Source organism: Rhinatrema bivittatum, chromosome 4 (assembly GCF_901001135.1).
Source record: "Rhinatrema bivittatum chromosome 4, aRhiBiv1.1, whole genome shotgun sequence".
Classification (NCBI taxonomy): Eukaryota; Metazoa; Chordata; class Amphibia; order Gymnophiona; family Rhinatrematidae; genus Rhinatrema; species Rhinatrema bivittatum.
In genome coordinates, this window is record NC_042618.1 from 407560864 (window position 1) to 408009821 (window position 448958).

General features: G+C 43.5%; 1 protein-coding gene across 6 annotated transcripts; it reads right to left on the reverse strand.

The window, feature by feature from the left end:
- Positions 1-20813: 20813 nt before the first annotated feature.
- On the reverse strand, positions 20814-416590 carry PDZRN3 (PDZ domain containing ring finger 3). 6 transcript variants are annotated; one of them, XM_029601101.1, is made up of 10 exons: positions 415686-416590; positions 405302-405388; positions 381780-381887; positions 62131-62384; positions 55474-55561; positions 37844-37942; positions 27784-27846; positions 26784-26885; positions 24554-24670; positions 20814-23249 (listed from the first exon to the last, which is right to left on the reverse strand). In XM_029601101.1, exons 1-10 carry the CDS (start codon positions 416397-416399, stop codon positions 21699-21701), a joined length of 3183 nt encoding a protein of 1060 aa, XP_029456961.1. In that variant the 5' UTR covers positions 416400-416590; the 3' UTR covers positions 20814-21698. The 6 variants fall into 6 exon arrangements, with proteins under 6 accessions (XP_029456961.1, XP_029456962.1, XP_029456967.1 ...); XM_029601102.1 differs by lacking the exon at positions 405302-405388; XM_029601107.1 differs by lacking the exons at positions 381780-381887; positions 405302-405388; positions 415686-416590 and adding an exon at positions 283101-283118.
- Between the last annotated feature and the right edge of the window lie 32368 nt (positions 416591-448958).

A 448958-nucleotide genomic window follows, 5' to 3' on the forward strand; every position in this document is an offset into this window, starting at 1 on the left:
TAGATTTCAGCAGCCAATGAAATGATCCGTGCACACCCCCTGAGCCAAAACCAATAGTGTAGGGGACTCGTCTGTTGCTATGGGAAAGTAGCCAATCATGTAATGACACATCATCTGCCTTTGTATGAATGTACAATAAAAGGAAGAGCCTCGTGAGGGCTCAGCCCTTTTTGCCTTCTCTTCCTGCCTGCGATGAAAGCTGCCTCAAGTGTGTTCCTTGCCTCCATACTCTACATCTGGTGACCCCGACCATGATGATAAACTCCATGCTTATTTCGGCTGGTCATAGCTTAAAGGTACGTACCGTTCAACAGATTTGCAATCGTAATAATTTAAAAAAAGTACTTCTTAGTATTTTTAAAGTATTTCTCAGCAAGTTTGTTCCCCACACTCGTGAGCATGGGCAATGATTTGACTGTACAGCAGAGGCTACATGCCAGGGAGCTGCAGCAAATCATCAATAATCATTATTTCATCACCAGAAGAAAAATAGCGCAAGTCAGCCTGGGGGACTTAGAAAAATTAATAAGTGAAATAGCTTGCCGTTGCCCTTGGTATTCTGGAACTCTAAATACTCTAAATACCCAGGAATGGATTTCAATCGGCAATTGTCTTCATATGGCTCCCAGAGCTCCCATAAAGCAAAGATTAATCTGGCAAAAATGTACAGAGGCCATCGAACACATGGAAAAAAAAAGTTCCAAGACAGCAGTTTCAAACCATGTGCTTTTAGAAGCAGGCAGACTCAATCAGAATACCCTTCCCCCATCTTATGCTCAGTCTCCCTCAGAGACAGCAAATTCTTTGTATCAGCTCTCCATATCCACACCCAAGCCCATTCACACCTTCCCCATTTCTTTAGAAAAGCAGTCCTTGAGAACAATTGAGCCACTACCTGGCCTGGGTGGGGCGATTAGCATTGAACTTCAGCAGAAAGAAAGCCTTACAGAAAAAGAATTGTTGGAAGGACTTCAAGCCTTCCCCATCACAGAAAAGAACCATGAACAAAGGGGGACAGAAAATGAAATAGAACATCTGGGGGGACACACTCACATGGCTCCTGTGGCTTCCTCTGCGTCCACCTCAGAGAAAAGGCCCCAGGAAATAGAAAACACTGAGGTCAGAAAAACTAGCCTTCCTCCATCTTGCCTGCAACCCCCTTCCCCCACCAACCACTCCCTGTACCCCCATTTGCCATTGCCTGAGACAGTCATTAATTCTGCATCACCAATTTGTCCAGGTAAATTACCATCTCAAACCACTGCTCCCGGTAACAATTTATGTGCCGCGGTCAGCATGGGATTTCACCTAGAACATGGAAATCTCACAAAAGAGGAATTATTGAAAGGGATTCAAGCCTTTCCCATTACAGAAAGAAACAAAGAACTAGGTGTGGCAGCAATAGAGTTGAGTGCCATGAGCAGTGGCTATGCCCCCAGGTCTTCAAAGAAATCAGCGTATAAGACCTTGGGCCAGGCAGCTGCACTCCTGCGTTACAAGCAAAGAAAATATCAATATGAAAAAAAGGATTTAATTAGACTCCTGCGTTACAAGCAAAGAAAAAATCACTATGAAAAAAATGATTTAATTATACACTTCAATGACCTATTGCAGACCAGATTAGGCGGCAAAGTAACTGTGCAGACAGTACAAATTTGGAAAAAATGGTTTCTATTAGTCTTTGAATTCAGTTACAAAAAATCTGCATACTTTGAGAGTATTTTCCCCCACAAAGTGTATGCACAGCCTTATGTTAAAACTGTACTGAAATTTGAATAATATTCTGTGTAAATTACATGTGAAAGTTTCCCTTTTGCAAAGTTTATTTGGCTCACATTTAAAATGACTCCATTTCTCTGAGCTTTAAGTTTATAGTTTGAATTGCCAGTGCACAGAACTTCTACTTTTATTGTAATTTGCCCTACAGGAGAAAAATAGTATCTGTCTGCAAGGAATCAGCAAATCCTTGCCAAGCCATTGTCTGTGGTCGATGTTATCAATTGTTAAACAATGCTATCTTTAAGTTCCTATTGACTGAAGGATTAATTCCTTGGGTGCAGTTCTTTTCTTTTGAGAAACACTGCTCCTCCCCCCCTTTACTGTAACTCTTGCTTGCCACTCATGGGGGAGGGAGGGAGAACCTTTGAAAAGAAAAAAAACTGGACTTAGTACTGCAGTTTCTCTCTCTAGTTTATATATAACTCAGACAGATTAATAGTAGTTACAGTCACTTTAGCGTGCAGCAGACAGAGCAGAGCAATCAGCGTGTTTAATTTCCTATTCTAATAATTATATGAAGAAATTCTATTCTGATACTCCACATTGAATTTAAGCTCAGAGTATTATTGATTGCAACCTGGAACAATAGTTGCAATCTATAAAGTAATGATGGTGTCTCCACTAGGAGGCGCTATGCTATTCTACCAGTTATATTATATTATTGTTTTAATAATTCTGTTGTATACTAGTTTTTATTTTTCAGATCTGCGGTCCTCATGTATTAAGGACACTTCAGTTTTATTTTCTTTTTCACAAAATTTATACAGAATTCTGAACCTTAAAATTTTTACTGATAGAGGTTGCTACATATAAAGCAATCCCTCCCAAGCCTTTTCTTGCAAATCCAAATTGATTTTATTAAATTGAATGATAGAATTGATTCTCCAAGGTTAAGAAAGTAAGAATTTCACTTTAATCCTTACCTTAGTAATTTTTTGCTGTATGCCAGTTTTTAATATTTTCCAGATTTACAGCCTTCCTGCCTTGAGGAGATGTGAAGGTGAACACTTTGCAGTTTATTTTAACATTTTTCTAACACCTTTTGACTTTTGATCCTTGATCTAATTTTGTTTTTGATAACTTTTTGATAAGATTTTTAGCTCAAATTATGTGTTATCTGTTGTCTGTCTTGATGCCAAGAAGACTATGAATGAATATATGCATAATGAATATGAATATGTGTCAGTTTTGTGTAAATGCATAATGAATATGAATATGTGTCAGTTTTGTGTAAATGAATATTTGCAAGATGAATGAATATATGTCAGTCTTGTGTAACATATGTTTAATGTAATGTCTAATAATATACTTGTCATTTGATTCAGCTTACAGCAAATGACTTTTCCTTTAAATGATTAATTTACATTTATTGCTATTTTACTGAATGAAAATTGATCACTGCATAAAAACTTTCTTGATAATGGGGCTACCCTCTGTCCTGAAAACTGATAATGGCTCTATTTACTGCAGCCATTCCTTTGCATGAATTTTGTCAATAATTGAACATTAAATACTTATTTGGCATCCCCTACAACACCACAGGGCAAGCCATTGTGGAGAGAGCCAATCATACCCTTAAGAGCTCTGGACCAAACAAAAAGAAAAAGGAGGGATTGCCCCTGGATTTTCCCCTAAGAAGGACTGGCTGAACAAAGTATTGTTTAAATCATCTAAACATATCAGGTTTACATAAGACCACAGCCATGAGTAATCATTATGGGACTAGGGTTAGTCACCCACAGCCATCAGTTTTGTATAGAATATTTAATGTCTGGTACGGTCCCGTTCCCTTAAAATGGGGAACGAGGATATGTTTCTCTGCTTGCTTCCACAGGTATCAAGCCGTGGAGAGATGGAAAGGTGTCCAGGTCCACAGGACCCGATCCCCAACTTCTCCCTGAGCCTCCACAGCCCTCAGAAGGACAGAGACCGGACTCCTTGCAAAAAGCTGCGCCACATGACCTGGGGACAGTTCAAGGCCCTATCCAACCAATCTGCACAACTCTTAGAACAGCAAGGCCTTGAGAAAACTCCAGAGAACTTATTAGCCGCTTTTTCTTGCCTGAATGCCAACTCATTAACAATTGTGTTCTGCATCCTCCTCTTTTGCCTTATTTCTCCAGCTATGGCGATTTCAGAACAAGGACTCTGACAGAACAACATGTACATCCTCTGCACAGAACTTTTCACACCTGTTGAATCGAACAGACTGTTGGATCTGCACACACATGCCAACCCAAGCCTGCGGAGAACTACTGATGCATGCTGTACCATTTAACCTTACAGTATGGACTAATTATCCTTTACAGAGAGGTGTTTTCATTAACTCTCCAGTTAATAATACCATACTACACATTGGTAGCTGTATTCAAGAGACTGCCGCTCTTTGTTGGGACTATGATACAGGGGATGGAAAGGGAATTCAGGTGGGAAATATCCATATTGTAACTGAAACATTTGTATTAATCACTGAACACTTACATAATTATACCACATATATGTATGCAATTGGCAGATTTCAGGATGTGCAGTGGGAGACCCAAGCAGGTACAGAAAGTATAGAGGGGATGAAGGATTTACCCTTTGTAGTTATATAGCCCAAATGATAACCAATGACATGTCCACTAATCTGTTAGGAAACATATGGATGTTATGTGGGCGTAGAGCATATATGTACATTTCCCCAAGATGGAGAGACAGATGCACTTTAGGCTACATCCTCCCCTCATACCATGCAGTCAAAAATTTACCCAAAGCAAGGCTCCGTAACAAAGGGGAGGCGATAAATAATCCCATAGAAAAGTATACAGAAACTCAGATAGCTAGAAGCCTGTTTCCCCCAATGGGGACAGATATGAATTACAGAGACTTACACATCCTAGCTAACTGGACGACTGCCATATTTAATCAGACAGTCCATGCATTAAAACTACTCACAACAAAAGTCTCTCAGATTAGAGAAGTAGCATTCAGAACAGCTATACCTTAGAAACCATTTTAGCCTTAAAGGGTGGTGTTTGTGCATTAATTGGATCTCATTGCTGTGTGTACATATCAGTTTATAAAGCAAACCTCACACATACCATAGAGCAGATAGAAACCATGGTTGCTGATGCACCATTTTCAGGCAGAATACCTACTTCTCCATGGGACTGGCTATGGTCCTGGCTCCCTGCTATTTCTGGTCTCAAAGGGGTGATTTCTATTATAATTACTGTAATTATCTTAATTATTTGCCTGTGATGCTGTATTCAGTGCATACCCAAACCTCATATCCATATTGAAACCTTGCTCTCAGCCCGGATACAAAGATGTCTTGTAAGATGCCTAATAGGGAATCATGAGCCATGCAGCGTTGGCACACCACCTGCACCAGCTCTGGGTGATATGGAGATTCAGGAGCTCATCGGCAGCTGGCACACCACGTCTAATAAGCTTTCTTCTCTCCATAATCCCCCTTCCCCTATTTCCAGCCCATACCAAGACATAACAGATTTCAGTAAGGGTCTAAAGCTTTACTGAGCTGCCTAAACAAAAACAGAAAGGGTGAGATGTGGGAAATATGCGCTTGCCAGCAAGCCATTTCATCAGGGTTAAACACTAACTTCCCTTCTCCCTGACACTTGCCTGAATAAAAGCATCACTTGTGCTTAAGTCTCTGCCTAGGAAAGGATACCTGACTTCATGTATTTCTCTGGCTTGTGCTTAGCCCTGAATTCCTGGGGGAGGGGCTGGGTGTTCCCTAGTCAGAGGCAGGACAAAGTCAGGAGGTATAGATTTCAGCAGCCAATGAAATGATCCGTGCACACCCCCTGAGCCAAAACCAATAGTGTAGGGACTCGTCTGTTGCTATGGGAAAGTAGCCAATCATGTAATGACACATCATCTGCCTTTGTATGAATGTACAATAAAAGGAAGAGCCTCGTGAGGGCTCAGCCCTTTTTGCCTTCTCTTCCTGCCTGCGATGAAAGCTGCCTCAAGTGTGTTCCTTGCCTCCATACTCTACAATCTAACCTCTGCCAGACAGGAGATAGTAGATGACAGCAGATAGACCAGTTGACATATCCAGTCTGCTCAGTTATTCCAGTCTATACTGCTGATACATATCAGCTGCCAGCATCTCTTGGAGGATATTGCTTCTTATCCAAGTCAGTTTTTGTTGGTTTTTTTATTTGCTTCTCTGTCATCCTGGGTAGAGCAGCACATAAATTTCTATATTTTAATTCAACACTCATATCTTACTGCCAATTTTGTAAATAGCCGCCAAAATAGATAGTGGTAGTACAGCTACTAGGGCTTCCAAGAACATAAGAAGTTGCCATACTGGGTCAGACAGAGACCATCAAGCACAGCATCCTGTTTCCAACAGTGGCCAATCCAAATCACAATTACCTGGCAATTACCCCATCATTAAATGGATCTCATGCTCCTAAAGCTGGTAATAAGCAGTGATTAATTCCCTAAGTCAATTTGATTAATAGCAGTTTCTGGGCTTCTCCTCCAGGAACTTATCCAAACCTATATTTTTTTAAATCCAGCAGCTCTAACTGCCTTAATCATATCCTCAGGCAATGAATTCCAGAGCTTAATTGTCCATTGAGTGAAAAAGAAATACACTACATCTATCGGCTCACCTTTATCGATATGTTATTAACCGCCATGTAGCAGATTTGGGAGGCAAGACTTACCTTGGGTAAATCCATGCTGGCTGTGCCCCATTAAACCGTCTATCTATATGTTCTGTGATTTTGTTCTTTAGAAGTTTCACGATTTTTCTCAGCACTGAAGTTAGGCTCTCTGGTCTATAATTTATTGGATCACCTCAGAACCGTTTTTAAATATTGGGGTTACATTAGCCATCCTCCAGTCTTCAGGTACAATGATTTTAATGATTGGCTACAAATTACTAGTAATAGGTTTGAAATTTCATTTTTTAGTTTTTCCAGAACCCTGGGGTGCATATCATCTGGTCCAGGTGATTTGCTACTCTTAAGTTTGTCAATCTGGCCTACTACATCTTCCAGGTTCACTGTGGATGAGGGTAAACTGCATGGAATGAGCTATGGTAACCATATCATAAGTGGTATGGCTGCATTCTGCTTCCAAGAAGCCAGGGTTAATCTGGACAGAGCCATCGTGTTCATAACTTGAGAGATATGGCTGCATCAGGTTTCCAAGATGGCTAGATAAATTGCATGCAGTGGCCATGGCTACAACCTAACCTTAGCAGCAGCAGTATGACTGCATCACACCTTCAAGAAGGATGGTGTTATCTGCATGAGAAGGCTATGGCTACAATTCTAGCAGCAGCAGTATAATTGGGTTGTCTGCATGGAATGGCCAGGCCATAGTTATAACCCTAACATTCCCATGATGAATGAAATCAAGACAGCAAAATCCCATCTGGATAATCAATCGGTAAAGCGAGATGGCAAAACATTTTTCAGCTATGTCAGAGAAAGGAGAAAAGCCAGAGGTGGTATTGTAAGATTGAAAAGAGTTATGGAACAAGGGGTGGAGAAAGATGAAGAAATAGCAAAAATACTAAAGAAATATGTACCTCAATGTTCACTAAAGAAGACCGCAGAGGACGATTACCGGCTGGCAGGAGTAACCATAGGAGTGGGGTAGATACCTCCCTATTTACAGAGTGTTAGGATTTCACCTGTTTCACAGGCTTACCCTGCCCTAAGTCTGCCTACTGTGACACCTCCTCACTAGCAGAGGTCTCCAGTGAGCTCCATTCTGAGTTATCCAAGTCATCCCCTCAAAGATCTCGACTCACCCTGTCTTGCAGCCTCTTCTCCACCAGGGGTCCTCAGAGAGCTTACCCTCCAGCCTTGCCCAGCTCCTCCTCACTGCTTGCACCACACCCAAACTCCAGACCTGTGTAACCCAGCTCTGCCATTCTATCCTTGCCTTCTTATGGAGTGACCTGGCCACTCTTACTCTTGTCTTGTGGCCTTCAGCCTTCTTGCTCCTTCCTTGAGGTCTATCTAGACCTACACCTCTTGCCTTGTGGCCTCAAAGCTTTCTTGCTCCTTGCCTTGTGGCCTATCTAGGCCTACCTCTTGTCTTGTGGCCTCCAGGCCTTCATGTTTCTAGTACCTTACTTTGTGGACTAATCTAGCCCTACTCCTTGCCTTGGGGCCTCCGGGCCTGCTCCATCCTTTTATCCAGCCATGCGGTCTATCTAGGCCTCTCTTTGTACCTAGAGACCTTCAGGTCTAAAGCATAGTGGTCTACAGGCCTCCTGCTCTGCTGCCTTTGGGCTTCCATGTTTTATGTTGTCTTGCTTTGTCCTTGTCTGGTTATGTCCTGGTTTGCTCTATCTAGTCTGGTCTTTGTTAGGTCTTGTTGTGCCCTGCCCAGTCATTCCTGGCACCCACTCCCTATTTTGTCTTTGTCTTGTCTTTACGCAGCCCCAGTCCTTGTCCTGTGACCCACCCAATCCTATATTAAGCTTTGCCTCGATCAGTCTGTACCAACCCTTGCCAAAGCACAGCCTGCACTCTGTGACCAAGCTTCTAAGTTTGTGTACCTGTCTAAGCCCTGCTCCAGACTATCCAGCCTGTCTAAAACCTCACCTGGCCCAGCCTACTCAAGACTGACCTGGCCCAGCCTGTCCACAGCCTTGCCTGGTCCATTTTGTCCTAAGCCTTGCCTAGTCCAGCCTATTCAAGACTCACCTTGTACAGCTTTGTCCAAGCCTTGCCTAAATCAGACTCACAATGATGTACTGCCGCTGTAGCCAAACTCTACTGGCCCTCAAAACTCAAGAGTTCAACCTGCGGGGGAGGAAGCTGGCTAGGCAGAAGACCAGCCCATGTTTTACCCTGCCCTCACGTACCGCTCCTCAGGTGGTGTACCCCAAGCCCAGCCCAGCACCTCATGATACATAGAAGAGTATGGGAGTGGAACCAGCAAAACTGAAAGTGGACAAGACAGGGGCCGGGTGAGTGGCATCCCAGAATACTAAGAAAACTCAGAGATGTCCCTGCAGGTCCACTGAAGGACCTGTTCAATAGATCCTTGGAGATGGGAGTGGTCCTGCAAGATTGGAAGAAGGGCAGTTGTGATTCTATTTCACAAAAGTGATGGCAGGGAGGAGGCTGGAAACTAAAGGCCAGTTAGCCTTATTGTCAGTGGTGGGAAAATTAATGGAGGCTCTGCTGAAGGAAAGGATAGTCAACTATCTACAATCTGGTGGGTTGCTGGATCCAAGGCAACTTAGTTTTACCAAAGGAAGTTCCTGTAAAACGAATCTGATTGATTCTTTTGATTCGGTTATTAGAGAATTAGATCATGGATGAGCACTTGATGTGATTTACCTGGATTTCAGGAAAGCTTTTGATATGGTTCTACATAGGAAGCTCATGAACAAAATTAAAAGGCTGGGAGTAGGTCCCAAGGTGATGGAATGGATTACAAATTGGTTGATGGACAGATGAGTACTCTGAGGAGAAAAGAGTGGAGCGCCTCAAGGATCAGTTCTGCGGCTAGTACTTATCAATATTTTTGTGAGCAATATTGTGGAAGGGTTAGCAGGAAAAGTTTGCCTTTTTGCAGATGACACTAAGATCTGAATCAAAGTAGACACACCTAAAGGAGTAGAGAGAATGAGAAGCGATCTAAGACAACTCGAGGAGTAGTTGAAGGTTTGGCAGCTGGGATTCAATGCAAGAAGTGCAGAGTCATGCATTTATGGTGCAGAAATCCAAAGGAGTTGTGTATGATGGGGAGCAAAAGACTGATGTGCACAGACAGGGAAAGATACCTCGGGGTGACAGTGTCTGATGATCTGAAGGTAGCAAAGCAATGTGACGAGGCAGTGGCTAAGGCCACAGGAATGCTGGGCTGCACAGAAAGGCATAATCAGCAGGAAAAAGGAAGTGATAATGTCCTTGTACAAGTCTTTGGTGAGGCCTCGCCTGGTGTACTGTGTTCAGTTCTGGAGATTGTACCTCAAAAAGGATAGAGACAGGATGGAAGTCGTCCAGAGAAAGGAGACCAAAATGCTACAGAGTCTGCATCAAAAGTCATATGAGACTGAAGGACCTGAATATCTATAATCTGGAGGAGAGGAGATACAGGGGAGATACGACACAGACTTGTAAATACCTAAAAGGGGTTAATAGATTCCAATGGAAAGAAAGCTGTAGAACTAGGGGGCAGACCCGGGAACATCAGGAAATATTTCTTCACGGAAAGGATGGTGGATGCATGGAGTGCCCTCCTGTAAGAGATAGTGAAGACAAGAACAGTAATGATATTCAAAAGGGGATAGGCAAAAGGAGGAAAATAAAGAAAAGGGGTAAGCTATGTTAACTGGGGTAACCTGCACAGAGCGGCAGTTACTAATCTTAAAAAAACAAAACATAAAAAAAAAACCCTAAACTTAAAACAAAACTTGCTGGGCAGACTGGATGACAACTTGGGTGTTTTTCTGCGAACATTTACTATTATTATGTTTATTATAACCAAACAAGTAGCAGAAAATCAATTGAAAAAAATGATTCATTTTCCCTTGTGATTTTCTTCTGTTTTGGTTATAATAAACACTGAAATTCTTGGGGAAAATATAATGAAAATTGAAAGCAAAGATCCCTATTTATCCTAAATGGAAATATTTCTGTCCAATGTCACAGAATTTTATTTATAGAAGAATTCCTGTTTTATCTTTGTTTTCTGGCTTTTTTAGTATTCTGAATAAATCTTTAAAACAAGGTTCATTTTACAGACAGCCCAAAAGTGAAAAAAAAATGAAAAAAGTGTTTAAATTGCTTATAACTTACTTTTTGTGTTGCTTTGAGGCACTTGAGTAATTTTGCTAACAAGTATCCTGTAACCTATTTCCAAAGGCCACAAGCAGATAATTATATTAAGTTAATTTACATACTTTCAGTTTATAATCGTAATTACTTCTTCAACCACAAATCCCCAGGCACTATCCAGCCCTGCCTCATCCTATTTGTGGTCCCTAATGTGCGTGATTTCGTGTTTTAAATTAAGAAAAAAAATTAAGTGCCGTTGAGCTTGGTTGTGAGCTGTCACATGGTCAATTCTGTGATGCTTTTAACATTCTTTTTTTTTTGGAATAACAGTGCTAGAATCCAGTTTTCAGGAATGTAAAGATCAAAGCCTCTTCTGATGAGCCATGGTACCTTTGATTAAAAAATTAAAATTAGTTAAAAGAACCTCTTCACCTCCCCCCCCCCCAAAGTAGTTAGATAGAGCTGACATCTTTATAAGGGAAACAAATGTTTAAAGGGTCTATGTTTCAGGATTAATAACGTCTCTTTCTCAGATAGGGAGAACCTTAAGAATCCCCAAAAATTGTAGCTCTAAATATTTGACAGCCATACAAAGGTCTTATCTCTACATAATAGTTTTACCTTTTTTTTTTCTCTGAAGGCTGATGCAATATTTAATATATATACACATACTAAATGTACATACTGCTACACATCTTCACAATAGAGCTAACCCACAGGGACCAGAACGTCGTTTTGGGTAACTATCTCAGTTTGCCTCATAAAATTATTTTATTTCAGGACAACAAAATGACAGTGACAGAAAGAACAGACAGTACATATATCTATTGATAGTATACGATAATGACTAAGTATTGCATGCTACTCATCACAGAGGCATCATGTCCCTTAACATGAGAACAGAATGATGTATTTAATAAAGTTATGGTGGCTTCCAAAATGGAAGGCTTGTTCAGGAAGGAGTTGGTTGATCTAGGCATAGTACAAAGATGGTGCACTTTGACCCTGAGAGAGGACAAGCAATCGACTCCAGATTAAATGCCCCCCCTCCCCACCTTTGGAAGGGACACTTCAATTTTAAAGCCACAGTACCAAAAGTACCGATGTGATCACGTATTACCCCAGTACACGTATATCTGTGGTTCTAAGGACACTCGCAGATCCTTTAACCATGGTCAAGAGCATAGGGGAAAACCAGACACAAAACCAAATTTAACAATCAGCTCTGTTATGCTTTCAGTGGGTAATAATGCACGGGGTTTCTATGTGTGATCTTTTATCCGCAGTAGGAGGAGGTGTTCCTGGGGGCAGGGGAGGGTTTTCATTTTTGCTCATATTTTTTAATTTTCAAAAGTGTGCGTGCATAATTTTCTCTTGGTAAAAACAACCAGCACAGGTTATCAGGTGTAAATGCATGTGGACAGTTTTTCTGGGATAATTTTCCAAGACACAGTACGCATGTACTTTCCTTGGGAAAATTAGTGTAAAGTCCACAGGTAAGAAATTTGCAGACTTCGCACGAAATGCGGGCAATTTTAAAATTACCCCCATAACTGTATGTTACTCTGAAAGGTCCAGAAAACAGGAGCATTTGCACGCTTAACAAAACCATAATCATGAACACATGGCAAATGCAGAAAAAATTAATTCTAGGCAGCTGCTGGCTGTTAGGCTACATAGCTCTAAAATTATTACACTAATATATATGATTTAAGATCAGCTTACGGCCCTCACAAACTCAGGAATGATCTAAGTGTCACATGAACAGAAAGCACAGAGGAATTGTGATGAGCTGGAATGAGAGAGCGCAAAATTCACATCCTGATTAATCGCTTAGCAGTAGCTGAGTCCTGAGTTCACCACAATCCCACAACATTATTGCTGTTCAAACTTCATTCGTCTGTGGCTTGCTCAGGCTGTGGCGCAAGAGATCTGGGTTTGGATCTCATGTCCATGGGGGGGCTGGTTGGGCTCACGACCAGATTTAGGCATAGCAATACAGGCAACTACCTATGCCTCCAAATTTTGAAGGTGCCAAATAGGAGCCTGTACTTCTTGTTTTAAGTGAATGCACCAATGTCTTTTTCAAACTGGGGCCTGTGGCACTCTGGCTCCCCCCACTCTGTTCCGGGAGGGGGCGGCAGAGAACACGTCCCTCCCCACCCACTCTTTGGGTGTCATAATCTTACATCTGACCCTGGTTGGGGGCTGGGAGGTGGTGTGCTCAGGCCCAAGGAGAGATGGCAGGCAGTCAGAGCTGTGGAAATCCTCCCCCACGCCTGTTGGCCAACAAGTAGTGTTAGGGGGCATCATTAAGGAGGTGCCTTTCTAGCTTTTGAGCAGGCGAGGGAGCCCCCGAGTCACCTGGTCACTGGGGGTGGTGGGAGAGACTGCCAAAGGCAATGATGGGGAAATGACCACATTTTTTAAAAAAAAAAAAAGGTCTTGTTTCTCTATAAGTAAAAAAAATTCTTTAGAAACGTAAATGTAATGGAAAGTCATTTTTGGTCTTAGCTGAGGTAATATTTACAAGTGCTGCATGGCTGGCGATCGGTGAAGTTAGGGAGAAGATGCCATGCCAATGAAAATGTTATTTTGAGATACTTGATTTCTGGGCAGGAGTTCAAACCCAGGGCATTGTTTTACATCAGCACATTACTAAACCAGCGTGAATATAAACCTTTGATAGCATTTGGATATTTTGATTACATGGATTGGAAAACGTAAAGGGAGACAACAGCTGTCACATTGTCGGAGAACCTAAGCAAAATCCAGTTCCTGTCCATCTGCGCGTTTGCTAATTTGGATTCTTGTCAGATATTCTGTTTGCTATGTTCGGCCTTCTCTATTGCACTTTCACTGGGATCCAGGAAACCTGAACTTCCTACAGAGGCTCTGTTAGAAGAGTAGTCCCTATAATAAAATCTTTACCTGCAGTACAGTGGAATCCTTTTATATGCAGTGCATATTATGCACCCTTCTGAAGCTTGACAGGCAAGGGGGGAGGGGAGAGTGCATACATTCAGAGTAAGCTAAACGCAGAAACCATTTGCATACTTTAAATTTGATTGCACATCAGGATCTTGTGACTCATTGCTTTCAGCTTTCCCTTGCAGCAGGGTGCTTTTTGTAGTTTGAGTGTGGGCTTATTTGCAGCAAATTGAGAACAATTATAATTTTAATTGATGCTACCGGAAGATAATAGCAGGCAATTAAGCTGCTGAATAAAGCAGGGCATTCCGGAAGCTACGCACCAGAGTTTACTGGATTGTGTGCGCCGACATTAAATGTTCATTCAACAACAACAAAGCAAATCTGTTGAGTAATATTATTAGGAGTATTATTAGTATTAGTAACAGGGCGATGTGTGTACTTAGTGGAATTGTACGTGGGCCCAATGTGTGTTATTAGTGCTGAGAATAACAACCACAGAGCTGTCCTAGAGAGGTTTTAACACCAAAGTTCCCTCTTCAAAACTCTCCGCTTAGGTGGAAAAAAATCCTGGCTGTCCTTATCGTTTCGTAAGTATATGGGGCGTTAATATGGTCAGCTGGCCTTGCTTTGTTCTTTTACTCCTCGGGCATTTTGGTGCCCCATATGACAAGGGTTTATTTTCCCCCTGGAGTGCCATGGGAACTCTTTCAGGCCAATGCAATATCAGGCGCTCTGGTCAGCGAGCCGCTAAGCACGCGGCTGGATGCACATTTTGGACGCGCTACGCTTACGCCCGATACAATACTGGGATCAGTGCGTCCAAATCTTGTGTCCAAGCCAGCACATAGCTAATAGCGCTCATCTCATGTAAATTGCCTGTAGATGAGGCTATGAGTTATTACCCCATCATGCCAAAAATTGCTGCGCGGCCAAGGCGCCCATTTTAACACGGCCCTGGAGCTGGTGTTAAGGCATGCTGCGCTCAAGGGCTCAATGAAAAAAACCCCCAAAAATACTGCTTTCTGTGATTCCTCCTATTAATATCGTTGTGATACTAATTAGGAGAAACCACAGAAAGCAGAATCACGCTGCATTCAAGGGCTGAAAAAAAAAAATCCTGCTTTCTGTGGTTCCTCATTATGGCGAACTATAGAAAGCAGCATCCCCAAGGTCTGGCCTCAGTTGCAACCCCTGCCAGCAGTAAGTGAAGGAGTAAACAAAATCAATATTAAGTGACTGGCACTTAATATATTCACTCCTTCGTTTACTGCTGATTGGTCCATTCACTGTCACATGTCAGTGAAAGGACCAATCTCCTTTCAGAAACCATCTTCTACAGTTGCGGAACCAGTCTCACGGTAGGAGCTGCAAAATCTAGTGAGACTGGCCCCGTGGCAGCAGATGACATCACTGAAACGCTGCTGCTGGCTCGCGTGGGGGATCCGTGTGTTCCTACATTGGATTGGGCAGGGATTAGGGTTACTCTTGCCCATTCCGATGCCAAATCTGAGCAGGCAAGCCTCCCTTAGGCTCTTCTATGTTGTGGGTGGCTTGGAGCATTTTCTCTACTAAGGCTGCCAGCGAGTTGGATTCTGCCAGGCAGCCCCGTGGCATCTGCTCCATTTTGACAAGGTTGAAGAGGCTGGGAATGGGAAAGAGGAGGGGAGTGACTGGGTAAGAAGGCAGGAGAAAGAAGAAATTGGGGAGAGCATAGCAAAGGGTGAGAAGAGGGGAGCAAAGAGCAGGGGAGGGAGAGGACGAGAAGAGCCTCTAGAGCAGAGCTTTCCAAACTGTGTGTCGGGACACGTTAGTGTGTCGCCTGCAGTGTGCAGGTGTGTCGCGCAAGCCCGGTCAACTCTGATGCGAGTTTGGGCTTTTTTTTTTCTAGAGATTCACTTTTTTTTTTCAGTTTATGGGTTGCTTATTATTGGGTGATTTTTGCTGTCAATCGCGTTTTTTGGGGGGGCTTGGTGGGTGGAACGAGCCCAGCCATCCTTGCATTGGCTGCTGCTGCCGATGAGGCCTGGCCATGAGGAGTACTGACTGCAAGCAGCAGTGTCTGGTGATCATGGAAGGGAGTGAAGCACTTAACTGGCAACAATCAAAAAGACGAGGTACATGAGTGTGGGGGCCAGACATGTGCTGGGGAGAGAGAGATGAGTGAGTGGGGGGCAAACGTGCTGGGGGGACAGACATGTGCTTGAGGGGGAGAGATATGAGTGTGTGGGGGCCAGACATGTGCTGGGGGGAGGAGAGAGATGAGTGTGTGGGGGACAGACAATTTGTTTTATTATTGTTTCTCATAAATTATAACAATAACATGAATCTTGGAATATATATTTTTAATATAAATTTAAGGTTTTCATGAGATAGGTTGTGTCGTGAAACATTTTATTTATGTATATATTTAAGGAAACATACATAAATTGTCGAAATATGTTTCGTTCGTTTAACCTTTAACCTCTGGTTTACTAGTAGACTGAATTACCGTGTCGTGAAATTATGTTTGTCTAAAAAGTGTGTCACCAACATGAAAAGTTTGGAATGCTCTGCTCTAGAGGAAGAGAGGGGACAAAAGCTAAGGTAATGAGGAAAGAGGGTGAGATAGTGACTCACTAAGGGGTGAGAAAAAGGAGAAGAATCTCTAGAGAGACAGGGATGGGGAAGAATTGAGGTGGGGGGGGGGGGGGAGAATATCTAGAGGGAGGGAGGGAAGAAGGGGGAAAAGTGTGAGAAAGAGCCAAGACAGTGAGGGAAAGGGGGGAAAGAGGTGAGGCAGTGAGACTGTAGGCTGCCCAGTGGCCCCCATCCCACCAGCAGCCAATGGAGTGGATCCTAACCGGATGGAAGCCAAAGTGAAGAGGTGGGCCCAGAGCCGCAGGGGGAGCAAGTGGAAAAAAGGTGAGGCCCATGCGTGTAAGAAATGGAGCACATATTTGTGTGGTGTGCGAGACAGAAGGCGCGTGAGGAAGAGGTAGATTGTGTGTGTGTGGGAGAGAGAATGTGCATCAGTGTGCATGAGCATATGTGTGAGAGGGAGCATGTATGTGTGTGTGCGCATCTGAGAAAGGAAACATGAGTGTGTGAGTATGAATATGTATGAGAAAGTGTGTGTGAATATATGAGAGAGGAGAAAGTGTGTGCCCTCCCATCCCCACTAATCCACAGCAATCTCAGGAGGACAGGAAATTAAAGTTTAAAAAAAAAAAATCTTTATTAGTTTTAATTATTTGCTGTTATTTGACGTGTCTGCTGTTTTGAAATATTTTAACGTTTGGGAAATTAAAATTTGAATTTATATGAGTTTTTAATTATTGGATTTTTATTCTGGTCTTGAAATATTTATTTTTGTTGATATGGTTTCTACATTGTTACATTGTGTTCAGCCTGGCTTGTCGCAGTTTCCAGTTCAATTCTTTTCTGCACATTTTTATTTATACTTTTATGAACTCTTTTTTTTTTTAATTCTGTATTTGGTGATGGTCTGCCTGTGTTCTGCACGTGTGACCGAGATGAGGTATTCTGCTAGCGCAGTGTTTTCCCCAACCTTTTTCAGTCCAAGGCACACTTACATAAACAAAAAAAAAATTCATGGCATTACCAGACTTTACCAGACAGTCCCCACTCCTTGACCTTCCCCCTCCGCACAACACACGCCTCATTGGCCCCAGCACATTATTATTAATTAAACAAAAAATGTACTCTATTTTTTTTACTTTATATGTATTGTTTGCTTAAACTGTGGCCCTCAGTTCCATTGCCCCATTCCATTCCTCCATGGATGGAAAAAGGGAAGAGTATGATGGAACGGAAGAGCAAGGGGAAGGCCATGATGGGACGATGGAACTAAGGTCGACAGAAGAGCTCTGTAGATTAGGTTTGGTGGAGGGAGTGGCAGAGAGAGAGAGAGATAGGAAGGATTTCATGTCATACAAGTACATTGCAGAGACTGAAAACAGTTTTCTTTCTTGCCCCTTTTCTATTTAGTAACATTCCCTTACTTTTGCGCAGGTTGTGAGCTCTATTGTGTGCTGCTCTGCTCTTGGCCTCCCTCAATTGCCACCAGCAGCAGGGCCGGTGCAAGGGTCTGTGTAGCACCCTAAGCAGATCAGCGTAACAGTGCCTCCCCCCCCAAAACCCACCCTGAGTTGAAAGTGCCCCTCTTACAGTGGCAGATTATATATACAGTCATATTCTCCCTCTTAAAGTGAGCTCTCTCTTTCTCTCTGACTGATCCCTCCTGCTGGCAGCGCTCGCACGCAATGGCCGTGAATCTGCTTCCTGCCGCACATACACGCAAAGGGTTCTTTTCTGCCTCACTCCCATCTTTGATGTTTATAAAAGACATTGTAGGATGGGGTCCACACCTGGGGACTCGCTGCGGCACACTGGTTGGGAAATGCTGTGCTAGCGTGCAGTTTGATCTATAGCAGCTTGGCTTGTTCTGTTTTCCTAATAGGAGGTGTATTGGTATTTTAGGACCTGGTGTAGTATTTGCAGTATTACTTTTTAAAAGGTAAGATTGTTATTGTTTGAGTGCTGGCAGTTATTGCTGGTTTGGTATAGGTGGTTTACTATATTGTAATTGTTCAGTCATGGCTTTCTGAGGGTCAAGCCCGCATCCAACATGTGTTACAAAAGGCCTAATACCATATGGGTATTTTTGCAGGGTTTTCTGGTTGGTGCCACAGCAGTGCGAATAAACATAACATACAGGTTGCTGTAAGTGATATTTTACCTTAAAAATCTGTGCTCTGAATGTTCTTTTTAATGTAAAATCCGTTATTATAAATGCATAATTTTTAAGTGTGTGTGTGGGTGACTGAAGGGCTGGGGTGGGGCTTTAAGGTTCTCCTAGGGCATATAATACCCCTGCACTGACCATGGGTTCCATAAGAGAAACATCAGATTTTAAAGTTTAGATTACTGGAGGGAGATGAATGAACTGGGGGACACGGTGTGGGGGTGGTGGACAGCACAGTAATTGTTCAAACAGGGCAGCAAAAGAGCTAAGCACCGGCCCAGACGGCAGTATTCCACAACCCAGGAAGAGCTGCCATCCTCAGGCCTCAGCTCGGGAGAAGTTCCTGCTGCTGCCGGGTCCCTCCCCATGGAGAGAGATCACAGCTGGTGCCTGCCCAGGGGAAAAGAAGTGACCTAGGGGAGGGAATCCTCTACTTACTGAATGTAGAGCACGTGATGGGGGATACACTCAAAATAAAGCACTGAACCATGGAGTGGCTTGATTATTCACCATTAATATATGGATTAACATGGCCACTTTATATTTAAACAGACATCACCAATATTAAAAACCATTGGAGCCTTGGGATCAGGAAATCTCTCTAAAATAATGATACCTAACGTCTTCAAGTTTAATGCTAATCATTAATCAACTGTGAGATAACCATTCTCTAACAGAAGACAAACAAATGGAGCGTAAATTCTAGGTAGCATGCCAGAAAGAACGTTTAGGAATGAAAAATTGATCATCATCATCAGCATACAACTTGTAGCAGACTCCTAGACCTGATAACAATGTACACAATGGTGCCATATAAATATTGAACAATATGGCCGAAAGGGCGGAACCTTGCAGCATCCCACTATGCAGGTTATGGAAATCTGAATGAATGCTGTTCCGGTGAAGTCTGAAACCATTTATAAATGGTCTCCAAGATTCCTATTATCTGAGATTAATGGCTATTAATCAATTAAACTTAGGGAATAGCCACTGCTATTAATTGCATCAGTAGCTTGGGATCTTCTTAGTGTTTGGGTAATTGCCAGTTTCTTGTGGCCTGGTTTGGCCTCTGTTGGAAACAGGATGCTGGGCTTGATGGATCCTTGGTCTGACCCAGCATGGCAATTTCTTATGTTCTATTTGGGTCAGCTGATATAACAAAACTCCATGGTTGAAAGTGTCAAATGCTGCAGTTACCACCAATAAAATCATTACAGGATCAAAACCCCTCCTTATTGTGTCAATACTAGTCAAGAAGAGTTTCTTAACTCAACAATCTGGATATAACCGAATTGATATTGTTCTAAAACTTGATTCTCCTTCTAAAAACTCATTCAATTGAGATAAAACTGCATTCTCTATCACATTAGCTACGAAAGAAAGCATTGAGATTGAACGATAATTACTGATATCTGCTGGATCATGAGAGGCTTTGCTGATGCCTTTTTTGAGACTACTCGGCTAATGACCCTCAGACAATGACAAATCCACGCCTGTTCTTATGTATGTATATCTATAATATATAGAGAGACAGGAAGTAACCAAATGCATGAATTTAAGGGAGGGGGGGGGGGGGAATAGCTCATATATAATATGTATTTTTTGCTTCAAGGATAAGGTGTTGAAATTAGGATGGGATTCTAGCATCACTATTCTTATGTTTTTCTCTGCCCAGTTCATTTTTTCCACTTTGTATATTCAAGTTTGGTTGGTTTACACTTTTTTGGTGTGTGTATATATATATATATGCACCTTTTTTTTTTTTTTTTACCAAACAAGATTAAAAGCAAAAGAGACTGCATGACTTGATCTTTTGAGCCCATGCAGGTCCCCATCTTTGATTGTCTCAAGAAAAAGGAGTCATAGCTTTCTAAAAGATCTACCAGCACACAGAGTGCAACACACTTGGAGGCCAATGTACAAAACTGCAAATCCCTTCCCAAGCACAACGACACATGGAAAAACGGCACAGAGCACATGTAATCGCATTTGCAAATTTGAACGCACATTTGCTGTTTTTCCACGTGCAATTGTACGCTTGCAAAGTTATTTTGCAAAAATTATTCAGAGAGGTATAGTTAAACCAGGAAAACTACCCGTACACATTTACATCTGCTAATTTGTCCGGATAGTTCTAAGAAAAATTGTACATGCTTCTGAAAATTCAAAGATAGTTGTGTAAAGAGGAACCTCCCCTCCCCCCACACTACAGCTGAAAGTGCGTACACAGAGGCCCTGCGTTATACTTCTACCCGCATATAGGGCAGGTGACTTTCTAAAGCCAATTTCTCTGGCTATAGCATGGCTTTACCTGCAGAGATGACTTGAAAAATGCCTTCAATCTGTTAATTAGTTGAATTGTTGCCGTAATGATATAGAGCTCACCATATCAATAAAGAATATTTATTTTAGCAAAGGGCAATATAGAGAGGGCACTCGTCCCTAGTGAACATGGTCTAAGAACCAGCTGAAAACTTCTTCAGATCGTGCTGACCCACACAGCATGATAACCATCCTCACTAAAATCCTGAAAATTCACGTTCACAAATATGAGTCGTGTTTGGAAATAATGTCAAACCTCATTAGGTACAAAACAATAATTTATTTTTCCTCTTAATTGCCCTTACTGTTTGTACCTATTTGTGACTCAGGGGAGGAGAAGGGGGGCAGGGAATTGCTTATGTTAAATTCAATACAAATAAAACTACCACGCAGTTCCTACAGTTTTTTAAAGGACACTTTTTTTTGTTTTTCAGTCTTTTAAACATATTTTCTGTACATGCAAATTCTTTTAAGCAATCTGGATAATGTTCGCACACAAGCCTTCATTTCCCTTAAAAGCGGCAGAGCAGAGTACTCTGCTGTGGATACGTTTTTATAGAAATAGTAAAAAAAAAAAAAAAGAAAAAAGTTTAAATGTTGATCTTTGTAAAGTCTGCTGATTTGATACAACTTTGATGTTACAGTGAAACGAAATCTCTCGCAAGTCACTTACCGACTGGAGCTGGTACCACAGTAAATATAAATGGTATATAAAAGTATACACAGCCTAAGGAAATTGCAAAATGCAGCTTGATAAAAAATAATTTTCATATTGACAAATGGTTTTGTAGTTTAGGTAAAATGGCCTATGCGCATTTACTTGTGTAACTATGATTACAAATCCTCCTGGTATTTAAAAGCTTTATGTAAAAGATAACAGGTAAATAAAAAAGTACAATCATAATTCCAAAAAGCTCTGCTTAATAATATTGCCTTGAAATATTAGGATGGGTGATGCTTCACCGCCAATTAAAATACAGAGTTCTGACACCCAAAGTTGAATATTTAAGCATTTTAGACTATGAACACAAAAGATCGTATTTATCTTATATATGTACAAAAAAACTTGCCACATTTAACGAGGCAGAAATTTCTACCCCACTGGTAGTCTTTTTTTTTTATTTACAAAAATTCAGGCATTGCCATTATACAGTAGTCACTGATAAGAGGGAATTGTATACCCTCGTCCCATCGGGGGATCTCGTGCCGTGGGTTAACAGTTCTTGGATTGTCATCCAGTTATCGAAAATCTTTCTGTTCCTCTTCTTCATCATCTTTTTGTGGCTGAGATCTATGATGTTCATCTCCTTCTTGTCTTCGGCGCCTTGTTGCTCTTTCAAGCAGTCCAGCCTGCTCTGGATCATAAACTCGCGTCGCCTCCGCTGTTCTGTGGCCCGGCGCACATGCTGTTTCCGCTCCTCCTTGCTCCAGTAGCGACCCATCTTCAGCTCGCTCACGGCGTCGTCATCTGTGGTCATCCCACTACGCTCTTCCTTGATCCTCAGGGCACGCTCTCTCAGCAGCCGGTCCCTTACCGGCCTCTTGGTGATGTAACGGGTGCCATCGCTCCTCACCTTCACCTTCCACTCCATTCGAGGTTCCAGCTGGTTCGAAGCACTCAAGTCTTTGCACATGCTGACCAGACTCATTTGGCTCTGGGCATACTCCACGGCGGATTTCTGCTGGATCAGCTGCATGTAGCTCTGATAATGCTGGGCATGGGCAGGGATATGGGCGTGCTTGTATGGCGAGTGATGGTATGGGGTCATAAAAGATCCAGCCACTTTGTGGGAATTTTTGCTTGCTTCTGTTTCCTTTTCCTTGCAATCCATTGGCTTGCTGAGGCCAGATTCATTAGCAGAAGGATATCTGGCAGGGCTAGATTCCCGATTCTCAGGATTAGGCAGCAAATCTTTCTGGGAGGCTCCATACACCAGTGGAGAGCTTGCTGCTCCCTCATTACTCGCACAGTTGGTAGCTTCTGCCATTCTGCGCAGCGAGTTATCTGGAGACATTTCCAGAGTAAGAGGTGTGCTTCGGCAGCTTTCCCCAGTATTGTAGGCACTTGAGCTGTCCTTGTCCGATTTCTCCGGCAGTTCCGTAATATCTGAGAGCTCATGCCGGCGTACATCAATACTCGTGTTGTAGTTACGGAATCCACTGTTATGTAGCATCCAGGACTCCCTGTATTGGTCTTTAAGTTGTTGCATTTTGTGAGCTCTAACAATGTTTAAGCATTCCAGCTCAATGCTTCGTAGTTCTTCGTTCAACATTTCTAACTCTCTGTCAACGCTTTCCTGGTCACTTTTGTTGGTTTCCATTGTACTATTCTGGTAATACAAACTGCCCTGATTGGCACTTTTCACTTGGCACTTGAGCTCCAGGAGTTCACGGAATCTCTCACATTCATCCACTGGAATGCCAAGAAAATCTGCATCCATGCAGTCCGCTGAGATAAATGACTCATTGCTGAACTGCATATCTCCACTCCCTAGTGTGTCCTGACTGTACGTCAGCTTCTTCTGGCTTCCAAGAGTATTGGAGGAAGTGGTGTGATCATCAGGTAAGTTTTCCTGCTCTGAGCTTTCATCATTTCGTGTGCTGTCATCTGTACGTCCAACACCACTGTCTTTCTCATGTTGGTTAGACAGAATTGTTGCTGTGTCTGTGGTACCTCCATCTTCTTCGAGTTTTTTCTTAAATAAAAAAAGAAATAAAGAAAAGTGTTCTATTTTGCAAGCGAAGTTGTAACAAAATGGGAATCATATGAGGAACAAGGCAAAGGTCAGCTATTTTACTCTTAAAAATTAGTTAATTTGCTATTTGATCATGAAGAATACTCCATATTTGACTCTGAATGACTCTGAATTCTTTTAGTTTATCTGAACAATAATATCTAGCAAAGAGATGAAGACATGCATGGGACTTCTAGCATTATGATATAACACTGTACATTTATAACTGGCTTTCTGTTGTCACCCCTCTTCTCTGACATTGTGTTTCCCACAAACAGATTTTCCACTGACAAATTGTAGGGAGCTGTCCAAATGCTCCTAGCAGTAAAACCTGATACATATTTTCAATACCAAGATGTTTAAAGGCCTGCTAAAAACGTTCTTATTCAGACAAGCATTTCTGCAAGAGACAGTCTGGGATAGGATTAATCTACGGGCTATTCTACTCCAGAACATGGTTTAATTATGAAGCACGTTTGGAATTAGATGGTGGTGGTAGGGTTGACAGTGGTTTATATCTGTCATTGATGGTTTTTTGTGCTGTATATTTGTATATTTTTATGTATGTTTTTATTGCATGTCGTTTGAGGTCTTGACATTAATGATTTATAAATAATGAAATAAATAATAATATTCAGGATTTTCCCTACAAAAAATGTAAACCACATCCAAATTCCACTTTCATCATCTCAACTAGTTAACTAAAAATCTGTTACTACTGCATATCCCATATTGATCCCCAATCACATTCACTTCCTTCTACTTGCACACTGTGCCCATAAGTCATGACTTTACCTAACTTAATGATGGTAGAGAATTGTACAGAATAGCTGTGAAAAGCTGGGATTTTATGTTCTCTTTATAATAGGGTATATTATTACCTATTTTATCCCAATTTTTCCCTCTTTAAATCCCCAGAAGCTGGAACCAGGAATCCCCGCCGGCTAGAGGGCTGTCTCCTCTAAGACAATCTCTCAGCATTACTCTTTAACTCGCCCCATGGCAGCAGCTGCCTTCCTTCCCTCCTGGGATAGACAGACTGCAGACTCAAACCCCAGTCTGCTGCCCTGCAGTACACTACATCCCTGGCCGGTGTGGAGGCAGGAAAAATCTTTACATATTTCAAACAGTAATAATCCTGATTACTTTGTTCTACCTTTGCAAAGTCAGAGTTCCATTAAAACTGTGGATTAGTTTAATCAGATAAATGCGTGTCCAAAAGAACATAAGTGCGTTGACAATGCAGTGTCACCAAACCCTCTTACCTGCTGAAGCATGCTGGCAGTAAATTGCATTGCCTGATGGTGCTGCTCCTCTAGCATGTCCATGTGCAGATCATCCAGAAAATCATTTCTGTCATCGTCCATCCATCCCTCATCCAGCTGAGCAAAAGAGAACCAAATAAATGACATCAAAGTCTTGTCAAAGGAACAAAGATTGACATTAATATACAATTCAAATGGATTGTTCTCCTTCAGTGCAAGTTATAGGAGCAGCATAGGAGCTCTGCCCAGAACACTGTGGGTCATTGGTCGATGTCTACAAGAATGAATACTGTTGGGGAGGTGGGGAAGTCTGGCACATATTTCCTCTATAGCAAAAGAAGAACATAATATAAACACATGCATTTTAGATCTTTTATCAATGTATTCACTGGATGCCAAAATCAAGGGTGGGAATGCAAAACATGAAAAAACAATCAAATCAAATCTTTGTGCACATCCACCAAGGAGGTGAGGTTTTTACTAAACAGTCCTTCTCTTTTTAATCATTTATTAGAATTTCTTTTACAGAAGGTTTCGTGCAGTGCTTTTCAGAACTCAAAATATATGTCATGAATGGATGAAAAAGCCCTAGACCCCTTTCCCAGGGATAATTCTCAAAAGGTTGCCAGACCTACCAGTGATGCTTCCTAGTAAAATCCAAACCCCACAGTAATTCTGTGGGCTGGATCCATGCTTACAAACAAGGACCTTCTGCCAGGCCATCTTATCCTCATCAGGGCAGCAATCAGAGAATGGCTTGTAAATGGGTAAATTAGAGAGTTTTTTAGGCTGCAAAGCTCCAGGCAAATCCAAAAGCAGTCAAACTGCTAAACTCAAGAATCTGGCAAAAGCCTCCCAGTGCTCTTTTGCGAACATTTAGCTTCCAGTGGGATTATTTCCCTACCAGAATTAGCAGGAAATTAAATCCTTGAGCAAAAGGTGAGCTACTTCAAAACCGTGCCAGCAAACCGACACATGGGCTCTTAATACTTTTATTGTTCTTCTTTTCCCCTAACCCCGACTGGAAAAACGTTTTCTGTGGGTTTGATTACTTAAGCCCACCTGAACAGGTAGATGCTCTTTCTATACAACATGGTTTTTTTTTTTATGTATCCTGTCTTACACTCGGTTACTTTTCTTCAGGCACTGATACAGCCAAGCACTGATTCAATCAGCTTTGACTGAGATGACGCAGTGAGGTCTGGGGAAAGGGGGCAGAAAAGTCATCTCTTAGTATTGTGGTTCATTCTGCCAAACTTGAACAATGTGCTTGGGTGAAATCAGCCACAGGCAGGTGATGGTTAAAAAGGACGGTAGTGAAAAGGTGCCTTCCGGTCATGTGAGATGAGCAAGAACTGCCTACCCTCCCATATGGGTGGGATGGGTGTGTGTTGGGGAGGAGGGTGCAACAGTTGCTGTGGGAAGATTTGTTATTTGGGCTAGCATGTGTAAGGTTTTAAAATAAAGGGGCTCCTGAATCCTTGGGATACCATGTTGGTAAGGGCACAGGGCAGTGTTCCAGATAACAACCAGGCTGGAAGCAGATGGGTGAAGAAGAGTTGGGGGATGGTGTGGGGATATGGGAGTACTGAAGGATTGAGAGAGGGGATCTAGGAGGTTCGATGGAATTGGGTGAGAAGAGGGGTCAAGGCAGACGTGTATGTGATGCCTAAATGAAAGCTTCCCAAACCTGACCTGGGGACCCCACAGTGAGTCAAGTTTTCAGGTTGCCCACCATGACTATGAATGAGATAAATGTATATACATTAGAGACTGAGTATATGCAAATTTATCTCATATATATTCATTGTGGATATCCTGAAAACCAACTGGTTGGGGAGTCCTTAGCATTCAAAACCTGTCATATGATCTAGGTCAGGACTTCCTGGGGACCCCACAGCCAGTCAGGTTTTTAGGATATCCCCAATGAATATGCATGGAATAAATTAGCATATAGTGGGTTTCCAATGCATGTAAATTTATTTTATGAGTATACATTGTGGATATCCTGAAAACCTAACTGGCTATGGGGTTGCCAGGACAGGTTTGGGAAGTCCTGGTCTAGGTTTTGAAAATTTTGAAGGTGGAACTCAATGTGTGAGTCTGTGATAGATTCGAAAGTTGTCACATTAAGATTTCCTGAGACAATGAGAGAATCAGCTTTTTCTTTCCAGTCAACATAAAGAGAGGATTCCCGTCCTCAGTTTCTTAACTCTGGAGGGCAAGGTACCTGGATTTCTGGCCTGGCAACGAGTAAAGAGATATTCTTGCTGTCTTCCCTCGTAAGAAGGGCCACAGCCTCTTCCCGGTTTTGTACTTCTATGCCATTGATCTGAAAGACAAACAGCAAATTAGGAAAAGAATTACATTTCAATTTAAACCCATGCATCTCTGGGCCAGCCCAGTGGCTCAGTGTCAGTGATATGCTGTGGGACCTGCCTTCAGTTCCTGGCTCAGCCTAGGTTTGGGGGATGCTGCAGAGCTAATGTTAACAGGCTCAGGGGGGCAGGGAGTCAGAGCACCACCTGGTGGTTGGATTTAGGTCCCATGACAGCAGGGCTACGGAAGGAGTCCTGGTGCACAGCCCCGGCCAAGGACCCTCACCGCAATGACTATAAGTTTGGGGGTGGGTGGGGAGGGGATATAAAATAAGGAAAAAAAATGCCTGCGTAGTGGAAAATGAAGGCCCCTGGCACCAGATCCCAAGTCTGGTTTCAACTGAGCTGGAAGCCCAAAAAAATCAGGAGGAAACTTATGGATCAAAAAGCAAAAATATTAAATAAAATATTAGTGTAGCTGCATTTAAAAAAAGGTTTTGATAAGCTCCTATGGGAAATGTCCATTACCCATTATTAAGGTAGAGTTGCAGATATCCAGTTCTTATCCCTGGGATAAGCAGCTTGGAATCTATCTAACCCTTGGGATCCTGCCAGATACTTGTGCCCTGATTTGGCCACTGTTAGAAACAGGATATTTTGATTGATGGACCTTTGGTATGACCCAGTATGGCAAGTGTTATGCTCTTATTTACATGCACTTCTACTGCAGGTTTTCAGTTCCCTGTAGATGCCAAAAACTAAGAAACTTGATGGATTGTTGTTAATTATTGCCAGCTCCTGTTTTTATTTTTCTAAAATCCTGTGTTTACATGAAAATTCTTACTGCGGTATCCTGGAAGAGCTTTAACTGCTGGGTGCACACGTTAACCGATCACATTTTGAGGAACATACCTGGATAATACGGTCTCCCTCCCGTATGCGGCCATCCTTAGCAGCAATGCTGTTGGGGTCAATCTAGTCAACAAAGGATATTAAATCTTGTTAATATTAAAGATGTGCGGAATAAAAAATGTATTTTGGTTCATTCATTTCAATGGGACCCATATTCGTTTCATTAGTTTCAATATAAAAAAAAAAGTGTTTATTTGTTTCATTAGTTTTCCATTAAAAGCTATGCAAGAAGGATTGCAGTCTATTCTGGGCTCCAGAATAGTGATCTGTTTATCAATTCTAATGAAACTTATGAGAAGAAATCATCAGAAGTGGAAAAGAACTGCAAGATATTTATATTGTGACAAAATGGCATCAAATGTGGCATAAATATTAGTCTAAGGCCCTGCAAAGAGGTACCAGGCTTACAGGTTTGGCAGGAGTTCTCTAAAACAACATGAGTAGAGCAAAGAAGCTACAAGAGGAGGAAGGACATCCCAAGGTACAAAAAGTGGATGCCAGCGCAGCACTAGTGTGTCATGAACACTCAATGGCACCATGAGAGGCAAAGTGACACTGAAAGTGGCACCAACACCTTAAGGTACCACGAAGGGAAAACGAACCAGAAAACATGGCAGGAAAAAACCCAAGGTATAGATGAAGGGACCAAGAATCATAAAGAGTGGTATTGAGATTTCAAAATCATAGGAGAAGTGCACAGCAGCATCCCAAATTGGCAAGAAGACCTTCAGATATGCCAGGAAGGTACAGTGGCAGAAAGAAGTCAAGAACCCCAAGGCATAAAATCTCTGCATGGAGGGAAGGCAGAGTGGCGCAAGGATCTGAAGGTGTAGGATGAGGGCCATATCATCAAGGTAGAGTGGCATGGGACATGCCAGTCATTCCATTCAAGTATACAGACAACCGGAGAGGGGGATGCCTCTCCCTATCAAAGCATAGCTGCACCTAGCTGATCCACCAGTCCAGTAGCATATGTTTGTGGCATGGAGTAAGCCAAGCCACACACGTCATAAGTACCCAAGTGCGCAGGACAGTGCAACTGCGAGTGGGCCATGAAATCAGTTACAATTCATGGAGTGGTGCAGCAAGTATGCAGAAGAAAAGATAGCCATGGCAAGAACAAGAGATGATAAGAAGGATAGTACCATAGACGAAGATAAGAATGGTATTAAAAGCCAGAGTTTTAGTTAGTTTGCAAAACAACGTATGGCTAGGGAAAGATGAAAAGTGGGCAAGTATTGAAGGAGAAGAGGATTTGGCAAGAACCTTGACCACAGCTGGAACAGTTTGGGAAGCACTCTAAGGTCCCAAGATCAGCTTGGAATGGCAGCGACAGCGGTGGTGCTGGTATATAATTAGAAATTGCAATGGTAGGAGCAGAGCAGAGCAGTGCAGCGAGAAGGGTTGCCATAACACCCTCAAAGGAGTTTGCCCCAGTGCTTGCACATGCACAGAAGAGGGGAGCGAACAAGCACCATAACTTGGCAAGAATGGTTTGGAGCGCCGGCAGCAGAAGTGGTGTTTGTGAATAATTTATAAAAAGTGGAGTTGTAGCAGCAGAGCAACACCCCCAAAGCTGTGGTGTTGTCAGAGCCAGGTCCATGTAGCACTTGTACAATACCCATGCAAGCAGAGACTGTAACATTCTTAGGGACAGCAAAATCTATTTGCAAATAGTAAAAAATGGATCCTGAGCTTATCTAAGACTGCTTTGGTATGGTGGCTAGAGCATGGCATGCCGCAGCTGTCTCAGACCACAGTGGTTATGGTTGGAGCATGGCATGCCACTGCTGTCTCAGACCACAGTGGTTATGGTTGGAGCATGGCATGCTGCTGCTGTCTCAGACCACAGTGGTTATGGTTGGAGCATGGCATGCCGCTGCTGTCTCAGACCACAGTGGTTATATATGGAGCATGGCATGCCGCTGCTGTCTCAGACCACAGTGGTTATGGTTGGAGCATGGCATGCCGCAGCTGTAAATGTCAGACTACGGTGGTTATTGTTGGGTCATAGTATGCAGCAGCTGTAAGTCTTGGGCCACAATGGTTATGGTTGGAGCATGGCATGTCGCAGCTGTAAGTCTCAGGCCACAGTGGTTACAACTGGAGTAAGACAGGGTGATAAATGATAAGTTAGTTCAGTAGTGGTACTTGGAGAAAAGGAGGCAGTGGATCTCAGTTGAGTCATGCCCCAGTGGAGTTTGGCAAATACCACTACCGAGACATGATTTCATTTTTCCGCTGCCTGTTAATCTGTAACAACTATTTGGAGTGAAGCAGGCAGGGGAGATCAGGGGAATCATGCCTCGGTCGTGGCTTTTCAGGAAAAGGAGGCAGAGGAACTGAGTGAAATCATGCCTCAGTGGTTGTATTTGAGGAAAAGGAGGCAGAGGAAATGAGTGGAGTCATGCCTCAGTGGTTGTATTTGAGGAAAAGGAGGCAGAGGAAATGAGTGGAGTCATGCCTTGGTGGTGGCATTTGGGGAAAAGCAGTTTTCTTAATGGGACATGTCAGGAGACAGGAAAGCGTGACAGGGCCAAGCTTTGTTATGGGGACATGTCAGGAAACAGCAAAGTGTGACAGGCCCCAATATTGTTGATGGGGACAAGTCAGGAGGCAGCAGGATGTGAAAGGTCCCGGTACTGTTGATGGTGACAAGTCAGGAAACAGCAGAATTTTACAGGCTCCAGTTTTATTGATGTGACAAGTCAGGAGGCAGCAGAATGTGACAGGCCCTATTTTTGTTGATGTGACAGGAGGCAGCAGAATGTGACAGGCCCAAGTTTTGTTGATGGGGGCATGTCAGGAGACAGCAATGTATGACAGGACCCAGTTTTGTTCATGGGGGCAAGTCAGGAGGCAACAAGGTGTGATAGGCCCCGGTATTGTTGATGGGGACAAGTTAGGAGGCATGCCATGCTATGTGACAGGCCATAGTTTTGTTCATGGGGACAAATCAGGAGGCAGCAAGGTGTGACAGGCCTCAGTATTGTTGATGGGGACAAGTCAGGAAGCAGCAGGATCTGCAGGCACCAGTTTTGGTGATTAGGACATGTCAGGAGGCAGCAGCATGTGAAAGGCCCCAATTTTGTTCATGGGGATAAATCAGGAGGCAGCAGGGTGTGACAGGCCCCAGTATTTTTGATGGGGACAAATTACAAGGCATCAGGATGTGACAGGCCCCAGTTTTGTTCATGGGGGCAAGTCAGGAGGCAACAAGGTGTGACAGGCCTCAGTATTGTTGATGGGGACAAGTCAGGAAGCAGCAGGATCTGCAGGCACCAGTTTTGGTGATTAGGACATGTCAGGAGGCAGCAGCATGTGAAAGGCCCCAATTTTGTTCATGGGGATAAATCAGGAGGCAGCAGGGTGTGACAGGCCCCAGTATTTTTGATGGGGACAAATTACAAGGCATCAGGATGTGACAGGCCCCAGTTTTGTTCATGGGGACAAGTCAGGAGGAGGCAGCATGGTGTGACAGGCCCCAGTATTGTTGATGTAGACAAGTTAGGAGGCAGCAGGATGTGCAGGCCCCAGTTTTGTTGAATAGGATATGTCACCATTTCCTCCATTGTGGGCTGGGGATTACTGCTGCTGGCCTGCCAGGAGCTGAAGACTTGGAAGCAGTTTGAGGAACACTCGTCTTCTTTTCAAATAACATCCTCTGGCTTGCAGAAGGGGCCCCCTGCCTACTACTACTACCATCCTCAGGTGTATATTGAAGAGGATGATGTATATTGAGGAGGCCATTGCAGAAAGACTAAATGAATTCTTTGCCTCTGTGTTTACTAATGAGGATGTTGGGGAGATACCAGTTCCGGAGATGGTTTTCAGGGGTGATGAGTCAGACGGACTGAACAAAATCACTGTGAACCTGGAAGATGTAGTAGGCCAGATTGACAAACTAAAGAGTAGCAAATCACCTGGACCGGATGGGTATGCATCCTAGGGTTCTGAAGGAACTAAAAAATGAAATTTCTGATCTATTAGTTAAAATTTGTAACCTATCATTAAAATCATCCATTGTACCTGAAGACTGGAGGGTGGCCAATGTAACCCCAATATTTAAAAAAGTCTCCAGGGGTGATCTGGGTAACTATAGACCAGTGAGCCTGACTTCAGTGCTGGGAAAAATAGTGGAAACTATTCTCAAGATCAAAATCGTAGAGCATATAGAAAGACATGGTTTAATGGAACACACCCAAGGCAAGTCTTGCCTCATAAATCTGCTTCACTTTTTTGAAGGGGTTAATAAACATGTGGATAAAGGTGAAACGGTAGATGTAATGTATTTGGATTTTCAGAAGGCGTTTGACAAAGTCCCTCATGAGAGGCTTCTACGAAAACTAAAAAGTCATGGGATAGGAGGCGATGTCCTTTCGTGGATTACAAGCTGGTTAAAAGACAGGAAACAGAGAGTAGGATTAAATGGTCAATTTTCTCAGTGGAAAAGGGTAAACAGTGGCGTGCCTCAGGGATTTGTACTTGGACTGGTGCTTTTCAATATATATATAAATGATCTGGAAAGGAATACGACGAGTGAGGTTATCAAATTTGCGGACGATACAAAATTATTCAGAGTAGTTAAATCACAAGCGGATTGTGAAACATTACAGGAGGACCTTGCAAGACTTGAAGATTGGGCATCCAAATGGCAGATGAAATTTAATGTGGACAAGTGCAAGGTGTTGCATATAGGGAAAAATAACCATTGCTGTAGTTACACGATGTTAGGTTCCATATTAGGAGCTACCACCCAGGAAAAAGATCTAGGCATCATAGTGGATAATACTTTAAAATCGTCGGCTCAGTGTGCTGCAGCAGTCAAAAAAGCAAATAGAATGTTAGGAATTATTAAGAAGGGAATGGTTAATAGAACGGAAAATGTCATAATGCCTCTATATCGCTCAATGGTGAGACCACACCTTGAATACTGTGTACAATTCTGGTTGCCGCATCTCAAAAAAGATATAGTTGTGATGGAGAAGGTACAGAGAAGGGCAACCAAAATGATAAAGGGGATGGAACAGCTTCCCTATGAGGAAAGGCTGAAGAGTCTTGGAGGCTTGGAGAAGAGTCGGCTGAGGGGGGATATGATAGAGGTTTTTAAGATCATGAGAGGTCTTGAACGAGTAGATGTGACTCGGTTATTTTCACTTTCGAATAATAGAAGGACTAGGGGGCATTCCATGAAGTTAGCAAGTAGCACATTTAAGACTAATCGGAGAAAAAAAGACTAATCGCACAATAAAGCTCTGGAATTTGTTGCCAGAGGATGTGGTTAGTGCAGTTAGTGTAGCTGGGTTCAAAAAAGGTTTGGATAAGTTCTTGGAGGAGAAGTCCATTAATGGCTATTAATCAATTTTACTTAGGGAATAGCCACTGCTATTAATTGCATCAGTAGCATGGGATCTTCTTAGTGTTTGGGTAATTGCCAGGTTCTTGTGGCCTGGTTTTGGCCTCTGTTGGAAACAGGATGCTGGGCTTGATGGACCCTTGGTCTGACCCAGCATGGCAATTTCTTATGTTCTTATGCTTTTTTAGGTGATGCTCCATCCCAGAATTACTTAAATGGGCCAGTTGCCTCCCTCGGCTGATGTCCTTCATGCAATAGTTACAACGTGCAAAGCATGGGTCCTCCCTCATTTGAAAATGGCTCCAGATCACAGATTTCTTTCCTGATCCCTTGCCTCTTTGTCTGCATCCTTGGGGGTGGATGATGCTGCCACTGAAGTGATGGCGGAGACAGATGGAGCCTGAGAAAGGGGGGGGGGGGGGGCCTGCCCTCCCTCACCATCATCAGCTCCTGCCTCTCTCTCTTCCATCATGAAGTGGAGGCTGACACTATTGACTAATCCTCCTAATACAGAGTCTTCAGCTAACACCTCTCCCACCTCTGGTTCAGGAAACCCTTTAAAGGGAGATTCTTTTCACACTGATTCAGAGGACGAGGATGACAAAACTGCTTTTACGGCCTCTCCTGCACTAATGGATTACACTGTGGGTACTTTAGGTTTCACCACCTCCACTTTCAGGCACTGGTACCCTGCACCCTGCGGCTGCTAGTGCCACAGCCTACCCTTTCCTTCTCCGACGAAGCAACAGGGTCTGGCAGAGACACAGATGGGGCTTGCATATCCTCCCCAAATTTAATTTTCTTGTGGCTTCACATGCCTTCCTCTCCTGCTGACATTTTGGATTTGAAAAATTCCCTCTATTTTGTTTGGGGGGAGCTCACTGTTGTCTTGCAAACAAATCCTCGTCCAACAACTGTGGGCTTGCCACGGCCTCTGGTCCCTTTATTTATTTTAAAAAATGTATTAACCACCTATCAACATTTATAGATGGTTTTCAATTAAAACATTCACAGCTGCAGCACATATAAATATACGATTAAAAGAATACAATACACAACAATCATAATGCCTGGTATTTAGTCTAACCATTATGCAGTAAACCCATCTCTTGCTTCTTAAAAAAAAAACAATCACAGCTCATCATAGTCATATTAGCTCTTCACATACATACATATATCAAATGCCTGCTAAAAGAAGAAAGTTTTTACCATTTTTCTGAACTTCTACAGCCCGGTTTCAGGCTGATGGGATTTTATCAGCTGCAGTGCCTGCTTATTGGAATTTAAATACTGGACAAAAGATGTTTTTATCTTTTTTGAGGTCAATATTCAAAGCTGGCTGTTTAAGTTACTTACCTGGATATAATTTATCTAAGTTACGATATATTCAGCAGCACGGCTAGGCCGCTGGATATACTCATACTTTGCCGGATAGCTCTACCTGGCTAAGCTTAGACCTGGTCTATGGGGTGCCTAAACTTAGAAGTACACTTATAAGCCTAACTCTGAATATCGGTAGTTAGGCATATAAGTTATACATCTAACTCGCTCTGCTCCTGATCCTCTCACTGCACACTTACTTATTTTGTGTGTACGTTATAGACACATAAGGGACATATATGGCTAAGTGGCAGCTGCTGAACATGGGTACATATTCAGCGGACGCTGCTTAGCCGGCTCAATAGCTCTGAACGAGCTTTGAATATTGACGTCATTTTCAATGATGTGGATGTGTGTGCGACACTGACTAAAGTGATCACTCTGTGTGTAAAGTTGAACAACAAACAGAGAGAATACTCTACAGTACTATTTTTGTATTTTGCTCTGCTGACTAGTGCACGGCACAGTACACCCACACACAGAAAAAGTAAAGAATGGTATAATGTTCTAATATGATTATGTGCATGAGTAGTACATAGCACAGCCATACACTAAATGCAGTAACACAATTAATCCAAAAAGTGTCTGGATGTACCTATGGTGGTGACTGGCATCATAGATACATCTTTGTGGATACACTGACTGGTACACACAGACCCAGACAGAGAGTTAAAACAGCCTCTCTATCTTGGGTACTGTGGCACAGGTAGCTACTAGCATTGGCACTACACTGGTTCACAGCAGCAGGTTTAAAATTAAATTAAATCACTGCAGCCAGCAGCCTGCCTTTCCTCAGGAGGGAGAAAGTCCTGGAAAACACAAACCTTCTTCTTGGTCAGTGGCAGAGACAGTGAGATGTTAAATATAAATTTAAAACCTGTGCAAATGAATACAGCAGGACAGTAGCCAAAAGGATTAGAAAGGATGGAATGTTTCTAATCTTGAACAAAAGCGCAATGTTGATTCACAACACTCAGTGTAATACAGAGTTCAATTCAACAGCTAAGAGCATAAGCAGGTGTCTCCAATGGAAGACAGCTTCAAATGCAAGCTGAAACAGTCTGCACATACTATAAGAAGAATAGACAGACCAGTGATTCACTGAATTAGAAATATGCTTCATTCTGATATGTTCCCTTACTTTGTCAGTCTGGTTTCCTTGACAACAGATCCCGGTTATTCTCTGACCTCACACATAAATCATAGGCATTAGGGTTGGTTGCTATTGAGACTCCCACATGACCAGCCTGAGCCTGAGGCAAGCAGGCTCTATTTTTTACAATGCAGCCAATGCTTTTCTATAGGAAAACGAAAACGAATGAAACTAATGATATATGTTTCATTCATGGGTTGTGCTCATTTGTTTTCGGGTTTCAACGAATCAAACGAATGGGGCATATTTGTTTTGGATTGGCCATTTATTTTAAATGAATGCACATTCTTAGCTAAACAAAGACAGTCATTACTAATCTGCGTTAGGGGGGGATGGATGATGTGCTTATAGCGATGGAACCAGATCCTCCACTATAGGACATCCCAGAAATGGCACACGGAGGATCCCTAGTTGTGAAGATGTGAAGGGAAAGCAAGATGTCAACTGGGATCTGTGGCATTGCACCAAGAATAAAGATAGGCAGGCAAGATGAGCCTTACAGTCCATCTCTGCCACCATATTCTGTTTCTATGTATGCAGTTTGTTTAATTAATAATATTTGAAACAAGTTCTCTGAACGTGCTAATAGCATAAATTTAATTATCTGCAATTAACAGCTGAAGAATGGGGGGTGGGGGTGGGAAAGGACTATGTTCGGAGCACAGCAGCTGGTAAAGGAGCTTGCGGTTTACTTCTGATTTTTTTTTTAAGTAAAGACAGATTGCTGAAGTTGCTACCGTTTCAGCAGCTCATGGCAGCAAATATTGTTTAAGTACTTCCCATAACCGGACCTCCTGCCGGGCTGCCAAACTGCCTGATGCTGCTCTCGCAGTTATTGAGATCACTGCAATATTTTTGTCTTCATAAGGAAGAGGACTTCAGGATTTAAAAAGGGGGGGTAGTACCGTAATCTTCACATGATTATGCCTCACACTTTCATATTTTCCTCTCTCTCACCCTTCTCCAGTAACTGGCACTAGCTTAGGCACTTATGATGGGAAACTATACCAAAGTCATAATGACTACATTGTCTCTATATGGGCTGGCTTAAGACTAAGGTGACCAAATGTCATAAGGAACAGGCTGAGGCAGTGCTGATTTGACTCCCATTGCATCAATGGCTTTGAAACTCCAGTTTCCTTTTCGATTTTTTTTTTTTAAGGAAGAATTCCAAGTCTACAGATGCAAAGGGAGAAAATCCCAGCACTGTCCTTTATGCCATGCAGCCATCTGATCATCTTACTAAAGACCAACGAGACCTGCAGGAGAAAATAGTAAAAAATAATATGGGATTGGGTTGAAAGCAACGTGGGCTCATTATGATCCCAAGCAAATGTGGAGTCTTCCCGAATCTTTGGTGGCAGTTGTTAGAGACTGCGTTTAATGTGCAGGTAGCAGGAAGGGGAATGCCTCTTTCTACCTGCCTCCCAATTGGGCTTCTCACATGTACTCTGAATAGATATGGGGATGCTTGGCTCAATGGTTTTTTGTTTTTTTTTAATAGACAAGAGGGTAAAGGAAAAATGCACAGGCACATATCCAGAGATGGTTGCCCCTTGCACTATCCGAGCACAAGCAGTATGTCCAAACGCTGTTGAGAAGCTGAGTAAACAAGCTGTAAACTTGCTAAGGGGCATCCTTTAAAATAGCATTTTCGCATGAACAAGAAACACTTTCAAGTTTCTTGACTCCCAAACACAATCATTATTTACAAAGTCCCTTTGCCATACCCAAAAAGGGGAGAGAAAAATGAAGACACAACAGTTTTGTAGTTTTACACAGAATAAAAGCTGCACTAGGGGTTTGTGCACCTGCAAGTAGTGCCTGTACGTCTAGATTCCGGAAGCAGTGAGGATGGCAAACTTTAAACTGCGTTAAAATATCTGAAATTCAGGTTTGCAACCATACAGATGCAAGCTCTTTTCTTCTCGTATCACTGTATGTAGGGCGGTTTGTGATAGCATGACAGTTGCAAGAGACTCCAGATCTCTTAACTGAATGTTCATGTATTTTATCACACTACAACATACTATATTGTATAGTATCCCTTCCCTTGTAATTAATTAATTGAGTATTACCACCATCTGTTAGGGCAGGTTTGAAATGATTTGGGCTGGTATAGTATAGGCATTACACTGTTCAATACAGAGGACTCCCATGCCCCCAATTACCTCACTTATATAAATTCCTGTATCATCTTCATCGTCCGTCCTGTAACACACAGTGAGACCGAGCTTGTCCTGGCTGTTCATTCTGTACAGGTCGACTTCCTAGACAGGGAGAAAGGCCACATCAAAATGAGTTATTAGGGAGGTTTAGAAGACCAATTTTTCAAATGCAGTGAAAATATTTTATTTAAGCGATGTATGCTGGGCCTGTTTTCATTTTCCTTCATAGCATAGGCTAACTTGCTAAGCTAAAAGTGATTATGCATCAGAGGATCAATAGTGGGGAGGGCATTTTGACCCTAGAGTCAATATAAAGTCATTTTGAAGAGAGTCCCACGCTATTGATCTGGAATAAGAAAAATTACCCACGCTTCATCCAGCAAATGCGAACACACTCCAAAATGTATTATTTCAATAACTGCCTGAACCATCAGACACTCTCCTACCAGCACCAGCACAATAGAGAAAACACAGCACAGAACTATCTTTTCAACATATATTTAGGTACAGGGCTTCTTCAGAGCACTATAACTTCCAAAGACGGAGCAGAATGCAAGGGGCAATTGGTCTCTTTTTCACCACCATTACTATCCTTGCTCCGAATACTAATTTAAGCTTAGCAGTGTCTTTTAACTGCACAATAAACAGGAGGATGCAAATTTGAGATGTCCTCTTGCATCCTGTACAGCAAATAGCCCGTAGCAGCTTCCACGCAGTCCTGGAGAACAGAGACAACATTCAGTGCTGTTTGTAGGCAGTGGCACCATTAACAAGCTGCCAGGAGGGACCGCCCAGAGTTCATTACTATTATTATTTTTAATTGGGTCCAGACATTGGTGAAAGGAATCACTGAAGGCAGGATCACTAGAAAATACATTTATTTATAGCATACAGATCACATACATAATTTTTTTTTTTTGGGGGAGGGGGGAATAATCAGAGCAAAACAACCCGTGCAGTTTTGCATTGATTATTGGTACGAACCCCACAGGTAGAAAGTCCCCGTGGGGTCTGCAACAATGTGGGCAGTTTATTGCCCCCTGTGCTACTGTTGAAGTTATCCAATGACTTGCAGATCTGACCATGGGCATTTATTTTGCTTGCACTTGCCGTATGTTAGAAGGAAAAGCAGCTGTTACATGATGCTACAAAAAAGGTCAAGCAACATTTCAGCTGGTACTAAAACAGTATTAATTAATGGTATCTGTGATATATGGTATGTATAAGATGTGATATATGGTGTGTACAATATGTGAAATATGGTATGTATAATTAATTTATTTTTTTTGCCCCGCTAGTTTCCTTCTGCTCCTTTGGGCTTCCAGCTCAGTCAGGATCAACCTCTACTGGACTCCCTTACCATGAGCCTTCACCCACCGCTACTCAGGGTTTTGCTCTTATTTTATATCTGCCCCGCACCCTCAGGTCAGCCATCGCAGTGACGCTCTTCAGTCAGGGGCTGCAAACCACGGCTCCCTCCAGAGCTTGGCTAACATGAGCCCAAACTCTGGCCACTAGGTGAGAGTCACTGAGCCAGAACTGAGATTTCCTCAGCCTTCAGGGTCTGCAAGGGCCGTCTTCTCATCATCCCCAGCCCTAGCTGACCCTAGGAGCAGAAGCCAGATCATGAATCAAACTCAGGTCCCTCGTATGGTGCTACAATGCATTTACCACTGGGCTGACCAAGTATCTATATATATATATATTTTTTTTTAAATCAGATGAATACTTCAGTACTTGGAGAAGAATTTTGCTAGATACCCCATGATTATTTCTCGCGTTTGGCTGGCTTCACGTAGAACTTCCTGAATTTAATAAGGCAGACTGACACTGGGCTCAGCGTACAAGGACTGCACAGTATTTTCTCAGGATTTATGTAAAGAAGGAAAGGAAAATTTACAGCATTACAAGATCACGCAAAAAACAGGCTACAAAGAAAATGTAAATAAATGTTAAATTAACTCTATTCTGTTTTCTGTATTTGTACGAGTGTAATGCAGTAATCACTCACTCACTAGGATATTTATTTAAAATGTACATTTATTACTCGCTGACAGTACCAAGCCCACAGCGATTTACCATCATAATAAAACCAGAATAAAACATACAAACAAAACACCCACCTTTACTTTGTAACGCTCACCTCTACATTTGTTTCATATATTTGTAGTTAATGACATGCAGTCATAACTAAAATGTAAAACTCACAATTTGCGGTGGTAGTAGGGGTGGGAGAGATGTCCCTTTCACCCTCATCCCATGACCCATCGCTCCAGAGCCTTCTTTCCATTGGGAGAGGCTCGCCTCCTGTGCATCGATACCTCTGTGCACTGCACCCAGCAGTACTGGGTCAGATCTGCCACTTTTATAGACCCAGTTCCCCAACAAGTCAGCATCGCTAATAGCCAGGTTGCTCTGCCATGAGGGGGATCCCCCATTAAGCTGTAGCGTCTGCCTTCCAACCTGCTTCATCCCGATCGCTGGCACCACCAGCACTTCCAGAACTCACGGGCTCTCTGTGTGGACCCTGTGCCACCATGAGATTAGCACAGCCAGCCGACGATTTTTCAGATTGCTTGCGGTGTTGGAATTCAGCGTGTCAGCTGTGCACCAAGTGCATGTGTGCCCGAGCTTGCCAACCCTGTGCTAGGGGATCTCCCGATTTCTGTGACCATGATAAAAATTCTTTCTGCAGTTGGGCCGCGCGTTGAATTTGTACCTGACCAATTTCTAATATTTCATAGCAATTTTCCAAAGGGTCATGGCTGTAACTCATGCTTTTCAATGTCACAACCACTTTCTTTTGACAAGGGTAAAAGATAACCCCCGTTACCTCCTAACCATCCCTGCATCAGGCCTCGTCTGAAACCACGTCTCTAGGTACAATCATTTGGCCTCTCTTTCAGCAGAACTGTTTCTATATTTTCTATGCTATTTCGCTTGCATCACTGTGTTTGAAAGACTTGTAAAACATGGGCACTTTCGCTCCTTTGTGGGACACATCGCAGACCATGTAAAACCTGCGAGAACCTGGCATGACACATCAAGAGACAATGAACCACTAGGGAACCTGCAAATAAAATATTCCGAGGAAACCGTATCCAGGACAGAAAAAAAACTCCAAACCTCTTGCTTTTTAATTACAGTACCTGCTCGGTGGCTGCAAACAGGTGCTCAGTGTGTGTATCTTTGGGAGCAATTATTTGGTACGTTCTTCCCCTGGGTGCTTTTCCTTCTAGCTTTTGCTAGCAGCAGCCTGTCTGGGATTTGGCAACTCTCCCAGCACAGTAATATTGTATATTTCAGATACATCTGTCTATCACGTGCTTGGGCTTCCACCTGCAGCAGACACCAAATATTTTATAACTGTGATAGGCCTTTCTCATTTCTTAAAAAAAAAAAAAAAAAGCTATTATGAGTATTTATGTACATCCATTTATTAAGGGTAACGCGCACATAAAAATCCCAAATACACTGATTATTAATGATATTTTTATTGACGGGATGGAATGATGGTTGGGATTTTCTCACTTTCGGGCCGATTCAGTAAAGTCCGCGGGAGAGCGGGCGCGGCGCGCGCACAGGCCACTCTCCTGTGCGTGCGATTCAGTATTTAAATTAGGCCCGGCGGTAGAAACGGGCAAAAGGAGGCGCTAGGGACACTGGCGCGTCCCTAGCGCCTCCTTTTGGCCCAGAGTGGTGGCTGTCAGCGGGTTTGACAGCCGACGCTCAATTTTGCCGGCGTCGGTTCTCGAGCCCGCTGACAGCCATGGGCTTGGAAACTGGGCGCTGGCAAAATTGAGTGTCCAGTTTTCGACCCGACAGTCGCCGGCTGACTTCAAATTTTTTCTTTTTTTTTTTTTTTTTTAACTTTTTTTTACCCTTTGGGACCTCCGACTTAATAAAGTGCTTTTCTGTGCACTTTCCCGGTGCCCGAAGAAATTAGCGCCTACCTTTGGTTAGGCGCTAATTTCTGAAGGTAAAATGTGCGGCTTGGCTGCACATTTTACTTACTGAATCGCACGGGAATACCTAACAGGGCCATCAACATGCATTTGCATGTTGAGGGCGCTATTAGGATTGGCGGGTTGGACATGCGTTTTCCGCCCCTTACTGAATACGGGGTAAGGGAAAACGCGCATCCAATGGCGGGTTAACAGTGCGCTCCGGAGCGCACTGTACTGTATCGACCCGTTTGTGCCTAAGGTAGGTCCATGGACTGAGAGAATCATTAATAAAAGCTCCTGTAAACCAGGCCGGCCCAGTGGCTCTGCAGCAAATGCTATGTGAGGGGGCGCAGGTCTTCCACTCCCTGGTTCGGGGGGAGACCCAGTGGCCAGATCCAGGGCCCATGATTACAGGGCTCCCATTCGAGGGCACAATGACTGGACTCAAGTAAGTTGGGAGGATACATAAAAGCTCCTGGGCGGTTGTGCCAGATCCCAGCCCTGCTTCCAGTGGAGCGAGAAGAATTAAAGGAGGAAGAGGAAACTGCAAAGTCCAAAAAAATAAACCTCTTGTAAATTAAATGGTTTAAAAAAAAAAAAAAAAAAGAGTCTGGTATATTTGAATCCCCTCCACCTTTAATCTGCGCTCTTCTACAAGCTGGGAAAAATACAGCTGTTCTGCTCACCTGGGTACTCAGCATCTAGCACACAGCAGCTTCTGACCCAAACAAGATGGTTTTTGGATGTGGCAATGAACCACTGTTAGCTGCAGCCATTAGGAAAACAGGTGCAGGCTAGCAGGCCCAAAAAAAAAAATAAAAAAAAAATATATATAAAGATATATATATCTTCATAATGTCACTATCAACATCACTGAAAGCAAGTGACAATATTCATGAAAATAGCATTACACACACTGGTCAACATCACCAGGTCATACTAAGCGCCCAACCTTGTGTGATTTTGCTGTACATCAGGAAAACTATTGAGTCCATCACAAAGAACCCCGAGGAATTTTGTAATAGGCAGGGAGGAATGAACACACACTGTGATAGTATGCCTACAGTCTCCTATAATAACAGATTCAGCAGCAGCGGGAATGAGAACTGAATATGCCCTAAAGGACCTCCCGACTCAAATATATTGTTTAGCTGTTGACGGGTGTCCTCAAATTACCACACGTCTGCCGGCTTGCAGAACTAAGCTCTTAATTAAAAACGTACAGATGCCTATTTACTTTGGAAAGGAATGGACAGGGCCCAAGACATTTAAACAGCACTGCTGGATTTGCCTGAAGATCTCTACAAAAGCTACCGAGATGTTTCAAAGGGAAAGACCATGGCTTATAGTGTGTGGGGGGGGGGGGGGGGCAAACTTGGTCCTTGAGGGCCACAACCCAATCAGGTTTTGGGGGTTTCCATAATGAACATGCATGCCATCTGTCTGCATACAATGGATGCTTTGCATAGAAACAGATCTAATGCATATTCATTGTAGAAACCTTAAAACCCAACTGGGCCCTGGCCCTTGAGGATAGAGTTTAGGGGCCCCTTGGTTTACAGTAACAGATGACATGATGGCAGAAAACAATCAAATTGGCGCATCCAGTCTGCCCAGTTGTGATTCTTCCAACACCAGCAGCTCACCCTACTGCTGCCCTCCTTATCTGTTCCAAGCATGCCTAGCATCGGCTGAAGTACTGACCTCCTGCACCGCCCCTGGCAGGCTATTTCAGGCCTTGTCATCCTTCTCTCTGACCCTTACAAGATTAACACGAAATCCAACACCCAGGTCCCCCTTCCATGTCTTGCTACCAAGTTTTATAATAATTCACACAGCTACCTGAACTAGCAAAGCCGCTGCTCAAATAGCAATGGCCACTCCTTGCAGTTTACTTCACTGTAGCAAATGCTAGATCTTATGCCAAAACGTCCTGCTTCCAAAAAGTACTGAAAACAAGAGTCTTTGGTCAGGCATAAGACCGCACATTATCACACAGAAAAGGCACCTGGAATCTCTGGCAGCTTATGTACGGATTTTGTGGCAAGAATTAAAAAATTCTCTGAAAATTGTTTAGGCTGTCATATTGTGATAGATTTGCATAAATTTGCATGAGATTTTACATCACTTGATATATGTACAGACATTTTTTGAAACATTTTATTTTGGCCTGGCAGTTTTCTCCGGATCATATAGGCTTCCAGCTCACTAAAATTCAGTCTTTACCAGTCTGTGATGCCATGAGGGTATAAGAACTGGGGAATTCTGCGCAACTGTGCTAAGTACTTTAAAGATCTGGGGCACGGGCCCATAGGTCCTTTCCTCCTCTCCCCCAGGGTTGCCAATGTTTTACAGGCCAGGGCTGGACACTTGAGGACTGAGGAAAGGAGAGATACCCTCTCCTCCCCTCATTTGCATAAATGTGCCACCACTGCTCCTGAACCTGTCCTCTCTCTCTCCTGTTCCTCTGTTCTTTCTATTCTAGCATCCCCAGGGCAGTGGTAAAGGACAATCTACCAATGGATCAACAGAACCATCAGAGCTACCCATGATGAGTGATTCACTCATGAATCTATTTGAAACACCATAGGAATGATGGAGCATAATCTGCTTAGATGCATGTATTCTATTAATTGTGTATGCACATGTGTATTATGGGTGCAATGATCATTTTCCCCAGTGTTAGGGGAATTTTATGAGTGTGTGTCATTCACGCCTTTCATTGATCTTTTCCCAAAGTGCACTCATAGCTGGCTAAGGGACCCAGATACAGACAGCACAGCACACAGTCACTTACATTCAGCCTTTGGGTTACATAGAGCGATTTAAAAATTGCACTGTCTTTAATTCGATGCTGACAACAAATTGGCAATAAATCCTCTGAAAAAAAGTGAATTACATTTACAATATGGTTAAAACTTAAGAACATAAGAACATGTCATATTGGGTCAGACCAAGGGTCCATCAAGCCCAGCATCCTGTTTCCAACAGTGGCCAATCCAGGCCATAAGAACCTGGCAAGTACCCAAAAACGAAGTCTATTCCACGCTACTGTTGCTAGTAATAGCAGTGGCTATTTTCTAAGTCAACTTAATTAATAGCAGGTAATGGACTTCTCCTCCAAGAACTTATCCAATCCTTTTGTAAACACAGCTATACTAACTGCACTAACCACATCCTCTGGCAACAGATTCCAGAGTTTAATTGTGCGTTGAGTAAAAAAGAACTTTCTCCGATTGGTTTTAAATGTGCTCCATGCTAACTTCATGGAGTGCCCCCTAGTCTTTCTATTATCCGAAAGAGTAAATGACCGAGTCACATCTACCCGTTCTAGACCTCTCATGATTTTAAACATTTCTATCATATCCCCCCTCAGCCATCTCTTCTCCAAGCTGAAAAGTCCTAACCTCTTTAGTCTTTCCTCATAGGGGAGCTGTTCCATTCCCTTTATCATTTTGGTCGCCCTTCTCTGTACCTTCTCCATTGCAACTATATCTTTTTTGAGATGCAGCAACCAGAATTGTACACGGTATTCAAGGTGCGGTCTCACCATGGAGCGATACAGAGGCATTATGACATTTTCTGTTTTATTCACTATTCCCTTTCTAATAATTCCCAACATTCTGTTTGCTTTTTTGACTGCTGCAGCACACTGAATCCATGATTTCAATGTGTTTATCCACTATGACGCCTAGATCTCCTTCTTGGGTGGTAGCTCCTAATATGGAACCTAACATTGTGTAACTATAGCATGGGTTATTTTTCCCTATATGCATCACCTTGCACTTTTCCACATTAAATTTCATCTGCCATTTGGCGGCCCAATTTTCCAGTCTCAGAAGGTCTTCCTACAATTTATCACAATCTGCTTGTGATTTAACTACTCTGAACAATTTTGTAACAGCTGCAAATTTGTCTCACACACACATGCAAACACTTATGCCGTCTCACAAAAACATACACACTTATGCTCTCTGTCTCTCTCTCTCTCTCACACACATACACTCATGCTTTCACACATATGCACAAATGTTCTCGGTCTCTCTTTGCCCAGAGCGTGCAGGCAGGAGCAGTCTTCTTTTTTTATCCCCGTGGGCCAGCCAACACAGCAGCTGTCTCCTCCTCCTCTTCGGACCGTGAGGGAATGGATGATGCAGCAGTCACCTCCTCCTCCTTGGGCCCGGCTGACACAGCAGTCACCTTCTCCTCCTCGAGCCGCACAATCCTGGCCGATGCAGCAGCTGTATTCCTCTTCGGGCTGCGCAGGCTCAGATGATGCGGCAGTCACCGCCTCATCTTCAGGCTGTGCAGGCCCAGCCGACACAGCTGGGCTGTGGCCTCCTCCTTAGCAGGAGCTTAAGGCTGAGACTCGGCGCACTGAGGTTTGGACTTGGGATATGGGCCCCGTGCACCCAGTGCTAACGACGCCCCTGGTGGTGTCCTTCAGGCTGGTTCAGTTGGTGAAAAGCAAATTGGGCAGGTGGCCACTTTTCTGCTTACTGCCTCCACACTAAACCTAAAACAGTCCCCACTATTCTGGGGATTCTTTGGCCTTCCCTCTCACACAGCCGACTCACAGGCATTGACACAGGGCTTGACTTGGGCTGCTGCAGACACTGGCAGCTGGTTCCTTTTTCCATGTGGGAAAAAGCTGGTCAGGAAGCTGGCCTTCCTCAGAAGGTTTTTTTTTTAATATAAAAATGTTGTAGAGCCTCTCCTCTTTTGTGGTGGTGACATCGGAGCTGGCAGGGTAGCACCCCCAACATTAATAGCAGAAGACTGAGGGGGTGGAGGAAGGGCTAAGCTTGAGAGATTGGGGGCAGAGGTTAACTGAGTGGGAGGGCTAAATCTAGGGGTAAATAAAGATAGCAGGGGTGGGAATTAAGGGGGTTTTGAACCTGGGATATGGAAGGAAGTGGGATAAAGAGACTGGGGATGAAGGTTGGGCCTGGAGTAGAAGAGAGAAACAGCTGGGATGGGTGGAGGAAGGGGGTAGAGAGAGGGCTGGGGGGGTGAGTATTAAGCCTGGGTTTGGGGGGGGGGGGAGAGCACGAGCGGGGTAGATTTGAAAGTGGGATGAGGGAGAAAGATCTGGAGGCTTAGCCTGGTGGGTAAGAGAGAGAGAGAGTTGGGATGGGGGTCGAGCCTAGGCTGGGGAGAAAGAACTGGGGAAGAAAGAAAAAGCTGGAGGAGAGAGCTGGAGGGATGACAGCCTGTCCTGGTCCCATAGGGTGGATGTCCGGTTGGGAATCTCCAGAGATCTTGGGCCTTACTTCTTGGGCTTTGTGCTTGTGACTTCTCTTGCAGGAAAAGTCTTTAGAACGCGGTAACCCAGGCTATCCTAGCGCTGGATCCCCATGGGGAAGGGTGAGTCAAAAAAAAAACTTCCCCACAAAACAATATAGCAATACTTGCTCAATGCAAAAATCACTCAGTGACTGCTGTTTATTGTCACTGGTCTTGCATCATCCAGGGAGTGGATTAGGGTTCACAGGTCTTCAGCTCTTGTCCTTCTCCAAAGGGTGCAAGGTTTAAGCAGCCGTCCCTTCTGAAAATAGGATACATCTTCAGCCATCAAAATCTCACGCAGAAGGTACTGTCACTGGTCTTGCCCACCTAGGGATTAGAGTGGAGCTCACAGGTCCCAGGAGGGAATCCGGCACAAAACTCTTATCTCACTGCCTCTAATCGGAGAGAGACCCTCCGGCAAGGCGTGCATGGTGAGAGAGCTCTTCAAAATTAAAGTACATGATGAGGCTGGGAGGCTGTGCATCCTCACAGCTCTGGTGCTAATTGAACTGACCACACCTAATAGTGAACTCACTGCACTAAATAGACTGAAGCAACCAATCCCAGCTCTCCAGGTTGGGAGTGGATGAAAAGGGACAGGGATGTTGACTGTCCAAGCAGGGACCATAGAGCCATCTAGTGGCTGACCCAAGGGGGCACCACATATATTTATTTTGAAATAATGAATGCAGAATTTATAAATACTGTGCAAAGAATTTTAATTTTTTGTGCAGAATTTTCCCAGGAGTAGACCATAAGTAGTGCCATGCTGGATCAGCCCAGCATCCTATCTCAAATAGGCCAATCAGTCACTTGGCGGTACCTGGCAGATCTTAATGGGGAGATCCCTTCCCTGTTGCTCGCTGCCTGAGGGTGATCGCTGTGTCCGCCTGGTTAATAATCGCCTGGTTAATAATCGACCTGTACTTCCAAAAATTTGTCAGAAGTTTTTTTTTTTTAAACCAGCTCTACAATTTACTTTGACCACATCCTCCAGCAACAATTTGCACAATTTAATTGCACACTGATTATGAAAAAAATGCATTTTAAAATTGGTTTTAAATCTGCTGCTAGGTAGTTCCATGGGGTGTCCCCTAGTTCTAGTACTATTTGTAAGGGTAAACAGCCGTTCTCTATTAAGCTATTCCACACCACTCACTCAAGCTTTTATAAATGTCTATCATATCCCTTCTCAGTTAAGAACATAAGAACATGCCATACTAGGTCAGACCAAGGATCCATCAAACCCAGCAACCTGTTTCCAACAGAGGCCAATCCAGGCCATAAGAACCTGGCAAGTACCCAAACACTAAGTCTATTCCATGTTACCGTTACTAGTAATAGCGGTGGCTATTTTCTAAGTCACCTTGATTAATAGCAGGTAATGGACTTCTCCTCCAAAAACGTATCCAATCCTTTTTTAAACCCACCTACACTAACTGCACTAACCACATCCTCTGGCAACAAATTCTGCTCCAAGCTGAGGAGCCCTAAATGTTTAGCCTTCTTTCATAAGAGAGATCTTCAATTCCCTTTCTCATTTCTGTTGCCCTTCTCTGTATTTTTCTAGTTCTGCTGCCTTTTGCGAGATTGGGTGACCAGAACAGCACAAAATTCTCTAGATCAGTACAGATGCATTTACCATATTTTTCATGATACTCTCCATTCTTTTTGGTTTGCCCTAACACTGCATTTGTTTGTTTGTTTGTTTTGCTGCCACCCCCTTAGCCGAACATTTCAAATTACTGCCCACAAGGGTTCCAAGGCTTTTTTCCAGGATGGTGACGCTCCATATGGAACTCAGCATTATGTACATATAACTGTGTGCATTAGGTTAAAGTCTGCACATCCCTTTTGCCCGCAGACTTTACCCTGGATTTTCAAAGCGAACTTAGGTGCCTATGTTCTTCTTTAGCCCGGTACACACACAGAATAAGGAAGGCGAACGCTGTGCAGGTAGACTCACCTGCGGACTTCTTAAAATCGAAAAGTAGGCATGTAAGCTCCAACTGCACCCCCTGCCCAGAATGCCTCCCTCCAGTCTGTGTAAAGGTGCGGGCATAACCTGGTTACATTATACTTGTATGCGTACAGAGCCCCGGGCTACCTTCTGACAGCCCTTTATGCTTATAAATGGCTTTGAAAATCCAACCCCTAGAGGCCAATAATCAAAGCATTTTACAATGGGAAAAGTGTGAGTGTAGACATTTAAAAGCACTTTTTAATCGTCACACCCCCCCCCACAGTGTGCATAAAAGCATGTGCATGGTGCAAACTTTTACCCTCACAGCCCCTTGGGGCGTTTAAAAATTGCCCTCCCCTTTAAGATTATTTTTCCCTATGTGCATCACTTTGCATTTGACCACCTTAAATTTCATCTGCCATTTAGATGACCCTTTTTTTCCAGCCTGGCAGGGTCTTCCTGCAACTCCTCACAGTATGCTCGTGTTTTAGCTACGAATAATTTTGTGACCTCTTCAAAGGTTTGATCACCTCACTCACTGCTCCCTTTAAATGAGCCGGCAGCGTTCACAACTGCCTGGAGCTTTCCTTGGCCCATGGACCACAAACGATGGCTCTCTCATGAACCTACTGCAGGTGAACCCAGAGTCTGGCCAGTGAGCATCACCATGGTGCAACGGCTGAGACTTCCTCTTCCCGGGCACTGTGAACGTTGCTTCCTCAGCAGCTCCAGCCCTGGAACAGGAGCCAAGCTTGGAAGTCAAATCCAGTTTTCCCAAAACGTCAATCTTTATTGGAAAGATTTTTGCTTGGACACTCTTCTTTAAGAAATAAAATAAGTTTTCCTTCCTTTGTTGCATGTGCCTAAAGGGTTAATTTTCAAAAGGTTTAAGCTGGATAATTTTGGAGTTAGCAAGTTAAACCTCTGTTTCTAATTATTCCCTCCCCATTCCGACTGGCTAAATTTATCCGCTCAAATTCCCAAGGTAAGCAATAAAAGGGAGGCTGCAGTGGGGTCCTTGGAGCAAACTCAGCCGGTTAGCACCTATCTTCAGCACTAACTGGCTAAGTTTAGCTGGGCTGCTCCCCTAAATCTAACTGGCTAAAATTAACTGGTTGTCTAAACCTCTCACTGGTCTTTGAAAACTGAACCCTAAAATTTGTTTTCAGTATTTCTTTTTCTTTCTCTATTTTCAGTGGTTTCTCCTCTTTTTTGCTTTCATTCAGTTTTCATTCTCTCCCTTACTCCACTCTATCTCATATCTTCCAAGTCTCTTGAATGGAGTGTCTGATAGTTTCGGAACTCAAAAATCAATTTGTTTGAGTTTTGTTAGAATTGGCAGAGCTGCAGCAAAACCCCTCACTCAACTTTTCACTTTTTTGTTTTTTTTATCCCAGTCTGCTCACTTTGTCTTCTCTTCCTCCCTCCCTCCTCCCCCTCCCCAAAGCTGTCCTCCCTTCTTACCGCACCCTTCCCATTTTAGCCTTGTTTCTTGCCTCTAATCTAGCCTGTCTTTCCTTCTCACTCATGCTAACTTGCCTTCCCAGCCTCTTGGTCTTGTTCCCAAGCAAACCCACCTCTCTCACCTCAATGCAGCTTCCTATTCCTGACCTTGCTTGCATCTCCACACCCTCCCAGGCTCTCCACTCCAGAACTTAATCTGCGGCTTAGTTTCTCATCCTCTCCTCGCTCCTTGAATGTGTGGCCTTATTACTCCTCTTTCCTCCCCATTTCCTGTTCCCCCAGTCCAGCCGCTCTCATCTACCCTCCCTGCTTCTTTAATGCTCTGCAGTTGGTGTCTTTTTGTAGCTTTGCCACGCAACAGCAGCAGTGTTTCCCTCTGAACTCTTGAAAGTGTTCCTAATGTATCCACATCAGCCTTCCTTTACCTGGGAAAGGTGCATTATCCTGAGTAACCCAAGAGCTTGTAACTGCTATTCTAGGCTAGCATCAAATGAGTAAAATACATCTGAAGTGCACTTCAGTTTCTAAGTGAACTGGGCAAAACTGAAAGATTTCTCCTAGGAAAGCACAGATTGTTCTCAAGCCCACGTAGAAATGGAACATTTTAACTTATGAGGCTTTAATGTGCTAAAAAAAAAAAAAAGCTACAATAATTCTACATATCTACCTGTAGATCTTCTCATAGACAAACTGTGGATTTTCATCTTTTGTTTCCATTTGTTTATCTATTATCAGTTGATAACTAGTTTTAACGGCAGTCAGTGATTGAGATTCAAAGCACACAGAGGGTTATTGAAGCCCAGAAGGCAGATTTGATATTTTTTTTCTTGCTGTTTTCGACATTCCCATTACAGTAAATGAAACAAGTGCCTTTGCAGTCTGTTAGAGCCCATTTATCAGTGGACAAACAAAAAAAAAACAAACCAGCTAGCCCAGTCAAGCCTTTGTTATCACTTTGACCCATCCATTGATCTTCAGTCTGCGGGATCTGCACAGGATTCTTTAAAGCCCACTGGCAGGTCACTGAGAGTTTTCTAATGTTCAGCTGCCTGTGTCACTGAGCTGCTCACCCTGTAGTACATCAAAGTCAAAATTATTAATGTGTAGGTTTAGGCTACACAGTGATTGACTAGTAAACGGCATGGCCTTTAACTATTTCAACCGGCTGACCTGCCAGTGCTGCTAATACAGTACTGCTTGTGCAACATTAGATTAAAAAAAAAATACATTTCTGAAGAAAATTCCCAAATACATTTTACATGGCTTAAAAAAAACCCAAAACAAAAGCATTGGCCATGGACTTATTATGTCATATGCGTTTAATCTGGAGGCATTGAGGATGGCACTGTAAATAATGACCTAGCAGCTCACCATCTGCTAATGAAAATATTGCACGGACAGTTTGTTTTTTTGTCTGCCTTCCAATTTAAGGTTGTGTGTGTGGAGAAAAATGACAAATCGGGCCTGGTTCAACTAAGTCAGTTTGCAAACTGTTTTAATTTAGATGAAAGAGACAGCAGAATCGATTGTGCGTGCTTGGCTGTGAGATTGGTTACCACATCAACCTATTTGATTACTCGCACGCTCGAGTAGCCAAAGAGAGATCAATCCAATCTTACTGTAATGATCTCTGGCACTTGCACACAAACCAGTGATATCTAATAGAATAAAAGAAACTCCCGGCCAACAAAAATCTGTTTCCATTAATTGAGTGGCTAACCATAGCTGAGCAATACTTGTTTTATTAGACAGTCAGTAATTCTGTAAATGGGTGTTCGTTTTGGGTGCTGTGTTCCTGGATGCTCCCTTCTCTCATACTCAAGCCTAATGGCTAATATTTTGACAAAAGTTCAGCTACTACTACTGCTACTAATTGTGTCTATAGCACTATTAGATGTAAGCAGCACTGTACCAATGCACATTTAAGAGAGAGTTCCTGCTCTGTTGCGCTCATAATAGTCAAGACAAAAACAGACAGGACAAGAGAGACCTTGGGAGCTTCATTTATTTAAAAAAAATGGTTAAAATCAAGAGTGCTGTGATCCAGAGAAGCAGGGGTTAAGGTTTAAAAGCCGCCTCAGAAAGGTGGCTAATACTTATTGTGTCAAGTACGCTTCATAGTAACTCTCCAAGCCAAAGACCCAGTGACTGCCAGTCATCACTTATCATGGTGCTTCCCACACTTTCTGTTCAGATACCTCTTTCAAGCTCTGACAAAATCCCAGAACTGGCCACAGAATAAAGTAGCTTCAAATGCCAAATCAAAGTGAGGTGCCTTCAGGGATGTGCATTTCTTTCAATTTTCTTTTTATTCTTATTGTTATCAGCATTAAGCACCACCGAACAGTCAGTGTATATGCAACAAAACATCATCATTTACAGCATTTAGTGCAATTTCAGGCACAGAATAATCATAAGAGATAAACCAATCTCTGGACATAAATGCATCTTATATGAAAAGCTATTTCAATATATTTGCATCCATGTTGTAAAAAAGGTGCCCACAGAATCTCAAAAGACTGTAGCTTGTTCTTAATCAATTCAGAGACATTTCTGTACTTTTTTATATCAATCTATAATCCTTGGAGCATCTATACAATTCCACCTAGCAGGTACACTATCAAGCACTGAGCATTTCTAACCATTTGTACACTGCTGTTCTGCTTTGTTCTGCGTTGAAAACTTGGTTTTGTGTCTCATCTACAAACCCTCCAGGACCCAACAGTAGGTCCTAAGCCACGGGCTGCGAACCCCTGTCCTACCCTGTGCTCAGCATTCACAGCGACTGATGGTATCTGCTGGAGAATTCCAGGCCCTCACTCGCGCAGACCTCACCCTCTTAGTGGCAGGGACACAGGATAGAAGGTGGGATAAGGGTTGTGCCTGAAACATCTGCTATGTTCCAATACGAAAGTTTAATGTGCATTGGGGGATGGGGGAAAGCATGCAAAAAAAGTGTGAAAAACCCAAGGCAGAGGGAAAGAGAAGAGGGTAAAAATGGAGAAAACAAAGAACGAAATAGTTAATTTGTGAACTGTGCTTATAGTGTGTTCGTGTGTTTGCTGTTGTTTTGGGAAATATTTGAGCAATCCACTTATGTAATTTGTATCTTCCGTTTTCTCAATAGAAGTAAATGTTAACCTTGTCCCCATACCAGCAAGGCCACCTGGTGGTTTATAGCTTCACCTGCTAGAATTTCACACAGCTGTATCTGTGTTGGCTTGACCACTACAGGCAGAGCTAGAAAGGTAAAAGTCCGTTTTATAAATTCTTTTTAGCTTTCCAAAGGCCTAATTTCCTACGCTTTTTTTTTTCTCATTGACACAGAATGGGAGAAAAGTTGGCATTTTAAATGCCACCAACATGCTCTAGGTCTGTATATCGGCACTAGTGTTAGCATATAATGATCTTTGGTTGTCTGTGTTGAGATGCTGCACTGAAATGTTATCTGTGACTGCCTCCCCCCCCAAAAAAGCTTCTGTTCAGTAATCACAACATACAGTGATTCCTCAATATTAAGCCCTATTTATAACAAACTGGAATCTTGCCCCTAAAGTAAATATTGCAAAGTGTCATAGATGTTACATTCTGCCATAACAAAGCCTTCAGTGTGCTAAATGTGTTGGCTCCCAGTCTTTGTTAATTAAGTAGTCACTGAATTTATGTTGTTAAATATGTTTATGATGTGGTTTTTTTCCTCACAGTAAATCCTGTGAGTAGCAGAACGCTGTGTGTCTGACCATGTCCTTCTGTGTGTTTTTTTCCATCTATGCATGCAAAGAGTCGGGTCCGCATAACTTTCAAAGCATGTGCAGGTGATCAGGGCCACAGATGGAGAACCACAGGAGACACCCAGGGCTAGAAAAGCAGTAAACCCTAAGTATTTCTCTGCTTTAGTTAAAAGTTTGTTAGTTAAAAGTCCTTCTGGGCTAACTCTGAATCTGGCAGGTGATCCCTGCCAGATTCAGAGAGGCATTAGGAGCCTGTGACCTGAGCAGTGGGGTTGGCAGATTCCTTAGTATACACCAGCCAAAGGCAGGCAGGAGATGAGGGCAGCCAGATCAGCGGGACTAGTGGGATTCCCCAAGCCCTCCCAGCCAAAGTCAGTAAAGTCTGCACAGATATGTATCAGAGATCAAATGTGCTTTTAATGTATACACATTATATATATATATATATATATATATATATATATATCTACAGCCCCATTAGCCCCAGCAGGTGGAGAAATGGGGCTAACAGGATTCCCCAGACCTCACCAGGCCTGGCCTAATGGGGTTCCTCAGACCCTACCATGAGAAGCGGGGCTGGCAGAGTTCCCCAGGCCCTGTCAGCGGAAGACCACCCCTGCCACATAAAGAACAGCTTCAGATCTGGTTCAGGAAGTTTGCAGAACTGAGGCTCATATTTTATCACTTTCAACACCGGCCGTTTTTGAGGGCTTTACGAAAAGGGTAGATATCTTAGCAATTAGTCACTTGTAAGGTGTGAGATACTGAAGCTAAATATATCTAAAGAACAAATATTGTTTGGGGAAAAAAATAGCAAAGATTTGCTTTGTTGTTCTTCTCTTCCTAGCAGTTCTATCTCAAGCCCAGAAGGACTCTCTGACCTGCTCTCTCATTACAGCCTCCCCACTTGTAACATCTAATAGATACAACGTCCCTTGATGATACTTAGCAGGATACTGCTTTCTTTATTTTATTTTTGGAGTTTCTACAGATGCTTCATAATTACCATTTGAAGAAGGTAATTAACAAAGGAAACAGCCTACATATTCACTACAAAAAGGAACTTTGTCATCTCAGAGGCTAAACTATAATGGGCTCATTCTTGAAAAGAAATACTTAGGGTTTACATTTTGCATGGAATACTAAAATAGAAATTTAAAGTTGGGGGGTGGAAGCAATTTAACATTTTCAACGGCAGAGTTTTTATTTTCCTAAAATAATTCAGGAATAATTACTTACTTCTAGTTCCAGCTCATCTCTGTCCATGTCTTGATGAATGCTTCCCATGAAATCGCTTGGGTCATAAAATCCATGTGCTGACGAATGCCTAGAGTATTAAAAAAGGCAAAAAAAAAAATAAAAAATTCACAAACTTTTAACTCCCCCATTTTTTTATTTTTTATTTTTCAGGTATCTTATTAGCATCCATATCCATTCACTTGGACTCCATTATCTTGGAGCAATTCCACCTCCAGCCTGTACTGATAATGATCGTTATAATATGGCACCGGTGTTGACTAGCAGGGAGAGGTGCACTGATGATAGAATATTGGCGCAATGGGTCATATTAGCAACTACTGCTTCTGCTCCAGCCATGGTCTTTGCCTCCTCTTGTGGTGCTCCTTAAGCTGCATCTGTCTAAGTCAAAATATAAGGACCCCAAGGTATATCAAGGAAGCACGAAAGGCACAGGATATAACCACTGCTAAGAACAAACGAGAGTCGGCATTGCAAATTGCATTTACTGTGCCATTCAAAACTACCATCAAATACATTAAAAGCCTTTTAAATTGTTATTGCAAGAAGTTTCTGGCAGATCTAATGGAGCCTACTTTTCAGGACATGCGTCTGCACACTTGTATGGATAATTAAAAAAAAAAAAAAAAAAAAAAAAATCTATCCCTGGCTAGATCCCCTGAAAATTCAGTGTCTATACAACTTCAAATTCAAAAGTTACACAAATAGAAACCTGCACACAGACACAGCGATTTCATAAGTCTTTCCCCCCCCCCCTTGGAAAATCAGCCAATAAGAGAAATGGTATACAATAGAAATGTCATATTCTGGAGAAGGCATCTCAAAGAGTTCGTATCCGCATGTCACCCTGTCCGATCCGGCTCACCTATCACTTAACATGAGACGCCTGCTCCAAAGCATTATGTTAGTCCAAAAAAAAAATCATCATGCAAATGTGAGGTTTTAAACAGATACTGCCAAGCCTTTGTGAACCATCAGCCTTCAACTCAAACCTATAATGCTCAGATTCAGTCTAAAACCAGCAGACAAGTTCAAAATTATTACTTGAATGCAAAGAGAAACCTCTTCCCCATGGAAACCGAACTTCAGTAGAAGTCAATGTGCATTATTTTCTACACACTACATAAAAACAAAATTGGCATCAGCACAGTAATTGGAAGTGCACATCCTTAGCAATCAGCACAAGAAAGTGCATGGTACAGCTGTCATGTGTCTGCACCCCTGTAATGTGAATATCGCATTGACAATGAAATGTATTATGCCTGTTAGTCATTTGGCACCATGACGGGCAAACATTTAAAATATTGCATTAATTGGCAAAAGGGTAGTATATGAAAAGTCAGAGAACCATTTGTTTCTTTTATCTTTATTCTAACGGCATGCAGTACATTGTCCTTGTGTGTGCTGTCTGATGCCACAAGAGAGAGGAGGATGTAAGGCTGGGCGTTGTTGTTTAACAAAACTGAGCTGCGTTTCCGGGGCCGGTGCTAAATAGGCTGGGATTCAGAGCAGAAATTTAAAGAGTAAGTCCCTTTCCCTGGGGTCCTAGCTCTTTCCTTCATGGTTCTTCTGCTTTTCTCTCCCCCCATCCCCCCATCCCCTCCTCATCTCCAGTCTTTGAGTTCTTTCCCTCCTAATCCCTCAATTTCCAGTCTTTGGGCTTCTTTAAGTTCCCTCCCCTCTATCATCCGCTATCCTTCCTTCCTCCTCCAAATCACTTCCCCCATGACCCATTCCTGACCCGTCTTCCTCCTATTCCTTTCACCATGGCTCTTTCCCAGCTCTTCTCTCTCCTATCCTCCCCCAACATAGCTTTCTCAACTCCTCTCCCTCCTACCATCCGTCCTTCATGGGTTCTCACCCTCTTATGCTTCTCCACATGGCCCCTTCCAGGCTCCCTCCCCCTTCTAGCCTCTCATGACCCCTTCCAGGGTCCTTTCCTGTAACATCTCCAGCCCATCCCTTATTTCCCATCATTTAGCTAGTCCTGGGCCAGCAACCATGGTCAACTTTAGGCTGTGGCAATAGAAAGGAAAATCAGCATGAGGCCTGTAAACCTGCATGTGTTCACCAACCATATACCAGCCCCACCTCCCAAATGGTATCACAAAAGCTATGCAGGCAGAGGGGGCAGGGCTGCTGCAGGTCCTTAGTTTAATTCAGTGCTTCCCAACCTGGAGTCTGCCAGACCATAACAGGGAGTCTAAGGGAAGTGAACTATGAGAGGAGAGGAGAAAGCCTGGCCCGCGCTGCAAAAGAGATCTGACAAGCTGCCGCAGACCTCATCCCATGCTGGCCATGACAGAAGAGGCCCAACAGGCTGCAGCACATCTCATCCTGCCAGCAACCACAAAAAAAGAGAGGCCCGACAGGCTGCCAGCACACCCCATCCTGCCGGTGACCAAGCAAGCAAAGTCCCGACGGTCTGCAGCACTTCCTATCAGCCGGTAACCACGAAAAGTGAAGCCGCTGGTGCATCCCATTCCACTAGCGACCACAAAAGAAAGAAAGAAAGAAAGAAGAGACTGACAAGGTGCAGCAAATCCCATCAGCCAGCGATCACAAAAAAAGAGGCCCAACATGCCACCAGTGTATCCCCATCCTGTCGGTGGCCAAGAAAGAAACAGCTCAACATGCTGTCGGTGCACCTAATCCTTCCGGCAGTCTGAATGAGGAAGAGACTGTGCAATCCTTCCTTCCCCCACAGACTTCAGGAAAAGAAAGCAAGAGCATGTTTGTATGAGAACATGTCTATATAAGAGAGAGAGAGAGCATATGCATATATGAGAGCATACATGTGTATATGTGAAAGCATGTGTGCATTAGAGAGAGACCGTGTGTGTGTGTGTGTGACAGCACGCATGTATAAGAGAGAGAGGGCACATGTGTGTATGAGAAAGAAGAGTCCCAACACGCCACTGACCCAGAAAAAAAAAAGAGGCCCTACAGGATCCCACAGTCTCCCTACAGGCTGCTGGTGCACCCCATCCTGCCAGCAGCCTGAGGGAGACTGCACAACCCCCTATCCTCCCTGCAGACTCCAGGAAAAGAGAGCGATGGCATGTGAGAGCAAGTGTGTATGTGAGGGGGAGTGTGCATGTGTGTAGACAGGGGCGGATTGGCCTATCGGGGGATTGGGCATCCCCCGGTGGGCCGGTTGCTCTAGTCACGTGGTCTGCTGAGCTCGGCTGTGACAGAGCCGTGCTCGGCAGACCACGTGGTATCTCCGGGGCCGGTCGGGGCGGTGAATCCCTGGGCCGGTCGTCAGCATGAACCTGCCCCTGGTATCAGAGCGAAGAAACTTATGTATGTGAGAGAAAGGGAGCATGTGTGTGCGAAAGCACGTGTGTATGAGAGAGGGAGCACGTGTCTATTAAGATTATTTTAGGGCGCTAGTTAATTAGCAGATTGGAAAACACTGTATGCGAAGTTGGGGTTAACAGCAGATCAAAGCAATCACCAATACACCAATAAACTGATAAATGTGGATCAATATATATACAGTGCTCAGCTAGCATAAAGTTTAATATATTTTTAAACATGATCCTGCTGTATACTTTTTTTTTATCCTCCTTTTCTAAGTTTGCTCAGTAACAGGCACTGAAATAAGAAGGATGTGGGGGTCCGTGAAAATTTTGAAGGTTGAAAAGGGGTCCACACTCCCAAAAAGGTTGGGAACCTCTGGTTTAGTTTATGTTTAGCCTTGATTTACCATACTTTCAACTTTACTTCTTTAGCATGTCCTGATGTGACATTTACCCTGTCAATACTGGGGTAATTGAAGTCACCCCTTATTACTGAGCTTCTAATTTTGTTAGCTTCCCTAATTTCTGTTAGTATTTCATTATCTGTCTTTTCATTATGGCCAAGTGGACGGTAGAACACCCCCTCTATTATTCTATTCCACTTCTCACTTGGGATTTCTATCTATAAAGATTCTAAAGTACATTTTGTTTCCTATAGAACTTTTATTCTGTTTGACTCTATGCTCTCTTTAATATATAGCGCCACCCTTCCACCAATTTGAGTCATCCTGTCATTGTAATATAACTTATATCCTCATATCAGTGTCCCATTAGTTATCTTCCTTCCACAGGTCTCTGAGATGGCAATTTTATCTACCTCTTCATTCATTCTAACTCTCCCATCTTATTTTTTAGATTTCTAGCATTTGTATACAGACATTTAAAAGTATATTTTTAGTTTGTATTAAACCCTACTTACCAAATGTCAGGGGTAATTTACTCTTTACTTAAAGGCACATGGGCTACTTTAGCATTTATTGCAACCTATCGAGATACCCTAACTTCCCTGTTTTGTTACTGTCCTTTAAAGATACATCATTCCAAACCATGTGCTCCCGAGCGACTGTCTGCTCCCCCCCATAACTTCCATATCAAAGCGGTTTACAATTAAAACATATGCCGGCTTATGCATCTCATACTGATTTCTCTTCTACTGCCACAGCCTGAAGATCGCCAGTGGCAGAGTGGCCCAAGACTGGGCTGTGCTTCTTTCACTTCCAGGCAGGCCAAAGACGTCAACACTTCAGAACAAAAGGTGGTATCAAAAATAAAAAAAAAGTTTCTGTGACAAAACATGTATGATGGTTCTAAAAAAGGTATGAAAGAAGGCATTAAGGATACAGCTGTTTGGCAGATCAGGTGCTGTACCCCAAGGTATTTAATTTGATGCAACGGCCAGTTCATTCTGTTTAAACTGAAGGTTCCTGGCTGGTCCATTGGCTTGACCTTCCTGCCCTTGTTGGGTGGAAATGCACTTGTTCTCCCATGGGGCAACAATCTGGATGCGATCCCTGATGCTCATCAACTGCAGTTCTTGCTAAGATTAAAGTGAATTTTTGTTCACTCTCTGGGGAGCTGTTCTTTGCAACTAATAAGTCCTTCCTGCAGAAATATTTCCCTGGCTCCTGGAAAAGGTTAATAGGCTACATAATTATGTTTATGACAATGAAGTAGCTTAGGAACGCTGAACACAAACGAAGCATATGAATTGGCTAACTGTAATTACCAACTCATATGAAAAATATCCAGCTTATGAATAAGTTCTAAAGTTGCCCGACTGCTATGCTACCCATTCATAATAGTATTAATTAAGACCCTCCAAGACTGTGTTTATAAGAATTACTGTGCTCTCCATGTGGCTGACGTCTGTGAGCAGCTGACTTCTTGCATTCTGCAAGGTGGAACCATGACCCATAAATGCAAAGGCTGTGGTGCCTTAGTGAAAACAATATTGCTTCTTAGAGGGGAGGGGGACTAGTGACTTACAGAGGAGAACGGCTGTTGGCTCTTTATATACAGCTTTACTTTATATGTTTATTTAACATATGAAATGTTGGAAAGATTTAGGGAAAATGAAACCACTTCTGTCTGTCTGTGGCCAAAATAACTCTCCAAAGGGATGGAAAATCACTCAGTTTGGTAGGCAGGCAGAGATTGGGAATATCTTGGACGAATTTGAAAATCAGAAACACTGGGTCTGTATTTTCAGAAAGCAAATTTCTCCCAGTCACTCCTCCCCCCCCCCCCCCCCCCCCCAAAAAAAAATTCCCATTGCTTCACTGTGGGAAGCAGTTAAAGGCTGCGGCATATTGGTGACTGCTTTATTTCAAAAGTCACCCCCCACCCAGCAGGCTGGCCCAGAGCAAGAAAGGCAGGCAGAAACGTGGAAAAAATAAACTGAAGCAACTGACAAGGGATGGCACATCCCTCTCACAAAATATACATACAGACATGACAATCAGCACACCCCTCTCAGAACACAAACATACACACATCCCCATAATCTCCCTTCCACATCCACACACAAACCCACACCCACTATACACAGCCCTGCCCACGCTTCCCCAAAATCCATATGCACAGCTCAAGCCCCACAAACAATACAATCAGCACCCCTCTGTCACATACTGAGTCAGACGCACACAGACACACACACACACACCAAGGATTTATCATTGTTCATGTGCACATTTGTGTATGTTTATGTATGGAGCCCATGTTTGTTTGCCTGCTTTCCAAAGTTTATATTTACGCCAGATTGTTTTGTAGTAACTGGACAAATTGTGATACTGTTTCAGTTTTGTCCTGGAGCCAGCCCTGCTGGGGGTAGGGGTGGAATGGAGCACTTGCCAAAATGTCACAGCCTCTAACTGCCTCCCCAGAGGCATCACAGTCTTACCTTAGGCCACACAAAGACACAGATGCTTTCCAAGCTGCAGTTTTCCTCTCCCTTCCCTTATCCTATGGGTGCAACAAGTTGAACACGTTGCAACAAATGAAAAAAAACCCAAACTGATGCATAGCATGTACTCAGTGCATAAGCTAAGAAACCCATCCACATTAGAAAGCAGTCCCAAAGCCATGCCTGCCTATGCTTTTTGAAAAGGCAATGGGATGCTTATCTTATTAAAATATGCAAAACAAGAAGGAGATAAAGTAATACCATTAGTGCCAAAGAATAATGCATTATTCTTCCTAAAATAAACCTGAAATATGGAAAACTACTATTAGAATGATATTCTAAGTTGACTGGGATCAATATTTTCATCAGCGTCTGGGAAACACAGACTGTGCTTATTAGATGACATTGCAGATACCTGTTAATGTTACTTACTCTTCAGGCGAGAGGTATGGATCTAGAACTGCGACCGTTGGGGTAGGAGATCTCATCTTAGTGAGAGCCATGATGTGTTCAAAGGTGATGTCTGTCTGGGTGCTCACGTCCATCAGCTGCGAATCGGGTGAAGGAGTGAGCATTTTGCTGCGCGGGGTTCTCCTCAGGACCTGCACCACGATCGGCTCTTTGGCTGTTTTAAATGCTTCGACTGCCTGGTCGTGAGTTGCTCGAGATAAATCTTTTCCATTTACCTGCAGGAAATAATTTTAAAAAGGCAGAATGAGGACACTTCGGTATGTGCATTTGTTAGAGATGTGTTTTCTGCCTAATTGTTTCTCATTTAAAGACATTTCAGCTCCAGTGGGACTAGAAAGAGATCCCAGTGAGGTACTATTACACAATATGTTTATTTTTTTTTTATCACAAACTCACAACTGCTATCTTCTGAACTTCACAGGACAGGAGAGGAAGCACTTACATAGCAACTAATATCATCACTGAAGCAATTCTATATGTAAATTCTAGAGAGAGAGAGATATCCCTTGCTTTTATTTAAAATGTAATTACATTTATTACAATCCCTGGCCCGGACTGTGAAAGCAGGACCTGATTAGGTTCATCACGTTTCCTACATTTCGAGTTCTGGCATTATTTCACCTTTGAGATGGGTTGCAAAATATCACTATGGGAAGGCAACAGCACAGCTGATGACATCACAGGGTTACTTTACTGCATGGGTTTTCACCACATATTATACCATTAACAGCTATGTGACAAGTTTTGTTTTTTTTTGGAAGGGGAGGGAAGGGTGAGTGGGTTTAGTAGTGCAGTTTTATTACTAATTTGTTTTTATGATAGTTAAAAAAGTATTTAAAATTTTGTAAGAGCAGTAACTAGCTGTGGAATTCTCCTTTAATATTATATTACAGAACCCAATCTGCATGTAAACTGATATGGGTATGTGAAAATGCACATATGGTATAGGTGCTGGATTACCAAATAGGCACATGTCTAGGAGCTTCCCAAAATTAGTAGGACCCTGCTGCCCCCATAGGTTGACTGTTGTATAGTTTATGTAAGAGTCAACCTATGGGGTGGAGGCTCCGAAGTCTTTGTGCATAGGGGCCTTGGAGGGTCTTAATTTGCCAGCGACAGTATATTAGGATGACGGGATGGCCCAAGTAATATTGGTACAATTTTTCTAAGCCTTTTATTTTTAACTCCCACCTGAAAACTTTCTTGTATTTATAGTCTTGTTACAGTAGATGAAGCAGGACCATAGATCCTAGAGTGCTTTTGTTGTGTCGGAGGTAGACCCTTGGGCCAAGGTGGGGTTGACACAACCCATAGGTAAGGACCTACGGGTCCCCACCATCGGCAGGTGGAGTGGGCTGATAGGCAGAGGCCACTGGAGCTTCACCTATACCAGCCCTCGTTCCCTGCGGATTGAGCCTTTGGGTGCTGGGGCCGGCAGGACTTAGGTGGGCCTCAAGATAGAATAGCAAGAAAAGTTGGTTCAGTTCAGAGACAGCAGGCGAGGGATGGTGTAGTCCTACTCTGAACTGCGTATGGTTCTGAAAACTTGGCCACCAATGAAACCAAGGCAGACTGAGGGCGCTCGAGCAAAGGTAGGCCGAAGCCTAATAAGTCCACGTCCAGGGAGTAGGCAGAAGAGGCGTCCAATGGTAGGCTTGAGTCAGGGCTGGCGGCAATCCAGGGGTTGTGGCAAGCAATGCTGAGGTCTGATCACGGAGACAATCAATATCGTAGTCAATCAAAGCTGAGGTCTGATCACGGAAAAGTCAATAGTGTAGTCGGACAAAGTGAAGGTCAGGGTCTGGAGATAAGCAATACGTGGTCAGACAAAGCAGAGGTCTGGGTCTGGAGATAGGCTGTAGCATGGTCAGATGAAGCAACGTCAAAGTCCGTGTAATCAATCCGAAGCATGGGCAGGGCAGGATCGAGGAAACAGGAACAACGAGGATCAGGAACGTAGAGTAGAGACAAATCTCTAGTAGCAATGAGTACTCGACCAGCAAGGATACCTGTTGCAAAGGCAACGCTATGGAGCGGGGCCTGAGCTTAAATACTATGAAGAGGTTGATGTCATCATCCGGGGTCGCAGCCAGGATCCCGCCGCAGTCCCTACATAAGGATCAGCGATGCGTGCACGCACGCCTAGGGAGGGACGCGGGTAGTGGCGTCTCTCCGCTGGCCACGCAGAGAGGCCCAACGAGCAGTAGCATCATGACTGGAATGCTGGGGACTGTGGCAGAGCCGGAGGCACCGGAGGAGACCCGAAGTTGGAGCTGGCAGTCCGCTGCCGCTAGCGAGGGGGAACCAGAGGCTGGAATCCTTGTGGAAGGGTGAGAGGGCCGTGCTGCGGGTCTGCCGGAGACGGCACACGTAACAGCTTTGAAGTAAGATGTAGACAAAAGAGGATCTGCTGCAAATGCCTATGTTCATGGAAGTATCTGGTCACAGCCTGGTGTAGTCAAGAAAAGTTACATGCACGAGAAGAGATACTGTATATAGGACAGAGAGGAATATTGATAATACAGCAATTATAAGTTGCCATTCTTGAATGCATCCGACTCTTATCCAGGATAGCAGATGTAAGGCTAAGTATCAGTGATAGCAGTGCCTCATGCACAGCTGCTATCAATTAAAATAATCACAGACAACAATGGCTTCTTTATATATCATCGAAAAATAGAAATGTATACTATGATGGCAGATAAAGACTGTAAGGCCCATCTAATTTAGCCAGTTTTATTCCTGGTGCAATGCTATAGGTACCAGTTCTCTGGCTTCCCTTTTACTTCTTTACAACTAGGTACCTTCTGTGCTTATCCCAAGCCTTTCCATTACTGGTTTTGCTTTTACCATCTCCTCTGAAAGGCCATTCCATGCATCTACCACCCTTTCCACAAAGAATTATTTTCTGATGTAACTCCTGGGGCCACTCCCTCAGAGCCTCAAATCATGCCCTCTTGTTCTAGAGCTTCTTGTGCATTATTTATACCTTTGACATATTTGAATATCTCTATTATATTCTGTGCAGGAAATCTTGCCTCCAAAGCTTGATCTTCCAGGTTCCTCAGATCACTACTGTGTTTGGGAATGTGCTGCATAGCAGAGCAGAAAAGGTTGTGGCATGAGATTTGATCTAACCTTTCACAGACCAACTGTGCTAGAAACTAATAAGTTCATTACCATAGAGCACTCTGATAAGAGATCAGAAACCATTATGAAACTAGGGATATGCTGTCATTTAAAAACCAACAGGGAAATAACAGTGATATCCGTTTCCTTTTGTGCTTTCGGAACACAAAAAAACCCCAACAGCTCAATTTTGTTTTGTTTTCCATTATTTAGCACATACAACTATTTAGTGTGTGAAATTGCAGACCTATTAGTAATTTGTAAACTATCATTAAAATCATCCACTGTAGCTGAAGATTGGAGGGTGGCCAACATAACTCCAATTTTTAGAAAGGGTTCCGGGGTGAATCAGGAAACTACAGAGGGCCTGACATCAGTGCCAGGCCAAATAGTGGAAACTATTATAAAGAACACAATTACTGAACATAGTTTAATGGGACAAAGCCAACATGGATTTAGCCAAGAGAAGTCTTGCCTCACCAATCTGTTACATTTTTTGAAGTCATGAATAAACATGTGGATAAAGGTGAGCCAGTTGATACAGTGTATCTGGATTTTCAGAAAGCATTTGACAAAGAACCCCATGAGAGACTCTTGAGGAAATGAAACAGTCATGGGCTAGAAGGCAATGTTCTATTGTGGATTGGGAACTGGTTAAAAGGTAGAAAACAGAGAGTAAGACTAAATGGCCATATTTCTTAAAATGAGTGCCTCAGGGATCTGTACTGGGACCACTGCTTTTTAACATATTTATAAATGACTTGAACATGGGATCAATGAATGAGGCGATAAAATTGGCAGATGACAAAATTATTCAAAGCTGTTAAATCACAAGAGGATTGTGAGAAATTTCAAGAGGAACTTGTGTGACTGGGAGACTGGGCATCCAAATGGTAAATGATATTTAATGTGTACAAGTGGAAAGTGATCATGTAGGGAAGAGCAACCCAAATTACAGCTACACAATGCTAGGTTCCACATTGTGAGTCACACCCAGGAAAAGGATCTAGGTGTCATCTTTTTCAGTTTGCGGCAGCGGCCAAGAAAGCAAATAGGAATTATTAGGCAAGGAATGGAGAATAAAACAGAGAATGCTTCTGTGTCACTCCAAGGTGCGACCGCACCCTGACTACTGTGTGCAATTCTGGTCACTCTAAAAAGATACAGCAGAATTAGAAAAGCCGTTAGTGTAGCTGGGGTTAATAAAGGTTTGGATAAGTTCCTAGAGAAAAACTCCATAATCTACTATTAAGGTGGACTTAGGGAAATCCACTCTTTATCCCTGGGAGAAGCAGGATGGAATCTATGGACCCTTTGGGATCCTGCCAGGTACTTGTGACCTGGATTGGCCGCTGTTGGAAACAAGATACTGGGCTTGATGGACATTTGGTCTGATCCAGTTTGGCAAACTTAATGTTCTTATGAAATACTTTTCTATGTGCACTCCTAGTTGTGTCTGTCCCTCAAGTTTTTTTTGTAATTAATATTTTATTCAACACATATTTATCTAGGATAATCAACAAAGCATCTTAACATCCAGAAACAGTGTTTCCATTTTATAAATTAGAAAAGCAAATACAGCAAATGCTTATGACATATTCACACCTTTACTAACCCATTTCTCCCCACTCACATCTCTGCTTCTTAATGAAACCTAACACAAGAAGGTACATTTTACTACTTCAGATGTATAATCACTCCATGAAGAAGAGAAAGTCCAGGCAAAAAACAAAAATATAAAAGATCTTCAACTGAATATCTCAATATATTAAAAAAAAAAAAAGAAAAGAGGACGATTTATTCTTGTCCAACCAAAGTTGAAGGAGGACTCCAAATCTCCAAATATTTAGAGTTAAAAGTATCTCTCTTAGGGCAGTCAGCTTTTCCAAATGGTGTATTCGCTTAAACTTAGCCAACAATCGGGCCGATACAGTAATACGCGCGGGAGAGCCAGCGAGCGCCCACTCTCCCAATGTACACCAAGGCCATGCAAATGAGGGCCCACAGTAAAAAGGAGGCGCTAGGACACTAGCACGTCCCTAGCGTCTCCTTACTGACAGCCGATGCTTAATTTTACCAGCATCAATTGTCGAACCTGCTGACAGCCACGGGTTCGGAAAAAGGACACCAGCAAAATTGAGCGTCTGTCTTCCAACCCGTGGGCCGCAGGCAGATTTTTTTTTTTTTTTAAGAATTTTTCGTTTTTTTTTTAATTTTTGGGGCCTCCGACTTAATATCGCTATGATATTAAGTCGGAGGGTGTACACTTTTCCGGTGCTGGCCAAAATTAATGCCAGCCTTTGGCAGGCGTTAATTTCTGAAAGTAAAATGTGCGGCTTGGCTGCACATTTTACTTTCTGTATCGCGCGGGACTAACTAATAGGCTCATTAACATGCATTTGCATTTTGCAGGTGCTATTAGTTTCGCGGGGGTTGGCCGTGCATTTTCCATGCGCTATTACCCCATACTGTATAAGGGGTAAAAATGGTGCGTCGAAAACGCGCGTCCAAACGGGAGCTAACAGTGCGCTTGGCCCGAATGTAAGTAAAGAAGGCGACCCTCTTTTTTTCCACCAGGAGGCAACTACACATCTTACAGCCATCACCAATAAAGTCACTAACTTGCTTTTTGTAGAAGAAATATCACAAACACACACATTTAACAAAAATAACCGTGGATCAACAGGCAGAGTGCTTCCTCCAACATGGCATTCAAAAATTTGCAGAAATTTGCCCAAAACATTTGTATCACTGGGCCCGTCCACCAGATGTGAAAAATGTCCCCAATAGCCCTGCACTGTCTGGGGAGTCGAGTACTATCTAAATAATATCTTATAACCATTATCAGTTATAGAGGAAATTGAACATTGGCCCACACTCATGAAACAAAGCTCCCAAGACTCATCACCTAAATCCTTCTCCCATATCTTCAAATGCTGTGCCTTATCCCTGGGGGCATCATTCAAAACAGCACAAACTTTAAATATAGTCCCCTCGAATGTAGCTGCCTTGTCCCTCAGGTGTTTAATATCAGTAAGGTACGACGCAGAACACTAACTGGGCCTTATAGTTCTTGTCTTCCTTCCTATTCTGTGTGCCTTTATTCAAGAAGGCATGGGATAAGCACAGAAGATTGTTAGTTATGAAGGATCTGGACTGGAAGTGGTCCAGAGAAAGGTGAGGTATGGAGACTCTACAGAAAGCTATATGAGATGAGACTGAAGGATCTGAATAAGTATACCCTGGAAGAGACAGGGGAGATATGATACAGACCTTCAAACACCTGAAAGGTATTAAAGATGCACAAAAATTAAATCTTGTCTGACGGAAAGGAAGCTATAAAACTAGGGTCAAGATATGAAACTCCAAGGGGGACGGGGGGGACTCAGGAACAATGTAAGGAATATTTCTCCACAGAAAGGATGGTGGATGCATGGAATGCCCTCCCGGAAGAGGTGGTGAAGACAAGAATGGTAATGGAATTCAAAAGGGCATGGGACAAATACAGAAAATCCCTGCTGGCTTGAGAATGGAAATGAAGAAATGGGGTAACTTTTCTAATATACCTAAAGTTTACATTTCTGTCTGGGGGTAGCCTGCATGGAGAGGAGGTTGCTACTACCCTTAACAGAAGGCTTGGCGGAGTTGGGGGGGCGGGGGGCCTGCATGTAGTGGCAGTTGCTATTACTTAAAAAAAAAACAAAAAAAAAAACTTGCTGGGCAGACTAGACTGATCTTTTTCTTTTTTTATCTGCCGAGTTCACTATCAGGCCAATACAGTAAAACCCGCGGGAGAGCCAGTGCTCCGAGGCGAGCGCCCGCTCTCCCGACACGCGCACAGGCCACTCTCCTGTGCGTGCAATTTAGTATGCAAATGAGGGCCCGTGGTTAAAAGAGGCGCTAGGGAAACTAGCGTGTCCCTAGCGCCTCCTTTTTGACAGGAGCGGCGGCTGTCAGCGGATTTGACAGCCGACGCTCAATTTTGCCGGCGTCTGTTCTCAAACCCGCTGACAGCCACGGGTTCGAAAAATGGACGCTGGCATAATTGAGCGCCCGTCTTCCAACCTGCGGGTCGATTTAAAATTTTTTTTTTTAATTTAAAATTTTTTTTAAATTTTGGGACCTCTGACTTAATATCGCCATGATATTAAGTCGGAGGGTGTACAGAAAAAGCAGTTTTTACTGCTTTTCTGTACACTTCCTCGGCGCTGGCAGAAATTAATGCCAAGCCTTTGGGCAGGCTTTAATTTTTGAAAGAAAATGTGCGGTTTCGCTGCACATTTTGCTTTCTGGATCATGCGGGAATACCTAATAGGGCCATCAACATGCATTTGCATGTTGCGGGCGCTATTAGTTTTGGGGGGCTTGGCCGCGCTTTTTCGACGGGCTATTATCCCTTACTGTATAAGGGGTAAAGCTAGCATGTTGAAAACGTGCAGCCAAACCCAGGCTAACAGTGCGCTCCGGTGGAGCGCACTGTACTGTATCGGCCCGTATGTAAGGAGTGATCCCTGAAATGGGCATGGTGCCACAAGATTGGAGAAGGGTGATAGTGATCCCGCTTCACAGAAGTGGGAGCAGAGAAGAGGTTGGAAACTACAGCCTGGTTAATCTTACCTTGGTGATGGGAAAATTAATGGAAATGCTGCTGAAAGAAAGGATAGTCAATTATCTTTAATCCAATGAGTCGCAGGATACAAGGCAACATGGTTTTATCAGAGGAAGATTATGTCAAATGAATCTGATTAAGATTTTTGATTGGGCGACTAAAGAATGAGATAAAGGATGAACATGGAGAAATCAATATTCAAACAGAAAATGTGATAATGCCTCTGTATCGCTTCAAGGTGAGACCGCACCTTGAATACTGTGTACAATTTTGGTCGCCAAATCTCAAAAAAGATATAGTTGCGAGGGAGAAGGTACAGAGAAGGGGAACCAAAATGATAAGGGGAATGGAACAGCTCCCCTATGAGGAAAGACTAAAGAGGTTAGGACTTTTTATCTTGGAGAAGAGACGGCTGAGGGGGGATATGACAGAGGTGTTTAAAATCATGAGAGGTCTAGAACGGGCTAATGTGAATCAGTTATTTACTCTTTTGGATAATAGAAAGACTAGGGGGCACTCCATGAAGTTAGCATGTGGCACATTTAAAACTAATCGGAGAAAGTTCTTTTTTACTCAACGCACAATTAAACTCTGGAATTTGTTGCCAGGGGATGTGGTTAGTGCAGTTAGTATAGCTGTGTTTAAACAGGTTTGGAAAAGTTCTTGGAGGAGAAGTCCATTACCTGCTATTAATTAAGTTGACTTAGAAAATAGCCACTGCTATTACTAGCAACAGTAGCATGAAACAGACTTAGTTTTTGGGTACTTGCCAGGTTCTTATGGCCTGGATTGGCCACTCTTGGAAACAGGATGCTGGGCTTGATGGACCCTTGGTTTGACCCAGTATGGCATGTTCTTAAAGCCATTTAGATGGATAACTCATGAGTTATTGTGGCTATGGTTATGTACTATGGGAAAAACCCTTTCCAATTAAAGCAGTAGATCCTTCTATCTACAACAAAATTTAGTCATTACTATATTAAGCATGAAGATTCACTAGGTCATTTTGTCTTAAAAAGTTCCCAAAATATAGGGGTTGATTTTACCAGTCGGCACTGAATATCGTGGTAACTGATTAAATTTTAAGGCCCATCCCGGGAACGCCTCCAACCTGGCCCCCTTTTCACTCAGCTAACTTTCTGCAGCTTGGGATTTTAACTGCCCAAATTAGGGCATTTACAAAGAACAAAGAAACCAGTCATTGGGCCATCAGTCTCCCTCTCATTTACAATTATTTGAGTGTGTCCCACATGTCTATTTCAGTGTTCTTGGATTGGCATCAAATTGGTGGTCTATAAAATGATGAAAAGAGGAGGCAAAGAGAGACTGTGGGCCTGTTAGCCCTTTCCTGCAGAGGCCAGCAAATGGCTTTTACATGCTAAAGACTGTTGGTCACTGCTGACTGGGGGTTGGATTTGAACTGGAAACCTAAAGGTGAAGCACTTACAACAGGTCATGGCTGGGGGATACATCTCTGTACCATCCAATTCCCCAAAATCTGTAACTTTGGGTACTAATGATAGGGCAGGAAATCAAGCTAAATAAATTGAAATTAACTTTAACTCTTTTCCCTCTTAATTTTTTGTGAAAAAGATAATTTATTATGGCAGCAGTGAAATAAGGAAATAATTTGTGACTTATTTTTCAGTGTTGTCTCTCATTAAATAATTTCCTTGTACTGTTCAATTGTGGGTTTTTTTCTATAATGATAGTCTTTGAAAAGGTTCTTCCTTGAATAAAATATAAATGGAAATCTTGCTGCATTTGCATAGATTAAAGGTCCTTCAGCACTTGTTCAAGCAGAACAGGGCTATTGATTCCTTCTTTTTTTTCTTTTTTAAACACTTAATGCTACACCATGGAGACAAGGTCTGTGAATAAACACCTTTGCAGTTGTATCTGGTAGGTAATGCTTTGCTTGAAAAATAGCAAATGGCATCCTTCAATGTTCCAGTGCCCACAGGATACAATAAATTCAAAAGCTAGAGCAGTGCTAATAGCCTATGTTAAGCTTGAAGCCGGTTGAGTACTAAGACTTTCAATGGCGAAAGTGATACCGTACAATAATGTAACTTGAAAAAAAAATCTCAAGCATATTTGTGGAAATGAAATCCTTTAAGCCATTTCACGCTGCTGCTGTCTGTCCCATCTTTCTCCATTACTTGAGGCCAATATTTTAAACACCATTACAATATCTAAATGTTTATTTTTATTTATTTTATTTTAAAACATTTGTTACCCATCCTTCCAACTTTCAGGGTGAGGTAGAGAGAACAAATACAATGGTTAAAATACATGAAAACAAAGAAATAAAAATAAAGTAATACGATAACACATTACCTTGAAAAACACAAATAAAGGGCTACACGACGTCGTGAACATGCAAATCAAATTTATTTTAAAACATGTTCTGTTTAAAAAAATGTTTTCCCCTTCATATTCCTCCCTCCATGATTTTCAGTTTTAACTTCTCTTGCCCAGATAATTGCATCCTTAAGGAAAATATGTTTTTACAAGATCACTGCATTATAGAAACTTGAGGCCGTGACTTTTAGAGGTTTACCTGATCTTCTGTCCTAGAGATGAAAGTTCTGCTGGTTGTTCTGACACTTTGGAATGACTCAAAATGAGTACCAGTAAGTGAAAGAGTGCATTGCTTTTGCATGTTCAAGATTTCTTTGACACGCACAGTTTCATTTACGTTACAATTCATTGATTATTCTTCCTGCTTCAGCGGTTGCAACATCATGGTGTCCCCAGTGTGGTTGAATGTTAACCTCCCCATGCTGTACAGGCTCTCAATTTCAGCCAATAAAGGGGTCATCCTCATCTCATAGCTGAGAAGCGATTACTGATGAATGATTATATGGACACCTTTTGCCAACAACTTGTTCAGTATATGGTAAATTTTAAAAGAGAGAGAGAGAAAATCAACTCCTCTTTTTAGAATTTTCATCACTTCTAAAATCAAAAATTCTTTAATGATGTCAGTTGTACAATTCTTACCTCTGAATATGTCTGCAACACCACAGCCCCAACCCACCTCCCGAAAACTCACCCCAAATCTGAGTGCCCCCTTACAATGATCCACATATAGAGTATCAGACTGAGCTCTATAAAGAGGAGCTCTCTCTCTCTCACTCCCCCCCCCCCCGATGTTCACCAGAATCCTGCGCCTAACCAGGAGCTGTAGCAATTTGACGCGCTAAGATATATGCGCAGAGCTGCAGACATGCAGGCGTGAAGAGTATTTTATAACCTATGGGGTTTGCATAGGCTTGGCGGTGCGCACAAGCCCCGGGACGCGCGTATGTCCCGGGGCTTTCAAAAATGGGCGGTCCGGGGGCGTGGCCAGGGGCGTTGCAGCGGTTCGGGGGCGTGGCGGCGGTCCGGGGGCAGTCCCGAGTCCTCCGGCACAGCGGCCTGTGCCGGGGGTTGGCACACCGGCAGCCGGCTGGCACGCGCATGTTAGGTGCGTAACTCGAAGAAATAAGGTAGGGGGGGAAGGAAGGGAAAGGTGGGGGGGGAGGGAAAGGTGGTGGGGGGAGCTAAAAAAAAAGTTCCCTCCAAGGCCGCTCCGAAATTGGAGGGAACGGGGAAAGCCATTGGGGCTCCCCTTGGGATCGGCGCATGCAAGGTGCTTTGCGCGCGCTGACCCTGGATTTCATAACATGCGCGCGGTAGCGCACACATATTATAAAATCAGGTGTACATTTGTGCGTGCCAGGTAGCATAAATGTACCCTGCGCGCGTAGGAATTAAAATCAACCCCTATGAGTGTAGGTTATAAAATGACACTTATTTTTGTGCACGGCCAGATATGTGCATTTATAGGCGCACGCGCGGCCCTTTTAAAATCTACCCTTTAGTGTGGTGGAAGCACCCAAGCTATAGGTGATCACCACCAGACCTCTCCCTTCTCGCTTCCACGATGGCCCAGAAGCACCATTTTGGGGCCTGCACACTAAAAGTTTTGCATTTAAGAAAAAGGCTGTGAAAGGTGGTGGTGGTGGAGGGGTAGTTTACAGAGTTGCTTATGCACATATAACCCAGTTTTAAGTGGCTCTTTGAAAATTGCCCCAGCTGATATGCATGTACAAATGTGTGTGTAACCCTATTACACGCAGACTTTTCCAAACACTCACTGTAGCCAATTGGAGGAGGGGGTGCGGGGGAAGCTAGGATTTACACGCAGACTTTTCAATTTTCAAAATTTGCACGTAAGTTTGCGTGCAGAAGTTACGCACTGCTAGAAGCAGGTCCAACTTGTGCGCATATTTATTTTATTTATTAATTTGGATTTATTATCCACTGTTTTGAATACATGATTCACCCAAAGCGGTTTACAGTATCATTAGAATAGGAGCAATGATCAGATGTCCACAGCAGCTTTACAATTATCATGTGTGTAACAGTTTAAAAGAGCAGCAAAATCACATTTTACTTTGCAATAAAATGGTGCACCTCAGAACAGAATTTTATATTAAAACATTAACTAAACTCTACAACCACACAGTTGTAGAATGCAAACGATTTACTCGAAAATGCAAAACTATAGCAAAAATGTTCATTTTCAACAACATATTTCAAGCATTTGAGGCAAATGCTGTAGTCTCGTTTAATGCCTTTGTGTTTCAGGTTTAGCAGAAGAGCCAGGGCCTTAACTGCCTCCTGAAATGGGAAGAGTCCTGGATTTTTCGGATCTCTTCTGGGAGAGTTCCAGAGGGCAGCTGCTGCTCCTGAGAAAGATCTGTTCCAGGTGTTTGTTCTTTTGATGACAGGATTGCACAGAGGATCCGAGTGAGTATCTTCATGGTCTGGATGGCATACACACAGACAGTCTTTCATGTGAGTAGATAGGACCTTCACCTCTTGGCGCCAATCTTTGTTATTGACGGTACTGGTAACCAGTATAGTTTTGTAGGATGGGTGTGATGTGATCTTATGTTTTGCATTCTCCTATCAATTCTAGCAGCCTTATCTAAGTATTATTTGTTTGAGTATATGGGGATTTTGAAGAACATATATCAAAGCATATATGACAGCGAACTGGCGAATGATAAGCCTTGGAGTGCTTTATTTGAAAATGCCTGAAGCCCACTGCGTGGCAAGAGACATCAGATATATTTTAGCACTAATTTAGCTCTGTCATGTTTGTTGTAAGTATTGTTAAATGATTGTGATCTGTGAAATTTGTTCAGCACCTTCTAAAAAAAATTAATACTAGAAGTCAAGTAAGAAATTTCATTTTCATTGTCCACAAAGTTCTTTGCAATTTAAATGTCAATTGTTATAGCAACTAGAGCCACTTTTATCTCTCTCATTTTATCCATAAAATTAACTTTAAAGTCATACTGAATGGTATACGCTAATGCAGTGGTTCTCAAACTTTTTTCTGTTGGGACACACCTGATAGATAGTTCCCACATGTGTGACACAGTGAACACATGACAGTCACAGGGCTAACCCCACCCCCACCAATGGGTATAAAGCAGAACTAGAACATTCCCAGTACAACTCACCATACAAAAAAAAAAAGATATTCTGGTGTTATCTCAATAACAGCAAGACAAACTCCCTCTATCAGGTGCAATAGCCCTACTTATAAAAAGACAGCAGTTCACCACCAATGCATGACCTATTGAGAAAACACAACAAATAAAACTGAAGCAAATGCCTACATGCTAGTGAAATATCTCATCTCGGTGTTATAAATACAAAATCGACCTTCACCAAGTACAAAAAGATCACAAATTACAAATATGGAGATAGAAACTGGAATGGAACCCAAAAAGGCCACTCTGCATGCAGTGCGAACCTGGAGAAATGGAAAGAGAAATATAGCACCTAACATACGGGCCAATACAGTAAAAGCCACTAGCGCGTCCCTAGCGCCTCTTTTTTTTTTTTTTTTACAGGAGCTGGCGGCTGTGAGTGAGTTTGACAGCCGACGCTCAATTTTGCCGGCATCGGTTCTCAAACCCGCTGACAGCCACGGGTTCGGAAACCGGACGCTGGCAAAATTGAGTGTCCGGTTTTTAACCTACAAGCAGCGGGCCAATTAAAAAATTTTTTTTAATTTTAATTTTTTTTAAATTTTAATTATCTATTTATTGAATTTTCAAACATTTTTACAGGACATACTGTTCAGAATTATGGCATTCACAATAGTAGGGGAGAAGAAATTGAATGTAAACAGGAAAAAAGATAAATTATGAAAAACAATTTACATCCCCACTATTACCCACCTTATAAGAAATAGGAGAGACATTTATAGAAACAAGAGCAGAATCAAAGGAAATTTTTCACATTATTATAAAACATAATGCTTCTGAGTTACCTATGCGTATATCCATATTCCTGTTTCCCCCTGAAGCTAACTGGAATGAGAATTAAGGTACATACGTAGTTGGTCTGGTTCTTTAAATTTATACCTAGAATCTTTATATGAAATTAAACAATAACATGGAAACCGGAGCAAAAACTTTGCCCCTCTTGCCAAAACTTCCCCCTGCATTTCCAAGAATTTTTTCCTTCTTAACTGCGTTAATTTAGTAACATCAGGGAAAATTTTAACCGGATATCCATAAAATTTTTGAGTTTGGTTCCGAAAGAACAACTTCAAGATTAAGTCTCTTCTTTTTTTTTTTTTTAAGTTTTAATTATTTTTAACTTTTGGGACCTCTGACTTAATATCACTATGATATTAAGTCGGAGGGTGTACAGAAAAGCAGTTTTTACTGCTTTTCTGTACACTTCCCCGGCGCCGGCAGAAATTAAATGTACGGCTTGGCTGCACATTTTACTTACTGAATCGTGCGGGAATAACTAATAGGGCCATCAACATGCATTGAAAACGCACGTCCAAACGCGAATTAACAGTGCACTCCGCCGGAGCACACTGTACTGTATCGGCCTGACAGTCCCAGGATCTGCAATAATGCACACAAACTAATCCACACCTGAATTATGGAACACACTCAAACAGTAACAATCCTACCTATAAAATGGCAACACTACAAATATAAAACCAGGCCCTAAACACCAATACACCTCCTATTAGGAAAATGGAAAAAGTCAAGCTGCTATAGATTCTCACACAGAAATACTTGTAAAACTTAGGGGCAGATCTTTAAACCTGCGCGTGGGCGTAGATTTGTTCGCGCAACCTGGCGCGAACAAATCTACGCTCGATTTTATAACATGTGCGCGCTGCTGCACATGCCAAGCATGAAATTTGTGTCAATTTCTCAGAGCTACTCTACTTTTCTCTGTGATCCAACAGAAATAATCCTAATGATATTTCCTGTGAGGGTTTATAGCTATGTTATAATAGCCAATTTCATTTCTACATTAGTTTTGCAGGTCAACCACTCAATGGACAAGGCCATTGTTGTCTTTGCCCTTTTTGACTATATTCTGCAAATAGAATGAGATCAGAAAAGCAAAGGACCTGATTGCCTCAAGCAAGAAGATACAATGCACTCTCTGAATGAAGAGACAATTGTGGTGCACAATCAATATCCAAAAACAAATTTGTTTTAAAGTACCTTACACATGTTAACGCTCACAGGAACATTGCCATCTTAGAAGCACAGAGGAGAATGAGCCGGGGAGGCTATAAAGGCATTTCTCTGATTAGTCAGCTGAGAATGACTAGCTTTACACTATATATTAGCATCACATTTACAACCCACAAACAGCGGCTACTGAAAGTGAATACAATGCACTGTGTGAGGCTTGGCCCAGTGAAATTAAAATATGACGGACTTACCCAGCAGACTATTTTACAATCAGCTGGTAAAACTTTACAAGGAAGTGATTGCAGCGTTTCTTTGTGATCAATCTGAATTAAATATCCAATTTCAGTTTCTGGCTACAAATTAAATGCTTTGTTATTACTGCACAAAAATCAAAGATAGATTTCAGGAATGCTTAGGACAGATACAGAGGGCAGATTAAGTATAAGGGAGGGAGATGACCAGAGGCTGAGTAGGGTTGGCTATTACACAGTAGATGTAAGAATTGTTAAACTGGGTTAGACCAAATGTCCATCTAGCCCAGCATCCTGTTTCCAACTGTGGCAGGTAGCAGGTGCTTAGAAGAACCATATAAGAAATGTGTATGGGTAAGGGTATGTGTAGAGCTATCCATCTGTTGCCTTTTTTTTGCAAACAGCAATTTTAGCATACAAACTTTTTTATTTGCATGTTTTTGTATAAATTCAACCCTGAGTGACTGTGATGCAAAATTATGCAAAGCAGCTCCTTAACTATGAACGCATAGTTAAACTATGCGTGAAAAATGCTTTGCAAATGCTATTTCACAAATAATTTTAACAATATTTCAGGGCGATGTAGTTAAACAGTTTTTGATAAACAGTGTAAAAAAAATGGATACTATTTTCCTTCTGGGTTTATTTGCATATAAAGCCTAAAAGCAAAATAGCAAATGCTAAATATGAAACAGCTTATGAACTTCTGTGAAGTCTGAAATACTTTAGCACGCTGGCCTGTTTCTCTGAATATTTTCCAAGATGTGCGATGTTTATTCGATAAAACGAACATCATGCTCTATTCAAATACAGAGGAAGTAGGTACTATTTTTATGACCTTTTACAGTATGTCCTTTTGGCTATTCTTTAAATCAATACTACTACATTGTGTTGGGTGTCAAAACTTGGGATTGTAAACAAATGTAGTTACTGAAAATACCAATTAGAAAAATCTTGGTACAGTGACAGATTCATCTGTAATGGTCATCTCGATCTTCAGACAGATCAAAGTGTACAATATAGGAAAATCTGAACTCTACTTTCAACGGGAACTGCAGGCTCTCACCTCACGGGGTCGCATTGTCTGGCCAGATAAAAGTACCACAATCAATCTGAGACAACTTAATGTGAAGAGAGCTCAGTACAGTTGCTGCCTCCCTATGCTCATTGAAGTTCGAGTTTTATCCGTGGTTCTTCCGTGCAGGTCACTGCAGCTTTCTTGGAGGCCACTTGTTATATAGAAAATTACATCAAAGCAACTCAAATGCAAGAGGTGGGGGGGGGGGGGAAGGAAGGATGCGTTGGAAGGCCCTCTCGGAAAGATGTGAAGGCACCTCCATCTTCCCCAGCGTGGTCTACAGACCTCTGAATTACCGGTACATGGGTAGGTCAGCAGCAATTCATCCTACCAGCACAGACACAGACCAACACTCTCCCTCCTGCTCACGTCCCCCTGCATAAACCTGCACAGTTTTTTCCCTCCACACATCAGGTAACTTGGGAACCCTCACCAGCCTTGAGGGTAGGATGGAGGTGGCTGCAGAGGTCACTGCGGCAGCAGCAGCAGCAGCAGCTGTCTCCCCTCCCCGAAGCCCTGGACCCCGAGTCAGCTGTGTCGCAGTACCCAGTACTACAGCCTGAACCATGCAGCCATCCCTGGAAGACCATTTTATTTGCTGGAAGAGTTCTCCAACTCAACTTACCCTGTACCTGGGACACATTAAAAACTAAGTATTGTACCAGCAGTAATTTCTCTTATTAAACACTGCATCATGGTCACACTGGATCCCAACCCCTTTTTCTTCCTTTAACTGTAGTGAAGTTTTCATGTTTTTGTATTATTTCCTTCCACATCATAATAAGACTTGGCTTGGATGGTTCTTCCAGTAATTTAATTTAATAGCCTTTTAATCACCTTTCCAGAAAAGACTGCCCAAGACCCAGTACCAATGAAAAGATTGAAAGCACAGTTGCTACTATAACAAAAAGAGCACCTTAATGGCCCGCTGGTCTGTTGGGAGCCTGCAGTGGCCGTAGTAGGCCTCACAGCAGATGATTTCTTTAACAGTCCCTGTCTTTTTCCTCATTTGCAGCTGGAGCAGTGCTTGCCGTGACCCCTGGGTCTATGCAGGACGACTTGACAGGATACTAGTAGCTGATGTGGGAGGCAGGCTTTTTGTGGTCTTAGTCGTTCTTTCCAGGGAGGCCTGGCCATGCAGCAGTGTCTGTGGCCCAAAAGCTAATCCCAGGCTCTATCAAATCTGAAGCTTTTCATCTCTAGTTATGAAGAGCCTTCTCCCAGCCTGCTACAAGGGAAGCACGCAGTTTGTCAGTTCTCTCGGCATCTACATGTGATGTCTACATTGCATTAACTTTTGCTTTGGATGCTTGCTGCCAGGGCTATTCTTGTCCAGGAATGCAGGCATGTAATGTGTAATAAAAGCAAACCATCCTCCTAGGGAAATGAAACTATGATAAATACCGCAGAAAGCTGATCTCCATCCTCTTCCCCTCACCATAGCCCCACTTATCAGAAAAGCCGAGAAGGAAAAAGAGGTGTAAAGAGATTTTATTCCAGAGCGTGGCAGCTGCCAGGCATTTACAAGCAGCTGCAGGCCAAGTAATCCTTTCGGACTACACTCAAAGCTTTTCACTGGGTTTTGGATCACAGACACCGTGACAAGGAAAAGTTGTATCTACAAAGGCACAAAATATTCTAAAGTTCGCTGGGCACGGCATACTTGTGATTTTCTGAGGTACTTCTGTATAGCGTTACTAAGTTGCTCCATTTTTTCAGGATTTCCTTATAGTTTTTGCTAAGAAAAGCAGGGATAGAAGTCCATGCATGTACCAGATGAGCCTGTCCTGAAAAGGTCATGAAATCAGTTGGCATCCCTATTGCTATACTGGACACCTCTCAGTGTAGCATTTCAAGATGGCGGGCTTAGTCCTTCATGGACCTGCTTCTCCCTACCTCTTTAGCCTTATATCTGTTCATCATTCTCACTGTTCCCTCTACTCTTAAGGGTCAACGAAAAGGTTGTAGGTGAGAGCCTTTTAGTGGACTAACTTAACACACCTGTGACAAGATTGAGAGTTATCCTCTCGTCATCAGGTCAGTTATTCAAGTAGCTTGGTGAGAAGATTTTTTTTTTTCTATTTTTATTCAGCAGGAAATTCTGTCATGCTTCCTGCCTAAGAGAGCAGAGAGAAGAGAACAGAGCAAAAAGATTTTCCCCTGGAGACTCCCACTGGAGCCTTTATACTGGGAAAGAGAGAGATGATTTTGGAGTGGAAGACGGCGTACATCTGGACCTCAGGTATTGTGGGGATCAGAGAATCCGAAAAGATAGGAGACACAGGTCCCCCTGAAAGGCATACTGTTCCATGCCCTGGAGGGTAAGACCAAGTCAGGACCCCAATCCTGAGGAACATGTTTACAGAGAGAGAGAGAGAGAGAGAATTGAGCATAACTTTGGGACATGGGTGTAACCAGATCTGCTGTAAAGTTAATTTTGGAGCACTCATCCAGAGTGTCCCATCTATTTTCTGGCACCTACACCCAACCATAACTTAACACCTGGTGAAAGCACCCACAGCAAGAGCCATCCCCTTGAGATCTAATTCTGCCCTCCCCCCCCCCCCTTGGAGAATCCACATCCTGGGGCTGTGGGACATTTTTGAGCACTTAGCCCCAAGACTGAGTTTGACCCCTGCACTTCTCAGACTGTCCAGAAGAAGGGGCTACACTAACAGTCTTTTTTTTTTTAATTTATTCACAAGAATGCATAAAATAGAAAAAAATAGAAAATTTAACAAAACAAACAAAAAAACCCCCTCACAACAACCATTCATCCACATCCACATTCATACACACATATACTAAGGCTTCCACAGATTCAGACCCATCAAAAAGAATACCCTAAAATCTTCAAACAGCTTTGACTGACAATGGTAAAAGTCTGCCAAGCTCTAACAATCTTTAGCTAAAATTCGGTGTGTGTATAAGACATCCAAGCGTTCCAGCTGCATCCAGTCTGACACAGATTGAAACCATAACAGACTAGAGGGGATTTCTTCATGGAGCCAAAATTTCAGAATGCAAAAGTGTGGTATCAAAACAACTACATAAACACATTTCATAAAAGCGCCTAGTTAGGGGCAATTGAAATGAGGATGATCCTAATAATAGACCACTACAAAAAGCTGGACAAACCACAGTTGCCTTCTGAATAATAGATAGTACTTCTTCCCAGTATGGATAAACTTTAGAACATAATAAGAATTTATGTACTTAAAGGTGAATTTTAAAAGTACGGTGTGCGCCAAAACCGGGAGATTTGCGCACAAGTTGGGCCGGCACGTGCCGAGCGGATTTTAAAAGCCGCCCATGTATGCGTGTATCTCCCGCTATGCGCACAAATGAAAAGTTCCCAAAAAAGGCAGGGCTTGGGCGTTCCTGGATTTCACCTTGAAATCTGCGGGCACACCAGGGTCCCCTGCTGCCTAACTTTGGAAGATGAGTAAGTTGTAAAATAAAATAAATCCAGGCAAATCAGCGGGGTTTTAAACATCGGGGCTAACGAGGGAGAAGGGAGACAAACCAGGGGAGTTGGGAAGTCCTATTCCTTACATGGGCGAACTGGGTAAATTGGTAATGGCAACAGCGTGTGTGTCTTTTAAAATCCCCCTCCTTAAGCGGTAAGTGGCATTTGTGCATCCTTATGCGCGTCCACTTAAAATCGTGCACATATCTGCGCGCGGTCTGTCTATTTTATAACATGCACGCTTAAACACGCAGATGGCTGTGGGCCAACTAATGCACGCACATGTGCCGATTCGTGCACCTGTTTAAAAGTTACTGTCTAATGTCCCATTCTCTATTTTACATCTAATGCAGAAATCAGTTGGGGTAAAGCCTAATTTACAAGCTTTCACTGCATCAATGTAACTGTGATGCAAATTTTATATAGCATTTCCTGATATTTTGCACCCAATGAAATCTTGGCAATATTCTCAAAACGTGATACCACATCAACAGTAGTAACTTCAGTTTCTATAGCTTTAGACCAATAAGATTCAGTCTTCTAACAATTATGTCTTATACTTGAGTAAATGCAATTGGTACCAAAAGAGTGACATTTTTTCAACTGGACCGACAGATCAGAATCAGCCACCTGCAGCATCCCCAAAATAGAAAAAGGAGCAGCCTTAGATTCCAACAAATTTGATGTACAATAGCAATATACTCTTGAAATCCATTCCCAAACAAAACAAAGTTGACATACCATATTATAAAAATGAAAATCAAGCATATTTAACCCTCCCAATTTCTTTGGTCTCCTTAATTTAACCTAACTTATTCTCATATCTCGTCACTTCCAAATAAATCAAACCACCATAGATCGTAAAGTGGTCACACCTTTAGCCCTGCGCTAACATGGTAGCATCTGCATACGATATAAAACCTTAGGTTTAAGAACCATCTTAAATACAGCACATCTACCAAAAAGAGATAATGGTAATTCTGACCAGCCCAGTAATTTTTCCTATTTAATATCAATCAGAGAACTTATATTCAAGTTTATATAACAAATTACAATTTTGTGGAACATAAATTCCCAAATATTTAATCTGTAAATCTGCCCAACTGAAAAGACTATCCCCCGGCCAATTAGATCTAGTCTGCGCAAGGAAAGGCTTGCCTTCGATTTAGTAAGATTAATCGTCAGTCCTGCATACCCAAAGTTTAGAGGTGCAAAATCCAAGACTATGTTATGCCTTTTCCCTTCCACTGATTACAAAACTCCTAGGCATATCAAACTCAACCTATGCTTTTGTTTACAGTCCTTCTCTGGGTCAGGAAGGAATGTTCTTCCAAGATGTAAAGCTGGTTACAGATACAGCCGGCATTTTTGCTTTGCCTGGAATAATGCTATAGACACTGAGCTATCAGAAAATCAGAAAGGTGGACTCAGTGGAACTTTGGTCTTCTCTCAGTCTAGCCAAGTATGTAACAATCAGTGGCCCACTTTCTTTATCACGTGGTCACATCGGGGGTAATTTTTATTACAATCTTCCTAAATTAGGCAGCAAAGACACATGCTAGCTCCACCAATTTGCAAAGCCAACTGACAGGCATAAGTCAACTTTGCCCACACACACTTTTACACCTGCCATTATGTGTGTGGAAAAGTTTCAGGAAATTTTATGCACATACATTTGAAAATGCAAAACCCAAACACCGCTCCAACCTCCTAGGAATGCCTTTACCCAGTCCAGGTAAACGTACGCACCTACAGGAATAAGTTTAGCTGCGCATCAGGTGGCTCATTTTATAACAGGCCATTTTTTGCGGGTACAGCACCATTTTACCTGCGCAAATGCCTATGAGAATTACCCTCTAAATGGGTCTCTTAGCTGTCAGCCTTTCAGCTTCTATCAATCAATTTCTCCTTTCAGTTCTTATCTTTCTGCTAGGTTGACAGGGAAAGACGATGTTGGTTGCTAGAAGACCAGACAGAACTGCAAGAGCAGTACAAAGGACTTCCTCAATGTAATTATGGTTTGTCATTTAAGAGTCTGGTTTGTTTGTTTTAATTGTATTTTTGTTTTTATATTGTGAATGTTACTTTTGTAAATTGCTTAGACCAAACATGTGTTAAGCGATTAATACATTTTAATAAAATGAAATGAAAGTCCGAATTCTAACACTACATCAATATCCCTGCTACGGCCATATATTTTGAAATCTCTCATTACCAATCTTTTTTGGTATTTTTGCAACCTCATTCATGTTTGTCACATCATGAAAGCTGCAACTGAGATCCTGCAGTCAGCGAACCAGCACTTTTACTGAAGCTTTCTCCTCTGCAAGGGGAGCAGGTGCTGGGATTTCATTTCTGTGATTCATGCTTTTGCAAATGGCAATGGGGCTCAAGTCATTTTGAAGAGTAATGTATTTGAGCTGATATCTCTGGACTGTTTTACTTGGTCTACATGCAGAATTAATGCTTGCATCTAACTTGGGCTTTTTCATGAATCTGAGCATATGGTGCATTGATCCAAGCTTCTTTGAAAGGGTTCCATGGTGCACCTAAAATGCAAATGCTACCATTTCAAAAAGAATATATATTTCAAAATCATAGTTATAAACATTTTATTTATTTTAAATCACTACTTACTCACTTAAAATCAAATAGAACTCAAAGTGAGGAGTAATACCAAAACAGTAACATTATAAATACAAACCAAATACTACAAATGCCAACAAAACAATTCATATAAACAAAATTCATAACAAAACTACAACAAACAATAAAATATTTATCAATTATAGCATCCTATGATGATATCTCTCATCAACATAGATTGGAGCACTCTCCCAGATATAAAGGAAAATGTGATTGTGCAAATATTGTATTTTGCACTTCTATATATTAAAGAACCTTGAAAGAATATCAATAAACAATGCTAATTCTTTAGTATTCTGGAGGTGCTGTGCAGACTTGCCTCTGTGCATCTTCTGATCTGTGTTATCCTTACTCTTCAATTTTTTTCTCCTTCGCCAACTGACAAATATATCAAACTGAGCGATGGGTTCCGAATGTGGAGAGATGCCACCTGTCAGATTCATTTAGTTTACAATTTAAATCATGAGATTAGCGAGAGAGATGGGACGTTTCAGTGTGACCAACCGAGAAACAGTTGCAAAGTTAATTTGCCTAGTTGAGCAGGCTTAAGGAAAATGAGCAATTCACGGAGTTCAGTCTTCTGATTTCCAAAAAATAATAATCCAGAGAAAAACTGAAAAACAAATTGGGCATGTGGAGCTTTTTCAGTCGCAGGCCCCCTACTTCCTAGCTCCCTAATTCCATTCCAGACTATCTAAGGCAGATTACTAAACAAAACATACCTTTTCTCCATTGCATTTGCTCCACCTCTTAAATCCATCCTAAAACAGCCCTAGGCACTCGCAAGCTGCGACCATCCAGTATTCTTTGCTACTGTTTGTCTTACCGAGACTGTTGTCTCCTATTTTTACTGTTATTTTATTATGTTTTTATCTCAATGTGATTGATTCCTATGTTGTTTATTATGTATATTTTATTCTATAAACCGTTTTGTCAAACATTTGTTGTAAAGGCGGTATATAAGCAATTTTAAATGAAATAAATAATTCTACTGCAGGCTGGGAAAAATCCCTTCCTGACCCAAAACATGGTGATCAGCAGGGCAGGAAAAGTTTCTAAACGCCAAGTCACCTAAAATTTGAGGCCCGACACTACCCCACAGCCTGACAGGAGCTCCTGCTTCCTGCAATATAGAAACATGATGGCAGAAAAAGATCACACAGCCTACCTTGTGTGCCCATCCACATCAACTACTCATCTCAACAATCCCTTCCGGGCTATTGCCAGCCTCAGCCCCGGGGAGGGGGGGGAGGGAAGGGGGGAGATGCTGAGGCTGCAGAGAAGACAGAGAGAGGGAGGAGGAAGAGGAGGTGGGAGAGAAAGAAGAGAGAACAAAGGCAAAAAGTGAAAAGAACAAAATCAGCAAAAATTAAAAATTAAATACAGAGTGATAGAGGAGCTGGAGAATAGTCCAGGATAAAAGGAATGGCAATTTAATACATATGTAATCCTCCTTTGCAGGGGTTACCTTTGGGTGCTGCAGGGTTGGGAAAAATTGACTGCAGACCCAGATCACGACTCATCCAGTGGTCGACAGCTTCTGCTGTAAAGCTGAATGGGAATTCACATGGTCCACCCCGAGTTTTTGTTTCAAAACAAAAAAACAAAAAAAAGACAATTTAGAGTCCTCCAAAACAAAATCCAATAAAAGGTGGAAAAAAAAAAATCAGCGCAACAGTTCACAAATTCAGGAAAAATAAAGTGCAGTTTTTCTGACTATTCCAGCAGTTCAAAAATAGTCTCTTGAGTACAGTCCCAATGAAGACTGTTCTCTCTCGGGTCTCCAATACGGCCTTTTTCCTTCCACTGAAGAATGGGAAACTAACCCTTGTCTCTCACTCAGTGGCAATAGACTTCTCCGGACAAGAATTAATACTCCACAGACTTGGGGCACTGCTCCTGCCAGCTGTCCAGGGTCCTTACCAGAGCGAGTTTGCAGCTCTCTCCAGCGGATCTATTAGTGCCATCATATTTGACACCTCCAAAATCCATCCCCTTTGTGGGGGGAAGGACCCTGCTCACACCCCTTTGGAACCTCCAGTTGCTGGAAAGTTCAATATTTTATTGACTAATACACTACTGGTGAACTCAGAAGAGGGTCACACACGACATAGGAAGGCAGAATGCCGAGAGAGAGAGAAAGTAAATATGGAGGAAAGGAAATTGGTGGAAATAGAATCTGGATAAAAACTGAAGAACTAAGAAGAGAAAGGGGGAACGTTTCAGACTGTGCTTTTTACCCACGAAGTTTACACCCGTTTTAAAAGAGAAAGTAGACAGACAAAAAAAAAAGTACCTTCTGAATGGAAAATGTTCAAGCCTACGAGCCCAACTTTCAAACATCTACAGTACAGCATTTGTGCACCCAAGTGGATGTGGAGATTAATGCAAGTATTTTATAAACTGTGCGGAGGGAGCTGCAGAGTTTATGTAATTCTGGTTATTTCTGCTCTAAAAGCATGTCACAAGGTTCAGAACATGCGAGTATTTCCAATGCAAGCAAGCGCATTTCTCTACCCGTTTTATAAACGCACGTGAATATATTTTACGCACCAACTATTTGTGACTTTGAGCAAATAAACACCCAGAACTAAATGTGGAGGAAAGGTGTTTTTTACAACGTCCATGCCTATGCCATTTTGAAAATACTTACCTGCATGCATGCATATTTGGAATCAGCAGGTTGCCAAAACCCGTCACTCTGAGCCTCCACCAGTTCACCCAGACCTCACACCCAAGTCTGATTTCACTTGCGGGACTGATTTAGGAGGTGTAAAAGTGTACGAGTGAGTTCAGTAATGTATATGCCTATATCTTACACAATAGCAACTCCTGCATGTACTTTTGAACCCTGCCTCGGTACAACCCTGCACCGCCGCATTTTCCTGCTCTGGTAAAATGTGCTCTCGTCCCCGAAAATACACACGATGACATATACAGGCATACATGCTACTTACAAGCAGTTCTCCTTTCAAAATTCACCTTAATGTTCATTATTTTCCTCCCCCCAAGGATCGCCTCCTCTGAACATGCCAAAAATTATGTGGCGCACCGTACATACTCTTAGCTGCGCTGCGGGAGAGCAGGTTGCAAACAGCTAATTTACATGCATAACTAGCTTGGAACATTGTCTTCAAAATGTGCATATGGCTTGGGAGAGGAATTTCTGGTGGTAGAAGTGATAATGCCTATCAGAGAGAAAATCCAATGGGAGTGTAGATCATTTCGGGAATATAGATCATTTTCATACCTCTGCGTCCACTGATTTGACCCTAGTGGCTTGCAGATTAAAACTGTACTGAGGCAACACTACACGGATGCTTAATTTTCACAGAAGAGCACTACAGTCACCCAAAGTGCAACGGTATCGGTGGCCTGCTCTCTTCAAACTTTCATAATGAAAAGCAACAAAGTGAACTGCACATGCATGAAACAGTGCCTCAGCCTTAAACTAAAGCACAGCAGGACTGTGAAAAGCCCACCTCCAGGGGTTCCAGAAATGTGGGAACCCATGCTTGATGCTTCAAAGAGCACATCATCACATCAAGAAAGGAAAACCATGCACTGTCACACTTTTGTCTGAGCAGTCTAAGCATGAGATAAAGGAAAGAAAGTTGTCATACTACGGGAAGATAAACTTCATGTGCCATATTAGTGACTGGTGCGTGTTATTTGGCGTAGCGCACACTGGGCCCAATTTACTAAATGCCTTTCTCCCATTCTCTCTGTATGGGAAAAATGCTTAGTGAATGAGGCCCGCTATTTGTCGATTCAGTGAGCAAAGCCCTTTCTGAAAAGTTTCTCTCCGTCGCAGAGTCTAAAACTGCGTGCAGTTTTGCGCATGTGCAATGTTATTCAGATCCACAGCTGTTGCAATGCAAAACCATGCCCAGCAACTCGTTAACTATGAGCAATGGGGCAAAAGTGCATGCAAAATAGCCTTTGCAGGCCCGATTCTGCAAAAGAAAAACTACAGGGAGGTGTAATTATTTCTTTCGCAGCAAAGTTTCAGGCACAATTTTTCTACAACTTCCTGTTCTTGCGTGGAATAGCTTCACATGAAACTCCCAATAGTGCGCACTAAAAACATGAGGCTTAGTATAGTACATAAGCCTCACAGGGCACCAATTGCGGAGCAAAATCACTTGCTGCTCAGTTAACAGGAAAAGCAGGTCTCCAATACAGGAATATATCACTTCTACTAAACTTATGGCGTGATCCTTGGTTCACTGCCTGATTCTTTATAGGTCCATAACCGGGCATGCATGCTGCAGTGATTCCATGTGTTAAACTGGATGCAAATGGATTTCAAAACTACCATTTGTAAATAAATAAATAAAAATAAAGACGTGTTTTCTTCATCGAATAGAGGCCAACACTGGCAGATGCATCCGCTCCCTTAATTTGACATGGATAGGTTCAACAGGTTTCTGGCTGATTTTAAAAACTGCTTTAAGTTCTATTACCTTACGATAAATAAATCAGATCATCTGAACAAATTGCTGCAGGCTCCAAAACTAATTATATTTATTTTTTCAGGGTGGAGGAAGGGCAGAAGCTAACACAATTGTCAACTTTAATGTCATTTCTTGGATATAGAAGGGGGAAAAAAAGAATTAAAAAGTAAAAGCAGGAAGAATAAAATATTGGTTTTGTGTTGGATCCAGTAGGCTAATGATAAAAAAAGCGGATATGTCCTTGCTGTCTGTCTGATAGGTTCCTGTTCTATACTGGATCATCACCGGGAACAGTTCAGGTGCCGTCTGTACAGAAACCAAGGGACTTATTTTATTTTTTGAAAGAAGCTTTCCTTTGTAAAAGACTGTGCACTTCCTCGGGAAAGCAGAACAGAGATGCTGGTTCTTCATCTTGATGAAAGATGTCCATTTAGGGTTCTTTGAAAAACTCTCTTTAAGGAGCTTGCTCTTTAAGAAACAAGCAACACCACGTTAAAAGTTTTAGAGAAAGAACAGTAAAAAAAAAAAGAGGAAGTCTAATTTGGAATCCCGGTTCCTTTGGATCGGGATATAAGTTAATTCTGCCTACAGTTCCATTGAATCCTTCTTTTATTTTACTTCCATGGACAGCCTTTCTTTCTTTCTTTATCATTTTTAAAACGGTAGAATCGTATTGGCTAGTAACAGCCTGTTTCCAGGTCTGCGTTCTTCTTTTCCTTTATTTATTTATTTGATGAGTTTTATATACCGTTATTCGGTAGAGCCATCATAATGGTTTACAAAGTGAATATTTTTTCGTAACAGTAATGAAACATTATAGCAGAATGAGCATATACAGAATTAAAACAAGTCAGGTCCAATAATTATTCTTAGATTGGATGAGGAGGGTAAGCAAGATTGGTTGGAGATTATAGTTGAGAATTCATTTGATGGTTGGTATGGCCAGAAGACAGAGGGTCAGTGAAACATTTGCGGAAGAAAAATGTTTTTAGGTCTTATTTGAATGTTTTTATGTTGTGTTGGGTTCTCAGGTCTTCAGGTAGTGTGTTCCAGAGTTTGGGGGAGGCGATGGAGAAGGCTCTTTCTCTTGTTGTTGCCAGATGAGCATCTTTGATGGTGGGGATGTTTAAGTAACTTGAGTTATTGGAACGTAGGTTTCTTGAGGGGTTTTGAGGAGTTATGTTAAGCGTGTTTACTTTGATTATCATAGTTTAGGATTTTGTGAATGATGGTCATTGATGTGAAGGCAATGCGTGCAGTAATAGGAAGCCAGTGACGCGAGGTTAATATGGGTGTTATGTGGTCATTTCTTTTTGTTCCTGTTAGGACTCTGGCAGCTGAGTTCTGCAGTATTTGTAGAGGTTTGAGGGTTGAAAAGGGTATTCCTATTAGTAAGGAGTTGCAATAGTCGAATGTGGAGAAAATGAGTAGTTGTAGGACTGTTCTGAAATCGTCAGGGTTGAGAAATGGTTTCAGATGTCTTAGGGTTAAGAGTCTGTGGTATCCTTCTTTGGTTTTATTTGATATGTGGTTCTTAAAAGAGAGATCTTTATCAATGATGACTCCAAGGTTCCTGGTGTGGGTGGTAGGGATTATAGAAATAATATGTTTGTCTGGAATTGTCAGGGGTGGTGATGCTGGATTCTGTTTTTTGTCCATGAGAATAATTTCAGTTTTGTCGAAATTGATTATTAGTTTCAAAGAATTTAGGAGATGTTTGATTTAAACCCAATCGCCTGAAAATATTAGAAGGTTACTAACAAAACTTTTTTACTTAAAAATGACACATGGTATTTGTTAATCCTGAATTATTAAAATTCCTAATTGAAGCAAAACAGAAAACCTGCAGTCAAAAATTGTGTCTGGATACAGAGGGGCCCGACAATCTAGCCTGCACACGAGAGAAATCTCTGACACAAGATTTGCACTTTTGTCAAAAAGTCACTGACAGGTAAATTTAACTTCCTCACCTGCTGCTTATTCTCATGAACTCAGAGCTTAACACTGGAATTTCTTTCTGCTCCATCTTTCTACTTTTTAAACTGATTCAACGAGTTGATTAAAAATCTGACCGGGAAAAAATAAAAAGTTTGCATTCCCGTACAAGAAAGTAAGAGGTCAGCAACTATTTCAATTGCCTTGCACAGCACAATATAATCTGTAAAATGGTTACAGGTGTATTAGCTACAACACAGTCACATAGGATCATGAAAGCTATCTTGAGTCAGTCAGAAAATCTGCCCGGTTAACAGCTCTCTCTGCATCTGAAGGTCTTTTCCAAAGCGTCACAGTTCTAACATAGAAACATAGAAATGACGGCAGAAGAAGACCAAACGGCCCATCCAGTCTGCCCAGCAGACTGGATGGGCTGTAGGGAAGCAGACCCGTGCTGAACGGAGACAGGCCTGGGAGCAGAAAGTAAAAGGACCTGTGAGAGAGTCAGGAAAGGTAATGATGATAGTGGAGTAAGGAGGTAATGTAAGCACTGGGTTACTAATTAATATTGTTTGGATTCTTGCTTCAGAATTTCACCCAATGGCGATGCCAACAGCGCTTCAGTTAACCTAATTTCATTTTGTCTGAATAATTCCCCCCCCCCAAAAAAAATGGCAGAATTAACTGACTTACAATACTTGTTCGCTTGTTTAAAAAAGATCTACACAAAACGAATGGAGCCTACTTTCTGGGACACACATATGGATGCATGAGTAAATCTCGAAAAAATACAGGATTTTCTTGGACCCCCCCCTCACATGCCCTGAAAATTGTGTGGATAGGATACTAAACTCAGAAGTTATTATGCGGCAACACTCACACACTCACGTAAAGACACGATGATCTCGTAAGCCTCTCTCTCTCTCCAGAACGCAGACTAAATGATACATTTATAAATGCTGGCATGAAGCTACTACCAGATTTGGATCCATGGAATTATCTTGACCTCCTCTTTCTTCCTTGACTGAAATCTAACACCATAAGATAAATATTACGGACAAGTGAGCTGTTTTTCATTAAATAGTGACCCTGGATAGGGGTTGTGGAGATGAGGCCTGGATCGCTTTGGAGGAACCCACCCTATGCAACCTTTGGGTCTGTATCCTCACTCCAAGCTTTGTTTTGAAGTTTGCGATATATTTCAAGGACACAATTGTACAACTTAAAAAATCTGACTTCTGGGTTGAAAGGTCAGGGAAGCCAAATGCATCTGGAAACAAGGTTTCCCATTCAAAATGGGCAGGCCTGATATACCAGTTCCAACCCAACCTACCCATCTCTCCTAAATATGGAATTAATTACCTAACAGGAAATCAGAAAATGACCAATTTGAATGGATATAATTTGCCCTTAAACAATTTGCTTACTCTTTCTGGTGTCATAGGAAGGCGGCTCCTTGCCCTTTCCTCGGATGGCAACGGAGGCTTCATTTCAATTGGACTGAGTGCCCTTGGAGTGACAGAGGTCTCATCAGATCTTGCCTTCATGTGATGTCAATGGGATAAGGAAGAAAACTGCTCTCCATTGGGAGGAGCTCTAGGAAAGTATAAAAAAACCCTGCACTCACTGGTGAGAAGTCAGAAATTCCACACCCGAGCGAGCGTGTGAGGAGCTACCTCTTCACAGAGTGGCACCAGTCGGGCCTCTTTCTTCACAGAGGAGACTGAAGAGAAGGATCCCAGGACAGGAGGATCCTGAGGGTCCAGAAGGAGAGAAAGAGAAAATTATTCTGAAGAGCATCAGATTCTGAGGGGTCCCAAGAAGGAAAGGATTCCCTGGAAACTGGGGAACAATAAACTGGGAGGTGCCAGAGGAGAGGCATTTAGCCTAGGAAAGTCCACCAAAGCCTAATTCTAAAATCAGCCAAAGATTCAAGAGAAAGGGAGAGAAAAGGAAAAAGCTTCCAGCTACTCAATAGGTACTAGGAGGGACCAGGGTGAAAGGGGTACCCGTCCCAAAGAGCTGACCTGTATTGGAAAAGAGTGGGAGAGGTGTGTGGAAGGAACTGTGATTAACTTGTTGGATACTTTTGGAACTGAGCATTGTGGTCTGGTGTGCCAGTTTTTGTATTTTGTTTACCCCATCATCAGTTATAGTAAAGGTTTTTGGTTTTGAACAGTCTGGAGTACAACGGGGTTCACCCTCGCCCCTTTTTGGGTGTGACTAAACTGGTGAGCAGGAAGACTCCCCATTAGGGTCTTGAAAAACATGAACTTCTCCCTCCCCCTGTGCGGGAACCCCAGGAAAGTCATGGGGACCTTGCATGGTCCGTACCCAAGACCAGAATGGGACAGGGATTACACTGGAAATTAGTGAATGTTATAAGCTAAAAAGAATATTCACATACGTTCTCAGTCATCTGATTGACTTGAATGCAGGGTATTAAATCTCCTAGAGATGCCCACTTTACTTACTTAACTGTATGGAATATTTCTGCACCAACATTGGATCATTTTCTGTTGAAGAATTTAACTTAGTAACATAGTAGTTAATGGCATTGAAAGATCAACTGGCCCCTTTCAGTCAGTCCACAGTGTCAAGGATATATCTCAGCTGCCAACCATAGGGTGAGACTGCCTGTAGGACAGCACTCCTTTTCCATGACAGTTTTTGTCATCTTCCTCCTTTGTGTTCCCCCTCTCTTGAGTAGATGAAGCATAGAAGCAGCACCTCTATTTAATTCACACCCAGCACCTATTCTGTCCTATGTCCAACCACAAGGTACCACCATAATTCAAACCACAGTCAATACCAGCGTGGCCACTGCCCACACTTCCGGCCTTCTGGGTCCCCTGGCCTATCCAGATGGTAACCCTGAACCATTAGCCTGCTGTATCAACCCCGTCTACTTGAGGAGCATGCAGCCTGCCAGAAAGACTCAAGCTACATGGGCATTTGCATTTCCACTAGGTCATCTGGATATTCCTGTACTTGCAGCCTGCCAGACAGGTTGCCTACGTTTCTGCTAGGACCTTGTAATATTTCATATTATACACTATAGCATTTATTCTGGAATTCCCCATGCACCTTTTTGCAAGGAAGTATCTTTTGAGCTTATCTTTTGCCTCCTTGAAGTCTCTGGGGAGGCATTCAACGCATCCAATTTTTTTTTTTCTGCCATTGCTCCTGAGTATATTTCCTTGTAGCCTCATAGCCCCTTGTGCAAGAATGTTTTTTTTCCATTGAAATAAGGTTTTCTTCTTGTGCATGATTAAAACCTTTCAGATATTGTGTCGCCCCCTCCCCCCCCTGTAATGGGGGTACATAAAATTATGGTGGAAGGGCCATTCTCCCATTTATAGGGTTCAATGTGTTGCTCATGCAGATCGTGAAGTGGATGTGAATAGCGACAGCAGGGGTAACTCCCAACCATCCTACTGACTGGAGAGGGAGGACACCAACCTTCCTCCCCTCCATGAACTATGGCCCAAACGAAGCATAAGCAGACACCACTTTCAAAATACCAACTTTTAAAAATGTATTTCTGGGATGTCCAGCCAGCAAATATATACACATTAGCATAGAGAAAATATCATCAATACTGAATAATCAGAATTCATTGATTAACGTCTCTCCCACACCAGTTCTCTGGAACTTAAGATCTATACCTCACAAAGTTTACCTTTTCCTTCCACAGTCAACCCACCCCAAACTACAAGGGTCAGGCTTCCTCTTCCAAGTTTATCTCTGTCTCAGCACTATAATAAAGGAATGGGATTTAGTCCCTTAAACATTACTCCACACTCTTTACACACTCAATCTTCTCCCTTGGTTTGCCACAGCAATACCACATTGAAATTCACATCCAACAGGGAAATGTCTTTCCATTTCACAGAATTACTCATGACTCCTTGGACCCTGATTGGTCTCCTTGGCTCCCCTATGAGGAAAGGCTAAAGAGGTTAGGGCTGTTCAGCTTGGAGAAGATATGGCTGAGGGGGGGATATGATAGAGGTCTACAAAATCATGAAAGGACTTGAACAGGTAAACGTGAAATGGTTATTTACCCTTTTGGATAATACAAGGATTAGGGGGCACTTCATGAAGTTTGCAAAGTAGCACATTTAAAACAAATAGGAGAAAATTCTTTCATATTCAACACATAATTAAGCTCTGGAATTTTCTGCCAGAGGATGTGGTTAAGGTAGCTGATACAGCTGAGTTTAAAAAAGGGTTGGATAAGTTCCTGGTGGAGAAATCCATAAACTGCTATTAACCAATAGGGAATAGCCACGGATTGTTGCCGGCATTAGTAGCATGGGATTTATATAATGTTTCAGTACTTGCCAAGTACTTGTGACTTGGACTGGCCACTGTTGGAAACAGGATACTGGGCTTGATGGACCCTTGGTCTGACCCAGAATGGCGCATGTTATGTTCTTAGGTATACTTCTCCATTCTCACAGTGTGTAGGGCTCCCCAGCATCCTCCATGCAATGGATCTCTTGGGGTACTCTTCATTTTGGAATTCCCCAGGCTTCTGGTTTCTTGGCCATTTTCCTTATGGGAAGGAACCACCTCTTCTTCATCCCAATTATTGGTCATTTTCCTGGGAGGAGGGAAAAACCTCTCTTCTCCACAGCTTCGGGCCTTTCTCCTTAAGGGAGAGAGCCCCTGCAGGGCCCCACTCCAGCCGGAAGGATTCTCTGGCCCACCAGTCTGCAGACCGGCTACTCCAGGCCACTACATTCTGGAAGTGCCTTCCTATGCCAGACCCATCCTAGAAAGGCAGGAACGAAAAGGGGCCAGATCTCCCCCAATCCTTCCCCTTTCATACCTCTCGCTTAACCCCCGTTCCACCAGTCACACACGCAAAGTACTTAAGGGAACACACACACCATCCCTCAACCCAAACCGCAATAACACATTATAGCACAGGGCTCAGCTCTAACCAAATGCCATCCAGTGGCCACTTACTAGTACTACAGTTATAATACAAAACATTTCCCAAATAGGTCAACATAATCAGTCTGGGGTCTCCCCCACCTAGAATATCTTATGCAACTAGAAACCAACAAGCAGAGCTGGATTTAAGACGAAGGAGCCCATAGGCAGAGGACTTAAAGCAAGGGGCTCCCTCCTTCTCAGCTTCCTGGAAAGCAGAGAGCTGGGGGGGGGGGGGGGGAGGGGAGGGTAGTCCCAGTTTTTGGGCACCTTCACAATTTGGCGCCCAAGGCACGTGCCTAGATTGCCAATGGCTAAATCTGGCCCCGCCCACAAGTATAGGGAATGACTAACACCTTTGGGTAGGGTTATCGCTGTCAATTAATAACACATTGGTCAAAGGACCAAGGCGGTGGCTGACCTTTCGCAGGGCATTATGCCTTTAACAGCAGTAGATTGGTAATCTTTCCAACCAATATTCCTGTATTATGTTCTAGAAGCATGCAGTCCCTTTCTTTTTGACAGCAATCTGTACTAGTAGTTAAAAAAAAACTTGGATCCGTAAACAGCTAAATGAGCAAGTGACATCCACTGCAGCCACAAAGTTTAACTTCCTACCTTTCCAGCACACTACGTGAACTGTTTGAAATGCATTCAACTTCAGAAAAAAAAGCTGAAAACTTTGCACTAGTATAACAGACAGCAGATTTTCCATTCTACTGTTAAAATTTCAGACGTAGTCTTTTCCCATTTACTACCAGTTTGGTCTACTTTATGTTGAGAGTCGTTTGTTGAGAGCCTTGTAGCTATTTGGCTCCAGAATAGCTACGAGGCTCATCAAATCTCAGAGGACCCCATATCAGAAGAATGCCCACGATTCAGACTTATTGCTGGGTCATGGTATATGGTGCTGTAGAATTCTTGAGTACAATAAAAGCCAAATTATCCGGACTGCCGGGGAAAAGATCCATGCTCCTGCTTCAGGCAGCAACCGGCAGGGAACAGGAGGGGATGGGGGTTGGCGCTGGAATGGAGAGTCAGAGAGAGCACGGAGCAGAGAAAAGCTACCATGCTCCCTAATATTGGTTAGTATTCTATTTAAAGCTTCTTGGTGGCTCTGCTGATGCCAGTTATTTGAGTTTTCCGGTTGACTGAACATCTGATAAATCAAGCTTTTACTGTACTACTTACAAAGAGCCTTGCCTTCCTCTTCCTTATTAATTAATGCAGAGACTTAGTCTGCACCTGTATTTTTTCATTTGCTCCATATGGTTCCTTTCGGGTTGCTATGTTTCACATGTGACAGCAAAGCAATGAGCAGGTATGTCCTGTGACTCCTTACCACCTGCTACATAGCATTAAACAGATGTGGAAACGTAAACATTAAAAAGCCTATAATCCAACAGCAATTATATATATATATATATATATAAAATTGCTGTTGGATTATATATAAATATACACACACACACACTATATACTGAAAAATCTTTGGTGATGATGGTTTTACTTGGTTAAATGCTTACAAATAGTCTGTTCGACTGGCGCTACTGAACATTCTGATAGATGGGATAAAATATATATCAATTACAAAAAACATGAGAGAAAATCAAAAAAGCCCAACTAAACAATTAACAGAAAATTTTAACTTCAACTATAACTCGCCAATCTTCAATGCTTCTCAGAGAAGATGGAATGTACAGTATGGGAAGAGTAAGGGAAGAATATATAGTTGAAGTGACATCACTCTTTGAAGAGCCTGTTAGGAATCATCAGTAATTGAAGTCTTTAACATTTCACTATCCATACTCTTCTCTTCTGTATTTTTCTGCTTTATATTTCTATTATTTTATATGAAGGGGGTTGGTAAGAGTGACCTGGTGCGTGGTAATAATGTGATTTTTAGGAAGGAATCGGGTGGGATTTGTCCAGCGAAGGGTTTATGTCATTTGATATTTTGTATATGTTGATGTGATTGACACATGTTTATATTACATGATGGAATAAAATTGACATTTTTTCTTTAAAAAAATTTTAAGATTTTCTGTTAAGTTTTTAGTTGTGCTTTTTTGATTTTCTCTCATGTTTTTTTGTAATTGGTGTTTATAGGAAGGAGAACTTAATAATATTATCCTTCAATTGTAAATATACAATATATATATATCCATATATAGCTCTTAGTTTACATCTTTCAGGTAATACTTTTACATACATTTCCATGTGAACAAAAATGTTTATTAGTGTGATATATCAATTTTGTAATAAACATTCTCCCGTTCGCATATGTCCTACCTGGTAATAATGTAACTGAAAGCTTTCTAGCGGATTTGATACAGAAACGCTGCATATTCATCACCAAGTCAAGAGGAAAATCCCAATTGCCAGTTTCTGGTAAATATCTCATTAAGCAAAGGGAAGTTCTGAGCCACGATCATTAAAGGGCAGTTTTTCAAAGATTACAGGGGCTCCTGTCTGTCAAGCAGGCTCACTCTCTACAATTGAACTAATTCAGCAGAGGAAAATCCTGACCTTGGAATTAATATCTTGCTGAAACAAACATACACCTCTTTTGGATGGGCCTGTTAAGGGTCACGCATAAGTTACTGAGGTCAGATTTGAATTCGCCTCCACCCTAGCCTTATGTCTGAACCACAGTTGAAATATTTGCCAAGTGTGTGTGTGTGTCTGGGATCAAGTTCATTTTAAACACTTTATAGAAGGTAATTTTCAAATGGCCTGCCCAAGTTTGCTTTGAAAATACTTGGATAATTGGCTGAGCATGCCTACTTCAGAGGCCGTAACTTATGTATGTACACTTATGTGCATACTTGTGCTCAGTTTGCATAAAAGTACACGCAGGTTACATTACAGGTTACACATGTAATTTTACGCGCATTGGGGCAGATTTTAAAACATTGCGCGAGTGCGTACTTTTGTTCGCGCAGCAGGTGCGAACAAAAGTACGCTGGATTTTATAAGATACGCGCGTAGCCGCGTGTATCTTATAAAATCCGGGGTCGGCACGCGCAAGGGAGTGCACATTTGTGCAACCTGCGCGTGCCGAGCCCAGCGCTCGCTGCCTTCTGAGGCCGCTCCGAAATCGGAGCGGCCTCGGAGGGAACTTTCTTTCGCCCTCCCTTCCCCTACCTAACCCACCCCCCTGGCCCTATCTAACCCCCCCCCCTTACCTTTGTCGGCAAAGTTACGCCTGCTGAAAGCAGGCTTAACTTTGCGCGCATCGCCGGCAGCCCCGCTCCGTCCTCCGGTCCCAGGGGCGTGGTCCGGAGGCCTCGACCATGCCCCCGGGCCGGCGCCACGCCCCCGAAACGCCCCCGAAACGCCGCGTCGTTTCGGGGATGCCCCGGACACGCCCCCTCCCGCCCCTTTTCAAAAGCCCCGGGACTTGCGCGCCGGCGGCCTATGCAAAATAGGCCGCCGGCGCGCGAGGGCCCTTTTAAACCCTAAAGGATTTACGCGCGCGGCCCTTTTAAAATCCGCCCCATTGAGTCCTGGGCTATTTTAGTACCTCCACTTGTGCACATAAAACATGACTGTATGTGTGTAAATGGCTTTGAAAATTCAGCCCTTAAAACCTAACTTGTACAAGTTGCCTAACAGCTACAGTGTAGGCACCACAAGTTGTATTGGCACTTTGTGACTGGAGCCTGGTTTTGATCCCAAGGCAGATTCACTGTTCTAATAAGTTTTTGTGAAGTTTAACTTTATATTTCAATGTCTTAATTTACCGACGCACATGAAGAATGGCCCCCTGCACATTGCCGGATCTTGCCAAGGCCCATTCACGAGCGTAGACGTGTGCTCATCTGTGGAGATATGACTGATGCGTGGGCATGAGAAGAAGAGACTTGAACCACATTCACGCATATATTAAAAAAAAACAAACAAAAAAAGGGTGAGAAGCATAGGTGCGTGCTCTAGACCAGTACCAAAGCCTTCCCGAAGTTGGATGCTTATTAAACATCTCACTTCAAAGCAAGAAATATTGAAGGGAACCGTAAGAGCAACTTGTATCACCCATCTACCTTTTGGGATCTGCTGGGTACCTGTGACCCGGACTGGCCAATCTGGGAGACAGTATGTTGGGCTTGATGGATCTCGGTCTCATCCAGCATGGCATCCCTTAAGTTCTTCATGTTAGACTTTCCAAACTGTAGGTTAATTGCTCCTTTCTCTTACTGGATGTGAAGCAAAAAGTGATTTTAAAGAAAGGTCAATTCTGCGAATTTCAGTAATTGGAAAGAGGCTTTTACATTGACAGACTTTGGCTATTGATGCTCTTGGCACTATGAGTGCTGGGCCGAACTGCCCTCCCACCCCCTTCTTCAAGATCCAATCCTTAACACTCATTTCCCTCTTCCCCCCTTCTCCAGTGGACCTACAATCCCATTACATTCCCCTTCCTTGGTGAACATCTGATTCCAGTTCCTGCACCGTCACGTATTACTGATTCCATTTTCTCCCCTTTAGCATACCTCCAATTATCTCATCCTGCCCCTGGAATACCTCCAATTCTTGTTCTCCCTTCCCCCCCATGTAGCTCCAGTTCCAATCTCCCCCTTTCCCTCTGGCACACTTTCACACCCTGTGGTCCCTCCAATTCCAGACTCCCCCCTTCTCTACCCCCCTTGCATATCTCCAATTCCAGTCTCCACCTCCCTCCCGGTAGACCTCCAATTTCATTCTCTTTCCCCCTCCCTAGCACACCTCCAATTCCAATCTTGCCCTCCCCCCTCCACCAGCATTTCTCATTCCATTTTCTTCCCTTTCCCCACCACATACTTACTATTTTATTTTCCTCACCTTCCTCCCCCCCCCCTTCGTACAACCAATGTTCAATCCCTACCTCGTTGCTGCTACAAACATCGGGACTTTGGCCATGCCCTGAACAAAAGCAGTGAGTGTGAGGACTGACTCAGCTCACCCTGGGTTCATAGGCCCCCGCCTCCCATATGGAAGTCCATAGAGAGTGGGGGCTACTGTGGTGCTCATTGTCTTCTGCTCAGAGCATGGTCAGACCCCTAATGTGCATAACAGTGGTGGCAGGGCAGAGATCAGTCTTTGAACATCCATGTCTGGGGAGGGGAGAGGGGGGAGGAATGGAGGTCTGTGGGCAGAGGAAATGAAATTAGAGGTCCTCTGGGGAAAGGGCAAATGGAAATGGAAGTTTGCATGTTGGGTGGAAGGGACTTTGCCACCCTCAGACTTTTTATGCCCTAGGCACAGGCTTAGTAAATCTGTGCAGAAATCAAGGCAAGAGCCCATAACCAGAAAAGGAACATTGGTGATAAGCGTGTGAATCTTTCTTCTGGCAATTACCACGTGTCCAATTCAACCATGCCTGTGTTTGTTACCAAGCGCTCCACAAATACAGAAGTGACCGCTCAGTTCACAGTCTTCCAGAGGCAGTAGGCAAGCAGCTTCATGCAAAGCAATGGAGGTTTCAGTGAATGCTCGAAGACTGCCTGCAGAAACATGCAGCTTGGTTCTGATAAAGCCTGGTTAACTGGGCCAGCTGTGATACTGCGGATCCGAACTGGAACACAAACAAGGCCAGAGTCATTGCTGATGCAAAGTAAGGGCTTCTTACTGCCTATGCTGTTATCCGGCTTATTTCTAACAATCAATTCACAGCATTTATAAGGCTGAGTACCAAGTGTCTATTCACTGGAAGAGGCTGAATCAACATACAGGACACGAGACTACACATTAAGATGATTCTAAGCAAACAAAGCTCAAACAAGCCTTTACAGGTGCATTTTGTAAATGATGTGCAAGGCCTGCAAACCAATTTTCAAAGGGGACTTCCCCACAGTCAGGCTGATACAATACAGTGCAGTGCGCTCAGCTGAGAGCACTGTTTAACTCGCGGATGGACACACGTTTTGGACGCGTGTCCACAACCCCTTATACCAAAGCACATGTCCAACCCCCTCCTGAAAATAATAGTGCTCACCACATGCAAATGCATGTAGATGCGGCTATTAGCTATTCGCCCCAGATAAAAAAAAAAAAAAAAAAGCGCGCCCAATCCGCATATTTTTACGCTCAGAAATTAACGTTTGCCTTAGAGCAGGCATTAATTTCTCAGCAGCCCAAAAAAGTGTACAGAAAAGCAGAAAATACTTTTTCTGTACATCCTCTGAATTAATATCGTGGCGATATTAAGTCGGAGGAACCAAAAGTTTAATTAAAAAAAAAAGTGTGCCGGCATCAGGTTAGGAAAAGGGACATTCAATTAATGAGCATCCGTTTTCTTAACCCATTCACACTCACCTCTCCTGGGCACCCGCTGCCAAGGAAGCACTAGGGGCGCGCAACTGTCCCTAGCACCTCCTTTTTAGTTCAACCCCTCATTTGAATATTGTATCGCACTCCCAGGAGAGATGGCTGGGTGTGCGTCAGGAAAGCAAGTGCTCAACACTGAGCGCCTGTTTTTCACGCGTCTTTGTTGTATCGGCCTGAGAGTTTGCCTTTGAAAATCTGCGGAATCACGGATACTTTACTGCCCGCATACTCTGCAGGTGCAAACCACACGTGGTAAAAGTACGCCTGGCGTTCATCTCCCTGCCTTACCCCTGTTTAGCATGGCTAAAACATGTGCACTTTTAGCTGCAGAAATGGGACAGTTTTCAAAAAGCATTTTTGCGTGGATAAGCCCACATTTTCAACCACATGAACACTTTAGAATCCTATCCTCTGAAAGGTAAGAGCGAACGCTGAGAGTGAAAGGCAACGTGTGAAGTAGTAAAGTTAAAACTGAAGAAAACAGCAGCTTGAGAGCCGCCAGGAAATTATTTTGCTTTACTTCCTGACTGCAGAACTTGAACGCATGTCTGAGCTAAGGAAAGAAAACCAAAAGAAAATGTTATTCCAACAGTGGACAGATGCCGCTCTTCCCCGTACAATGAAACAGATGCAGGTACGGTGGATCTACTTTGTAAGCATGAGGAAATGACGTTATTTAGTAGTCACGCACGCTTCATCATCCAAGGTACAAGACAAACGGATGAAAAGAAAAAAATCAAATACCTGTGTATCTGTGGCTACGACAACTCACTCACTCTCTACAGTAAGTCTGCATTTTTCAAATTGATAGTGTAGAGCAATAGTATGCATGACATCTACAATACATCTTAATGACTAGGTGTCTCAATTTACTTTTTATGATGTGATTAAAGGTACAATAAGGTATATGTGTGCACCATTGTTCTGCGCCATTAAGCTCATAGCGGCTCAAAGAAGAAATTGTAGGGCGGCATGCCAAAGCCTTTAATGAAGAGGATCTCCTTGAATTATTTCTGGATGAGGAAGGGATAAAGACAGAATCTTGGTACATTTCATCCTCTTGGTGTTTCCCAGTTATAAGGACTTAGAGTTAGCTTTACCAGACCTAGAACAGTAATTTATTAAAGCATTAATTTTCCCAGCTAAATTACAGACAACACAATTATGTGCTATCAGTTCCTGCAAGTGTTTCCCAAATTCCTCTTACAAGCATTTGAAACTTGCATGGCAGGAGGGATTTCCATATTCTTATTTAAACCAGAAAATTTAAACAGTGTGAGGAAACTAATCTTCCTGCTAATTGCTCAGAGAAATGATCATCAATATAAAAGAGGACACAGAACACACATGGGCGTCAATTCCTCTTTCATAAATGGGACTGGAGAATGCTATTGGTAACAATAGTTGCTACACGTGCAAATTATCCTACTGTAAATGATGAGGACTGCATGAAGCATGGTTGAGTTTTTCCATGAACCATCTCAGAAAATACCTACTTCCAAATTACTCCTGCAAGATTGCCTTATCTTTCCTAAGTGCCCCTTTAACCCCTCGCTCATTTAGCGGTCCAACCCACTCCCTCGCAGGCTTTCTGCTTCAGATATATTTTTTAAAGTTTTTATTGTGAATTTTTGCCTCTAGGGCCAACTTCTTTCCAAATTCTCTCTTAGTCTGTCGTATCAGTGTCTTACATTTAACTTGCCATTGCTTATGCTTTATCCTATTTTCTTTTCATGGATCCTTTTTCCAATTTTTGAATGAGGATCTCTTGGCTAAAATAGTCTCTTTCATCTCACTTTTTAGCCATCTTGGTAATCGTTTCACCTTCCTTCCACATTTCTTAATGCGAGGAATACATCTTGATTGGGCTTCTAAGATGGTTTTTTTTTTTTTTTTAACAATGTCCACACTTGTTGCACACTTTTAACCTTTGTAGCCGCACCTTTCAGGTTTTTTTTTTATTAAACTATTTTTCTCATTTTATCAAAGTTTGCCTTTTGAAAGTTTAGTGCTAGAGTCGTGGATTTACTTACTGTCCCTCCTTCCAGTCATTAATTCAATTTGATCATATTATGATCACTATTGTTAAGCGGCCCCACCACCGTTATCTCTCTCACCAAATCCTGTGCTCCACTGAGAATTAGATCTAAAATTGCTTATTCTCTTGTCAGTTTCTGAACCAATTGCTCCATAAAACTGTCATTTATTCCATCCAGGAACTTTATCTCTCTCTAGCATGTCCTGATGTTTCACTTACCCAGTCAATACTGGGGTAACCAGTATCAGTCGGTTTAGTTTTAAGAAAAATTTTGAAACATAAAAATATACCCAAAAAAAGGACTCAACAATTTAATAAAGTAAATGGACCATAACCAGATTGAGTTTGATTGAAATACAAACCCATGGAGTATAGGTCCTACAAACATCATATTTGCATTGCTATATATGTGGTTATAATTGAAAAGAAAAAGTTTGACCAGTGAAACCTATTGTTTTTGAGAGTGTGTTACACTTTGTGAGGGTTTCTGGAATACAGGAGTGTTTGGGCATTTTTTTTTGTAACTGAAATCTCCCATTACTAAAGCACTACCAATTTGATTAGCTTCCCCAATTTGTCTTAGTATTTCACTGTCCGTATCACCATCTTGGCCAGGTGGATGGTAGTATACTCCTCTCACTATACTGCAGCACACAAGGGATTTCTATCCATAAAGATTCGATTGTGCATTTAGTTTCAAGCAGGATGTTTATTCTGTTAGACTCTATGCCATTCCGGACATAAAGCGCCACCTTGCCACCAAGATGCTCCTCTCTGTCATTGCAATATAATTTGTACCCCGGTATAGCACTGTCCCATTGGTTATCCTCCTACCACCATGTCACTGAGATGCCAATTAAGTCTATGTCATCATTTACTGCTCTACACTCTAATTCTCCCATCTTACTTCTTAGACTTCTGGCATTAGCATATAAACATTTCAAAGTGTGTTTTTTGTTTGTATTAACATTCTGCTTTTCAGTTGACAGGGATAAAGTGGAATCTTTTAGCTATGGGGAGTTTTTAATTATAGGTACTTGAACTACTTTTCTTATTATTGGAACCTCTCTGTTGGGATGCTTCATTAGTATCCTTCGAAAATACCTCCCTCCGAACCATGCACTGCTGACAACTTTCAGCTTTCCCTTTTGATTTAGTTTAACAGCTGCCCTTTTCTAATGGTTAGCACCAGCAGCCTGGTTCCATCCTGGTTAAGGTGGAGTCCATCCCTTCGAAAGACTCCCCCTACCCCAAAAGATTCCCCAGTTCGTTACAAAACTGAATTCCTCTTCCTTGCACCATCGTCTTATCCACGCATTGAGACTCCGGAGTTCTGCCTGCCTCTGGTGACCTGCGCGTGGAACAGGGAACATTTCAGAGAATGCTACCCAGGAGGTTCTGTATTTAAGCTTTCTACCTAAGAGCCTAAATTTGGCTTCAGAACCTCCCTCCCACATTTTCCTATGTCATCGGTGCCCACATGTACCACCACATGTACTTCCCCAGCACTGTCTAAAATCCTTTCTAGGTGACACATGAGGTCCGCCACCTTTGCACCAGGTACGCAAGTTACCAGGCGGTCCTCACACCCACCAGCCACCCAGCTGTCTACACTCCTAATAATCAAATCACCAACTATGACAGCTGACGTAACACTTCCCTCCTGGGCAACACATCCTCGGTGCGAGAGGACAATGCACCACCTGGAGAGCAGGTCCTTTTTACAGGATCATTTTCTGTTGCATCAGGTTGATGCTCTCCAATCATGAGACCTTCCCTCCTCCAAGGCAGCACCAGGGCTGCTAATGTGAAGTTTATATTTTAGGATCTATAGCAGGCTGGCTTTTTCCGTTTTCCTAATAGGAGGTGTATTGGTTTTTAGGACATGGTGTAATATCTGCAGTGCTGCCTTTTCATAGTTAATGTTTTTATGGTTTCAGTGATTGCAGTTAGTGTTCCTTCTTAGTATGGGAGGTATACTACTGTAATTGTAATTCAGTTTACTTATGGCTTTCTGGAGTCAAAGCCCACACTCAACATGCACTACCCTAGGCCTAATACCATAAGCATGCCAAGTATTTCTTTTGCTTTTTTTATAAAGCTTTCTGGATGGCACCACGGTAGTGCATGAAAAATAATATGCATGTTGTTGTGATAGTTTTATCTCAGAAAACTATACTTTGAATGTCTTTTCATGTATAATTGGTTATTATAAATGCAAACTTTTTTTTATTGTGTGTGGTGAGGGCTGATACCCTCCTGATACCCTTGTACTAGGCCAGTAAAGAATTTGCTACACACAGATTCCTATCACTCACCCTTCCCCCACTTTCCAGGGGCAAATACTGGGGAAACATGGGAGACAGGTAGCAGGGTTCCTGGAAGTGTGGCAGGGTTGCCAGCTTCCTAGAAACACTGAATCATTACAGATACTCTGTTACTCCCCTGGGAACTCTGGCCCCTGCTTTCCTCCTCCTGCAACATTTCAAATCACCGAAAGGACCAGACTATAAAGAGACCCTACCCCCTTTGCCCAACTTGATGATTTGACCAATACCGTGCTTTGGGTGGGGTGCGCCATCTCAGCCCTCGCCTCAGGCAGCAGATTCCCTTGAGCTGCCCCTGTGCTGCCATTTGCAGATCAACATTGGGCTTAGGACCAGGCATGAGGGGTGAAGAGGGCCAACTGTGCATGGGCCAGTGGAGATTGCCAGGCTTCCTCATCCACCACTGAACCTACCCAAGACAAAATATTGCCCTCATCAGCTTGACCTCACCAACTGTGATCCATCTTTGGCCTGGGACCCAAAGGAAACGGTTGCTGCTGACCCTGGCCAGAGGGATGTTTAGAGAAGGGGCTTTTGAAGGGAGGGATCAGATGCAGGAAGGGTTTGGGGGTTGGATCAGATGGAGAGGGATGGGCTGTGGCGGGTGAGAGGAGGATGAAAGAGTAACTAAGGGATGTAAGAGAGGAGCTAAGGGTTCAGACAGGATCAGCTAAGGGATGTAAGAGAAGGGTTTGAAGAGAGGAGGGGAGGCAGGGAAGTGAGAGAGGTGAGGGAGATTAAGGAGGGAATGGGGATGGGGTAGGAGAAAGGTGCCGACAGGATCAGTTGGTGTTTATAGGAAGGGCATGGGGATGAGTGGGGATAGGCTGGGAAGGTGAGAGGAACCGGGGATTTAAGAGGGTGTCAGATGGAGGCTGAGAGAGGAGGTTCCTCTGTAGGTGCTGGGATATTGCGAGACAGGACAGACTAGAGAGGATCAGTTGGAATGTGGTGAGGATGAGAGTGGAATGACTGCTGGAAGGGGCAACACCCCGTTAATTTTGTTTTGGTTGTCCTCTGCGGCAGGAGCGGACTGACAGTGATCCCCCACACATTAAGGGTCACTGGCCCCTAACTATCCATCTGAGGCAAGGGGAGTGGGCCCTGGGACACAGCCCTATTGTGCAAATGGTCAGTCTGCTCCTGCTCCGGGGTCATGTGAATTTTCAAGTGCTAAAATGGGGTCACATTGACAGCAAGTTTGGGAAGTCCTAGTTTAATATTTTTTTGGTCTGGTTCATTGCTGAACTGAAAAAAAAAACAAACCCTTAAACTGCAAACTCCCCCCCCCCCCCCCAAAAAAAGCAAATTTCCACAGCCCTGAAAACATTCTCCTGCCCTGCTAAACTTGAACCCAGGGTCTGGGCCTCCTGGGATCACTCACTCCTGCCACTAAAATAAAAGCCTACCCAAGCCCCTCCTGCCCCCTACTGGGACCATACAAGATACTGGCACCGGTCACTTTGACGCTGTCCTCCAGGCAGACGGCATCATATTTAAAGTTTCTGGTGCTGGAGCAAGAGTGAGTGGGCTTTGCTCCTGCCCTTAAGGATTTTTCTGAGGACTGGAGGAAAGGGATAAGTGGGGGCCAGGGAGGGAGGTCCTTGGCCTCGGCAGTTTTAATGGGGGCAGAAGGAGCCCTGGGAGGCCCAGGCCTTTGGCTGGCTTTAATTTTAGTAGCAGGAGTGGGGGTCAGAGTTTTGGGGTGTTTTTTTTTTTTTAATGCAATGAATACAAAAATACCCCCAAATTTTGGGGTATTTTCCTAAGATGCCATTTTTGGTTCATTCCAAATGGCCTCATTTGTTGCATTTTTGACATTTGTTTTAAACTAAGGAATGCACATCCCTATTCTTTGTTTTCGTTTTAGGGATCCCTGGCATTTTTAAATGCTATACCCCATCACAGGACCTGTTAACGCCCCTGATTTTGCGAGCCATCTTGGTTGAGATCTGGCCTTAAGGAGTTGTAACAGGCTGACAGACTGATGCGATAATTTGCATGTCAGGAAACCTTGCACTGGATTTTCAGCTCACAGATTAACCTTTTTTTTTTTTTAACTCCCAATACAGTAAGCTAATGCCATGCAAATGGACTGGGAGTTTAAAAAAAGAACATTGCCTGGAAAATGCATGTTTGGCACAGGTCGAATGCACATTTTAACTTGGGGGAGGGGAAGACATGTACCTTGCAACATGTATCACCGAGGGAGAGAGAGTACTTATCTGGCTAAGTGGCAGCAGTTAGCCACCTCCATTTAGCTGCTGCCTCCGGGTTAGCTGCACCTCACTGCTGCCATTTAGTTGGCGAAGCCCCCCATACTTATCCGGCTATCGGGCCGTGGTCAGCTGTCACCACTTAGCCGGAGAAATCAGGAGTTGAAAAACTTTTCGTTTTCGCCTGCCTCTGTGGTTTTAAATGCCAGCACAGTAATGCTGGAAACTTTATTCTACCTCCGACCAGGAGTAAAGCTTCCAGTGTTAACAAAACTAGGATTAGGGCCAGCGCACACCTCTCTGCATCATGTGCATGGATTTCTATGCCAGGGTGCTCAGCAGTGCTCACATTCTAGAACGCACACTTTGTGAGATTAGAAATTCTTGCTGCATCAGCAAAACACACAAAATGTGTGTTTAAATGAGGGTAATGCTGTGCGTTCGGCTGAATGTACCTTTCTGCATCAGCCTGTGAACCCGGGAGAAAGCCTCAAGTGAATCAATAGTCTGCGAGCCTAATGGGGGGTTTAGACCTGTCCCTTGCTCAGGCTCCTGCTTGCTTACTAGTACCACAGTAAATGTCAGCAGATAAGGACTACTTAGCCCTCCAGGATGCCCCAATCATGCCACTCTCGCTGTGGTCATCCCCCTTCCTTGCTCTTACTCCCACCCACCGTGCTACAGATGTCTCCCAGCTGTCAGCTGTACATGCTTGACTGTCTACATGGGAGAGCTCTTTTTGTCCTTGGCTGGGAAGTGCAGCCAAGTCAGCTTGCTGCTAGGCAATCTGCCACCTTCCTCCCCATGCTCCCCACTTATATTCAGGAAATGTGCCAAAGCCCTGCCACCACCTTCTCTGTTTGGAAGTCTGAAGATGCAATACTGCTGCTCCGTCTAAGTCAGTTCTGTCATCTTCCCTTTTTGGTTCTCCACTGTTCTGGAGAGCTACAAGCGTATAAGCTTCCATAACACCTGGACCCCCCTGTTTTTTTCACCCTACTCTCCCCTACCCCTCCTCTCACTACAGATCTCTATACCTATCCCAAGGAAGTTGAAATTCTGCCACAGTTTTTGGTTACTATCACCGCTGCTGGAAGATTACTCCAGTGGCCTCGCAAAAACAAACAAAAAAAAAAAAAGCATTTAAGTGAGCTACACCCTACTTCTTCCACCACAGGTCATTTCATTGCTTGACCTTTACAGTGAATGGGGATGTAGCAGAGGATGGGGGCATGCAGGGAGAAAGGGGAGGACTCCCATGATGCAAGACAGATGAAGAAGAAAGGCCTTGCAAGGGAAGAGTAGAAAGGTGAAATTCTTCTTTTCTGATAATATCCTTTTCTAGAGTCTTACTAGACCATTCCTTACATGTGGAATTCCTCCTCTGTACAGTTGACACATCTTTTATGACCTCATTCTGGGCTATAAAGAAGATGTGGCTCTAGGCAGCAGCAAGAAGACTTCCACAAGAGCACTGTGACAAAGACAAAATCCCCTCAACAACAAAACATTTAAATCTAGCCCAGGGTTCGCAAGGCCATACTCTAGGAGCAGGAAGAGGTAAGAGCAGAAGAGAGGACATGTTGTAAAGATGTTATTTACTAGCCCTGTGATTCTGGGCGGGTTCTTGACTCGTCTAGCAGGACTCAAGAAAAGAAAATTATCGGGTAAGAAGAACGTCACCTTCCTACTAGACCAGTCCTTATAGATGAGATTTACCTAAGCAGTATCTCTCTCCGGGTGGGGGGAGATGCTAGGGCTGTCTTAAGGATTCCTGCCCAAAAGGCAGTGCTTGCCTTGGCCTGTATATCTGGTCTATAATACTTCACAAACGAATGCAGAGATGACCATGTGGCCGCCCTGCAAATCTCCTCCAGGGAAACTGAAGACATCTGCCCATGATGATACCTGCACTCTTGTGGAACCTGTACTGAGCGCAGCTGCTGCCTCTAACAGAGAGAAAGTAGGCCAAAGCTATTGTTTCCTTGATCCATCTGGCTAAAGTAGCCTTAGCGGCTGCTTTCCCTTTCCAGGGAGCAGTAAACAACACAAACAACCTATCTATTGTGAAGGCTCACTGCCCGTGCTGCCCTGGGTGCCGCTCCACTGCCTCCGGTTCAGGCCCCTCGCGAGTCCTGGATATCCCTGGAGTCCCTCAGTCTCACAGGACTCCCTGGGTTCAGGTCTCCGCTGGCCCTGGTTTTGCTGGGCTTCTGGGTTCTCTTTGAATGGCGTGGGGTTGAAGCAGTCCCCCAACCCCCAAAGATAACACAGAGAGAGAGAAAGGTTCCTCAAAGCATTTTTATAAAGGAGAGTAGCTGAATCTGTTACATTGGCTCCGTCCCCTCAGGAGCTGAACAAATGACCCTGCCCCCGCTCTCCAGCAATCTAACCCCTTAACACATGTGCTGGAGCAAAGGTACTGTTTGAGCCCCCCACTTCTCCAGTTCACCCGCAAACACACCTGCCCTAACTTCCCTTAGGGTACAGGTTCTCTGTTTCCCTTTTCAGGCTAGGCTGTGCCCCTGAGACAGCTGGAGGATTCCTCTCCCCTGGAACCTACCTCCGTTTCCTTCCCCCCTTTGCTTCCTGGCACTGGCTTTTTCTGGCCACTGCTGCTACCTAGGCACGCCCTCTTCCTCTAGCTCCCCAGGCTCACCTGTGTGACTCATTAGTGTCAGAGTCTGACACCTGCTCACCTCCAGGCTCTCTCTACAGGTCAGGTGGTGGTTCTAGGAACCTGGGATTTGTAGTTCTCGCCTTCACCTGCTCCCCCTGCTGGCTGGCTCTAGTATTACTAGCCGCCATATGGTATCTTATCCATTCCTGCCTCCGGCAGCGCTGCACTACATCACACAATCTTCTTCGTTGCTTCTTAAAGATGGCAGCGGCACCAATTGATTTAAGTGAAATGAAGAAACTACTACACCAAGTAAGGATTCCTACATGAGAAGGCCTGTAGTTCCAAGATGCGTCTGGCAGAACAGATAACTACCAGCAAGGCTATCTTCAGGGATAGGTCTGGCTGAGAGGAGATATGATAGAGGTCTATAAAAAAAATGGATTGGAATGAGTACATAAGAACATAAGACATTGCCATGCTGGGTCAGACCAAGGGTCCATCAAGCCCAGCATCCTGTTTCCGACAGATGCCAAACCACGCCACAAGAACCTGGCTATTACCCAAACACTAAGAAGATGCCATGCTACTGATGCAATTAATAGCAGTGGCTATTCCCTAAGTAAATGTGATTAATAGCCGTTAATGGACTTCTCCTCCAAGAACTTATCCAAACCTTTTTTGAACCCAGCTACACTAACTGCACTAACCACATCCTCTGGCAACAAATTCCAGGGCTTTATTGTGCGTTAAGTGAAAAAGAATTTTCGCCGAGTAGTCTTAAATGTGCTACTTTAACGTTAATCAGTTGTTTACTCTTTCAAAAACTACAAAGACCAGGGGACACACAATGAAGTTACTAGGTAATACATTTAAAGTTACTAGGTAATACATTTAAAACTAATAAGAATGGAATTCATTGCCAGAGGATGTGGTGAAAGCTATTAGGGTAGCTACATTTAAAAAAGGTTTGGACAAGTTCCTGGAGGAAAAGTCCATTAACCATTATTAAGGTAGAGTTGAAGAAATCCACTGCTTATTCTTGGGATAAGAAGCTTGGAATGTATCTACCCTTTGGGATCCTGCCAGTACTTTTGACCTGGCTTGGCCACTGTTGGACACAGGATATTGGGCTTGATGGACCTTTGATCTGACACAGTATTGCAAATCTTATGTTCTTCAGGGAAGCCTTCTTCACTGGCTCAAAGGAGGGACTTTGTTAAGGCCCTCTAGACCAGAGGTTCTCAACCCAGTCCTCAGGGAACACCTAGCAATTAAGTTTTCAGGATGTCCACAATGAAGATGCATGAGATAGATTTGCATAAAATGAATGCAGTGCAGCATATTCACTGTGGATATTTTGAAAACATGACTGGGTTGAGAACTACTGCTCTAGACTATATTGCAATCCCACTGTGGGACTACAAGAAGTAGAAATTGAACTATTTCTGGGTGAGTTGCCACCTGGATACCCTTGATCTGTCCTTATAGCAAGATAAAGATGCTACTTGCACCTTAAGGGAATTAAGGGCTTGTCCAGGCTGCTCTGTAGATAATTCAGTACGTGCAAGATATCTGATCTCCACAAGAAGGCTTCATTGTCATGGCAGGACTCCTCAAAGATCCTCTACATTCTGAAGTAGGTTAAACACATAGAGGTGTTACCTGCCTTTAGCATGATTGATATTACTGTGGGGGAGTATTCCATCTTATGTTGGTGCACCCTTTCAAGGGCCTGGCCATATTGACATCCGCCCTGCCATAGCAGGGCACATTCCCTTGGGACGCTCAGAGCCTTATAATTTCTGCATAACAAGGCCTCCTCGGGTCAGTAGAGGGGCCACCAGAATGATCACTGATGAATAGTCCTTTATCTCTTTATCACTGCCTACAAGAGGCCAAACTCAAGGCTGAAGTAGGTTTTTCGCTTTATGTGGCTTGTGTTTGGTATTTTATGCTTTATTGAATATTGTAAATCACTGGGTGATTTTAATCTGTACAGCAATTAATAAATGTTAAATAACATGAAATGAAAATCCTGAGCTGCCAGTCAGAAAAAGATTCCAGGAGAATAAATGTCCTCCTATGTCCATGACTGTGTATTGAATAAGGCATCTAGAAACTCCAAGGATTGCGAAGGTATTAGGTTGCTCTTTCCATAGTTTATTACCCAGCCCAATTGCTGCAGGGGGTGGATCACAGCCTCTGAGGCCTGATGGTTCTCTTAGGCATATTTGGCCAGATAGGGATGTATCATTATGCACTGTTTGTGCAGGGCTGCTTCCACCACCACCACCACAACCTTGGTAAAGGTCCTGGGGGCTGTCGCTAGTCCAAAGGGTAGTACCTAAAACTGGAAATGTTGACCCATTATAAAAAAAACAGGATGGTCAAATGGGGGACATGAAAATATTCCTCTGCGAGGTCCAGATAGACTACGTACTCTCCTTTTCTTACTGCTGCCATGACTGAGCAGCGAGTCTCCATTCGGAAGTCGGGTATATGAAGGCATCTGCTGACTCCTTTTAAGTCCAGAACAGGGTAGAAGGAACCATTCTTCTTTGGTACCATGAAGTAAATGGAATAGGTACCATGACCCTTTTCCTGAGGGGAGACAGGGACTATAGACTGGAGGTGCTGTAGCTTCATGAGAGTATCCCTTATTGCCTCTCTTTTGAGAGGTACAAGGGGAAATCATAAAGCCCTTTGGGACTGATTTTGCACATTCTGGGGCCTAACCCCTTCAAACAATGTCCAGTACCCAATGGTCTGATGTAATTTTGGTCCACTCTGAATAGTATTGTAAGAGATAGCTACGTACTGGCACTATCATCAGAGGGACCCACTGCGTATCATTGGGTTGGGGAGCTTCTTCCTGCTGCTGCAGGGGATTGCCTGACTGGCTTGTATCTGCACAGGAGTCTAGGCCCTCAGCTGGGTCCTATCTTCCAGCAATCTTTAGTGTTTTGTTTCCCCAAATCAATGACCAACTTCTCTAGGTCATCTTCAAAGAGTAAGTCCCATTTAAAAGGGTAGCTTGCAAAGGTGCACTTTGTTTGTCAAATCTGTCATCCATCGGGGCAGCCCTAGCAGACTCCTGGTTGCCACCCCTGAAGCCAATGCCCAAGACATCCTGATCAGACTGTACATAACATCTGCCAAGAATGATATGGCCAACTCCAGTTGTGCTGTTTCACTGCTCTCTACGCGTTATTGGATCCAGCGCAAGGCTGACCGAGCCACATAACCTCCAGAAATAGGTCTCTGTAGGGCCACAGAGTGGACACTTATCTTCCTGTCCTGAGGATCCTTCAGGGCTGTTCATCCCTCTAAAGGAATTCTAATTTTTCATGTTACTGTCAAAAGAGGTTTCTTTCCTCTAGGGGCAGAGGGTATGCTTTATTCATAACTATAGCTCCTTTGAGTTATCCTATTCTGTTAGCACCAGATGCTTTAAAGTGCTGTGTAACGGGAATGCCCTCAGAGGCCTCTTTATTCCTTGAAGAACTGGATCTCCTTCAGCCATGTCCTTTGGGTTGGAGTCCGCTAATCTTACAGCAGATAACACACTTGAAATAAGTGCTGCAAGCTCTTCCTTCCTGAAAAGTCTAACTATAATCGATTCCCCATCATCTGAAGATCATTCCCCTTCTTCTTGGGAACCTCCTGGCGTATGACGATCCAAGTCATCCCCCAACCAGGAGGTATCCCTTGGCACTATAGTAGCTGAATGAAGAGAGCGTGCAAGAGATACAGAGGTTTCCATCGCTCACTTGAATGCAGGTTCTTTCGCGGGATGGCTGTTCCCAGGGGCCCCCGGTCTTGAAAGGGCACAAAAGGCTTGGTGCATTAAAACCACAAACTCAGGAAAAACACTCCCTTTCAGGCCCCCCTGCTGGCTGCAATTTATGAGGGGCCAGCCCTCCTCTACTGTGAAATTTAGAATCTGTACGTCTCTTCCTGCCAAAGTGTTGGAGGGAGGGCCTCGGGGGACTTGCCCCACCGGAAGCTTCCCTCTAACATCAGTTGGGATAATTCCATCGACGAATTGCCAACAGACTGCTCTGCCCTGGCTAGAGAGGGTAGGGAGTCTTATCTCTTCCTGTATACCTACATCGGGAGCACCCGCACAGACAAGGTAAAAGGACCATGCTACTGGAGATCTGCTTTGCCCCGGAGCCCATGCACAGCTTCGGTCAGGCTGCTGTGGCATTGCTAAGCTTCCCCCATGGCAGCGTTTGATCTCTCGCTTGCAGCGCTTCTGCTACCGACCCCGGTGCTTACACAGCACTGATAGTGCTGCCCTTTTCCTTTTAATTGTAATCCGCAGCTGTGCACATGGCCCCTCCACGATCCCCAGGAAAAAAGAACAAACGCTGTAGGCATCCTCTGAATCCTTCCGTTCCTGCCTCAGATATTTACCCCTCCCCTCCTTCCTGGAGCCTGCCACGATTTCGCCGGCCTCAGTAAGGAACACTTGTTTCTTCTTCTCTCTCTTTTTTTTTTTTTTTATTTGCTGCTCCAAGCAGGGGAGGGGAGGGCCGGGGTAGAGAGAGAGAGAGACAGCAAGAGAACAGTGGAGCCAGAAAACAAGAGAGGTTTTGAGGACCCTTATCCACAAATAGCCCTGCTTAGCTTCACCTAGAAAACCCTTCCCTGGAGTCCCCACACTCCCCTAGAGATACTGGGATCATCTACAGGGTAACTCAACCAGGAACACATGGGAGAAAAGCTTCTAATGGGAAAATCAGCCCAAGAGACTGTTGTCCCAGAAGCACAAAGGACTGCATCAGACTGGGGCCGAACCTAGGCTCTGGGAGTTTGCACACTAGTATCCATATTTCAGCAGTTGCAGGAGACAGAGACTACTGGCAACTGCCTAGGGCCACACCTCTCTAATAGCCCAGAAAAGAGGCGAGTCCTCGGTCACCTCAACTGTGGGGAGGTGAAATCCCATGTGTAAGGACTGATCTAGCAGGAAGACAAGGAAAATAGATTGGGTATCAGATTTGTAAAAACCACATCTTTTCATTAAAGAAGAAATATCCAAAGATAATACAGGAGATATCCACAACTTGAAAAACAGACTGTAGTAGCAAAGAAAATGTAGAAGCACTAATCATGCAATTTAGGTTTTAAATAACCAAACTTTAAAGTACAACTGCCTTGTCACTGGTAAAATGTGGCAGCTTAAATGGATATGACATATTATTTAAGGGCCCGTCAAAATTACAGGGCAAAATGGCATATACAAGCATAGACTCTCTACCCCACCTACTCCTGTCATCCCTTTTCTCTGGTGCGGAGAGACGGGCATGTATTTGTTGTAGGAGGTACAAGTGTACATGCTGTGTAATGGCATGCATAGGTCTATCAGCAGGCATGCACGACAATCTTCAGAAGAATGGTTTATGTGCATACTCACTGAAAACGCACAGAAGGCGAAATTTATTTTAATTACATTTCTTCTTTAATTATGATTTTTAAGGGACAATTTTGGATGGGATAACAAAGGTATATTCTAAGGATACAAAATAAGGTTGCACAAGTGCTTTTACTTTAGTGTGACAGACACAATGACTAACACACAAACATAAATTGTATATAGAGAATGCATTGGTTACCTGGCGTTACATACACTTGGATCCAGGGAAGAAACTAAGATGTGGGTGCCAGCAAGCAGGGCTGTCTTGGGGAGGTGTGGGGGGAGGATCTGAGTGACTGCCGCAGGCCCCGTGCTTCCAGAGTCCCAGCACTGCCACAGTTGTGCCCACGCCTGATGTGTCACCACCTGGAGCAGCAGTGCGCCTGAATCTGCAGCGGGCAGTGCAGCGGAGATATCAGCACCGGGCTAGGAGGTACAGTTGCCGTCCTCTCACCTCCCCTTGCTTCTTAATACCTTGTGAGGAGGAAGAGGCACTCCAAATATATTGCCCCTGGCCCTGCACCCCCTCAGAGTCAGGCTATGCTATGTGCCCTGAAGCTCTGCCAACTAAAGCCAACCCTGGCCAAGTGTAACGCACTGTATTATTATCAACAGTCGAACCTACTTGGCATCCAGGACCTTTCTCAGTTCCCTCTGCCTGTTGCACTTCTGAATTTCCGATCCACGGAGCGTTATCTGATCCCGGCTGCATGAAAACCTGGCAACCCGCCACAGGCTCTTCCGACAGGCACTGCCCGATGTTAAATGCAAGGATTCACACAAACAATGCAGGGAGCAAGTCTGTGGCTTCAGGCCTCATCCAGAGCCAGGGATGAACGAAGCTCAAGAATAGTGCAATCATCTCCCTGTTAAAGTCTCTTCAGCACATAAAAACTCCCTCACTGTCTAGGGTGGTGCATTCTTACAGACCTTCTGGTGAGACCATCTCAGCCTTAAAAAAAAAAAGAAAAAAGACACGAACGTCCTGATTCACGAAGACTTCTGTGTCTATGGGGAGAAAAGCTTAGCGCTTCAAGACAGAAGAGCAGTTTACATGAGTTTTTTCTCCATCATGAAAAAGTGGCTAGGCTCAACTTTATGTAACTATTTCAATGATGCCTCTTTGGAGTGTTATTAATGAACATGGACATTTAAGTCGCGAGACTAATCCAGTCACACTGTTAGTCATAATCACAGACTATGTGCTGGAGTTATCTCAATCCACAATACAGGTGAAAATATGGTCCCTGCATCTTTTGAAGTGAGACACTGCACCCTCTGCTGGTAAACTCATAAATTATATCTAAGGCAAGGGGCAGCTGATGAAAATTTCTGTTGCAAGTGCATGGTCTTTTGTGTTGTGTTAATATGTATTGCAGATACCTAAAAAGTATATTATTATTTCCCAGAGGAATTATAAACATTACTTGGCTATCTGGTGTTCCATCCATTGAGCTTCAGCACGTCAGCTAAAAATAATGGCATTTTCTGTTTCATGTCACAGAAGATTTTTTTTTTTTGGCAAAAGATTCTCTGTACCCTAACATACAAGGATTCGGAAAAGTCAATTTTACACAAATCATTAGCATAAATTACACCACATCAAACTTTTAGTGTCTGCCAATGTTTAGTTTGACTGCAAACATGAATATTTATGAACTAGGCATGCAAAGCATTAGAAATGTCTGAAGACGGCAGACAGAATGAAATATTTACTTGACATAATTTCCCCAGTTCCTGAGCTTCAGTTCTCGATCCTCCTCAGCCAGAGATTCAATTCTGTGCATGCAAAATAATCGCAAAATGCCCCAAGACGCTTGGACTCTCCGGTCTAACTTTACAGAAACAGAAATCAGAAGAGTAGGCGGGGGAAGTTCACATGCGCTGAAAGCTGTAAGCCTTAAAGGCTAAGCTCAAAGCCAAACCTTAGTACTAGGAGTAGCTTACAACCTGGGGGGGTCAGCACTGGATGGCAAAGTCCTATGGAAAGCGAGGTCCTGTCAGAGACAAAACCTTCCAGGGGTCCGTCTGTCACTGCGCACGCCTTCCTCACCTCCTTCAAAACTTGTCTGACCAAAGCATGACCCTGCCTCAGATGGTACTGGGGAGGGGGGTCTGGCAAGGACTGTCTTCTTTTTCGTTCTACGTGCCACCAGCAACATAAACGTTTCAGCTTACGACTGCAAACGTCTAAGAGGAGTTGTAGCATGAAACGAATCTGACCGCACACGAATGCAAGGAAAGAGTGCAAGCTTTGGAGAGAGTTGTGCGAAACAAGCTTTCCGAGGGAGAATAGCAATATCTAGGAAAAAAAAATAGCAGCCTGCTTCCCCTCGGAAATTCTGAAATCGAATCAGACTTTTTTTTTTACCTGACAAACTTCATACAGTAATTTGTACTGCTCCTCTTGCTTCTGCAAAGTGCACAGGCGGCATCCCATGGTGCAGAGACAACCGTGACAGGCAGAATCTTCCTTGCTCAGCAAGACAGAGAGAGAGGAGCCCCGGATCACGGGCAGGCATGGATGGATGGGTGGCTGCAGACGTCCCCTGAAAGGTGCAGGTGAGGCGACCCGGCTCAGACCGTTCACACGGAGCGGAGAGTCCAAGCAGTCCTCGCCCTCCTCCTCCTCTCACTCCCTCTGCTGCTCTGCCCTATTCCCAGGCACCAGGCTATATACCGCTGCTCATGCATATTAATCAGCTCTCATTGACTATTCATACCAGTGACACCGAAGCTACGCTCGCCCTCTCTGACAGCTGAGATTCCTCTAATTAACAAGCCAGCGCTTCCCTGGCAGGACATAATAAAAGACGCTAACGGTTTGGTAAACCATTTTGTAGCAATTACAAATAAACACGGGTTGCCTTTTACTGGATTCCCTCAGGATAACTTGCAGCACATTTAAGAAAACGGCAAATACTACTTTCTTTTTTTTTTTTTTTAATACAAGGCAAGCGGAAATATTTTTGGCAAATACACAATATTTACATTGGCTGTTAAATGCAACGCGGCCAAGTATTGCAGCTGCCACCAGACCCATTTAGACGAAAGCAGGGAAAAGTGCTGTTTCGGTACCACACGAACTCTTTCGTTCTCATTGTTTTGCAAGAGTCGGAAGGTAAAGAGACGTCTTTGGAAAAAGTCCCTTGGTGCTGAACCAGGGCTTTTTTTTTTTCAGGGGGTATTTGCCTGTACTGAGTACCAGCACTTTTTCCCTCCACCTGCTTCATTTGCCATGTGGTCCCTCAAAAAAAAAACCAAAACATATATATATGCATCTTGCATGTGAGTACCAATAGCTTTTTCCAGAAAGGGGGTGGCAGAGCTAGTTACTTTTGAAATGACTTATAATGCTGAAAAGCGCTCGGTATGGCTCATGAGATGCCACATGCACCCTATGAAAAGGTTAAAGCAGCCCTGGTTAGGGCTGATCATGCTTGAAGAAGAAGAGCTCACTGAACTGGAACCAGTTACACATGTGTAAGAAGACATTTCACCGGTTGCACTTTGACCCCTTTCTGCCCCGTGGTAAATACTCGAGCCATGAAGAGGCACTGCCCACCTTCCTTAACAAAACCCTTTGATTCGACGGGACTGTTCCCCCAGGACAGCCCTATGATTGCCACAGTTTTTCAGATTTCCAGCCTTAATTCTGTAACTTTCTAAATTTCCGCACATGTATTTCCATCCTGTGTTGTCTGCATTATGCATCACTTATTGTTGTTTTTGTACCTTGCAATTTCTGTTGGGAGAAGGGGTATAAACTAATAAGGTAGTATTATCATCCTGTATTCCCACATAACCTGTCACCCAAGGTGGGATTCACGGTTCCTCGTCCTCCTTTCTCCTACTTTGTATTAATAGTCGATCAAGCTAAACTGCCTTCTGGGTCTTTAATCCGATCATGTGGAGTAAAGGGATCAGTGTTACTTGTCTGTGATGAACATCTGCTTATATCTTGAATGGGGGCTGGGAGGGTGGGGGAGAAGGAGAGCACAAAGCATTGTATCCGCTGACACCCATCAGCACGCGGACTCATCGCGGGTGACACATCCGTTCGCCCGATGTCACGCGCTCCCGCTAGCAATGTGAAAACCTGTCACTCAGAGTGACGCGCGCCAGGCTGTTCTTCTCTGGCACCTCTGAATCCTGGTGGTAGCATCACCCACCTAAGCAAGCCCGGAGTGGGAAAGGGGAAGAGAAGCGAAAGGTCCTGTAACCTCTGTGTCCAAGAGTACTTTATTTTTTTTTTTTAATCCTAATTCTATAACTGAGCTGACAACTGCATAGAAATAGTGCGATGGTATTGAGTAAAAAGACTGTGGAGTCAACAAGGTATATCACGCTAAAAAAAAAATATATATATCACAAGCACCACCCAAACAAAAATAAGAATTCATTTGTCCTTCATATTATTCAGGACAGTTTGGCAGCAGGGATCTGCAGCTCCCAAAATTGCATTTTGGTTGCGGATGGGGATGCTGGATTTCATTTAATTTAATGCTTATTCTGGTTCCGTTCTTCTGCCAAATAGAAACAAACATAACCTGCCCTCCCCCCTGCCTTGAAAAGGGGCCCCGCCAATCCCCTCCCGCCCCTGAAAAAGGTGCCAGGGATAGGAACCTCCCTGGCCTCCACGCATCCCTTTTGTGGAGCTCCTGAATCATGAAAGAGGCAGGAGGGATGCCCACTCGCTTTCTGCCCCACTGGTCTCTTGAAAATGGCGCTGGCTGGCTTTGAGATTGGCACCATAGTGACGGTACAATGGCTGGCCAGCGCCATTTTGTTGTATGGCCCCTGTAGCTCTTTTGGGTGGGCCTGGAGACCTCCACATTGAGCTTGGCTCAGCCCAGCACAGCAAAGGTAGACCCGAGCTATTGGCGGAGTTCCTGGGGAACTCCAGATCAGCAGAGGGGTTTTTTTTGACAATGTGTATTCAAAACAAAACAAAGGCTTTCTGCATCAGTTTGAAAGAAGTGTTAAATCCATATTCAATCCACAACAAAAAAACAGAGCCACAGTGATCCACGTCAGAGGGGGTCAAAGTGGTTGATTCAGTTCTGAATTTGCCCCACTGCATGCAGGGATCTGTAGTTCTCATCTTCCCACTGATTTCCGTAAGAACTTTTATCTCTTTGAAAACTGTTCTACCCACAGACTTTACACTTCTGGGCACAATCTTAAAGTTGTCCTCTTAGTGTAATCTTTCAATGCAACCAAGATGCTAGTGTTAAGCTTTCCTAACGGGCCGAAGCAGTAAAGTGTGCGGGACAGCCGGCGCTCCGAGGCGAGCGCCCGCTCTCCCAACACGCGCCCAGGCCACTCTCCTGGCCGCGCGATTCACTATGCAAATGAGAGCCTGAGCTAATAAGGAGGCGCTTGGGACACTAGCGCGTCCCAAGCGCCTCCTTTTTTGCAGAAGCGGCGGCTGTCAGCGGGTTTGACAGCCAACGCTCAATTTTACCAGCGTCGGTTGTCGAACCCGCTGACAGCCACGAGTTTGGAAAATGGACACTGGCAAAATTGAGCGTCCGTTTTCCAACCCAGGGGCAGATTTATTTATTTATTTGGGGGGGGGGGGGCTCCGACTTAATATCGCTATGATATTAAGTCGGAGGGTGTACAGAAAAGCAGTTTTTTCTGCTTTTCTGTACACTTTCCTGGTGCCGGCCGAAATTAACTCCTGCCATTTCAGAGAGTAAAATAAGCGGCTTGGCTGCACATTTTACTTTCTGTATCGCGCGGGAATAACTAAAAACTCATAGGCTCATCAACATGCATTTGCATGTTGCGGGTGCTATTACCCCTTACTGTATAAGGGGTAAAAATAGCGCATCGAAAACGCACGGCCAATAGGGGGCTAACGGTGCGCTCGGCCGAGCGCATCATACTGTATTGGCCTGTAAGTGAGCACCAGCAGTGCGTGAGGCTGCTGTCTTCCCAGCCCTGCAGGGAGCTGGGATAAACCTGACCTGTGCGAGATTATGTGTTTGGCATCCCCCTTTGGTGATAGATTCCAATGATGGCATTAGGCTGGGCTACAGAACTTTGATGAATAAATACAAAGAGAAACATTAACCTTTTTTAGGGACAGAGCTTGCCCTAAATGAAAATATTTGTGACTCTTATCTAATTCTATCTAAAGCAAGATAAAATTGAAAACCCCTTGCTTTGTCTTCAAGTGCATGAATAAACAGGCCTCCGAGTATCTCTCCCAGCTTTTCTCCTACACTCCGACTACAGAGTTCTTTAATCCTCCCAAATGGCTCTTCTCTCCTCCTCTGGCTTCTGCTAGATTGTTATACACCAAAAATGTGGAACGAGCTACCTCTACCCCTATACCTTGAGCACAGCTCGCTCACTTTCAGGAAAATGGAAAAGGAATAGCTTTTAACCATGCCTTCCTTTAGACTCCCCAACGGACACTTCCAGTCTTTCTGACTTTCCCACCTGAACCTTCCAGTAAAGACTAAAGGGCCGATGCAATATGAAGCACGAAAAAACATGCATCCAAACTGGGTGCATGATTTTTCAACACATGCACATCCCCTCTCCTGGGCACTCGATGCAATAGGCAAATGAGTTGCCGCACTAAAAAGGATGCATTAGGGATAAATTGTGCATTATGTTCTTAGCCCAATGCCATGTCCATGGCATTGGGCTAAGAACATAAGAACATAAGAACATAAGAACATAAGAAAATACCAACCTGGGTCAGACCAAGGGTCCATCAAGCCCAGCATCCTGTTTCCAACAGTGGCCAATCCAGGCCATAAGAACCTGGCAAGTACCCAAAAACTAAGTCTATTCCATGTAACCATTGCTAATGGCAGTGGCTATTCTCTAAGTGAACTTAATAGCAGGTAATGGACTTCTCCTCCAAGAACTTATCCAATCCTTTTTTAAACACAGCTATACTAACTGCACGAACTACATTCTCTGGCAACAAATTCCAGAGTTTAATTGTGCGTTGAGTAAAAAAGAACTTTCTCTGATTAGTTTTAAATGTGCCCCATGCTAACTTCATGGAGTGCCCCCTAGTCTTTCTATTATCCGAAAGAGTAAATAACCGATTCACATCTACCCGTTCTAGTCCTCTCATGATTTTAAACATCTCTATCATATCCCCCCTCAGTCGTCTCTTCTCCAAGCTGAAAAGTCCTAACCTCTTTAGTCTTTCCTCATAGGGGAGTTGTTCCATTCCCCTTATCATTTTGGTAGCCCTTCTCTGTACCTTCTCCATCGCAATTATATCTTTTTTGAGATGCGGCGACCAGAATTGTACACAGTATTCAAGGTGCGGTCTCACCATGGAGCGATACAGAGGCATTATGACATTTTCCGTTTTATTCATCATTCCTTTTCTAATAATTCCCAACATTCTGTTTGCTTTTTTGACTGCCGCAGCACACTGCACCGACGATTTCAATGTGTTATCCACTATGACACCTAGATCTCTTTCTTGGGTTGTAGCACCTAATATGGAACCCAACATCGTGTAATTATAGCTCCCAGATGATGGGGCTGTGCGCGGGGTAGGAAAACGGATGTTCAATTAATGAGCGCCCGTTTTCCTAATCCGCTCACAACTACGGGCTACGAAAATGGACCCTCGTAAATTGAGTGTCAGTTTTCCTAACCTGACCGCCGTTAAGATTTTTTTTTTCCATGCTGCTTCCTGAGGTTCCTCCTACTTAGTATCATGATGATATTAAGTAGGAGGAACCACAGAAAAGTAGTATTTTTTGCTTTTCTGTGGAGCTTTGCGGTGCTTCAATTCTTAACGCCAGTTCTGGGGCTGGCATTAATTTTTGTATGTTAAAATGTGCGCGCCAGGTGCATAGTGATTTTTTTGCATTGGGGTAATAGCCAATAGCTTCATCTACATGGCATTTACATGTGACGAGTGCTATTAGCTACGAACTAATCTCATTATTGCATAGAGATGTGAATCGTGTGCCCGATCGTCTTAACGATCGGGTTCGGCTGGAGGGAGAAAAAAATCTGATCGCTGGAGATGTGAATCGGAATCGGTTCCGATTCACATCGTTAATTTTTTTTTAGTGAGGCCCCAACCCTTTAAAATTGTCCCCTTACCTTCTCCCACCCCCCCGAACCCCCCAAAAACTTTTTACGAGTACCTGATGATCCAGTGGGGGCGCGGGGACCGATCTCCCACTCTTGGGCCATCGGCGCCATTTTGACTGCCACTCAAAAATGGCGCCGATGGCCCGATTAAAAAAAACCCCACCTGACCCTTTAAAGATGACCCCTTAACTTTTCCCACCCTCCCGATCCCCCCAAAACATTTTAAAATTACCTGCTGCTCTAGTGGTGGTCCCAGGAGCGATCTCCTGTTCTCGGGTTGTCAGCTGCCACTCATAAAGATGGCGCCGATGGCCCTTTGCCCTTACCATGTGACAGGGTATCCGTGCCATTGGCCGGCCCCTGTCATATGGTAGGAGCACTGGATGGCTGGCGCCCTCCCCCCAAATAACTCCTGTTAGTGGATACTAATGGGAGTAACGATTTTTCACGATAAATCGTGAAAATTTCTATTGTATCGCGCACTGTACCGATTTTTGACGATTTAAAAAATATCGGACGATTTTTTTAAATCACCAAAAAACGATTCACATCCCTATTATTGCATCGGAAGTTATTCTAGCATCCAACCACACATCAGGCTATACACACCTTATTACAATGGCCTGTAAGTTATACAACCCCTGACTCTCAATTCTGTTCTAACTGTGACAGCAATGTATTGTAGTTGTTTGATTTAACAATTTTTTTTGTTTGTTTGTAATTTGCTGCGAGGCCATTCTTGGAAAAAGAGACAGAATATCAAATGTCTACAAATAAAATAAAATAATTCATATGGCTATGTTCACCCAACAGCCAATCACAATGAAGTACTTTGGGCTGTTGTATTATCTTCAAACAGCAAAAACAGCAACGTTACAAGTCTAGTTTAAACATGATCTTAATATGTAAGCAGGCAATAATACTATTACTTTTGCTCGATGCACCAATAATCTAATTACTTCCACTAACATAACCCATTTACAAGACTGAAATGAAGCAAGAAAAAAAGGAAGACCATAGCTACCATTTAACTAGTCTGGTTGCATCCAAGAGTAATGCAAATAAGAGGAAATTAGTAATTGCAATGGTCTCCTGAAGTGGGCAGAAAGTTATGTCCAGGGGCACTTTGCTGTTGGACAGAGCCAAATATGACCCAGAAATGACCCGAATAACTTTTTTTTAATTTAGATTTATATTCCACTTTTCACACTTTTTCAGCACTTCAAAGTGGATTACATTCAGGTACTGTAGGTATTTCCCTATCCCCAGAGGGCTTACAATCTAAGGGGGTCACATTTTCTATCCCTATCGCACGTGAAAAGGACTTTTCCCTTTTCACCTGCGATAGCTAGATAGGGGCGGAGTCAGGACCGGAAGAGGAGGAGTCGGAGTGGCTTCGGGGCGGACGCGGCGGAAACTTCGCTGGCGGCGATAAGGTAAGACCCGTTATCGCCGCCAGTAGCGCACCCAATACCCTTTCATGGTGGCGCTATCGGGTGCGAAAGCCAGCAGTGATAACACCGCTGTGGTGGCATCGCTGCCGGCTTTCACAGGCCCGCCTCCTGCCCCCCCCATTACTGCGGGATTCAATGAGCTCTGCGCCGTAGGAAAATCCAGGCCTAAGTTTGCACCTGAGGCAATGGAGGGTAAAGTGACTTGCCCAAGGTCACGAGGAGCGACAGTGGGACTATTTCTGTGGCAAGAGAAAAAAAAAAAAGAGAGAGAGAGACAGGTCAGTATCTCCAGATAACCAAACATTTGCATGTCTCAGGAATCAACCTAATAAATGAAGGTTGACCGACGTGCCGCAAATGAGCAGTAGAGAGCAGCTCTACCGTGCATGCGAGCACGTCGGTCACAGTGTGCCTCTTAAAAATAAAAATGGCGCTGTAGGAGCGGCGGTGGCATCGGCCCGAAGAGCTGGAGCGGCGGCAGACCAGGAGCGGCAGGAGCGGCGGCCCGAAGACCCGGAGCGGCGGCCCGAAGACCCGGAGCGGCGGCCCGAAGAGGCAGGAGCAGCGGCCCGAAGACCCGGAGCGGCACCGGCCCGAAGAGCAGGAGCGGCGGCGGCATGCGCACGAGGGAGGGACGGACGGAAGGAACACCCCGGAGATCTACTGAGGGGAGGAGTGACTGAGGGGAGGAGGGAGAGAGGAGTAACTGAGGGGAGGGGGGAGGGAGGAGTGACTGAGGGGAGGAGGGAGGGGGGAGAGAGGAGTGACTCAGGGGAGGAGGGAGTGGTGGAGAGAGAGGAGTGACTGAGGGGAGAGAGGAGAGAGTGGGGGGAGGTGGGAGGGAGAATGAGGGGGAAGGAAATGATCCAAAAAAAATGTTAATGTAGCCCGTTTTAACAGGCTTAACGGCTTGTTTTGCAGAATAGAATCCAATCTACTACTACTACGAGCTCCATTCTGGAAAAGTATTATTATATCATTCTATAAATATCACCACCTTACAAGGAAAATGTGAATCGTATTTAAGAGAAGGAACACACCTGCGCTACCAGACCCGCAGGGGCTGAGCTCCATGCAGCTTCATCCATTTTATGTGGGCTGCTGGGTCCCCGAGTGACACAAACTGGGTCATCCATGCCATGGGTTCACCTTCGCCATACAGAAAATGAATGGTACCAGGGAAGTCTGCTAGAAGGCAGCTGCATCGAGAACAGAGTCTGACTTGTGGGCTTAACAAATCAAGAACACAGTGGTTAATACTTTACTGTATATAATCTTTAGTGATTCGTTCTCAGAAAACCTCAGTTCAAGCCACAACAAAAAGACTGAGGCTACAGTGATCCAAGTCAGAGAAGGGACAAGGAGGCTGATTCAGTTCTGAACTCATCGACGACACTTTCTTTAGATTTTTGAGAACTGAAGAGCAGTCAAATCTCTCTTACCCTAAAAATCACTCTTGTAAAGCTGAAGCACAAGATATCCTGTTGCCCCCCCCTTCTGCCTCCACCCTACCCCCACATCTCCAGAAAAACTCTATCCACCCATGTCATCAGAATTGCCACTGGGATCCGCAGGCAATTCATTTTCCCGTACCATGTAATCAGTGACGGATTTAGGATTTTGCCGCCCCTGGGCAAGGAACAGAGCAGAAGGTCTAAGCCCAGTCTTCTTTGCTCTGCTCTCCTCCTCCCCTCCTGACTGTGGAATGACAGGGGAGGGAGGGAGCAGCTGGATTAGGGAGTGTCTTTTTTTTTTTTCCCTCTATGGATGGGCTTGGGGGGGGGGAGTGCAGGGCAGTAGAGGCTGGAATAGGGACGAGTAGAGCTGTTTTTCTTTGCTCTGTCCCTTCCAGCCTCCCCCCTCCCCCCTCCCGTTCTCTGCTGAGTGAGATTCAGCAGAGCTGAGAGTCTGCAAATCTTCAGATGGCCCTGCTGACCCTCAGATTTTTACTGCCCTAGGCCTATTGGCAAATCCAGGCCTGCATCTAATATGGATGCCATTTCTTACCAGTCAAAACCCCGAGGAAAGGCTGCTGGTGGCATTCTGTTATTACTACTAATGAACCCACAAGTAGTGCCGCCTATAGATCCAATGAATGCATCTTTCCTGGGTAAGTAAAATGAAGTGAAACAAAAGTGCGCAGTTCCTCGAGGGGAATGCGAACCTATCTATTGTACGAAACTGAAGCCATACAAAAGACAGCACCCAGTTGTTAGGGTTTACCCATACCCCCACCATATACAGCACTGCTGCTTCTTGCTATACTTTTTAGAGTCCCTGGAGGGGGCAAGGAGGGTGTACTTGTCATTGTGCAATGGTGACACCTAGTGGCCAGATTTAGGACCCATGATTTCAGAGTTCCAGGAAGACTCTCCTGGCAATGACTGGATTAAAAGAAGATGGGAAGAGGATATAAAATAGATGATAAAATAAAAATCCCTATGATGTTATGAAAGAAGGCTCATGGCATTAGATTCTAGCCCTGCTTGCCAATGAGCTGAAAGTCCAAGGAGCAGGAAGAAACTGCGAAACAAAAAAGAAATATATATATATATCTATGGCGGCATTTGGAGGGTACGCCCAAAGTACTAACTACACCAACATCACTTCCAAACTAAAAACAAAACCTTTAATTACCTACGAAATATGCTTAGGGTATGAAAGTGGCTTTTGCAGAGATATTAGTTGTGGTGGAATTCCCACAACTAATATCTCTGGGGGGGGGGGGGGGAGTGCAGAATTTGCGCAGAATTCCCCCCCTGCGCAGCAAATAGCAGGAGACCCCAGCATGCCACAAATGGAGAGCACCCTGCGTGTGCCATGGGATGCGCTCCGTTCACGGCGAAGATGAAGGCCCCAGCATGCCGTTTGCGGCGAAGATGTAAGGCCCGCCGTGTACCGCGAACGGAGTGTGATCCGCTTGCGGCAAAGATAAAGGCCCCGGTGAGAGAATGGGTGTGAGAGAGGGAAGGGGGTGTGGGGGAGGGGAGGGCGAGAGAGAGCAGGAGGGTATGAGAGAGAGCATGGGAGGTAAGAGAGCGGGGGGGATGCTTGAGTGTGGGTTTCAGAGAGAGGGAGCCTATATGAGGGGAGGGGGTGTGGGGGAGGGGAGGGTGAGAGAGAGCAGGAGGGTGTGAGAGAGAGCATGGGAGGTAAGAGAGTGGGGGGGGGGGTGCTTGAGTGTGGGTTTCAGAAAGAGGGAGCCTATATGAGGAGATTGTGAAGGGATTGTGTATGTGTGTGAGAGATTGGGAGCTGTGTGAAGGGAGAGAGAGACATAGGTAGCTTGTGTGAGGATGTATGTGTGAGAGAGAAAGGAAGCTTGTGTGGGTGTGTATGCAAGAGAGAGGGCCCTGTATGAGGGGATGTGTGTGTGTGCGAGAGAGTGAGGGAGCCTGTATGAGGGTGTGTGTATGTGTACTAGAGAGAGGGAGGGGCAGAGGGAGCCTGTGTGAGGGGCAGTACTGAGAACGGGGTCAAACTCTTGGACTGGCAATAGAGTGGAAGGGGTTGAGCCTAGAGATGGAGGGGAGAGATACTGGCAGGTGGAGGAGTTGGGGCCTGCGAGGGCAAAGTGGCCAGGGGAGTAGGGATAGCGTGTGGAAGGGACACTCTTACAGTGGATTTCTAGGGAAATTCTGCTCAAAATATTTAAAATTCTGCATCTCTAAGTAATAACTTTTTTCTGTATTAATTTAAAATGTAATTACTTAAATGTAAATTGTGTTATTTTCACCAATATAAAGTTTGCAGAATTTTAAGTTTTTGTGCGCAGAATTCCCCCAGGAGTAAGATATAGAGCAAACCTTTTATGGGTGCTGTGGATATGCCAGCAAAAGTTATACAATTGCAAACCACCTCTCCTTCCACAACACGGACACAAGAAAAATATCAGTAACATGCACAAAATAGTTACTGAGGAGGAACTGATTCTAACAACCAAATACAAGGGCAAAATGTCTTAACAAGCTTCAGCACAGTCCTAGAATCTAGACAGTTCACAAGCTATCATGTCTGAAATTACTTATCCAGCTACTGTACGGCCCTGGATTTGTTCTGTCTTCTGGATAGTGCATCAGGGAGCAAGTGAACACCATTATAAGTGATGCTTTTTTATTGTATTTCAACAGCTAGCTTTCCAGGGGTGATCGTAATTTTCTAACAATCTGGGAGATGGAAGTGGGTAGGTGCTAACATAACGATTTGGAGCTGCTGAGATCCTTGGAGAAGCTAGTGACATAATGTTTAATCTTTAAAACTGATATATGTGTGTCCAAAAGCTAATAAAGTTCACACTGAAATAAATGGGGAAAGCGAGCAAGTACATCATAACCGATGCTAGGCATGGCTCATACGCCTAGGACCGTAGCCCAGGGACCAGGGAAGCTGCAGTGATTTAGAACAATCTCAGATAGGATAGAGCTGATATTAGCAGACTTGCTGGAGCAAAAACCTTAATATGTCCGAAAGATACAAAAGTGAAAAAAATCCATTTGACTGTGGCCAGCTGCTGTAACTCCTCATCCTTCTAGTCTTCGCAGAAACCGCTGGCAGGCTCACCAGCCTGTCGCCCGATGCTTCATCACCGTAACCGGCTTTTGTTAATTTGCTGACAGACGGCCCCTCTGGCGGAGCTTCTCGCGGACGCTCATCATGCAATGCAGTACGGCGGCGATCTGACAAAAAAAAAAAAGCAGCCCGCACGGACCCCGGCAGCCCTGAACACTCCGCTTCCCCACCAATCGGCACGCGCAAAGCACACGCATTAAAAGTGCCCCCGAACTTTGCACCTGCTATTTGAAAATCAAATGCACGTGTGTAGTTTTCTTCCCCCGACCTAAACAGGCCCTCGGGACCGTCTGTGTGATGCAGCTACAGCTTGCGTGCTAGGGACTTTTAGCTGCAGGTCAGGAAGTCGATTTGCAGTTCCCGCAGTTAGCAGTTCAAACTTTATTTCCTAACGCGTGCTACCGCCTTTTTTAGTGTCTCTTCCCCCACTCCCGTTCTTTTCCTTCACAAGTCCCACACAGAGTGCATTTTTGCGCCATTATTGCATCATGCATATAATTTCACTTTGAAATGAGGTGTTTGTAAATTGGTTTGAGAGGCAATAAAAAAAAAAAAGAAAAAAATGTACATGGGCGGCAGCAAGGCAGAAAGGAATGTGGGGGGAGGGGAGGAAACCAGAGATGCATGGACCAAGTGATGAGGATCTGTAATAAGAAGGGAAGTACAGAGGTCATCAACAAGGAGCCAATGGCTACCTCGGCCGTTTTCATTAACTCGCATTACAAATTCCATAAAGGAACAGGCTTGGTGGGAAAGGCATTTTTTGGACAGGCTACCAGCTGGCTTGAGGTTACAATGGACAGGATGAGTCAATCCTGGTTCTGACCCACTGCATCTATGTCATTTCAGCATTTAACTTAGGGCAAACCCAGGACAGGTTCATCCACAGTCCTTATAACAAGGCATCCCTCATAAACCCTCCATTATTAATTTGCAGTCCGATTGCTTACTTAGTGGGATTAGTAAGCATGGCCTTTAACAGGGAATAAAGCATTAATAGGATAAATCTGAGCTCAGCTGATAATATACTTTATATTGTACCTATATATTTCTCCGCGTGGGGGATGGGGAGGGGGGATTCTTCAGTTCTTTCATGCACAGAGTTTTCTGGCTACACTCTTTCAATATTTGCATTTTGCTTTTTATTTTCTTTCTGTATTGGATTCCGGTGCTACTGTGGATTTATAACTTGCATGGAAATTTATGTTGAGCTGTGGTTTGATATCAGTTTTCCATTTTTTTTTTGGTTTTTTCCCTATTGTAATCTCTATGCTGTGTATGTCAAAAGGTATATCTTGAATATTATGTTAAAAGATCAGAAATACATAATAAAAAAAAAAAACAGGATAAATCTGCTCCAAAAATATAAACACAAAATCATTGGCTAGAAACATAAATATCTTCTGAGAATATGTGAAGAGGTTGAGATATATACAGTATCTATATATATCCATATCCAGCATAGCTCTCTGCTTCAACGGCAGGGGAGAAGAAAAACTGATACTTCACGCATAGCTCTCTGCTTCAACGGCAGGGGAGAAGAAAAACTGATACTTCATGCATAGCTCTCTGCTTCAACGGCAAGGAAGAAGAAAAACTGATACTTCACGCATATCCAGCATAGCTCTCTGCTTCAACGGCAGAGGAGAAGAAAAACTGATACTTCACGCATATCCAGCATAGCTTTCTGCTTCAACGGCAGGGGAGAAGAAAAACAACCAATAAGGGCTGAATAACATAGTCTGGGTAAAACAAATAAGCATGGGTGTAGCTTGCTTATTGCGGCGGTTACTACCCCTACTACCCCTAACTAATCAAGCTCGATATTTCACTTGGATGCAGCTCCATCACTGCTCTCTACATTAATGGTGGGGGTGGAAGGGAAATAGAACCAAAGAGCTAAGAGAAACAGATAAGTATGAGAAAAAAAATGTGTGAAGCTTGCTGGGCAGACTGGATGGGCCGTTTGGTCTTCTTCTGCCGTCATTTCTATGTTTCTATATGTTTCTATGTTTCTATATAAATAAAAATGTAAATGTTCGTTTGTTCAAAATCTTAAATCTCCGAAAGTTCTTCACCGATTGCTTTGAAATTTTGACACAACATTGCATTCGAATACGCGCATTTTTATATACCTATATTATATAGATGTCACACCTGTGACAGGTAAAAACATGCTTTTTTGGAAAAACAGCGCCATCTGTTGGAGGTAAAAGCAACACATGCTATCTACAATATAAATGGGCTCTGACCGACGGACCGCAAATGTGCAGTAGAGAGCAGCTCTACCGCGCATGTGTGGACCATAGAGCTCTGCGCTACATGCTGGGTGTCACAGAGGGGAGGAGGAAAGGGCAGACGAGTCGCCGCTCCGAGAAACAGCTCAGCCCATTCCTCCGCTGCTGGGGAAGGGAGGAGGGAGTAGGGACTGCCGGACAGTTACACACAGGAGGAGGAAAGGGTAAAAGAGTCGACGAGCCAGTCCGTCCACCGCCGAGGGAGGGAGTTGGGACAGCCGGAGCAGAGCTATCGCGCATTGTGAAATTAAACCAGACTGAGTCATGGCAACGCGCTCCGAGAAATGGCTCAGCCCGTTCCTCCGCCGCTGGGGAAGGAGGGAGGGAGTAGGGACTGCCGGACAGTTACACACAGGAGGAGGAAAGGGTAAGAGAGTCACCGAGCCAGTCCGTTCACCGCTGGGGAAGGGGGGAGGGAGTTGGAATGGCCGGAGCACAGCTAATGCGCATTGTGAAATTAAACCAGACTGAGCCACGGCAACGCGTGGCCAGGTACAGCTAGTATACATATAAAATCACACATAGATATAAGTGCATCTCTGGTTTTGCTGATTTATAAAGGAGCTACCACATTGTATTTTGTTATGTCAGTATGTGCTTGAAAATATTAATTTGAAACGATCTGAAGTTAAACCTGAACCATGTGGATTACAGTTTAGTTTGGGTTTGACAATTTGGGATTCTCCCCAGATCCCCACAAATTTGGGATTACCCCACAAATCTGGGAAATATCTTGCATCCACTTAAGATTTATTTATGATCTGAGGTAGATTTTTGCTGCAAATATGAAGTTAGGGTTTTCTTGTTTAAAAAAATAACGGAAAGCTTACAATAATATTCCATAAATCTGCAGATTTATTTTTTTGGGGGGAGGGGGAGGATGTTTTAGCTTTCTGAGGCTCACACATCATTTCTTCCAAACTGTTTTGAAAAAAAAATAAGTGACTGATGATTTTCTCTTATATCTCCTTCCTATTTACTTTGGTTATTGCACTGAAAGTTCTTGACCAAGGGCCATGCACCAGGATTCCTTCCCGATCCCTAAAATCATGAGCCCTGACCCATTCATTTTAATTCCACTGTAAATTATATAACAGATCGTGTAAAATACTGTTAGATTAATATTCTAAAAAGACATAATTACCTATGTGCATGCCATCTGTGACTGTGTGAAACTGTTGGCAACATAGTGGCCAGGACCACTTGCAGCACTGTGCCTATCGCACTCTGAGATGCGGACTCTTTCATATGTAGGTTCCATAACATAAAACCAAATTTCTCCTTTGCAAGTTTTCAGCCTACTTTCCAAAGGAAAGAAGACGTGTGTGTGGGTGGGTGTTTATCCCTAATATCTTCCTGCCACACCAAATTTTAAGGACATGTCAATGGATCATAAGGATTCTGATGGGGGTGGGGTTTGTTTTTTTTCGAGATCTATATCCCAATGAGTAGGCTCCATTAGTTTTGGGTGGAAACTTTTACCTTGTTATAGAAGTGCTTCAATAAATGCTCAAACTAAGGTTTTCACACCACCAAGGTCACTGGGCTGGTCCAGACAAGTGGAAGTGAGAAACCTCCAGGCAGAGAGTACTGAATTTAACCACTCTGATAATCACGGAGAGACCGCTGGGGATCATTTGCTTTAGCTGATACACAGTCATGCATCTTGCCTTTATTTGCCTGGAAAAGTCAAAACAGGCCAATGATATTGGATAATGTCATCCTTTACTGGCACTTAAAGCCCAAATGCATGCAGCCGTATTAGTCACATAAATACAGTGCAGACCTCACTTAGCTTGCCCGTAGTAAATTTGAACATCATTTCAAGTGGGTTTAAAATGTATTCCATGTTGGCAGATGGTAAATTAAATCTGGTTTGAAAACTGGCTGCCAGAATTGCTGGGTACAGCAGAAAAGAGGAAGGAGGAGAGTTGCTGTATAGAAGCGGAGCCAGCCCTGTAGATCTATGGCACAGATATTTCTGAAACATAACCTTAGCTATATGGGCTGGTAGTGCTGGTACCTGGGGATATCATACAAAATACTCAGGTGCTCTGGATGGCACAATACTGACGTTATTTTCTTGTTTTCTTCTAGGCACACCTTTGTTATTAGCAGTCAGTGGAGATTTTTAATCATCAGCAGTTAATCCAGTTTTAAGGCTGGATTAACGGCTGTAGGGAGTCTTTGAGGGCCTGTTAGGTGGCAAAGCTGCAAATTGTTTTGCTGTTAATTGCCTGTCTCCCTTGCCAAGCAGATAGTTTGTTTGTCCTCTGTCTTCCAGAGGGCACTCTAAAGGGTGACCACCAGTGACCTACAGTTTCCTTAACGAGAAACCTAGCACTCTCACAGAGCAAAGTGCCGTGGCTTAGCCGGCATTCAATAAACTTCACTTTGCAATTTATGCTACTTGCTCTACAGGCAGAACAACATGCAAAACGCAGGGAAGGAGCAACTATTTTCAGAAAAACATCATTCTACTTTTTACTTAAGAAGCGATCTTCAAGTATTTTGACTTAATACAAAAAGCAAAATGTCAGAATTTTAATCGCGAGTTATAACCTTCCATTCTTCATGGCTAGCGGTGATTCAACGGCAGGAAGCAGAGGGTTACTTTAAACTCCTGCTTGATCCAATTTTCCTTCCTTTGAACTTGTTGGGAAATTTGGTGCCTATGATCTTATTGTGAGAATTTCCCACTCTTGGGTATAGGCAGGAAGGGCTCTCTTATGATACAAAGACAAGAGGGCATACAGACCCTAGAGATGCAGATGATGAAAAAACAGAATGTGGGAACTGGAGTTTTACTGCCGTGTCAAAAAATAGACTGAGGAATTTTCAAGGGGTTCCCATGGGTGCTCAGTCACAAATGGTCAGGCCATGGGTGGACCCAAATGATTATGCCTTAGTAAGAGAGGATGCTCATATCTTCAGTAAGTATTGCATGTGTCCATGTGGGCAGGTGGAATCAAGAGTCAATGTGAGACAGGCGAATTATACAGAAACACTGAGCAGAGCTCATTTTGTAAAGTTTGTCTATTTACGGACGATACTAAGATCTGCAACAGAATGGACGCGCCTGAAGGAGTAGAGAGAATGAGAAGTGATTTAAGAAAGCTTGAACAGTAGTCAAAGATTTGGCAGCTGGGATTCAATGCCAAGTCATGAATCTGGGGTGTGGTAATCCGAAAGAGCTGTAAGTGATGGAGACCAAGAGAGAGACCTTGGGGTAATAGTATCTGGCAATATGAAGACAGCAAAGCAATGTGACAAGATGATAGATAAAGCCAGACGTGCATAGAGAGGAATAACCATCGGGAAAAAGGAGGTGATAATGCACTTGCACAGGTCCTTGCTGAGGCCTCATCTGGCATACTGGGGCGGATTTTAAAAGGGTTACGTACGTAATATACGCGCGTAACCCTTTTAAACCCGCTCCTGCGCGCACCGAGACTATTTTGCATAGGCCCGGCAACGCGCGCAAGCCCCGGGACGCGCGTATGACCCGGGGCTTGAAAAAAGGGGCGGGGAGTGGGCGGGGCGGTCCAGGGGAGGGACCGAGGCCTCTGGCACAGCGGCCCAGCCGGCGTGCGCTACGTAAATAAGAAAATAAAGGTAGGGGGGATTTAGTTAGGGCTGGGGGGGGGGGGGGGCGGGTTAGATAGGGGAAGAGAGGGGAAGGTGGGGGGGGGGGGAGTGGAAGGAAAGTTCCCTCCGAGGCCGCTCCGATTTCAGAGCGGCCTCGGAGGGAATGGGGAAAGCCATCGGGCCTCCCCTAGGGCTCGGCGCGTGCAAGGTGCACAAGTGTGCACCCCCTTACGCGCGCCGACCCCAGATTTTATAACATTCGCGCAGCTGCGCGAGCATGTTATAAAATCAGGCTTAGATTTGTGCGCGCCGGGTTGCGCGCACAAATCTACGCTTGCGCGTATCTATTAAAATCCGGCCCACTGTGTTTATTTTTGGAGACAAAAAGGATGGAGGGTGACCAAAATGGTGTGGGATCTGTATCGGAAGACTTATGAGAAGAAGCTGAAGGTTCTGAATATGTACACCCTGGAAGAGCGGAGATGCAGGGCTGATATGATACAGACCTTCAGATACCTGAAAGGTTTTAATGATGCACAAATTTGAAACCTTTTCTATTGGAAAGGAAACAGTAGAACTAGGGGTCAGGAAATGAAACTCTAGGGGGGGACTATTCAGAACCAAACGTCAAGAAATATTTCTTCACGGAGAGGGTGCTGGGTTGTTTGGAATGCCATTTCGGAAGAGGTGGCAAAGAAGAAAACAGTCAACAAATTCAAAGGGGCATGGGATAAACACTGTGGATCCCTGAAAGCTAGAGGATGGAAATGAAGAAGAGGTTGCATGGCTCTAACCTACATGGAGCGGCAAATACTACCCTTAACAGAAGGCATGGGGATTACTACCCTCAACCAACAGCATTAATACTTTTGATGTAACTGCAACATCGTTCCCCGCGTCGACGTTGGAGGGAGGGGAATTGGATACAGACGACAACCAACATGGGCCCTGACTTTTACAGTCTGCGGCACTGACACACAGACATAAGGGAAAAAGCACAGGGCAGCATTTACAGTCACGTCCCCAAGACCCAAAGCAAAGAATGTCAAGCAGCACTGTCTGAATTATCAAAAAGGCTCCTCACCCAGTAAAAATGTTGCTAGCAGTAATTTGTTATGGGTTTGACAGTTGCTTGCTTTTGACTTGGGAGCGGAAGTTGCTACCCTTAAGAAAAACATGGGGATATCCTGCATACAAAGCTTGCTGGGCAGACTGGATGGACCATCTGGTCCTTTTCTGCCATCATTATTATATTATTATTATATTAAGTGGAGGAGTAGCCTAGTGGTTTAGAGCAGTGGGCTATGAACCAGGAGACCAGGGTTCAAGTCCCACTGTCACTCCTTGTGACCTTGGGCAAATCACTTTATCCTCCATTGCCTCAGGTACAAACATGCGGGCTGATTCAGTAAAAACACGGGAGAGCGGACGAATGGCCGCTCTCCCAGCACGCGCACCGGCCACTCGCCGATGCACACGATTCAGTATGTAAATTAGGTGGCGTGGTGGAAACAGGCAAAAGGAGGCACTAGGGACACTAGCGCATCCCTAGCTCCTCCTTTTGACCCGGAGCGGCGGCTGTAGGAGGGTTTGACAGCCACAGGCTCAGAAACTGGACGCCGGCAAAATTGAGCGTCCGGTTTTCGGCCCAATTTAAATTTTTTTTTTTACACCCTTCGGGACCTCCAATTTAATATCGCTATGATATTAAGTCGGAGGGTGCACACCGGGAAAGTTTCTGCCAGCACTTTCCCGGTGCTGGCAGAAACTAGCGCCTACCTTTGGGTAGGCGCTAATTTCTGAAAGTAAAATGTGCGGCTTGGCTGCACATTTTACTTACTATATCCCGCGGGCATACCTAGTAGGGCTATCAACATGCATTTGCATATTGAGGGCGCTATTAGGTGCTGCGGGTTGGACACGCATGAAAACGCACCTCCAAATGCAGGTTAACAGTGCGCTCTGTCGGAGCGCCCTGTACTGTATCGGCCTGTTAGATTGTAAACCCTCTGGGGATAGGGAAATACCTACAGTACCTGAATGTAATCCACTTTGAAGTGCTGAAAAAGTGTGAAAAGCAGAATATAAAAAAAAATTACTATATTCTGTAATTAAGCAAAACAAAAATACATGCAAATGTCACTTACAGCAGTAGCAGCATCTGAGGGCTGCTAGGTAGGATTATATTGTTTTTACCTGTTTTTATATGTACTAATGACTTCTGCTTGCAAACTGTGTGGAAGGAAGTCAATATGGCCAGTCTGTGACATATACGTCTTATTTTATTCCCTTTTGGAACTGCATTTGCTTCTCTGACTCTTCCGTTTCAAGACTGGATGACAACATTGAGCTTTATTAAACTGACTTTCTATGGGGTAATTTTCCAAAGGAATTACGCACTTAACATTGGGCTTTACATGTGTCAATGCACTTTATGTACATAAGTGAGCTTTTGGAAATTGCTATGATATATGCTAATTTTACATGTGTAAATCCTTTTGAAAATTACCCGTGTGAGGAGCCTGGTTTCTTACTGCACTTCTGTCTTTCAAAGAGCCTCTTGAAATAATGAAAACAAATTAAAAAATTATTAAAGGAACAATGACAATCAAAATACAGCACAGCAAACTCTGGTAATTTTGATTTAAATGAAAAGCTTTCGAGCTGCTATTTAGGGATAGCTAATTCTTTCACATCATTTTCTCTCGTTTCTCAGTTATTGTGGTTTGCTGCCGACACTTCAAACTACAGTATATGTTATTAGGCTTTTCTTTCTCCAGTTGTCCAACTAGAAACGTTAAAATCCTCCCACCACAAACCATTTTGCATTGAAAATCAAATGCCATCATGGCTAAGGTCCATGATTTGAAAGTCATTTCTCAGAAAGTGGAGATTCAGAGTCTGGTACGGTCATAAGAAAATAAATATCAGGCTGGGTCAGACCAAGCTCCATCACGCCGAACATCCTTTCTCTGACGGTGGCCAGTTTGGGTCACAAGTACTCGTCAGATCCCAAACAGTTGCTCTATTACTTGTCTCTCACTTCTATTGGGTAAGCGCTGGCTTTCCCAAGTCTACCTAGCTAATGACTTTTTTTTCTTAAGAAACTTGTCCAGTTCTGTTGAACCTCACTAGCAGGCTGAAGCAATATCGGCGCGGGGAAAATGGGCACTTGAGCGCCTGCTCTCCCAACCTGCGCCCATCGACCTCTCTTGGGCACCCGATTTAATACTTAAATCAGCTGCTGCAGTAAAAAAAAAAAAGGAGGTGCTGGGGAAATTGTGCGCCCCTAGCTTAAAACCGTAGTGATAAGTAACTCTGTTATTTGAACTTCGGTATAGAAAAGTTATAAATAAATAAATGGATTCTCGGCAGCGGGCGACCAGGAGCGGTGGCCGTCAGCGGGTTATGGACCTACATCCAAAACGCACGTACAACCATGGGTTAACCAGTGTGCTCGCTGAGCGCCCTGTATTGCATCGGCCTGAACGTTAGCTGCCTTGACTACATACCCTGGCAACAGATTCCATAGCTTGATTGTATGCTGAATGAAAAAAATACTTCCTATTTGTTTTAAATCTACCGGTTGCGAGTTTCATGGAGTGTCCCTAGTCCTAGTTTTGTTTGAAAGGTTAAATAATCATTTCCTATTTACCTGTTCCACCCGCACATATAATTTCATAAATCTTAATCACAGCTCCTCCGCGTTGTCTTTTCCAAGCTAAGGATTCCTAATCCGTTTAGCCTTTAAAGAAGCTTCTTCATCTCCTTTATCATTTTTGTTGCCCTTCTCTGTAGCTTTTCCATGTCTTCCTATCGATTTAAAATGGGGCAACCAGAACTGCACACAATACTCAAGGTGCGGTCGCACCATGGATCTACACAAAGGCATTCTGATATTCTCAGTTTTGTTCTCTGTTCTTTTTCCTAATAATTCCCAACATTTTATTTGCCTTTTTGATCACCGCCGCACACTGAGACACGGTAACGAGCTGACGTGTTGGGTCTCTGAATCCCTTTCTCCCTCACACACGCTCCTTCTGAATCCTGCCCTGAAGTCAGGACACCGCCGAAACGGGCTGAAACTGCAGTTAATTAAAGCCTAAAGCGCGCAGGGCTCATGGTGCGCCGAACAAGTGAAAACTGAAGGTAATGATGTCATCCAGCTTGTCAAAAAAAGGGGGAAATCAAACGAAACGACAGAAGGCAGGACACGACCAGGGGACCCAACGTGCCATGTCATCTCCTAATTAACTAACGGATCCTTTAAACTGTTAAACTCGGCAAGGGACTTCACGGCCCCTCTGTCTTATTAATATTCATATCTGGTCAGGGCAAACGACGGCTTCGGTCCCAGCGGTTGTAGTTAAACATTTGTCTTTTTTCTTTTGTTCAACCTGTCTCCCCTTCCCAAGGTCTCGACAAGAGTCCCCGACAGCTTTACATTCATAGGGAAATGAGCAAAGGTTCACCTCGGATTCCTTAATCCACGGTCAGACAAACTCTCAGAGGACGCAGACTGATTTCTGGACTACGATGGGAGCTCGCATATTGAAAAAGTAATTATTTTGTATCCTGCTGAATACTGCCGCGGTATTTGTGCATTTAAAAGCCAAACGGCTTTTGGCAAGTAGAGGGCTTTCCATCTGAAGAAAAACAAGGGAAAACTGAATTCAATCATGTTACATAAATAGTCAGGGAAAATCGGATCCATTACAACAAGCAATACAACCCTGTCAACATCTTGCAAGAAAACACTCTTTAGAGGAAACAACTTGTGTATATGTCTCAAAACATGTTTCTTCCCTGCTCACAGAGCTGTAAAACCACAGCTTACATTTTCAAAGGAGAAATAAAAACGTGCATCCCTAAACCCCCAGACTGCCCTCCCCACTCACTTCAAAACAAGGAACAAACTGTTGCATACTGATCATGGGGAGGGCAATTTTAAAAGCATTAAATCAGATGAACACACAGGCCGAAACAGAATGGTGTGCTCGGCCGAGCGCACCGTTTACTTCCCATTTGGCCGCGCGTTTTAGACACGCTATTATTATCCCTTATACTGTAAGGGGTAGTAATAGCGCGTGGAAAATGCATGGCCAACCCCCCCTCTCCCCGAAACTAATAGTTATTCCCCCGGAATACTGAAAGTAAAATGTGCGGCTTTCTCAGAAATTAGCGGGTTCGAAAATAGATGCTCAATTTTGCCGGCGTCCGTTTTCCGAACCTGTGGCTGTCAGCGGGTTTGAAAACCAACACCGGTAAAATTAAGCGTTGGTTGTCGGACTGCTGATAGTCACCGCTTCCGCTACTAAGGAGGCGTTAGGGAGGCACTAGTGTCCCTAGCACCTCATTAGTGCATGGACTAATTTGAATACAAAATTGCACGCCCAGGAGCCAAGCTAAAAGACCACATGGGCTTCCATGGTACGCCTTCACACCATTAGCCAGACTAGGAGCGGGTGTGTTTAGGTTGGGGAAAAGAAGATAACATGCATACACATGATTTTTTAAGATGTACGCATCCTATTTTCCTCCTCTTGGCTGCTTGCAGGGAAGAGCAGGTGTAAGTTACACAGACTGTTTTAACATGCATCACTTTCCACAAATTTTCAAAGGGAAAGTGCACACATGGCTTCCCTTTGAAAATTCGGGTGATGTAGGCATGTTAAAGCTACCTGCATAGTTTGCAACTACATTGGCTGTTGAAAATTGTTCCTACTGTTACATCTTTAACAGCAAGAAAAACAAATCCAGAAAAACAAGGATGTTGCAAACCATAAAACGGTTTGCTTTAATATTTTAGTACAAGTTTGCCTTTAAGAACACATTGCATTATGCATCCCCTATATTCTATCAATCTCATCTTTCCCTTATCGTCACAAATTTTCACATAGATGGACATGACAGTGAGGCATTGTTCATCTCTTCAGTGCTGCCACAGTAGTGGCAGAGAAAGGATGAGAAAGCAAACCCCAGTTCCTGGCTCCCAGCATGATATAGCAGTACACAGTATACTGCCACCTGGGAATGAATATCCATTTTAATGACCCCTACATACACATTAGAAAGTAAATGTAGTGCATTTCAGCTGTAAACCAGTAAAATATACAACACTTCACCACAAAAGACTCAACAACAGTAGAGTCTAAACTTCTGACTGGAGATCAATCTACAGTGTTAATCAAGACAGCTAAAGCTAGATGTAGATATTCATATCAAGCTTCTATTGATTCATTCTATGAGCACATTTTTTGTGCTTGATTCACCTTCATATAAACTTAAATTAGCTACTTTCTAGCTTAACACAGGCACGCTCAACTGTCAGACCACAAATGTTGAATATGTTGACTTAAACCGTCTGCTGGGAGCATATGTTATGGATCAAAGAACACACTGATTAATCCAACAGAGACAAGAGTCTGTCACTTTGGTCACAGTGATACAGGGGGGGGGGGGGGGGGGGGGGGGGGGGGGGGGCGGGCACCCGGCAGGACCACTGAAAAAAATAGGAAATGAAGGAAAGACAATTGGCATTGGAAAAACAGTCATGCAGAAAACGTTGGCTGCCCAGCCAAGGACCAAAATGGAATTTTAGGATTTCAACAATTTCTTAACTTTGAGGATCAGCAGCAGGCTGGGCAAAATGGAAATGGAAAAATCTCTCAAAAAATATTTGAGTGTTATTTCTTTCCAACTGCTTTTGGCATCATCCCCCTCCCCCCAACTCCTTTTTCAACTTTTTACTGAAAATATGGACATTAGAGAATTATAGGATATGTCATCACAACAGCTGCTGTTTGCAAGGCTGGTGAAGCAGCAATGATGCAAAAGCCAACCCAAGAAAGTGGCTCAGCAGGAAATGACTATCGAGAACGAGCAAATCCCAGTGCTTTGATTTGCATATCTTTGCTGCTGCATCACAGCTGCAAATAAATATCAGAGATTTTCAAATTCCTGTTTCCATATTATGTCATTACAGACCCAGCCTATAAACCTAATAGGCCTGGAGCTTTTCATGCTCTGACAGTCTTTTTTATTACACGTTTTTAAAGTAAGAGCTCATTTTTTTCATGTCTTCCCCTTTCCCCGTTAGCATTTTTCAACCAGGGCTGAAAACGCTATAGCAGTAATTCAATCCATTTGTCCATCTGGAGGTACAATAACATCTGTGAAAATTCACTAATCAGGTCTTAACATGGAGGGGAGGATGGAGCATGGGCCTGGTATCTATCTTACTGAAAATAACATCAATCCAACCGGGTTAGGTCCTTCTCAAAAAGGTCAAAGGGGAAAAGCGTTAGAACATCCATCAATAAGCATGGTTTTCACTTCCTTCCTTATTTACAATCTAACTTTTTAAAATATAACATTTAAAATATAACATTTTCCTAATTCAGACCCTAAGAGTCTGAATTAGGAAAATGTTTGCCATCCACTAAGCAATCTCTCACAAAGGCCAGTGAAAAGGTGCTCAGAGGACCATTAAATCTCATATCTAGAGAAATACATTTTTCATTAAAACTATTATATGTGGCTCTGTTCTTTTATATTCTACCATGATTAGCACTAGCAGGGACTGAGACAAATGGAGAAAATATAGCTCAGGGGCAGAGAAAAAGACAGAAGAAAACTATGAGAGAAGACATTGACAAGACACTGGAAGATTTTCTGGGAAAATTTAGTTTTAAAAGTATTTCTGCTGAAGAAAATTGTGAATGAATGGACTCCAGGAATTGTAATGGTGCTGTTACTGTAGGTCATGCCAAGACTGAAGACGATAGTAGTTCAAAATGTGCACAGGCTGTTGTACTAGATGATCCTACAGATGCTATCCTGTCAAAGATGATCTGCATGATCCAGCCAATTGGCCAGAGAAGCTTGACAGCATGACAATAGGCACTGGAAAGGGCCTGTCAAAATATCTGGTAGAGAATTCCAAAGAACGATGACAATCAACACTTATCAACATGCAGGGATTGCTCAATGGAGAAAAGGTTGAAAGAAATTGGCTGGTGTACACAAAGAAATCTATTGCAGCTTTTTGCTTCTGCTGTAAATTGTACCGCTCAAATATGGCAAACAAATTATTTAAAAAAAAGGCTGGAAATACCTCAATGAGAGACTGCAAACTCACAAATTATCCAATGAGCATATATTAACAAAACGGACAGAACCGAAGAGAAGATTATCTTCAATGAAAACAAATACTGAGTACATGCTACGAGAAATAAATAAGGCGAAGAAACATTGGCAATCTGTGTTCAAATGTGTGATAGCAACTGTGCAATACCTAGCTGAGCATAATGTGAATTTGTGGAACAAACGCAAGGCTTCATAAAATGACAATGGTAACTTACTGAGATTAAACGAGATGAATGCTTAATTTGGTTCTGCAATGCACAAGCAAGTCCAGCACATCAAAAATGAAGATGTTCATGACCATTATCTTGGACCTCATATTCCAAATGAACTGATCTTGTGGATGGTGTGCTGCAGGTGAAGAGAAAATTCTTAATAGGTGAAGACTGTAAAATGTCATTCAGTTATTCTGAACTACATCCGTAATCTGAGTCCCAGGGCTACTGAACCTCTAGCTTTGTCATGTTGACATGATATCTGAAGAGGTGAAGGTAATGGAGAATTTTATTGAATTTCTGTTACGGTTCTGGCCGCAAGTGCCACGACCAGACCCTTACCTCCGTGCTCCTGGACCTGTTCCCGCTTCTGGAGGCCTGGTTTGCGGCCTGTTCAGTGGCGTCCCCGTGGGGGTTGCGCCGCCGGGAAGCCTCCCATGGACGCCCTGCTTCTAGGCATGCATGCGCGCCACTTGGGCGCTTTTCTAGGCCGTTTCCCGCCAGTGGTGACTCGGCCCAGTTCCTGACGTCAGACGCCGCGGCCTTGATAAGCCGGCCGCGGACACTCAGTCTTTGCCTTGCAATGGGTTTACCTCCTGGTTCCCTGTTGCTTCGTGCCCCGGAGTGAGTTGCCTTGGTACTCGCTCCGTTCCTGCTTGCCTGCTACAGTACCTGCTTGGTTCCTGTTTGCCTACTACAGTACCTGCTTGGTTCCTGCTTGCTTGCTACAGTTCGTGCCTGGTTCCAGTACCCGAGTCTTGCTACAGTTCCTGCCTGGTTTCAGTACCCGAGTCCTGCTACAGTTCCTGCCTGGTTCCAGTACCCGAGTCTTGCTACAGTTCCTGCCTGCCTGGTTCTAGTACCCGAGCCCTGCTACAGTTCCCGCTTGGTTCCAGTACCCGAGTCTTGCTACAGTTCCTGTCTACTGTTCTAGTCTGGTTCCAGTTCTCAGTCCTGATCATCAACCCGCCTAAGTCCCAGCGGCCGGGCCCCTACGGGCTTCTCCCGGGGGGGCTTCGGCTTCCAAGGGTGAAGCCGTCTAAATCCCAGCAGCTGGGCTCCTATGGGCTCCTCCCGGGGGAGCACCAGCTTCCAGGGTGAAGAGCACCTCTACGTCCTGCCTGAACATCTGCCTCCCGGCCTGCCACATACTAGAGACATTGAACACCTATCCCAGTCTCCTGCAGGTCAGCCCAAGGGTCCACTAAACTGAGACTCCATAACAATTTCATCCAGTTGAAGACAAATGTGGAAAAGGACTATCAGATTCTCTCACAGCTGTGCTGGATAGACTTGGCTTCCATATTGATAATTGCAGGGATACGACAATGGGGCAAACACGAAGGACCAGAATCAAGGTACATAGGCACGCATTCTATACAGACCAACCACTGAACCTTTTTCACTCTATGTTACTGCCACAGTTTAAATAAGTGGCTTCAACTAACAGATAGTACACATTCAAGCTGATGTTCAGCTGATGTTCAGCTGAACACACCTTTTTGCTTGCACTTCAATGTGCAAAAGTTACTGCCAATGCAGCAAGGAATCTTGTGCACAGAAAATGCATGTTTCTATACAGGAGTACTGCTTAGCGCTCTCGCATGGAAATCCCATGCAAATGAGGGCATTAAGTAGTACTCCTCGATGCAGGAAGGTGCACTGGCTTAACCTGCAATTTCTTGGCGCTGAAAACTTTACTCCTGGTCCAGGATTGTGGGAAAACAGGTTGTTTGCATCCAAAATGTCACCATATAAAAGCCCCAGCTTAGTAGCGAGGGTTGCTTTAAATTTGGGAGGGGAAGGGGGAGGGAGAGAAAGGATGTCAGGAGTCTCCTGTGGCTGCTGCCATTTCCTCTGGCAATGCAAGGGAGGGAGGGAGCTGTGGATGATTAGTGCTGAGCCAGCTGGCAAGTGCAGTCTGCAGCAGAGTAAGTCCTCGCCATACCTGGGAACTCTCAGGATTTCAACCTGAGATTCAGGAAATTTGCATCAGTTGCAGGGTCTCAGGCGAAATACTAGAAATCTCAGGGCCTGTCTGTACAGCTCAGCCACTTCCTTTTCTCAGTAAGCCTGCAGAGAACTGTTGAGGCGACAGACGAGAGTGTGGACCCCTTGCCCGAGGTGGAGTTGACGCAACTTGAGAGGGCGAACCTCCGCAGGTCCCCACCGTCGGTAGGCAAGGCCGGGCTGATGCAGGGGCCCGGCTGGAGCTTCGCCAATACCAACCCCATTCCCCATGGGTTGAGCCTTTGGGTGTGGGGGCTGGCTGGTCTTAGGTTGGCCCCTGTAAAGATGGATGGGTAACTGCCGGGGGAATCATCCAAAATCAGTCCAAGATCAGAAGCCAGAGGGTCGCCAATAGCCAGTCCGAGGTCAGAAGCCAGAAGATCCGTCCGCAGGAACCGAAGGAAGGGAGCAGGACTCGGAAGGCAGGAACAGGACAGAAGGCAGGAACAGGGCTTGCAAGGCAGGAAACAGGAACCAAGGCACCAAAAAGTACAGAAGACTCCCACAGAGTAAAGCAGATCGTTGCCAAGTCGTTGGAGGGACGTCTGCTTCAGGTTTAAGTAGGGAAGAGCCCCTGATGTCAGCGGAGAGGGCCAGCAGCGACTTCCTGCCACGGGCCCTTTAAATTTTAGCTGGAGGCGCGCGCGCACCTAGGACAGGAAGCAGCTGGGGGCAGTGCCGGCGGCGTCCTGCATGCCGGAGGCCCTGCACCGATGTCGGCGGCGACGGGGGTTCTTCGGCCTCAGAAAACTATGCCATGCCGGGCCGTGAGTACAACAGAACAGGAGAAGTGGGGTGAGTCTGGAGCAGTCACTGCAAGCAGCATTAGGGGAGAAACAGGAGAGGGGCTGCAACACATACAAAACTCAGTCTGCAGCTATGATTCAAGGACTTGGGAACTCACTCAGCAAAGGGTAGAGTGAAGATGCATACGTCATGGAGATGTGACTTATAAGGGGTGGGAGCAAAGAGAGTACTGGGGTCAGGGAGAAAGGAAGGGGAAGTCTGCCGGGATCATCTCTGGAGGGGGGACGTGCTGTGGTGGGTGGAAGAAAGGGAGAAACTGGAGGTGGGGGGTGGAATACAGAGGGCTGTGGTGGGGGGAGGGGGAGTGGAAGAGAAACAGCTGATACATTACTCCATTCCTTCCTCCTCCCCCACCATCTGTTAATCAACAGCGATCTCAGGGTGACCACAACTCAAAAGTTCCCAGGTATGCTCCTTGCCGTGCATCCTCTTTCTCTGTTCCTCAGCAGGCCCTCAACTGGTTTTTGCTTCCTCCCCTAACCTGTTCCCGAGTTAAACTCAGATATGATGTATCTGTGCACTTTTTAATTCCCAGTAGATTAGCATAACATTAGTTTACCGCCTCAGGAGTTAAATGAAAAAATTAGCCTTATGTTAGGGAGCTGTGTGCTGAATTGCAGCAGAGATCTTAATGCACAGCTTCCTGCATCGGCCTGTCTGAGAGATAAAACTCCCTTCTCTTACTGGAAAGCCCTGGTCAGAGACTAGGCGGGACTGTCATGTGGAGAATGTAAAAGCAATCCATTACCAGTCAAGTGATATCAGGAATGCCTTGCTTGAAGTTGATAAAAAGTGTAACGATTCAAAAGTTAAAAGTAAGGGTGGAGTCCTTGGTCAACTCCAAACTCCAACATTTTGAATTTCTATTTGAATTGTTGTATGGTATAATATCCTGTTCACAGTAAACATTGTGAGCAAGATCCTTCAGGGCTGATAAACATGCAGCTTGATGTGGCTCTCAAAGTGAGCATTCTGCAGAAATACAGGAAGACTGGAGTCATCGCAGCCAGGAACAGATACAGCATCTGAAATGGACAACTAAACCTAAATTCAGAGAACGGTGGTGTGAGAAAGCAATTTCTACCCGACAGTGAGGGCGAGCCAGAGAATTCACCCAAGAAAGTATTTGAAACCAACCACTTTCTGGTCCTCGTGGATCAGGCTCTCGTGTCACTGACCACACGATATGAACAAATGCAAAAGTACGCCAACGATTTTGGTTTTCTGTTGGATTTCAAGAGACTTTGAGAAATGAGCTAAGACATGAAAAAGCAGTGCACGAATTAAGACAAATTCACTAACAAGAGATACTCACAGTGTCAATGGTACAGATCTTTTCTCAGAGCCTCGGGTCCTACGAGAATTCATCCCTCCTAAAGCAAGAATGGCATGTTAAGCCCTTCAGGGGGTTTTTTTTGTTGGTTTTTTAAGTAATTTGATTTTGATGGCTCCCAAATGCAACAATGGTGAACATAATTTTGATGACAATTCCAGTCACAGTGGCTTCAGGGGAATGAAGTTTTTCAAAATTAAAAATCATCAAGAACCACTTAAGGACAACTATGTCTCAAGAGAAGCTGAGCAGGCTGGCCAACCTCTCCATCGAGAAGAAAGAAGCAACAAAGTTGGATTACCAAGATCTTAGAGCAGTTTGCTGCAAGAAAGTCAAGGAAGGGGGATTTTGGACTGCAGGTGGTGCAAGACTGATTTTTTAAACTTACATTCTATTAACTTCTCATCAATTATTAGGGATGTGCATGCATTTGAAACAAATGGGTTTAATGCATCTACCATCATGTTTCTGTTTTTCTATAATTTCGGTTGTTCCTTTTGAAGTTATACTTGTGGAGGTCCATATTCAGAAACATTTAGATAGCTAACTCAGACATTATCCAGCTAAATGAATATTTGGGTACTTAATCGGCTATATTTTAGCATGCTAATAGGTTAGCCAACTAAGTTAGGGGCATAAATGGGAGGAGATGAGTTAGCCAGCTTACTTAGGCTTAGAATCATCAAAATGTGATCATTTTTGCATGAATAATGCCTGTGATAAGGAAAAGGGGCAGGACTATGATAATTTAAGAGTTACCACATTGTGCAATATATTAGCACTTCCATTAAGTACTTTATCGTGTCATGTGTTATAGTTATCGCACCCCGCAATATCTGTACTTCACAACTTGCAAAGTGCCCAGACAGGCATTTCTCACTTTTGGGCTAGGGCTAGGGCGAGGGTGAAGGGAGAGAGAGAGACTCTTTATAAGGCTCTCATAGTAGTCAACTCTTTATATCGCTATAGGAGGGCCAGCTAGTAACTCGAGGTGAGGTTATGGTGGTGGTCTAGGGTTTGGGGGCCAGCTTTACATGCACATTGAGACGCATGAACAGCACAGTGCACATCGGTGAAGATTTGACATGATTTGGAGTGAGGAAAGTCACACAAAGATGAGATTTCTACAATGTTCTCTTACCCTCGCCACTTATTTTAATCATCAAGCCTCTGCTTTTCCCTGAGGAAGTTCCTAATACTCTGTTGTATTATTCAAGGCTTTGGTGTAGAAGATTAATAACCAATATATTTAATTCCAACAAGGATGCCGCCTTCAGGAAACAGTAGTTTGGGGAGGCTATCTGGAGGTCACCAATCTTTTCATGACCTGATTTCCATTTTTCCCAGGGGGCTGAGAACCAGACTGTCTTCATGGTGCTATCTTACAATAGACTGACAATGCTATACAAGGGAGAAACAAGACTCTATTAAGTAAACTATGCAGAGTTGTAAAATGACTGACCTGCTGGAATTTCAGGAGTCTCAGCCCTCTTGTGTCCCAGATAAATAAATGAAATGCTTGGTGCTAATAATTTTGTATTAAATAATCAGAACCTTTTTTTTTTTTTTTTGAAATTAATGAAATGAATGGAGGTGACCGATGAAATGAATGAATGAACCAAAACAAAAAATTTGCCTCTGCACATCCCTATTATTATATATATAAAAAAATGTTCAGGGCTGCTGCATTTTCTCTCTGCCTTTCCAAATTTAGATCAAGGCAATTTGCAGCATTGTTTTTTGGGTATATTAAGTCTCTTCCCACAGGAGCTTGCAATCTAAAGGGTCGATTTTAAAAGCACGCGCACATGGATACGCCGATTTTATAACATGCGATTGGGCTTCTTCCCAGGTCCCTCCCAGGCCACTCCAATTAAGAAGCAGACTGGGAGGGAATTTCCCTAAACCCCTACCTAACCTTCCTCCCTTTTCCCCTCTCCACCTGACCCCTAAATCTAACCTAGGTAGCCCCAATTTTTTTGTTTTTGTACTTACTGCTCCTCCAGAGCAGAAGTATCTTCCGGCGTGTACTTCCCCAGGATAGCGTCCAATGGCGCTGTCCCGGCCCGCTCTGCTCCGCCCCTCCTCACCCAGACTCTGCCCCCCCCCCCCCCAGCCTGCCCCTTTCTTGAGGCCCGGCACTTCGGCGTGTATCGGGAGTTACGTGCGTGGCCGGGCCCTTTGGAAAATGCGCGCTGGCCACGTGCTTATCCCCAACTTTTACGTGCGCACAGTTTTAAAAATCTGGGCTTAAATGGGTACCTACCTGAGGCAATGAGAGTTAAAGTAACTTGCCCAAAGGGATATGAACCTTGGCTTTGCTGATCACAGCTCACTATGCTAACCAATAGGTTGCTTCTCTTTCTAATCAAAGGGAAAGGAGAAGTCCTAACACTGCCATAAGAACACTGTAGATCTCTTGCATCAGTCTGATGCATTGCAGAACTGCAGAGATAAATGGTGGATTCCGATGTGGGCTGGTTTGTGCTTACAGATCAGTTAGAAAATCACAAGCACCTTGGCTTAAAGTGGTATTCATAGATGCATTTTTAAGGCTTGCCAATGCTGCAGTGTTAAAGGCAGTCACAGCGCTAGGGGAATACATAACCAGGACTGAAGCTTGTGCTCTGCAGTTGGCCTCAGGAGTGTAGTCACCATGTGACAACTGCAACCCAATTACACTCAAGGAAGTAATGCCATGAATCTTTAGGGGCTGCTGTTGTGGATTTTTATTTTCTAAACTGTTAGCGGTGTATTAAAAATAGTGTTTTGTAGTTTCAAACATTTTACAGATCTAAAATCACGCTATGGGCGGGATTCTCACTTATGTAAACATCGCCTTTTGGCTATTAGCCAGCGCTGTTCCATCAGCTATTTATGACCTCTCCTACTCAGCGAAGAGAGACTGTCACAATGTGTTACTAGTTAAAGCAAGCTGGGGACAGTGCCTCTCACTATTTCAGAATGTCACTGCATACACACTTGTCAAAAGAAATGCAAAGCAAGTACTGTTATAGTATGAGGTATAAGCCCCAGTGTGTATTTACTTATACAACACCTAGAATTATTACATTTGTAAATGCTTTATAATAAGTAATTTTGTAAATAAGTAAAACTCTGTACAATTACATGTAAGGGGCAATTCAGCCACATGAGCAATATGATTGGCTGAATTCACTGCTGCTGAAGCAGCGTTTACTGCCCCCCCCCCCCCCCCCCCCAGAGAGACGAAGGTGGGAGAAGTCTTAGCCATGGCATCAGCCAGAGCTGGAGTCCAGACTCATGGTGTACAAATGCAAGGTTCTGGAGGGAGCTGTGACATTTGGGTCCTTGGCTAAGGACTGTCCTGATGACTGGACTAGATAGGAAAGACACACCAAAAAAAAAAAAGGACAATCCCAGGTACCTGGGAATACTCAGGGGAGCCATAGCCAGGGTCAGCTCTAGGACAAATAGTGCCCTAGGCACAAAAGAGATGACCTCAGCATCTACAGCTACAGCTGTTCCCATAAAACTTAGGTGCCCACTAAACATTTTTAAGTTTTGGAGAATTTTTCCCTTTTTTCACTTCTTTTTTGTTGCTTGGGATTTTTTCTTAGCTTGCTCTTTATTTCTTGTCTATATTTTCAATTCTTTCCTTTAGATTTCTTTTTCCCCCTTTTCCTTGCTCTCCCTTCCCCTTCTTCCAGGTACTAAGCCCACTTCTTCCTGATTCTGGCACTCCCTTCATGTATTCTTTTCGCCTTTCCCCACCTCCCCTCCCCTCTAGGCATCTTCTCTTTCCTTCCCCTACTCCCCCTGACTCACAGCCAAAGATTCAGAGAAGCTTCCTCCTTCCCTTTTCCTTCCGACTCTGGGTCCCAGGGCGCTTGACTTGAGATGAATCCTCCTGTCCTGGGCTGTGGCATTGCCTCCCACTGCCTGGCGCATGGACAGGTGATGATGACAATGGCGAGGATGAAGGTAGCATTGGCCAGAGGTAGCGGCTCTGCACAGGCAGGCACGGCTCCTTCTCCACGTGTATCTGGCCTTTCCCATCCTTCATTTGTGACTATGCAGAAAGCACAATAGAGACATCAACAGGGGAGAGACATGGGCCGAGCGTCTATTGGTTGAATGCCTTACGCCCGTCACCAATCGAAACCTGGACCGCCTGGCCTCCTTATAGATGCGCCTTTCGGTGCTTCACCACTGGAGGGGATTTTCTTCCAGCTGGGGACAGTGGGGCCCCTTTTTGTTGCAGGATCCCAGGCAGTTGCCCTGCTTGCCTTATATAAAACTGGCCCTGAAACTGGGGGACACTGGTGGGGTGCATCTCCTCTTACGGTGCCCCTGGACTATCACCCAGCTTGTCCCACCCAAAGGCCAGCCCTGGCCATAGCCCAATTAGAGGCTGGTTCTAGCTGAGCTGAAAGCCCAAAGTAGCAGGAGGAAACTGATTTGAGTGGTAAAATCCTTAAGTGAAGCCGCAGATGCTACGATTACTCCAGAAAGGACAAAAATGGTAAATGTTTTAAGGCTGAGGTAGGCAGCTACAGAATGCTGTCAGTGCTACAAAAGGTGTTGAAGGCAGCCCTGGTGCACAGTATCTGACTGATGGGGGTCAGCAGAATGACATTCCTCAGCCTTCAATGGTGGATTTAAAGAGCTTAACACAGTAATGTCAACAAATTACAGAACCACCACCCACTGACTATAGTTAAACAGAAATGTAGAATACAATAAAAAAAAAAAAAAGCACCTTTAATTTAAAGAGCACATTGTCTGTATAAACTACAGTAATATAGATCTGGGAGCTGAGGTACGTGCATTTTAGATCCTCACATGTCACACTTTACCTTGCTTCTTTCACACTTTCACTCAAGAATGGGAACCTTTACAGTTCTGAAGCTTTGCTCCAGTGCCGATGACCCAGCTCTGACCAGGAGTTAAGTGTCTATTATATGTGATTAAGGCTCATTTTGAGTAAAGAACCGCAATAGTTCATTTGTGACAGATGGGAAAAAGCTATAGGTAATTACTCCTTTATCCCATCTGCCTCCATTGCCATCAGGAGCATTAAGCTGAGGTTCATGGGATTGAAATTTGTGCCTCTCAGTTCCTTTTTACTTAACTCTACAGAATAACTCCTCCTCTTAAGTGTAATTAGAAGAAGAGAGATGTAAGCTTGTTGCAGTAAAATGCCTATTTCTAAGTTGACTTAGAAAATAGCCACTGCTATTACTAGCAACGGTAACATGAAATAGAATTAGTGTTTGGGTACTTGCCAGGTTCTTATGGCCTGGATTGACCACTGTTGGAAACAGGATGCTGGGCTTGATGGACCCTTGGTCTGACCCAGTATGGCATGTTCTTATGTTCTTATATTGTAATTGCATGGTAACTGTTCAAAGCTGCAAGATACAGTAATTTATAGTGAATGCTAATTTTTGCTTAAAATCAAATCAATAATATCCAGGGTGACGAATAAACTAATGAAAGTCTCGAATAATGTAATGATGTATATACAACAGATGTTTGGTTCTTGATTTGAAAATGTGGCTGGTACGCACATAGGGGCGGATTTTCAGAGCCCTGCTCGCGTAAATCCGCCCAAAACCGGGCGGATTTACGCGAGCAGGGCCCTGCGCGCCGGGAAGCCTATTTTACATAGGCCTCCCGGCGCGCGCAGAGCCCCGGGACTCGCGTAAGTCCCGGGGTTTTCGGAGTGGGCGTGTCGGGAGGCGTGTCGGGGGCGGGGCCGGAGCGCGCGGCGTTGCGGGGGCGTGTCGGCAGAGTGTTGGGGCGGGTACGGGGGCGTGGCTACGGCACGGGGGCGTGGCCGCGCCCTCCGTACCCGCCCCCAGGTCGCGGCCCGGCGCGCAGGAGGCCCGCTGGCGCGCGGGGATTTACGCCTCCCTCTGGGAGGCGTAAATCCCCCGACAAAGGTAGGATGGGGGTTTAGACAGGGCCGGGCGGGTGGGTTAGGTAGGGGAAGGGAGGGGAAGGTGAGGGGAGGGCAAAGGAAAGTTCCCTTCTAGGCCGCTCCGATTTCGGAGCGGCCTAGGAGGGAACGGGGGTAGGCTGCGCGGCTCGGCGCGCGCAGGCTATACGAAATCGATAGCCTTGCGCGCGCCGATCCAGGATTTTAGCCGATACGCGCGACTACGCGCGTATCTACTAAAATCCAGCGTACTTTTGTTTGCGCCTGGAGCGCAAACAAAAGTAGGCTGTTCGCGCTCGTCTGAAAATCTACCCCATAATGGATACGTTTGGATCCACGTCCTTTCACCTGCATGGACATGCACGCAGAGATTTGAAAACAAAATCTCTGCAAGTACCTAATTCCACTCATATTTTTGTGAAGGTAAAAGTACTTTTACCCAAATATGGGGGGAAGGTGAAATTTTAAAAACATATGTAGCCCCTGTCCCAGTGCTTGACTATAGAAGGTAGGTATACACAGGTCCCAAGGCTCTTGTTTTTTTTCTCACAATCTCATGGCCCCGTGTTCTTACCAACTAGAGCTGGGGGAATGAAATACTCCTCCGGTGTGTTGGAGGTGACTCTGGTCGACTTTTTTTCCGGGGAGGAATCCCTTCGCTTTCAGCGGGAGGGATGTTAATGCCAGTGAAATAGCCTGAATGTTTGGCCAGGTGTCCAGGTGAAATTCTTCAACTTTTTCAAAAGCAAAAAGAGGAACATGACACATCAGTTCTTGGCGCAAAAGCTCATCACAGTTCTCCAAAAATACTTATCGGTGCAGTGTCTTTCAGTAATAAGGCCAGGGAAAGATCTCACACTCCAGGGCATGGAAAAGCAAGGCCTCCCCCAGGTGGACAGGGGTGTCTTAAATTGGACATAAAAATCCCCTTCCAAAAACACTGGCAGAAAAAAAAAAAAAAAGGGTTTCAGTCTCTGTAAAACTCCTATTTGTACCTCCACTCCCCAGAGTGAAGATTGCAGATGGGGACCTCCAACTATAAGACAAATATCTTATTCACAGATCTCTCTTTCCAGATGACACATGGGATCTTACGGATGAAATGTCCAGGGAGCAGGGAATAAACAGCTCCTTTGATTTTACCCACATCAGAGCAGAAAGGATGGCAGCAAAAAAAAAAAGCTTGTGACCCACAAAGCAAATTCTTCACTCAAAATTCCAAACTCTGGCTACCAACCTTGGATTGGGGCTGGAGCTGGCAGAATCTTCCCTATCCTGACCATCCCAGAAAGGTACTTCCCCATGATCCCTTCCTAGGCCAAGAACTAAAGGTCTCGTAAAATACTTTAAAAAAAAAAAAATCAACAAAAATCTCAGAAACCAAAACACTGGAAACATCCCAACCAGACAGGGTATGTACTGGAAAAGATTAGTCTCCTATCTCCCCTGGATTCCAGACTGTAAGACCTGGTTCCTGCCCAATCTTCAAACAAGAAAAACCTCTTGCTTCCTTTCAACGCCACACCAAACTGCACTGCCACACATTGCAATGATGCAAGCTGCTTTTATGCCATCAGGGGGCAACATCTGTGGAGATGCTGTTCTGAAATGTACTTTTACCTCCCCTCCCCTCCCCTTCGCTACTTCTTAGTTTAGGCACTAGGGCCATTTAGTGGTGATCCCAAAGGATTGCCACACGTGATTTTATGAGGACAAAGCCACATAAGAATTATTGTGTTTGTCTATATATATATATATATATATATATATATAGACGCACACACAAAATTATACTGCAATGATAGCACGGATCAAATTAGTGGAGGGGGTGGCACTATATGTTAAAGAGAGCATAGAGTCAAACAGGATAACAGTTATGCAGGAAGCAAAATGCACTATAGAATCCTTATGGATAGAAATTTAATGTGAGAAGGGGAATAGAATAACATTGGGGATATATTACCATCCACCTGGCCAGAATGAACAAACCGACAATGAAATGCTAACTGATATTAGGGAAGCTAACAAAATTAGCCACACAGTAATAAATGGGTGATTTCAATTACTCCAGTAGTGACTGAGTAAATGTCACATCAGGATATGCTAAGGAGCTAAAGTTTCTAGATGAAATAAATGACTGCTTCATGGAGCAGTTGACAAGAGGGGGGGCTCTTTTAGACCTAATCCTTGGTGAAACACATGATTTGGTAGTGAGATAATGGTGTTGGAGCCACTTGACAATAGTGATCATAACATGATCAAATTTGACTTGATAACTAAGGAAATCTACTGCAATAGTATTTCACTTTCAAAAGGAAGATTATGATAAAATGAGGAAAATGGAAAGGAAAAAACTGAATGTATCAACTGCAAAGATCATGAGCCTACATCAGGCATGAATATTGTTTAAAAATACCATTTTGGAAGCCCAGACCAGATGATTTCCATGCATTAAAAAAGGTGGAAGGAAGGCTAAATAACTGCCAGCATAGTTAAAATGTAAGGTGAAAGAGGTTATTCTATTCAAAAAATGGAAAACTGATCCAGGTGAAGAAAATATGAAACAGCACAAGTGCTGGCGAGTCAAAAGCTTGCTGTGGAAGCAAAAACTCATAATATCTTTTTTAGGTACATTTGAAGCAAAAAGCCTGCAAGGGAGCCATTTGGACCATTAAACGATCAAGGGGTAAAGGGGCAACTAAGGGAGTGCAAGGCCACAACAGAAAGATGAAATTAATTCTTTGCTTCAGACTTTACTGAGGAAGATGTAAGGCTGATACCTATGCCAAAAGTGATTTTTAAAGGTGATGATTCAAGAAACTGAAACAAACCTTAGTGAACCTGGAAGATGTAATAGAGCTAACTGACAAACTAAAGAGTAGCAAATCACCTGGACCAGATGGTATATGTCCTAGAGTGCTGAAAGAACTGAAAGATCAAATTGCAGACTTACTATTAGTAATTTGGAAACTACCGTATTTTTCGCTCCATAAGATGCACTTTTTTCCCCCCAAAAGTGGGGGTAAATGTTTATGCATCTTATGGAGTGAAAAAAAAAACAGCTAAAAATCTAACAACCCCTCCCACCCTCCTGACCCCCCTAAGACCTTCCAAATTAATTTACTACAACCCCCACCCTCCTGACCCCTCCAAGACCTGCCAAAAGTCCCTGGTGGTCCAGCAGGGGTCCAGGAGTGGTCCGGAGCAATCTCCTGGACTTGGGCCGTCGGCTGCCAGTAATCAAAATGGCGCCGATGGTCCTTTGCCCTTACTATGTCACTGGGGCCAACCAATGGCAGCGGTAGCCCCTGTGACATAGTAAGGGCAAAGGGCCGTCGGCGCCATTTTGATTACTGGCAGCCGACGGCCCAAGTCCAGGAGATCGCTCCCGGACGGCTCCTGGACCCCCGCTGGACCACCAGGAATATTTGGCAGGTCTTGGGAGGGGGGGGGGTGTCAGGAGGGTGGGGGTTGTAGCAATTAATTTAAAGAGTTGGGATGGGGATTATTGTTTTTCTTTGGGGGGGGGGGGTTCCCACAGAAAGAGAAAGATAAAAGTTTTCTGATCTGGGGAGTGGACCGAAATGGCCCTCCCCAGACCCAAAAACAAAATGGGGAGAAAAAAAAATGTTATGCATTCCCCTAATTTGCTCTATAAGATGCACAGACGCCCGGGGACAAAGCCGGTTTAGCACAAACTTTTTTTTTTTAATTTTCCCCCTCTGAATCCTAGATGCGTCTTATGGTCAGGTGCATCTTATGGAGCGAAAAATACGGTATATTTAAAATTGGAGAGTAGCCTACATAATGCCAGTTTTAAAAAGTGCTCCAGGGCTGATCCAAGAAACTACAGACTGATGAGCCTGATGTCAATGCCAGGAAAAATGATTAAAACTATTATAAAGTACAAAATTACTAAACATATAGTCAGAGTTTAATGCAACAAAGCCAACATGGATTTAGCCAAAGGAAGTCTTGCCTCACCAATTTGCTTCTTTTTTTTTTTTTTTTTTTTAATAGACATGAATAAACATGGTGAGGCAGTTGATATAGTGTATCTGGATTTTCAGAAAGCATTTGAAAAAGTACCTCAAGAGAGACTCTTAAAAAAATTAAAAAGTAATGGGATAAAAGGCAAAATTCTATTGTGGATTGAGAACTGGTTAAAAGAAAGAAAAAATAGGGCTACATGGTCAATTTTCTCAACAGAGAAAGATGAATAGTGGAATTCCCCAGGGATCTATACTGGATCACTGCTTCAACATATTTAGAAATGATCTAGAGATGGGGAACAATGAGTGAGGTGATCAAATTTGCTGATGATACAAAATTATTCAATGTTGTTAGATCACAATGGGCTTGTGAGAAATTGCAAGAGGACCTTGTGAGGCTGGGCATTCAAATGGTAGATGACATTTGATGTGGACGAGTGCAAAGTGATGCATGTAGAGAAGAGCAACCCAAACAATAGGAAAAGGATCTAGGTACCATTGTGGATAAAACATTAAAATCCTCTGCTCAGTGGGTGGCAGTGGCTAAGAAAGAAATAGAATGCTAGGAATTATTAGGAAAGGAATGGAGAATAAAACAGAGAATGTCATAATGCCTCTGTATCGTTACATGGTGCAACCATATCTTGAGTATTGTGTGTAATTCTGGTCACTGGATCTAAATAATGATATAGCAGAATTAGAAAAGGTACAGAGAAGGGCAACTAAAATGATCAAATGATTCCCCTACGAGAAAAGGCTAAAGAGGTTAGGACTCTTCAGCCTGGAGAAGAGACAGCTGAAGGGAGATATGATAGAGGTCTATAAAATAACGAGTGGAATGAGTAAACGCAAATCGGTTGCTTACTATTTAAAAAAGTACAAAGACTAGGGGACATACAAAGAATTTACTAGGTGATACATTTGTAACAAATAGGAGAAAAAAAAATATTTTTTTTTTTTACTGAAACCATAACTAAACTCTGGAATTCATTGCCAGAGGATGTGCTAAAAAGCTGTTAAAGCAGCAGGGTTTAAAGAAGGTTTTAACAAATTCCTGGAAGAAAAGTCCATAAACAATTATTAAGATGAACTTTGAAAAATCCACTGCATATCCCTGGGATAAGCAGCATGGAATCTATCAACTTTTTGGATCCTGCAAGATATCCTGCAAGTGACCTGGACTGGCCACTGTTGGAAACAGGATGCTGGACTTAATGGACCTTTGGTCTGACCCAGTATGGCAAATCTTATGTTTTCTCATGCATATTCATTTTTCAATTCATTTCTTTAAGCTTATATATCACCTCCCCAAACTTCATAAGGTAGTGAGCCGCATATATACAAATCTCTATTTTTACATTAACAAAATCATCATATTCTTGCAGTTATTGTGAAAATGCAACTAGCTATGGGGTCACCGGGAGAGACATGGGAAACCCTGATTCTCATTCTGAAAGAGCGTTGGGCGCTGCAAATGCAGTGCAGGAATATAAACATAGTGATGAAGCCACCAAATAGGCTGCATAAAAGGACGGGTGCCAGATTCAGCTGTTAGGCACCCCTAGACACAGGAGCTACAAGGGGGCCTCTTCCAAGAGTGCACAAGCTGGGCGATTCACCTTCAAGCATACAGCAGCCGGGTGGTGTGGGAAGAAGAAGAGAAGGGGTCATGCATGGGTCTCCCTCTGAAGATGAGTCATGATAAAAGGGAAGGATACTTCCTCCTTCACCCCAGTGATACTTTCCTGAGCGTGGCAGCCTGTTACGTCCAACCCCCTTAAAGGGAAAGCAGAGCACTGGTGATGATTTTGTTTTATCGTCCTATTGCCACCGACATGTGAGCCACTGTGCCTCTAAAGGGGCGGGTCAGAAAAGACACTGCAAGTGCCACTGGGGTGGAGGAGAGCGCAGTCTTCTCACCATGGTGCCCCAGGCAGGGTCAGGATCTCATGGTGAGTGGCGCTATGGGCTCTTAGGGTTTTCTGTGTAGTTCTTGTTCTTGTCTGCTGGTTCTCTACCGGTTACGTTAGCTCTATCCTGCTTGGACCAGCAGGGCCCAGCCCTGAAGTGGGCTGAGTATTTCAGGTCCACCTCGGGCTTGTTTCTCTGTTGGGTCATTGACTCCTTTCCTGATTCTGTTCCTAATTCTCGTTTTAGATACTAGCTCTTGATTCCCAATTCTTGTTCCTGATAACAGAGGCTGGCGTTCCTGTCCAGCTGCAAGTCACTGTTCACAGATATCTTGTCTTGCTTTTTTTTTTTCCTGCCTCACTTTTGCTATATTGCCTTGCTTTTGTTGTAAGCAATCAGTGACATTAAACTGCTCTTATCCAGCTTTAAGTCTTGGTCAGTCTCTGTTTTGCAGGCATACTCCACAGCATCCCAGGGATCCTCAGTTAATAAGGGCTGCCCACGTCCCAGCCCGGGGAGTTGCCTCCTAGACCCGTGACAAGCTGCTGCCTACACTACCATGTGGGATCTATGGTGCTTGTTCACAAGTGAAGGCGGGAAGAGAAAAACAGGACACCGCCAATACTATTTTTTCTGCTTATTGAGACGAGAAAAGACGACACCAATTGTACACTGTCACAGCAATCATCTGCCTGACGAAGCTTCGAGGCATACCAGAAGGCTCTATGACACAGCCATCCCCTAACCAAAATACTGCAGCGTCTCATTTTTATCAAGAGGATAAGCTCATTCAGTTTTTTCCTTCTCCTAAGAGTCTATTTCAAACATCATGACAAAAGATAAGAAAGCAATGGCTAGATTATATTAAATCTTTGTTGTATATATTTTATTTTATTAATCTCCCACGTGAATGTATGCTTACTTTTTATGCTATTGTTAAATGTCAAACAAGTGACAAGCACAAGAAAAATATTTTTTGAAAACATTTTTTTAGGAAAGAGAAGGAAGGTTTCATACAATTTTCTATATCGCTACATCCAGTAGTGTATTTAATATAATCATTAACCAACCTCCTCCTGCCTGGTATTTTTTTTATCTCTATACTGTTGCATGTGTTAAACTTTTTTATTTTTATTAAAAAGGAAAACTTTTTTGATGTGAAAAAACTCTTTAAAAATCTTCGCAGTTATTCATCCATATCTATGTGTCAGTTTTATGACTGCAACAATTATCACCTGGACTGTTAATCACTATGAAAACGCCAAAGTCATTGATTGTTGAGATTTTACCACCAACTGAATTACATAGAAAAACTCTCTCAACTTATCTGAATGTCTCTGTTTTCGGGAAAAAGTTTAACACACGCTACTGTTATGATTCCTGCCCGCGGAGCTACTCTCCGCGAGCAGGCCTCTCCATCTACTCACCACCTCGCTGCCGGGACCTTCTTCTTGCGGCATGCGCCGCCGACTGTCTTCGCGGCCTAGTGCCACGATGCCATTTCTGGGGTCCTCACCGAATGGCAGGAAGCCGTTCCAGCTGTTGTCTGCTCCTCCGCCCTGTGGTGGGCTGTGTAGGGCGCGCTGCATCGCAGCCTCAACCTAGTACTTGACTTTGATCCTGAACCTTGTTCCTGAACCCTCGTCTTCAGTACCTTGTTCCTGAACCCTCGTCTTCAGTACCTTCGTCTTCGCCTGAGTCTTCATCCAAGTCTTCTATGTTCCTAGGTTTCCGTCTGCCCTCGTCCTCTGTCCGGCCTGCCGCCTATTGCCGTTCCCCAGCGGCAGGTCCAAAAGGGCTTGGAACGGTCGGAGGACTGTTCATTGATCAACATTACGTTGTTGGTCATCCTGGGGGCGTGCAGGTCTGGTAGAGGGTCAGACCTCCCGTCTCCTTGTCTTTGTTCCAGCCTTGTCCTGCTCCTTGTTATCTGTGCTCACACCAGCTCACCTCCATTGGTGTGTCTTGGAGCTCCGCCCTGAGTCGTGCCGTGGCTCAAGGGCTCACATCACCCGTTCCAGAAACTACTGTGCCTCCATGCTCGTAACAGTATCCGAAGGCCATGGTCGCAACAGTATCCAAAGGCTCTCGCTTCACAACAGCTACAATATAGAGATAAAAAAATACTAGGAAGGGGGAGGTTGGTTAATGATTATATTAAATACACTACTGGATGTAGAAATATAGAAAATTGTATGAAACCTTCCTTCTCTTTCCTAAAAATTGTTTTTCAAAAAATATTTTTCTTGTGCTTGTCACTTGTATGCCATTTAACAATAGCGTAAAAAGTAAGCAAATATTGAAAAAGGAGGTGATATCTTGTAGAATTGAGTCTTAAAGTATATATTTATTTATTTATTTATTTATTTAGAACTTTTCTATACCGACTTTCCAATAACAGAATTACTGATCAATTCGGTTTACATTTTGAACAATAACAGTGACAAGCAAATGTCTTACAGAGAACAGGAAGAATAACTTGGAAATAAATATATGGGGTTAAACAAAGAAATACAATATACATAGCCTAATATAGGCAGAGGCAGATAACTTCTGTGTGGGGTTGTGTATAGCTTTTAAGACTGTCAGGAGGTTGGGAGTTGCATTTTGTACTTTTGGGCTGCCAAGGAGTTAGAGTTGAAGAATTCTTTGGGGAATTCTTTGTGTTGTTCTATGGGGTATTCAATAGGGGTTCAAAGAATTTTAGAATTGAACTTGTCTAGTTCTTGTATAGTTCTCTTATAGGTTGTTGACAATAACTGCAAGTTCTTATATAGTTCTCTTATAGTTTGATTTTATCCCTCTATACATCATCGATAGTGCATCTAGTCCATTGATAGATTATATTAAAAGCATAATTGTAGCCTTTACAGTCACAAGTGCCTAAATAAAGTTTTAAAATGAGATAGCAGTTTCTCTATTCTGTGGTCAAAGGCACTGTTGGGAATTATGTTTTCTAAAGCTATCATCGTTGGTGCGTCTAGTGTTGCATTGTTCTGCTGCTGCTCAATAGCAAGAGATTTAGAGAGTAAAAAGATTTCCTTTAGCACCTATAAAAGCAGAGAGGTAGATTTTAAAAGCCTTGCGTGCACAAAAAACGGCCACATGCGCGCATAAGTGGGCTGCGGGGGAGCTACGTGAATTTTAAATAGCCGGGGAGGGCGCGCGTACATCAATGTATGCGTGCCTAGAAAAGTAGGTGGAAAAGGGGCACGGCCTGGGCGTTCCCAGTGCCGACATGTGGATGTTATGCATGCTACTTTGCTACAGCTCCTCAGTAGGCGTAAGAGGAGAGAGAGAGAGAGAGAGAGACTCTTTATAAGACTCAGCCTGACACTCAATATATGGACCACTGTAAGGGGGCACTTTGATTTATGGTGAGTTTTCGGGAGGTGGTGGTACAGACACATTCAGAGGTATCCATTGTAAAAATGACATCATTAAAGAATTTGAGACCTTATAAGTGATAAAAATTCTAACAAGAGGAATTGATTTGTACACTGCAGTCTCTGCTGGCTGCACTGTAGAAATCAACTCCTTTTCAGCACTTATGAGGTCTAAAATTCTTTAAAATACAGTATGGCAGCATCCGGATTACAAACACCGTCTTGTAGCTTCACTGAGTGTGTCCAGTCTTTCCTAAGCCACACATTGCACCAAAAAAACAAAACAGAGAGATGGAGAGACAGAAGGGAAGACTGAATCTGTCTGGCAGTCCCCTAAGGAAAGGGATTTGTGCACGAAACGGGCAAAAGGAGGCCGGGCTTCAGCACATAGGCCTTTAATTGCCCAGTTGTCATATGAAAAATGCTCCTGGCTAATGAAGGAAATAAATACATGGATGAACCTCGTTCATTAAGAAGTTTGGCCAAGGCTGCATTTGATTTGCCAATTTTTAAAGCAAGTGCAGAAGGCTGAAGTGGACCTTTTATTTTAATTACAGACCTATCGCTATGCTGAAGAGGTAATTTAGACTTGTGTTCCCTTAAATCATGAGATCATAAAAATCAAAATGCTCAACTTCATAAATATATTCATTGAATATTCATGAATGAATCATACTTTAATTTCAGCTTTTGCTGCAGAGGAAACTGTTCGCCTTTTCCCCTTTCCTCGCCCTTCCTTGAGAAGCAGTAGGTAACTGACCAGGCCGGATGGTATCGAATAGATAATGCTGAATCCAGATTTCCCTTTCTTCTGACTACTGCACGGCACGGTACTACAGCCTATTCTAATCCCAGTGCTGCAGACACACAATTGTGTTGTGTAATGCTGCGCTATGTTACTGCACTTGAAGTAGCTTCTTAACAATTGAGGTTCTTGAACACGACTCGTAGAAGCACAATGCTAAAATGACACATTGACAATGCACGTTCTTAAGACAACTGCTCCTGGGCTGACTCAGTGGCTCAAGTGGCAAGTGCTGTGCACGCCATGCAGAAGACCTGAGTTCTACTCTCCAGGTCAACGGGAGCTCGGGCTGCTGCAGAGGGTGTGTTCATAGCCTGCGGCGGGAGAGTGTATCATCCAGAGGGAGCTGTGATTTATGGACCTCAATTATCACTGAGATGTCCAAACAGAGCTAGGTGAAGAATGTAATAATAGGGGGACTCCCCTCCCCCCACAAACAAACATACACTAACCCAGTAGTAATTGTGAATGAAGATTCCTGGTACAGTTCCCAACAGAGGCTGGCTCTGACTGAGCTGGAAGCCCATAGTAGCAGGCAAACTCATGGCCCTCCACGCTGCATACAAAAACAGAGACAGCCCCTCTCCGATCAAATATTATTAGTTGTAAACTGGGCTTCAATTCAGCTGGCTCTCTGCTCTAGTAAATATTAAAGAATGCTGGCCCTTTGAGTGAGCATTTTTAAACTTCTCAGGCTGGCTTGGCTGATCTTGCAATGTATGTTCGCTCCCCTCATGCAGAATTACACAACATATTAACACTGACACATTACAGAAGCCTTGCTCTCCTGTACGTGCTACACAAGCAAGCTGAAACCATACCACTGAATGTCTGCAGGACTCAGGAACTGCCTAAACTGCACTGAACATATATCTTCCAGCACTGTGCAATCATGTGTGACCATAAAAGACACCAACAATTCAATAAAAGCTACACACGACACTTCAAATTGAGGAACAGCATGTTGCAGACGGGAAAACAGATACATCTGTACTGTCCTTGTAAGTGTGTTACACTAAAGGAAAAGTTATTCCATGGTCTGGACATAACTTCAGGAAAGGCTAAAGAGGTTTGGGCTGTTCAGCTTGGAGAAGAGAGGACTGAGGGGGGATAGGATACAGGTTTTTAAAAGCATGAGAGTCTAGAATGGGCACTGTCACAACTATGTGCATACTGAGGTAAGCGTGCACATGCTGATGAGCCTGTATACGCAGTGCACACAAGGGCAGGGTACACAGTGGCACATGAAATGGACACACATCACACATCTACCTTTTATATATAGGGGAAGAAAACACTAGCAAAGAAATCTAGATTATGCCTCTGAACTACCACAGAAAACCAGATGCCTGGAGTATTACCAATGGACAGTGCAGATTAGGGATACATTTGCTATGTGTAAAACCAGTTCATTTTGTTAGAAAGTCAGAAGTGTTACTGATTCTCTAAAGCATTTTCCAATCTTTTCAAGCACAAGGCACACCTAAATTAACAAAAATATGTGGCACACCAGCTTCCACGGAGCAGGCAGTGTAGACATAGAAAGGATTCATATGGCCTAGAGAAGATCTAGGGAAGCACTGAAAGCACCACCGGCATCTTTTCCAAATGTTAAAACAGGGAAGAGAGGGAGAAAAGCCTCATTCGAATCTGTCATGATGCACCAGCTCCTCCGCAGAAGAAGGGAGAAGTTGGTGTGGTGTGGACTGCCGGCTCAGTTATTTACCTTTGCTGCCACATGAAGCTGCCAGGGCTCCCTCACTGCTATTGCTGGTCACAATGCTCAAAGTAGGTCAAATCCTTTGCTCAGTGCACTTTTTCCCTGTCTCATTCAGCCTGGAAATAAGACAGGGACCTGAAGAACTCAAAGATGGAGAAAAAGAGGTGCTGTGTGTGCTGCACCAAGCAGGACCTAACATGCTTTGCTGTCCATTAATTGTCACCCTCCAGGGTTCATGCTGCAGCTAGGAAGAGGCATGCATGATTGCACAGGTTCTCAGAAAGGAGTTTGACAAGTTTAAAATCACTGCTGGTGTATCCTGTTACTGCAAGGTGCTGAAAGCAAAGCCCAGCTACTGGCCTGGATCTGAGCATCAGGCAGCACAGACTTTTCCATGGCACGCCTGATCAGATCTGGAAACACTGCTCTAAAGAAGGGCCATAAAAAACCCAAACTATTTATTTATTGCATCTCTGCCATTTGGACTTCCGCTGCTCCAAGCAGTGCTTACACGCAGGAAACAGAAATTCCGGAACAAGCACTTTGAAAAGGAAAATATAGATGAGAGTCCGAGACCGACAGAAAAGATCCTGTGTGCGTGTGCGCAGGAAGGGGTTGTGTGTATGTTATTCGAGCAAAGTCAAATCCAAACTAAAGCTTCTACAGCTAGAGAGAAAGAACAAACAGCAAGTTCCTGTATGTCCATGTACAACACCACAGTCCAATAAAACAAGGCACACCAAAGCATACAAATAAACTGAGTATTTAAAAGAAAATATTCTACCATCGATGCTTCAATTGCCACACTGTTCTTAAGGGGTTAAAACCCTTTGCAGTGCGGTTTCTGCATCAACTTGCCTAGGTCACAGGCGAGGTTCTAGCAGCCCCAATTTCTTCACAAACAATTCCAAAGGTAAAATTTTTTTTTTAAGTGATTTATTAATTTTCATGATCGTCAAGGATCTCTGTCTCCCTCTGCTTCTCCATCTCATTATGTCATGGCCGTTCATCAAATGGGGACTTCCAAACAGAGCTAGCCATAGACAGAGACGAAATATAAGAACGGAACAATGCTTTATAGTGCTTTCATGTTAAAATAAAATTTGAAAATAAATGGCACTTTCTCTTGCTTCAAAACAAAAGAATCAAGACAGGATTGTTGCCTTTATATTACTCTGGAACACAGCACCCAAGGGAGTGGATTTATTTAGGTTTGCTAGTTCTTAAATGGCCAAAGGGTTGGGGGATTGAGTGTCCTTTAAACACTACTAAAGCTGTCTGTGTAACAACTAACATAAGACAATTCACTCTTCAGTTCTTAAAATGACTTAAATAGCCCTATTAACTATGGATGGGCAGCACAAATGCTCTGCTAAAACATTTGTTTCTTACATTTTAATCCCTTATTGATTTTGTTTTCACAGCTTGCTACACAGCTGGTTCTTAACAGTATTGTAAATGTAAGTGCATCGTATATACTGGACATAAGAGATTCTAAAGAGCCATCACACCGAATAATTGTACTATACATTGTGCACTGTTGTCATAAGGTGTAACTCTTCCCTTCTCTCATTCCTAGATAATGTCTGGCTGATAAATGAATAGCATTTAAAGAAAATAATGGATCGTGTTGAAACATTTTTGAATACACTACACTGACCAGAAAAAAGTTTCTCATTTTCATGATCCTAAACATATATTTTGATTCCAGATTAGTTGTCGATATAGCAGATGGTCATCCACTATTCTACTTACAGCAAAGCATATTGTTTTACCTCTAGTAGGTACCAGATCATTCTGGTTATTTCACTGGGAAAGACTGCACCTTTCAAGGGACACTTAAGAATTTATAGAGAGACTAGCTGATGCCCACAAAACATTTGAGGGGGCAATGATGCCACACAAACTAAGGTTGACCCATAAAGTGATTTCCAACCCTGGCCTGTATGCATACTTAACTTATTTGCTTATATTGGAAACACATCTCATGCCTATTTATTGTGGCTATCCAGAAAACCAGAATGGCAGGTGCAAGCAGCCAGTTGGTGCATTCAAGGGATCCATCTGGACATATCTTGCAATATATATATATATGTATAGAAGATGCTTAGTGGCAGACAGGTCTGTGGATCAGTCCAAAGATCACCAACTTTAGAGCAGTCCATCCCTGGTTTCCAAATATCAGAGATGACGGCCTTATTACTAAGGTGCCCACTCTATATTACTGTTAAAAATGGTAACACATCGAAACAAAGGTCAACAGAAATAGTTGATGGTGATGTCAGTTTTATTGTACTCAGGCAACACATTTCTGGCTGGCTTTTGAGAGCTACACCCCCCTCCATCAGGTCAAAGCAAAAGCATCGCTGATGACTTTATTTTTATTATTGCCTTTTATTTCTACATATTCAAGTGGACTAACACAGCAACCGTACCACTTTATCCAAAGATTTTAATGAGATTGATGGCCTTCAGTAATCCAATTCATTGTATTGCTCTAAGGCTCATTGGGAGCCAGGTGTATAGGAATATGGATTAGATGCAGACCGTAATAAACTTTCAATCTAGTTCAATCTCACTGGGAGCCAGGGTGAACCAACCCTTCATCAAAGGAACAGTCACATTACAGATGGTTTAATATAGTTGGGGCAAATGCCACGGTTTTATTTGCCCACAGAGAGCTCTTTTAAGCCTGTGCATCTATTGTGCAAGCACTATTAACTGGATGACCACTGCTTTAAAGCTGTAGCTATTTAATTGTATAAATAAGAAGGCTTTAGTCACTCACAAGAGCTGCCAGGTACTCCCATAATTATCATTTATCAGTCAGCACAATATCCTGGAGCTAGATGTTCATCAAATAATTATTGATTGAAGCTATAGGGGTTTCATAGGCTTGGGAAATATTGTCCTCAAATTAAATACTGTTTAATGGAAAGAAAAATCAAATACAAAAGAACATCACTCTATAGTTGTAGTTCTGCTTACGGAATGACCCAATGAGAGTTCTGCCAGTTCAACAAATGAGTGGACATGGTTTTGAATTTTTCACAGCAATGTTTGCTTGGGTGATAAAGCAGTGCAGCAGCTGCTTAATGAGAAGATTAAAAACAAACAAAAAAAAAACAAAACCCCACACAGAGCAGCCCCAGTGACTGAAAAGGCCTTTAAGTTAGCCAACAGCTTCTGCAGAAGTAAATCAACACACAACTCTTCCATGATCATTCCTGCACGCCTAACCAACATCGCTGCACGTAGTTATGTTGGGTCTGTTCAACAATAAATTTCAGGTTTAACTGGTGCTACTTAAGAGGCAGGCCCCAAGCCTTTCAGTGGTGGGGAAAACTGGAATGAAGCAGTACTTTTACTGGACCAACCTGAAAAATCCTGCAAAGTACTTGCTGTATGTGCACTTTTCTCTTCAAGCAGTCACAACACGGAAAGGGTCCCTGTTTTCTTGAGAGCGCTCACATGCAATAATATTTGCAGATCGATTAAGAGCTGTCCCATCCTAAAAGGTACAGTACGTAGTAACTGGTTTACAGCGTTACATTAAAATGAATATCCCCCAAACTAGACGTCTATCTTCAACCACCGTTAGGAAGCTAGCAATATGGGGGACAATTTTTAAACATCCTCCCTAACAGCAAAATCCAGGAAACATTTTACTGAGAGGCTTACCGTTACCTAGTATACATTTATTTCTTAGGCACACCAAGTGGCAACAAATACATTTCTAGTGTTTTACATTATTTATCCCTCCCCCCCCACAACAGCAGGGAAATCCTTAGCTTTACAAAATATATATGACAAATTCCTCCTCCCTGCCTTCTTCCAGCCCCTCACTCTGAAAACAGCCCCCAGGTACAACGGACCCTGTGAATGTGGCACCCGTCTTTTTTTCTTGTGGGAAGATTCTTGCTGGAAAACAACTGGTGTGGAGTTGGGACATCCAATCCACGTATGTTGTTTTCCCCAACACCATCCAAATTTGCCCTCCCCCATTACCAAAATTGTGCAGATCTTCATTAACTAGTTTTAGTCTCCGGGCTGAGTGCCCAATTACACTCTTTTAATTAAATCTGGTAATGGTAAATATGTAAGTCCTTGCCTGGGTTATTTTATAGCTAAGTGCGTGCTGTGGGTTTATAGGTGGTTTCACTTACAATAGCAATTTGTCAATGGCTAAAGGGCCTGAGGCACCGGGTCGACATTTACTTACAGCAGACCTCAGACTATTTTAAGTAGCCCCGTGGGACCTACCAACTGACCAGCCGACAACATGCTCTTCTGCAGCACTGCACCAAGCTATTCCTTTTAATTGACTAACCACGGGGACGCTGGCTGTTCAAAATCACTTTAACCCACATATGCCCCCAGTCAGAAGCTTCTAATGACCTTTCTCTGGCCCTAAACACATATGGCCAAGACAATGCAAACCTCATTTGGAGGACGGGTAAATTCAATAACTCAATTACCACTGTACCAAAGTTACATTTATCAAACTCCCAACACAAGAGTTTGTATCTTTTGCTCTGTCGCTCAATGGCCAGGCATTTGGGTCAAAGTAACTAATCAATTTAGGAATGATTAAAAACAAATTTGTAACACTTGCCATTATTAAACCTTCAATCTTCATTATAGCAGTTTAACGGTTACATCATCGCTGTGTGAAATAAATTACTGCTGGCTGGTTACTTTCAACCTATATGCTCTCAGCAAAAAAAAAAAAAACAAACCCCACAAAAACAATTTGACTTTTCAATAATAAAATATAGATATTGGTAATGCCTACTGTATCAAACTGACTTGAGTTGCTTGTTGTGACAAACACTAAATGTGTTTTCTGGTTTTAAGAACAAAAAGACAAGGCAATTTAGATTAGAATAAAAATCTAGAAATACTGTGCTCATCATAGACCGCTGTCATATAGACTGAAGGTCAAATGTGTAACAAAAGTACTGTCAGTCACAATACTTGTGAAAAGGTCAAAAACAGGAGATCACTTAAAAACAGCAATATTTTTCTCTACCACGTTTACGGTCTATACAGCTAGAGAATGAGATTTCTAAAAAGCCTAGAAATATATCCAGAACAGCAGCCACTATGCTTCAGTCAATCCTCCCAGCCCTCCCCAACTCTGTCCTCACCCAGGTCAAAGTGGGGGCATTTGTCACTATGTTTAGAGGGCAAATTTCAAAGCCATTTACATGTGCAAAAAGTGATGTAATCAGCTATCCGAAAATTGTTCTCCCCCAGTGCAGCTTTTCGGAGGCGCTCCCCGGGCGTGTTTCCATCAGAGGAGGAATATAAATTAGCCTAACTTTAAAATCTATTCGCACTACTGCATTTGCACATGTAAGTGGATGCCCATATATTTATCCTAGTATTTTACAAACTGTGCATCTTTAGAAAATACTGCATAGCTCTGCTCTAAAAGCCTGCATGTGTTACAGTGCCTGTGAATATTTCCAATGCAAGAAAGCACTTAATTTCTCTCTTTTATAAACATTCATATGTATAATTTAGGCGAAAAAAGAAATACAACGGGTACACATTGTTGAGAGGGCCTCGAAAGGCCTTGCAATTCTGTTGCACTCTGGTGTTTTAGTGTACCCTTGGGCCTCAGCCCGACCCCAGACAGATCCAGGACCAAACCGAGGGTTGACGGTGTGATCCACCATGGCTGATGGTCTTACCCTCTGCCAGGCCTGCAAGCTCCCATGGCCAACAACAGTTGATGTTGGAATGTGAATGGTCCTCTGACCATTCCGAGCCCTTTCGGACCTGCTGCACGGAACAGCATGGAGCAGCAGGCCTGGCCTGAGGTCAAGGACAGACGGGCCTTGACACGAAGACATGACAGCAGGATCGATGCAACGGCATCGCGGACGAAGACATGACAGCAGGATCGATTGCAATGGCATCGCGGACGAAAGACATGACACCAGGATCAATGCAACGGCATTGCGGACGAAGACTTGACACCAAAGCTGATGCAAAGACATCACGGACTAGTGGTCGATGCGATGACATCAGGAACAAGACATGATGCCAAGAGTGATGCAACGGCATCCAGGACGAGACGAGGAACTGACAAAGTCCAGACGAGATAAGCTGGGTGGAAGGACATTAGCACTCTCTCAGGGCGCCCTACTCAGCCCACCTGCGGGACTGAGTCACGGACCACCCTGTCCCACTGCGCGCCCTACACAGCACGAGGAGGCTGGTCACGGACCACGCTGGGAGCGGGACAAGCGCAGGGAAGGATCCAGTCGAAGCAGAACGCCAACGACGGGTCCGATGTCGTCCAAAGCTCCACCCACGGCTGGCAGGACATGACAGCTCAGGAGCACAGGACACCAGTCCACCTGTAGGCTAGTTCACGCTCGGGCAAGACATCATCCGAGGGACCCCTGGGCCTACAGGACCAAAAGGCTCAGGAGCGTTGATGAAACAGCAAAGGGCAGAACATCGAGAAACCAGGAACAACAGGAAGCAGAGGATCAAAACAAGACACCAGGACACCTGGACGAGGACCTCAGGCACGAAGACATGGCATAACATGACGAGACGACAAGAACTCCATGGAGAAGACAAAGAAGACCTGATGGAGCTCTGGCAGGCAGGAGCCTCCAGAGTGAAGCAACTCCGATGCAAGGCCAAGACTGAATGACGGAGCAGTGACCGGTTACAAACAGTAATGGGACACTGCAAAACTCGGTCGAGCAAAGGGTGAAGATGTTCACGGCTGAAGATGGAGGAGGCCCCAGTGGGCCGCAACGCAGCCCATCCCATTCGCAGCTGAAGATGAGGGAGGCCCCAGTGGGCCACAAATGGAGCCCATCCCATTCGCGGCTAAAGACAAGGGAGGTCCCAGTGGGCCGCAAATGGAGCCCATCCCGTTCGCGGCTGGAGACGGAGGGCGCCCCAGCGGGTTGCAAATGGAGCTCATCCCGTTCGCGGCTGAAAACGGAGGAGGCCCCGGGTGCTCCGCGAGCAGAATGTCGCAAAATGGAATGAGGCCCCAGTGGGCCGTGAGCAGAATGCCGCGAAGTGGAAGGAGGCCCCAGTGGGCCGTAAGCATAGCCCAACCTGCTCACGGCTGAAGACGAGGAAGGTGCCGGTGGGCCGCACCTGAGGAGCAGTAAGCAGCAAATGAACTTGACGCAGCCTGTGAGGGTGTGTGTGCGTGCACTGAATGACAGGCACAGTGACAAGGGTGTGTGTGTGTGTGTGTGTGTGTGTGTGATTTAGAGCCTTTGTGCCTGAGTGAGGGTGTGCAAGCGAGGGATTTTGTGAGGGTGTGTGCTTGAGAGAGGGAATCCATGTGAAGGGGTGTGTATGAGTGAGAGCCTAAGTGCAGGGGTGTATGAGTGTGCAAAAGAGAGAAGGAGCCTGTTTGAGTGTGTCTTTGCCAGAAAGAGATGGAGCCTATCTGAGGGTGCACGTATGTGCGTGCGAAAGAAGGAGCCTGTGTAAGGGTGTGTGTTTGAGAGAAGGACAGAGGGAGCCTGTGAGGGCTAGGATGACCATGATAGAGCAAGCCTGTGTGTTCAGTGCATCCATTGAGAGAGAGGGAGTATGTATATGAGATAATAAATATGTATGTATATGAGAGAAGAAAATTTGTGAATCCCCCTTGCCTCCCTCCACTCACCAGTAATCCATAACAATCTCAGAATGATTGAAAATCAAATGTTCCCAGGTATAGAGAGTTGGAGGTTTTTAAATCCTTAACTATTGGGTGTTATTTGATTAATTTGCTGTTTTTTTTTCAAAATAATTTTTATTGCCAGGAAAACAACACACACACACGGGATCCATAATAACTCACTACACAGAGTAAACAGTACATAATACGAACTTGAACAGAGGTAAACAATACAACAAGTGATCCCACTGTAAGAGTGTTCCCTTGTTTTGCTTTTATTCACTACCGTCCCACCCCCCCCATACTGTATGCTGACTCATAAACATCTCCAGTCACACCACATGCACACCACAGACAACCCACTCACCCCTCTACTTACAGATCCCCACCTCCGAACTTCAGGGCCAATTTGGCTTATAACCTGCTGTTTTTAAATATTTTATTGGTGGTTGGGAAATTTTATAAAGTTTTTAAGTTTAAATGAGCTTCTAAATATTAGAAGTTCTTTTCATCAGATGTTTTTAATTATTTACTATATTTATTAATATGGTTTTACTAATGCAACTGATGTTTTATATTTCTTGATTAGTTATTTTCTGAAAAATTGTGATGCTTCTGTTTTTCCATTATTGCACTGCATGTAGAATTGCGTTTCCAGTTCGGTTCTTGTCATATGTTTTTATTTATATTTTGGTGGTCTCTTTATTCTGTTTTTGGCAAGTGTCTGACTCTGAATGTGTGACTGAGGTGAGGTAGCTAGCATACTAGAATGTAGCTTCTGTGTAGGAATCTATTGCAGCTTGGTTTGTTCTTTTTCCATAATAGGAAGTGTATTGGTGTTTTAGGCTCTGGTGTAATATTTGCAGTATTGCCTTTTTATGAGTAAGGTTGTTACTGTTTGAGTGCTGGCAGTTCATCCTGTTTTTGTCTGGGAAATTTACCGTTTTGTAATAGTAATTTAATTTATTCATGGATTTCTGAGGGCCAAGCCCAGAAACAATGCATGTTACAATAGACTTGATACCATGAGATCAAGGTGGATGATCTGAAATGTAAGCAAATTAATGCAAATGAGAGGGGGACAAACACACCTCCTTGTGATTCCTCTCCCCCCCCCCCCCCCCGAGTACTCAAGTGTCCAGTCGTGGTCTGTGGAAAAGTTGGCAACCGGCTGTGGCGCCATTAGCCTTGCAGCAATTAATACTCTATTTGATATTTTATTTGGTGGCACCATTTTGTTTGTATTACTTTAGAGATTAAAATCTGGTTTCAGAGGTGCATGATGGGTAAACAAACACAACCATTAAAGAGAGAAAGATGCATGTTAGTTCAGCTTTAGATATTATGGACCTGTCTTTTGGCTGATATTTGGCCAAAAATAAGGCTTAATTCATACCCTACAAAAAACTTTTGGAGTAACTGATTACACACTGCTTAGGAACAGCAACTTCCTACAGAGGTTTCAAACAGCATCTGGTTAGCCCTGGATGGGGAAATGGACTGGCCTTGTAGAGCTGCTAAAAATGAGTAACTCAAGCTGTTAAGCTTTCCAACTATAAATGAATTCTACTTATAATCAAATCAGCCAAACCCAATCACCTTCACATAAGCTTTCCAAATCTTCACATCTATCTTCGCTTTGTTTCTCACCTCAGTTTGTTCTTATGAATTGGAAAAACCCACCCACCTATGCTTGAGTGAACTGTGAGGTGGGGGGAGATGAATGACACATCCCCTGCTGTTATTATTTAAAGGATCAGATAAGGAACCAAATATTTATTCTGTGAATGAGTAGAAGTAAGGGTCAACAAACAAGTTATAGATGATACCTTATTATTCAACTAAATACCGGTACATCTGTGACAGGTTTTCCAGAGTGATGCTCCCTTCATCAGCTACAACAGAGTCATAGCAGGTTTGAACAGAATCGTATCAGCCAGACCCAAGGCTGCCTGCTTGATCTTCCATGAATGAGAAATTCAAATATTCTAAACACGTGGAAAGAACATGGAACATTCCTGAAAGAAGCTCCGCAAACATCGATCTACTGGAAAGAGAGGTCCAGGCAGACCTAGGAACAGATGAACCGACGATGATCTACAATTAAGCCGGAACAGGCACCGTTACCCTAGCCCGTGATAGGTGATAATGGCGATAAGAAACTAATCATTAAAACAGCTCAGTATGAAAAAAGAAAATTGCGCCATCTCTGACAACAGATAATTATCTGGTTTTACTAAAATTGGTTAAAATGAATTAAATTTCTCAAGTAGCATTTTTCTTCTCACCAACAGAGTGCACACATACAATATAACATCTTTACCTGTGGATAATAAGAATGCATCCTTTTGTGTCCTATCTTCATCTTTAGAACTGAGGGTGAAATAAGGAGGGCTGTATTTAAATTGCAAAGGCCTATAATTTTCTTCCAATCCAAACTTCATTTGTGGTAAGAGCTTTCTGCAAATGCTGCTGTTATGATTATGCCACGCTCTTATAAGACTAGCGGATAGGAGGCCATTAAAAAAAATAGAGAGGAACAGCATGAGGTCTCTCCATTCTGAACAATCCAAAAAAAAAACAACCACGAACTCCACTACACTCCTGCCAAGTGCAAGAGAAAAAAAAAAGGATGAGCCTTCAGGTGAAATTAAGGGAACAGGCTGTGAAATGGAACAAGGCAGAGGCAAAGTGGTTCCTGACCTCCTAAACTATGCATCCTCTGCTACAAGACCCCAAATAAAAGCACATGCTTACATCTTGAATACAGAAAGACAGTAACACCACAGGAGAGGCTGGGGAATGAGAATGTGAAGGGGGGATGTTAAAGGCATTTGTTCAACTTGTGCAACATTTTGAGATTAAAGTGCCTCTCTCGTCTATCCCTTTTTCCTGTAAACTTGAATTCTGTCTGAAGCATGAGTGAGCTCCTTTACATGAGAATATGTTAAATATGATATAAAGGCTATCCTGAATGTCCTCGATGTTCTACTGTTAGTTATGTATTCTCCCTCCCAAATGAACAAAGCCACCTTTCTGGAACTCTTTTGCCTTTCATGACATTCTACGACACGGAGTGCAGCCTCTCAAGCTCATAAAATGAATGCTCTTGACAAGATTTTCAAATAACAGTAGAAAAAGGAGGAGAGAACAGTCCTTGTAAAGAAGAACCAGGACATCTCTCAGCCTGGAAAACCATGTGGGTGCAAAAAATGAATTGGATGCAGACATGGCACCTTCTGCGTGTCTCTAATTAGGTCAGGCATCAATGGCTGATGGACATCTTCCAAAACAAGAGTTCAAAATGCAAACCTTCTCACTTTTGATGGACAGAACTGAATAGGGCCGGGACCAAAGCATCAACATGTCAGAAGGAAGATGATGGCAAGCAAGGCAATAAAGCAAAGAGCCTACATGGACACCTGCTTCAGGCAGTGGCTCAGATCCAAGCAACCCATTTGCCAGAGTTCACTGGCAAGATTTTGGGATTTATTTTTTTTTGTCATTGAAAAATGTGCTCTCTCTCTCCCCATAAAGATCTCTGGGGGATTTATTTTGCAGCTTTTCCAAGAACAGTATTTCACGTTGTATACAGGAGTATCTTTACCCAGCCTTGTCCTTTGGCCAACTAGCTTAGTTTTTCTTTCACAGACAGTGCCAGGAATTGATCCTGATATACATCCAACTTGTTCTATACTAATTGAACTACAGATTAATTAAAAGCAGGTGCAGGGTAATAATGCAACTCACAAGAGCTTGTTAGCAGCTTGTGAGTACCTAGCAGATGATCCTTTCTATTGAATGTGCAGAAAACCAATTTTGAGGGGAAAAAGGATCAAATGATTACTAGCCAAGGACCACTTACAGCTGATCCAACATTATGATACGATCAGAAGATCTGGGTTTTGAATCCCTTTTACGAACAGATGAACAGATATTTTTGGTAGGTAGACTCTGCTTCTAGCATTTTGTTCATCTCTTGAAAAGTAATAAAAGTATGGTGGAATTTACTATTTCACAGTTCATATATTTATGAATGAAGAAATAGGACAACAAAAAGACAACACTGGCTTCAACAGTTAGAAAATGGCCCCTTCACTTTTATTTGGTGGAATGATTATTCACAAGATCATACTTTTCAATAGATCCAAACTGAAATAACACTCCTGTAACATGAGCATTAACAGGATTGTTTCCTCTTTCTCCATTTCATACATGCACTAATACTGCAGTTTTATATAATACTACAACCTAGGGAAAAGATGTCAGAAAGACTGACCAGGAAATGGGAAGGAGTGAGGAGAAACCAACAGTTATTGCAGACGAGCAGAAGAATCTATCACAGGGAAGTCACGGCAACTTATTGACACAGACTGAAAATAATTATGTGACTCACTTCTCCCATTTCCTGTTAAGTGAATTAAAAAGCTATTAAATAAATAGTCCCTTGTCAATAAGAAGTATACAGGATTACGGTAGTGGCCTATGGGCATAAGAACTGCATCTTAATCAGCGACTAGAAGATAGCTGGAAGCGAAACATATTGAAGGTGTGTAGCAGCAAGGTCCCTGTGGGCAGAGATGACAAACCACTGCGGGACTGACTCTGACAATCTTATTAGAAATGAGAAGAGTAAGAAACCAGTTAGTCTGCTGATGGGGATGTGCAGAAGAAAAAAAATTTGTTTTGGTTTGTTCATTCATTTTGTTGGGTCCCAAATTCGTTTCATTAGTTTCAAAACGAAAAAAAAAAAATTGTTTCACTAGTTCATTTGTTTCCCATTAAAATCAAAGTATTGCAGCCTATTTTGGGCTCCAGAATTGTGGTTTCCATATTAATTTTCATGAAACTTGTAGGAAGAAATCATTAGAAGGGGGAAAGAACTCCAAGGTACCTAGACCATGGCAAAGTGGCACCAAAAGTGGCATGAAGCGCCTAAGGCTCCTCAAAGGGGCAAGGGGGTACCCGCATTGGCAGGAGTTCTCCAAGCCACCATGAGAGCAGCAAAGAACATAAGAACATGCCATACTGGGTCACACCAAGGGTCCATCAAGCCCAGCATCCTGTTTCCAACAGTGGCCAATCCAGACTATAAGAACCTGGCAAGTACCCAAAAACTAAGTCTATTCCATGTAACCATTGCTAATGGCAGTGGCTATTCTCTAAGTGAACTTAATAGCAGGTAATGGACTTCTCCTCCAAGAACTTATCCAATCCTTTTTTAAACACAGCTATACTAACTGCACTAACCACATCCTCTCGCAACAAATTCCAGAGTTTAATTGTGCGTTGAGTAAAAAAGAACTTTCTCCGATTAGTTTTAAATGTGCCCCATGCTAACTTCATGGAGTGCCCCCTAGTCTTTCTACTATCCGAAAGAGTAAATAACCGATTCACATCTACCCGTTCTAGACCTCTCATGATTTTAAACACTTCTATCATATCCCCCCTCAGTCGTCTCTTCTCCAAGCTGAAAAGTCCTAACCTCTTTAGTCTTTCCTCATAGGGGAGCTGTTCCATTCCCCTTATCATTTTGGTAGCCCTTCTCTGTACCTTCTCCATCGCAATTATATCTTTTTTGAGATGCGGCGACCAGAACTGTAAGCAGTATTCAAGGTGCGGTCTCACCATGGAGCGATACAGAGGCATTATGACATTTTCCGTTTTATTCACCATTCCCTTTCTAATAATTCCCAACATTCTGTTTGCTTTTTTGACTGCCGCAGCACACTGAACCGACGATTTCAATGTATTATCCACTATGACGCCTAGATCTCTTTCTTGGGTTGTAGCACCTAATATGGAACCCATTATTGTGTAATTATAGCATGGGTTATTTTTCCCTATATGCATCACCTTGCACTTATCCACATTAAATTTCATCTGCCATTTTGATGCCCAATTTCCCAGTCTCACAAGGTTCTCCTGCAATTTATCACAATCTGCTTGTGATTTAACTACTCTGAACAATTTTGTATCATCTGAAAATTTGATTATCTCACTCGTCGTATTTCTTTCCAGATCATTTATAAATATATTGAAAAGCATGGGTCCTAGTACAGATCCTTGAGGCCACTCCACTGTCCACTCCCTTCCACTGAGAAAATTGTCCATTTAATCCTACTCTGTTTCCTGTCTTTTAGCCAGTTTGCAATCCACGAAAGGATATCTCCACCTATCCCATGACTTTTTACTTTTCCTAGAATCCTCTCATGAGGAACTTTGTCAAATGCCTTCTGAAAATCCAAGTACACTACATAAAAAATCCAAGTATAGTACAAGAAGCAGCAAGAGGGGGAAGAACACCCTGAGGCTCCAAAAGAAGGGACCAGCAACAATAAAATGAACTCTTGATGGCACCACTACAGGCAAAGTGGCACCAGCACCCTATGACATCATAAAGGGGGAATGAAGTAGAAAAGGTGGCAGAAACACCCCCCCCCCCCCCAAGGTAGGCAGTGACAAAAGGGCCAAGCAGCTCAAAGAACAGCTTCAAGACACCAAAGCAACTTGAGCGGTACTAAGTAGGGATGGACATTCAAAAGAAACAAAATAGGAAATTAGACGAAATTTCCTATTTTGTTTCATTTCGTTATCAAAGCAAAATGATTGAAAATCTGACAAAACTTTGTTGGTTTTCACATTTTGTTTTGAAAACAAAATTGATCCGTTGGGCCTAAGCTCAGGCCCGAAGCTGGGCATATACCAACATTAACGGAACAGTTAGTTGCCAATTTATTTCAGGGATACCCGAAAGAAATGAATTAGACCCAATTTTGTTTTAGAAGGCCCGTTTGTTTTAAACAAATGCACATCCCTATCTGTTGCTAAGAACCGGGCAACAATAGCCTGCATTCCTAATACAGCTTACATGCTGCAGGAAACCCCGCAAACCAGAACGTTTAAAAGAATTCTTTAACTTCTGGACAACACAGGGACTGTAACCATTAAGCAGGTGGCACCACTAAATCTAGAGTGATAGGCAAATTTAAATCAGTTTGGCATCTTCATCGTAATGTATCAGCAGGTATTTCTGTAACTAAACATGCTATCTTAGTGCTATCTTGAGTGCTCCAAATCCTCTGAGCTGCTCAAAACTTGGATTCTGGCTGATATCCTGTCCTGCTACTCTCTCTTATGTCAAGGATTCATGTCTTCCACTCTCTGCCTAGGCACCATTGTTCTGTCCAACCCTATCACTTTGCCTGTAAGGCTGACCTAAGTGTTTAGCACCTAAAATAAAAAAAGAAAACTCCAAAAAACGTATCCCATCACTGTAACATGAGGATGAGAGAAATGAGATCTTGACGAAAGCCAGCAATCACAAGCAGATGCCAAAGGCAGCAGACACACTGGACCAGAGGGTGGCCTAGCACTAACCTCTGAAGTGCTGTTAGATATACATAACACTGAGAGAGAGAGTTAGGAAGCTCCTTAATGCAGACCTCCAGAGATACATAACACTGAGAGAGAGAGTTAGGAAGCTCCTTAATGCAGACTTCCAGAGATAAGTCACTTTGAGGTTTATCTTTCTTTCTTTTTTTTTTTTTTTTTTAAATTTGGCAATTTCCTCCTGCCCTTTTGTTGCTCCAACTCAATTGGAACCAAACCATGAGTCTTCCTTTGCAGCTATACAGGGAATTTTCACCTGTTTTTATATCCCTTGCCCCCAAGATACCCAATCAGGCTCCTCCCAGGACCCTGCAATCATGGACCCTTCATCTAGCCATTTGGTGCACCCATGAACCACAATCCTAACCCCCTCCCCTGCCTTGGCTGCATCCCCAGCTTGGGCTCACCCAGCAGGCTGGCCTTTTTGGGGTCTTCCTATGACTATCAGGTCTCTGCTTCACAGTTAATTGGTTTAAAGATCCCAGTCTGCCCACATGCAGCTGTGGCACACTGAAAACATGTTCTGACTCCATATTCTTTGAGACGTCAGCGCCTGAAGGAATCATTTCCAGCTCTCTATTCTCTGGCAGTTACTTTATTTAATTTTTTTTTTTAAACCATAAGGCACCATGAAATTTTTAATTTAAAATTAATTTGAATATAAGTCCAGGAAGTTCCAAGCTTTAAGCAGTGGCAGGGAAGGTGCTAGTTCTGAAAGGTCATTATTTAAAGCATTAATTGGTCCTCCTGTTATATTACATTCATTATTTAAAGCATAAATTAGCCTTCTTGTTTTAGTACATTTAAAGTCTTCACTTTCATCCATTAAACAAGAGAAATGGGAATCTTGCATGAGAAACCTCAAGGATGCTTTAGGAAGTCTGTTCTAATAGGCAAAATGGTTATAAAGAAGTCCATATATTCAAAAGCCATTTAGATGGATAACTCAAAAGCTATCCATCTAGATAGCTAAACTGGCATATTAAAAGACTTATGCGACTAAATTCTAGCCACATAACGAGTTAGCTGCTTAACTTACATGGCTAACTCTGGTCGTGCCGCTGACCTGTCCTAAAGTTAGCCGGGTATATTCAGCAGTGTGACTGCGCCGCTGAATATACCTTGCTTGTTAGCCATGGGTTGGGAAAATGGACACTCGTAAATTGAGCATCAGTTTTCCTACCCTGACTGCCGTCAAGATTTTTTTTTTCATGCTGTTTCCCGTGGTTCCTCCTATTTAGTATCAGAACTAACGCCAGCTCCAGGCTGGCATTAAGTTTTGAATGTTAAAATGTGCGCGTCGGGCGCACTGTGATTTTTTTTTTTTTTTGCACCGGGGGTAATAGCTAATAGCCTCATCTACATGGCATTTACAGGTGATGAGCACTATTAGATACGCGCTAATCCCATTATTGCAAGGGGAGTTATTGTTGCGCGTCCAAAACGCACATCCAACCTCGCGGGGCAAGCTGTGCCCTAGGCTGAGCGCACTGCATTGCATCGGCATTTAAGCCCTCCCAGACCCCTAAAAGGGAATACTTACTAAGAGGGGCCACAAATTTTGAACCTGTTGCCCTGTCTTACAGTCCTTAGCCAATGCCATGGCAACAACCTAAAGGCCAAGTGAGCACAATCCCCCCTTTCCGGAACAAGGAGGAGGAGGACCTTCTGAGGCAAACTCTCCTTATTCCCGGTTTTCCAAGGGACCACCCTCCACCATGATCAGCTCCCCTGCTGGCCACAAGGGAAACTGGTGGAGCAGGCCTTCTAGGAGCTCGAGGTTCACCAGCCAGCCTAGGGTGAAAGGGCGCTACACCCCTGTGTGGAAGAAGCATCCCACTAAGGCTCCTGGATTCCAATACTTAGGAACTAGATTTTTTTTTTTTTTTTTTGCCCACATAAAATATTTTAAGAACCAGGAATGAGCAGGATTCTGACTCAAGGAATCTGAGGGAAAAGCAGCAGTACTTTTTACTTAGGATCTGAGAACTTTGATACAAGCAGGAATGTGAGAGTAAAACAGCCCCTCCCGTGCATAACAAACTGCAGGCCTTCATAATACCTTTAACACGCTGCCTCTGAAATGAGCCCTGTGATAAGCGTGCGAGCTGACTGGGTTCACACCGCCTGTGAATATGTAAACATAAAAGAGCTTCTCTGCTCATGGTCGCCCGCTTGGCCCAGAGGCTGCCACCAAAAACGCTCCTGTCAGGCTGCAGTGTTCCCCCCACCCCCCCTTAAGGGCTGGTGATCTCCATAACAGAGGCCCCCATCCAAACATACCACTGAGATGGGAAAAAGCCAGAGGCATTTGACTTTTAAGGGCAGGCTGCGTTCCCCAATGAGCGTGGGTCCCGCCATGCCAGTAAATACTTACACATGCTCGGAGGTTCTCTAGAGAAGGCTTTTATCTGCTCGTGACTCTGTAAACTCTTTGCCATGCAGCTGCTAAAGGACCACAGCTAGCTATGGTCCTTTAGCAGCTGCATGGCAGAGAGTTTTTAAATTTTTTATTTTTTTTAAGAAAAGGCAGCTTTACTACTGCTGCCTAGCCCAGTCAGTCCAGAGGAAAGGGAATTAAACCCAAGCAAAGGAGGCCCCACACTCACAAGCTTCAGATAGAGGAGTCCTTCCAAAAGCTTCCCTACCAGGTCTCTCATGACTCAACCAGGCTCAATCATTCTCACCCAGACACTGCTCAACCAGGCACCGAAGGGAATCCAGGAGTCATGACCAAGCCTTTGCTCAACCAGGTCCCAAAGGGATTCCTGGGATCTATGATCCAAGCTTACTCCACTTGGGAAGCAATCACAAAAATTGTTGTCCTAAGAGCCATGTTCCTGCTTCACCTGGGAAAAGCGCATGCAAGCTGTTGCCCTGGAAGCAAATTCCACCAGGGACCAGGCCCCGGTGGAGTTTGGTTTCTTTGCTCCCAGGAACCTGGGAGCCAAGAAATCCTACTGCACCAGTCCATCATGTGCCCACCATCTGCTGGAGAGAGGGAAATACTGATTATTATCGGTACAGCACCAGCCTATATACCAAGTGATGATGTCACAGGAAAAGAGTGTGTCCTCTCTCTGTCTGCTAGTAGGCAGAAATAACCCACTAAGTCTGGACTGGTTTAGCAGGATGATCAGGAAAACCCTTTTAGGACCCATTTGGCTTTGTCATAGAAAATGTCCTCCAACTGTGGTCAACAAATATGATTATCCTTCATTAGTGTAAACCTCACAGCCCTTTGAGGCTTCTCCTGTGGCGGTACATGCCCAAGATCCAACATCTTAACAAGAATCTTATTTTTATTTATTTATTTATTTTGAACTTTTATATACCGATGTTCATGTACACAATTACATATCACATCGGTTTACATTGAAACATATATAGCATAACAGCTTTACAGAGAACAAGGGTTACAAAGAACTCGGATCCAGTAAAATAAATACAGGAGATATAAATACAAGATGCTAGCATATGATGCCAAAAACTAACAACAACATTTAACTGGATATAAAGAACCAAATAGTTACTTAAAAAGGGTGAGGGGAAAGGGTGAGCAATTAAACCCAAAACAATTGAACCGAGACAATTAGACCGGATAATGATGAAACGATGATAAATATGATAACATGTAGTATATAAAGAAGCATATTTTGCAAAAAAAGGGGGTAAGCCTAGATCAGAGTTCAATCCTGAGTCCAGTCCTGACCTGCGAGAAGGCGTGAAAGAGAACGTTCGTCTGTTAGGGAAAACAGATAGTTAGAGTTGCTAGGCTCGACCAGTCATGATCGAGGGAGACGAATCATCTGATTCTTCTCACTACAAGAGGACTGTTTAAAAAAAAAAAATGGTGCCATCAAAACCTGAAACTTAAGGGTGTTTATTGCAAATGACTCAAAAGTTTAGTCTCTTCCGTGCGCATGGCACTTATGAGCTGTCTCACCCATCCATCTGGGAAGGAAATGGAGCACATCATTGGTCTTTGAAAATCATTTTCCAGTTGTATTTGTAAATTGTTACATTTCTGAGGGTAAGCTGGATGCAGTAGCCCGGCTGCAGAGAGAGGATTGCAATGAAGTCTCCCCCTCGGCAATCCCTGCCCACCCTTCAGAGACTGCCAAGACCCAAAATAAGGGCAAAGCCCAACCAAGCCACTGTTGCAGCATGACAGGAAAGCGAGCTACTGTTCAGAGCGCTCTGGCATGTTTCACGGTGGAGGACTTGCTCTCCGAGCAAGAGTAACCATGGAGATTAAGAGCTGTCTTTTACATTTGCCTTTTTTTTTTTTTGTACCATACTTGTTCCCTAATGATTTGGAACTGTATAATACTCTTGGCATCAGGCGGTGTCAGTGAGTCAGATTATTTTAGCCATTAATGTAAGAAGAGGTCTATGGTAAGAAGAGAATTCATTATGCCTTTCTTTCCCAGATGCTGATGTTTGTTAAATTAGTTAAAAGATAAAAGAGTCTGAATGGGAACCATCATCAAAACAAAGAAAAAAAAAATCCTGAAGCTCTCTTTTCATTTCCTTTATGCTGAATTTATCAGTTTCGAAAGGCTGAGAAATGTGGAATGGAGCAAGGGGTGTCAAACCTCAGTCCCCCGGGGCTGCCAACCAGTGGGGTTTTCAGGATATCCCTAATGAATCTGCATGAGATATTTTTGCATACAACAGCAGTAGTGCATATAAATCTCTCTCATGCAGATTCATTAGGGATACTCTAAAAAACCAGACCTCTCAGGGATTACAGTCTGGCACCCCTGGATGAAATTAGGAAAATCTAATGCTGTGCACTGCCAATGCAAAGGGACACGGGTTCCAATTCTCAATGCAGGTCTTCCGCTCCCTTAGGGGTCAGCCAGGGCTAGGGATGCTCTCACCTGGAGGGAGGAAGCCACAGACATAGTGGCTGGATTTGGAGTTTAGGACTGCAGGGTCTCTGCAATGTACTGTAGTGCAGGGACCCCTGCTGAGGTCTGTCTCTGCAATGTCTGGAAGTAAATTGGGAGTGATACAAAATAGGAGAAAAAAAAATAATGAAGAAGATAAGAACATACTGGATCAGACCAAAGCTCCAGTGAGCCCAGCATCCTGTCTGCGATAGTGGCAATGCAAGTCATTAGGAAGCACCCAGCAGATCCCAAAGAGTGCATTCAATTCCTTGCTGCTTGCTCCCAAGGTTAAGCAGTGGATTTCCTGGCGTTCACCTGGCTAATAATTATAGACATTTCCTTCAGGAACTTGTCCAAACCCCTTTTAAATCCAGTTATGGTAGATGCTTTGACAACATCCTCCAGCAACATATTCTACAACTTAATATGTACTGAGTGAAAATATACTCTCTCTGATTTGTTTTAAATCTGCTACCTTCATAGACTGGCTCCTAGTCCTTGTACTGTCTGAAAGGGTAAATAACTGGTCCTTGAGAGTATACGGTCCTTGCTTCTGGTCCAGGTCCAGTCTACCATCTACCCGACTAAACTCACAGAAGCTGGTTCCAGGATAATATTTTAGTATGTCCAATCTGTTTTGCGTTACCTGTATAATTAGTTTAAGTGGATTTATGTAATACTCATGTGACAATTACTACTGAAGGAGGTGGGCTGTAGTTTTGTAAATAAATACACAAAAACCCAGCATCAGACACTCTTGCAGGGGACATACATCAGTTTCTGAATGATCAGGAGAGATGATAATCTGTTTAGAGTTTAGGCGTGACCATGGGTTGGTTTGTTTTGGGGTTTTTTTGCCATCCTATTTATCAATATTAGGGAATTAACAGAGACAGCAGAAGGAGGCTGAACGTGCAGACCTTTTGATCTCCCTTCAGCTTGACTTTGGTCATTACACAGATGCTCTGTATCTGTAGGGGGAGATGTTATTCAGGTGGATAGACCATAAACTCACCACTAGCACCTCCTTGTCCCCCTTGGTTAGAGGAGTTGCTCTTAAGCCTGCTGTGGCCCTTCTCTCTGTGCATGTGTGCATCTGCGTGGGTGAATGACTACGGAGGGGGGGGGGGGGGGGGCGTGGGAATATCAGCCTACAAAAGCTGTCTGCTGCACCTTGCTGCTCTGTGTGAAGGGAAAGGCAGCAGGAAAGGTGAAGCAGTGCTTCTAAATATCAAGTAAATAATAACACATTTAGCATAATCCAATGGTGCCCAAATCCAGTCCTGTGGACCCCCCAGTCGGATCACGAGAGTTGAATTTGGGCACCACTGAATTATGCTAAATGTGACAGCAACCATAATAAATACACACGAGACATATAGCTGCCAAAAAGACGACCTTCCCATTGCTTTGATTCATTTTCTGTACTCGCTGAAGAGCTCGGTCTTGGGCAACAACCAGCACATCTATTAACATAAAGCTACTCCAGGGATAGCATGCGAAGAGAATTTATGCCTCTCTTCTGTGGGCTCATTTAGCGCTCATACTCAATACTAATAAAAACAAAAGCACCTCATATTACTTATTTATCAAGGGAAATGTTTATAACCTAGGTGTCTGAATTTTTTTTTTTTTTTAAAAGTGGCTATGACAACAGTTTATGCCTTGTTTTTCTTGTTCAGGGGTTTAATGGTTTTCAGAAACAAGCTGAATCTATAAATGGGAAGGATTCGTCAGGTTCACTAAATTTTCCTTTTTGTGTTATTAAAAATATAGGATTTGCGGCTCCCTTTCCAGCTGTAAAGTCTCCTGCTTCGTCAAGCAAAGCTATAACACACCAAGATAAGAGTATTTAAAGCTGCAGGACTAGTTCTTTTCCCCCAAATAATTCCAAACTGCCTTTTCTTTAGTTGTGTCACTTCCGTTTTTTGGGTTTTTTTTACCCTCTCCCCTTGCAAAGCAAGAAATTGCCACTGAAAGAAATCAAAGCAGTCCGATGCTCGCCGGAGGGCCTATATGGGAGCAGCGCCCGTCCTGTGAAGATCTTTGCCGAAGCCAGGATTACCTGGCCAGGATTAGGAAACAGGTGAGAGGCTGGCTAACCTGCCATGCTTTTAACTGATTGTGCAGTTATCGGGTAACAGTTACTCTGCATTTGTTTTCCTGGGGTCGGTGGCTGATATGAAATTTGAGTACTTTTTTTTTTATTATTTTTTATTATGTGATGCGCTCTCAATTGCTTAATTGTTGCAGGATTATGGAAAGTTCCCAGTTTGCTTTTTTTGGTTTCTTTATTTTTATTTGAGATCAATTTAGGATGCTATATTTGTGATGAATTGCTACTTTAATATGTTGAACACCATATTGGGTGAAGTTCCTTCAAAAAAGGTGATAAATGAATTCTAATAAAAGAAAAACAAAACAAACTCATCATTCACATGTACCTGCATGGGGGTTCCGACAAAGATCAATGCAAGTGTGGGGAGACCCACCCCGTTTGTGCCTCGTTCTCATTTAGTAGCACAAGATATTTTGGGTGGGAGAGACCCAGGGATTGATCATTGTTTGAAATGCTATAGAAAATGTTTTGAACTTGCAGTACATACTAGGCCGAATTTTAAAAGCCCTGCGCGCATAAGTCCGGCCGGATTTACGTGCGCAGGGCACTCGCGCGCCGGCGCGCCTATTTTGCATAGGCCGCCGGCACGCGCATAGCCCCAGGACGCGCGCAAGTCCTGGGGCTTCGTAAAAGGGGCGGGAGGGGGCGTGGCGCCGGCCCGGGGGCATGGTCGAGGCCTCCGGACCAGCCCCCGGGTCGGGTGATGGTGCGCCAGCAGCCCGCTGGTGCGCGCAGATTTACGCTTGCTGAAAGCAGGTGTGGTCGAGGCCTCCGGACCAGCCCCCGGGTCAGGTGATGGCGCGCCAGCAGCCCGCTGGCGCGCGCAGATTTACACCTGCTTTCGGCAGGCGTAAATCTGCCAACAAAGGTAGGGGGGTTTAGATAGGGCCGGGGAGGGTGGGTTAGGGAGGGGAAGGTGAAGGGAGGCGGAAGGAAAGTTCCCTCCGAGGCCGCTCCGATTTCGGAGCGGCCTCAGAGGGAACAGGCAGCACGCGCCGGGCTCGGCACGCGCAGGTTGCACAAATGTGCACCCCCTTGTGCGCGCCGACCCTGGATTTTATAGGCTACGTGCGTATCTTATAAAATCCAGCGTACTTTTGTTCGTGCCTGGTGCACAAACAAAAGTACGCGCGCACGTAAATTTATAAAATCTACCCCACTGAGTGTCCATGGATGACATTTTACATGACGTGGGATCCATGGGATGTGGTTTCTGGTATATTTTAAGGCAACGTAGGTTGAGGAGTTCTGATGAGGTTGCCCCCTTAAGAGTACAGGGGGAACATGATTGGTGGGGAACTGGTCTGGAAATGTATAAATCCTGGGTCAAATTGGTGGGAGATGCCCTTTCTAGGTTGGAGCTTCGGTAGGGAGGAACCTCCAGGATACAGAGTCTTGGAGTAGGCCAGCCCTTGGGCTGGTGGGACTCAGGGACCCGCTAGTATAGAGTGGGCCCTGCAGGGGCTTTTCCTCTCATGGGAGAAAACATGGGGGCTAAGAAGAGGAGAGCAGGCAATTCCTCACCCTGAGGAAAAAGGCCTGGAGCAGGAGGTGAAGGGGTGACCCTCAAGGAGGGCTGGAGTGTGAAGGGAAACAGGGAAGCCTACAACTGAAGGAGGGAGAAAGCCAGGATGGTAGGAGAGAAGTGCCGTAGGTGGAGAGGTTGTGAGTACCTCATGGGGTCAGGCATGAGTGGCCTCAGGAGGTAATTGGGGATTTGAGCTCTATGTCTCCCAAAGCCAGAAAGAGAAACTTGGAGGAGGAAGGAGGGATTCTGGATTAATGGATCCAAATTCTGTTCAAATGTGGACTGGGGAGTGTGGTATTCCAAACACTGGGGTATCAGATAGTTTCAATATAGTGTGTGGGTTGTGTATCCTATGAACTCAGAATTCAGGACAAACTGTTTATCCTTTTCTCAAATGTACATAGTTGCTGGCTGGAAAATTCAGAAGAATAAAGATGGGTGTTTGGTTAAGTCTGTGAGCATGGCAGCATTAATGGAGAATTAAGTGAGACCAGGTTCATAGAGGGGAGGATAAGCAATGTTCTCCCTGTGCCAGCCAGGAAACAGTATTCTGCCCCACTGCTTCTAACCAAGTCCATTTTACCACCTGCATGACCCACATTGTTGAACCTATAAAATAAAATTAAAGAGAAAAGCCCTCACTATATGGCGACAGATCCTCTTGTTATTTTGTTCGCCCATTGATTGGGGTTGCACAAGCAATGCCTCAATTTGTGGAGATCCTTACTGATGCAAGCAGTAAAGATTTGGTATTTGGTTGGCTCGAGGGACAGTTGTTTCTCCCCCCCCCCCCCCGAAATCCTCGGTGCAGGCTTCCCTCCACCCATCTACTGCGCTCCTCCGATCCCCTCACACCTCATGGCTTCTTGTGGTGGTGGTTCCCAGATGATGGCAGCAGGCTGCTGACCCAAACCTGTGGCGCTCTCTGCATCCCAGGCCCAGATGGAAATGATTGGTGGGGAGAGAGCTTTCAGAAAGGGGATATCTTTCAAACTCAAACAGACCCCCCCCCCCCCCCATCCCATGGGTGCTTTTAGTGCATGCACTATAGGTAAATATTTAACATAAAGCTTTCCTCTTTTAAAATTAACAAAGTATGGGCATTAAAAGTGCCCGCACACTTTGCACTTGCTGTTTTGTGCAGGCAGTCAAGGAGGGGTAAAATAATGTGCATCCTTTTGGAAATAGCATCATTTTAGCCAGGCTGAGGAGAGCAATATTCAGATAAGGAAAACCAGACTAGATTGCCATTTTCAAGGATAAACAGGTCTGACAAGCATAAATTGTCTTTCAGGAAAACAGCCCTCTCAATGCGGCTAAACGTCCAGATAGAGGTCAATTTTCAAAGGGTTTAGGGTCCTCACTTTTGGAGTGAGGCTTCTAAATTTGCCCTTAGTAGGGTTGAGTGTCTAAATTTAGATTCCTCTTTCCACCAAGCTCCTAAATTTAGGAGGCCAAAATATGGGTGGCTAAAGGGGCGGAGTTGGGGTGGGGAATGAAAAAGGAGGGGCTTAAGCACTGATTTTTAGCACTAGGCACCATACTTATGACCCTAAATCTAGGCAAATGAATAGGTGCATACGTTTTAGGTTCTGAACTTTAGGTGAATTTTCTGCTGAAGACTTAGGTCCCTAAGTTTTGTTGAAAGTAGGTACCTAACAGGAGCCTAAATGTGGGAGCTCGGCTGCTTTTTTGGTAATATCACCTCCCACTGTGCTGCAACACAAGCAATGCCTCAATTTATGGAGATCCTTACTGATGCAAGCAGTAAAGATTTGGTATTCGGTTGGCTCGAGGGACAGCCGGATCGGGGGAGGGTATTCCAGGGCGGGGAAAGTTTTTAGGTTTAGTTATCCTTTTATATACCACCTTTCAGAAGTAAATCAAAGCAGTTTACAATTAAAAAAGCAACAAAATGAACTACAATACGTAAAATCCTAAGAAATATTGAGTTATACAATAACGCGCATCGATTGTATTTTCAAGTCTACTGTACATAGTCCTATTTTCCATGGAAAATCTACCAGCAGACAAAGCGGGGTCAAATGTCCGCTGATACTTTGTACCCACATCACGTGTAAACTTTCTCTTTGAAATTTGGCAGAACCATGAGGCCAGGGAACAATGACTTCTCGTTAATACAATTTAACAACCTGCCATGTAGTGCACCGCATTCACTTGAAATTCCTGCATGCCGTGTCTATGACCGACACGTTTTTCTACAGAGAAGCAGTGCCGATAAAGAGGCAACATCAGAAGTGCTGAGCCGTTAAGTCACTTTTCATCTCTCACTCATGCTGGATGCAACTAAATTTTTCATATCTTTTCACAATTCCGGCGAAACACACTTCTGGCACTAAGAAAACGGTCCAATTATTTAATATTACAACACTAGGGGCCCAACAAAATGGCCAATAAATAAACAAGGCAACCAATATCCTTTTGCATTCACAGTAATGTTTACACAGAATCATGCCGACCCAGATAATACACACACTGGGCCCAATTTTTTTTTTAAGACTTTAGAATAATTGGAAAACCCACCAGGGTACACGTTTGTATTATTTAGTTGGGGTTGCTGAGCAGAAGCTTCTGATTAATTTAAACTTTGTGATTCAAGGGCAGTTGCCTTGCACTTCCTTTAGTCCACTCTGTGCTAGGAATTTTAGGGACTACTAACAGAAAACTCTGAACAGGGCCAACCCAGTAACCAAATGGTAATCTTGCATGCAGCTGTGCATTGGACCTGGGCTCCATTTCTGGGCCAGATGGGGGGTGCTAAGGAGGCAGCAGTCAGAGCACCTGACCGGGAGATGAGGGGGGAAGGAAGGCACTGACCCATTGCTCAACAGTAGGACCTACTGGCCATGCTCGGGGTCAACAAATGCATGCTCTGAACGGAGCACGGGTGTGCGACATTTGGCCGAGGGGCTGCTGCTGTGATGGCCGGCCCAAGTACGGAGAGGGATATAAGACAGGGATAGGCATATAGCGCTGGCTCCCTGCCCTGGCTCCCAACTGACCTATGAAGATTAAAAAATAGAAGGAAACTTCCGGAACCTGCTCCAGTCCTCAAAATAAACATCTTTGTTTTCAGGATGGAAACAATCATCTAACACCTGCGATACAAGAAGACAGCCATCGTATTCATTTCAGTCCTATCAATCATATCACTGCTATAAATATAGTCTGTTTTCTAGTTTTATATCAGGTTTCTCACTTGGAAGAAGAATTGTCAAAGCTAAAACTGAAGTGCTTCTTATTTATCTGATACAATAGAAAAAATATATTAAAAAATAAATATTATTTATTTATTTTTTTTAACTAGGAACTTCAGAATAAAAAATAAAAAGTCCCATTTTCAACTGGATACCGGAGGCACAGAAAGGGTAAACTGACCTTTCCAAGGTCACACAGAGAGTAAGTGGTGGAGGTGAGCGGGACTCAGGACTCGATGAATCCAAAGTGTAATGCCCTAACCACACTTTCTCCCCTCCCCCCTCTCAACAATTTAAAGAGTCAGTCAGAGCGTTACAGAAGATCTCTTGAATCATCATCAGCATGGTAACTTTGGATTTACACAGCTCCTTTCCTCTAAACCTGATACCAAAACGCTTTACAACCGGGAGGGGCTATTTTCAGCGGCCGGTGGCAGCTTGCGATCAGATATTGAAAGGGAAACGCCCTACAGAATTTTCACTTGAAAATCTACCGGCGGGCTCATGCTGTGGGAAAGCATTTAAGCCACAGTTGAAATCAGTATAAAAGGAGGCGCAAGGATTTGACAATGAAATAATCTCTGTGCCAGCTTTTCTGAGCTCACCCTGGTCTCACCCCCAGCAATGCCTCTTCCCCACCCCACAATGAGGGCCTGGGACAATTTTTAAAGGACACTTGTTTAATAGTGGAAATTCCTCACTTAATTCTTCAAAAGCATCCCATGGTAGCATCAGATTTCTGGGTACCTGGATTGCCTATCTGCTTCCAAAAGAAATCAGGAATAATGCTATTGTTCATACCAAATTTCATTTATTTATTTATTTGTTTTATTTATGATACAATAACTTACCCACGGTCACACACAAAGTAACTGATTAAGGGATCTAAACTTTCATTTCAGCACTTAATGCCCTAACTAGCACTGCATCGCAACTCCTCTGAATAAGTCAGCACTTCATGCGCTCCACAGATCGCAGGATCCTGGGGAGTACGTGTTTAGAATTCCGATCCACGGGCTCTGATCTACATATGGCTGGTTGTACTTTCCAATTACGTCGAAGCTGTGACACTGGTGGGGTCGGGACCAGGGTCAGTCTTAGCAGCAGGCCCATGTGCACAATAAAGTTCTTTTTTTTTTTTTTATGGACAGTCAAACTCATTAACTGAGCAGAGGTTAGCAATTATAGAAAGAAGCAAATCCAGCAGTGGTTTTAAATGAGGAACCCCACAGTAATCCTATGAAACAGGTTGACTTGAAGGCTTTGAATGGTGGCATCAAAAAAATCTGTGAAAACTAAGCAATGAAGTGAAAAAGAAAACATTCAAGTGATGTTATTTGCGGAGCTCTTCTGTCTTAATGAATTTTTTCCCATTATTTTTACTGGTCATCATGCAGACGATAAGTGTACCAAGAAGATATTAAGAGCCTTTGTTCTTTTTCTGCTTACTATGTTGGTGCATAGCTAGTGGAGCTCTGCCATCCTGCAGTCTGCAGATTCTTACATTCATCTAACTCCAGGGGGTCATCATTATACACAGCATGGAATTGGCTAGCACACCAGAACTGAATGCCAGCATGTTCTGTACTCACCAATCAAAGGACAAACTCGAAGTGACCACAGAAAATTTAAGCCTGTGGAACCAAACCAGCACTAGTCCCTGTAAAGATAAGAGGCTCTGCCAATGTGCTCTGACGCTGTACCCTGGAGTCAACTTTTCAAAATGATTGGAGATGCTAAACTCAACACAAATTACCCCACCTTGGATGCAGTGAATGACTTTGCACAATTTTGGGGGTGCTCAAGTATCAGGTGCCAGCTCTGTGGGTACACCAATGATGGTGTAGACCAATTCTTTGATGGAAACCAAGATATTCAGTCAAGCCTCCTTTGTGTAGTGCCTACAGTAACAACCAACTATGTGTAGGGATGTCACCAAAATGTCCCTTACTGTAACGCGTCAGTCTTTGCAGACGCTGAATGTATGATGTCCTACACACCACAAACATGTTTAGAAGTCAAAAGGGTAGAAAGCCGTTACTGCAGAAATTCAAATCTAACTGTAACCCCATCTTTGAGTAACCATTAAATACCGATGGGGCCATAAAGTAATTTATGTTCTCCTTGGAGCCAGTGGCTAGCTCAAACTCTCACACAGTCTCTTTCTAGGGCCTGGTTCTTTTACTAACCGAAAGGGGGGAGCAACTCCTCCAGGGCCCTAGGTGGCAGGGGTGATGCTATCATTTTCCCTGGGAGAGGTAATGCTTTTTCTGCCCCTCCTGATGGATGTGAATGCCCATCAAACCACACGGGAGACTCTGGGTGAGTGTCCAAAAATAAACTTTACTGAAGTTGTAATCTGACTGGTAACTGGCACAATCCACATCAGTTCTTGTCCCACAGATGGCTGTTACAATTCTTTCTCTCTGAATCTGTGCAAGGGTCTCTCTCTCTTTTCCACTGCTAGGATCCATGAGGATCCCAAGTGGGCAGGGGTATCCTGATCTGGGCAGATGCCCTTCCCCTCCTCCCCCAAAGCTGGATATAAAAAAGGAATCAGTGTCTCTGCACAAAATCACAGATTTCTCACTCCCAGGGATTGGAGACTCCAAGTAGGGGTCCTCAGATGTAACTTTTTTTATTATTATTATTATTATTTATACATTTAAAAAAATGTACAAGTATCATAGCTTGCAAACAGAAACATTATAGGATTCTCATATCCAGGGAAGGAAAAGAAAAACAAGAAATACATATAATCATAAATTTAAAGGCTCACATACATTATCAATAATCGACCAGCAGGGACAAAAATTTATAGGAGAAATTAAGGAAATCAGAATAATGAAATAGGCTTAACCTAATACTTCAGCATTTATATTTAAACCCATGGCTAAAACCAGAGACATCAAGTAGGATGTAGTTGAGCTCTAGCATCTATCTATAAATGGCCTCAACTATTCAGGTGAGAAGAAAATATAATCATCATCCTTTTTTTTATAATACACTTACAGGGGTATTTTAATAAAAAGGAAACCCCCAAAGACAAAACTTCTTGATGCATGGAAAAAAAAACAAACCCTTCTCTCTTGGGTGACCTTAGAAACATCTGGAAACATTCGAATATTGTGACCATGAAAAGGAGAAATGATATGTCTAAAATATGCAGACACGATTCTACTAATATCATGCTCAACAACAAAGGAAACAATCAAAGTAGAACATTCAATAACTTCATAACCAGACTGCTCTAGAAAATTAGTTAAGTTCTCCATGTCCAGGGAAACTCCAGACAAAACCAGACAACAGCGTCCTTCACCTGCCGACTTCGAAGGGAAATAAACTTTTTTGATAGGGGGAATCTGATCCTTAACAACAAGAAGAATTTCACGTAAATACCTTCTGAAGGTAAAAAGGGAAGGCTCCCCCATAACTTTAGGAAAATTAGTCAGTCTCAGATCTCGGACGTCGGTTCCAATATTCCAAGAGTTCAATTCTCCTGGACAAAGCATTTTTCTCCTTCATAGAAGCAGCAGTGATGTTCTGAATCTCTTCTATCTCAGTTTCTATTTTACCAACAGAAGAATGTAACCCTGAGATAGTTTCACCATGAGACTTTACCAACGGATCCGGCTGATTTGTTAGAAAATCAATTTTAATATTGGAAACCTTTACAGCCAGCCCAGCTATCTTTTCCTACAAGGTGTCTAGAGTCACTACTGCCGGCTTGACAGGAGAGATCTGTAACTCACCCTGAACCGGGAGAATCTCTGCAAACGTCGGGAAAACACCTTCAAGCTGACACACCAGAAGCCCCAGAACGAACCGGGGAAGCTGCATCATTTCGAGCGGCCGCTTCTCCTCCATTCCGAATCGCGATATTCAACAAATCTGCCTCCCCGCTCGGCGTCCCCCCTCCTCCTCTGACTGAGACCTGACATCATCAGTCAGGGATGTCGGAAACACATCTTGCGCGGCTTCTCTCCTCGCAGGTGGTGGCCGGGGATTGGGGGGGGGGGGGTGCTGAATGAAACCTCATTCCCAGGCAATTGTAGCACTCCTCCGTCGACAGTCACAACAAGGCTCACCCCCTCAAGCATTGCCGAAGCAGAATGATGTAATAAGTGCCTGCTCAGCAAGGTGAGTTGGCATGCAGGGGAAAACCCTCACCTCGCCCTCTTCTCTTTGGTGGCACTGCGAAAAAGGAAAGAAGATCAAAGCAGGGAGAGCAGAGCTGTGCATGATTCTAATCAGGGCACCATCTTGCCCCTCTTGTCGCACACCCTCAGATGTAACTTGATATTGATCTCTCTCACAGTTTTTCCAATGTCTCTCGTTTGTTTGTTTCTTTATTAAAATGTCTTAATCGCTTCGCGCTCACGCCCTGAAAAATTTACAAAGTAAACTTACACAAAATCAACATAAATAAAACACAACATAACTTCACAGACAAAATATGAGGCGATTTAAATACCCAAAGTCCAACTAGATCTTAAAATTGTGATATTATTTTAATAAATGTTTGGTTCGTCAGAAAAGAACTTAACGCTGATTGAAATATTTTAGAGCATTCCATAAGTCTCAAAGTCGCAGGTATGGTAATCCACATGGTAGGTACCACTACTGAAAAAGCACAATCTCTAGTAGTTGACAGTCTCCCTGCTCATACTGTAGGCACTTCAAGAAGACCCTTTTCTTGTGATCTGAGATGTCTGGTGAGTTGATATATTCGTAGCAAGAAATTAGTCCAACGCAAAGAAGAAATGCTAAGGAACTTATGAGTAAGAAGCAATATTTTGGATTGAACCATAAAACAAACAGGTAACCAATGAAGATGGTGGAGGGTAGAAGTGATGTGGTCAGCATGCTTAATTCAAATGACCAATCGGGCTGTAGAGTTAAGAAGTAATTGAAGAGGCTTTAAGGCCAAATCAGGTAGCTCAATGTATATTGCACTGCAATAATCCAAGATGGATAACACTGATGCTTGAATAACTAATTTGAAATTGTCCGGTTCTAGAAGATCCTTCAGGGTATGGAGAACTCTAAGTTTGAAAAAGCTACTTCTAGTCACAGTCTTTATATGATGGTTAAACAACAGCTTGGAGTCAATCCACATACCAAGGCTTTTCACATAAGAGGAGATGGGAAAATTAAAGTTGTTCAAGATTATGTTAGAAGGAACATTAGTACTGTTGGAACGCAGGCAAACCAAAAACTCTGTTTTTGAGACATTTAGAGAAAGTTTGTTGTGCTGCAGCCATTGTTTAATGGCTGACAAACAGATACCAATAGGGTTCACTGTATCAGTCCAGACAGTACTCATTTTGACGTAGAATTGAATATAGTCTGCAAAAAGTCTATATTCTTCACAAAGGCTCATCAGAATCTTACAAATTGGGGCTAGATTTGTGAGAAGCGATTGGAAAGATAGGATGTAAACCATGCTTGAACATAAAAAATGCCATACTGGGTCAGACCAAGGGTCCATCAAGCCCAGCATCCTGTTTCCAACAGTGGCCAATCCAATCACATGTACCTGGAAAGTACCCAAACATTAGATAGATCACAAGCTATTATTGCTTATTAATTACCGTAATAGCAGTTTATGGCTTTAACTTCTAGGAACTCATCCAAACCTTTTTTAAACCCAGTAATACTAACTGCTGTAACCACATCCCCTGGCAATGAATTCCAGAGTTTAACTATGCGCTGAGTGAAAAAGATTTTTTTTTTAATTAGTTTTAAATGAGCTACTTCCTAACTTCATGGAGTGCCCCCTGGTCCTTCAATTATCTGAGAAAGTAAATAACCGATTTACATTAACTTGTCCAAGTCCTTTCATGATTTTGTAGACTTCTATTATATCCCCCCTCGGTCATCTCTTCTCCAAACTTCTATTATATCCTACCTCGGTCATCTCTTCTCCAAACTTCTCCTATGAGGAAAGGCCCTAACTTCTTTAGCCTTTCCTCATAGGACAGTCAATCCATGCCCCATATCATTTTGGTCACCCTTCTTTGCACTTTCTCCATCGCAACTATATCTTTTTTTAGATGTGGCGACCAGAATTGCACACCATGGAGCGATACAGAGGCATTATGACATCCTCTGTTTTATTTTCCATTCCCTTCCTAATAATTCCTAACATTGTTTGCTTTTTTGATCAGCATTGCCACTGGGCCGACGATTTCAATGCTTGATTTCTCTTTTCTTTCTTGAATCCTTGATGGAAAAGGATCCACTGCAACATGCAGCTCGTGATGTTTCTTACTAGGGCAGGAAGAAGGGGCAACAAAAAACTCTTCTCCCTAGATCTTCTGACCCAAAAGATGAATTTAAACACCAGAAGGCACTACAGCGGGTCACCACCATACCTCTATTCTCCTGGAAGGTGCAGAGGAGCAGATCTTCCCTATCTTAGGCCCTCTCCCTAAGAAACACCCAAGGATCTCACATGCTTATCAAGAAAAATATTCCAAATCCCCCCCCCCGCCCCAAAAAACCTGAAAACAAACCCTACCAGCCAGTGAGTGGACTGAAAGAGCTGCTCCCACAACCTAAGCCAGAGACTGCAAGCAGGTGGTACTTCAGTCCCAGGGTAGACCAAAACCAACAAAGGCAAACTACTATTAAAATTATCTGATAGCATCATTCAACCAATCCTTTGATATAGGAGTGAAGGCTGGGGTCTGTCATTAACCTCAAACTATACAGATAGGAATCCTGTCCCTCCAGTTCTACAAACAGACACTTTGTGTCCACGGAAACGCCTATAGTAATGGGTGCAGAGCAGAATTAGGACGCTTCTCCTTACTATTCACCATACAAAAAAGAATATTCAAATTTTGGTGTCATCTCAATAACAAAGATACAAACTCTATCCACTACCAAGCATTCTATGAAATAACACAAAACTCTGGGAAAAAAGCACTCACCACGTATGTATGTAGCAAATAGTAAATCAGAACTAACTACCAAGGATACGAAAAGGCAGCAATACAAACCTTGCAACACCCTAGAACCCAAATATCTCCCTCACTGGGAGATACAGATTGGAAAACAGAAGAAGCTGGACTGCTACAGATTTCTACATAGAAACTACATGTTAGCAGAATACCACACCTCTGTTATAAATGCAAAACACAGTCAGAGCCTTACCCAATGCAGACAAGTGAACACAGACTAGAAGCAGAAATAAGCAAACACTGAACTGGAAACCCCAAGAAGCCAGACTCTGTATGCAATGCAACACTAGACCAATAAAACTAGAAATGTACTTCCTCCTATACCGTGCAAAATACAAAGAGACTGAAGATGCACATTTCCCAAAGCTGAGAGAGAAAAATCAGATGTCCAACAAAAATGTGTGTGTAATCCTGGGAGAAACAGGAAAACAGCAGCTATGGCAGCAAAATGCGTGCTATCCTGTCACCAGGCTAGAAATGAAATCTGACCAGGAGCAAAATGGACCAGCACCAAAACCTGGGAATTATCCTCTCTCTACCCTGTAATTTTATTTTACAATTACTAGTTTTTAAGTTTTCCCTCTTTACATTATTCATCTTATGTATTACTTTGACAATACATAAAAATTGTCATACTAGTAAAGTTACCTGAATCAGAATGCTGGTGGTGATGCAACTACATAAATGTGAGGATCTTTATAAACAGGCAACAGCATTTGTTTAAAAGTAAATACTGTAATTAGATTCATGAAATAGCAGCAGAATTTAGACTATGGCAACTAGACATAGCTCAGTGTGATGTACGCTTTTCTGCAGCATCTGATGCTGGTTCTGATAATCCTGTCATGAATGACAAGTTTTAAGGCCCTTGATCTCATTCAGGAAATCATTTATCAAGACGTGTTTTGTACAGCATTGGCTATAAAATGATTTCTTTTGCAAGGATCTGTCAGAAGAGTATGAGCTGTGAAAACTATAGATATTTCATGGCATAGATGTTTGCAAAAAAAGGGCTAATGGCTGCCTTTGACAGATATTTCCATGTGCCAGAGTTAAATAAGAGCAATAAGCCACACCATCTCCAACTGCATCTATTTGTTAGATATGGTGTCCAATTTCTAGCTCTAGTGGCCATTTCAGAGTTCAAAACATTTTTTTGCATGCTATGACCATGCAACTCTTATTAGTTAATGAAATCAAACTTGTTTTACGAGCACCACCAGAGAGTACAAGAGTGAACTCATATTTACCTGCCATGCTTCCTCTGCTCCTATTAGTCTTCCTCATTTTTGATAGTGTGGTGGTTTTGTTTATAATGTTTCTGAATGATTTTATTTTTAATACTCCAAATGTAATCTACTTTTCTTTCTTGAGGTGGCCTTTTCCTTGGTGGAACTGTAAGCATTTTCAAGTTTCAAATGCTGGAGGATAAAGAAATATTTTGCCTTGGATAAGCAAATTATCCTCTCAAACCAAACCATACCATATTCTTAACCGATAAAAAACAACAAGTCATTAGCCCTGTTAAAGGCATGCAATTGTTCCTTTGACAGATGGCTCAAGATGCAGACTCCAATAAATGAGTTTATTACAGGAATGTATGCATATATACAGTAGCTATAGAAAAGCTACACCCTTTCCAAAATCTTTTATCCTTAATAGCCTGGAAGTAAAATGCATGAAAAAGTGTTTGCGCCTTGTATCTCACATCCTACCCCACAATTGTCAAGTGAAAAATATACTCTTACTTAGAAAATGAGGTAGAAATAGCTTGGTTAGGTAAGTGTCCATGCCCCTTGTACTTCTGCAGCAGTCTGGTGTAACCAATTGCCTTCAAAAGCACACATCAGGTGAATTGGTCCCACCGGTGTTAAATTATACTGAGTCACATGACAGGATAAATTCAGCAGTTCCCATAGGCTATCTCTGCTGGGTAGTGCATTTTTAGGGACCTTTATTTTCAGTTTTATTTTATTTATCCCACGAATTTATGAACAAAATCAGGAGCAGATCAGTGGTAAAAGAGTCACTTTTTTCTCCTGATTTTTCTCCCATTTTTGTTCATTATAATATTTACTGATAAAATGCAAGGGAAAATAAAATAAAAACTGAAAATGAAGGCCCCTATGCATTTCCAAGCAAAGATGCAAGCTCAAGCACCAAGCAGATGTGACAAGAACTCTGGGACAAAGATGTACTTCTGCAGCAGGTCTGGGGATGGGTATGGAATTAATTAAAAGTCCTCGAATATCCCTGCGAACACAGTCAGGAGGAATATTAAGAAGTAAGAACTGGACGATGTATGGCACCACTAACACCTTGCCTAGATCAAGCCTTCCTACCAACTGGCTGGCTGAGTATGAAAGAGACCGATTAGGGAGGCAGTCAAAACACCTTTAGCAACTTGGAAAGAGTTACAGGCTTCCCAGGCTGGGATTGGTCAAAGTGTGCATGTGACAACAATATCACAAGCACTCCACAGATCTGGCTCTATGGAAGAGGGTCAAGAAGGAAGCAATTACGCAAAATAGCTCACCTTGCATCCCAGTTGAACTATTCAAAGGAACATTCTGGGGAGAGTAGCCATGTGGCAAAAAGTTTTGTGGTGTGACAAACTAAAATAGAACTTTTTGATCTGAATGCAAAGTATTTCATTTGGTACAAACTCCAAAAATCACATCGCCCAGAAAGCACCAACCCTACTGTAAAGCATGGTGGTCGCAGCATCTTGTTATAGGGATGTTTCTCATTGCCAGAGCTAGGGCACTTAATACAGAAGGAATAATGAATGGAGAAAATTACAGAAAAGCCCTTGAGGATAACCTGCTGCCCTCTGCAAGAAAGCTGAAACTGGGACATAAGCCCACTTCCAGCAGCTCAACGACTGAAAGCACTCAGCCAAAACTACACTAGAAACAGAACAAAAATGAACCAAAGTGGCCCAGTAAGAGCCTCAACCTCAATCCAAATGAAAATCCGTGGCATAACTTGAAGATGTCCTTCAATGTTCCCCCAGGGAACACGACAAAGCGTCAATAATCTTGAAAAAAGAATAGTCTAAAATTGACAAATATAGGTGGGCAAAGTTGGTGGAGATCTATCCCAAAAGATTCTCAGCTGTAATTGCTGCCAAAGGTGCTTTTACTAAGTATTGATTAGGGTGGCAAGGGGGATAAACTTTTACAATTGTTAGATTTTGGTTTTGGTTTTTTTTTTTTGATATGTATATGCTTTGTCACCCAATAAAACATTTCCAGCCCCGAAAGGTGTGGAGTATGGTGTGTTGATGATTAGATAAAAACCTCCTAATTTAAATGCAAGCAAGTCTGAGACTCCGATACAACAAAATGTCAAAAATGTTCAAGAAGGTATAGACTTTAAATAGCCACTGTATAGCCCAGATTTGTCATTACTGGCTTTCAAAACTAGCATACAAAGAGCAGTTTTAATCCTCTCTCCTTCTGAGGGCACTACAGTTTGCAATTCCCATCACTGAAGATTTTCCTCCAAACTGAAGACCCCACCTTGAGTATTGTGTATGTAATCCCTTTTTCAGTGGTTGTCCTGAATACGGGAGTAGTACATGGTTGTCCTGGTGCCTCAAACTCTCTCTCTCGCTCACTCTCTTTCTCGTTTGCTCAGTCCACTGGCACTGGGTGCTGGGGTTCCTTCTGGTAGGGAGGACAATTCACCTCCAGGGTACAGGCACTCAGGGATGACATAACTCACATACGGGCCGATACAGTACAGTGTGCTCCGGCGGAGCGCACCGTTAACCCGCATTTGGACGCGTGTTTTCGATGCGCTAGCTTTACCCCTTATTCAGTAAGGGGTAATAGTGCGCCGAAAACGTGCATCCAACCCCCCCGAAACTAATAGCGCCCGCAACATGCAAATGCATGTTGATGGCCCTATTAATTATTCCCGCGCGATTCAGTAAGTAAAATGTGCAGCCAAGGCGCACGTTTTACTTTAATAAATTAGCACCTATCCAAAGGTAGACGTTAATTTCTGCCGGCGCCGGGGAAGTGCATAGAAAAGCAGTAAAACCTGCTTTTCTGTGCACCCTCCGATTTAATATCATGGCAATATTAAGTCGGAGGTCCCGAAAATTAAAAAAAAAGTTAAAAAAAAAATTTGAAATCGGCCCGCAGCTTGAAAACCGGACGCTCAATTTTGCTGGCGTCCATGTTCTGAACCCCTGGCTGTCAGCGGGTTTGAGAACCGACGCCGGCAAAATTGAGCGTCGGCTGTCAAACTCGCTGACAGCCGCCGCTCCTGTCCAAAAAGAGGCGCTAGGGATGCGCTAGTGTCCCTAGCGCCTCTTTTTACCGCGGGCCCTAATTTAAATAAATTAATTTACTGAATCGCCCGCTCTCCCGCTATTTTTACTGTATCGGCCTGATAGGTCTCTCAGTCTTTTCTCTCAGATGTACACTCTTGGGATGTTCTCACGTCTGGGGCACCTCATTTATTTAATTTATTTATTTGGCCATTTTATATACCGTCATTCCAAATGAAGATCACAATGGTTTATAACATGACATCCAAAACTTTGATTGACATAAACAAACATATAACATACATATTATACACTGACACATGCATTGACTACCATGTTACAGATCGACACATATACTGACTAATATAATCAGGGAGATGTGGGTCTACAGGGATGTTCTGGTACATTTAGTGGGCGGAGTAGGGATAAAGTGTGGTAATTAGTTCAATTGTTATGTTCTTTAAGAGATTGTCTTTGTAGATATATGTTCTGAGTTAGATCATTTTTAAGCCAGGTTACAGGCATTTTTAAATAACCATGTTTTTAGATCACGTTTTAAATTCTTTGTTTCTGTAGTCAGTCGAAGAGGCTCAGGTAGAGAGTTCCATAGTTATTGGGCCTGCTATGGACAACATACAGTCTCTAATTTTCTCATAAAAAAAAGAAACACTGGACCAACAAAATCTGTACTGCAACCAAAAATATCTTACAGTCCAATTAGCAAAGAAAAAGCTCTTCTCATAAAATTAACCAATTCAAGATGTCTTTGTTATCTCAGTTTGTTAGCCAAGTTATTGTCCCTCAGATGGTAGGCAGTAGGAAACAGAATCAACACTCCTGATTGATAGAGAATGGTTTCCTGGTGGGGAATGGGATCGCCCAACTCCTTCTCTGAAGGTACTTTGGACTTCTGGTTAGAAAGTCCCAAATTACAAAAATCACATTCTCTCTCCTTCTCAGGGAGAGGAACTGGTGGCAAAGATTCCTCCCAACAAAACGGGAACAAAACTCTTCTCAAAACAGCAACTCATTTCTCAACAAGCAAGACACTGCTGCCTTTCTTTTGTATGGCAGGCAGGGAATCACAGCTCTTAGTCCCTATAGGCAGGAGGGAAAATCCTCCAGAGGCAGGATCACACTCAACACAAAAATCCAAAATTTCCAAAAACCACAATCTCACAATAACTCTTCTTCCATTCCAGTCCCAGAGACACTCCCTGGCAGACCATAATTTGTAAGCTATCATTAAAATAGTGTATTGTACCTGAAGGCTGGAGGGTGGCCAATATATCAATGATCTTTAAAAAGGGCTCCAGGAGTGTTATGGGCAACTGCAGACCGGTGAATCTGACTTCAGTGCCGGGAAAAATTGAAGAAACTATTCTAAAGAATATAATCACAGAACATATAGAAAGACAAGGTTTAATGGGGACACAGCCAGCATAGATTTACCCAAGGAAAGTTTTGCCTCACCGATCTACTACATTTTTTTGAATTGATTAATAATCATGTGGATAATGGTAAGCTAATGGATGTCATGTTTTTGGATTTTCAAAAGGCGTTTGACAAAATGGCCATGAGTGACTCCTGAGAAAATTAAAAAGTCACAGGTTAGGGGGCAATGTCCTAATGTGGATTTCAAACTAGTTAAAAGTTAGGAAACAGAGAGTAGAGCTAAACTGGTCAGTTTTCTCACTGGAGTAAGGTAAACAGTGGAGTGCCTCAGGGGTCTGTACTGGGACCCGTGCTTTTTAATATATTTATAAATGATCTAAAAAAGAGAACAACGAGTGAGGTGACCAAATTTGCAGACAAGACAAAATTACTCCAAGCTGTTAAATCACAAGCAAATTGTAAAAAACTGCAGAAGGATCTTGCAAGACCAGGAGACTGAGCATCCAAATGGCAGATGAAATTTAATGTGGACAAGGGCAAAGTCATGCACATAGGAAAAAGTAACCCACACTGTAGATACACAATGTTAGGGTCCATATTAGAAGTTACCACCCAGGAAAAGGATCTGAGTGTCATCGTGGACAATACTTTGAAATCTTGAGCTCAGTGTAAGGTGGCAGTCAACAGAGCTAACAGAATGCTAGGAATTATGGGGAAAGGAATAGAGACTAAAACAGAGAATGTCATAATACCTCTGTATTGCTCCATGGCAGGGCTGGTGCTAGACTTTTTGCTGCCCCGTGTGAACAGTTACTGTGCTACTCCCCTCATTTTTTGGTTGTTTTTTTTTTAAAGCACAGAATACCCCACCTAAGTTAAATAGGCAGAACACAGAATAAAGAGACTATAAAGAGACTATAAAGTATAAACTGAAACTGAACTGGAAACCGTATCAAGCCAGACTCTGTATGCTGTGCAGCAATGGAGAAACAAACATCACCCATCCTCATAAATTATTCATCAAACAATAAAATCAAGGAATTTAAACCAATCATATTAGTAAAACCAAACATATAAAAAGAATATTTCCAACGTGCTAAGGAACAGAACATCCAATAATTAAGAGGTCATACAAAATTTTACAAATAATAAAACTATTTCAAAATGGAAGACAGGCACTCAATAATTAAAACTAATAAGAATGGAAACTGAAAACGTTTAATTTCCAGACATCCTGAGTATGGTGTGGATTAATGGGGCAGCACAAACTTTCTTTATATACACACACACCCCAGTCAGGTTCCCATTCATTCCCCTCCCCCAAGCAGGTTCCTACACATACACACATCCCAGTCAGGTTCTCAAGCGCACACAAACAACCCCACCCCCACTTCGGCCAGGCTCCCATTCCTACATACACAGCCCAGACAGGTTCCCATACACACACCCCCCCCCAGTCAGGCTCCCATTCACATACACACACCCCGGTCAGGCTCCCATTCATACATATCACACACCCCAGTCAGGCTCTCATGCGCACACAAACAACCCCCACCCCCACTCCAATCAGGCTCCCATTCCTACATACACACCCCAGACAGGTTCCCATACACACAAACCCCCAGACAGGCTCCAATTCACACACACACACACACACACACACACACCCCTGTCAGGCTCCCATTCACACATACCACACACCCCAGTCAGGCTCTCATTCACACATACCACACACCCCAGTCAGGCTCTCATTTACAGGCTCTCATTCACACATACCACACACCCCAGTCAGGCTCTCATTTACATGCACTCATTCATTCACACACACACATACCATCAGGAGCTGTTCTGCAGCTCCTATTTTTCACTCAACACATAATTGAGCTCTGGAATTCATTGTCGGAGGATATGGTAAAGGCAGTTAGCATAGCTGGGTTTAAAAAACGTTTGGAAAAGGTCCTGGAAAAGTTCATAAACTGTTATTAACTGGTAGACTTGGGGAAAGCTACTACTTATCCCCAGCAAGGGATCTATTTACTCTTTGAGATCTTGCCAGGTACTTGTGACCTGGATTGACTACTGTTAGAAACAGGATGCTGGGCTTGATGGACCATCGGGTCTGACCCAGTATGGCAGTTCTTATGTTGTTTATTAATGTCTGTTCCCCGGGTATCAGCCTATGCAGCCTAAAATTAGAGAACATTCTGCAAAATTCTCCAGCTTCCTTGAACTCTAACTGAAAAATGCCACACTGCTCCTTGTGCTCTGCCTGCTTTTATGCAGGCTGCTGACCATTCCAGGCAGCCTCACAGGAGGTGCCCGCAAGGGAGGGTCTGCAAACTCCCACCTCCTACTTAATCCCAGCCTAGGGCTTAAGCTAGGGACAGTGGATAGTGGGGACCTAGAGGATCTCTATAGGTAAAAATCTGGATGCCGTGCTTTCATAAGGAGACTGAGGGGATGGAATCTGTTCAGAGAAGAGCTACTAAATTGTTATGGGGCCTATAACACAAGCCTTACTGCATAACTTCCCAACCCTGACCCAGTGACCCCACAGCCAATCAGGTTTTCAGGATATCCCTAATGAATATGCATGCGATAAATTTGCAAATACTGAGTCTTCTGCCCCCTCCCCCCCCTAGCCAATCCTGATGACGGGATTGGCTAGGGGGGGGAGGGGGCAGGGTTGCAGAATACGTCTGGGATGCCATGTAACCCATTCAAATGTACTCGCTGGAGGAAAGGAGAGATCTGATTGAAACATTCAAATAATTGACAGGCTTCAATACATTTCAGGAAGGCAACATTTTCTGTAGGAAAAGAATTTCAAGGACAAGGGTCATGATTTAAAGCTGGAGGGAGGAAGGCTCAGAAGAAACAGGAGAAAATACTTCTTTTCTGAGAGGGTGGTAAATGCTTAGAATTAATAAAGGGTGGATTTTTTTTTTTTTTTGTAATAGTTTTGGAATTATCAGCAGAGGTTGGTGGAAACCAGCTCTATGAGAGAATTCAAGCATGCTTGGGACAGATAGAGGATGGTGGCAGTAATTGAAAACAATCCACCCTTCCTCTTGAGCAGTGGCAAGGGAACAGATGATAAAAAGAAAGCAAACAGCAGAGAAAGGAAACACAACTTAGCAACACTGCAGGCCACAAGGAACTTGGGCTGAAGCCAGCAGGCTACAACTCCCCCCAGAAACAAAGTAGGCTGATGCCAGCAGATGGTAGTGGCCGAGTATTAACCAGCAAAATGATAAAAAAAGAAAGCAAGGGACAGAAAGCAAGCATGACCAAGCGGCACCACAGGCCACAGGGCAGCTGGGTTGGTGCCAACAGGTGTAGATGCCTCAGAAACCAACCAGGTTGGTGCTAGCAGGTTGGTCGTGGCCAAGTAATGTCCAACAAGGTAACAGGACCTAGATGACCAGATGTTCAAACAACAACCTTGCTAGTTTTAATAGCTACATTATTACAAAGCATGATGGTAAAATGTAAGATTGGGGAGAGGAGTACTGTTGGATTAAATATGGGAACTGAATTCTGCCCAAGAAGGTCGAGAACCAAAGAAGAAGACGACAAAAACTGACTTGGATAAGAAGCAATATCCTGCCTTGATCTTACATGATGAAATCTGGATAAGTCCCCAGACTAATCAGTTTCTGGATGGACAACTCCCGCAGGAGTGGAAATCAGACCTGTCTCAGCCAATGACTAGCTATGAGGATCATAGTCCCTCTGTCATCACAAAGCTTCAAAAAAGTATTTGCCACTAAGGGAATCAGAGAATGCACATACAGAAAAACCTTGACCCAGTGACGGGCAAGGTTGTCCGAGGCTGGTTTGCCATCTGACCTGGACAGGGAGCAGAACAGAGGTACCTTCCGGTTGCAGGGGGACATGAACAGATCTACAACTGGGCTACCCCAGAAGTGGAAAACCAGATTCTCTACCCCCTGGTCCAGGGACCACTTGTACAGTCTGAAGGCTCAACTCAGCTTGTCCGCTATCACATTCTCTGTTATGGCCAGATACATGACTCTGAGCACCATCTCGTGGGCCAGGGACCAGGACCAGATCTGGACCAGTTCCTGATACAGAAGATACGATCTCATGCCTCCCTGCTTATTGACATACCACATGGCTACTTGGTTGTCGGTCTGGATCAGGACAATTTTGTTGGACAGCTGACCTCTGAAAATCCATAGCGCGTACCTGATTGCCCGAAGCTCCAGGAAGTTGATTTGCAACGTTCCTCAGCCGTTCACAGTCCCTGAGTGCCTAGCCCATCTACATGAGCTCTCCATCCCAGGGTAGATGCATCCATGGTAATCACAATTTGAGTAGGGAGATTCTGAAAGGAAATCCCCATTCTAGATTGGAGAATACCCGCCACCAGGACAGAATCCTGGAGAGATGGGGTGACTCAGATGCAATCCTGGAGGCTCTGAGTGGCTTGGCATCACTGGGACCTCAGGGTCCACTGGGCTCTGCACATATGTAAGCGTGCCAAGGGAGTAACATGGACTGTCACGGCCAAGTGACCCAATAGCCTCAACATGTGCCAAGCTGATAGCTGCTGGCGCTGTTGCACCTCTGTCGCAATGGTCAACAGAGCAACAGCTCTCTGGTGCGACAGAAAGGCCCTGGTTTGAGCAGTGTCTAGCATGGTTCCAATGAAGTCCAACTGAGGTAATGGACTGAGATGGGACTCTGGATAGCTGAGAATGAACCCTAGTGACTCCAAACCATGCTGAGACGTGCTCTTGACCATCCAATCAACCAGATATGGGAAAACATGTACTCCTAGTCTGCGGAGGTGCGCCACCACCACAGACAGGCATTTTGTGAAGACTCATGAGGTGGACGCGAGCCCTAACAGAAACACCCGGTACTGGAAGTGCTGTTTCCCCTCCACAAACTGGAGAGACTTTCTATGGCTGGGGAAGATCTCGATATGGGTGTTTGCGTCCTTTAGGTCGAGGGAGCATAGCCAGTCCACTTTTTGCAAAAAGGAGATCAAGGTGCCCAAGGAAACCATCTTGAACTCTTTTTTTTTTTTAGAAACTTGTTCAAGGGCCTCAGGTCTAGGATGGGATGGAGTCCTCCTGTTTTCTTTGAAATCAGGAAGTACCTGGAGTAGAATCTCCACCCTCTTTGCCCTGGTGGTACAGGCTCGACTGCTCTGGCCATTAACGAGGAGGAAAGCTCCATCTGTAGTACCTCCTGATGTGCTACCAGCCCCCAAAATAGACATGGAGGGCAATTTGGTGGACGATGGACAAAACCCATTGGTCCGAGGTTACACTGGTCTACCAGTTCGCAAAGAACCGCAGCCTGCCCCTGACCGGAGATCCATCATTCCAGGTACTGGCAACTGGCTTATGCTCCCTACGGTCTAGTCAAAACCCCGTCCCTGGAGTTGACTGAGGAGCTGTCTGGGGCTTGGGAGCCTGATGTCCTTGGCCTGGAGGAGATCGACAATAGTTAGTCTTCGGCACCCCTATCCACCAGCAACATCGACGAAACCAACAGTTCCACTGATGTTGATGGCGCGGTGTCCATCGGTGCTGCTCTGAGGTTCTCTGATGCCAATGTCGCCAATGCCTTGGACTTCCTTGACCGGAAGAGTGTGTCCATCTTCTCAAGTCTAAGCAAGTCTTCAGCGTCTCTGGGTGAACAGAAGCCAACCCCGGACATCATGCGATGCCCCCAGGCAGAGGATGCAAACCTCATGAGGATCAGTAATTGACAAGGTCCTCGGGCACTGGGGGCCTTGGCAGAAGCCAGACGCGGCCATGACAGGATGAAATAAACGGGAAAAAGATAGAACGATAGCAGCAGGCAGCGATGGAAGATCGGCACTGAGAAGCCGCCATCACAGGGGGAACAGACTGCGAAAGAAGACTTACCTGAATGCCGAAAACCCTGACTGGGGACATTACAGGGAGGCACCAAGGGGGACCCGGCAACAGACTTTAGAAGAGAGAAGCAAAAAACAGCAAAAAGATCTTTCCACAAGGCAAAAAGCCAAAATTTTAGAGTTCAAACCAACTGTGATGCTGACAGCTCCACAGAAAAAAATAGACTGAAGAGGGACCCCCGTGTGGACGCGTGGTATAGGGTATGTTGGGCATGCTCACTGTGTCTAGTCAAAGTTTCTAGAATTTTTAACATGTTTTTCACATTGGGTTCCATCTAATGATGTCACCTATGTGTGAGGACTACAATCTTGTTTGTCCTTGGAGAATGGGATGTGCCCTCTTAAATATTTTGGCTCTGTGATTGGCTGCTGAAGGAAAGCAAATGGTTTAAAAGTGGGGAGTTCTGGCAGGATTTTGCCCTTTCCTCCCCTACCCTACCCTTTCCCGTATAAGGTGTGGTCTAGGAACTTCCAGCTGTGTGATCGTCTGGAGTATCCAAGCCTGAAGGTTGGGAGGCCCAGGGACTCTCCACAGAGAGTGGGACACTGTAGATGCTCTTCCCGTCAAGGGGAGAGGCCCGAGGCCAGGAAGACCAGAGGGGAGTCCTTGACCTCTGAAGAGTTGGATGGGAAGGAGAAGCAGAGAAAAGGAAGCTGAGAGTATCCAAGAGTGGGTTTTTTTTTCTCCCCCAGGGGAACCAACCATGCAGCAGCAAAGAGAAGGTCAGGATTGGGGTGAGTTCTTAAAGCAGAATGCCCCATGATGTCCATTGATGTGCAGAAGTCCAGGGAATCTGCACTGAGAGGATGGAGGTTTAAGTCACAGGATGGTCCATTACCACTAGGGGTGAGAGAGGAAGTCTGGGTTTGCAGGATCACATTTGGTCCCCATTGGATGAGAGTTTTGTTATGGGTACGCTATTGAAAACCCCTAGTCTTCCATAGGGTTTGGATGGGGAAAATTAAAGTCCAGGGGGTTTGAGAGATCATGCTGACTCCACTGTCAGTAGTAGTGATTTGGGATGCATCCCCTATGTCCCCATTTACCACATGTATATGTGATCTCAGCTGTTTGCCAGTCCATGATTCTTTAACATTGTTCAGGAAAAACTCTGAAAATCATGCCCATCCATATAGATAGTTTTGGCTGGCTGGGTTTCCAGATAATAAAGTTTGCTGCCTTTTTGTTGGAATTTCATGACAAAGTATTTGCTTAAATTATTTGGGCAGTTTATATGTGAGGATGAAGTCAAAGCTCATGGAGGGGAATGATAACAGTTCCTCCCTGTCATGGCAGTAAAGGTAAATGGAGTATTGTCTTTCATCATGGTGTCACTATCAAGATCCACTCCACCATCTGCATGACCTAATTTTAAACCCACAAAATAAAAGACGAAAACTCCATTCCATCATTTTATGTACCCAATTTCAGGGTGGGGTTTGCACACATGTGCATGCATTTTTTATATCAACTGAACAGAGGTGCTGTGGGAGGTGATATCGGCACTTATGTGCATAGGAGAGAATTTTTATAGGGGTTATATATAAAAAGTAGAAATTTTCAAATCGTTTTACACATGTAAATCCATACTTTATTTTAAAAAGAGTACGTGTGCAAGTGTACACGCACAAGTCATGCCCTCTGAAGGGGAGGTGTAACTGTCTGCAAGCGAGTCTCAGCTCACACCCAGCTTCTTGCCTGCATATTTTCAAAGGGAATTTATGTGCATAAGATGGCTTTGAAAATCCTTGGTAAACTCTGTATGTACAAAGTGTATGAAGAGTTTACTGCTATGCAAGGAGTTACAAAATTAGCTCTACACTTCTTTGAGAATCCATTGCTCTCTGCAAAACACAGTCCATCTAAGCAGGAAGCCTAAAGACTAAGTCATCATTGCTAAATTAAAGTCACCTTAGCAAAAAGAACTCCGTGCCAACCACTCCCAGGCGAAAATAAGACAACCTCGTTATGTATGAAGTGTCTTGATTGGAAATGGGAGAGGATCCAGAATATCAAGGCCTGGAGAGAGGCAGGGAACTTTCCAATCAGCTCAAATCGCTTATTTTTGGTTCTTGGTGTGAGAAGGATCTGTGAGGCTTCCAGTTGGCAATAAATATGGTTTTCTCAGTGCAAGATACTGTTTGTGAAGAAAAGCTTTCTAAAATGTGTGTGTATATATCTATAGATATAATATATATATCTATATATCTATACACACACACACACACAATACATATGCAGTGGTGATATTTTAGAAAGGCACTGCCATCGCCACCCTACTACGTTTTTTTTTTTTTTTTTTAACAACTTTTTTCCCTTTTCACATTGCAGTTGGAGAGGACAATGGAGACTGCTGCTGTCCTCGGCTACCTTTTATTTTATAAAATTGCCACTATGCAAGCATACTTTTTTTTCTTTTGTAGAGAAATAAAAAGCAATACCTAGAGCAGAAATGCTCTGAATAATTTCCGTGATGTTCTGGGAGGACAAGGCATTCGCTGGGCCGAGGTGAGGCTCATTCAAACGCCTTGTGCAAGGGCCTTCCAGGCAGCAGGTACCTCATCAGCTCCTTTCCGTGATTCTTCTGCTGACGGTTTCACAACTGCTCAGGCTCCAGTTTGTATTTGTCTCGGACCGCTCAGGCCACCAGCAGAACTCTGCACTGCCGACGTGGCACTTACTAAGCCTTTTTGTTTGGAAAGTTGAAGTGATGAATTAAATTTCTTATTGTTCTCTCTGACTAATCCTTCGGGGGCAAGGGCAAATTCCATTTGGAGGTGCAATGGAACTCCTCACCCCCTCCATGCCTGAATTAGTATGGATTAACACTGTCCTGACAACAAGCATGCATTTCCTGATCGGAGTTTAAACTTACTTAGAAAAAGGAGACAGAACAGGCACAGCTCTTGGATTAAACAGGCAGGTAAAGCCAGAGAAATCTTCACAGAAACTGTCTAATTAAACAAATCAAATTAGTTTGAATACATGTGCAATGGAGAGGGTAGAATGAGATTAATCTCCTTCATCAAGCACCTTTTTGATGTGTAGTGAATCTGCAACACCAGGTAAATTACTGCTTTTGTGTTCACTGCACGCTTTTAAATAAGATTATGGGGCAAAACCTGCCATGTTTTATTTTATTTTATTTAAAATTATTTATTGCCCGTGCCCTCCAAGGTTTGGGGTGGGGAACAAGTTACACATAAGAATAAAAACAAACAAGAGGGGATTGACCCTCTCTTTGTTACAAATTTTGAGTTTCTCAGTAGTCTATTCCATGTTGACTAAACTATACAATGTAAGCAGGATACATTTGCAGTAGCAGACACGGGCAGTCTCTATTCTTTTATGTGACTTCACCTTGCAGTATAAAAACCATAATCCAACACAAAATACTTAATTCCTCATAAAAAAAAAAAAAACCCAAGCAGTATCAACAATATGGACCACCCATTAAATACTAACCCCCTTCAACATGCATAGAAACATCACACCTCATTTATCCACCCAGAGGCCAACACTTACATCACCCTGCATGCACATCATCTAGTTTACACTCTATAGGCCCCATTTACTCAGTACTAGGAAATAACCAGGGTTTTGTTTTTTGTTTTTTTTTTTAATACCATGTAATCAAGCTCCAATCTGATATCATCTGGAAGACATTCCAGGCAGCTGACCTAAACTCACCTACAGTATGTTGATATGATTTGCAAAGTATACACAGTGCTGTACTTCCATAAGACGTACAACTAACTTAGGAGTATATTTACTAACCTGCAACATGCATTATCGTGCAAGTAGGCCCCACTGCCAATAATGGGAGCCACTGTAAATAACGCACATGTGTTGCAGGTTAGTAAATAGATCTCTCTGAATAAAGAAGTTATTATCCACTAAGATTTCAAAATTGTGTGTGCTTCCCGGTTGCTTTTTCACCCCTTCTGTGTCTTGCCAGTAACCACCTCACAGACTGCTGGCCCTCTTGATATTAGTTAGAAAAAAGAATATTTAAGCATATTGGAGAGGATTTTCAAAGGAATTAGGTACATAAAAGTAGCATATATTATAGCAGTTTTCACAAGCTCATTTACTTGCATCTATGAGCATAAAAACCCTTTGAAAATTCAGCCTTATGGAATGAATTTTCAAAGGAGTTACCCATGTTAAAGTTGAACAGTCATTTTATGCACCTAAATTCTTCTGAAAATTACCTCCTTCAAGCAAATAACAAAACCAAAAGGGATTTTTTTTTAATGAAAAATACATTGTAAGCAGCACAAGCAAGATTTCAGAGATGTTTAGAGAGAAAACTCTTCCGAACGATGTCTTACAGATGGATTAAGTTAGCCCAATATAAAGGTATCATCAAAAAGTCATTTGTTGATCCTCAATTTTGCAAGAGGTGAGTCTGCTGTGATATACAGGAGATTGGCTATTGGGCACGGATTTCTACACTCACCGTGAAATGGAATGGGCAATGCTACATCCCCGGGGATCCCAGGTATATTTTGCATACGTCTCCTCTCGCCTGGCCAAGCTTGGAAATGTCTGTGTATAAAATTGTGTCCAAGTTATAAAATTTCCAATTTCTTACCTATTCAAAGTAATAAGGGGTGTGGGTCCCCCATATTTTCTGAATGGGAAGAGAACTATTTCAAGCTTGATGGAGGGAGAGGAGATAATGATGGTGTTTTAGGGATCTCCAGCAACAATTTTCTATTACTCAAAAGCACTTTTCCACATACTTGCAAGTGAGGCATTATATATCATTCTTGGATAAGCGTGAGTTGGCACACTAGAACGGAGAGCTCTTGATGGTACTTTTTGACATGGAGGATCCAGTCAGAAAAACTTTGTCCTCTCTTTACCAAATGCTCAAATGGCAAGAGGTGCTGCTATGTTATACAGGCATTTTGGTTGACCGGGGCACAGAAATAGGGTTGAATACGACTGCTAGGGATGTGCAGGGGAAAAAAAACGTGTTTTCATTTTTGGCAGGTTTTCTCCCACAAATTTCGGTTCATAGTTTGCTTGATTCGTTTCATTCATGTGAAAAAAAACGAATCAATTTTAAAAAAACCCTCAAAAACATCCAAAAAATGAAAAATAGGCCTACCCTGTAGGAAAAATAGTGGGGCCAGGATCACCCCCAGCCCCCACTTACCTGGTCTAGTGAGGATTCGCCAGCTAGGACTGGGCCGAAGCCTAGGATGAGGCAGGTCGTCGCAGCCTAGAACTGCCAGAGCCTGGACCCAGAACCAATGCCATGGCCCAGCCCGGAGACCAGGTCCCGATGCAGGGACATTGGTCCAGACCCAGGACAGACGCCACAACCCAATCCGGAGGCCGGATCCTGACACCTGGGCCTCAGCCTAAGCCAATCCAGGGCCCAGACCCCGGCCCAAAGCCGTGACCTGACTCAGAGACCAGGTCCCGATGCAGGGACATTGGTCCAGACCCAGGCCTGACACCGCAAACCAACCTGGAGGCCATCTCATCGCCAGGGCCATGATCAACCCAAATGTTGGGTCCCGGTGCTGTGGCCTCGGCCTAGGCCGGAGCCCAAGCTCAGGCCTAGGCCTGATGCCATGACCTGACCTGAAAGCTGGAACCTGATCCCAGAATGAACCCAACCCAGAGGCCAGGTCCCAACACCAGAGCCATGACCCAACCCGGAGGCCAAGTCCCAACACCAGGGCCTCGGCCTAAGACAGAACCATGACCCGACCAGAAGGCTGGAGCCCAAGCCCAGGACAGACACGACCCAGATGTCATGTTTCAACACCAGTGCCATGACCCAACTGAGAGGCCAAGTCCCGACGCCAAGGCCTCGGCCGGAGCCCAAGCCTACACCTGATCCCAACTCCAGGGTCTAGGCCCGGAACCAGGCCTGATACTGCGACCTGACCCAGAGCGCGGGTTCTGACACCTGGCCCTTGGCCTAGGCTAGAGCCCGAGCCCAAGGCCAGGAACGATAACACGACCTGACCCGGAGGCTGGGTCCTTATGCCAGGGCCTTAGCCCGGACCCAAGCTTGACATGGTGACATGACCTAGAGGCCGGGTCCCAATGCCGGGGCTTTGGCCTGGACACAGGCCCGATGCTACGATCCGACCCAGAGGCCATACAATGCTATATATCAAAATGGCGCTGTCCACTGGGGTGAATGCACAGAAGATGCCATCATTTGGCATTGAAACGCCGAAAAAAGAAGAGGACCTGAGAAGAGGAGCTCCCAGGCCTGGGTTCCGAGGCCCAAGTGTCAGGACCCGGCCTCCTGGCCGAGGCCTTGGCTCCGACATCAGGATATAGACTCTGGGTCAGGTCACTGTGTCGGGCCTGGGTCCCAGATATTGGGACCCAGCCTCCGGGGCAGGTGATGATGTTGAGCCTAGGTCTGGGTTGAGACCCCGGTGTTGGGACATGGCCTTCAGGTCAGGTCGCAGCATCGGGCCTGGCCTAAGCCGAGGGCCCGGCGTAAGGACCTGGCATTCATCAGATTACCCGATAGATCAGGTAAGTATTTATTTATTTATTTTTAAATTTTCGGGGGTCTCAATCGAGGCTCAGTCATTGGCCCGTGCCTCTACCAAAACCCCAGCGCATTAGTTTAAAACAAAACGAATAGGTTTTATTTCATTCGAGGGGCTCCCAATTCAGTTCAGGGCCCCCCTTTTGAAACAAATTAGCCTTATTCGTCACGTCTGGCACTTTTGTTTTAAATGAATGCACATCCCTAATGACTGCTCCCCAGCATCTCAAGTGTTTTTCTAGTCTCTGATCTCTGACCACCAGTATTGCTCTTGGAGAATACGCATTTCTAAGAAAGTATTCTATCCCCAAAAGCATGCTTACCTTCTGAAATTGGCATCAACTAAGTTGTGTGTTATGGGGAGATTAAAACCTGCACGCGGGCGCAGATTTGTTCGCGCAACCCAGCACGAACAATTCTACGCCCGATTTTATAACATGCGCGCGCAGCCACGCGCGCATGTTATAAAATCCAGGGTCGGCGTGCGCAAGGGGGTGCAGAACTGTGCAACTTGCGCACACCGAACCGCGCAGCCTGCCTTCCGCCCCCCCCCCCCCACACCTTCCCCTCCCTTCCCCTACCTAACTCCCCCCCCCATACCTTTATTGAAGAAGTTACGCGTGCCGGCCAATGGCTGGCCCACAGTCCCGGACACAGCAGCAAATGACCGCTGTGCCTGAAGGCTCAGGCCATGCCCTTGCCCCACCCCCAGACCGCTCCCACCCCGTCCCGGGGCTTAGGCTCGGCGCGCACAGGGGCAGCTTTTTGGGGGTTACGTGTGTAACCCTTTGAAAATCTGCCCCTTTATGTAATAAGGAGGAGGATACTCTGGGGCACCAATTTTGGGCGGGGGTTACTGAATAAGCGGTAAAGTTAGAGCATTGAAAACGCGCGTCCAAATGCGGCCTGTTAGATTGTAAGCCCTCTGGGAATAGGGAAATACCCACAGTACCTGAATGTAAACCGATGTGATATCTCAGATTGAATGTCGGTATATAAAAATAAATAAATAAATAAATAAAACGTTTGACTTTACCTTGCATATGGTGGTGTGCAGAAACCATGCATCACTATATGGCATTTATGTAGTTCTATTATAAGTTAAAAGTGAAAAACCAAGGTCTAAAAAATGGGGTGAAAGTTTCTTCTTTGGAAACCTGTTTTTGGAAGCTGGATTGGATTGGTGCAAAAGGCAGGAAGATGCTCCCTGAATGTTTCTTGTAGTCTACCTGTGTGAAATGTGTTCCCTTTGCACACAGTCCTTTCAAAAAGAAACGAGGAGCTACCCCACCACTGGGAGACAATTAATTTGCTTAGCAGACCGTCATGCTCATCGTCCAATACGATATGCAATATGTCATATCCTATCCTGTCCATGTCCTAAAATTTATGTGAGACATAGAAAGAAGGCTGTTAGAATCGGTTTGATCAAACATCAGAGCTGTTTAGCTACAGGTAAAACACAAGCACCACTGGTGCAACATTGTTTGGACTTTGGGCATTGTTTTGAAGATCTACAATGGATAGAAGGAGATAAACGAAAAAGACTAGATTATAGGGAATAGTATTGGATTTTATCCCTTTGGGCAATGCAACCTGGACGTTTGAACAATGAAACTGAATAGAAAAGCATTTTATCAGGTAATACCATTTGTGAATTTTGGTGCCATAATAATGCTTGGGAGGGAATTTTGATCAGACAGATTTGGACACATGATGGCGTGAATATGTTTGTGTGAGTAGGGGCGAGCAAAGCTTTTGAGCCTCGGCCCCCCTTCCATCCATACAATTTGTTGGGACTCCCACCCACCAAAGTTGAGTTACATCATGTAATATATATATGTGTGGGTGTGTGGGTGTGTGTCAAAGTCTCTCACCAACCAATTAGCTGTTGAACCGTTTGCCAAATAGCAGGCAAACACACTGCCAGCCAGAAGCTCAAAATTCCAGTTTCGATTCTCTTCCGGTTCCTGAAAGGAGCAATCAGATACACACAAACACAAAGAAATGCAGATATCACACTACATCCAGACAGGCACCTCATTGTAACACCAGCACAAACTCCTTCCACTGCCAGAAACATTGCGAATTAATACAAAACCCTACAAAAAAAAAGCACTCAAAATCTATACTGCAAACTTATCATAATGTAACAGTAGTGACACCAAGAACTGAAACAAGAACCCTACCTGTAAAAAAGCAGCACTGTTAATATTACACTGGGGCCCAGAATACCAATACAGCACCTACTAGGGAAATGAAACAAATCCGCTTGCTATAGATCCCTACACGGACAGTACACGCTAGCAAAATCTCTCTCCTTGGTCACACGCACAGAGCACATATAGTCGCTTACCAAAAACAGAATAAAGGATCACAAATTAGATCCAGCAACATGCAGACAAAAAATGAAATGGAAATTCCAAGAAGCCAGACTCTGTCTACATTGTAACAATGACAGAACCACAATTCCTCATAAAACAATAAAAACAAAAAATGCAATATATTATAATAGAGGAATCATATTAATAAAAGAATAAATATTTCAAAACTACTGACAAATAGAACATCTATTAAAGTCATATACATTTTTTAAAAATTTCCCAAGCACCAATAAAATATTTCAAAACAGCACATATATCAAATAACACCCAATAATTAAAACTAATGAGGATACAAAGCCCCTGCTGTCCATACCTCTCAACTCTTAACTTCCAGTCACTCTGAGACTGTTGAGGATTAGGGGACTAGGGGGACACCCAAACTTTTTCCTCCCTCGCTCACACATATACTCGCATGTTCATTCTCTTTCACACACACGCTCACACATACATACATGATTTAATACATACCTACATACTCTCATACACAGGCTCTAAGTCCCTCTCCCCCCGCATGCACATCAAAGTTCTTACTCCCCCAGATTTCCACATAAACACACACAGGCTCTCATCCACATAGACCTCCATGCAGACACCCATTCATTCTTTCTCTCACACACACACACACACACAGACCCCTAGGCAGGCACTCATTCTCTCTCTCACAGAAAGACTGACCCCCAGGCAGGCATTCATTCTCACACACACACATACAGACAGACATCCAGGAAGGCACTCACTCTCACACACACACACAGACAGACATCCAGGAAGGCACTCACTCTCACACACACACACAGACAGACATCCAGGAAGGCACTCACTCTCACACACACATACAGACAAGACACCTAGAAAGGCACCCATTCTCTCTTTCACACACACAAGCTCTTGGTTTTGCCAGCAGCTTCAGAGCCTCTCTCATTCCTGGTGCTGCTGTCACCACCGCCGCGTGGCTGTTGGGGAGGAGCCGATTGCTCATCACTGCTTCTGGCAACTGAAGCCTATTCTGCTGCCTCCTCCTCTGCACAGGCCCCGTGATATTAAAAGTTGGCAGGACTAGCATTTCCTCCATGCTTATCTCGTGGATCGTGAGATCAGCAAAAAGTGCTACTCTCACGAGTTTTAATACTGCAGGCCTGCACAGACGGGGTGTCCTTCTTTGCTCAGCTATCGGTGGGATGAGATCCATTGGTGACTGCATGGCCTCTCTCTCTGTTTTTCAGACACCAGTGGGATTGGATCCACTGGCAGCCACATGCACCTTCTCCCGTGGTACGATATTCGTGGCCCCCTGGAAGCTCATTTGTGGGCTCCCTGTTTGCGCAAACCTGTCTAAAGTTAAGGAGTATCTGTAGTGCACATCTATGAGATGCTAAACTTTCATAGTAAGTCTTTTTTTTCTACAAGTGCTCAGCATGATTTTAAAGACAATTAAATAGAAAAACTATTTGCCAAATCGATGTGGATGCATGTGATATAAGCATTTTTCTTTTTTACAATGTAACTGTGAAGTTCCCCCTTAAACAGAGATATACTTTGGAACACGATCCCATGTGCGGGAAACTGAAGAAAAGACAGAGAATTTTTTTCACAATAAGAGAAGTCTTAAGAGTTCACACTGAAGTTTGTTTTGCATATAGGTGTAATGCAACCTTTTTAAAAAAAAATTGTACAGTAAAACCACGAATATAAGACCTATGATTATACCGAAAGTATGGCACAGAATTGTTAAGTATGCCTAGCGCGTTAACGGGTATGATGGTTTTCAGTTTCAAGTGATTTTGTATATGTATGGTATACATTGCGGAGTGACTTGAATACTGATATCTTGTAGTCTAGCGCCATCTTCTGGCTGCCTGATAATAAATCTGATTACACCAGTTGAACAATGCTGTTAGAGATGGAGGCATTAGAATGAAAATCTGGAAATCTTGTACAGGGTTATCTTAGTGAGATAGAAACTATAAATAAATAAGTATATAACCTTATTGATTTTGGTGCTTGAAAATCACACTGCCGGGATAACATCCTCCAGCACAATAAACTACTCTGCATTAAACTGTCTTTCTATAGCTACACATTGCCCACTTCATATCTTGCCTTTTGTTACTATAGTGCGGTGACACTCTGACATTGCCACTCAGGACTCCACCACTGCAAATCGGAACCGGGGCTTCATTCCTAAGCTCAGTTTCTGCTCCCTGGTCTGACTGGGATTGGGGATGCTTGGGAAGCCACGAGTCCCATTGACGTACGTCATACATGTTATATGTGCACCCGCACAACGGCAACAACTAGTGGCCAGACACAGGGTACACGTACACAGCTTGCAGAAGGAACCAGAGTCCAATGCCCCTGGAGGAGGACTGCCACTTTGAGGTTGGGGAGGGGGTGGTTAGAAACTACCCCCCAGGGAAGTTGCAGATGAGTGCTCACCGCACTGTAGACCAGTTCAGACCAGTTCCGACTGAAGGAAAACCCAAAAGAACAGGAGGAAATTGTCAGGCCTAAAAGAAATGTAAAAATCCAAATCCAGAAGTTTCCCAACCTCAGCACTGTGCAAAAAAACCCAATTAAACTGTACTTCTAGTAAGAAAGATTCATAAACGGTGGGGTGGCTGGGCGTGGTATAACCGAAGAGGTTAAAGGAACAGGGTTTTCCAATTCTCGTACTTCACTGGGCAGCGGGTGCCTCATGCAGTGGCCACAGCATGTTTGTACCCTTCATATCCACTTGCCCACTCTCTGGAGGACACGCTTTTGGGAAGCGCTAGTGTAGTGGGCAAAACGCTACTCGTCTCACCTGACTCATACAACAGAAGCCACCTGACAAGCAAAGTAAAATGTTGGTCTTTTTAAGTTCCTTATGAAGCCAGCACCGTGTAAGTTCTAAAGGTAAACAATATGGAACACCATGCCCTCTGAATTACACCAGGAACTTTGTCACAAAAAATTTAAACAAAACCTTAAAACCTGGTTATTTAAAAAAGCCTACTATTAATGAACTAAATCTTCTACTACTCTTCCTAATTTCCACAGTCTCTCATTTATTGTTTATATTCTATTAATACAAAGTTATACATGGTATTGTATTCGTTCAGTTACTAAGTTATATTGTAAAGCGCAATGCTGAATTACTGTTTGAATGTAAACCGAGGTGATGTTACTTACGTACTCCGGTATAAAAAAAAATCTATAAATAAATAAATAAATAAATAAATAATGGGCTGCTTTCTTTCTTTGTTTTAATCAGTTCTCCCCAATGACTGTTTTGCGTGTTCTGATTTACACGGGGAATCGCATGCGAGGCTGCTTTGGCTGGAGTGACGGGGGAGGGCTTAGAATTCCTACACTGCGAGACCATGGAACGACAGAATATGACAGCAGAGAATGAGCGCAGGTCCCAGCTACCGTGTGCAAACATGCCAACCCCCCGCAACCGAGCATCCTCTGCATTTGTCCCATGATTTCTTGAATTCTGTTACCGCGTTTGCCTGCCCCACCCGTACTCGGAAGCTGATTTGTGCCTCCTCCAGCGTTTTCAAAAGGAAGATTTCCCTGTGCTGCTCTCCCGGGTTCATCCCCATTCGGCCCCGCATTCTGCTCCTTTGTTCTAGGGCCTTCTTTTACCCATGAAAACGCCCACTTATGCAGCCGGACTAGCAGCAGATACAAAACCTAGAAAGGAACCTTTCCAGGCCAACTCCGTTCCCTAGGCTGGAACTGCTTTGGCTCCACCTGAGCTGAAAACCAAAATTGTTTTGTCCCAGTCTGTCTAATTCCTAAACTCCCAGAAACCTTCTGACATTAGGTGTTGTGTTAATAAGGAGAGATGCTATTTACCTGAAAGATCCTCTAAAGGTCATGCATCTGCCAGGGTCCCTTATTGGTAACAGATGTGTAAAACAGCTGAATGGCAAAACATGATGCCTTGGCTCCAGACTGGTAATTCTACGTTAAGCCTCAAGAAAGTATGATTTCATGCATTAATATTAAGTTTCGAGCAAAGAAGCCCTCGCCAATTTCTTTAATTGCAAGCAATCCCTGGTCTTGAAGCCCTACCTTTCTGCTTGTGATGAGCATTGTTGCTGATTAATCCCTTATAGTACAAGACCAAAACCTCTTTGATACTTTTCTTTACAGGCTTTTTGCTTTTAATTATACAAAAATGATTTTACTCCCAGACATAAAATCATCTGCATGTACAAGCAGCATTTCAAAGGCCATAAAAAGATGTGTGGCTTCCAGTTTCACACTAATTCCTCGTCAGATGTTTAAAAGGAGCCTGTGAGATATTTACCTGTACCCTTAAAATAAACCCCCCAAAAAACTGCAATGGAAGAATTTACAGTATGTGTAATTCTCCTCCAAATTTCTACATTTCTCACACTTAGTGTCTAGCTTGAACATCGATTTGGCGGAGAACTATTATCTCTTTTCGGCAGCAAGGGTACCATGAAGAGAGGTGGCTACCAAAGTCACCTGTGGACAAGCAGATGCTGGACGGAAAGATGGCCTGCCCTTTCATTCAGAGAAGGTTTTACATTTCAGAGACATCCTGCCCACCTCAGGACGCAGAAGAAAGCACGAATCCCACGACTGCAGATCAGCCATGTTCCAGGTGATAGCAACAAGCCACATTTCAGTGGACAGGTGCTCAGCTGGCACAAGATCTACCAAGCTTTCATTATGATTCAAGGGCTAACCATCCTCTCTACTAAGCCGCTTCATAACTCCCCTCCTTCCCACTGAACGCAGAGGCCAGAATGGCCGGGAGTCAGCTGAAACAAAAAAAGTGTGGCTGGCGTTCTCTGTTCAAAAAGCAAAGTACAGCCCCCCCTAACCAAGGCAGAATTTAGAAAAAAAAAAAACTGAGAACCATGCGGGCACATGTCGCTTACAACCCTCCTGTCCTCAGCTGTGGGCAATGGACTAGAATTTGTCCGGAACATTTACTGCAGAAGACGTGCCGTCCCAAATCCTACTATACGCCTGAGTAATATGTAGAAGACAAGGGCTTCCTCAGTACTGATCGGCTCCAAGCAGCAAGGTTGGGAAACCTAGCAGAGCTGAGGAATGCTCCTCCCCCCCCCCCTTTCATGTTCTACTCCTCGCCCCTGAATGACCTCTCCCCACCCCATGGTTGGGAATCAGTAGCGCCTTGAAACAAACTCATCGGAAGAAGAGGCGGTGCTCTACTGCTGGCCAATGCTGCACGGACAAGAGCAGCTCCGAAAGGCAGGGCCCTCTTCTCCTACAGCAGCTGAGGCAGCAGTGAGGGCTTGTCTGGAGGGCTAGGGGATGCCTGACAAGACAGCAGTGACAAACTTACATGGGGAAGATCTTGCTTTCTTCCCTTCCAACACACAAAAACAAATTATACCAGCACAAAACAAACACCTTTTCTAGAAACAGATTTATTCTGCAGAAAGCAGTCACTTACATCAGGTAAGTTGAGTCAATTAATAAAAGGACAAACATTGGTATTTTTGGACTGATATCCCCTTCAAGTGAATTTCTTGCTCACTCTGATGCTACTAAAAGGACATACAGATTGTACATCAAGGAATGTGATATATGCCATTTGTTGTCCGTGTAATTTACTTTACATCGGACGCACTAAATGTATGAGAAAGACACGGTTATTCGAGCATAAAAGTTGTCTTTCTACTAAAATATTACAAGCGCCCAAGGTCACACACTGTTTGGAAAAGTTATATACGTTTTCAGACCTACAATGGTGGGTTATTGAGCAAATAACTAATACTGGCCATGATTTAAATCTCAATTACAAAGTCTGAGGGAACAATTTTGGATTTTTACTATGAATTCTGTCTCTCCGTTGGCTTGAATGCCAAAATTGACGGGTATTCGTTGGTCTGATATTTGTCCATGTTTTGTTTATAGCAACTGATGGTGTCATGACTGCAATTCATCAATAGCCAATTGAAAATTTCCTTATCTGATCGTATGTGAATAAATTGGTGTAGTGTTTCCGGGTCGGGTTGGAACCCGCGGAACCGGTGAAGCCTATAGGTATGCTGTGTATGCCTTGCTGAGCTATGCGCTAGTATTCCATTTACATATATTTTTTTGTATTTCAGTATTTTGTACTGTGCATAATCAACTCCTGAAGCAGACATTCGCCTCGAAACACGGTACGTGTCGGGATTGATGGGAGCCGCCACACCAGATACTTTGTGAAGCATTCTTGAAAAACACGAAGAAACACATATATAAAGATAAGAGATTTCTTTTATTTGCATAAGAAATTTAAAAAAAAAAGTTTTGAACTCTGCATTTGGGACCGATGATTAAAGATAAAGCAATGAAGGCTCAGGTAGCCGGTAGTGCTTAGTATGAAGGTCCTTTCCAATTTACTCTATAATCTTATTTCAAATGCTTTAATGTTTAGCTACTAAAAGGTTGCCATGACAGCGAGAAATAAAACCTCAGCTACATTTTCTAATCGAAAAAATGCTCCAGCAAAAGACGCCAATGTGTACAATCTATAATGAAAAAGTATGATAGCCAAAGATGCAGATTCATGGTTTTGTCTCTTGTATTGAGGAAACAGCTCTCTGTTCTTTTCCATTTTACTGTTGTCCTTCTTTACTGGGGACATGGTGTCCACTTACCATCTTCATTTGAAAACGACACAGGTATGGATAGCATGGTACAATATAGTCTTACAAGGGTACTATTTAATAAATGCTCATGTAAGTAGGCCTGACTACCTTCCAGGACCCATGATGCATGTTTTTCAGAGTGCTCTGTATAAGACCACAGGAAGGGTGGTCAAATTTAGGTTAATTTCAGCGCAAGGTAACAATAGAGGGCCAAAAGTACTGGGTGCTACCAAGACATTTTGTCTTGGTACAGGGAGATGAAAGGGAAAACTAGAAAAAAAAAAGAACGAGAGAAGACAAGGAGACTGCTCGATACCAGATGTCACGCACGATATGACAATATCAACACAGCATAAGATTTGAAAGTGATCCGGAGACATTATGTAATAAGAGCATGGCAAAATTGCAAACAGATCAGTGGAAGGAAAGCAAGGAAGGAAAAGGTTTAGCATTAATGAAGTCCCCATGAACTGTGGAAAGCCACGGGAAATTAAGAGGTCTGTGTACGAGACCAACAATGACTCAAAACATCAAAATGTGTCTGAAACTTAAGACCCCCTAAACTATTGCTACGTTCACGCATACACAGCGCAATCGTGAGTGTGCATTCACTCCAGACTCGCTGCCGCTTGCATTCACACTTACGGGCCGATACAGTAAAAGTTGCGGGAGAACCGGCGAGCGCCCGCTCTGCCGATGCGTGCACAGGCCAGTGTCCTGGATGCGCAATTCAGTATCGGTCCGTATGCAAATTAGGGCCCGCCGTAAAAGGAGGCGCTAGGGACACTAGCGCTTCCCTAGCGCCTCCTTTTTGACAGAAGCGGTGGCTGTCAGTGGGTTTGACAGCCGACGCTCAATTTTACCGGCGTCAGTTCTCGAACCCGCTAACAGCCACGGGTTCAGAACACGGACGCCGGCAAAATTGAGCATCCGTCTTCCAACCCGCGGGCCGCGGGCAGATTTTTAATTTCTTTTAATTTTTGGGGCCTCCGACTTAATATCGCTATGAAATTAAGTCGGAGGGTGTACAGAAAAGCAGTTTTTTTCTGCTTTTCTGTACACTTTTCCGGTGCCAGCCGAAATTAACTGCTGCCTTTGGCTTCGCTGCACATTTTACTTTCTGTATCGCATGGGAATGACTAATAGGCTCATGAACATGCATTTGCATGTTGCGGGCGCTTTTAGTTTCGGGGGGGGGGGGGGTTGGCCGCGCGTTTTCCACGCGCTATTACCCCTCACAGTATATTTTTACCCCTTATACAGTAAGGGGTAATAGCGCGTGGAAAACACGCGGCCAAACGGGGGCTAACAGTGCGCTCAGCCTAAGCGCACTTTACTGCATCAGCCCGTTAGAAAGGTGTCAGAGAGCGAGCTCCAGGCTAATTCTTGGTTAACGCAGCATGCTTGCCATCAGCACTGGTTGTTTGCCAGGTAGCTGAGCTAAAATCCTTTTAAAGCAGTGGCAAATTGTTTCCGTTTTCCTATTGTGGTTGGGGTGGAATGTGGGGGCAGCTACTGTGCCAGATCTAGCTCCTTTAAAAAAAAAAAAAAACCCCAAAAAACTGTGTTAGTCCATTTAAATGCGCAGAAATAAACATCAACAAAAAAAAAAAAAAAAAAGATAAGATGATACCCTTTTATTGGACTAACAATCCATTTCTGAACTAGCTTTCGGAAGTTACATGCCTTTAAGCAGGTCAAAATAAAAACAAGCAACCCCACCCAGAGTGTAGTTTCATACCTGGATGAATATTGGATTGTATCTACATGCAAGGAATTTTAAAGTCAGCACCAGGAAGTCGTTCTAAGCACAAACAGAAACAATTTGACATTTAATCCTAGAGCAGTCCCACAGTGAAGAGAACAGAGAGTGTAGCCAGATTAACTAATCCAAGAAGAGAAACATATTTGCTGGAACATTACAAACCGGGACAACAATCAGGCCTATCCTGTAAAGTGCGGCCACGTTTACCCTGCTCCTAAGCCGCTTCTAACTCACGTTTCGGCCGCGTTAGCCCTTCCTGCGATCCCGAATCCCCTTTAACCTACTCCTACCGCGTCCTAAATTCCCCGGGCAACCCCTTCCGCCCGCGGCATGTATATTGCATGCAAACGAGCGAATTAGCTCGATATTGCATGCAAACGAGCCAATTAGCTATTCCCCTAGCATCCTGTAACCCGTGCCCCGACTAACGCTACCTTTCCCTGCCGTTTTGTCGCGCGTTTAACCTGCAAACTTACCGCCTACCCTGACCCAGGCGGTAGAGGCATGGGTAAGGGTAGGTGGCAAGCTTTCCCCCAGCCCCAGCCCCCGCTCACCTGCCCCGGCCGCGATCATGGATGCCGGTCTCCGTGGCAGCCCCAGTCCTCTCCCCTGCTCCCGAAGCCAAAAAAAAAAAAAGCGAAAAAAACTTTGCAGCCCCCTCCGATGTCCGGAGGGGGCTGCAAAGTTTTTTTCGCTTTTTTTTTTTGCTTCGGGAGGAGAGAGGACTGGGGCTGCCACGGAGACCGCTTTCCCCGTGCAAGTAAGTTGTTTCGCCGCTTGTCTCTTCTCCCCCCTCCGGGGGAGAAGAGACAAGCGGCGAAACTGAGCAGCGAAGCCCGAACCCGACCCGGCGAATCCCGGACCCGACCCGGCGAATCCCGGACCCGACCCGGACCCCCAACCCGGACCCGACCGCTGTCAGTCTGTTCTCCCTCCTCCCGGAGCAAGGCTGCTTTTCGCGCCCTGCTCCGGGAGGGGGGAGAAGAGATGACAGCGGCGAAACTAAAAAAAAACAAAAGCTTGTCTCTTCTCCCCCCTCCCGGAGGGAGGGGGGAGAAGAGACAAGCGGCGAAACTGAACGACGAAACTGAGCGGTGAAGCTAAAAAAAAAAGAAAAGCAATTTTTTTTTTTCAAAATTGACAATTTTGGTTTTTTTCCAAAAGCGACTTACTTTTGGGATCTGTCAAGATCCCAAAAGTAAGTCGCTTTCGGACGCCTGCACAACTTACTTTTTTGCAGCCATCATCAGTGACACGACCTGGCTCCGTAGCTCCTCCCGACAAGATGGCCGCCTGCACGGGGAAAGCGCGCAATTGGCCGCTCAAGACGTGACGTCACGATGTCACGTCTTGAGCGGCCAATTGTACGCTTTCCCCGTGCAGGCGGCCATCTTTGTCTTCGGGAGGAGCTACGGGAGGCAGATCGTGTTCCTGCTCAGGGCTGCTGGCTACAAAACAGTAAGTTTTGCCGCTGAAAAGTTTTTTGCCGGTGTCCGGGCTGGGGGAAAGCTTCGCCGTTGTCAGTGTCCCCCCTCCTCCCGGAGCAAGGCGGCTTTTCCGCCTTGCTCCGGGAGGAGGGGGGACACTGACAAGTCGTTTCACCGCTGTCTTCGCTGTTGTCAGTGTCCCCCCTCCTCCCGGAGCAAGGCGGCTTTTCGCGCCCTGCTCCGAGAGGAGGGGGGACACTGACAAGTCGTTTCGCCGTTGTTTCTGCGCTGTCGCCGCCGTTGCTTCCTGGTATCTGTCATTTCAAATGACATTTGAAATGACAGATACCAGCGTGGCGTGAAGCCTTAGGCCCGCGCACCCAGGATCCTGTATAGGCGCTCTATCCAGTATCCTGGGTTGCGCGGGCCTAAGGCTTTTCGGACGCGGCTTACATTTACATACAATTAAGCTTCAGGATCGAGCGGTAGGTGAGCTGCACTGTGCGGGCGGTAACCGCGGGTGCCGTAGGCACTAACGCAGCTCTTCCTACCGCTCGTTACTGGATCACCCTGAATGTAATTCAAGTGTCAGTAAACACGTTTTTAAACCCCTCTTCCATCCATCCCTCCCTCCCCAACCCTCTCCCAGAAGATCTAACTAGATACAGAAATCATATATGTATCATATGTATCTAGTTAAAAACCCCAGCTTCTTTTCTATGTTCCAAGTTATATTACTACCTTGTTTTATTGTAACTGCAACCCTTAACTTTCACTTGTATATTGTTACTATTACTACTACCTTTTCAATTTTTGTTATTTATTGTTATTTATGACCTCTTGTTACCTCTTCACTTGTTAATTGTAAACCGACATGATGCGATACTCATCGCGAATGCCGGTATAGAAAAACTTAAAATAAATAAATAAATAAATAAAATTTGGACTAATCAGCAATCTTTACTGAAAAGATTTTCTGAGTCACACTCCTGAGACAAGCACACATAAAGGGGTTACCCTTTTCATACATATCACTCTTTTCCCTCACATTGAATTTAAGCTTCAACTACATTGTTAAAACACATTCAACTAACTTTACCCATTTCTCTTTAGAAGGTCAGGCAAAAAAGTCAAATCTTGCTTTTCTGCTTATTAAAACTCTAAGAGCATGGGCCAGTAAGCCTATCATAAGCTCACTCAGCTCTTTCAGATTTCAGACAGGAAACACCTGGATTTCGTAGTACGACATCGCTGCAAATGCACTGACGTCTGGGAACACATGAGCTCGAGCTGCTAATAAATATTTGTCTGGCAGCTCAGGATTCTCAGTCTGGTTTTATGAGCAAGAGGGAAGCTAAATGCTAACTCTGGAGGGTCGCAAGTCTCAAGTTTTCCAAACAAGTATAACCCATGCAAGAAGAGGGAGGCAGCACCGCGACTGAGCACGTGCCAGTTCATAGTCCCCCCACGCTCAGAGCCTTCTCAGAGCCACTCTGAAGCCACTGATGGTGGCTGGCTCCTGGGGCCCTGTGGTAAAGATACCGCTTTGGTAAATGGTCCCATGGGCAAAGACGGCAGGGAGGGGGGGAGGGCAGGGAAAAATGGAGTTTGAAGATCCATGGAGTCTGGGGGATGGGCTCTACCAGTAACGACACGTGAGGGAGAAGGGCAGCAGGATTTTGTTACACAATGGCTACACGACTCACTCCGCTCTCATACATCCAACAGACCTACTAGATCAGCTTACCAAGGAACCTTACATATACCCTCTCCCAAACTCACACACCTCGCCTCCACAAGGGACAGAGCATTCTCCATTGCAGGTTCCTCTATGTGGAACACAATGCCCCCTGACCTCCGCATAGAGCCATGCACACATAAATTAAAAAAAAAAATTAAAGACTTGGCTCTTCAAACAGGCCTTCGACTAACACTTCTCTCCTTACTCAACTCAGCGAATCTATATCTAAATTCCCTACACCCTCCTTTCACAGATATACAGGTATATAGTACTTGTCTTACAAGTTTATCCACTACCCATACCTTATGATGGTCATGTAACTAGCGTATTGTTATTCTTTATCTCTGCCGCCCCGACATCACCACTGTATATACATATACATAGTTTATTAATGTTTTAATTTTTTTTTAATCTTAATTTAATTATTTATCTCTTACTTCTGTTATCCCTATATGATACCAATTGTTATCCCTATATGATACCAATTTATTCCATGTAACTGTTATGCTTCAATTTTTAAGCGCATTGTTCTTTGTAAACCGATACGATATGCAAACGGCTATTGGTATATAAAAGCCATTAAATAAATAAAATAAACATATTTAAAGGGGTATTAATATTACCATATAAAATATTCAAAAGTCAAGCAAATGCTAGCCCAAACAGATGGTGCTTCAGTCGCTTGCAGAAAAACCTTCAGTCAGTGAGGGCTCGAATCTCAGCTAGCAAATTATTCTACAAATGTGGGCCCAATAAGACAGAAACCCCACTGACTTCTTAATTATTTAAAAGTATTTATATACCATCATAACAATATAGATTGACCAAAACAGTTTAAAATTGATAATAAAAATAAAATAAAACAAAATCATAATCATAATTGTAAGATATTACATAAGTAACTAACTAGTTAGCATAAAAATAATAAATAAAAGTTGGAGAGAAATACAATCAAAAAGTAATATTTAATCTTACATAATATATGCCTTATATTAAGCCTTGCTTCCTTGATGGAAGACGTGGAAAGCAAACCTTGATTGGAGGAACATAAAATATGTCCAGGGATATAAGAATGTATCATATCTGTCAAATAACATGGCTTTCCTTCCTGCACAGTCTTAAAAACTAACACTACCACCCTGAATATAATCCCATAAGGAACAGGCAACCAGTACAGTTGTTTCAGGATGGGCGTTAATGATCGTAAGGAGAGCAGGGAGAAATTAATATGGCAGCAGAGTTTTAAATGAGTAGTTAACACTTGAATCTGTAACTTAGGCAAGCCAATATATAAGGAATTGTGATAGTCAAGCAAGAGATAATAAAGGCTTGAATGACTGCAAAATTCTTGTACGGAATGTACATATTTCAAATGCCTGACTGGTCGTAACTTATAAACGGTAGACTTTAATATGGCACGAATTTGAGGTTTTAGTGGGAGATGGGAATCAACAAGTACCCCCAAATCACAAACACAATGAAAGAAAGGAATGGAAACTCCTGCAATAGAAAGAAAAGGCATTGGCACTACTGGTGTAGACTGACACCATCAGAGCTTCTGATTTTGCAATATTTAATGAAAGACAATTCTGCCTTAACCATAGATATACCTCTTGCAGATACTCCAGCAATCGACTGAGTCAAGAGCACCTTTACAACCGGACAAATGATCTGAATGTCGACGGTGTCGATCTTAAACTCCATGTCCCATTTAGATAGTAAAAGACACAAAGGGAGCTTACAAATATTAAAAAGGATAGAAGAAACTGCAGAATTCTGAGGGACCCCTGCAAGGAGTTGACACCAAGACGAAACATGCCTATTAATCATAGTCTGCTGCTGGGGATAGACAAAGATTTTTAAAACCACCAATCCCTATTGCAGAGAGTCTAACAACAAAGAGTGACTAACCATACCAAAGGCCGCAGATATATCTTAAAATTTGATAACACATTCTCCCCCTGTATCAATATGATATTAATAAGGTTTTGGTGCTGTGGCCTTTCCAAAAGCCACCTGATAAGCATTCAAAATATCATTAACCTCAAGATAATCTGTCAGTTGAGCTAAAACTATCTTCTCAATAATATTGCTGAAGATAGGTAAATTAGAGATGGGATAATAGCATGCTGAATTACCAGGCTCAAAATTTCCTTTCTTCAACATAGGACACTCCACAACATATTTTAATGTTTTGGGTCCATGCCCTCACTAAGCGACAGATTGACCAGGATTATCAAAATCCCCCCAGAATGGGAACTTAACTGCAACACCATCCAAACAAGGCAAGAGTCAAGGAAACAATGAGAGTTCTTAAGGCTCGACACTTTCAACCTCAGTAGAGGCAATATGGGCAAAACTTTCCCACAAAACCATTTGTGCCACAAGACATGGTACTGTACTGACCATCAGGCTGATGTAATATCGTGCACTGAGCCTAGCGCACAGGTTAACGAGTGCTTGGACACGCGTCCATAACCCGCAATGCAATAAGAGGATCAGCACGTCCAAAACACTCGTCCAAACTTGCGCGTAGTTAATAGCGCTCATCACGTGTAAATTCCATGTAAATGAGGCTATTAGCTATTGCCCCACGATGCAAAAAATCCCCGTGCTTCCGAGGCACACTTTTTAACCCATCAAATTTTACGCCTGCCCAGAGCAGGCGTAAAGTCTTCCCATGCGTCAATGGCTCTATGCACTATGCAAAAGTGTCTTGACGTAAAAAACAAATTTCAGCACGCACAATATACACATTCAGGGCTGTGTATATTGTGCATGCGTATTGTGCTAGTAAATTTGCTGCTGTGGGATAAAATGGATGCACATAAGTTGAGCGTCCGTTTTGGTAACCTGCACACACAGGGCACTTAATATTAATTTATTCACTTACTGCCGATTGTTCCATTCACTGTCACATGTTAGTGAAAGGACCAATCCCCTTTCAGAAAGTTGTCCTGAAAGGGGATTGATCCTTTTCACTTGTCAGTGAAAAGGACCAAGTGAGAACAGCCCTGCCGGGGGGGGGGGGGGGGGGGGGGAGAGCTCTGGCCAGGCTGTTGTGGATGCACAGCCACTTCTCCTGGGTGCTTGATGCAATACCAAATGAGCTGCTGCGTTGTTAAATGGGACGTGCAATGGATAATCATTTGAGACAAATCTGAGCTTCTAATAATGCTAAAAAGTCCTGTGTGTGAGAGTCTTTAGATACAGCTATATGTATATAACTTCAGTTTTAAAGCCACTTATCTATTCACAGTTTTCAGGCAAGTCAATACATTCAACAAATAAGATTAATATCCGTGCAAACAAATAATACACGGCAACAACAAAATAACCAATCTACAACATAATAAATACTTTAAGATAAGATAAACTAGTAATTCAATTATAATATACTGAATACGAATATTGATATATCAAATAAGAGTGATCAGAATAACAACAAAACAACAAAGCACATATCTGCATTTGACTCAATTAAAAGCAGATAGAAATGACCACTTCTTTGTTCAGTAGGCGATTACTGTGTAAATATAAGAACTTAAGAATGTAAGATATGCTATACTGGATCAGACCAAGGGTCCATCAAGCCCAGTATCCTGTTTCCAACAGTGGCCAATCCAAGTTACAGTACCTGGCAAGTACCCAAACATTAAATAGATCCCATGCTACTACCGGTAATACCAGCAACAAGCAGTGGCTATTCCCTAAGTCAACTTGGTTAATAGCAGTTTATGGACTTCTCCTCCACGAACTTATCCATAATCATTTTTAAACTCAACTACACTAACTTCCTTAACCACATCCTCTGGCAACGAATTCCAGAACTTAATTGTGCATTGAGTGAAAAAGAATTTTCTCTGATTTGTTTTGAATGTGCTATCTATCTTCATAGAGTGCCCCCTAGTCCTTGTATTATCTGAAAGAGTAAATAACCAATTCACACTTACCCGTTCTAGTTCCTTTCATGATTTTGTAGACCTCTAACATATCCCCCCTTAGCCGTGTCTTCTCCAAGCTGAACAGCCCTAACTCTTTGGCCTTTCCTCATAGGGGAGCTGTTCCATGCCCTTTATCATTTTGGTTGCCCTTCCCTGTACCTTCTTTAGTGTTTCAGTTGTATTCAGGATTTTCTCAAAATGGAATACTAGTTGTAATATTTCAGAAAAATCAATAAAAACATCACGTTAAAAAAAAATAACCATGATCAAGACTGGATTTTTGGGAGCCTATAAAATAGCCATCAGTCCCCTAGAGGTTCCCTTTTTCATTCTTTTCATAACCCTAATCATCAACTGGTTGAAAATTCAAAAGCACCCAATGGGTACTCAGAAACCCAGCAAGCAGGAGAGTGGAGGTAAAGGAAACTGGCAGCGGGAAAGAAGGGAGGGGTTAAACAGTTATTCTTAGGCTTCTTGTTCCATTGTAACTGTATTTTTTCTTTTTCAAAACCGGGTCATGACACAAGAAAACACATTCCAGCAGTTCTGCTTCCTTGTTGCAGTAAGATTAATCCTCCTACTATGGTGCACATTTTAGTTTTGCTGTAAGTAAAAGACACCTCTCAGGTAAGTAAATACAAATTATCAGCATCGTCTAAACAAAACTTGAACAAGTCACTTTACAGAACTCCTTGCACACGTCATGCGTATGCATGCGAGTTACACAGGGGCACTTTCGATGCAACAAATCAGATGTTAGAGCTATATACAGTTACCCAGGTGCCTATGCTCCGCAGCTGAGATCCTGCCATGTTAGTTTTTCATGCTGTGCACATTTTCTGATAAAATCCAGGAAAAGAACATGCTGGACGCCAATGGAATACAGTCCTACTTTAATAAATCACCAAAGCACTCAGCAAAGTAAGTCCCAGTATGAGGGAAGTCAGCCATAAAATCTTAAAAGGGGCAAACTTTATTTCTTCTGTGTAAGATAAAAAACTTGAAACAAAAATACTGTTTATGTTTAGCCAAGAAGCAGTAGGAAGATAATAATCATAGCATGATTTTAAGCCTTGCTTGGATTAACAAATTAGTCCATTCTAAACTGATCAAATAACAGTCAGGAAAGGCAATGACCCTTGAAAGCAGGCTTAACTCTTCATTGGACCACTTAGTACAGGCCACTTGCTTTGCATGCAAACAATGTCAGGTGTGCCTCCTTTAAAGCAGAGCATGTCTTTATTAAAAAAAAAAAAAAAAAAAAAAAAATGAAAGGACATTTGGGCTTTGCTAGCCGCTTTGAAGTAAGATCAATTCTTAATAAGCGGGATTTTCAAGGACAATATGTACCAAAAGAAAGTCGGTGGTCAGATGGCGTTGCTTTCCTTCATGCCCTCCAATTTAATTAATTCAGATTTATACAGATGTTACATGTACCTGACACTTTCTTTCTTTGCCATGGAGGACAGAATAAAAATGTTTGGCAACTAATATAATAGGTATGCTTGGAAGAATGGATGTAAGCAACGTGGATGCACTTGGATTGATAACGAACCCTACTTATGTTATCCAAATCAAAAAGCAGAGGAAGCATGAATGGAGAGCCTCACATGGAAATGTGCTTTCTTCAGCTCTGAAAGCGAGCTTCCTCCAAGCCGACACAATAAATGTCAAATAATTCACTGTCTATTAATTTTCGGCACTGCATGCTCCATCATTTCCAATTACTTCATGCTTAATTCAGTGCTTGTTTAATCAAAATCAGTGTTCGTTAAATAAAAGGAAGATGTATGTAGAGTCAATGGGGGACAACCTCTTCCTCTGAGTTAATTATTCTTTCAAGTGAAAAACAAAACAAAACAATGATAAAAGAACTAAAGGGAAGCTTTAGATACAAGTTCTGGGATATGATCACAAAAGAGCTAAACCTTAAGCTGTATAATACCCTAAAGATCCATGCAATAAAACAGTGCAATAGGTCAAAATGGTAGTGCAACACTAGAGCTATCAAGCCCCTTTCTCCAAATTAGTATTTCTTGGGGAGGACAATTTCCAAAGTCATTTGCACATGTTAATTGGACTCTCTGAAAATTGCCTTCCCTTAATATGGCTAAAAGTACACAGAGTCCCAGATCAAATCCAAAGGAAGAGCGTCAACTGTAAGAGATGAGATCCCAACACATGAGTTTTCCAATAAAGGCAGAGGGAGAGGTCCTGGAGCAGTAAAAGGTTCCTGTCACACACAATCAAAAAGATTATGGGTTTGGAGTCCGCAACTTTTTTTTTTTTTTTTGGAGGGCAGGGTTGGAAAAGAATGAGAGGAGATTCTATTTCCGAATCTACACACATCATTTTCCTTGCACAACCTGCCCACCCTAAAAGCCTCTGCAAAGGTCCATGCGCGCAGTTCCTCTCCGTAACTTGGTGCAAAGTCCAAAGGTAAAAAGTACCCCACTGCCTTTGTGCCAAATCAGTCTGAATATTGTCCCCTACATGCGCTCTTCATGAAATCTGTCTTGTCTTGGCACTAACAGCAAAACTGTGGCCCCAGATCACAGTTTCACATAGTACAAGCTTGTGCATAGCTGTCAAGAATATTTAGCCATGAATTGTGAAACATATATTTAGCAACTCTGTATGAAGCGATATATGTACATTCAGCTGAGAGCCATCTCTCCCCACAGTCTGCTTGTAAATAACGCTCACTGAGCTTTAAAACATGGATTCTGCAATCTGCAGAGTCTGCTAGAACAGCTACATCCCCTAAACTCAGGGCAGTATTTTAAAAGCGTGAGCGAAACAGCTGGCTACTTTAAAATACTCAGTCGTGGTGCACGGCATTACAGATGCTAAGGGAGGTTAAGTTTTGGAGAACATCATAAATTGATTAAAAAAATATATATAAGTTGCTGACCCCATGGTGTTTTTGATTATGGGATCTTTTTACTGCTCCAAGACCTCTCTCTGCCTTTATTGAAAAACTCGTGTATCAGTAGTTGTGACCTCTCTTACAGCTTAAGGTTTAGTTCTTTTGTGATTATATCCCAGAACTGGTATCTAAAGCTTCTCTTTGGGTTTTGTTTTGTTTTTTTAAAGAATAATTAAGTCAGAGAAAGATGATTTCCCACTGACTCTAGATACAGCTTCCTTTTATTTAACGAGTACTGATTTTGGTTAAACAAGCACTGAATTAAGCATGAAAGAGTTGAAAAGGATGGAGCCAGATAAAAAAAGAGACAGGAAGGGGGGCGTTTTGGGGGTATGCGCTAGCCAGGTATGTCCGGTCAGGTATATACTGCCCTAAAGTTACCCAGGTAGAGTTTACTCAGGTAACCTTAGCTGGGTATATTCAGAAGAACACTTAGCCAGCTAAATTCCTCTGACCATCTGTTTGAAGTTATCAAGGTAAACTTACAATATCGATTTCTAGGAAGCTCATTCTTCAGCTGAAAATTCAACCAAGTTTAGGCCCCCAATATTTAGGGCTGCAGTTAATATTCCTCAGGGGTGCCAAAGGCTGAAAACCAGTGCTAAGCATATAAATGTTTTCTCCCCCTGCCCTATCTTCTAGGCTGAAAATAAGTCCCTAAATTTAGATTCTCAGTCCTAGTCCAGCTCCCAAAGTTAGGCAACTAATCCTCTCGCTAATGGACCCCATACTTTTAACAATGGCCCTGAAGTAAAAGGTTTAGATGATGTCAAGGACCAATCCACAAAGAATTTTGGGGTAAGCTGGATCTGTTTAGTGCATTTTTCTGGAACAAAATAGCCACCTACATTGTGAAGCTGAAATGGTTATAGAAGTCTGTTGAGTACCAACGAGGTTTTGTCTGTCAAGCGAACGTCCCGAGGAGCGGCCTCATGGCCCCTCTGGACCTGCTTAGTACCTGAAACTATCTATTCAGGTTTCAACCCTTTGTGGAATGGCCAACAAAATTTGACTAAGCATCATCATCAAGGTTTCAATATGTATGGAAATATGTATGCAACTCAAACTGGTGGATTCTTTTAAATTCATACATGTAATAACATAGCAACATAGTAAATGACATCAGATCAAGAAAACAAAAAGGACCACCTAGTGTGCCCAGCAGCGATTTTATGCACATCTTCCCAAAGTAGCTCATATTCCCACATGGGACCCACCCTCAGTCCCGATGTGTCCCCCTTAGAGTTACAACCATTGCTCTATGCAGGTCATCCCATGCATTCCATGTAGCACAATGAGCCATATCACTGCTGCCTCAGGCTGCAATTGTTAAAGTTGGTGATAGGACCAAGCCTTTCATCTCCCTTACCATGAACAGACAATACCTCAGAAAATGCTGCTGTCTTTGCCTGATGCTTGAGTTCATTCCCTAAAGTTTTATAAGTGAGCGGGGACTACCAAAACAGAAAAAAAAAGTCATATGCAGTGGTAGATTTAACCCCCTTAGCTATCACAGCCAACCGGGTGGAGAGGGGGGGGGGGAGGGTTCCCTATTGGAAGTCAAGGCCTGCAATTTTAAAGGCCACTGCAGTATACGTCCAACAGCACTGGCAAGGCAGCCGCCCTCAGGCACTTGCTTACTCTGCCTGTTGGGAAGTCTACCCGAATCACATAGATTTTTCTCTGCCCAGTCTTTGAAACCTCTTCCTCATTTTAATAATTATGTTTTTAAATTTATATTCCGTCTTTCGAGACATTTCAAAACAGATTACATTCAGGTACTGCAGGTATTTCCCTATCCCCAGACGGTTTACAATCTAAGGGGGTCATTTATCTAAGCATTTTGCCCATAGACACAAAATGGGAGAAAACCTTTAGTAAGTTTGTACCTGCGGCAATGGAGAGTGAAGAGACTTGCCCAAAGTCACAAGAGGTGCCAGTGGGATTTAACCCCTGGTTTCCCTGGCTTGCAGCCTGCTACTCTAACCACTAGGCCACTCCTTCGCTGGGGTGTGGTTTCGGGCACAAATTGCAAAATGCCAAGTGGACGCAGCTGTGCATGCACAATACCCTGAACAACTTACTCTTAGTGATACTCGAGGCTGGGAAAGGTCAAGGTCAAAGTTCAAGCCTTGCTAAAGTTAAGGGCTCTCCTAAAAACCAAAGAAGCATGTGGCGGAGGAGTTTTCTTTACCACCAGCTGCCAACTGGGCTGCCTCCCTTCATGCCTGGCTGGGAAACACTAGCACACATGAGTGGCCAGTTTCAAGAGCCTGCCTGTTAATCCTCAAGCCACTGCAGCTACCGCTTTCATCCCAGATACTGTGAAGATTAAAACTACCTGAAGCTCCTTTTGAAGTCCAGAAGAAGTGGCTGTGTGTGTTAAAGCTCTGCAGCCCCACAGACGAGTGGATTTACACAGAAACAAACATATTAACAATACGGATGATATGGGTCCTTTGTTTTCAGTCGTGGCCCAAGTGGTTACTTAAGGGGGATTATAGTAAGCATTAAGTCAATATGGATTAAATCTCAATTCTAAAAGAAATGATGGCACTAAGCAGAGAAATTAGCGATGTCCCAGTTAGACCTCTGCTGTTACTAAGGACTGCGTTTTCCCCTGAGAGAGCAGGGCAAATTAAAGGTATTATCTTCCGTCTGTTAAGTTTGTCTTCTCTAATAGATGTTATACGTGAAATGTGAAGGGTTAATCACAGTGACGCATAAATACAGCTGGATTCTTGTTTGCAAGTCAGAGCAGATCTGGGTCTGGCCTGGGTCTTTGGAACCTGACCTCAAGGTGCATGTGCCAAACCCATGCAAACAGGTCAAAATCTGCGCTCCTGACCAATACAGCTGGTTAAATTTAGCCGGTCAGTGGGGGAAAGTTTTAAAAGCAGAGGTTTAACCTGTTAAAGCTCTTGAAAACTGAGTCTTTCTATACATTTAAATAGCACACATCTAAAAATATATATATTTTCTTCGGGATTTTGGGAATTATCCTGTGCATTTGACCACATTCATTTAACCTGGAGAGTAAACCAAAGTGTACATATAATCACATATAATGTTAATCCACATTTATAAACCCAAATTGTTTGCCAGTCTGAAATAGTTAACTCTAATCTGGCCGATCGTCAAACTCAGGGAGAGTTATTTTATAACTGTGTGGGTTGGGATAAAGTCTGCGGGTAACTCTTACATGCAGATTTTACCCCACATTTTCCAAGCAAATTTATGTGCATAAACTCATTTTGAAAACATTCACGCACACCCGCACACAGTTGCACCTGCTCTATCAACGGCGTAACTCATGTGGATTAACTTAGACTTTTTTTTTTAAATAAAAAATTAGAAGCATAAGTCCCAGCTCCACTCCCCCGTTCACAGAAAGGAACGTGTAAAATTGAGTTACACGTTTACTTTTACACTCATTGAGCCTCAGGCTGTTCTGCAGCAGCCTGCACAAAACATGGTTTTATGAGCTTAGACAGCTTTGAAAATTCACCCCACAATGGCAAGAATTAAAACTTTTTTTTTTTTTTTACATCTCCAGAGGAAAAGATGCACCTACAGACTTTTTGCTCTGCACGGGTTATTTGAAAATTGCCTTCTAGAAGAGAGATGGTTGCATACAGGAAGGGGGATGATCATCCACAATGATCATCACACATTCAGTACCAATGGGTTCTGCCAGCAAAACAAACTGGGATTTTAAGAAATGATGGCAACAAACTGGATGTGGAAAATTATGATCGATTTGGATAGTGCAAAAGCTTTCAATATATTACCATAAAGGTTGATATTCAAATTACAGAAAATGGGGTTTAGAGATAATACAAATGGAGTAGCCGCCTAGTAGTAGAGCAGGTGCGGAGAACCAGGGAACCCTGGGGCTGGAATCAGGACCAGCTCTAGGCTAGCTGGCACCGTGTGGTGACCCCTCTCCCTTTCTCCTTGGCAGCAGCTCTGACACAGCACAGTATGCTCATAGCTCCCCTCCCTACTCTCCCCTCATCCTCTGCCCCGCCCTCTTTCCTCCTGCCCACAGTGCCCAGCATCCCGCTCTCACTCTCCCTTTTCCTGCCCAGCAGCATCCCTTGTCTTTTTCCTTGCCTCGCCTCCCTCCACAGAGCGAAGCCTCCTTTCTCCTGCTTGCGGACATCATATGGAAGTACATGGGGGGGGGGGGGGGTGAGAGGACAGTGGCATCGCCTCTTGAGCAGAGAGTCCAGTGAGGCTGCCCACCCCGAAAGCCGGCTCTGGGTTGAATCCTGCTTCTCCCACAGATGTTCTTTGTGACCTTGGGCAAATCACATCACCCTCCATTGTCTCAAATCCAACTTACAATGTAAGTCTGCTTGGGAGGGCAACAACTACCTTCAGCTCAGATCTGGAGAACAGCGACCAATTCAATCTAAAATCCAAAGCCAAATATAAGTGAGTAGGGCTTACTGACTGATGGGGAAGTATAAGCAGGTCATAACTAATGGAGCATATTCCTAGAAATAAGATGACAAGTAGGGTGATGGGCTCCCAAAGGGGATGTGTGCTGGGATCACCGTGTTTTAATATTCCATCAATAAACTGAAGGAAGGCATAAGCAGCAAATAATTCCATTTTTTACAGATGATCCTAAACTGTCACATAAATACAATGCACGAAGCACTGCGTGTACAGAGGGATTACAAATGCCTTGCAGAAACCGTCAGGGAATTACTGGATGAGATTTAATGTGAAGAAGTGTAGGGTCACGCACTCGGGGCGCAGGTAGTATAAGCAGGTGAATACTTTCAATTGCTAACTTCGAACCCAGAAAAAAAAAAAAATCCAGGCACATTAGTTGAACACAAGCTGGGAATCGGTGCAGAGAGTCAAGCAGCAGTGATCAAAGTTGGGAATATGCTGGGAACAGGGCAGCAAGGAACAAAGAGGTCACTGTTTTACTACAGAAGAGAGTATAAAGTGTTCGGGCCATAGGGTCCCATTTAGGGCACCTATCCTCCAAAAAGGTATCTAAATTATAGAAAGGGTAAGAAAATAAGAGGCCACTACACTTGCAAATGAGACATAAGAACTTACTTATACTGAAAGATGATTCAAACTAGGGCTATTTACCTTAGAAATAAAAGACAATTGAGAAGAGGATTTAACTATCACGTACAAAACTCTACAGACCCTACAGAATACCTTCAGATTATTATTTTTTTTACCCCCAGAACAAACAAAAACCAGGAAGGGGGGGGGCGGGGGCATCCTCTAAGGCAGAGCTTTCCAAAGTGTGTGTCGGGACACATTAGTGTGTCGCCTGTAGTGTGGAGGTGTGTCGCCCGGTTCACAGGGCCGGCGGAAGCAGGGAACTATAGCAGGAAGATCGGCGGGCAGTTGTGGAGCTTACATCACCACGGCCCGAAGAAAAGGGTCACGTTCACTCCTCCTCCTTCCTGCCTGTGCAGCCCTGGAAGAAAAACGTTGCCGGAGCCGAGTGGGCAGGAAGGAGGAGGAGCATCTGCTGCGTACAGAAGAAGAGCAGTATTAATGGGCCGTTGAGGATCCCACGTCGCGACGGCCCGAGAAGAGGAGGAAACCAGATAGCAGGGCCGATGCGGATCCCACGTCGCGGCAGCCCGAGAAGAGGAGGAAACCCGATAGCAGGGCCGCTGCAGATCCCATGTCACGGGGAAGATCAGGGCCTCTGAAGAGCCCATCCTTCGGCAACCCGTGCAGAGGGACAGCAAGTGCCAGTGAGAGCCTGTGCTTGAGCAAGAGAGCATGTAGGAGTGAGAGAGCCTGTGTGTGTGAGAGTGAGACAGCATGTGCACGAGAGAGACAGTATGTATGTATGTATGAGAGAGAGGCATGTGAGAGTGAGAGCTGTGGATGTGTGAGATTGCATGTGAGTGAGAGCCTGTGTGTGTGAGAATGTGTGAGATAGCGTGTGAGAATGAGAACCTGATTATGTGTTTGAGGGAAGACAGATGGAGAGAAAAGAAATAGAAAAAAAGACCCTGTAAAAGGAATTGGCAAAAAAACAAGAAAGGAAAGCTGGAAAAAAAAGCCTGTGACCAACCGATTAGAAAACTAAGATCAGACAGCAAAGGTAAAAAAAAAAATTACTTTTTAGTGATTGGCACATGTAATCTTTGGGAATGTGCAAGAGTAGCACTTTCTCTATGCCGATCTCACAATGTACGAGATCAGCATGGAGGAAGTGGAAGCCTGCAAATATTTATTGTGAGATAGGTTGTGTTGTGAAACATTTTATTTATGTATATATTTAAGGAAACATACATAAATTGTTGAAATACATTTTGTTCGTTTAACCTTTAACTTCTGGTTTGCTGGTAGACTGAATTACTGTGTCACGAAATTATGTTTGTCTAAAAAGTGTGTCACCAACATGAAAAGTTTGGAAAGCTCTGCTCTAAGGATAGGGAGAAATACATTTCTGTAATAATGTACTGTGGATCCAGGCAAAATGATGAAAAATTACATCACAAAAACAACTACCTTATGTTCATATAGGGAAGAAATGGGCATTGACAAACAGCGGATCTGTATTTCTTTAAGCACTGAATATCCATTCGTAAAGGACCACTCCGTTGTAATCACAGCTCAATCCCCAGTATATGTAATATCAAAACTGAGAAGAAAGCCTGTGAAATCGCCACCGATTTTAAAAAGGCAATTACTTACAAATTCAAAGTCCATGAAAAGTGTCCACATGACAAAATAGAAATGAAAGGCAAAACTTTGCATTCCACAGGTTATTTCTGCTTTGAAGATGCCACTGGTCCTCACTTACATCCACTCTTCAGAGAATGGACCAGTGCAAGAAATAAATAAATGTTGCCATCTTCGGTGCAAGGGATTATATACCCAAGTAATAGTGAAAACCTAAAAACACTTTGCTGACAATGTCAAGGCTACAAAGCAGGGAGGGCAATAATCAAAAGCCATTTCAGTGGGTCTTTTTTTTTTTTTTAATTATTATTGTCAAAAGCAGGTGCTTTTTGCGGGGCAATATAAAAGCAAAACTATCCCGGACGGACTTTGCACAAATTTTCAAAAGGAGAATAGGTGCAGCTTTTCACTTTGCAACTTGCACTTCCCTTTTGTGCAGGTCCTTTTTTCCATGGAAGATACTGTGAGCAGAGCTGAAAATGCGATTTACGGACATTATTTTCCTTTACCCCTGGAGCTCCTCCTTTAAGTTCGGCAAATTGCACACAACTTAAGACAGCCAATTTTATGTGCATACATTTCTAGTTATTGGCATAAATGGCTTTCAAAATTGTCCTCCCCATAACTTAAACCGAACACGTTTCTCACAAGGCAAGGGACTGGTGAGTATGATGGGCAGACCCTAGCGAAGGGACTTCAGCTGATCACCATGTTTGTGGTTTGGGAGGGTTATTTTTTATTTCTTCTCTGTAGAGTTGACTAAGGATGCCCAGAAGGGGTTTGATTCACCTTCACCGGCATTATCATGCAGAGACAACTGTTGGACAATTAGAAGAAAGTTGGATTCAGTGGACCTCTTATTCTTTCAACATAACCAACTACTTAACTCATTATTAACCATTCCAAAAGCGTTCCTTTCCTCTGTCCACTTATTGTTAGCATAAAACAGGACAATTTATTCTTGTAATAAAAATATTTCTTTGGGACTTTTCCATATTCTGTGCTCTCCGTAAGCAAATACACCAGGGGAGTGTTATGCATCATATTAAATGTTGAATACAGGATGCAAGAACCTTTATAAAGGAGCTTATAGTTGTCTATTCTCACTGTTAAAATTTAGATTGTTGTCTTAGACTTTGTAACGTAAGTGATTTTTGCAATTTAACACTCATGCTAATAAAACATCAACTCTAAGGTTAGGCAGCTACTGAACAATGAAGCCCTATGCTGCTACTGGCTGCTCTACTACAGGCTACAGATTGGTAAATTCTCCCCTTGAATGCATTATTAATGTGCCTAGTTTCAAGACTTATACTGTAGCAATTCTTTAAACCCAAGAGTAAACTGACCAAATACTTTAGTTTAGTCATTAGTAAATGTCTCATTAAAAGATACATAAATGGAATCAAAATACCTTTGGCTAACATCACAGAGAGTTTAGGTATTGCATGCAAAGCATTCTGGTGTGCAGCATGATCTACCATGTGTCCAAAACCATACTGGGTCAGAGCTAAAATCTAGTACTACACGAGTCATAAGTGATGCAAAGATAGCTGCTTATTTCAGCAATAGGCTCTGTAAGGAGATACAGTTTTCTTTCATAAAATCCCCAACTTGCACGAAACCTCTTTACTTAAATGAATCTTGCTGGTGACCTCAAATTTTGGTTTTAACAAGTTGATTTTTAATCCTATGAGAATGACATCAAAGAAAAAATAATTGGCAGCTAAATGAAGCAATGATGAAGGATTATGAGAAGCTAAGGCCCATACCTTGGGCAGTACTTCTATCTCAGTTAGGTTTCTGTGCTGCTAAATACTTTTGGCAGAAAACTAAAAACACAGTAGCCTAAGACAAAGCAGGGTACAACCCAAGTGGATGTGTTAAAATTCACGTATTCCAATAGAAATGGTGGCCTGTCAATTCGAAGTGTTTAATCCACTGTTATATCCATTACAAAGTATGAATTATTTATAAAGTATGCATCACTAACCAGTTAGGACTCACCATGGAGTCTAGCATTAATGGCACAGAGCTATGAGACCTGGAGAGCTAGAATCCCACTTCTGCCACTCCTGGTTTTCCTGTACTTATAGCTGAACTGGAAACACTCCAGGGCAAAGACAATAGAAGCAAGTGGGTTATATCTTGTACTGCTCTGTGTGTACTGTCCAGGTTTTATAAATGATAAAACAGCACAGCAAATAAGCACCTTTTTAATACCCTTACATGTATGGACATTATAATAAACACTTTCTAATGCACAGAATATACCATTCTATAAAATTATGACATTTTTTTTAAACTTTAATTACTGGGCTGCAGGCCTTGGATACATCAGTGACATTAGCACAGCAAACAGAATATTATGAGTGAAGTAGTAATGCAGGAAAGTCATGGGACATTTCTTAATGTCTAAATTATTATGAACACTAGGCTGAAAATGAAGAACAAGGGCCTGGCCTCTCCAAAAACTTCTGGACAGGGCCAGCAAAGGCAACATAGCCAAGTGTCTAGGGAGCCAAATTCTGAAAGCATCCAAAGACTCTCCCTGGTGCTCTCTAATTTTCAGGGGTGAAACCCACCACCCCCATCCTTTACCTATGAGCACCATAATTTTAACTCCAGCCCTGCCTATGGACACTGAAATGGGAGGAAAAAAGCTCAGTCAGGCTTTGCAATATTATCTTAAAAATTGAAAGGTGGCCAGTGCTTAACATCAGTTGGATACAAATCTGCCCACAAAATAAAACTATTTCAAGAAAACTGAGAGTGAGAAGATTACAAGGCTCTTGGAGGCAATTATCAAACTATCTGGGTACTTTTAGCCTGGTTTGGCCACTGTTGGAAACAGGATGCTGGGCCTGATGGACCCTTGGACTGACTCAGTATGGCATGTTCTTTTCTTATGTTCTTATGCTTTGGGACAGTATATGAGGACAATTTTTACCCGTGAACTCCGCACCAGGTTTAAAAAAAAAATTATATGTGTACTTTTACTTTGAAATTTGCAGAAGACAGAGTTGATTATCTGTAACAGGTGTTCTCCGAGGACAGGAGGATGCCAGTCCTCACCCAAGGGTGACATCATCCAATGGAGCCCGGCATGAAATACTTATGTCAAAGTTTCTAGAATTTTAACTGAGCCTCTCTGAGCATGTTCAGCATGCCATTATACCATGCATCCAGGCAGGGTCCCTTCAATCTCATAATGTAGACTTCAGGAATAACCCATGATGTGGAAACCCAACTCCATAGAGAGGTGGGCAGGTTTCATGAGGACTGACATCCTGCTGTCCTCGGAGGACACCTGTTACAGGTAAGCAACTGCTTTCTCACAGGACAAGCAGGAATGCAGTCCTCAAACATAGGAGAATCCCTAGCCATAGGCTGCCCCCCATCAAAACAGCAAAACCAGTGCTAATAGGCACAACAATAAACAGTTTGGTTGGTAACAGGAGGGGAGCAGGCTAGGTGGGAACAGAGTTGGGTGCTAAACCTCAAACAAGTTCTGAAGGACAGACTGCCCAAACCTGCTGTCGCGTTGGCCATCCCTATCCAGACAATAACGCAATGTGAATGTGCAGAGTGAACAATATATTGCAGCTCTCCTCCACAGAACTGTTCACAATTGGGCCACTCACACTGCCATGGCTCGATCACAGCGAGCCTTGACATGGACCCCAAGATGCAGTCCTGCCTGGGCATAACAGGAAGAGATGCAGTCTGCTAGCCAATTAGAGGACTTCTGCTTGGCAATGGCAATGCCCAGCCTGTGCTGGTCCAAAGAAACAAAAAGCTGGCTGGACTGTCTATGGGCTTCTGTCTGTTCCAGATAGAAGGCTAAGGCTCTTTTGCAGTGCAAACTGTGCAGGGCTTGTCCACCTTGGTGTGAATGGGGCCTGGGAAAGAATGGACAATGAACTGGTTAAAATGGAAGTCAGATACCATCTTAGGCAGGAGCTTTGGGTGCATATGCAAGACCACCCTGTCACGAAAAAACTTAGTATAAGGTGGGTAAGCCAGTAAGGCCTGGAGCTCATTGATCCTGCATGCTGAAGTGACTGCCACCAAAAATATGACCTTCCAGGTCAGGTACTTCAGGTCAAAAGAACACAGTGGCTCCAAAACAGCTTTCATCAGCTGGGCCAACACCACGCTGAGGTCCCAGAAACAGCAGCAGGCCTTAGGGGAGGCTTCAACTGAAGCAGTCCTAGCACGTTTGTAGGCTGTACAAAGATGGGCTTACCCTCTACATTGGGATGATATGCACTAGTCACACTCAGGAGTTACGGAGTTGGTTTTAAGATGAGCTTCTGAAAGGTGTAGAAGGAAGTCAAGTAGTTTGAGTTTTGGGCAGAAGAAAGGATCTAAGGCCTTTTGTTCACACCACATGGAGAATTTCCTTACTTCAATCCATACAACTTTCTGGTGGAAGGCTTTCTGGAAACAACCAGCACATGAGACATATCCTCTGAAAGATTGAGGGGTTGAAAAGTCATCCTCTCAACATCTAAGCTGTAAGTAACAGGGCCTGAAGGTTGGGATGATGCAACCTACCCCAATCCTGTGTGATAAGATCTGGGGAAGTCCCCAGTCTAGTCGGTTTCTGGATGGACATCTCCCGTAAGTGTCTCAGCCAATGAGAGGCTATGAGACTCATAGTCCCCCTGCCCTTGTGAAGCTTTAACAAAGTCTTTTCTATCAATGGAGCTGGAGGATACCCATACAGAAGACCCTCATCCCAATGCAGGGCAAAGGCATCTGAGGCTGGCCTGCCATGAGTCCTCCTCAGGAAGCTGAACTGAGGAACCTTCCTATTCCAAGGCATGACAAACAGATCTCTATCTGGGCTCCCTCAGAGACAGAAGATCCAATTCACCACACTCTGATCCAGAGACCACTTGTGGGGCCTGAAGGTGTGACTCAGCCTGTCCACTAATACATTCTCCATGCTGGCCAGATACATGGCCCTGAGCACCATCCTTTCAGACTGAACCCATGACCAAATCTGAACCACTTCCTGACACAGGAAGTACCAGTCTGTGCCTCCCTGTTTGTTGACATAGCACATTGCAACTTGGTTGTTGGTCTGTATCAGGACAATTTTGTTGGGCAGCCAATCTCTGAAAGCCCAGAGGAACTCAATCGCCTGAAGTTCCAACAATGCCATTCTTGGGAGGATCACAAACCCTGGGTGCTGAGCCCATCTACATGAGCTCCCCTGCCCAGGATGGTTGCATCCATTGTCAACAAAATTTGAACCCGGGGATTTTGGAAGGTAACCCCCCATTCCAGATTGGAAATATCCTGACCCCAGGACAAAGAGTTCTGGAGGGCCGCAGAAATTCGGATGCAATCTCTGAGGTCCTGTGTGGCCTAATGCCACTGGGACCTTAGGGTCAATTGGGTACTCCTCATGTGCAGCCATGCCAGGGGAGTGATATGCACTGTAGTGGCCATATGGCCCAACAACCTCAACATGTCCCAGGCCATTGCAGCAGGGATTCAACTGGTTGCCATTGCAGGGCTCCGATGAAGTCCAATTGAGGTGATGGACTGAGAGAGAAGGGACTTGGGGTAGTTGTTGACAAATCCTAGTGACTCCAGTACTTGGACGGTCAAGCGCATGGATGCCTTAGCTCCTGTCCGAGAGGTGCTCTTGACCAGACAATCATTGAGATAGGGAAAAACATGGACTCACAGCTTGCGTAAGTGCACCACCACCATGGCTAGGCATTTTGTGAAGACACGTGGGGCGGACACTAACCCAAACAGCAGCATGTGGTACTGGAAGTGCTGACTACCCACCACAAATTGGAGATACTTCCGATGACTGGGGAAGATCTTGATATGGGTGTACATATCCTTCAGATTGAGAAAGCATTGCCAATCCCTTTTTTGCAAGAAAAGGATTACAGTGCCCAGGGAAACCATTTTGAACTTTTCCTTTTTCAGAAATTTGTTTAAGGCTCTTAGGTCTAGGATGGGAAATACCGGGAGTAAAAGCCCCATCCTCTTTCCCGTGGTGGGACGGGTTCCACCACTCTGGCTGTTACGAGGAAGAAGAGCCCCTCTATAAGTACCTCATGATGAGCTACCGGTCCCAAAAAAGGACTTGGGGGGTGTATATAGGCCTTGAGCCTGAATGTGTATTTCCTGATTCTGCTGGCAACATATTCCACCACCATGTGCTTTGGCAAAGCTCATTACCGGAAGAAGGCAACACCCCAGAGACGGTGCCTGATTGGACAATAAAGCTACGTTCATAATTGGATATTGACTGAAATTAATACACCCAGGATGTGCATCAATGTATTTCTATTGGACAGTGAAAAAAGTTTAAAAACTCCAGCCGAAGAGCTCCGCATCTGAGAAGCAAGCTGATGCCCAGTTGCCACTGACCTGCGCCTCCAGAGAAACAACGACTTCCTCTTTCCTTGTTCCTCTTTTTAAATTGTCTATATTGTCTTTGTATTGCTATCAATAAATTTGCCTTTTAGATCATAAAGCTGTCTGAAGGTGCTATCCGAATACCAGCAGAAAACATATGGTCCTTCGAGCCGGAAAACGGAAAAGAAAGCCTAACGCCTGATGCGGGTATCGCAGGCTAGCACACCTTCAGGGATACCTCATTGCCAGCATCGAAGGAAGTGAGGGTGCCATTGATCGGGAGTGGAAAACCGCCCTGAAGCATCCTGAATCTACTTTGAGATTTTTGAGACCTGAAGCACTTCAGTTACCACTTTGAGGAAGTAAGTCTTACTCTCAAAGAAAAGAAAAAAAAACTGTTCATTAACTTTTATTATCTCTCCACCAATATCTCCTAGACCTTAGCGCGCACTGCTATCTGGCAGATCTTGTACAGTACCAATCAATAAGCCAAGTTGAATACTGCGACACACCACCTGGGACTTTTTACCTGGAACCCCCGAGGGAACACGTACAGGGACGGAGTGTCAGGTGGATCCAGAAGCGGGAATACGTACCGCCAGAAATAAGAAGCCTTCAGATCCAGCATTCCAAGGAATACGTACTTGGAGCTGGCTACACAGTCTGGAAAGGTAAGTAAAAACTTGTCTTATACGAGTGAGTCATAGGTTTTTCCGTTAGTGTACTAATAAGTTCGAAAACAATTGGCAGACTTGACGCTGCCTTTTGGCCCTATCCCGGTTGTTTCGGCGGTAACGCACTGGAGCCCAAGTAATTTAAGTAGGAACAGGTAACCAGTCGAACGGAACGAAAAGGAGTAGATAGGTCTTTAGTTAGATAGTTAGATAGATAGTCAGATAGTTAGATAGTTGTCTGCAGGCTGTCTCTCCCTGTCCCGCTGTGAATACCTTCGTGTTTGAAGAAGTACAGCACACCGGAAGCGTGAATTCACGATACGGTGAAAACTACAATTAAGGTAAGGTTGAACCACTCTTTCTCATAAGGGAGTGGCTACACGAAATTTATTATTAATACTTGTGTCGTAGTTTGGTCTGCAATATTGAGAGATCCCAAGATGGTAGGAGAGGTTAGTGAGTCATGTCCCCTGAACAAAGTCATTGCCCTGCTTAAACCCAATGAGAAGTTGATTCGTAAATACCATTCTAAGTGGGTAGCGTGGGCAGAGAAGGATGCTTCCCTTGCATGGCCAGCAGGAGGCTCCTTTGACACGCCCTTGCTCGTACAGCTTATGACATTTCTGGAAAACAAGTATTGTAAATCTAATGGGCAAGATGTAAGAACACTGGCAAACCATGTCCAAATTTATAGGTGGTTTGTCATGGCAAAGGCCTTTTTAGAAAAAGAGGAAGAAATTAGTAAGAAATTCACATCACCGCCCCTTTATAGGACTGCTGACACTGCCTCCAGATGTCTTGTGCAGTGTACAGGACCCTCTCCACCTTTGGAGAAGGCGATGACCGCAGTAGGATACTTCCATTTAATTCCTACAGCATCTCCTGAGGAGACACCACACCCTGATTGGCCCACACCACAACGCCGTCTATCAGACCTACAGTGCTATCGATGTGGACAATACGGTCATTATAGTAGGGATTGCCATTATCAGCCTAACCACAGATTCTCATTCCCAAGAGGGAATATTAGAGGCAGATATGCTGCAAGGGGGGGACCGGGCAGACCACCACCACCACCACAATTTGACCCTAATCACTGGAGGAGCAGTGGCAGTCGGAGCCAATACGCCCCCCCATCACAATGACGCCAGGCTTTAATAGCCAACATACATGTCCCCAGATAAAGTGAGTTCACACCTATCAGAGAAGGTATCAGCGTATGTAGGACCTTACATTGCCATCTTAGTGAAGCTTGGACAGAACACAGTGTGAACTTAATATAAAACACAGTTTTAAATGGAACCACATTTAGTACGACCATCCTTTAGGATGATCTCCTTATTCTGAGCCTTATTTTTATAGCTATTGCTTGCTTTACTGCAATATTCATTTCAGGACAAAGAAGCTAAGATAAGAATTTGCTTACCTAGGATATTTGCGTACATAAGACTAGTAAATCCTTGCCAGCCTTCCCGATGTCTGTCATGTAAGCCGGAGTGACACGCGTTGCATACAGGAACCCCCGGTATATAAAACCCTCCGGTATATAAAATCCAAAAATAAATAGATATGTCTCTATAGACTTTGTCTGACTAATTACGTGCTGTCCCTACTACTGAAAACAGCAGCCGTGCACTGGGATCAGATGCATGTGGTCAGTCAGTTGTTATCTGATTGAGAACTTTTGTAGTGCCATCACAGATGTTTAACGCTCTAAAAGTAATAAGCTTGTGGACAGATATAACGAGTTGCTAAGCTTCCCATGTTAATGTATTTACTGGTCTTATTGTTCAAGCTATTAAGATTTATTTGTGTTACCATTTGCAGGTATAATTTTAGTATAAGCATTTTTAATATAAGTAAGTTAATTTTTAAATGGTACCATATAGTTTTAAGTTATAAGTTTAAGTTCCTCTTTTCAATGCATTCACATTGAAATTTATTTTTATTAAGGTGATCACTTTGCGCATGCGATACCTTCCTCTTACAACATGTTATTTCCTTTCTGCTCTGAACTGTACATTTGTGGTAAAAGAGGGATCAAGGGGGGGAGCGAGATACACCTCCCACCAAAATAAATCCCCTTTGCTCTCAACTTTACATACTGATTCTTTATTACGTTACTGACTTCACATTCCTTTAATACTGAACTTGAGTACTGACAAGAACATATACTAGTGTTAGAATTTAGAGTCTGAGCTGCTGAATTATGATTCTGAGAGGAGAATTATGAATTGAAAGGACATTTTAACTAAAGAGTCAAACTGTATCTTAACAGAAAAAAAAGGGGAAGTTGTCTCTTGCAAACCTGCAGAGTACAGCTTATCTGTTCTGCCAGCACTAGCTGTGCTACGAACGGAAGAATAAAAAAAGGAGAAATAGTTTCTAGTTTAAAATGTAGCATATTTAAGTATTAGTTATTTGATATTTGAGTTCTAATTATTTTAATTATTTGATATGATACATTGACTATAAGCTCAGAACATTATTGATTAAATTTATTTAATATTATTGGTTGGAAATCTATATGTACAATATTTGTTAATTTGATATTTCAATTGTATGCTAGTATTTACTTTTCAGGTCTTCAAGGACTTCTACCTTTTGGATAGGACTTCTACCTTTTTGACAGAATTCTGAACTTTTATTTTTCATACACATTTTTGAATTTTTGATTTTTAATTCACTTTCTTTTGATACATTTTTGATATGAATTTTGAGCTCATATTATATGTTATCTGTTGTCTGTCCTATGTGAAGACGACATTGAATGTATATTTGAAGGATGGATGAGTGTGTGTCAGTCCAGTGTGACTTATGTTTAATGTAATGTCTGAAATATTCGTTATTTGTGGTTCAGCTTGCCACAGATTACTTTTCTTTAAATGCTTAATTTGCTTTTATGCTACTTTACCATATTAGGTATCTGAAACTATTAAAGAAGCACATATCCTCATTAGGCCGTGATGAATGAAAAGTTGATACTTCTCACTGAAAGCGTGAAAACAACATTTATGGGACTCACTCCATTCTTCCCATCCCTTCTATGGAAGTCTCGGCCTTAACACAGAATTCATCTTCCACTCATCATTGAACTTTACTACTCTTGCTTGATTATATTTTGTCTTTATGTTGTTGTACTCTACATTAATGCAGTTCTCATGATTGTGTGAATCTTATTGCCCTGATCAGATTAGATCCATTCCCAATTATTGTCATCTCTTTACACAAAGACTAACTGTTATGCATTACACCACATTATGTTTGTCAAATGTCATTGATAATTGATTGCCATATACTCCAAGCCCATATGCCATTCTGCGAATGCCATGATTTGGATATCTACATACATCTACATACACCAACATGTTACACACCACATTAATTTAAAATACTAAAGTTTTGCTGCTATTCCCAGTTCTCTCATATCCATTATATGATTAATTAAGATGATCATTCATCCCTAGGTCCCATAGATAACTGGTTTGAATCACCACTTATTATATGATTTCATTATTGCTTTCCACGTTATATTCATCTCCAGTTGCTACACTCTGCCCTTCCTAGTCCAGACTTGTTCAGATGTCTGCGAGCCAGTGGCAGACCGGCGCAGTGTGCCGCAGCATAGTTTGTCAGTTCAGCCTACACACCGTTCTTGGGCAGCTCATGTGAATTGGCTGCGCAAATAAGTATGTCCTCTTCAATTCAAGTACATTTAGTAAGTCTAAAGGTTTAATGTAGTCCCAAATGTTTATATAGTTATTCTTGGTAATTGAAGACAGAATTATGACATTCATTTGATTTCCCTATTCTTAAACATCACATTTAGTAGAGCTTGTAAGTACCATCCCATTGGTTACAGAGATTTCTTATCCCTCATCCATATGGATGTCTCCTTCGACATCCTATTCTTAATTTAGATTTGAAGCATTTGTTTATATTCCCATAACCCCAAATGTATGATAGGCTAAGACATAAGCAATAGTACTCCCAAGCATGGTTTTGCTTCTATTAATTAATTATAACTATTGCTTCTGCTATGTCTCAAATACTCTCAAGTTACTCTCAAGTCACCGCAGTTAGACAACACCTGATGATGAGCATGATTGAATCTCCTTCTGAAGCTAATGAGTGAGAGTTTCTAAAGGATAAGGTTGTATTTTCATAGAATTTGGTTTAATTGATGGGAAACACAGTTTAAAGTGGCTTACATTTCTAAGTGAGTTTGCAATGGTTAATTGTGAGAATGAATGAAGTTTGTTATTTTAATGGCCTACGACATCATCCTGCATTACTGTGAAGACAACTATGAACTCCTATACCATATTAAAGGAGGCCTTTCATTTATCAGCAGCAATGTTACCTCCTCAGGCTGTTATGCTTAACGATGACGGGTAAGCACCAGGTAGCAAATCATTAGGATTGCGTACCCTGGGCAACCTAAGACAGTGGCATTAACCCTGAGTAGAATGATGGATTATTGCCTCAACCATTCTAACCATTCATTGACAATCAATAATCAATCATTAAGTGAATTAATTGATTTACATGCTGCTAATAGGAGCACACTACAGAATCTTGGATCAACTGGAAGAAGGCCAGAACAATACCTGAATGAAGAATGAATGTGAGATTGAATGACAATAAAACAAAGTACAAAATGAGTATGCCTGAACAATTGTGATTGTGAGTGTGAGTTGTATAAAAAGAATGATTCAACACCATAAAGAATATGGAAGCCATTTTTAACAGTCCAAAAGGTGGGTCATACTAAATTGATGCTATGACCATTTCATTCCAGGAAATACAATCTCAGCCTTTCATTTGTGAATCGTTTCCCAACGATTCAAGGGGGGGAATGTATATAGGCCTTGAGCCTGAATGTGTATTTCCTGATTCTGCTGGCAACATATTCCACCACCATGTGCTTTGGCAAAGCTCATTACCGGAAGAAGGCAACACCCCAGAGACGGTGCCTGATTGGACAATAAAGCTACGTTCATAATTGGATATTGACTGAAATTAATACACCCAGGATGTGCATCAATGTATTTCTATTGGACAGTGAAAAAAGTTTAAAAACTCCAGCCGAAGAGCTCCGCATCTGAGAAGCAAGCTGATGCCCAGTTGCCACTGACCTGCGCCTCCAGAGAAACAACGACTTCCTCTTTCCTTGTTCCTCTTTTTAAATTGTCTATATTGTCTTTGTATTGCTATCAATAAATTTGCCTTTTAGATCATAAAGCTGTCTGAAGGTGCTATCCGAATACCAGCAGAAAACAGGGGGAATTTGGGGGGGCATTCAGATTTAATTTGTACCCCTTTGTGCACAATGGCAAGGACCCACTGGTCCAAGGTTACATTGGGCCAACAGTTCGCACAGAACTGCAGCCTGCCCCCAACCAGAAGATCCTTAGCCACGGGTATGGTGGACATGGCTATGCTCCTTGTGATACAGTCACAATCCTGTCCTTGGATTGACTGAGGTGCTGGCTGGGACTTTGAGGCTCTCTATTGCCTGGGGCAGCTGCAGGGGGTCTGAAATTGCTGACAGGATCGAGGTGAAGGAGGGTAGTGTTTCCTCGGGTGGAAGAAAGACTTCCATCCTCCATAAGAACATAAGAAATTGCCATCCTGGGTCAGACCAAGGGACCATCAGGCCCAGCATCCTGTTTCCAACAGAGGCCAAACCAGGCCACAAGAGCCTGGCAATTACCCAAACACTAAGAAGATCCCATGCTACTGATGCAATTAATAGCAGTGGCTATTCCCTAAGTAAACTTGATTAATAGCAGTTAATGGACTTCTCCTCCAAGAACTTATCCAAACCTTTTTTGAACCCAGCTACACTAACCGCACTAACCACATCCTCTGGCAACAAATTCCAGAGCTTTATTGTGCGTTGAGTGAAAAAGAATTTTCTCCAATTAGTCTTAAATGTGCTACTTGCTAACTTCATGGAATCCCCCCTAGTCTTCTATTATTTGAAGGTGTAAATAACCGAGTCACATCTACAACCTCGAAGGCCTCCTGGATGAGGAGGGCGGGTTCCGTGTGCCAGCGGAGAGTTGCTGGAGTGTCACATGGTGGTTCCGAATTTGGGCCATCAGGTCCTTCACATTATCTCCAAAGAAATTCTCTCCTGTGCACAGCACATCTGCAAGTCATTCCTGCATCTCCGATCAGAGGTCCAAGGCACGCATCCAGGCAGGCCTACGAGTGCCTATCCCCATTGCAGTGACTCTCGATGCCATTTTGAAAACATCATAGGTTGACTGGACCCCGTATTTCTCATTCTCCAAGCCCTTGTGCACCAGCGACTGGAGCATATCCTGTTGCTATTGAGGCAGCTGCTCAGCCACCTGCATCTGCTTCAGAATGTCCTGCATATACTGGCCCATTTAGAGCTGCTAGGCCACTATGTGAGCAATAAGAATAGCTCCTTGAAAGACTTTTATCCCAAGACATTCAAGGCCCTCTGATCCTTCTACGGAAGCACCAAGGAATGGGTCGAAAGATACTTGGCCTGCTTGAGAGCAGATTCGATGACCACAGATTTGTGTGGTAACTGACGCTTGTCGAAGCTCTGAGCCTTTTGGATGAGATAAACAGTGTCTACCTTCCTGTTTACCTGAGGCACTGAGAGGAGGTATTCCCACTTTCCCATCAGCAGCTCCACAAGGATCTCATGTACTGGGACTGCCACAATTTCCTTGGGAGGCTCCATGTACTGGAGGATATCCAGCATCTTGTGCCGGGTATTCTTTTCATCTCTAAATGAAAGGAGATGGCTTCTGCTATCAACCTAACAAATGTTTCGAAGGACGGGTCCTATGGTGGAGACGTCCTTCAATCAGATACAGGAGATGGGTCCAAAAGGAGACCATCTGATGCATCAGTGTCTGAAGCATGATGGGGTCATATGGAGCATCGTCATCACTGTCACTGACGGGCAACAGGCCTTGTAGCACTTGCTCCTGGCCAGCATTATGGGAACCAATGGAACTGGCCATGTTAGCCCAAGCCCCCTAAGCTGCGCCCACCTCTGGGAGAACTTTCCCCTCCAGGGAATCAGGATTGACCACCAGATCAGCTAGTGGCACCTTTGATGCTCCACCGGGCATCGATGCCACCCTGGGCATCTGCACAGGCTGTGTTGCTAGTATGCCGATGAGTGCGTGTAATTCGAGCAGGGTCTCAAGGTAGGTCAATGCTGGTCCTGGTGCCATTGGTGCCCTGATGCAGAGACTCCGCATCGCCCGCTTCATGGCCGCCTGCATGCATTTCTCAAGCTCCTCTTCAAACGCTGCTGATGCCAAGATCATCTGGGAGCCAGGAGTATTGGTCAAGTCCTCTTTAGACTTGAGAGGAGAATCGATGGCAGACATCTGGACCAACGGAGGCCATGGCGAACCCCTGGGCATCATGAAGGATTGGCTGACTTCTCTATGGGGTCGCTTCAAGGGCATTACAGCATCCGCCGGTGCTTCCCCATGCTCAGCACCATTTTTCAACAGGGACCAATGCTTCTTCTCAATGCTTAAATTGATCTCTCCATGGTCCCAAGGCCAATGACTATGAACCAAACATCTTCAACCTGGAAGATCTAGGCAAGTGCCTGTCTCAGGCGCCCCTATCAGCCTTCGATATCAACCGAACTGATGGCTCCGCCACTGCTGAGGGCTCAATGGCCAAAGGCTTGGTTCTGAGGTCCTTCAATGTTGATGCCCTTGATGCAGATGTCTCGGACTTCCCCGGTAGGAAGAGTCACTCTATCTTCTCAAGTCGGGTCTGACATCCTTTGGGGGTTACCTGGGTGCATCTGTTGCAACCCCAGATGTCATGCAATGCCACTAGGTAGATGATACATCTATCATGGGGGATCTGTGATAGACATGGTCCTCATACACTTGGGGCATCACTTAAATCCCATATAGGACATGGCATCGTGAAATAAAAGGGGCACTAAATTGAAATTGATGGTGGTGGCTATCAATGGCTATCTGTCACCAACTGCTCTGCTGCCCCAGGGGAACGACAAATGAAAACAAACTTACCCAAAATATCAAAAAACCTATCTAAGATGATAAGGAGAAGACACTGAAGGGACTCTAGATGAATACAAAGTAGAAACACAAAAAATTACAAACCTTGTGAAAAAGAAGAGGCAGCTACATTAACCACAAAACTTGAGCGAGACATGAGACTTCGTGGAAAAGAAGAGACTGAAGGGACCCCACGTGGATACATGGTATAATGGCATGCTGAGCATACTCAGAGAAGCGCAGTCAAAGTTCTTGAAAATTTAACATAAGTTTTCCATGTCGGGTTCCATCAGATGTCACCGCTCATGTTTAAGGACTGCCATCCTGCTTGTCCTCTGAGAAAGAACATTTTCTACAGAAAATAATGTGTGCAGACTTAAAAAACAAAAATCCATGCATGTTATTTTCTGCTTCCACACTTAGCATTCCCCCCAGGAACGTCTCTCTTAAATATGGCTACAAGTACACAGGTTGTGCAACCCAACGCCTACATTTAAATGTCTGGAAGGAGTGCAACTATTAGACAGCCAATTTATACATGCAGCTCACTCTCTATCTGCCTCAATGGCTTTCAAAGATGTCCTGCTGAATAAAAAGCTTACAATTTCAATAACTGTTTTCTTCTCCAGGTCCTGACACTGGACCACTGCAATTATTTGTTGTGGTCCCAGTCGCAGGTTCTGCGACCGGGTCCTTACCTCTCTCCACGGGGCTTCTTTGTCGGGTTCCGTGGCTCGGACCGCCGCGCTCCAGGTCGGCAGGCCGGGGAGACGGCCTGCGGGCGTTTGGGCCTGTTCCACCTGTTTCGCGGCGGCGTCTCCCTCGTGGAGACGCCGCCAGGCCTCCGAATCCAGCCCTTCCCTTCCTAGGCACGTGCGCGAAGAAGCCCAATTTAAAGGGCTTTTCCCACCGGACCAAGGACCGCCCCTCAATGTGACATCAGACACCGGCAAGTATTTAAGGCCGGCGTCTGCTTCAGTCAGACGCCTTGCAACGAGGTTCCTTGCTGGAAGTTAGCTGCTGTGCTTGGCTGTCTTTTGCCTGTTGGTTCCTGGACCTGCTTGTGCTTCTTCCCAGTTCCTGCTTCTGTTCCAGTTCTCGCTTCAGTTCCAGTTCCGGATCTCCTTCAGTTCTCGGTATTGATTCTCTGGTTCCTGACTCCTGCCTGTTCCCAGTCTTCCTTGCTTGCCGCCTGCCTCGACTTCGGATTGCTTCCTCTTCTCGCCTAAGTCCCAGCGGCTCGGGTCCTCACAGGCTCCTCCCAGGGGTATCTGGGTTTCCAGGGTGAAGACTCCTGCTCCAAGCCTGTCTGTATCCACCTCCCTGCTTGCTGTTCTCCACGGAGTGCACTTCCTCTTCCACCTCTTCACTCCGTCAAGCTGGCCTAAGGGTCCACCCCTCTGCTCGCAACACTATTATTGGAATGTAGGCAACATGGCATTTGAAGATGGAGCTTGTATGGTCTGGAAAGCTCCGGTACAGCAACGCCTCGGGATAAATCTTATGATGGCCTGAGAAAAGGTCTCATGACCTATGCAGAATTCAGTTTTCTCCAAGACAGAAGCTAGTGCTTCAAAAACAACAAATCTATGTCTACATGGCATTTAGGGAGCTGTTATCAGTGTCTTTTTCTGGTGGAAAGGTGAGGAGAAGGGCTACAGTAAAAGCAATATAGTAAATGGTTTTAGAATGGGTTACCTCTGCTTTTAGACTTGTCATGCAGTTCAGAACAGGACCAAAAGCAGTCACAGTGCCCCCGCAGACTAGCAATGAAAAAATAGTGTACCATAAAAATGAAGGATTTAGTTTTATTTTTAGGTTTAATTAATTTTTGATCTGTCATACATGCTACATACAATTATAATGTTAAGATGATGTGGCGGGGGGGGGGGGGGCAGGCAGTTCTAGAAATTTGTTAGTATTATAAAGTAAAACTGGTCAATAAGGCATTTGGAATCAATTACCTACCTATACTACATCGCTATGTTAGAAAAACAGGAGAGAAAACTATGTATACCTTTGTGGCTGTCTTTTGTTATTTATCCCTTGCATTATCATCTCAATTATTACCCTAGTTAAAAGGGTCTATGCACTTAACAACAGCATGCATGCTAAGGCTGCTTAGCATGCATGCTAAGGCTGCTTAGCATGCACTCGGAATAGCATGCTATGCACTAAGGGGCGGATTTTCAGAGCCCTGCTCGCGTAAATCCGCCCAAAACCGGGCGGATTTACGCGAGCAGGGCCCTGCGCGCCGGGAAGCCTATTTTACATAGGCCTCCCGGCGCGCGCAGAGCCCCGGGACTCGCGTAAGTCCCGGGGTTCTCCGAGGGGGGCGTGTCGGGGGGCGGGCCCGGTCGTCGTGGCGTTTCGGGGGCGTGTCGGCAGCGTTTTGGGGGCGGGTACGGGGGCGTGGCTACGGCCCGGGGCGGTCCGGGGGTGTGGCCGCGCCCTCCGTACCCGCCCCCAGGTCGCGGCCCGGCGTGCAGGAGGCCCACTGGCGCGCGGGGATTTACGCCTCCCTCTGGGAGGCGTAAATCCCCCGACAAAGGTAAGGGGGGGTTTAGACAGGGCCGGGCGGGTGGGTTAGGTAGGGGAAGGGAGGGGAAGGTGAGGGGAGGGCAAAGGAAAGTTCCCTCCGAGGCCGCTCCGATTTCGGAGCGGCCTCGGAGGGAACGGGGGTAGGCTGCGCGGCTCGGCGCGCGCCGGCTATACAAAATCCATAGCCTTGCGCGCGCCGATCCAGGTTTTTAGCAGATACGCGCGGCTCCGCGCGTATCTACTAAAATCCAGCGTACTTTTGTTTGCGCCTGGAGCGCAAACAAAAGTAGGCTATTCGCGCGCCTTTTAAAATCCGCCCCTAAGGCTCTAACATGCATGTAAATGAGGAAAGTCAGATGCAAATTAAGCTTCAGTAAAAGAGAAGGAAATAGGATGGTATGCTCATCTCCAGGTAATATTTTGTGTGTTCTTACTAAGGCCTAAAATTCAACATCTGTCTTAGAGTGGATGTTAAATGTTAGTATGCCCACAAGGCTAATACTTAAACAGCGGGGGGGGGGAGGGCCTGCCCTTAGGGATCTCCTGAAACCTCTCTTTCCCCCAAGACACCACAACTAAGGAGCTTCCATACCACAATCACCTCACCCTATCCCTGACACAACCAACAAGGGGGGCCTTGGTGCCCCAAAATAAAGCCAGCTCCCAACACAACCACGCAGGGGCTTCGGTGCCCCCAAACAATCTCTATTCCTGACACAACCAGCAAGGGGCCCTGGTAAATCACTCTCACCCCCAAGTTCCAATGTAACCCTCGCCCCACCCATCAACACATTCCACAAAGTGCCTCAGTGGGTTCCCTTTCTCCTTCTATCCATCCCCTTTCAATGATGGCATCAGGAAGATGGGGGTTGCGTAGAGCAAGACTCCCAAAATGGTAACTGCTTGACCTCTCATGATCCTTTCACCCATACACACGCATGGGATGGGGTAGGCGGGCACCAAAGTATTTTGCTTGTTGTATTGAGGATGGGAGGGAGTGGGGATAATTTGGGGCACCAAGACTTCTTTGCGGGACGTACTGAGGAAAGGGCATTAACTTTGGGCACCGAAGCCCCTTGCTGATTGCGCCAGGGGAGGAGACAGAGGTTTACTTTGGGACACTGAAGCCTTTTGACCATAATGGGGGGGGGGGGGGGGGGAAGCAATGTTCGAGGCACCAAGGTCCCTTGATATTTGTGTTGAGTCATGTGGGGAGGGATGACGATTGCAACTGGCTTTTGGGTGGTGGTGGTGATCTCTCAGCTAAACTGTCCCTTTCATTTTGAGCCACTTAGCACAGTGCATTTTGCAGTTCAGCTAGCATGTTCGCTACTTTTGCTAGCTCATGAACCAAAAACCATTTTAGCAAGAGGCTTAATGCATAAGCCCCATGTTATATCTACTGAGAGCCCATCTGAGTTGGATAAAAGAATATGCGCGTGACAGAATTTGCCAGATTCAAAATAGCCATTTGAATATGTGGCTTGCTTCTAACACGAAAGAAAATTATTAGCTATCCTGCCACCAACAACAGAAATCTGGCCTCAGATACCTGTAGAAAAGCATGCGGCTGAGCTCAGCTCTGGCCTCTCCACAAGGGAACCAAGATACGGGGCCAATTGTGCCAAAATGATGTTTGGCATTTTGTGATGCAATTTTTTTTGCCAAAAAAGAAAGTTTATTCTCAGAGCCAAGCTCATTACACATCACACCCCAGGTTGATCCCAAACTCAGAAAAGCATTTTAGGCCCCAGCCGCTTCCAGACATGCATTTTGCAAAGTACACTAAAGAATTTGTGGGCCTGAGAAGGGGCACTGTTACAGAAGGTGATTCCACCTGGAGGTGACATAAGGAACCTGAGATACTGGTCTTATAAATAGGAAAAATCCCTAGGATGTTTCCTCAAGAGGAAGGGGTGTTACTCCTCGTGTTTTGGCCTCAATACCAGGCAAGGCCAAAGCAACATCCTGGCCTGTCTAATCTCCCCTAGGAATATCCATTTAATAAGCCTTTAGTTCCTTTCCCTGCAACGTTGCTTAAAATGGGAATCTTACCAAAACTGGTGATAACGGAGATGACCTCACGCGGGAACCCTACTGCGAAGGTCGGTTGCTTTGCAGGTAAAGCCTACAACCTTCCCAAAGAGACAAGTAGCTTTGAAAATTACATTGCATGCAGGTTTGGCCAAGGCCAAGTTTCTGTGTTTGCTCCATGGTGGTCCTCTGATTTATCTCCTGCTGGAGAACATCAAGGCATCTACACTCTCCCTCTACAGCACCCTGGTAGGACCCAACAGAAACCTGAAGGCAGCTGGAAATTCAGGATTTGATGAAGCCATGAAAAGTCAGGAAAGAAACATTTTAAAAGTCCCTAACTTCTCCGATAACCACACCGCACTGCTCATGTGGAGTGGTATTTCAGAGCAGATGACTTTTGGCGCTCTTGGCTGAAAGGTATTTTTTTTTGTGTGCACAGAAAGTATGATAAACGAAACAAACACCTGTCTTTAAAGCAGGGACTCCTGTTAGCACAGACTACAGTCATTTAGTTTCCAAAAGGCAACCTCAGCATAACCCCCACAGCCACTTAATAACGCGTAGCACGTTCATAAACAACTCAGCTGCTGTGGCAGAGGCCATCATGTTCACCCACGATGTCATCAGTGACACGGATTGCTTCGCTCTGCTGTAATCCACGTGGCTGTGGTAAAGGAGGCGGAACAATCGCCACATGAAAGTTTCATGCACATGCTCTGCACCTACCACAATGGAGGTGCAAGGTAAGAGCAAACATGGTGGGCATGCCAGGCAGAGTTTCAAAAGGAAACTTGCACAGTGCTTCCCTTCCACAAGGAGCTTGCAGGTCTGCTGCAATCTCCATGGGAATTCACCAAATTCCCTCCACAGGTTTTGATGCAGCACCCGACGGCAGAAATCTAAGTAAAGAGAGACCTCATGCTCTAGATCTGCCCTAGAATTGCAGTGCACAGTAATATATTGGCAACAATTATAGATTTTTCAGTAGAAGTAATATAATATTTAAACCACTCCCCTCCTCAGTAAGCCTTATTTGACAGGTCTTGGCATATTCATTAATTTGATAGTACCATTTCCCCCCCCCCCCCCTAAAAAAAATACATCCCACGGCAGAAAACAGCTTTCTTAACTCAAGAAGAGACAGAAAACATATTGAAAACATTAGAACAATTTTGTGCAAACATGAAACAAAGCATCTGACAAAACAAATGGAAAGAGGAACAAGCGAAAGCTGGGAAGAAAAGCAATCTGGAAAAAAAAAAAAAAAAGTTCAGTAGAAGCAAAACACACAGCCCCCTTGTGATATGGCCATTTTATATTTCTGAAGGAGCCTCACATTTTGGTAGAACAAACTGCGCTAAGGGATTTCTCACATATTTGCATCTAAGGGATAAGGCTAAGGAGGCATGTCTGGCCCACATGAGCCAGACAAATCATTTGCTGGCTCTTCCAGAGAAATCTGGACTGAATCTTAAGCTTGAAATACTGATTTTACCCAATACGTTCCAGCCTTGTGTTGAGAGCTGACCAAGCGAACGTACATGCTCCCACATGAGCGTCATGCCGGAATCCAGCGTTTGATCAGCAATGCTTCTGGAGAATTCTTGGGCCACGTCCACAGTGTCCTGGATCTCGTTCAGATCGAGGGCCATTTGAACCACTTTCAGGCTTGATTAGGGGGAGGGGGTTTTTTTTTTTATTTTTTTGAGAGGTCCAACTGAACTAGCCAGTTTAAGGAAATGCAATAAGAAGGCCTCAGATATGCCATCTAATACCAAGACATCAGAGACACTACAAGCCATTCTTGCAATTCCTCTCTGAAAGCGCTCTCAGATTTACAGTCCTGTTTTTTTTTTTTGGCAAGAAGTGCAGGGCTACAAATCCCAAGATACTCAAGAGCAGAACATTAAAAAACAAGCATGGTGGACCCTGATGTCTTGGAATTAGCAGCTGTGGGTTTTGAACTTTAAATTCTTATTTAACAAAGCTTTACTGAGCCTGTTAAAGAAACTCCTGTATAAAGTAACCCCCCCCCCCCAAAAAAAAAAGGTATCACCTTATATCATTTAATTTGTTTAACCTTTATCAACCCCGCATAAATGCTCCAAAACCTGAATGAGGCCAACCTTTATAGGGAGATGAGCATCTGGCTGCCTCTCACACCATCTCGCCGTGTTGAGAAACCCACCCTGAACGAAGAACAGGACTGGAGGTCCCAGAAGCATGCAATGCAATGCAGGTGATTCGCAACTGGATGGACTTGGGAAATGATTCGTAACAGCCTGTTTTGGAAGGTGGTCAGAGTTCCTACCAGAGCCCTAATGCGAGGAACCAGTTCAGAAACACAGGCCTTGCATTACCTTACTTCACTTTCTGACAGAACGCGTTCTGAATGATGCTTTGTGTCAAACAGCCCCCAACCTCTTGTTAGGTGCTGATCAGGGACTCGACTGTAAGGAACAAGAATAGTATGGCTTTCACTTTTTTTTTTTTTTTTTCCCTTTCACTTACTGAAAAGCTGGGGAAGAACAAATGACAAAGTGCATGCCCTGGGTTTCCCCACTTTGGTTTCGGTGCATAGACTTTCTGGAGTCTTTACAGCTATTCCCCAGTCGCCCTAAATGCCGCTTTTAATTGGATCTGATTGAGAAGCAGAGACTTTTAATTTGATCGCCCTGCACGAACACGTACTGGGCCCACTCCACCTATAAAGATCCTACAAGCTCAATTGGCACTTGGATTCGGCACCACCTTTAAAAACCAGACTTAGCACCTGATTTACTAATAGTTTGTCTCTCTGAGAAAATTGCTTGGCACACCGGCTTCTAAAATTCATCTGCAGCCGTCAAAGCAGCAGTTCGAAATATATCGAATAAGGCAGAGCATTAGCCATGTTAGTCCACTTGAACATGTAGAAAGAATGAATAGGTGGTTGTTGCTTTGTATTTTGCTCATGTATCATGTTTGTGTATGTTATATGCTACTGCACACCACTTTTGGGGGTTGGGAAGGCCGCTGAAATATGTTTTAAATAAATAGAATTAAATAAATAAATAAATATGAAGAAGCTAAGACGACATAAGAATGTTTTAGCTATGATGAGTTTTCCTTGCATGGTCAATGAGAAATGCATGGATATCTTCGCACAGAAATGCTCTCCTCTGCAGCGGATTTGCTAAACCCCCGCCCCCCCCCCCCCCCGTATGTTCTCGTGGAAGAGGATTCCTCGCACAAACACTGGTTTCCAGTCAGACCGTGAGATAAAGGAAGTGTCGAGGAAAATTCTTAACAGCAGCACCCAGCAAGCTTGCAGCTAAGTAGAAGGAGCTTTTGAAAACCATAAACATAAATACCCACTCTTTTTTTTTTTTTTTTTTAAATTTAAATGTATCTACTTTGGATTTAGCTCACACCGTTTTCATTGGTAGCTCAGGGTAAGTTCCATTCAGGCTCAGTAGGTCCACATTCAAGACATTTAGCCGGTTGACTTGTGTGTCATCCATCTAAAATCTAGCTGGGTAAGTGCCCAAAATATTCAAAAGGCGGTATTTAGCCGGATGACTCACGAGTTACCTGACAAAATGCCTTTGAACCTGGACCCCTACCTGATCTGCAGGGGACTTGCATCCTTGCCCAAAGCTGAGTTCTGTTCTGGGAACAGTCAGACCTTTTAGCCAAGAGAATGTTACTGTCCTACGTATAAACACTTGGCTCCCCTGGACACTCCACAGCAGTGCTCCACGATTTGTATTTCAATGTTATTAATTGGAGACTGGCAAACAGACAGCATCAGGATTTTTATATGCGGTTCATTTATAGAAGGGGAGGGAGGGAAAACCATCTTGTAACAAGACAAGACTGTGCCGACTTGCTCTCAGCTTTTAAGTTTCTGAAGGAGTAGTGCGCCAATACAAACAAAGCCCAGAGCAGCAGGGAGATCTCATTTCAGCAGGCCAGCCTGTCAAGGGACACCGCTCCTCAGAGCAGAGGGTGAGAGACCAGAAAAAAAAAAACACACAGAACTCCCATCAAGGCTGCAGAAAGACCCAGAAACCAGAAGGTACTTTTAATAAAATCAGACACCAGTATCCTTCCTCTGCTACTCCCAAAGAAAGATGAGCTCATTTGGCGGCTGAGATATCTTTTATTGAAATAAGAAAAATAATTTTTATTTATTTATATATATATATATATATATATATATATATATATATATGCTACAGCAAATTATTTCCAAGGTCTCATAGGTTCCTTCTTCAAGTGAAGGCTGTTGGAAGAGGCAGGCAAGATGGGCAACCACCCAGGGCACCAACACACTTTGGCAGGAAGCGGGGCACCAGGGCACCATGCCGCAGTTGCAGAGCAGAATCAGAAGCTGTTCCCTTCCCCTGCAGCTGGCTGAATGTATACAGGGGACCCCAGGGCACCGGTTAGCCTGGAGACAGATCTATTTCAGGTGTCTCATTTGGCCTCTGAAACCCCCCCAAAAGCTAACATACGATAACATTTATGCATAATGTTTTTTTCTTTGCTCAGTAAAAAAAAAAAAAAAAAAAAGTGAACAAAATAAGGGGAGAATGCAGGAAAGCGATGAGTGGTGGAAAACATAGAATATAAGCAAAACTGTAAATATCAGTCTAAAAGGGTAATTTAGGAACAGCGTGAACTAAAAGACGTGTCAACCCACTAATAAATACAGGAAAAAAATTAAATAAACCAAGCAGGAATAATCAGATAAAAACATGATTTTTAATATGTTGTACTAAAAGTATAAGAGGTTGATATACAGCACCACTTAGCCGAATAAGTTTGGACTGATCCAGCTAAGAGGCACTGTTTGAATATTCAGTCACATTCAGCAGCTGCCACTTAGCCAGATAACTATTTATCTGGTTAAAAAGTTATCTGGCTAAGTGGTGGGCAGGATGGAGCGTTCCGGAGCATGCCAAATAAGTGCTGATAATCAGCCTTATCCGGCTAGGTTGGCTGGATAACTTAGACCTGCTATTGAGGTATATTCAGCGGTGAGGCCACACCGCTGAATATCTCAGCTAATTTAGGGGGTCATTTATCAAAGTGCTATAAGGCGTTTTCGCATGCGAAATGCGCCTTTAACGCATGCAAAAACACCATAACGCATGGTGCAATGCAATTAGGAAAAGGGGAGGAGTTTGGGGTGAAATTTCTGGCCAAGTGCGCCAGATGAGATTTGTGCAATGTTCTCTCAACCTAGAACACTGCACAAATCTCGTTTCTGGGTGAGTTTCCTCACTCCAAAGGTCATCAAATCTTCACAAGAGTGCACTGTTATGTTCATACGTCGCACTCTGCATGTCAAAGTGGCCCTAACCCCTACACTAATACCTAAACCTCACCTCGAGTAGCTAGGTGGGCCTCCTAAAGAGGTATAAATACCTTCCTAGTATGGGCTTAGGCTTGCTCTCTCTCTCCCTCCCCCTGGTGGTTTTAAGTAGAAATTGCAACAATTGTGGTACCGCAAAGTGCAAAAAAGTTATCGCAGTCTGTGGTAATACCTATGGGAAGCACTAAGATAAACTTTGCGATAAACAGCCTATTACCATAAAACATGCCCCTTTTCCTACTGCATGTGATATTTAGTGCATTTTGAAAAGTCCAGGCCTTAGCTGGCTATGTTTATCCAGCTAGCTTTCTCAGCTAGATAGTGGCTGAATATCTCTCTCAAAATTATTCAATATGAGAAATGGTTCTGGAAAAATATTAAGACTGAAGTTCCGGCATGACCCTGTTTCGGCACGAATGCTTGCATCAGAGAAATTTTGAAATGAAGAAAAAAAACATAAAAACATGAAAATTGGAAAAGTTCCGTAGGAGATGGTGAGAGGTACAACTTCATAAACATCAAAAAGCCAATAATTGATCCTAATAGGCCCAAAATCCAACTCTGAAGTAACAATGAGTCTTGTGTAGACAGAGGGATCCAAGGAGATATTCCAATCAAGCATTGGGATTTTCCACGCAACAAAGATGGTCTACAAACCATTGTGAAAAATTTGCTATTACACAATGGTGTTGAGGACAACTGTATGGCGAGCATGTCGACTGTCACAGGGGTGTGCTAATTATGACTGTAAACCTCCTGCCATTTAAAAAAAAAAAGTGATCAACAGGCAGTTTTTATGCTGAGCCCTGTCTAGATCACATATAAAAAATGTAAAAATATCCTCACAGCATTAATTCTATTCTCTTCATTTGTGATCTGACCTTGCAGCTTCCAGTCAGGTTGCAGGATGCCAAGGAAAAGCTAAAAAGCAGGAGGGAAATAGTTTTCCACCATTCCTACAGGAAATATTTAGCTTTTTGGAACTCCAGCGTAAGTCTATAAAATCACTCAGGATATTTACTGCTTAGCTTGCTAATAGGATGTGCATTGGTTTTCATTCATTTTGGTAATTCATGCATTTACATTTTTATGTGCATAAAATTCAATATTAAGCATGTAAATAGCGTTTTACGTGCATTAGCTGCCGAATTAAATAACTGAACCGAATATTTTCTGTGCTGAAACGAATGGACAAACAGAACCAACTTATCCCTACTTGCTATGGTTTTTAAGTTTTTTTCATAGACTATACAGCATTTCTATTTTAACTTTTACAACTGATCTCTGTTCAGAATTGTCATCTTATGTCTGTTAAGACCCTTCTTTCCAGTTTTCCTTAGTATAGTTCCAAGCTTGCTAAGTTCAGGTGGGTGCTCTGTTCATATCCTGAGATTTTCCAAGGTGAGGGAAAGAAGACTGCTCAAAATAAACGGTTGTATTTATGGTATGAAAGGGGCAAGTTCTGACAGGAAAGACTTCATACAGATGTCGAGACCGTATGGGCCCAGCTTGTGTTCTTCCTGAAATGTAAATTTTAACAATTGCTATGTGTATAAATATTTTAGTATGGATAGGAGAACTCACATGTTCTCTATTTCACAAAACTTTGAAAAAATGTTCCCAAAAGAAAAGCAAAAATATAGAGGTCCACATTCAAAAGCTATCTGGCTGAGCAAGTTATCTGGATAAGCTTATCTGGCTAACTTGGCTGAAATATTCAGCAGCACAGCCAAGCCACTGAATATAATCTATCTTATAGTTCGTTAGATAAGTTTATCCAGATAACAAAAGGATACCCAAATAGCTGTCCTAGACATAACCAGCTAAGTTGGATAAGGATGAATATTGGCACTTATCTGACTAACCGGGTCATTCATCAAACCGTGATGTGCCTGTATTGCGTGCGTTAGGGCCTTATTGCCCTACCGCATGTGATACCAGCTACATCGCGGCAGTACAATGTAAATTAGGGAAAGGGGAGGAGTGTGGGCAGGGTTTGGGCAGAGTTATGTCCCGGCAGCGCTGCAGGAAGTAACTATATTATTTTCCCGTGGCGCTATGGGTGCGAAATTGTGCGGCCCAGTTGCAACCGCTGCGGGCGAAAATGCACCGCTGCAATGCGGCCAGCTGCACAATTTCGCCCCCCGCCTCTTTTTATCACGCGGCTCATCTTAGCAGAATGATGAATCTAGGCCTTAGCCAGATAAACAGCTAGCCAGCTAAGTGGCAGCCAATCAACACAACCGATTATTTGGAAAGTGTCTTTTGGCTGGCTAAGTCAGACTTACTGTAACTAGCTATGTGGAGCTGAATATCAGCCCCATAGTTCTTAAAGGGAAAATAATGAAAATCACTATTTGTTCAACAAAATTTTTTTTTTTTTTAAGAGATATACATTTTATAAAACAATCATTAGAAAAAAATGTAAATACAACAAATGGTGGCTGAAATATTTACAAAACAGTAACATAACATGAGATAAATATATAGCAATTAAATTAAAGAGGTGAACTATGTAGCCATAATAACTGTCAGATTATAGGAGGCGTTTACATACTTAACAACTGAAAATAAAATAGGAGAAGTAAGTAAATACTTAGTGTTCGGTACACTGCAGTTAAGGACCTGTTGCTGGTGCGGCAAGTAATAGAAAGACCTTGACAAGTCAGCTCCGTGCTCGGTGGCAGTGCTGGGCCCAGCCAGGCGGAAGGTCCCCAGTTCCATCCTCGGGTTGGGTCCCTGGGTTGGCTGGAGCTGCTGCGGAAGCAGAATTTACAGCCACTGGTGGGGGAGAGGGGGAGGGAAGGGCGTGGTCATCGCTTCAGGCTGACACCCAGGGGGGCCAGACTCAGGCCCCATGAATGCAATAGGATGGGGGAGGGGCGGCGGCGAAAGATTGCTGCCTGGTTTTGAATGAAGGCTTGTGGAGCCAGCTGGAAGACTAAAGGAGCAGAAGGAAACTACCAGCTCAAAAAAAACCCCCAAAAGACGCATTTCTATGTGGTACCTTAACACAGCATCACACTGCTGTATTCAGAACTGGCACTTGACGACTTGGCGTCGCTTACTAAAAGTGAATCTGCGGTCACACAGGGTACACTGTGGTCAAAAAGACCTGCAGCAGACGCTGGCCTTATTTACTGAATTTGGACAATGCCAGGGGAGCGGAAACTGGAAAGGAAAGGCGCTCTTTCCAGACCCAAGTAAAATAGCTTTGTGGCTGACGGACAAGTGCCCCTCCCCCCACGAATAAAATAAGAGACTCTTTCAAAGCTACTTTCGGCAAGACTGAAACATTCATTGAAGCCAAATAATTATCACCCAGCCCTAAGTGCTTTGGAACGGTACTAGTTGAGAACAAGAAAACTTTTTGTTTCTAAATCCTCTGTCATTTCCCTTCGACTGGAATAACATTTAATGAACCTCTGCGCAGGGTGTGGCTGAACACTCGTTTCCTTAAAGCCATGCACAGGATGATATTTTTGTGAGTTAAGTACATATGACAAGCTTTATCATCTGTTTGCACAAATAAGTGAGTTAATCTCCAGCTCTGATGCTGTTTAATCACATCCTTCTGGGCTTCACCCTGGGTGCACTCTGCCGCACTGTACTTTACAATTCCTTTCATCAGACTGGATGAGGAGTGCACCCCCCTTTTGCCGACTACTGTACACGTACGGCTCGGTGCCCCCATAAGTTAGCTGTACTGGATGAAAAGGAAAGAAAACAGTTCCTTTAATACAAGAAAGTAGATGTTTTAAGCTCGAGGAAAAGGCGCGCACACTTTGTGGGTGTTGGCTGGCAAAGCCTGGAGCTGCACTGGAATCGGAAATAATTTGCTGTCATTTGTCCCTGACCTCATTCCGTCTGGCCCTGGTACAAAATCCTTACGCCACCTCTGCAAGATTTTTTACAGTGAAAGTTGTATAAAGAAAACCAGATGTAAATGTGAAGTGAGCTGAAAAACCTGTTTGGGCCAGAGCCTTCTGAATGTATTTGACTCTCTAAGTTTCATGATGCTTGTGAAAGATCTACGTATATGAATGTGTGACTGTGTGGGTAGGTAGCGGTCGGGAGACCAGGCTGACCGTGACTCCTACCTCAACCTCCACATTGTGAATGATGAGGCAGAGGCATTTAATCAAAAGCTAAGTTTCCTATCCTTCTACCCAGCTACCTGATGGCATCAGGGAAGTCCAACTGGGCAAGCTGTTTTCTAAGAAATGTTTATGGAGTTTGGACCCCACTATAAAAAAAGGTGGGAATAAAGGACGTTGAATCCATCAGTTTCAGCAGGTCTAATAATGAATTTAAACTATATATACAATCACACACACAGAGATATAAATACGTACATATGCATATAATCTTTCCCCCAATGCCTACAAAATAAGTTAGCAGTGTGGTTGGTGAACAAAGGCAGGCTTTAACCTACTGTCGTCCTAAAGTCTGATTCAGTGAAATACTTTTTTCTCATAATCTGTTTTTCCTAAAACATAGCTCTTAAAGAGGTACTAAATCAAAAGTAATGGCTGTTTCCCAGTATTTGACTTTTCCGTGAAGGGGGATTCAGTCTCCTGACAGTGGCGTAAATCTGTTTGCAACACATATCTGTTTTTCTTTAATCATTCACGATCGCTTCGCTGTGTGCATATTTGTTGGCTTTGTCCCTCAATAGAATGAACAAAATTGTGTAGGTAAAGGTAAGACCTACAAACAGGCAGGGAACGTGCATTTGCTGGTCTCGTATTTTCTCTCTTTAATTTACGTAATTCCTTCTTACAGAACCACAGGGGAAATATGCAATGGTAGAATTTTTTTTTCTGTCTTAACGTTGACCTTTTCCTATCCCTCTTTTTAATTTTTTGCTTTTGCTACACCTCAGATATGGCTGGCTACGTAGCTGCAAGCCAAATATGGCGAGAAGTTTCAGATTCTCCCTCACCAGCCACATAAGACCCCCGAAAAGGAGGTACCTCCTTGAAAAGTTTAGCTTGTATGCTCTTTGGGCCAAGTGCTTGAAACAGTAACTTTATAGCGAGAGATGCTTAGTGCAGCCTTAATTCTGAAATAAGTAGAGAATGGAACAAAGTCAGCATGGCTTTACCCAAAGCAAGTCTTGTCTCACAAATCTGCTTCACTTTTTTGAAGGAGTAAATAAACATGTGGATAGGGGTGAACGGGTAGATGTAGTATATTTGGATTTTCAGAAGGCGTTTGACAAAGTTCCTCATGAGAGGCTTCTAGGAAAAGTAAAAAGTCATGGGATAGGTGGCAATGTCCTTTCGTGGATTGCAGGCTGGCTGAAAGACAGAAAACGAAGAGTAGGATTGATTGGACAGTTGTTCAGAGTAGTTGAATCACGGGGGGACCTTCTGGGACTGGAGGGCTGGGCATCCAGGTGGCGGATGAGGTTTGATGTGGATAGGTGCAGAGTGGTGCACGTAGGGAGGGATGGCCCATGCTGTAGTTGCACGGTGTTGGGTTCCATGTTGGGAGCTGCCACCCAGGAGGGGGATCTGGGCGTCATGGTGGATAGCGCATTGAAATCATCGGTTCGGTGTGCTGTGGCAGTTGGGAGGGTGGGCAGAGTGTTGGGAATTATTGGAGGGGGAGTGGTGAATGGAACGGAAAGTGTTGTGATGCCTCTGTGTCGCTCCATGGTGGGACCTTCCCTTGGATGCTGTGTGCAGTTCTGGTCGCTACATCTCAGGAAGGATGTGGTTGTGGTGGAGAGGGTGCAGAGAAGGGCGGCCAAGGTGATGGGGGGAGTGGAGCGGCTCCCCTGTGAGGAGAGACTAGAGAGGTTGGGACTTTTCGGCTTGGAGAGGAGACAGCTGAGGGGGAATATGTGGGGATGTTTAAACTCATGAGAGGTCTAGAACGGGTTGGCGTGAATTGGTTGTTTACTCTTTCGGATAATAGAAAGACTAGGGGGCACTCCATGAAGTTAGCACATAGCACATTTAAAACTAATCGGAGAAAGTTCTTTTTCACTCAGTGAACGATTGGACTCTGGAATTTGTTGCCAGAGGATGTGGTTAGTGCAGTTGGTGTAGCTGTGTTTGGAGGCGGATTGGATGGGTTCTTGGAGGAGAGGTCCATTACCTGCTATTAATTAAGTTGACTTAGAAAATAGCCACTAATATTACTAGCAACAGTAGCATGGAATAGACTTAGTTTTGGGGTGCTTGCCAGGTTCTTGTGGCCTGGATTGGCCACTGCTGGAGGCGGGATGCTGGGCTTGATGGACCCTTGGTCTGACCCAGTATGGCATGTTCTTATGTTCTTATGTAATTGTGGCTACAACTCAATCTAGCTTTGCACAATGTACTGGACAAACTGTTTGATACTGCTGGAGAGATGCACTGGTCGCCGCATCTCAAAAAAGATATAGTTGCGATGGAGAAGGTACAGAGAAGGGCAACCAAAATGATAAAGGGGATGGAACAGCTTCCCTATGAGGATAGGTTGAAGAGATTAGGGCTGTTCAGCTTGGAGAAGAGACGGCTGAGGGGGGATATGATAGAGGTGTTTAAGATCATGAGAGGTCTTGAATGAGTAGATGTGACTCGGTTATTTTCACTTTCGAATAATAGCAGGACTAGGGGGCATTCCATGAAGTTAGCAAGTAGCACATTTAAGACTAATCGGAGAAAATTTTTTTTCACTCAACGCACAATAAAGCTCTGGAATTTGTTGCCAGAGGATGTGGTTAGTGCAGTTAGTGTAGCTGGGTTCAAAAAAGGTTTGGATAAGTTCTTGGAGGAGAAGTCCATTAATGGCTATTAATCAATTTTACTTAGGGAATAGCCACTGCTATTAATTGCATCAGTAGCATGGGATCTTCTTAGTGTTTGGGTAATTGCCAGGGTCTTGTGACCTGGTTTTGGCCTCTGTTGGAAACAGGATGCTGGGCTTGATGGACCCTTGGTCTGACCCAGCATGGCAATTTTTTATGTTCTTTATGTTTATGTTCTTTGGAGTCTGAAATAAAGAGTTAAAAAAAAAACCACAACACATTTAAGCTGAATGAATGTGAGTGCCAGACATGAAAGAAAGATAAATGACAGGCAGCCTAAGACGTGACATGCAAGTCACTCTGTTCTGTACTTTCGAATGGGAAGGAATAGCCCTAGAGATCGGAGCGACAGGCTGAGAGCCATCAACGTCATTTTTATCTATGGATCGTCTATTCAGGTATACATCGCTACAGGTGAATATATTACATTATACATTATTATAAAAACAGCTCTGAAACGCACAGAAACAAAATAAATATTACAAAATTAAATTCATCAACAAGTAATCAAATGCACAATTGATAATTATAATATTAAATAAATAATACAATTAACCGACCTTACTGAGGGCAATTGTGGAAACAACCTGCAGGTCCATTTAAGCCTCAGATTTTACTCACAATTTCAAAATGGATTTATGCACATAAATCTGCCTTGAAAATCTGTGGGTGCATGCAGAATTGGTGCCAACATGCATGCACAAAGTTACACCTGCTCTGGGCACCCATACTTACTTACACTTGTTCTTTTGAAAATCTAAGCATGTGCGTCAGTTCTCTCCTTGCCCAAGCTCCACCCCCAGATCACCTCTGTTGCGTGTGAAAAAGTACGCACGAAAAGGCTGTTGTGCACACTTTTGTGCATACAACCCCACTCCACGAGCAATTTTCATAATGCCATTTTCACACATAAAACCAGGGTTTATGCATGGAAACCCATTTGAGGATTGCCCCCATAAACACTATCCATATTTTTTTTATTTATTTTTATTTAATTCTTTTTTAATATACCGATGTGTAGAAAATAGTTACATATTTTCATAAGACAATAACACTGCATATTTCAAATAAAGCAAATAGGACCCACATAGTACAAGTAAAATTATCAGATATAAACGTACAGAAAAAGCCACATCAGTGTCTGAATTTATGGAATCCAGGGGTCAGATCCTACTTCTCCTACCAACACGCTCATGACATGGGGCAACTTCCTTTATCACCCATTGCCTCAACCATCTACTGAAATTGTAAGCTCTTTGAGACAGGAACTGAATTACTAATAATGATTTAAGCCGCCTTGAGCACTTTTTGAAAAGCTGGTCTAAAAATCCCATTTCTTGCTTTATAAGTTTAGGATGTTTTTTGCAGCCAATTTGTTGTTTAAAAAAAACAAACCCCAGTGCAATTCCATGTACACCACACACCTGCTTCATTGGACAAGATAATTAAATAATCTAATCTAGTCATACCTGTTTCTCTGTCCCAGGATCCAGACCCGTTTCCTTCAGAGCTAACAGTCTAGTTAACAGGTATGCTGTTAGATATCGAGAAGAGAGAAAAGATCATATATTTCTCTGAATTGCTAATAACCAGACTACTTGATACAATCTCTCGCTCTCACTGCAACAATAGATACTACCGCAAGAAAATGGTTTGCTTTTAGCAGAGCTACACTGAGGTATGGGTATAGACCCTCTCGGAAGGTATGTGTTGTTTGTTCTCGCTTTTCACAAGGGCATCATTTCCTGTATACTGCTCAAATGCTAGAAGTTTTCTTTGAAGGTGACCTGGTCCAATCGGTATTATTTAGGGCTAGTGGTGAAATATTCCATTTTTCAAAGGTGCAATCTTTTTGCATGATATGACAACTAAAGGCATGCCACCGCTCCCCCAAGTTGTTTGGCATTGCAGTGGACTCCAAAAAGATGGGCCTGAGCAAAAGAAGAAAAGATTGTCAATGCAAATCTGATGGAATTTTTAGGATCCTCGGAAAGCACACGCACAAAGTATAAAAAGTCTTATAACGTGCTTAGAGGACCCCTAACAGACCCCAGGTATGAGTCAATATGAAATCACTGCCATAGGGTCTCTCTCACTGGTTAAGGCAGTAGCTTGGAACTAATTTTTGAAATAGCTTTTCAAAGGCAGCTCTTGGGGGGGGGGGGGGGGGGGGGGTGGGAATGAATATTGACCAGAAGGGAAAATGAGCTTACAGTTCGGGACTGGATTGATCAGTGTCTGTCATCTTATTCTAATATTTATCTAGCAAGAGCCTCATTTGCATCTTATTTCCTGTTGCTTTTGTACTGCAATAGACATTTCTTTTACGGCCTCTGGTATGCCCAGTAAAATTCCTCATCCATCTTCCGTCACATGAGTACAGATTTTCTTTGTTTAATACTGGCATCTGAACTCCTTTCGGAAGGATTTCAAAAGTCCCTTAAACTTGGAAATCTCTCTCCCATAGTAGGTGAAGCGCTCTTTCTAAGACAGGGGAAACAAACGTTAAGAACATGCTTCCTGAATATGGGCCAGATTATGTGTACATTTTGCAACCAGGAAATCAATCAGACTCCGAGCCAGGAATTTTCCTGGGGCATAGAATAGGTAGCGCTTGCACTGAAGGAATAGAGGTGAGGTGGCATAAACCAGGAGCAGAAAGAGCTGAGTAATGCACACAGGTGTAGGCACACCTATGGAGAAACCACTTGTCGCCCTGAGGCTGACCAAGACAGAATAGGCAGAAAAGAGATCTGCCGGCACCTTTCCAAAACCAGGGCCTTATAACGCAGCAGTGCCTCCTACTGGCTGCAAAAAATATTAAGTAACCCAAGGGCGACACAAATGGGGAGATGAAATATCAGAAATCCCCCATCCCCTGATTTCTTTTTTTTTTTTTTTTTTTATGAATTCTGTTTCAATATGGATAAAGTTATTCAAGGGCAAACAATATAATGGTTTTATTAACCTACTCAGGACTTGTCTACACAAACAATGAAAATTAAACTAATTATTATATGGCAGACACATCCAATCAATGGGATAGGAGACAGGAGAGTCAGAGGGCTATCACAGAGAAGAGAAGGATTAACCTTAAAACCTATTTCATAGGTTTTAAGGTTAATCCATTAAACTTGATAACATCAATCTAAGCTTTACAATTGGAATAAACATAATCAAAATGTTTCCACTGTGTAACTTCGTAGGCTTCTGTACATACTGATCACCTGGTTTATTTTGCTTTAGAAAGTAAAAAAAATGAAGATTCACTTAACTAAGCTGGGACCAAGAAAATGCTTGCCTGTGACATCTTCTGCTGCCTCCTATTCCTGCCTTGGAATTTGTCTTAGTCCAGGCCACTACCGAAGGTTCTTGATGTCACAAACTAGGTCCTCAGTTGGGAATCTCTTGATTTCAGCATCCAAGTCACCAACTGGGAAATCCTGATGTCCTAGACCAAGCCATCTATTGGGACTTACAACAAACTCCACAGGGAGGAATACGAGGTAGGCCACTTGCCTTCTCTTTGGAGCTCAGTCAATTCCTTAACCGGGAGAGTTCTGCCTTTAACTTTCACAGTCCATCTTTATAAATCAAGCAGGAAAATTAATCTCCTGTCCTTCCACCCTCTGCACTTTAAACTGCAAATGTTTCAGCAAGAGGCACTGCCGTGTTTAAAGCTATCCTGAGAGCCTCGGTCTCAACTGTCCTCCCAAAGGGACTTCCCTCTTCCCTCATAATATATAAGTCCCTTTGGGGATACAGTGACATTTTAATCTGCAAAGCCATCCGACTACTTCTCCAAAGCAACAATGGAAATATTAATTTCTAATGATGTTAGACTTTCTGCCCCATTTTCTGGTAGCTAAATCCAGAATGCCTGACAGACAGCAGATGGCTTTCATTTCTGAAATCCGCATTGTCTTTTCTCGGAATTTGATCACCAGCTTCAGTTTCTGAAGACTTGCAAATATTTCCCCTGAATATTTTCTGAGCCGAGTTCCTGCAGCATGTGTCCTGGCCCCGACTTCACTTACTTTAAAAAAAACAAAAACTGAGCATATGGTCACAATTTCCCCAGGACTCACATTATTAATCAAAAGGGGGAGGCCAATGCCAGAATCCAGCCTTAAACTGCAAAGTAGAGCGCTGGAACACCGCATAGGAATGCTCAGCTATCAGCGCTCCTCACTCCTGCTAGAACCCTTATCGGCAGAAAGCAAGAGGAAGGCTTTCTCCAAACATGGTCACGACTCGAGGAGTCAGCGTTACTGAATGCAAAAGCCAGATACACGGATGTAAGATGAGCTGTGGAAAAACACATTCCGAGATTAAACTGGATCTTTCCCCCACCCAGCCAACATACTTCTATAGAAGAGTCGTTAGACTCACGCGCGGCCCACTTATGCTTCCCAAACAGTTTCACTTTATATTCCCCCACGTACCGGGACCCTGAAGGCCAGCAGTGCTCAAAATAGTCACCCTTGTGGATGAACCGTCACGGGGAAGGGAGCGCAATCAGAGACTCTGCCCACGTTCCCGGTCTCATCGGAAGGGGTGGGGTTTTCTGAATCAAGGCCCCCCCCCCCCCACCCACACACACACACACACACACACACACACATTTTAGTATTGAATGTACATGCATGTTCTCCTCCCTAACCTAAACATGCCTCTTGTTAATGTGCATAACAGTGTGCGCATTATAGAAGCCCGTATACTTTCAGCTGGGCTGAACAGGATCATTTTTTAAACATGCCAATCTCCCCAGCTACAGTGCTTTGAAATTTGTCCTGATGGGTACAAGATAGTGGTGCTAGATCAGTAAGAGACTTTTTGCAGACAATACGTTTGACACCAGGCTGTACTGATTTACTGCTGGATAAATATTTCCCCATATTTTCTCTCATGCACATAAGCAGAAGGAAGTAATTTATTCAATTTTACATTCCGTATTTCCAAACATATGTCCAAACTTGGATTACAGTTAAAATATGCATAAGGAAATAAAACATCCAAAAACAAAAATATCACAAGTAATAAACATAAACAGATAAAAGAATTCTCCTGAATTAAGTAAACACATTTAAATGAGGTTTATTATACTATAATGCTTCAAATCTGTTTTCTAAAAACCTTCAAATCTTGCCCACCTCGTATCTCTATAGGAAAGGCATTCTATATGGCAAGGGCAACATGTGAAAATGCTCAAACTGGGTAAACTGAACTCTAAAAAGCCGCGATGATGACCAATCAGAAAGTGCTTATCGATATAACGTAGGGGGTCTGAGTTGACACATATGGCATTAACTTATTAACTAGGGTGCATGGGGTGTCAGAATGAAGAAATTGTGTACTATCACTAGCAGATACTTCCTCCCCTCTTTAAAAAAAAAAAAATAAATTATTATATTAATTATCTTGTTCCATAATAGAAAATGTTGTTTAATGAGTGTAAAGAGCTAAGAGGCAGTCCCCAAGGGCTCTTTGCACATCTCAAAATGGGCGTAGTGCATTTTGGGTAAAAAGTGTGCAGTTTCTAAACTACGCAAGAAAACTAAATCATTTTTGAAGATCGATATTTGCGGGATAATGGAAATGTTGTCATCTTTTAAAAAAAATCTTAAATTTGGCACAAATGCTAAATGAATTGCACCAACAAAATACTCATAATTTTGAGATTTCTAGTTGTTTCTTCTTTTTTTTCCCTTAAGACTCCCAATTCTGCAAAATGTTGACCTGTTCTTTTGGGACCAACTCGGGGGCAAGGAAGGAGATAGCCATCACTCTCCCATGGACCCCAGCAATTCTACCTGCTTTTTTGGCTTTCCAGGTCAATCAGTATCGGCCTTAAGCATTCATTTGCATCTACCTGGGGGAGGAAGGGGGGTTCCTCCAATTTGTAATCCCCTCCCCCCACCAAATCCATCTAACCCAGCCCACCGCAGCAGAAGTCCTAAATCAGGGACCACAAACCATGACCCCATCAGGAACCTGGTATTTATCTCACCCTGAATCTGGACACAAGATGTCATTATTGGTGCACACTGTTCACAAACAGAACACACAGGAAAGGTAATTTTCAAAGGGACTTTTATGGTAAAATCAGGATTTGAAAACTCGCTTCCCTGGTTCTCATCCCTTTACTCTGACCACTAGTCCACTCTTCCTCATACAGAATAGAAGAGAGAGAGTTGAAGAGAGAAGAAAATGAGATTAAAGAAAGACATCAAAGATGCAGGGAGTAAATGGATGAAGAAACAAAGAGGATGAAAATAAAAACAGGAGAGACCTGGAAAAGTTAAGACACAGAAAAAGATGAAAGCAGCAAAAAAATAAAATAAAATAAATAAAACTAAGAAAAAAATACCTCATGACAATGAAGGTAGAAAAAAAATAGCAAATTTATTTTCTGTTTACTTATTGGAACATATGATTTTTTGAGGACATTTTTATATTCTATAAACAATGTAAATTTTTCAAGAATTCACAAATACTCCTGCTTCACCCTTCCATCTCTGTCTTCTGCATTTAGTTTCTGTTTCGGTGCCTACTATATATTAAATAATATATTCAACTTTTTTGGAGTAGGGGCTTATTCATAATGGGCCAGATTTTAAAATATATGCCCGATTTTATAACATGCAAGCGCAGCCGCGGGCATGCTATAAAATCCAGGGTCGGCGCGCGCAAGGGGGTGCACAATTGTGCAACTTGTGCGCGCCGAGCCGTGCAGCCTTCTTCCGTTCCCTTCCACCCCGCCCCCACCTTCCCCTACCTAACCCACCCACCAGCCCTACCTAACCCCCCCTTACCTTTAATTTTTAAGTTGTGCCTGCCTCCGCGCGTAACCCTTTTAAAATCCGCCCCAATATTCTTTCCCTATGCCCCACATGATCTACTTGATGGCAGCAACGCAAATTGGGGCTGTCAAAGCGCGATGTGGTATCAAAAGGGCATAATTTTGACAGCAATGGGCAGGCTGGCAGGAGGTAAATGCCTCTTCTGCTGCTGGCAAGGGAGGTCTGGGGGATCTGAGTAGTCTTGTGCTGGGGAAGGAGGTGGCAGAGATTGGAGTCCGGGCCGGGTTTGCTGCGTGTGGGAAGATTAAGGAAGAGGAGGATAGGGTCTGGTAAGGATTGTCCCTTCTGGTGCACCACAAGCTTCGCAGTCTCCCTACACCTATGATCTCATGCATAATCATTACAGAAACCTTGAAAATCTACCCGGTTTGCAGTACTCAAAGAGTGGAGTTGCCCACAGGGCATCGTTTCCTCTGAATTTAGTAATCAATACCTAACGTGGTGTCACAGAATAGCGTGCTCCCAAGGATACCAACACTGTCTTTCTGCTGAAATGGGGTCCTGCACCCTCTGTGGAAATGAAAGATCCCTTGGAACTTTCAGCAAGAGTAAGGAGGTTAATCCCAAGCCAAGGCTAAATTCTCCATAAAAAGAGCCTCATTAATTACAGTTAAAGATCACTATCCCTTCTGATCTATGTAGCCTTTACTGCGTAAGTTTAGAGCACCGTGGGTCCAGTAAATACTAGATAATGGTGATACGCGTCGGTGCATTTTCTCAAGTTTCCTGCTATAGATTAATTGGAGAGCTGCGGCATTTTTTTTTTCATTATGAATTCCTAAACCTTGCATAGCCATAATGTCCGCCACCAAATGGATGCTAACTTCCCTCTGCCCATTTTGCCACATTATTTACTGCGGGTGTGCAGTAAAAAATAATATACTTCATTTTGTTTCTTTACACACAGGGTTTTTGTTTTTCATTTCTTTGATGTACAATAAAATGGTGCTGACCTAAGGGCCAGCCAGTCTTATTTTCAAATTAGGACCTGCAGGGCAGGGCCCCCCCCCTCCCCACCCACCGACGAGGTAAGAATAATCGGGGGGGGGGGGGGGAGGAAATGCGAGAGGCATAGGGAAAGGCCCAAGGGAGGGGGCGCCTTTTCAAATTTCAGTAATCCTGAGTTTTTTGCTGCAGTAGCAGAAGACTGGGCTGGGGTGGGTTCTTGCTATTTTTTTAATAACATTTTTAAAAAATGAATTTCATTGAGAGTTTTGAGTTTTATTTTGCATTGACGTGTTACGAAACAGGCTGTTCTGTTGCCTCTCTCATGTCGTTTCAGAGTAAATGCACATCCCTATCAGTTACTTCTGCAATACCCCTCCCCATTCTTAGAAAAGTAAGGGGAAGACGCAGAACTTCCTTGAAGCTTCTGAACCTGCCATGCTGGCCAGATGGATGGATTAAAGTCATGATCTCGGCACACAATGCTGCAATCCGCCAGGTTATTTAGCTTAGCGGGCCTCCTCTCCTGCCTTTCACCTGAAGGGAATTCAGAGATCTTGGAGTTAAGCCCCCACCTGGGCCTGATATTTTCTCAAATGGTGCCTCCTTCTTCTAGCCTGCCCCCCTCTCCCCTCTCCTTGTTCATTGTAATTTTTCCGTTCTTTTCAGTTCATTGTAAACCGGCGTGATGTGTTTTACGAACGTCAGTAAATAAAAGTTCATATATAAATAAATAAAATAAGACTGCACAAGAGCAAAATGGTGTTGGCACTACAAGATGGAGATTTTGCACAAGCTCCCGCTGGTAAAGTTTTGCAGCAAGATATCAGCCAGCAAAACACGCTAGAGAAACCAAAAGAAATTGCTTTGCAAGAGGTCTGGACTGCCATCTCCAAACTGGAAAACTGCAGTTACATCTAGAGTGGAGAATTTGGTTCTTCATTTAAGAAAAAACATAACGAACATCTCAAGGGGACTAATATGTGGATCACAGAGCCATAGCTAGCCTATGGTCAACGAGGCCTCAGCCACAGGCCCCATCCACTAGGCATGCTGTTACACGAAAACTATCGACCTCCAGTCTGCAACTCCATCCCCCCACCCTGGCAGTAAAGTGCAGCATGGCCCACAGAGCCTTAAAAACAACCAATCTCCTCCTCCCACCAGGTCAATGAAGAGCAGCACGGCCCATACTCCTAGCCCCTCTATTTCCCACCTTGGCAATAAACAGTAGCGCCGCCCCTAGGACAGCAAAAAAACATTGGCCTCCTTTTCCCTCCCCTTGCCCTAGTGGTGCTAAGCAGCACAGGCCCAGGGCTGCAAAATGGATCAGTCTTTTCCTCCTTCCTTTCCCCGCATGGCAATGAAAAGTAGCACGGCCGGCAGAGCCTCAAGGAGCAGCAATGAGCAGCAGCAGTATGGCCCACACAATACCAAGAAACACTGACCTCCCTTCCCCATGCTTCAGCAGGGGCGGATTGGTCTATCGGGGGATCGGGCAGCCCCCGGTGGGCCGGTCGTTCCAGTCACGTGGTCTGCCATGCGCGGCTGTGACGGAACCATGCTCAGCAGAGCATGTGATGCGTCCTGGGCCCGCCTTGGCAGCGAATCCCCAGGCCAGTCGTCCTCGGGAATCCGCCGCTGTGCTTCAGCATACCTAGAGGCTAGATAAGAGAGAGACTGCCTATACGAGTAGATGTATGACTGAGGATGTGAGAGAGAGAGGTATGAGCGAGTGTGTGTCTGATTGAGCATGTGAGAGAGGTATGAGCATATATAACTGAGCATGTGAGAGAGAGCCTGTATGTGTGTTTATGATTGAGCATGTGAGGGATAGTCTATGAGTGTATTTGTGTGACTGAGCATATGAAAGAGACTGAATGAGTGTATGTATATTTGAGCATGAGAGAACAAACAAGTATGTTTGGGTATATGGCTGAGCGTGCGTGAGAGAGAGCATATGAGCATATGTGAATGACCGAGCCTGTGACAGAGAGTATGAGCCTTTGTGTGTATATGATTTATCATGTAAGAGAGACTAAACGTGTGTGTATATGACTGAGTGTGAGAGAGAGCGAAACGAGTGTATGTGTGTGTATATATTTGAACATGAGAGAGCAAACAAGCGTGCATGTGTGTGTATCTACAATGTAAATGAGCTCTGACCGACAGCCTGCAAATGCACAGTAGAGAGCAGCTCTACCGTGCATGTGAGGACCAGAGAGCTCTGTGCGATGTGCTGGATGTCACAGAGGGGAGGGAGCAGCTCTACCGTGCATGTGTGGACCAGAGAGCTCTGCGTGACGTGCTGGGTGTCTCAGAGGGGAGGAGGAAAGGGCAGACGAGTCGCCGCTCCGAGAAACGGCTCAGCCCATTCCTCCGCCACCGGGGAAGGGGGGAGGGAGTAGGGAACTGCCGGACCGTTACGCACAGGAGAAGGAAAGGGCAGAAGAGTCGCCAAGCCAGTCCGTCCGCCGCCGGGGAAGGGGGGAGGGAGTAGGGACTGCCGGACCGTTACGCACAAGAGAAGGAAAGGGCAGAAGAGTCGCCAAGCCAGTCCGTCCACCGCCGGGGAAGGGGGGAGGGAGTAGGGATGGCTGGAGCAGAACAAATCTCACCCATTGGGTCACCACAGTACACTGGGAGGGAGGTAAGGAGAGAGGCAGGTCCCCGTAGCGGAGCCCCTCCCCCTCTGCATCTCCCACGTTCAGCAGGGTACAGCCAGCCCTGTAGAAGAGAAAAAGGAGTGGAGGAGGGCTGAGGGAGAGGGAAGGGGTTGTGGATGAGGTGAGAGGGGAAGGAAAGGGAAGATAAGAGGGGATGGAAGGAAAAGGGAGGAGGATATGACTGAACAAGTGGGAAGGGTAAGAAGTTCGGGAGAAGAGAAAAAAGAGTGGGGAGGGCTGGGAGAGGGTAGGGGTTGTGGATGAGGTGAGGGGGAAAGGAAAGGGAAGATGAGAGGGAAGGGAAGGGAAGGGGATATGAGTGAGGGTAAAGTTGTGGAGAAGAGAAAGAGAGGGAGTGGAGGAGGGCTGGGAGAGGGAAGGGGTTGTGGATGAGGTGAGAGGGGAAGGAAAGGGAAGATGAGAGGGGATGGAAGGACGTGTGCCAGTAAGTGTGAAGGGTAAGAAGTTGTGGAGAAGAGAGCGGCTCTGATTGATGTGCCGGTCTGACCGACAGAATCTCGCCCGTTTGAACGGGATAGCAGGAAAAATTGGTGAGTGGAGGAAGGGGATTGAGTGACTGAGGGGGAGGAGGAGTGAGGGAGACGAAGTACAGAAGAGAGCTGTGTCCGAAAACAAATCGAGAAATTTTTTTTAATGTAGCCCATTTTGACGGGCTTAATGGCTTATATATGACTGAGCATGTGAGAGAGAGCAACCGTGAGTGTGTATGTGTGTTTATATGATTGAGCATGTGTAAGAGAAAGCATGGAGAAAGTTGGTATGCAACAACCCCTCCCCTCTCCCTGCTAATCCATGACAATCTCAGGTCATCTGGAAATCAAAATTTCCCAGGTATAGACAGCAGTGGACTTTTTTTTTTATCCTTATTAGTTTTAATTATTGGGTGATATTTGATGTATTAGCTGTTTTGAAATATTTTGACTTTTGGAAATGAATAGAGATATGAGATTTTTAAATTATTGGGTGTTCTATTCATTTGCTGTTTTGAAATATTTATAATTTTTATTTGTTTGGTTTTACTATTATGATTTATGATTCTTGATTTGATTTGATGTTTTATGAGGAATAGTGGTATTTCTGTTTTTCCATAGTTGCACTGCATACAGTCTGGTTTGTTGTGGTTTCCAGTTCAGTTTGTGTCTGCACACTTTATGGTCTCTCTCTATTAGGAATTTGGTGAGGGTCTGTCTGTGTTTAGCATGTGTGAACAAGCAGGTCGATCCAGTAAAGTGTGCTCCGTCGGAGCGCACTGTCACCCTGCTCTGGACGTGTGTTTTCCCTTACCCCTTATTCAGTAAGGGGTGGAAAACACGCGGCCCACCCGCGGCCCACCCGCGGCACCTAATAGCGCCCTCAACATGCAAATGCATGTTGATGGCCCTATTAGGTATTCCCGAGCGATCCAGTAAGTAAAATGTGCAGCCAAGCCACACATTTTACTCTAAGAAATTAGCGCCGCCCAAAGGTCGGCGCTAATTTCTTCCGGCGCCAGGGAAGTGCACAGAAAAGCAGTAAAAACTGCTTTTCTGTGCACCCTCCGACTTAATATCATAGCGATATTAAGTCGGAGGTCCCCAAAAGTAAAAAAAAGTAAAAAAATAAAAATAAAAATTTTGAATTCGGCCCGCGGCTGTCGGGCCGAAAACCGGACGCTCAATTTTGCCGGCGTCCGGTTTCCGAGCCCGTGGCTGTCAGCGGGCTCGAGAACCGACGCCGGCAAAATTGAGCGTCGGCTGTCAAACCCGCTGACAGCCGCCGCTCCAGGCCAAAAGGAGGCGCTAGGGACGCGCTAGTGTCCCTAGCGCCTCCTTTTCCTCGTTTGCACCGCGTCGCCTCATTTAAATACTGGATCGCTCGCACCGGCGAGGGGCCGGTGCGCGCGCCGGGAGAGCGGGCGTTAGTCCGCTCTCCCACGGACTTTACTGGATCGGGCTGAAGGTGAGGTGCTCTGCTAGCTTGGAGTTTCTGTATTGGGCTCTATAAAAGCCTGGTTTGTTCTGTTTTCCTAATAGCAGGTGTATTGGTGTTGAGGACCTGGTGTAATATTTGCAATGTTCTTTTTTCATAGGCAGGATTGAATGCTGGCAGTTAATGCTCTTTTGATATGGGAGGTTTAATATATTGTAATTGTAATTCAGTTTACTCGTGGCTTTCTGAGGGCCAAGCCTACACCTAGCATGTTACCATAGATCTAATACCATATTGGTTCCAAGTGCCTTTTTTTTGTTAGCACCACAGCAATGCATGTAAATATAAGATACATTTGTAGATTATATTTTTACCTCAGAATGCCTTTTTTCATGTAAAATCAGAATAATCTTTAATTGTGTGTGGGGAGGGCATGACAGGGAAGGGGTGACACCTAATGGTTGGATTGGGGGCCTATGATTGTAGAGTTCTGAAGGGAACCCTGGTGCATGGCCCTAGCCCAGGACTGACACTGCAATGTCTGGAGTAAATAAAGTTGATAGGAGAAAAACAGATCCCTGGGAGTTATGCATGAAGGCTCCTGGTGCCAGGATCTCTGTACTGGTTCTGATTGAGCTGGAAGCCCAAAGAAGCCGGAGGAAACTGCTGAGTGAAAATAAAATTCAAAGACCCCTTCATGGTGCTGTGCCACATGGCCCGGCTATGGCTCTGGTGAATCAACATCTAGTAAGTCTTTCATTGGCTAACCGAACCATCATTAAAGAAAATGCTTGTCTTCGGTTCCTTGTTTTAACAGAATTCGCTAAGTTTTGCATTTTTCTCTGAAGAAACAATTTTCCTGTTTTCAAAATTGCTTCTTCACTGGCATTATTTCAATACTGTTTGCAGGCAATTTTGAAAGCCTCAACTGAAGCCATTCCTCCACTGCTAAATGTTTATTTCTTGCCTGCGTCTAAATCTAAACCCGTTGAGCTATTGGATTCTCTTTCAGAGGACTCTCCCTGTCAGGCAGTCCACTTGACCGAAGAACTCAGAAGGGTCACTGATCACATTTTGGGTAATGCAACACTTTTTAGTACTTTTGTATTGCAGCCCAACAAAAACTGGGTTTTAAAATTATTTCCTGTAAAAACACGAGGCTCTCTTTGTTGATTAGAAAATCAGGAGTTTTTCTGATGCTATTTCAAGATGCTTGGAACAGAAGTAAAGAAGAGTTTATGGCAAAATGAGATTAAAATGAGGGCTATTTTTATTTGAGAGTATCCCTGTAAATATGTGATTAAAATTAACGGCACTTTTAATTGGTTTTGAGTGGAGGGCTGTGTGGAGTTGTGTTATCTCTGCAGCATCCCGCAGGACGAGAGTACTTGACCCTGCTTGGCTCTCGTCTTTCATACCAGCATTTGGATCAGCCTCCTCTGCTGATATCATCACAGGCCGACACTAAATAGTAGCCCCCTGTGGGGGAAGGTCACCAGCAAAGGGAGTTGCTCCTTTGGGAAAAATTAGGAGCAGGAGAAGGTGGTTTTTTGTGTGTTATTTTTAGATTTATCTGACTGGAAGTTAATTTTTCCTTTGCCCCTAATGAAAGTAGGGAGGGACATTGGTGATACTGCAGGTTTGAATTGTTGATATTTCTATTCATTCATTCCTTTAAATTTATAAACTGCTAATTTCAAATCTATAGTTCTAAGGGGTATGTGGTGGATATTGTTATTATAATGTTGTTAGCCACTCTGAGTCCAATTTGGAAAAGGGCAGAATATAAATGTAATTGTAATTAATGTAATCTAACAACTGAACAATTTCCTTAGAAGAAGGCTGAGAAAAACAGATTCTTATCTAGTACACCATGCAGGCTAGGTGTACTAGAAGCTAGGCTGCTTGAAGGTTGAGCTCGTGATTAGATTTGTCCTATTTTGACTATGGGATATTCAGATCACAATGATTGTTCAGAGCCTTTCTTCTTCTTGTTGAAAGGGCTATGATCTTATTACCCTTGATTCTCCCTAGTTTTGAGCTTACATAAGTGGAGATAAATGTAATCTTTTTTTTTTCTTTAATTATGTGACATGCTATTATTGTATTTTCATTTTCACATTGTCTCTGAAGTTAAATTACCTTTATTGAGTATTTGAAATATTAATAAATAAAGTTGGGTTTGTTTTTTTTTAAATATCAAGCTAAACTCAAACTTGCAGGGCCCTATTTTACAACCAAGAGTCTTTGAATGTTCATCCCAAAGTTCACGCATACTGCTTAAATGATCCATGTGAAGATGTTGCTTCAACAGAGTGCCAAAAGCGGAATCTAGCTTTGATGGATACCACACGCACTCAGGAATGCAGCGTGTCTTAAATTCCAAAGAGATAAACTGTAACTAAACATATGGGAGGTCTGTTTTTACTAGTGAGCTACTTCCAATTCCAAATGAATGTTCCAATTCATAAAAAATAAATTACTTAATTACACATATCCCATATAGATTTGTACAGCAGCTCACATAGGAGAGGAATGCGTTTCATAAGGGGACCTACATCAGGTAGGTTTCGAGTGGCAGGAAGGGTTCAGGGCCGACCCTTTTACAGGCTCGAACATGGGTGGCTATCAGACGAGAAAGGCTGAATCCGCAAATATCAACCGAAGAGCCGCGCTAAAGTTTTGAACTGTTGCTACATAATTTACAAATACTCAACCATGGAATTTCTGAAAATGAATTATATCTCCTATAAAGCAACGTGGGCTGTTTTTTTTTATCCAGAGATTATCACAGGCTACTTAGCACATGTACATCAGAAGAGAAGAAAAAAAGATTGCTGGAGAGGATCACGCAAACCTGTCAGGACTTATATTTTGTAGGTATTCAGTAGGTGGGGCAGCACACAGGTCCTAAGACAAAAAAAGCATATATCTAGTATCAACCTACAGTCTCTGTTCAGCTTCAGATGCTTAGCCCTTGCATGCAGAAAGATTATTAAAGTAAATAAAATATAAAAGGAAGGAAGGGAACCACGATTTTGTACAGGAACTACCTGCACACTTGTTTTATCTTCAGCAGATACGGGAAGGTCTGAATTCGCCTTATGTACTTCGGCATTCTGAGTCACTGACTGGAGGTGGTAGGAGCACCCAGTGGCATGGGCCATTCAGTGAGACGGCAAACCCAAACCCTTGCTTTCAGGGTCAGCAAAAACAGAATATACAAAGGTTCAGGACGGCTCTACCTATCAGGGCTGTGCACTGAATCAGAAACTAGGCCAACCACTGCTTTTGCAAAAACGTACTCCCTAAAGCAGGCCCGGCTTTAGGAAACACAGGCAAGTGCCTAGAGGAGTAAAATTTTGAAGGCACCAAATATGCAGGCTTGCATGAGGGTCATGTGCTGGCCCAGCTTCAAAATGACACAGCCACGGCTCTCTATCTATGGGCGCCAAAATCTTAAATCTGGCCCTGGTCTAAAGCGTTTAGGAATGTTAATAAGAACATAAGAAACTGCCATGCTGGGTCAGACCAAAGGTCCATCAAGCCCAGCATCCTGTTTCCAACACAGGCCAAACCAGGCCACAAGAACCTGGCAAGTACCCAAACACCAAGAAGATCCCATTCTACTGATGCAATTAATAGCAGAGGCCATTCACTAAGTCAACTTAATTACCGGTAATAGCAGGTAATGGACTTCTCCTCCAAGAACTTATCCAAACCTTTTTTGAACCCAGCTACACTAACTGCACTAACCACATCCTCTGGCAACAAATTCCAGAGCTTAATTGTGCATTGAGTGAAAAAGAATTTTCTCCGATTAGTCTTAAATGTGCTACTTGCTAACTTCATGGAGTGTCCCCTAGTCCTTCCATTATCCGAAAGTGTAAATAACCGATTCGCATATACCTATTCTAGACCTCTCATGATCTTAAAGACCTCTATCATATCCCCCCTCAGCCGTCTCTTCTCCAAGCTGACCAGCCCTAACCTCTTCAGCCTTTCCTCACAGGGGAGCTGTTCCATCCCCTTTATCGTTTTGGTTGCCCTTCTCTGTACCTTCTCCAGCACAACTATATCTTTTTTGAGATGCGGCAACCAGAACAGTCAAACATCTAAACCTTACAACGATTTCAGAATTATTTGCTGTGTATTAAATTCATTTATGTTGGTTAAACTTGAAGCACTACATGAGAAACTAGCCATGCATTAGCAAAACAATAGTTTTTTACGTATTTTTAGTTACAATCAGCAGTAGCAGCAGCAGCAGCAAAAACATAGGAAATATTTTCACACGTAATATCAACCAGCTATTAAATGCACAAAGATGGTAACTTTTAAACAGTGCATGGGCGCACGTGCGCGCGTTCATTGGCCCTCGCCCAGAGACGCATCCATGTTATAATATCCGCATGTATAAGCGTGCATGTTATAAAATGGCCTGCATGTGCATACACGCGTGCTCAGTTTTAAACGGATGTGCACATGTGCGTGCAAATTCTGTATTTACCGCATAAGTGGAAACATTTTTACAAGGGATGTGCACCAATGCCATTTGCTGTTTTCCCAGTACACCCAATTGTTAGGATTTCCAAATCCCCGTTAGCCCCGACCTTAAAGCTCCACTGACTTGCCTAAACTTTTTTGTTTTAAAACTACACGTCAACCATAACAGAAGTAAAATTATGCAGCAGGGGACCCCGGCGTACCAGTTGCGTGTAAGTATTTACGCGCTCATCTCTTGGCCTGGCCCTGACACGCTCACTTTAGTTAACATTTTTTTGTTTGTGTGTGTATGCAGCGGGAGATACGGACGTACACGAGCGGCTTATAAAATCTGCTCAGTACGCGCTGGTCCAACCTGTGTGCGTATCTCCAGATTTTGGTGCTAGTCAGGCTTTTAAAATTCACCTGTTAGACGGTAATTTTCAAACCAGCACGCGGGCGTACACGTGCGCGTATTTCTCAGCTCCTGCTCAGGGACGCGGCTATTTTATAACTTGCACGCGTATATGCCCACCTTATAAAATAGCTTGGTCGCGCGCACGTGTGCCAAATTTTAAGTGGGTGCACGCAAATGCCTGCTTCTGCCACGTAAATTGGAGGATTTTAAAAGGGGTGCAAGCCAATACCATTTCCAGTTTTACCAGCTCGTCCCCAATTTGCCCAGTCAACAGATAGATCTTCCTAACCCCCATGTTTTAATAGCCTTCACTCTCCCCAATTATCCCGACCCTTAAAACCCCACTGATCTGCCTATTTATCTTTATTTTATAACTTACACAACATCCATAGCAGAAGTAAAGTTACGCGGCAGGGGGTATTGGTACGCGCTGGAGCTTGAAAGTACAGTACTTATGCGCACATCTCAGCTTCACAGCCCAAAACACCCATGCCGTGCCCAGACCGCGTCCCCACCCCCGCTCCCTTCTGTAAACGTCAGAAAAGTGCGCACTGTGGCATTGACGGGCGTATCCGGGCGGCTTTCAAAATCCACTCGGTGTGCCCAAGCCCGACATTCACGCATCCCCTAATTAATGCGTGCGCCAGGCTTTTAAAATTCAGCTTTTGGTGTCCGATGTTCATGCACATAATGGACGATCTTACAAACTATCATGTACGATCTCCCTTCTTGGCTGAGATCTTTGACAGAAGCCACAGCAATCTGAAACTCTCTAACATCAAAACACAGAGCAAGGAGTGGCTCTGCGTCTGGATCCCGCCCTAGGGTCAGGCGCTAGGTTGGAGTCTGGGTGCAGGATGACTGTAACCAAACAAATGGGGCTTCCGATTCACGAACAGCGTTGCCAGTCAGGGCCCGAGAAGTCCACGAAGCTGGGGAAGCCACAGTCACATTCAGGAGGTATTAGGCATGATTCACAGGGCCAATCGTAGTTCACCTGAGTGCATAGATTTCAAGGATGCACGAGCCAAGTGGGGAACAGGATACTCGGAGCCTGCAGCAAAGTTCCTGTAGCAAGAGAGATTCCCAGGAATCCTTTTTCACTGCACCCCAGCCAATCCTGGCTCTCAGGGGCATGGCCCCGGGATCTGTCCAGCAAAGCCCTTTCCATGGCTTGACAGGTTGGCCCAGCAGCTAGGGCATCAGTCCTCCTTCTGGAGCTGCCCCTGGTTAAAGCTCTGTCAGTGCCCAGCCCTAGCACTCTATGATGTTTCTGGGGGTTCATTCTATGCATTTTTATTTTGGGGGACGAGAGCTTTTCTTAGCTAAAAAACTGAGTTCACTATTTTGGGATATTTCGTCCTGTAGCACCACAAGCCATAGCGTCAATATTCTGGGTACAGCTGTCAGATAAAAAGAAACCACTAATTACTTTTTCCCTTCGTCTAATGGAAAATAGGTAACACCACAGCCCCTACAGTCCCCACATCACTGTTTTGTGAATCACATCTCTAATGACGTTGATCAATTGCAGTGGAGTTTGTCCATCTGCCTGCAAAAGAAATGGAATGGAGCAGATGGCCATGAAATCCACTGGAGATGAAAAGAATGTACGCAAAAACATAAAAATCACCATCTTGCAATATTTGGACAAAAGCCGGGACTTGAAAGCCAAAGTAAAAGCCTGCACAGGCCATTAAGGCTGACCCCCCTCTGGCATTCTCCTTCAGAGCCATCCATAGAGATTAAATGCTCTCCCTCATGTCCTCCCTCAGGATGTGCAAATCTGGGAACCTTTCAGTTCTGCTCACCCGGAGATCTGGGTAGATCAGCGAGGATACTTTTGGCAGCAGTGCAAACTTCCTCTTCCACAGGTATGCACGTTAATTCTGCCCAGTTCTCTCCCTCTCTTCTCCCTGCTTTAGCTTATTTTTATTTATTATATTTATATACCTTCATTCAGTCCCAAGCACAACGGTTTACAACAAAAAAATAAGATATAGTAAAAATATTAGAACCCAAAATCATAAAAATTACATTAAAATAAGCGATAACATAAAAAAACAGCAGAAAAATAAAACAATGCAATATATTTCATAAGTAAAAATAGCTAAGAATGGCCTCAATTATTTATTTTCCAATTCTATTTTATCTCCTTACATTAACCTAATTCTGATAACTCACTTAATTTAAATTATTGCTCTCATAGGCCTGTTTAAACAGTCATGTTTTCAATTTTTTCTTAAAAGCCAAAAAGTCTCTTTGTAGTTCTATTCCTCTCTCTACTTGATCCCCAGTCCTCTGCCTCTCTCCCTATGCCCCTCATCATCCAATGGTGACTCAACAAGGAGCTTGAGCCAGCTCTCTGTCCCTCATGGCCATCATATGCCGCTGCTCCCATGAGACCTCTCTCGGCACCTCCCCCATCATTAGTGAGGGTTAGTCAGACTCCTACCGTCTCCTCCTCCTGGCTGACTCCTTTTCTCAGCCTCTTTCTTCTGCCGGGGCTATGATGGGGTTGCTGCCATGTTTCTTTAGGTCCCTGTGAGCCTCCTGCAGGCTGCAGCACCTGCCGACTGATAGTACCTCAGCAATTTCAGTGCATCCCTAAGCTGCTTGCTCGGTGCCCAGTGAGCAGCGGTGCGCTATGCTCACGCATGCCTAAACCAAGAGCAGCTCCAGCACATGGTACTGGACAGCACAAGACAGCAGCATGCCCGCATCCTGCAGACTCACCCTGCCCAAGCCAGTACCTGGAAATTTCAGCACTTAGAAGGGAGATCCAGCAACTGGTTTCAAAATTCAGCAGAGAGTTTCCAGGCATAAGTATGTCTTATTAGTTCCTGAACTATAATGACAGACCCACACGGTATTTTTTGGCATACCGATCAAACCATGGCTTCCAGACCACACGAAGGATCCTATTTAGAACCATATTCTCATTAGAGAATGGACTCTTTGGGCTTTGTTCAACCAGTGGTTTCTACATTTCTGCTTTAACCGATCATGAAGGGATCTACACTTCACTTGCGCCTAGACACAGGAACTTGAGAGCCTTCTCCACCACCTATAGCTGACTTTCGAAGCACAGGGCCCTATCCACTTTTTAACTCTCCGCACCCTGTGTAGTGCAGGTGCTTCTAGGTACAGGCTTATTATGCTTAATGGAAAAAAACAAAGTTATTGTTGTTTGCATTTCTTTATTTAATAGATTTATATACCATAAAAATACATGTAGCAAGATTGACTATTGCAAATTTTTGGAAACTATCTCCTCAGAATACAGGCATAATGTAATGAATGCTAGTGGGTTATAAGAAAGGATCAGTTATGCATTGGAAGACAAACAGGAAGAATATGAGACTATTTAGGGTATACGTTGGACATGGTAAAGAGCTACTTGTTGAGCTACTGTATGTATATATTAGGCCAATTAGCATTTGATTATGGAAAATTATAAATGTACTAATGCTATATTGTTCCATTATGGTTCAAAGGCCTTGCTGATCCTTATGATAAACCTGTCATGTTTCCTTACATAATTTGAGTTTGCTATGAAATTTCTCCATGATTTAAAAATAAAAAGTAAAAAAAAAAAAAAAAAAAATCAGCCCTACCCGTAATGTATAATTTTTCACTTAGAAAGAGAAAACAATATTTTTTAGCTGAGGGTTTGTGCAAGCATGTGTCTTAATTTGTTCTTTTTTTTTTTTTTTTTTTTGCTGTTTGACATCACAATACAGAATTTTGTTCCCTGCACGGAATTCTTTAAAATGTAACCCTTAGGTTATGAAATGCTAATGCGGCATTTCTTGTAGCATGGATTATAAATATAGCTTCAAAACATGTCAGCTCCCCCTATATAACACGTACACATATAACAGAGGCTAAGTAGGCCACTGGAATCCTGTACACAATAACTTCTGTCTGTCACATTCGGAGGTGTCCTAACTATCATGCACAGGACAATGCCAAATATGCCCTGACCCAGCTCAAATAATTTTTTTTTTATATGAAGGAGATTTTTCTTAAGATCCAAATTAGTATACTAACTGTTTATACATGCAAACATAAGTATCACCCTCTTTAACAATGACATTTTATTACACAAAACAGTAATATTCTAAAATATCAAATTTAGGACCTGATGTATTAAGCTTCTTTCCCATAGACACAAAATGGGGAAAAGTCTTCATAAATCTGGCTTTATTGTTATTATTGTGTTTGTATACTGCAATTCCATTATCATCATCAAAGTGGTGAACAATAAAAATAAAAACCAAGTCAAGAAGCTCTTCTATTTGAATGTAGAATCTTCTGGTTGAAGGCTTTCTAGCTGAAATGAGCATGTCCTCCATCAGTTTCGGAAGGAGTAACGAAGAGACTATTGCACACTCAATATCCACATCGTGAGTGCCAGCAGTAGCAGATCTTGCCATCTTCCTGGGTGATGAGCGTTTGAGATATCCCCAAAAGAATCTGAACTGACAGACAGACGGTGCTATATGGATTAACCTTGCTTTGTCCTGAAGGGCCTTCTGGACAGTCCTAGCAATGAAAGGAATTGGTGGGACTGTATAGAGAAGATCAGTGCTCCAGTTTAGCACAAAAGCATCAGCAGATAATCTGTAGCTGCTTGGATGCATAAAGCACAACATTTTTGGCCTGTTGTCCTTTGATGCGAACAGGTCAATTACCGGCTTTCCCCACTTACTTAACAATTCATCTGTAACCTCTTGATCTAAGGACCACTCATGTAGCTGTAACACTCTGCTGAAGTAATCTGCCAATGTATTTTGGATTCTTTGAATGCAGCTGCCTCACTAAAGACGGCTGATGCTAGTGTGCCAAATGGGAGCTTGAAACTACAGTTGTATCAGTAGAAGTGGCTGGCTCTGAATCATTCTGCTCTGGCTACATCAACATCTTTAGTTGTGCCATCTCACCAATGACACTTCCTTTTTTGTCTTAACTGGACTCCTGTGCTTACGTGCTCTGCTCCATCAAGGATGAAGCCTTGGTAGGCTGTACCAAGTAGATGCTCCATACCAAAGAAATGGAAGGCACTTTGGACCACAACGGGTCCAGATAGAATATGTGGCTCAGCACCATAGGAATCTTCCACACCATGAACAATGGCCCTTGTCCCAATGAGGCAGCCTTGGGGTTGAAGCAATTTCTGCTCTGCACTGATAGCTCAGGCTTTTTCAGTTCCAAAGGAATCCCTTGTGCCTGTAAGGCATCTTTCATTGCACCACAGCTGGTGCCTTAATCTTCTGTGCCATGCTCACCCCCTGACCTGTGGCAGATCTGGGAACTAGCACCATGGGGTAAGGGGCCTTCCTCGACTTGTGAGATAAGGAAGGAGAGGCATCATACCTTGACTTCTTATGCTGGAATTCCAAGAACGCCTTGCTCAAGAATGGCTCCACTGCCCTACCCTCTTTGCACCATGCAGCAGGTCTTGTAACCAGCAGCACCTTCTGCAGAGCCTCCATTTTCCAGGCACAGTACTGCTGTGCCATGGTGATGCCCTACCACAAGTGCAGAAGTTGGAGGCATCATGATCCAGGCCCAGTAGTGATAGATAGAATGAGAATCTGGCATTCACAAATGCAGGCCTTAAAACTGCTAATCGCGGTCTTCTTGGTCTTAGGTTTCTTTTTAATCTTCTGATCATCTTTTATTTTTAGAATTGAAAAGGAAGCCAAGGCAGTGGCAAGAAAATTTACAAGTCAGAAAAATAGCCAAAAATAATGCCAAAAGCAAAACAGAAGAGAGAAACTGGGAACACGTCCGTGCAGTAGCTCAGACAAAGAGAGACTGAGGAGCTCACAAGGCAGTGCACATGGGTGGGAACTCCAGTAGATGCTCAGTAAGACTTTTACTGAGCTTTGAGAGCTGGGTCTATGTCGGCGCCAGCAGATGACATCATCCACATATGACGACTCATTCATACCTGCTTGTTGACAGAAATAAGAGAAATAAAGAAGCGTAAGGAAAGAAAAGCAAGGAAAAAGGAGAAAGAAAGAGCAGTTAACTAATATCATTCAGACATTTACAGAAAAACACTTTTTTTTAATCACATGAGAAACATCAAGCAGATAACCTACCACTTACACTGCTCAAAAATGCTGCAGAACTGAAGCCAGTTCTAGCATAGTCTGGGTCAGTTTTACCTCAGTTAAGAAATGTCCTTGTCACTAGTATCTGCAAATGTAGTATTTTCCAAGTGACCCAATAACAAGGAAGAGTCAGAGCATCAAGATGCATGTATGCAACCAAGGATCTGAAATGACTTCAAATTCTACATGCCTGGCTCTGTAATGAGTAGGAAACGTCTTCTTAGATAATGCAGTTGCCAGTTTATATTACAAAACCATGACACACCAATCAGTGTTTTGAAAGCTTTTCCTACTTATTTTGCTCCCACCATGATGAATCTGAGTAGGCCAGGATGATGCCGTGCTGACCCTTACAGAACTCCAGCGGATATCACAGTGATAGATGCAAAATATGAACACAATGTGGACGGTGCAAGTTTGGACCCAGAGAATAGGATATTTAAAAACAGGTGGCACAGTTGTCATAAAAGGTGCAGACCTTTTATTTTTAAAATGTGAATATATAACAGTGTATACCAAGGAAAACACAAGAAAGGTGCCATGGAAGCAGGAGGAAAGAAATAGGTTGACATTTTGACACATTCATTTTTAAAATCGATCATCAATATCATAAGTATACAGTAGGCCTTTAAATGCTCTTCTCAAGCTACAATATTCAGTGACAACCCATTTATGGAGAACCTATGAAGAGACCATGTTTGTTTTTGAGAAAAGGGGAAGAAAGTGGGTGAAGGAACGTAGACCAAAGGCAAGCTGGTGTAACCTCACTATTTTCTGAAGAGCCTGCCTTAAACGAGTAAAAAAATAATATGGCCCAGCAATGGGTAAATTGCCCTTTGGAATCAGAAAATGGATGTCTGTTTTCCAAAGCTGCAACATCTATTCATAACCATGAAGATCAAACAGGCCCTTAAATATTGCCTACTAATTTTATATTTCATGCTCATATCTACCAGTAAGCTCTTGGTCACAGGTCATCAATGTGGGAGACCCTCTTGAAACATCAAAGCCTTCTTCTGAACAGTGTAAATGTTTTACAGTCCCATTTTCTGAATCTAAGACAGGTAAAGATTTTTTTGCTAATCCTATTACAGCCTATCATCCGTGCATACTCTGAAAAACATTCCTTTTTCACTTTTTATCTGCCTTCTCTTATGATATCGTCAATGTTATCGTCTCTCGCACTTCGTTATCTGAACCATTCTCTTCTCTTCTGCAAGAAATAACTTTTGAAAGCCATTAAACTGATTCTCGTGCTGCTCAGTAATATTTTGGCTGCCTTGTCTCTATTATTCATGACTGATCCTATAAAGTCATGGCTCCACCTAAGTTGTCATCTTTCCAAAAGAATATGCGGGCAAGCAATTTTTTATCGGCAGGCCAGCATTCCGTTCAGAGACTGATACCAGAAAAATATGTTAGCTGACAAACTGTATTCACACTTACGATGTGAATTTTAAACCTATTTCCATTCTCCGAGGGTGGGGGGGGGGGGGGGGGGGGGGGGGGAGGAGAGGAAGCCAGAGTTTTTGCGTAATGATGACACCTAGTGGTCAGATTTAGGGATTCCGATTTTGCAGAGATCCAGAGGAGGCCCAGAGGCAGGGCCCCCAGCTGAGGACTGTAATGACTGAACTAAAGTGTGTTGGAAGGAGATCTCAAATAAGAGTCAAAAATAACAGGCCATTGTTAATGATGGCTCATAGCATCAGATCCCAGCCCTGGCCCCAATTCAGCTGGAGGTCCAAAGAGCAAGAGGAAACCGTGGAGTCAGAAAAAGAAAATGATGCAGGATATATTCTTTCCTATGGAAACTCACCTTCTAAATTTCATGAGACAAACAGGGCGTTTAATGCTTCTATTCTTTGGCATTGGGAAAATTGTTTTCAGTATGATAACCCTTTCCTCCCCTTCATAGGCTTAATTTTGTGACACAGCACATATTTTACCAGGCAAATATGCACATAAGTTACACCAATTTTCAAAGCGGACTTAATGTGCATTTTTCCTCTTTGAAAATTATCTTGGCAAATCTGCCTGCACGTAATTATACCTATTTGGTGCTTGCCGTTTCGCTGAAAGAATTTACGCATCAACCAAAAGCTAATATTTGGGTAAATGGGGAACTATCATCAGACTTTACATTGGCTCGGGGTACTAGGCAGGGTTGCCCCTTGTCCCCTTTATTATTTGTATTATCTTTGGATCCTTTATTACGTATCTTGGAGGATAATAAGAACATAGAAGGGATTAAAATGGGATCAGCAAAATTCAAATTAGCTGCATTTGCGGATGATCTCTTGTTGCATTTGACAAACCCCACCAAATCTCTTCCAGTTGCTCTTCAGGTGATTGAAGAATATGGTCTTCATGCAGGTTTTAGTTTAAACCTCGATAAATCTGAGGCCATGGTAATAGGTCCTGATGCATCTATACCTTGGTATGGGAAATTCCCCTTAAAATGGACAAATGATAAATTAAAATATCTAGGTATTTGGATTCCAAAGAGTCTTTCCAAGCTATATGACTTAAATATATCTCCATTGCAACAGAAAACTGACAGCTTTCTAAATGCTTGGCACTGTTTCCCACTCTCTCTTATTGGAAGAATACACTTATTGAAAATGACATTACCACCACGTTGGTTGTATGTACTCAGTGTTCTACCTCTTTTACTAACTCAAATGACTATTAGCAAATATCAGAGAGTAGTGACCAAATTTTTATGGCAGGGGAAAAAAACCAAGAATTAAACTATCTATCCTAATGAAACCACTATCCATGGGAGGTATGGGTCTTCCAGATTTGAAACTCTATAATCATGCAATTAATTTACGATATATAGGGGACTGGTTGATGGGCACACAATATTTTTCAGACACCTACATCGAAGCACAATTACTTATTCCAATATCGCTTCGTTATGCTTTACATGCTCCTAACGCTTCTTTATCTCGCACAATCAAATCAGATCTGCTTTTACAACCTTTAAGAAGAACATGGATATGGTTAATGCGCAAGAATTCATTATCTGACAATATATCACCATTTCTTCCATTTTGTGGTAATCCAAAGTTCTTTTCAGGATCAGATGCATCACGATTCCGACTTTGGGATCGTGTGGGACTCAGATGCATTGGACAATTAATACATACAGATGGATCTTTTCTTACTTTTAAAGAACTTCGTTCTTTTTATAAACTCTCAGCTATTGACTACCTTAAGGCTCGACATTATATACAATCGCTTGGTTCACCATCCTTCATGGACACTAATTGGCAATTTCTAAGTAACTGGTTTGATCTAGAAAACCCCCAGAAACGTTCTATATCATATTTGTACAAACAATTAGAGTCTGCATATAAGATTTGGTCCTTGGAGAAGGTGCAACTTAAATGGCAATTAGAACTTGAACATCCGATATCAGTTGCAGTATTGAAATCTGCATTTGTTAATACGCGTAAAATTACAATCAATACACTCTTGCGGGAAACTAGATATAAAATTATATATAGAATGTACATTTCCCAGCATCAAGCATTCAAAGCAGGTTTCACTAACTCTGATATATGTATCAGGTGCAAAGGAGGACCAACACACTTGGGTCATTCCTTTTGGAGTTGTCCAACAATTCAAATATTTTGGAAGAAAGTTTATCATTCTGCAAATAGAGTTGTGGGTTATAAAATTCCATTTTCTTCACTGGTGGCACTATTTGGAATCTTTCCTAACTCATTCAAAAGAAATAAAGTCTCGATTCTCTGGATTACAAAAGTTTTTTTTGTTAGCTTGCAAAGCTATACTAACAGCCTGGAGAACTTCAGAAGGACCTTCTATATTATTATGGCGTTCTTCTATAATAAATCTACTAACCATGGAAACCTTGGCTATTAATCACCTGTCTATCAAGACTAGAAGAGCAATAAACGCAGTCTGGCTTCCCTTTATTCTAACCTTACCACATGAATCTAAAAGTCTCTTTTTAAATCGTATAGGTATCTGATATGTGATCCTTGTGCTTCTTCGGTGCAGGGAGGGAAAGAGGGATGGGGGGGAGGTAGGGTTATGGGAGGAGGGGTAAGAAAATGGGTAGGGGTAAGAAAATATTTATTTAATAGTATTTAATAGGATACATATTATGTACCAAATGTTATGCTTTGGTAATGTTCATTGTTATATGATATATAATAAAAACAGATTTAACATAAAATTAAAAAAAAAAAAAAGCTTACGTGCAGGTCATAATCCTGCCCAGGCTCCACCCCCTGGAATGCCTCTCACCTATTCAAGTAACGGCAGGCGTGTCAGTCATGCAGTATTCTAAAGGGCCATTTCTGGGGGTAAAGCGTTACTGTACCCCCAGGTGTCCCTTTGTAAAATTACGGGTCTGATTTTCAAAGCCATTTACGCGCATAAAACATGATTTGGTGCACATAAATGACTATTTCAAAAGATCCCGGAGCTCTGTGTGGGTAAAAGTACACGTGCAACTGCAGAGAGGCTATCGGGGGGGAGGGGCTGTAGAGTTAGAACTTACGAACAAACTTTTGGATTTCAAAACCAATAAGCCTTCATACTGTTGATGCAACTCCATTATTGCTCTCTGCTTTTATGGCAGGGGGAAGAGAGGAAAAGGGAAATTACATTCAGACAGCAACCAACAAGGACATGGGATTTTACGGTCTGGGAAAACAAATAAGCATGGGGGTAACTTGCTGGTGTGGCAGTTACTACCCTTAACCAATAAGCCTGATACTTTGGATGCATCTCCAACATTGCTCTCTGCTTCAACAGCAAGAGGTAACAAGGAACTGGTCTCAGACAGCAACCAACAAGGACCCTGACTTTGACAGTTTGGGAAACTAAGTAAGGGGGTGACTTGTATGGTGCAGCAGATGCTACCATAAGCTTGCTGGGCAGACTGGATGGACTGTTTGGTCCTTTTCTGCCATCAGTTTCTATGTTGCTTTCAAGCCGATTTAATAAAAAGTGCGGGAGAGCCGGTGCTCCGAGTTGAGTGCCCTCTCTCCCAATGCGCACCCAGGCACCTCTCCTGGGCGCGCAATTCTGTATTTAAATTAGGCTGCGAGCTAATAAGGAGGCGCTAGGGACAATAGCGATTCCTAGCGCCTCTTTATTAGCGGAAGAGGCAGCTGTCAGCAGGTCCAACAAATGACGCTCAATTTTACCAGTGTTGGTTTTCAAACCCGCTGACAGCCATGGGTTCGGAAAACGGACACCGGCAAAATTGAGCATCCATTTTCGAACCCGCCGATTGGCAGTCAGATTTTTTTTTGGTGCCTCCAACTTAATATCACTAGAATATTAAGTTGGAGGGTATACAGAAAAGCATTTTTTTCTGCTTTTCTGTACATTTTTCCTGGTGCTTTCAAAGTTAACGCCTGTGATGAGCGCTATTAGTTTCGGGGGGGGGGGGGGGGGGGTTTGGCCACGTTTTTTCCATGCGCTATTACCTCTTACAGTATAAGGGGTAATAGGAGCACGTTGAAAACGCGCATCCAAACAGGTGTTAAATGGTGCGCCTCGATCGGCCTGTATGTAGGCATGGAAGTTAACTCACATAAGTTTCACCCTCCAAAGAGGAAGTTTTATCTTTACGTGAGTTAAACTTATGTGTGTACTCGGGTACTTGCATGAATACGGGATAATTTTCAAAAGGATGTACACATGTAAATGTAACTACTATTGTAGCAATTTTTAAAAGCCATTTACTCAAGTGCACTTACGCGGGTAAATCCTATGGACAATTCAATGGCATATAATTGTAGCAATTTTCAAAAGCCTACTTAACTCAAGTAAAGTGCATTTACTCAAGTAAAACCCAGTTTTACGCATCTAAAGGATTTTTAAAATCAGGCCATATTTCAAAAGTGAACTTATGCTTAGAAATTTGGGGGTAAAGTCATTAAAATTACCCTGCCATGCCAAATGGCATGCTCAAGAGACTCAAATGCCATTACCAGCCATAACGATTGGAGGGCAGTCTCGTCTGAGACTTCCAGAAAGAAATGATCTAAATTATATCCTTCAACAAAGGAGAAATGGAAAAAAAATATATGACCTAATAGAGGAAGACAGCCATAATGCAACTTACTAGAATCACCCCCTTAGATTGTGAGCCTGTAGAGACAGAAAATACCTACAGTTACTTGTATGTATCCGCTTTGAAGTGTCAGAAAAGTGGAATATAAATCAGATAAACAACAGGCAAGCTATTAATCTGTGAGACATAGGTACTGCAGGTCTGCTGCTCTAAGCCAGGGTTCTTTGAGGGCCATAAACAGGTATAACCAACAACCATATAAATTAAACCAGATACCTAGCCTAAAATGTCTGCAGATGTAACCCATGGACATTCATTGCCTGCATCTTGAAAATCGGACCTCACAGAAGTCCAGAGGACAGTTTGGGGAACTCAGTGGTGAACTGGACTTTTCAAATTTACCATCATTGTGCATAAATTGTCCCTTGCATGTCTCATAAACCTAAAAATGCCAACGTGTCTAGGATTAAATCTACTAAATTATCAAATTACAAGCAGGCGAGCTTCTTTGTAACAGCAGACAGTAATATATGTACAGTGCCCTTGGCAGGGTTTGCACAGAAGTGATCTTAGAACTTCCACTGGGTTGCCTGCTGGGGTTTTTTTAACCCTCAAGATTATAAGGTAAAATCCCCCCATATGGCTTTAAATAGTGCTGATAGCACACTGTATTCCTCAATCGGTTTAATCTAGTGCTATAAATGGGAACCATGCCTTCTTGTGGGAAGTTACTTAACTACGTCCTACAGCTTGCCAAGCTGAACTCTATCTAAAAAGAGAGAGACTGCTCCAATCAAAGACACTGTTCTGCAGCGGAGCCGGCTCCGAGAGGGAACACATGCCTTGTAATCACATCTTGATAGTCTAATTACCTTGTATAAAAACCAGAGACTGTATTCTGCATCTGACAGTGTTTACCATTCGGAGACTGAAGTCTGCCCTCCTAGAGCTACTGTAACATGAAGCTGTATTTATGGGCCAAAGGCGGAGAGGGTCCCCCTCACAGCCTCTGGAATACTTAAGCTGCAGGATCTGTCTCTGTCAGGTGAGAAGTGTTGGTTAGAAAATCTCTCTTTTTTTTTTGCAATGTGTATGTTTGGATTGCCTCTTCCCCCCCCCCCCCCCCCCCCCCCTCCTCCCCAAAACAATCTTGAACCAAATCTTTTAAAATAGCAGAAACGCAGAATGCAGGCTATAGCAGCCACGGTAATCCAAACCAGGAGGCCTGCTGTTTTTGCCCAGGATGTTTCAGTACAGACTTTTGGTCCTTGCTAACAGCTGAAACGCTGCCCTGAGTGAGTGCACAATGCGTTCGCATTCATGCCCATGGGAGATGCAGAATGTCCAGCTAAAAGACTAGTAGTTAACTCATTCACTGGCCTACTTGCACTCTGTTCAGGTCAGAAGTACCAGTAATCGATTTTTAGAGCCACCAGAGAGAGCAGGAATCTGGGGAGGAGCGCCTGCTTGGTTTTTGAGATCATAAAGAACAGGATGATCCGGTCCTTACTGGACTCCAAAGCATGCAGGTATATGTAGTTCTTTTTAGGAAATCAATAGCACATCAATGGGGCAATCACAACTACAACAGCATACATGGGGTAAAGCCAGGACTGGATCAGCCTCTTACTGTTGACATGATGGAGCCGGGTGGCAACTCATCCTGACACCTTCCTCCTCCCCCGAGACAAGTCTAAAAATATCACAAGACATCTGAATCTAACATAGTAATGATGGCAGAAAAGAACCGAATAGTCTATCCAGTCTGCCCAGCAAGCTTCTCATGGTAGTATCTGCCGCGACGGGCAGGTTACCTCCATGTTTCTCTTAAGGGTAGCAACTGCTGCTCCATGCAGTTATTCCTAAGCCTCATGAGAACCCATAAAAAATGTATTGCTAACAACATTTTTATTGGGTGATGAGCCTTCTTGAAAATTCAGACAGTTCTGACTTGTTTTGCTTATGCACTTCACCTTAGAAGCAGTCCTGTGCTTTTTTCCCTTACGTCTGCGTATCAGTACCCCAGACTGAAAGAGTCAGAGCCCGTGTTTGTCATCATCTGAATCCAATTCCTCTTTCATGCCCACCCACTGCTGTCAAAGCAGAAAGTGACTTTTGTACTTGCGTCAAAAGCATCAAGGCTTATTGGTTAAGGGTAGTAATCCTAAACCTTCTGGAAACAGGAGGCTGGGCTTGATGGACCCTTTGTCTGACCCAGTATGGCAATTTCTTATGTTCTTATGGTAGTAATTGCTGCTCTGTGCAGTTACCCCAATGATCATCAGTTCCCCAGACCATAAAAGTAGGGTCCCTCATTGATTGTTGTCTGAATTCAACTCCCCTTTTTCCCATGCTGATGAAGCAAATAGCAATGTTTCAGTTGCATCAGATGTATCAAAGCTTATTGGTTAAGGGTAGTAAAACTGCTGCACCAGCAAGTTATCCCCATGCACAGTCTAATGATCACTGGTGCTCAGGTGGGCACCTGTCCGGACAGCAGACACTATGCATTGATGATTTTTTTTTTTTTTTTACATAAAGTGCTACTCCTCCCCCTTTTCTTAATAAGTTCAAAATCTCCCCACCAGAAACATGGGTTAGGTGGCAGCTTATGGGATTGCCTCCTATTTTGTTGATACAACAAATGGTTAGGGAACGGAAACTTAAAAAACCCAGGACCGGCTCCAGGTGTCATGAATGAGATATCTGCAGCTCTGTGACACAAAGTCTGGGTGCGTTTGATGAGACAGGAAGGAAAAACAGGATTTCTCTGTCACAGCGGTGTCCTGTATACACAGCACTTCAGGGGTAAATTAACATGCAAAGAATAATTTTCAAAAGGTGACTGCCCAGTTAAGCTGACTTAAGAACATAAGAACATAAGAAAATGCCATACTGGGTCAGACCAAGGGTCCATCAAGCCCAGCATCCTGTTTCCAACAGTGGCCAATCCAGGCCATAAGAACCTGGCAAGTACCCAAAAACTAAGTCTATTCCATGTAACCATTGCTAATGGCAGTGGCTATTCTCTAAGTGAACTTAATAGCAGGTAATGGACTTCTCCTTCAAGAACTTATCCAATCCTTTTTAAACACAGCTACACAAACTGCACTAGCATATCCTCTGGCAACAAATTCCAGAGTTTAATTGTGCGTTGAGTGAAAAAGAACTTTCTCCGGATTAGTTTTAAATGTGCACATGCTACTTCATGGAGTGCCCTCTAGTCCTTTCTATTATCTGAAAGAGTAAATAACCGATTCACATTTACCCGTTCTAGACCTCTCATGATTTTAAACATCTCTATCATATCCCCCCTCAGCCGTCTCTTCTCCAAGCTGAAAAGTCCTAAACCTCTTTAGTCTTTCCTCATAGGGGAGCTGTTCCATCCCCTTATCATTTTGGTCGCCCTGCTCTGTACCTTCTCCATCGCAAATATATCTTTTTGAGATGCGGCGACCAGAATTGTACACAGTATTCAAGGTGCGGTCTCACCATGGAGCAATACAGAGGCATTATGACATTTTCCGTTTTATTCACCATGCCCTTTCTAATAATTCCCAACATTCTGTTTGCTTTTTTGAGTGCCGCAGCACACTGTACCGACGATTTCAATGTGTTATCCACTATGACACCTAAATCTCTTTCTTGGGTGGAAGCTCCTAATATGGAACCTAACATCGTGTAACTATAGCATGGGTTATTTTTCCCTATATGCATCACCTTGCACTTATCCACATTAAATTTTGTCTGCCATTTCAATGACCAATTTTCCAGTCTCACAAGGTCTTCCTGCAATTTATCACAATCTGCTTGTGATTTAACTACTCTGAATCATTTTGTATGATCTGCAAATTTGATTACCTCACTTGTCGTATTTCTTTCTTTCTTTCCCATACACCCGAGCTCCCAATCTCTCACACACATATACACACTCCTTCACAATCTCCTCATATAGGCTCCCTCTCTCTGGCACCCACACTCAAGCATCCCCCTCCCCCTGCTCTCTCACCTCCAATGCTCTCTCACATCCTCCTGCTCACTTCCCTGCTCTCTCACCCTCCCCTTCCCGCTCTCCCACCCCTTCCCCTACACCCCTCTCCTCTCACACACACATACATTCACTCTCACCGGGGCCTTCTATCTTCACCGCGAATTCCGCGTCAGGGCCTTCATCTTCGCCACGAGCAGAGCGTGTTCCGCGGCACACACAGGCCTTCATCTTCGCGCACTCCATTCGCACATGCCAGGATCTCCTCTGCCATTTTCTGCGCAGGAGGGGAATTCTGCGCTTCTCAGTAGCACAGAATTCCCCCAGGACTAATATATGTGGGATTTTCAAAAGCCTGTATGCTATTTTATACCCCTTTTTCTCCCACTCTCTGCACAAATAGCAGATGCAACATTCCTGTGCACTATTAGCATGCAAACTTTATGTGCACTGATCTTAAAAGACAGACAACCGGACTCATTGCTCTTTGGAAAGGAGCTACAAATTACATGCCATACGAGCACCCCCATACTGCGCAACTAAGTGGGCTATATGCTCCTTTAGGGGGCAATAAGCGAAAGGTTTTATATAGGTAAGTCAGGCTTACCCATGCCGCCCCTGAATGCGGATAAAAGCATGCGTGCTCAAAGATGGCGTCCCTATTCTACTTGTGCCAAACGTGGGCAGCGCTGGGGGCACAGCTGGTGCAGGGTTGTGAAGGCTTTTATTGGGCCATGGCTGAAAATCATGAGAGGTCTAGAACGGGGGGGGGGGGGGGGGGGGAATACTGAAATTGTGGATTTTGTCCATCTTATTCCAAAGGTTAGCCGGACAAAGCCTTTGACTGTCGACTTCATAGTTACCAAAATGTCTTCCAAAATGGCAACATGAAAGCTTGAAATGGAGCCTAGTACCCAAAGCTGCTGTTATTATTATTATTCAGCTGTGAAACTGAGAGATGTCAATTCCAATCCTTCCCCCACAGCGCTTATGTACGTATGACTTTCCTCCCTGAGCTCATGCTCTGGCTTATGTTCTCACAATGTATGCAGGACTATAATTGTCACAGCACAGAACCAAATAATCGCCAAGCCAACCAGAATCTCTCTTCTTTTCTATTCTGGCAGAATGATTAAAAACATGCCGCAGGCTCAACATCAAATATTGAGTTGTTAACCTAGAATGGATATTGCAGTGTGTTTCTTGGACAGCTCTGTGTACACAGCAATGAGAACATATCAAGAACAGCTATTACTAAACGTTTGTCCAGATACTTAAAGCTTATTCTATTTCTGTAAGGGCCAGGAGCAAAGACTAACTCTGGATATCACAGAGCAGCTCCCAAGATTCTTACAGCAATAACTTGCAGTCACGAATGGGGCAAAAAAAAAATTAATTAATTACATTTTGAGATCAAATTTCAAAAGTCATTGACCAGGGCAAAACTGTCACCTACAGGCAGGTGAAAGAACGCAGACTGTGCCACACGCTCAGCCTTACCCGCAGGGAGAGGAGAGGTTCCTGGGGTCAGGGAAAGAGAGGGGAATGCAACAACGCGCCTCTCGTCTGAGCTTTCAAAACCAAGCGAGGCGTTTTGCAGGAAAAGGAGACGAGAATCTCTGCAGGTTCTGTTTTCCCTGGGGAAAGTTTCAAAGGAAACTATTCTTGTACTTTCCCTTTCAGAAAAGTCACAAAGTCCATAACAGTATTAAAAATGTGTCCCTTTACAACTAAAAAAAAAAAAAAAATCAAAGGGTGCTTTAAGCAGAAAGTATGTCTAAATCATCCTGAGCCGAGGGAGAGCTGCTACCCCTAAAACAAACAGCAAGTTGTGTGCGGGCGCTCCCCAACTTTTTACCAGGATTTTGATAGCGGCCAGATCAACCGGTACTCCACCAACCGCTCTGGCTCCCCCCTCAAGAAGAGGATAACATTCAAAATGCACCCGAGCCCCCCCCCCCCTTCCAACTTCTCTCCTCCTCCTCCACTCCCCCACATGAGATCTCCGCTCTTCCCAACTGGCTCTTCTCTCTAACCCTGCTCCGGCTTCTGCCAGAATGTTCTGCACCGGACTTTGGGCTTTCAGCTGCTACGCCCCAAAAATGTGGCACCGCTTGAGCCTTGCTACCTCACTTTCAGGGAAAAGCCTTGCCCTCCAGAGGCCCTCTCTTCACCCTGTTCTAACTCCTGCTTGCAAATGAAAACTGCACTCTCAGTGCTTTCCAAGGGTAAACTGAACACCACTGAAAATGCACTTCAGTGGCAACTTTTGTGTTTCCCTAATTTGAATGTACTCCACCTGGAGGCCTTGGTAAAAGGTAGAATATTAAATGTCTATAAATAGATAGATAGATAGTCAAGGAGTAGTGCAACACCAGCAGCACCCCAGGGTGCTGCGCTACTACTGCAATGAGCTTCCCTCCTTAACCATTTGATTGCTGGATCCTTGTTAAACTGGACAAAACTGTGATTCAACCTTAAAGAACTTTTTCTTCCTCTCCACAAATGTCTTGCCACCTTCCGTATCCTTTAAGAGCATTTTAAAAAGTGCGGCATGACAACATCACAGTTTGCTTATAATTTTGCATTCATTTTATAAACATTTTCCTTTTTATTTGGTCTTGAAATTTTAATTAAAAAAAAAAAAAAAAAAGATTTCTTTTTGGGCCCAGCAGTTTCCTCCTGCCCCTTTGGGACTCCAGCTCCACTGAAAGTGGCCTCTGGTGGGCTGCTGCACCATGAGCCCTCATTCGCAACTCCCAGTCATCACAGCAGCAGCCCTTCTGGAGCCCCTGCATCCGTGAGCTGCTGCACAACGACTGGGACTCCCTCGCCTCAGGGGCTGCGAGTGCTGCCTCTGCAGCACCCCTCAGCCCTGGATGACCTAGGAAGCAGCAGACCCCTGCCAGGATTCGAACCCATATCTTCCGCATGGCCCCCTGTGACTCGAGAGTCAGAAAGGATTTCTGGTCTCTGGGGAAAAAGGGATGAGAGTCAACTTCTTTTTTGAGAGCAGGTGGATGGAAAGGACTATTATCCAAAATATAGGTTTGGGTTTGTTTGTTTTCTTAATTTACTTCTTTTGCCTTTGGCCTGAGTACCTCCTCCTACTCCTTGAGCTCCCAACGCTATTCACTGTCACTTATAAGGGAAGCCCTGGTGTCAGACACTTGCGACCTTAAATCAGGACGACTTTGGGTCCGTCCCCCCACTGACCCATCCACGGCAGTGGCAGGTCTCCAGTAGAGCGCGACAACGCCCACGTTTCTCTCAAAATCAGCCTCAGGGTTCCATTCCGCCATGTCAGTAGGCGTCACTGTTGAACAAATGCCGAGCCTCTCTTCCCTCCAGAATTATGAACGTCGTCTGCTGTCCTTGTAGACAATTCAACTCAACGTTAAATCGCAACACAACCGTGAAAACCCCACCTCCTCCAATCTTTTCTTTTTATTTCGGTCCCAACAAGATACTAGTTTTTAAAACATGCGAAAGCTGCTTTTTATTTAGCCTTTCCCATCATTGCGCAAATCCAGGGTGCCTCTGTGCTGATCCTTATCAGAGCCCCATGCAGGCATCCCACTGAACAGGAACAACCCAAGAGAGGACTCGGGGAAAGGGAGATTTGAAACAGATGTTGCCATGATGAATGATTTGCATCTTCCAGTCCAAGAACATGCAAAAACAAGACAAAAAAAAAAACTATATTAAAGAACCAGAGAGAAGGCCTAGCAAGAAGACCCTGAGAAGGTGCCATAAAGCCAAGAAACACTAAAGCTTCTATTTTGAAGAATGTGGCTAGCAACTTCTCCTATGTTCTCAAATGTATTTCAAATCAGTGTGCCAGAGAGGTCATTTGGTTTTGGCAAGCATGAACATGAAGGGGGTAAATGTGGAATTCCCCTCTGATGAGTCAGGGCAATTAGAGGTAAGCTTTAAATGAGGCTGGAATAAGAATAACTTCAAATATTGATCTTAAATGTAATGCTAGCAGCAAGAAATTTGTGGCAGCAGAGGTTATAAGTGCAGATTTTTCCACAAAAGCAAAAAAAAAAAAAAAAGCTGACTTTTCTGCCAAGAAAATGTACACACCTCTTCCTGCACAGATCTAATGAGCATCAGGATATTTATGCTAATGCAGTACTCGAGATGCCTAAAAAAGCCAGTCAAATTCTATTTTACCAAAATTTAAATGCCATAAACCCACGAGCCATCTCTTGCACATGTAAAAAAAATAATACAGGTAGAGTTGACGGATCACTGCCCTAAAGGGCTTGTAATATAACTGTGGCAGAAGCAGGATTCAAACCCTGGTTCTCATTCTTGGGCTCTAACCAAGACCTGTGCTTGGCTTTTACCCCTTCAGTTGACTTGCTGTCAACACAAGCTGGTGTGTGTGTGTGTGTGCGCGCGCGCGCGCGAGTGCATCTCTCTCTTGTAGCTGGGGACACTGTACTTGCTCACAGGGTTAGATTTACGATTATGACGGGACAGCAAGGGGGTCTCCCTCTTGGAGGTTAGAGAGAGGGGGGTATACGTTTTTGAGCACCTTCAAAATTTGGTGCATGAGATATATTTGCATACCCTGGGTGTCCAAATCCAGTACAGATATCCTGAAAACCCGACTGGTTAGGTGTGCCTCCAGGACATGGTTGGGAAACTCTGCCCTAAACACAGGCCTATGTCACCTAGGCCTAAATGCAGCCCTGCCTACTCAGCCACAGTGTCTCAAGCACGATAAAGATGGACTGCTCTGTCTTTTCCACCTCCACAGCCAGGCCTTAAACCATTTCCCGAGCAGAGTTCATGGGAGAGACTAAATCACTGTCTGAGGGAAGGAATGCAGTTAACCGCACACAACTAAAGGGGCTGCTCTTTTACTTATCGCTAACAGACTAGCGCACTTGACTGCAAAATCCATTTCAGACCGGCATTCAAGCAGCAATCAGCAGCACGCACCATAACCCAGAAATTGTTACATCACTTGCTCCACCAGGGGTGGTCAACTCCGGTCCTCGAGAACCAAAACCGGGCCAGGTTTTCAGGGTATCTACAATGAATATGCATGAGGAAGATTTTCATGCATTGCCTCCACTGAATGCAGATCTAATTCATGCATATTCACTGTGGGTATCCTGAAAACCTGGTTGTTTGAGTCTCTCAAGGACCAGAGATGGCCACCCCTGTGCTACACAGTAAGCCCTCTGTGAACAAACATATGCAGCCTTGTGCTCAAGGTTTGGTGTTTTTTTTTGGGGGGGGGGGGGGTGCAGGGGTCAGGATTTATTACAACTACAAAGGGCAAACTTTCATGGAGGGTTGTAATTGTTTGTGTCATGGCTAAACTAGCCATAAAATTATAGTGCCACATCCGCCAGAGTATAAAATAGTAGGAGGAATCCCAGCTCTCTGATTGTTTGCTGAAGGGCTCTGCCTTGTGCCCAATACTGCAGCAATAGGTGCGGGTCTATGCTAAGTACTCTAACATTACTTTCGATAACCGCAGTTGGGCACTCCAGAACAGACCCTGCAGGATATCACTGCTTCTATCTAAATTGGTGTTTAACAAAAACAAAAAAACCTTTTCTTTCTCCAAAACGTGTTTGTTCACAGTGCACGTGCTCAGATCTTCACCCTATAGGACTTACTGGGTTTGTCCCTGTCTAGCACAAAGCTTCCCTCTACAGTCTCTGTATTGTTACTGTGTCTGCAGGCTATTAAGTATCACGATGCTATACCTAATATTTGGCTGAGATAGGGCCAGATTTCCAAACAGGCACTTGCACAGGACGGGGCACCCCATGATTCAACATCACATCAAGTCAATTCTTACTCCCTACCTCCTCCCCAATTTTCTCCCCCTTCCCTTTTGTCAATTGGGGTGGGGGGGTATTGGGCTGGGGGAGTGAAAAAGGCAAATGGCAGGGCACTGAAGATCCCATGCCTAGGGATGCATGGGATGTATATCCAGCTGTGGCCAGCGGCATGCATCAATTAACTATTCCAAGATTGCTACTGCTTAGTGTCTCAGCCAGCAGGGCCAGTCGATGATTAGCAACCCTACTTGCAACTACCCTCATCCATCAAATCAAGCAGACTCTGCCCATCAGGAGTGCAAAAGCTCTTCCCTTACTCACAGAGTTTTAGATAACGTTGGGGTAACATTTGTATGTTTCCTAGTTTTAAGTGAAACTGAATTTCTTCTTGTAATGCTAGCCTTCTCTTGCCAACAGCAATGCATGCATGCAGAAAAAGAAAACTTTTAGATAAATACTGCAGTTTCTGCAACAAGATTTTGCAAAAAGCCACATTGCTTTAGCTATGGATACCTTTCTACAATCTTCAAACCTAAATATTCTCTGTCTGTCTCTGTTGTCATTGTTTCCCTCTCATCTTAAAACAGCACATCCCTAATTTTTTAGTCATCTTGCCCTCGCTCAAGGATGGGTCCAGTTAAAACTGCTTTCTAGGCAGTATTATATATAATCCATTTATGGACAAGTATGCAGTCAAGCAAGCAAACACACACACACACAACTGGAGTGTAAAGGCAGGGCTTTTCCACTCCTGGGGGCCGAGTATAGTTCTGCCCTTGCCTTGATGATGAGTGTGGTCTCATTAACAGCAAACAGAGCAGGGTGCAAGAAAGCAAGGATAGCTCATCTCATCATTCTTCCCCAAAGCAGTTTTACATTTATTAGGATTTATGAATCACTTAACATTAAAAAGGTCTAAGCGATTTACAAGAAAAAACATTCATAAAGATAATGCATAATTACCAAACTAACCACAAATATAAACTGAATAAATAATAAAATATAACTAAAAACAATCCTGATCATAAAAAATATTGTACAGATAAGAACTAAATATATATTAAAACAAAATTAAAATGGAAAATAAAAACAAATAGAAAAATAAAACAATGAAACCTTAAAAATAGGCATGTTTGAACAGGAAGTCTTGAGAAGCTTTGACAAGTCAGCAGCTTTTACTACTGACTTCCAAATGGATTAAATCAGGAAAAGGTAATCAATGCATAAGGATGACATCACTGGAGGCACATCTTAGAGTATCATTTCATTGTTGCGTGACTAACTTTAGGAAGAGAAATAAAGCCAATTAATTTGCCAGCCGCTTAAAATAGGTATTTTATAACATGATCTGCCTGTTTATCCCATCTGCACTTTTGAAATATGTTCTGCATTGCTCTCACACTGCTCTCCGTATGGTAGGTCGAGGGAGCTGAAAAATTCAAGGCAAGTCATTTGATGTGAGACCATGTGCTCCCATAGACTTGGAAATTTCCTGGCACCCGCTCAAGACCTTGAATACCGATCTGTCGCAAAGTCCTAATTACTAGCAGGTGACATTAGCCATGTACTTGGGAAGGCATTTTTAGGGTAAATCGGCCACTGTGCTAAATGGGAAACTGGGACTGTGCAAAATCAGTACAAATAAAACAAATCTGGTTTTAAAACACAAAGGATGTGATGCACTGTAACTTTACTGAATAAAAACTATTAAAAATTAAAGGCCCAAACCAATTCACATGTATTCATATTTTTTTTTTCATCTCTCAAATTCTTTCAGGTATGCAGGGAACCACTAGGATATTGTTTTAATGCAGTTAGGGATGATTTGCAAATTGCTCCCCATCAGGACAAAATCCAGGGCTGCTTTTCAACCTAGGACTTTGCACCAGTGAACTTTTCACTTTCAACATTTGCACCTGACTTTTTTTTGCGGTCACTTTTTGCATGGGAAATAACACGCCTAGAGTTGACAACGCAATCCCTGTGTCCTTTCCTTCCCCCCGTCTTCAACACGAGCTTGGGAACGTCTCCCACGAATGTGGCTGCAAGCGTGCCACGTCACAGAGCCACAGCTGAGCCGAGGGAGGGTGGTTTTTAGATGCCCGATTAACCCAGGCACGACGCTCTTTTGCTGGCGTGGATCACTTTGACAATTATCCTGCCTTTCGAACTGCCCAGCGAGCACAAGGGCAAAGTCAAAAGGTGTCGCGTTGTAACTGTATTTCCAGCTTGCTGAATTTCAAACTCCTCTGACAGAAATGCCAAACTGGAGCGGGAGCAGCAGGGTGAAAATCACTCGCATGCCCGACGATCAACTGGAAATATTCTTAATAAAGGAAACAAAGGGCACTTTTGAGTCCAGAACGCCTGGGATCCCATTCAAGCTGGATCCAGTACAGACTTCAAGTATTTGACCTGGTCCTTCAGAAAACTGGAATTTTTTATTTTTTTTTTCCTTTAAACCCAGCAGTTTCTTCTTAAGATTTTGGGCCTCCAGCCCAGTGGGAACCAGCGCTGGGATCCGGTGCCTAGTTTTAGTTCCCCCCTCTCAACTTACTTTAGCCCAGTCAGTGCAGTGGCAGTCCTCGGCCAGGGGGCCGTGCACCGGAGCGGAAACTCTGCAGCTGCGGCCACCAGGTGTCGCCACTGCACCACAACGCCCTCCCCACGGGGGGGGGGGGGGGGGGGGGTAGGCTGTGAACGCTGCCTCCGCAGCATCCCCAGCTCCAGAGGACTCAGGGAGCCTGGAATCAAAACGTAGGACCCTGCGCCTGGCAGCGCTGCACTGAGTCACCGGGCCAGCCCCAAAACTGGAATCTTTGTTGTTTTTTTTTTGGACTAGCAAAAAAGATGTGGCAGTATATGAGCTTTTGAGACCACATAGTACATGCCACAAGACAGCTGAAGGCGGCAGCTCCACGGTCTCAAAAACCTCGTAAACTGCGGCAATTTCTTGTTGGAGCAGTAAAAAGTATCACAGCCAAAGATTCCAAATATCAGTATTTTACTGCGCTTACAAGATGTTCTGCACACCGCACTCCAACACTGCTGCTCCTTTCCTAGGTGGTCTCTCTTTTTTCAAGCCTTCTAAAGCAGCCTTCTGGCTATATACAATAAAACACAGCAAGTTTAAGCACCGACTTGTGTCTGCTGCACTTTAAGCAGCTGAGATCTGCTTTAAAAATTAACCTTCTGTTCTGAGCGGCTGCTCTGGCTGCCATAAAATGGAGGGAGCATTTCTGCACGTTTTAGCTTCTGAAGTTAATGCAGATCTATCCTGGTGGACTGCCTACTTCCGACAAGGATCACTGGGCAGCAGGTCAGGGCCAGGAACTGCTGCTCCATCACCAGTTTGCTCTGAAATCCAAAAATTCCGGCAGATCATCTCAAAGTAGTGGGTTTCTTTCCCGTTCGTTCACTGTCGCTGAAGAAAATAGTTTCAACAGCTTCCCCCCATTGGCGGATGATAAAATCCACTGCCAAAGAAGCAAAACATCTGCCTTCCTTTTTGCTAGTCTGTGATTTATTAAATTATTATTTTGCAGATTTTGGATGCACCCTCTCCAGTATTACTGAATAGCGTGGGGTATTCTGTCACTTCCCAGACCTTACTAAAGTTTTGCTATACCTTCCTACTGCCCCCTCCCCCAGAAAAAAACAAATGGAAAGTAGATAAAGTTGTTAAAACCTTCACACCGGTTGCAAGCTACTAATAGTTTCCCCCAACTCTAGAAACTGCAAGGTGGTTTTTTGCCAACTCAGCACATTGCTAGTTCATCATCTTGAGGTGCAGTTTCAGTACAGAATTAATCTGACCCTCTCTAGTACTGGCGGCCAAGATGTGGTGCACTCTTAATGTGCTGCGTCAAGTTACTTGCACTATAGCCTTTGACATGGGAAGCAGAGGCGACGGCACAGGATAGGCACAGTTGTGGTGTGTCAGCAGCTAAAATTCTGCTCTATAAGTTCATCTCCATCATACCCTAAGAATGATGAGATCACTACCACCCTCCTCCCCCTCCTCACTCAGCAGCCCTCTGCTACTCGTCATGCCCTGTGTGTTCCCCATCCATTTCAGCCCCTTCTTTTAGTCAGTAAGCTCTTCGAAGCAGGGATCCTCAAAGCCTCCTTCTTCCTGTTTGCTGTGCATCCTGGTTTTCTGCATGCACCACACTTGGTGGTCTCTGGTCCTTCTTACCCCCCCCCCCCCCCTTATATAATACATTGATTCTGTTTCTCCTGTGTGCATATTGCACCCCACATGATTATCACTACGAGGGGAAGGGAGGCAAATCTACAGCCCTGCACCACCTCTAAGTAACAGTAACTTCTGTTACATAATGAAAATACTGTCTTTATAGTTCCTCCCACTAGATATCTGGCAATCACGAGACATCAGCAGAACGACACTAACACAGCACTGTTTGGGGTGCTGTTAACAAGCGAAAAGTCACTGTGCACTGGTTATTTCCACTACTAGTCTATTAACGGTTATTAATCAAGTTTACTTAGGGAATAGCCACTGCTATTAATTGCATCAGTGGCATGGGATCTTCTTGGTGTTTGGGTAATTGCCAGGGTCTCGTGGCCTGGTTTGGCCTCTGTTGGAAACAGGATGCTGGGCTTGATGGTCCCTTGGTCTGACCCAGTATGGGCAATTTCTTATGTTATCTTAGCCATCTATTCCGGAGCAGAATTACAGCCCAAAAACTGAGGGGCAAGACTTAGAATGCCGAGGCATCCGCCCATGTCCTGATCCACTACAATGTACAGGCTCTACCACCAAAGATCTCTGCCAGAAAGAAAATGAGAGAAATTTTTTTTTTTTTTTTTTTGTAAATTGCCAGGAATGCCCAATATTATAATCTTGCCAACATAAATCACTACTCTAATCATGGAGGCTGGTTTATATCAGCAATGGTGACCTCCCAGGCGGGCATTTCCTTTCACTAATGACCGGGTGGGGGGTGAAGGCAGCTCTTCCAGTCAGTCATTAACTGGTAGATATTATAATGCCTCTTTCTTCCACTGGCTGCCGTTGCTCGAGGAAAGTAATCAGTGGGCAAGTACAATAAAGCCCTTATTTAAAAGGCTTACCTTCCATGATGTGTAAATACAGTGCACCCTTATTCAGCAGCTACTAAGGTTTTTACTGCAACTACGACTGTAAGACCCATTCATTTTGGCTTCTCTCTCAGAAGGCATAACTCATGCCTGCTCAAAGATGCTAGGCCCAACAACATTAGACTCCCTGAATAAATGTGTTTTTTGGGGAGCTTGGTGCTCAAGGAAATGCCTCGGAGGCGGAGGCCATTTGTTCGCGAGCTTGCTCTGCACGGCCAGCATGCCTCCTCCATCACGGCAACAGCTGCCCGACCGATATAGCACTGCCCCGGGAGGAGAACGCAGTAACGTTGCTCTTACACGCCCTCCCCCCCTTTCCCCTGCTCAGGGCAGAGCTGCCAATAGCAAAAGGGCTCAAAAATGGCATCGCCTTCTAGGGTACGGTGCAATAAAACCAGGAAATACAAGAAGCAGTACTTCCGCCTCGCCCCAGCCCAGTCTCATCGCTCAGCAGGTCCCGAACCACCGGGCCCAACCCAATGACTCGGCGCTGGACTCGGAATTTTAGATTTTGATTGCTCACCTCTCCAAATCGGAGGTCAAGGTGAGTTACAAATTCAGCTGCAGGGAGGGGTTTTTCCCCCTCTCCCCTGAGGGCTTACAATCCGAGGGTGGGGGGGGGGCGCAAATTTTCAAAAGGCTTTACACGTGTAAATGGGCTTTTGAAAACTTTTACTCGTGCAACTCCTTAGTTTGTACTTAGTTGAGCTCTTACTTCCTCTCCTGAAGCCTCTTTTCCACAGAACCTCTAGGAGCTTTCATGGTATAGTACTCAAGTGAAAGCGGACTTTACGTCGTACAAAACACAACTGTCGATCTGCGCTATGCGTTTGCCTTTGGCTGATTTAACGCGGAAGCTTGCTGCTCTGTGCATCACTGGTGTCCACCTGCCTCAGCACTGTGTGTACCTCAGGGAAGCAAGGTCGCCTTCATGGGAGGGTGAACACAGAAACATAAGATGTGGCAAGCTAGGTCAGACCAAGGTCCATGAAGGCCAGGCAGCTCGTCTCCAACAGCGGCCAATCCAAGTCATTAAGAAGACGAACCTATCCGTTCCAATTCCTTGTAACTCCAGGGATAAGCAGTGGGGTTTCCCCAGAGTCCACCTGGATAATAAAGATTTATGGAATTTTCCTCCAGGAACACGTCCGGTCCTTTTTAAACCCAAGGATCCGCTTAGCAATATTTATTGCGGAATAAAAACACTTAAATAAGTAAATAGGTGCCTTGACCACATATTCTGAGTGGAGAAGCCTTAGGGACTCTTGGTTTTTCCCCTTGGAGTTGTGCTCCCCTTTCAGCGTGAAGCACCTGTTAATCCTCCTCCCCAGGGCCTCCCCCAGCCTGTCCCCACCCCCACCAGGCCGGTCTCTCTCTCTCCCCCCCCCCCCCCCAGGTTGTTATTCCTCCTCCTGTTTTCTTCTGAAACGTGCCGCCAGAGCCAACCCCCGAACATCGAGCATCATGTGGATGCCGGTGTTTTGAGTCGAGCGGTGGCTGCACCTGCATGCTGTCCTCACAGTCTCCCAAGCACAGCATGGGAGTTTGGGCACCGCATGGCTCTAACTCACGGAGAGCTGCACGGTGCTGAAAGGGAACAGCTGCTTTGGGGACGTGGGGGCCGAGCAGCGCCATGAAACCCAGGGCGTGAAGAGCGCATACAGTACATATTATACAGCGCATAATACCAGTTACTCTGAACTCTGCTCGGGTTCACTGCTGTTCGGTCGGAAATCAAACCTTGGGCAAGTTCATATTTAGCCCTTTGCCTGGTAAGTTCAGATCGAGTTGAACAATTTCCTGTAACCTGGGGCAGCCAGAGTTTTAAGATCAAGAGCAGCAGTACTCAGAGTAAACGACTTCATAAAACAGAGGTGTGCAACTCCAGGTCTCAGGAGGAACCCAAGGGCTCGAGACACATGTTTAAGTATTGCAATCACACTACCGAGCTCTCCAGATTTAAAAGATCTGTAATGGCAAAAGGGAACATGAAGTCAACCCTTAAACTGTGAGAATGACTTTACAAAGTAACTTCAATAACCACACCACAGTTTCCATCTCTCAGAAATGTTCCAAATTTGTATTACAACAGGATGGGCAAAGACATTTACTCTGGCTGAAAGAAAAGAGGTAACCTGCACGGAGGGGCAGTTACCACCCTGAACAGAAAGCGAGGGGTAACCTGCACGGAGGGGCAGTTACCACCCTGAACAGAAAGCGAGGGATAAACTGCACGGAGGGGCAGTTACAACCTAAATAGAAAGTTAGGGGTAACCTGCACGGAGGGGCAGTTACCACCCTGAACAGATAGCGAGGGATAACCTGCACGGAGGGGCAGTTACCACCCTGAACAGAAAGCGAGGGATAACCTGCACAGAGGGGCAGTTACCACCCTGAACAGAAAGCGAGGGATAACCTGCACGGAGGGGCAGTTACCACCCTGAACAGAAAGCGAGGGGTAACCTGCACGGAGGGGCAGTTACAACCTAAACAGAAAGCGAGGGGTAACCTGCACGGAGGGGCAGTTACAACCTAAACAGAAAGCGAGGGGTAACCTGCACGGAGGGGCAGTTACCACCCTGAACAGAAAGCGAGGGATAACCTGCACGGAGGGGCAGTTACCACCCTGAACAGAAAGCGAGGGATAACCTGCACGGAGGGGCAGTTACCACCCTGAACAGAAAGCGAGGGGTAACCTGCACGGAGGGGCAGTTACCACCCTGAACAGAAAGCGAGGGGTAACCTGCACGGAGGGGCAGTTACAACCTAAACAGAAAGCGAGGGGTAACCTGCACGAAGGGGCAGTTACAACCTAAACAGAAAGCGAGGGGTAACCTGCACGGAGGGGCAGTTACAACCTAAACAGAAAGCGAGGGGTAACCTGCACGGAGGGGCAGTTACAACCTAAACAGAAAGCGAGGGGTAACCTGCACGGAGGAGCAATTACAACCTAAACAGAAAGCGAGGGGTAACCTGCACGGAGGGGCAGTTACCACCCTGAACAGAAAGCGAGGGATAACCTGCACAGAGGGGCAGTTACCACCCTGAACAGAAAGCGAGGGATAACCTGCACGGAGGGGCAGTTACCACCCTGAACAGAAAGCGAGGGGTAACCTGCACGGAGGGGCAGTTACAACCTAAACAGAAAGCGAGGGGTAACCTGCACGGAGGGGCAGTTACAACCTAAACAGAAAGCGAGGGGTAACCTGCACAGAGGGGCAGTTACAACCTAAACAGAAAGCGAGGGGTAACCTGCACGGAGGGGCAGTTACAACCTAAACAGAAAGCGCGGGGTAACCTGCACGGAGGGGCAGTTACAACCTAAACAGAAAGCGAGGGATAACCTGCACGGAGGGGCAGTTACCACCCTGAACAGAAAGCAAGGGGTAACCTGCTCGGAGGGGCAGTTACCACCCTAAATGGAAAGTTAGGGGTAACCTGCACGGAGGGGCAGTTACAACCCAAACAGAAAGTTAGGGGTAACCTGCACGGAGGGGCATTTACAACCTAAACAGAAAGCGAAGGGTAACCTGCACGGAGGGGCAGTTACCACCCTAAACAGAAAGCGAGGGGTAACCTGCACGGAGGGACAGTTAAAGCCCTGAACACCTTGCTAGGCAGACTGGATGGACCATTTTGGTCATTTTATTTATTTATTTATTTAACGGTTTTATATACCGACATTCATCGGCGTTATCACGTCGGTGTACATTAAACAAAAACATTACGCTGAAGTAGCGCTTGACAAAGAACGTGGTGGATAAATATATAAGAGCCTAAAAAACTAGAAAAATGCAAAGTTATAAATAATATTTACAGGAAAACATCGGTGCATCTTAAAAATGCAGAGTTATATATAATATTTACAGGATAACATTGGTATACATTATCTACCAACATTTACTGCATTACTCTCATACTATGTCTTCCTCAATGCGGGTTGCAGTAAGAGGAGGCCTTCCTAGGTTGCGGCTGGGGGTTTAGGTGGAAGGAGTGAAATAGTATGCAGACATTTCGTTTTCAGGTGTGCGCACATAATTTAACCCTCAAATGACCATCTGCACAAACAGCAGGTGCAAACGTACGCGGGTGAATTTGGTGCATTCATGTTCTAGGCCCATTTTCAGAGGGAGACTACTCGAGTAATTTGCCTTGGAAACTTGCCTGCATGGACTGACAACACTGTGGGACATTCAAAATTGCACCCCCCCCCCCCCCCCCCCACACACACACACTTCAAAAGCTAGCAATGGGGAATAAACGAGAGCAATTTCAATTCAATTCAGTTTATTCACTGCCTTTCCCAAGGTTCAAAGTGGAATTTATAGAAACAAACCACAATGTTACAGAAAGAAAAACCAAAAACAAAACGAGACAAAAAAACAAAGTACAAGACGAGAGAAAAATAAGCAAGATTTAAAAAAACCTCGTGTGTGGGTTACTGTGCGTAGTTTACCTATTACTGTTATGTGAGGATTTGGACATTTTTTGTTGAATTACTTCACTGTAAATCACTCTGAGCTGGAGTTGGAAAAGAGGTATGGAAAATGAATTAAATTAAGGAAATATCAAAACAAACAAACAGCCGCATGGAATGGGGCAGGTTACAAAGGCAAAAAGCCTTTGTACATTCTGCAGCTATGAGAAAACCCTTGATGAACCCCGAATGTGCTGCATGAGTGTGGAGCTCATTCCACCATGGCCCGATGATAACAGGAGGCCCTGTAAGTATATGTGTGTGTATGTGTCTGTGTGAGAGCATCTGTGTGTCTGTGAGCGCTATGTGCGTCTGTGTAAGAGCATCTGTGTGTGTCTATGTGAGAGCCTGTGTGTCAGTCTATATGTCTGAGTGAGCATATATGTATGTGTTTGTGTCCGATTAAGTGTGTGTGTGTGAGAGAGAGAGAGAGAGACTATGTGTGTGTAGGCCATGTGTGTGTCTGAGAGCCTTTGGGCTTGAGTGTGTGTTTGAGAGCCTGTGTGTCACATATAGTCTCTCACAAGTACACACACACACACACTGTATCTGTGAGGGTGAAGGAGCCTGTGAATGTGAAAGAGAGAGAGTGTGTGTGAGGGTGACTAGAAATCAAAAGATCCCAGGTATGGAGAGCAGGAGATTTTTAAATCCTTATTAGTTTTAATTATTGGGTGTAATTTGATGTTTCTGCTCTTTTGAAATATTTAATTATTTTTTTTGGGGTGGGGGGGAATAGAACATTTTTTAAATTACTGGATTTTTTATTCATCAGATATTTTGAAATATTTATTGGTGTTTGGGAAGTTTTGGATATTCTTATTCATTAACTGGTTTGAAATATTTTTTATGAATATGATTTTACTATTATGATTGATGTTTTATATTTCTTGATTTTATTATTTAAATTTGTATGAAGAATGGTAATGTTTCTGTTTTTCCACTGTTGCTCTGCATGTAGAGGCTGGCTTGTTGTGGGGTCCAGTTCAGTTCTTCTCAGTACGTTTCTGTTTATACTTTCTGATCTCTTCATTCTGTATTTGGTGAGGGTCTGTCTGTGTTCTGCATATGTGACAGAGGTGAGGGGATGGGGGCGTGTCAGTTTTTAAAAATATAGATTGCAGGAGGGAGCTGAACTTTATTTGATGGGCCGGGACAGAGACTGAATGAATCGTGGGAGGCGGGGGCAGCACAGTCATTGTTCACAAAGGGCAGCAAAAAAACCTAGCACTGGTCCTGACCGCAAATATTCTTGCTCCCAAGCCCCATCCAGGATTTCAATAAATGCACGACAGCTAAATTATATGCGCCTTGTCTTGCTGTATCTCTCCGTACTGGAGGGAGTGAATTTCACACATAGAATTTGGATGGCCGCGGCAAAGTTCTTCAGAACCGTGTTAATAGCTGTGCTCCCATTTGCTTAGTATTAATACGTGTGGTGGCGGCAGCAGGATCACAGAACCTTTCCCGACCCTCGCAGTACGTCAAAGCTCGGTGATCACAGATCTCCTCCTACAAGACATATCCTGAAAATCATCGCTCCACAGGGCAGAGATAAATCCACAAATCCGAGTTTAATGGGTTCATTGTTGCAGTCCTCAGATGGAAGAATAAAAAACGTAAGCTACAACTTTCCCAGTTCTGAAAAAAACACATAGCTTCTACTGCAGAATTAAAATAATCAGCGTTTTCCCTAGATAAACAACGTAACTAGAAGAGGCTTTTAGTTCAATGTGGAAAGTGGACCAAAAAAAAAAATCAGAGTTACACACTCCCAGACACGTCGCTGAAGGAGGCCACACTGCATGCTCCCGTTTCACAAGGAAATGGAGCGCAAGACGGGAGATAAGAACCATAACGCCCATCTGGCCTGCCCAATTTGCTCCCTGTTGAGATAGCGTAGACTTTGGTTGCTCTCTGGCTTGCCCCTAACTTTGTGGCACGGGCTTCTCCTCAGGCTTTCTGGAATTCCCATACAGCACTGGGCCTCTACTGGGAGTCCATCCCACGTATCCACGACCAGAAAGAAACGTTTCCCCAACATTACTTCTGAAGCTCCTTCCCCTCCTCTCTTTCTTAAGTGAAGATGTTTACAGGAGAAAGAAAAAGCGGAGGGTGAACCAAGCATACCTAAAAGGGTCATCTTGAAAGGCATTTTTACCTGCAGATATGGCCGCCCAATATGCGGGCAAACTTAGCTCACACGCGTATGGCCTTGTGTGCATGGATGCTTACGCCAACCGAGAATGGAGTCAGGGGAAGGGGGTTTGGATTTACGCACGTACTAATGGATTTTCAAAAATCAGGCACAGAAAAACTCTCCAAACCCTTCCGCACACGTAGTAGCAGGTGTAACCGTGTGCGAGGAAACCTGGTAGGCTAATCTTCAAACCGGAGTCACGCGCATGAATCCGGACTGAAAACTGGTGGAACTCGCACGGCGCCTTTTGCTGCCTAATTTAGGAAAACCTCCCCTCCCCCCCCCCTTCCACCAATATTCAGAGCGAAAAACAGTCAAAAGATGAAACCACCCCATACATCGCTTATTTTTTTTTTTATATAATGTGAATGCTTGTCAAAATCCCCATTTAGCAGTTATTTGAAATGTCATCTCATAGACAATGCTGCAAATGTCCAAATACAAGATAAATACCACCAGGGTTGAGAGAGTTCTTCTAGGCATTTTTTGGCTCCTCGCCCAAGCAAGGCAACCTGCCTTACTGTCCTGCCTTCCTGGAATGCTGTTTCTTTGTCCTATTTGAATGCATCGGTTAATGTGCTATACTTAAGTGTGGGGGGAGAGGGGACAGGATCCACTGCAATTATCTTGAAGACAAAATAATGCCAGCAGCATTGCCACTTTCCTTCCATGATTTTCGATCCAAAGATAAATGGAAAAACCCCACCTGAACTCAGATTCATTTGTACATGCAAGTACAGTGCTTTTTTTCTTCTAGAAAGAAAGATACTAATATTTGGATGCAGGGTCATCCTCCAAGCAGCCCCGCTCCCTGCAAGTCCAGGTCATTGCTCCTAAAGGATCCAGAAAGAACAGAACCGATACACGAAATGCACGTATAAGACCGGTCTTTATTTTGGAATATCACAGCAACTGCCAGCTAGATACACCAATAAGAGACAATGCTATTATTTTTCCATCATGCCCTTCTGCAGACAGTGGTGTCCAAAATAATAGGCCCAATTATAGCATTCCTAGCACTGGGAGCTTAATGTTTAAATCTGAGGAAGGGAGGTTAAGGAGGTAATTATCTAAGAGGTATACTGGGGGGGGGGGGGGGATTATGTACATAAAATTAGCACGTGCACTACAGATGTGCATTTGTTTCGGAGTTATGCACTAACAGGGTCATTTATCAAATCACGTTAGGGCCCTAACGCCCGTGGTAACACCATAACGCATGTGATAAATAATGCATCACAAGATGCGTATGCAAATTTAAAAAATGTAGGGAAAAGGGAGGGGTTTGGGCGGAGTTTATGAAAATGAGGGGGGTTAATGTTGCTTGCGATAGCGCAACACACACTATAGCACGATTTAATGCCGGAAATCCTGTTTTGGGCAGGAGAGTGGGAAAGGGGTAGAGGGGAAGGGAGGGGAGGAGCGAAAGAGAGAGAGCCTCTGGGGAGGCACACATATTAGTCAACTTTTTATACCACTGTAAGAAGGGCAACTAGTAACTCGGGGTAAGGTTTTGGTGGTGGCCTAGGTTTTGGGGGGCAGTTTTACATGCACAGTCAGAGGTACAGCCAGCACAGTACACATCAGTGAAGATTTGATGTGATTTGGAGAGAGGAAAGTCACACAAAGATGAGATTTGTATGATGTACCCTCAACCTAGTTTCATGCATTCTCTACCTAGCTGCTATAAATTTAACACACGTTGCACTAAAATACCTATGCAATGCGGTAAAAAAGCGCGTGTTGTGGTATCTGGAAAATTACCCTAACCACGCCCCTTTTTATCCCGGGCACTATTTTTGCTATATTTATAGCAAAATGATAAATCTAGGTCATAATTCGCAGACTTTATAATACACGCTTTAAAAAAAAAAAAAAGGATAATATGCGCATAACTCAAGCTATTAAAAGTACACACATACTATCTGATATGCGTGTACTATAAAGTCCGCGAGTTATGCGTGTAACTCCAAAACAAATGCACATGCCTAATGCGCATACGTATATGCTATTTTAGAATGATTGCAAAGATGTGCATACTTGCGGTATCGGTTTAAGGGCATTTCAGAGAGGGGTTCGGAAGTGCACGCACAAGTTGCTATTTCGCAAGCAATATTCATGCATACATTACTGACCTCGTCCATTCCCTTTTACATCTGCTAATTAAGTCATAGACATGAAAATGCACTTGCCTTTGTCTGCAGTTTTTGGGTGGGAATTGGGTTAAGTGGTGGCGGAATCAGTGAACTGATTGCAAGTATTTGCCCATGTAGGCATTTTCAGAAGAGTACATGAATTCTTTAGAAAATACATGCCTGCACGTGTAATGCAGGATTGCTATGCGCATGTTACAATTATTACATGTGTGAAATATATACATTTCATTTATAAAATAGGTAAGAGAGTATGCAGGTTCCTGCATTACAAACATTTGAAGAAGCCTGCAAACTCTCGCCACACAGTTTATCAAATATTAGCATAAATCTCCTCAGCCCCACTTACGCATGCATCTGGTGACATACGCAGACTACTGCAAACTGAGCTATAAGCTGTGTGCTTTGACTACCAGGCTACGCCAAGAGCCATACTTCAGACTTGCCATGGTATCCTGGGAATGCACAGTTATGGCATAACACCCCTCTGAGCGCATGCATTTTCTTCCAAGTCATCCGAATGCCTCGTCGCAGACCAACCAGCAACGGATTCCACATTAAATTGCAAAAGAGTATCAGGCTGAAGTACAACACTATATAACCCAATGCAACCAGTAAGTAAAAGGCAAAAAATTGAAAGAAAAGTGCTAGGGGAGGAAAAGGTGAATGGAAGACTAAAAAAAAAAAAAAAAACCCCAAAAAAACCACAGTTGTTAGAAATAGCAATACAGTGGTACAGCTGTCAGATATCTGACACCTCGCAATGATGTAAGTAGATGTTTTACATCATTTACCTTCCTCTGGGAATAAAAAAAAAAAAAAAGTCCCTGCTACATACACAGTGCCCCTCCCACATCTCCTGCCACAGGATCCAAGATTTCTCTTTCAGTCAACAATCGGCTCCAACAGGTTCTCAACTATTTAACGCTCCTCCCTCAGTCAACAGGGCCGGTTTTTTAAAGACGCCAGCAACCAGGGCCTACATCACAGGCCAGACTGGGGAGCCGCAGATGGGGCTTGGATTACAGTCTTGAGTTCGGCTTTCAGAGTACCAATGGGAAGAGGGGGAACAAAAGGGACGTTTTCCTCTGGTCGAGACAGGAAATTCATAAATGCCAGGCCGGGAAGAAAGGCTTCTCAGTTTTACAGTTTGAAAACGACCTGAATTTGACACAGTTTGGGGAGGGTGATTTTTAAAGCCACTGCTGCACATAAAACAAACAGTGTTTCCCGTGCAGATGTGGGATCTTCTGTGTGCAAAAGAACACGCGGAGGGCCAGCACAGAGCAGAGGCGTTCCTGGGGGCGGAGTCCAGGCAGGCTCGTACTTCGGCCTGTCTGAGGCTGCGCAGGGGCATGATTTTGCTGGCTAAAGTAGCACGAGCTTCCGGTGTTGCTGTCCGAGTAGTCTGGCCAGACCACGGATGTTGCTGCCAGGAGCGGTAGACTTGCACTGCGATTCTGGAGGCTTTGAGTTTTTCGGGACTGCCAGATGGGACAGGAGGGTTTGTGTTGGTGTGGGCAGTAGGAGAGGGAGAGGGAAAGGGGACACTAAGGAGAGGGCCTGGAGCTCAGATACTGATTTTGAAATCACGGGGATTGGGCGTTAGAAGGGGGGGGAGTGTGGCTGCTTGTCAGGCAGAAAAGCTCACAACTTAAAAAGGATGTTTTGGAGAGGGTGGGTTTGGGGAGTAAGGAGGCATTGAGTGCAATGCCCCACATCAGTTTAAAGCCTTTAGTGCAATGGATGTGGGTGGGACAGGTCTAAGATTTTAAAACATTTTACTTTTGGTCCCACTTAACTAGATATCTTCTGAATATCTAGTTAAGTAGCAAGTTAAATCTAGGATTGCATCACTGTGTATTTGGCTAACTTAACTGGATACCCCCGAGTATCGGCTAAGTTAGCTGTATAACTTTGCTCTGCCTTCAAAACGCCCCGGCCTACTACTTTATTTTATCCGGTTAATGACTTGGCCGGTCAAGTGGGGGGATATATTTAAACTGGCCGAATGTGGCCGGTTAAATCTGGGACTTAGCCGGACAGATCCTTTTCGATATTGACACATAAAAGGTGAATCTTAAAAGAGATATTCGCGTGTACATGGCCCGTGCACAAATACCATGTATTTTATAAAGGGTTCACGTACGCATCAATATGTGCTTGCATGAGCAAAACAGCTTGTTTAAAAAGGGGCGGTCCAGTGACCAACATTTATTCGCATTAGAACCTGCCAAACAGTGTGCGTACGTCTGTTACCTGCAGACATTTACATCTGATTATCAGGTGTAAGTGAGAATAAGAGTGTTTATTGCCAAATGCTGACTGGGTGAAGGGTCAGGGTAAACTGGGGGGGGTTCAGGCTGAGGAACCAGCAGGGTATCAATGACCTAGAGATGACGGTGCAAACTGGTGGCCAAATTGGTCAAACTGGGAATTTCCTTCACGCTCGAATGTTGTAAAATTTGCTGGCTTGAGTGTGAAAAGCCAACAAGTGCTAAGAAAAATCTCCACAGATAAATGTTTAAAATTAGGAGCACAAATACACACATAGAGGTGATGCGTTCCACTTATCTGGATAAGTTCTGACTTTGCCACCACAAAGCCGGATATGTCTTAAAAAGCGCTACTTATCCGGCTAAGCTACAGGGTCATTCATCAAATCGCGATGGGCCATCATCACGTGTGATAACCACCGCATCGCAATGTCAACATTCAAATTAGGGAAAGGGGAGGAGTTTCGGCAGGGTTTAGGCAAAGTAGGGGGCTATTGTGCTGCAGGTGATAATATGCGATAATGTATCGCCCGCAGCGCTACAGCTCCATCGTACATTATCCCCCGCAGTAGTGCCGGAAATAGCTACGGCTATTTCATTGGCGCCATGTTAGTGTGCAGCGCGGCCGCAAACGCGGCGGGTGAAAACACATCACCGCGATGCAGTTGGCTGCTTGCTATCATCCCCCCCTACCCCTTTTCTGGCCGTGGCTCATCATTCCGCTATATTTATATATTTATAGTGGAATGATGAATCTAAGGGTAAGATAGCTGAAAAGTCTTCACATGCTTGTTATCTGGCTATCTTATTTATTCGGTTAGGTAGCGTTTTCTTTTTCTTATCTGGTTATCTTACTTAACTGGATAAGTAGCGTCTTTTGAGATTAATCTAAGTCGAAACTTATTGGGCTACGTTGAAAATACATGCCACATATCTTTTAGATACACGATTAACGTATTTTATATCATGCACATGCATGGGCGTGCTGGCTTTAAAGTTATCCTCTTAATGTCTAGTTTTGATTAACACTAGGTGAAAAGAGCAGGATAAAGCTTACGAATTTCACTCAAAGATTTAGGGACCAATTCACAGACGCTGCTTGCTCAGTGCAAATTAAGTTGCTAAATTTTAGGCTCCTAAGTTTAGGGAGATTTTCAGGTGAACTCAGGCATCTAAATTTTCTGTTGAAAATTTTCTTACATTTAGGGTCAAAACTTAGGGACCTAAATTTAGGCCTGCAATTAATTTCCCTAGATTTAGGGACCTAAGTTAGGTGCCTAGAGCTGAAAATCTGTGCTAAGCTTCCAATTTTTTGTATCTACCCTAACTCTGCCTCATAGTCATCCACCTTTTCTTAGGGACCTAAATTTAGGTGCTCAGCCCTTAGCCAATCGTCAAAGGAGCTGATTTAGTCTCCTAATTACCTAAGTTTTCAAAAGACGGAGAAAAATGAACATTGAAGGCAAATGGAGCACCTAGGAGACTGGATGCTTGGATAAGAGTCGCACCGGTGTCGATGGCCGTTTGGTTTATTGTGGGACCTTGCAGTTGGACTTAGAAAAGGGGAGGAGGTTGGGGGGGTGAGCCAAAAAAATATTTAAAAAAGGGGGATCTTGCATACTCCTCTACCCAGGAAGGGGGAAAGCTTATCTGAGATAACGAGCGACAGCCTACAGGTGGTTATGTTCTGTGCCTGGCAAACCAGAATACATCCTTGGTATCGTGGATAGGAATAACTGGACAAACTAGATAGACCATCTTCTACTATTTTGCTATGTTATATCGACACCCATGAAGTCACAAAAATAACAAATGTCTAACACTGGGTATTATAGGCTCACAGACAATTACTACAGAGCATTCTGATAAGCTTTGCTTTGTGCTTACCGGAACTAAATATGTGGAAAACCATCCATATACAGTGCCTGATTAATCAAAGGTTTCCCCCAGGCATGATATAGGACAGCAACCCGGATAAATTAGCCTCAGAGGATATCCTGTTCCTTCTTTTTGCAACAGTGAACATACTGTAGCTATTAAACAACATAATTAAGTTCATTATTCTAGTTTATTTCATAATGTGCCAGAAATATTTTTAAACTAGCCTTTGTGGTGTTAGAACTGGGTCGAGTGCCTCCTCAACCATTACTAGACAACTGCTCTCCTGGTTTTGACTTGCTCCCAATTCGCTTGCAGACACTTGAAAACAGATTAAAAAAAGAAAAAAAAAAGTTTGCTGCTTTTGTGCTGTGTCTCCAGTCTCCCGCCAGCTGTTAGGAATTAGAAAAGCATCATTGCCAGAGTCTCTGGACAAAGCTAGAGAGGTGCAGAAGGAGAGCCAGAAGGCGGCCTTTTCCCTGTGCCCTAGGTACCCCAGCCTGCAGCAGGACAGCTGCAATTGCAGAAAACATTCCCTCCAGGGTTAGAGACCCAAAGGAAAGGTGAAAACTAACTTAACACATTTTCTAGAATTGCTCTCTGGAGCTGTGCGCGCCCCTGCATCAGGTCAAAAAAAAAAAAAATCAGCAGGCACAGACGGGATACTGAAAAGAAACAGTACTTCTCCTTGTGTCCCGGTGTCTCTAAAGGTTGGAAGGAAACACACTGTGGTAGGGGGAGCCTTGTGTGCAAGAAAGACTAGGGGGCACTCCATGAAGTTAGCATGGGGCACATTTAAAACTAATCGGAGAAAGTTCTTTTTTACTCAACGCACAATTAATCTCTGGAATTTGTTGCCAGAGGATGTGGTTAGTGCAGTTAGTGTAGCTGGGTTTAAAAGAGGATTGGATAAGTTCTTGGAGGAGAAGTCCATTACCTGCCAGGTAATGGACTTCTATTTTCTAAGTTGACTTAGAAAATAGTCACTGCTATTACTAGCAACGGTAACATGGAACAGACTTAGTTTTTGGGTACTTGCCAGGTTCTTATGGCCTGGATTGGCCACTGTTTGAAACAGGATGCTGGGTTTGATGGACCCTTGGTCTGACCCAGTATGGCATTTTCTTATGTTCTTATGTGCGGGGTGGGGGTCACATTTAGCCCACGCATGCTGCTACCCATAGTCCAGAGGAATACACCAGAGCTGTTTGTCTTTGACAGTTAGCGACCGCAATGTACACACACTAAAGCTTCCTGTGGACTTGGCACTACCATTTGTCAGGCAGCCGAGCGAGGAGGGAGGTGAAGGAAGGAAGGGACATGAAAAAATAGGGCGCGTATATCTGAAAAATGAATGCACACGTGCTGTTTTACTCCACATGACAAACACGCTGGTGGGGGCGCACACCCGAGTAAAGATGGTGATAACACAGCTAAATTGGCTTTGACGATTGCCCTCTTTGTGGCTTCAAACACGCCCAGGAGCAGAATGGGTAAAGGTCTCCTGCAGCATGTGTTGGAATCTATCAGCATGCCAGCAAGCCTGTCTCTGGCAAGCAGGAGCCACCAACCAGCCCGTTTGCCAAGTGTCAGGACAACTCGCAGCCCCTTTAACCTTTGCATGCCATCTAAGACATTCAGCTGCGTAATGGATCTAACAAGGTAAACTTACGTCAAAATGTAAGCCTGTTAAAAAAAAATTCTGAGAAAACTGCAGGACACCCCGATGTTTAGCAAAAACACAGCTTTTCCAGCAGGCCTTTGAGGGCCAATTTTAATTTTATTCTGTGGGTTTTTATAATAATGTCATTACTTAATAATTTTATTCTCTATCTCTATGTATTTATCCCCCCCCCCCCCCAAGTTGTTATAGTGTGCACAAACTCAAATAATATGCACTAAATCCACTTAGTGCACTAAATGAAAAATTTCAAAAAATGAAAAAACCTAACAAAACAAAAAAAAAAAAGATGAAAAACAAAAAAATGAAAGTTTTATTGATGCATACCACTAAAATATAGTATAGAGAGAGAGATCAGTATTCATAGGCATTTAGCTGGATAATTTACATAGCTGGATAATTTTCATAGCCCGCTGCTCTAACCACTAGGCTACTCCTCCACTCCAATTACAGACAGATAACTCATTATCTGTATGAAATTTAGCCAGATAACACAGGGGCATTCTGGGAAGGAGTTAAGTTTGCTGGATAACTTATCCGGCTAATTCTGGTTGTGCCAAACAGTAGTCCTAAAGTTTGCCGAGTAAAGTTGTCCTTCTACCTTTATTGATTTGTCCTACTGTCTGTCTTCAATAGCATGGTTGCACCACTGAATATCCTTCCAAAGGGATAAGTTTATCCAGTTAACTTTGCAGTCTGGCCAGTGATTGAATATTACCTATAGATAGGTAATATTGCTTCTCCTTAGAGGCCTTGTTGACTCTGATCCAAACATAGCGTTTATGGTTGTGACCATAAAGTTCAATTTAGGTCTCATCACTCAAATTATTTTGTTCCAGAAGTTTTGAGTCGTCTCTAGGGTGCAGTTTGGTGTATTATAAGCAGGTTGTTTTGTGGCATTGGTGCAGCAATGGCATTTTTCTGGCAACTCTACCATGCAGCCCATTTTGGTTCAAGTATCTCCTTATGCAGAAACACCCACGCCACCATGTTTCAGAGAAGCCTATATTTCAGTAAAAGTTGCTTGTGGAGTTTTTTGGGTTTTTTTTGCATCCCAACAAATTTTCCTGGATATTGTGTTTGAAATCTTTCTTGGTCTATCTGCCCTTGGCTTGGTATTAACAAAACCCATAATTTTTCACTTCTTGATCAGAGTTTGAACAGTGCTGATTGACATTTTCAAACCTTTGGATATGTTTTTATATCCTTTTCCCGATTTATAAAGTTGAAATTCTTTTGCTTTTCCCATGCTTCAGTAATCACCAAAATCAATGCAGCCCTGGATGAAATGCGCAAGGGTTTCTCAAGATCTAAGAAACTGACTCTATATACACAGACACAAATTATAATCAAACAAGGCAAAGGTATGGATACCTACCCTTCACTGCCTTCTCAACATGTTTGTGTCAACTTGAGTGTATATTATCATCAGCCCAAACATTCAAGGGTATGCAAACCTTTGAACAGGACCATATTATTTCATTTATTGCTCATGTTGTCTTAAAATGCTACACATCTTACAAATTCTGCCAGGGGTAAGTAAACATGATATATATGTGCCAACTTTCACTCAGAAAACTGGTGCACAGACCATGAGCGAAAGTACCCAGACACTGCAGCAATGCGGGCAGTTTGAAAATTTTACCCACATATGTGTGTGTGTGTGTGTTTATATATATATATATATATATATATAGATAGATAGATAGATATAGAGAGAGAGATATATACTGCCCGCACTGCTGCAGAGTGTCTGGGTACTTTCACTCATGGTCTTTGCACTAGTTTTCTGAGTGAAAGTTGGCACCATGACAAATGCCTACGGAAGCACATATCTGCAGTCACCGCAAACATTTTTCTACATGTACTTCTCTCACCACAACTAAAACCACGTGCATAGTTCTAAAAATTACAAAACTGTGCATGTAGTGGCCACGCCAGGCCTACCCCCACCTCTGAGAACTCCTCTGCTGAATGCCAGTAAAATTGTGCACACATTGGAAGGAACTCTCCTACATTTACCCGCATGCAGGGTGGGCAATTTGTAGATCGCCCTTTCCTGTGTAGCCAGCCCTTCGCTAGGGGTAATTGGCTTTCCAAAATTGCCTTAAGGTTGTGTTATCTCAGGTTGCTTTATTGATTTGTTTTTGCCTTTTTAATTTTATTATGTACTGTTTTACTGTTAACTGCTGTTGTTTAATGTTACTGATGACTTTTTTTGTACAACGCCCAGTGCACTTGGCTGGTAAGGCGTGTTAGAAATGAAATATGATGTTTATGTTATTCAAGAAGTTCTGTTTTATTTTAACAATTGTGTTCTGGTTAATATAATGACATTTATCCTTCCCAGAACTTTGCCTTGAAATTTGTAGAAACGTTATATGCTTGAGTCACCAGGTCTGTGCTACAGCCAAAGCAACAATTGTTGCTTACCATGCATACAGGAAGGATATTTTGCTTCTGTTGCTCTCTCTCCTTGCCCGGTGAATTGCTTAATTTTTTGGGGAGCTGTAGAAGGGTGGCCTTTTTGGAAGAGAGGAGAATGGCCTTGCTGGTATTCGAGAATTATGACACAAAGTCTGTGCCCATCTAAATTCTGATTCAGAATTGATTACCTCTTTGGAAGGCTCATTCTGATTCGAAACGCACATTGAGTTTTTAGAATAACCTTGGAACAAATAGGACTTGGCCACCACTGTTGCATTATTTGCATTCTGGGATGTTAAAACTACAGAAAAATAACATCCCAGGATGGTCTTTGCCTAAACTTGTAGACTATTGTAAACCACTTTGGATTAACAAGATCTGATTGTTTAATTTGGATTAAAAAAAAACAAACAAACCAGCAGCAAGAATACAGAGATTATTAGTGGAGTGGCTCAAGGATGAGTTCTGGAGATGATTCTGCTCTACAGTCTCAAATTATCACAAGTGATATTGCACATAAATTAGTAGGAACAGTTTGTCTTTTTGCAAATGACATAACATATATTTTGCCATACTAGGTCAGACCAAAGGTCCATCAAGCCCAGTATCCTGTTTCCAACAGTGGTCAATCCAGATCTCAGAAACCTAGCAGGATCCCAAAAGGTTGATAGATTTCCAAGCTGTTTATCCCACAGATATGCAGTGGATTTTCCCAAGTCAACCTTAATAATGGTTCATGGATTTTTCTTCCAGAAAATTGCCTAAACCTTTTTTTAAACCCAGCCACACTAAGCTTTCACCACATCCTCTAGCAAGAGAATATGCAATATAGACAAAATGAGGAGTGGTCAAGTGCTTGACAGCTGTGCTTCAATGCCAAAAGTGTGCATTTAGGGGTAGATTTTCAGACGAGCGCGAACAGCCTACTTTTGTTTGCGCTCCAGGCGCAAACAAAAGTACGCTGGATTTTAGTAGATACGCGCGGAGCCGCGCGTATCCACTAAAATCCTGGATCGGCGCGCGCAAGGCTATCGATTTTGTATAGCCTGCGCGCGCCGAGCCGCGCTACCTCCCCCCGTTCCCTCCAAGGCCGCTCCGAAATCGGAGCGGCCTCGGAGGGAACTTTCCTTTGCCCTCCCCTCACCTTCCCCTCCCTTCCCCTACCTAACCCCCCCGCCCGGCCCTGTCTACACCCCCCCCTTACCTTTGTCGGGGGATTTACGCCTCCCGGAGGGAGACGTAAATCCCCGCACGCCAGCGGGCCTGCTGCGCGCCGGGCCGCGACCTGGGGGCGGGTACGGAGGGCGCGGCCACGCCCCCGGGCCGTAGCCACGCCCCGTACCCGCCCCCAAAACGCTGCCGACACGCCCCCGGAACGCCGCGACGACCGGGCCCGCCCCCCGACACGCCCCCGACACGCCCCCCTCCGAGAACCCCGGGACTTACGCGAGTCCCGGGGCTCTGCGCGCGCCGGGAGGCCTATGTAAAATAGGCTTCCCGGCGCGCAGGGCCCTGCTCGCCTAAATCCGCCCGGTTTTGGGCGGATTTAGGCGAGCAGGGCTCTGAAAATCTACCCCTTAAGGTGTAGAAATCCAAGGGCATAGTACATGATGGGCAGAGCCAGTGCAAGGGGATTGGGTGCCCTAGGCACCTTCAGCCTTGTGCCCGCCCCTCTGTCGTGCCGCCCCCAGCCCCGCCCCCAGTCGCAGCCCCAACTCCTCCCCCCCCCCCCAAAAGAAAAAAAACTTACAAAATACCTGGTGGTCCAGGTGGGGGCCCGGGAGCGATCTGCCGCTCCCGGAGCCTCGGCTGCCACTAACCAAAATGGCACCGGTGGCCTTTAGCCCCTGCCATGTGACAGGGGCTCCCGGGCCCTCCGCTGGACCACAAGGGGGGCGTCGGGGGGGGGGGGGTGGCACGGTGAGGCAGGGGCTGGCAGAATTTTGAAAGGGCACTTTTTGCCCTTTCAAAATTCTGCCGCCTGCCGCAGCGCCCCCTAAATCGCAGCGCCCTAGGCACAGGCCTAGCTCACCTAGTGGTTCCTCCAGCCCTGATGATGGGAAGGAAGTGGGGGTGAGGAGGGTTACAAGAGCACAAGGTCAGTTGTGATGTGCACCAAACAGGAGAAAGCTCTCGGGGTGATCATATCTGATGATCTCTAAATTGCAAAAAACATGCCTCAAGATGGTGGCTAGAGTTAGAGGAATGCTAGGGTGCATATGAAGGAAAAAAAAGGTGATAAAAGTCTTTGACAAGACTTTATCTGGAATACTGTTCCACTTCTGGAGGCCATGCCTCCAAAAAGGAGGCTGGAGGCAGTTCAGAAAGGAGGTTCAAAGCCCAATGTCATGAGACTTAGGGGCACCTTTCAAACTGTGTGCAGAAATGTAAAGTCCGCGCGTACTTTTCTAGCTGCAGACGGTCATCTTTCCGTTAGTTTTTCCAACTCAGGTTTTCCAAAGGATGTGCACAGACTTGCACCCGCTCTTTCCAGCGAAATTATGCGCATACATGTGTCAGTGCTAACCCTGCCCAGACTCCACCCTCAGAAACGCATGTGTACACGTGCACTGGCGTTATGGGTGAACTTTTACACGCAGATAGGGACTTTGAAAATTGCCTACACTATTTCCTTATGCAATCGCTACTTTATGCACAAAATGCCTTTAAAAATTGCCTCTGAAGGACTCAAATATGTATGCTAGAGGAGAGACAGAGGGATGTGACTGATAGAAGTGCTCAGAGCTATATATAATGCACACAAGGCACACTTCTCTTTCAGCAGAAAAGAATTTCTAGAAGCAGAGGTCATGCTACGAAACTCCAAGGAGTAAAATCTGAAAGTATTTCTACACAGAAAGGGAGGCAGATGCAGGAAACGGCCTTCCAAGGGAGGTGGTAGAGACAAAAATAGCAACAGAAGCCAAGAAAGCCCAGGCTTGATCCCTGGCTGAGAAGGCCTGAGGTCAGGGGGGCTGTAGGCACCGCACCAGTAAGGAGGGTGAGCAGCATGGATGGGTCTTCGGGTCCCGATCTGCCCTCGTATTATACGTTTCTATCACATCTCCATAATACAACTTCTGCCAAGTATACGTACAGAGGGTAATATTGTAACAACCTGCACATATTTTCAATCCAATACGGGCATAAACATCAATTTTCTGTGGGGAAATTATGTGCAATCCTACCCTTTGAAAATTACCCCTGCAAAACTGCCTGTAGACATTTACGCCTGCTAATTTGTGAGCAGAATGTTTCAGAGAAAGTTTCCGCACCTGCTTTGAAAATGCAAAAAGTGCACACCAAAGTGCAAATCCCTCTCCAGCCCCCTGGGAATGCCACTGCCTAGGGGCAAAGTCCCCGGGGACTTTCATCTCCGGCCTTTGCTGCGATCTCCGAAAGAGAAAATCACAAGCACGCTGAAAACTGCGCCAGGCCAGAAAGCACCCACAGAGACCCGCACCTCCTTTCTTTCCCATGAATATTACTGCATGTAGATCCGAAAATAGAACACGTGTTTCTGTATTTATTTATTTTACAAGATTTGCAGGCCGCAAATCTAAAAGTCTAGGCGATGCGCAATAAGAAACGCACGTGCACGCTGCTGAATCTCGGGCCTTCTTTTCCCTGGATAAGGGCCGAGCGGTTTTAAATCAATTTACTCGGGTAAATGGCTTTTGAAAATCGCCCTCCTCACATATTTTATTAGTCCAGTAAAAAGAGATCACCTTCTGTACATACTAAATATATTTTAATATTTGTTAATCTTTATTTCTGTGCATTCAAGTGGACCAACACAGGAAGCGTTAGCATAAAACTACCCTGTTTGAGGTTCGCATGCATGCCAGGCTTCATTTCGATGCAGAAACCTGATATCTCTTTACACAGTAAAGTATTATAACATGGATTCGTGCGGGTAAAACAGCGTTTTATACACCGTGGCCTTTTACAAAAAACTCCCTGCCCAATATGCGGGTAAACTTAACTCACGTAGGTCACGTCTGCGTGTAAGTTCACCTGGACTGAGCGGAGGTGTTCCGGGGGAGCGCTGGGGGCAGGGTTTGGATTTACGCGCACAATTCGTAATGTTCAACTGCACGCGCTTTCGTTTTCAGGGAACCCGTGGGCACACCAAACGGCAGGGGCGACTTCTGCAGGTGGGGGGGGGGGGGGGTAGGTTCAGCAGGGTAATTTTCAAAGCGAACGAAACGCACCTAATTTCGCTTTGAAATTTAGATGTAACTTGTGAGCATATTTGCGGCATAAGTTACGTGGGATGTTTGAAAGTGACCCTGTAAAGAAAAACAAAACAAGAAAGACTGAGAAAAATACACTGGGCTGGCAGTGAAATCTGACTTTGATCCTTACTAGGCCATAAATGACCGATTCTCACAAGGTGCTTTCAGAAACAAAATCCAAAGGCCCTGCTCCACACTTATGGGGATTTTTCCAGAGTGTAAAGCCTCATCATAGGACCAATACGCAGCTGCATACAGTTTCTGCTTCACACAGGCAGAGTGACATCCGAATGGCAGATGGAAAGGAGGATCCTTGCATTTAACTGGCAGGATTCAAATTGCCCAGCCTGGCCTTGTCAGGCACATTCTCCACCCTATGCCCGAGATAAGCATCAACAGCAAAATATTTCAGTCAGACCCTGTGTCAATGAAAGACCAATAAAGCACGTGCTTGCTTTGTGCAAATGGGTCTGCTAAATTGTGAGTCTGGACCATTCTTTGTGCTACGATAAAAAGAAGAAAAGATTTACTGGCAAAAATATTCCATTTCCAATAGGCCTTTCTGCTTTTAACTTTTCAAAATGACCTCCGTCTGTCCTCAGAATAAGTAACTATTCTTTCCTCTGATTTCCTTTTTAATTTTGGAGAACTTTTCCTTTTTGGGTCAGGTCCAGGGCTTGCCATGCATCTTCCCCAGCGCATCACTGGAGCTGTCTAGCCAATCAGAACTCACATTCTAGAACACGGGATGGGAGGCGTGGCCACAAACTGAGGCCTGCAGATCCACGGGAAATGATTCTCAAAGGCATTCTGGGAAACATGGATGTGAGAGAATTATGCAGCTGTGGAGGAAGGGGTGGCAGAAGATCAAAAAGGGAGTGGATGAATTTACTGCCTCAGGCTTCCTAACATAACAGATAGGAATGTCACCCCTGGTTCAGTGCATCCCTAAATCATAACTGCTGGAAACTGGAAGAAACTAACAGTGGACAGTCATACCTACACATGAATTATTTCCGATACGCACTTCCTCAACTTAACCACTGTCTACCGCTGTCGGGGGCAGGATGCAGGGATAGATGAACCTCTGGCCTGACCCAGACTGGCACATCTTTTGGAATTATTGTATGTCTCATTCAAACTTAACTGACTGGTTGAGTAGGAGGCATTGTTGCTTTAAGATATCAGGAAGCCCTCTTGTACTCTGTGCCAAACCAACGATAAAAAGATTGGTTCCACAACCTACATTTCATTATTTCACTCATGCAGAAATTATAAGTATCAGAGAAAAGAATGATGCGAGAGGTTAGAGGTCCACCGCCTCCTGCCAATTCGTTAACAGAGATCTCTTATTTTTCTTTCCAAAGACAGGCCCGACTATTTACTCCTTCTACAGCTGTAAAATTTTATGAGGAAAATTTTCAAAGGGATCTGGACAGGTAACCAAGGATTTACCCCGCTAGAAACCCCAGGGTGAAAACTGCACCCCCGTCCCCCACAGCTAAATTTGGCCACCTAATTTTACCATGGCATAAATGGGATGTCCCAAGGGTAGAGATGGGTCAGGGGGAGGGAAAATACATGCATAGACTTGTGATTCAAACCTAATTATGTATTTTTGAGTGTGCAGCTGACCCAGAGATCTCATACCTCGAACCTAGCTTCCAAAGGGAAACAAATACATTACAAAGGGAAGGTAATCTATTTCTTTAGCTTACTGTCTGTCTTTCCATAGCTTGCACAAAGTGGAATGCAGCATAGCACATTAAATACAATTTGGCTACAACATGCAAAAGTATGTGTGGACTTTGCATCTAAGGCAGTTACTCAAAATTGTCCCCAAACTATTTTGTTTTGGGCCCAGCAGTTTCCTCCACTTTTGCTTCTACTGTGATGCGCCTCCCACGGCCTTTCATTTGAACCCCCTGGGGGGTGGGGGAGAGAGAGGGTTTCCCTATTTTGAGAACCTCTCTCCCTTCCTATCTGGCACAACCACTGAAGTGACAAGTTTTTGGATCGGGTACCAGGGACTGACTCCTTCCAGAATTGTACGCCTGCACCTTGAGACTTAGCCCCCTAGGTACCACCATGGTGCAGTGGCAGGGTTTCCCTTCCAAGAGGAGCTGAGCATGCTTCCCCTCCTCAGCAGCCTCAAGCTGGCCAGGGGAGCAGAGGCCAGGCCCTGGAACTGACAGCAGGTCTCCTGCCTGGCCGCCCTGAACAAGCATTCGGAACAGTATCCCACCCAACCCAAGAGTTGAGCAAAGGTGAGCAGGGTCACGAATTGGGAGCGGTGGGCTGCAAAAAGGACAAAAACAAAACAGCATCATTTGATTTGTGTGGAAACCAAACAAAATCTCGATGCCCCACACTCGTGCAATAGTTTCACTTCTTGATCTATTATGATGCCACAAGAGATCAACTCTGAAAAAGAAAGATTTTGCTTCTACCATCTTCCCACCAATGTCTGCCAAGGTAAGATCAGCATCAGAGTGCAGGGCAGCCAGAAAGGCAACCGTGGTCTCTGCCCATCTGGGAAGTTACGTGGATGCAGTTATTTCTTCCAGCCTGGTCCTGAGGTGCCCTTTTCAACCTGAAGCTGTATGACTCCTATATTTTTATGGATTTAAACCTATAAATCAAAGCGTTTTAGTCCCAGATCACCATTTCAAGACCAGGTACGGGTTACAGAACTAGCCACGTGAACAAATAAAATGTAGATTGTGCGCATGGCAAACAATAAGGCATACCCTTTATCAATATAAAAAAAAAACAAGTTACATCGCAATCTTTGACTTCTCCAATGAAATCCCTTCCAGCTCCGGGGAGCAGCCACATTCAGACCAGAGCCATATGGGTACACTCAGAAGTTCAAGGGAGAAAGAGAGGAAGCACAGAGGCGCCACGCAAAATAAAAGTTTTAGAGTAATTACTGAATGGGAAGACTTCATGGACTTTAGGTGAGAAACTGCACTTCTGGAATTCTGCAATAATGCAGGCAGAGTAGGGCAACCGCTGCCCTAGAGAGAGAGAGGATAGTCTCCGGCGTCAGGGAAGGGAAGTAGGGCGAGAAAGTCTGAGACCAGCCAGGAGTGCCTTCATCCCCATACAAGGCTGCTGAAATGTTCTCAGGAAGTGAGACCATCTGTACAATAAACAAAGAAAGAAAGAAAGAAAAAAAAAAAGGACAGCTGCATTCCTTTCACTTAATAAGACTCACTTACAAATCAGTACCCATAGGCCAAGGGAAAATATTTCCACTACCGCTGGAGCTGGCAGTTTTGAAGGTTCAACATATAAACGGTGTATTACAGAAGCTGTCCAGAATATATACACTTGATTCAGTTGTAAGAAACACATTTCAACATTGAGGGGGGATTTCTTTAAAATCCTTGGGATGGATTCACCCAAATGCACAACTTGAAAAATTTCTGGCTGGAAGTTATTTGTTGACTTTAGCAAATACAAATAATCAAATCCTACAATGACTTACCCCCCACAGCTCAGAGGCCACATGTATCTCTGGAAAACCAAATAAACCCACTCCATACAGATGCTTAGACTAGTTCCCACCCCGAATTGCATAATACATTATCTGCTTCATTACAATATGCATGAGGCTCATTACCTTTTACCCGATATGCAGTCAGGCGCCTGATCTTACCAACATCTGAAATTGGGCATAGGAAGCTCATTGAGTATGCTTCCACCATGATGTTTATCTCAAACTAAGGACAAAGAGTCAAAAATACGCCTACACTTCAATCGCTATATTGCTTACGTAAACTTGCTCAAATGTCAGAGACACTGGAGAAGCAGCAGCAGAGGTCACTCGGTCCTCCCCAGAGTGACATGAGAAGAACCTTATCATCCCCTCAGCCTGCAAGGAAGATGCTGAGGGTTTTATGTTTGATATTTTTTGTTCTATAAGTAAAATATATTGTTTCTATAGCTAGCATGCATGGTCACTTGTTGCGTGATCTATTTTGTGTTGTGTTATCCATACCAGAATAGAGTGATAGACTGTAACTGAAGGTGCACATGTGTGTGAAGGAAGGGTGTGAATGAAATGTGCAGTAAACTGTATGACAAAGGTAAGACTACAAAATGGCCTACTTAGTGTGAGTTCCTTCAGTACCCTAGGATGCATGGTATGCATCCTAGGGTACTGAAGGAACTCAAAAATGAAATTTCTGATCTATTAGTTAAAATTTGTAACCTATCATTAAAATCATCCACTGTACCTGAAGACTGGAGGGTGGGCAATGTAACCCCAATATTTAAAAAAGGCTCCAGGGGCGATCCGGGTAACTATAGACCAGTGAGCCTGACTTCAGTGCCGGGAAAAATAGTGGAAACTATTCTCAAGATCAAAATTGTAGAGCATATAGAAAGACATGGTTTAATTGAACACACTCAACATGGATTTACCCAAGGGAAGTCTTGCCTAACAAATCTGCTTCATTTTTTTGAAGGGGTTAATAAACATGTGGATAAAGGTGAACCGGTAGATGTAGTGTATTTGGACTTTCAGAAGGCTTTTGACAAAGTCCCTCATGAGAGGCTTCTACGAAAACTAAAAAGTCATGGGATAGGAGGCAATGTTCTTTCATGGATTACAAACTGGTTAAAAGATATGAAACAGAGAGTAGGATTAAATGGTCAATTAACTCAGTGGAAAAGGGTAAATAGTGGAGTGCCTCAAGGATCTGTACTTGGACTGGTGCTTTTCAATATATATATATAAATAATCTGGAAAGGAATACGAGTGAGGTTATCAAATTTGCGGATGATATAAAATTATTCAGAGTAGTTAAATCACAAACAGACTGTGATACATTAAAGGAGGACCTTGCAAGACTGGAAGATTGGGCATCCAAATGGCAGATGAAATTTAAGGTGCAAGGTATTGCATATAGGGAAAAATAACCCTTGCTGTAGTTACACAATGTTAGGTTCCATATTAGGAGCTACCACCCAGGAAAAAGATCTAGGCATCATAATGGATAATACTTTAAAACCATCGGCTCAGTGTGCTGCAGCAGTCAAAAAAGCAAAACAGAATGTTAGGAATTAGGAAGGGAATGGTTAATAAAACAGAAAATGTCACAATGCCTCTATCGCTCCATGGTGAGACTGCACCTTGAATACTATGTACAATTCTGGTCACCGCATCTCAAAAAAGATATAGTTGCGATGGAGAAGGTACAGAGAAGGGCAACCAAAATGATAAAGGGGATGGAACAGCTCCCCTATGAGGAAAGGCTGAAGAGGTTAGGGCTGTTCAGCTTGGAGAAGAGACGGCTGAGGGGGGATATGATAGAGGTCTTTAAGATCATTAGAGGTCTTGAATGAGTAGATGTGACTCGGTTATTTACACTTTCGAATAATAGAAGGACTAGGGGGCATTCCATGAAGTTAGCAAGTAGCACATTTAAGACTAATCGGAGAAAATTCTTTTTCACTCAATGCACAATAAAGCTCTAGAATTTGTTGCCAGAGGATGTTGTTAGTGCAGTTAGTGTAGCTGGGTTCAAAAAAGGTTTGGATAAGTTCTTGGAGGAGAAGTCCATTAACGGCTATAATCAAGTTTACTTAGGGTTAGATTTTAAAAGCCCTGCGCGCATATATCCTCCTGGATTTATGAGCACAGGGCACTCGCGCCGGCGTGCCTATTTTGCATAGGCCGCCAGCGCGCGCAAAGCCCAGGGACACGCGAAAGTCCCGGGGCTTCGTAAAAGGGGCGAGAGGGGGCGTGTCCGGGGGCACGTCTGGGGTCTGGGGCAGGTCTGGTGGTGTGCTGATGGTTTGGGGGCAGGCTGGGAGGGCGGTCTCGAGTCCCCCGGCACTGCGACCTGTGCCGGGGGATGCAAGGCGGCGCGCGCAAGTTACGCCTGCTTCAAGCAGGCGTAACTTGCCCAACAAAGGGGGGGGGGGGGGGATATGATAGAGTCTTTAAGATCATGAGAGGTCTTGAACGCGCCAGTTGCGCGAACAAAAGTACGCGCACTTTTTAAAGATCTACCTCTTAGGGAATAGCCACTGCTATTAATTGCATTAGTAGCATGGGATCTTCTTAGTGTTTGGGTAATTGCCAGGTTCTTGTGGCCTGGTTTGGCCTCTGTTGGAAACAGGATGCTGGGCTTGATGGACCCTTGTCTGACCCAGCATGGCAATTTCTTATGTTCTTATAAGTAGTCCATATCAATGAGTTCTAATATAGCAGAGCAGGATAGTGACAACTTCCATATTCTTATTTAGAAAAGGAAGTCAGGAACACTAGAAGAAGAGTGAAGTGCAACAAAAGTAAAATCTGAGCATTAAACTAGAAGTAATGTTCCCCAGCTCTCTTGTTGACTCAGCAATGGTCTCCCTGGGCTAACCTGTACAGTTAGGGGCAATTACATAAGTCCCAGTGTAGAGTCTGTGGATCATTTTTACCCACACACTTTCCACTAATTTTCAAAGCGAAAGTACATGCAAACATTTGCTTTGAAAATTATCCCATGAAAACGTCCTGTGCGCATTTACACCTGCACATGTGTGCAGGTAGCTTCCCCTGCAGGCTTTACACGCATCATTTTTCAAATTGAAGGGTGCGCATAAATTCAACTTCTGTCCAGTCTCCACTCCCCAAAATGCCTCTCCGACATACAAAGAAACATATGGAGGTCCAAGGCGTACGCGTGTATTTTTCCCTGCATATCAGGTGGGCATTTTTATAAAGGTGGCATTTGTACGGGTAAAGCACAGCTTTACCTGCAGAATGTTACCCTTTAGAATATGTGGAGGTAGGTATTGAGCCACTGTGTAGCTCAGCTGGTTAGCTGGATAAACGTATCCGTCTAACCAAGTCCATATATTCAATGGCATGGCTGCACCGCTGAATATATCCAGCCGTCTTAAAGTTAGCCAGAGAAGTTTATTTGGCTAACTTTAGGACAGCCCTATGGGCTGGCCAGACTTACTTAGATGGCTAAATCATCCAGAAAACTCTGAATATCTAAGTTAGCCGGATAAACTAAGTCTGCTCCTCCCCCGGAACGCCACTTAGCTGGCTAACTATTTAGGGGGTTCAGTCGCCACTACTTCGCTGGATAAGTCCTAGTTTATCCGGCTAGGCAGTGCTGAATGCCACCCTCCACATGACCAATATGCATGTAAATTTATCCGCACACACACTGTCAGGTAAATTTTCAAAGGAGTTACGCATGTAAACGTGGCAGACCATCACAGCAATTTTCAAACGCCCTTTACCTGCGTTAAGAGCATTTAATGCAAGTAAAACCTATTAGCAATTCAATGGCATATATTGTAGCAATTTTCAAAAGCCTGCAAACACTGGTAAAGTGCATTTAACACATGTAAAACCCAATTTTAAGCATTAGGCCCTCTATGCACATAATCTTACACGCATAGGTGAGAGGTGTCTCAGAGGCTGGATTCTCAGCGGGCTTAGGCCTTATGCATGCACACTTTGTTTTTAAAAAGTAAGGTGCATGCATTTTCTTGGCAAAACTATGCCCTCCAACAGCTGGCTTAATTGTGCGTGCGCAGTTTTGCCAGGATAAATTTCAGCACGGACTTGCACGCCTAAGTCCCCTTTGAAAAGGAGGGTAACTTGTGCGCAGATTTGCCAGCTAACTTCTGCATTACCTCTTTTACATTTAAGAAACCAGGAAAAAACATAACAAGTTTAAAAAAAAAAAAGCCATTTGAGGGGCAACAAGGTATAATAAATCTAGGTGGTTTTATGATGCATGAAATTGTAACCAAGAGTTGAAAAGGTGATTGATAAACTATTGACCACACAACTGCTGAACAGTGCATGGTACTCCTTCAACAAACGTGCCCATTCCGAAGTCTGTGCATAGGGGGTTTGTAGGATGTAAGCAAGGAAGTTACTTAACTCTGCTAAGATGTTAATTCTGTAAGGTTCCCAGGTAGAACAATGCTCTTGATTGTTTTATCACATACATTTGCCATTTCCTCTTACTCCAGAATTAAAATTAACTTGGCTCTCCAATGGCATGCGTCCTCAGCAGTAATTTCACAATCTGTAGGTTACTGTTTCAAAACTGAAACAACAGAATCCAGACAGACAGTTCCTAGTTTACAACTGCATTTGTTCAGTGCTTAAGCAGACATCAACTTCCTGTTTCCCTCTGTGCTCTGAATACCTGCTACATCTAATTCCTTGTGAATATGAATAACCCTGTGTGTGATTATTGGCCTAGTGGCAAAAACCACACAAGACCTTTCCCAAGACCCTTCGCTTACAGTTTTCATCTGCATTCTGCTCAAAAGCTGGCTTAAGTCAATTCGCATGCCATGGTTTATCGCTTCACTGACAGCTCTGTTTAATTAGGGAGCCTTGATAAAGGGCATTACTTCCTGGAAAGCGTCCACCGGTGCTTATTGTCAGAAAAACTGACCTTCACTCTTATGACTCTCTTAGGTTCTTTCATTCTGGTGGAGATCGGCACTAAAACTTCAGCAGGGCCAGTCTGTCAATGCGGTTTCCTTGATTAGCTGCCAGGAGGCGCTGATATCCAGACCTCTTGCCCCCAAAAGCCCCAGTGGTTTCAAAGCTCAAAGCCCAGATGTGTCACTTTTGTAAGGCATTCACATTCCACCGGTCTTGAAGGGAGTAGGCGGGGGGCACGTAAAGAGCCCCGATGGCTCTGAAGCCCCAATCTCCCATATAACAGAAAAGCTCAGCTGCAGATCCCAAAATAAAAATCAACATAAAGAAAGAAAAGCGTTTGTTTATGGCTAAGCTGTTGGCATATTTCAAATTATCCCTCCAGCTTTCTGAAAATGGCCTCAAAATTGTAGGCACTCAGAGGGCTTTTTTTTTTTTTTTTTTTTAAGTTTTATTTATTTGCATTTAAAAAATGACATCAATAATTACACCTTGTAAAAAAAAAAAAAGAGTAAATAATAGAAAAAAAAACAAAACAAAAAGAAACAACATTACACTGAATCAATAAATTTTCCCATTACTAAGGAAAAAGGAAAAAAAATACATTTATCAAGAAATGAGACAGCCAAACTCCATAATATCTAGAAGAAAACATATAAAGGAGGAACATTAGAATCCACTTGCAATTTATCACACAAAAATGAAGAAAACTGGGCGGGTTCGAAGAAAACATTTCATTTCACCTTATCTAACTACACAAAAAAAACCAAAAACGTTGCACCAATATGCATCACTCCAAAATAATAATAAAAACTGTGAAGCCCTCACCACATTAAGAAAGATGCTGATTCTCACCTTCTCAAAGAAGTCATCCTTATGTTTAAAAAACAGCTTCAATATTCAGTCAAGGTCAAGCTCAAGCAAAATAATTCACTATCAACATTACCGGAGTAACAGAAATTCCCCCAAAAGCTTTCTAAACAAGCCACAACGTCCATACTTCCAGAGGAAATAGATGAAAGATTCAAATTCCCTTCCTGTTTGGCCTTGTTCAAAGGCAAAAGCATATACAAACCTTTACGAAAGGTAGTAAAGCATTGGGAGGCATTTTCTAAACCTCACGTAAATATCTTTTAAGCATTTCTTCTGCAGAGATTTTCTCAGATTTAGGAAAATTAACTAAGTGAAGATTTTTCCGTTTAGGGACATTCTCAGAGTTCTCCATCTTATTAAGCAATAACATATTGTCCTTCATCAAGATATCATTTTCCCACTGAACTGTATCCAAAGCTGTCTCATTAACTTCCAGTCTGTGATTGTATTCAGCTAACACAGTCTCAAAACCCAATACTTTCTCCAGTAAAATCCCATACTGACTAGCAAATCGAGCAGACTGACCAGAAAAGGTCTGACAGAGATTTTCAAGAGGGAGCCATAATGTTTCCAATGTTATTACCTCTGGCCTCAGCAAAGAAAATACAAACGTGAAGTCGTCATAGAACCAGTTTCTGGATATGATTGAGTAAAGAGAAGAAACTGTATCGTTCACTCCCCCTGACCCCCATGGAGAAAGAAGGCCCTGAAACCCTGGAATGGCAGAGCTCCATTCCCTCCTGGGTTCTGCCTGAGCCGGCTGCATGAAATGACATCATCAGCAGGCGACTGCACAATGCCACCATCGTGGACAGCTGGGTTCTTGGCAATCCTCTAGACTTGGGCAATCTTGTAGCGTTCGGGCTTAAGTGAGGTCTCATCAGCCTGAGAGGTCAGCAAGTCCTCCATTCCCGCAGTAGCCTCCAACGGCATTCCAGGAAGAGAGGAGGTCACAGTCACAGCGCCCCGAGTCATGAAATGTTCCATGGGTCCTGAGGGAGAACCAAATGGCTCTGAGGGAAAAAGTCATGTTCTACCCATCCTTTTAATCACGGCAGCACAAGTAATACAGCAAATAAATTCTCAAATGAAAAACCAAAGGAGCAATTAAACCATGGCTGCCCATCTTGCTCTCCTCCCACCTTTCTCCTGCCTCATTTGTCAAAAAAATGCTCAGAGCAGGTTACATCCACAACAATTGTAAAGGGGTAAATCTGAAAGAAGCCGCTTACCTCACAAGGTACGCAGACGCAAACCATCCGCGTGGTCTGTGTTTTAGTTCAGGTTGTTACGTGGACAACAAGTACAACATGTAACTTACGTCATCTCAAACGAGTGTGCACAGTACCTGCCTCTGCTACTTGCATCTGTTTTGTTTTTGTTTTTTTTTTTAAAAAACCTTAAAGCATGCAGGTGACTTCCTCTTTCAACCATGTTATGCTCCCCCAGGATCGCCTCTCTAGCGCTGCTAAAGGTATCTGCCTTGTTGAATGGCGCACCCACATGTCCTGTATATCACTGCATGTTGGAGATAAATTTCCCGTCAAGACTGCCAACGCCGAATACCCAAGGGGAGAAAGAAGTGATTGCCAGAGAGAACGTGCCACCCCATCGTGCTTTGGGCCCCAGAATGTTGAATCCTTCTCCCTGCCAGACAGAACCCCGGCACCAAAAAATAGAGAGAGGAGGGGAGGAAAGAGTTAAGGCCCCAGAACACTGTGCGCCCCTGCATTCTGGACCCCCTCTGAAGAGGGGATTACACTTGTAGAGATCTATGTTTGCCTAAACTTCAGCATTTATCAGACTCCCAGTTTTGGTTTTCCATCTTGAAAGAACACTTGAAAAGACATTCTTATACTGCGTTTAAAACCGAAGCATTAACTTTGCCTTTTCACATCATGCAAACACACATACACCATCACGCCATACTGGTGAACCAACAAGAAGTCACTAGAAATAGGACAAAGTGTGCAGACTATTCGTTACACTTATCAGTGGTGAATTAGCTAACCTAGTGCTTCCCAAGCCCAAACAACGATTTTTATTCACTGGCTCCACATTTAAGCTAAATTCAAATTGACTCCTTTCAGACTATACTCGTTGAATTGCTAGGTGGCATCAGCAGAGCCAGAGGCTCTATGAGACATGGCAGGGTAGTGTAAAAAGCAGACCCATAAGTCTGGAGGCCCGGGCTCAGCTCCTTTATGCATCAAAATACTGTGTGACCTTCAGCAAGTCACCTCCCTGCGCCAAAGACTATGAGGTCTTTGCCCAATTTTTTCACTATTTAATATTTTACTGAATAGAAGTCTTGTTAAATTTGACTGGCTCTACATCATGACCAGCGGCAATATTTGCGCTATTAAAAGTTCCTTTAAATTTGTGTGAAGCGCTAAACAATGCAATGTTTCCAGTCAGAATAAAATTGTAAATACTGCATAGGATTGGGTTTTTCAAACAAAGTTTTTCCTAAAATTTAACATGGACGTTTTTAATTACAGGGGAACAAAGCCTTCAAAAATAAATAAAAATACATATATATACCAGTATAATTTCTATTAGGAAGTTTATGGGGTGATACATTTTGAATGTTTCATTTTAAAACCATAACCGCTGGTTTATTTATTTTAAAAATTTGTAGACCAGTGGTTATGGGTAAAACTGAAGCACATCCAAAATGTATCACCCTATCAACCATTCGTAAGAACAATTTGTTTCACTGAACATTAAACAAAACTCAGACAAAACATACATAACATCATGCTGTAAAGAACGAGATAACATTGCTTATTACCAACAAAAAATGCTATTCATTGAGCCAACTGAAACACCTGCCTAAATAAATATACCTTTATGTGCTTTTCAAAGGCCACTTTACTAGTAGCTGGTTCCATAGTATCAGTGCCGCAACCATAAAAAGTCTCCCATAAAATTCTACAAGCCAGACCGATGACTGGGAACATGAAGAAGACATTGATTTTCCGATCTTAAGCTTCTGGTGGGACGGTAAAATGCTGATGCAAACTGGAGCATCATCATTCACAGCACTGTGTATCATAGTAAGGATCTTAGGTAGTGCAGTAATAATGGGAGACTTCAATTACCCCAATATAGACTGGGTAAATGTATCATCGGGTCACGCTAGAGAGATAACGTTCCTGGATGGAATAAATGATAGCTTTATGGAGCAATTGGTTCAGGAACCGACAAGAGAGGGAGCAATTTTAGATCTAATTCTCAGTGGAGCACAGGACTTGGTGAGAGAGGTAACGGTGGTGGGGCCGCTTGGCAATAGTGATCATAATATGATCAAATTTGATTTAATGACTGGAAAAGGAACAGTGTGCAAATCCAAGGCTCTCGTACTAAACTTTCAAAAGGGAAACTTTGATAAAATGAGAAAAATTGTTAGAAAAAAACTGAAAGGAGCAGCTACAAAAGTAAAAAATGTCCAAGAGGCGTGGTCATTGTTAAAAAATACCATTCTAGAAGCACAGTCCAGATGTATTCCACACATTAAGAAAGGTGGAAAGAAGGCAAAACGATTACCGGCATGGTTAAAAGGGGAGGTGAAAGAAGCTATTTTAGCCAAAAGATCTTCATTCAAAAATTGGAAGACGGATCCAACAGAAAAAATAGGATAAAGCATAAACATTGGCAAGTTAAATGTAAGACATTGATAAGACAGGCTAAGAGAGAATTTGAAAAGAAGTTGGCTGTAGAGGCAAAAACTCACAGTAAAAACTTTTTAAAATATATCCGAAGCAGAAAGCCTGTGAGGGAGTCAGTTGGACCGTTAGATGATCGAGGGGTTAAAGGGGCACTTAGAGAAGATAAGGCCATCGCGGAAAGATTAAATTTATTTATTTATTTATTTTATTTAGTATTTTTCTATACCGGCATTCACGGAGTTCGTATCATGTCGGTTTACATAAAACAAGGGGTGAGAAATACATTATAACGTAAATAACTAATAACATAAGAGTATACATTAAAAGTAAAACAAGTGCATGGAAGAAAAAGTTACAATAAAACGGTTACAATAAAAGAAAAAGTTACAATAAACTGAAGCAAAGAAATAAATGATTTCTTTGCTTCAGTGTTTACTGAAGAGGATGTTGGGGAGGTACACGTAATGGAGAAGGTTTTCATGGGTAATGATTCAGATGGACTGAATCAAATCACGGTGAACCTAGAAGATGTGGTAGGCCTGATTGACAAACTGAAGAGTAGTAAATCACCTGGACCGGATGGTATACACCCCAGAGTTCTGAAGGAACTAAAAAATGAAATTTCAGACCTATTAGTAAAAATTTGTAACTTATCATTAAAATCATCTATTGTACCTGAAGACTGGAGGATAGCAAATGTAACCCCAATATTTAAAAAGGGCTCCAGGGGCGATCCGGGAAACTACAGACCGGTTAGCCTGACTTCAGTGCCAGGAAAAATAGTGGAAAGTGTTCTAAACATCAAAATCACAGAACATATAGAAAGACATGGTTTAATGGAACAAAGTCAGCATGGCTTTACCCAGGGCAAGTCTTGCCTCACAAATCTGCTTCACTTTTTTGAAGGAGTTAATAAACATGTGGATAAAGGTGAACCGGTAGATATAGTATACTTGGATTTTCAGAAGGCGTTTGACAAAGTTCCTCATGAGAGGCTTCTAGGAAAAGTAAAAAGTCATGGGATAGGTGGCGATGTCCTTTCGTGGATTGCAAACTGGCTAAAAGACAGGAAACAGAGAGTAGGATTAAATGGGCAATTTTCTCAGTGGAAGGGAGTGGACAGTGGAGTGCCTCAGGGATCTGTATTGGGACCCTTACTGTTCAATATATTTATAAATGATCTGGAAAGAAATACGACGAGTGAGATAATCAAATTTGCAGATGACACAAAATTGTTCAGAGTAGTTAAATCACAAGCAGATTGTGATAAATTGCAGGAAGACCTTGTGAGACTGGAAAATTGGGCATTCAAATGGCAGATGAAATTTAATGTGGATAAGTGCAAGGTGATGCATATAGGAAAAAATAACCCATGCTATAATTACACAATGTTGGGTTCCATATCAGGTGCTACAACCCAAGAAAGAGATCTAGGTGTCATAGTGGACAACACATTGAAATCGTCGGTGCAGTGTGCTGCGGCAGTCAAAAAAGCAAACAGAATGTTGGGAATTATTAGAAAAGGATTGATGAATAAAACGGAAAATGTCATAATGCCTCTGTATCGCTCCATGGTGAGACCGCACCTTGAATACTGTGTACAATTCTGGTCGCCACATCTCAAAAAAGATATAATTGCGATGGAGAAGGTACAGAGAAGGGCTACCAAAATGATAAAGGGAATGGAACAACTCCCCTATGAGGAAAGACTAAAGAGGTTAGGACTTTTCAGCTTGGAGAAGAGATGACTGAGGGGGGATATGATAGAGGTGTTTAAAATCATGAGAGGTCTAGAACGGGTAGATGTGAATTGGTTATTTACTCTTTCGGATAGTAGAAAGACTAGGGGGCACTCCATGAAGTTAGCATGGGGCACATTTAAAACTAATCGGAGAAAGTTCTTTTTTACTCAACGCACAATTAAACTCTGGAATTTGTTGCCAGAGAATGTGGTTTGTGCAGTTAGTATAGCTGTGTTTAAAAAAGGATTGGATAAGTTCTTGGAGGAGAAGTCCATTACCTGCTATTAAGTTCACTTAGAGAATAGCCACTGCCATTGGCAATGGTTACATGGAATGGACTTAGTTTTTGGGTACTTGCCAGGTTCTTGTGGCCTGGATTGGCCACTGTTGGAAACAGGATGCTGGGCTTGATGGACCCTTGGTCTGACCCAGTATGGCATTTTCTTATGTTCTTATGTTCTTATATGGGATATGTTGCAGCCAGTGCAAGACAGATAGCACTGGGTTAATGGGCTCGAACTTGGAGGCTCCAGACAGCATCCTAGCTGAATTATTCAAAGCGCCATCAAAGTATAATGTGGAATGCCCAAATATATCGAGTCAAAATAACCAATAGCCGAGAGGAAAGCTGATCGATCTAAATAAAGCTTCCGCTTCCAGAATGATTTTTATACTATCTTAACGTGAGCCTTGAATGAAAGATCTGTATCAAACATGACCCCTAGATTTCTGGCCTGGCTCAAGATGGAAACTGCATAATCCTAAAAAGTGAAGAAAGATGGAAATGATATATCAGGGCCCTACTGAAATAAACTCTCTGTTTTGGATATATATAGAGAAAGCCTATTACATGTCAACCAGCTTTTTAAAGAACTCAAATAAACAGAAAGTAGACCTAATATTAATATCAGTAGAGGTGGGTTCTAATTTATTTCTGTGTACGAATCAATTCTAGTATCAAGAAAAATCTTTGTGATGCAATATTTGAGACACCTACAGACAGACTGCTTCAACGGCAGTGGGAAAAGGGGAATGGGATTCACACAGCAACCAACAAGGGCCCCAGCATTTACAGTTTGGTGAACAAATAAACATGGGGGTATCTTGCTGATGCGGCTTTTACTACCCTTAATCATTAAAGACTGATACTTTTGATGCGGCTCCATCATTGCTCTCTGCTTCCACGGCAGGGGTTAGGGAAAATTGGATTCTGACAGCATCCGAGGCCCTGACTTTTACTGTCTGGGAAACTGATAAGCATACGGGTAACCTGCACACTGCAGCAGATACCAGCATTTGGTGAGAGAAGTAACGGTGGTGGGGCCACTTGGCAACAGTGATCATAACATGATCAAATTTAAACTAATAACTGGAAGGGGGACAATAGGTAAATCTGCAGCTCTAACACTAAATTTCAAAAAGGGAAACTTTGATAAAATGAGAAAAATAGTTAGAAAAAAACTGAAAGGTGCAGCCTGCAAAGGTTAAAAGTGTTCAACAGACTTGAACATTGTTTAAAAATACAATCCTAGAGGCGCAGTCCATATGTATTCCGCGCATTAAGAAAGGTGGAAGGAAGGCAAAACGATTACCGTCATGGTTAAAAGGTGAGGTGAAAGAGGCTATTTTAGCCTAAAAAATAAATCCTTCAAAAATTGGAAGAAGGGATCCATCTGAAGAAAATAGGATAAAACATAAGCATTGTCAAGGTAAGTGTAAAACATTCATAAGACAGGCGAAGAGAGAATTTGAAATGAAGTTGGCCATAGCAGCAAAAACTCATAATAAAAACTTTTTTAAATATATCCAAAGCAAGAAACCTGTAAGGGAGTCGGTTGGACCATTAGATGACAGAGGGGTTAAAGGGGCTCTTAGGGAAGATAAGGCCATTGCAGAAAGACTAAATGAATTCTTTACCTCCGTGTTTACTAATGAGGATGTTGGGGAGATACCAGTTCCAGAGATGGTTTTCAGGGGTGATGAGTCAGACGAACTGAACAAAATCACTGTGAACCTGGAAGATGTAGTAGGCTAGATTGACAAACTAAAGAGTAGCAAATCACCTGGACCGGATGGTATGCATCCTAGGGTTCTGAAGGAACTCAAAAATGAAATTTCTGATCTATTAGTTAAAATTTGTAACCTATCATTAAAATCAACCATTGGCAGCCATTTGGATTCAAGAACTTGCCTGGTAAAGCAGAGTAAAGAACTTGCTCCGGTCCCTGGACCCCGTGACGCTGCGAGGGGGAGACCGCCTACAAAACCAGCGGGATTGCGGCGCACCGCTGCAGCCGTTTGGATTCAAGAACTTGCCTGATAAAGCAGAGTAAAGAACTTGCTCCGGTCCCTGGACCCCGTGACGCTGCGAGGAGGAGACCGCCTACAAAACCAGCGGGATTGCGGCGCACCGCTGCAGCCGTTTGGATTCAAGAACTTGCCTGGTAAAGCAGAGTAAAGAACTTGCTCCGGTCCCTGGACCCCGTGACGCTGTGAGGGGGGGAGACCGCCTACAAAACCAGCGGGATTGCGGCGCGCTGCCAAAGCCGCGCGGCTTAGTCCGGATCAGGACGGGAAGGCAGAGAAGAATTTTGGACTCATTCAGCTGCCAGAGATCTAAGGTGGTGAGTTGTTCTGTGGAGAAAAGTTACCTTAAAAAGTTTCCTTTGCATACCTCACACAAAGAGGAAGGGAAAAGTCAGAGGAGATCCTCCAACGCCTCTGACCAGTACCCCATCTCAACTTACTATTGGTAATTTTTTTTCACGTGGTGGTTCTATTAATCCAGGTGCGATTCCAGGCTTAGGTGTGAAAATAGAGCAAATACAAGCACCGCTGGATTTAAACATCTCATTGAGCCCTGGAGAACCCGTGACTCCTTTACCGCTTTGCCTAGCACAATCTCCTGTTTTGGGTGGTAGTTACCGACCTACAGGGTCAGGAGAAGCTACTCCCGATGGAGGAAAAATGGAGAGAGAAGGAGCAAGGCCTAAAAGTAAGGGGAATGCGATAGACTTCCCCCAACTCTTAACACCGTTGGCGTCTAAAGGGAGGACAGAACCCCTTGACAAGAGGGAAGAACTCTGTCCTCAAAGATCAGTGTGTTTGGATAACTCGACAGATTCACAGACGCACCCGATAACGTTGGAGACCATATGGACCATTTTGACTGATTTGAAAACAATAATCCTGTCTTTAAATGCAACAGTAGTTGGTACACAAGAGCATGTAGCTAAAATTGAACCGTTAGTGATGCAACATGAAGAAAAATTTGTTAGATTGGGAAATAGGCTAGATCAAGTTGAAAAAGTTCAGACAGCTCTGATCCAGGGAGAGTCCTTAAATACCAAGAAAATTGAGAGCATTGAAAATAATATGAGATATAATAACCTGAGGGTTTTAAATTTCCCAAAGGTGAAATTAATTTCTCCATATGAGCAATATAAACAATACTTAATGGAGAATTTGATGTTAAAAATAGGAGAATTACCGCTTATTGAAAAAATTTTCTTTGTAGTATTAGGGAAAAAGAAAAAAGAGATAAACCAACAAAATATACAACAAAATGAGATGGGTAATATAACAGCTTTCGTGGAACAGTCAATGTCTGAACAAATAGAATATCGTGGTACATTATGTGTGAAATTTATGAATAGTGGAGATAGAGATAGGATATTAAAATTGGCATTGAAAAACAGGGAAAAATTGTATTTAAATCAGAAAATTTGGACATATCCTGATATTACAAGAGTGACCCAAATTCGTAGAAGGAATTTCCTTCAAATGAATTCGGAAGTAAAATCTATAGGTGCACAATATATGTTATATTACCCCAGTAAATGTGTGGTAAAATACCAACAGGAAAGGTTTGTGTTCTATGAACCAATAGAGTTATGCAAATTTCTTGATGCAAGGTTGCCTGACACTGAATCTTAGTCTGAGTGAATATAAAAAGAAATTGAACCACAATATTTCTTAATTCATATTGCCTTATGTTTGCTCATATCTACGCTGCCTTAGTTCTTATTTTGCCTTATAACGGGTTTAATTGCTTATAATAGGAAAGTATTCATTTCTAATGTATGCTTGTTTTGTGTTGATTTCTTGCACCCATTCTATGACAAGCGGATATTGCTGTCTGTATTGTATAAAAGTTGAATAAATAAATAATTAAAAAATAAATTAATAAATAAAATCATCCATTGTCCTAAAGACTGGAGGGTGGCCAATGTAACCCCAATATTTAAAAAAGGCTCCAGGGGCGATCCGGGTAACTATAGACCAGTGAGCCTGACTTCAGTGCCAGGAAAAATAGTGGAAACTATTCTCAAGATCAAAATCGTAGAGCATATAGAAAGACATGATTTAATGGAACATAGTCAACATGGATTTACCCAAGGGAAGTCTTGCCTAACAAATCTGCTTCATTTTTTTGAAGGGGTTAATAAACATGTGGATAAAGGTGAACCGGTAGATGTAGTGTATTTGGATTTTCAGAAGGCGTTTGACAAAGTCCCTCATGAGAGGCTTCTACGAAAACTAAAAGTCATGGGATAGGAGGCGATGCCCTTTCGTGGATTACAAACTGGTTAAAAGACAGGAAACAGAGAGTAGGATTAAATGGTCAATTTTCTCAGTGGAAAAGGGTAAACAGTGGAGTGCCTCAGGGATCTGTACTTGGACCGGTGCTTTTCAATATATATATATATAAATGATCTGGAAAGGAATATGACGAGTGAGGTGATCAAATTTGCGGATGATACAAAATTATTCAGAGTAGTTAAATCACAAGCAGACTGTGATACATTACAGGAGGACCTTGCAAGACTGGAAGATTGGGCATCCAAATGGCAGATGAAATTTAATGTGGACAAGTGCAACGTGTTACATATAGGGAAAAATAACCCTTGCTGTAGTTACACGATGTTAGGTTCCATATTAGGTGCTACCACCCAGGAAAAAGATCTAGGCATCATAGTGGATAATACTTTAAAATCGTCGGCTCAGTGTGCTGCAGCAGTCAAAAAAGCAAATAGAATGTTAGGAATTATTAGGAAGGGAATGGTTAATAGAACGGAAAATGTCATAATGCCTCTGTATCGCTCCATGGTGCGACCACACCTTGAATACCGTGTACAATTCTGGTCGCCGCATCTCAAAAAAGATATAGTTGCGATGGAGAAGGTACAGAGAAGGGCAACCAAAATGATAAAGGGGATAGAACAGCTCCCCTATGAGGAAAGGCTGAAGAGGTTAGGGCTGTTCAGCTTGGAGAAGAGAAGGCTGAGGGGGGATATGATGGAGGTCTTTAAGATCATGAGAGGTCTTGAACGAGTAGATGTGACTCGGTTATTTGCACTTTCGAATAATAGAACGACTAGGGGGCATTCAATGAAGTTAGCAAGTAGCACATTTAAGACTAATCGGAGAAAATTCTTTGTCACTCAACGCACAATAAAGCTCTGGAATTTGTTGCCAGAGGATGTGGTTAGTGCAGTTAGTGTAGCTGGGTTCAAAAAAGGTTTGGATAAGTTCTTGGAGGAGAAGTCCATTAATGGCTATTAATCAATTTTACTTAGGGAATAGCCACTGCTATTAATTTCATCAGTAGCATGGGATCTTCTTAGTGTTTGGGTAATTGCCAGGTTCTTGTGGCCTGATTTTGGCCTCTGTTGGAAACAGGATGCTGAGCTTGATGGACCCTTGGTCTGACCCAGCATGGCAATTTCTTATGTTCTCATGTTGGACAGACTGGGTGGATCATTTGGTCCTTTTCTGCCATCATTTCTATGTTAGACTACGGGTGTTAGAAAAGATTAAGAAAATGGATTCTCTTCGAAGATAGTGTTTCAAAATAGCCAAATTGTGAGCCCACTCTATATGGGAGTGGGCTCATGGTTTTATTACTGTTTAGCACTATATTCCATTAGGATGTTAAAAAAAGATACTTAAAAAAAAAATTATTCTCCTCCATACTTTGAGGGATATTGTGGGCCAGGAATACAAAGCTCCCTTGATGAGGAGACATGTCTGCCTCTCTGTGGCATGCTCTCCTGTTCTGGTACTTCCTCCGGGTAGGCCCAGCAGAGCTCTACTGGGACTGGAATCTCAAATTCCTGATAAAACACAAAAGGTGGAGGGAAATAATTCTTTTTTACCACTGAAAGGCCAGATTAATTGAAAACCGTTTCTTTTATTTATTTATTTTATTTTATTTTTTATTGTATTATTATTATTTCCATTACATAGGAAAGAATAAAAGGCTAATTTTTTTCCATTTTGTTCTAAGGGTAAAATTACTTACTAGGGTCCAGATGTGCTAAGCAATTTTTCCATACACAGCAAATGGAAAAATCCCTTTCAAGCATCATATTCTAGATCTGGCCCCAAGTATCTACAGCACTACAAAGTAGAACTGTATTTCCTGCAAAGGAGCACTTGACTAGCGTCAACTATCAAGTCAACAGTGTTCAAGTGCTACTCAAATATTAATTAAATATTGATCACACACATGCTTATCAAATAAATGACTCTAAGACTTCTGATATGAAAAATCAGCAAACACTATACATTACCATATTATAATAATAAGGTGCTTGGTAATGTCTTGGATTCATTGGTTAATTAAGTGGCCCTTAATTCCCAATATTAAAATCTGTTACTATGATCATTTTTGCCTAAAGTAGGTCTTAGATTTATCTCAAACTCTGAAAAGCTTAAGACAAGTTAATTAAATCTGGGTAAGGCAAGCCAAGGAAGGAAATATTTTAAGCTGCTGCCGATTTAAACTCTCACAAAACACACTGTCAGCCTGCTGTGCAGCATTATTAAAACAGAGACATGAAACAGCTACAGCTGGTTGGTGCAAAAGAAAAGTAAGCAATCTGCCTCAAAAAAACATTCCAGCAGAAAATCAGCCTACATTTTGAGAGCTGTATTGCAGAGGTAATTTTTACCTGAACAGTGACAAGCTCTATATCAGACATTGATACCATCCTTTAAGTGTTAGGCCTGACCTATTCTGTTACTGCAAAACTCCATCACTCGCCTAAAAATTATACATAGTATGTGCACACAGTGAATCAAGCAAAAGGGCAAGCTGTCTAGATTAAACGTACAAAACAAGAAAAAAAACAGATACTTAAACTACGAGTGTTTCAATGCAGATTACACCTTATACACAGAACTACAGGCATCCCCTCCTCTGTCGTTGTCCCTTAGCTCAGTAGGCATGTAGACGTGATGATGTCGTAACAGGTGAGCCATTATTAACACAGCAGACTACGCAAACATTCTCTATGTTCAAACAGACTTCATTTATGTACTTCCAAGTCTATTTCTACTTTCAGAATCAATATACTTCCCGGAAGGGTTGCCAGTGAGTTCGTGTTTTTTTGAGCAGGTTGATCCAGTCCTGGTTCTAGCCCACTGCATGCACAGCTTTGTACTTCTCATTTTCCTAATGATGCATTTAAGAAAAGCAGAACTGCAAAGCTGTATGTGAAATGGAGTAAAACCAGGACTGGATCAAACCTGCCTTGAAAACTTGGCAAAGGCCCAAGCATATTCAAAGGCTTTTGCAGATGTGGTGCTGCTCCCCCAGCACTCCTTGTAGAAGGACAGTCTACTGCCATACAAACCACGCCCCCTATAAGGGGACACAAATCTCCATGACTAGGCTAATTAATTGCCCACTCTCTCTAATTAGTTCCTTAATAAACCTAGGGGGCCCCCCCCCTCATCAGAGGATAGCCGGAAGTTCCTCCCCTTCTCCCTTATTCCCTCTTTAGATCCACACCACATGGCACAAATGCCTATGTGTCACTGTGAAACACCGTCTGCCCTTAAAGGCTAGCGCCGGCCCTTAAAGGCTAGAGAGAATGCTCTTGGTAGCCAGCAGGGTATACACGACAAGTGCAGAAAAGTCTTTGTTGATCATCAATAGTCTTTCAAAGCAAGAGTACCCTGACACGGACCCCGTGTTTCGCCAGTCCGGCTGCGTCGGGAGGGACAAAATTTTATGCCACCAACTTGTAACAAAATAGCGAGTATGTTCTCTTTGTGGTCGGGTGAACAAATGATGTCAACAAAAATGTCTGAGCGCACACTGAACAGTGTCCGCACGGTTTATGTATTCCCTTATAAGATGGAAGCTTACTGGAGAAGGATGAGTGAACAAGTTTATCTCGTAAATTTTTTCCGCAACGATATGTGAATCGCAGTGTGCTCTGAAAAACATTCTCTAGTGCAAGAGCTGTCCAATGTTTCCTTATAATCCTAGTTACTCTGCTGCGCTGTGTAGAAAAGCGTAAAATACAGTTAACAGCAGTTGAAGGAGTCCGGTCTTGCGGAAGAAACAAAAGATCCCTGTTAACAAAGGGCACGTTTAAAGGCCTTTTTTAGTACTTTATGAGGGTACCCTCTCTTGCCAAACCTCAACATCATCTGCTTAGCTTGATATAAATACTCCTCCTTTGTGGAGCATAGCCGCCGGAGTCTATGCTCATCAGTTTCATTTATTGAAATCAAGATGTCCAAAAATGGTACCTGTTCTGGATTGATGTAAAAATTAAACTGTAAACTGGTGTTACATTGATTCAGCCAATCTATGAACATAAAGAACTGTATATCAGTACCCAGCCATATTATCAGCACATCATCAATGTAGCGTAACCATAAGTGTATGTAAGATGACCATTCTGAGGGGTATATATACTTCTCTTCGAAATCTGCAACATAGAGACAAGCTAGGTTGGGAGCCATAGTGGCCCCCATTGCCGTTCCTTTAATTTGTTTGAAGAAATCAGAGTTGAACATAAAATAATTTTGAGTTAATGCTAAGTGTGCCAAGTCCAGAAGAAGAGAGGTAGGTACCCAGTTATGATCTGTACGTAAATTTAGAACATGTTCAAACACTTCTAATGCCTCATCCTGAGGTATATTAGAATACAATGATATGATATCCAAAGTTACTAGAAAACAAGAGGATGGTGGGGGAGTCATGTTATTAAGAATTGTAATCAAATGCGAGGAGTCCCTAACATAAGATTTGATCAGTGGAACAAATGGTTTCAAGAAAATGTCTACAAATTTAGACAACGGCTCTAAGATGGACCCTATCCCCGACACTATCGGGCGAACGGGTGGATTTTGTAGCGAGGTGTGAATTTTAGGAAGTACGTAAAAAACTGGAATGATGGGATGTCCAGCTACTAAAAATTGTGCTTCACGGGTCGTGATATATTTAGCATCAGCAGCCCTTTGTACCAGGGTTTCAATCATGATTTTTAATTCTGGTGTAGGGTCCTGGGATAAGGGACAATAAAAAGTTGTGTCACTCAGTTGTCATCTAATCTCCATCTCATAATCTGTTTTATTTAAAACCACAGCTCAACTACCCTTATCCGCAGGTCTGATCACAATGTCAGAATCAGCTGCTAAAGATCTTATAGTGCTGCTTTCTTCTTTGGATAAGTTATAAAAAATATAACCCTGGCTGCCGAACATTTACTGCTGCGAGGGTAGCAGCAGGCCGCTGCCTTGGAGGTACCTTACCTTTCAGGATTATTTCTTCTCGAGCGGAGGGGACACTGCCCAGCCAAAGTTTTGGTTTCCTTCCGGGCTCTGACGTCGGAGGGTGGAGCCTTGCCAGACGCCTATAACAGCGGCGTCTGAACGGCGCGCTCGCCTTCGGCGCGCCGCCAACAACTCGCCGGGATTCAACCGGGGTTCGAGGAGGACTTTTACCTATTTCTGTTCGGCAACCAACAGAGCCTGGTTAAATGGGACTGCGACCCAAAAGGATCATAACATCATAAGGTACTTGGTTTTATTTGTTATATGTTGGCCCTAACTTCTCTTGGTAATGCCACACACCAAGAGGAAGGGGAAAACAGTGACCTCTACTCCTATTGTCAATGAAAATCAGCCACGTATCTCAGATCTTTTTGTGAGAGCCTTTGATTCAACACCAGGAGACGATGCCGCTGGAGTATTAGCCCAGGAGCAAGGACTAAACTCCTTGGCATATGAAACATCTCTGAGCCTGGTGCCCCGTCAACACCGGAGCCGCCAACGGGAAAAGGTGGTGGAGAATTTATTTTTGAGGAATCCAACCTGAACTTGGTCTCTTCTTTGGGCGATTAGAAGGGGGTGAAGAATACACACTCCCCTCAGTTGAAACCTGGATTTTTGGTTATAAAAGACCAAGGGAGGGAACTTAGTACCAAAATGTCTGCTAAGGAGAAGGGGATGGAAGGGAACAAGGAAGGAATGATGTTTAATGTACCAGTAATAGCATCTACTGAGTTCACATTGGAGGGAATAGGTAATATGATTTTCACCATGCAGAAATCAATTAATAATCTGACTTCCTTAGTACAAGAAACCTTGAGTAATAATAAAATGTTACAAGCGAAAATTGAAAATTTGGATGGAGTAGTAGAAAATTTGGGAATTAAAACTGGTGAATTAGAAAAAGTGCAATTGAACTTAAATCTGAGAAAATTCAATTTGATAAGCTAGAACAACTTGAAAATCAGATTCGGAGAGTAAATTTGAGAATCTTGAATTTTCCAAGGACTCATTTACTTTCACCTAAAGAACTTTTCAAAAGCTATCTCAAAAATATACAGATTTAACAATTCCAACAATATCTAGGATATATTATATAACCCAAAGAGAGAAGGTAGAATCACAAGAACAAAACCAGGCAGAACAAAATGAAGATATAGACCTATCAGAACGTTTGGAAAAATCTTCTGATATGCAGATAAACACTCGATCTACTTTAATTGTTTCATTTGCAGATATCTCTCAGAGGGATTCTATCCTTAGATTATATTTTAAACATCAAAATTCTAATTTCCATGGTCAACCAATTAGAGTGTTCCCGGATGTAGCTTATAATACACAATTAAGGAGGAAAGAATTTAACAATGAGGGATAAAGCTATAGAACGTGGTGATAAATTCATTCTACGGTTCCCTTGCCAATGTATTATAATACATCAGAACACGCGATATGTTTTTAACCAACCTGAACAATTGCGTGTGTTCCTTGATTCCTGACCCCGTATGTCTCCTTTGCAATCGGGGAATTATAGATTTTGGCTCATATTACTATAAAGTTAAATCTTTCTGACATAAGCTGCTCTTATATTATTAACCAGGTTTTGTAATTACTATTAATGATTTTCTAGGTTTTCACAGAATGTATATATAGAAATCTTGTTATGAGATGTTTTGAAGAAGTTGTATTATGGATACAAACTGTGTAATATCCTTTTGAAAAATTGAAAAGTTGAATAAACATAAAATAAAAAATAATAATAATAAAAAATATAACCCTTACTATTTCTCAAACCCTCCACCTCTGAGCGTACCAGTTTCTCAAAAACAATCAAAGATAGATCAATCGGACCCGGAGGAATCCATTTAGACTTTGGGTAAACCAAGGACATATCCTGAGATGAAGGGGAGTCTAAGAAAAATGCCTTAATCTTCAACATTCTGAAAAAACGATACAAGTGTATTTGCAAATCAAATTCATTAGAGGTGACTGTAGGGACAAAAGAAAGTCCTTTTTCAAGAACTTTTAAGTCCATATCTGAAAGAGGACGAGATGACAAATTAAACACCGCATTTGTGTGAGGGCAATTCACTGCCAAGGATCCTGATGTTGACATGTGGCTCGGGTAGTTCTCTGTGACTGTGGAAAAGGGTATTGACTGCGGGACCGGGTGTTGCGAGTGTTGTGGGTTGGAGGAGCTTGGTCTAAAAAGATGCAAATGGAGATGAGGAGGCAGATCCAACAGGTAAGGCTATATTTGATAGCGTAGTGGGTCCGATGCTTTCTTCTTGATTTGGGCCCGATCCAACCTCCTCTCCGGATGAATCGTCCAAGGACGATTGAGCGAACGTGACTGTTTTTTTTCGGAATGTGACTTGGAGCCATCCATGTGTACACGTAGCCCTTTTTATAATCAAATTCGTCGCGTTGAAATTTCTTGTACTTAGTTGTTTTAAGGTCACTTTTAAATGTTTCTATCTAAATTGCTCTTAAACTCAAAGAGTTGATCAAATTGTTCCACCAGTGTACAACTTTTAATAGCCTCAAATTGTCCTGATAGTTCGTCCTAAAGTGAGGTGGTTAGTTGCTTCGTCGTCTCAATAATAAGCAGCATTAGATCAAAAGAACACTTCCTCAAGATCTGATTCCAGCGTGTTATAAAGTCTTTATTCTCCACATGCAATCTTGGCTTCTTCTGTACTCTCAGGCCCCGTGGGATGCGTCTTACACGGCACTATTCAATTAATGTTGCCGCATGTAGTTCTGCTCGTGTTAGCCTCTTCTGTAGGTTAATAGCGTCCAACCAAGAAACAGATGGGTAGGTAGTCGTGAAAGAGTCAAAAAATGATGTATCGGTCAGCACAGCTTTAAAGGCTTCCTCTGAATAGCTAAATATCAAGTCATCGGCTGAAATGCCCATTCGTAAAGCTCCACAACAACCAGGGAAATCCAAAATACCACTACTGGAGCAGGTGCTGCACTCAACAGTATAAGGGAATACATTAACCGTATGTTTGGTGTGCGCTCATACATTTTCTTTGACATCATTTGTTCACCCGAACACAAAGAGAACATACTCACTAGTCTGTGAATCTGATTGTTCTTCAATAGGAGTGATAAACATCATCAGCTGCCCCTGTCAAAAGTTATATGTGGGGAAAACCTCATGAATGATAAAGACCCGTATTATTGAACATCGGTCCATTATAAAAAATTGTCAGGAAAAAGCACCATTGGTAGATCACTGGGTACAATGTTCTCATGCTGTGTCTGATTTGAAATTTTTTGTTTTAGAGATCATCACGCCCCCTGTGAGAGGTGGGAATTATTCTGATATATTAATTAAAAGAGAACAAAAATGGATCTATGCCTTAGATACTGTAGCTCCTAAGGGTTTAAATCTTGATCTGGAGTGGAATCATTTCATCTAAATGTAGGCGCTCTGCCCCGATGTTCCACATGTGTCGTACTCTGATTGGTTACTTGACTTAGTCCTCTGATTGGTGCAATCCTTTCGCACCAAAAATGTGAGCGTTTAAATGCCTTCTGTACGGTATATCTTCTGCGCTCCCTATGAATGAACATAGTCGGGAACACCGGTAGGTTTTATAAATGGTATCACTCTGTTTAATTTAAGGCTGCCCTATCATATGTTTGGTCGATATATACATATATTTTATTGTTACAGGTTGGTGGCATAAAATTTTGTCCCTCCCGATGCAGCCAGACTGGCGAAACACAGGGTCCGAGTCAGGGGACTCTTGCTTTGAAAGACTATTGATATATATGTGGAGTTGCCATATTTGAATAACACAATAAATATATTCAGTTAACAAAGACTTTTCTGCACTTGTCGTGTATACACTTATACTGTTGAGTGCAGCACCTGCTCCAGTAGCGGTATTTTGGATTAGCCAGCAGGGTATGCCATAATAGCAGCAGCTGCCTTACCACCCTCCCCAGGATCAAACCCATTGCCTCCGCAGTGTGCCTAGTCAGATGTACACATGAACCCGAGTGTGCAGTGCTACAGAATGAACCCAGGGCCAGCCCAGTTAAAAATTGTAGGTAACACCGCAGGTAACTTACGTGGCAGCGACGCACATAAATTACACCAATTTTGAAAGCAAACTCATGTGCACAGGATCACTTGCAAAATGCTGTGAAAATACACACAGAAACTCACCTGCACAAAGTTGACACACCTGTTCTCTGCAGCTCCTAACGTGTGTGTGTGAATTTATGCACACACTAATATATATCATAGCATGCGCATCAATCCAAACTCAACTCCCCTCCCCTCCACCCATCCCCCGAGTGCCTTTTTTTGTGCACCTAGAAGTATGAGCAAAACACTTATGAACACAAACCTCCAGGCAATTTTATAGCAAGCCCTTTATGCACGCGACTTTGAAAATCCATCTCTGCAATGTTTCATTAAGAAAGCACTGCAGCCTGGCCCAGGACTGCTGAAATGCCATCTTAAATCGATTAAGCAAGGAGTTAACCAGCAAATTAACTAAGTGCTTGCTACTAATTCTTTTACAACTCTTGGGACCACGTGGTGGAAGATCTGCTGCGATGGGTTCTAGATTTTTAAAGCTCTGGAGGGAATGGTTTGTTTGCCTTAGGGCAAGGGAAGAGCTGCCATAGCAGCTCTACAGCTGGTGAAAGGTAACAAAAGCCATGCAAGGGAAAGAACTACAGGCCAGAATAAAAGGATGGGTGACGGTATGGCAAAACAACATCATCATCAATTTTTATTTAAGACCACCCTGTCATTACAAAGTAATGCTCAAGGCAAGTTTATAATATGTAAATTCAACACCCCTTATAGTTAATTTATAGTTCTTCTTGCCAAGGCACTGAACATGAGCTAGAACTGTGTTACCGTAAAAGGGTGGGGGGAGGGGGGGGGCGGAGGGAGAGAGAAGCAGGAGGCAGAAAAACCTGGACCTCCTGCAACCGCCAGAGTTTAAACGGTGAAGATGAGACGTCCTTCCGCAGTACCACGTGAAGCAGCTCAACCTGACAAGCGTTAAAAGATAGGAAACAGCAAGCAGCCTGCCCTTCCATCTGAAGTTTTAGCACTCCAGAACAGAGGAATTTTCTCCCAAAGATCTCAAGGAATAGGGTGAAATCGAGAGCTCTAAAAAAAAAACAAACCCCATAAGCGCGGCTTTCTGCAGGCCTCTCCAGAGGACAAGGCTTACAGTGTCCAAGAGCTGCGGGACACGGGAGCGAGTCACGGCGCTTCTCGCCAGCAGCAGGCAGGCCCACATACATAAAGGGGCTTTACACAATCAGCAAAGCCCGAATCAGGCAAAAAAGGTTAATGTTTGGAGTTCCCAGATTAAAGGCTTTATTTGTATTATTTCCATGCTGTGACTCCAGAGATTTAGTGCAGTTTCCATCTCTAGGCGCATTTAACGCCTTCTTTCGGTTATTACAGCAATCTACAAGTCACTGGTAGGTAACAACTTTTCAGAAGGTAATTTTAACAAATCTGTTAATTGCCCACCCCCCTTCCCAATACCAGTCACTGAGAACCATCTGTGAATTCCTAATACTTTCACAGTGCTGTTTCTGTGAATCCAGCCACACTGCTCTTCCTGCAGCTACAAAATGCCTCAACAGCTGCCCACTTTGGAATCCCGGCTTACTGAAAGCTATGCCCTGTCTGAGATTTATTTAGTCATTCATTTATATTATTTTATTGAGATTTCACCTTTCAGAAATTCAGGTACCGTGGGTATTTTCCTATCTCCAGAGGGCTTACAAACTAACAGGCCAATACAGTAAAATAAATGCGGGAGAGCGGGTGCTCCATGTTGAGCGCTCGCTCTCTCGATGAGTGCCAGGCACCTCTCCTGGGCGCACAATTCTGTATTTAAATGAGGTGGCGCACTAATAAGGAGGCGCTAGGGGCAATAGCGTGTCCCTAACGCCTCCTTATTAGTGGTAGAGGGGGCTGTCAGCGGGTCCGACATCCAACGCTCTTTTACCGGTGTCTGCTTTCGAACCCGCTGACAGCTACAGGTTAGGAAAACGGACACCGGTAAAATTGAGCGTCCGTTTTGCAATTGCTGACCGGCAGATTTTTTTTTTAATTTTTGAGTTTTGGTTCCTCTGACTTAATATCGCTAGGATATTAAGTCAGAGGGTGTACAGAAAAGCTTGGCCGCACATTTTACTTTCAGTATCCTGGGGACTAATTTGCATGTGATGAGCATTATTAGTTTTCAGGGGGAGTTGGCTGCGTGTTTTTGACACGCTAAACCCTTTACTTTATAAGGGGTATTAGACACGCATTGAAAACATGCGGCCAATTGCGGGTTAAGCAGTGTGCTTGGCCGAGTGAGCCTTACTGTATCGGCCTCTTTTACCTGAGGAATGGGAAAGTTGCACGGCTTCTCAGGGGATCTCACAGAACAGGGCTGGACTGGGTAAGGCTGCAGTTAACTGTTCCACATCTGTATGAGGTTAAGGGAGGGGAGGGGAGGATTTATCTTTTAAAACCATGTTCATGAAAATGAGCACATGCTCGGTGCTTAGCTGGCATTTTGCAAACCCTCAAGGCTTATTAAGCTAACTTGATTAATGGATGCACTTGCTACCAGGTCTTCAGCAAATGATCATTTGAATCCATTCTTTGTGCATAATGAGTAGAAACAGCATGCCAATTTGCTGTTGCAATTAGTCAAAATTCTCATTAGTCTTCAAATTAACCTCGGTATGCACTGTTAGCCACACCCCCTCAGCAGTAATCAGTGCTTCGCCCAGCTAAAGCCAGACTTCTCAAGCACCATTCCCACCCCTCCTAAATCCAGTCAGTTGGAGAGCTCCAAACCACACTGACATAGCCCTGCAAACACACAGTGCACCTCAGTACACGTAAAACAACCCTGCAAACAGTGCCTCAGTACATGCAAAACGTAGCAGTACAAGCAGGCTCCGCCCTGATCAAACATGGCTTCTTGAGGGTACATACTTCTAGTTTTATGTTTTCAAATTAAGCTCTAGCAGTAAGGAGTTTTATTCCTGAAGGGATGTGTTTTAACTCGTATCATTTTGAAACAAATGACACTTTCCCACATTCCTATTCAGCTTTGGAGGATTTAGGTTGGTGACACATTATAGCAGATAAAACACAAATTTACAAACCTGCAAACTTAGCCGATTCCCTTCTAACTCAACTATCTAACCTATCTAAAGCACATTTATTATCAGGCATAAATGCTGTGAAGTCCATATAGTGAGGATAATATTTATTTGTATATATTCAGCCCTGTACAAATTCACTCACATAGTTATAATGTATGTTTCCCTAACAGCTTACAATTACATTATAACCATGTGAGTTAACTTGTACAGGGCTGTGTAAACTGACAGGCTCGTTACTGTTTATAAAGGTATTTGCTATGTATTTCAAACCTCCAGAGCAAGACTTTCTAAACCTATCCTGGTGTCTGCACAACCAGATACATTTTTGGGATATCCATAAGGTTGTTAACTGGCTCCAGATGTTCAGGACATGCCGATCCAGTCCTGGTTTTACCCCACTGCCTGCACGGACTTGTAGTCTTAGTTTTCTTAGGGAAATCAATACGGACCCTGAAACTACATGCAAGCAGTGGGGTAAAACCAGGACTGGATCAACTTGCCCTGGAAATATGGAGCCAACTGGCAACCCTATATACCCAAAATGAATATGCATGAAATACATTTTCAAATATTGGAGACCCAATATTAACAAATGTTCTCTTATGCATATTCATTGTGAACATCCTGAAAACCCATCTGGCTGTGGGGTCACCAGAACTAGAGATTGATTTCTTGAGTGTGATTGCATTCTGGTGTCTATGACCGTATGGTGTTCTCTAGGACGATAAATTATGTTATGAAGGCCAGTGGATAGGGTTATCAAAGGAATCGGGCAGAGGATGAAGATGGATTACAGGAGTGAAGTTCTATTATAGAATCACAACCTAACCAATCAGTGTGAAAGAAACCACAAAAACCTCAACAAAAATATTTTTTTTAAATGTGGGTAGCTCTTTAGAACATGTGCCCAGGGTTATACTATGAGCTGTAAAGCTGACAACTCTGGCTGCCAAAAGAGAAGAAAAGGGATGAGGTCCTGAGACGTTTATCACCTATTTCCAGGGTTAAAGCCTTGATGACTGGTGCTATTGCTCACAAGATTCGAACTTGTGCTAAATCAATCCCTTTTTGTATCTGTTACAATGTGTCTACTATACGCGGCATGCACTTTTCTGTGTAATTTATTTCCAGAAAAAAAAAAGGTCTACATATATATATAACAAACAGTGAAGAGAGTATTTTTTGGTCCAACAATTATAGCGATTTGTCTCTTTATTTTGTTGCTTTTTTCACTCAGTTGCCTATTACCGATTTCATACCGATTTATGTTGAAAATCAAAACAAGTCCTGAGAAATGAAAAAGCATATTCTGAAGCTACAAGGAAGAGGCTCCTATACCAGTGTTTTATGGTCTGAAACTTTCCCAAGAGGATACACATCTGCAGGCAAGTATCAGTGCAAGTCACGTACTGTGAAACAGTTTATAAGTATGTACCAGATGTATGCCTACGCCTAGAAAGGATTAAAGTATTCTTTTTTCATAAAGTGTAAAATGAACTGAAATATTGCATGAGCTGAGGCAGGAGCCAGAGAAAAATGTTTTGAGGTCGACTTTCAAACTGTGGGCAGAAGTGTAAAGTCTGCGGGTACTTTTTAATCCACAGAGCTTACGTCAATTTTCAAAGGAAAAAAAAACCAAAAACCAACTTTCCCTTTGAAAATTGGATTGGATAAAAATACACACACAGATCTGTACCTGCTATCCGTGCAGATACTTTATCCAGCAAAATTACGCACGTGTGCACTTGTGCATTAACTATGCACATACGCGCGCAAATGCCAACCCCTTCCTTGACTTTAACCCCCCAAGAATGCCCCCTCTCTCTGCGTAGAAAAGTATGCATCTACTGGCACTATATGCACAGAAGGTACACAGTTCACAAGGAACCCATTTCTGCACATAAAGCATGGATTTTACCTATGGAAAAGCCTTTGAAAATTGCCCTCTCCATATAAACATTTGAAATCAGGCTTTATTTTTTTAATACCTCTATAATGTTTTCTACAGTAGTGACTCCCAACCTTTTCAAGTCCAGGTCACACTTACATTAACAAAAGTCACGTGGCACGGCAGCCGCCACGGAGCAAGCAGCAGAGTTGACTTGCGCGGCCAAAAGAAGTGCTGGGGACGCAGCGGCATTCCTACCAGACTCTCTTCCAAATTTTAAAACAAAGACAGAGAGGGGGCAGAGACCCACACAAATCTGTCACATGGGAGTGCAGGAGACGGGAGAAGTCAGTTGGATGTGAGCAGCAGGCTTTGTTAGTTACCTTGGCTGCCGCATGTGGCTGCCAGATCTTCTCTGCTGCTTCTGTCCCCAGTCGCATCCAGCTCTCAGTGTACGTTCCCTCCATCTCACTCAGCCTGTGGATAAGACGGAAGCTGGAAGGACTCTAAAGGAGGAAGCTCAGGCCAGGGAAAATGGGGAGGTGTTGTGTTTGGCATCAGTGCCCTACATGTTTCCCCATCGATTACCACACTCCAGGGCTCATGCTGCAGCTTGGGATGAGGCACACATGATTATACATGTTCTCAGAAAGGAGTCTTACATGTTTAAGAGCCACCGCTAGAGTCTCTGGTTGCTGAGAACAGAGCCCCAGGTACCGGGTCTGGCATCTGAGCATCAGGCAGTGGTCACTTTTTCGCGGCACACCTGATCAGGTCTGAGGGCACTCAGGCTGGGGAAACACCGTTCTACGGCCTCTGTCTGCCTATCTGCCCCTCTGTCTTTGTTTCTCATTAGCAACACTGCAATTTAGTACTATGAATAAAATAGTTTAGCTCGTTATCTAATATCAGAAAAAACTTTCCCCCTTTAGTCTCGTTTGACCATCACCTCCTTTTCTACCCCATTTTGCTCTTCACAGAGAATCTAAGATAATTCATAACCACTTTAGAAAACTTCTATGTTTTCGTCTTGAGTTCTATCTCTTCTCAATCAAGCAAAATAGGATGTGTTTCACTTGACTGATACAGCTAAGAGATTGTTTTCAGAGCACAAAGCCTCACTACTACTTAGGAAAATTATCTTCACAATGGTACTGCGCAGTTACAGCAAAAGAAGAACCGATTAAACATTAAAATGAAAAAGCAGCTGGGTTTATGTATCATCCATGAATGCACAGAACTTCCCACAGTGCCCCAACTAATGCGTTTGGATCATCTTTGCCCAGAAATACGACTCCATTTCCATGCCAAGTTTACCAACAAGAACCACATTGGGATAATTTTCTACCTAAATAAGAATTCTCTCTCACTGTGTAATAAGACCGAGCCCGGCAGTTCATTTCAGGCAACTAACTCAGTGGCACAGCACAGCCAAAGGAGAACCCGGGCTCAGTCCCTATCCTGAGCCTGCCAATCTCTCTCTCTTTCGCCCCACCTTCCTCTCTAGCACTGTTTCAGTTCCCTCCCACATCGTCATCTCTCGTTCACTGCCTTTCCTCTCCATCACATTCAGCTCTCTCCCTCATCCCCCCCCCCCCCAATCTATAGTTTGCTTGTATCTCCATCTACATCCAAGTACAGTGAGATGCCTTCAATATGGGAGCTACTGTACTTAGTAAAACTATCCATGGAAACAGATAATGCTGGGTAATTAATGAGTGATTAGGTTGGGTAGAAGAGGCAAAACCAATAGCACCACTATGTTCTCAGGGGCAGGAGACATTCACAGCTGAGGTTAAAAAAACAAATTACTGATGGAAAATGAAAAGTTATAAAATGTAACCATGTTAAAAAAAAAAAAAAGCAAAAACCCACAATCCTTATTACTTTATTTATTTTGATGTTTTTCCAACTGACTGGCTCAACATTTTGCTGACCAATACACAATACCCTTACACATTCCAGGAGAGGAAATCAAGTAGTCACTGGCTGATGTCCTTCTCCCTGACCTCGCCAGCAAAGCTCATGGAAATTTCAGACTGCTGCAGCAACTGAACAGAAAGCAGCTATTATATTCCATGATTACCCAAAGGATGGCGTCAAAAGAAAACTAAAAAGTTGTGGTAAGTCATTTACAGTTCCTTTAACAAAAATAGCATTCTTATGACATTACAGCAAGATGTGAAAGCAACATAACCCAAACAGAAACGAACCGATTGCTGTGTGTGAGTGAAGAAATCTTGAACAGCTGTTTATTGCTCATTTGCAAAACACAAGACCAATGGAATTCCATCACTTTAGCCTTGGCAACAAAAAGCTTCAGATATCTCCACAACAACAGGCTCGAGAACACGTCTCTTGCTCAGAACATCTGTACATAATTTTAACTGTAAAGTTTTAATGTTGGAAGCACTCAAAACAGCAACTTTCTACTTGATGGACTCTGATCTTGGTGCAAACCTTTTCTCTACACATCACCACTACCAAAGTAGTATTCAGTGATGTCCAGTTGGTCAAAAACTCTATCAAAGATTTTCCTTTTTAAAAAAAAAAAAAAAAAAAAAAGACTGGCCCAGTGATTCAGTGGCAGCCCTGTGCACTGCAATGAGGAAGGTCCCCGTGTTGGATCTTCTGCTCCTGGGTTGGCTGGGGATGCTACAGAGGGAGTGGTGAAGGGAAAGAGCTGTGGCCAGTTCTTAAAAGGTGACACCTGGTAGCCGGATTCAGGGCTCATGACTGCAAGGTTCTGGCAGAAACCTTTGGGCCATGACTGCGGCCGAGGACTGTCACTGCAATGAACAGACTAAGTATGTTGCGGGGGTAGGGAAGATAGGGGGAAAAAAAATTGTGAAAAATCCCCAAGCAGTTGTGAATGAAGGCGCATTGTGCCCTGACCCCAACCCTGATTCTGACTGAACTGAAGGAGGAGGCTGCTGGGACAAAAATAAATAAATAAATAAAATGCACTAAATGTGGACAGGGTCTCTTTTTACCTTTGTGTGTTTACAATGTGGGTAAAAATAGAATGGCATTTACTATAGCATCCGGCACAAGGGACCTCAAGATTTAAGAACAATAAAAGAAAAATACATGCGCACAGATTGGATATGTGTTGATTCAAGACTAATAAAAGAAATTAATCAATGAAGTTCAATTATGGAGAGTATTTTTTTTATAAATCTGATCTTCACTATACTGCAGTTGAATATTTTCCTTAAGCGACTCCCTGCACTTAATCTTGCATCCTTCTGTAACATTCTGCCACAAAAGATTCCAAATATTATGGTCCAAATTAGGATTTCAGTAAAGCATGCGTGTGAACATCTTCATAGCATAATTTAGCTTTACTGTTTTGTAAAAACACAAAACCCATCAAGTCTTCTGTATGCTACATATCCCAAATCAAGTATCAAACTATAAATGGGTTAAGATCAATATTAATTCCTAGAACAGACCTTTATCATAGTCACTACCTTGAAGAAGCACCTTGACTTACTCTAGTCCGTAATAAGATTGTATAAAATCCTGTTCACTGCTCAAATACATTTGAAAAGGTGGTAATACGCGAAAAGAAGGAACAAAGATACTATAGAAATTTTGACTTAGGGCCTGATTCACTAAGCTCTCTCACCCCCCGCTCTCCCCACACCAAGAGAGATAGAATGGGAGAAAAAGCCTTAGTTTAGCGAGCCAGGCCTTCAGGCTGCATTTTACCTACAAGCTCTCACTAAACCAATTTCTGCAGTAGGTTTAAAAAAAAAAAAAAAGTATAACTGAAGCATAACAAATGGATGCTCAGGATGCCAAGACATTCAGTGCATATTCATGCTCAGCTCGCTATATTTAGATAAAAAAGTATGCCAAGGGTCTGGAAGGTCAGCGCTGAAGCCAGTCAAGCATAATTTGAAGGACATGTCTTCTGGAGTGCACATGCCATGTTATGTCTCTCTCTTTTCCTCCTTGCCAAGTGCTATATACCTTGGAGAAGGCTCGAGACGGAATCCAACCCTATTTATAGAAGGCTACTCAGCACTCACGTACCTCAATAATCCGGTCATGAATCTGCAGTCCTCCTTCTTTGGCTGCAGGCCCGCTGTCAACTATTTTGGACACAAATATTCCTTCACTAGAGGGACCATCTTGATTGTCCTGTAGGGATAGAACACATGGTGTTTTTATTTATTTATTTTTTTTAACCTATAAGAATGATTCTCACAGTGCGTAAAATAACCTCTCGCTTACACGGTACTGTTTCTCCAGGCATTGACTTTGCACATTAAACGGCCAAATTTTAAATTGGCCACGCGCATAAATTCCGGTAGTTACGCGCATGGCCGGGCACTGCGCGCATTTTTAAAAAAGGGCCCGGCCACGCGCCTAACTGCTGAAACGCCACAAGGGCCGGGCCCTTAAAAAGGGGCGGGCCGGGACAGTGCCATGGTATGCTATTCCGATGACTTGTGTGGCTGCCGGCGCACACAACTTACTTCAGATCCAGCCCTGAAGTAACTTAAAAAAAAAACAACAAATAAAAGGATTGATAGGAAGGGTTTAGGGGGTGGGGAGGCCAGGGGAAGAGGGAGGGAGTTTAGGTAGGGAGGGGGAAGCGAAGTTCCCTCCCGGTCCGCACCTTGCGCGCACCACCTGCAACATGCACGCGCGGATTGTAAAATCCAGCCCACATGTGCGCACGGCCACCCGATTTTATAACATGCGTGAACTGGCGCACGCATGTTATAAAATCGGCACACATGGGCGCGCACCTGCATCTTTTAAAATCTACCCCTAAGCAAATACCACAGAACCAACAAAGCCTGAACGTGCCTTAAGTTCTTGACAAGAGTAGATCCTATCGTCTTAAGTCTTTTACTGCCTCCTTCTCCACTCCCTGACTCTCCAATTTTGCAAGTCAGCTGGAAGTTAACATGGTTAATCTAGGACAGAGTGCTATAAATGTTGGTTTATCGTTGGCTACACAGCTCCATTAAATCCGGTGTAAAACAATATTGGTCTGTGATTGAAAGATAACAAGGCATTGTTTAATGTCCTCACAGGCCACAAGTGAATGCATTAGTGTTATAACATTATGGCAGCTACTTACAAACATATAGCTTACTGGTTAAATATTACTGGGCAGGAAACAACCTACAATAACTTGCTTTCTTTAATGCGACGTTACGCCTAATTTGATTCTCTGCACACAAAAGCAGAAAGTACATTTTTGCTTATTGATGCATAGGACAGAAAACATTTCCAGTATAGTTTTTCCCTCATAGGGTGGGCAATTTTCAAAAGCCATTCACATGGGTACTTTTTACTTGCATTTTTGTGGTGGTGTTTCTCGGAGCGAGGTTAGGCCGGGCCAGGAAAGAACTCGCGTAGTTTTGGCCAGAAGAAGTACCCGCAGAAAAAGGAGGTGCCAATCTGTGCAGGTACCTTTTTCCTTGGGCACTTTTCACAGGGAGAGTTCACTCATTCTTGCCCTTTCAGAACTGGTGCAAAAATGTGAGTACACTGTGCACTCAGGAGCTCTGGTGGCAAGTTAGTTAACCTTGTAGTGGAGAGATGATAAAGGGCAAAAGACAGAGCGAGGAGAACAGAGAGAGAGAGTCTGGGGCGATGACACTAAAAAACTAAATAAAGAGAAAAGCTGAGCACAGAAAGCGAGAACCGGAACAACAAAGGCACCGATCTTAGTGTCACCTGATGACGACGATAATACACAATCAAGCGGTGGAATTGATTGCAGGAGGACGATTAGTACAGCAAGGGTTTAAAAGAGGTTTGGACAAGTTCCTGGAGGAAAAGCCCCCAAACTATTATTGGACTAGGGAAAACCATTACATATCCCTGGGAGCGAGTAACAAGAAAATGGATCTACTCTTTGTCATCTCTCAGGCACTCGTGACCCAGACTAGCCACCATCAGAAACTGGATACTGGGCTCAGTGGACCTGTGGTCTGACTCAGCATGGGAAATCTTATGATGATAAACAGGAATTTATGGGGATATAAAGACAGAAAGAAAACTTTTCAGGTTACACAACCCATTGCAAAAGATACACAGAGACCCTAGAGATCAGAATGCAAGCCAAGCCTGTATAAATACTGCTTTGCTCAAGAGACTAATTATAATACATGGGTCTGTTAGTCAGTCTGGGACATATTAACTATCACAAAGTTTCTCAAAGTCTGCACAGTGAAGCGTGAAGGAAAATTAGAGCTACTTTATCCTCAGCCCACATCGGCCTTGAATGTGGAGTCAGGGAGCACCATAGGGCCACACTAAATATGCTAATTCGCTTGACTGCTTTCCTGCCACAGAGAAAAACACATGTGGAGGGACTATTACATGAAAATCATGTGCTCCGCTGATAAAATCTATGCATTACTCACCAAACCAACCTTCAACTAACTTGGCCATGTAAAGTGCGTATGATGAAGGACTAGAAATGTAGGATGTAGGTGCCTTATAAAAAGAATGGCTTAAGCACCACGAAGCAATGTGATCACTACAAACCCGAAGCCTATGCACTAAGCATTTGACTAGAACAGTCAATGGACTTCATCAAAAAGCATATGGGGATAAGACTTGAGGATCTAAACATATATACCCTAGAGGAAAGGAGGGAAAGGGGAGACATGAGAGAGACTTTTAAATACCTCCAAGGTTTCCATGCACAGGGGGTGGGCCACTTTCAAACAGAAAGGAGGCTCTGGAACAAGGGATCATGGGATGAGAGTGAAAGAGAGCAGACTCCAGAGTAATCTAAGGAAATATGTCTTTACAGAAAGGGTGCTGGAGGTATGGAATGGCTTCCCTGTGAAGAAGGTGGAGACAAGGACATCGTCAGAATTCATGGGACAAACAGAAAGGGAGAGGAAGGGGCTATAAAGTTGAGCAGCAGAAGGGGATGAGCAGACTTGATGAGTCGTATGATCAGGGCCAGATCTTCCATTAGGCGAACTAGGCGGATACCTAGAGTGACAACATTTTTTTGGGGGGGTTGACAAAACCCCCGGAAATGTCCAGATGCCGCCTACCCACTTTTAAGACACGGTACCAAAAGGGAGAAGGGAACAGATCTGAGAAGATATGGAGGGTGGAGTTGAGGAAGCTGGGTGCTGGGGGGGAGTTGTGGAAAGAGGGTGCTGGGGGAGTGGAGAGAGAATATGTGCTGGGCACATGAGGATGGGGTACAGAAGAGAGGATTCTGGGCAGGTACGGGGTGGAGAGAGGATGCTGGGCACTGGAAACAGGGGGCAAAGAGATTGGGATGATGCTGGTGGTGCTGAGCAGAGAATGAAGGGGAGAAATAAGAGGATGCTGGAGGGAGAAGGAGAGAGGAAAGATTCTGGAAGAAAGGGGTATTAAGAAAGGATTGCTGGGTACTGTGGGAGGGGGGATGTTCAACTTGGCAGAGGGTGAGAGAGAGAGGTGAACGCAGAGAGCAGGGTGAGAGAGGGGAGTGCTAGGTCGGAACCGCCGCATATAGGCAGGTGTTTAAGAGCAGGGCGTGAGATTCAAGGTTCACCTAGGGTACTTAATATCCTCCAACTGGTCCTGTATATAATCTTTATCTGCCATCCTGTTCATGTTCTATGTTTCAAACAAGTTAATTCAATATATTTTGGGGTCTGCTACCATGTACCCAGTATATGCTCACAGTATTTTTCCCATATTCACAAAATGGGAGAAACCCTTTAATACTTCAGGCCTACAAGTCTGTACAAATTCCCACTTCTTTGCTTTAAGATTTGCTTCTTCTGATGCGCTATTCTGCCTTGAGCATACCATGGCAAGGCAGAATATAAATCTAAATAAACAATCATATACTAAACTAAATCATCTGCATCCTTTCTGAATTCTTCAAGTGCTGCAGGGAGCTGGAAATTCGGCATCTGGGTGGAACATAACATGAATTGTATTTCTTGGTAACATATCCATAATTTTACAGCAAACTGAAAGATATGGTTTTTTTCTATATTTCATTTAGATTAAAAATTATTGAAGGTATATGCACAGAAACAATATACCCAGAGAACACCACAAAATATTACATAAAATATCACTACTGACTTAATGCCAATACTATCACCATGCAACCTGATTCCCATAGCCACAAAATGGGAGAAAAGCATTTATGAATCTGGCCGGAAGTGTGAAGAGAAAAAATAAAAAATAAAAACACCCCCCAACAAAATGAAAGGGATCCCAGCAGAAATCGTCATCAATAGCCCGATCGCTGCATATTTAAAAAGAAAGCCCAGATAAGAGCATATTCATTCCACTGGTCCTCAACCGCATAAATCATTTTTTCTTAGGAACCTGCCACTGCCATCTCTCAGTATCAATCTGATCAATTTGGTACAGAGCTTGATCTCTGTGATATTAATTGGAACAATTTTCAAAAAGGATTTCCACAGGTCAGTGAGTATTTAGCCATAAAAGCAATCCCTCTCCCTCCCCACCTTTTTTTTTTTTTTTTTAAATCACCCCAGGCTGTGAGCGGAGAAACATACATGCTCCGCTTCTCTTCGCTCCTGCGCAGACCCATGCAGTCACTTCTCTCTTCATCTTCCAGCCCGTGCAGCCACATTATTCTTGTGAGAATTCCGTGCAAATTTTGCGCTGCCCACAACGCCCCCACAAGTAAAACTTTTTGAAAGTTAAATGTATGTATGTAAATCCCAACTCTGCCCGCCCCCCGAACACCTCTCCCAGTGTGCACAGAAGTTAACGTACATGACCCACGTATGCGCAACATTTTACCTGCACATCAGGTGGGACATTTTCAAAGGGGTCGTGTATGCAGGTAAAGCACTGATGCACCCGCAGAAATGGCTGTGAAAGTTGCCCTCCCCAGCATAAATTCTGTTGCCCATGCTTATCAAAGAAATTGGACTATAGCTTTTCATTTTTCTTAAATCGCTTTCTTCCTTAGGAATCACCGAAATATCACTGGCACTGCTATACATTGGAAAGCATCCTGAGAACTCTCCCTTCGCAAATATCGAGATCAGGACAGATACTAGATCTTCTTTATAAGTTTTATAAAAATTTTCCTGTGAGCCCATCTTCCTTCTGGGACCTTCCCATGTGCTGTGATGTCGTTCATAAAGACCTGGGGTGTAATGAACCACCCAACATCATGAAGGGAAATGAACTCAACTGGACTTCCCCAGACAGGAAGACGAACCTTAGTGGGACAAGTAGCAGCAGAGGAGGGGAATTTAATTACATAGAAATTGACTGGCATAAGGAAACAATTACGTCAACAAGAGGGAGAAGCTTTCTGGATGACCTCAAGATGTAGCTCTTTCAGCAGGAAGAACCCCCAATGGATTAGGTTCGGCACTGGATCTGGTCTTCATAAACCAGGCCTCCCAGGTCATACAGCATTTGAAGAACAGTTACAATAACACATTATTACTTCAGATCAGGACACAAGCAGGCAAGGAAAGAGGAAACACAAGCCTATTCAGGTTTAAATAAAAGTCCTCTTTAAGTTTATGCACGCGTGATTAAAGCAAGATCTAAGGCACAAATCAGTGGAACAAAAATTCAAGACTTTACGAATTTTGCAAAGAACAGTAATTATAGCCTGATTCATCAAATTATTTTTCAATCGGCAAAGAATTGGAGAAAAGTCTTATTGAACTATGCCCCATAGAATTTCAAAACTGGACAAGCTTTTGGAGCAAAAATCGATCAATGGGTATGACAACCTAGCTGGGCTCTTATGAAAGTGCTGATCCAAGGACATTACCATGTTTGAGGTCAGGAAGGATTTTTTTTTCACCCTGCTATAGAACTGGCTCCAGATGCACTGTTCTGTGCCTTCCTCTGGATCTCCATGTGGAAATCAACATTCAACGGGGCTGGTGAGCAGCAAAGTTAACCGGATAACTTTACCCAGATATTCAACGGGACTTAGCACTTGACAGGATAAGGTTGCTACTGAATATACCCTGTTAAAATTACCCTGGTAACTTTAGGACTGTGTTTTCCCCCAACCAGACTTATCTAGGTAAGCTTATCCAGTTAGTGCTGAATATCGGCACTATCAGACAACTTTCAGCCACGCCACTGAAATCCCCTGCCTCTCTTTATCTGGCTAAATATTACCCAGGAACTGACTTACCCAAATAAAATTTCACTACTGAGAGGGGCAGGAATTTCAGATCTCAGGGTTTGTCCAGCTTACTTAAAAGTTAATCGGACAAACTCTTTTCACTAAAGACTGCTGTGAGGCTACTAGCAGAGCATTGGATTTGATGATCTCTTGTTCTTTTCTCAGCCACAATGGATGACTGACCGGATGGCTTACGGGAGACCATCATGTCACTATAGAGTTTTTCACTGCAAGATCACTGGTTCCAATCCAGCTTGAGTCACTAGGAACCTTGAAAACAAACAGGCCAATGCAGAAAAACACAGGGGAGAGCCGGCGAGCACCCGCTCTCCCGGCACGCGCCCAGGCCACTCTCTTGGGCGAGCAATTCAGAAAAACAAAAAATGTAAATGAGGGCCCACAGTAAAAGGAGGCACTAGGGACACAAGCGTGTCCCTAGTGCCTCCTTTTTGACAGAAGCATCGGCTGTCAGCGGGTTTGACAGCTGACGCTCAATTTTACCGGCATTGGTTCTCGAACCTGCTGACAGCCACAAGTTCGGAAAACGGACGCTGGCATAATTGAGCATCCGTCTTCCAACCTGCAGGCTGTGGGCAGATTTTCAATTTTTTTTTTTAATTTTTCAATTTTTTTTTATTTTTGGGGCCTCCAACTTAATATCGCTATGATATCAAGTCGGAGGGTGTACAGAAAAGCTGTTTTTTCTGCTTTTCTGTACACTTCCCTGGTGCTGGCCGAAATTAACATCTGCCTTTGGCAGGAGTTAATTTCTGAGAGTAAAATGTGCGGCTTGGCTGCACATTTCACTTTCTGAATCGCGCAAGAATAACTAATAGGCCCATCAACATGCATTTGCTTGTTGCGGGCGCTATTAGTTTCGAGGGGGAGGGGCGGGTTGGCCGCGCATTTTCGACATGCTATTACCCCTTACACTACAAGGCGTAAAAATAGCGCGTCGAAAATATGCAGCCAAACTTGGGCTAACAGTGCACTCCGTCAGAGAGCACTTTACTGTATCGGCCTGTTTGTATGTGAAGTGAACCGATAGTCTTACTCCAGTTCTAGCCGCTACAAAAGTGTTCACACCGCACCCCTGTAACATTCCTAGGAATCTGTGAATTCGGCTGCATGCTTCATCACAGATTGGTGAGGAAGCCACCAGGAAAGAGAGAGAGACTGCTGTGTTTGCTGCACAAAACTACAATAGCACAAATTCATGAGTCTTGATGCACATCAGCCCTTCGCCCCCAAACACATACAGCTCTTTTGGATTACCGCACCCCCAGATGCATGACTCTGCACTTCTTGGCATTGATTCCAAGCTGCCAAATGTTAGACTAATTTTCAGGCTTTCTTAAATCACTTTTCATTCTCTACTCCTTCAGACATGTCCACACTGTTGTAGATATTAATATCATCTGCAAACACACAAACTTTACCTTCTATTCCTTCCGCACTGTCGCTCACAAAGATATTGAACAGAACCGGTCCCAACACCGATCCCTGTGGCACTCCACTTAACACCATTCTCTCTTCAGAGAAGGTTCCATTTATCATTACACATTGACAGATAGAAGTCAGTTTGTAATCCACACCACCACCTTGGAACTCACTCCCAAGCTGCTCATTTTGTTGATGAGTGTTCTATGAGGGACTGTATCAAAAGTTTTACTAAAATCCTAGTAAATTACATAGAGCCCTCTACCTTGATCCAGTTCTCTAGCAATAATAGGACATTGCCTCCTACCTCATGGTTTTTTAATTTCCTCAAGAGTCTCTCATGAGGTACTTTATTAAACGCTTTCTAAAAATCCAGATGCATTAAATCAAGGGTGGCCAACTCTGGTCCTTGAGAGCCACAAACAAGCCAGGTTTTCAGGATATCCACAATGAATATGCATGAGATAGATTTGCATGCACTGCCTCCATTTAATATGTATGAAGAAGATTTGCATACAATGGAGCAGTGCATGAAAATCTATCCCATCCATATTCATTGTGGATTTTCTGGCCTGGCCTATTTGTGGCTCTCAAAGACTGGATTTGGCCACCCTGCACTATATCAACTTGTTCTCCTTTTTCCACATGCTTATTCATGCCTTAAAAAAAATGTAACGTACTGTTGAGGCAATACTTCCCTTGGCTAAATCCATGTTGGCTTTGTCCCATTAAACTATTATTATCTCTATGTTCAATAATTTTTTTTTTATAATAGTGTCTACATTTTGCCTGGCACAGACGTCAGGCTCACTGGTCTGCAGTTTCCTGGATCGCTCCTGGAACCCTTTTTTAAAACTGGCCCCTTTGAAAATTTCCCAACATAAATAACAAGACATGAATGCAGATGGACACTTGGGCCTCAGGATTACTTCAAACATGTTTACTGGGAAAGTATGTGCTTTACAAACATGTGTCTTTCCCTAAACATTCATTCACAGTGATAGAAAAAGCCCCAGTCTGTTGTAACACTGTACAGGGATGACCAACTCCAGTCCCCGAGGGCTGTATACAGGTCAGGACATTCCTAATTAATATGCATGAGACAGACTTGCATACAATTGAGGCAGTGTACATGCACATTTCTCTCATGTGTATTCATTAGGTAGGGTTATCCTGAAAATCTGACTGGTTTACAGCCCTCAAGGACCAGAGTTGAAACACACCTGCTAGGTGTCATCTACATCTCTATTTAGATTTATATTCCACTTTTTCGCACTTTTTTCAGCACTTCAAAGTGGATTACATTCAGGTATTGTAGGTATTTCCCTATCCCCAGAGGGCTTACAAGTTTGTACCTGAGGCAATGGAGGGTAAAGGGACTTGCCCAAAGTCACAAGGAGTGACCTTGGGCAAGTCACTTTACCCTCAAGGAGCGACAGCAGGTCTCCTGGTTCATAGCCCACTGCTCTAACCACTAGGCTACTCCTCCACTCTGGGGTCTGGAAGCACTCTTGCAGGAGCAGGACAGGAGCTGGGTTTATCTTCTGACCAGACATCCCTCTCCCCAGCAGGTTGAACCCTTGGGTGCTGGGAGCTATGTCAGCTGAACATAATGGTTAGTTACTGCTGGAAGCTGGGCTGGTCTTCTGCCTAGCCAGCCCCTCCCCCGCAGGTTGAGCTCCATTGTAAAACTTTTGTGTTCTGAGGAACAATAGGGCTTAACTGAAGAGGCTGGATAAGGTAGGACAGACGGGAGAGGCTGGTACTTGAGGTCAGACACAGGCTGGGCATTGTGGGCAGAGGCAGACTGGAGGCAGAGGTCTGAATATTGGCACAGGGGAGAAGCAGCGGGCTGGATAATGGGACAGGCTGAGGACTGGATACTAGGACAGGCAAGGAGCTGATACAAACATAGGCTGGGCAGAATATTGGGCAGGGACTGGTCTGGATACAGACACATGCTTAGGTAAGGAAAAGCAGGGAATGGATGCTGGGAACTGGTTTAGGCAGGACAGAAGAAGACCAGACAAGGACTGGACTAAACAAGGCAGACTAGAGTAGGACTTAGACAAAGCAGTCACAGGTAGGAACAGACAAGAACGAATGGCCGCGCTCTAGGGTGGACTCAGAAACACTCTCTCCGATACCTATTGGAATTAAACATTTCTTCCCCATATTGACGATGCCGCACACCAAGAGAAACGCGAAACTGAGAGAAGTTTTGGCTTCTTCTCTGTTACCTTCATCCGAATCTTCTCAACCACAGATAGAGATGTTTTTTGCGACTCCTCTACAAACAACGGAGGGAAGGGCCGTGGATGTGGCTGGCGAGGAGTGAATGCCAGTCCTTATGGCTGAGGAAACATTGTTAAGCCCCAGCGATCCCCCCTCCTCCTTCTGCTGCTTTTGCTGATATTTCGGAGGAATTGTCATCTTCATCGACAAAAACAGAGTTAAATGAAGGATCTTTGTTTGCCCCGAGAAGTGACGCCATTTTGGCACAAACTTCGGAGACTCTCAGTAAGGGAGATTCCAAGGGCGTTTTGGAAAAGTTGCTGCTTGTTAGCAGAGAGATGGTCGTGGGGAACCCCTCAGAAAGAGGAGAAGGTGAACCAAAGGTACGTTTGATTATTCAGCCTTCGTTGACTCGACCTTCAGTAATTACCTTAGAATCAATATGGAATGCATTGACATCTTTGGAAAAGGCAATATGTTTTTTAACTCAAGCCATGAAAGAAAACACAACTAATACTGAGAAAGTGGAATCTCAAATAATAGCAGCAAATATTAAAATTAAAGAGTTGGACACTAGAATGTCATCTGTAGAAGCAGTAAGGATAAATACAAACAATAGATGCCTGATCTTTTTCCAAATGTTTATTAAGCAGAGACGTGTTCAAAAATCGCCCGACTCAGGCCGAGTTTCGCGGTTCAAAAACCGCTGCCTCAGGGGCTTCAACACTCCACAGTTATGAAAAAATCTCAGTAGTGTATTTCTCATCCGATGTACAGTCAATTACTGTCAGCAATGCTTCTGCAAACAGCACTTCACTCCCGGTCTCTGCTGCTACTGAGTCAGTAGCAGCAGAGACCGGGAGTGTTTATCCTTACGGCTATCATAGATCGCCTACCTCTTTGTTTTCTTGGACCATCTGTAGAAGCAGTACAAATGAAGATGATACAGTCGGATACTGGTCACCTTAAGAAATTGGAAAATTTAGAAAATATATTGAGAAGTTTTAATGTAAGGATCCTGAATTTTCCTTATTTGAAATTGATATCCCCTCATGATATTTTCAGCAATTATCTTATAAAGATCCTTAAATTACCCAAAGAAGCAATTCCGGCAATTACAAAAATTTTTTACTTGCCATCATCCTTGAAAGAGACACCGGTTGATCAGGTACAGGATAATATTTTAAAGATTTTGGAACTTTCTTGTGAAATGGATAATCAGATCAGAGGGACTCTGCTTGTAAGTTTTGCATTTCCATCAGAAAGAAATTCGATATTAAGAGTTTTCTTTGAAATCAAGCTCATCTGTTTCATGGCCAGAAGATCTGGATGTACCCAGATATAACAAAACCTACACAAGAGAGGCATAAGAAGTTCTTGTCAATGAAAGCTGAAGTGTTAAGCACTTGGAGCCAGGTTTATATTGAAATATCCATGTAAATGTTTAATTAACTATCAAAATTCAATTATATGTTCTTGAAACATCTCAATTACGTGCATTTGTGGATTCACACTCCTAAAATTGTTCTGAGGGATGTATGGGGGAATAAAGAAGTTATTGTAGGGGAACCTAGAACCTGTTTTCTTTGAAAAGATTGCTCTTTGCTAGTTGCTCCAATATTCGTCATTGGTCTCCCACCATTTCCTCATAAATATATGGAGGCACTTTATTTTTGTCATTGTTAATTATTTTAGTTTCCTGGGTTATTAGGAAATGATTGTAAAAGTATCTCATATTTTGTCTACAAGTTATGCTTGTATGAAAATATGAAATGCAATTAAAAATAAAATTAAGAAAAAAAGAAACAGACAAGAACAACACAGAAGAGAACACTGAGGCCTGAAGGCAGAAACATATAAGGCCCAACAGCCACTAAGCAAAGAGAGGCTTGAGTAAGCCACAGAGCAAGGCCTAAGATAAGATCAAGCCCGGAGGACACAAGGTAAGGTAGGGTAAGGGGCAAGGAGATAGAAGGCCCAGAAGCCACAAGGCAGGATAAGGCCTAGATAGGCCACAAGGCAAGGAGCAAGATACAAGAAGGCCAAGAGGCCACAAGGTATAGAACAGGGTTAGTGAACTCCAGTCCGAGTGCTACAAACAGGCCAGGTTTTCAGGATATCTACAATGAATATGCAAGTGAAAGATTTGCATGTACTGCCTCCATTGTATGCAAATCTATCTCATGATTATCAGTTATGGATATCCTGAAAACCTGGCCTGTCTGTGGCACTCGAGGAATGGAATTCGCCATCCCTGGCATAGAACAAAATAAGAGTGGCCAGGTCAGAGAGCCAGGGGTGACTCCATGAAACAGCATTTAATTTCTGGCAAGGCAGAGATGAATGGGGCTGGAGTTTGGTTGTGGTACAAGCTTCAAGGCAGAGCTTGGCAAGGCTGGGGGTGAAGCTCGCGAGGACTCCTGGTGGAGAGGAGGCTGCACCACAGGCTGAGTCAGGTGGCCAGTGAGGAGATGGCTCGGGTAGTTCGGAACAGAGTTCATTGGAGACTTCTGCTGGTGGGGAGGTGTCACAGCAGACTGGATCAGGGTATGGTGAGGCTGCATGGCGGGCAAAACCATGATACAAGACTAACCAACCTGTTCACCACTGTGGACTTTATTTTTCAATTCATTTCCTCACTTGTAATAAATTACACTGTTGATGTACTCTCTCCCTTTCCTATTAGGAAGCATTACTTTAAGCTCGATATAATAATGGCAGCCGGGCTGGTCTTACCCACATACAAGGTCTAGGCTCAGGGAGGTTTTCTACAGTATGTTTAAAGAGCTAGTGTCACACAGATTGGGGCTGAAATTATAAGACATGCTAACTTTAGCAAAGGTTTTTACTCCTGTTTCAGCATGCATTTTTTCCTCATTTTTCCATGGTAAGTTAACTATGGTATTTAACAGGGTTTTTAACTGAAAAAATATATGCTCAACCAGGAGTAAAAACCAGCGGATTCATGCAAATCCCATGTAAAAGAAGGCATTAGCTATTCCCCAGCAATGTGGGGAGGTGTGGTAAAGATTAAAGCGCACTTTCTTAATGCTGGAAATTTAACTCCTGGGTCAGAGCAAGATTAAAACTTAACTCACATTTCTGATGGCTCTTTTGCTCCATTGCTGTACCCATATGGTAGGGCCTAGCTGCTTCTACCACACTGGGCACAAGAACAGAATAATTTCAGCCATAGAAATATGAGTTAACTCCACTCCAGAGTTTAAATTTCCAGGGTAAGCTCCTGGAGTGGGTGCCTACTGCTGCATAGCATGCTGGCAATGTGCATCCTAACTGTTTAGCTGTAGATGTCCTCTCCAAAGGGCTTATGCTTTGATTTTACTTGCCATGCCTTGCTAAAATGGTACTGCATGTGAGACTGGTGCTATGCATCCTAACTTGTGGGCACAGTCTCACATTCAAGACCATTTTGGCATGGCAAGGCAAGTAAAATCAAAGACAAACTCTCTTGTGAAGGCATTGTCATGGATGTGAGTCCTTAGGCTGTGGCATGGTTGATGCAGCCTAGTAGGTGAACCTATTAGGTCCATGGAGACAGCTGTCAAACACGCCCTTACTGGGACTGCAGCTTGACCTATAGCAGCCCCATTCCCCACAGGTTGAGCCCTTGGGTTCCAGGAGCCAGTAGGGCTTAAGCAAATGTCCCTTAAGGAACGGTCAGACAGAGTTCAGGTGCAGGCAATGATCAAGGTGGGCAGCGAGGAGACAGGCTCCAGGGTATGAGCTGAGGTCAGAGCAGGCAGAGTAGAAGGAGGAGCCAGTGACCATAGCACGGATGAGAACCAGGCTGCAGGTAAGAGAGTAGTCAGAGTCCAGAGCAGAGATGAGTACCAGGCGGCAGGCAGCGACAAACAGATGAAACAAGACAAGGCACTGGAGAAAGGCACGAGCAGGGCAAGGAGAGGCAAGGAAGCAGCAAGGAGACAAGGAAGCAAGGAGAGAACGAGGAGACAAGGCACAGGACACAATTAACAACACACACTGCAAGGCAGAGGAACCTGTTGCTTAGGCGAGGATTAGTTGAACAGCTGATCCTTAAATCTCCCAGGCAGCGCTGTAGGAGAGCTCCCGCCAGGAAGCCTTTAAGAGGCGCCGCGCACCTAGAGATGCCCGGCCCTGGATCAGCGTGGCGGCATCCCAGCTGCACCAGAGCACCATGGAATCAGGCAGGGGCCGGTGGCGTTGTGCAGTGAGTGCAGCCAGTCGCGGGACTGCCCTGCAACCTGCCCAACGTAACCAGCACCTACAACTTGATGAACAAAATCGTAAAGCATATAGAAAGACATGATTTAATGGAACATAGTCAACATGGATTTACCCAAGGGAAGTCTTGCCTAACAAATCTGCTTCATTTTTTTGAAGGGGTTAATAAACATGTGGATAAAGGTGAACCGGTAGATGTAGTGTATTTGGATTTTCAGAAGGCGTTTGACAAAGTCCCTCATGAGAGGCTTCTACGTAAACTAAAAAGTCATGGGATAGGAGGCGATATCCTTTCGTGGATTACAAGCTGGTTAAAAGACAGGAAACAGAGAGTAGGATTAAATGGTCAATTTTCTCAGTGGAAAAGGGTAAACAGTGGAGTGCCTCAGGGATCTGTACTTGGGCCGGTGCTTTTCAATATATATATAAATGATCTGGAAAGGAATATGATGAGTGAGGTTATCAAATTTGCAGATGATACAAAATTATTTAGAGTAGTTAAATCACAAGCAGACTGTGATACATTGCAGGAGGACCTTGCAAGACTTGAAGATTGGGCATCCAAATGGCAGATGAAATTTAATGTGGCAAGTGCAAGGTGTTGCATATAGGGAAAAATAACCGTTGCTGTAGTTACACGATGTTAGGTTCCATATTAGGAGCTACCACCCAGGAAAAAGATCTAGGCATCATAGTGGATAATACTTTAAAATCGTCAGCTCAGTGTGCTGCAGCAGTCAAAAAAGCAAATAGAATGTTAGGAATTATTAGGAAGGGAATGGTTAATAGAACGGAAAATGTCATAATGCCTCTATATCGCTCCATGTTGAGACCACACCTTGAATACTGTGTACAATTCTGGTCGCCGCATCTCAAAAAAGATATAGTTGCGATGGAGAAGGTACAGAGAAGGGCAACCAAAATGATAAAGGGGATGGAACAGCTTCCCTATGAGGATAGGCTGAAGAGATTAGGGCTGTTTAGCTTGGAGAAGAGATGGCTGAGGGGGGATATGATAGAGGTCTTTAAGATCATGAGAGGTCTTGAACGAGTAGATGTGACTCGGTTATTTTCACTTTCGAATAATAGAAGGACTAGGGGGCATTCCATGAAGTTAGCAAGTAGCACATTTAAGACTAATCGGAGAAAATTCTTTTTCACTCAACACCAATAAAGCTCTGGAATTTGTTGCCAGAGGATGTGGTTAGTGCAGTTAGTGTAGCTGGGTTCAAAAAAGGTTTGGATAAGTTCTTGGAGAAGAAGTCCATTAATGGCTATTAATCAATTTTACTTAGGGAATAGCCACTGCTACTAATTGCATCAGTAGCATGGGATCTTCTTAGTGTTTGGGTAATTGCCAGGTTCTTGTGGCCTGGTTTTGGCCTCTGTTGGAAACAGGATGCTGGGCTTGATGGACCCTTGGTCTGACCCAGCATGGCAATTTCTTATGTTCTTAACAAACGATTTATTTAAAACTGTTCCCAGAAGAAAGGACTGCTGAGAGATGATACGAGAGGTCTATAAAATCTTGAGTGGGGTGGAAGGGGAAATAGAGAGTAAAAGAATAAATATGTCAAACATGACGAACATCCAATAATTTTAAAAACTTGCATAAATTTGTTCTATTTCCCAAGCACTAATAAAATATTTAGGTTCTCTGGGTGGGCGCCAACAGTTCAATGGAAAGCACTTTGTCAGTTTGCATGTACTGTTCAGCTGTTCAAGGAAAACAAGAAAACCTGTAACTGGTGCCCACCTCAGAGAGTTTATGCTAGAAATTAAACTCCTGGCTCTGAAGTGTAGTAAACTCACATTTCTGGTGGTCATTGTTGTCTGTTGTGTCCAGTGTGGTAATCCACATCAGACTCAGAAAATAATTAAGTTTCCAGCATAAGGTCTCTGGGACGGACACCTACAGCTGAACAGTATTCTAAAGCAGAGCTTCTTAACCACAGTGCCGCAGCACAGATTCCTCCTTGGTGGTCTCCCTTCCCCTAAGGTAGTGTTGCCAACTGTTGCCTACTGGCTTCTGTAGCTTTTGATCCTCCCCGAGTCCCTAACCTGCTTGTGACCAGCTCAATCCACCAACCAATCATTTCTTCTCACAGCGGCAGCCTGCCTTCCGATAGGCTGGTTGTTCAGTGTGCACCCGCTGCACGTGCAACCCAGTCTCACTAGTGGCAAGAGTTTTTTTCCCCCGTATCTGTTTGTCTTGCCTGTGCTGTTTGGCTGCTCCACTGCCATCTGCTTTCTTTAGCTCCTTTCGCTGCTACTGCTTGCCTGCCCGAAGAGGAGGCCGTTGGGGCCATGTTGGAGTCCATTTCACTGCAGCCTGAAGAGATGAGGAGGCCGGAGGGACCGTGGTGGAGCTCATCTCAACGTGGCCCGAAGAGGAAAGGATTCAGTGTGTGTGTGTGTGCACACAAGTGAGAAAGTGTGAGTGTGCGCCTATGTGCATGCCTGTCAGAGCTAGTGTGTCAAATAAAGGCTCTGGACAGGCACGCACACACTCACATAATGTGGGTGTGCGAGGGCATGGGCATGTATATGAAAGAGGAAGTGTGTAACAGAATGAATGTGTTGGAGAGTGAGTGTGAGAGACAGAAGATAAGGTTTGTGCTGCCCTACCTTCCCCAATTCACGACAAAAGATCCCAGGTATGGAGAGAAGGAGATATTTTTAATCCTTATTTGTTTTAGGAAAATACCAACAGTACCTGAATGTAATCCACTTTGAAGTGCTTAAAAAAAAAAAAGTATGAAAAGCGGAATATAAAAATCTAAATGAATAAAAATCTAAATAATTGAGTGTTATTTGATGATTTGCTGTTTTTAAATATTTTATTAGTGCTTGGGAAATAGAATAAATTTATGCGAGTTTTTTAAATTATTGGATGTTCGTCATGTTTGACATATTTATTCTTTTACTCTCTATTTCCCCTTCCACCCCACTCAAGATTTTATAGACCTCTCGTATCATCTCTCAGCAGTCCTTTCTTCTGGGAACAGTTTTAAATAAATCGTTTGACTGCTCTGTGATGTTTTGACATATTTGACAGGTGTTTTGGAAAAAAAATGCTTTATAATCTTCTTTATAAGCTGGATGAAATGGAGTGTTATTTTTCATAATAAAACATTAAAATGTCTATACTTGTTTGAAATATTTGGTAAACCAGTTTAAATCAGTAAATGATGTTTAAAGTACTACATTCAAAATTAGAGGGAGTTTTTTATCCATGTAAGAAAATGTGGATTTTAGTTTTTTATTCATCAACAAGTCAGTGAGTGGACAACCAAAGGGGCTGAATTAGCACAAATTTGAAACTTGTGTGAATGGACAGTAGCGAAGGTTGTAGCCCTGATGATTGGAGCTACTGCACATTTCTTTCATAAACACTCATAATTATTCAGTTCACCTTCATACTTTCTAAGATTTAGTTTTATTTTACATTTTTCTTTCATTCACCTCACTCATTTTGTTTGGATCAATAATACTGGGTGCACTGGCTTGGAGTTTCTAAAGACCGCTGTTGGGAAATTTAAATATCAATAGAAATTGGAAACCTGCAGGGGGGAAGACGCGAAAAATCACAAAACTACTGCAAGTGCATACATTGCCACTGATTCTGCCGTGAATCCCAACCTACATTTCAAAATGTGTGTAATTCTATTTTAGGCTTTTTAGATTGCTCAATTTAGTTAAAAATACAGTTCCTGGCATTTTCACAGTCACATGACCAGCGGGCATGAATAAATGACATTGTAAAATTTTGTTCCGTGCGCCACAAGGATCAAGCAAACTTGAAATTGTGCACCGATAAAAAAAAAAAAAAAGGCCCGAGAAGCTTTGCTCTAAAGTCAGGATGCAAAGCACCAAAGTGCACATTGTTCAGCTGTAGGTGCCCATCCCAGAGAGCTTAATCTAGAAATGTAACTCCTTCTTTGGTCCGAGGTGGAGTAGACTCACATTTCTGGTGGTCAATGTTATTCTATTGCTCTGCCCAGTGTGGTAGAAACAGCCAGACACTGCCACATGAGCAGAGCAAGAGAATATCATGGCCTCCAGAAATGTGAGTTAACTTTTACTCCACCTCAGGCCTAGGAGTTAAATTTCCATTGTTGTGCCAGCAGAAGCAATTTCAGTTGTCCCTAGAATAACCAGCAGGGAAAAGGAAGTGATAATGTCCTTGTACAGGTCCTGGAGGTACTGTGATCAGTTCCAGAGCCCGCATCTCAAAAAAGGATAAGGACAGGATGGAGGCGGTCCAGAGAAGGGTGACCAAAATGGTGGGGGGTCTGCATCGGAAGATTTATGAGGAGAGGCTGAAGGATCTGAATTTGTATAACCTGAAAGAGAGGAGGTGTAGGGGAGTTATGATACAGACCTTCAGAAAGGAAAGTGTAGAACTAGGGGCTCACGATATGAAACTCCAAGGGGGGGCAACTCAGAACCAACATAAGGAAATATTTTTTCATGGAGAGGGTGGTGGATGCCTAGAATGCCCTTCGGGGAGGGGTGGTGAGAACAAAAACAGTAAACAAATTAACTGCTTGATTCACTAAGGCTTTTCTCCCATTCTGTGTCTATGGGAAAATGCCTTGATGAATCAGGCCCCAAAAAGGGCATGGAATCAACACTGTAGATCCCGAGACTAGTGGTTGGAAATGAAGGAAAGGGTACATGGGAGTAACCTGCATGGACCATCAATATCTACCCTTAACAGAAGGCAATTAGCCTTGATGCTTGCGTCGCAACTGCAACATCGCTCTCTGCTTTGACGGCAGGGGAAAAAGGGGAAATTGGATTCAGAAGACAGCCAACGCTGGGCCCTGACTTTTATGGTCTGGGGTACTGATATGCAGACATTAGGGATAAAGCGCAGGACTGCTTCTATGACCATGTCCAAAAACCTACTGCTTTTCAGCTGCTTCAGCAGCAAAGTCCATGCTGGGAGCTGGCTACCAGACCAAGAGGGATCTCGGGAATCACCTCAGGAATTCTCAACTGGGGGAGGGACCCTTAGGTATCAACGCAGGAGAGCGGGGCTCGATCTTCTTTTCAATTTGAAGGTAAAATTTCTCCATTGGATTAGCACTGCAATCCCGCTAGACTCCGCTGCCGGTGTGGGGAGAAGCGACCACATCTGCTAGGAGACGGAGAGATACTGAATGGCTGAGGTCACTGCAGTATATCTAAGGTGACGTCAGCTTTGAAACCTGACTCCGTCTCCATCTGCTAACAGGGGAATCCATAATCCCATTGGTCCTGAGACCATCTGGCTACATGCTAGGAAAAGCACGTTCAAGCAGCATTGTCAGAATTATCAAGTAGGCCACTCACCCTGTAGAAATGTTTCTAGTAATAATTTTATTTGTTTGACAAATGCTTGGATTTGATTGTAAATATTGCTATCCTTAACATAATGCTTAGGGATAACCTGCATGGAGCAGCAATTACTACCCTTAAGAAAATGCATGGGAGTAAACCTGCACATTGCAGAAGTTACTAACTTGAGAAGCTTGCTGGGCACACTGAATGGACCATTTGGCTTTTTTCTGGATGCCAATACAGCCCACCTGCAACACTAACCTCTGGCACTGTGGCACAATGGCCTTGCATGCAAGATTGCATCCTAAATTGGACGCATTCTCACATGCAAGATCATTTGGGCAAGGCATGCCAAGTGAAATAATAAAAGGCCAAGCACTCTGAAATGGTCAAATACAGCCAAACAATTCATACTCTTGTGCCCTAGTAGGATGCACAGCACCAAAATGCATACTCTTCGATGTAGGTGGCCAACCCAGAAAGCTTACCCTTTGATTTCACTTGGCATGTTTGACTGTACCTTAGTTGGGATGCATTTAAGGGCATTTTGGTCACACTCTTTCCAACTTCAAGCACTTGCCTCCTTACTCTTATTCTAAAGTACTTTTCTGAATTATTGCAAATTTTTCAGGTAAACTCACATTTTAGCAGGTTTTTTTTCCATTTGGCGGCTTTTTTTTTTCTCTTATTTGATTTGCATCTCATTAGTTTACTGCATCCTTTGGTACTACTGGTTTCTACCATGAGCAATATCAAAACCCACGCTAAAATTTAATTCCTGTTTGGGTGCCAGTTTTATTACATTGGCCCCATAATTGTTTAAAAAAAAAAAATCAGGATTATCTGAATCATGTGTAAAGTATTACAAGCAGTGCTGGTTACACTACTGCCTCTGCCATTCACTTCAGATTATTAAAGGTTTATATACACAAAAGAAATGTCACTTTCTTCTGTTAACCACCTTCCCCTGTTTATTTCTTCCAGCGCAGTCACATGAAGTAATCTCTCCAACAACGCAGTGGTTTCCATGAAACTACTTTAACTTCATCTTAATGTAAAGTTATAGCAGAATAATCACAGAGGATTTCTAGTTGCACAGAGATGAGGGGGAAGCTAGAGATTAACCAGGAATGAACCTGGGCAGACTAGATGGGCCTTCTGGTCCTTATCTGCCATCACATTTTGTGTTTCCATAAGGCAGCACGAGTGAAGTTTTGAATGCTGGTATGAAAAAGCAGCTCAGAGGACAAGGGGGCACGATGTGAGACTGGAAGGAGGGAGGCACGGAGAGAATATGAGAAAAATCCTTCTTTGCAGAGAAATACCAGAGGCATGCACTACTCCATCAGGGAAAGGTCTTCTACTATTTAACACTTATTTAGCTCTACTCAAAGTACGCAGCTCTGTATAAAAAACCTAAGAGACAGTCTCTGCTCAAAGCTTACAGTCTAATCAAAACAAACCTACAGGGCAAAAGAGACTGAGGCTGTCTGGGCATTACAATGGGAGTCTGCAATCTCAAATGAAAGCATCCACCCAGTGTAGTAAAGGTGATTTTTATCTTTAAGATATACAGTTCATTTTTCCATCACAATAATGTCTCCTATTTTCACCAAGACCCTATTCTGAAAGATTTTTTTTTACTTTTAAATTTTCAAATCAAGCTCCAAAACAAATCAGGGTATCATTGCCTTGGAAGAGTGTCACATTTCGCTGTCACATCTCTCCAGATAGCAGTGTTCTTTGCATGTTAAAGAGAAAGATCCAAATTCAAATTCTGAACTGAGAGACAAAAGGGCAGATTGGAAGAGAGCTCGGGGAAAGGCTTTGACAGAAGAAAGTTACCATAGAGCAGGTGGTCCTCAAGCTAGCTCTCAGGACCCACCCAGCTTTTTAGGATATCCACAAGGAATATATGAGACAAGTCTGCACTCAGTGGAGGCAGTGTATATAAATCTCTCCTGCATATTCATCACTGAGAGCCTGAAAACCAAACTGCTTGAGGGGGTCCTGAGAACCGGGCTGAGGACCACTCCGGCATTAAGGCTCTTTATAAGCCTAGTTAGGGTTGCTGTATAATGCACAGGATCAGACACATGCCAATTAATAGCACTGTCTGCAATCAACAATCAAAAGTAACTTCACTCTACAGAAAGAGGGAGTGCGTCTTTATCATGGCTCAACAGACAACAGTGAAGGCAATTTTCAAAGCCATTTCCATGGGTAAAGAGTGATTTATCTGAGTAAATATCCCTCCCTCCCTCCACCTTCCATGATGTGTGCACACTTAGCTGCATTTGAGGGTGGTGTTCTCAAGGGCGTGTTCTAAACGGGATTGGAAAATAACATGCAAAGGTTGGATTTTCAAACCTCCGTGCATCGTTTTCTATTTTTAAAAAATTCCCATCGGCACAAAAAGCAAGTGGACAAATCCCCAGGTGCAATTCTCAAAAAGAGAAAAAGGACACGCATACTTTCTCTTGGAAATTTGGAGCAAAGTCTGTGGGTAAAAATTGCCCACGGATCTGCAACAAAGTGTTTATTATATCCCCCCCTCCCTCCAATGACTGGCTTAAAGTAAGACTTGTACCAGAGTCCAAAGGGGGTGCGGCAATCTGTGTTCACTGCAAATGGTTGGGTCAAAGAGAAGGGATTCAAATGTGGAGGGAAAGCCCTGGTGACCACAAACGGAGGCCCACAGGACAAGAAGGCCAGAGAGGCTGGAGGAAGGCTGCAGGGCCCAAAATAAGAGACAACATGGTCGACTCCCCACACCTCACATTGGAAAGACACCCTAAGTTACCACTTGCAAAAAAGCTGCAAGTCAAAAATAATACCAAAAACAGAGCAGAGCAACCGCAAACCCTTTTAGACCTGCCAACTCATTCTAAGCCAAGAGAGACAGCTTGGATCAGGGCTTGTTTTTAAACTCCTGCCTATAAATCTTCTGGGATTTTCTAGTCTGCCAAATAATCGCAAAGCTTGGGGAAGCGAGCCAAAAAAACAAAATAAAAGGACTATCCAGAAACTGTCCCAGCTAGCTTGGACTTACAGTGCATGGCGGGCCTGCCCTAATACGTTTTGACGTTATTCTGGCTGGGCATGTTGTACAGCAGGTAACCAGCAATCTCATAAAACAGCTGGCCTCTTGCTTTTCCTGCCGCTGATCTCAGAGTTTTACCTCCCAGAGGATGTTTTCCCCATGCTCAGTCTCTATGAGAAGCAAGTCTTTGAAACTCTTTTAGTTAATCTCAATGCCAGAGCTGCTCTTGCCTGGATTCAGGATACCACAAATTTGAAATGATGTCTCGGCACTGACCAGCTTTTCAATCCGGTGATCAGCGATGAGAAAACCTCATTCTGAGGATAGTTTACTAAACTGTTACCACTCCCTCCTAGCACACAGCATTATTTTCAAATGCAAAACAGTGAAGTACCAAGTGGGAAAGTAAAAACTGTAAACAGGACAGAATGATAGCAACTTCAGAATAATGCACCCAATCCCCCCCGACATACACACAAAGCGAATTATGTAATCATCAGCTTTCCCTTTTCAAAATATTTACCCACATGCAGATGGCAAGAGAAAAGCAAACATGTTTTAACAATTAATATCTCACCACATAATCCCTCCAATTGACTAAGTTATAATGCTTTTACAAACTTTGATAGTTTTGTACGCTAGTGACCAATCACAATAGCACTTCTGGTTAATTACACCTTCCTTTGCCTTGTAAATTTCAATTTTGGTGCTAAAATGGAGTTGAGATTCTGTTACAATTGTGAAGAATTTTGACATGCACACTGGTAAGACTGCAGTCTGATGTTATGATTAGAAGATTCCCTAATGCAGATCTCGAAACACGGTCCTGTGCTGAGGTACTTTGGTGAGAAGCTCAGTTGCAAGCTAAGTTCATTAATTTTAAGTCAAAAGAATACAAAAGAGTTGAAAATCTAAACAGACTGGATAACTTGTTTAAAGTCCTTTACCAATGACTTGTGATTATTTATAAGGCAAAGGAAGGTTTGATTAACCACACGTGCCTATTATGATTGGACCCTATCATACAAAACTGTTGAAGACTTGTAAAAGCATTATAACCTACACGTCTGGAGGAGGGTTTATGTGGTGAAATATGAAATATTTCCTTCAATAATTGACATCCTTTGTTTGGGGTTGGTTGGTTAACAAGTAACATACCACACATGGTCGGCCACCAATAATATTAAATCCAAGAGAGCCAGAGTCACGATTAAGGACCAGATTCAGCATTTTAGTCTCTTCACCCTACAATGAACAGGTAAAACAATTCAAAAGGCTAGTAAACACACAAAAAAATGCAAATACTTTTTCTTTCAGTCAGAAAAATTCTTTCATGGATTCTGGATTTTGTCATGCAAAGGGCATGTGCATTTTTTGACAGCTGAGGGCAGGGCACTGTTCCAACCTATGCTGTGTTCACAGGTTCAGAACTCAATGAGCCTTTTTCTAAGAGCTACGTCAAGGGCTCATAGTAATTTGGAATGAATCCTACAAGAGCTTCTCTGAAAACTCATCATCAGAAGAACTGGATGCATGCCTTCCTGTTCTAACCAAGGTCTGTTTGTCAGTTGCATGCCCTTCACGGTGCTGTCATATCCTGTGACTAAGTTGCACTCAAGAAGCCTTATGCCTTGTAATATTTATATAAAAGGAGTCATGAAAGGTTAAAATAGTAAATTTCCTCATCTGGTTCTTGGCGTTTGTGGTGGATCTTGAATCCTTTCTGGACTTGAGTTTCAAAGCAAGCTAACGAACTGATACTTGCTGGTAGACTTTTCCCAAACATAGAAACATGGTTTTCTCTCATTTTTTCTCTGTGGGAAATATGTTTAGTAAACAGGGCCCACAGTCTCTTACAAAATAATTCCTTGTGTTAAAGGGAACATGTTCAGTAGGGAATCCTACCTTAAATGTTATGCATCTGACATAAAGACACAAAGTATCAGCATAATCTGAGTGTGAATACTGAGTTATGTGGGCAAAAAGGATGCTCGTACCTTAAACTATTTTAAAGGCAGGGGTAAATGTTTGCATGAAGTTTACAAATCTGACTCTGGAATGCCTCTTTAAATGCAGCCAAAAGTAAATCTGTTGTGAAAATCCGCTTATGCTGATTCAGCCAATCTCACCTTCATAACTCTTAATTTTAAGCGCATGGATGCTGACTAAGCTTCCAAATATTTACCCCTAAGCATCAAAGCAATTCTGATCCTGTCCACAAATTTGTAATTTATACGATTTTGTGAAATATGCTGGCAGCTGAGTCTAGGGTAGCAACCAATTATTTGGCCTTCAGAAAGATTGTGAAGACTGTTTTTGCAGATCTTTCCTTGGTTTGCTGCCGAGTATTATTTAATTTATTTTTGGATGTATTGCTTTCTGTTATGTTAAAATCTCTTATTGATGGAATAATGGCTTCTTTATGAAATTGCTTGCTTTTGTTAATGTATCCTGTTCTTCTAGTATTTGTGTTGTACCTTGCTCAGCAATGTGGAGAGTAAAAAAAAAAGTTATAAATAAGTATACAATTCTCAGCTTAGACTATCTCATGAAGCAAAAGTCAAATGGAAGTCCTCAGAATGTAACATAGTAAAGGATGACTGTGAGGGAGTGCACAGAAAATTCTCTCAGACTACCTTAAAGGACTGGGCACAGCTGTCCCGCCCAGTCCTCCTTAAGGACCTGCAGGGAATTCTGGGTGAAGGGAGGAGCCTGTCCCCAGAGTATAAGACCTCAGGGCCTAGGGTCTCTGCCCCAGGAAGCAGAGAGGCACATACTAAATGCCAGAATCTGCTATGTCTAAAGGTCAGCTGCACTAAATGTTTTGACCTGGAGTTAAGGTGACTTGCACTGCACATTTTGAGACTTGGAGTTAAATTGTGCTGCCTTTTTTTGTTTGTGTGTGTGTGTGCTTTTCCACTGTAAATAAAGTGCACTGAAGGAACAGCCAGTGTCTGTATCCTTTTCCCTCTGACTGTTCTCACCCACTACGCTTGAGTTATCACAATGATAGAAAGAGACTCAGATGGCCCATCCAGCCTGCCCAGGAGGATTTTTCAGGATTGTAACTGCTGCTCTGTGCATGTTGCCCCAGTGCTTCATAACCATCCTAGCGATCCTTTTCTGTTTATCCCACGCCTTCTTGAATTCTGGTAGGTTTTTTTTTTCTCAACCACCCCCACTGGGAGCACATTCCAGGCATCCACCACCCTCTCTGTAAAGAAATATTTTCTAAGGTTACCCCTTGCAGCTCATGCCTCTCTCCCACCTCCATTCCAGAGTCTACTTTCCATTGAAAGGGGTTTCCCTCTCGTGCATTACCAGTACCTTTCAGGTATTCAAAAGTCTGTATCACCCCTCCTCTCCTCTAGGTTATACATTTTTTAATCCCCCGAGCCTCTTCTCATATGGCTTCTGATGGAGACCCCCCCATACCATTTTAAGTGCCTTTCTTTGGATTGCCAGTGAGCAGTTTTGTACATGGACAGATTGTTACTTTACCTATGAAAAAATTAAAACTATAAAAAAAAAAAAGTATAAAAACAAAATCCTCAACTTGGTAATGCAAATAAATAATCACTGGGCCATTAAACTAGCGCCTCAATATGCTCTTTATAAATCTAAAAGTCAATTCTGGCATAAAATCTAAGCGAGCAATTTCGAAATATATCCGTGCATTTGTAAAATGCATGAGTGCTTTCAGCATGTGCACTGCATGCTAATTTTAAAGGAGAAACAATGCAGGCACCTTCGCCTTGGAAAGTTGTGTAAAGCATGCATAAGAACATAAGAAATTGCCATACTGGGTCAGACCAAGGGTCCATCAAGCCCAGCATCCTGCTTCCAACAGAGGCCAAACCAGGCCACAAGAACCTGGCAATTACCCAAACACTAAGAAGATCCCATGCTACTGATGCAATTAATAGCAGTGGCTATTCCCTAAGTAAACTTGATTAATAGCCGTTAATGGACTTCTCCTCCAAGAACTTATCCAAACCTTTTTTGAACCCAGCTATACTAACTGCACTAACCACATCCTCTGGCAACAAATTCCAGAGCTTTATTGTGCGTTGAGTGAAAAATAATTTTCTCCGATTAGTCTTAAATGTCCTACTTTCTAACTTCATGGAATGTCCCCTAGTCCTTCTATCGAGTCACATCTACTCGTTCAAGACCTCTCATGATCTTAAAGACCTCTATCATATCCCTCCTCAGCCGTCTCTTCTCCAAGCTGAACAACCCTAACCTCTTCAGCCTTTCCTCATAGGGGAGCTGTTCCATCCCCTTTATCATTTTGGTTGCCCTTCTCTGTACCTTCTCCATCGCAACTATATCTTTTTTGAGATGCGGCGACCAGAATTGTACACAGTATTCAAGGTGCGGTCTCACAGTGGAGCGATATAGAGGCATTATGACATTTTCCGTTTTATTAACCATTCCCTTCCTAATAATTCCTAACATTCTGTTTGGTTTTTTGACTGCTGCAGCACACTGAGCCGACGATTTTAAAGTATTATCCACTATGATGCACATTACAAGGAGCTGTCTACTCTGCACCTACTGTTTTGCGCAGGTGACTGGTGGAGTGAGGGGACAAATGGTGTGCATGCATATGAAAAAGAAATGTGCACATGCTCGTTTCCTCCTCCAACTTAAACACGCCCCCCTGGAATGCCTCTTCGCAGCCTGACTTAAAAAGCCCGAGCACTATGGAAGACTGTAGGCACCTTTAGCCAACCAGAGGAGGGCCAGTTAAACGGCTTTCACAATTTTCTCCCCAAGCAATTTTTGCAAAAAGCTGGCAGCGAACGAACAGGCAATCAATTATCCTATGGAATCCAGAGAATAATGCCTTCTGTTCTTCCTTTCCACAAGGCAGCTGGAAACATCTGGACCCCAAGTTTTTAGAACGGTATTTAAGAGACATAATGTTGGACAGGGATCAGATCTGCACACTGATCTGCAGGCACAGATTCTGCATAGTCTCATGCCATGAGATCAAAATGCCACTTTTCAACCTCCTCCTGAGAGCAAACACAGAAGGACTTTTGTGCAAAAGCTTTGGCCGCAAGACTGCCTTTAGTTACTTCATATTTAAACATTTACAGAAATAGCGTACATTCTGCTTCTGTTCCATGTTGTACAGTTGGAGTGAGCAAGCAAGCTCTTTACGTATGTGAAATATTGTGGAGAGCCACTGGAAGGCACGGCGGGTACTGTCACATTGTTCTGGCTTCCCGTGCCCACTGGCGCCAAAAGGTTTCCACGTTGGGCTCCTTCATACCAACTCATTTCACTCACATTTGGGTGCAACCGTGTTAGGGTAGGACCAAGATGCATGAAACGATGAATGGCTTCCGAGTTTCATTACGGAGCATTCAGTTCTAAATGGAAAGGAGCTCGGCCTGGGTAAGACGCAAGGTTGAAAAATGTACAAAAACCAATGCAGAGAAGCAAATCTGCAACTATCATTGGTAGGATTTAGAGGAGAAATTTGTTGAGGTGTTTCAGCTGCCCCATTTAGTAGCTGACAGTTAAATAATATCCAGCCTACAGCAGCTATGAAAGCTCTTACTTACTTTTGATGAGCGATTAAGGAAGAAAAATGGAGTAACGGCAGTTGGAAGTCTCTCTGGTAACTGAGCAATATATTAGACCTAGGAATTTTTCCAGAAGAATAAAATGGAAGCGGTGACAAGAGACACCGGGTGGTACACTGCACTAGTCATGATCCAACCACTGGGAAAAGTCTTCAGCAGCAAACGAATGGGTGCCCTCCAGGGATAGCGCTGAGAATAAAGTCCAACACTTTTTCTTTGAGAAACTTGTAAAACGAATGGGAACCAACGGAGTGCAGCAGAAAGCCCTCCGATGAAGGGCACTACCTTGACTCAATGTGGAAACTGTAATGAAGCAGATAATAGGCACAGGTAAGGCTGCAATCCCAGTTCAGGGTACGTCAACCAACTAAATATCCACACAGCTGGGTAAAATCCAGGACAGCAACGGAGGTTGCCCAGGGTGCAAAGCCTTGGGGGAGGGCAACAAATGACTGAAATGCAAGTATGAGCTGGCAGCGGATGAAAAGCCAGGGAGCGTATCATCATTCTACTACCATCCAGGTAAGGGACTGGGTGGGTGGGGAGAGGGGCAGTGGAAGGAGAGAGCAAGAAAAGACTGGGGGGGGGGGGGGATCAGTGGAGGAGATGGAGAGAGAGTGGAATGGGATCTGGCTAGGGGTAGGGAGGTAAAACACCTAATTATAACTCTGGGGAAAAGCCAGTTCTTGAAGCAGCTGTCCCACCTCTGGTTCTTGATGACATTTAGGGGGCCAATAGTTATCCATTTGATAAATTTCAACCCTTTTTCCAAGTCAATACTCTCAGAATGACAGGTAAACATATTTCACATACTTTGGAATATGGATTTGCTGCAGACTGTAATACCTTTAAAGGAGCAGACCCAAGAACTGGCCGACAAGGGTGAGACACAGTACATGAGTGTTTCAGATCATGTAGGTCCATTCTCTTGATTTAGTCTCAAAAGCTCACATACGACGACTTTGTCGGATAATGAAAGAACAGGAAACAAAACCTGCCAAGAATCCATTTTTTTCCCAGGACTAATTATGGACCTCTGTGCTACGAAGTCTAATGGGTGTGATGAATTGACCTGGCTTTTCCCGTTTTTGCACTGTGCGGGACCAGGCATTTAGCCTGGTCCCCCTTAACTCCTACTGAGGGTGAGAGCTCTGTGGGCAGGACCCTGATGGGAGGGGAATAAGAATGTGAGCCCAACTGGGTTCAGGAAGCTCCTCCGCATTCAGAAGGCAGCTCCTCTAATATCTCTGACCTAACTGGAAGACACTGTAAGAACACTGCAAAGGGAGGAAGTCTCCTGATATGTTGATTGCTGTTAGTGTTAATCGTAGTTAAGTTTGCAAGAAGAAAAGCTGGAGTCGGCGTGTTTCCTGACTCCAGAGAGTGAAGTTTTGCTCAGCCATCCTCACATGGGGTTTGAGTCAATGAGATTCTGATTTGAGCGGGATCAGAATCATAAGGGGATCTGGTTCTGTGAAAGCTAGAGGTCCACTGGAAATTTAACTGGATCCATTTCTCCTATTTCTGTATCATGCAGCACAGTCAGGAAATCAGACAAGCATCTCTCTGTGTGTGGTTCCTTGAAGAGATTATCGCCATGGAAAGTATCCATTTTCAGCCATCAAGATTCAGCCCCAGAAACACATGAAATATTAAACGTGAGAACTAATTAAATACATACACTGCAGGAAGCAGGGTCCTCGTTACTATGTCACTGCACTGAGAAAACCGTTGCTGATGCTACAAGTGCAGTAAAGCAAAACTATTTTACAAGACCGTGCCACGATCCATATTAAGGTCCCTATGGTCAGGAATCTGCTTGTGAAACATGAGTTTAATTTACCTTTCAAGCTCCTGCTCGTACGTGTTTACTGACTGCAATCCATCATACACTAAATCTATCCCAAGCATTCACCTCCCACCTCCAAGCATCCAGCAATCTATGCCAACAGAAAGCACGATGGTAAATCCCAGAACGGTAAATACAAGGACTGGGCCAAAATGTCTCTGATGGACTGAGTTAAGGGACTTGAAATGGTCTTGGGTTGAGCACAACTGCAAGTGTCCCTAAAGCCAAGGGAGAGAGACAACTTGTGCATTTTTTCAGATACTGGCACCTGGAGATCAGTTACAGAACAGCACTGGGGAAAGAAAAGAGCCGTGAATAAGAGGTGGTCACTGCCGTGCTGCAGTCCTTGCTTTTTATACTGCAAGAGGGTGGGAGAAAAGCGGGGCAGTGCGATGATCCTCTCGAGCTGGCTGGGAAGGCCTAGAGAGAGCCGATTTGTAATATAAACCACTGAGCAAAAGCAGGTGACTTTTACAGATCAAATTATCATTCTGAAAAAGAAAAAGCAAAAAGGTGGAATAGTATCAGGGCTAGGGCACAAAAGTCAAACTGTAACTTGTCTCAGATTCCTTAATGTCGCAGACAGCTTGTTTCACCAAGGCAGAACAGAGTCTGTTAAAGCTCCAGTTCTCCAATAACGCAAACCCAAGATCTCTGTTCTGTGGAAAGAGGAAAAAAAAAAAAAAAGGTACAAAAAATGACGTCCAAACTCCGACAGAGTTTGAACTTTGAGAATCCCCATCTGATCCAGACTAGAACAGGAAGGGGGTTTAGCCTGTCCAGATCACCCAAACTTTGAAGAGAGCAGATCTAACCAGGCCTGACTCAGCCGTTTATATTGTTGCTCCCAGGCTGGAAGTCAGACTTAGCAGACTGCAGAGGGGAGGCCTTCCTACATTACTCACAGGTCTGAATCTCTGAGCCAAAGGAAGAGACCTGGATGGGCCCTGGGCTCTTTTATCTGCTGTCATGTTCTACATTTCTCTGTTTGGCAAATGCCCCCCCTGCTATGTCCTGCCTGCGCGGCCTGTGCTGCCCAGTATCTCCTTGATAAGGCTCAGCCAGGGGCCAGAGGTCAAGATCTGTAGCCCATCCTCATAAACCTGGAAGAAATAACTCTTTAAAACACAAGCAACTCATTTAACTGCTGATGGGTGTAAACCCCTAAGTATTAGCACGACACAAGCCTGAGCACATCAGTCAGCTCTGGGTTGAATACACTGAAATTATGTTTTAATGCTACACTGATTAAAAACGGCATTTTACTGAGGCCTATGCTTATTTTGTATTTGTGTTTAAAGGTTTAATATCTTTACTATCTTTATTATCTTTCACAGTTACTTAATTCCCAAATGCATCAGACTTGCAGAAAAACCTATTGATTGTATTTGCTGGGGAAAAGGGAAAGGGGGGGACACTTAGTTTTTATGCCTGTAATCAGTCACACAAGTTAAGTGTGATGTACTACAGTGCATCTGGATCTCATGCCTTCTAGACTAGAGCAGAGTGTTATTTTCTGTAATCACTTATTTTGTTTAATTTGCAGTTTCTCGTTAATAGTGTCTATGTATATTAAAATACAAATAACAGTAGATTTACATAAAATAGGCTTACAATCACTGATAAAATTTAAAAAAACAAGATTTAACAACATCATTGACCATAAAAGGATCTCCCCACGCATTACCAGGGAAACATGGTGTTTAGAAAATAATCCAATTTTTGAGTTATTGACCAGGCTAAAAAAAAATAAATATTCACATCACAATCTTTTATATTTGCGTTTGTGATATCAGATACATAAAAAAAAAAAAAAAAACCCGGATGAATTTTTTTCCACCTTGGCAAAGATATCCTATGTGCCAAGTTTTAGCCCTGTGAAAATCTGTCCAAGTACCGGAAAGAGAACTGAATCTTACAGCCTGGCTTGGCAGCAAGCTATGATCAAGCAGTGTACGGAGCAGACTTCTCAATTTCTGCTGCTAGCTGTGAAATGGAGCTAAATTAAATAAAAATTCAGGGTATCTGCTTAAAAGAAAATGATGAAAGGTAATTGGAAAACTGTTAAATTTGTAAAAAAAAAAAAAAAAATGCTTGCAAGCTTTTAGGGCTACACCTCAACTTGGAGTAGAAGCATGCCGGGTGGGGCCAGGGTGCTGGAACCAACTAAATGCTATAAATGTCACTTTAACACTTGCCTGTAGCAGTGGTTCCAACCTCTGTCATTCAATGGGCCACATTAAGGGCAAGATTTACTGAGTTATTTTCCCATAGACACAGAACGGGCAAGAAGCCTTCATGAATCAGAGCCCTAAATCAGCCAAGCCACCAAGAACCACATGATAGTGCTGTCACAATTAAAGTCTTTCATTTGAAACGTAAATTCCACTTTATGGAGTGGTTTTCTTTTTCTCTTTTTTTTTTTAATTCAGGTCCGAAAGAAACAGATAGTCCCCTTCGCTGGACTATCGCTCTGGATAGGGGCAACGCCTCACTGGAACTTCGCGGGCGTACTTTACAGTCTATGCTGACCTCATCCATTTTTAAAACACAAGGAACCCAGGCACATTGAGTTTGGAAATTAGTGTGTTATGAGGCTAAAAGTACACTCCTGCACTTACACCGCATTAAAGGATGACGTGAAGCATGCACACTAGCAGCACAATCCTTGACGTGCAAACTTTTTTTTTTTTTAATTTAATGGAAATAGTTTCCGACCACGCCTCCGCAAGCCCCGCCCCTACTCACAGAACACTTCTTTCCTATGCAGCCAGAAGTACGCACAAACCGGTACTAGCGGATAAAGATCCACTTAGCCGGATATAGCGGGGGGGTAGCGTAACTGACTATAAATTTGAATATAGCTGTTAAGATTAAAGTTATTTGGGTACACCTACCCGCATAACTTTAACGGAGTATATATACTCAGTGGGAGACTCCTGTCAAAAGGTTTCCAGCTAACTGTTGCTGAATAACTTGACCACTCACCAAGGACCTCTCTATTTTTACTGGCAGAAAAGGCATTAAAGCTTTTGAAAATGTATGCCTTAGCTCAGTGTCAAAATGTTATTGCCTTTAAAAAAACAAACTCCCTACAGTTAAACACAAGCCCCAGTGACACTTTTCTCTGAATAAAATCTGCCCCCTCAGCTCTTGCTTTATAAGGCAGGCCCTGTCTTTTTTAGAGCTGGTGTAGCTGTAAATATTTGTCCTTTAGCCAGAGCTCGCCAGCTGGCCCACGCTGCAGCTGACAGACATGTCTGTAGGCAAGTGAGATGTTAAAAAAAAAAAATTCTGACCACTCACCAGACGGACCAAGTGCAGAGAGGATAAAGGTAAATTACATTTAAGTTTGAAAACAAAAATAGCTGTTCACCACAGGAGTCCAAAAGTCTGCCACTTGGAAGCTTTAGTTTCAGGATTTGGTGTCATGCTGCCTTCGCGTTTGACATTACTTCCAATTCACTTTCAAAATCTGAAGCCAGAAAGCGAACGAGATCCGTCCCTACCTACCTGACAGCCAGAGATAAAGGACTCTGCTGCCAAGAACTATTCTACAGGTCCCCGAAGTTAGGAGGCCAGAACGGCAAAGCACCTAATGAAGTTAATGACAAATGCTCAGGGAAAGAAAGAGCCTTCAGAAAATGAAATCTGAAAAACGCAAGGAAAGAGCCCCTACTTTAAGATCGCCCCCTCCCCGAGACAGCTTATTTCTCTTTTGAGGGCCTCGGTCCGGCTCTGCTCAATCATTTAGCAAGGGGGGGGGGGGTGGCGCGCGCTCCCAGGAACCCCCCCCCCCCCCTCCCTCCCTCCCTCCCCCAGTGCATCCAGCAGAATCCCACACGGACCTCCCCGAGTGACTGCTTCGGCTTTTTCCATTTTCGGACGAGCGCCAGAGCCTTGACCGGTGTCAGCCTCCGGTCTCAAAAATCAAACGGCCCAGCCGATGAAAAATAAAGATGTTCCCAGTCCCAGCATCAACTTTGCCTCCCTCTTTTTTTTTTTTTTTAAACAAATTGCAAAAAAAAAAAGAAAGAAACGGAGATGACTTGTTGGAGGGCTGCAGCACCAGGACCCTTCCTCTCCCCCTTACCTTGGAGGGGGAGGCCAGGCTCTTGGTGAGGGAGTCCAGCCTGGCGCTGTACTCGGTGAACTTCTTCTGGTAGCGGAGCGCCGTCATCTGCAGCTCGTTCTGCAGCGCCGAGAGCCGCGACAGCAGCGACTTCTCTCTCTTGCCCGAGCGGACGCTCTGCTTCTTCAGCTCGGCCTCCAGCGCCGCCACCTTGCCCTGCAGGACGCCGCCGTGCGCCTTCAGCGCCCGCGAGCAGCAGTGGTCGCCCAGCCGCCGCTCGCGCTGGATCAGCGGCAAGCCGCAGCCCCGCTGGCAGACCCCCGCCGGCCGGTACTCGCAGGCTTCCCGCATGTGCGCCTCCACGTCCTTCAGGCTCAGCACCTCGCCGCAGCCCCGGTGGCGGCACTTGGCCGGCGCGTAGTCGCACGCCTCGGCGTGCTCGCCCAGCTGCTGCAGCCTCACCACCGCCCGGCAGCCCCGGCCGTGGTGCTCGCACTTGATCTCCAGCTTCTGGATGAGGTTCTTCAGCGGCAGCACGTGGTTGAGCTCCTTGGCGGAGATCGGCCGGCACTGCGCCGGGCAGCTGCCCTGCTGCACGACCCAGGGCAGGACGCAGCCGGCGCAGAAGACGTGGCCGCAGGGGGTTGTGAGCGGGTCCTCCAGCACCCGGTTGCACAAGTTGCACTTGAAATCGGGGTCCACCTCCCCGCTGAAGCGATCCAGCTCGAACCCCATCTTCGTGGGGAGGGGGTGTTTACCGGGTCCCTGCGAAACGATGCCCCCAAACTTCGGAGCTCCTTCCAGTTGCTTCAGCAGCTCCTTGACCACTCATTGGAAGCGCTCAAACTGGGATGTCTACCGACTGAACTAATTCCCTAAGACTTTCTTGCAAATCCTGCAGGGTACTCGTCTACCACATTTGCTCTAGTAAGCGCGCATTTGGATTTTGCCATGGGCAGCCGCACACTGACTCCTCCCCCAACCTCACTCACAGGATGAGGCAATGACTAAAATGTTTATTCTGTGATAAATACTCCAGATGGGAAAACTTCCCTAAATCTAAGACCGTGTCTTTTCCTCTCATTAGTGTACACTAATCTCTCATTGCAAATCGAGCGTCCGGTTCAAAACGGGCTCCTTTTCTAATGCTTTTCGTAGTAGAACAACTAATAGCTTTCCCCCCCCCCCCCCCCCCCCAGTTTGAATAAAATAAGGAGCCAGCAAACTAGCTGTAAATCTTGCCATCAAGTCTTTTTAGCAATTTTTTTCTAAGAACAAAATTGATTATGGATTGGCTTTGTCAAATTGCTTTTGCATTGATTTTGCTGTGCAACCGGTCTATCTATGTACACATTACCTCCTGAAATACTTAACCTAGACCAGCAACCAAAAGTTCAGGATAGGTACAACTATATAAAGACTAGAAACTAAAATAATGTTCCCATAAAACTTATGGATCTAGTTAGAAACTGAAAAAAAACCAGGGGAAAAGTGCTCATACCATTTGCTCTGCAATTCTTTTTATTTCAGCTGACATTTTAAGCTAGCTTTCTAAGTATAAGGGTTTAAATTTATGTTTACCAGGCTGCTAGAATAAATAGAGGAAGTTTATTCTCTAAATCAGGTTTGTCTGGGTTTTGTGTAAATGAGGGTACATGTGACAGCACCCTGTGATTGTTACAGGTCACCAGTGATATAATGTGATAATTTTCTTTCCAATTATTTTGAAACTGTGCGGCCGATGTACTAAGCCAGCCGCGCTTAACCTGCTGTGAATAATTGTGCACGTTCTCCCGTGCTGGCCTTACACGCATATGTAATAACATGTTCAGCTCTAGAAAAATGCCCACAAACCCGCACTAATAACCTACGGCAGGTTTTGCGCGAGTGCATGTAAATGGCGTGTAAAGGAGGAAATGACCCAATCACGGGCTATGGAGGGAGCCACACTAGCAGGGAGAATGGCTAGTGCAAGTTTTTGTAAGTGGGTTTTTTTAGCACCTGGGTCAGGGCAGGAGTTAAATTAGGCAGAACATTTTTCTCATTGCTGGCATTGGTGTATGTGTCCATGCAGTTGTAATTTAATCATGGATTACGTTCACTTTTTTCCTGATGTACGGTACATTTTGCGGGTCAGCCAAACAGCGGCAGAAGCCTTACAGTGTGGCAGCATGGCAGAAGGTCGGAGAGAGAACAGGCTGAGAGAAGGCAGCTTCAAGGAAGGCCCGAGATGAGTTCCACCTTCAGTCTCACTCCCAGACCACTAACTGTCTTAAAGGCTTTTGCCCCGATAATTATCAATTGCAGGTTTTCTGCAGGGGTTGCTACAGGGCCTTGAGCACATGATTTTTTTGTGCATAATGGTGGGAGTAATTGTTTCTGCATGAATTTTCTGCACGTATCTCATTAGCATATTCCTCCATTATTACATCCCACGCCAGCCCTGTTTGTGTCGCACGCGCAGAAAAATAGCACTGATTTCAGTGGCCTCTCACTAAGGTGGCATTTCTTCTCATTGTTCGGTTCATTTAAGTGCATTTCAACCTCAAATGATGGTTCCAAAAATTGGGATTAAAAGACAATCCACAAATTAAAAAATAATCCAAGCAATGGAGGAGTAGTCTAGTAGTTAGAGCAACAGGTTGAGAATCAGGGAAGCCAGGGTTCAAATCTTGTCCCTGCTCCTTGCAACCTTGGGTGGGTCACTTCATCTTCCATTGTCTCAGGTACAGACTTAGGGCCTGTTTACTACCTAGATACAGAATGGCATCCACCTCTGGGTGCTAAGTGGTGGAACTGGGAACTTTCTTCTTCAGCTTCTTTGAATTCCTCCCTTTGCTTTGCACATAATTTGGTTTAGGGCAAGCAGTAGCCCTTTTCCTAAGGACACAGATGAGCAGCAGAAAATCTTCTTCAGTGTGTATCTTTTATTTATGTTTACATTTAATTATTTTTCTTAATATTGTTTTCAACTTTGCTTCTTTTGAAAATAAAAGAATATAGATAAGATGGGGATGCAAGCAGTGCCAGGGCAAGGATGGCCAGCTGCCCTAGGCAATGATCTATGATCTCTCTCTCTCTCTCCCTGACCCCTCTCTCTCTCTCTCTCCCCCCCCCCCCCCAAATCAGTGATCTCACCTACCTCCATGTTGCACCACGCAACTCCTTCTCTTGATAAATATGGTGCCTTCACGTTGACCTATGGTGCCCAGCCCCATTCCGGCACCCTGGGTGGCTGCCTAGTTCGCCTAATACTTCCCGCCAGCCCTGGATGTAAGGACTGAAACAATGCTAATTGCTAAGTGGTTCATCTGTACCACTGAGTTGGCTCCCACTCAACCTAGATCTTGCCTTTAATTGGTGGAAAAGAATTCACTCTGTTAATAGAATACTGCTTGAATCGGTGTCATAACAGACAAGTCGTCTTCCTAATAAGGACCTTTTAGCTCACTCTGTCTTCCCAGTTGCTCTTCATCATCTCCTTCTCTTGTTAGTACTATTACTAAATATTTATATAGGGCTACAAGGTGCATGCGGTCCCCCGTTCTGTGGATTTTACAGTTTAGCCAAGACCAGCAACTACTAGTCTGAGTCTGCCAGAAAAACTATTGGGTAGTACTGAATTGCTTTATTTTGCAATTAGACCTACAAATTGATGTCGATTTACCCACTTTTTGGAATTAGAATTTTACAGTAAAAAATTATTCATCGAATTTGGTGAATAAAGATAATGACATCTTATGCTTCCACAGTGTGATTTAGAGATCCTGCATATCTCTAGAAAACTAATTGAACTTCTTGTATGTGACCATTCAAACAATTGTTTTGTTAAAATCTTGCTTTTTTTACCCCCCCCCCCTTTAAATAGACCCTGTAAGTCTGTTGGATTGTGCAGAAGGTCTTTGGTTACCTGCAAATAAAAGATAAGGTAGACAAATACACATTTTGTAGCAGGGTCACTTGCACCTCTGGTTTCTACTAAGTATTAAATCACTTGTCTTAATCCCCACAGAATTATGTGTGTACTAAATATTTTTGAAATGCAGAAAGAAGTACATACACTGCTCTGGCACCTCTGCTCTGAATTTGGATGGGTGAAGGTGATCTGCTCTTAAAACTCTACAAGTTCAGGACTGGAAAGTTATTTGCTGCAGAAGATTGAGCGAAGGACAAGTCGTTGGACTCTGTGAGGCATGGCGAAGCCCTCAGTGCAAACCTGAAACGCGTGCAGTCCTAGCGTGCATGAAACTCTCATCTCACAAGGAATTGCTGTAACTGCCTGTAGAGGTCTCCCATAATTACTAGGCAGGGCTGGTGATTCCCAGACTTTTAACTCTAATCCTCTGTTTATGCTTTATTGATTTTTCACACAGGTGTAATATTCAAATGAGGCTATATTGCAAATGCAGTACTCATTTTCTGACTTAAGTCAAAGTGTCCTTTTTTTCCCTTTTCCAGGTGATGAGACGTATTTGATACTGCTTTCGTTCATTCTTCTTTTCTGCTTCACTTGACCTGAACAAAGTCTGGGCAGGTACTAATGGCTTTTATTCCAATGGCTCCTGTGCTCCTGCCCTATTCTATATCTCTTATCTGTCACCTGGATCAGTTAGAACCTACCTCCAAACTGCAGGTCACATCTCCGAAAGAAGAAGGAGGAATGACTACTGTTTCAGGTTTTGTTCCGATCCAAGAGTACAATTACCACACAGAGCGTATCAAAAGTGACTTTATGGCTCTGGGAGAGAGAGTGAAGTAGATAGGCACACAGGTGGTGTTCTCCTCAATTCTCCCAGGATAAAGGGAAGCTCGCATTCTGCATTAGATGGTGTTGGTGAGAATGTTTCAGCTTCCTGGACCATGGAAAAGCTAAGAAAAGCTGAGAAAGTAATCAGGAAAGCAAAGGCACAAATGGAAGAAAAGTATATAGCTAATAAGGTAAAATAGGGCAACAAGACCTTTTTTCAGGTATATTACTGACAGGAGGAAGTGCAAAATAGGATATTAAGGCTCATAGGTGAAGGGTGGGATTTCGTAGTGGCTGACTAAGAGAAAGCAGAATAGCTTAACAAATATTTCCGTTCATTGAGAAAAGGCTTGGAATAGGACCAGAGAAAACTGACACAAATAGAAATAGAAGGGAGGTAGACCTCAATTGATTTTTCAGAAGGAGCTATCCAGACTTAAAATAGATAAAGCAATGGGGCTGGATGGGATAAATCTGAGAGTAGCGAAATTCTGGCGCCTCCACTGTCTGACGTTTTTAACATTTCTTTAGAGTCATTCCAAAGGACTGGAGACAGGCAGATGTGGTTCCTCTTTACCAAAGGGGAAGGAGGAGTATCAGTCTGACCTTGGTGGGTGAGTATATTAATGGAATCAGAATCACTGCTAAAACAGAGGATAGTGCAGTTCCTGGAACCTAAAGGATTACAGGATTTGAGTCAGCATGGTTTCACCAGAGGTAGGTCTTGTCAGATGAATCTAATCAATTTCTTTGACTGAGTGACCGGACAGTTAAATTAGGGAGAAGCTAACTGTGGTGTACTTGGATTTCAGCAAGGTCTTTGACACGGTTCTTTATAGACAAGAGACAAACACAGAGGATCACTGAGGGATAGGAAGAGACTTTGAAACTGAGCAAGAGACATGGATGGGCAGACTGGATGGGCCGTATGGTCTTTATCTGCCGTTATGTTCTACGTTTCTATGTTAACACTGAAGCTTATCTCATTTGGTAACAAATTTCATTTGGTGGATTCAAGCCCCAAATGAATATTCTAATAACTCCCAACCAGATATACAGTTGTTGGACAGGGCATCACTTTGTATGTTTTATATTTGTTGTTACCTATTAATATAATTACGATGAATATTTCCTTTTCATATATGTCATCTAAAACTGAATAATGATAGATCATCATCTATCACAGGTTAAGCAACAGGATTCATTTTTAAGGCAGCTCAGGCCTTACTCTAAAGGGCACTAGTGTAGTGGTTAAAAATCAGGAACTTTCTAGTGGGGGGGGGGGGGTTCTAAAGGTGCTCACAGGGAACAGAGTGACAAAGAGTTCCTTGGCCCAAAAGGGAATGGGCTGGGAGGAAATTATAAAAGATGCTTCCATAAGCACTTGGAAGAACTTGCTGTTTTGGATTTACTGAGAAGCAGAGGGCTGAGACTCCCATGAGTTAAGAGGCCTGTGGTACTGAGGCTGAGACCTGCAACCTTGGTGAGAGAGTGAGAAGATTCCCCTGAAGATTTGGGACAGAGATGTGTCAGGAGAGGAGAATCCAGAACTACATCTAAGGTCCTGAGGAGTAAGGATCTTGGTGGGATTGGACTGGGGAAGACCCTGACAAGAGGGAAAAATGTGAAGTAAAGAGAAACTGTGAGTAACATCTGTGACTTGTATGTGGAGACTGGAAGTGAAAAGGTACTATACTTCTGTGCTGGACTTATGCTGCTGAAGCTGTTTTTTTCCCTACTGTTATTCTGCTCTGCTTGGACTTTTTTTGCATTAGCATGAAAAAACCCTCTATAATACTTGGTGACTTCAACCTTCATACTGATGCCAACCCCAGATCACAAAACTGCCAAACCATGATCGACATGCTTTCCAGCCTAAACCTGAACCAATTGGTAAACAACCCCACTCATAAAGTAGGGCACACGCTGGACCTGATCTTCACCAACCAATACCTCTTCGACACTACAATATCTCACAAACCAGTCCCCTTGTCTGATCACTACCTCTTACAATGCAGTACACAAGTTAATACCAACAAAATGACAAAAACAAATGAACGGCTATCATTCAAATACAGACCCCCCTTCCAACCCGACACACTCCAACAAGAATTGGGGAAGCAACTAATGAATCTAGACCTATCCAATATACATAACGCCACTCAGTCCTGGTTCCACTTTACAAAACAAACTGCAAACAACATAAACCCCGAGAAAATGAAACATATAAAACAAAACAGAGAGAAAAACAACCCTTGGTTCAATTCACACCTCGGAACAATGAAATCCAACCTCAGGAAGTTGGAAAAAGAATGGCGCAAAGCCAAATGCCCAGCAACCCTTCAAAGATACCGCATGCAACTCGCCGACTATAAGAAAACGATTCTGAGCGCCAAACATGACTACTATAGTCTAAAGATTAAAAACTCCACAAATAAATCCAACTCCCTCTTCAACATCGTAAAAAACCTCATAGATGAGAACAACAAAAACGCCCCCACAGCCGAAACAAATAACCTAAGCCAAGACCTTGCCATGTTCTTTAAGAACAAAATATGCAAAATAACGGACACCTTCAACAAGCCTTCAGTCACAGAAGTCCCATCTGACCCATCAACTATAACACCTTGGTCGAATTTCAACCCTATTTCGAACACCGAAACGGAAAAGATGCTACGAAAAATAAACCCAGCTCGGCATGATCTTGATACTATCCCTACCCGCGAGTTAAAGGAAATGGCACATATTATTGCCCCAACTTTAGCTGCCATAATAAACAAATCACTTGAAGATGGTCAACTACCAGCTATCCTAAAAACCGCAACAATCACTCCAATATTGAAAAAAAAGAACCTGAACCCAAAAGATCTGAATAATTACCGTCCCATCTCCAATCTTCCCTTACTTGCCAAGATGACAGAGAAAGCAGCATTGATACAACTCAATGAACACCCAGAGAACAACAATATTCTTCATCCCTCACAACACGGCTTCAGAAAGAACCGCAGCACAGAAACCCTGCTGCTCAATTTATCTAATAAAATAATAAGAGGATTTGACAACAAATTAAGCGACTTATTAATCCTACTCAATCTCTCTGCGGCTCTCGGCACCGTAGACCACAAAAAACTAATATCAAGACTTGCCAGCATAGGTCTATCAGGCAAAACTCTGGACTGGTTCACTTCTTTCCTAAAAGACAGGTTCTTCAAAGTCACCCTTAACAACATCTCCTCTGATCCCTGCCCCCTTGAAACCGGAGTACCACAAGGGTCCGCCCTCTTGGCCACCCTCTTTAATATATACCTACTCCCACTCTGCCAACTCATCTCAAGTCTAGGCATCACATTTGTTATGTACGCCGATGACATTCAACTACTCATCCCAATAACCTCTACCATCGAAGATGCAATCAGCCTTACAGCAAACCACCTCGTCTTAATCAGAAACTTGCTGAACCAACTAAAGTTATGCCTCAACATGAACAAAACAGAATGCATCCTCATCAAAAGAAACAACTCAGATCAAATAACCCCAATGCCTTCCTTACAAATTGACAACAATAACATCCAACTGAAGAACGTTGCCAAAGACCTTGGTATCTGGATAGACAACGAACTGAACCTCAAAAAGCGCATCGCAATGAAAACGAAAGAAGGCTTTCACAAACTTCAAATACTAAACACCTTAAACCACTTTTACACCAGCAAGATTTCAGAACCGTCCTGCAATCACTCATTTTTTCAAGTATCGATTACTGCAACTCGCTTATGGTTGGCCTTCCTAAATCTACACTAAAACCACTCCAATTGCTACAAAATGCCGCAGCCAGAGTACTTACCGGCAAGAAGAAATCTGACCACATCACCCCTGTTCTGAGGAGTCTTCACTGGCTACCGGTCGAACAAAGGATCAAATACAAGACTTTAACTATACTACACAACGAAATCTACAAAGCAGACAACACCGCCCTCGATCACATGATTCAACTGCACAAAACACCTCACACGACAAGAACCACCAGCAAACTGCAACTAGTCATACCCTCCCTTCCCTCTGCTAAACTATCCAACACCAGGAATAGAGCCTTCTCCATTGCAGGACCGAAAGCATGGAACTCTTTACCAGACTACCTAAGCACAATCAGCGACACCAACTCGTTCAAAAAAGAACTCAAAACATGGTTATTTAGACAAACATTCACAGACAGAGTCGGTTAAACCATTCCCATCTGATCAGACATACTATCCCTCCCAACCCTGCTTAAACTAACATCCTTTCTCCCCCCCCCCCCCCCCCCCGTTGACATTTTTTATCAACCCTTTTCCTTTAAATTGTGTCCTGTAATTTACTATGCCCCCCCCCTGATTCCCGAGAACCCTTCCTTTCCTATACCCCATCCCACCTATGAAAGAGTCTCATTAACACCTATGAAAGAATCTCATTAACACCTATGAAAGAGTCTCATTAACACACCATGTGCGCGACGATACATTTAAGTTATGTCTTTATATGCTTTGCGGTTTTTTTTCTTTACTCTGTTCACACACAGTTAGACTGATTTATGGTCGTACTCTATTATACCTGTTTATTCACTATTGCTCTATGCCTAAATGTAACTTGTTGTTTGTACACGGTTTAATAAGTGTTAAACGAATGTGTTATATGTATTGAGTTGTTAAAACTGTAAACCGGAGTGAAGGCAGCCTGCTATACTTCGGTATATAAAAGAGTCCAAATAAATAAATAAATACATTTTCTATCTGTTTTGGAACAACAAATCTGTTTTTTTGTTTTGAAAGAGGGCAAGTCGCCCTATGGACCTCCCAGCTTTTCCTGGTTCCCAAGTAGTTGAACTATTTTTTTTATTCTTTTCTGGGGCTGCAGAAGGGTTGCTCACCATCCCTGCAGCCACTTAAGATAACCCCTGATGAAGTGTGAGGAGGGAGTTGTTGCGGAGTGGACCCTTAGGCCGAGGCAGAGTTGGCACAACCCACAGGGAGGAGCCCTGCGCTTCCCCACCCCAGGCGGAGTTGGCAGGAGCAGAGGCATAACTGGAATTTCACCAATACCAGCCCTCGTTCCCCTTAGGTTGAGCCCTCAGGTGCCGGGGCTGGCTGGACTTAGGCGTGGTCCTCTGTGGAGGTGACGATCTGAAGCTTGGTCGACAAGACAGACCAGCACAGTGGGGAAGCAGAGCAGGGCAGGCGACAGGCAGCAGAGTCTGGGCGAGGCTAGGGTCGGCGGCATGCAGAGTTCAGACGAAGACAAGAACAGGCAATGATCAGCGGCAGGCAGAGTTCAAGCAGCATCGGGGTCCAGTCCAGGGTCAAAGCCAGAAGATCAATCCAAGGAAGATGACAAACAGGAGTGCAGATAATGCACTATTTCAGGAGGAGTGGTCCTATTGCCGAGGCATTGGAGGGGTGTCCTGGAAAGCCTTTTATCCAATAGGAGCTGTGATGTCATCAGGAGGCGCCTCTGCTGGATTCCCTGCCACTATCCCTTTAAGAGAGCTCAGTCTTGTATGCATGCACCTATGGGAGACCTGGGGAGCAGCGCAGAGGAAAGGCTGTTGGTATTGGAAGGGGTAGCCGTGAAGCCGGCGGCACCCGGCAGACCAGAGTGCCCTGGAGTGGGGGCCCCCCCTGATGTCAGGAAGCATCACATTGGGCCCAGAGCCAGCTGTGTTTCCACGATGGGCGGTGGCGCAGTGCACAGGGAGCCGACCCTCGCACCGGGATATGGCACACCCACATGGCTGGTCAGGAGGTGAGAGCAGCGGTCCGTGGAAATAGTCCACGGACCACTGAGCATAATAAGAGTTACACGTTATAGATCACAGTCGGGCTATCTTTTCCTAGCACTGCCTGGATCTCTTTCCTGTAGGTTGGTATTGAAGAACTTCCTTCAGGAATCTTCTATGTTCCATTCTTTCTCCATGTTGTTTCCACTGATCTTTATAATATTTCAATTTTTAATTTATTGAATATATGTTTAGTTCTGTTTTTATATCATCATGCCTAATCCTATCTTGTCTATTACATCTTTTAACCAATCTTAACAATTTCATTTCTATTGTCTAAATTGTATGACATCTTTTGCTATGCACATAACCCATAAGAACATGAGAACATGCCATACTGGGTCAGACCAAGGGTCCATCAAGCCCAGCATCCTGTTTCCAACAGTGGCCAATCCAGGCCATAAGAACCTGGCAAGTACCCAAAAAATAAGTCTATTCCATGTTACTGTTGCTAGTAATAGCAGTGGCTATTTTCTAAGTCATCTTAATTAATAGCAGGTAATGGACTTCTCCTCCAAGAACTTATCCAATCCTTTTTTAAACACAGCTACACTAACTGCACTAACCCCATGTTTTTTGTTTTTTTTTTATTTTTTATTTATGCATTTTCAAACATTATCATAAATTATAATAGAATACAGATATATTATAATATATCATAGTATATCGTTTTAACATATCTTGAAACCTTATCTGTATCATCAGGAAACACAGGGGCGACAACTGGTTACATTCCAATTCTCCTAGCCATTTTCTGTGGTCACTGGAGTGTGAGAGTCCAAAAACGTTCGGAGCTGAGAAACTTAAAAAAAAAAATATGTATGAATGGAATAATTTACTTCACACTTTCAGGGGAGTAACTCTTTCTCCTAACTTGCGTTATTCTAGTCCGATCCGGGTAGATCCAAATTTTTTGTCCATGGAAAATATCCAAATTGTGTCGAAGAAATAAACGCAAAACTCCGTCCTGGTCTGATGAAAATACTAATGACAGAAATAATGTTGATTTAACGGTATCTCAGTTTCCAAAGTTGTCTCAAGTATTTCAGTCAGATTTAAGGATCTTTCCGGTAAAGTATTTCCATGTGGAATAACTGGATTAGATCTTGAAGGTAGATAGTAAACTTAGAGAACACAGATAGTGATTGCTTAGGCATCTTCAGGATCTGTATTAAATATTCTTTAAACATTTCCTTTGGAGAAATCATTTTTAATAGAGGAAAATCGAGAACTCGACGTTAAGGTATTTTAAAGAATTTTCAATAATTTCCAATTTCTTCTTCTTACATATCTTTGTTGAAATACTTCTAATTTTTCTAACCGCATTTCACACTTTTCCAAATTAGACTTATTTGTTGATACTGAATTCTCTAGGTTTGAGAAACGCTGCTGAGAATTCAAGGTAATCTGAGTCAAGTTCACAATAGCTGTTTCCAGTGATTTAATTGCCAACCACAGTGAACTAAGGATAATCTCTGTTGGCTTGTGAGGTAAAATTAAATTCTCCGCCAGCCTGGACTCTCCTTCTCCCCCCACAGCATGGTCTCCACTCCTCAAGCCTTCCAAAATCTCCAGAGCCCCCTGATGTCACCGGGGTTACTGGACCCGTCCAAGCAAAAACAATATTCTCCTCAGATTTTTTTTCATCAGCGATATTAAACGCACCTTCAGTTTCTCCGGATCCCTTGAGGTTGAATGTTGTGGCAGGGAGGGAATCCTAGGAGCGCTGGGCTTAATGATATTACCTCGGCCAACAATGCCAACCCCCGCTCAGAGTTGGCCTCCGCAGCTGCCCTCTCTTCCGGCGTCATTCCAGCTATCGACGAGAAGAAGGAAGAAATCCATGGCTGTTCTGTTATTGGCAAGGGAGATGGAGTTGATATCTCCCTTACCTTAGCCTTCCTCTTAGTGTGCAGAATATTCCAACAGAAAAAGAAGGTAATATAATATATTAGTAACATGAGGACGGAGAGCTCCTTCTTAATGTCTGCCTCAGTCGGCGGCCATCTTAGCTCCCCATAACCCATGTTTTACATCCATAAAAAGTGTTGGAGCTGCCATAAAAATTGTGTTTCTCTTCCGGTTTTCTTCTTTAATGTTTTCATGGGACCACCACCTTGATGTGCTTGCATACTCTAATGATTTTGAAAGTTATACTAATGAGAGTGTAAGCTCCTGGCAGGAGCACCGTTGCCAAACAGGTCTCAAGAGAAGAGTCAGACAAAGAGTGGACCATAGGTGCCTATAAGTTGAAGACTGTGCTACATCTATTAACTGTTTGTGTAAAAATTAACTTACTCATAAACTTCAAAATGGAAATAAACTAGAAGGACCTAATCGTGGATGTAATGATAGATCAGTTGTAATGTTGCTGATAGAAATAGTCAGTACATACTGTAACAAAATGACAACAAAATTATGCAAAGAAAACCATATAATCAATAAAAGAAATAAGAAAATTGTAATACTCTCTTAAAGAAAATACACATAATAACTTGAAAACTGTGTCAAAAAGCCCTCTGGGTTTGTATTGTCTTCGTTATTATTTACCTCAATGGGCTGCAAGAGGAAGAGCAGGTTTACGGCTCTTCCTTCTCCTACTCCCTATGGACTGATGGACACTCACATCTTCCGGGGTCAGTTGCCATTGACTGAACAACCATTGGTGATATCGGGAGGGGAAAGCTTGCCTCCCTTTTCATCTGGTTCAGTGACTTTGTTAAATCCGGTAATGAGAATACCTCCTGCCGATCCAGTGACGATGAGGCTCCTTTCGACGCAGTTGGGTGAGTTGCAGGTGGATAACATCATAGTGACTCTTCTGGGAGCAGGGAACATGGAGAAATGGAGACCGACCTCAATTTCCATCTTGTTGGTGGTGTTTCATCTACATGGGGATCCGGTTGTGTTGCGGGAGGAGGCAGGCAGAGGTACTACTCCCATTATTTCCCCATTTGTGATTACTTCTCGGCAAGAGCTCTTTTCTCTTAGGCTAGCTGCATTCACTCTTGAGACCATCTGGGAGGCCCATAGAGGTTTTGGGTAAAATGATTTCTGCTCAAATTGGTTCATTTCTTGGAATCTTGAGTGGTGGTCTTAGAAAAGACAAATGAGGAAGTGGTTCAGCAATTATCTGATGTTAAAATTGGTTTGTCTCAAATTAAGCCTATTCAAGAAATTGTTGTAAAAGAGAACATTGTACTCTCCAAATCGGAAAATCTGGAAACTATTTTAAGGTGCAAAATTTGTGCTTTGTTAAATTTCCATTTGTCCCTGTGACTTCCCCAAGGGACATGTTTAAAAAGTCTTTGTTGGAGGTTTTCAAAATCCCTGAAAATGTTCACCCTCCTATTGCCACAATATATTACTTGCCACCATCCAAAAAAAACCCAGGTTGAGAGTGGAAGATCTCAGGAACTCTCCTCAAAATTCAGACAATTCTTTGGATGTTACAATCTTATTGGAGACCTCTGATACTCAGGGCCGGCGCGTCCCAATAGGCGAAGTAGGTCATTTAGGGCGCCAGCCATTAGGGAGCGGCAAAGAGCAGCCATGGGGCCGCCCATCCTGCTCACAGCCGAGAGTAGCAGACTCTCAGCAGGCCACAAGCGGCACCTCTGTTTCTGTGTGTGTGTGTGAGAGAGCAATGGTGTTAGTGAGAGAGAGGGAAGGAGCCTGTGTAAGGGTTTGTGTGTGAATGAGACAAGGAACCTAAGTGTGTGTAAGAGAGGGGGCCTGTCTGAGTGAATGGGGTCAGGGCCGGAGCCAGGACTTGGACTTGGGGGGGGGGGGGAGGAAGGGGTGGCGGATGCAAGGCAGAAGGTTCGCCTAGGGCACTTAATATCCCTGCACAAGCCCTGCTGATACTGTTTTAACAAAACCTTCTGTTCTTTTGGTTGCTCTGGTTTTGGACTCTGTCAGAAACTGGCTCCTTAGAATGTATTTTAGGCATTTTGGTGGTATTTTTCTTCAACATTGTACCATGGCTTTCCCAGATGTGGCAAAAACAACATAAAAGAAAAGGAAGCAATTCCTTTTAATGAGACCTAGGATTTTGCAACTGGGGGCTCAATTGTTTTCTTAAATTTCCTTGCAAATGTTGTGTCAAATATAGGAATACTATGTATGTATCAGCTGTATTTTTGGTTGATAAAATAATGCCTTTGTAGCCTCCTGGTGATGCACCCGATATTCCTACCTAGATGGATATATAAGTTATCATTTGAGAGTAACCTGTGAGCATTGCTGTCAGCTTGCCTTTTTTTATGAGATTGAAGATTTTCTTTCTTCTGTTACCATAAGATTGAGATTTTGGATTACCCACTATTATGGACTTGATCTTTAGCTGAAATGTATATTTCCTGTTGTTAATTTATTGGTTCATGTTTCTTTTTAGTATCAGCTTGTGATTTTCTTTCTCAAGGTTACCTTGATGTGTGTATATATATATGAAATTGCATAAAGACCCTCTGGATCTCTTTGTTTTGTTTTAGTTTTTTAACAATATTTATATAATCTTTCCATATTAGGCACCTTGCAATAAGTAAGATATCCAGACTGCATAAACTTGAATATAGGCCAAAGTTAAAAGTGCTGTGCACTCACTTTCTATTTCCAGAGTGGATCCATTATGTTGTTTTATTCCCTCCAAAGGCAATCTAAAAAGCCTTTGTATACAATGCATAGTGTGTTTGAGAACAGCTGGGATAAAGTCTCTGGCACTGATGGTTGTCGTCTTTCCTCTTCATTATTATAATTATGGTTCTGAATTATAATATTATGTGTTTTTGGGCTGTTTCTAAGCTAAGGACATATAAGCAAGTAAATGAATGTTGTCAGATGCAATGTCCATGCTTGTATTTCATAAATAATCACAGGAACCTGGGCATCAGAGAACCAGGTGTCCTGAACTTCCTGCAGCCCATATTTTGACCAAAAAAATGTTTATCTATGGGAAGCATTTTGCATAAATGTTTTTAAAAAATACTGTATCTATCTCAATTTGTCTTCATCTTCTGTCTTCAGAACACATGCATCTAGAACAATCTGGTGGCTAGCCACAAAATAACATATATATTTAAAATTCCAAATGTGTAAATTGTAACATCATGGTAAATAGTTTGGTACACACAGGCTGCCCAGTTTCCCTTCCTAAGAATACATCATAGACTTCCTGCAGTTTCATGTTGGTTAACCTTGCCTCCTCATCTTTGAAGCCTGATTCAGCCATACCACCACTTGGTGTATGCTGTCTTCATTTTTCCCCTATTTGGCCATTAATATTCCATATGATTGGTCATACAAGGTTCTAAAACTAGTCCAACACCCAAACCCCCTCTACTATTTATTTATTTATTTATTTAAGGTTTTTTTATATACCGCGGCACGTTAGGAACATCACCTCGGTTTACAGTGGAACAAAATGCAGCAACAGGCTTTACAATGAAACAAGAACTAATAACAATAACTTTGAAAAATAATGGTTAAATATACAACATGGATTGCAGATATAGAGACTAATCTATGTACAGGAGGTGTAATTGTATTATACATAAAGTAATATTAGGAGATCTTTACATATCTTTACACATCATCAGTTAATTAATTACTCTTTAGTTATTAATTTAGCAATTAATTAATTAATTACTCTAGTTATCCTTCTTACCCCCACCTGACTTGCCCTGTACGGTACTTCTCTATGCATCTTCACAATACAGTGTTATGTTTAATATTCCTGTGCTGTTCTATGTGGTATGAATAACATTTTACATAGGAATCACCAAGCCAGCATTTACTTTACTGTTCTGGTGAAACTGGCTCACTCTTTGACTTATGGTTTCTTCCTTACGTTTTCTTTTCTTTGCTGTGTGATAAAAAATTAATTTAAAAAATCACATCTACTTACTTAACACATCCCTCAGCTCAACAGGTATATCACTTGATATATATCTAATGACAATAGTTAATTCGAACCAAAACCTATGCTTGATTCATTGTTTACCAAAGGAAATTGTGCAGTAAACATTCATTATATGAACTGCGGTCAAACCTCATCTTTCTTCCACAGAGATGTATTGTGTCAAAATCCACTATTGGGGGAGAAGCCACATTTATACCAAGCTGTCTTTTGTTATTTTGGCAACAACTGAGAAATTCGGAAACCCCATAAATTTGCTTACAACTTATCTTCTTTCTCTTTTATCAGATGGAGAATGATTCTAATTAAAAGGGAATCCTGTTGTCTAAATTATGCTAAAGTTAAATTGTACTGAGGAGTGGGTCAGTTGGCAGAGCGCCTGTTCAAAGCCAGTCTCAGTTTCCCTGGGTGATGGGTCGCAGGGCAAACCCCTGCTCAATGTGCATATCAGAGTCAGAGGAAATTTCAGTTAACGTTAAAGTTTGCTCTTCCTGCAGCTGGGTTCTGACATTTGCTGAAGCCAAAGCTGGAATTTTTGACCGTCTGCATGAGAAGTGTCAAGAGAATTTAATGAAAGATCTGAAGATTTTAAGCACTTTGAAAATGTTTTCTTTTGAGGTAAGTTAAATTTTCCCTCAAGAAATGTCTAGAGAGGTAACAGAATCAATGCAAACATTTATGTGGGGTAAACCCACAAGATTTTGTACTGGATCAAAACAGGAAGAGGTTTTGATCTTTCAGGTCAACCTCAAAGTCATACTAAATCCAAACTCAATCCAAACAGATTTGCCAAAGTTTAGTTAAAGTGAAGGCAAAAAAAGACATTAAGGCAATGAGGACCCAAATGTTAACAAAATGCTTATCTTGTTCCCACTATACAGGTTTTTTGTTATCCTGCTCGTATCATGGGCCATATATACTTCAATGGATTGTCAACATATTGGAATTCATTATTTTTTAATCTTTTAGCCTGAAATTTCCATATATCACGTGCATAGGCCCTTGGATCATGGTACTGTAACTTAGCATCAACTGAGTTCCTACAACAAGGAGAGTCAGTATCCAATATGAAGTTGCCCTGAGCCTCTGTAACTTTACTTTGGTTCTGGGATATACCCAGCCTTATTATGCAACAGCTAAATAGTCCTTGAGAGCAATATATTCTTCTGTTGGAATTTTGGGACTACTACTACTGCTTATCATTTCAATAGCGTTACTAGATATAGACAGCACTGTACAAATACATATAAGAGGTAGGCCATTCTCTGTACAGCTTACAGTTTAATCAAGACAGACAAATAAGAGGCTTAGGCAATTTCATTTATTATGGGAAATGGTTAAAACCAGCAAGGGTATGATCAGGCAAACCAGGGGTTAACATTTAAAAACAGCCACAAAAAAGTGGAAATTTAGGCTGCCTTCAAGTAAGGCCAGAAAGGGAGCATGATGCACTGACTCTGGAAGTCTCTTCCAGACATAGGGCACAGCAACGTGGAAAGCATAGAGTCTGGTGTTGGTAATGAAGGAGAAAGGCATAGATAAGAATGACTTACCCAATAAGCAGAGTACACGAGGACAGGTGTAGGGAAAAAATGAGAGGAGAAGTAATGAGGAGCTGCGGAATAAATGAATGCACTTGTAGGTGAGTAAGAGGAACCTGAACTGTATGTGGGAACAGATAGGGAGCCAATGTAGTGACCTGTGACGAGGAGTTATATGGATGTAGTGACACTGGCAGAAGATAAGTCGCACAGGTGAATTTTGTATAGATTGTAGTAGAGAGAGATGGTTCACTGCGAGGTGGTGGTTGCAAAAGTCTAAGTGGGAGGTGATGAGAGTGTTGAAAGGGTTTTGGTAGCATGTTCAGAAAGGAAGGGGTGGATTTTGGTGCAGTTGTAGACAACATTTTAGCAGTGTTTTGAATGTGTGTAGTGAATAAGAGACATGAGTTGGACATCACTATACTTCAAAAGTCACAAAGCCATTCATTACTCTATGGGCCTTATTTATAAAGGACATTTTGTGCCTATGGATAAAAATCATTATTGAAAAAAGGCCCTTTGAGTTGTAGATGCAGGTCTGTCACGGATTCTCTGTGTGACTAAGCAAATCTTATTTTTCCTGTAATTCAGTTTAGTCAACTTTGTTTAGGTTATTAGAAAACTGGCTTAGATGCTAAGCTCTTTGGACAGGGGCAGGGTTAAATGATGGTATGCTCAAAAGTAAAACAATAGTTACACATCCAATTATATTATAATTTTGCAACATAATTAGGCAGTGGATCAGATGACTGAGGTTTGTTGTGGTTTGGTCCGATTTTTGTGCATAGGTTAAGTAGGTTAGTAGGAGGCTGGAGGAAGCGTGTAAGTAAGCCAGTGGTTCAAGGCTGGCTAGAAATATTTTTACTGAATTTTTTAATTGCGTTATTTTGTGTTGGTCCTTCAGCCTGAACTCCCCCCAGTTCACTCAGACCTCCCACCAAGCCATTAATACACAATAAACAAGTCTGATATCAATTATGTAAGATAATTAGCAGGTGTACAATTACATAATTTGCCAAATGTACACACATGTCTTTTAAAATAGCAACTTGCGCATGTTGGCTCCGCCGTGGAATGCTTCTAGACCAGTGGTTCTCAACCCTGTCCTGAGGACCCCCCAGCCAGTCGGGTTTTCATGATATCCACAATGAATATGCATGAGAGAAAATTTGCATGCACTGCCTCCATAACATGCAAATTTTCTCTCATGCATATTCATTGTGGATATCATGAAAACCCGACTGGCTGGGGGGTCCCCAGGACAGGGACCTCCCTTTTTTTCCCACATGTAAATGTGCACATGAAATGAAAAGCACAAGTATACTTTCGGCATTTATAAAATAGCAATTACATGGCTACAGGCTGCTTATGGGCATATATGCAAATTTTTACACACTATGGGCCAGAGTTTCAAAGCCCTACGCGCACCGGGCCTATTTTAACAAGGCCCGTCGACGCGCATAAAGCCCCGGGACGCGTCTGTCCCGGGGCTTCGGGAAAGGGGCGGGGGCGGGGCGGAGCTAGAGGTCCCCGGCACAGCAGCCATTTGCCGCTGTGCCAAAGGATCGCGTGCCGGCAGGGTGCCAGCACGCGCAACCTGCACCTGCTTCAAGCAGGCGCAAAAGGTAAGATAACTTTTTTTGGGGGTGGGTTAGGATAGGGCTAGGGGTGGGTAGGTTAGGGGAAGGGGTAGGAAGGTTAGATTAGGGGGGTTAGGAAAGTTCCCTCCCAGGCCAGTCCTAAATTGGAGCAGCCTGGGAGGGAACAGGGGAAGGTGCATCCCCTTGCACGTGCCAACTTCTGATTTTATAACATGCGCACACCTGCGCGCGCATGTTATAAAATCGGGCGTCCATGTGCGAGCACCGAGTAGCGCACGCACATGTACGCCTGTGCGTAGGTTTTAAAATCTACCCCATAGCTTTGAGAATTCACCTTGTACCTGAGGTGCTCTACTGAACTTATGAATTTAAATAGTTTGTTTGTACATACATTTTCAGCCTTTCAGTTAGATTTACTTGAATCATTTCTGACGTTTTGAGACATTACAGTGCAGAACTTTTAGATTAGCCTTACTAGTAAGTTGATGCTGTATGTTGGATGTGGTAGGTGATATGAAGTAGGTTAGGGTCTTTTGATGCTTGTGTTGTCATCCAGGGGAAAAGATAATTTAGTAAAATGTTGTGTTTCTTGCACCCTAAGTCCTAGATATCCCTCACATCAAGTAATCTGGGAGTACTCACATGACAGAAATTCTCTGCTTGAAAACTGTATATTTAAAAGTAAACTGCAAAATATCCCAAAATTACTTTAACCTTTCAGTAAATTCTTTTGTTCCCTACATGTTGAAACAACTATGTCTATGGAATAATAGCTCAAGCACCAGCAGACTTACTGCATATATTTAAGTGGTCAAGGCATGTGTGACATTATCTGCATAGCCAAGAAATGTGCTTTGGTTACAGCTGATGGATTATGGCAGACATAAAAGAAATTTTAAGTGTGTAGGGCTACAGGCAGGATGAGGGTCAGCAAGTTTAGAAGTGGGAGGGTTATTCAAGGACTCTTCCAAAGGCAATGGGTGAAGAGCTGAACTGGACCTAGACGTCTCCACGGCATTTTCAGTTTGTGTATTTCTTGGCTTGGCTTGAGAAGTGTTGGCAAGGTTTCCAAAGCTTTCAAATACACATTAGCTAGGAACACTGGAGATCTCAAACTTATTTATCTGCATGAAGGTCTCCATATATGGAATCCGATTTCTTCCTTCAGTGACAGAAGTCAGGATATTCAGACTGGCCAAGATACAGTAGGACAAATGGCAGGAGTTTGAAAGCTGCAAGATTTGTCGGGTCATTAACTTGCTGATGTTTACAGCTTATTTATCATTTGTTAAGCTCAGAACAGTGGCATAACTTCGTAGGTTTTATTTTTTTTTAAATTCAGAATGTAACATTTGGAATTTTTGACCTTGATAACATTCTCCAGCATCTGAGTAAGACAGCTGGCCACGGGCAAAAGGTGTTTCCTGACTTAGGGTCTGATTCATCAAGGCATTTTCCCTTAGACACAGAATGGGAGAAATGCCTTGATGTGCATCAGGCCCTTTATTTGCAATAAAAGTAGAATAATGCTGACCCTTTTCTTTTAATGACTCTTTAAACTTATCGTTCTGATTTTACTATCTCAGCTAATACAACAAGCTCATTGATTCAAACGTATCTGTGGTGACACAGAATGCACTTATGCCTTGATCAAGACTTCTAGTCAAATAATGTCTCTGTTACAAACAACGTGCGGCACACTCACAAAACAACACAATAGGTTTCACTGGTCAAAGTTTTTTCATTTAAATTATAACCACATATACACTAGTTCTCATGTGTTTTTTGTAGGACCCACACTCAACGAGTTTGTCTTTAGATCAAACTCATAGTTCTGGTTATCGGTCCATTTACTTTATTTAATTGATAACTTATTTTTTGAATTTTTTGTTTTGTTTTCTATTTAGAAGTTTTCCTAAAAACAGACCAACCGAAGCTGACACACTGCAATAATAATCCCCGCACGGGTATATTGTTGCAGAACGATCAATGGAGCAAGATATTTGTGATACTTTGCAATACTTTGAAAACAATCCCATATAGATCGTCATAAGAAAATCTTTGAAAATCTTTGAAAATCTTTCCTATCTGTCCTACATACAAGATATAGATTTCCTGTCTATCCTACATACAAGATAGAGATTGTGCAATAGAATGTATGTCAGTCTACAGCCTAAAATGAATTTATTGAGCCCTTGAAGTTACGATCGATTTGAGGATTAAGAGGTGACTTATGCACTTCTGGTTCCAGGATAAAAAGCCAGAGGGTTCGCCATGTCTTTTACGAAATGGCGGTACTGAATGCAGACCGCGAAGATAAATTGTTGATTTAGCCACGGACGCAAGTCTACAAAAGGAACGGTGCTTAACTGAAGTCGTTACAGGATATGGAGTTTAGCCTTTGAAGAGCGGTTTCCCCTGAAGCAGGACCGAGTGGTCCGAAACACGATCGTGTCGGGACTGTTTGCTTTATCAGTACAGATGAGTATTGTTTCAAAGATTTTCTTATGACTATCTATACGGGATTGTTTTCAAAGTATTGCAAAGTATCACAAATATCTTGCTCCATTGATCGTTCTGCAGCAACATACCCGTGCGGGGATTAATATTGCAGTGTGTCAGCTTCAGTTGGTCTGTTTTTAGGAAAACTTCTAAATAGAAAACAAAACAAAAAATTCAAAAAAATAAGTTATCAATTAAATAAAGTAAATGGACCGATAACCAGAACTATGAGTTTGATCTAAAGACAAACTCGTTGAGTGTGGGTCCTACAAAGAACACATGAGAACTACTGTATATGTGCTTATAATTTAAATGAAAAAACTTTGACCAGTGAAACCTATTGTGTTTTGTGAGTGTGCCGCACTTTGTGAGGGTTTCTGGAATACATTAGTTACTGAGCGGTTGTTGTGATTGAGATCTGTTACAAACAAGCCATTTAAATAAAAAAATATATATCAGTCATTAGAATGGGGTGCAAACACAGAATGTCTACCTTGTTCCTTGTAGAAGAAACGCAAGATGAACCGCAAAAGCTGGAGGATAATGTTATGAACACTGCTGCCCGCGGGTTTCCCCGCGAGCAGACTCACTCACCAGGCCGTGCTGTCTTCCCCCGATGCGGCAGGGGGAAGACAGCCTGGTGAGCAAGGCTGCGCTCGCTGGAGCCGCAGCCTTGCCTGCCCCCACAGCCCGGAGGCCGCCCTGGTTCCTCCTCTGCTCTGCGGTCGGAGCCGCAGCCTTCCTGCATCTTCCTTCGGGGCTAGGACTGCCCCCAACGTCACCAGCTTCTTCGCGGCGCTAAGGCCGCATCCCTGGGCTCAAGTGGCGGCTGGAGCCGCTGCCGACGTCAGAGCCTGCGTCCAGGCTCAGTCCTGCTTCCTTCAGCATCTTACGCGATGACGCTGTGCAGGCCGCTGTCCACGGTCCTGCACAGCCCTGCTCCTGCTGCTTCTTAGGCGCCGGCCCGTGCCTCTCTGCCGGATTTGAAGGGCCAGGCACAGGAAGTGTGCACCCCCACCTTTAATGGGACTTCCTGCCTTAGCCCTATAAAAGGACTTCAACTTCAGTCTGTCTTGGCCTTGCATCAGCGTGACTTCCCTCTGGAGGCTCCTGCCTGCCAGAGCCTTGTAAGGTCTTCTGTTCTTCATGGAGCTCCTCGTCTCGTCTGCTTTTATACTACGTCTTCGTGTCTTGATGTCTTGCCTGAGGTCCCTGACCATGTCCTGATGTTCCGCCATGATCTTCCTTGTCCTGATGTGTCTGCCTGCCAGGATGTTCTTCCCTGCGTCTTCGTCTGGTGCTCCTGAGCCTTCCGCCCTGCATGGCCATGGTTCTCGGATGGTGTATGCCCAAGATTGGTGCGGTCTGCAGGTGGGATTGCTTCCTGCGCTCCGGAGCCTCCGTTCCCGCCAGCCTTAGAGGGAGCTTCGGGTGACACCAGCTTCGTCATTGGAGTCCCTCTTTGCCTGGACTTTTCCTGCGCTGTCCCATTCTCCTCGTGGTCCGTGACCAGCCTGCAAGGGCTGTGTAGGGCGCGCAGTGGGACAGGGTGGTCCGTGACTCAATCCCGTGGGTGGGCTGAGTAGGGCACCCTGAGAGACAGTGCCAATGTCCTCCTGCCTTATGTATTGTCTTGTTTGGATCAAGTTCCTCGTCATGCTTGTGATGCCTTCGCATCAACCCAGTCTCGTCTGAGATACCCTTGCATCCATCATAGTCCTGTCTACGTGTCAAGGCATCTCGTCTGCCTTCAACCTCAGGCCAGGCCTGCTGCTCCATGCTGTTCCGCAGCAGGTCCGAAAGGGCTTGGAATGGTCGGAGGACCATTCATCTGCCAACATCTTTGGATGTTGGCCTTGGGAGCTTGCAGGCCTGGCAGAGGGTCAGCCCATTAGCCATGCGGAGCCACCGTCAACCCTCGGCTCGGCCCTGAAGGTCTGGGCCCGGGCTGAGGACCAAGGCACACTAAACCACCCATTCACAACAGATAAAGGTCAGATTTTACTTTTCTTGTACAATTTTTTTCTCTAGATTGCACCCCCACCCCCAAGATGTTGCAGGAAGTTAAATCTTTAGATAAAAGATGGGCTGTTTCAAATTTACTTTTGCCCAATACTTCCGTCTAGCCCTTAGTGTCCATTTAGGTCCAAAAAGTTCAAAGAGAAATGCAGTATCATTGTAGTCTATTTTTCACTTATTTACTTACACAGCTCATAGTGTAACGGACTCCTAGGATGTGGCATGCAGAGTCTGGTTATCTGCTGTAGGACTACTTTGGGATTAAGCCCTTCCTGCTTATATGGCAGTGTACAACATGTTAATTCACATCTAATGAAATCTGAGAGGCTAACAGGTTATGTAATGTGGCAAGCATTGCTCATCAGCCCAGACCCAGAGTGGATGACTAGATGTGCCTAATATTCAATTATGTATTCAATTAATTAATTTATTTCTTCAGTTTGTATGCAGCCTACAGTCTTGGTTATCCATAGTCCCATGAATGTGTGCTGTATGTCTGAGTAGATCAGAGGTGCATATGAGTAAAAGGTTTGCATGCATGAAGAAAGTATATGCAGTGTAAGTAAGAGCATGGAGATGTGAATGAATATGAAAGAGAGCGAGAGAGAGAGAGAGTAAAACTAGTCTCAAGATAGGATAACAGAGGTGATATGTATATTATATATGTAACCCCTGGACTGAGGTTGTCACTGAGGAGTCTGTGGGCCACTCTCAATTCCAAGGGCTTAAGCTTTCTAAACCTCCCATACAGTACTTAAGTCCCTCTACTTTTAAAGGATTTCCTATCAGGGGGGGAAGATTATTCTCCAAGGCCCTGAGCATTGTTAAGACAGTCTTTGTATACAGCAGTAATAATCATGCTGGAAGCTGATTGTGGTTTTCAGCTTAACTTTACTGACAATTGATGGTGGAATAGTGAAAAAGACTATTTAGAAATCCTCATGCAATCCAATCAATTTACATGTTTTGCTCTTCAATAAATCTGTGATTTTATAACACGTAATGCACTTTTTCTTTCATTCCTGATCCTTGCCAATTTTAAAGGTAATTTAAAAGCTCCCTCCCAAATTTCAGGATGAAGGCAGGTATAACTCAGTTAATATGATATGCCATAAAGTTCCATATTGCATATCGTTCTCCCAATTCAATGTCCTCTCTTCATTATCCAGGTGGAAGCATAGTGGTCTATACTCAAAGGTTGCTACTCTTCTTCTACGATCCACATCTCCTCCCTGGAATGAATGAGTTCATTCCTACTAACCTCTAAGGGTTATTGAATCTTTTAGAATAAGAAACTCCTCTCTCAAGATGACATCCTCTGGCTCCAAAGGGAACTCAAATGAAAGCAAAAAATAAAATCAGTTTAAAAAATCAACCCAAAAGGAGGAGGAAAAGGGTCAAAAGCTAGAAACATTAAAATGGCAGAAGGGCACTTTTTCTTCTAGTCCATACCCTCATTCTCTTTCCAAGAAACCCAAAAGGTCCTTTTCCCAAAACAAAACAAAAGTTAATTAACTCCGGCACATTCACCTCAGTGGACAGCACCATTTGGTGTTGAAAAGCTGAAGAAGAGCTCCCAGGCTTGGGCCTGACCCTGTGCCTCAGCCCAGGTGTTGGAACCTGGCCTCCTGGCTGAGGCCTGGCATCAGGTCTGGGTCTGGACCTAGGCCCCGGCGTCAGAACCCCACTTCTGGGTTGGGTCACAATGTTGGGCTTGGGCTCAGACTCCAGCATAGGCTGAGGCCCAGACACTGGACCCAACCTCTGGGGATGGCTTGGGATGAGGTCCTGCATCAGGACCCAGCCTTCGATGGCTGCCCAATGGAACAGGTAAGTTGGGGTTTTTTTCCATTTAATTTTTGGGGGACTCGGCTGAGGCACCAGTGTTGGCCCATGCCTCTGCTGAGACCCCAGTGTCACACTCAGGCCTATGCCACTACTTTGAGCCTCAGTCTAGGCCCAAGCACAATGCCGGCGCCTCCGCCTAGACCTGAAGCTGGGGCCTCACCTAGGGCATAGGCTGTGGCCCCTGTTTTGGGCCTTGGTCTATGTCCTAGGTGAGGCCCCGGCTTTGGGCCTAGACCTAGGCCCGATGCATTTGTATCAAATGAAACAAATGAATAAGGTTTGTTTCATTCGTTTTAAACAAATGCACGTCCCTAGTAATGACGGCAAAAAGGATCAAATAGTTCATCCAGTCTGCCCAGCAAGCTTCTTATGGTAGTATCTGTTGTGCCTTCCAGGTTACCTCATATTTCTCTTAAGGGTGCAGTTATTCCATGAGCTTTTTTGAAAATTCAGACGGTGCTGATGTGTTTTGCTTATGGTCTTTGCCTTAGAAGCAATCCTGTACTTTTTCACTTATGTTTGCATATCAGTACCCCAGACCATAAAAGTCAGAGTCATGAATCCAATTCCTCTTCCACTTCTTCCTCCCACCGCCATCAAAGCAGAGAGTTATGTTGTAGTTGCGTCACAAGCATCAAGGCTTTTTGGTTAAGGGTAGTAATATAATAATATAGTATATATATAATAATATATATATAATATATATATATATATATATATATATATATATATATATATATATATTTATTTATTTATTTATATATATATTATATATATATATAATAATATAATATATAGTAATATAATATTAATTTTTTTTTTTTTTTTTTTTTTACAAAGTTATAATTAGTCTTATATTCATACAGTTATTATGTTATATTGTAAAGCTCTTTGCTGAATTAATGTTTGAATGTAAACCGAGGTGATGTTTCTTACGGACCCCGGTATATAAAAATCCTTAAATAAATAAATAAATAAATAGTAATCTCTTGCCTTTTGTTAATGGTAGTAATTGCTGCTCCAATCAGATTACCCCCATGGGTATTAGTTTCCCAGACCATAAAGTTCGAGGCCCTGTTGGTTATTGTCTGAATCCAACTCCCCTTTTCCCCCTGCCGATGAAGTGGAGAGCAATGTTGCAGTTGCATCAAAAGTATGAAGGCTTATTGGTTAAGGGTAGTAACCGCTGCACCAGCAAGTTACCCCCATGCATCCTTTTCTTCATTGTCATCCTCTAGCCTTTAGGGATCCTCAGTGTTTATCCCATGCCACTTTGTATTCTTTGACTGTTTCCATCTTCACCACCTCCTCCAGAAGAGCATCCAGGCATACACCACCCTCTCCGTGAAGAACTATTTTCTGATATTTTCTGGAGTTTCATTTTGTGAACCCTAGTTCTTCTTATTTCTTTCCAACAGAAAAGGTTTGAAGTTCATGCATCATTAAAACCTTTAAGGTATCTGAAGGTCTGTATCATATCCCCCTTTACCTCCTCTATTCCAGGGTATACATATTTAGATCCTTCAGCCTCTCCACATAGGTTTTCCAATACTGAACCCCCCCCATTTTGGTCGCCCTTCTCTGGACTGCCTCTGTCCTGTGTTTGTCCCTTTTGAGATACGGGCTTCAGAACTGAACACAGTACTCCAGGTGAGGCCTCACCAAGGATCTGTACAAGGGCATTATCACCTCCTTTTTCTTACTAGTTATTCCTCTCTCTGTGCAGCCCAGCATTCTTCTTGCTTTAGCTATTGCCTTGTCATATTGCTTTGCCACCTTCAGATTTCCAGACACTATCACTTCAAGATTCCTCTCCCATTCTGTGCACATCAGTCTTTCATCCCCCAACCCATACAGTTACTGCATCCCAGATGCATGACTCTGCATTTCTTGGCATTGAATCCCAGCTGCCAAATCTTCAACTGCTCTTCAAGCTTTCTTAAATCACTTTTCATTCTCTCTACTCAGGCATGTCCACTCTGTTGCAGATCTTAGTATCATCCGCAAATAGGTATACATTACCTTCTAGCCCTTCCGCAATGTCACTCATAAAGATATTGAACAGAGCCGATCCCAATATCAATCCTTGTGGCACTCCACTTAACCCAGTTTTCTTTTCAGAGTAGGTTCCGTTTACCATTACCCGCTGTCTCCTGTGTTAACCAGTTTGTAATCCACTCCACCACCTTGGTGCCAACTCCCAAGCTTCTCATTTTATTCACAAGCCTCCTATGTGGGACTGTATCAAAAGCTTTGCTGAAATCCAAGTAAATCACTTCGTGCATTCTTCCTCGATCCAAGTCACCCAATCAAAAAAAATCAATCAGATTTGTCTGACAGGACTTTCCCCTGGTGCCAACAATTTACTAGATAATAGATAGCTCACTATTCTCTTTCATCAGAGTCTCCATTAATTTTCCGCCTCTCTCTGCTACCACTCTTATGAAGCAGGACCACAACCATCATTCCTCATAAAACAATAATAAAATCAAGAATTATAACACATCAATTATAATAGTTAAACTGTACTAATAGAAAGGATCAGAATTTCAAAAAAGTTGACGAACAGATCATTCAATAATTAAATTCAAGAATATTTTTAAAAAGTTCTCAAAAAATAAAATATTAAAAAAAAATAGACACATCAAATAACATTGAACAATTAAAATTAATAAGAATAAAAAATCCTCCACTCTCCATACCTGTGATCTTTTGATTTCCAGTCACTTTCAGATTGTCCCAGATTGGGGGAGGGGTCCCTCACAAACATTAACCCCTCTCTCTCACATATACACTTACACACTCCCTCTCTCATACACACACCCATGCTCTCACAACACACTCCCTCTCTCACACATATACAGGCTCTCTGTCCCTCACACACATACACACACGCACACCCTATCTCTTGCACACACACACATTAACACGTGCACATAGGCTCTCACTCACACACACCTACACACAGGCTTTCTCACCCTTTCTCTCAAACACATTAGCATATGCATACAGGCTTTCTCACATACATGTACATGCATGTGGGCACTCAGTCACTCCCTGTCTCTTTCAGTCACTCACTCACTCACACAAATACACACATAGACATGCAAACAGGCTCTCTCTCACACACACACACACACACACACACACACACATGTTGCACTGGAGGTGGATTCTTGGGCTGAAGTGGGGTTTACGCAACCCACAGACAAGGGCCTACAGGTCCCCACCGTCAGCAGGTGGAGTGAGCTGAAGTTAGAGGCCACTGGAGCTTCACCTATACCAGCCCACGTTCCCCTCAGGTTGAGCCTTCGGGTGCCGTGGCCAGCAGGACTTAGACGGGCCTCGAGATAGAACAACGAAAGCGAGCAGTTCAGCTCAGAGACAGCAGCCAGCAGGAGGTGTAGTATTATACTGGACTGGTCCCCGTACAGGAACCCAAGCACCAAGGAACGAGGCTTGACTGAAGGTGCTTGAGCAGAGAAAGGCCGAAGCCTTATGAGTCCAAGTCCAGAGAATAGGAACAGAGGCATCACTGTCAAACTCGGATGAGAACTGGCAACAATGGGAAGGTGTAGCAAGCAACGTAGAAGTCTGGACACAAAGGAGTCTATAGCGTAGTCGTTCATAGTAGGGATGTGAATCGTTTTAGGACGATTAAAATTATCGTCCGATAATTTTAATATCGTCTTAAACCGTTATGGAACACAATACAATAGAGATTCTAACGATTTATCGTTATAAATCGTTAGAATCGTGAGCCGGCACACTAAAACCCCCTAAAACCCACCCCCGACCCTTTAAATTAAATCCCCCACCCTCCCGAACCCCCCCCAAATGAGTTAAATAACCTGCGGGTCCAGCAGCGGTCCGGAACGGCAGCGGTCCGGAACGGGCTCCTGCTCCTCAATCTTGTTGTCTTCAGCCGGCGCCATTTTCCAAAATGGCGGCGAAAAATGGCGGCGGCCATAGACGAACACGATTGGACGGCAGGAGGTCCTTCCGGACCCCCGCTGGACTTTTGGCAAGTCTCGTGGGGGTCAGGAGGCCCCCCACAAGCTGGCCAAAAGTTCCTGGAGGTCCAGCGGGGGTCAGGGAGCGATTTCCCGCCGCGAATCGTTTTCGTACGGAAAATGGCGCCGGCAGGAGATCGACTGCAGGAGGTCATTCAGCGAGGCGCTGGAACCCTCGCTGAACGACCTCCTGCAGTCGATCTCCTGCCGGCGCCATTTTCCGTACGAAAACGATTCGCGGCGGGAAATCGCTCCCTGACCCCCGCTGGACCTCCAGGAACTTTTGGCCAGCTTGTGGGGGGCCTCCTGACCCCCACGAGACTTGCCAAAAGTCCAGCGGGGGTCCGGAAGGACCTCCTGCCGTCCAATCGTGTTCGTCTATGGCCGCCGCCATTTTTCGCCGCCATTTTGGAAAATGGCGCCGGCTGAAGACAACAAGATTGAGGAGCAGGAGCCCGTTCCGGACCGCTGCCGTTCCGGACCGCCGCTGGACCCGCAGGTTATTTAAGTCATTTGGGGGGGTTGGGGAGGGTGGGGGATTTAATTTAAAGGGTCGGGGGTGGGTTTTAGGGGGTTTTAATGTGCCGGTTTTGCGATTTTTCGATTTTTCGATTTTTCACGATTTTTCACGATTTTTCACGATATTTTACCCCCCCAAACGGCAACAATACGATTCCCTCCCCCTCCCAGCCGAAATCGATCATTAAGACGATCGAGGACACGATTCACATCCCTAGTTCATAGCAATGGTCAGAGAAGGCAGGCATAGTTAGACGAAGGAATGGTCAAGGCATGAAGAAGGCAGGCGTGGTCAGGCGTAGCAGTGGTCAAGGCTTGGAGAAGGCAGGCGTGGTCAGGCGTAGCAGAGGTCAGGCTTGGAGAAGGCAGGCAAGGTCGGACGTAGCAGAGGTCAGGCTTGGAGAAGACAGGCAAGGTCGGACGTAGCAGAGGTCGGCACCAGGAGGTCAGTCGAAGTACAAACAAGACAAATGAAGGCACGGGAACTGGAAGACACTCAGGAACTCGGAACTCAGAAACTCGGAGGCAACTAGTACTCAGAACCAACAGGGAACCGAGGAGACCTGTTGCAAAGGCAAAGCTTCTGTGCAAGGGCTTGAGCTTTTATACACTGAAGGATCTGACGTCAGCATCCGGGTCCGCGGCCAGGTTCCTGCCGTGGGCCCTTTAAAGGTTCTACTGATCTGTGTGCACGCTTAGGGAGGGGCGCAAAACTGCTGGCGGCGTCTCTCCGCAAACCCCGCAGAGAGGCCTGACAGCTGGAGGCATCCTGGCTGGAAGTCCCGGGAAGTGGAGCAGGGCCGAAGGCGCTGGCAAGGGCCCGAGACCGGAGCCAGTGGCCCGCTGCCGTGAGCGATGAGGAGCTAGAGCCTGGAAGTTGCTTGGAAAGGTGAAAGGGCCGCACCACGGGGCAGCCTCGGGCGGCGAGCATAACAACACACGCATGCAGGCAGTCTCTCTCTCACTCACACCCACACACACTCATGCACACAGGCCCTTCCAAACCCACATACCCACACATATATATGCATACAGGCTATCTCACAATGCACAGATGCGTACAGGTTTTCTCACAACACAAACACACTCACACACACACACACAAACAAACACAGACAGGCTTTCACTCTCTCTTACATACAAACATGTTTACTCAGGGTCTCCCACTCTCTTCTTCGCTACTGCATGATAGGGGTCTGTGGTGGCCTATAGGCCTCTCTTCGGGCCGTGGTGGGATGGACTCCACCCAGTCTTTGATCTTCAAGCCTCAGCAGGATGGGCTTTGCTCTGGCCCCTCCAGGCCTTCAATCTTTGGGATGCGGCAGGATGGGCTCCATTGTGGCCCCATCAGGTCTTCTATCTTTGGACTGAAGGGGGATGGGCTCTGCCATGCCCAGCCAAGCCTTCGCTCTTCGAGCCTCAGCGAGATAGGCTCCACCACAGCCCCGCTGGATCTTTGCTCTTCAGTCCATAGCTGGATGGGCTCTACCATGACCCTGTCAGGCTTTCGCTCTTCAGGCACAGCAGGATAGGCTCCATAGTGGCCCCCACCTTTCAGCAAGGTGAGGCAGCTGCCACAGGAGTGTTTGGGGGGGGGGGGCACTTTTTGCCATTCCCAAAATGTTGTCAGGCGAGGCAGCTGCCTCACCCTATCTTATGATAGATGTTCAAGGTCAGCCGTAGCTCACTGCATGGGTATGCAAATGATCTGGGAATGCTTTGCTTTTCCTGAAGACTTTTCTGAGTGTCAGCATTTCCCAGTAAAGGTGTCTGATGTGAACAAAATTCCCCTCTGTGGCTGTGACTGATCATGGAGAAGTCTGAACCACCACTTGCCTTTTTTTGTTTCTTTTATTTTTTGTTTTTTGCACTTTTTTGAAATGTATTTCTCCATCTGCTAATGGGACAGAACCCCCAACACCCCCCCCCCCCCTTTTTTGTTTTGTTTTTTAGAGAATAGAGAAAGGGGGTTACATCTTTACTGACAGATATTTATTCCAATAAAATTATAATTTTATGGGGGAGGTTGACGGTCATTATTTGTTTTTCTTTCCCAGTGTTTGCCTTCCAGAAGTCAAAAAGACACCCGGAAAGTGGAGTGGATCCAGGAGTACTGAACCTAGAAAACCAATCTTCAAAATATACACGTGGATTCATAATATGCAACTCAATTCACAATGACGGTAGCTTTCATAGCGGCACGCGGGTGCACGTGTGCGCATGTTCATCAGCCCGCCCCCAAGGATGCAGCCATTTTATAACATACGCGCATATATGCGCGCATGTTATAAAACAGTCTAACCGCACGCACGTGTGCACACAATTTTAAGTGGATGCTCGCCTGTGTGCGCAAATGCCGCTTCGACCACATAAGTGGAGGAATTTTAAAAGCTACGTGCGTCAACGCCATTGGCCGTTTTGCCAGATTGTTCCCAGTTCACCCAGTTAAGGGATAGCACTTCCAAATCCCCCTAACTTAATAGCTTCCCTTCTCGCCTGTTAGCCCCTATCTTTAAAACCCTGCTGATCTGCCTTCATTTTTTTTTTTTGTTGTTTTACTACTTCCACGTTATCCATAGCAGAAGTAAAGCCACACGGCAGGGAACCCCAGCATGTGCCAGTGCGCTTAAGTATTTACATTGCAAATTTAATGGTTAAATCCCAGAACGCCCAGGCCCCGCCCCTCTTTTTTTTTTTTTTTTTTACTTTTCATTTGCATGTGCAGCGGCACGTACGCATGTATCTGGCTGGCTTTTAAAATCCACTCGGCGTGTGCCAGCC

Excerpts from the sequence above, each read along its gene's own strand:
- PDZRN3 (XM_029601101.1), bottom strand. The coding sequence starts at position 416,399 with ATGGGGTTCGAGCTGGATCGCTTCAGCGGGGAGGTGGACCCCGATTTC. Across the intron at positions 55,562-62,130 it reads CCATACCTCTCGCCTGAAGA|GCATTCGTCAGCACATGGAT; the intron begins GTAAGTAACATT and ends TTAATACTCTAG. Across the intron at positions 37,943-55,473 it reads GAGATGAGCTGGAACTAGAA|GAAGTCGACCTGTACAGAAT; the intron begins GTAAGTAATTAT and ends CTCCCTGTCTAG.